A 576,716-nucleotide genomic window follows, 5' to 3' on the forward strand; every position below is an offset into this window, starting at 1 on the left:
ATATAATCTATGCTCCACACTAAAAAGCAAATTTAGGCATGTAAACAGGAATATAGTTTTTTTCTACAACTGGATGTCACAGCTGTAAATTATAATTTTACACTGAAAAAATGGTCTGCAAGGTGTGTGGTATATTCTTAGTGATCAAGGTTTTATTACCATGCTATTCTGAGCATGTAACTGAAGAAGGCTCTGAAATGAGGAGTAATTCCCTTTATCAAGCTGATAAAATGGCAACTAAACTTTTGGACATAGGAGCCATCTTTCAGGTACCCATTTTGCCTTTATCTTCTAGAGGGAAAATGGCTTTCTTGCGAAAATACAAAATTGTATCTTTCTGCTGAAAGGTATTTTCATTGAGAGTTTAATTTACTTTGGTAGGATAAAATGAATTTTTCTAATTCATTTCTAATATTTGCTTCTGAGATAGTAGTTTCTTGTTTTTTATTATTTCCAGATTTCTCAGTGGAGGAAAAAAGAGGAAACAGTTGCCAGAAAATCATATCAGGAACAGCCTTAATAAGTTAGGGTTCTGAGTTTTTTTAAAGTATTACTTTTAAAAATTAATAATTTTTTTTTTTTAATTTTAGCTCTTTATACTAGAGTTCTTCACTCATATCTAGTCTCCTGAAACCATTATTAAGGATCCTGTGTTTTATGACATCCTCTTGCTCTTTTAAATTGAAGATACATTATTCTCTTTTGCTGCTACAAACTACAAAAAACGTCTGCCAAAAAATTTACCAGATAAATAATTACTTCTTGGTTTGCATTATCTAAATAGCTGTGTAGAATATTTTCCATTAATTCATGAAATATTCACTGAAGGGCATGAATTGAGCTAACAAATATACAATGAAAATATGCCATGACATTTTTTCTAGGAGTTTTCTTCTGATACCATAGATCTGGAATCTGGCAAAAGATGTTGCATTTTAAGGTAGTTTGCTTCCTCTCATTTATATTTCCATCTCTGAAAAAGCTAGCACTATTCTCGTTCCCATATTATTAATGAACACTGAGGAAAATTTCTATTTATTATCTCTGACTAATGCTATTTCACAGCTTTCAAAGATCCTCTACATCCTGTCAATTTGGTGCATGGGAGAATGGTGTTTTTGTGTTATCAGGCTTCACTCCTATCTTGCCAGGCATTCATGGCTGAGGAGTATGCCAATCAATTGATAAAGAAAAGATAATGAAGCGTAATCAGCTTTTGCAATAAATGGCAAGCCTCCCAATCACTGACAGGGTCTGTGCTTAGTACTGTTATATTTTTCAGTTTTCAAAAGCTTCATGCAGCTTTTGCTTCTAATCCTGCTCTGTGTGCTGTATTCTTGCAAGCCAAGTTCAGCCCTCTGGCCATGCATACTCTCAGCCTTAGCTGACCTCTTCAGAATTTTAACTTTGTTTACTCCTTGGTGAAAAAAAACCAGACTTCATATCCACTTTGGGGCACTTCTGTTTGTCTTTTCTTATTCTGAAACTTGATTTTATCTTTGCCGGTTAAGGACTGATTTTGACAAGAATTACTTTTCGTTTCAAGAGTGCTCAAAAAAGTCAGCATTTGGCTTTATAAAGGAAACAGAACTCTTCATAAGAAAAATAACGGGATTTTTCAGACTGTTTGGAAGAAATTGCAAATTTTCCTCTCCCATATTTTATCTCTAGTGAACTCCTTTTTATTGATTTAGATCAGATGCTTGTATCTGCGGTCAGAACTGTCAGAAATAGCTGATCCCAGCAGCAATGGGCCAGGAAACAGTGTGCCAGCCATGAATCCTATTGCTGTGCAGCTCATCTGCGTGTCCAGAGCTTTGTCACAATTACACCAAGACCCTGAAGTCTCCCTGGCTCCTCTGGCTATAGTAAATGCCAAAGCTCCCAATATAGCCGTAAGGTAGTTTGGATGGCCCTTTTGCAAGGGAACATAGTGGCCCAATCCTGACTCAGAGTTAAGGCCAGACCCTGGCTGATCGTCAGGTCCTGTTCTTGTGATGTCCCATGCCAGAGACAGAAGCATCAGTCTCAAGGACATGGAGAACACGTGCATTAGCTGGTGCTGTATGGTTTCACAATCTGTGTGGGCATCAGAATGAATATGCTGCACTGTTTTAGGATACATGATAAGAGTAGGAGACAAGACTTTTAAAATTACATAATTAAAAGAGCTCTTTTGGCTTTCAAATTTTGATAAGACATTCATTGGGATTCAGCTCTAACTTAGGTACATCTACTTCCTTACCTTGGATGCAGAAGGATTCTTCATTTGCACAAATATCCTTTCATGAAGGGTGAAAATATCCAGTACATAATTTACTGTGGTAGAATAAATTTTGTTAACTCTCAGTTTCCTTTAGTAGCCTACAAACCACTGAATAACTTCTCAACCATATTAACTGTAAACAGAAAATATGACTCTAATGCAAAATAATCATCTTGCTTTCTCTTAATTTCCCACATATTTTTACTGAAATTTGCTGTTAAATTTTTAAAAGCATTGATAATCTGATCTTAGCTAGGCATAGCATAAACTATGTGATAATGACTAGTGTCTATTTTATTATAAATCAGAATATAGATTTGCAATATTTAATAAAATTTTCACACTTTTAACAAAACCTTGTAGGTTTGTAAATGCCAGTAAATTAATGAGGCAGCCCTGACTTGTCTGTGTCCAGGATTTTGCCCCACATATGCCTCATGTCTGTTTTACTGTTTGTCAAGTAAACATAGACTATTTTTGTGAATAAACCAGACTAGAATCTAGGCCTGAGGCATTATGCTACTAGTTTTCAACAAAATAAGACTTCTCCAAAAAGCTTTAGCTACTGCTGAGTGAAAGAATAATACAGAAAGTATCAGTGTTTCTTTTAAATAGGTCATCTTGGGGCAAAATGTTTGTCTCACTAGCTTGTATTCCATAAATTTATTTTATTTTATTTTATTTTATTTTATTTTATTTTATTTTATTTTATTTTATTTTATTTTATTTTATTTTATTTTATTTTATTTTATTTTATTTTATTTTATTTTATTTTATTTTTTATTTTATTTTATTTTATTATTTTATTTTATTCTATTCTATTTTATTCTATTTTATTCTATTTTATTCTATTTTATTCTATTTTATTCTGTTAGAAATAACACAAGTCTGTTTGAACAACAGTTTCAAGAGTTTAAATTAAATAGAAGAATTAAACAACTGATAGATACTTTTGACACTAATTACTAAAATGAAGCTCTGTTGAAAAGAAAGGCTTTTTAATCACTCAAAAGCAAACTTTACTAAGATTTCCACAAAGAAAACCAGTTCATTCTTTCAAAGATAATTCTTTTAGGGTATCCATTCAATGAGATTTTAATCATCATGGCTCCAGCTGAATCTGTGATATAAAATACTGAAACAAGACTTTAATACAGTAATTTTAATGTTATTCCTTTCACTCATTAAGTTTTATGAAAACTGTTTAATTATTCCAGACAACATCTTCTTTGTCTTGTGTTTTAGTTCCTCTCATGACATCCTGTGCAACATGAACAGCTAAGCAGGAGTTTCCATGCTTGGTACCTACGTGATGGCCATGAATTAAATCTTACCAAAAGCATCCCATCTTCTACTCTGTGATGCACTTTTCAACCAAGGGGATGATTGCAGAGCAGCTGTATAAAGGTGAAAAGCAGTTTGCCCAGTTTTCTGCCTAGATATGCTCATGTCATGGGAATTAGTGTGGTTAGGAGAAGCTTTATAAAGAAAGGAAGTCATATTTTAAATTTTCATGCTGAGTTCTCTGTAGAGTTCCTCACACTGGGTTGCACAGTGTGCATGAGGTTGACCACTGATGAGACTGCAGAAAGGAGGGGAGCAGAGCTCACCCATTGTGTGGCTGTGAATTTGAGCTAGTGTCTCCAGAAATGTGCTGCTCCTGGCAGGGAAGGTCTTTCCCCCTTTCATCCTTATTCAGAACCAACAACTGATAAAAGCTTATACAGGGCAAGACTTATCTATAGAAAAATACATCTGCACACTGTGGTGTCAATACAACTGAATACTCCACTGTCTGCTAGCCACTGTGCATGTCTTCATCTTGATCTCACAAAATCACAGAATCACAGAATGGTTTGGGTTGGAAAGAAACTTAAAAGGTCATTTGGTTCCAAACCTGCTGCCACGGGCAGTGACAGCTTTCACTAGTCCAGGTTGCTCTGAGCCCCATCCAGCCTGGCCTTAAACACTTTCAGGTATGGGACACCCACGAATTCTCTGGGATACCAGATCCAAGTGCCTCACCACCTGACAGTTTCCATGTGGACTTTCCTGCTACAGCGTAGGCATTTTGATGACTTTCCAAAATTTTATCTGGGGATCACTTTTATATTCGGTATAAAGAAGAACTTGCTTTGTCCTTTCTAGGTGGAGACTGTTCACATGCATTTGTGTGATTGGAATTGTCCATTTCTTTATCATTTTATGGATCACTAAGATGTGGTGATAAAACTGAAAATAGTAAGAGCTAATCTTTTAAAAAGGATCTCAGTGGCCTCAGATTTCTTACTGACCATTTGTGCTAGCTCATTTTTAAAGACTACCCATAGATGTGATAACTTAGAGGAACGAAGCAATAAACTAAGAACCATGACAATTTAACTGTATTTAATCTCAATGATGCAGCACACTCATCTTGAGGGGAAAATGAATCTGTCAACTTACAAGTTCTTCATATATGTTCAGAACTTGAAAACATTTTACAATCTGTTTTTAAAGTGTATTTCAAAATAATGCTTTTGCTATCCTTATAGAGAAAACAGCCTTGGCAAAAATGTTTGGGAAACCTCAAGCACTGACATTTTGAAATGATAGATTAAATTATTTCAGTGAAGACTGGGGACATTATAGTCTTAGGCCAGTTTTACAGTGAAACTACAGTGAAACTATTCTGCATCATTGCCTACTACCAGCCAGTTAGCTGGCCTGAACCAGTTGTGTAATTTCTTTAAACTGGACGTGGGTTATTCATCAAAATATCAAACCAAAATATTTCCAAAATATTACAAGTTTTTTTTTGTGGTATTTTTTTAACATTTCTATTAGGCATACTATATTTGATGGCATAATGATGTCTAAAGGTAGTGCTTTTTACCCAGTGTGCCTTAAAACACAGAAGTGTTCCTTGCAGTTGAGAGGCGTATTGAAGAAATTTGTAACTGGCAGCTGTTTTAATAAAGAGCTCTATATAGTGTTCTAGTTTGGTTTTTAGAAAGCAAATCATTCTACTTGGCAGCTTTGACAAACAGAAGGTTGCTATTTGAAATACAAGAGATATTAATAAATTCTGTCATATTTACTACCTCATTGAACTTAATATATTGTTATTTAAAATTTTACTGGTAGGATTCTGCACTTAGTAAGATGACATGAGAAGTGCTATGTGAAATGGGCACAGAAATACAGAAATAAACTTCCAAAGGGAGGGATTTTTCAGTGCACAATGTATTCTCCATTCGAAAACATACTACATGCTAAAGAACAAGAATGAGCACTGGCTTTTGTTTGTCTGTTAAAATATTTCCCAGATTTGGAAAGTAATATAGTCTGGCTCAGATGATCCTTCACAGACATTCAGAACAAATAGATACTAACAAAACAGTGTGTCCTTTGTATAAGGTATTTGTCAAATACTCATGATTGTCTAATATGTACAATCAAGACCTGTTTATGACTGATGTGTACAGAAAAGAAAGTTTGCCAGTGTATTAATAGTTAGACCTGTTGTACTCTATAGTTATTTGCTTTACAATTTCTTGTAAACTGCAGTCAAGTGTGACACACAATTTTCTGAAAATACTGCTGACCACTGGATCTTGGAAGAATATGTCACCCAGCCTAATAAAGCGTAAAATAACTTTTTCTTCTATTGTTGTGTACAGAAAAACATTATGTAGAAAGATTAGGAAAAAAACAGAAACACGTAAATCCACGCTCCAAGCAAAAAATTTTTGTTCTCCTGTTGTATAGGGAAAAGAATTTGAAAGAAATGTAAGAACCCAAACCTTAACAAACTTATGAACACATTTATTATAAACCATTGCAAAACCAAAAAACAAGTTTCAGAGAAAGTTAGGAAAAAACCCCTGACAATCTGTAAAGTACAATGGAACAAAGACATCTGGTAAGCACCTACTTGCATTAAGTCTATGTATACCCATAGTTCTAAATTAATAAATACATTATTAATTTTTTTTGTGGGAATCATTGCATGACTGTATTCCTTCAGAAGATCCAAATCTCCTTCAGCTTTTTCTAATGAGCACAGAAAATGTTCAGTACATTATAGATGTAGATCTTCAAAGTTTAGATTGCACCAAATTATTGAACAAAGGAGGAACCCCTCTGACATTTTCCCAGAGAAGTTGCAGCATGTATGTGAATGCCTGTTAATTCAAGAGCTACATTCCCTAATTCAGTTATGCAACACCCCATTAGTTTCCTTTTATCAATTATATCAAAGACCATATAAGTAGTTTTATCTAGTGCAGAACAGAATTTTTTAGCACACACAGTGTGATATGGTGTTGTGCAAAGTAGCAAACAACTCCACAGTATCAGTGAATTTGGCAAATAGAATTAGGCAGTATTCAGTCAAAATTTCAGGCAATTTGATATTATCTGTCCATTCCTCTCATCTTCTCTTTCCTAACTGTCCCTGTTTCATTTTGCAGTGTTGACACTATTCCACAGAAATTAAAGAAGTGCAAATCCATAAATGCAGGAAGAAATGTTTTCTACAATCCTGTTACTATAAACATGTGCCTTGTGAACACACTTAGGGGAACAAAACTTGTCTTAATAAATACTTTGTAACATTTGCAAGCATTGTGACAACACACATTTGTCATCACAGGTGAAAAATGAAGTACTCATTTGCAGAAAGAATACTATCTCTACAAATAAGAATGTGTTCTGGTAAATATCTTGGGTGAGTCATCTCCAGGATGCACCTATTTGTCTCTATCGGCTATAGGAGAAGTCTGGACTGATTTTTTTTTGCTGTAGGTTATGTGCTTTGACAAAGTGCTGAAGTTCATGTCCCTTTTTCATACCAGGGCAGAGGAGGAAATTAGCAACTGTGTCAAACCTTAATGTTCAGTCAGCCCAGGTAATTGCTACTCTGAATGCTATAAATATTTGCTTATTCACAAGGAAAGCAGAAATGAAGTCCCTGCTACTCAGAGTCTTCTGCATAAAGCTTTTCTTGATTGCATTAGAATGTGGAATGAAAATGCTTTCTACCACCACAATATTTCTGTTTGTTTACATGACTAATATGAAACTTGAAATGCAGCTTAAATGGAAGGGTAAGGCACATCATCTACTGTCTGGATTGTTTTCATAACATAACATGCTGCAAAGAGAGGGCTGTGAGATGTCATTTTATAGCTTATCTAAAAGATTCTGTTCACTTCTTATATAATTTCCTAAATGTTACTTTTAATGGTCTGATTAAATTTATGGAATTTTCTCTATATTATATGTATGCCATATACACATGCACAATACAATTCAGTATTCACTCACCACAACATCCTCGTGTGAGTACAAAGTTTAAGTGAAGCTGTATAACTATCCACTCAAAAGTTTCTCAAATAATTCAGTATCTTCCTTGGAAATAAATATACTGTGGTCTATAGCTGGTTGAATAATGCAAGAAGTTATTAATGGGCAATTATTCTATGAGAAATTGTCAAATTTACAACAGGTATTATTCACAATAGATTATTTGACCAGTTTCACTGTTGTGAATCAAATTTTCTAGGCAGCCAGGCTATCTCCTGTATGAAATACACAACTCAATGGTATTAAACTAAATTAAGTATTTCTGCAATATTATTCATGGTTCACTGTAGCCAAAGAAATACCTTATACTCTGCAGAGGTTTTTATGGTGATATAAAATACTTCAAATGCCTTTAAAACTATCAGAGTATTGTCTTGGGGTTTTTCTGCAGTTAAATACAATCTTTCCTACATCACCATTTCTGTGTCATTTCAACATTTGTATTTTACAATGCCTCCATGTTGGCAGTCAATACACTCGAATTCATGAATAAATCATTTATTTGCAGACTACTCTCTGCAGTCTGCAGATTGAATACCTGTGAAGTCCAAGGACCTTATTGGACTTCAGTAGCATATATTTTATTATTATTTACTTATATCTTCCAACATCTTACAGTATGAAAAATACTGTGATGATGAGAAACAGAGATTGCAGTTGATAAAACACATGGGGTTTCTTTTCCAAGGGCAGGTAAGTGACCTGAAAAGTGCCAGGACTTGCTTGAACAGCAAAAATACTGCCCTGTACCCCCAGTGAGCTCATGGAAAAATCTGAGGAAGGGTGTGGCAACAGTTGTAAACAAAGGAGGAAATTGCATATTTTAAAGAAACTTAAATTGATTCTATCTACTGATGTGGAATGATTCTTTGAACTGCAGCTTAAGATGAAAGATGGAAGATTAATCTCCAAACTTATCATTACAATTTTAAAGCCAGTGGAAGTCATTACATAATCTTTCCCCGCTTGAAGGAAAATATATGGCTGAATAGGTTTTTACCTGATATCTGTAGGCAAAAAATACATTCAAAATGCTAATTGCAAAAAAACACCTACATATCAACCAAGAGGAAAGTTAGTGTTACTCTAAGTTGGAAAGAGTTTATATCAAATAAAAATAAACTGATGAAAATCCAAGAAACTCAAATCTCTGTTCTTTCTTTTTAATTGTCTTTGGTTTTCAGTTTTATAATCATAGTCTTTGTGTCAATAAGAACATTGGCCTCATTTCTCTAATTGACTATATTTTGATTTTCAGTCTTGGACTTTCTCCCATTGCAGTCTTTAGTTAGTCCTTATTGGTGCTCTGTTTTACTTAGGAGTTACTATGTTTCCAATGTTTAAAATAAAATTCCTTTTTTTAGTTTCTGTCTTTGTAAAGGCCAAAGTAGTAAATTTCCCAGATCACTGGTGATTCCTTACTTGTCCTTTACGTTCCATAATTTGCATCATTTCCTGAAGCATAAGAAGTTTGAAAGTGTAAAACAAAAATGTATTATAAATGCATGCACCTTTCCCTCTTGAGAACCAAAGAAATGCCTTATCTCTTTAGTATGAATATAAGACAGACAATTTCTACGTGCAGAATCTTAAAATAGATTCATGGCAATATTTTGGTGTTTGGTTTTAGGGGTTTTTTTGTATGAAATGTCTTTGCTGGCTCACTGCACTTACCAGGACTCTAGTTCAGCAGTTTTTCAGAGTACTATCGTGAAACCCTCACACCTTATATTCTAATAATTAATACCATTCTTGTGGCCTGTGGGGAAAAATGGGCCAAGAGCCTCCAGCTGGTGCCTTGCTGAATTTGTTGTTTGTCCTCTGCACTCAAGACAACCTTAGTTTTAATCCCATCTCCTCAAATTGTAGAGCTCATGAATTCAGGCACTCACCTGAGTATCAAGGGCCTTGGTCTGTGTCCTCAAGGAGAAGAACAGGCCTTCTGTGAAAAATTAGGTGGGAAATTAACCACATTATGTTTAGAGCAAAAAGTAGTTTTCTTTTGTGTGTGCTGACTGGGACCCACTTGCCCCTGAAATATCCTTTTCTTTCTGCCTCTATGTTACTTTCCTAAAAGCATGGAGTGGAAACTGCAGAGTCTGTCAATGACTACTAAAATATCCATTAAAAATTACTGTGATTAAGCAGAAATATTGTCCTCCTCCAAATGCTGTTTCATATTTTCCATAGTTTTGAAATTTTTTCTTTTGGATCTGCTGGAAATTAAGAAGAAACTACCTCACTATTTTCACAAATTTACCAATGCTTAGATGGTCTAATTTTATCTGAAGGCAAAAATAAGCAGGTTAAAGTATAGCACCTCGTGAAGGAAAGCTTACTCCTTACACATGCACCAGTGACTTTATGTATGTCCACTAATGAGAAAAATAGATGTCAAAATGTAGCATAATAAAATAGAATTTTTTGGCTATTCTCAGTTTCAGGAAAGAAGGAAAAAACCCCTCTTATTACTGTAGGAAATCAAAGGCCATTGCTATATGGGCTGCTATTTTCTTGTTTTAGACATTTATGTATATTTTGTTCATTTGATTGAATTACCTCAGTGCTATTTAAAAATATTTGAAAGTGAAATGGAGAATTAACTAACACTTAATAGGAAACTTACTGATTATTGCTGCTGTTTTCCAAAACTCATTGGGATGCAAAGGTATAAGAAGCAGAAACTGAGTCAAATCTATCTGGAAGTGGATTTTTACTGTCCCAAAAGGTGTCCTGTGATAATGAAGGTAACAAGTAAGAGAACAAAGTAGAAAAAAACAAAAACAAGTGTCTTCATTTCACTGGTGATCAGCACAGATTAATTTATAGTGAAGGCTGACTTATTTCTCCTATATCTCATCCTCAATGTGATCTATAACAATTCCAGGGAAAATATGATATAAAAGATCTGGAAGAATGAGGGAGTGAAGCATGTGGATGTGCTTCATAGGGGGTTCTGCTATTTTAAAAGTTTTTATGGGACCATTCAGGTAAAGTAAGAAGCATCAATGTGGGTGGAGTCATACATAGACAGTCATTACAGTTCTCTTCTGTAAACCTGGTCCTTCTTACCTGTGGAACTTATGAACAAAAGAGAGACTCAGAAACCTCAAAAGACCCCTCCACACCATGGAAATGAGGTTGTCTGATTGGTTATGTGACTTGTAATGAGTGAGCAGCCAGTCAGACACAACAGCTAATCCACAGAATTTATGTTTGATATTTTAGGCCATTCACTGAGGAGCTGTGTCAAACAGCATATTAAAAACTCCCAAAATGAACCAGAAGCCCATTTATGGATGTTTGACTGAAGAGTGTAAGTTGTAGCTAAGCTTCATTTGCACCCTCCCTGAAGCATTGCTAAAAATAAGACTCCATGAGTGTTACTGTGTCACATAATGCCTCTAGATGCAGCTGGACACCTTTTTCTGGCATGCTGATCATGCTTCCAAGTAAATGGCTATTTAAACCTTTCTCTGAGAAGCTAAAGAGGGTAACTGAGAAAAATAGCTTTCCTCTGATTCATGACAAACTGGGGAGAGAGAGCTCAAAGGATGGCAGAGGCATGAAGGTTTCAGACAATGGGTGTGATTTGCAAGGAAATAAGCAACCAGAAAGAACTATTCTCCTCTTCACCAGATTGCATTTTTGAAAGCTGTGTTTTGGTCTGTAGTATCTGACTTCACTAACTCTTTCCTGCTTGTGCTGGCAAGAGAGATGGGTCTTGGATTTCCAGTTTCCTTCAGGGTGGGAAATGTAGGTAAACTGAAGAGTATGTGTTGTAGCCTGGCTTAATTCTCTCCCTTTTAGGACACTTTTAAGAGAAATTGTGATTACCTGAGTAAAACTACTTGTAGATGAGTTAAATTACTCATAGACTTTCTGTAGTAGTGTCACATTCATTGATAGAAGCCATCTGATCTTATAAATATCTAGTAAAGCACTTCATGAAAATGGTAACACAGTATTCACATACAAAGCATGTTTTAAAATTAATCTCTTAGCTCTTTCATATAGAAATGTATACAGACTGGCAAACTATGGGACAGATCTCAGGGAAGAAATTCTTTTGAATCACACGAGCATACACTATATTGAAATTGTCATTATAATGCATATAATTTCAACAAAATTATAGGTGATCACAGTGAAGTGATGGGTTTTTTTTGTTCACTTTCTTCAGTAATTGGAATAATTATCAGAGGTTTCAATTGTCAGCTTTGTGTCTGCTGTGTTTAATATTATTCATGTCATGATCAGTGAGTTGAAAGTGAAATTCCTTTACAAATCAGGTGACAACTCTTGCTGAGATAAAAGATAAAGGTAGCAATATTGACACTAAAGGGATCAGGTTTGCTGTCAAAATAATACCACAGAGAAAGAAAGACACGTAAATAGGATTGTTTTGAATGTGAGACTGGAAAAAAAACTTGTATGATTTTGATGTTTGCAAGACCAAAAAAAAAAACCAGTATTTGAAAGGTTAAATCAGCATTTGAAATCTTATTGTTTTTAGTAGCTGTTTTTCTCTAATTTAGTTATAAAGGCTTGTGAATGTTCAGGAATCTTATCAGAAAGTGTCTTACGATGTTTCTTAAGTGCAAGATGTGAAAACTGGAAGGGAGATTACTAAGGAGGACCCTAGTTCTGCAAAATTCTTGCATACATGTAGAAGCATCTGTATACATATTCAGCCTGACATCCTTGATGCCAAAGGATGATGGTGTTGAACTTAGAGTTGGGCCCAGGAGAAGTGTGTTTTAGGGTTGTGGGCCATTGGTCTGGGGCACAGGAGCACAGGGGAATTTCATATAGAATACATATAATTAATATTTATATATTAAGTAGAATAATGTATAATTAGGAATCTTTACCTGATTAATCAGTGTTCCTAATGTACTTCAAATAAACTAAGCTAGTGCAATGTTTTCTGTGGAAACTGATGTTAAGATTTCTATCTTTATGTTATGCTGAAGAAAAAGGAATTACTTTATGTTAATATACATAAAACCATTTTCAGAGCATGTGTCATTATATTTTTCCCTAAACAGTAATAGTATCTTTCAGAGGTCCTCAAGTAAATCCCAAGATAAGAGAACACAGGTTGTGCAATAGTCATTTATTTGTTATCTCTCCTGTAACAATCCTTCTCTTCAAGCCGTGTTAGAGATTTAGCACTGGAAAAAGATAAAATTATAAAAAAGTAGTAGAATTATGGAGGCAGTGACATACAGTATAAACCCAGAACATAAAAATATGAGAAAAATAGGTGCATTCATGTCTTGTCTAAAGTAACTGCAGCTGCTTTCCTCTCAGCTTTAGTGGCCTAATGTTCCATAAATTTTGCTGCTTCTCCTGGTATAGTAGAAATATAAGTATTGCCTTGAAAACTAATTGGAAGTCTTACTAGGTAAAGTCTGATATGATCCTATTTTAAATCTCTCAGCCACGGTTAAGATTGTGGAGGATTTACCAGAAGAAGAATTATAAAAGAGAGTTTTTTCCTTTAAAGTGTACTATGCAGGAAGCCTGTATTGCTGTGTCTCTTTTTAGTTAAATGTGGGGTGACACTTGAAAAGAGTGTTTTACGAATCAGGACCTTTGTTTCTTGATAAAGCAGACTATTTCATGTCAGGATATGCAAAAATATAAGCCATAAGCCTTTTGCTTACATACAATCTGAATATTATGATCTGTAACTTCAATTGATGTAAATCAAAATACATCTTGATTCCAGTGATTCCAGGCCAGTCTGTATCTGTTGGGATGGTCTGGCTGCATTCCCTGCTTTTGGGTCTACATACATGTATTAAAGAACAACAGTAACTTTTACTATTCTACTGTTTGAATCACAGCTAAAATTCATATAAATAATTAAAATTTATAAATATATAATAAAATTAAAGTGTGTCTATCAACCTGTCATACTGTCCAAGAAGGAAACTAACATGATTTATTCCTTATGTTTTCAGTGTCACAAGTACCTCTAACCCTTAACATAGACAGGAAGAAGATACCTCTCTGAATGGGTATATGCTACTGATCTTTATTTTGTCCCAGAAGAAAAATTAAAATGCTTGAGGTATTTAGTCTACATAGGATAAAATAATGGACTGCAGTAACTTCACTTCAATAATTTAAGTTATTGTGTAATAATTGTTAATAACTTATATTATTGCAAAGCTTAGCAGGAACTCATCAAAAGATTAGAGACTTGCAGCAGAGAAATTACATTTCAGAGCATGAACCAGCCACCAGCAGGTGAGACTTCAGGTGGACTGTCCCCATGAAGAGTTTATTCCAGAGAGAAGCACCCTGAAGGATTCTGAGGTTGTCTTGGAACACTGAATTGATCACTTAAGCATGCCTCTGTTCCTAAAAATACATGTCTGTTTTGCTGCCTTTGAGGAAAAAGCGTCAGTTTGTCACAAGATGTATTTATGCTAGAACTGAAAAGATATTTCACCCTGGCAAATATGCACAGTTTAGTTTCTCCACTGGATCACATTAAAAATTAGAATCATGGACTTTAAGGTGTGATTCACCCCAAATTAGAGAAAAAAATCTCTTCTACTGTGCTAGATTTCAGAGATTCCCAGCACAGACTCCCACAGTAGGACATCAGCTCATTATCTTTTCCTCTCTCTGCAGGCACAGCTGGATGGCATTTCAGCTCCAAAAAGCAGGTTCTACACATTTGATGCTCTCCCTTTCTCTGCGAGGTTAAACTTACACTGCAGAATTTCAACTGCATTTCTTTCCACATATCTTCTTCTGTGCCCTTCACAGCTGGAAGAGCATTCTGTTTCACAAATAATTAAAGAGAAGGAGAAATTTTTGTAGACCACAGATTTTAGGCACACAGGTAAGTCAGCTAGTCTGACTTCACATCTGCACAAGCCAGGTGTTCTATTCACATTGCACGTAGGTGTTCCTGGGGGCTGCAGTCCAGAATGAAAAATAAAATGAGAAAATAAAAAGAACTCTGTTACTTGATGCTTTCCTTCTGTTAATGAAAACAAGAAAAACAATACTAGCCAAGAAATGAGCAGCCCTTCTGTGAAGAATGACAGATGAGACATTGATAGAGCCTCCAAGGGACTGCTGGGACAGGAGACACCCTGGGGGAGGAAAGGCAAAGGTGGAGCAGCCAGAGGGGACCCTCCCAGCAGGGTATAAGTCTGTGACTTCTGGCAGTGGGAGGAGGGCTCTGTCTCAACCTGCAGATATTTAATCTTAAATACACTCCAGTGCCCTGGCAGCAGAGGAGAAACATGTCCTGTTGGGGAAGGATCCTGTCTCAGCTATCTCAGCTTTTATGATTAAGATCAGTGCTACAAAGAGGTAAGTGCAAGTGGAAGATGTGGCATGAGAAAGGAGCACTGGCATGGATGAAACAAGCTGCTCAGCATAGACATGAGGGCAGAAATGGGAGGAATAATTGCAACTTCTGTTGAGGAGACCTTTGAATATTGAAAAACTACAAAAAGAAACAAGAGTCCAAAGTGAGATGAGACATATTTTGATGTGGTGTGGTGAAGGTCAGTAACAGATTGACTGGGAAGAGAAGGAGGTGTATGGGTCTTAAGTAGCTATTTTTTGTCCTCATGTCCTCCATACATCTGGAGAGAGGGCACCATAGCATTGAGCAAATCCAGAAGCTGAAATATGTTTCAGTTCTTAAGACAAAGCCCTTTTCTGGGACCGCTGCTTCTATCAATGTGGTTGGGAAAAAGAAGTAGATGACTTTTGAGGAGCAAATGCTTCAGGGGAATATTTAGAGCAGCTGAGTGTCTTCAGATCTGTGGGACTGAATGAGGTACATCTGGAGGTATATATCTGGAGGAGCTGAAATAATGGTGAGACTAAGAAAATTCATGTTGATCAGAGGAGATTCCTGCTGACTGGAAAAAAGCCAACACTGCATCCTTCTTTGAGACAGGCAAGGATGAGGTGAAGAATTACAACATTCTCACTGGAAACTCAGTGGAGTCCAGGCTGGATAAAAGACAAATTTTCAACTCAGATAGCAGTCTAGTGTTTTCTGCTGAAATGGGATGTTGAGAAACTGGAAAAAGACAGTGAGAACAGTATCACCAACCAGGCTATACAGCATGAAGAAATACCCATTCCTGATTACTTTGAAGACTCAGCTATAGTCTATAGACTATGGCTATAGTTCATCTGATGTCATTGTGGAAATAGACTTGCTTGGAGCAGGACGATGTACTCAAATACTTTCAGAGGTCTCTCTCTCCAGCACTTCTAAGGGTCTATGACCACCACAATAGAAAGACAAAAATTGGTAGTAATTGCTGTAATTTTGCATGGAGTAGCAGAACAACTTACACTCATGTTTTCTAAAACCTTCTGCAATGTAGACATGGCTTAATGTATGGATTCCATTGTCTTTTTTACTGTATAGAGACAGTATTTCCACCAAGCACATCCACGTCTAATAAATAGCACTTGAAACTATCTTACTGCTAATGCCTTGGAGTCTGTTGGGTGAAACTGACAATGTGGTTTTATGTAATATAATAGAAGATAGTGGGTTCTGAGAAATGCCCACTGATATAATCAGCTACACTGGAGAGCATTACCTAATATTAATTGTAAAATAAGTTTTCTAGCTATGATCATTCTGTTTGATTTATGCAGTTTTATACACCTGGAAGACTGGCTTTAATTTTATCTTTCAGACTGAGAAAAATATTTTACCTTTTAAATGTTCCTGAGGAACAAAATAACTTTACTTCATAAAAAAACTTATTTGTTTTTATAACAGTAGCTTTTTATTTCTTTTTATTTTTTTCTTGCAGATCTGAATTATGGATATGTCTGTAGCCTGCAACAGTAAATTCAGCCAGTCCTTCAGATAACAATGTTGACTACAGAGGTAAATATATAAATAGCCCAAATATTCCCTTTATAAAAGCAGGCTCTGCAGTATATTTAGGTCAGTAACAGCAACATGTTGATTATACTTACTAGAAAAGAAGGAGCAATAGGCATTTGATATTATTTGTTGTAAAATTCCTGGAGTCATATGTAAAAGAAATAGACTTTAGGGAAATGGAGGCATTTCTCTAACTCAGGGAACTTTTGTAATTTTGGTATGTATCCATATGCTTAAATTAAATTTTGGGCAACTAATCATGAATCAAATAACTGCTTTTGCAAGATCAAGCATAATGGTTGAATGGTATTCCTATTTTTACCACATTTATTTTATTCTTTATTTGATTTAAAAAAATATAGGTATAATGTTATACAGCACCAAATGCTATTATAGGATAAGAATTTGTAGTAGGGTCAACATTGTACTTCAAATATACCTTTCCAGGAATGGGCATGTTGCCATATAGCAGCAAATCCAATGTTATTTCTGCTATATTCTTTCCTTTCTCTGGTGGGTAATAGAGAAATGAAATTTAGATTCTACAAACGTGTGTAGATAGCAATTTGGTGGTGGTGGAGGACAAACACATATGATTAACCTTGCCAAGGTCAGAACAATTCCTTCCTTTCTCTGTGTCTGGGACTCAGACTATCCCCAAAAGATCATGAGTCAAAGAAAAGCAATCCCTTTATTTCAGATTGATTTAAACATTTTTCATTTTTTCAAAGTGTATCTGTAGTGTGATTTGGCACTCCACTCAAATCCTTCAAAGACAAAGTAAAATATCAGTGTTATAGTAGAGGTTTATCTTCAATCACTGTCTCTTTCTTCCTGTGAGATCTGTAGGGATAGTGCAAAGCAATAGAAGAACCAATATATCTAAGGGTCTGGCTCAAAGCCAAGACTAAAAATAAGTGCAACAAAAATCTCTCTGAAGCAATGCCATGGATCAAAATGAATTTCTAGAGAAAATATCTCCCTATTAGAGGGCCACCTGAGTCCTGGGGTGCATCAGGCACAGCATCACCAGCCAGTCAAGGGAGGGAATTGTCCTGCTCTGCTCTGCTCTGCTCTGCACTGGTGTGGCCTCATCTTGAGTCTGGTGTGCAGCTTTGGGAACCACAATATAAGAAAGATACTAAACTGTTAAAAGGTGTCCAAAGAAGACTGTGAGGATGAAAGGACTGGAGGGGAAGCCATATGGAGCAGCTGAGGTCACTTGTCCATTCAGCCTGGAGGAGACTGCGGGAAGACCTCACCCCAGTCTGCAACTTCCTCATGGGGGAAAGAGGAGGGGCAGGCACTGATCGCTTCACACCAAGTGACAGTGTGACTGTGACCAGTGAGACATCTCAAGGAAATGGCATGAAGCTGAGCTGGGAAGTTCATGTTGGATATCAGGAAAGTTATTTCACCCAGAGGGTGGCTGAGCACTGGAACAAGCTCCCCAGGGAAGAGCTTACAGCACCAAGCCTGACAGAGTTCAAGAAGTGTTTTGGACAATGCTCTCAGGCATGTGGCATATTCGATTTTGGGGGTGATTTGATTTTTGGAGTGTCCTGTGCAGTACCAGGAGTTGGACTTGGTGATTCTGATGGGTCCCTCCCCACTCAACATGTTCTGTGATTCTGATTCTATTTATTTAAAATACATGCCAGGCAAATTTGGAAGCATTTTTCTGCACTGCACTGCATAATTCAATTCTGATGCTGATGCAAGTGATTTCTAAAATGGCATGAGATCTTGGCATGAGATCTGCATATCCATTTTGCAGACTAAAGACTGTATTGTAGATCACAGTACAGTGCAAACTGTCCAAGGTGGCACCACTGTTGCATTTCACAAACTGTGTCAATGCTGCAACATTTTTGCCAACCCAGCCCTTGGTTCTTCTTTCAAAGGAAAGATGAATTCTCTGAAATTTTTTGGGTGTATACTGAGAAAAAAGAAAATGTTGAAAATCAATCAGACTTTACTTCCAAAATTTACCAAACCCCTGTAATTTATTCTTACCCACCACTCACATTATCATATTTTCTTTTTATTTATTTATTTTTTTTGGTCTTATTTGAGGCATAAATTGCAGCAAATCTAAATCATTTTCATCCTATGCTGTGTCCCTCACACAAAGAAATTTGGGGCTCATGGGTCTTAAGAGAAGATTCTTTTTAAATGATGTATAATTAATCTGTCTCAGAGAAAATCAACTGTTATGAACAAATATTTAAAAATAAGTAAGCTACTATCTGTACTTCAGATGCATTCAGATGTGTCCTGTATATTCCTCTATCTGACAAGAATACATTCCTGTAAAGACAAAGATTTTAGTGAGAAAGCTTCATTATTTTGAAAGAAGCTTTGCAGTACAATAAAAAATTTTGTTTAGATGAAGTTGAGTGTCTTGTGAAGGTCAAGAGGTAGCAATTTTTCAACAAGATAGCTAGTTTTAAAGTACATCTAAATACCTATCTTTCTATTACTATTCACATTTTGGGTTTTATCTTCATCATTATGTGATTTTTCAAAATCTTATACATAGTTGGAGACTATTACTACATTGAAAAGGTCTGATTGCTTTATGCTATGATACGGTGTGGTTTTGTAAGAGGATACTTTCTATAGCTCTTCATAGCTTAAAATGCTTCACTATTTGCACCTTCTTAAAGCAATATGAAAATATTCCTAGATGTGTTTCTCAGTAGGGTGTCATATTGCCAGAAACTAGCTGATTTCAGGTACATCACTGAATACCATTTACTGTCCACTTTTTTAAACTTTTGCAAAGTCTAACAATTGATCCTCAGTTGTAACCCGTTCACCAACTTCCCTAGCCCCAGATTTTCTACAGATCCTCAAGAACAGTCTTCTGTGTTAAGGGCTATTCAAAGATCTTGTCACACCTGTACAGGTAGCTTGCTCACTCTCAGCAGTAATACCTCTGCCTGGTCAAAAGAAGAAGTTGAAGCTAAAATCAACTTTTCTAGAATCTCCAGCACTGACCACTCTTAGAAACTTGATGCTAAATAAACAGGCTGCTGGTGAGCCTTAGTAAAATAACCTGAATTTGCAGATCCACCTTTGCAACCATGAGTGAGGATTCAGCATCACCTTGTTGTGAGCCCTTTGCACCACCTGCATAGAGCACACCAGCTGATGTAACACTGTTGGAAATATTCACTTAAAATGGACTGATAAATAATAAAACAAAAAAATCACGTTGTCTAGCATAAAAACAGATTCACACATTTAATTTAATCAGATAAACTCTAGGAATATATTTCTGTCTTTTCAAGGCTGGTCAAAATCCTGGTAGCAGAGACAGTAGTCAGGTACACAATGAGTCAGTCAGTCCTAATATTTTGATTTTTGCGGTGGAAGTTCAACTTTTGTACTCTATGAAGGAATAACACAGCAGAAGAAAAGAGACTCTGAAGTTTATGTCTGACTGGAAACTCAAGATCAATCGCTTCACTCAGCCATCTGGCTGAGAAGCTCCTTTTTATTTATATGTTTTAATCTGAGAAGCAACCTTCTATGGCCTCCAGGGAATGCCTAATAAGTAGAAAAACCAACCCATCCTTGTTCTACTGGTAATTGAAGCAAGGCCACTGAACCTTAAAGGTCTGAACTAATGTATAGGAGCAAAGGAGTTTATACTGGTGCAATTAATTGGTCTACATGTCTGAGGACTGACTCACAGGTAAGCTGTGTAACTCACTAAAAAGCAGTCAGGGAACTTTTAAGGTACTGAAGCTGCTAAGCTGATTTTGGGTAACAGCAACATTTTACAAAGTATTCATTTGGTCAATATTACAGCAACACTTTATTAAAACCTCAAAATAAACAGTCCAAAACGCTAAAGAATAAAGGAGCTGCAGATGTCTCTCCCCTGAGAAAACCATTTCCACTTTCCAGATGTTATTATGCACAGACGGATAAGAAATCAAGTTTGTACGACCTCCAAGACAACCCTTAGGAAATAAACACTATTCTGTATTTTCAGGTGCTATTTCAGATGGTACAGTTATAAAGTTGCTTAAATTTGATCTAGATCCAGAGAGAAAACCAGTGAACAAACCATCTCTCCCTATTATTTGGCATAACTGGCATAGTCTAATTCAGTTTTCTTACTCCTGAAATCACACAAGCCCACTGAATCTCATTTGCAGTTCTTGGTCTTAGACATATTTTCCCATTTCACAAAAACTGGAAAATTAAAAGTTTAAAAATATCACTTCTGGCATGATTTTCCTTCCTTTTGCTGTGGTGTGAATTTTGTCTATCACTTATGTTTGATTTTTTTTCTTTTCCTTTTTTTTCCTATAAATGAATTGGGAAAGGTCATTTTGTAGCTTTTCACAGTTTCTCAGGTCTGAAGAACAAAAACACGTTCACGTATACAGAGAAAAATGCATGAAAAAGCATCCTTGCTATCAGGATAGATATATATCTTTTGTATAATTTGAATTAAACACTAAATGTTAAAAAGGAAGAAGAAACAGCAGCAAAGTACCACAAAAGAGAAAAAATAGGTTATAAATATATATCCAACATGGTTATAATATTATATATGTAACAATAACATTTTCTTCTCTCTTTGTTCAGAAAGCAGTATAACCATATTTTTGGTACTGGGTAGTGTATGGGTCACAAAGAGTTCTGCAAAAGATATGTAGCAAATGCAAATATCAATTCACTGACTTCAGAGAATGTTAAAATATTTCTAGGTTTAATTCAGATGCATATGCTGAAAGAGAAGATAACAGTGCACAAAGCAGCACTTCCGTGTATTATTTTGCCTGGAACCATAGCTTTGACTTTAAGCAACTTTCTCCTTGGGAAACTCATTTCACCCTTCTTTGTGGAATTAGTACTTAAAAGCCCCTGGAAAGAGCAGCTATTTATTATTCTGATAAAAACAAGAAGAAACACACAGGAAGGGAAGAAGAAGAACCTATTTACATTGTCCTTGTTTCTTTGTGTTGTTATTACAAGCTGAAGAGACAATGTTGTGTTCCGTTCCACCAATTCACATGTGCATGTATTGTACAGGGTAAGGAATCAAATCTGGTATTTGTACTTGCAATCTGTGTTCATATCTACATATAAAATAACAATTCACAGCTCCAGTGCCTCTTCAAATCTTGTGTCCAGGTCTAAGCCCCTCTGTTCAGGAGGGACATTGAGGTGCTAGAGCATGTCCAGAGAAAGACAAAGAGGCTGATGAAGGGTCTGGAGCACAAGTCCTGTGAGGAGCAGCTGAAGGAGCTGTTTAGCCTGAGAAAAGGAGGCCCAAGAGAGATCTTATTGCTCTGTACAACTCCTTGAAAGGAGGCTGTAGACAGGTGGAGGTTGGTCTCTTCTCCCAGGCAATCAGCAAATGGACAAGAGGACATAGTCTTATGGGCAGATATTCCAGGGCAGATTTAGATTAAACATTAGGAAGAGATACTTCACAGAACGGGTGATTAGACATTGGAATGGACAGCCCAGGGTGGTGGTGGAGTCACTGTCCCTGGAGGTGTTTAAGGAAAGACTGACTGGCACTCAGTGCCACGGTCTTGTTGACATGATGGTGTTTGGTCATAGGTTGGACTCAACGATCTCAGAGATCTTTTACAACCTGATTGATTCTGTGACTACAAGAGTCCAGCGGAATGATCCTTGTCTTAGTCCAGCTGGCACACTATTGCTGCCATAGGCCAGGCTGCTAATGGCTTTCTGGTCATTTTGCTGGCTCATGTTCAGCTGCTGCTGACAGCACTCCCAGGTCCTTTTCCATTGAGGAGCTTTCCAGGAACTCTGCCCCAGCCTGTGGCACTGCCTGGGGTTGTTGTGGCCTGAGTGCAGGACCCGGCACTTGGCCTTACTGAACCTCACCCAACTGGCCTTGGCCCATCGGTCCAGCCTGTCCAGACCCTGCTGCAGAGCCTTCCTGCCCTCCAGCAGATCAACACTCCCACCCAGCTGGGTGTCATCTACAAACTTACTGATGGTGCACTCCATTGCCTCATCCAGATCATTGATAAAGATATTAAACAGGACCTGCCCCAATACTGAGCCCTGAGAAACACCATTTGTGACCTGCATGTAATCTATATGTATACATTCTCAGAAAACCCAGTAACGCTGCTGTTCTCCTTAAATATAATTCTAATAATTTAAATATTAAATAAATAAATAAAATATAGTAAATATATAAATCTACAATATATAACTATATAAATTTAATTATTAATAATACAACACTTTTATTCAATAATTTAGTAATATTTAATAATTTAATATACAATTTAAAATATAATATAATATAATATAATATAATATAATGTAATATTTCATAATTTAAAAATTCTCCTCTGGGATTATGAGGCTTATTTTATGGAAGCTGTCAGACCCTCAAAAGCAGCAGAATCTAGCAATGCAGAAAGCCTATCTAGAGGTAAAACATGACCTCGAGTTTTCAAGTATATGCAATGTTATGTGGAGAACAGAGGCAGAAGGAATATATTTTACTTTATAGCACCTCTGAGAAGCAGACTTTGCTGCCTGCTTTTTCCAAGTAAAGTCAACACTTTTCCTAGCAAAACAGCTATCATAACATAGATAAGATTTGTTAAGATATTATATATTGACATGATATTATTAAGATAAATTAGTTGTATCTTGAGGACTGCATATCAGCAGTAAAAGAAAAATAGTTGTAAATATGACTCTCCCTATGACTGAATAAATATTCTTATCACTCCTTCAGTGTGGGGATTTAGGCAATGCTTTTTCCATAAAGGTCTAAGTGCGCAATCAGGGCTCTCAATGTGTTTTTCCTTCAGTACATCAGGGGAAAAAGAGAAGTGGTATTGTGCCTGTGCTTTTTGCTATAAATTACATACTTCAAAGACAGCTTCAGATTTTAAATTGCAAACTGGATATGAAGTTGAAAGGATACTGCACATAGAAAAGTGACTGAGACTGAAAGGAGAAATCCAAATATTTTAGAAAATTATTACACATAACTACTTCTCACTGTTTCATACTTCCTTTCAAATAGTTTCACTTTGGTCTAAACAGACTGTAATTTTCAAAGGTATGATATTGAACTTCCTCTTGTTATAAGTCTTTGCTTAGATTAAAAATACTTTTATATTGGAAAGAAATAATTGTTCTGCTTTCCCAGTTATAAGCTCAACAGATATTTTCATGATTTCTTTCCAAATAAAGTGGTGCTTATGAATGCCATTTTAGAATGTATTTATATCTGGTGTATTCAAAGACTGTCAATTTTACTGTAATGGAAAATATGCAAAATCAAGAAGAATTAAAAAGAGTGAGAGAAAATGAAGATATGTATTGGAAAATCAAGCTGTTCATAAACAACATTCAGTCCCCAGAAGTGCCTCACAAATACCAGAGTCGATATTAAGGCAATTGTGATGATTGCATCAGATTTTTTGTTTGTTTGTTTATTAAATGGAGAAGAGATTGAACTCATTTTAGAAAGTAAATATGTGTCTGAGGGGAAAGTTTGATTTTTTTTTAAGAGTAACCCAAACCTGCCTCAGACCTGATATTTTTATAAAGGTACCTGAAAGAATTAGGTGCTCATCTGCTCCAATATGTCAGGAAGAATCAAACTTTTCTGGGCTTCTCTGAAAATATGAGCTTGAAGAGTTGCAGTCGGAGGTGAAAGACATGTTATTTCCTTTCTTTGAGTGATGTTTTTGTTTATGGAAGTATTAAATTTTAGTATACTGAATTACAAATAGCAAGGACAGGACCTAGGAAGATTCAGAATTAAAAATTAGGTATATCTCCCCAACATGATAGACATAATCAGAAGTAATCAAAAAGGTCTCAAATATATTTTTATGTATAATTTTTTGAACAATAAAATTTGTTAAACAGTCAGTACTGTGGCAAAACTGCTTTCACATTCAAGTACGAAAATACAGGCCCATCAACACTAAACAGAAGGGGTATGTATGCAAAGCATGCAATTGAAATTGCAAATAAAGAATATGAACACAATTTTTAAAAAATTTGCTTGGCTGTTGGCTCCCTGGTGGGATCATCTTAGTAGAAAGCCCAGGAAAACCTAATAGCTTAACCTCTGGTCCATGCTGCTTTGCTCTTCTAATTACTGAATAGTTAGATGCATCTGATTGAAGTTAACCTATTTGATTTAAGCTTGAAGGGAAATAAAAGGCTCTGGCAGATCATCTTCACCTGATGCCAGATCAGAAAAATTCCAAAGGACCTTTTCTTCTCTTCTTCCTTTTTCTGGCCTAGCATTCCTGTCTTCTTTGTGTCATCTGTAGTGACTATGCACTCAAACTGGGAGTGAGCTGGAAGTCTGACCTTGCAAAAACCCCAAACAATGTCATGCTCATCCTCTCCTAAAATGAGAAGATTCTTTCCATTGACTCTGTCAGTTAATTTAACACTCCAGAAGATGAAATATTGTGGATGCAAAGCACTGGACAACACTGTCGCTGCCCGGGATAGTCCTCAGCTGATGAACTTTCTCTCACTTGCAAGTATCAGATCCATCTAGTTTGAGCTAATGGATTTTATTTTACCTTAAAAAAATCTTAGATGATTGAAACTTGACACTAACAGTCCTAGCTGTAAGTCTTATTCCTTCCTATACTCCTCACTAGGTGATGGTCACCAGATTAAGTCAACTGCCTTAAATGAAAATATGTAGCTTCAGTGTTGTCATTCAACAGGTCTCTCTTAAGAGTAATGTAAGTTTAAAGACTTCTTTTGGACAAAAACCTTCACTTGTATTGAACTATGCAGTGACATACAGTCCTCAAACCCAACACTAAACAAGACAGAGAAGAAATCTAGCTGGAATGTCTCAGTTTCCCTTCCTTAGCCAGGGCTTGTGACTGGAGGGTTTGCCAATGGGCACTTAATTGTGAACAGAGCAAAGGTCTGATAGAATACCTTTCCTTTAAAGTATCATCACTAAATAAATGCATCACATGAAATGATTGACACCTTCTCTTGAAATTTCTCAGTGAAGTAAATTTTGGTTCAGAATAAGTACAGTAATTCCACTTATGATTTAGTGCATCCTTTATACATAAAAATAGGATGAATCACTACAAAACTGAGTGCAAAACCATGCAGTTTCATCCAGAAAACTCTCATTTTCATGCTGATAATAAGAGCTGTATCATATTGTCCCAAATCACAGCAGGACAGAAGCCTCCTGTGTGCCCAGTCTAATAACAATATACAGAACAGCTAGGAATTATCATTAGATTAATTTTAAGTATAAGAAACTAGACTGCAGTGCTGCAGTATGGGTAACAGTTAGCTAAGCCTGAGCATATGAGATACTCTTGTGAATTTTTGTCTTCCAAAGAAGCAGGAAATGCTAGTACAGTTTCACCTCCTGGGTTACCAGCAGTGTATTTGTGTTTCTCAGAATCATGAGAAGTTCAATGTAGGCTGAAACACTACTGTGACAGCATTCTGTCACTTATGCTGGGAAGGAGTCATTACAGAACAATTTTTCTCAGTAGCACTAAAAATATACAGTTGTAACATGTCTGTCTCTCCTTCATGTCTTTTAAGCTTCAGCTTGCCTCTATCAAGTCCTATTATACAGTCTCTGATCATGTTGCACTTCAAGGGTGTGCAGAGAGAGGTTCAAAATCCCCAGGTAAATATTAATGGAATAACCTTTTTCCACATTCCCTTTGTGCTGTCAGTGTTTGGTTTATGCAATGGAGAAAAAAGTGTATACCTTTCTTAAAAGAAGAACTACTGCTGTTCAAACACTCGAAGTTTTCATTATCCACAGAATGACTAATATCTTTCTGAATGCTATTCCAGTGCTTGGTTTTTTGTTACTTAACTCACAAAGAAACAAACAAATTTGTAATTATAATTCAGTGAAGGTAGTTCAGATACTGCAGTTCTAACCCTCAGTTTTAGGCAAGAAGGACTTGGTGAAACTAAGATCTGAGGAATACATTTTTAAGAAATGCAAAGCCTCTGCATTTCTGTGTTTTTGGTTTTTACTCAAATTATATAGCTGGATGTGGTTCAATATCTGTTATATCCCTCTCAAAACTGGTCTCCCTAATGTTGTTTTAGCTGATGGTGGTCTCAACAGAAATTTTTGCAGTAGATAAGCATGAATGTGCAGTGAAGTAAAAGTTTGACAAGGCAATATGCAAAACAAGAACACTACCAGTCATTAATCACCAGTGTAGTACTAATATAAGAATAGGTAGGTCTTTGGGGAGAAAAAGGCCAATATCTGACAGAAAACCTTTCACCTTTCTCCTACCTGCTCCTTTTCATGCTCTTCCACATGGATATCTCTGTGACAGCCAGAGAAAGACCCAGAGTACTACTTCACAGCAGAAAGAATGTACAGATCTCTAATATTAAAAAAGAAACTCATTAGGTTTCATGCGCAAGAAGTTTGTATGAGACCATAGTTATCTCCTTTACATTATCTTGCTGCTGTTAAAACAGAAGGACAAAGAAATCTGTTTGTAAGGATGCCACAGTCCTCATGGTAGGAATTGTCCCTGGGACTCAGCCCTCCCATCCCTGAGAACAACTGTGTTGGCCAGGGCTGAGTGCTCTTCAGCCAGGTTTGCAGCTGGGTTGCAGGGCTGCTTTGGTGTAACTACTGAGCAAAGTGTCTCTAACTCTGAACCAGAGGTGAACCTGTAATTCAAAGGGGAAAAAAAAAGATGTCTACAGCTCTTTTATGTTCATTTCACAGTTCATGGTGAGAAATTATTCTTATTTTTCAAGTTCCTACAGTGCTAAGCTGAGAAAATGGGCTTTCAGTAGTTTTCTTTTAATTGGGAGCTCAGCAGTACAAAGACAGCACAGGCTGGGGTATATTTTGAAATCACCTGCTGCAGCGTGCACTGTGGCAATAATTGAGACGAGGTGTGACTAAAGTATAGTTCATCTAATGGTAATAATAGGTGCCACAGTCTGGTGTTCTTTCATAGGTGATAAAAGGATAATTTAGCACATGCTACATCTAATTCTATTTTTCAGTGGGTAACACAAGATGGAGGTTTCAGTTCCCACTTTACTTAACTATTATAGGACTTACCAATAACTTTGATTTATTTATGCTGCCAATTACTTCTTCATAATCTTTGTCCAACCTAGTTTCCAGTTTTCCATTACTTCCTACAAGAAATTCTCTGGTATATGAACAGATTTTTGGAAACTATTGTTGACATGAATCTTAATTACACAGTTGCCATAGACTTAATAATTCTGCGTGCCCTGGTCACACAGCTCATGCCCACACTCCACCTGTATGCACACAGTAACTCTCCCCACCTTTCACTTGGTGTGATTATCTCATGTATGTATTTAGGTATTCTACTTTGGATCCTACACAAAACCTAGATTTTCATCCAGTGACATTTTGGCAACAGGATAGCCTCTCACTCTGCTTTTCTGAGACACTTTATAGTATTCCTTGTGCCAAACACTGGTTCTTTGGCAGTGTGATGGTTTTTAGCACTAGCTAAAAATCACCAGAGTACTTACTCGTTTTTTGCTGTGAGATATGGATTAGGAAACAGGCTTAAAACTTAAAAGGAATAAATAAAGTTTATTAACAGAACTACAAGAATAAGAAACCAGAATAAAACCTCCAGAAACGTTTTCTTCCCCCCTCCCCCGCCCCGCCCCACCCCCCACATTTTTCTTTCCACAACTGACAACTTTGAGACAAAACTTGAGATGTTAAAGCAGTACTAACTATACAATAGTATAATTTTCATCAGTCTCTGTAGGGAGAGAAGTATTTTGTCATTCCATGGAGAGTTCTCCACAAGAAAACAGTTTTCTTGTGGCTTTTCATTTTCATGACAAGCAGCCACCTGGAAAAAAATGCTCTCATCCCATTTTCACACCACTCAGAGGTGTGTTCATGGGCCATGAAATCAAGGGCTATTATTTTAAGGATAAGTTATTCAAAGGCAAAGGTTCTTTCCATCTGTCTCTGTGATCATATCTGGGAACAGAGGTTTTCTCCTTTTCTCCCTTGGGGCAAAAGGTCTTCATCAGCTCTTACTTCTGTCTCTGTTTAGCATCTCATGGGATCACAGCTACTTCACCATCTGCTTATCTTCATAAATGGATACCTTTGCTCAGATTTACAGTTTGAATAGTTCATTCCCACCAATAATCTTTCATGAATTAAAGGAGTTTTTCAGAATATTATTGTCCATCTCCATGGCCCTACCAAAAGAATATTTCAGCTTATTAAAGAATCTCCTCATTCTCCTTCTATCTGAGGCTTGACTCTTTCTCTTACTGACCTTGATGTTTCATGTTGTCTCTACATGTTGAACTCTCTTGCTTTCCTCTCTTTGGAGAGGGGATTAAGTCTGCAGGTCTCATCTGGGTAGTGAAAGGGTTAAATCTGGCTCAAGCCGTGGCAGGTATTCATGGTGTAGGATTTCAGCTCAGCAGCCGCTGGAAGGCAGGGAATGGTTTTTGGCCATTTTTTGGCCTGGAGCCATCTGTGTGGGCCATGGTGGGGGCAGCAAGATGTCAGCAGCCATGGCCCAGCTCAGCCTAGGGCCAGGGCCAGGGCCCCTCCTGAGAAATGCTTCAGCCACCCACTGGAATGGGACCTGGAAAGCTTCCCGGGAAGGGCCGCAGCAGAGCCTGGCCCGGCCTTGGGCCGAGCAAAGCCCCTCAGTCTCCATCCCCCACCTGGGAGCCGCTGGAGTCTGGTTCAGCCCCCGCTGGGCCACACAGGCCGTCGGAGAGCAGACCAGCTGCACCAAAACTCCAATACCTTTCAAGGCCAGAAACAAAGAGACAAGGAGTTCCCAGGCTCGGGTTTAAAAGGTGGTATTCACAAAGGTGATCTTACTTTTCAGTGGTCTAAAATGCTGTCAGTTCTCAAAACTGGATAGCTATTGGCCTGATCTCAGGCAGAGAAGAAACTCCCAGCAGCCTCTCTCAGACGAGTCACTTCCGTGAATATTTCCCTAAATGCCAAACTACAACACAAAGTCTTGCTGGTCTCTCTCACTGTGTCTTCCCTTTGTTCTTTCTGCAGTGCCCTTCAGTCAGAGGTTCCTTCCCTGAAGAACTGCTGGTTTCTTCCTTTAAGCAATGTATGGCCTGTCTTCTTGGGATTCATCTGACAATGGATCTCAGAAATATTTCTCTGTGGGAACAGCTGGGATCAGTGCTTCCCCAATCCCACCCTTCTTGTAGCTCTTTGTCCAGCAGCTCATTACATAGCACAGGTTGTTCAGAGATGGAATAGACAGGACTAGCTCCCCTCACCACCTCAGAGATCTTGAATCTCCGTCGACAAACTGCCTGATACAGAGCTGCTGAATTTTCTGAGGTAGCCCTTTCTTATTCTTTCCAGCTGAAACTGTTCCTCTTTGTGTGAGCTAAGTGCTCAATATCTATGAATGAGTGTTCATCCTGAATAGGATGAGAGAAAGCAAGCTGAGCATGACTTCAGCCACTGAAACACTCTGCTGGGATAAAAGCTTCCTGTTCAATAATTGATCATGATGAGAATATTTTAAATATAGACAACAGATTCTTGTGATGGATAATATCAATAAGATGGGTGTTAAATGCTGAATATGGCATGTTCCTTATGCACCTTCAGCATTTTTTTAATGTAGACTTTATGAATATTACTTTGATAGCATGGAATCAAAATACCACAGAATTTCTGAGGTAGGAAGGGGCCCCTGGAGAAACTCCTGTACAGCCATGTCATGTAAAACTGAGGCACACTTGTACCAGTAGATGCAGAGAAAGTGTTGTCCCAACTTGGAATTATGGACAGGATGAAAAACCAGAGCTGGCAGCACATTTGCTCATGTAAATGAACGCTATAGTGGGAGTGTTGATCTGCTAGAGGGCAGGAAGGCTCTACAGAGATTTTTACAGACTGGATCAATGGTCTCAGGAGAACTGCATGAGGTTCAATAAGGCAAAGTGCCAGGTCCTGCCCTTGGGCCATAACAACTCCCTGCACTGTTACAGAAAGGGGGAAGAGTAGGTGGAAAGCTGCTCAGCAGAAAGGGACCTGGGTGAGCTGACCAGCAGCAGCTGAACATAAGACAGCATATATCTAGGTGGCCAAGAAGGACAATGGCATCCTGGCCTGTGTCAAAAATAGTGGCCAGCAGGACCAGAGAAGTGATTGTCCTGCTGAACTTGTCACTGGTGAGACCACATCTCAAGTGCTATGTCCAGCTCTGGCCCCTTCACTTCCAAAAGGACATTGGAGTGCTGGAGCATGCCCAGAGAAGGGCAACAGAGTTGGTGAAGGATCCTGTAAAGAGTAACTGAGGTGACTGGGATTATTTAGTCTGAAGAAGACTTGGGGTGGCACCTCATTGCTCTCTACAACCACTTGAGATTGTAGTGAGGTAGGGGTTGGTCTGTTCTGCTGTATCAGAAGAAGAAACGGTCTTAAAGTGCACCAGGGGAAGTTCAGATTAGAGATTAGAAAAAAAACATTCACTGGAAGAGTGGTCACACATTGCAGTAGGTTTCCCAGAGAGGTGGTGGGGCCCTATCTCTGAAAGTGTTCAAGAGACAGCTGGATGTGGCACTTGGGGATACAGGGGTAACCACGATGGCACTTGGTTGATGTTGGACAGATGATCTTTCCAACCTTCTTGATTCTGTGATTCTATGGGCTTCAGTTTTAGATTCATTGGCTCAGATCTTTACTAGCTTATGTGTCTCCCTCATACTCCTCTGGTATTCTGTGTAAATGTGCTTAATCTTTCAGCCAGATGATTTGGAGATTTTTATGTATTTTTTTAATGTATCTTTAAAGCATACAGTGTTGACTAAATTAAAAGTGAAAATATACTAAAATTCATAGTACAGTAATTTTAATGGTTTTTTTAAACCAAAAATACCTGCAAAGAATATAGAAGTAGAAATATTTTTTCCTGAGAGGCAATATGTTACAGTGGCATGAGCCTTGCTCAATTATAGTGATTCGTGGTAAGTAAACCCTACACTTTTCATTGCAAATGTGAGCATAACTTTTATAGCATCCCTGAAAACTAATCCTCAGTGGGATGCATTCTTAATTTTACAAATTTCTGTATTTGCTGCTGAATGCTTTTCCAAATTTTCACCTTCATTGCTATGGAGACCACTAAAATCTGATTATTGTTGCTGAAGGTGCCACCTTAGCTTGAAGAGATGAAATAATTTTGCTTTTGCACACTATTTTCTCCAAAACCTGGTGAACACAGTCAACTTAGAACCACCCCTACTGGGGAATTTGCTGGAAAGGAAAATGTGATTTATGATTTAAACTCCATTACTATGCTGATTATTCACAGCAGTGAAAATTTATGCCCAGCTTGATGTGAAATATTTAGTTTAAGAATTTTGCCCGTAAGTATTGGGATTTTAAGAGAGATGGGACTACTGGGAGATGTTTTAAAACATGATTTCTTCTTCTTTTTTTACAGTTTTATGAAGGAATGAGAATGACTTCACTGTGTTTACCAGATGATTGTGGTCAGTGGTTACAAGACTATAAATTACAAGGTCTTTTAAAGGTTAATTAGTTAATGTACTACTGCTACAAAAGAATGCTTTTACTATCACACTAATAGTTACTTATTTTGTTTTATGTGTCTATGCTGCAATGCAGACTTTCTTAACTAATCATATAATGGCACACAAAACTATTTGTTACACTTTAAAACTTTTTGTTACTTTTATAACTACTTCTATATCTTAACTTTAAAATTTTCTGCTACTTGGCTTAATGTCTTTCTGTCTAAACTGCAAACTTGCATTCTTGCTCACAATTTCTAAATCTTTCTGGATTTAAAGGTGGAAACCTTTCCTAAGGTCTCAGGTTGAACTTCGTATCAATTTCTGTGTTTGAGCTTGCATGCACAAGATTTCGAGAATTTTCTGTGCTTGGAATTTCCACAGTAAGGAAACACAAAGATATGATAAACTGTAACACCAGTGTCTTTCAATTTGCAATGATTTTACTAGGCTAGGATCCTACATAGTCCTCTGAGCTTCTTGCTGTTACCAGCAGGAGGAGTCTGTGAGACAGCTAAATGATCCCTTCATGTCCTACATCCCTTCCCTGTAGCTAAGAAATCATTCAAACTTCTTGACTACTTGAAGTTTGCAGATGAAAACAAGTCTCTAAAACCATATTTAACGAGGAGCTCATAAACTCTGAGAGTTTAAGTCCTCTGAACTCAGCCTCTTGCGACTTCAGCCCTCAAGGAGTTAGCCTTGAGCATGGAGATGGGATCTCCTCTATTTTCAGGTCCACGGGTTGTGTGGGTGTAGGTGTGCACATACCCATTCAGTCACGCTCTTCATTCCTGGGAGGAGACCACTTAATTGCTTTTGTCCTCTCTGAAAAATCTCGTAGTTTAATTATTGAGACAAACCACTCACAAAAGGGGGGTTTAAGGTGTTGGGAAAAGAGTTTGAACTTGTCCCCTGTAAAGACATCTTTGAAAAGGGCTATCTGAGGGGAGCTGCTGGAAATCTGACATCTGCTTGGATTATTCACTCTTTTGGGAAAGCAGGAGCCACAGATATGTTCTCTTTGTAGCGCTGCACTATGTGGAGTTTCACAGAGCTTCTCTTCAACCTAAAGTTACATCTGATAGAAAATTCAGCAATGTCATTTATCTACATGAATGCCATATGCAATTCCACGGGCAATGATTTTTCTTTTTCTGTTATTAATTGTCTGCTTCTATCACATTATCTTTTGACATGACTTGAATCATCCAAATCCACTGTGGAAGAAATTGACCAGAAAGAGAGCCATATAAACTGGTTCACTCCTGGATTACTGTTTCCCCACCTTGTTAGCTTACCAAAAAAATAACGCAGAACTTACATTTCACTTACAAATGATCCTCATGTAATTGCAGAAGTATCTGAATTTCAAAGGTCACTCATCCTTGAAATCAGTACAATTGATTTTCTTATAGCTTGCTGTCAAAAAACATATTTATGTTTCTGAGACAGGACCTGATAAACTTTCTCTCTGAAGCCTGCAGCCTTAAATAATGGTGCTCAATGAATAGACTCACAAAACACAATTTCATACACTGGTTCTTTGACTACAGGTAATGCAATGTCATCACAAACATGGTAAAACTCCTGACATATATCACCGAAAGGTGTCTTGTATAGAACCAAGAAATGTTTTCTTGTTGATTTGCTTGATATCACATATTACATGAAAAAGTGTCATCTTTTTAATGTAGATTACTGATGGAGACCAGAATGTAAAATACTGTCTGGTGAAAAAAACAAAGGAAAGAAAAAAAATTAGGAAGAAGTTCTTTAATGTCAGGGTGGTGAGACACTGGGACAGGTTTCCCAGAGAAGTTGTGGGTGTCTCATCCCTGAAAGTGTTCAAGGTCAGCTTGGATGGTCTCATGAAAAGTCTACATCTGGAACTCGGTGATTATTAAGGTCCCTTCCAACAAAAAACATTCCATGGTTTATGATCTACAGTTTTTCTATCAATGGAAGCATAGATTTACAATTAATGTGGCCACTCAAATAAACAGATATTCATGAAATTCTTCCCTTGCCTTGTGGATTAAACACCAAGGCCAAAATTCTGAAGAAGGGGTAAATGTTTAATGTGATTGACTAATTATTGCTAAGTGTTGAATTCTCACTAAGTTGGACTGAAATCACATGCAATTGTTGAGGTTTACCCCTTGAAGGAATCATCAAAATCATGTCATACTGTCAGACATGTGAAAGTAAATAAGTATATAGGGGAGGTTTCCTCAAAGGTAAAATCAGTACAAATTCAAAATATCCCCTTTCAATAATTTTCTCAGTCATTCTGCGGTAAAATCTGTTCAATGCTCATTTAGATCTGAACACTGGTTTCAAACTGCAGCCTTGCTATGCTGTATATCCTCTGCTCCTCCACCATGTTCCACTGTAGTCCTGCTGCAGCAGCAATATTACCAGCACCAATATAATCTCTTCTTTAAATAGTTTTCTAAATGCTGCTGTAACTACTCATAGAATGAAAACTGACAACAGTTTCTGCTTAAGAGTCCAGTTGGAGTAGGCACTGAAGGTACTCATTTAATGACTATCAACAGGGATGAATTTGATTCTTTTTTTACACAACTTTAGTTGTCTCTAGTACTAATTATCTAAAGCACAAAGCAGTGGAAAGCACAAAGCAGTGGAAGAATATTTTTCCCACATATGCATAGCTACATACCATAGATGTATTCACATATTGTAATACACCAGTAGACTGGTTATGCAAAGATTTTTCTCCATTACCTTAGGCTGTTAAGTCATGTCGCCAGGCAGAATCAGGAAGATTTAAATGTAACCTTTAGAAACATTTTTGCTTGGTTAGTGGGATTTATATGGGATGGATGCTATGCAAACTCTGTTAAAATAAAGGGTGATACTTGCAGGTTAGTTCTGTTTGCACAAATGTGGAACAGCAATCTTTATTTGAGGCGTTAATCAGAAAAAAGTACTTATTATAGCAGCCACAAAACTTCAGGCACTTTTTGTCTCAAATGAGTTGTTATTCCACCATCCAAAACCCAGCAGCTATGTATTCCCTGTAGCACTCTGTGTTTTTTCTAAGCAGTCTCTCAGATGATTTTCTTACCAGTTTTCCAGAGCTGATTCTTGTAAGGGCGTGGATTTTAACACAGGGCTGTAACTGCTGTACACAAGTGCCTTTATTTTCTCTTTCTCTTTCATTCTCATGGCCAGAACATTTCATTGCTGAGAAATGCTCAGACCTACAGTACTAACTTGTCAAGTTGGGCTGGTATTACCTTATATTTCAAAATATAAATATGCTTCCTAACAATACCAATATAATTTAAAATCATTCTCATAGACTTTGTGGACCAATTTTCTTTAACTTACCTGCATAGCAACACCTTGTGAATGGAATAGGGAACTATGAATGAAAAATTAATTTGGATACTGAGCAGAAAATTATAACTATTTTTGCCATGGTTTTCATAAATTATGTTCATACTGCTTTTGTGATACATAAAACTTAGAAGCTTCCAAGATTAAGAAAATGCGTTTTTTAAATTCAATGAAATCTCCCCACTGTGCCTCCATCTTTATCATTCCACTGAAGAATTCCCTCTTTTCAGGAAGTTGGTCACATTTCTTGTCAGTCGTTTTTCAATACAGTACTGGTGGTTAAATTTCTCAAACTATTAAAATGATAGCAGGTTTAACATTTTTATCCATTTTACTAAAGTTTAGTACTTAATATTATGAATGCCTACTTCTGTTTGATCTGCTTTGGAAGTTTGTGAAGGATGGTTGTATTACAGAGATTTAAATGCCATTTTTCCATGAGAGAAATACAGTTTTCCTGGAAAGTGTCTTAGAGTCACATTTTAAGAGAAGAAATTGCAAAACTGAATTAGTGCATAAATCAGAGAAAATATTTATTTACAGACATGTAAAAATTATGTTACAACATTTTAAAGAAAACTGAAATGAACCATCAATCTGCTCTAATGGGCAAACTCAGAGTGTTTCAATTCTAAATTGCAGTGGCACCAATTAAAAATAGGACTGCTAACAAGATTACAGTTATCTACATAGTTTAGATACAGTGATTTTTCAGAACTAAAAATGCATCTACAGAGAAAACCAATAGGAACTGCAACAATATGTAATACAAGAGTTTACAAAAGTAAAAATATTTTTTCTTGATCCAAACTTTAAAGCTTTTTAGTAAATATTTTCCATTCATGCAGCTGCCCAAGTGTGAAACAAATATCTGAAATACACAGAGCATATAGATCTGTGTAGAAAATGAATTGGTTTGATTCAGGACTGTCTGTAAAGGATTTTATGACTGTTGACTGTCCAAACTGATGGACAGGATCTTTTATGTTTCCTATTCCTTATTGCAAGGGATGAGCAATGTTGAAAAATCCCACAATTGACAAAACTTATGTCAAACAGGTAACAGGTGATGGCAAACAGCACTGAGCATACTGCATACATGGACAGCAGAGAACTATTAAGCTCTGTCAAAGCTACCAGCATCCTCTGGAGTGATTTTAAGCGAACATTCCATTGAGAAACATTACTAGTAATAGACTTCATGGGGTAACAATCTTCTGCCTTGCAAATGAAACGGTGCCTCATGGTGCTATCAAAGGTGACTTTTGTGTTCAAAATATATTCAGGACTTAAACTGTGGTGTGAATCAGTGTCAACTTTATGAATGTCCAATCAATTCTGTGAGTTTATAATCTAAAAGAATTGTAAAAAATGTGTAAAAATCTCAGAGTGCTTTCTGTGAGTGTTAGCTCATTTGGAATGGAGGTGTTGAGGAGACAATATACCTAGATGTTTTTCATATCTAGTTTATTAACACCAATATCAGAACTGATCTCCTTGGATGATATTCTGCATCTTTTAAGTCAACCAACAGCTTATGTGATTTAAATGGAACAAATGCCCCGTGAGCTGCTGAGGTTTGGAGTTCTTTTTTTTTTTAAACTGTCAGCCAAAGACAAAAATCCCCAAATGGCTATTCTTTCTGCATTTGTACCTTTAAAAATCTTCATAAGCAATATTAAGAAAGTGGAGAAGTATTTCTACCTCTGATTTGACCTAACATTTCACTTACAGAGGAGTAATATATTTTTACTGCACTTTTCTCAGAGTCAGCCCTGATAAATTCTGAAGCTGCTGTTCTTTATGCTCAGGTGTAACTACTCATACTAGTCTTTCCTTATTTAAGGATCTAGGTACTACTCAGCACTTATGTAAATCATGTAACTCCACACACAGTAGACAAGCTAAATATAAGATACACAAATGTAATTGAGAGTGCAATGTCACATAGCTGCCTAGTGAAAAAAATTCTCACTCAGTAATAGATAATTAAATTAAAATGTATGATTTTCTTCCACATATTTGAAGAATATCAGTTCATCTTTGATGATGGTCCCCATGACAGAAACCTGACCAGAGACCTTGAGCTTCCACCCACTGACACCCACACTGCTTGAGGTGAATTTGTCATCTCAGAAAATGCTTTTTAAAACAGAAATTTAAAGTTAGATATTTTTAAAAGTCTTTCTGGTACCTATTTTTTTCTTTTGTTTTCAGCCTACAGAGAACGTTTGAAAGGGCAAGGCAAGAGTTCATCTTTGTAGGGCTGGATGACCCGAAATAGCAAGTTCCCCAGTCATGGAGCTCAGTGGTCAGGGCTCAGTGCTGCAGACTGGCACACAGCTGGGTCTGTGCTCCAGTTAGCTGTGTAAGATACTTCCTAAGTTAATGCCTCTCCCTCTTGGGAGGTTGTAGCTAATAAATAATTTATTTACCCTTCAATCACTTTAAAGACATGTCTCTTTCTAGATGAGTACCACTTGCATAAAGATGTAGATGAATAAATGCATATTCCTTGTTTCAGGTCATCTGCAATGCTAAAGAGGTCTGACTTTGGGATGGTGAACTGGTACTGGTATTAACGTTGGTACTTCTATAGGGGAAGATGTGATTGTGCCCATATGCTCTGATACCTTTAATGTCTCAGTAACACAAGAGAAATAATGCATCCATTCTGTTTGAAAGGAAATATGATTTATTAAGAAATTCTATACTGAGATTCCCCCTAAAACATCTGTAATTATTCCAACTTTAGGCTTTTAGGAGGGCCTTAGGAGTTTGTGGGTGGAAAGACTGCTGCCAGAAAATAACCCAAAAAAGTAATAAGTAGGCTAACTCAGGCTGTCAGATATTGGCAGGTTATAAGTAATTTTCCTGGCTAGACAGGAGGCTGACTGGCTTTCCATATGGTAGCAACAAACTGCCTTTAGAGATTTGCAAGTACAGCTGTAACAACTGTCTGATGAATGGCATCACAGAGAGGGCTTATCTGAATAAAGGGATTTACAGGAGGATTTAATTTACAGTATATCAAGGATTACTCTCTTATTTTGACATTTTCACTTTTTAGAAGATATTCTATTATCAAATGTAATTATTTCCAATGACAATTAAATTGAATAAAATAATTGGAAATTCCATACAATGTATTTAAGCGTGGCACTGATCAAAATGGTCTTGTTTGAATTAAGCGGTAAACAAGGAAGTGCAATATCACCTGACTCTAAATATGGTAAAACAGTAAAACGTGCTAATCATAAAAATAGCTTTTAGAAATATACATTTGTATACAGTGTTTTCCACACCTGTTAAATACGTCCTTCATATTATTATGATACAGTACATTGGCCTTTAAGACATCAAAATTAAAAAAATAATACCAATAATTAGCCAGAGAAAACCACATTTACAATCTAAACCATAAAAATTTGACAATTGTACAGCTTAGAACATATAAGAAATGGAGTTTCTAATATTTGAACAATAATGTCCATTTTAATAAGTAAATTGGGTTTCATACAAATTGAATCAAAGATGTTGTCAGCCAGTAAGAAACTGCAGTTCACAATTTTCTGTGGGGAAGTCAGAGTTTTTCTTCTCAGCCTTCAGGGGGTTCACACATGACATCTCATCACTTGATCTGTAGAAACTGAGAAATGAAATGCTGGCTTTAGTATGAAAGCATAGAATTTCTTCTAGGAGAGCCTCAAAAAGAGAGCAAGAGAGCTGGGGAAAAGAGCCGAGAGGACTATGACTTGACTTTTTCCACAAACCAACCAAACATCAATGTCTATAATGCTTTTTCACCTTATACCATTGAAGGTTTAAAGAGGAACAGTGTTCCTGCAGTAGTGGACAATCAGGACTGTGCAACAATCTTGGGCTGACTGTATGGCCAAAAATAATAGCAGCAAATCAAGCAAGAGCTGTTGAAGCTAAAGTATGCCTCCCCTTAAAAATGCTATGCAAACAACTGCTGAATAATTTCTATTTTAGCAGCAGGAAATAGAATAATGTATCTTGGCTGCTTTGCAATGAAATGCTTTATTTGCATAATAGCATTCAATCTAAATAAACTGCATGTAGAATTCTTTGCTTTAGTCCCATCACACTATTTATAAACCTTACTCCACTTCCATTGGATTTGTGCTTTCAGCAATGCCTATAGTTACCAGATTGAAGGATTTTTCCTCAGCTGCTTCCCTTTTGCTGTTGCCTATTTTGCTATCTTTTGTGTACCTGCCATAGGATATAACTGTATATCCTTTGATTTCTTTTGTTGCTTTATCAGCCACACTGTGAAAACACAAAAATCCAGTTAGCCAACACTTTTGAGGTTCACTCTTGCAGAGGCTGAAGGCAGGTTGCATCTGAGTTCTGCTACGTAACCCATTAATGCTACCAGCTTCAAGTAGGCATTGGGTGATGCTGCAGGGGAGCATTCAGCTCCACCTACCCACAGAGACACTGACGACACTTTCCTAACCACATTTGTTTGGACAAATCACAGCAGGAAATGTAAACAGAAGTAGAAGGCTTCTTTTTTTAAAGTGAAATTTTCAACCCAAGGGTTTTTTAAAATTTTGACAGAAAAAATATCTTTCAGCCAATCTTTTCTGCGCTCCCTTTTTGGGGGTTGGAGTCTATCTTCTTTTATAACTGGAAAAGTAAACAGCTGACAAAAACTGATGCACTTCTGATCAAAGGCTGAAAATTTTCCAGATGTTCTTTTCAGCCAATTTTCACCTCCTTCAATGAAAAAAAATTAAAAATAAATAAATAAATAAAAATCTGTTTAAATTTCCATTTACAGAAAACTTGGTTTACCAGAAACTTTCAAGTCACTGCAGGCCTGGGGTCCTGACTTCTTTAAAAGTCAGGCATCAGATTTCCCCTCATTGCAAAGAGAGCACCAGGTCTCTGGTAATGGTCTTCACAGGTAACCAGGATTAGGGAAGCTCATGTGGGAGATCCCAGAACTTTCTTCTTTCAGTTAAATTATCCTGAAACTATTATTCTTTACTTTCACAAAGAAAAATCTTCATCTCTCCTGTTTTAGGTCTGATCCCTAGAGAGACTAACTATAATAAAAAGATCTTTAAATTTCCCCTTAAATCTGAGAGAGGCTTAATGGTTTTAACTAGCTATTCATCTTAGAAGAAGTAAAACAAAATCCCTCTGTTCATCCTATTAGCTCCAAAGAAAGTTCCTCTTTTCTAGCCTTTTTTTCAACTATGCTTTGCCGTTCCATTATGCCATTATAAAATGTAATAATTATGAAAGCAATAAGAGGCAGATTTTCAAGTTATTTATTGAAGCTTTTTTCCCTTTCCATAAACCTTTCAAGCATTAACCTGTCACCAGCACTAAAGAGCCTCATTAGGTTACTATTGTGAAACACTAACGTTGCTAACCATCTGGATCCAAGTCATCAATGCTGCTTTGCTGCTGGTTAGAAACAGTGATAAAAATTTAGCAACCCCACCAGTCCAAAATACTGCTGTGCTCTTCCTTCAGTACATGGACTCCTTACTTCCCTCTCACTACAAATAATAGTAAAGTCTGAGAGGAAACATAAAATCTGAAAGAACCAAGCTTTTATTTTCCCTGGAATGACAGAAATCCAGGGCTGTGATTAATCTAGAGTAATTCAATGCTAATTTCATTCTATTTCTTTCTTCTCAATAGTGTGCAGTTTATCATCTGCCTTTATGGCAGTGCTGATGATATTAAAAAGCCTTCATGATGACTAGTGGGTATTTAAAAATTATTTCATTTCTTTCCCCTTATATATAAAAACATCTCCTGACACAACAAGGATGAACTGAATTACATTTAAGCTAGAAATAAGGCTTTCATTTGATGTAGTTCTAACAGAAAACCACTTTAGAAAGTGTGATGTGAACATAATGCATTTTAAGAATTGAATAACTCAACTGAGCATATAGACTTGGCATCTGTAGACAATATCAAAGAAATTCTATATACTGTCCTAATTGCCATCATAATCTCTGAAAAAAAGAAGGAGAGAGTTTATGGAATATTTATTGGTTCATTTCCCACCTGAAGTGATTTCTGCTGCCTTTTTCACTATCTGGATGGCTTTTTGAGCATGACGTATTGAAAACACTCTTCTTAGGCATAGCACTATATTTCAGTCTTCCAAAAATGCTACTGTTACTGTTATTATAGTTCTAGTATCATCCTTCTGGCATTTTTGCCAAATTCAAATTCTACTAGATTGAATGAATTTTAAGTATACACTATTACATTGTATATAACATTGTAAAACCAACATTAAATATTTAAAAAAACTCCCTAATTGATAGTATAGTTCTTCTTTATGGACCCTAGACTATAATAATTACAAGTGATGGAGTAAATCAGATAATAGTCAGTAAAAATTTAAAGTTTTCCATCTCGCTTTTTAGACGTTTAATTATTTTATAACCTACCTCCTCTCAAAGTCTAGCTAATTTCTAGCTTTATATCTGTAGATCTTTCAGAATACACTGCATGTAAAGAGCATTTTCTTGTGGGAGAACCTGGCCATCAGATCATCTGCCAGGGGACCAGTTCCTCCAAGCTCTGTGCTTCGTAGTCATGAGGCATGACAGAGTATGAAAAGCTTGCACTCTGTAGTGCTCCTAAAAGCCTTTTATGAGAAGACAAGTCTGATATATGGTAGGGACTTGCAGGTACCATCCTTCTAGAACAGGATTTGCTAGGTCTGGTTTCCAGGCCTGCCAAAGGACATGGAAGCTATAATGGTGACCCTTCTGTGGCAGGAGAGCTACTGACTTTTCTAAACTCATTTCAATGGGCTTTATTTGTCTGCAGGAGATGGGTTTTGTTCTCTGCTAGCTGGATCCAAACTGAGCTCAGCGTTTTTCCTGCTCTGAATTATTTGTATTTCCTTACTGTTCGGAGAAAGGGAAAAGATATGTTCCTTCATTCCAATAAATACCTAATTTCCTTCTCACAAGGGTTTATGGGAAGAAAATTCTGGACTTTACTGTGCTTATCTTCCAGACCTAAATGTACAGGAATAAATCTGACTATATGAGAGCATAAATTCAGCATATGTTTTTGGGAGGTAGTATTAGGAATGTGATATGACTATCTGACACAAAATATGTACATGATTACATCTTACCTTGTAGTATATTAAGCATAGGTTTAAAGAAAAGTCCCACAGAATGTTGTTACAGACTTCACCATATGGTTTGCCCCACAATAATTATAAGCAATAAGAGCATCCAAAGTATATGAAAGACATTAATCTGACAAAATGCATCTGTTTATAAAATATCCTTTGCTCTGAATGGCTTTTAGGATAACGTTCATCTTAGAAACTCTCAGAAAATGCAGCTAAAAAGAGGATGGATAGATGATGGTTCACACCTACATGTGAACTTGAAACCCAAAGCCTCAAGTATCCTTTCTTTTACTCTCCTGTCTCTTTTTCCTTGCCAGAAAAACCCATTCTCAGTCTAATAACTGTAATAAAGGCATCTGAAGCTCTTGCTGACCACTGCTTGGTAAAATTGCATGTCTATCTCTTGCAGACTCATCTCGAGTAGGAGACTTGATGCTTTCTAAGTTTCTGCTGGTGTCTGACTATGCTTTGACAGTAGGTTATGTGACTGCCATATATCACTTTCTGCAAAACAACAGCAAGCCCCATTAAAATGCAGCAGGTACACTGTCATTTCACCCCCAACGCTGGCCCTCATACTTGTGCTCAGACCTCAAACTGCAATTGTACCACAACTGCTTTCATTACATCCAATGCTCACTCCTAGTACTGTTATCTGTACAACTGAGAATTCTGAATCCATGTCTACAGATGCTGCTCTTATGTCCTTGAGGATAACATAGTCTGTTTCATCTCTAACAATTTCTTTTGATTATGAAATGCACTTTCTGGACAGTCAAAGAGGTGAAAAATGGAATCTGTTGCAGAGCAGGCATTTAAAAAAAAGCAAAACAAACACAACAAAATAGCCAAAACTTAGTTAGCCATTATTGATCTAGATAATTATGTAAAATGAGAAAAACCATAGTGCAGTACAGAAAGTAGTAATGCAAATTGCTATTCTGTTTATTTGTTATGTCTAACTCAAGACAATATCCTCCTTTTCTCTTACTCAGGCACTCACTCTGAGTGCAAAACACCATAGTTTATATCTGTAAGGTACCATGGGGACATGCACTTTTGTTGGCTTTTACACAGCATTCTTCATCATCAGTGGAAAACCACAAGGGACAAGCAGAGCTTACCAAGAAGCATTGAATTTGTATTAGCTATCACATTGTCTTCACAGCTGTGTTCATTTGAGGTGCACCTTGCATTTTGTCCCTTGATTTAAAGCATCAAATCTCTAATTCAGTAACAGTCATATAGGTGATTTAGTTTAATGCCCCCATATGAAATGCAAATGCTCAGTTCAGTAGGTGTGAGCAGGGGAATGTGAATGTGCATCACACTTTTGCTGCTCTCAGTTTTAATTAACCCTTGTAAAACATGAAAAACATAACAATGGCACTAATGCAAAATTTTTTATAATGAACTAATGATAGAATATTCACTGCATTTAACAAATAGAGGGATTGTACAGTTTGATAAATATTAAAGGATAAATAAAAGGACCAGTTTCACCTTCTTTGAATCTTTCTTCAAATGATGAAACCTAATCATTATGTTTTAGACTCTGTCAATCATACTTTAATTGCTAAAAAATTGCAGAATCATTTTTCTGTTCAGTGAACAGCTTAATTGCTTTGAAGTGTTAGTTCTTATGTGAATACATGTGAGAATAATTGTTTTAGTCATCAGTGAAAACAAACTTCTATCTTTGTACTAAAATGCTCTGTTTCACTTGTTTGTCCAATAAAAATCAGCAGGAAGAATAAGATAGCCCTATCAGATACTGCTTTTTCCCCTAGACCAACATATCTTTTCTTTCTGTGAGTCCAGGCAGAATTGTGATAAATGCTTTGGTAGTGGTGGAGACAGGGTCGTGTATTTGGAGAGTGCAAGTGAGGACACGCTGAAGCTGAGATGATGGTCAGGTGTGAGACTGAAGGAATGACTTTAGGAATCGTCACTATGGTCATTGGAGAGCTTGAGTGGGGCCAGGAAGGAAGTGGATCTATCCACTTTAATTTAGGTTGTGTTTTTCTCCTGATAGACTGCTTTTGCAGAAAAATCTTCCTCTCCAAGGTCCTTTATAGCAGTAGAAGACTTAGGGACTAGTAGCAGTTTCTGGTGACAGTGGGAGGGATCTGAAGCTGGAGGCACTGGGCCTTCTGCAGAGAGTGGGGTGGGTCAGGATCTCTAAGCAGATGTGGAAGAGGTAGGATGGGGGAGGTGGTGCTTTTGCAGAACTCACTGCCCTGAAGTTTTTACCAGAATGCACCCATGTTGCTATTCCATGGTGAAACTGTGTTCCCACCAAACTCCCTTTCCTGTTCCCTCTTGGCTGATAAAGCCAATCCAAATGCAGTAAGGCCTCCATGATGCTGTCCACAGAGCTCACTCAGCCCATAACAATGTGCCTTGAGAGATGCTCAACACCTTCTTGGGATCCAGTGCCAAATAAAGCACAGAAAAAAATGCTCCATCTTCATTTATGCCTGCATATGAGTGGATATTCATAGCAAATTCTCAGGGGTATGGCTCTCACTGGAGATCCCTGGATGTTTTCTACTTCTTGGGATGCTGCCTGATCCATGAGGAGCAAGTCCAACTGAGTCCTATCATGATTTGCAGAAATTACTGTACTTTATCATCCTTAATACCATAGAGGAGATGTTTTTAAGCTACAGGTTGGTGTAAAAAAGCTGTAGACTAAAATTCCTACTGAATTAATCTCTGTTTAATGTGAGGAGTAGGAATTTTCTAGTGTGAGGTGGTGGTACAATAAGTATTAATGCCCAAGGCAAAAGTTTCTGTCCTACTAGTGCCAAGGGTGCAGAATTAAACACACAGTTTAATGCATAAAGGAACTACTAAAACTTGTATCCTGAAGCCATTTTATATGTCTACATTTTAAGAAGTGTGTTTTAAAGTAAATGAAAGTAGGAGCTTACAAGAATTGTCCTAAAGTAATTATGCAGAAAGAACCTAATAAACTTTCTCACTATTGCCAAATTAGAGTTTAGATAGGTATTGAAAACTAAAGGACACCCATTCCAGGCAAAATAATTGTAGGCAATTGTATTGAGATGAGGAGTGTTCTGTCTAATAACTGGAGATTTTTCAGGTATTTGGAGGTGGAAGTTTTACTCAATTGAACAACCAGGTGGAATGACACAAAAAAAAAAAAAAAAAAAAAAAAAAGAGGGAAGGAGAGAGTACTAGAAAAATATTGGAAGCATAAAGCATGAGACAGAGATACTGGGAAAGCCCAGAGTATCATGGGAAGTAGGAGTGGAATGAGACAAACAATGCAAAAGGAATATTTAAATGGTGACAGTAAAATGAATTAAGACAGTCTGTTGAATATACAGGATGTAGACTTATCTGCTTAAAACTGCCATCTGTGAAAGTCTTGTTGTGGGAGTGTGATCTAGGTGGAAATGGCAATAAAAGATGGTGCTACTTAAAATAGTTTTTTATTTGTATTTTCCTGCCTAATATTTAGTTGAATGCACAGTGTACAGTAGTACATAATATTTTGGTTTTATGAGGATTTCAAGAGACATTAAATTTAAAATAAAGGTTACAAAGCAAATGTTGGGCTTGGGGTAAAATCATGGTCTGCAAATGGTGCAGAATTTCATAACAGCTGAGAGAGGATTATTATAACCCTGCAAAGAGGAAGCAGAGAATAATTTAGCCTTTTCTTTCTTATTTATCTGGTCTAGAAAACACTTTGCTCATTTTGAAAGACTACAGAACTGTAGTGTAATTTTAGAGCTCAATAGCGACAACAATTTGGAAACTTCAGACACACATTGCAGCATGACAAGCTAAACTGGTATTTGATTAACTTCCAAATCTTCATTTTGGCAGACTGAGCTTGTTTTATGCTCACTGATTGCTTTTTTTTGTTGAAATGGCAATTACAGTTCTATCACCTTCTAAATAACTTCCCTTTTCTGAGGTGTGTAAATGACTATGTATGGATAAATTCAATCTGCCTTTCATGTTTTGATATTAATCATGCAGAAAATCTTCTTAGTAACACATTTATGTTTTTTAAAAAAAATGAGACCTTTTGGAATAATTGGGTCACTAGCTGTAGTGGCTCTGCAATTTGTATTAAAAAAATAAAAACATTTACAATTTCTGCCATTTAGTATGGAAAAATAACAATCTTTTGGCTTTTCAATGTTTGCACTTCTTTACTTAAGTGAAGAATTTCAAGAGAAAAATGTTTCCTCTGAGGGTTTTCCATTCAGCATTTTTGATGCTCAGGGTTACTGATAAAGCCTGTGAAATGAATGTTTTTTAGGGGAACTAAAGCTGTTTATTTTCAAAGACTAACACACCAGGAAAACATGTGTGATGCATGACAATTGCTCAATTTCTGTTAAATCTTAGAACTTGATGATTAAGCTGATAGACTCAAATCCATAGCACAGACCCAATGGCTGACCTGAGGTTTTCCAGAGGATTTCTGTGTCCCAGTGATTGCCTATAGAACACCAGAGTTCCCCTTCCTATCCACTGCTTTCCCAACACACCTCATACTGCTGCTTTGGTATCTGTTCTAGGTTACTGTTCTGATGGTTATTCCCCCTATGCACAGATGGGAGCTGTTGGTTGTAAATGATGGGGGAACAAAACCCAGTGCAGCTCCTTCAACAAGTCACCCAAATTTTACTGGAGTCAGCCAAAGTACAGGGAAGCAAACAAAGGGCCACTCCACCAGAATTAGTTAAAATTACATTGGCAAAAAAGTTCATGGGTGGAAACCAAAATCAGTCTTATTTAAAGTGTTGAGTTTCTTCAATTAATTACTAATGTTTCTTTTTCAGCCATAAGGCTGAAACATCACAGCAAAAACATTGTGATATTTTTTAGAAGTTGTCATCATCCTCACTTGAAAGGGATCCAGGTTTGCATCTAAGTGGTAGGTGTTTGGCTGTCATTTTTTCTGCACTTCACTCAGAGATTACCTATATGCTCATAAATTTTGGGCCAGCAAAATTTGTGGAGCTATTTCTGATCTACTTAGACTAAAAAAGAATGAGGCTACTAATACTGAATATTAAGGTCAACTATGTTATATCAGAGGAGAGTTAATATAATTTAGGCAAGTATTTCATTTACATGTCTAAGAGAATTTTTGGCCTGATCTGAGAGCATTATTTACCTCTGATTAAATTCACTGATTGATGTGTGGTTTTGTTTTGTTTTTAAACTGGAGGAAAAGCAGCTTTTATTTTGATAGAACCTGAACCATCAAAATTAAATATTTGCTGCCTCAGAATTAACAAGCACCATGACTATCTTATTAAATGTTGACTGAGACTTCAGGCAAGTCAAGACAGATGGCAGGATGCAACTGAAAAAGTAAAACAGAGTAATTGAAGTATATATTGCCTGTTGTTCCACAGACATTTCTCTTTACTGGAAAGCATATAATTTCTTATAAGTTTAAATTATTGGGAATACTGGGTCCTTTCTTCCATGACAAAGAAAGACACCTGTTGGTCTGACCTCAGAAAGAGGTGCTAATTCTATCTGCACATTCAATCTTCTGAGACACATTGCCTACCACATGGGTCAAAGCTGAGAACCCAAAATTCCTGATCCCACACACTTTGCTTAAAAATGAGATAAACAGAAGAGAAAACCCATTATTTTCAAACTCTTTTTTATCAAAACTGTAAGATTCTAATGTCTGTAAATTAATTATATTATTTACATTACAATGTTTTAAAAGTTTTATCATTTTAAGATTTGAGGATTTTTAAACTGGGAACTAAGTAATACAGAGCAGATTCAGAGTAATAGATCTGAATTCAATAAAATTAGTTTGCTTATTTGTTTTACAAAAATGCAATTACAGGCAGGAAAATTCAGTAGAAAGAGACACAAAATTCATGATAACATTGCCTGCATTTTCTGCAGGTTCCCAGGTGATAAGTACGGGGTTGGATTTAAATAATAATTAGAAAAACATTATGTAGTCAGTCATAAACCAGTACCCTGGTTAAAACACTGAACACCACTTAGGAAATCTTCCTCTGATAAATTGACTGCCAGGAAAAAATGAGGAGGAGGGGACAGTGGCAAGGTCTTTCCAATGATTCATGTAACAGTGGGTGAGTGGCAAACACATCTACTGTGCTACTACATATATTAAATATAACAAAAGGGTATGCCAGGATGTTTCTTACAATTTTTGATTTCATGGCATGCTTTTATTACTTTCTCCATTTTTTCACTCAGAGGTTATTAGATTTACTGCAGCTTTGAAAGATACAAGGAATTAGTATCTGTCGGGTATGGTGCCCCTAATGACTTTCTTAGGTTGCTCAAGTACAAACATCCCTCACTGATATTTATCTAGTGAACACAATATTTTACCTATTCATTTGTCTTAGGAATGAAGAACATCATGTTCCCCTGACAGTGAATGCAAGATTTCAATGAATGGTAAGCATAATAGAAAAGACAAAATTTTGCATGATCTTAGTGATTTTTAAAGTAAGCTGAATAAGATTTCTGGAACAACATTGCTTCAGTCATTGCCATAAATTAGAAGTTTTGTCCTTTGTGTTCTAAGTAGTATCTGGTACAAATGCACTCTGAAAGCTGCAAGTTGTCAGAATAGCTACTGATCTTTTTAACAAGCCTAATCAGCCTAATTTGGCTGATAATAGAAGAGTCAGTCTTGTCTGCCCTGATTCTATGGCATGAAGAAACACACATCTAAATGGACAATGAAAAATCTAGTTTAATTGCAATAAATTAAGTACTGTCAATACTATCACAGAGTCACATATTTGATTGATCTTGCTATTTGAAATATGCACAGCTGGGCTTAAATTTGATGAAATTCATCAAATTTTACTTCTGCAGATTTTATTTTACTTTCTGCTGAGTATTTTCATTGTTAAATTCCATACAAAATAATTACAGAGAAGAAAGTTTCAAAGTTTCATACAGATTTGCTATTAAATTAATTTTCCTTTAGCTACTTATAGAAGGGGTGTGATGCATACAATCAATCCCTTAACCAAACTAGTGGTAATTTTGTTCAGACTCCAAAGGAGGTAAAGGCCTGAGCCACAGCCCAGACAGCCAAGAACTCCTCTAGTTGCAATCTGTTCCCTGAAGACCCACAAAGGCAAAGACTGGCACAGGGAGCATTGATATGAGTGGTGTTGGAACACCCATAATGTAATTAACACATGAACAGCTGGCAGCCTTTTAGTCTCATTTATCAAGGAACAAAGAAAGTTGTGGGTACAAGGAGTCTTGTGCCTATCTTTCCCATTGCATGTAATTTGATTACAATCCATTCCACTTATCTGACAGCCTAAGTGAGCCTTCTTTGAGCCCTCACAGCTGAGTAGCCTGACTGCTTGGTGGTGGCCTCCCCTAGCTGGCACCTTGAGCAAGGTCACTCCTTGAAGCAGAGAGACCACTTACCAATGGCAAATGTTTGAGAAGTGACTGATATTTTACAAAACCTTTTAGATCATAACTATAATTTGTGCTTTGGCAACTCAGATTTCTGCCTTGGTGGTTTTGAATCATTGTTCAGATGATTGTGCCATACAATACTACAGTGAGCCTTGCCACTGAACCTTGGCTAAGTTACTCTTCTACGACATCATATTAAAACCACTTTAGTTAATATCTTTGATAGTGTACCTGCCAGCAATCTAAATCATGCATTTGTGACAAGAGGAAAATGTTTTTGATGAGCTTAGGCCACAGCACTAGTTGGTTCTAGTTGATTTAAATGGTAATTGCATCAATTCCTACAAGAAATATAGCTGTTATTATATCATAATGGCTTTACTTTTTGCATAATGAAAACCAGTGCAGCAAGAGGATTATCCTGAGTTTTATGTCTGTGGTAGTTTCTGGTATTAATATTTGAAACATTATTCTCTATCAGATATTAGAAACTTGATAGACTGGAAACATGCAGTGTGGAGGTGGAGAAAAAGACAAGAATAAGAAATCAAATACCCTTGAGAGGTAAATACAACTGAAATATACTTAACAGAAAGGGAACTATAATTGTTGATGAAATAACTGCTGTAAATCTACATTGTAACCAGAACTGGGCCTTTTATAGTCTCTGTATCTTTGGTTCTAAAATAATTTAAAAAAAAAGCCTCTTTAGACATCTCATTAAAGTTGACTCATTATTGTGGAAATTCCATCTAATAATGCTTGTCTGGCTTCATTACTTTTAGCACAGCTACACCAGCATAAAACAATGCTGTGATAGTGAATATATGCTCCAAATTCCAACCAAGCACTAACCAGTGTCTGATCTGAGTTATGACACCATAAATCTACTGTATTTGCATCACATACTCTACGACAAAACAGTTTGCTGTACTGAATGCTCAACTACTGAACCACTACCATGCTATTACTATTATAGTCGTTTACTATGAAAGGCTGACAGTTTGATAGGAACTATAATTTTCAGGCAATGTAATACAACTATGAGGGCTTGTGTATAATTCATTACAGTTAATTATTTTGTTAGTATTTTATTAACCATTGGCTAAAGGTGTTTTGTTTTGTTTGTTTTTTTCCCAAATCTATAGTACTTCAGGTTTCAAGTGAAGTAACTTGTAGCTATCTGTTTTATTTACAAGTGGATCACAATGACTTGATCAGTGCTGCCTCAAAGATTGATTAACACCCTTTAAAACAAGTTCAGAGAAGACATATGGAATGTTCTGGGTCTGCACTGGGTTGTCCATGTGCTAATTCAGCAGAGTTAGGGAACCACTAGGAATGCTAATTCAGAAATGTTCTTCCTTCAATCTTTCAGCCAGGCTGTACAATATTAATGTTATTTCTAGTAAGAAAGATCTTCTTATAAAGGGATTGAGGACCAACTGCTTCTCAAATGTAATTACATGTTGGACCATGTTGCAAAGGTAATTTTTCTGTTCTCCTCTGCGCAGCCCCAGGAGTGAGAAAATGTTATTTGTTTTCCCTCCCACTACTTACAATTTAAAGCCATGGTAGACACACAAAAGCTGCTTGATATCACTGGAGATATGTGTTTTGGTAATTTGTGACATGTTTGTTACTTGTGTATGAACTTAATTTAGTAAAAATGAAGATCTTTCTTCATGGGAGCCAGCTTTCCATAAAATGGGATGGGTGTTGCAACAGTGTGTTGCTTTCTTCACAGCACTGTTGAAGGAGAGTTTAAACTAAAAGGAATCCACAAGGAGGGAACACAGAAATTTTAAGTTCACTGCTACTAAAAACTATACAATGTTAGGAGTGGAATGAAAGCCTGATTTATGGGTTCAGTAAAATCTGGGATAACCAACTCTTTGTTCTTCTCGTTTCTATATATATAAACCTACAAAATATGCATGCCCTTGTACAGGTGGGAGTGAGAGGCCATGTGAGAGCATATGGATGAAAGCTTATGGTACACTTCAGTGAGCAAGTTGAATCCAACTCTTTAACGTATTCATACATAGATGGATCATGTTTCTGAGATCACCTTTTGAAGAACTCTTCAGTATAAAAATGCAGCAAAGTTCTTTGGGAATTTTTCTAAGTGTCTGGAACACTGGAGACATTTACTGAGAGACACTTTTGAGCAAATAGTACAAAAGAGACTTTCTCAAGAGGTGATATTTGATGACTGCAGCAGGTGCTTCAAATGCATCATGTCTCGAATTGGAGTTCAGATGAGAAATCAAGTTATTGCTGCATAAAGCTTTTTCACACTTTAGCTGAGCCATAATGACTGTTTGTGGCCACATCTTTAGTCATAGAAAATTACGATGCAAGGTTGAACAACATCCTTGTCTAGATGGTGGATGAAGAAGATGTTCAGCTGTCGAGTATGATGTTTTGTGTGTGCAGCCAGGCAGACAACTGAAGAGGCTGAAGAGTTCTTAAATCCATGCTTGACTTAACTCAGACTGCATCTTTCTTTACAGCTGGTCTAGACTGAAGGCTGCCCATCACTCAGTTAATGTGCAGTAACCTCTTCCTTCAAATGGACAGTGTGTGAATTGAGAGAACTGATCCTACCACCTAAACCCACAGCATAAATCCTGCGTAGTCACTTCCTTTCCAAGTTAGAATTAGAAATAAAGAAAGAAATATATTTTTGAGTCCTCTCCTGCAAAGATGGTGATCCACATATATGGATTCAGATGCTCTATTCTTGCAGAACCTGGGCCCTGGCAGTGGGTGTGACCTTGCTGAATATCTCCCTTTATTGACAGCCTTAGGAAAACAGATTTCTGTTCAGCAAATCTGCAGCAGGTTTTGGGAAATGACCTGGCAGAAGATTTACAGATAAATCTGAAGAACTCACTATGGGTTAAGATGTAAATTTAAGTAATCTTCCTTTTTCCCTCTATTAATATTTTTCATGCTAGTGGACTCACAGTTAAATTTTCCTGCTGAAATGACTTCAGGGCATTAGCTTTGCCTGTTTAAATACTTTTCTGTTTCCTCTGCTGTCTTAGTGGTGAAATAAAATATTTTCTTAATAATTGTCTTAAATTCCTTTAGCTCTATATTTGGAAAACATTATAACATTTTATATATTATTATATATAATATAATATATTTTTATAACATTTTAAAAAAGCCTTTTGGAGGATTTTTAATTCCAAATCCAATGTTACTATTTTACATAAAATAGTAGCATTTTTCTTATGTAGAAAGTTTTTGTTACTGTTGTCACATTTAACATGTTTAATTCTTAACATTTTTTTTTTCTCAAAATATTTGTAACTGGCTCTATTCCAAAATTAAATATTTGTTTTCAACTTTCTTTCCTAAATAACTTAGCTTTTATAAAACAGAGTAACAACATCTGTTAGGACATGCTTTACAACAAGATTATATATCTACTTTACTTTTCAAAAGACAGAGGGCAATTTCAGATAAGAGGACAAAGAATAGGTAGAAGCAGACTGAATTCCCAAGTATTCCTACAGGGGTTTTCACTATATATTTGGTAGAATTGTTATTGTCCTCCCCTTTACAGAGCTATCAATGGTTGGAGTAGAAACTAAAGCTTATGGGAATTGGCCAGTATGTCTTCTTAAATATGTCAGTATAAAACAGTTTAAATTGCAATATGCATTAAAAACTACCATCTTCATATCATAAGTACAGGCTAGTACTGCCAACAGTTTGGGTGAAAACTATAGAGGCAAGATACATAATTCAATTTATAATTGCCTTTCCATGGAAAACACCCATGCCCTGGGATTTTGAAGCAATCCTTTACTGAGCAGTCCTTTATCCTATTCATTGCAGTTTTGCATTCACTAATCTCTCTCGGCTTTGCAAAAGGAAGAAAGTGTTATTATCACATTGCAGCAGGGAGGAAAACTAAAGTGAAGTAGCCTCTTCCAAAACTTGATGGAAATGGCAAGGGAGGACAAAAAGGACAGGGATTTGACCTCAGTGGCAATCTTAGTTTTAAGCTTTAAAGTCTACAGTATTGCCAGCTTCTCAGCTAGAGGGTCCCAGCCTTTGGGAAGGTGTGAGGCTGATTGCTTCCACTGCTCTGGCATTACACCAGGCTGCACCTGACTGAGATGATGCACAGAAGTCCTCTCCCTTGGCCTTTCCTTGCTTCCATCATGTTGGGACAGGGGGATGCCAGTCATGACAGGATGCAAAGCAGAGGACACCACTCTCCATGTGCAGTGAGCCACCTAATCCCAGAAGTCATGCACTTAGTGATGACATGCAGAGAAACTGGAGCTGGTTCCTCACCATGCCTTAGATGTGTGTGTCAGACCTCTGAGCTGTCATTGGAACTGTGTCTGCAACTAATTCCATAACATGAATCTTGGAAGGGCTTTTTAACTTGGAAGCAGTGGTGTGCAAATGTGGTTGTGCCAATTCCAGACTTTCACTGCTAATTAATTCTTCCTGTGCTGCTTGCTTTATAGAGCTCTTCCTGCTGAGGCCTTTGATAGATGAAAAAATTCTTCTACCTTTTGTGTCATATAGTGTGGACATATTCTGTATATGTCAAATCCACAGGGTGAAATGACAGCATTGAGTGATCAGAGTCTAATGCACTGTATGTTAACATCCCCGCTTAGCCGTCTGTAATGGGGAGTCTGGTGCCTAATTAGTACAAAACCCACCATTCTTGTTAAACTATGGACATCCCTGTTGCTAAAATCACTTCAGCTGGTCAGGTATCAGCTATGGTGGGAGATTATATTGAAAAGTATTTATTAATTAAAAAAATTAAACTCCCTATAAATTCAGAGTGACAGCTTCTCACAGACATCCCTCATATCTGAAGAGGAGAACCTGTCTCTTTAAGAAAAGGAGATAATGTTTTCTGTTCTACATTGCATGTAAAAAGATGAGGGAATTCAGGTTTTAGTAGCTTTTTCTGGGAATAATGGTATTCGTGATACAGAAATTTAAGAAAGTCTTGGGCTGGTTAACAGGACAAAAATTAGAGAATTACAGGTAGGTTTAAATAGCATCTGCAGTAAGCAGTACAAACCACTGGTTATTCACATGCCCAGTAAGCTGGGTCCCTTGCTAACTGACTTCTGCTGCTTCACTAAAAGATTTTTATTGTATACCCATGATTAAATATTTTTTTTTAAATGCAAGCAATGACAATGAGCATCAAAAGTAAAGCAGAATAAGAAAATTAGGAAGAGAGGGATAGTATTACAGAGGCTAAACCACTGTGACTGTTCCATTCTTATTAAGAATGCATAGAAAGGTATAAATCTGACTTTCCAAATGTTTTTTAATGTTGCTCCAGAAGAACTTAGGAGTTTAGCACCATAATGGGTATTTCATGAAAGGCGCCGCCTCAGGCTGAAAACCCAAACATTTCTTAAGGAAGAGTCCTTCTGTCAAAAAAATCTGTACCTGACAATACAGCCTGCAGAATATACAGATGGAAGATCAAGACTCGGGACTATGGAAAGCACATGTTTAATAATGAAAAGGTTTACCATTATAGAATCTTATTTAATTTTGAAAAGCAGCAGTTAAAAAAGGAAAAGAAAAAGTAGCACACTACATTTGTACATATGTAAAATATTAAATGTAAACCAATTTAAGCTACATTTTATTTCCTTTCTAAAATCACCAAATGTAGTAAAATATATTTTTCCTGTTTCTCCTCAGAGGTTCCTATGCTTAATTGATATTACAGTGTGTGAACAGTAAAAGTGTAGGCACTAGTTACAGAACATCACAGTGCTGCTGTGAGCTTATTTTGTTAATCCAGACAGTTGGTTCTTTGTGGTTACTTGTAGGAACCATATAGACAGACATGTCATGATTATTCCTTACCAGCTCATTGCTGCCATCCTCATCAAAATCCTCCTCTATCCCATCAGTCATATCTTCTCCATCCCCATCTGCATCTGGCCCTCCTTCAATTGGTTCTTCCGTAGAGTTATCTGCATTCTCTGATATGCATTCCTCTTGAATCAAATCAGCATGATCTTCCATTTGTTTCTTTTGAGCTTCTGTAAGGAAAACATACTTCTAGAGATTCAGTAATCTTTCCTACTGGTGGCAAAGGAAAGTGCTCTGCAGAAGAAACCCAAGCTTCCATCTTCAGATGTGCTAGCTTTGTGATATTCTCTGTGATGTCAACCAGGAAAATATGAAAACTTTTCTTTCAAAAATTTATGCATAAGTAAATCACAATATCAATATGGTCATGTACACCATCTATACCATGCAGTGGATGAAGGCTTGATTTACCAATAGATCCAGCTTCTTGATTTGCTGTACTTGACTTTGCCTTGGAATCCAATTGGCATAGTCACCAGATGTTTATTCATGTGCAGCCAATGAGAAGTACATAAATATCTATGCTCAGAGAAGCAGAAGGCTGTTAATTGCCAATAAATGAACAAGAATTTTGTGTGAATTTACTGTGAATATATCTTAACAGCCATACAGGCAATCAATAAATCCTTTTATACAAGTAAACATGTTTTTATGGAGTAAAGTATCCATTATTCCTCACTGGTATAACGTGCTGATGTAACTGGAGAATGCCCCCTTCCAATCAACCAAATATTGGCTTCCTCTATTTTCTGCAAAGTGGTGAAAAGAAAGACTATTTCCATGGAGGCCTGAAGAATCTGTTGTGGTTGACTTCATGAGGGTAGCTGCATTGTTGTGACTAGGTGTTGTGAAACTCCTGGATATGCTGAGGAACTCCAGAAATCCAGAGGAAGATTGATGGAAGAATGACAGAGACAGACTGGCTAGAAGAATTTTTGGAAGGAACAGAGTCTTATTCCTATTCATGTCAGGAATTTATATGAAAAACTTTACGTACTCAGAGTGATTCAGGCCAGAGAATTGGTTGTATGCAGCTAGAAAAACTATGTCTTTTTGGTCTGAGGGTGATCAATGACAGAATTTCTAGAACAAAATATTTCTTCCTTTGTGAGACTGACTGCTCTGAAATACTAGTAGCTCATTACCTATCTTGGACAATTAATGAGTCAAGTATCATCTTGAAGCTCTATATATTTTGAAGTTATTGCCAGCTACACGTATTATTCAAATTTGATTACATTTTTCTCTTCCATAGTCTTAAACCAAGACATTTGTTTTACCTTTTGACTGAACATTTATTTTGCCACTTAAATTCATCTCTTTAGTCTTCATTAGTCCTTAGTTCCTCATTTTCAACCTCACTTACTGAAGAAATAGAAAAATTAAGCTTTCCTCCCTCAGTCACCTAATGTCTTCAGAAAGATTCTTAGATTTAAAAAATACAATTAGACAATTAGACAGCTGCTTCAACAGTACCACAGTCACATGTATTAGCAGAATATTCAGCCCATGGAGCTTTATCTTCTATTGGTAAGGTGCTCCATACAATTCCATGCTAGCTATAGGTGATCGTGTTACTTGCCTTATGCACAAGGAAATATGGATTGAATCACCTGTGCCTTTTATGTCTGGCCCTACTTCTTCCTGTCTTAAGCCACTTCTGAAATTACTCAGCTCTAGCAATGACAACTGAATTTTAGTTAAGGCTTTTAAAAACAAGGTTGCTGAATTGATAGACAATACATGTAAATGGGAAACCTTCTAACATACAGCTGTTCAAAAATTAGGTCACTTAATTGTCTTAATGAGAACATAGACTGGGTTCTCCAAAGGAGGCTAAAACACCATCTCAGTCCCATCTCTTTAGGGCTGTTTTGAGAAGCTAAACTTAAGTTCCTAGCTTTCAGCCTAATTAGAGCCTAATCTCTAATATTACAGGAAGAATATTTATTAACAATTTTTTTTCATGTCAGAACAGCTTATTCCCAGCTTCCTGGTTCAGATTTTTGCAAACAAAGGATCTATTTCTACAGTTTTCCTATGTATAGGGAATCCTATTTTCTATAATCCACACTATTGGAAAGGTTAGAGTTTCATAATAGAAAAAGCCAGAATATCAGCTGTTACTGTAAGAAGAGTTTTCATAAAGCTGTAGAGCAGTAACCAGTGTGTGCACTGAGCTTGTTCAGCCTGTAGCATCACATTCCTCCAAATGTAAAAAATTTTAGGATTAAAAAATCAATATTCTTCAGGAGAGCAAGTCACACCTAGAAAACCAAAAGAGCAAGATGATGGCTTGATTTTTGCTTTATGTAAATGAGACACAGATCCTCTCTCTGGTCCCAGTCTTACTGAGGCCACACATTCTGGCAGAGAAAAATAAGAAATAACATTGCTAAACCATAGAGAAGGAACAAAACCATCTAATCATCTCCCATCTGACAATCTAAATAAAATAGTTCAGCTACTGATGTAGCTTGCACAAATCTTTTTGGATCTGCAGACTAATCACCCAGGCTGCATAACCCTCCTCATCAGCTCAGGAAACTTAAATGGGGTTCCATGCTTACTGGAATCTTTGAGGTATTTTTCTCTTCACACCCTCCAATGAGTGGCAAAGAATACGCCAAAGATGAGTTCTGCACCTGATGTTTTAGAACATCAATAACAAACATCAATAAAACATCAATATTTTGAAAATGTTTTTTAGTATCTGAGGATATTCATTACTTTTCTTCAGAAAGCTTAAGACTATGACTCAATACAAATCAATGTTTTCGTCTTTGACCTGATTTCTATTTAAATGAGATCACCACAGTCCTTTAGCAAAAGTGAAAATTGGATATCAAAGTACAATGATCTGCAGATTGTTTTGCATAGTAATGGATTTTTTTATAAAGGCTCCCCAAGGTAGAGATGCACAGTCAGAGTATTTCAGTGCACAAGTGATTCAATGGAGTGCCTTGCAATTACATCCTCACCAATTATACCAACGTTTATCCAGCTTGTATAAAGAACAAAATAGAATCTAATGAATACATATTGTGCACAGTTCTTCTGAAAGAGATAATCACACTGTCTGCTAATGGTTTACCTTAGACTTAGCCCTCAACTCTGTGAGATAAAACTGTAACGGGGACTTTCTGTCAGCTTAGAAAATGATTGTAAAGAAAAAGTAGGTTATTTTTCAAATATTTTTTTTTTTAAGTTACTTGAGAACAGGAGGGATCCAGATCTAAATTCCTATTTTGACTGTGTCAGGTTTGTAACCCCCAACCACTAATTCCCAGTAATGTTTTAGACAGTCTTGAAGGAATTCTCTTTATGTGTCTTGATGGATTTTTGGCTTCATGGAAGTGACTACTGTCCAGACACCTAGGCAGTTGTGGGTTCGGAGGAAGAATTTCTTTCACACATTTCACACAAAATTCATAAAAAGGTTTTATCACAGAATGGATGGGTAAAAAAAAGATAATTGAGTTTTTCATGTGATAAGGCTTCCATTTCCCTGCTGACTCTCACGAAATCAACTCACTAGTATAAAGCTCCTGTAAAAATATATATGTGATCCATAAGGAAATAGCAAAGAAAATACCACAGACAGGCATAAGAACTGAGATTGTTTTTATATATACACCATGGTGAAAATACAACCTTATAACTTTCAGAATGACTTTAAAGTGCTGCCAGGTGAGATCATTCATGTAATAAAATGAACACTGCAATGACTTAAATTATGAAGTAGTGTTGGATATTTTTTAAATTCCCAAAGCATGCCTGAAACCAAAACCTTTTAAGCAAGAAAAGAGCTAAACTGGAGGTGTGGCCAGTTTTACAAAGAGACCAGAGCTTCACTCAGTATCTGAGGTTGGAAAGTATCTCTGGTCTCTCCAAGTCCAATCACTCTTCAAATAAGGGATAAACAAATTTTTGCCAAGGTCCATGGATCCTGAGATCAATGAATTTTGAATGTTTCCAAGGATAGAGCCACTATGGTTTCTCTAGTCAACTCACTATACTGTTTAGTTGCATCTCTTTTCCTTATATCAAACAGAACTCTTTTCCTCGCTTCAACTTGTGACTATTGCCTATTGCTGGGACAATAATTCTTGATATAAACCACCTGTTAATCCTTAATGCACCTAGAACCAACATCTCCATGGTCAAAAATTTCTGGCTTAATTTTGTTGAGTCAGTATTTTAGGGATGTGCTGTCTCCAGAAGAACTAGAAAGATTGTTTTTCCTACTACACCATAAAAACAATTCTTAAATGATGATGCATGTTCTGTGAATAACATTAATCTATCCTCCCAGTAGTTCTACTTGAGATTTTATTTACCTTGCTTCTGGCCTATATTAAGTACCAAAATTTCAGAAAGCTTCCGTTCTCTTCGGTCTGTTTGCTTGACTGGTAATGAGGTTCTAATTTAATTCATTTCACTAAAAATGGCTTTTACCTACCTGCTTCAGCTTTTTGCTGCTTTTCAATCTTTTCCAGTCTCCCTAGCAAGGAGTCAATTTTTGTTTTGATTTGAGTTAATTCTTTCTTGATTGTTTGCAACTCATCTGATTTCACTGTGGAAAGAAAGCAAAATGCAAAACATGAAATAAATTATATTTGTGGTAATATTCCCCCCGCCAAGCAAAACATGTTCTTTTTTTCTTTTCTGTCTAGTAGAAATTCTACTGCCTCAGTTTTGTCAATGTTTTCAGAGATTTACCTTTTAAAATTAACATTGTAAGCTAAAAATGCTGAATCCTGGAAAACCACAGGTTTTTAAGCCTTAATGGCAAGAGTTTGTGTAAGGTGTGTTGCTCAGTAATAATCATTTCAGGAAAAATATCTCAAAAACGTTTTCATAAATCCAAGTAACTTTTACTTAAAAACAGCCTATAGTGAAAGAATAATTCAAATATGATAAACACATCACAATCTTGCAATGTTATTTTGCTGGACTATTTTTCAGTAATACTGACAATAATAAAAAGATCCCTTACAGTAGCAGTATGTATTCCTCAGCAAGAGTGAATGGTAATGTAAGTGCTAGGGCAGCCAGGAATGCAAGGTTATATTCCAGTCAAAAACTCATCCAAGAGGTGTCACATTTTGTTGCTTCAAAAGCTTTCAGTTCAGTTTCAGTCTCCAATTTCTTGTAGTTTTTCCAGCTATGGGTAATATATGAAAATATTTCATTTTATGATGACATCCAAGGACATGGAGACATCACCTATAAATTATTAGCTGGTTTCCAAATCTTTTTTTGCACTGCCCTGCTCTTAATTTTTGTTTATTATTGTGCTCCCATTGTCTAACTTAAGAAGGAATAACTGCTTTGGAGGTGTTTTGGCTTCAAAAGAAACAGCTCTGCAACTCTCATAAATTATCTCATTATTTTGGCATTATCAGAACGTGTTGCATACTCAGAAGGTGGTCCAATCAAATTCACTTGCCCTGTTTGTACTAGGATATCACGTGGAAAAAGACAAGAGGAGAAAATGGCAATGCTGTGCTAGCAAATAAAACAATTTATAAGGGACCAGAGTAGGCAACAGAGCTGCCACTGTTACAACTCTTTTGGGAAGAAATGGACCATCACCATGAGGGACTGGCGGTGGAAGAGCACTGAGCTGTGTTTCTCCTCCACCACTGCTGTAGGAGTATTGCATTGACTTTGGTGTGTGTATGGAGGGCATGGGTACATGCAATAGGAGGGTCCTTATTGAGCCTGGCAAAAGGGATGTTCTGCTATGAAGAACATGTTCCCTTTCTGTCAAAAGGGTCTTCTGGCTGCATCTTGCTGCATCAGTCCTGTTCATTGATCCTTGTCCATATCTGCTATCATGTGTCTCAGGTGATTTGTATTCAGCGCTCAATCTGATGATAAAGTGTGAAGAGAGGCTATTGCTTACTTCAGTGATAGTTGATCAGCATGTGTTTACTTCAAATTAGCCTTATTCCAAACTTGTAGCATATTCACTGAGGTTGAAACCAAAGATTTTTATCTTAGTGTTTGGGCCATGTGCATTATAGTATAATGTCAGCTAAAGGCAGCAGGATGCTATATGTGGTAATGCACTTGTTTAATCGTGCTCATATTGAAAGTGCATTATCTCACAGTATAGGCTGAAACCTCTGGTCTCACATTGAATGAACACAAGGACTTAAAGAAAAAAGCATAAAACTAACCTTTGTGCTAGGCTCTTATATACTATACAGTATTTGATGGAATTATTTTGTGTATTTATAGAGTGAGGGTTTAAGATGTTAGAGAAATAACGGGTCACTCTCCATTCCCACAGATCAGAAACAAAATATTAAGATTCTGACAACTATATATTTAGAAGGTTATGGCTTCCCCAGGGGCAGTGGCTGGTGCATGTTGGTGTAGCAAGGTAGCTCAGAATCCAGTGAAATGGCGTGAACTGCTCCAATGGGGAATGCTAAGTGCTGGCAGCAACCCACTATGAAGCCTGCTGGCAACACACTCTGTGCAGCCAAGCTGTTGTGTCAGGGATGCTCCCTGTTGTGTCAGGGATGTTTGACTGGCAAACTGCAGGCTGGCCAGGCCCAAAATGTCGGACTCAGAAGTCACACTGCAAGGACCTAATGGTATTTGTTTCTAGTCTAGGCAAAGCAGAAAAGCATAAGCACATCTGAGTTTAACAAGGAAACAGGCATGTGCTGTTTAACACTGTTGTTAAACTCAGGTCTGCTGCACAGGGCTCTTCCATGTGGTGTCTCTGGAAAAACTAGGCTGTGAAGTGGATAGCTCCAGAAGGAAAAACAAGGATTCAAGGAACAAACCCCAGTGCAAAAGGACGAGGGGATGCTGGGCAACAGATGACTGAACATGAGCCAGTGTGTGCCCAGGTGGCCAAGGTGGCCAATGGCATCCTGGCCTGTATCAGCACTAGTGTGGCCAGCAGGACCAGGGCAGTCATTGTCCCTCTGTACTCGGCACTGGTGAGACACCTTGAGTGCTGTGTCCAGGTCTGAGCACCTCAGCTGAAGAAAGAGTGAGGTGCTGGAGAGTATCCAGAGAAGGACAATGAAGGCAATGAGGCTGGTGGAAGGTCTAGGAGCTATTTCATATGAGAAGTGTTTGGGGGAGTTGGGGGTATTTAGCCTGGAGAGAAGGAGGCTCAGGGGAGGCCTTATCATTCTCGACAACAAACTGAAAGGAAGTTGTAGATAGGTGGGAGGTTTTCCACTTCTCCCAGATAACTAGTGATAGGGCAAGAGGACATTGCCTCAAGCTGCAGCTGGGGAGATTCAGGATGGATGTTAGAAGTAATTTCTTTGTGGAAATAGTTGTTAAGCATTGGAAATGGCTGTGTAGGGAGTCCCATCCCTGGGGGTGCGCAAAGAAAGACTGGCTGACATTTTGTGCTAAGGTTTAGTTGACAAAGTAGTGATCAGTTAAAGGCTGAACTGGATGATCTGGAGGTCTTTTCCAATCTAAATGGTTCTATGATTTCATGATCATAGAGTCATTTGTTTCAAATTAACACTAAAAAGAACTGAAAGAAAAAAGAAAAAAATCTCAACCAGTCTGAACAAGTTCCAAACTTTCTATTTCCAACATTGTGATGGGGTAATTATTTGAATTGCTTATTGTTTTACCTTGCAGAGGATTGTACAAGTCTTCAAAATTATTCTCCTAGAGAAATTCCACTCTAAATTATAGTGTAGTGGGTATTTCTGTGGTAAGCAGCAACTACCAAAGACAAACTATGAAGGACCCTGATGAAGAATAAGCTAAACATGAGCCATATTCTTTCCTTGTCACAGTTTAACTGCATCCAAGAACTAAGGACCACACAGTTACTCACTTCCCTCCAGCACCCAGAAGGATGGGAGGAGGAAGATAATGAGGGTAAAAGTGAGAAAACTCAGGTTGAGATAAGAACAGTTTATTAATTGAAATACAATATGATGATTATGATAATAATAATAATAGTAATAATAATAAAAAAGGAAAACAACAGAGAAATAAATAAAGTCCAAGAAATAAAAGGAATGCAAATGAAAACACCAACTGACATGCCCTGAACAAGCCCTGGCCACCCTGCCCCTTAATTTATTGTTGAAGATGATCCCATGGTCTAGAACATCCTTTTGGCCACCTCGGGTCACCTGTCCCAGGTGTATCCTCTCCCAGTTCCTTGTGCACCCCCATCCTGTTCACTGGTGGGGTGAAGCAGAGAAGGACTTTGTGTAAGCTAAGCAGTAACAGAAACATCCCTGTGTCATCAATGCTGTTTCCAGCACAAATTCACAACACAGTCCCAGAGTAGCTACTGAGAAGATTGACTTTGCCCCATCCGAATGTGGCACACCACTCTACCTAGCACTTGTGAGGCCACATCTGGAGGACTGTGTCCAGCTCTGGGCTCCCCAGTACAACAGAGAATGAAGAAGACAAAGCCAGACTCTTCTCAGTAGACCCCACTGACACACCAAAGACCTTTGGCATAAATTAAAAAGTGTGAAATTTCATCTAAACATGAGAATTTCATTTTTATTTCCCATGGGTATGGTGAGACACAATCCTGGGAAATTTGCTTTGCAGGGCACTTGCACCAGAGGAGCTCCAGAGGTCCCTTCCAAACTCATCCATTCTGTGAGTCTGTGTTAGCGCTTGGAAAGAACTTCAGGCTTTTAAAGCAGTGTTATGACAAAGATAAAATGTAAAGATTATACATTCTGTGCCCCAGGTGTCCTGCTTAGAGTATATAAATTCTCCTTTAAAACATCATGTTTTTGTTTTTTAAATTGATCTCAGGCAAGAAATAAAGCTGTTGGTAAGCATGACACCAGAGCTGCATATATCCAAAATATCTGTTCATCTGCTTTTGAACAATAGAGTAGGAAAATAAAGTAACTTATATTTGGGAATTTTTTCCCAATTAGCAGATAAATAAAGAACAGCAGATAACAAAAATAACAGAAATGCACATATTGAAAGGGAGAGTAATTTCTAATGAAATTAGTAATGGCTAAATATCTTCAGCAATTCTGATGCAAAAATGTAAATTAACAGGTGAAATTTTCTGATAACATGGAATTGATAGATATCATCTGGATATAAACTGGAATGGATGAAGAGTTCAGGTGATTTTAAAGAATTTTACATTTGAAAAAATGATGAGATTTCACTGAGAAAAACCCTATACTTAACAGCAGAAGTCCTGCTCTTAGCACCAAGGCTTATCAGCAGAAGAAGATACTGACAGAATTATCCTTGGGTCGAGAAGAAAAATGCAGTTCTAGAATGCTCAAATGATGTATTGCTAAAGATGGAGAAGTGTATTGTCTTTTTATGAGGACCTGGTGAGTACAGGTGGAACCACTGAATTCAGCTGTGAAGATAACCATAAAAATGGAAAACCCTTAGTGGGACAGAAGCGTTTTTCTTGTTTGCTGAAGACAAAAAAAGGTAAAAAGAAATAACATATGCTAGGACAGTATAGGAACAAAAAAAGAATATGAACAAATGAGAAACAAACTAAGCTGGAAAGTGGAAAAATCAGACACCCCCCACCCCCCTCCAACTACTTTTAAGATGTATCTTAAAGGATTAGATGATGATGCTATTTGCAAGAGTAAGGAATTTGATTCAGTGACCTCTTCTAACCCTTTGTGGCCTTCTAGAATGCATCTTTCATTGAACCATTTAACACCAAAGAAGACAACCACATTCAGCACATAGTAAGAGGCGTAAAATTAAGGTCAATTCAATTTTTAAAAATGAAAGTGCTACTGTTGAACTACAGTTATATTTGCGAAACATTGAAACTGCAGATTGATTCATTCACAAAGCGCGTTTCAGATTTCTTTGGGAAGAAAAGTCACATATTTTTATCTAAGTCCTTCATGTTTAATATAAAATATTTTATCATATTTTATTACTTTAGATATCACTGAAAATGGATCAGCTGATGGAATTGATATAAACTCTATGAGTCAAAACTAATTCATTTAAAGACATAATTCAATGCATATTTTAACATCTAAAGTGTCTACTCCTTAATTTCAAGCACACAAAGTATAAAAGATTTGATTAATATTTTCCTCCTGATTTCAGATGTGAAAAATGAAAGTGCATACTCTGAGAGCTCCAATTTCAACGTTGTAATAAAAAGTGAGTTATTCCCAATTCTAAATAGCAATTTGTATGTACTGCTTCATACCATTAACATGAAGAACTACTATGTGTGATTTACCCACCAACTTTAATTTTTTGAGTTACTTCTGGCAATTTGGGAATGCTGAATTATGTTTTTCTAGTTTTTGGAGTTAAAAAGAAAATGAGATATTGATAACTGTTCCTGGAAAAATTATGGATTTAGGAAAGAAATCAAATCTTCTTAATGTATTTTATGTTTTGGAAGTAAATTTAAAACACATATTGTCACTTTTTGGTCAATAAAGGAGTTTACTGTGCTGGCAGATATTATTTTTGCAGATGTGCTCATCAATGAGCAGAGCATTTTTGATACTAGGATTTTGTAATATCTTTGCACAACATTAAACTTCTGCCTTTGGATTTCTGTTTTTCAGAGGTGAGTCCTTTTGATTCTGGTGATTTCACTTAGAGATCTGCTGTGTTCCGACGTTTAATATGACATGTATGGGTTCATTTTCTGGATCCAGTCTGAGTGTGAACAGTTATGAGATTTCTACTTACAGCTGAAAGATCTCTTAGGGGAGATGATCTCATGAAAGTTTTGCTATATTGGGGTGAAATCTTCCAAGGATAGTCAATACCGTTTTGACATTGTTGATTCTAAACTCGCTGTAAAGGTGTTCTATGGTCTTACATTTCATTAAAACTCAAATATCTTCCTTCCCATGAACTACATTTCTCCTTAATGAAGAAATCCTCTATTTACCTAGCAATAAATAAACACTAGAATCAACAGTTCATTAGTTCAGGGGGTTCAGATTAGCAGTGTAGAGTAAGGGACTACAAAATACTAAATTTCTTCCTCTCACAATTCAATATAACCAGGTTTTCCAAGAAAATGCTGAAGGAAGTTACAAAACATACCTTCTCTACTTTCCAAATTAAAGTTCTAAGGGAATGGCTCTGTTATTTCTCTGATAAAAGTCTTACAATAAGCTGTTTACATTCCTTGTAAACATTCCATGTCCAAATCAACAAAATCATGTTTTTGCGTTTATGATGGGTTGACTGGAATTGACAAAAAGGGAAGTAATTCCATGGGAAAATTAGCATGAAAATCTGTATACTTTATCTATACTATATACCTTATACTTTATATATATTATATACTTTATATTTTAAAAAGTATACTTTTAAATATGTGCTGCATGCAAAAAGAATATTTTGTGCAATTTACTTCATCAAATAAAAACCACTTTTTTCCAATTGTCATTGTAATGAATTGAGGATAGAAGCCTAACAAAGGTCAAAATGTCATCCCATATTTTCAGTGATACATCTTGCATCTCCCTCTTCAGTTAAAGAGTTGTTTCCAAGGATGATCTTGTCACCTGGAGCTCTAAGACTGACACTTTTAGAATTCAAATCACACCTGAATTCATTGAAGGATCCCTCCACTGGGGCATAACACTGTCTGTTTGGATCTGGACACTACCGACTGAACTTCTGTTAAATAATTTACAGTTTCTGCAATATTTGCCATATTTTACAGGCAGTGTTTTGGAAATCTTATAGCAAGTGCCAATATATAACATACTTGGGCTAGTGTTTAATCCTGTAATCTATGCTATGCATTATTTAAGTCCTGACACAGTATTTCAAACCATTTTATGAAATGCAGAAGAAATAAAGCAAATTTTGCAGTAGTTCTGAGGAACAAATATCTTTATGTTAATGTAATGTTCTCTGTCTCATTCGCTACAATAGAAATTCAGATTTTTGGGTGAGAGCCTTTCTTGCCATCTGTTGGGAAACAAACATTAAGATCCTCAGCTCTCGAGAAGAATTTTATAGTTATTCTTGTTCAGGACAATGAGAAAAATATACAAAAATCTTATCTGAAAATAAACTCTCTTTTCATGGAAAAGTGAGTCAAAAAAGCCCATCCTTATTAATGCATACTTTAGGACAATTAGTAATTTGAACGCACTGATACTACTAAGTAATCATATAGATAAGACAACAGGAAATTATAACAAATGAGATCTAACTAAAGCTTTGATTCACTGTGTAGAAACCAAAAGATCCAAGGACTGAAAAAGACTAACAAAGTAATTTAAATTCTAAGTTTCCTAAAGCAAAGATCTTGAGTTGCATCCTTTCTTTTAAAATTGCATTTCCTTTCTTTTAAAACAATAAATAAATAAAATAAATTTGCATTTCCTTTCTTTTAAAGTAATAGAAGAAAACATAATTTATTATTTAAAGTATTGAGGAAAGGGTTACTTCATGGTGAGTATGAAGGTTTCTAGACTCATGTTCATCCTCCAGAAAACAAAGGAAGTGTTGCTACTCCCAGATATCCTCTTAAGGTCTGAGTGAACTTCATAATACGACACCTATATTTAGATGTCTTCCTGTGTGTTGGGCATCAAAGGTCTTGTTAGTGGTAATGGACATCCAGCCCATTCATTCCCTGGAGATTTAGAGCTAACTTAAGTGTACACACAACAGAATCTCTCTGTCAGAACATCATCCATTCCTAGGAATGTCTTGAGCTCCTTGTTCCTGAATGTACAACATTATCTTTAGCTGTGTTTACCACATGTCCATTTTTTCAGTCACATGCATTTACATGTTTATTACATGTTTTCCTTCAAGGTCTCTGATATCATCAGGTCATACAATAAGATCAAGACTGGTTCCTAATGGGCTCACCAGGTCCATCTTCTTTGTGTGATACTAGCATGTAAGATTTGAATATGTTATTCAGAGTATATGACTGGGTCCTGTTGATGTCATAATTAACTCCTCTGGCAGCAAGATGTACTGTTGATGGGTTCATTTATTTCATGGCAAGACAGCATGATGTTTTGCTGGCCACTCTAGTACTGCAAAAGACTTACTGAGGTTCCTTCATTCTTTCTAATATCTGATCCCTACCTGATCTTTCTCTTCCTCTTCCAGTGACGCTTCCAAGGACAGTATCACTCCACATAAGGGGCAGGGGAAGACGGGTGGGTGCTGAAAGATGCACGAAGAGGAAGATGAAGTTCCTAGGACATACTAGGGAGTGGGGAGTTTGGTGAGCTTGGAGGAGGGAGTGCCTATTTTTCATCATCTCTTCTAGGGCCAACTCACTAAAGAAGGGATAAATAAGCCCAAGTTGCCAATCCTGTTTTGAACTTCCTTTAAAACAGACAAAGACACTTTGCCTCTTTCTACACTCAAAGGAATCTGGTAAAAAAAAGTACATATAACCCAATCCTGCCCCCCCACCAGTCCACCCAGCTTACCTACAGCCCTCAAGTCTCCACAGAAATCAATGTGCCTCTGTCTGTCTACAACAAGATTATTGTCTTTTTTTTTATTACCAGCAGTTCACAAGATCTCATGACGTATGAGCAGTCAGGTTGAGAGGAGATTTTAGAAAGGCTTTTTTTGAGGCCAAGGGAGCAGGTCAAATGTCAAAAGAATTTCCTTAAAAAATGTAATCAATGTGCTCCTTGACTTGCAGGAAAGGCCTGGAAGCTTTGGTAATCAAACAAGTTTTTCAAGCTAGAGATTTAGGGTAGGAAATGATTGCAATAGAGCTATATAGTGGAAGCTGCAGAAATTGCTAGGATCATTGTTTCAATAATATTCAACTGTTATGAGCAACTCACATTTGGATCCTGAGGAAGAAGCCCCACTTGAAGTGGATCGTGATGCTCCCTTCATGGAGAAAACCCCTTTGCCTCTACGAGTTGTTGTCACAGCCACACGAGGACGTTTGAGTGGAATCACTGCACGGGGCGGTGGGGGGACGCGGCCATGGTAATCAAACAACCTAGAAAAGATTAAGTCAGCCGGACTCCATAAAACCCTCTGTGATTTCATCTCATGGGAGCTCTGTCAACTAAATTTGCATGTTATCTTCGAGAAAATTACCCTTTGAAACTGTAATCACTTTATATCAAGTCAAATTAGATTTCAAGGACCTATGCACATTTACGTGCCTTATTCAGATTTCAGTCACACGCCGGTGCACAGACCAGCTCGGATTTTTTGTGTGTCATATAAATGAAGGATGTATTATGGGACTCCGCTATTTGCCGTATGGAAAATCTGTAACTTGCTTTCCACAGGTCCACATAATTTCATTGTTCACAGCCAACAGTACATTTTATTGTGACATTTCAGCTCCTTTATTACATGCATGGCTTAAATTCTAGTTTTCTATCTGCTATTCTTAAAGATGTAAAAACAAAGTACAAAAGAGAACTTTCCTGAAGACAACCATCACCATAAAGAAATATCCTGCAGTTTGTGAAATAAGTCTTTGCGTAGGTTCTCTTTATGGAAGAATGAATTGGTGTAGAAATACTAAAATAACCAAGCATGCTTAATAAAAAAAAATTAAAAAAAAATGTTCAAACCAAAACCACTGTAGCAGGCAGATATTCAGACTTTTACTACTACAGTCAATAAAAGATACTCTATGAAAAAAATGAACTTTTGTTCCCAAACAAAATAGCCTAATCCTGAAAATGCAGTTATCGATAGCAGGTAGAGGGAAATAAAGGCAATAGAAAAGGTAATCAAAGCTACAGGTATATTTAGAACATAAGAGATATGGGCTCTTGATATGATCGGTCAGGAGAAGAAAGTTCAGAAAATGAAGATTTCCAGTTCATAGTCTGAAGCAGAGGGATAAGAAATCGCCTCATAAAATATTCTCAAATTTGTTTGAAACTGGTAATTATGGAAATCTATAACTGCATGTTTAATTTTTACTGTTGCGAGTACTGTTACCCAGCTGGGCAAATAGATACACATTTGAAAACAGACATAAAAGAAACTAATTCACTCACCACAGCATCTAACACTAGGCTGAACACGAAGCAGAGCCAAACTTAAATCTTCTAACCCATTTTCTGGCAAGTACATACCTAGTGCTTAAATGAAACCACACTCCTGTCTGTACTATAGTCCTACAGAAAGTGTAACCATCTCCCTCCTTTTCCATAGCTGTCTACAAAATGTGACACAGATGTCCTGTCACACCCACTGACTGAAATCCATGGCCTCAAATATTCCCACAAATGAACAACTTCTAGCCCTTGTTAACATAACTAAAGAATTATGTGTAAGATGAACACTAAGCCATTGTTTTTCTACTTTAAACACAAATATTAGTGTTTATTGTCACATTTTATCATATTAAGTGGTCTGCAGGTTGGTCACAAACTTCTTTTTGATGTTACTTGGAAAAAAAAATGTTTCTGAAGTGCTATAAGCTGTCATGCAAAAATTCATAATGCCATTATTATTCCAAAGGTGATTTTCTTTTTAACTTCCAATAGTTTGTATTTAGATAATATAGTGAAATGTGAAAGAATGCTTCCTTTTCTTGAAATATCTAAAAGAACAGTTATCTAAATGACTGTTATCTAGCTATTACTAGTTTTGTTTGTGAAATTATGCAAAGTTTTGGGCTTGATATTTTGTTTTATCACATTCTATATATTCCAATAAGATGCTTTCTTTTAAAAAATAATGCTTCCATTTATAGTTTTGATATACCATGCCTGTTTTTCTTGTGCTTGTAATATGAGAAATGATAAAGAGAAGTGCTCAGCTCCAAAGCAATTCTTTGCCCCAGTAATCATTAGTGTGCATACAACTATGCCTCTTCTTTCAGTCACCCTTCTAAATTTACAGTTCTGATCTTGCCAATCTGTCTTCATATATATTTTATTTAAAAATTCTATCTATTCCTGAAACACTTTTTGACAACATCACTGCTTTAGTCAAGGTAAGAAAGACATATTCTCCCTTCAGGGAGGCTAGAAAGTTACTAATATTAATTGGTTGTAATATTAGAAAACAAGATCTATGATTTGAGATAAAACATAGAAATTCAGAAAGTTCAGAGTTTCAGAAAGTCAAAGAATCATGACTATATTTCTTAATTTATATTTCCTATAATTTGTACACCAAATTTTCACTGGGATTTTCTTTTCCATGACTACTATATTGAGATTTTCATCTTTCCCTTCCATTCACTTTTATCTAAAATAGACTCTTCACGTATATTTATTTTCAGAAGACCAGCATGTCCAGCCTTATGAGGCCAACCTCATATTCAGGTGTTCTACCATGAAAGTTCTGCTGCCTTAATTCTGGAAGACTTCTAAATTAAAAAATTATACTACTGAATAGATCTATAGATACGTTTCACTGTCAATGGTTTTCCATAACAACACAACTATCAAGAGACACCAAGTTCAACAGAAACAACCCCTGATATCCAATAAGTTTGTTTTGTTTTTATTTTTTTTTTTGTAAAAATGTAACCATTATAGTTAATAATTTCTGCTACCCATAACATACAGAATTGAGGAAAAAACTAGACATATAACTTTAATATTCATGTGGCATAGATGAGAAACACTATTCTGTTTAAAAACATACAATTCCACAGATGAAGTTCAGAGTTGTAACATTAGAAAAAAAAAGTAAAAGCCTATGGAAATTAACTTTTTACAGAACATGTGCTACTATTACTGCAAAGGCTGGGCTGAGCAGGATTAAACTGCTTTGATAGCTTTTACTTCATATGTTTATATCTCACTATTTTTATCTTTGTCCAAAGAGGGCATGATGATTTAGAAGCAAAACCAAAACTAGTGGCTCAAATTGCACCCACATCAGGAGAAAACAAACATAAAAATATTGTTTCTACATTTTTCCTACTGTGTTCCTAAGCAGAAAGATATATAGCACATGCTAACTTAACTTCTGGGTGTAAACTGTTCCCCTGCTACTGTCTGTTGCTTGACATAAAATAAATATCAGATTAGAACAGGCTGGTGGAGCAATGCTTTGTTCCTCTCTGATTCACTTGTCCTGTGCCAAACCAAGCTGTGTTAATGCAGACACAGCACTGCTGGATAACAAGCTGGTTATCTGTGATCATTCATGCTATTCCTGTGTTGTGGGCATTCTGCTACAACTGAATAAATACATTTTCACAGTGATGAGAGAGGCTGTGTGTAACTACTCAAGGCAGAATCTCCAGTTGCACAGGCATCCAAATTCTTTTTTGTCTTGTAGCTTGCTCTTTTGCTTCACTCAAGCTTCTTCCAGACTTCTAAAAGTTCTTGGAACATTATTGATGTGATATTGTATCTTTTCATACAGAAGAAGAAAAGACCAAGCCAGAAACATCATACTGAAGATTTTCACAGCCACTATAGATCTCAGTGAAAGTAAGACTAGAAGAACTCTGACTACCATTAAACTGTTCAGCACAGCAAATACCCCAAAAGCTCTTAGAGAAAGATAAAATCAAAAGGTTTAGTAAGCATGCATTTGGTGGTGGTAATCTCTGTGAGTTATTAAAAATAGTCTTCTGATCCACGATAGAAATAATGCAATGAATAATAGATAAAACCAGAACTGGCCTGTTTAACCAAATAATGGGATTACATTATCAGCAAACATTAGAAATTATGTAGGATGTACAAAAATACAGGAACACATACCGATTGTAGAAATCATCTCTGTAGTAATCATAATCAAAGACATAACCACTGTGGAAAAACAGAAAAACAAGAATGAACTGGTTTATAGGAAAATGCACATTGATTAAAGTTTCTGTGGTAATATTGGCTTACTCTCAAATTTTTATCCCTTCTTTAAAGTCCTTCCACTTCTTTTGTACCATGTACAATGTACACTATGTTTGTCAATGCTGTTGTCAGCTATCGCTGTATATTTGGAAATGTGAAGTCTGGGGCACGCTGAACTGTGTAAACAGCTGACAGCACATACAGAAAGGATTTAACACAGTGAGACAGCTCTGTAATTAGAGGATCATTATAGTGTAATTCTCTGAGTGATCAAATGAAGTTAGCATTCCAAAACTGACACCCTCTTCTTTTTTGGTCTAACGTAGCATCATCAGTGCAGGAGGAAGACAGTTAAATACATGAAAGAGTGGGAAATGGGTGAGAAGGTGAGCTAAGACAGTCACTTTGATTTAGAGAAACGTGAAAAGGCTTGGACTTCTTGCTGGTCCTTGAGTCCACCAAATTATTTTCATCAAAAAGAAAAAAAAGTGAAAAGTTGAAAAAATAAGTGCTAAATAAGTGCTACAGGGATGAATTTCTTCTCAGGTTCAGGAGGGAATGCACATATCTGGGAAAAACCAGGCACCGTCAAGGGAAACAAACATGCAAAATTGCACAAGTCCATGAGAAAACTATTTTTGAACTGTCAATAACAAAGTCAACCCCAGACTGATCTTCCTTGTTTTGCATTCCATTAGCAACTTTCTACTTTTGTGATGAAGAAATAGCAGAGAAGTCTTATACATCTCATACACCCAAAAAAACCCCCAAACCAACAAACCATTGAGCCAATAAAGGCTCTGCATGGAAGAGTCACATGTGCTAGTAACACATATTCTAAGTTTTTCACTGTCCTGAGAAGGACAATTATGAATAGTGAGGGTAAGAAGCATGAAGAAAGTATCGCAAAAGAAGGAGAAGCTTTAAGTAAGAAATCTAAAAGGTAGAAAAGAGAGAGGTAGAAAGGAAAAAGCAAAAAAGAAAGTTTTCCCTGAAAATAAGGGGACATTATAAAATGATAGGGTGATATAGGTTGGAAGAGACCTTAAAGACCAGCTACATATTAAATAAGCTTTTCTTTGCAGGGAATGAGTTTGTGGATAATTTATGCTTTTGAACATTGTGCAAAATGGGATTTTTAGTGCCTAATTTGAAAAATGTGTCAAGAATTCTATCAAATCAGGCACAATTTCCATCTCTGGCACACCTCTTTCAAATGCAAGTGCCCAACTGCAAATAATAGAATAAGCTGTACTCTCTGCCTGCACAATATTGCAGTTGAAGATCATGAGAGCTGAAGATGGCCGTGGCCCTTTTTGTAATTTATTTGAGAAAAGAAATCCCAAGATCCATTTCATGTGAAACATTTACTAAATTAAACAGTCCTGAGAGACTAGAACCCAGCAGCTGTGTGTGGTAGAGGATGCAAAATATCATCAAATTATTGTAGACTGTGTATAGTGATCACCTTTCTGTATCTTAATGCAAAACTAGAATTTTTTTTTTCCTACACTATATGACACCTCTAATTTTGTCTTTCACTCCAGTCTGCATGAAACTAAGAAGTAGCAGGTATCAAAGCTATTATTTCATTTACAGCTATTCACAGCTTCCTAGTGATTTTATTTAGCTGAATGATTAATAGCTTCAGTAAGCCCACACTTAGTATTCAATGTGTGTTTTTTTAAGTAGAAGATAACAGACAATTTGAAGAAAAAATATTAAATTTAAAAGCCCTGTCACATGAAACCCTTCTCCTGGAGTTGACATTTATTTAATTTGCATAAAGACCGGACAAATTCACTTTTTCAAGGTTGAAGAACACGAAATTGGTGAAGACTAGTTCTCTGGCACCAGTTAGAATAAGGCTGAAGGATGACTGTATTTTTCTGTAGTAACTCAGCTCTGGCTCACAGGACAGAATGACTGCTGGCCCCTCAGTGGGTATGAAAATTTTAAGTTGAATGATGATGTTTCATCTGTAATAATATGTTGAAGAGATTATAGTGAGAAAACAACTAGTACTTGTCTCCATATACAGCCATAATTGTTCCTACTTCTGTAAAGGGACAGACATAAGATTTGGTCAATGCTGCAGTATAACACCATGCAGAAAATTAGCACAGATAATCACTGGCACTGAGATCAAGGTGACTGCAAGGCTCTTAACCTCTTGAGAGTTATTCCTTAGCAACCCAACAGCCTGTGTAATGGAGGCAGCAGGCAATCACTCATACAGTGTTGAATACCAAATACTCAGCAGGTCAGAAGCAGAGAAAGGTTTCAACAAGCCTGTGAACTGGTGGAGTCAGCAGTTTCCTAATGGCACTGTAAACAGGCAGATTACTTACCCACAAACATATGGCATCTCTACAATATTAACAATAGAATTGTGTGCATGATGCTGATATTAATGCAGTAGACAGTAAAAGACACTGCTTTACGTGTGTCTCACAATAAATAAAAAATGCTTTTACTAAGCAAAAAACATGGTTCCTTTTCCTAACTTGGTATCACCAAGACAATCTTGTACAAGCTTTTTTGGTTTCACTTAACACTATGCATATCCTTAAAACTGTGTATGCCTGAAGAATAAATGATTCCCCCCATGGCCATATTTTCAGAGCTATGATACTGTATTTATTCAAAGTTCCTGTGCATGCCAGCAGTTGCACATGTGCCAAGTGGGAAAATAGGGTGTTACACTCCTGCATCTTTGAAATAAACTTATGGATGTTATGATGTTGAACATATATTGCTACAAAAGTACAATCATTTTTCCATTCTCTATGCTATGCCCTCAAAATATGTTTATAAACTAATGATCACATCTTGTTTTAACTTAGCTCCAAACATTAGTGGTATAACTGATTCTTGTGGAGTTATTCTAACTTTAGTAGAGTTAATGCAGAACACAGAAGAAATAGCTTTTGTTATTTTCCTGTCAACAAGACTTTTATCTTCCATTTAAAACAGCCTTAGCTAATACTGCTTTTTCTTTCCACAGGTACAAAGACATATTTAAATCATAAATGTTGACAAACCAGGCATAATGTATCTTAATTTAATTGACAGTGCTATCACCATTTATACTGTCGGTTGCTTCTCTGTTGTGAGGCCTGAATAAAAATATTAAATACAAAAGCAATATTCCTTCAATCAAACTCTTTTTGGGAAGCACATATCAACCTAATGGTTGAAACTAGTATTCCAATCATTTGTGAAATCATTTCTCATGCCATGTGAAACGAGTGTTAGAAATTGTTCCTGTTGAGCGTAAAAGAGAATCTGTCTAAACTGATATGTTAAAAAGGAAGTCAGTGAGGGTAACTAGATGATTTAGAGAAGAGCATTGAGAGATGGAATCTTTACCTGCTAGAAAATCAATCAGATGGAAGTTACTTTCAGAAGCGGTTGAAAAGAACGGTGGACATTTCAGGCACTTTTCAGTGGATGGTTACCTACCCTCTCAGACATGAATCAAATTGATAGGTTGAATCCCACCTTTACTTTAAAGAAAGTTCAATTTTAGGTAAGGATGAGAATGCTGATAGAAGTGGAGGGACACTGCTGTTTTACAGTTCAGGCTGTACATCCTGCAGAGAAAGAACATTCTCCAGAGCCTGCTTTTTTTGCTGACAAACTTACTGCCAAAAGACAAATTTTTCAGTGATTCCTTCAACTAATATATTAGATGTTTACAGGAAAAAAGAGGGGGCTGGAAGAGGAAAAGTAATTGCAAAGAAGTATTTTACATTCATTTCCATAAGGAAGTTATGAGGGCAAATACATAGAGTTAAAAAGAACAGATTAACACCAAAATCCCCAATCACTTATCCCAAAATGCCAAACAATTGAACATAACTTACTATTTGGATATTTCAATTAAGGATTAAATTGCATAGTAATTTTGTAACCATAAGTCAATAAAGATTTTTTTTCCTTTCTAATTCTGTACATTTATTCAATTAATAAAAGCAAGATATATTTTTTCTTGAGTGGGACAAAAATAAGGAGTTGAGTTTCAAGTAGTCCAGCATGGAATGTAACACTGTACATGGATTTTTTTTTTTCTGCAAAACGGAAAAAATTTTTTGCAATTCTAATCTGGAGAGGTGCATTTTGTCCAAGGAGCACATGCATACATAGAAAAGCTGACATACAGTACTCCATTTTCCATTGACGTATCTTTCTGCAGGCACTAGGCAGAATTTATTTGCAATATGATTATGTATTTTTTTCTGTGTCTAGATATGTTTCTTCTTTACTCTCATCCTCTCTTCCAAGAACTCTCATGCCAGTGAAATGTATTTTGGGAAAACTGTTGAACTTACAACCTGAATTTTAGGCAAAACTTGGACAAATATTTAAAGTTGTGTATACACAGTCAGGTAATTAAAACACTAAAGCATTTTCCTGTAGAGGATTAGGCAAAGCCTGTGAAGCAAACAAGAACAGAGGCATTGAGATCAATATTCACCTGGATCATGTGGTTCCAGAGCTGTTTATAGAAGCAAGACAGACAATAGTGATGCAGGCAGAACTAAACCCCAGCAATTTTCTGTACAGCTAAGTATTAAAATTCCTCCTGATTAAAACTATTTACTGTGGCTGCAGGCACAGCCTATGCTTAACAACATTATCCTGATGATATTTAGAAACAAAATAGTAGCTTTTTAATATAAAGATACCTGTGTAAACCTGCCTAATATCACCTTGGCCTTTCTCCTCCTGTTGCAAAACCGTTTTTCTGTCATCTAAAGTAATGTCCAATTATTCATGTTTCCCATGGGAACATTTTATAGTAAGGCAAAGAAAAAGATTTCCAGTGGCCCAACCATTTCTCAGGGTGTCCTTTAATTGTAGAGTCTGACTGGGGAGTTTGTAATGTCCATATGATATTTTTTCTTCCCTAGTACAGAGAGATGGGTCCTGCCTCTTAAAAATCTGGTTTAAATTCAATATGTTCAAGGTACTGCTGTCAAACCATACACATGTGATTGATTATCCAATTTGTTAATAATATTGTATACACTGAAAGAGTGTCATTTGACTTGGTTTGACAGCTACAGATTGTCTGCACACTCTCACTGACAGATGTAGGAAGAAGTGATGGGTTTAGTGTTTCCACAGCATTTCACTGAACAGCAGATTAAATGAAAATCATAGTGGTAGCACTGGAGCTGAAAGACTATTTAAGATTAGAAAAAACAGAACTCTGAAACTTTATGTACTTTTCAGAGAAGCTGTCTTAGAGGCACTGAATGAAATACAAAAGCATGGCTCACAAAAAATTAATCAAGTGAAATGTGACAGTTCATGTAAAAGAAAAAAGAAATCTAGAAAATTGCATCATGTGCTTTCCTTTCCATTTTTCAAGCTGTCAAAAGGCTTAAGTTAAATTTGTGTTCTCATTTACATTAAGTTTACTGATGTAATTTAGTTATTTTGTATTGAGTAGCTCAGGGTTTAAAGCAGCAAAATGGAGACGTGAAAGAGACAGAACTTTCAGTGTCCTGAGTGCAACTTGTGAAGTCAAATCATACTGATTGGTAATGTAAATGTATCTGTGTGGTTATCAAAATGTTTTATAAAAGCAGCAGGCTACAGGATGGCAGCTGATTCAACCTTCCATCCTTATTCTTGAGAATAAAGAGAATCACGTGTGGATTCACATGTGGAGAACTCAGAATGTTTGTTCAGTTTTGTATTTAGTTTTTGTTTGTTTTTTAATTTTTTTAAATTTATTTGTATACAGGATTAGAGGCAACTGAGAAGAAAAAAACCCAAACCTCTATATTTGCTGGAAATCAGTTTATACCTTTCAAATTAAATAGCTGAATTGGCATTAGCAACAGAATCTACTACCATAACAAAGTTAACTGTCAGTTCCTGGTCATGCATGACAGATTCACTCTGTTATTTCTACTTCACATTTAAGGCTTATTCTCCAACTTTTAATTATGCTCTAATATGTTGTGAAGGATTTAATTTTATTGAGAAAAACTGATCCTTAAATGATTTCAGAACCAAAGCTGAAGACTTTAGAAATGAAAGAATTTGAAGGATTAAACTGTTAGCAATAAAACTCTTATCCTACTATTGATAATGCAGAATATGACCTAATTCCCTTTTTTTCTTTTTTTTTTTTTTTTTTTTTAGCTACATCAGCATTGAAGTTACTATAACCTGTTAAACCTGTGCATGCACAAAGAGCATGTATGGCTAAAGTGGAAAAAGTTGAACTTTGGCTTGAAGAATGGTGAGGATTATAAGAATCTGGTCTGAACCGGAGATAAAAAAACAACACTGAAATCATTGGATACCTACATAGTGCTTTTGAACTACAGTTCATAATTAAAACTAAGCAAAACTTTACCCCAAAATAACTGGAAGCAAAACAGCCAAAATCAAGACTCCTGAAATCAACACCAGTGTGAGCCAGAGACTATTGAATATGATCATAAAACCTCCTGACATAGTACTGCTTCTCTTCAAATTATGGTGTGTAAGGCATTATATACCAAGGTAGTTGGAAAGTGGTTTGTAAAGAAGGTCAAATCTCAGATGAAGCTAAATTTATAGAAAATAATCTATGATCCAATTCATTTTATTAGTTGAAAGCTTGCCTAAAATCAGGACATATTGTGATTTTATTTCAAATTAGGGTTATACCACAATATGCAAATACACAGTTGAATGATCCAGTAAAGCAAGATGTGAGTAGTTCCTTGATATCACACAAAAGCTATTAACAGAACAACAATAAAGGCAATAACTCCTAGCCTGAAGCTCTTTATCTTTTTAAAAATTTTTAACTAACATGAAAGACATCAGAAAGTTCCAATTTGCTCTGCACAAACAGTGTTCCTCTCTTTCTGCACTGCCTCCTCTCTTGCTCCTGACTTTACTTTTTAGAAAGCCAATGAATACACAGACTGGTGTGGAGCAGTAACTTTTGAAGGAAATCCACTGACTGATTGCTATGATTACAGCTGGCTGAACTCCAAAGAAGGAATCTCTTCATCAAGGAGCTGGCAGTTATATTACAACAGAAGGGTGGGAAGCAAACTGTCAAGTAAAAGTTCACATAGCAGCCCTGGCTGCCTTTCATTTGCTCTTTTAAGCCTATCTTTCTCTTGTAGCTCAAGTGCATGTAAGATGTTAGGTTAGATGGATCAAATTTCAGTTTCCGGTGAAAAAGATCAAACTGATTTCAAGTGCGTAATCAGCCATCAGATCCACTTGAAATATTTGTTTAAGGCCTAGTGTGCTAAGAACTTAATATTAAGAAGAATTACAATTGTTATTATTGTAAAAAGCAGTTAGAGAAACACAGGCAGAACAGCAAGGGGTAGACACAGGCTAACTGATTTGTACTGCATTATAGGGAATTTGAAACTCAAAATATAAAACTTCAGAATTATATCTTTCAATATATCTATCAAGAGGAAGAAATTGAAATAAAACTTCTTTGTAACGATCTGGAAACTTGTAAGAATAAATAAAGTCTTTCTTATTCGACAGCCATAAGAAGGATGAAAAATGCTTCAATTTTCAGATGTGTTTTGAGTTGGGAGCTAGGTCTCATGATATTTCTTCACGTGACTGCCACAGTAAGCTTGTTCATACTAAATACTCACAGAAACCCATATAGATTACTATGGCAAGATGCTTTGTTGATACCTCAGAAACAGGAAATAAGAATACTGCTAACATAGACTTTTTCAAATACTATTTTCTGTAAGTCATGGGTCGGTCACTGATGTTTGGAAAACAAAAAAGCAAATTTAATGTAAATTGTTTTGTTCCACCGTGAGGGTACTGCCCAGAAAAATTGTCCTTCCTCCTCCCTCCATCTTCCACTGTAAGAAAATATCTCCCTTTTTGTTTCTTTGAGTTGTCCTTTTCTCATGACTTTCTTCTCTGTTATGTTCCCAGATTTCTGTCCTACACTCCCTGAAAATTTCAGCCTCCTGAACTTCCTTCAGAAACATTCTGTTGTGCATAATTTTCCCTCCTCTAGAAAACCTCCTGACTGTCTGGTTACATAGCTGAGAGTACAAATATTCAGTGCTGAGGAATTATTCATTACTAAACCAACATATAAATTATAGGGATATGTACTGTCTTTCTAGAATTGCTAGGGAAAGGGAAGTTATGGAAGACAGAAATAGTTGACAGTAAAAAAAATTAGAAAGGGAAATAGAATAACGAGAAAAGAAAAAGAGTGATCTCGTGCTACTGCCTTTCCCAATTATGAAGAACATTGCTACTGATATTATTAAAGTCAGAGAGGGGAAAAAGAATTTTTTAAGATTAATGGCTCTTGAGTTTGTTGCAAATTAAAGTTAATTTAGGAATTGCAGATTAAGAAAATAACATTTTTCTGGCTAAATCATTAGTCTTTTTTTGGCAATACATATATTGCTCTGTGTGTGGGAAAGTGGAAGTGATATAGAATGAAAAAATCAGGCAAATACAGAAACCATAATCTAATAAAATAATTAGATTTAGATTGCAGATCAGTAGAAAAAGTACATAATCTAGGATCTTTAAACATTGAGTAATGTCACAAAACCACTGAAAATTTCAGTCACAGCAATAGACCAACATTATTATTACTGTAGCTTTGTAACTACTTCTTGTGAGAGAGCTTCAAGCAAAAAAAAAAAGAAATTCTAACTTTATGAAATAGCTGTATTCATACCTGTTTCGGTCATAAAATAATGGAAAGTAGGCAGCTATAGAAAAGCTTAAGCCTTGTGGGTTTCGGAAAACTGGAAGAGAAGTATGTCAGTACTACTACCTGAAATGAAATGGTATAGATTCTGAGTGTCTTCCACAGATATCCATATGTGCTGTCAAATCCCAAATCCCTCCTGTCTCTCTACGACTACTCTGCAAGTCCCACCCAGTAATGAGTCTTTGCAGAACCCTGACATGTGCCTCCTGCCTCCAGGCTAAACCTCACTCCTAATCAAAGAGCTGGCTGTTTTAAGGGATATTCTCTGCAAAAGCAGAGAATCTGTTACTGCTGCCTAAGTCAGAAAGCCCAGGTGGTTTTCTGAAATTACTGCCTGGGTCTAAACAATGAGTTTAAATAATTGTCAAGTGTATTCAGTTCTCCTGTGATTTTCATGAAAACAGCTCCTGAATACCTGACCTGAATATGAATAAGAGTTACAAGATTATGTTCTGGTTGGTGGTTTTATTTGTGTCATAATAACAGAGCAAAATGAATCTAATATCTCTTCTTTTTGTATTTTTCCTTTGCTGAAGGAAAACAATTTTCTTAGCTCTCTCTCTTCAGAAGTTGGGTAGGAACAGTGTTTGCTCCTTCCAGCGGTGCTACCTGATAACCAGGATGAGGAACAAGAGTGATGGAATTTGTTACAGAGGATGCTCCATGGCTACATTCTATTTTGTGCCTTACAGACTATTGTCCATTAAAAAATCAATAACAAACCAAACACCCCCAAAAAACTGGCTGTGAATTGAAAAGACTTGCATATTTTGGAAGTGGACTGAGTATTATTCTAAGACACCCTGCAAAGACTAGGCTTTTATTTAAACTATCTCACTTCTGCAGACTGGGATCCCTCAATCCAATATATGAGAGCAGAATTTCCTATAGATCTGCAAAATGGCCTTGCAGGAAAGAAAACACTGCAAAGCAAGAGGAAGAAATGTGAATGGCAAATTAAAGCCATTTGATGCATCTTAGAACTAATCTTCTGGAAGAAAATGAATGAAATTTACTTTCTGTATTTTAGAAGCATTTCCAAGTTCTTCCAAGAATCTGAGCCCACCAAAATGACTCTGTCTCTTGTAGAAGTAAGTATCTGTGTTTGAAAGTTACTGTGATTAAGATATAATTTGGAAAAAGTATGGCTTTTCAGTATTTTCTACTGTCAAATACTTTCTAGAAAGAGGACCATGTAGCTAACACAGACCTCTAGTGTTTTGACTAAAAATGTAAAAATGCCTTAATTAGTGCTAATTTTACTTGTATCTCTCTTCTTTCTTCCATGAAGACAGCTATTCATCATTAAATAAATACATACAATGCATTAATTTTCACTTATGTTTCTCTCTGGGCTTTCCACCTAAAATTATACTGCTTATAGCAAACAATCAATCAAAACAAAAAAACTATAAAAAGATTGAAAAATTCAGAGACCAGATTGCTTCTGAGCTGATAACCAGATGTATATAATACATGCATTTTCAATGACCATTTCAATGAAGAGGTATTGCCTGCTTTTCCAGAAATAATCCCATTCTCTGCAGCTGGCAGTAAATGAATCTTTTTTCACAAGGCTCAAAAAAAAAATCAGTTGTTCCTCTCTTCTCTCTCCCAGTCTCTTCTGAATTCAACATTACGGGACATATTATGAAATGACATCTGACAGAAAAGAGAAATATTTTTACATGTTTGACAAAATTATTAGTTCCCATGATGGAATTTTCTGCCTCTGCATGTGTTGAAGTTATACTGACCACGTGTTATTATGGAAGTTACATACAATTATAGTTAGAAACCAAAAATAATTAATTCAAAGAATTCAAATAATTATGGCCTCTATTCACCATATAATATTATTGCAAGCTTTAAAAGATGCTGCATTGGCTGTATCCTAAAAAATGAGATTTTAATTTTAAGGCTCAGACCAATGACCAGTTACAAATCTGCATGCAGTATTAGCTGAACTTTATCAAGTGCTAAACTCTTGCATCTAGGTAGCTATGATAAATCAGCTGCCAACAAATAGCTGGTGATTAATAACTGGATAACCAATCTAATTATCTAGAGAGAATGATAACTGTTTTTTTGAGGTGATAATTATGCATCATTACTTTTAGGAAATTTCAAACAATGGAGAGCTAGCATGGCTAATTGAAAGAGGTTGGTATTTTAAATATATATTGCTTTTAAAACATTAAACATCCTTTGCACAAAGCAGGATGAACTTAATATGACCTGGCACTTAGTTGCTCTTTTTGCAGTGTCCATTTTGCAGTGTCCATATTTTTTATCAAGACTCTTGATTTGTCTTTTTAAGACTGAACCTTTCAAATTTTCCTGCATGAAGTTAATATGATGCATTTTCAGGGGTGGATTTTTGTACCAAAACTCTTGCCTCTCATATTAAAGTCTTCCAGACACACTGAACATTTGCATGACTTCTTTTTTATACTGAACTTACACGAACATGAATGGCATACAACATGAAAAGGTATTAAATTCCAGACACCTCTTGGGCTTGCTTATGTTAAATATGAACACAAAGTCCATAAAGTATGGAAATAACATTCTGAAGAAAAGCATCCTGTGCCCTTACAGGCTGTCACCCAGCACTCTGCACTAATAAATATCTCATCCTTCCCTAAGGATTTTATCTTCACCTCTAAGAGGCAAAGGAAGACAACAAAAATACCAAACTCTACTTCGTATTTTAGCCCAAAAATCATAATATTGCATTCAGATACTCTATCTGAATAGACTGCATAGGCTGAATATTTGCTCCTGAATGCTACCATTAGAGACTTTAATCAAAGATGTTACTATGGCTTCAGCACCAAATTACTCCTCTGCCTTGTACATGGAGTAAGAGAGAGTGGGTTTTCCTTCTTTGCTATGCACTTTGTGTAGAAAGAATGATAATTGGAATTGTCTTTACCAAGGGAGTACAGGAGGTCTTCTCTCCCTGCATTTGAGACACAAACTATAACAGCAAGAGCTGGGTTCTGCTTCTCTCCGGCTGCTTTCTGAGGGTGGGGAAAAAGCAACATTTTATCAACCAATTTTCCTTTGTGGGATCTCTCACGGGATGATTGCAGCCCTGCACATACAAGCAGAGCTCAAAAACCTGTGGGGGTCTTGAGGTCTTGGATTGCCACACTTCACGTTCCCTTCCCCTGCCAAAACAATAAGCAGTGGAAAAGCACCAAGAAGTTGTATGCTTAAGCACAGCAAAATGAAAAAGCTTAATTAGGTCCTGCAAGCAGCATAATGAAAATGTGGAAACAAATCTGTTACAGAAGACAGAAGAATGGGAGGCTGGTTTTGCAGGATCAAGCCATCTGTAGGCAGCCAAAAGTAATTTAGATTGGTGTTTTGACCAACTCTGCCTGCAAGAGCCATTAAGGGCACCCATGTGTTTATTTAATCGTGGTTAAGTCAGCACTTCTTCTGCAAACATTACTGTTTTTTAAAAGCCTGGTGGTTGCAGCTGTATGGGCTAAAACTTTAGACACAGATCCTGACACAAGAACTCATTGAGAACTCCCCAGTTTTTGTGGGACTAAGAGGAGCATCTCTTTTACTGAAGAGGTGTGTGCTGGTTTGGGCCCCTCCATAGAACATGGTGGTCTAACCCTCTGATGCCCTCCTTGGGGGTCAAGGAAATACAGAGGTAAAAGGCAAAAGTAGCATACAGGGAATAATCTTAGTAGGTTTTATCTATCTTCATTATTATGAACTTTCACAAAAGGATTTGAGTACATTACATGCAAACTTCTGAAAGGTTCTGGGGAAAAGGTAAGTCTATTTATGCAGATTAGAAATTCCAAGAGGAATCACTTTTACAAAGTGACATACAATAACTGTGTGGACATAGTGTGGATTTACAGAGTAGCCACCAATCTGCTCATATGGAAACAAACCCAAGGTTAAAACACAGTACTTCCTCCTAGTATAATAAGCTAAAATTGCCAGCATGGTTCTTTATTTTCATTATAAGAAGTAGGTTTTACTATTTTGTGGCAAATATTATAACCACTAGCATTGTATTTTTATTTGTTTCTTGGATTTTTGTACTTAGAATTTTGATCCTTAACCACAATGGCAAGAAGCTTATTTTTTTAATCTTAAAGTTGATATTTTCAGATAATCACTTCATTATGATAGTGGAGGCCCCCAAAAAGCCAACTCAGTAGGATAAATTACAAACTGGAGTAATGAAATTTATTAACAGAAGGGACCGAATTTGATAATAAATTTGGACATTGGACATTGGCATGCAAAACAAGAGCAGTGTACCCTCCACACCTCCTCCAAATATTTTCCAGTAATTTTGAGCTGGTAGAAAATAGAAAACAGCAAGCAATTAATCCAAAACATACTCAAAAAAAAAAAAAAACCAGAGTTATTTTATGCTATGTAAATCAAGACATATCTCAATCCTGTTTATGCTAATTTTCTGAATTATTTTGATCATAATTTGTACAGTTTCTTACTTGTTAACTTTACTTTGCACTTCAGAACTGGAAGTTAACTTCTAGTTCTGCAATTAGTGCAACAGTTTGGAAGTTACTGATAATTATGGTAGAATTAACCCTTAAATGGATGTTTTGTACGGGATCTTTTGTCTGAAGTTTATATTCTTGACAGCACAAAGTATGGTGTGAACAACGGAAAATGAGAGTGAAGACACATAAAAAAGATACAGTTCTGAAGGAAAACAGGGAGAGAGAATGCTAGGTCACTTTGGAAAGTTTTCAAGAAAAAAGTTGAAAGGAAAATCGTGCATGAAAGATGAAATTCAGACTCAAAATGCAGATAATTGCTACTAATACATATATTAGTCTACATTTTATGAAAGAATGGTACTATTTTAGAATATGAAACATTTAAAAATAATTTTTTTAGCATGATAAATTATAATTTTAATATAGCAAACATATAATGGTTTAAGTGACTGACACTATAAAGGCTATAGCTGAAATATGCATATGAGTGAAGGGATTTACAAGTAGGCTAAAATATGATTTTTTTCAAATTCATAATTTTGATTTTATTTCTGTTGTTGAAGTATCACATTTTTTTTTAAAGGACACTATCAATTTTTTTTTTCATGGTTTAGACAAGTGGTGTAGATGATATTTAGAATGATTTCTGAATAAAGTCAGTGAAAATAAATTAATAAACCAGCTACCTTTTAATGCAACATTTAAATCCTTCATGTATTTTAGTGTAAGTTTTCTTTAGTCAATAAAGGCAAAATATAGATAGTTTATTTTTGAGAAGGAAACTATTCATTACTGCTGACTTTATTGACTAAAACCTACATTTCATAAGCTTAAGCATAGTAAATAACCATAATGTTGAAACAGGATGTTTATGTTCAACCTAATCTGATATATTATATTGTACAGTTGTTGAATATATAAATATCCATGAAAATATACATATTCTTACTTACCCAACGGACAGGAAAGGCTCCTTTGATTCAAGTCTGTCAAGTAAATAACAAAAGTTTTAAATATAGATATTTATTGTGTTTAAGAACCATTATACAATGAGTTTAAAACAGTCATTCTCAATGTCATGTTTATTTAATGATAAAATTTAACAATGAGAGTAGGGCCTGATTCATTTTAGTAGACGCTTAATTCTGGAAAAAAACCCATTTACCTAATGGAGCTTTGGTCTAGAATTAAAATATTTACAAAGCAGTGCACCTAGGCCCTTTGAATTTCAGAGATTCACATGACTAGTGTGGATATTTGCATTAGAGTGAATAAGAAATGTGCTGCACCTGTTTTGGTAGATCTAGATGTTCTAAACCCAGTGGTTAAAGGTGCTCTCCCACTCCCTGCTGTGGCTGTGAGGAGATGCACCACCTGCACGCTGGCAGGAGCCTCTTCTGCTGGTAGTTTCCATCCAGCCAGGACAGATGTAAGAGTCCTGATCTCTATTATCAGGCACTGCTCCTGCTCTGGTATCTGCAACTGGCTGCCCTTATTTTGTTAGTGTGTTCTGGATTCAGTGAGTATACTGATATCAGCTGCTTGATAGGACCATTAGTATGTGATTTTAGGGTCCTTTATAGACATGTTCAAAGCATATTTACAGCTGAGTAATTTTGTGTGGTTACATGACACGCAAAAATGTTCTGTTATGATTCCCACTGAGCATACTCTGTTAAGCAGAGCAGAAAAAAAAAGCCCAGGTCATTAATATGTCTTTGTAGCCTTTAATAAAAGTGTTTCTAATGAATCAAAGCATATTATATGTGGAACTGAATGTTTAATCTATGAATCTGAAACCAATTTGGTCCCACAATAAAATATTTGAAATATAATTAAACAGCTATTGTTAGTTGCAAATGAAGGTAAATAGTAAATGTTTTAAAAAAAAGTTTCATGAAAGTTCTCTTTGTAAAAAACTGAGTACTGTCTCATTCATTCAGCAGAGGGTTTGTGCAAAAAAACTCACAAACCAATAGACCAGGTCAGTTATTATCATCATCTAATTTCCAAAATGTATTGAAAATATGGTCCTTTTTTCTGTTGACTTAATGACTATAGCTCACTGTTCTATTTCTTTCTGGGGTTGAAATCCACATGGAACTAGAAGAATAGAAGAGGAAACACTGATGTGCTTTGCATACACCTGGAAGCACAGCAGAATCCCAAAGCTGCATGACCTTGTGGTCAGGGCAGTGCCAAGAACATCTGAGCCTGGCATTCTCTGTGCTCAGGCAGTGCTGCCAGAGAGCAATAGAATGGCAGGGCCCTCATGGGGGGTTTCACCCTTCTCCTGCAGCTAGTGTCATGTTTTTCTTTCCTCTTTTTCTGCTTAATGAAATTAATCAGTCAGGGGAAGCACTCAGTATTTGGCTGGAGAAATTAACTATAAGTAAGATGACCAAAGAATGAAATCCCTAGAACATACTTACATACTTCATAATACAGAAATTTTGTAATCAAGAGAGACCTAGCACTATTCTGATGGAGGACATTCTGATGTATTTTACTTGAAAACAAAGAGTGTGTGATAGAATGAATGCCCTGTGGACAAAATACTGCGATTAAAAATCTATTTGAAGTCCATTCTCAAGCTGGATTCAATTTAATTTAAATAGTGCTGCCCTAGGTTTGACCTCTCTCTGTATCTGACTAAATGGTTTTAGATAATTTGCTGCATTACTTTTAATTAGTTCAAGTGTTCCTCACAGTAAAGGAATACAATTATCTGTTGGCCTCTTATTTGGTAATTCAGTATATGGCAAATTAATATAAAGATTTAGAACTGCAACACAATATGAAATAACATCCTATATCATCATTACTGGTGACATTTGTCAATACAAAATGCATTTTAGCTTTCTTTTTAACCTAATATACACTGAATTTTCCAGAGTTTTGAGGAATTCTTGAAAAATTCAAAATCATATTGCAAAAAGACTAATCCTGATAAGTTTAGAGAAGTGCAGTCATACACCTTCAGGAAAAATCTTAAAGCAGAAACTGTCTTTGCAAAAATATATTTTTGTGTCCAAGAAATACTAAGCTAGACAGCGAAGGGAATCATGTTTTAGTTATGAAGGAATGGTGGTGAAGTAGGAGAGACAGAGATTTTTTCTTTCTTTCCTGAAATGGTTTTCCCATCAGAAAAGGTCAGTTTGTCAACATGCCAAGGCAATATATCAGTTTGAATAGGAGGGAGGAAGGATAATCAGTAGCACGACTGGGACATGGCAGACTGAAGTGGTATTTTGCTTTGATTCTTGGTTAAGATTTTCTGAGCTAAGGTTTTCCTTATCTACATATAATAAGTTTTGCAGGAGGAAAAAAGTTGCTCAATTAAAACCAGTCACTAAATGGAACAGATCATTTGCAATAAGCAATTGATTACTACCCACTGATATGTTACTGCCACAATGTTTTTAAAATAAGGACCCTACAGATTTCCCATTTCATGTTATTCTCCTTGCGACCTGTCTTGGAGAGAAATTTTACAAGGTCTGACTAACCCAATTGTTCATTTTATTATTTTCTTTGCTGCTAAGGTTTCTTATAAAAATGGCAATTAACTAAATTCCATCTTTGACATGGACTGAACATCCAGATGGACAAATTTTCAAGGTTTGCAACATGCAACATGCAAATGTGTGGGGAAATGTGACTAGACTAAGGGTATGTGAATTCATCTTTGACTTGTAAATAAATCATGGAACGACACCAAGATCCCAAAGCAAATTTTACTTTTCTTCCATAATTGTCCTATTAAGATTACAGGCAAGACTTTTTCTGCGTTTGAGACCTGACCCAAGATACATAAATCTATATAATTACCTGTTAAAGAATCCTCTCCTCTCCTTCCCAAAACTGTACAGGACAAAGTGAATAACATTTCTAACAATCTCAGTGCAGTACACAAGCAAATGGATTTTAGCCAAGGATTCTCCAAGGTAATTAATTATGAATCAATATATTCTTCCTCATGGTGGTCACATAATTTAATCTTTAAGGATTTAGTAGGAAAACACGTGGAATTTAATGAATTTGTTAGGATTCTTATTCTGACTTGTTGAAAAAACAAAACCATCTGCCCTGAATCAAAGAAACGGGTTAAGAACAAACATTTTTTTCAGAGTCATTTTAGGTTTCAAACCTTATATCAGAATTCCTAAGGAGGATTAACTGAGTGTGTTGCTGATATCACACATTTGCTGTTTGACATCTAAAATGCATGAAAAGTGACTGGAGTTTTCAAGGCTATTATAAACATTTTTATTCCTGCCAGATAGGAAAATCAGGGTAACTGAAAAACATTATGGACTTCAGTATAGTGTTAATGTATATTTAGACTGACTGATGTGGCTGACTTACTTACCTGTCAAGTATGTCTTGTTTTGCACTCAAGGAACCAAAGAATTAGCAGGACCAAAGATTTAGCAGAAATATGCATAGTGAAAGAATATTCAGATTTATGGCCCACCCTGTTTATTTTATTTTTATTAAATTTATTTTTTTTAATTAAATTTTAAAACTACAAAAACAACTCAAGGGACCTTTCAAAAGAAACTTACATTTCCACTCACAGTAATCAAACATGGATGCATTTCTCTCTGAATGTTTAGTTTGTGGTTTGAAATGATGGAAAACTGTTGTTCTTCAGAACTTTTTAAGCAGTGTTATAGATTGTCATCTAATTTCTTTTTAAGGCACATGCACTATAATATTTGCTATCCCCCCGATACTTTCATTCAATGCTAGCAAGCCTAATACAAACATGTCTGAATTTACAGAAGAAATCTAATTTCATATAACTTACACTATCTATTGAGTCTGAAAGAACAATTGCTGGTGTACACTAGGTAATCCTTCCTTTCTAGTTTGTGTGACTTAATTTCAATCCAAGATCATTTTCCTGGACACTGTCAGTACCTTCTGTCAAATAGAATAGGGTAAGAAGCTCATTTTGTCTTCTGAAGCTTCCATAAAGATCTTTATAAATATTGACAAGCTTTATCAAGAAACTCTGTCATATTCTGGAGCAAATAAATGGTAGAATGACTGTATAAATGATCTAATCTATCAGAAGTGTTTCAGAAGCAGAGGGAATGGAAGAAAAATTTACAGGTATACGTCAACTTTTACAACAGTCTCTAACCAATTTAATAACTTCCACTCGCATCTGGTGGTTGACATTGTAATTGATAACTCTGATTAGAAAAACAACAACAACCAGCTGCTGTTTTCATGAATATTACATAATGTCAAATACCATGTATTCGTTTTCACAGTGCCTCAAGAAGTTATCTTCCACAGACCTAAGTGCTTTTGTTATTTATTGAAACATAAAGATTCTAGCACAAAATATCATCACTCAAGCCATGGGTGGGAACTAACATACTACGAGCTCGAAGTGTCATTTCTCAGTACAAACTTAGTCCTTTGATGTGATAACTGACCTGGTGGATAAATGATAAGACAGATGATAGGTGAGACTTAGTCTCATTTTTAAAGCTCTTGATATTTCCTCATATGAGAGTCTCATAATCAAGCTGAGAAAATAAAATCTAACCCCTGCATGACCATGGACAAAGAATTAGGCCAATGGGAAAGACAGACACCTTAAATAACATGAACACTCATTGTTATGCTCTATTTAACTTTGGTTTGCATAAAATATTTTAACAAAAATGTTGCTGCAAGTAAGATAGGTACCAAAAAGCTGATTTTTAATCATTCAGTGAAGAGAGTTAAAATCTGATCTTTTTTTTAATTGAAGAATTAGTCTGAATTCAGTGTAATGAAATTTAAAAAAGAAGAGCAGAGTGAGAATTTGAGAACAAGAACTATACTTTATATATATAAAATGTAGTACTGGCTGGTTAGTGCAAAAAAACTTTTCAAGAGAGGAAGAACTGAGTAACAGGAGACTGCTAGTTATGGGGACATATGAGAACATTTTTCCTCAGAGCTGATTGAGAAGTGTCCTTTAATCAGAATATTCTTCTTCTCTTCTAGTCTCAGATCATCATTAATCAAAGGTCACGACTGAAATATTCAAGTGCACTAAAACTAAGTTTTACTAATTACTGAAGAATTTATTCAATAAGAAAGCTACTACACTAGTAAGCACTCTAGGGATAAACAGATTATCAAACAAGATTATCCCTTTGGCTACCAGACTCTCTCTGTGCAGATCTATACATAATCCTTAATACATGTATAATACATATTTAGTCTCTTATCTGTAATGTGTTGTGTAGTATCACAACACATTACACATTCTGACTGACTAAAAAAGATAACTTTTTCTAATATTTTTTTTATTTTTGCCTAGTTTAATTATTTAAGATTGAGAATAACTTAGATCACTTCTTGAAGCATCAGCTTTTCCCCCAAGTCCATGAAGAAGAAGCTGTACCCAGAAGAAGTTAACTTCCCAAGACATCTGTAGGTGATATGGATCATACATAGCTTAATTTCTTGTCACAGAGAAAATTATAGTTAGTCTCCATGAGAAAGCTTGATTTCCTGTGTAGGAATGCTTCTGCTCTCCCTTGGGTTTAGCTTGCATTCATGCACTTACTCTGCATTAAATATGCTGCAAGATGGAGGTGCCTTTAGTCTTTTCAGTATTTTGAAGTGAAAGAAATGGAATATGTGGAATATGCATATGAACATATTTCGTATGTGTATAGAATATGCATATATATATACATACACACACATATTACATTATTTTTAAGCATTTTATATGTCTGGACAACAGAAAATAAGTGCAAGGTTTTGTTAATTAATTAAATTAATTTAAAATCTATTTTATTCTATTTTTTAAAAAAAACCTGCAAAAAATACTGACTACTGATACAGTGCATTTTATTCAACCAGTTCTACTTAGCACTTACTTATTACCATGACAGGGTAGTGCCATAGCAGTATCTGCTGGAAAAGATTTTGAGGGAATACTTAGCACAGGGTGCTGTCAACGATATCTGATGTTAAACTGTACTCATGTGTAGTGTACGTATCAGATATATCAGATGCACATAGTATGTGACCAAATGTAGTTATTTTCCTAGCAAAATCTGTTTCTTACATAATTTATAAACATTTTTGACATAAGTACAAATTTCAGGGGCCTCTAGGATTTTTTACCCCATGGGTAGCTAGGATAGATAACCTTTTAGCCATTAGTGAGTAAAATGTAATTAATAATTTGTTTGGAGTTATCTTTGAAGTTTGACAGTTGAAAAGCTGAATAAAAGGTATCTCTACCTACAGGGAGGAATTGCTTTAAAGAAAATGCCTCTTCCCCATACTAACTTTCACAGCAGCAAGAGGTTAGGATGAGACATAAACCAGCACATGCAAAAGTTGGTTTTGATATACCAGTACAAATGTACACTGTCATATTGGATACTGAATGCATTTCTGTTATAACATGGGATGAAAGGGTTTTGGGGCTGAGGCAGGAAAGGCTGGCATGGAGATCTAAGGGGAGTTAAAGGAAAAAAGGAAGCAGTTTCCAATAATACTCATAAATAGGTGACCTAAATTTTAGGCATCAAGAAGAGAGAGAAACCCAAAAGCTCTAAGTCATTTAAAAGCCATATCCTATCTGATTTTACAGGTTAGATTTTGCTGCATCTTCCTTTATGAATCCAAAGCTTGCAAAGATAACATAAATGGTGTCATGGATTCTCATAGTTGACTAAATCCTGGTAGTATGTCTGAGGAAAACTAAATTGTGACTTGGAGTGAAATTGATCCAGAATCTACATTTGAAAATCTTAGATAATAATGGATTCCATTTTCCTGCCATGCCACCAAAGTAATCTGTTGCAAAACAGAGTTATAAGCTAAACTTTAACAATTTAACCCACACAACACATCTGTGTGATGTTTCCAGTAATGAAGACATTCACACTCAGATTCCTAGTGAGATTCTTGCAAGTTTCCCAAACTCAAAACATGCTCAATTTGGTACATTTTTTCAAGAGAGCAAAGGAAACAAAACCTGAAGAATGAAAATAACTCCATGCCACTGTCAATTTTTATTTGCTTTTTCCTGTGACTTTTACTAGCTGCTGAATTTTGCAAATAGCTATGCTCCGAGCAAAAGATGGAATTTTGAGAAAAATATAGTGATCTACGTAGTGTGCCTTAGAGCTCTCTTCCTCACAGGTTTAATCATTCTTTGCATGAAGTTGATTTCACCTGACCCTTTTCTGCTCTAAAGCAGAGTAAGAACGCTCAGGTCATATGTACTGATCTAAAAACATCTTGAATGGGTTCTTCAGGGTGGGTTGAACAAAGCAGTGTTGACGGATCTAACACACACAATCAATACTGCTTTGCTGTGTGGCTATTTGCAGTCACAAAGAGATGAAGGTTAATGCAGGCATTGCCTTTGAGGATCCCAAGGGTAGAGGCTTAATATCCTTTTTCCCTCAATGACACTACTAACACTTTAAAGAAGTTAGAGGAGGGTCACTTCTCTAACAATGTAAGATTCATGCTTGTCATGCTGTTTCCTAGAGTAATCCCACTCATGCAAAATTGAAAAATGCAACATATATTTTTATGCCAATAGGTACCAGAAAATGCTCATTTCTTAGGATACAAATCACATATGATTATGAATATGTTTTTACTGTTCAATAAAATAGCCAGTGCTTTTGCCAGAAGTATTGGAAATATCAGCATACAATACCAAAAAATCATGCAATTTCTAACCCATTCTTTAAAAAATAAAATTACGTTTAACATTATGCATCAACAGCACTAAGTATCAGTTCTGGCAGGGTGGATAACATATTTTCAGACTTCAAGACTGACAGAATTCACCAAGAAATAAAGCTACATGGTAATTTTATTTTTATAATTCACTGCACAACAATATGTTGCTAATGTCCCTCTGTGTTGCACTCAGCCTACCATGCTATTTGTAATCTTACTTAGCAATCCATTTTCTTTCAAATGAAGTATACATTAAATTTCTTCTTCTTCTAATATCATTCATAAAACTTTAAAATATGTTACAGTCTCTTGTTTATCCAACCTCCCTTATTTATTCGCAGAGTGCTAAATTTATAACCCAGCATCATATTTCTGTTTCTTTCTGTAAACCACTTAAACGGTGCCCTTGCAGTACACCAGCAGCTCCCAGACCAAATTACAGCCTTCTGTAAAATTAGAGGTGTTACATTATGTGAGAACCAATGCCTAATTGCAAGTCCACTAAGTGGTTTGCTGAAGCACAGCGTTCTGCATCTCTGATTGCTGAAGCAATTAAGGGTTTACTAAACTCCTGAAAATGAAGAATTCTTCTGCTCATTTGCAGTGCCAGGACAGGCACTCTATTCTCTGTCATGAAACTTATGCCCTTACTTTTAAGAGAGTTTCTGAGCAGCAGGGTCTGCAAATCTTGATACTGTTTCTATGATGCCTTCTTTACTAAAACTCAAGTGTAGAAAAAATTCCATGTTGTCAGTTTCTGATTTTTTTTGATATGTTGAAGTCATTTTAGCCTAACTGAAATACAGCAGAACACCTACAGAAGACATTGTCTTCATATGGTAGGCAACATGTCAAGTCCAAACTGTTTATTTCTTAAATTAAATGCAAGAATCCATGCAGTAATAAAGGGTAGAAATCTCACGTGTAATAAGGGATAGGAATAGGGCACAGGCTGGCAAGATTTAAAGCAAATGCATGACTAAAACTACTATTTCTGTTTGCCTGCAGGCAAACCAATCAATATTCTGGATCTTTTAGGAGTTTACTTTTTGATTTACAAACCAAAGTTTTTTCATTCATATTAGCAGCAAAAATTCTTCAATAAGAAAGAAGTCATAATAATTTCAATATTTCAATGCGATCAGAAATGGAGGGTATGTTTTCTGTTCTACTGTGGTATAAACAGTAATTAAAAACCATGAAAGAAAAAAGGTTACAGTTGGATATTTTATCTATAACATATTTCTATCTATTAAAAGGTTTCATAGCAGAAGAAAAAAGTAAGAAAGAAAATTAAACACCAGGAAAAAAAACCCACAATAATAAGCAAACAGACTATTCTCCAAATTTGCTAATCTCTGAGAATGAATGGGGTTATGGTATCTGGGCTGCTATGCTAAAAAACAACATCATTCATACGGTACCATCTATCACCTCATGCAGGAGGAAGAGTACTGAGATAGAAAAAGGGATGCAGCTCCTGCGCAGATGTGTATAAACTGGAGTAATTTCCTCTTAACAAAGGAAAAAAAATCCTGAGGAAATACTGTATAAGTCTAAGGAGTTACTTGAGAGGAGATTGCTACAAAGAAAAGTGCTAGTCTTTATGTAGGACCTACTTCTAAATGGATCCATGTCAAGGCCATAGTTTAAAAACTGATGGTGAATAAAAGCAAACAAAGATGATAAAAATGTAAGATTTATCATATAGTGAGGATCTGAGAGGCAAAACCTGCCCTTGTCCCCTTCTTAAGGGGAGTTAAGAGTATTTTTAATATAATGAATAGGAAGATTTTAAAAAAAGAGAGTTTTGCTATCCTAACTGTTGGACTTAACATACAGATTAGGAATAATATGACTGAATTGAAAAACTTGAAAAAATCAAGATGACAGTTGCATTGTTGTCTTTTGGTCTATATCTGTGATTTATTTCAACATAAAGAGAACCAAAAGGTTTTCCTGGATGTTGCTTAGGACCTGAGACATGTTTCTTTCTCCCATATGCCCCCTCTCTAAAGCTATGAAGTGGTGTACATTCATACCCTGGAACACATGAAAGGTCAAACTTAATTCTTTGTCTGGCTCTCCCAGCAGATCCCCACCTCATGCACCATGCACCAAGCACCTCATGCAGCAGAGCCTGCAGTAATTGTGCTCATTTTCATGGCAATAAAAATGGCACCAGTACGTCAGCCTCAAAAGACTCAAAAGTAGGGACCCTTGTCATCCTTCTCCAACCCTCTCAACCTGGTTGCTAGCAGAGGGAAGGGTGACAGATTAGACTTTTATCCTGTTCCCAAGCTGACAGCCACAGAGAAGCCACCATGTGGCTGAGCATGGTGGCTCTGCTCCACCTGTCCTGGGGCTTGGGAATGGTTGTGCACCATCAAAAGCCTCCAGAGTCAGCAAAGCCAAGAGCCTCATCCCCTTCTAATAACAGAAACAAAGGCTTCCAAAATGGAGACAAAGCTCTCAGCCATGTATTCAATATGCCATATAACATGGTGGTGGGCTGAAATGAACAACAAATAATTAAAACATTTTATAATGCAGAATAACAGTCCATCAGAGTGCTTGTGGTTGATTCTACTTTGGTATGTTAGAGAATTAGCACCGGAAAAAAAACAGTAAATGGGCTTTCATATGGTGACACAGAGATGCTTTAGTGAAATACTGATCAAAACATCACTAAATTAAAAAGACAAAGTGTGATGTTTTATTTTACAAAAACATTTTTCCCAAAGAGTGCTTTAATACGTTTGTGTCAGCACCTTTAATCTTCACCTTGTACTTCAAAGATACTAAGATGTGCCAGTGCAATTAATTTTTGCTGGAGATTAGACCAATACAAGATGAAAAACAATTTTAAGATGCAGAATTTTTAGAGCATGTGATTTTCTGCAGAAGTGGTGTGCTGAAAAGAAAATTCAGAATAATTTTGAAACTTCTGGGATTAAGGTCCCCCCTTACATACTGAACAGCAATGCAAATTAGGATGGATGCTGATGGAGTTTACAGTTATTTAAGAATTTATCTGATTCCTGAGCATGACTCTAAGTACATTTTAAGACATTCAATGAGCATGCTTAAAATTAATAATGTGTTTAGCAGCTTTCTGAAGAAAAGACTAAATGTTCTCAAAATATTTTTAAGGCCTAAATAAAAATGGAAGTCCTATTATTATTTACTTATCTGTCTTGCACCTAAAATAATCTGTGTGTCTCACATTTAGGCTCATGCTAAATTTCACATAGATAAGACTAAATGAGATTATTTTCACACAGTTCATAAAGCTAGAAAAGTTAAAATAAAGGAATGTAGATCCTGACCTGAGATATTAAATAGTATTATACCATTACAGGAAAAAATGAATCTAATGACCTGGAGACACAAGCAAATTATGAGGATATAGCACATCATAGACATCAGTTGCTCTGTACTAATGACTTATGTGTATATCCACCTATAAATGTGATTCTTTTCAGAGATACAAAATTCTTTGAAGACTTTTGAAGCCTCAAATACTTCAAACTAAATGAAATCCTGCAAGCCTTTGCAGCACTCCTTCTTGCTATCTTAAAACTGTTCTTTATGTTGTCTCACATATGAAAAATACCATTTGAAAATCTGTAACAAGGGAAACTGGACAATTATCACTTGTTATCCTTAATACTTTGTTGTACAGTGTTTTTCCATTGGATGTCTACCTTAAGAACATTTCTTCTAGACAACTTTCCTGAACATGCTTATGAAAACTGAAAAGTAAATGTCAAAGCTTGTTCAAATGACTGTCCTGGTTTAGTCCAGGACAGAGTTATTTTTTTTACAGTAGCCAGGTGTGGTGGTGTGTGCCTGTGCTCCCAGCTGCTATGCCCCCTGGATTGGATTGCTCGAGCCCAGGAGCTGTGGGCTGCTGTGTGCTCTGCTGAGTGGGCTGGCCATGACCCGAATGTTGTTGAATACCATTTTAAATCATTGCCAGGGGTGGGGGAAAAGGACTTTTTCTCTGGTTTCTGCAAGAAGGGCATTCCTATTTCAGCTGGGAAAAAGCATGGCGTGGCATGGTGTGGTGTGGAAAAGCTGGTTGGTATTGGTCAAGGGCTTTCTGTGTAAATATTTTTTTGTACTTTTATTATTGATATTTTTGCTCTTGCTTTTTTTAAATCTGATTGCTGTTTCCAATACATTCTTCTTATCTCAAACTGCAATTTTCACCCCTTCGTGCCTCCAATTCTCAACTTTATCCCCAGAGTGGGAAGGTGGAAGGAAAGGGGTGGGAGCGAGCGAGCAGAATCTCATTTGGGTGAGTCTCAGAGGGCACTAAATTTGGAGTGTCATCGCTAAACCATGAAAATGACCATATAACACATCTCTTTCTACACTAAATTTGCTGTCTTGTCAAAGAAGGAAATTATATTGCTTCAGCATAATATTCTCTTTATTTTTTATACAATTTATTAATTTGGTCTGGATAAATTGATTACTAGTAATGTGTTCTAGTACATTTCTTAGAATCAAATCTAGTCTGACCTAATAATTTGCTGGATCTCTTCTTAAAAATAGATATAACACCTTCCCATACCCACTGTTTCTTTACCTTACAAGACCTCCATACATTTGAGAAAGAATCACTAACAGTCCACACACATATTTCAGCTAGTCCTTTGAACAGACTGCAGTGAATGTTATCAGATCATTTCCATCAAATTCACTTAGTCAAACACTGGTTAGCCAAATTTTTAGAGAGGTAAAAACACTACAGTTTTTACCTCTGGTGAAAACTGATTTTCTTTAGTAGCTGGTCCCCACTTTTGATGAAGTAAAAGAAGCCTTTTCTGTGTCATCTACTATCTGCTTTTTTCCCTCCTAACTAAAAATCCAAGGATGTTACTCTAATGACTATCTTTTTTTTATCCCCTTATATTGTTATGTGCTTTAGCCTTTCTGACATCCCATAGGATGACTCTGCTCTTTTTTTCTACCTTCAGTCATGGGGTTTTGATTCCACATTTTTGTACCATTCCTTTTCAATTTTTAGAATGTTGGAGAAAGTTGATGCTGTCGTATTATTCCTTTGTTTGATATTTTCTGCTTCAGGAGAATTTTCTACCTTAAGCACAGTCAGTGCAAGGTTTCCTGCACTTCTTTTGTCCCTCAAATTTCTTTCCAAGAATCTTTCTACTTACCAGATCTCTGAGCTCATTTAATTCTGTCCTTTCTGAAATCCATTATCTTCTTTCTACTTACAGTCCTTCCTTTTAACAGTGACTATTTTGTGACAACTAAATTTTTAACCAGTGACTCTCAGTGCAAATCAAATGTAATGTAAATACTTCTCTCTTAACTGTCTCAGCCTTGTGGGTGAATCCTGGCCAGCAGCTGAGCACCCACATAATCACTGTCTCACTCCCCTACCATTGTACCCTATTGGGATGAAGGAGAGATTGAAAGTTAAAAAGCCTCATGGGCTGAGATATTTGCAGTATAGTAGGGGAAGGGAGAAGGGAACAAAATTCCAAATGATGCAAAGGCAATTACTTCCCACCTCCCATAAGCAGTCTGAGCAATCTCCAAGCATCAGCTGCTTTGGAAGAAAAACTTTTGCAATTTTTATTTCTGACTATATGACAATATCTCCCTGGCCAGGTTGAGACAGCTGTCTCAGATACATTTTTTCATAAATTCTTGCCCACACAAAACCTATTAATTACAAAGGCAGAATAGGAAAATGAGAAAACTGTGAGTCTGTGCAAACACTGTTCAGCATCCGTCAAAACATTGGTGTATTTTAGTAACAAATCCAAAACACATATATGATCCTATGAAGAATGTTACTTCCATCCCAGTCAGGTCCAGTTACAGTGTTCTGTAATGAACTTTATTAGCTATTGATCTTCTCACATATTAGGTTAAGTGATACTGAGATAATAAAAGTTATCATACAATCATAGAATGGCTTGGGTTGGAAGGGGCCCTACCAAAGAATAATGGAGTGGGTTGGAAGGAACCTTAAAGCTCATCTGGTTACAACCACCCCACCTTGGGCAGGGATGCCATCCACCTGGTAAGGTTGCTCAGGACCCCATACAGCCTGGCCCTGAATATTTACAGTGGGACACCCACGACTACCCTGGGCAATCTGTTCCAGTCCCTCACTATCCTCAAGTGTAGAATTTCTTCCTAACATCTAATTTAAATCCCTCCTTTTTTAGTTGAAAAGTATTCCCCTTTATCCTATCCTACTATCTGCCCATGTTAAAAGGTGTTCTATTTTATAAGCCCTCTGTTAATCCTTTCTTGTGCTCAGTACTCCAGAGCAGGACACAGTACTGCAGGTGGGGTCATGCAAGGGCAGAGCAGAAAGGGAGAATTAAGATGAAGAGCAAAATGGAAGGATTCTCTTAGTTGCTCATAAAAGCCTCACGATCTAGAGAAATAGTTTGCACTACTTCCATGAAAGGACAATCTAAGATTAATTTTTCCTCTTTACAATTCCTTTAGAACTTTCCACAGGTTTCTCTTGTCCTTATCTTTTTTGTAGAACAAGTGTTTGTGAGAAAGCCTTCAAAAGCTCAGAGGTGGAAATATATATAAATGTCAGAAATCACAGAACATCTTTCAAAATCTTTTGAAATACTGGCACAGGGACAGAGTAGACGAAGGTTACCAGGAACACCTACAGAGTTTAGGAACTTGCAGTTGAGAGTAATTATGAAACAGGGATTCTCTTCTCCAAAAATAATATTTCTATCACTTCAGCTGAGGGCAGCTATATGATAAAACTTCAAATTTCTTCTATTTAGCATGTAGGCTCAGACCTAAAATGATTCTGGTACAGAAACACTCTGGTAGCACTCTGGTAAAGCATTTTACTTAGCTACAGTAGAAATCAGCCCTAATTCCTTCCAAGGATCTGGAGCATAAATTCTGTAGTACTTTTATGAGAAGTAAGGTTTATTGAGCATAAATACATGTGTGCACGGTAGCCCTAACAATCTGTAATGCTTCACTAAACGTAATTGATTTTAGAAAAAAACTGGATGTTTCCTCAAGTTTGTAAAAGCTCTGTGAAAAAAAGCACATGGGAAAAGGAGAAAAACACTATCAACGCCCTCCTGAACTGAGGAAGAAGTCCAGTTTTGTCAGAACTTGGTTCTCACCCCTCACAGAAAAAATCCATGAGAAACTAATTTTGTTGCTCTGAAGTTGTTAGTTATTTCACTGATCATTGCCAATATAAAAATTAGAAAAAATGAGGCCACAGCCAAGCACTGAATCATAAAGACTAAAAGTTGAAATAACACTCAATTAGGAAAAATAAAAATATTGATAGTATAATTAGGAATGGGAGCATTAATAAGTACTTAGATTTCATTATAATTTTGGTAAACCTTGCACAGTGCCATTGGTAGGTAGATACATTTTTGGTTACTATAATTTTTCTGATAAAAATTATATTTGGGTAAGTTATAGTGAAATCTCACTTACCTGTAAAGTGCTGAAAGTGGCCTCTTGTTGCCGGGTTTTGGTCTGTATGGTTTTGGTTCTCCTGCCATGTTGATATCTGAAAGCAAACATTTGATATCAGTAAGTCAAACATCTGGAAATTTGCCAAGGCATTCTCAAGTCACTGAAAATGAATAACAGGGAGTGAAAATGGACAACATACCTAAAACACCTGTCTAGTTTTTACCTCTTCTGAATTGATGCCATAAAATTTTTTGAAAAAAATTTACTGTAATGCATGAGGATTTTAAGCAAAATACCAGTTATTATTTTACAGAGAGAAATGAAATTTTTTAAACACACAGTTTTCCACTTGGTGAAGACAATTATGTGTTTCTAATACAGAAGATTTGGATGGTAACTTAGATAGTGAAATAAACTATGATCTCAAGTCAAATTCTGTTGAGAACTGCACTTGTCCTGAAGTTCCCCTTTAGGATCTAAAGAAATGCACACTGATCTTTCACTGCTACTTCATCATCCACTAAGAAAGTAGCTCTTCAAAAACAAAGAAGAGTATCTATTTCCCTCCCCAAATGAATCACTCTTGGAGAATGAGAAAATATGGGTTTCCAAATGTTTTCTCTTAAGCAGATACTTAATCTTCTCAACAAGATCAGAAATCTTGTGAGCACTTTGAAAGTTCACTTATATTCTACCTGCAAATTATGCTTGATATATAAAAGAAAGTCAAGCTTATATAGATATAAATTTGATATGTATATATACATATATATATGTATAGCTCTTATACACATTATTCTTGATCTCAAATTTCTCTCTTCATTTGAATCACACTCAGAGGCATACCAAAGATAGATGTCTGTCACTTATGATTGCTAGAATAGTTATATATGGAGAAAGGAGCACAGACCCTTCTATGGAAAATACCTCTTAGAAGGTGCCTCCTTAGGAAGCTGACTGTATAATAAAAAATCTATATTACAATTGATTGAGTGTTGCAAAGTCGACATTACAATTAATTACATGGATAAAGTGAAACTTCTCTTTAGGAAACAAATTTCATGCAATTTGAGGGACGCTGAAACTAAACCTCTTCACAGGTTCAATAATATAAAAAAAAGAGTAACAGTCAACAAATTCATCAGAATTATTTCAGTGTAAAATTGCTGTTACAGAACAACATATCCCATTAAATGTAGAATCACGTGGTGGTCAAGACCCAAGAAAACACATGTTCTTAGTAAAGTCTATTTTAACCTGAAATTGAGTGTAGTGGAGGGAGAAGTAGAAAGATAAGGTGTAGGAGTAGGAATAAACACTGTCAAGTGAAGTGATACTAAAGTGTCAAACATTTTTGTTTATTATTCTTGACCTCAAAAGATGCAGTAAAAGCTCAAGACTTATTATCGATACTTCTTTTTCACACAAAATTAATAAAAACTCCCAATCAGACCTTTTTTAACAATCAGGATTATTTTAAATACATGTCTCTTAGACTTCTTTTTGACAGAAAATATTTTTCAATGGAAATTTCATACTTCAAATATTTAAAAGAATTGAAAATAATTTTACATTTATTTTTAATATTTTGAGCTCAGTTAACATTTATTTAAAATTATACAAAGATGTGATATAAAAAGTTTTTATATAGAACTATATAATATAAAATACTTAAGTAACATTTTCCTTATATAAATTATTTTAGTATTAAATCTGACTGCAGTTTCTTCTTCATTACTATTAAATCATAATTTTTACTAAAATAATAATTTTCTTGTCCCATCTAACTCTCTGAAATTGGAGGAACATTTGTACACAGTTTTCATGCCTCCTTGAAATGCTTTCCTTCCCTTAATTTTAGCAAGTGCTTTATTAAATATGTATTATTTTTGTCTTCCATTTTTGATATAAGATGCTCTTATTTCAAGACATATGAATTCTACAATGTTGAATCAACAAAATAAACACCAAACATTTCTGAAAGCTAATGAGGAATTTTGATAGCTCTGTTACATTTCCATTGGCTCCTGGAAACAACAGAATTGGAAAAAAAAAAAATTATCCTGTGACCTTTGTGATAATCAGACCTTTTAAACTATTTTATATGTCCACTTAAAGCCATTGATTGGGTTGCCTTTCACCATCTCCTACTACAAGTTGAATAGATTTTAAGGAAAAAAAAAATAGAATTATAATCTGCTGTTGGGAAATAACTGAGGCTGTGATATCCTCTTCACAATACCATAATCTTCACATGTTTTTCATCTCTCATCTGCTACTGTTTCAGAGCTGCATCTTAGACCTTCTTTTTAAACCCTTAGTTATAGTTTTCAAAAACTTTATAATATTCTCCTGGGACAGATCAATACTATCTTGATGACTGTTCTTAAAGGCCTACATTTGAAGCTCTGTAAGAGCCACTTTTAAAAAAGGTGAGTAGTGTAAAGGCTAAGGGCTGTTAGCTATGTGTTCTCTTTATTTCAATCAAAAATGTCAGAAAGGTGACACTGTAAGAGGCACAGTGGCAAAGCTGTTCAGAATTAGTTGAGATTCCCTCACATTTAAATAAATCTCTAAACAGTGAACTACTTTATACAGATAGTAATAGCTCAAAATTCTCTTTGGCACAGGAAATAGTTCATAGAAAAGCTGTGCACATGGGGCTTTTCTGTTAATATGGAAGTGATTGAATAGCTCTGCAACTCCCTAAGCACTTTGTAGCAAGTTAAGAATGGATGTAGGAAATGCTTTGAAAAGTTGGAACAGATTTTCACCCCATTATTTTTTCAGCACTATCTCTTCCAGCCTCAATTTTCTAACTAAGATTAGAAGTGAACTTGTCAACATTTCACAAGATAGATTATTTCTATCCCAACTGGAAATCTTGTGAGATAAGTTGTTCTCTTCCTTCATCCATCACTGGTTTCACAGCAGACATTTACATCTACTAGATCATAAACTCTGTGTCAAATAAATTTGCTGTCAGCAGCACAGAGATTTACCTGTGCTAATGATTCCACCCCAAGGAATACAGAAACATATCACTCCTTATGCTGTCAAATTAGCTGCTGCATTTGTACATGAATATGTACCAGTTAACTTCTCGAGGGACACAGACATTCACATTGCTTCTGGATGGAAGGCATGGATTTGATGAATTGGCACCTGGTGGATAAAGAAATGGCTCATGGTCACACTCAAAAATATATTAAATGGGTAGATTTTCTAGTGAAGATCACCGTGTCATTCCTTGGGGACCAGTACTGGGACTGGTGCAATTTAACATCTTTCTTGGAAACACAGACAGTGGCATTGAGTGCACCCTCAGCAGGTTTGCCAATGAGACCAAGCTGTGTGGACACTGGAGGCAGGGGATGCCATCTAGAGAGACCTTAATAGGCATGAGAAGTGGACCTGTGTGAACCTTATGAAGTTCAAAGAAGCCAGGTTCAAGATCCTGCACCTGGGTCTGGGCAGTCTCAAGCACTAACACACTCTGGGGGGAGAATAGATTGAGAACAGGATTTGGGGGTGAAGATGAGAAGCTTGATGTGACCTGGTAATATGTGTTTGCTGCCCAGAAAGCCAGCTGAAACCTGGGCTGCATCAAAAGCAGTGTGGCCATCAGGGCAAGTGAGGGGATTCTGCCTCTCTGCTCTGCTCTCAGAGTATTGTGCCCAGCTCTGGGGTCCCCAGCATAAGCATGTGGGCCTCTTTTAGGAAGCCTAGGGGAGGGCCACCAAGATGATCAGAGGGATAGAGCACCTCCCCTATGAAGACAGGCTGAGAGAGTTGGGGTTGTTCAGCCTGGAGAAGAAAAGGCTTCAGAGTGACCTCTTAGAAGCTTTCTAATTCCTGCAGAGAGCCTACAGGAAAACTGAAGAGGGAATTTTTACAAGGACATGGTATGATGGGGCGAGGTATAATGGCTTCAAACCGAGACAAGGTTTAGATTAGACATTGGGATGAAATTCTTTACTGTGAGGGTGATGAAACAATGCATCAGGTTGCCCAGGGAGTATGTGGATGCCTCTGCAAGTGTTCAAGGCCAAGTAGGAGGGGGCTCTGAGCAAGCTGGTCTGGTGCAAGGTGTCCCTGCCCATGGCAGGGAGGTTTGAACTAGGTGGTCTTAAGGGATCCATTCTAACCCAAATCATACTATGAATCTATGATTGCATAATTCTAAGTGGGAATGGAGCAGCCCAGGGACTCACATTATTTTCTCTGCTCATATACTAGAAATGTTTCCTTTGATATCAATACCAAGATAAATTCACCACTGAAATTCAAAATACTAAGGAAACAGTATGAATACAAAAGTGAATATGCAGAAAACAACACATTGTAATGCATCCCATTATTGTATGCTTTCAGAATCAAATGAAATTACTTTCTTTATCAAAAGAAATATTTTTTTTACTTCTATACTTTTCTGTTATCATGGCAGAGCTCCGTCAAAGAATGAGATTTAGATTTCATTCAAGGTTGTTTGAAGCCAGCAGAATAGATCTGATTTTGAGCATGGTATTTTTATTTGCAACTTGTCCAGTGAAAGAGAATAGATCCACTTGCCTATAATTAGTACTTGTAATTTAATATTAAGAATGTGATGTCTGAGTGTGGGCTCCATGTCAGAAAGACTGGAAACCAAAACCTGGAACTAGGAAAATTCCAAGTACCTTTAAAGCTCAAAAGCTGATTTCCAAAGACATATTTCATCAGGTCTTCTTCAACACTTTCTTATGAATGGTTGCAGAAATGGAGACATTCCTTGAACAAATCTACCCTTATTTGACTTAAATTTTGGATAAAAAAGTGTATTGTTGTGTATCATTAGACCAGCTGTGCTTCAGACCAACACTTAATGGAAGAGACAGTAATTTAAATTAGGATATAAAAAGAATTCACACAGTGAATGTACAATCTATATACAGAGGGAGGTATTGATAGAAAGAGATCTGGAGGCATTTTCTCTTCTTTCAGATGACAAAAAGTATATGGGATAGAAGAGAAAGACTAAGAGACAGATGCAATTTAGACAAAGCCTGTGGCCATATGGTTTATAGCATAACTATACACCAGCAAAGCTGAGCCTAATCTATCTTTCTTTTATAATCTTCCATCTACTAGTCTTATAAATTTCCCTGCTACCTGCTAAAAAAATTTTAATGAAGTCATATGACATTTATTTATATTATAAACTTACTTTTTTCATTATATGTTCCCTTGATTACATGTCATCTCCTTTTCCCCCATCTCTAGCTTGTTCAAAAAGCAGAAAGGTGAGGAAAGCTCACTGTTCTCTTCCATTATGTGCCCAAATTGTACAGCTGTAAAGATGAAACTTTCCAGAAAATTGAACACAAGCTCAAATTAATTCTCAAGGCTAGTAAAATATTAAATGGAGTTCTGGGTCATACCTTTTCCTTTTCTATAATGGTATTAAAAATTCTTGTGGGGCTCTGAGTATTTGGATTTCTCTTAGCATTGAAATAATTGGAAGCCTTTTTTTGTACAAAGATGACAGCTATTGTTAATGCTTCATACAGAAAGAGCTTCTTGTTGAATAGTATATGAAATTGCTTTGTTCAACCATTTCTTCTTTCATTAAATACTGCTAAAATGAAATGAGGCTATAGGATTATATAAGCTATCATTCTTAAATCCATTCAGTAGCAAAAGTGTCAGGAGTTCTCTCGCAGGAAATTTTTTCTGTTCCGCAGGGAATTGGGTTGGTGTGAGGACAGGCGACAGCTAAAAGGGGAAATCCTGTCCTGTCAGTATGCCTATCACACATCATTCCTTCAGAGCCCTGGAGACAGCAGTCTTTCAGCTCCAGAATGGATGTCAATGTAATTCACAGCTGAGGTGGAACATTGGTCTGACTTGGTTTTTGTCTGTTTGCTGCCATCCCTGCACCTCCCACTCCAAGTAACACCACAATCTGGGCCAAACTTCCTGGCCCTATTGGCTGTGCCATCAGCACTGATCCATGTCCATGCCCAGGGAGAGGCCTCACTTCTGCCAGGAGAGGGGAAGGGGAGAATGGTTATTTGTGCCCTCTGACTGACTGTCCATGGACTCCACTGCAATTGAAAAATCTGTGGCCAAGACCATACAAACTGCTTCTCTTCTGGTGCTCGAATCTCTGCAGAGGAATTACTGTGATGTGGCAGGAGTCACCCTGGGGTACTAGGCTGCAGGGGAAAGAACACCACAGAGAATATGACATGCCTTGTGAAGGGATTCCTATGGGAAGGAGAGCAGCCCTGTTGCGGGCAATCCTCATGCTCCCCCTCCTCAGAAAAGGGCTTGTGCATTCCGCTACAGGAAGTTCCACACTTGCAGATGCAAGAGAATCAGATTCAGCTTCAAGGGGACTATGTGGCCACTTACCTGCAGACCAGCTCTGCAAGAGCTGTGGGGGTTTGGGTTTTAACTGTGGAAACACAGCCTGGTTTGTGCCATGGCAGCCATGAACCTGACTGTCACATGTGTTTCACCTCACAAGAGCCAAACTATAGATTCAGGAAAGTATAGTCTTCCTGTAAGAAGATCCTTTTAATTTAATCAGGCTTGCAGCTTCTGCTTCTCATGCAGAGAACAAGATTTCTATGTACCAGGTACTTGTTTAACCTGTGGACTAATAAATTATGTACGTGTAGAAGATTAATGTTGCCATGAGGGTAAAAGAGAGCAATGGAAAAGTAAATAAGGAACTTTCTGCTATCTTCAGGAAAAAAGAAATAGTTTTAATGTAAGCTTAGCTAGCAAGAAAATGAACCAACAAAAAAGAGTTCAAGCAGGGACTCTTATATGTTTGCAGTCCCTGTTTGAAATTCTACTTTCTCACTGGTGTTGTTTATGGAAAACAGAACTGGTCCTTGATTTACTCCTCTTTTTTTTCTTTTTTCCAGACAGTTTGGAGTGCAAGGATTACCTTTGCTTTCACTTGATCACAGCAAAGATGCTGCTTACAAATAAAAAAACAGAGCATCTGTCTTCTTTCAGATCAAGCACAATCATTACAAGGCAGCAGCCAACAAATTCTCTGCTGCTTTTCTCTGATAACAAAAGATAGTTATTACCATGAGACTCAGACAAAGCTTCATGTTGACTGGATGTCTGAGTTTCTCAGCACTGCAATTAGCCCCAAGCGGAAACATTAAACAGCGTAGTGGGGATAGAGTATGAAAGTCCCTCATCTACTTCTTTCAGATTGCAATATGATTTATTCTAGGGAAAATGCCCTGAACCTTGGCAATTTTCAGCTTGTCCTCAGACTACATTTTTTCTCTCTCTCTTGTAATACTTGGCTATTTTCTCTGCCCCACGGCCCTTCATCTGACTCTCTTATTGATGTTAACTTCGTGCTCCTAGCAATAGTTTTTCATGACAATTGAAATCTGTAGTTACAGAAGAGTTCAAAATCCCTATTACCCCAGTCCTTTTGTCTAACTATTATTTCTGAAGATTGTCAACTTTATTAAATCAAAATGAAGATATTTTTTTCCTAAAATAACCATCACAATAACAACATTTTGTAAAAAGTTACCAACATTATCTGCACTTGTTAACCATATTTATTGAACATTAAAACAAATTCACTTACATGTGAAGTGCATTTTCTCATAATCTTGCAAAGTGAATAAAGTCAAGGTTCTCTGGGCATCACAAGTAGAGAGGCTTCCAGAGAAATACTTTGCAATGCACATACCATTCTGCATGTTGCAGCCTTTGGCTTTTCCTGGTTTGGGCAGGAAGTTTCAGCAGCCCCAGGGCCAGGAAGCAGAGGCAGGAGGTGATGGTTTGGGGCAGCAAACAGTGGACACCTTCAAAGTGCTGTTAGGTGTGAGGGCAGTGCGTCTCTCTGAAAAGCTGGTTGTGATTGGCGTTAGTCATCTCTGAGGGGTAGGTGTATCTGACACCCTGAGCTTTACTGCCAAAACATTCAAGTTGAGATCTGACCTTGAGGGTATTCCCACAGGCTAGAGGCTTTCATCCAGTCTCACCACGGATCAGAGAGGAATCATGCTGTGTATTTCACAACATGAACACTGATCAGGGAAGCCGCTGGGGGAGATAAAAATGGACATCTGCAGCCCCAAAAGCACTTCTACCACTTTCCAGTAATATTCCTCTCCAAAACCTGTCTGATTTTACCCTCATTCTCTGATCAGAAATCTTTCCTCTAATCTTCTCTGTTCTTGGCTTCTCAGATGATCAAAGATGCAGGCTTTCCCGTTGGTCCCACATCACTTGAAAAAACCCATTGCCCCAAAACAATTACTCTCAACTAATTTCAGCTGTTCAGTTTTCCTTTCTATATATTCTCTTTCTGCTCTTGGTTCTCATATTCCAGGTTTTGTGGATTTAGAGATTTGTAGAGGAGGATCTTTTCAAGCTCCATGTTTACTGTGGAATTGCATAGAATGTCTTCTAGCATTTTTTTTGAGATACTGTAGTATTTTCAGTGTCAGCTTTATGAAAACTGTGCCACATATTATAGACTCATAGAATTATAGAATAATGTGTGTTGGAAAAGAGCTTTAAACATCAAGTAGTCCAACTCTCCTGCCATGGGAAAGGACATCTTTCACTCGATTGGGTGGCTCAAAATCTTGTCCAAGCTAGCCTTGAACACTCCCAGTAGTGGGACATCCACAGCCTCTCTGGGAAGCCTGTGCAGTGCTTCACCACCATCACTGACAAAAAAATTCCTTATATCCAATATATCACATAATACGGTCCCGAAAAGTTTTGTCTTTGTAACACAAACATTGTAAATTGTGTGATGGACAGCTACAGAATTAGCTCATACCTTATAATGGAAAAATTATTAATTTTACCTTAATGCTACTGTAGTTTCAGTATTATAAAATAATATAACAGTGGTATAAAGAAAAATGGTGTCACTAACTCACTAGCATAAAGCCTTTAAATGCCATGGCTGTGTTGAATGGAATGGCATCAGAAGTGGAGATAATTCCATTGAAATTTGGCATATGGAATGAAATTTTATTGTGGAGGTGATATGCAAATAAAGTTATGCCAATTCCAACATTTCCTTAACAGCAATGCTTAGGTTCTAACCAGGTTCTAGCTCTCTTTCATTGGCAGCTTTTGAAGTTGCCCAGTGGATTCTATTTGGCACCCAGACTGCAAAAACATAGAAGTCTATTGCAAAAGCAAGGCATTTAAAAATTGCAAGTACCAAAAATATTCAAAATTAATGATATGCACTGTTGTTTCATTTGTATCTCTGTGGCATTCCTGCAAGGAAAACAGAAGAGTTGATAGGAATAGAGAAAATGCTATATCTTGTCAGATTGATAGTTGATATACTGTAATTTTCCACCTTCAGCAGCCCCAGGTGCTTTGGAGTGAGACACAAGAACCACGAACTAGGCAGAAATAAGATTATTTTCCCTCCATTCTCTTATCATCTCAGCATGATTCTCCTCCTAAAATGCTTAGCAGTTTAGGATTACTATATGTCCTAAAGCATGATGTTTTATCTTCCCATACTGATTTTGCCAGTACCTAACTGTTAGGAGCTGGAACCAGAAATCACTACAATTTCAAATAGCCTTGTGGACTACATAAATGTCCTATTACTCTGTTCTTGCTGATATAACATATAGGTGCATTTTTTAATGAAAAAAATCTTTCTCAACAAAAAATGAGCTTTGTTTCGGCCTTATAATCCCCCTACTCTTCACCACCTCAAACCCTTTTTCAACCACTATTCATTTCCCTCATCAGTAATAACAAAAATCACAAAAGTGATGTCAGAAGCTCTTTCTTGAAATATAAAACATCATCCTTCTCCATGGAATTTATTTGACTTCTGGTGTTTACTTTTGTATTTCTACATTTGGGTTTGCATGCAAATATACTTTACATGCTGCTTCAGAGGTTCTCACAAATGGTTTAAGGTACTCATACTATCAACCACATAAATTTACATATATAAAGAATCAATACAGGAGAAAATGTAATAGCTTATTAAAAAACCTTTTATGAAATAAAATAATTATTTTGAACCTCATTAAATCAAGTCTCAGTATCAAAAGTATTACTAAAAGGGCTGCATGACATATTTCAGTTGAATTTTAAAGAAGAAAAGGTATAATTACCATGCATATTAGTACACAGTGCTAGTGAAGTTTTCATTGAACATTTACTACCTCTTATGTTAATTGGGTTCATGTTCTATACTTCCAAGTAACATTTTCTGTCTAAACCAGTTTTGCCATAAAACTGTCTATTTTTTTTGCCCACAAAGCAGATATGAAATTTGGCTCAGAAATCATAGGAACCAAAAACTCTGAGTTGATTCTCCTCAGAAAGCTGTGGGAGCATGAGACTTCCAATTTTTTCTTCAGAATGTGATTATTTTGAGAAAACTACACATAAACACACATCACAAATGTTTGTAACAAGGCTTTAGAAACTAATCTTTACTGCACTTGGTATAAGAAATACATAAAGCTAGACAAGATAGTGAACACCAGCTGGACATTCACTTCCCCAGAGGCATTTTGGACTTATATCAGATTCCCATAAGGAGTTCAGAATCCTTACTTGGGATTGGGTCTCACTGTATGCCACAGCATTTCTTTTGCAACTTCATCATGAAGTTAAAACAGGCACAACCCTCACCTCCAATCAAATTTTTGCCCACATTACAAACCCCTACTCAAAGTTCCTGCATTTTCATTTTCTCTTACATATTTGTGTGTGTATACTTGTATGTGAAAACATTTTCAATAGAAGCATGTATTTTTTCACCTGGAAAATTTTTCAAGTTCTGCATAGCACCTTTAGCACACAGTTTCTGGAAATAGAAGATCACAAAGGAACACTAAGGGATATTGAATTCCTGAATCTAGAAATAAATTATTGCGTTGAAGTGGATGCTGGAACCAAAACCTGAAATTCTTATCTAGCATTATTGCTGAAGGAAGGTGCCAAGGATCTGTCTTAAATCTCAGTACCTACAGCTTTTAGATGGTAAAATTATTTGTTTGTCTGTTTGTTTTTGCTTTGTTTTTTTTCCTATTCTACACAGTAAGAAACTGTGGTAGCTGTTCAAATGAAACAGCTCTCCAAGATCACTTGGAAACATTAATCTTCTGGACATGCTGCATAAACCACTAATATCATGCTTGCCATTTAAAATGAGGAAAGAAGTACAAGGAGAGATGAAAGATGCAGGATTTTTAAAGCTTTAGCATTGCTATTTTAATTCATTTTAAGTATAAATAAGATCCCAAAATATTATATTGCAACAAACAGAATGGCCAGAGGAAAACAATGGGCTGAATGATCCCTCTGAATACAAATGAATGTGATTCAACATAATGCTTCTGCATACTGTCTGCTAATCTCTTGCTTCCTCTTGTTCTCCTTATCAGACACTGCTGTTAACATCATGACTTTTTATTTTTTTTTTTTACTTTCAAGCAGAGCCAAAGACACAACTAAACCATTAAAAATATTTATGTTGCTCTGATATATATATTGATCCAACAGCCTACAACCAGCTGTGCTAACCTGAGCTCTGATGTAATCTCAACCTTACAACTTTTTCATGTTGCTAGACACTACTTATGAATCTTAAAAGAATTTAGAATTCCATACTTAAAAATATTTTTTACCTATTTTCCAAGCAATTAGGTCAGAATGGAAAAACAGTGCTGATATAAGAGAGGATGCAACTTTTGAAGAGAGCTTAAGCTCTTAGTGTTAGTGTAACCTTCCCTCAAGTCTGTGATAAAATCAGGTTTAGGTCAGTATTGTTGCTTTTCACTGTTCAACTATATATTTTATAATAATCTGAACACTGAGTCTTTTTTTTTTTTTTTTTTTTTTGTATGTTTGTTTTTGTTTTGAACTTACTGACTTGGAGTTGGTAAACTCCAGTAAGAAGGAAGAAGGTTTTCACCTTTCACATTTGCCTCTTGCTCATTCATGTGGTCACTGTCAACTCAAGCTGCTTTATTTTAGGGAAAAGGAAAATGTGCATCCAGCAATAAAGCATCCCAGGGATTCAGGATACTGTGGCCTGTAATGAACATGTAATGTTCCAAAAGTGACAATGGGAAATTCCACTGGACTGTGTGATGTTTGCACCTGTATCTATGGAAAATGTGCTATATAGAGCATGGCTGTACTTGAGCACGTGGCTCTGTGTTATCTGCACAGTCCAGTCAGTCTGGTCCCAGCAACAGCTGCCTCTCCATCCTCAGCTCATCTTCTCTTATACAGTGATCCACAAAGACATAATGCTGGGAAACAATAAATTGTAGCACATTTCTTCATTCATTGCTTCATTTTATGCCCCTCACTAGAGTACTGAGTTGTCACCATAAAGGCTCCAGGATCAATGGAAAATGAACCCTTTAATGACAACTAACATTTTTTTTGATCATGCTCTTTATTTTGGTGTTATCCCTCAAAAGCCTTTTTTGTTTCCCCACACTTTAATGAGTTCAAAAGGCTGAGCTTATTAGGAAAAAAATCATGAACCAGAATATGGAAATGCTTCTTAGCTTCAGCTCATACAAGAGAATTGGTCAAAGATCAAATATCAGTTACCCACCAGAAACCTAGAGCCCACTTCAAGGTATCCCCAAGTTCTGTGTGTGAGGGATGCAATACAGCTTGGAGTATATTTGTGTTTTCTCACAGTTTTTCATTTCAGTTGGTCTGGAAATCGAGTCTGTTCTAACTCTTGTTCTGTTTGCAGTAAGTAAAAGAGAAAGCTCCATATTTGCTTTACTTACATTCAAATAATTAGTTCAATATTTGACACCTCTCCTAAATTAAAACAGTGCCCAAACCTATTTCATTTAAGAGATCACAGGTCCTCAAATCCGGTTCAAATATTGAAAGTCTGTAAATCCCTCATTCCAAGGTGTGTAAAATAAACATGCCAAAAGAAAAATTGCTATCTGGCTGTACTTTCTAAATTAAAATCTCTGTTTTTGTTTCTCTGATACATGCACAGTTTGGGGAGGTAAGTTATACTGCTGTGTTATGAAAGTCTGTCCCCAGAGGAAGACAAAACTCCTTTGCAGATGACAGTGGCTCAGTTTTAGGTTCAGCAGGTTTTTCAGGATATGCTACCCCTGGTGACAAATGCTGTTCAGTTTTAGGTTCAGCAGGTTTTTCAGGATATACTACCCCTGGTGACAAATGCTGTAGTGGTTTAGGACACATGCTCATAAGGACAGTCATGATGGAGGGTGCACAGCACATTTTTGTCTGCTAGGATACTAACCAAAAGTGAAATGGCATTGCTGCCATGCCAGAACAATGAGTGAGGGCAGGCGTGGCGGGGATTAGCCCTGTCACTGACACAGGCTTCAGCTGCCAGCCAGGGACACAGCCTGCTGCAGAGGACATGGGGAACAGGAGGGCAAGTGAAATAAGAGCATCCCATTAAGAATATAAATATTCCACTCAGGCCTGATAATTTTCATAAACTGGGTACTTTACTTCTGCTGAGTACTTTAATCCTGCTTTACTTCTGCCTTTCTCCATACCTCTGGGTGCTTCTCAGGCAGCTCACATACGATTCTGTGAAAAAATCTCTGGCATGTGTGACAGAGTATCACAGCAGCGTGGCTGCAGAAATTATCTAGGCTGGCACAGGCGTCCCCCAGGACTCTGAGGATGAAACTGAGGTCTTGATTTTCACAGAAGAGTATAACAAAGTTTTATGGTGCGTGCATGCAATCTTGCATTCGCAAATACCTGAGTGTATTTTTCATGCATTATCAAGAGAGCTAACTGCTAGAGCATTTGCATATGGAAAGCCTCCCACTTGTGCAGACTACCAGGTTCCAAGTTTTTCTAATTGAGGAAAGATTCTAGCTATCACAAGAATTAAATTTTATTTAATTCTTTTTAAAATTAAAGAAATAGTAAAAAAGGAATCAGGGTACAAAAAGCAGAAGACAATGGAAAAGCAACCATGTGTAAATAGGTGTAAATATGCTTTATGTACCAATGTAAGTTAAACATTAATATTTTAAATTTTATATCTGCATTTGGGAAAATTTTTCAGCTTTACAGAATGTAGTCTCTGCAGAATAGTGTGGGGGATTTTACTGCTGTTTGCTTTTGCTGGTCTACTAAAAGTATGAACCTGTATTCTGATATAGTATGATATTGGAAGAGAGATGAATCACAAATCTTTTGCTCATGTAGTCACTTCTGTAATTCAGTGACTGACATCACAGCAGTGAAAGGAATTTGTTCAAAGGTCAGATACAATTTCATTTACATATCTTAGAAAGTACACCTCAGCACAAAATTTTAAAGTTTAATATTAGTTAAATATACAGTATTTTTTATAAAATAAGAAAATATTTTTTCTACTTTTACTAGGTATATTTATTTGCTTGCTCAATATACTACTCAATAAATTATCTCAGTGTTTCATAAAAAAAAGCACACAAGAAACTTTCAGTGTTTAATCCCTGTACTCTCAACAGAGGTAGGAAGTTAAAGATCCACAGTTCTGTCAAACATGCAATGGGGAAGACATAGACATGCTAACTAGTGGGTAGCATAGCCCAAAATTGAGTTTTGGAAAAACATTCTTTCAGTCATAAATCTGGGTATCAATTTATATGCCAGTATTAGGAAAACCCCAACAAAACAACAAGGAATAAAACAGAACTACAGAACTACTTGTATTTTGAGAAGTGCACAGTTTTTATTTACTTTCAAAATTCATCTCTTTTTCCCCTTCTTTCTACTACAGACATACCTGCAAATGTCAGCACCCTTTATTTCCTTTTTTCTTCCCAAGAGCAGGACTCATTGTATGCAGTCACTCCTAAAAAATGGATCTCTTCTCTTAGTGAGCTGAATAAATGCTAAGCTTTCATGGAGGCAATCCACGTTGTGAAGACTGAACGTGTTTGACAGGCTGCCCTGGAAATAGCTGTATCCATGACTGTCAGAAACAAGGTCATATTGGGCCACAAGATTACATATTTATTGTGCCACCTTGAAGCACATGGAGCCTCCTTGTCATGCTGGGGACTCCACCTTTTGTGCCCCACATCCCCTTTGGCACACAGACACGGGAACTACACGTACCCCTGGCAGCCCCACCCAGGAGCCACCCATCCCTTGGGCTCCCAGTCACTCCCATGGCTGGTGTCTGCCTCATCCCGCAGAAACACGTGTTGGCACAGTGGCCGTGGCACATTGGGGAAGTGACAGTGTGTCCACAAAGCCAGAAACATTTCATACAGGTGTCTCCAATGCTAACTGAAATATTGACTTATTGACGTTGTCGCTGCATGGCAGGGTTCAGTAGAGAACCCAGCAAATCAACAACAGCAGCAGCTTCCTTTTTGCTGACATGGCCACACCTGAGCTGTAATCCCAAACCAAGAGATGAAATAATAAGCTGTTTTAAAATATAACACCAGAGCTACAACTAGGTTGCAGCTTTGTCAAAACTAAAAATACTTTTAGCAGTGCAATAGTTTCTATTTGCCCCAATGACTTCACCTGCTGAGCAATGAAAAACAAAGATGTATGATTTAATTTGTCAGGTATGCACATTTCTGTACTGATTACTCCAAAAGACAAATTTCCAAGCCATTAAAAAACAATCACTCCCTCTACAAAGCCCATCCCCCACAATTCCATCTTTTCCTTTATTCTCTCCTATATTGCTCCACATGAAAGTAGAGAAAAAAAATAGTTGGCAAAAATTTAAATATTTCAAATAAAATTGATTCCTGTGCCCATTGTTGTATGATAACACAGACGTAGTCAACAACAGTTTGTGAAAGACTCAAAGTGACTTTTGTCCCTTTTGTGTATCTGCAGTGAGCTTGTGCTACCATGTGGGGGCTGGAAAATAAAATTCTATGTAGGGAAAAAGAAGACTGACCTACGGTGCTGTACTAGTTCAACTTGCAGTCCACAGCTGGAGTAAGAAGGACATACATGGAGTTGCTCCTGCTCTCCATTTCTGAACCTCATGGCACTACCCTTCAGACACTTCAGATTTCTGGGATATGTGAAAAGTGTCATATGGCTTTATTCCTACAAAAATGTCCAAGCACTTGGCTATATTCACATGTTTTGGCTTTTGGATTTATGTTCTCCCACAGTAATTGAGAGAAAGACACCTGCCCTCCTTTCTTGCTTGCTTGCTTGCTTGCTTTCATTTTAACTAACTCCAGTGAGATGAAATGGATTATTGCAGCTATTTGAATTTGATTTTTTTTTTAAATTATGATTGAACCAATAATATATTTTAGGAAAAAAGTCAAATCTGTAAACACTTTGGAAAGAAATTGGGCATTGAAATAAGGGCTTTAATAACTAACATTAACATTTTATACAGTATCTTTAAATTTTTCATAGAGATATAATTTCTTGGAACTGCATTTTGTGCTCTGCCATTTTAACTAGGGCATAAAGTAAGGGTTTGTTAACTTTCTTCTGTGAAAGTACTGAAAAAAAGCTCTCTGCAGTTCAAGAATCTTAACCTATGACATACATATAAGTCTTCCTGACATTTTGAAAAAGATTTGAAACAAGATAATAAACTAAAGGCCTTGTGAGCAGGTGATTAAAAAGGAAAAGTAAGGAACCACTAGCTTACTCTTTCCTTTCTAATCATGAGGCTGTAGCTGACAGCAGTTATTTTCCTCAACTTAACACCACTAAATTCCCTCCTGAACATACTTTCACTTCATCTCTAACCTTAGTTAGTAATTGTTAGCATGGTGACCAAAAAAAAGGAGTCCTCCCAAATGGCACCCTGAAAGCAATAAAAATACCAAATTATAGGTGTGCATTTGAGAAATCACAGATATTAAAACTGTAAAAGCTGAAGAGAAAATCCATTTGGCATAGGAAGCGTGGGCAGTGGAGCATGTCATTTAGTTATACTAGAAACAGAATTAGTTCAAAAGAAGAGAACTGGTTCTTCATTTATTCCTAATATCTAAAATGCTTGTACCTGTGAAATTGAAATTTAGCTAAGAGAGTTTTGCTGTTCCTTGCTTTTATCAAGTTTAGGGATTTATTCTTGTGTTAATACTTCTGCTTAAAGAAACAGCAATCAACTAAAGGATGACTATGTGTAAGGTTGTAAAACTGACAGAATTTAGGATGTTATTACTTTAACTGCCAAGAAACAGGGAAAACACCCCAAATTTTGACAGCGATGTAAAGGCTGTGATGGAGGTGGGAAGAGACAGAGACACTCAAGAGAAAGAGGCATTTAAAATGCAAACTAATCCACTCTATTGTATGCACAAGTTAACAAATATGACAAAAATTGCCTTGTCTCACCTGATCTAAAATATCATGTTTTACATGAGCATAAAAATATCCTTTATGTGCTTTGTATATCTGTGGTCTTTCCAATGAAAGAAATTTGTGAATACTGTGCTAAATCAGGAAATAAGAGGAATTACACCCATACACTCCAATGATTACCCCTTTTTGCCATCTCAACAGCAATATGGTGTATCAAGAGGAAAGAAAAGTAGAATGAGTTACCATATATACTCTAGAAACTCCATAAAGGTAAACAAGAAAGAGCTGTTAGCAATCACAGATAATGAGAAGTTCCACAGTAACAAAGACAGGAATAAAATATAAATATTTTTATTATTGAGCTGTATCCAACTGCTCTAGTAAAGGAACTATGAATAGCCAACCCAGCACCATGTTGTCATAAATTACTTCAGCAACTTAGATACACAAAAAGATTTTAATTTGTCAAGTGTTAAAACATGGATTTTGCAGCTTAGTGGTCAGTGATACACTGCATTTGACTAGTGTCACTTTTTTTGCCTTTTCACACTCTGGCTCTGCACCCAGCCCTGTCAGTCCCACTCACATCACGCTCAGGCTGAGCTCTGGGCAGGTTCCTCCTGACTGCATGGGTGCCCCCTGTGCTGTGACTTAGCATATTTACCAGTTGATCTTTTTAGTATCTTGCAAGATAAAGCCACTGACATGAAAAGAAAACAAACATGACTTATGTTCTCATAAGACAAATGTCAGGGATTTTGTATTGCCCTGTAATTTTCTGACAATAAATGAATAATTATTTACAGCAATCTTGAACATGTTTCTACTGAAAATACTGAGATTTCAAAATAGTTGCATACATACATTTAAAAATTGCATATTTTACTTTGTGCATAACAATAATGGTGTTTAAATCATTATCTGGATCTTGTTTATATTTTTTTTCAATTTTGCTCTAAAAATGTTTACATGTGAGTTAATTTTCTCATGCTTAGCAACTGATGTGCGTATTTCACTAGCTATGAGTGCAGCAGTATTATATCCATCTCTGATTCTTATTCAATATAAAGAAAACAAAGTTGATGTAGGAAGATAATGTCCCTTGTATCTCTAAAAGCAGGTTTTTCAGGGTGAACACTCACCTTCACATATCACAATAAAATCATCAGCAAAGCATATAAAATTTGGATTAACTAAGTGCTCTGTCTGTATTAAAGACTTTAACCAGTGAATTCTCTTTTGTAATTATTTCTTGCATATTCAAGTGTTCCCCATTAACAGCAGCAATTAATGACAGGATATAAATATCATGTTTGGAGGATCCAATCTGTCATTTGGTGCTATAGCACATTAAAAAACATAATAGCTGGGTATTCAGGATAATCCAAAACTAGCTATAGTGATGGCAGAAGTTGAAATGTAGGCAGAATTCAGCCTTTAAGCCATTGTATTGAACAAAGTTCTTGTTGCTACTGTATTTCAGCTGCACTTGTTCACAAAAGGCAAAAATTGAAAGAAATTTTTTATTAAAAATACAAGCTTGTTATGCTTATATGCTAAAAATATACTACAAACCTTTAAGAATCACTTAACCTGTTCCTGTTTTCTTCAGTAATTCCATTTTCAGAGAGCATCATAAAAGTAAATTTCAGTATTTTTTTTTTAATTTTTCTAATGCAATGTTAAAAAATAAATAAAATGTGGTAAGAATTCATCATAGTTGCAGAATAATGTTCCTGAGAAAAAACAGAATCAATATACTGGATGAAATGTTGACTGGGAGAAATTTCTCCCAGGATGTGAAAGTATTCTATTGATAGATTCTGCCCTCAGGACAAGTTGATTTTGTAAAGTTATTGTAGCTGGAAAGGATGGCAAAAATTGGCAGTACCAGCACTTTCTTTTAAATAAAACAACTTGAAGAAAGCCACATCACAGTTAATTTCTTAGTCAATCTGTTTATATCTGATTTCAAATTTCTAGCATGGTAATTAATTAAAAATGTTGCACTTTTATCTTTCAACAAAACAAAAACCAAAACAACAAATGTTGTTATGGAAAGTGGGATATGTGCCTTCTGGACATAGAAATAACAATTGTACAACACAGAGAGGAAAAAGCCTTTGCACAGTTTAATTCCCACACTGGTGGCAAATTGTATCACTAATGTAATTATGGTGTTATTTCCAAGCAATTTGGATCCGTTGGTAGGATTAAATAAGCCAGAGGGACCTTCTGGGGCCATCAACACAGCACTGACTAAAAGCAGAGCTCACTGGAAGAGGAAAGGTGTGGGATACATGTGAGCCTCTGCCAACTTCCACCTGGGAGCTGAGAGCAACACTTCCCCCTCTGCCTCCTGAGTTGTGGAGTGATGCATAGGGCTAGCCTTCTCATCCTTCTCTTTCCTCTTATACATTTCTAATACTTCCTAATAGCGTAATGAGGTTCTCAAAGGAGGAATCAGATAGTCTTCCAAACCCAAGGACAGATGCATAGAGAATTCCTTGCCTCTGCTGCTACACCTCTGATTAAATTCACAGCTGACCCAGATCACCTGTCAGTAAACACTGGAGAGCTGGTAAACACTTTTCTCCTGACATGGAAGCTCCTTTGCCTCAAATGAACTCTCCATAGAAGCTGTCAGCTTGCCCCAGAAAAAACTTCTGTTCTTAGAGTTACAGTGGAACTCCAGACAAGGAGAATATTGGTTCAGAAGGAGCAACTGAACATATCTGCTTGGAGATCTAATAGAGGATTTTTTTCTTCTGTATGGGGTGTGTTTATCACAGGCAGCTATGGGAAAAATTGCATTAGCCTGGAAGCGCATGGCCACAATAAATACCTTCTGTGGGGATTCTGATGATAAATACTGGCAGCACATATCTGCTACAATGGGACTATCTGCTTAAGCCTTAGCTAGCAATCAGCTTAGTTCTGATACAGAGGGATTAATCCATTCACAGGATTTTGTACCAGCCAGTGTGACGAGAAATGGCACAAACTGGAAAAGAAATCAGCCACAAAACATGGACATATGCTATATGAAGCTATATGAAACTATATGAAGCTTCACTCAAAGATGTATAAAAAACCCCCAAATATTTCTGATCTTATTTTGAATTAACAAAACCCATAAATTTTGCTTTTAAAATAATCCACAACTGCATACAAATCTTTATAAGTCTGGCAAAAATGTTTGTTTTAGTGATCTAGGTTTTTCTCAAACTTCATTTACATCTAACCTCTGAGGTGCCAGTTTGTTGAGCAGCCTTGGTGCTGTCCAATTTAGTACTGCACACAGGCTAAGAGAATTGGGATTGTTCAGCCTGGAAAATAGATGGCTTAGGGGTGATCTAATTGTGGCCTTCCAGTATCTGAAAGGAGCCTGGCAAGAAGACTGGAGAGGGATTTTTTTATAAGGGCCTGTAGTGATGGCACAAGGTATAATAACTTCAAACTGAAAAAGTTTAGGTCAGATATGAGGAAGAAATTTCTTACTGTGAGGCACTGGAACAAGATGTCCAGGAAAGTTGTGAATGCCCCATCTCTGCAAGTGTTCAAGGCCAAGTAGGATGGAGCTCTGAGCAACCTTGTCTAGTGAAAGGTGTCCCTGCCCATGGCAGGGGTTTGGAACTAGATCATCTTTAATGTCCATTCTAACCCAAACCATTCTATAATTCTGTAATTTCAGGGTACACACACAAAAGCTGAAGAGATTTCATGCTTAATAATTATAAAAGGAATTTATATTTCTTGAACAAACAAATTTCTTCAGTGCACATGAGCAAAAGTGGGATCTGGCTAAGGCCACATTGCATTTAGTTTTGAGTAAAACATGCATCAAGCTAATTACTCTTCCACAGAGGAACATATCAAGCTTATTAATGTCTTCTACTCTTTGCTTTCCTGACTAGAATGAATCCATGATCAAATTAAGCATCTTTGTGACAAATAAATTTCTACAGCTGTGGGAACGAGACGGGTGTGACTGGCATGCATTCTTGGTTCATCTTTTGTCATAGATGTGCAGACTCATTTTTTTATTTAAGGACTTTGTCAGTAGTTATATATTACAAGATAGAGCTAGAATTTGTGTGTCAAAGAAAAATAAAAAAAACATTTTTATGTGCCCAATCTGAATGATATTGTAGCACTCATAAAAAGAAGGGTGCCAGAAGGAGTAGCCCATATGTGTTGATGAAATCAAGGAGCATTACTTAGACACACATTATTTAAAAGTATGTAGCAGCCTACCATGCCATAAAATTAAGAGTTTGACAAATAACAAGTTGATTGCACATCAAGAAAAAAACTGATGAAGTTATCATCCATAATTAACAAATTCCTTCAGAGTACAACTTTCTTAGGCCTTATAAACATCACAAATATCACCTGAATTACTGACATGGCTTTCAAATTGTTCCACTGAGGAAATTAATTAAATTTGGTGAAAGACAAATAGAGGATACAGCTATCTTTGGTATTTCTGGGTTCATTGCAACCTGCTGAGTTTCCAGCTGCTTGAGCTATATTTCCAATAGAGAATCCTTGCAGACAGAGCTGCGAGTTGAACAGGAACATAGCAGAAGCAATATAGATTTATAATCTTCCATTAAGTCAGTTTGTGCTGTTCCAGTTTTGTGACTTTTTATTTTTTATTTTTTCCCTACAAAAAGAGAAAAAGAGCATTCTGTGTAGATTAATCTCAAATCCTCTCAGAGAAGACATTGATAGAACTTCAAGTATGTGATCTTCTTCCAAGGAAAAAAGGGGATGCTGTTTCTTTTTCCAGGACTGAATTCAGCTTCATTTTTACAGAGTCAAGAAGGGAACAGTTACTTCTCCAGAATGTAAGCTCCTGGCCACAATAGCACAATGCTTTCAGTACAGCTTGGAACTGAGCTTCGTTTTTCCACCTTTTCACCATTCTCTCCTTTTCCTTACACATGCTTGCTTATGGCAAGAGACAGATTATGAAATGTAAATTAACACATTAAAGTTCAAATGACATTTAATTATGCAGGATAGTTTTGAAGAAATAAGTGACAAATTGTTACTTTCAAGTGACAAATGGTTGTTTTCTAGTATAAATAGAAACAGGTTGTTACTAAGAGAGTAAAAAGCACATTTGAGATATGTTCCACATATCTTACTGGAGATATAGAAAAGTAGTGAATGATGTAATTGGAAGGGAGGGATCTGAGATTCCAAGTTTATAATTAAAAGTTTATATTCAAACATGGAGATCACAACATCAAACAATATTTTATTTATAGAGGCTATAACCATGGGCCTCTCTATAGAACCTCTCGGCGAGCTTTATTATTATTGTTGGTGTTATTTTTAACTAGTTAGTAAAGACATCACAAGAATTTCTCTAGTTTCTACAACTTTTGTTCATCTTTGGTCAAATCCTTCAATCACACTGACACTGTCATGACAGCATTAAATGGAAAGATCACTAGTACCATTGTCTCTCCATCAAAAGGCCACTAAATATGATTTTTTAAAATTTTTGCCTTGATTGGATGGTATTAAATCCTTTGAACTTCAGTGCAGACACAAATTCTATCATAAACCATTTTTTTTCTTATCTCTCTCTAGACCCCAGAGCACCATAAGAGTAAATGCACCAGAGTAAATGCACTGTCATATGAAGTGTTAAATTACATTAATGTCCTAATATTTCTGAGTAATTTATGTTTAGAAAATTTATAATATAATAGTGAGCAGTGTGAGTGTATTCCAAGTGCATTATAGCTTCCCTTAAAAAAAAAACACTTCTGGCAGGGTTTATAAATTGGCTGCTTAATTTGCATTCAGTTGAAGCACAGCCAAATATGTCATTATTAAAAAAAAACAAAACAATATTTCTTTTTCCTTTACTAAATGTGTTTTTAACTGATTTGGCTGCTGGTTTTTTAGAAATGGGAGGCTGAAAATAAATACACAAGATTTTCTGCTGTGTTTTAATGCCTGTCTGATACAAGACATACAAAACTGTCTTGCAGTTTCCTTTGCCTCTGCTGGGTGAAGAGAGACCAAACTGGCAGACAGATCTCTGAAGATACAGCACAACAGCAACCAATGCCTGTTAAAAAACATCAATCTCATGTGGAGTCCATTCTTAAGGTCTGACTAATTTCCCAAGGATTGCCTAAAATATTGTGTCTCATAATATACTAATTCAATAATTCTCTTTTTTAATTAAAGTTGACTGCAAACTATATAATTGCAACTTGTCTTCTGCTGCTGTGGCTGACAAGATAGTTACATGGCCTAAATTAAAGGATCCAGGTGTGCCTTTGAGGACAAGACATATTTGCTTTCTTGCCAGTATCCCAAATCCTTGATTGAAAGAACCCCAGTGACATCTTCACTTTTCATTACTAAACTCTGCTCTCCACAGAGGAGGGCTTGAATATGGGAGAGACAACGATGTGCTTAGCAAACCTAGAGTCTGTGGAGAAATTACTTCAGGAATGAGTTTCAATTCTGGGTCAATGTGTATTTATACATACATATGTGAACAATAACAACAAGATTAACTGATAACTGGAAAATTAACAATAATTGGAAGATTGTTTACGTACAAAGTAGACCTGCACTTAAAAAAGTCACAGGTAGGAAAATGAGATTGCAGGACTAAAGTACATTTGATGGTGCAATGTTTATGTTTCTAATAACTCCAAACTTCAATGGCTTTGTGCTTGTATTAATTTTTCTTAGCCAAAATCTGCAGAAAATTGTGGTAGATTGAACATTTTAATGGCTGTTTCAACAGATGCTCCAACAAAGCAGCTGAAGAAACAGAAAAAAAGACATTTACTCGTAAGTCATTCTTTTAAATTGGAGTTAAATCACAGAGGAAAGGCTCCTAGGGCACATTATATGGCTGTTTTCTGTGACTGCAGTATGAAGGACAACATAATTGTCACTCTTTTCTAAGCAATAAAGCCTTGATTCAATGCTATTTAAGTCAATATGAAGGTTGCCATCGATTTCAGTATTGCATGACCAAAACTTTAATGATCAATAAAACAAAAAGAAAATGCTTGGAAAAGATGCTCAGAGGCAAAAAATGCTGGTAAAAAGCCCAATTGCTGAATAGACTTTTAACAGGAGTTAGTTGGAAAATGTTCACTTAATATTTCTCCCGGTCTCTGATACATACCCCAAGTTCTGCAGACAGACATGGCTTTTAGTGCAGATCACTTACATGTAACCTGACTATTCACAGAAAAACTTTTTTCTCATTAAATAAGGGCAAATTATATGTATAGGTTTCTTTTCTCCCCACCCCCAGCCATAGGTCTGCACTTCTGTTTATATACCTGAAATTTCTTTAGGAAGCAAAATTTTTTACTAGACACTTGACATGCTTCAGGATTCCCATTTTAGCTAGAGGGATCTGTGGAGAGTAACTGACCAGCTGGCAAAGTATAGATATTTCTGTAGCAGATATCTTTTGTTTGAATGTGTACAATACATTCTGTGGAAGCAGGTTTAAATGTAAACATTGTTCTCCAACATGATTAATAGCTCTCCAACATAATTAATAGCACATTTTATGTAATGCTTTCAAATGTTTTGAAACTGAATTATAATAAACAGTCTTAGTTAATGTAAAAATGTGTATATATATTCAGGAAACGATAAAAAAAAAAGATGTAAATGTACATGCTTTAGGAAGAGGAAGGATGAAATCAGATTTCACAGTGACTGCACAAACATTTGCAGTAGGGAAATTCAAGCAGCATCTATGGGCAGGTTCATCCAAATGACCCTGAATTTCATGAGATATTGTCCTTCTAATATTTCTTAATAGATCCTGTTTAATACACATCTAATAAAAGGAAATATAAAAGCTTTTGTGTTTACTTTCATAATGTACCTAGCATTGCTATAGCAATATCAATCTGGACAAAAAGAGTTTTCAATTAATCACAGAAGGGATTATTCTCACATATAGCATACTTCATAAAACCACATATATTCATACTGTATAGACTAGAAATAATTAATTTTCTACTTGTTAGGTGTTCTTTCATAAGTATAAGCAAAATATATGTGAATAGCAGCAAAATATTTTCTTTTTGACAGACATGAGAAAGAACCTTAAGAGGCTCATTTTGAACAGGAATGTTAACAACAGCTTTTGTGTGACAGTCAAAATTTGCTAAAAATTCACTCAAAATATCTCTGACACATACAATAATTTCTGCAAAAGTGCTCAGAAATGGTTTTATCTGAGATTATATTAAAAATTCAAATAATTGCATGATTGCTCTCAAACTGTTAGAGAAAGTACTGGTAGCTTTATGTTATGTTATGTTTTATTGCTTGCCTCTGGCTACTCACTAATGAACCTAGTTCAGAAAAATGCTTTGTTTCCTACGTGTGGAAAACCTATTGGCTGATCACTGTCAAGTGCAATGCAGCATGTCTGGTACATCCCAGACTACTTATATATATTAAAATATACATTACTGGGGACTGGTATTGTAGAAGCTTCTTTCTGAAGAGCAGATCTCAGGGTACCATGGACATAAGGACAATGTTAAAAGTCTGATAGATCTTTTGTTGTCATGAAAGTGATTTGTAGACAAATATATCTTAATGATTGAAAAAAAAAAATTAATTTTAAGCATTGGATTTAGGACAAGTATGTTAAAACTAGATCCATATCAGCATGAGTCCATCTTTATAAGGCTTAATATCTAGCAAATATCTTAAATTAAAAATAAAAAATTATACCAAATGGAAAGGCTCATCAAATCAAGTATCTGAAATTAAATCATAACATGTATTTCTATTTCTTAGGTCAGGCATCCTATTTTACAAGTAACCACTACTAAGCACTGAGATTTTCTTTGGTTTTTAGCAGCCACTGATGGCAAGCAGGATGATCAGATCACTATCTGATTTTGTTTTTTTAATTGCAGACTACATGTTTAAAAAGAACATTTTCCCTTCAAGAAAGATGGTTCAAGGCCAGGTTGGATGGGGCTCTGAACAACCTGGTCTAGTGGGTCTCTACTTTTTGCTGGAGGGGGAGTCAGAACCAGACTGTCTTAAATGCAATTAAGTATTTAATTCCCAGCAATTCTATTAAAATTAAAAGATCGTTTTCAAAATAATAAACAAGACTGCTGATTTTTGAGACTCTCTGACATTAGTTTTCAGCTCTGTGCTGATAGCACATGTTGCCCTGTGGTAACATAATAAAAATATAGCAAAATCAAAGTGTTGTAAATAGCTGTCTTAAACCTTCAGTGAGTCCTAAGTAAATATCTGGATGCAAGCAGTAAAACAAGGCTAGAAGGTCACTCTTAGACCCAGCTTTATGACAGACCTGGAGGTGAACCATAATCAGCAATGGAATTGTCTTCAGACACTATTAGGAAGAAAAATACCAGCAATTTGGAGAACAATGGGTGCTGTATTTGAAGAATTACACTGGGATAATTTTCTAAGACAGTTGCTAACTCACCAGGGTCAAAAGAAGGCTTAAAATACAATATATATTCCTTATTTTTCTATTTATTTATTGTGAAAATTAGCCCTTGGCAAACTTTATTTTGTGGGAAATTAAAATAGATTTTAGAGATCACTGCTGTCTTCTGGAAATGACAATGTGGAAGAGATGCTATCTTAGTCACAGAGAGGGATAGGAAAACCTATAATCATAATATTAGACACAAACTGACAATGCAGCCTATTTTTTCAGAATGTTTAACAAACATTGTATTGAAATTGAAAAAAAAATAAAAAGAAGAAATTAGCTGGAACAGAGAAAAATAACATTTATGGTCAAAACGATAAACTTTCCAAAAGTGAAAATGCAACATAGAATCCTTATTAGCTAGAGGCTAAATATCAGTCTTTTGTGCTCACAATCTTCATTGTAATGTAATTTTAATGTATCTGAGATGTCTGTCCCTTTGGGGAAGTGCATGAAGGAAGGAGGGGGAATGTTTCAAAAGTAACCTCCAGATATGTATCTGGATTTTACTGTCAGAGAGATATAACTGCTAAAAAATTATGGACTTTATGCATCATTTAGGCCTTGGCTGATACTTCACCACCAGAAAATATACCTTCAATCATTTGTCTGACTTTGGGTAATATTTTGAGGTACTTGAAATGTGTTTATTAAAATCTTATGGTTTCTTTTCATTCTGCAGGTGTCACCAGACACCTGCAGAATGAAATATAAAAAATGTTTTTTATATTTTTCATAATTAATTGGTACTAAAACTTGCAGTCATTTATTGAAAAAAGGCTGAATCTCTCAGAAAGATTGGGATTTTCATCCTGTCAATAGTTTTGATTATGAAAAGAGGCAGAGACACAGGTTTTGTTTGATGTTAAGACCTGTACTGGAGGTGTCAGAGGTTTTCTTCCCTGTGCTGCTCCTACAGACAAAGTAAATGAAATGCAATATCAAAAAGTTGGGTCAGCTATGAAAACAACAAAAAAAAAGATTTGTTATTAAAATCAGGACTTCTACTGCACACATACACAGTCATTCAAGTATTTAAAAAAAAAAATATTCAGAACTTTGTATGAAAATAAGTAACAGCAGATTTTCCCTTATGAGGAGAACAGATTATGTATGTTCTGAACCTCTCAAGGACTTTTCCCCTTTTTCTGAGTAGACAGGTAGGTGGCAATTCTACAGTAGTGTATAGAGCTTTTAATAGAGGAAGGCTGTAGTTCCTTTGAGATTTCCAGAGTTTTATAGGTTTTAGACATTTTTTCACAATATACTCTTTTCAACTTCCACACAAACTCTAGCATTTGACTAAGTACTTTGTAATCAGGTTGATTGTACTTCTTTAAAAGAGATTTTGGAAAATAGATGAGCAATCTATATTCAAAATCTAAGTGATGAAGAGGAGATATTGCAAATTCCTTTAGTATTTTATTACTTTTATTGCACTCAGAAAATTCATAAAACAGCCTGCAGTAATATAAATTTAGGGTCTAACAACCAGACTTCTGTTTGTTCAAGTTAACAACCAGAATTTTCTTTCAATACAGATTACTTCAGACTATGATTATCTTCAATCTAATGATTCTTATTTTAATACAATTCAGTTTTTAAAAGTTTTTACTGGTTTTTCCAGATTTCTTGTCTTTATTGGAGTGCAGTCATAAAAATTTTAGAATTTGATTCCTTATAGAAGACCAATCAACACACAGTAAATGCTGTTTCACTAATGAGAAGTTGTGTTGTTGATGAACAGAGTAGCATTTGGTTCCAGCCTGTACAGGCTGGAATTTTACATGTGCATGAAAACCAGTAGTACACTTACAGTTCTGATACTTTAGTTTTCAATGACCTTTCAAACATAAACAGGCCATGGTGTGGCACATTCATTGCTAATTCTCCTAATACATTTCAATTCACATAATCCAAATTACATTATTTGAATATGTTCATACTTTTTAATAACCATCTTTTTATGATCCTTCATAATAGCAGAGGCATTTCTATAAGGTGTCTCTAGCTTTCCAATTTTTCCTTTTTGTTGAATTGTTGTATATTGTCCACTATTCTACTAAATTATGCAAAAGAAAGAAACCCCTCCAAACATTTAAACCATAATCTTTTAATGAAGTCAAACCTATTATTAAGTTTTTTTACTGCCCCAGATTCCTCCTCCATGAAGTGGCTGGCTGAATTTCTTTGTTATATTCTCCACTTGCATTTCAGGTGTTCTGACTTCTGCTCTCAGACAATTCCTTTAAAGTCACTTCTGAATCTGTGCCCGCACTGTTTATTCCTTTCTCTCCCCTTTTCAAGACAGACTGTAAGCTTTTGCTTTGTAAAGGTTTTCTCTCACTTTCAGCATTTCCTCTACAGGGACAAAAATTCTACTCCTCTTCCTGAGGCAGACTCCTGCCAAGCAGTTGGAAGCATCATGTAAGTTGTGTGTGTTGAGCTCGGTCATGTCTCAAAAGATACATTTTGAAACAGTTCTCTTTCAATATTTTTGATGTGTTTGTACTGTCTAGAAGTAGAAAAAAACCATGGCTGCTTTAGAAGTCTACACAGATACTTGAAAAAGTGTCAAAGAAAAAAAAATGTAGCTCATTTACAAAACATGCTTCAGTCAGGGACATATGTCTTCAGTTTTACTGCTTAGTAACATTGGAATAATGAGCATGAATAATTTTAAATGAGCCAACCCTCTCAGCTCACCATGGGCTCCCTTCAAAGCTATGAGTAAAATTATTCTAACCCTGAAGCCCCTGATTTATTGAGTCGAAATAGTATTTTTTTATTTGTATAAAGGTTTTATCCATGTGATGTGAATATTCAAAGATATTTGTATTCCTGCAGATCATCTGTTTGTTCTTGCTCAAGCCATATTACTGATACACTTAATTGTGTTGAACTCTACTTCCTCAAAAGGTATGCAGCAGCAGGAATATCCTGGGGCTATTCCAGGATAGCTTCACATGAAGAAAGCTGTCTCTATACCATGCTGAAGAGATATTCCCTTGTTGTCTAGGTCTCTGATGTTTTAAGGAAAGAGGCAGAGTTTTCTTATATGTATCTGGGTCAGTAACTACACTTGTTTTCCCCAATGAGATTTGGTTTTCCAGTCACTTTACCTCCTAGCACACACTATATTAAAGGCTGCTCTTTTCTTTGAGCAGCAATAGCCTCAGTACTGAGGCCTCTTTATTGCCCTAAGAGGCAAAAAGAAGATGGAAGTAATCATGGGCTGATCAAACCACGATATAACATGACTCAACAGATGCCAACTCAAGTCTTTAAGCCTGAAAGTAATTATTCTATCTGTAAGGGGGGACAAAGAAGATAAGAACAGTAAATCCATGATAAAAAGATTTGCAAGAGGGACCTTAACAAAGAAAGAAAATATATCAGGTAATGCATTAGACCAAAGAATTCAGATAGGACAAAATGCTCTTTCAAACTGGAATTTCACAGAATTTTTCATTTTTATCAGTATACACAAAATTCTTTCTTCAGCAAGACAAGTATAAACATACCATACACAGGTAGCACCTGTGGACATTACATGGCCATCAGACCAGGAAGAAGTCATTAATGTATTTGGAACACAATTTCAGGAACTTTTGTTGTTGACAGGGTTCTTCATATTGCCATGGACAAGTCTGGGAATTCAGCTTGGAAAGTTAACACCTTGGGAAGGGACAGTGTCTGTAGCTGCACTTATGATAGCTGTTGGCTTTATCAGTGGTTCCTAATATTCAATGATCTTTGCCTCTGCTGCCATTGGGCTCTGACTGTCATTGCTGATGTGTCAGAGGTCCCATGATACACTGAAAACAAGAAACTGAAGAAAGCAAGAGATAAGTTTTATTTTTGCTCCTTAATTTTTCCAGCCTTGCTTTCCCTTTCCACTCCCCAGTTCAGTGCTCTGGCAGCACTGGCATCTCTCTGGCAGAATTCTGCCATCTCCTTCTGGGTGCTGCTGCCTTCCCCAAAACACATCCACCTGCCACAGTAGCCACTACTCTCTTTTTCTCCTCTTACATTTATTCTGAGTCTAATTTACGCTGTTAGACTAACGAAATATTTAAGATCATCTTTTCATACAGAGCCCTTCACGAGGTTCTGGTGATTTATCTTGTGAAGCTACACAAGCCACCAATAAATAAGAATAATGAGAATTTCTTAAAGTTGCTTTATAGGTAAGTTTTTTTCCAATATTATTTTCTTAAGGGATAGTAACCTTCCTTGATTTCTGTAATAGCCTTCCTGTGAAGGCTACAAGAAAGATTGTAGTTAAAAATGAAATGTCTGCTGCTCATTTTGTGAGAGGAAGCCTGGAGGCATGGTATCTCCAGAAGGTGTGACTGTGGATGGCTGCCTCCCCATGAAGAAAACCCACACATGCACTTCAGTTTATTGCAATACCTCTCCTGACCATCCTCCCCAGCTGCCCCAAAGCAAAAAAGTCCAAGATTCCAACCTTTTATTTCAGAAAAGCTCTACCACCACACATTTACCAGTGCCCAGTAACAAGACCACATTGGTTACAATGGTTTCTCCTCAGTCATTACGTCCATGCAAAGAAAGGAGAAACCAGCCTATCACCTAGATAACATCCTGAATCAAGCACCCTGAAGGATCAAGCACCATATCATCTGTTTGTGCAGAGAAATGTATGCATGGAGACTGTGTATGTGTCTGTAGGTCACACAGTCATACCAAAACAGCCTTAATCTAAATTTTGTTTATTTAGTGAGGCAAGTTTTACTATTAGTTGTGATAGTTAATTTAAATTTTCATAAGTTACAATGTTTATGGAATAATTAAAATATGGTAAGTGTTTAATATAAGGGTCACTTTACTACAATCTAAATCAAAGTTACAATGAAAGAAAAAGATTAGTATTAGCTTAGAAGATATATGTATGATGTTGTAGCTGAAAATATGTATAGGAAACCCTCATCCCATTCTTACAGACAGGTAGGTAAACATATTTCTTTTCATGTATTCCTCTAGCAACAGTCTTGTACTTGAGACAGAAATCAGATATGGAGATTACTTTTATTTTGGTCTAGAAAAATGCCATAATGTCTCTACATATTCTATCCTCCTCTCTAATCTGATGTGCTTTTGAATTAAGCACAAAATGTATTTATACCTTTTTTAAAACATAAAAATGGGGGTTGGAAAGCAAAGGTTATAATGCTCTGAGGAGTGTAAGAAATCCAGAAGCAGAATTTCAGTAGTAATTCAGCAGAATAGGAAAAAGCCACAAAGTTCACTTTCATTTTATGCCACAAGTTCAAGTGTGATAGTGAGAGGTAGTAAGGAGATATTAATCCCAAGGTTTACCCCACATATATTGGAAATTATATACTCAACATCTTTTCTTATGTCTTATTAAGGGGTACCAGAAATGTACAGAAAATGTACCTGCTTACTGTTTAATGCAGCTGCTACCATAATCCCTTATATATCAGAATAAAAATTGCTTAGATTAAATCTATCCTTCAAAAACCCTTTGAATGATATAAACAGGAACATTATCAAAATTACACAGGTTTTTTTGTTTGTTTTTTAGGGCTTTTGCAGTTACTAATAGCTAAGGTACTAATGAAGCATCCATGTATACAGTACTGGTACCTCTATATGTATAATATATATGCCTATATTATACATATATGCCTATAATTTATATCATATGTATTGCAGTATTTTCTAGATTAGGATCTTAAAATTAAAGACAGATTTAAAACAGAAAACATTGCAACATCTCCCCTTGTAATTACAGTGTGAATTCTGATCATGTTTCATTGGGTTTTTTTCTGCCTCTGGACAAATCACAGATTTTTCTTGAGGTCAGCAGGGGTGAGAGCCAGGTTCTATTCAAAAAAGCTTTCTTAGAAGCATCCTGTGCTATTTTAATGAATTACTGTAACCTTGCAACAAAAAAACCTTGCAATTCATCTACCCCAGCACAATTTTTTTATTGTACACTATAACCAGGCTTGGACAGGAGAGACTGCAAGAATGCAGGTGGTTAAAGAAAGAGCTCCTGGTTTACATAATAATGGTAACAGTAATTAATACTTTAAAAAGAGCTAGATTAATTATAATTTGCCTGTATATAAATAATTTTTTTTTCATTGCTGCTATGGGAATAAAAATTTATGATAATTTTGTTGAAAGTGATGCAGATGACTGATTTCTGTTGCAGAGATTATAGCAGAGATCTGTCCTGCCAAACTTTCTGCATTCAGCACATCCATTTCTTTTGAGCAAGACACACTGAAGGACATCTATACTGATTAACCTGCAAGGACCAGAAACTGAGGTCAGTGATATAGATGCATTCATCCCCCTCAACCCTAACAATGCTCCCATCTATATGAAGTCCAAACTTATCTGGTTTGGAATTGATATTCCTCCCTCTCCCCAAAACCACATGTGTATATGGTATTTTTCTTAGAAGAATGTTTTTTTTTCACAGCTTCTGAGATGCTCTCCATTCATAACTCGGCCTTTTACTAGATTTTCTTAGAGGAAAAAATACTTCATGACCTAACCCACAGCACATTTTCACTTGCCTCAGGCAACTTTTCCATAAGCTTCCAGAGGAGGCAATATTGATACTGAAATTCCCCCATCTGATGCCATAGTAATTTAGAAAGTCAAAGAGGTGTTTTATTGGGAAGTCATGCATTTAGAAACCAGTGAATTTTCAGGGCTGGACTGTTGTAAATGCACAACAGAGACACAGAGACTTCTTTATTCCCCCCTGCCAGCAAACTAGTTAATTCTGAAAGTTGTGATGTAGGAAAATAAAATAACTGCCCTTAAAGTTCTGCTACCACTGGCTTTTTAATGCAAACCACACAAAAAGTCTATCAGGGGAAAGCATGTCAGCCTCATCAAATCAAAGGTTACAGCTAGCCACTCATTAAGCCCTGAATAGAGGATGCTCTTCTGAACTAAACTTATATTTGATCTTTGTTTCTTTGTTGATGCCATCAAGCAATCACTTTCTGAGGGTTTCCATAGTAACAAGTACAGCTTTTTTTTTTTTTTTTTTTTCATTTTACAGCTCTTTCATGCACCTAATACAGAGAAACAGTGAGATAATTGGCATGAAATGCTCTTATTGCTTTCCTGGTATAATTCAAGCAAAGCAGGGTAAAGTAAAACATGGTTTTCTATGAAACTGGACATTTATTTTCCCTCGTCTGTAAGAATATTAAAAAACTATAATTTACTTACATCTTTGGTTTCTGCGTTTGCTCTTGTACATAGTCATTGTGAAGAAATTCCACTTTCTAAGAAATAATTGCCTTGATCACAGACAAAAGAGATCGTGCTCCTGCTTTGCAGTGAGACAGTTGCTCACTGACAGAAGGTAACCAGCAATCTCTCGGAGAAAGGCAGGGTAATACCATTCTCCTAAAATCCAGGGGAGATGCTACTGGCTCTAACTATTTTCTCTATTACAAAGCTCAGAGACAAAACATATTTATTTTCATACTTTTTTTCAAATGTGTCTGATGCCAGCTAATAAAATCCAGAACACAGATAGAATCATGTAATCTGACAAAGTGGGGTAATATGCTATGCAATGGTCTGAAATCAAGATTCCTTGAGAAAGCCCTCACATAACCAAAATTGTATAAATGACCTCACAAACTAACAAAAAACTAACTTTCAATTGAGAGGTCTTAGAATTGTGCATATGAGGATGCTAAAATGTTTTGGGTTACATTTTCAAGTTTCAATTACATTTTTAAATTACTATTAGACCAGAATCAACACATGTTGATCAATTAAATCCTGACTGCAGGTTGGAGCTCATTCAGGAAATATATAAAATGAAATTAATTTTTTTTTCATTTCACTCTGTTTACTTCTGCATCACTTTTCAGTGATTTAATTTGGGGAAAGCTATTCAAATAACATTTTGCTGATGGCTCATTTTTGTAGCTACTTCAGTGCCCTCTTGTCTCTTGAATCACAAGGTCATGGGGATAAAGTGACAGCATTTTCTGATCATCCACATATAGGTATATCATCATTTCGAAGAATTCAGGTATCTTTCTAAAGGGAATAGGGGAAGGGGGAGGAAATTTTTGGCATGTTGGGGATATGGGAGTTAGTATTTCCCATGCTGGGTAGATGACAGTCAAGAAGATACTGGTGGCCATAATGGAGCTGAAATGAAGTAGAAATACCAGATCATTCTGCAATAAATCTGCATTTAATAAAATAGTGTGAAAAAGTTTTTTAAAGTTTTAAGAAATTCGTATTTTGAGCTGCTTGCCATCTTGATCCCAGATACCGCAAACACAGAAGTGTCAAAGGAAAAAAATAAGTAGAGTGACTGAAATGTCTTGAAAACTGGTAATAGTACCCTTGTTCCTGCCTAAAATGTGTATTTAGACAGCATCTCTCCTAACCACTCAAAGAAATAAAAAAAATAATATCTTTGGCTTACAGAAAGAATAATAACATCTGGTGTTCATGGATCATTCATATTTCAGTCAAAGAGAAATGATTTGGTAGCATTCATCTAAAACACTGACCTACAGATACTTTCATAATGAAAAACAATTAAAAGAAATTGAAAGAAATTTCCCTCTCAATCTTCCTACCCTAAATTTATATTTTTTTCGCCTCTCAGATATGTCAGATATACTTTTTTATATCTCCAGTGTAACCATGTTTAGCTTTGTGCACCATTTAACTCTCAGTTGTTCAGTAGTCACAAATCCTCATATCGACGCATCTCTAGTTACTGAAGTGAGATCTTTATATTGCTCTATTAACCTAATTTCCTCCTTCTGTCAAAATCTGACCACATACCTTTTCATTTGCTTTGGATTAGTATCAGCAAAGCTGAGGATAAAGTGTAGCCTGAAGAAAATGAAAGCAATGGGTAATTTTTTTAGATTTCTTTAGTATTTCGTCTACAGTTGTCTCAAAATACCACACTTGAGATTGCACAATATCTATTGCTGAGGTCAGCAGAAAGGTTGGAGACTGCAAAACAAATCAAAAGTGACAGTAAGGAAAAAAGCTAGGAAAATTGCTGAGTGTAGCAGCAGACAAAATATCTATACCATATAGAAAGACCCTGGAGGCCTTATATTCAAATAGCATTGTGTAGTTAATATCCATTGGAGTCAATACTTTTGCACCAATTTATATGAACAGAGGATAATTCCACAGTTGTCCTGCTCTATTTTCCATCTGAGTTCATTTGCAGCCAGATCAGATCTGTGATCTGACTTAGATTACAGAGATCTGTGGTCTCCCTTTAAATTTACTGCTTCATGTAGCAATCTTTTCTTCTGTTCTCTTCTTGCTTCTACCTGAAGGCTCTCAACCATATTATTCAGTTCAAATTTTCCTTATCTCATTGATTTGTCAAGATGTCTTCAATTTTTTTTCCTCAGCCAAAATTAGATTGTAACTAAAATCTCAGTTCTTTTCCTTGTCATTTTTTGCCCCAATTTTTAACCTGTATTTAACTTAGACATATGTTACTAATTCTCCATGTTGTATTATGTGCAGCCCCAACAACTACATGCATATTTATTCCATTGGTCTTTCATGCATTATTCCATTACAACGTGTATTTATATGGAAATAACTTGGCAATGGTATAATATAAAAAATTAAACAAAATGGAAAGTTAATGGGATAGGGATTAATTTATTTTAAATCAATGATCCCTGAAAGCACAGCCTTTATTGGTTTTTCTTTGCCTTAATTGGAACTCTGATTCTTCAGTGGAATGAAAGGCATTTGTTAAAAATAACATAAATATAATCTGTCTGGCGAATCACTGTATGTCTCTTCATGAAAAAAATATTGTAAATAACCCCAAACCTTTAATGCACTGGCTAGCTTTGAGTAGGCACAGCATCTTCCTGTTTTTCTGAATTAGTATTTTCTGTTAGGAGAGCTTAAAATTCACTTTCACAGTGTTAAAGCTTGAAAAGAGTCAGAATATGGCATATGGCTGGTTAAATGTAACCCGCTCAGTGAGGTGGGAAGAAATGAATGGAACACGTGAGCAATAAAAAAATCACCTGGTCACATTAAGCTCACTGCTTTTCTACAAGAACTTATCTTACATTATTGAAACAGTTTAAAATGCTATTTAAGCAGTATGTTGGAATGAATTTTGTCAGTAATTTTTGCTGGTGGTAGAAGAATTAATAATGTCCACATCTGCGCCTCCCATAACACCTCTTGCCTTTCTCTCCTCCCCACCCTGTAGGTCCCAATAAGGAGCTTTTCTTTGAATACTGCAAAAAAATTCTCAAACTCTCTTTTTTTAAGAAGAAGTAAAGAAACAAAATTTAGATATTTTTAAAATATAACTGCTGACATGAATTTCACATATTACTCATCAATAAGAACTTTGCCTGGGTGATATGCTCAATTTTAGTTTTAATGAGCAGATCTTGGGCAGAAAAGGAAGGTGGAGGAAGTTTAAAGTCTGTTCCTTCTTTCCTTGTTTAATTTAATGCAACCAAAGAGTCTTCTCCAATAATAACCTTTTATAGCTTCCACTACAGTTGTTTTTATAATGTCATCTAAGAAAATATTACATCTATGAATATGAATTAGTTTTTTCTTTGAATAAAGGATATGTGTAAACATCAATTTTTAACCTCCTCCAAGCAGTAACCCCTCCTTGATAAAATTATTGATGCATTAAAATCAAGTATGTGCACCTTTTACTGGTAAATATTTATACAGATACCTGACAATATTGCTCTTTAACATGTTGTAATTAGATAAATAAAATTCACTTTAGCAAGAAATGTCACTTAGCTAGTAAAGCATATTTATGATAAGATATTCTTTTTGTGATGTAATGAAGACAGAGCTTAAGATTTTTGCCAAACCAACCCTGCCTAACAGTGGTAAAATACTGCACAAACTGTGGCAAGTTAGATGAGAAAGAGTAAAATTTGCATATCTCATGCCTACAATAATAAATTAGGATCAAGGAGTTACAAAAATGTTTTTGAGGACGCAGCAAAGGTGTCTAGCATTCCTGAAACATGCCAGAAAAAAAGACCATTGACTGTGCCAGAAAAGGGAAAGTTTTATTAATGGGTTAGATTAAAAGGTTCAATTCTACTACCTAAACATTCATGTCTAGGGCTACTTTGATGATTTATGGCATCTGAGACATTCCCACAGTGCCAGAAAATATGGCACAACACCTCTGGGTAACCTACAACCTTCTGGAGCACCCTGTTGAAGCCAAGACCATCTTATGAGGCTCCAGGAAAATATCTAGGCAACTGAATCCTGCCCAAAGAGTTTATATTCAAACCTCTCTCTGATGACTGCCATTGTTGTCTAGCATTTTTGTATTTAGGGTCATTGTTTCTAAGTGTTCCCAACTTTAACTCTCAGGTCTTGGCCCTGCTACACAGTGATTGACTGCAGGAGGGATTATGTGGAGACAGAAATAATGTGTGATTGAATTTGTAAATAAGCTTAAAGAGGCCACTCTGTGTTAGTACATAATCACAGCTGTGTGTATTAAGAAATTGTCTGGATAAAAGAGAAAAATGTATCATAACATTTTCAAATCAGCAACCCATCTCTTTATTAAAGAAAAAATCCAGTTGAAAGTGTTTCATAAGTTTTACATTATTTCTGTTGGTTTTTACTCTGCCCAAGTGTTTGTATCCAGAACAATATACAGTTTGCAAGATTTCATGAAGACCTTGTGTATTCATCAAATGCTGCATTAAGGTAAAATTTGCTACATTCACAACATTTGCATCATCCAGTAATTTAGGAAAAAAAAATCAAAAGAATTTTTTTTTTCTGGAGGTGTTTGATTTTAAGAAAACTATTTGGCTGCTTCTCTTCTCTATTATCTTTTACGTTTTTGCTGACCTGCTTTACTTTTCTTCAGCACTATCAGCCAGTAATGACACTTCACCACAAAAGATTCTTTTTAGATAGCAGGAGAAAGCCCCTATGGTACTGCTCCAACTTTCACCATGGGTAATTTTTTCTTATTCAATGAAGCTTTTTCACTAGGATTTCATTTGTCTCATTGTTATAGAAGCATTTATCTTTAGTCTTTAAGGAATTCACCGTCAAGCTTCCCTCATTAGATTGTGCTCTTTTTATCGGATGTCACTATGAGAATCTAACAATATGATCACAGAGGTATTAAACAAAGTTTGACACCTTCTTTCTCAGGTAGGAGCCCAAAATGGCTGTTCCTCATGGCCCTTGCCCAGTTCCCAGCATGTTCTCATTCCTCCAACAAGAACACTAGAAATACATTTGGATATTTTTCTGTGACTAATAATTTCCCAAGGTTTAATGTGTCACTTCTTACAAATATAAGTTCGGAATCAACATGTGCTTGTCTAAAAATGAAATTTTTATCTATTATTAAAGAGAGGAACTTCAAAACATGAAAAAGGTTTAGAAGAAAAACTCCTAAATCAACCAAGTAGAGTTACTTTATAACTGTCCCTGAACACATGAAAATTGGAGGGAAAAAGAGCCACAAATAACCCATTTTCTCTGTCTCGATGTTAAAAGAGTCACGGACACACACTGTAACAACAGAGATTTAAATAAGTTCTTTAGAAACCCAGTTTGTTATTGGTAAGCATAAGAAGGCTTGTTAAAGGATTGAAAACAGGTTAGGCATCTCAGAGGAGCCTTCCTAGGAGATGGATAACATCTTGTAGTTTTTTCACAAGCCATATTTGTGATCACATATGCCCAAATTAAATATCAATTGTCATAAGATTCAGCACTGGTCAAGATTTGGTCCATATTAGTCCTTCAGCCTCCCTAATAGTAACAGAATATTTCAGGCAGGGAGAGACTGGAATATCATGGGCTACTTAACCCAGCAAGTTTTAAGCATGTTATGTCCTGAAACCTACTTTTAAGGAATCCTGAAAAATGAACCTCTGCTCTTAACACCGGAGCAGCTTTTTAAGCTGGGAATGAATGAGATGTCCAGTGGCTGAACCCAGCTCTGGTACTTTTGAGCTACAGACTTTGATCTGATAACTCAGGCACCTATAGGTACACATTTCAGAATTACACTGTGTCCTCAATTACATTTGAGTAACTTCCACTAATCCAGAGCAGCTGAACACATCTGTAGCCTGAACAATATGCTGTAAACTTGAACCTTCACTTTACAATTCAAAATGATCATTTTGCACCAATAGCTGCCCCACAGCACCAATTCCAAAGATTGGCAGGGGCTCTAGAGCTTGATACTTTCACAGCTTTAACCCCCTCTTTATTGTCCACACTGTCTTTTATAACCTTTAAATGAAACTTGACCAGTTCTATTACTTCCTCTATTCCAAAAGCAAGCAGTACAGTTATGAATGCAGATAGTTCTTCCTTTTCTCAAAACAAAAAATGAGCACAGTAAGTACAGGTCCCTTTAGACTGGTAGCGATAGCATAAAGCTTTCTGTTCCTTCATCTGAGGAATATTTAGCTGTTATTTTAAACCAGGTACAATAAGATATTCCTCTCTGAAATGTCTGAAAAAAATCAATTAAATTTCAGGCTCAGAGTTAGATATTCTATATGGTAGTTTCTACAGTAGAAAAAAACATCTTCCCTTCTGCTTTGGCATGTGGAAAAGGTGGACAATCAATCTCAGATGAATGGTATTCTAGCTCTTTTCATTTACTTTACACATTCCTTAGATCCAAGTGTATTCCTCCCATTTTAGATTAGTTTCTTTCCTAATCCATCTCAGATCTTGACAGATTTGTTCCTGGCCAGTTTCCTTTTGGTTTTGAGAAATTTTAATGTTTTGTTTTGTTTTTCCTAAGTCCAAGCTTCTTTTCACCTTAACTTTAATTTTATTTTATCCAGGTTATTATTATTTTGTCCATATTAACTATTCCTGACAAGTTTTAATTTATTCTTCTAAATGCTTTTCTTGCTATTTGGGCTGGGACTTTCATAATGTATTTGATCTTGCTGAGGTTTTACCATCCAGTAACAATACTTAGTTACTTTCACTCTAGTTCTAAACCTCTGTTTAACAATTGAGACAGTCTTAATAGGTGGTCTGTGTTTCACAGTTTCACAGATCATGGACTAAGCACCTTCTTTCCATTAAAAAGAGTTAGGTCTGTGTTCCAAATTTTTGTGCAAATATAAACCATTTCCACAAAACCATGATTTCCTTAGAATTTACATTATTATAGTAAAGAATGCAAATGATGTATAATGTATATAAATTATGCCAATTTTTTCTAATCATTAAACTATGTCTTGGCAATTCAATTTATGAGGATAATACTATTAAACATTTCTTGTACTTTTTTATAATACAGTAATCCTTTAAATGATCTTAATCTTTAATATATTGCACAACATGCCAAAGTTAGACTTCACAGAATTTCCTAAGTAGAGGACAAGCATAGCCCTGTAGATGGAACCATATTCATTAAATATCAAAATTCAGAAAAATATCTATTGGATATAAGAGAACAATTTTTTATCAATTATCAGTTGACAATCAACAATTTTAACAATTTAATTATGAGCACACTAAGAATTTAGGTAGGTCTTTGAAACAACCCTAATGTGTATAGAATTAATATTTCAAAACATTATACTTTTTGTTCTGTTGGCAATTCTTTAATTCTTGTGGAAAACTGTCAGAACTAAATGTTCTAACAGTTTTCTAACTAAATGTTAGAAAATTTTATTCCTTGTTGCTAATTCTGAAATAAGTCATTGGTGCCTCTAACAAGCACCACTTTCTATCATCTCAGAGCTGATAAATCTTCAAGATACTGCAAATGTAGAACAGTAGACAAATACCAGGTATGGGGCCAAAGCACTTGTACTGAATTTAAAAAAAATAGGCTTTTAACAGACTACCAAGTGCTTAATTGTGTATGAAGTGCTTAATTGTGGATTTAATACAAAACTTTCATAGATATAATTTCTAGAGAAGTAAAGTGCTGAATATTCGTTAGTTTTCATGAGAAATTTAAGAATGTTCTGACTATCAATCTTTCTTGATTCTGCTTAAGTTACAAAATCATTCCACCTCAATATAGAAAATTGTTTTGCACAGGAATTACACCCACAGTGTCGTTTTCTCCAAACAGATGATATCTGTTCCAATTTGATTGAAATGCCATGCAATGAAATGCTGCCCTGTTTTCCTTTTCACACTGGGTTTAGTTATCATTCTGATGAAACACTTCAGCATACTAAGTTCAATGGGACAGACTTCCAGGACAGTATCCACTCTTGCATAACCCAAGAACATTTCAAAAATACACCTCAAATTCATGTACTTTGACTCTGTTCAAGCATTAAGTACTTGAATATTTCAAAAAGGTTTTTTTCTAGCATAACAATTTGAAGAAACCATTTGCTGTCATCACCATTGCACTTTGACATCCTATTTTAAATTTTTTATATGTTTATTGAAACAGATTTAAGTCACATTCAAAATGAATTTTCAGTTCTTCAGTGCAGTGAATGTAGTCTCCTCTCTCTGTGTCCAAAACAGAACAGGGAGAGCTTGAGAAAATGCCTCCTGTGAATAAACAAAGCCCTTAAAATGTCAATTTAGGACTCACAATGCAAACTTATGATGTTTTATAGCACAGCCAATGAACAGTTGCTGCTTCAACCTTCCATTTCAGACTAATTTTTTTTTTACAACAATCAAGAGAAAGATGAAAATGTTCTGCTTTCTTTTCTCATTGTATGGCATCTTTCTCAGTGTGGGGGACTCAGGACAATTTTAGTCGTAATCAATCAGTACAATCGCTGGCTTGAGAGGACAAATAAGGCCTTTAAAAGAGATGAAAAGTAGAAGATTGATTTTCAGAGTGATGGAAAAAGATGTATTGTAGCAATTCACCACCAGAGCATGCTAAAGGATGCACTATTGGCACACATACAACAACATCCTTTGAACTATAGGGAATCACAAAACACCAGGATGATTCCAGCTTCACAACTACTCAAACATTTTGTTGTGGTTTTTTTTTCAGGGCTTGTGTGCCTGTGTCTGTGTGGGGTGCAATGTGGGGGAAGGGCTAAAAATTTAACATTGTTAAATTAAAATTGTTAATGCATGTGATTTAATGTCTTCATTAGATTGGTGTATAGAAGGGGGGGAGACATCTTTTCCATAGTCTAAAGGAGACTGCCTGTCTTTGGTGGGATTATGAACATTTTGAGTGTGCTGAATTCATAGATTCAGATTTTGGAATATGCCAACTATATGTCAACTTCTCTAAAAATTAAAACTGATTCAAATACATTTTCTGAGACAATTGAATCCTATATGGAAACAATTTTTTTTCCACTATGCTTTTAGCAATCCAAATTATTGGGTTTTGTTTTAAGCTCAAATCAAGGCTGGCATATAACACAGTAGTGCTATATAGCACTTAACATTTTTTCACTGAAATGCTTTAAATATGTTCATCTGTTTTTGGTAAGGATATCAAACATTTGAAACACATTTTACATAAAAAAAAAAAAATCTGGCTAATATCTACAATATCTACAAAATTTTACAGAAATTAAGAAAAAATCATGGTTTGTTGTAGAGAGCATCAGAATATGCCTTTGCATGATAAGGTACTGCCAGATGAAACACATTGTCTAGTAAGGAATGTTTCAAAATCATAAGAAGTGGAAATTGGAAAGACTACTACTTCTTACCTTGAGCTTTTACAACTAAATATGAAAACATATTTTGAATTAACTGCAAATGCACAAAGCTCTGTTCAATGCTCAAACCCAAAAAAACAGAATTGTGTTCTCAATGACCTGAAAACTAATTAAAAAGAGATGCCTATACAGTTGAGGAGAAAAAGAATGCTTTTATCAGTTTGTGGATTTAGCAGGAAAAATGCTTTCTCATCCAGGTAAAGAGTTAAGAAGTTAAGTGAAAATGTGAAGCTAAGGTATCCAGGATGTTTTATTAAACTGTACTCAATCATGGGCAATGAAAACTTTAGGGACAAGTTTTCTATTCCCTGTTCTACAGCACCTTGGAAAGATAAAACCATTTCTGATAGTATGAGAATAGCAGCTTCTATAGACAGTCTGTTCAGAGAAAACACCAAATTGGGAGATCTAGAGTAATTGTTGACAAATCTATCCCCAGATCACCATCATTCTTGAAATTTTTGGTTTTGGTTCAGCTGTGCCAGATGAAATATGCTGGTATTTTTAAATAAACTTTAACTTTACAGATAAGGAAAGAATGCCTTTGTATGCTTCAGCAAAATAAGAGAGGGATTTAGGAAAGGCGGTGTTACTACTCACCTTTAATCTCTAAACTGGAATTCCTGCTCACGTCTTAGAATATGAAAGGTGTAGTGGATTGTTTTGAAATCAATATTAATAGGATTCTGTTTAACTGGTGCTGCACTGAGCTTGTAGGCCCCTCCTGCCACTACTAAAAGAGTAAGGTGTCTTCAGAAACTTGCACCAGGTTAGTCATTAGTGTTGTCAACACTGACATCTAAACAATAAAAATTTTCCAAGCCCTTTCAAAGGACTCCTATTGTGCTCCCTCCTTCAGCACAATAATTTATAGAAAGGAGAATTACAATTAGAATACTTTAAAATGAGAACCTTTGCTCTAAATTATGACAGGAACATTAAACTTTGTGGGAGGCTAATTAATATCAGACAAAACATTAAGCCCCAGGACTTTTTGCACACCATAAAAAAATGCTGTCTAGTCCACATTTTACACTGAGTCCATATCTCTCATTTAAGGCCTCTTACACATTATTGTTTGGAACCAACCCCAACCAGTCCAGACTCAATTTACTTTACCAGTACCACGTAATTTTGAAATCTTTCAAATCCAACATCTGGACTATTCCTCAAAGAAAATTAAAGTGATGAGTCCAGATTATTATTTATTGTGGAAGGATACTATACTTATGGCCTAAATATTTTAAAATATGAGCTTTGAAGAGTAAACATCCTGCTGTACTTGGAATCAACTGCTACTAGAAGGAGAAAATGAGAATATTTTGATTTGATTTGCTGATGACATTGAACTTTGACCTGGTTGTATTTGGTGGTGGTTGATATTTTTGCTGTGGTTTTACTGGCTTCATCTGAGTGAAGGAAGGACATGGTAGTGTTAAATTTACAGTTGAACTTGATGATGTTAAAGGTCTTTTTCAAACTAAATTATTCTGTGATTCTATGGTTCTTTGACTAAATGGAGAATGGTGATGCTTTCATATTTTCTCAGGAAGCAAGAAGACTGATTAAACCTGACAAAGATTCATAGGTGTTTGCAAAAAGCAAAACAGAAAAATCAAGATCATGTCAAGCATATGATGAAATCTTATTCCAACAACCATATTGTTCCAACCTTAATGTAAAACACACACAATGAAAATTGTGATTGACATTTTCAGCAACTTTCAGTAAATGTAAAAATAAAACCATATGAAAAACTGAGGCAGGTTTAACTGATATAAAGTTATTGTGGAAAGCATTGCACTTTCTCTGAGCTGTACTGTGAAGAGAGTTTTCTCTTCTGAGAGTTTCATATGGCTTCTGCCAACACTACAGCTGAATATTTTCAACCGCAATCAAATTACACACCAGATTTGACTAAATGGGGAGAGAAAGTGTTGGAAATCAATACAGTGTGTGGAAGGGTCCAGTGTAGAAATATAGTCCTGAGAAGAGGTTTTTTGACAAATTTTCTAAATTATATACTCCCCCCAGTAGAATTGTGTCACAAACCTCGCAATGTTCTGACAGCAGCAGAACATGTAATGACGTTATTAAAGAGATTAAAATTTTTAAAGGGTCTAGCAAGACACAGATCTATTCAGCAGCTCTTATTCAGGATAATAAATGTTAGTGAAATACTTTTTCAAATGTTAATGGAAGTGTTGCTTCTGAGTGATACCAAATTAATAATGTTTAAAACACCTCACCTCAGGGAAGGGGAAATAGGATTATGTTTCATATAATTTATCATGCAGAAAACATACACTGAGGTTCAAGAATGCAGTATTTTTTATCACTGAGTTCAATATGAAGAAAATAATAAAATTCTTAGCTGTTGTAAATGAAAAGTTATTATACAACTTAGTTGCTTGGATTTATGGATGACTGAGTTTCATGCTTGGGAGTTTCTATGTTATGCAAAAATAAATCCAGAGAAATCATCAAGATTATTTTAATTTAAATTAACTGAACATTTGGCTCACAATTCTTAATTGTCCAATTCAGTGAACTTAATAACTAATCTTTCCAACAGAAGTAGGAATTTGATCTGTAAATGCTATCTCTGGCTGAACATACAGCTAATCATGCCATTTCAGGGCCCAATTTTCTCTCTTTTGGTGAGATCGAAGATGGAAGTAGTTTTGGAATTTTCAATGACCTCAATGTTTCTATGGATGACTGAAAGAGAATGTACTATTCTTTAGGCCTTCAGAAAATTGCTGAAAATTGATGTCTACATTTAAACAAAGAAGCTTTCAGGAGTTCACTTAGGAACTGCACCTAAAAAGTGATCTATCCTTAAACTGCCATCTAGGATCTGTGCTGAGATATTAGCATGTGTTAAGCAAAATAAAATACTTCAAAGGAAAGCAGAATTAACTTCTCTTAATGATAAATACATTTTTAAAAGTTCAATACACAATGCAGGCATATTTTCTTGCAATCTAAAGTTATAGATAATGAAAATAGTGACTTTAGTATTTGAAAATAAATCACATGTATTTAAACATCATTATCACAGCTTATTGTACACCAAGATTGCTCCATTCCACCAGAACAAAATTGTCATTGCATCTTAAAGGCTCACCTCACTAGAAGTCTTGGCAGCATTACCTATCAATCCAATTTAAGAATACAGCGATTTATAACAAATACATGAATTTGTCTACAAAAACACCATTAAAAATCAAAAAATTCCAACAAGCTGAACAGATAAAGTTCATATTTTCTAGTAAATGTTATGTAATTTAAAAAAATTGATAGTTTATTATTTATAAATTATCTTCTTTTTATAAGTTACTTGTAACATACAATTATCAGATCCAGATGCTACATAAAAATATACATACTTCTTCCAATCTCCAAGCTTCCCTTCCAAACCTGATTCTACACATCAGTAAGACCTATTCTGTAAAAAACTGGAAGACATAGGTAGCCTATAAAACTTATAAACCTAAGCCTGTAAAACCTATAAACTATCCTGTGTGTAAGTGATATGTACAGCTTAGACAAAGAAACCAGAAAAACATAAGTGGGATAGACCCATTTATTATAATCTGATCTTTGTGAATGAATGAACTAATTCCTTTATACAACTGGATGTAAAAATTCAAAATGTAATTCAATATTAATATGAAAAATGGGACTGCATTTGAAATGGAGACATGAGTTGCAAATTAAAACCCGGTCATGCCCAAGATGATAATGTTCTTCCCTTAAATTTTAAGTTCAGTACATTGACAGATTGCAGATCATTAGAGAGACTTATAACCAAAATATTCATAATTTTCTAACCAAATTAGCCATCAGCTGCACTCCAGTGAGCCTCAGAATCTGTAATATGAGGAATCTGTTCTCTGATCATGCTAACAGCAACCTAAGACACATCAACCAAAAGGAATGTAAGAATGAAAGGTGATTTTCCTTCAAAACGGCTTTTGACCCTTGCCTATTGTGTTTAACTTGATTTATAATGTCTTTTTACAGCTATGCCTCGTGGCCTGTTATGCAAAACCACCTAGGCATTTTCAACAATAAGTGCTCTGTAGCAGATTTTTTTTTTCCATGGTATTTGGCCCCTCTTCCCAGAGATAATATATTGTGTTTGTTCTTCTGCAAGTTGAGTCTGTTTTCAACTCTAACACAAAAGAAATTTCTTGCTTTGTTACATTAAGGTGTCATTTTTACTCACTACACCAATTTGCAAGAATGGGCAAGATAGTTGGGCCCATTTCTGTTCAGCAAGTGAATTTGTTTTTCCCAGTTTTTACGTGGAACTGTCATGCATATCTGTGCCTGTTTCCTCAGTGATTAAATTTCAATTTTCCTATATAATTTTCAAAATTCTCTTTTTTATTCTCCCCTTATTTATATTATCGAAGTAAAAATTGATACAAAAGGCTATTTTGTCTGTTTGCACATCAGAGAAAATTTGTCTTACATAACTCCAAGCACTTGTCTGGTAACTGCGCTGCAAATTTGATTTTTTTTCTTCTTTTTCTCTCAGTAATGTTGCAAATCTGTATCTTTTTGTACAAGCGTTATGTTTTGATCATTATGGTTTTCAATAACAAATTCCTAGTCCATCCTGTACTTTTAATGTTACTGATTGGTATTTCCTTATTGCTCCTTTGTTTTTTTGTAAGAATTTTGACTGGGAAACACTTTAATGTCACCAAATAAGTAAAACTTGAATTCCTTATCTTGCTTGCCTCCCACCTCATCAAAGAACCTCTTCTATTTTAAAGGAAAAGTCTCTATTTCCCCAAGAGCACACTTTAGCAGATCAAAATGTGACAAAACAGTTTGCTCTTGCAACCTGCCTGAACTGTGTGTATGCAAAAGAGGTCGTGGGGTTGCCTCAGTGATTTTTACACGAGTGATGGCACAGACCCAGCACAAAGATTTATAACACCAGGCAGAGGGGGTGCCCTTGAGTTATGGTACTTTTGTCAAAGGAAAAAGAATGATGAATCGTGTAAATCTCTGGAAATTCTGGTTCAGAGGACCAGTCTGGTCTCACAGTTTTGTCTCCAGTGCCATCTGCTGACCCGGGCTTCCATTGCAACTCCCCGAGGAAAAGGTTCCTCTCGAAGAGAATCCTGATGAGTTTGGTGCTTGATGTTACCTGAAATTTCTTTTCGAAGAAATTTGTTTCAGTTTTGTTCTTTGTGGGTATGTGGAGGTTTTCAGCAGAGCTACTTGTCAATTGCCATCAAACATTATGAACTGAGATGATTAGAAGACTCTGATTCTTACTGCTTTCAAACGAAGAAATGTGAAAATCTTAAAACTACCCCAGACACAGAACAATCAGGTTGTTTAATTTCAAATGAATATGAACTAATTATGCCCTGAAGTTGTAATTTGACATCGTAATTGTTTGATCTGCTGGTTTTTAGCTAAGATACTTGTCTCACTGAAAACCTTCTACATCCAAGAAAGATGGAGGCTTTTAATCCCACTGCAGTTGAAGTGATTTATTTTCTTAAGGTAGCACCTCGAAGAGGAAGAGCATGAAATGTAAATATTGAATTTTCCAGTGTGGAAAAATGGACAGCACTTAGTGGAAAAAGAATATCTGGCAAGCATAGGAAAAAAAACTAGCAAATATATTACTTTTGTTCAAACTCTAAGGCATCTCACCAGAAATTTATCACTGATCTGATTTTTATGTGTTTATTCGTGAAATTGGAAAAACCAATGTAAGATAAAGTCCTTAGATGTGTCTCTTCCTTTGACTCTCTTTCCACATTGTTGCATCCCTCCCCCTTTTCCTTTTGCTGTGTTCGTGTCACAGAAAAGTGAAGAAACTTTGCCATCTTGTGGTCAATGATAGTCTAACAAAAACAGACTGCAGATAATATAGTGTCACCATGTGGAGGGCTGCAAATTCAGTGAATTTAAGAAAAAAAAACCCAGAAGTCAACAAAATCGTTAAGTTTAAACAAAGTGCAATACACTTTTGCCAGTTTTTTTAGAGACTAAAATAATAGAAATGGCTCAGAGCAAGAAAAAATACAATAGTGTGATTTTTTTATTTTTTTTTATTCAGCTGACAAGCTCTGTCAACCAATGGAGACATAATTAGTATTTTCTTTTGAAAAATAACTGATGTTTTCTAAGCAATCCTTTGGTCAAGTTCACAACCTTTCATTAAAAGTTTAAACTTAGTTGAGCTCCAGAAACCTGTTTAGTATGCTATGGATCAGCAAAATACCTGTTTTTCATTTTGCCTGAAACCCCAAAAATGAAATGTTTAAAAGTTGCAGCTTCCAAGGGGAACACAGAAGATACAGGCAGCAGATTTTGCTTCCAGGTGCTTCTCACAAGATATGGTCAGGTTTTAATAGCCACCTCCCTGCCTTAGGAGTGGTCCCCAAGGAGTGAAAATGTCCAGATGATGATCTGGAAACTCGATGAAGCAGATCCTCTCTCTGCCTTTTCACTTATCACAGTGAACAGATAAAAAGGTCATATCTGTGCTGTGGTGATTTGTGTCTGCTAAAATGCTAGTCAAAATTATATGTCTAATTTATGGGAGCAGCCAGTCTTATATTCCCCTGTCCCTTCACAACAGAGACATAAATTCAGAGTCATGAGGCTTATACATAGTTCTTTTTTTTCTTGAAGAAGTTAAAGTTTTCTCCACTGCTTTGATCTTGTAATTTTTTTCTCTGAGGCTTGCAACAAATTAATTTGGGTTTTGCATACAAACTCATGCAGTTATTGTCACTGTTCTGTTAGGAAGGAAAAATTCCTTAAAAACTTTTTTTTTTTTTTTTTTAATTACAAGCTTCTTCAAATGAAGAAGCCCCTGAATATTGGTATTTGCTGGCAGTGATATGTAATTGAGAATTTCTGGATGTTGAAGACTTCTTAACAACCCATAGAGGGTACCTAAAAATGAAACCCACTTAGGAATTTTCTCTTGCATCAAAGGCTATCATGGAATAGCTCATGCCAATACAATTAAATATTTTTATACCAACACAAAGTAGCTGTAACCAGAGTAGCTATGAAAATGGTCCTTGACTAGAGATTTTTTCCAAAACATGCCTTTGTGTTGCCAGGTTAGTGATAAGCCTAAACCGTCCCAGGATGATTCTTAAACCTTGTTCTCTGGATGATATAGGTCCTGAGCCTGGGAACATTCCCTGGTTCAGCTTAATTACTACTAGACATGGCCAAACATTTTTACCTCCATTTTATAGCAGTGAATTTGGCTCTGAATCCCAAAGACAAACACTGAATTATGAATTATTCACTTATTCATAAAAAGCATATCATGCCCATTAATTGTAATGAATTTTCTGTCTCAAAAAACATCAACAAAATTCTACTTGTGCTCTGTTGCCTACATGAAGAGAAAAAATGGCTGAGGAGAATTTCTGGAAGAGAATTCAGGAGAGTCGAAGTTCTATTGGATTAGGAAAAGAAGCATATATGTGGCATGGCTCAAAAGGTTCTGGGAAGGTTTTTTAATATTTCCATTATTTCTATTTTTTCTATTATTTCTATTTCCATTTCTATTTCTGTTTCTATTCCTGTTTAATGTTTATCCTAACACTGTAGCTAAAATTAGGATGTGAAAGCCTAAACTTGTTATGTAACATTTGAGTTCTGTTCAGGTGAGACAGAAAAAAAAATTAAAACTCCAAGTTTGTTAACAGTAGAGAACTTTTATATAATTAAAAAAAGACACATTGTCAGTAAAAAGTTGAAATACTTCACAATAAAACCAGGATCCATTCTACCCTACCTGAAGGCAATGTCATGTAGGGTGAGGCAGCAGATTTATTTCTAGGAAATTTACATGATTGATGAAATTTCTTTTACCAAATTAAAAGCACACTGTTGAAACTGAAGTACAGTCAATTTTTTTGCAATCAGAGGAAACAGACATTATCATGAAGCAAGTCTTAAGAAAGGGTGACAAAGGTTATCTTTGAATTGAAGGTTTAATTTAATGTCCATCCTAAAAATTAGCTTCTTTGCACGAATATTAAGAGTTAGGGAGAATGAACCTAAGAAGTAATACTCAAGCTTCAAAACCTGTCTTAGCTGCTCCACCAGTGACATATCTGAAGAATTATTTTGAAAGCTTATGAAAAAATTACGATAATAGCAACCATGAACAGATATAAATAGAAGTATATTTGTTTATGACTCCTTTATAGCCATTGTTTGCAACATATTAAAAACAGCCTGAGAGGTTCAGACAGTATCTCCCAGAAAAAATGTCCCTGTGGCCTTGGCTATTGAAAAACAATTTTATCATGGGAAGTATTGAACAAGAGGATGGCAGGTTCTGCCAGGATTCTGCATGCCTGGAACAGAGCAGGGTAGGGGGAATAGAAAAGAACTGAGTAGGGTTCTGGACCCCTCCTCTGCCTTACCTCACTGGGTCCCCAGGGACTCTATAGATCACCAAACATGTACTAATTTTAACTTATTCTGTCCCTAGGGAACAGCTTAGCTGTTCCATTTATTGTGGAAGCTAAAGGATTTACAGCAGTGTATGCCAGAAGTATGGATCCAAAATCTCTGGTCATGTGTTGTAACAGGTTCTTAACCATAGGAAAAGGTTAGGTCCTCAAGTTTTCATCTGAAAAAATCTAATTGTAGTGGAGAAATGTTTCCTGACACATTCCATCAGTTTTGCTATTTCAGTGATTAGGATCATCGTGAAATAACAAGCAAACCACGGAACTTGCCTAGACCGTAGAGACTCACAGCCTGGCCTGAAGATGGCTTTTGATTATATACCTATGCACAATTACTCTTGCCAAGAAACAGCAAAATTCTGTATTTCCACTAGTCTCAACATATTTTAAGAAGTTTTTATTCAAAGACCATTTTCAGTAACTAAAAACTATGCTGCCACATGAATAACTTACCGTTCTTTAAACTGAATCTTTACGTCTGTCTGCTAGGCTAGAAAGAGTGTTTTTTTTGTTGCTAAGAGGGAAAGTTTCCTAAAATAAATGTATTTTATGAAAGCTCAGAAAAATTTCCTGAATACTACATAGGTCAAAGTTGCTTGAGCACAAGGAAAGTAAAATCTGAATTCTGATGGGACTAAAAAGTGCCTTGTTACTATTAAACACAGGTGATAAAATTACTTACTCCCTGTTTTATATAGCATATACTGCAGAATACTAGCAGTATCTTAAGAAGCTCACTACCTTGGAATAGTACATGGAATTTGAGCAAAACACTACTTATAGAAACTTTTGATTAAGTCTATATGGTTTCTGTAAAGTAATCTTATAATGCAGTTAAGATATTTGATGAGATATATATATATATATATATATATATATATTATACACACACACGCACACACACAAATATATATATATATATATATATATTCCTCCTCCAGGAAGAAGTCACTTGGGCAATAAACAGTTAAGCAGTCTAAAATACAATCACCAGTATGAACAACAGGCTTACTATTCATTCAAGACTTTCTTCATAGCAACTTTAAGTATTTTGCTTTGACATATATCTAAGTACACTACAGGGTTCTTCTGTACCTAGATTTCCAAACATCTTGTCCAGCCCCTTGCTGCAATGATGCAGGTTGAACATCTATAGAGTTTAATTTTATGTATGGGAGTGCACAAAGGTAGACCAAACACAGGCAGCTGCAAGCCTCTGCGCGGAATAATAAAGTTTGTGGCTGACAGCAGAGTAAAACTGAATGACTGAAAGCGATTCAGCCATTAGACAGATCTTCATGCTGCCACCTGTTCCATTCCCTGTAAACTTTGCCTCAGTGTGGTAACACATAAACAACAAAAAGAGCTGAAAGATTTCAGTTCTAGGGCACCATCCTAGGGTTTTTATGGCAGTTGAGCTGTGATGCTAAGGCTATTCTCAATTATATTTCCATTTAATATCCTCTGAAAGAGGTAAAGCTTCAGAACCCAGGGAAAGGATTGCCTGTTTTATTAAGTTTTGAAGGAAGGAATCAGCAGATTACACAGGTTCATAGGATGGTTTTGGTGGGTGACCTTAAAGATCATGTAGTTCCAACTCCCCTGCCATGGGCAAGGACAACTTCCACTAAACCACGTTCTTCAAAGTGCCATCCAACTTGGCCTTGAACACTTCCAGGGATGGGGAATTGACAACTTCTCTGCACAACCTGTTCCAGTACCTCACACTTTAACCTAACATCTAATTTAAATCTACCCTCTTTCAGTTTAAAACCAGTGCATGTGGGCAGACAGTGTCAAAATCATAAATTCTGCTGGCCTGTCAGAAATTAAGACGTCTGTTCTTCCTTTTAGACAATATCCTATGTACATTTTGAGTATCATTGTTAAAAAAAAACTGTGAAAAGAATGCAAAGGTCCTTAGTACAGTTAATGGGTGTCACTGTGTGTCACCAAACCTGTCACATAGAGAGCAATTTGGGAAAAGATGGTAAAAAAAGGAGAATCCCAAATAACAGTTACTGGAGAGGGTGGTCAGCAATGCATAAAATTAATCCAATAAGTAATAAGAAAGAAAAAGAGTACTTTTCCTCCTCTCCCAGCTTTGTAAATATCATAATTATGAGCTTACACATGCCATGACTGGAATTTGCTACTGAATTCACCCTGTCACATACGAGCGCTGTGGAATGTAGAGTTTATTTTTGAAAAGAAGTTGTCTGACTCATCTAACTGCAGAGGGCCAGCTAATAATACTAAGCTGACTTTTCAGAGAGCCTGAAACAATGGTTCTGATAGGGGCTAATTGCCTCGATCACCACATTCACGGCTCTCTGAACCCGCTGCTCTACAACTTAATTATGTTTTAGTGTAAGACAAATTCAGAATTCAGTGTGGAGAGAGTTCATTCCACTATGGCCAGGTGCCAAACATCTGCTTCACTGCTCTGTTTCATCCTGTTATTTTCTCTGTTCCTTTTCTTTTTCCCCCCACTCTTGAATTTTAGTTCCTCTTCTGCTTTCCCCCATTACAACCAAAAAACTTGGTTCAAAAAAGAGTGGGGACAAATATCAATTTTTAAAGCAGAATGTAAGTAGAACCAGAACTTCAGATTTGTCCCCTACACAGCCCAGGAAATAGAAATGCAAGAATGGGTCTGACTGAGATGCTGAAACACCAAGGATCAATATAAATGTCTGCTTTCATGTCACACAGAGTATGAGGAAAGGACACATGACTTATGGGTAAGGTCATCTGTCCAGTAATAGTAAGATTGTGTTGATGTTTTAAAGTGACAAACTGTTCTTATTTGGAATTAAAAAAGCAAAATCTACTGTGGAATGCATGACCATCTTTGGCTGTCGTACTTGAGTGCTGAAGACAACACAGATGATAGCTGTTTCCTACCATGGAACTTCTTAGGTGTCCAACACACCTGAAAAATTCTTAACATAACTACACAATAATTCAAGAGCTTATTTTTAACCCTGACTTGTAAACATCACAGGCTGCATTAAAAGACGTGACTTGAAGTGGTGGAGTACCTGAAGCTTGTCCTTGAAGATTTAACACAAATTGTGTAAATTGCTTCAACTATTGCAATAAAGTTCTTTCTGCAATTTGCCTCATGAACTGACAACTTTGGGACAAAAAGTCCCTTTCTGCATGTTGTCCCAGGCAACAAAAAGTTTCTGACAAACTGGGCTACTAATTGTAATGGGATCTAAATTGAGAATTAATTTATTACAAATTTGATTTTTGAAACTCACTTCCAGATACATTTGTAGTTATAAATCACACAAAGATTCCTTCACAAATCCAGGCTTTCTTACCCCTCCCCGAAGTTCTCGATAGATATACATGAACAAATGCAGCTGAAGTTTGTATCAGATGATGGCAGCAAAGCACTTTGCAGGGTTTGGGCTTCAGCGGTGTGTGCGCATCTCAGCATTCTCACTGCCCACCCTGTGTTTTCTTTTCAAGTACCACCTATGCTTAGGAGTAAATATTGCACTGAATTTGTTACAGCAAGAGGAAAAATAGCGAGCACATGGTTTATTGCTTGTTTCTCAGACGAAAAAAAACCCTGTTGGTATTGTGTGTAACTCATAACACAGTAAAATAAAACAGAAGAAAAAAAGGGTAAATAAAAGCAAACAAAACACACAAGTAAATAAAAGAGTGGTAAAATTTCTCAGACACTGAGAAATTTCTTAGGTATTTTTTTCTAGGTGTTAGACTAAATTCTAACATAGGCTGAGGTAATAAGTATTAGCTTCATAACTAACACTTTTTTCAGTATCATTGACATAAAAATTATTGCACTGACGAAAGAGTCAGGTCTCTTTCTGTGCACTTGCTAGGGCTCAGCTGCAAGTCAAGAATCAAATCTGAATCTACAACCTGTAGGGCATAGAAGATTTTCATTATTTGTAGATGAGATTTCATAGTTTAAGAGGCTGAAGATAGATGGCCCTATTCAGTACTGTTGCTCTGCATTATGCTACAGCTCCACAACTGTGGGCAAATAATTAACAGCAAGGTCAGATATTGCCTAGGAGAGACTTGAAAATGTATTCAGCAGAAAAGCAAAGCAAATGAAAAACTGTATTTAATTTTATTCAAAAAATAAATGGAGAAAAGAAGAAAAAATATTAAAAAAGAAAAGAAAATTAAACAAAGAAGAGAGAGAAGGGGGAAAAAAGGAAAACAGCACTGAAAGCTGCTAGATGGCCTGAAAACTGAATAGAGGTCATAACATATTGCACTAACATGGACCAAACTTGTTTTTAGTGTTGCTTTCCCGTTACTATGCAGATAACTGTCTTACCAGTAGCTGAGATTATTTGAATTTCTATTGAGTATGAGAGTGAAGTTTATATTTGAACTTCAGAAAAAAGCTCAGATTCTGCAAACAAATTTCCTGCACATGTGTGTTGGTACAAAGCTTTAAGGTGTTCAGGGGCACTGTGTGAGATCCCCATGGGTCATGCAGAAGAAATTGGATGTCTAAAACAGCCTATACTATTTAATCAAGAAAGTGCATATATGCTTTCTAAATTACACTATCTGTTCACTCGAACTCAGCAAATTTCACTAAGTTGTCAAAAAGGGATCAAAAGGCCTTGTCACCTCCATGAAGTGAACTCATTGAATCCACCAGGGGTTGTCTGTATCCCTCTGTCTCCTAATTTTTCATACCAAGCACACACACTCTCTCCTTCCTGACTCTCTTCCTCTGCATTTTAAGGATGTACTGACAATCTTCACCTACACTTTTGATGGAGGATCTGTGTCATCTCCCTCCTAAGATGTCTGATGCTCTAATACTACCAGTACCCATTTTTAGGATCACCATTTATCTTGCTTTCCCTTCTCTACATCATGAATATTTCTGCTGATCAGTTCCTTTCATAATATTGTCCCTACCTCCTCCAGCATACTGTATCCCAGTCTCTGACAGGATTTTGGTGGGTTTCTGCAATTCTTTTAATTTTCAGGGGTTTTTTTTTTTGGGTTTTTTTTTTTTTTTTTTTTTTTTTTAATTTTTTTTCTTCTCCAGTGGAAAATGTCATATAAAGTATCATTACAGAAAACTGTTCTGAGACCTCTGAGATGATGGGAAGTGTGAATGATCTTGGACATGCAGAACTATATCAGTTCATTCCTTGGTCTATGGGCAATGACATCAAACCAACTATTTACAACAGTCACAAGGTGTGGTGAGCCAATCCAAGACAAAAAAAATGTCTCTTTGTGGTCTGCTCTCTGCTTCAGGTTTCTTTTCCAGATGAGCAGGGTCCTTCTGACTGCAGCTCATATCACTTGCATGTGCCTTGGGGTTGGTGAGGGCACACAAATACGCATAAAACGCATACAGAGTGATGTACTCAAAATCACAAAAAATGACTTTGGCTGTCTAGTGATGAAACTCTCCTATATCTCAAAGTCTTCTAGAGGTGTTTTAATAAATCCAATCAATTAAATAGAACTATTTTCTCTCTGTAGGCAGCCCACTTTAAACTGTCACCATGCAGTTCCCTCCGTGAAAAAGGCTGCCTTGAGTTGTGACTCAGACACTGTTTTCTTTGAGCTCCAAACAATCTATCAAAAGAAATTTGTTCTTCCCTGTAAACTACTGTGGCTTTGATAGCCTCTGCACTATGACTTTAAGTATCCAGTATGTCAAGAGAAAATATCCCATCCTCTATTTCCCCTCTGCTTCTGCACCTGCACGGGTAAGCAGCCATGATCCCTATACAGCCACCTATGAAATGCAATGGCATCTGGGGTAGCTGTCACGTAAGCTTAGTATAAGTCAGCTCTGCTGAAAAATCAATAAACTAGTGAGGAAAAAGAACTACTCTGAGCACAAATAGTAAGTTTAAAAGCAGAGGAGTAAAATATGCCAATCTTTCTTTCATAATTATTATGCCTAACTGCAAAAAAAACCATTTGAAAATCAAGCAAGAAGTTTACTCTTCTACCCTACTAATTTACCAAAGACCTCAGGCAAACCAAGACATCTTCTAAAATGATAGTAGCACAGGTCATTTAATAGGATTTTATTAAGAATGTATACGTGTACAAGTTTGTCTAGGATGATATTACATCCAGACTTAATGAAGGTCCATAAACACCCAGAACAATATGCTTTAAACCTTAGTGTTCCTTATTTCACTAGCTTATCTCATTTTATGTTGTACACATTAATATATTAGTCTGTGCAAGGGATCACAACTTTTCTTAAATTCCAAATATAGGATATGCATATATAGTATATATGTATATATATACACTATATATGTAGGATATGCATATATAGTTCATATCATGTAATAAAAAAGATTAAAATATGTTGTAAAGTAGCTATGAAGAAATTATAATAACACTAAAACAAAATATGCATCTTTTTTTAAATAGAGTTGGCAGAAAATAATTCTAAAGTATAATAAAAAGAAACCAGAATTGAACGTTGGTAATGCACTCAGTCAGTACCTGGAACAACTCAGATAGAAAAGAACCAAAATGTTTCAGATAGCTACAGTTAAAACACTCCAGGTACCCTGGAGAAATCCCAGAACACATCCACGACTAATGAAGCCCAATGATGCAATTTTACATGGTTCAAAAAAATGTCACTTTTGGGGATCTCTGAAGCCTTGCACCTGGATGATGCAGTGCAACCTATTACATATGGACTCTTTCATGTGCCGTGGGGAGGAAGCTTAAAATCTGATAGATACCTAAAAATAGATCTGATCTAGAGCCTCTAAATTAGAACATACAGCTTTAGAAATAATTAGGCTTATTGTTGTCTAAAACATCATGTTTTAGACAATACATACAGGTCTTCATATCACTTAGAACTGTCGACAGAAATTGGTAAAGATTTACAAGGTAACAGTGGAATTCCAAACCAAAAATGACTTGAGAATCATTAAACTCTCCACAGCAATAGGCACTGATGAGAACCTTTGCAGACAGTGACTAAAAGGGATAAAAAATATTTGCAAGAATCTAGGACAAATTCAAGCTGTCCTCAACAATAAACAAAGTCAGGAAGGAGGAGAACAGCATTCCCTTTTTTCTCTTTGAAAGCTGTCATGCTCTCAGTAAACATAGTTATTTGTTTTTTTTTCTTGGTTCTGCATGTTCCATCTTTCTCAATCTTAGCATCATTGTGGAAAAATTCATGCACAGAAAATGTTTTTCTACACGAGAAAGAAAAGATTTGTTTTCTATGGGCAGAGACAGACAACTCAGTGGTGTGGCATAATTATAAGCAGCTTATTTTTGAAGATTTGAAGGAAATGACAGATTTTTTTTTCTTATTTAAGGAGCAGAGTCTGCTATAGGACTGTGACAAATTTCCCACAGCTGCAATGAGGAAAATATGCATAGCTCTGAAGTATTACAGACCAAATGTTGTGAATGATTTCAAGGTCATATGTTCTGAGTGACACAGTGTATGTGTATGTATAGGAATAGAGCAAGGGAATTCTAAGCTGTGTTACTGTGGTGAAAAAATGATATAAAATATTTCTGATTTATAAACTTTAAAATTGTTAAAGAGTGTATTATTAAAATTATTATAGCAATGAGAAGCTCATATTGTGCTTTCTGTCAGGAGACTTCTTTCAAACTTTGTTATTAGCTCTTACCATAAAAATATCTCCTTAAGGTCTCCTTATTTTGTTAATAAAGTCTTAACACTGGTTGCTTGAATTTCAAAGGGCAAGAATATTTATGTAATTAGTGTATATATTTTATGTATTTAATTAGCTATTTTTTAAACCTTAGCTTCAGGAGTGCAGTGGTTATAGGCAAGGTAAACTTAAAATGACACTAAGGAAGTTTTGACCTTCAGTGGAAATTCGGAAGACCCTGAAACAGAGCACACTACTGTTTTTTTACTGTTGTTTTTTCAGATCAAAGCAGCACCTAAGGATTCCCAGAGTTGTATTAGTGATATTTATTTCTTTGAGACTGGAGGGCTCTTTGCTTTTCTGCCTACTCCCTAAGAGTCTACAAAATACAGGCTTGGTGGCCATGAAAGGGACATACATGAGACATTATTATAAGCAATGAGTGTCAATAATACTTCATGTAATAGGAGTGTTCCAAGATTTACATAGAATAATTTTCTGTTATCTATAAAATACACTCCTATTATACCTTTATAAATCTGGGGAAGTTTCTGTAGAGGTGTTCATGATTTTAAACTTGATTCAATCCTGTATAGGCAAATTATGTTCTCTGTTCTCATGAAAATAGCAAAAAAGCCCAGAAAAAATAATTATTGTTACATAGCATGGATATTGCAACCTTGATCTGGTAGATAAGGTGTGAAGAAAGGACATTCCTTCCTCTAACAATGCACCAACAAGGATCTTTACCTTTATTTGTTTGAGACAGAAACAACCAGGGTGTAGAAGGACAGAGTTCTTCCTGGAGGAAATGCTTTTGGTAACTCTGAACTTTCATGTACCAAATCTTCCATGAAGGGCAGATTTAAAACCTGTACTTCTTCTTGGTATTAATAGTGGGTTAACTTAGACATTTCCCAGCACAGGATGCCAGCTGCTATAAATCCCTTTGCAATGCACTTCAAGTTATAAAGGAGTGTTAGGTGACCAAGTCAGCGCTATGGGATACCATGGGAGCTGAAATTCAGGTATTACAAACTTTCCTTGTGCCCCTTCTGGCTCCTACACTATCTATGTCTGTTCATTAATTTTTGAACATAGCTGCATACCCTTTGCCCCAAATAAGAAATTAAATGCATTAAAGTTTGCAGAGTTTTTGAATGCCAGAGTAATGCAGCGTCATATAAGTGGTTTGTCTAGCAAAAAAACAACAAAACAGAAAAGGGAAAATATCAGTTCCTGATGCAAAGAGTACCCTTTAAAATGTAGTAAGATATGAAGTACTTTATGCTAAACAATTCAGCAAGAGAATGTGTGGGGCAAGAAAGCATTCTAATAATGAGTGAGTAATTAATTCAGAGTGTAGTTTTCTCCCACTGAGAACAATGTACTTGCCTCAGTAGGACTTTTAGAAAAATAGGAAATAATAGGTTCTCATAATTGGTAGGTATCCACTTTGGTGCTCAGATGCTTAATTACTTTCTTGCTTTCCTGGTGTTAAATCTATACCTAATCTATATCTATTCTCCATTCTGAAACCATTACTGCAAATGTCAGTACTCAATAGGCAGTTCTGGCATGGAGAGGTCTGCTTTGCATCATGAAGTAGGCAATCTTTCAAGCCAAAATTTGTTTTAATGTGAAGAGAGCAGCTTATAAAGGTTTTATCATTGAGAGAAAGAATAGCCAACCCTGTGGTAGGAATCAATGTTGATCTCCCTGCTTTTTCTTGCAGAGAGGAGTAGAAATTGTAGGGAAGGATGACTGTTTGCAACTGGATGGAAAATGAATAGAGTCTGGGAAGTATGCATACATATTTTGGGCACCTTTGGATAAAAAATATTTGTAAACAGGAGTTTACTACTGTGAGACAACTGTAGCAAGTAGACTCTCAAATAAACACATTGAAATCTTGATATCAGTAAGTCTTAGCTAATTATTCTGCAGCTTTCTAGTGCCATCATATATATGTAGGTCCCAGGCTTACAAGTTTGTTTCCTTCCAGAACCTAACATTACCAGGAAGTTCTTACAAGTTTAGAGGGATGTTGGTATGGCTATGAACTCTAATATTATTTTTTTTTCCTGTAAAAATTTGTGATAATTATCATTGATCAAAAATGATGAAACCATATATTTGGAGGTCATGATATGATAGAACTGCATAAGCTGCTTGTGAGCTGTCCCACCTTGCATTTCAGTTCTCCCCAGAAATACACCATAGTGATAACACTGCAATATTTTCAGAGGAACAAAAATTCAATCTGGAATTATTAAACATCCATTAAAAATATTTGAGCCTATAATTAGTAAGGTCATGGAGTAAACTTCCCACTGCACAGGAAGCTTTGCACACAGCTTCTATACAGGAACTCTCAGAATATTAATATGAAGAAAAAGTATCTTCTTGGAAACACAAGTGTACATATGAACAGGATACTGAGCAAAACAAATTATCTGGTGCTAAGGATACGAACAGCTGGGAAAGGCCATGGAGTTTTTCTGAGGGAAAAATAGTTGGTTAAATGGTAGCCTAGTTTGATAGCTCTTCTGAAGGAGTCTACAATTTCTCCAGTTGTATCCATGTGCCTCACAGAGCTGTTTGAGGAACATTCAACTGGACTCCTGCTGAGTTGTGGCTTTGAAATGCCCTAAATGTGAAAGCTCTTTATGAGTCACAAAAAACACCTTCATGAGAAAGGAGGTCAGGCTGAGGCAACCTAGCAATAGGTTTCGTCAGACTTAGCTGAAATACATTATTGCACATTTAACGGGCTGTGTTTTATTTCTGCCCTTCTGGTTTAGGTTAAGTGTAAATGCTTCTCTAATAAAGTCAGCAAAGGTCATCTTGAAGCTATTATTGTCACAGGAAAAGTACAAGAAGCAACAATGTGCCTGAGCTTGCTAAAGCTAAAGTCTGCTTTTGGCAAATCTTGGTATTTCGGCCTATCCAATATTTTCAAGTGTTAATCCATAGGTGTTTTAGATCACTGAGAGTTGTTTTTTTTCCTTGGTGTTGTGATACTTGTCAGAGTTAAACAAATTTGTAATATATTTTTCTATGTAGGTGTCTGACTTGCAACTTGTAACATAAAGCTCTTTGACGATTCTCTCTTAAGGTTATCATTGGGAAAGACTGGCTGCTGTGAGGAACAGATATTTTCTGTTGCAAACTACTCATATTGCACTGATTTCACTGATTATGTGGGATGTGCACATAAGAAGGTACATTCCAGATAATAATATTAATTTTGAGGGGTTCATGGAATCATAGAATACCAGGGTGGAAGGGACCTCAAGGATTACCGGGTCCAAACTGTCTTGACAAAAACACAGTCTAAAAAAGATGGTCCATGATCTTGTGTTAAGAAACACATTTAAAAAAAAAAAAAAATCCTAGTACATTCAATGCTGTGTCTTTAAATTCCATTAGTGAAGACAAAATTTTTTAGCAAGTTAGAACATACTATTCATTAGTAGTTAGTCAATAGTCTGGCATCCATTGGGATAGCACTGTGTTTTGCAGTGCTATATGAAAACAGCTTAGAGAAGGACATAAAAATGATCCAAAGTTTAAAAAATATGATATATTGAGAAATACTGAAATATAAAATATCTAGAAAAGAAAGAACAAAAGGACATTAAACCCTACAAATATTAAAAAATATAATATTCAATTGCTATTTAAGTCTGGATAGAATACAAAAAAGTAATCATTTTAATGAGCACAAAGAGATCCTTGCATTACATTTTAGGTTTGTTTTTTGTTAAATACATTTCCTACAATGATTATGGAATTCCCTTTATTGGAAGTTTGAGACCTGAACCACATGTCTGCCAAGAGTGAACCAAAAGCACTGAACCAGATTCAAAGTAGGGAAATGGACATGAAGGTGTTTCCAGGGCCAAATTAATGAAAAGAGCAGTTAGGGGAATGCATCTAAATTGGAACACTTCTCCTTTTCCTGTGGTCTGGAATTCCCTCTGGGACCTACCTGTCTGTAACACATTACTGTTGTGGTCTGCTTCTGTCTTTTTCTGGGGGAACAGTATTGATACTTCAGCAGTTAGTAGAAAAATTAAGGGTCCTTAATCGACCTCCATCCCAGAAATCTCTCACCTGCTAGAAAATGGACAGGTAGAATCTGTCTGTATAGTGAATTTTGTAAAGCAAGGCACCAAATACAAATATGTGGTATTGGTGTAACCAGGCAATGTGTCATTTCTTAGCCAAGTTACTTATACAGCATTTCATCCTGCCTGTCTCTGAATCCTGTTTTACATTTAATACATTAACCTAATCTGATAACCCCTGAATATAAGGTGATGTGATGAATTTATAGAGAAGCACTGTTAACCAAAGAGGTAATCTTGAAAAACTCCTCCTTTTGGGGGCAAGGAGAATAATTCTCAAATTCATACTGAATAGCTTGGAACTGCAGCAGCTGAATGATTGTCTAGAGCACCAGCATAGAGACTTGGAGTTTTAGACCAATTTTCAGTTTTGGAAACTGAAGCTCTTTATTATAAATGGAAAATTGATTTGTGTAAAAGACAAGTTTCTCCATTTCCAGAGGAAATGCCCATAAGGACTCAGGATAATCAGAACTTTCAAGGATTTCTATTCCAAGTACAAAAATGTTTTATTTTCAGTAGTTGCAAAATATGGCAGTATGTTTATAAAGAAACTACCAGCTCTCAAAGCATGGTACCATGCTTGCCTAGTCAGTTTTCTTCTAAGGCAAGATTCATAAAAGGGGACCACAAGGAACACAAGTTTGTCAAAGTACTTTCTGCTATACAGGAAGGTGCTTTTACAGTACATTGATGGGCTCTTAAACATAAGTGCTAAAATTTAATTATTTTCAATAAGCTCAGACTTTGGATTGACAGGAACTGACAGTTGCTACAGACTCAGCTGCAATTATTGCATTAATTTTTACTAGAAAAGGCTGACTTCTGTGGAGCAGGAGATTACAGATTAAAATAAAATACTCATTTTGAAGGAAATTGCCTTTTCTCTTAAGAACTACAACCTCGTAGCCAAATCAGTAAGGAAATAATGGCATCCTTGGTATACTGAAATGTACAAGAGCTTCAGAAAAAAATAATGAAAGGTCATGAGGTCTCTTTCACATACTCGTTAACACAGTCTCATCATCAGGATGTTATTGCCTTGAGCACACAAGAACTGAATTTGCCTGGTTTTGACCCTGCAAGTAAATGCAATGGTTTTGTTATTACAGTATCCTTCAACTCATGGTGGCATTCTAAGTGAACATTATTATTGTTCTTCATGAACAGGCTTCTTTTTTTTTTCTCTGAAATAATTAAATTGTTTTAAAAGACAGGGAGACTTATAACATTTTCACTGTCTCTTTCTTACTGCAATGAATGTTAATATACAGGAGCCAGATATATAATGATTATTGCTTACTATTTCAGCTGTGTCATCTTATAAACATTCAGGTTAATAAAAACACCTGCATGTAAGGTCATGTTCCAAACAAAGACACTTAATCCTATTTGGAAAACTAGTTTTAATGATTTACTTCTGTGTGAATGAAATACATTGGTTAGAATCTGTACTTTTGAAACTCGAGTCAAATAGACTGGAAATGGTTGTAGGAGTAACCAAAAGACCAAATTCTTAATGCTGCAGTGTTACCTGCAGTGAAGCCCTATCAGTGTCACATTCTCTTGATTAAATTGGTATCTGTGACAGGCCTGGAGATGTGTGGTTTTGGTTACAGTAATTTTATTGTCTTCACTTTCAAAACTCTGTTCCATTTTGCCAATTGATTTCTGCTGCTAATGTACATTGCCATTCCACAAACAGGCATAAAAAAATTAGATCTTGAAGGCACTAAGTAATTAAATTTTAAATAAAAATTAGTGCTCTGAAAAGCCAAGATTTCATATACAGATTAAGTTTAATACAAACCCTCAGCAATTTGGGGCTAAAATATTTGTCAATCTGTTGTCTGCATTCAAATCCATGTGCACATTATGCAAGGCTGAATATATGAAGTATATAATAGAGTATTATATTATGCATTTATTTTGGTTAACCTTGGATAGATGAATACTGGAGGTAATACAGTTCCAGATTTGAAGACTGCATCAGAGAAATAAATGTTAGTTAATGTTGCACATTTTTTCTTAATAAAAATGCAAACAGGTTTACGTATTCATTGAATTATAACAGTACATGGCTATAGCTGAGCTCTTTGTTACTCTTTCAAAAGAAAAAAATTCCTATTTTATAAACAACAATTGTTAGTCAGCCATGGTCAAACTGCTGAAATGAAATAGTTTCTTGTCTTTTTTTTTATTCTTTTTTTTTTGTTCTTTTTGAGCAAAACATCTGTTTGAGATGTACTGACCAATTCAGCAGTGATCATTACAGGCTTAAATAACACACATTTTGTGCAAGCAGTATTAGAAAGTCACAACTTAACTGAAAAAGGTTTCAGATCTTGTTCTAAACTCCCATTTGCTGTTTATACTGAAAATGCTCCAGATTTGTTGTCATTTACAGATTTGTGTTTCATGCCTAGAGTAACTAGTGCATACTTCTGTATGCACTTGTCCCATGAAAAGGTCGCTTCCTACACTGGGTGGTGGCATCACCTAAGCCCTTTTCTAAATCAATCCAAGTACTGAAGATCAATGTAAGTGACCAGGGGTCATAAAAATGTGGGCTAAATCCCAGATTAAGAAATGTCAGGACTGAAGCTTCTGCTTGAGTTGAGAATAAAAGATTTCCAGAATGTCATTCTTTGGCAAATGTATTGCTTAGTTTTTTTCCTTTTGGTTTAAATTTTGTACTCATCCTATGAGAAGCCACATAAGAAATCCTATGCAGATCCTCTGAAAAAAGTAAAAAAAGGGACTTTAGGGCCAGGGCAAATTTATTTTACTTTCTTTTTGCAGACAGGATGTATTATACACACATTATTGTCTTCCTGGTATCCTCACTAAGTTCAAGCCAACCAAAAAAGTGCTCTGCTTTTAAATCTGAAGAGTAGTAGTACAAATTCACTTTTTAACAATAGGAAGCTAGGTATTTTTTTTATGATCTTTTGTTTAACTAGGAAGAATCATTACAAATGCAGATTTGTTTCTCTAATGAAGAAGCAAATGAGTGCATATATCTTGTTTCATAGGATAGCAGCTCTTCTCTCCTAGTTCATCCTTGCACAATCTTCCATATCAGAAAATGCATACTGTCTTAGAATAGACTCTATGGTGCAGGCATTCACTAGTTATATTCTTCTCTATGCCTTTATTTTCAAGTGTCATGCAATACTTGAAAAATAATGATACACTTAAATAAAGACTCTGAACCACAAAAACCTTTAAAGCGCGTCAGGTAAAACTGTACTTGGGACTACAAAATCCAGAAGTGAGTGCTTTTGTAAAAACTCTCAGCTGAATATTGTGGAGCTTTGTGGTTGAAAGAGAAATACAGTAGATACACTGGCACATCTTATATTTTCAATGTAACACATCAGCAAAGCATCAGTATATTAATGACTGTTTCACAGCTGCAGTATTATAACTGAAGAGGCAAGAAAAACATTAGAAAGACACATGGTTGAATAAAGATATCTGCTGTAAGGAGACATTTAGCTATGTGAAGATTCAGTTGTCCTTACATCTCTCTCCAGTTCTACTTAATACATACAGTTTTTGAGGAAGCTGTGACAGAAATGAAGGGATATTCAAACTCTGTTTTTTATTTTATTTATAATTTAAATATCTTTTGAAACATGCATTCATGGGAAAAAATCCCCCGAAATAAAAAGGCGTATCTGTATTAGCGGTCAGATAAAATCTGCTTATTTGATGTATCTTTTAATTTCCTCTCTCCTTAAAGTTATTTTTTTTTTTTAGGTCAGGATCTAAGACATCAGATGACTTCATCCATATGAATGACAGCTGTTTACTTTGGTTTTTTAAATTTAAAATTTAGCACAGCTTTAAATGCATCGAGGAAACAATGTAAAGTTGCAAATTAATTATGAAAAATAGACATAGAAACAAAAATATTTTTCTAAATACCCTTTTGGGTTTTTTCCTTGATTACTCACTTGTGCAGCTGTTCAGTGATCAAACATCTCTGTCACTCTGCCTTCTTCCTCTCCATTCCCACACAAGTGTCTTTGCCCATTGCCTCCCATTAGAAAATGATTCCTTTACTTTTCCACCACATACTGGATTATTTTACCTCCCTTCAATTGGACCATAAGAGAATTCTAAACATAATAATTGACATTACTTTTAATGGCTATAGTTATCTAGTTATAAGTACTGTTACGTGAAAGAGTTTATAATTTGTAACATTTTTAGAAGTACCTCACTTTCTCATCTAACAGGCAAGTAATATAGTGTGCAGCCATTTGCTATAGATCTGTGTTAGATAGTTTAGGAGGCTTCTACTTTCCTGTTCTTAACCTTTGTCTCCTTTTCTGCTGCCACATTATCAGGGATGGAAAATAAATGGTCTGTCCTAGGTAATTTAGAGAAGTTCACATAAGCTGATTCCAAGTTGCTGAATATTTTTAACCTTTTTCTGCCTTTTTTTTTGTCATTTTATTAAGAATAATAATAATAAAAAATCTGACCTTTTCTCAAAATCATGACTGTAGAATGGCATATGAACAAATGAAGAGCAGAAGTTTCCAAATCAGAGACAAATATATAATATTAATAATAATCTATAGTTTTCAGATCCAAAGCATTTATGCTGTGTACCCTCTTCATTTCTCCATGTGATTAGATTCTCTCATTAGAATGAAAGCCATTTATCATCCTCAATGTACAGATAATGTGATGATTGATGGCTTTGCAACCAGCTGTATAATATGCAAATATGTGACTTTTTAATATTTTACAAAACAGAGCGTGCATGCATGGTTGTTTTAATCTCTTTAACACTCACATTATGAGCATGCCGTGTAACATTATCACAGTAGGGCCACTGGACCCTCTCTTATCAAAACAGACATGATTCCAATAACAATCCACCATAAAGCTTTTTGTTTGGCTTTTTTTTTTTTTATTGGAATTTTTGTAGTACACTTCAGTAGATTTTCTATAAATGGAATGTGTCTCCAGCACAGATGCAAAAACATCATCATTAGCATGAGTAGGTTCATTAAAACATTCCATGTTATTAAGACCCTACATACTTACATTTACTAAACACTTGAAAAATCCTGCTACCAACTAGGGGAGATATTATCTTTCCTTCTCACCTTACTTTTGCTGCTGATTTTTGTCTCGTGTAGGAATGTGAGGAACAGATGCAGGGACTGCATAGAGCCAGTGAAGTGAAGTGTGTGGCTAGTGGGAGGCAGCCACTGCCCCCAGCACAGGGAAGGGCTATAGCTAGAGCTTAATCCTGAAAAAGGGGAGGAAGAGGAAGATGACTTTACGGACCCCAGCCCATAAGAAACTTGCCATTTTCATTTGGATTGAGAACTGGTAAGCAAACAAGAAGGTGGAAAAGCTGGAGAGTTCACTTTCACATTTGTCACATCTCTGAGGTCCAGGAGAGGAGCCACAAAGACTAATTATCTGGTCATGAGGAAATGCCTCTTTTGACAGACAAAAATATGTGCTGTAGCCCAGCAGACTTTCATTTTTAGAACAAGAATTCTGGATGTTCATCCTATTTTCTTCCCACTTTACCTTGCATGGTTCATTCAAGCAATTTCAAGACAAAATTAAGATACAAATTAGTACCATAGACTAAATGTAATCATGGCTGCAAATGAATTATTCCTTTCCTCCCTTTCATCTCCTATTTTTTATTTTTTATTCAAACTCAGTAGCCCTTGACACACACATTTAATGTGGTTTTCTTTTATGGAAATAACAAGAGTTGTATAAATTCATTTTACTGAGCTTTACTACAGAACTCCCTCTGAGATTTCAAGAATCTTTATGTATTTCTAAGTATTTTAGACTGCCCTCTCCACAAGGAATTCTTCATGACTTCCAGCCTTCTGTTAAAGGGGGAAATATTAGTCTCTCTTACTAGATGATGAAACTTGCTTTTTATAGCCATGGACATTTTGTCTTTGACTGATCCTGAAAACTTCACTGTGACATTATTTGAACATCCATTTCCTGTGATGGATACAGACTTTCAGTTACAAGAGAATGGGGACTGGTGGCACTCCCATGTGACAGAGCACTCTCAAAGGCCTGCTCTCTCACTGCAGAAAGATCCACTTGAAATTATATTTTGACACAAACATATCCCCAGATGTATATGTTGTACAAGAACACCTTGAAATTCCTTCTACTCAGTATGAATATGACTTTCAAAGCTGTCAGTTATGTTCTCAAAGAAGAATTTGCCTCACATACCCTGTCCCGGTCAGAGCACACACAGGGTAGACAGGAAGATGGTGAGCTTATTAAGACCATTTCACTCCTCAAGGCTGTGACTCAGGCACCTTGTTTTCCTATTCAGTGGCAATAGAGCTACATTCAACCAAAGCTGTGAAAAGTTTTTTCCCGGATTCCTCCAGATAATGTCTGGAACCTTCCCTTAAAAGAACACTAAGCAGGGATCTGCCTGTCACCAGATGTTGGGTTGAGATGGCTCTTGCCACCTCTGTCCACTGAGAATTCCTTAGTCCTTGCATGTGTGCAATGAATAACTAGCTTTGATATCACAGGATTATTATGGCAGTGGATACTTTTTGAAGCTTGTGGTGAATGGTTATCACATTTGTAAATTTTCCAGCTTCCCGAACTTCTTAGCTTTGTGGAGGGTCTGAACACCTGAGCCTGTGACTTCCCACACTTACCCTGATGTCATATCACTTCTTACCTCTCACCAGCACCCTCTTTATCTGCTGCTTTCTGAAGAGGACGAGAAAAAGTGAAAAATGAAGAAAACAGAAATGCAAGAATCTAGTATTCTCACATTTTTCCAAATAAAATTGCCATATTCACCATAAGAACAGTGACATTGCAGGGCTGTCAATCTTTCATGATTTGCAGGGTACCTTGCTTATGTGTGGTTTTACCTCCAGGTAGACAATGTGTAATATTCAATAATATGTCTTTTTCTTAAAAGGGTAACCTGGCCTTCTTGAAGAAAAAAAAAAAGAAAGGAGACTAATAAACAAGCAAAATAATTTAGGGTTGAACACTTTAAGAAATCATTTACTTTTCTGCAAGATTTTCATCAATTGTGATTTGTCTATATTGCAAGGAAAGGCTTTTCTACACTTCCCCTTCACTTTCAAATTTAGCATGTAAGGCGTACACTACACTTCTTACAGTCTGAGAATTACATCATCCAGACCCTCATTCTTCTTCACTGATTCTGTACTAGATATGTCATTCTAATACCAAGAACACCAATGTGACATCTTTATATATTTCTTCTTCCTCTCTCTGACCTTGTGAGAGTGGTGGTAAATTTGTAAAATTTTGCAATATTTTATGGTTTGCTTAGCCCTACCTATAAGTGCACTTAGCACTGCCTATTTTATTTAGTGCTCCCTATGAGACCTCTAGTCTTAGCAGGTCATTAGATTTATTTTTTTTTTTTTATTCTCCTTTTTCCTTAAAAAACCAAATTATATATATGCTTATTAAGAAAACGAAAACAACAAAACCCAAACAAACAAACAAAAACCCCTAAAACAAACAAACAAACAAAACCAAACAAAAATAAACAAAACCCAAACAACAAAAAACCAAACCAAACCAACTCACAAAACAATTAAATAAAAAATGGGAACAAAAAAGACCCCAAACAAAACACAAACCAAAACACCAACCTTCTAATGATTTTTTAATTTTAACAGGAACATTTGTGAATAAGCACACAGCTACACCCTTATAATTTAGAAGATATAGCAGAACCCCTTCATTCTTTGACCAAGACTTAGAAGGTGAAACCCTTTTTAATTTATTTATTTATTCTATTTTATAATTCAGTGACTGTTGCCTGCCCAAGGCATGGCACATTGAAATAATGCTGATTAGACTGTGACCTGCTAAGCAGACTGACTAAGGGTAACAAAGGACCGTGTGCTTTCTCCTTTTTTCAATATAAAACAGAGATGCAGGTTTATCTTTTTTTGTAAAATACACTGCATAGTAAGGCAATGCAGTGTATAAAACCTATTTTCTTATACAGACATCACTACAGATTAAACTGATTTCAGAATGTTGGCTTCCTAGTTAGATCTTTTCACTTTTATGATACAAAATCATGAACAGCATTTACTCACAAGAAGTATGTTTATAACACATATATCTAAAATAGTGCTTTCCTTGAATAAAATATTTTTAATACTGAGCATTAATTGGCATTACTGTTTTTTCAAAAGTCAGTTCTAAACTGATTAAAATTGTTACAATGAGAGAGGCAGCACAATGTCATGTATGAATTACTGAGGTAAGATGAAACTACAGAGACTTCCATGATGACAGAAGAGTGCCAAAGATTGTGAGGAAAGGCTGGACTCCAAACTCACAGACCTGAAGCTGCAGTACAGCTCTTTTCTTTATACACAGGAGAGAGAAGACAGAGGTAGCACCAAGGTACGGAGAACAAGGCCAGGAATTGAAAGAGGGAAACAGCTTTAAGGGAAACAAGACCCATTGGAGGACAGCACTATTTAAAAGCCTGCAAGTGCCATAACCTATTTGGAAGTTTTACAAAGATCAAAGACTCTCAGATGGAAAATGTCTAAAAACTTTTTCTACAAATATTGATTAAAAAAATTGAACTCAGCCCACATCATGGCATAAAATATTATTGACTGATAAAGATAAATGCACAATTTACTTTCTTTATAACCCAAATTAAATATCATTAATTACATACTAATAGATTATCTGCAAGACCATAAACATTTAAAACCTGATAAGAGAAGGATGAATTTGCTCTTCTAAGTCATTAATGTTATAGAACCCCGTAGCCCTCCTGTATTATTTCCACATCATTGTCATCTTCTTGATCATAACCTAAAAGGAACTACTTTGTTTAAACTAAAAAGAGAAGGTAAACTATTCAGAAGTGTTTGTAAAATCAGATTTTTATTAAAATATTTTTTTCTGTCAACTTCAGGTCATGAAATTTAAAAACATTTAGATATTATGGCTCAAAGCCCATTTTATTTACTAATATTATTTTATAAATGTGCCTTTCTTAGCTGTCCCAAGATCAGTGGCAGTTACAATAAATACATTTACTTCTGACCATCATTTAAGATCATTCATTTACCTGTATACATTGCCCACTTTCAGCTGAGATTAAATTTTAAATTCAGATATGGTTTTAGTGCATGCAACATTTACATTTCCTTCAGAATTCCTTTATTTAGTAACTATCAGCACAAGATTTTTCTTCTTGCTTGAGCTTCAGAATACCCAGTTTCTTAATTCAGTATTATTTCTAATTGGAACTGTTGTTTTAATAACAGCTGAGTCTTAAATTCTCTCAATATCTTCTGATCAATTTTTATTTAAGTAGTCTAGAATGCAGTGACTTTCTTCATTTATCCATCAATTTATATTGTAAAACACCAGATGCTAAAGAGTACTCGAGCCAACTCAGAAATGTATGCAACTTTAGATTAAAATAAAGTTCTGAACTTAAGATATGCCATGCTTACTTTTTAAACAGCTCCCACCCTTCCTCTCCTTCCTAAAGTGGAGAAATTCACTTTCAGCACCACCTGACCTGATGTCATCTACTATTAGTTGAAATATCTACATGTATATAGGGAGAGATCTTCAGGAAGCACACTCAACGTGGTGGTGTTTGGAGCTCATTGAACATAATTTTAAATTCTTAGCCGTGTTTTCAAGCATATATTATCCTATTAGATTTGACTCTATATCACTATTAGTCTGTCACTCTGCATTAATGATAAACCAGTATAGCAATATGAAAACTGGCCTGCAAGATACCTTGTTCAGATAGAATTAGGCTGTTTGTAATGTAAAAATTAGGGACAAACCAGTAATTCAGTAATTCAGACAACTTCTATCTTTAGTTGGGCACAGTCATGATAGTATTTAGCATTATAATAAATCTTCACTCTCTGTATATAGAATTTAAACTCCATGTGAGTTTAAAGAGATTTAGGTAATCCATAATTAAATAATGAAAGAGATAAAATCATAGCTAATATTTTTAAAAAAACCCCACATCTTACAAAATCTATTTAATAGGCAAGGCTATGCCTTCTCAGAATTATTAAATTTTTTCTGCAAAACTATTTGGGAAAGAATGATAACCACTGGAATTCCTCTTTCTTGTCTTGAAGTTCAAAAGTGAAGTGTTTGGTATTCACACTGTGCCAGGTGAGGTATGTCTGTTCTGTATCCTAGAAACCAGCCTACCAATTTGGAATTCTTCAAGTGGCGTTTTATTTCAAATTATAGGATTATACCATCTTTTCATCTATTCATCCTAATACTACCATCTTCCACTCCTAGTGAAAGTCACTGAAGTTTATGGGATTATTATAATGGGTAGGGTTTACTGTTTCAGGGAGAAAAATCTCTAAATTATTAGTCCTACAAGTGTTAATTTCTTATTCTGTTTTTTGCTTCTTCTCTTTTTCTAATGTTTCTGATGCTCTTTCAACTTAAAGAACAGGTCTATAAATTATATTAAAATGTTCGAAGGTAATACTACAGCAAAAGCTATAGGAGTTTAGACAAAAATTACAACCTGAAAACAAAAGAAGAAAGACAGGGTGCTTGTGTTCCTATCACTAGAGTTGTTGGTATGGGCATTGACAAGTCTGCTTAAGGCTTCTACAAACCAGCCCAACAATTTATGTTGCAATGTAGCATAAAAGCACTTAATGCTGTTTGTTGCCTTGTTCAGTCATGAGGCTTCTGCCAGGATATTGCTCCATGGTGTCCATGTCCCTCAGAATATCAGCCCTGGCCTGCAGTGAATCAGCCACCCCAGATCAGCTGTTTTGTGCCACCTGAAAGCTTCTGAGAGGACCCTCCTCTCCATCTGTGTCAAAACTAAGAGCATGAGCCCTGTGGATTCCTGAGATACATCAACTGTAACCAAGCACCAGTTGCACTTTGTACCACTGTTCACCATCCTTTGAGCCTGGCAGTTCAGGAGTTTTCCACCCACTTTATGCTTCGTTTATGCAGATGTCACCAATTTGGATATATATATAAGCATGCTGTGGGAGATCGTGCTTTAGGACTTGTGAATGTATCACATCTCCTGTGCATTTTCCTGCATGTTACTATAAAATGTGGCCCACTCATGCACTCAGATATCTCCTAACATTAAACTGCTGTTTAAATCACCTTCCCCCAGTTTAAAAAGGCTGAAAATCTTCTGTAGAGAGAACCAACTGTACAGGTCCTATCCTGTAAAAATATCAAAAGTTCTTAATGCTTTTAATAAAATCCAACAATGTTAATAATATCAATTGATTTAATGGTTGATTTTAAAAACAGAATTGATTCATATTAGTATAATTTTTTTTTTTGAATAACCTTTTGAAGCACTACCACCATCCTGCTTCCTGCCTTCCATCACTCTCTTGTCATTCTGCATTCCAGACTTCACTTCATCTGCCAGGATCTTACAGCGCTCCCACAAAGAGCCTGACATTTAGACTTTTCTGCTCAGCTTTTGCCAGTCAACCCTAGTCCTTGTCTGAACATTCTGAATGCACTTTGCAAATAGTTGGGTAGTGTCAGGCAGAGAGCAATGGTGAGATTGACTGTTTCTTCCCCTCCAGAAAAGCCTGCAATTGTGCCAAGTGTAACTGTTTGCCTACTTGTCTTATAGCCCATCTATCACTGCCTTGGTGTGGGACAGCCTGGAAACTGTCAGATAATGACTGAGCAGGGCATTTTTATCACCCCTGGGAAAACACCTGTCAGCTGTTATGTACAACCCAAAGTTCAGTAAGCAAGACGACAAGGAAGGCAAGAGAATCAAGAGTCGAAAGCTAGTTTGTGTCTGTCACAAAGCAGGTTGGCCAGAAATCACTGCTAGCTCTGCCAATCAGTGTCTCAATTGGCAGTTGTTTAGTGCTTGGACTGTTCAGATGCATCTTGCTGGTAGACTTGGATATGTTCAGTGAGTCAAGTGACTTCAATCACATTTTCTCTGCTGTACTGTCATTTGTAGGAGCACCATTTCCAAGAACTGATGGGTGGGAAATGACAAAGCATTATTGGGCAGTTTGGAAATCCTAAAGAGCAGATGGGTATTTTGCCACCTGCATAACTGAACACTCCATCTTCTTTATTAAAAAAGAGCAGAAAAGCTTCAAATGAAAACAAAACCCAGGTCAAATGGTAAGAATAGAAATAAGAAAGACTACAGATTCAAAGAATTCAGAAAATTAAGATACCCTTTTCCTAGGAAGACAAAGAAATTGTTCAAAATTTAAACAGTGTTTTTATCTCTTTTTCTTTAAAATATATAAAAAAGTCAACGATGTATAATTGATATCCAGGCATTCTGGAAAAGTTTTTATCTAGAATTGAACTTTGCACATGGTCCTAATTCTGCAGAATATTTTCTGCATGAGAAAGTTATTTGCTCGCCTTGTCATACATGAAGAACACACATTGAATAAAACCTTTCCAGTTCATTACAAGATCATCTAAGGCTCTACAGACCACTTATGCAGAGACAATAGGAGAACTATATTGCTAGGCAATCCTCACCAAAAAGTAATTTTCATCTGAGTTTGACTACCCACTTAACTAGGCCAAGGGAACAAATAAAATGATGGTCCTTACTCAGAGCAGTTCAGCATTGATTAAGGGCATGCAAAAGGTGAAAGTGAGACAGCCTCTTCCCCAGCATCACCCCACAGATAAGAGACAGAGGGAGGATTATAAGCATGACTTAAACAGCCTTTTAAGTCGCTAAAACTACTTCCCAGAACAGCCACAATCTGGAGTACAACACTTAGCCAGATGTTGGGGAAGCATGGATAATGACCGTAAAAATGGGCTGCTAATAAGCTGAGCATGAGCTTTTCCTGACAAATGAGCTGTTAGGAAGCAGTAAGCTTGCAGCAGGTGAAGTTTTTTTGAACTGAAATTTGAGGTAGTCAAAGTGCTCTGTGTCAGTACAGGATGCTGCCTGGGGAGCCACAGACACCACAAATGTCTCTCTTTCTGACTACCTCTTAAAAAAAAATAAAAAATTCAGATGACCAAATATTGGGATGGTGAAACAAACATTTCTGCTTTAGATTTTAGGCTTTCTGATCTTCTACAATGCAGAGGATTTCTGGCCACAGCTATGTTTGGTACAGTGGTACATTTCAGAGTGATTGTTCCCACTAAACATGCAGTGGCTCTGTCCACAGGCTGGTTTTTTAGTCATGGTAAACAAGACTCTTTTGGAGAAAGCTGAAATGTGAACTCTGCTCCAAGCATGCACCTAATGTTTTCCCATACCAAATGTGGACAAAGGTTGAGCAAAAGAATATTTCAGATGGCTTCAATAATGTGTTGTCAGTGGCAAACTAAATTTTGGCTGGAGTAAATCCCCAAATTTCAGGCACAGAAAATGCAAGAATTATAGTACCAACTGCTTTGATTAGTGGTCCATTTCTGTTTTACCAAATGCTTCCTTTATGAATCTTTAATATTTAGAAAAAAAAAATAATAAAAAAATCCTTTTCTAAAGTCTAAAATCTGCTAAATTTCCAGCAAGATAAGAGAGAGTGGGGTACAGAAGTGTGTGGAGAGACCTTTTGAAATCTGGGAAGTATTTTTCCTCTTGTCTACCAAATAAGTTCTCCTACAAATGCAGTTAGCAAAATTATAACAATTGGCATTTCCTTAAATATTACATTAAAAATTAAAAACCAGGTTTATATTTGGGACTTGATGTATATTAATCGTCCCTCTTAATTTTTATCTTATTTGTGCCTGCAAGAAGCCTTCTGTACTTGGCTTAGATTCATTCTAACACTTGTCCAGCAGCAATATGCAAACCCCAGCTTGTTCACTCAGTAAAAGGAAAGCAGTTTCCATGCCTAAGGTTATTTTAGGGAGAGTAACTTCCTGTGTCTGCCAACAGGGAGCTTATTATGATGAAAAGTGAGTACGTGAACAAATTCCTGGTAGACTCCTTTGGAGCAGCAGCAAAGAGAAAGGTTACTTAAGTGGCACTTCTTTGAGATTTGTTTTTCATGAAGATATTTATGTTGTGGTTTGTGTAGGGCCAGGCTCTGAAAGAGTTTTGTTTTAGGCATGCCTATCCCTCCCTCTATTCCAAATGCAGATTTTGTAAAAGTCATCCCTGGAACTTTCTATTCTGATGTTTATCTAGTAACATTCAACTCCAGACAGGAACATAAGACAGTGTGAGTTTCAATGTCCTCAACAGAGAAAGAGAAGCACAGAAAGGCAATATGTCTGCACATTCCCAAATTCTATGTGATGAGTAATAAAAAGTTAAAGCTGAGTTTAATGGGCCTTGGAACAGAGGCTGTCTGGCTAACTCTCTGCAGTCGTCTCAACCTGCCTGCACTTTGTTTCCATCTGGCTGAGCTCTAACATAAGTTAGTATTTTATATTTTTTTTACCTTTCTTTTTGACTCTTTTTTTGTTTTAACTCTGTTTATTTTTGTACAGCCCAACCACTGTTTTATGCAGCTATAAGAATGAAATAATTACTGTGTGTAGAACAAGATACCTAGAACTAATGAAATGAAGCAGTATTGGTTAATGTAGGCTGCATAAGAAGAGAGGTTTTGAGAAGTGGTGGCTTAGGAAGCTATGAAGAATATGTGGGAGACATATGTGGGAGACATATGTAGACATGGGATTATAAGAGATGAGGCACAACCTCACCAATTACCAGATTAAGAAATATACAGCTGGACCTGCACAATTCTGATTTTAGGGGGAACCAAGAGAACAAAGAAATGGTTTTTAACATATTTGAAAGGTAACCATGTTGTACGTTTGTATGTAACATCGAGTTGCAACTCAATGAAGAAATAACAAAGGTGTGAAAATGTTTAATCAAACATAAAAATGGTCTACAATGAAAACAAAGGAATGATACTATGATTAGACTATTGAGATTTCTGTTCAGTTATACTAACAATAAGTTCCTGTTTTCATAAATAAGATGTATAGAAATTTCTGCTCATAAACAAGGTTGAACAAACAGTTACACTGGGAGCCATAAGTATCTGCAGGTCTCAGGCTTTCAGTCAAACACTGTTTTCTCTTATTTGCTTCCTAAAAAAATAACAACACTTAAGACTGTGTGCTAGCATCAGCCAAGTTCAGAAACAACATTCCACCTAGGAATGTGGCTATAAATAGGAGAACCCTCACAAGTTGGTCAGGACATTAAATTTAGTAGGCTTCACTGGGATGCCATTAGAAACCAGCCTATCAGAAAACCTCAATGTATGCTATGATCAAGACGAGCTAGAAAACTTCATCTCAAATACCACCACCCTTACATCCAACAGTAAATAAAGAGCAGTAAATAACAATGAATAAAGAACAGAAACAAAACACTTCCCATGGAGTCGTCCTGTTATTACACTTTTTGCAGAACTGGAGAAAAAAAAATAGTATCCTTTCTCTAGAAACCACTTCAGGTGAACAGATCCCACCCAAAGATTACATAAATGTGTATAACATTTGTGTGTCCAAATAAGACTATGGACAGTCCCCAAAAGGAGAGAAACTCAAAGCCATGATTTCTTTGCTGTCTGAGGGTTTCTAGGAGCTGATACTTTACCATATTCCCCTTCAAACTATGCCAAATTCATATGCCAAAATGCACTCACTATTAAGAAAATAACTATGAGAAACTTCAGCAAGTAAGGGAAGTGAGATGGATATGACTGAGGAGCTACACATTATAAACTGGTGGGAAGTGTTTCAAAACTCTCTACCCTAGACAGCACTGGTGAATGCCTCCAAACAGAGGTATAAGAAATTGCTGAATAACTTTGAAACTGTTAATATTTGACCATATTCCTGTATCTTATTTTCCCTCAGTTATCAAATATTTTGGTGTCTGTCTCTCTCTCTTTCTTTCTGAAGCAGCCAGCATATTTCAGGCTGTAGAACTCACTTTCATGTCCCTCAATCATCGACTTGCACTGGCCTGTCACAAACTTCCCTATGACTGATTAATGGGAAGGAGCAGATGTCCAAGTCTGTATCTATCATGGAAGACAGCTCTCTCTGTTATTTACCTACATGATAAGCATGACCCTTCCTCCTGCTGAAGAACCCAGTGCTGGAAGGGAGAGCCTGGTACTGACTGAGCCATCTCCCTACATCTGCGCGCAAAAACTGCACGTACATCCATTGCTGCAGCTGCAAGGAAGTAACTAATTATAGACTGGCGTTACTGCCTGGAACAGCACAGAAAATCTGCAACTGTGATAAAGGATGATGGGTTCTTGTGGAAGGAAATTCAAATTTCCCTTTCTTTTCAGAAATATTCTGTCTCTTGCATAGATATTTACATTTGTTTCAATCTAAATTGAGCAGGAAGTTCCTTGTACAGAGTTTCCATGGATCTTTAAACATTCCAAACCTGAAAATGTACTGCAAATTGGTAAGAGATGATAATCAGAAAAAGGGTCAGTAGCAATCACTTACAGGTTGGGGAGACGAAAACAAAACCAAGAAAATTATGTGCTGGAAACAAATGTCTTGGATTATCCTTCTATAAACTCTAATGGTTAATTCGCAATGACAATTAACTTGGCAGAAACCAGCTTTTGTCCTTCGCTTTTCTGGCTGCTCAGGACCAACAGAGCTCAGAAGCTTCACCATTGAAGACAAGATATTCATCTTGTTCTCACTGGCATGGCATTAATCTAATTCTAATAAGGATAAGTTCTCTTGTTCAACAATGTCTGGAACAGATCTTTACTTAACAACAAAAATATCTGCAGGGCTTGTTTTTAAGATTTATTAAGCAAGTGAAGGCAACTCTTGCTAATATAACAACAAATGACCCAAGTAACTGCTGCACCCCGATAACATAAATACTCATGTTCAAATTTTCCTTCAGTACATATACAGTTTTGGTTGAAAATATTTTTTTTTTAAAATTTAGTTATGGAGATTTTATTCTCCTGCTTTCAGAAAAAGTGCAGATGCAGAGATTTGAAATAGAATCTTCTGGTATCTTTTATAATCCTTTTTGCTTGTGATGTTTTCCCACCTTATGATATCTTTAAGCTAGTTAAAACTGTCTCCTCTTCATATTCTCTGTTTTGCTAATAACTATTGGCATATAACTATTAATACAATTCAGTGGTGAAGATGAGGCCTGCTATGTGACTTAAGAAGAAACAGTTTGGCATTTGAGACTAAACCTGAAAGTTCACTAATTTTCTCAATTCTGACCCAGTGTAGTTTAAGAATTGTGTTACAGAAAACATACTTCTAATCTTATGATTCCTTCTAAAAGTCAAAAGGATGCTGATTTGTTTATTTTGTTTTTTCCTGAAGTCAGGAAATTTTACCCTAATCAGCGTTTGATGTGTTTAAGGAGGAATTTCAGTTAACTAGAGCAGCTGAATAAAGACTCAGCTTTGTTTGTTCTTAAACCCCAAGATACTGTTTTGTTCTGACCCAAATACAGAACAAATCAGCTTGTGCAGAAGCCCTTCTATCAGTATTCTAAGTTTGACCCAGACAGTGTTTTTTGCTCTACTTTCCCTGTTACTCCTCAGTGCTAAATCACACTACTCTGTAGTACCTGCTGTACATTTCTGAGCAGACAGCTCAGTGCTTTTACAAGATCTCCAAGCAGACGCAGTGATGGTAGAATCAAGAAGTTTCCTGGCCACATCAGTAGCAGTGAAATGAGCTGAACAGCAGAGCTCCTCATCAGGAAAGGAGAGAATTCATCCGACTCTAATAAAGGAATATCCTGCATACCATTTAATAAAACAGCTTAGCAGCACACCTATGATGTATAAGCTGTTGATGAGGTCTGAAAGGAGTAACTGAGTTTTTAAAGTGACCTTTCTCAATAAATTGACTTGCTGCTCATTTGGCCAGACATTTAATATCTAATTCATTTGGCTTTCAGTCATTTGTTAATGACCCTACCCTTCTTTAGAACTTAAAGTGTAATTCAGAATTAGTCAATAGGCACAATGATATTGCCTAAGTTTAGAAACATTCTAAAGTAGGTGGTCAGTCATTAATTCGTGTGGTTTCCACTGTCATTAATCATGATAAATTAATTCACTTTACAGTTATATGTGATATGTAACTTAATTTGCAAGAGTTGTTTGGTCATTTTGCAATTAAAATGCAATTATCTTAAAATGTTACCTAGTTACTAATATCTATTTTTGTAGACTTTGTCGCAATATTTTTTGCATAAACATAAAGAGATCAGCAAAATTCTTAGTTAAAAAAGCCTTGTAAGCAAAAGCACTTGTGCTAGGGAATGTTAATCAAATTCTAAGAGCAGCAGCCACAGAAACACTTTTGCAAAGGCAAGTCAATATTTGAGCAAACATAAGGACACTTAAGGAAACAATTCCTTAATGCTCATCTGATTCACCATTAGCACGTATTTTTCACCATACAGTTCTCCTGTTCTGGGGTGCAGGAGGAAAGTGGGAAAAACATGCAATTGAAGATGTAGTAAAAAGGTTTATTTAAAAATACTTCAGTTAAGATGAAGGTAAATATAAAGCTTTTGATTAACCTCCATGGCTGCTGAAGTCCTGTCTGTTCATTTTTTACCACCTAACATTTAATACTTAATAAAAATAAATTACGAACACCACTTAAAACACTATCTAAATTAATATCCTATATACTGCTAGGGTCTGGCTGGATGATTTTTCTTATTTCCTGACATAAATTTATATTTCATGAGTCTTACCTCTAGTCATCCAGGTTTATAACCTAAGTAATGGAATTTCAAGTAATAGAATTGTAAAAGTAATATATAAGCGTATAGAAAATGCATATACAAATTCTGCATTGCATATCTCTGTAAATTAGTTTTCTTCGTATCTAAACAGAAATTTTATAAGAAACACAGAGCAAAAATTTTGCAAGAAGGAATTTTAGCACAACTAATTTCATAACGAGGAAAAATGATGGTTTCCTGTTTGGTTTGGTTTTTGTTTTGCGTTGCTTTTTTTTTTTAAGTGATGTCAGACTCTGCATCTGGCAACAAAGAAAACATGGAAAATAACATATTCACTGGAGAAATGAGTAAGAGTTTAGAATGAGACAGTCAATAAGAACTGTATTACTTAATTTCCTGGTTAAAGCTGTTGCTATCTGTGCCACAAGAGAATTTTGTCTTCTCTTAAGGCTGCAGTTGCTCTTTATAAAAAATGCAATATGGTTGACTCATACATGCCTACATATGAATGACAGAAAGAAATGCTGTCCATCCTCACCTGTCCAAGAAATACTAACAAGTCTTGAGCTGATATTACCCTGAGTAACAAACTTAGTTCAGCTCCTCATAAAAACAAATTCCTTCCTGTTCAAAAGAACTCTTGAACTAAAGACCAAGGAAATCTCACTTAAAATTAGCAATTCACTTTGAGCTGCAATTTTATATAGTTCTATACTAAGATTATAGACTATGTGCTAATGAATTTTAAGAAGGTTAATAACAAAGACAAAATGTTGGGTTAAAAAACTAGGGTGGGGAAAGGAGACAGCAACCACCCTTGCAAGCCCTAAACATCAAACTCAACTTCTGATCGTTTCTTTTTGTTCACTGAAATAGCCCAAACCAAAACCAAACCAACCAACCAACAAACCAACCAACCAAACCCTGCATAACCCCCCACTCCTCCTGAGTCCCTAAAGCTAGAAATCAGAGTAAAAAGATTAATAAAAGATGAAGCAGGTGCAAAGATTTTTCCCATGGAAAGAGATATATGCAGTTCCTGACTAGGAAAGCAGGTATAGAAGATGAACGGAGCAAAGTCAACTACATGGCTAAGTTCGAAGTATCAAAATATTTCTGTTCCAAGTCTTCATAATCACATTGTTATAAAGTTAAATGAACACAGTATTTTCCAAATAAAAGGCACAGGTTTTTAAGAATCTGTCCAGACTTTTTTTTTTTTATTCAGTCCTCTCCCAGGATGTGTGAACTTTTCTTTTGCATTCTTTTCCTCCTTTTCAGTTTATCAGCTGACTATTTCTATTTCTGATACCCTACATCTTCAAGATGCTGGCAATCTATTGTAAGAAATGGAAGTTCAAAACAGGATGGTATTTTAATGGTCTTTGATTCAAACACTGGACTGTAATACCAAACCAAGACATACACAATCAAAGCAAACCAAAAAGTACTTAAAACCTTCCAATGAATGATACCGAAAATTTTAGAAAAATTTTAGTAGAAAAGATAAAGCAATTTTGCTACCTTTCTCTCATATTAAGTTGTGGTATTTTGCTGTTGCTATTTTATTTCATTTTGGGTTTTTTATATTGTCTGAAAAATGTCAGTCCTTTTCAATATAGGGAAAAAATGTTTGCATTTCATAATCCATAATGGAGATCCATCACTCCTTTTCACTCCACAAAGAGGAGAAATTCTTACTGCAGAAAATCTTATAGCTTTGTAATTAAGGCATTCACTTAAAAATTGAGAAAGCCAGATTCAGGTCTCTCTTGCATCAGCCTGATTCAGGACTTAATCCAAGTCAGTGCTGTAAATAGTAGACTTTGGTGTTTTGTACCGTGAATATCTTTTTCCAAAAATGTCTCTCTCCTGTTTTGGAGAAAAAAGGGAAAGTGGGGTGGTAGAAGAGACCACATCTAGATTCAGGATGACCTTTATGGGGAAAGTTACTGTTCTGCAGAAAATCCTCATCTTAAGTGTGTGGTTTACAACTAAAAACAAACAAATTAACAAACAAAAAACTGCAAACCCAAAATCCCAAACAAACCCCTCCAAATGTTTCTTGAAATAACTTGTCAGAAGAAACTTTCTGCAGTGTCTTCTGGGTTAATGACTGCGTGGAGGTATAACCTAAAAACAATATGAAGTTTGAACTACAGATTTTGGTATAAATTACAATGACCTTATACATACTATATTTTTTTCAAATGTATTTCTCTTACAGATTAAAAGCACTTCTCTGTAAACATGTAATAATATTAAAAAAGTCCTTATTTTCTTAAGCTGTAAGTGCATGTTTAAATATCTAGAGAAAAAAAGTTTTATTTATAAAACTGTTCTACTTCACAAATATGCAAGCAAGTTGTCTACTAAAATATTTGGCAATTTCCAAATCGACTGCTATAGTGAAAACAGTCGGTGTGTAGCTTGATTGGCAACCCTTCTTCCTGCTTCCCAAGATATAGCTCTTTGGCATCTTTAAATATGAGCCCTTCAGAGTTATAGCTCTCAGTACAGAAAAAATATGTTGATCAGTAGTCAATTTTCATAACAAATGACATATAAAGGTCATAAAGAATGGGAAAAAAAATCTAAAACCATTTCTATTTAAGTAAAGGTCTGAATCAAATGCAGTCAAACGAAACAGTTGGCAGTACAGGTGCATTAAGGTGTTTCACTCAGAATTACTTTGACAAATATCCATTTTAACTCTTATGGATGACCTAGTTACACTTATTTTTGTCTAATCACGTTAAAATACCTCTCAAAAGTTAAATTTCTCTATTTAACTGTAGAAACATCCTGTGAGATTACCTCAACCTAATGGTGGTATAATTTGGTTTGTGGCTGGGGACAAGGCTGTGCACAGAGGCTGAGCTCTGGGCTCTGGACACAGGGAAGTTTCAAGGTGTACTGGGGTTTGTGTGGCTGTCCTTAATGTTGGCATAAAGACTCAGCTATTTTCTATATTTTTTAATATTTTCTATAAAAAAGAAAAGCCATGAAGATGTGCAAAAAGCATTACAGCTCCTGTGTGATCTCAACCATTCCTCATTTTTTCATTTGTGTGGTAAAGTGATGTGATACCCAAGGGTGTTTTGTGTAATAAGGTTTATTCTTGGACTCCCTGAAATCAAATGTGATTTTGCTGATGAGAATGACTTGTTAAATCTAAAACACTTTCTGTGGGAATAAAAGGAATATTGATGTTCATGTGAATGAGTTTTGTAACCAAGAGATGTCTTCTATTAAAAAAAAAAAATAAATATTTAAGCAAAACACATGTACTAAGATGTAGAAAATAAACTTTAGCAAACATCAGCTCTAGCTGAAATTTGAAAGAGAAAATTAATTTTCTAGAACAAGTAGCAGATTTTGTGGGTCTTTTTTTTTTGGTTGGAATGATTTACCAGTCAAATAATGTTATAGACTTTTGCTTTAATTCCTGTAGTTCATATTTCCAATAACAACCAGAATCGATTAATTTTGATAGAAAATTTGAACTGTTCTTTACTCAGCAGCAGTGGTTGAGACTTTCAAAATATGCAGAAAATTTATTTAATTTTCTACATTTTTTGCCACCTTTAAAAGAACAGCTGAAGTTCTGCATTAGTGAGTGTTGTAGAGAGATAACTGGTAAGACTTTCTAAATCTCAGGCAATACTATTATGTGGGCCCCTGAAAAATTTCAAACGTCAGAAAAATATGTTTGCAACCTGTTGGACACAGATTTTTTCATGATTTGGGAAAAGAAAAAGCCTTACTTGCTGATAATTATGGGATAAATCTCACTCATTATTTCCAAAGCACATCTCCTTAATTAGGGAATAGATGCAATTATACCTTTTGCAGTAGAATTATAAACATAATTGCATGCAAATAATAAATATAAACAATAAACCATACTTGTTGCACCTGCCACAAATGTAAATAAATGAAAAAATAATTAATAAGAAAAAAATTATGATAGGCTTAAGAAAAAAATCCAGCACTGAGTACTTAAAGTAAAAAAAAACAAAATAAAAAAAAATTATCAAACCTGTCCAATCCTACGCTAATTTAATGTGAAATCTTTTCATCAAATTAAAAGTTCCATGAGATCCATACTTATGCTGTCAGGTGTCTGCGAGTTCAACTGGGCCACATTTATTCCTAGGAGAGAGCATATGCAACGAGTCTAATGCATGTGGGATGTATCTGCCCACCTTTACTTGTATTTCACAGATGGTCCTACAATAAAGCCAAATGATTCAGTAATTTTGCCTTTCAGGCAGAATGTGCCTTACAAGGTTTATGTGTAAATCTGAATGTTTCCAGATGTGTTGGACTTTGTGCACTCAAACTCTATCTTGACTGCTTTCAGCAGGTAGGAAAAACAGCAACAGCAACCTTGACAAGAGCAAATGCCACTAAGGCAATAATCTGAAGCAAAGCTAGCAAGTAAAGCAAGTAACATCTACCATAAAAAGAGAAATCAAAATAAATATGAGCAGATTAGAGCATTGAACATCATGGAAATGCACTATGTGACTGGTTAAATTTGACTGGTTAAGTAGATGGTCTTCCTTTAACTTATCTAGCTTTAGTAATATTCTAAGCATTTTCTAATAGTTTTTTCAAGTAGCTCCAAGCTCCTAAAAGTAAATTCTTTTTAAGGCATTCTTGATGATGGAACTTGGACTAAATGATGTCACAGCAATCTTGTGACCCTGTGATTCCATGGAATACTCTGACCAGGATGTGATATTTGAATTCTGCTCTGTAGAAGAATCATTGCTAACCAGATCAGCTCTCCAATGAGTCTCCTCAGACAGTCTTTCAAACACCCACTTACTAAATATATATACGACTCTTGAATAAATCATCCTGTTGCTTCAGTGAACTTTAATATTCTCAGAAGGATGCAGTCACTTAAAAAGGAGGAAATGGTGCTAGTGGAGGCCCTGATGAGGACAAATTTTCCTCTCTGTGAGGAACAAGCACTAAGAGCATAGCCCCACTGTGATGTGCCCTTTGTGAACTCTGAACTAGCTAGAACACTTATTTTTGCATAGCCATTTCATTCATAGGTGCTGCATGTAATCATACCTGCAGGTCACAGAGGTGTGCATCACCATGCACAAGTTTAAATCTAATGTGACAAGGTAGAGCACCCTTCCAAGCTTAGTGGGAAATAAGTTCTTTTTGGATCCTTGCCTACTTTAGTGTCCAAAACCAGCAGTAACTCTCAAAGCAGCAGAAGTTCAGTATAATAGCAAGTCTGCCAAATGTCCCTATCATCTAAGCACAGATGTGTTCAGCAGAGAATGAAATCTCAAGGTTATGAATTTTTTAAAGTTTTCCCTTTTGCCCACATCAACCTTCTCTTTGACTGTTAAAAAGTTCATCTTCACTCAATTCCTGGTCTTTCATAAGACCTTGAACTGAGGAGAAAGACTATTTAGTGCAATTTGAGACAAATATTTGGTGCAGTAACAATAGATATTTGCCATATACCTTTGGTAGTAGTCTCATTCAGCACTATTTCTGGACTTTTTTATAAAGAATAAAGGAGGGAGACAAGTCCAGCTGTGGAAGCAGAGTTTTGGAAGAAGTCACTGTGTTTTAATATAACAAAATGTGTTTGGATGAGTCATAGGAACCTTGTGAAACCTTAATATCTCTTTGAGACCAAAGTATTCCTAGACTTAAAAGCTTTAAGTGTTACCTATCATCATTCAGCTTTATGTCTCTTGTCCTGGATCTTCTCAATTGTCTGAAACTCAGCAAGGAAGGGCAGATAACAACACTATTGAGATGTAGTTAGTGCCTGCCAGCTGTTCAGTTATCTTTTCTAAAGAACATCATTCTGAAATGATATCCTCTCATTTTTGTCATGGATTGAATATTCACTGTTTCATGCCATGTTTTCAGAAATATCCTCTGGTTCCTTTTGCAGTTACCTTCCAATGATCCATGCAATCCCACAGCTTCCTTGAGGATAGCCTTGCTTTATTCCAATTCCCATTCCATAAAGTAACCAAGGTATGAGATCTGTGAGCATTTTGCCCAAATGCATTCACATCTCTTTCTTAGTGCTCAGGTCCCCAATTTGCCCAGTTAGAATTCCTTTACTCCACTCTTTTCCAAGCATGACTGCTCATCCACCCCAGCTCACACAGGTCACTCCCATGCTATAGCCACACACCTCTCACCTATTCCTCACCTCACAGGATGTCTGAGATGTTGCTTTCCCGATGACTTCACTCCAGCTTTTCCAAGATGCCACCACAGGAGGGAAAGGACTAATTTTCAATTATAAACTTCCAGCAGCTCCCTACATTGTATCTTATCCTTTCCTTGGAAGCCATTCCTGGTTTTCCACACAAAGCACTAGGTTCAGAACAGCCTCCAGAAGCCAGCAAGACCTCCTCTGCTGCCAGCTTTTATGACAAAAAAATTGGTCTCCTCACCTAATAATGTTACTCTATAGTTTCCTATACTATCAAAAATAGTAATTTATTTTAGCTTCATGGACTAGATGTGATCCAGAAGCCACAGGCTGAACAAGCCAGGGTTTAAATACTGTTCATGGGGAAAGGTGGAATCTACAGACTTCTAGCAGACTTAAGTGAAATAAGCTTTCTGGAGGGAAACCTAAGGAAAATAAAAGATCTGTTTATATTTTTGGGTGTCAAGGATAGCTATGACTTGAGTTATTTTTCTCTCTTAAAGGAAGGACCATCACTGATGCTGGAGTGGACTACACAGACGAAAAGGGGAAACAGAATCTTAATACAGCTTTCAAGAGTGCAATTTGAGACAAATATTAGTACTAGCAGCAGCTCCTGAAACAGTACTTGATGAATAAGAAAAATATAAAAATATTTTTTCTGAAAAAGAAAACAAGCAATCAATCTTATGTGAAAGCAGCAGATTTAGCAAAGTAAGTTACTGAACTGCACAGTATCGATGGAGCTGAACATATATACATTTCAGGTCTCTGTTTTTGACAGTGTGTAAGGAGTAAAGAGATAAAAAAAGAGGCAGATTATCCAGCTAAGGCAGAAAAATATCTGTTCTCTCCAGTTCCCACCAAATTGTCCTGTCTATAGCATTCAACATATATTTTTCTTGCTCTTTAAAAATAATTTCATGACCTATCCTGTCTGTAGAAGTCATGGCCAAATATTGCCCTCTTTCTGCTGTGCTTCTTTGGGGCCCTTATTTCAAGGGGCAGAGGAATGCTTTCAAGGTGCTGATTCAGCCCTGGGGGCATAAGGACAGAAGAGATAGGTAGCAGTTAATAAAAAAAAAACTTAGCTAAGCTACTTTTTTTAATGCTGGAGTTATAGTCACAATGGGGCTTTTGGCAGGCCTATAATTCTTATGTCAGAACAAACAAAAATGGGTATAAATATTCAACATATAGAGAGTGTTTCAGGGAAAAAGAATGTATATTCCCCTTGAAAACTTAAAATCCATTGCTATTTTATGGCATGCGCATTTTAAATTTAATGAACAGAACTGAAGGATGATGTACAGTGCACCTAATGGGGCCTAGAAGTGCCATACAAGAAACAGATACCGTGGAGAAGGATTTAAAGTTATTCTAGAAGCTAGAGTAAAAAGAAAGGAGAGAAGAAAGGTTTAGTTTTTTTTCAGTCAGGTCAAAATGCTCTTTCCTTGGTGTATCGGCCTCACTCAGCCAAGGGAGGTCTTGGGAAGGAAGACAGAGTTTTAATTCCCTCCTACCTCTTTCCTGCAACCTTGAACTTCACCTTTGTACTGAAAGTAAAGGAAAAAGAAAAATCTTTGGGAACCTCACCTTTCCTCACCTCTACCCTTGAATAAGGTTGTTAGCAAAAATTTGTAATCCAATCCAAGAACACTCAGATAAACATGGGACATTAATTTATCTTTTCATCCCAAGAGCAAAGGGTGCAGTTTCACACAGACCATCAGTAATAAGTAAACGATAAACAAAAATATAAAATCTGTAAAAACGTTGATACAAAATCCACCATTTTTCTCAAGCTACCACCTACATTCTGCATTTTCTCCAGCTACTACTTATATTCCCCTTTAAATTTTCATTCCCAACACTTAACCAATGTCTGGATAGTGGTTTCTATGGTTGGATCATTTCAGGCTGACTGCAGTTTTTTCTCCCAAGTGTGGCTGCAGCAATAGGCACACATTTCTATTCAGTTCACAAAAAGGGATGTGGGGTGGAAAAAGGAAAGGGGACAAAAAATGAGTTGCACTCCTCTTCCTGTCCTTAGATACACAGTAGTATGGCTGGTGATGTTTTACCCTGCCAGTCCTGTAACTTCAGACCTTGACAAGAAGGACAGGGAGCTCTCAGCTGACTTACAAAATTGCAGAAGGCCTCTTCCTCTATGGGAAAAGAGGAGGGTGTGTTTCCAGCCAGATGTGGGGCTAGGAGAGGTGCAAAACTGTCTGGAGGGTACATAATGATTGATGTGGGGCTAGGAAGCATATAATTAATTGCTGTTTCTATACTAAGAATGCATAATAAATTGTCTTAAGTCTGAAGGGACACAGATTAATTAATTGGGGCTTAGGGAGAAACTGGTGCTCTTAGTACCACTGGGCAATATTTTATGCAAATATGTGCAATGTTATGCAAATTAAAAATCTACTGGGTTTTTTGTGCCATAAGATATTGCTTGAGATGTGCCTGCATTGTAAAACAAATTCCCTCTGCAGCTACAGCCTGACTAGAATTGGGTGAAGAAGGTAATTATTATATTTTTATAATTATAAAGAAGGTAAATATTATATTTTTTCAAATATTATACTGTTTGCAAAATTTAATATTAAAAATACATTTTATTTAGATGCATATAAAAGCACTTAATTTTCTATATATGCTTTTATAAACATGTATTGGGCTACATAAGTAACTGTAAAAAGTACAGTAATGAGACTTTTCAAATTATTTTAAGACCTCTGTGTGGCTGAGCTCATATCTGGAAAGATGAGTTACTTGGGAAGAGAAATTGCAGAATGCCCATGAGGGGAACAGCATTTCAGGGTAATGTGAGAGGATGGTAATTGCTACAGCCTGATACAAGAGAAAGAGAAAGAATCCTAGCTGCAACTACTGAAATTAGGATCTGAAATATAAGTGGAGTAAAATCTTAATCTTTTCTGTTGTCATCCCAGACACAAAATAAAGAACCATCAGGGATTAATCATTTGAGGAAGGAATTTGAGAAGCGTTAACATATTCTCTGCTAAATTTTGCAAGATTTCTCTAAAAAGAAAACATTCAGGAATGTGGTGGATGTGTGATCATCATTTGACATACAACTGCAAAGTAGAACACAACTGCTACAGAAGATGAATGAGATCACTAATCGAAGTTTCAAGAAGCAGTGATTCCAGCAAGATCAGTGCACTTTCTCCAAACAAATTTGATTGTAGCCCTTTGCACCAGTGTTAATTTCATTCTAAGAATAAAACCACTTTAGACATTAGGATGGTATTAAGCTAATAGTATTATTATGTTGTCTGTCTTCTTTTTTCATAAGGACAAATAACATTATGTTTGTGATGGTCAGAAAGGTGGGTGCAAATGCATCTCTGCTTGTCTGGAATGAAAAAGTAGGTTGCAAAAAAAAAGAAGTTATGTCTAGAATGTTTCCCTTATAGGGAAGTCTTTTGCTTCTGTAGAACAGAAAGAAAAAATAATTCTGATTAACAGGTTCATATTATTCTTACAGATTATTACCAGTTTTGTTAATATCTAGAAAAATGTAAAGAAGACCTTGTAAGAAATATATCTAAACATTTTCTCTGGTTTAGAATGTTTTTAAGTCCCATTCTCTTTGTCCTTTATTTAATTGGAAATGTCATTGAAAAAAACCTGCTTGTTTCTGTTGGCTAAATTAAGCCATCCTTGTCATTAGGTGGGTATTGCTAATCTAATTTCCAAAGGCACTGACAAAACCAGACAATTTGTGCAATTTCTATATATTGATTACTAATATCAGACATAAATCTTTAGGGTCTTTAATAAAATTAAAAGGCTTTATCTTTTTCTTGCTTTATTGTATCTAGCCAAGAGTCTGCAAATCTCTCTCTTTGGAAGTTTTCACAGCTGGTCCAGAAAAAAATTCCAGTCTGGTTTGTTATAACAGATCACAGAATTTACTTGAATTAAATCTGGGCAGAGGTAGAACATATCCTTTTTGATAACATCCAAGGCTTACTTTAGAAATTCTGACTGCAACTTTTTGGTGCACTTTTCCTAATGGCCTCACTGTAGAAAATATTCTCTATTTTGAGATTTCCTCTTTCTCACTTAAGCTTCCAGCCTTCAGATTTTGTTGCACCTTTTTCTCCCATGCTGAAGACCTGATTATCAATTTGTTAGATGTTATAGCTAGAGGACTCACATTTTTGACTCCTATTTTGGTATTTCTTTTCTGTTTTCATATCAATGTCTTGTTTTATTCTGCATTTATGATTTCTGTCATCTTTGTGCAATCTACAGATTTTATCAGCAGTTTTTGCTGTCTTTTCAACTGGGTAAAAGTATGATTAAAAAACTTATTCTAACAGGGACTGCACGAAAGTCACACACCTGCTGCATGATTACTTCCCATTTACCAGTCTTTTGAGGCTAGTTTTTAATCCATTTGGCATGTACCACAACTATGTCATAAGACAGTTTCTTAATCGAATTTCCACTTGGAATGAATCAAGTGCCTTGCAGAACTATGTTCCATCAGTTCAGCCTTATTATATGGTGTTAAATTATAAAAGACAATACATATTTAATTTCCCAAACCCTATTTTCTGTAAAGTCATGCTGACAGTAGTAACATTATCCCCAAGTCAATTCTAGGTTATTCAAGTCCCGCACCAGCAATTTCATTATTTTTTCCTACAATTTAAGATAATTACAACTGGACTCTTGTTCCACAGCTTGGCCCTTTTACCATTTTTAATTATTTATATTATGTTCTCTTTTTTTTTTCTAGTGGGTGTGTTCACAGGGTCCAGCCTTGGCAAATAGGCCAGGATAATAGCAGCCAACAAGACAGGAATGAGTGTAAGAGTGTGGTTGAGTGGGATGTCTGAAGTGCCTGAGATGACATTTGCCCAAAATTGATGAAGGTAAAAGGAAAATAACCATTTTCCAAATTAAGGAGTAATTACCAGAATTACTAGAAGACGCTTGGGTAAAAAAAAAAAAAGTCAGCTAAACAGAAATTCAGATGAAGCATGCATTTGTAGTGAGCAGGAGAGAAGGAGAACAGGGTGGTGACCCTTCTAGATATTGCTGTATGGCCTGGGGGCTCTGCTTTTCCATGGGAACTCCAAACTGCTGCATCCAGTTCGTGTAATGCCAGCATGGGGACATCCCAGAAACTCCACCTCAGGGGCCCTCAATCACCTCCCCTGGCTGCCACCTTTGAGAATGGAGGTGGGGAAATAATAAATAAATATAATAAATAAATAATAATAAATAAATAAAGCACTTTGATATGGTTTGGTTTAAACTATACAAACTGAACAATTTCTTCCTCTAAAAATTCTACCCTTCTGGAACTCTTACTCCAGTTCAAGACTTACCAAAGATAAGGCTCCAAATGTTAGCAGCTGAGAACTTCCTGGAGAGCAGCTCTGATAGTTTATCAGAAATCCTGGGATTAAAATTAATTTCAAGTATTTAAAGATAGTTTATTTTTTAGCCCTATAATGGATACCATGTCATCATCTGATCTGGATGTATCTGTCAACTTCCAAATATAGGAAAAAAAATCCTTACAGATTTATCTATACTGAAACTAAAACAACAAACATTCCATGTTGAAACCTTTTTCAAAAATCACTTTGCTCTTTCTACTTAAAGTACTTTTAAATCTAATCTAATCTAATCCTATTTTTCTATATTTTCTATTTTTGTTACCTTCACCTTTTTTAGATTATGACTTTTAAGGTGTATTTTTAAACAGACCATACACTTTTCATTACTATTTTTCTCTTTTTTTGGCAAAAAATTAAAATATTTTAATATTTCCTGATCATATCTCTACTTTCCTACTTCAACTTTTTCCAAATTGAGCTTGCTCATATCTACTTTCAAGGCTTATCTAATTGGGCATTATAAGCAGCATGCATATTAAACAAGAGCAGCTTGTGACCATTTGTACCTAAGCAACCAGAGCATATTTGTTCTATAATTGGTTCTTCTTTATCTATCAATACTGATTTCTCCTGCAACAGGTTTTTAAATTAGAAAATTACATTTTGTAATAGATAGACATTTGGTTTGAGTCCAAATAAGGCACAAGACACCTCACTGTCTATTTTCTGTCTTTTTACACAGATTTGGTACCCATTCTCATTAACATAACTACTTTATTTTTTTAAAAAAAATAATCCAAGTTAAATTTCTAGGTTATTGAAGAACAATAGGACATTCTCTTCTTATCAAGATTCAAAAGCATAATGGCATGTAGACTGAAGGTTATTGAAGGATAAAATGGAATTGGGATGTCATACTATAGAACTTGCTGTAATTTTTTTCTTTTTGTTCTCATTCTAGATATATTAGGGTTGGTGCCAAGCAATCATTAGTAAGCACTTTTCACATCTTTGTATTTCAGAAAATGCTGACTTGATGAAAGGTTAGGTGACTAGCCTTCATTTCTGTAGACATAAAAAAATCATATGCCAACATGAGTACAATATATGGTAGCCATCAATTCTTTGGGATTTTCATTGTCTCAGCTCATGAATTTTATACCTTCTTATAAATTCTAAGAACAATTTGACATTTTCTGGTAGTATCACAGAGCTGGAGGATCCCTGAGAATACTAATGAACTTTTACTGGGACAAATATATGGCGCACAGTGAAGATGCAGTTCGCTGTCAGAGGATCTCACTACAGATATACTGCATACCATCAGAATTTAAAACAGATGGCTTGGAAGTCTACTGGTAATTTTACATAACCACTAAAAATAAAAGATTACATTTCCTGTGAATTACTATCCCTGGATTTGCCCTTTCACAGAATTCATGAAGCACGTGGACCAGGACAGGGAGAATGCTTAACCCTTGCAGGATTAATGTCATGCACCTGAAACTGAGGTTAAATCCATGAGTGCCTGGGACAGCAGACCAGACCCCAAACCTGTTTCTCTTTCAGGCACTGCTATCAAAGCAGCACACACTTTCAGAGAAAATACATGAAATTGCATGAAGTTATAATATTTCACCTTCCTGTTCTGTGTCCTGTTCCAGCTAACTAATATGAATTAATGGTGAGATAAACTTCTGTGATGCAGCTTTCTGTGAAACATTTCTGTCCAGCAGTTTATGCACTTTAGCCATGCTGCCCAAACACAATCAAACAAATCATATTTTTGTTTTTGTAAAATGGTTGTACTTGTGACAATGTTACTTCAAGAAAATTGGATTTAATGGGGAGCTTTGCCATGCTTCAAGAAAGCAAAAAATGAACTCCCAAACTTTTTGGTCTCTTGCCAAAATGTGCCAAGGGTTTCTGTATTAGAGCTTCTGCTGCACCTGGTATCAGCATGTAGCTCTGCACCCCCATCCTTACCAGGATTCTGGTGTCTCACTGGGAACTGGAAGTACATAAAATTACTAAAGCTTCCCATTACAGCCTGAAGGAAACAGCTCTGAGGAACAAGGCAAGTAGCAAGGCAGCAAGAGCTGTTGGTTAAACAAGCTCTTGCTATAAGAAAAAGGAGAAAGTAGATTTTTCAGGGAGAGGCAAACATAAACTAGTAATAGAGGAATTTTATTGAAAGGGTCAAAATAAGACTGACTGTATGACAATGAACAGATATCAGTGTAAGGGAAAAAGAAGTTATTCTTTCTAAGTGTGGTAAATGTTAGTAATAATCAAGAGTTTCATGACAAAGACCAAAGGAAAAAGAAAAAAAGTGATATAAATGGAACAATAGAAGCTTTACTTCTATTAATGTATTTCTGTTCCACTACTGGTAGAAAAAGGAAGCAGAATTTTGTTGTAAAGCTGGTATCTTACTATTGTTCACTATGTGCTGGTCAATATGCTCCTAATGGAGTTAGTGTCTTTCTTTTTTCTCTTATACACCAAGACTTTGTCTGAGAGCAAAATATTTTTGAATTTACATCAGATTAGATTGAAATTGGTACCTTATTTTGCACTCTAGACCAAAAAAATCCCAACAAAACCACTTTTATTGCTCACATCTAAAAAATCCAGGTTTTTTCTGCCTTTTCTTCCATGTCTGCCTGTGGATTTAAATACATCAAAACCAAAATTTAAGACGACGAAACAAATAAAGCAGGCATAAGTGCCAATTAACAGAAAATAAAGACCTCTAAAGTCAGGCTGTAAAAATTCACAACTGCTTTTCCAGATGCTGCAATGCTAGTTTGAGTGTTGATTGTATCTTGTTGTAATTTGATCATTTACATTTAAATTTTCTCTAAAAGTTTTCAACAAAGTCTGGCCAAGAAACAAAATAAACCCCAGAAAGGAAAAAAACCCCTAGATCAACAGCCACCTTCTTATTCACAAAACTAGCCTGTTTTTCACAAAAGTGTTAGCATGGAAGTGTTTTCATAATCTCAGTTTTCACACTCTTGGGAACATTGTTAGAATTTACTTTTAATTAAGGTCAGAATGGCTGAAGCCTCATCACAGTTCATTTTGAGATGTTCATACATGTACATGGATTTGATAGGAAAACTACATTAAGCTGCACTTTTAAAATTTTCGCTAATATATTTTTAAAAATAATATTTCTTAAAATAATGGCTCCTTTAAGTTTGAGATAAAATAAAAATAGCATCTTCCCCCCACCCTCCAGGTAAAATTACCCCAAAAGAACCAAATATAATTTTATGAGCTCTATAACTTTAAGAATTTGCCTAAGACTTAGATCTGGTCTTATTTACACAGTTATCAAACATCATTACTGTAAGTCAAGCAATAACTACAACTTTTCCAGCTTTGGCAATTGGAATTGCTAGGACTGCAACAAGATCATTTAGCAACAAACTTGATTTTCAAATTTGTACGTAGACAAATAGTAATTTTCACTCTAGATATATCAATTAGGAATGACTGTAATTCTAGATGTAAATTTGTCCTATTTGTCACTGAAGTATATTAGAAAAAACAAAATAAAACAAAACTCCAAGAAATAAATAAAAAGCCAAACAGAAAAAAAGATGCCAAAAAGCTTTTTCTTATAGTTCTGAATTTCTAAGACTGCATCTGTTTAAAGCATTCTCTTAATTGTTCAAATCAATATAGCAATTTGGCCTCATAAGATAAAAGAGTTCAAATTAATCTTTCACCTTACCTAAATATTAATTTCTCTCCAAATCTATCTAGCTCTCTAACCAATGATTCTTGTTGTTACATGATGTTTAATTTCTTTTAGCCCAAATGTTTTACTAGTGCAGAAAATTAACATCCTACTTATTATCCTATAGACAAACTTTGTAAGGTTTCAAAAGTCTGTAACTCTGCACTGATTTCCAGAGCACCACCACATTACTCCTTTCATACATGTTCTGCCATCATTTGCAGAACTGCCACCTTTATGGGTACTACCTGGATCAGCTCCTGGAATAACTATAACCTGCATTTACAAAACAAGAACCTTCTGAAATCAGATCTAATATCACAACCCAGTTACTAATCTCGAGTGAAAAAAAAAAAAGAAAAAAAGGAAAACAATATTGTTATTGTGGAAAAGAGAAACTGCAAAGAAATTTACTAATGTTTTTAGGAACGAACGTGGTGTTTGCTTTTCTTCAAATGTTAAGCTTTCATAATGATATACTGAAATATAAACTCTAAGTATTCAAATAAATATGAGACCTGAAAAAATGCATCCAGGGACTGTAAAAGAGTTGGTTAATATTATTGTGAGGCTGCTCTCTATAACCTTTGAATGGCTGGAGAAATCAGGAGAGCTCCCTGATGACTGGAAAAAGGCAAATGTCACACCCATCTTCAAAGACAAGAAGTAGGCTCTGGGGAATTGCAGGCATAATCAGTGTTATCTCACTCAATTGGAAACATTAAGATTTGCATGCAGATGATTAATCCCAGCCTCTGACATCACCAAAAAGGAGCAGTTTGAGTCTAGCAAAACACTACACATTTAAAAAAATAAAGGCACCGTGGCATGACAGAAGTCATGAATAAGAGAGACATTTCTGGGTCAAGCTCTTATAAATACCAGATAAATTTGTAAAGTTAAAAAAACCTGGGAAAATAGGCTAGGGGAAGACAGCAGTAGAATATTTTAAGAGGAAATAATGTGGTGAAGGAGCAGAACTTAAAAGAGGTTGAGGAGGGAATAAAAAGGGAATATAAGAAAAAGCAAATCATGTACTCAAGATTTTTGGGAACTGTCTGTGTATGATTTATGCAGCTTGGAGCAGGACAGTGGATCTGTTGCTGACCAACATGTATGTAAGGCCTACTTCAGTGATCAGGATGAACATCAGTATTGAAGGTGGACAACCCCAGAAAAACAAACTGGACAACTACAAGCAAATCATCCTAGGAGCTGTGTGCAGACTCAAGGACAAGATGATGAGGATTTAGTAATGAGGATACAGTGCATTTAGTGAGGCAAACTGTGACCAACCCAGTGAGCTTTCTATGATGGGATGAATAACTTAGTGCATGGGGGAAGAGGTGGTTTTAGTGCACTTCATCTTTAGCAAGGTCTTTGACAAAATGTGCTATGTCACCCTCACAGCCAGGACTGGGAAACCTTCTGGACTGTTCACTGCTTTGAGTCAGCCTTGCTTGGAGTAGGTAGCTGGACTAGATGAGGTCTCTCCCAACACAAATCCTTCTGCAGTTTAACAAAAACTGTGACAGTACCAAATCAAGGGATTTCTGAGTTTACCTCAAGAAATTATTAAAAAAGATTATTTTTAAATATCTTTTTAAAATTTAAGATGTTGAATTATCATACAGCTGAGAAGTGAATCACAGCTTGAAATGGCTTCAGATTTTGCCAAATACAGGTTTTCCACTGTTTATTTTTTAATCTACTCTTTGTTTTACATTTGCTATTTTCAGCAAAATATTGTGTTCTTCATGTTCTTTCATGTGTTCTTCACATGAAACACTAATTAAATAGACATAGACTTCATAGAGTCCAGAAACCTTACAGTTGTAGAGTTAGAAGATATTATACACTTCCCCTATTTATTTCAGGATCTGAAAGTTAATTCCACACTTCAAACTCATTACATTTGGTTCATCTTTTTCATGATTTTGTGAAGCATTAGGAGCAGAATGAAACAAAGCACAGGAGGATTAGAATTTGACATTTAACTGCAAACAGGATAGGTGGGGCAGCTGTCTACAGCAAATAACCACAGAAGTCAATTGGATATGTTGTTTTTTTATGAGGTTTTAACAAAGTGTATGAATAAGTGTGCTTGTAATAAAAGTGTTTGGATAACATCAAGTCACTTCACACTTACATTGAGGAGACCAGGTAAACAAGCAAGAGATATGACTAAAAGAAAAAAGTATTAAAATACTGAGATTTCCACAATGAAAAATAGTTGTTCTTTTAGCACACCATTTCACAAAAAATAAAAACAAACAAACAAACAAGCAAACAAACAATAATAATAATAATAATTATAAACAAATCTTACTCATGACAACAAAGACTTTCAAGAAGCTCCTGTCCACCTTTGGTCTTTAGTTGTGGAAATGATTGTATTTCTTTTGGGGACAAGGTTTTGTATATCCACAGCTTTTAGCTACCTGGCTGTTATCCTTTACTGGGAGAAAGCTGAGGAACTCACATATCTGAATTTACATGTAGAAACTTCATGCCAGGTTTGAACAGAAACAATGTCTTCTTAGGGATACACTATCATTTTGTAAGTAATTAATAGGAGGTATTCTCTAGGGTAAACTAAAACCAAACATCATTCTTTTTCAGTTAGCCTTTCAAAAATTACAAGCATTGCCATAAAAAAAAGTCTGATTCAGCTTCCATTAATCTTTTATGAGGTACTGAAGTCACTTAAGGGGTTATAACAATCAAGGGTATGAACAGTGTTCAGTTCTGAGTCATTAACATACCTAGAAAATTACTTTTACTTGAAAATTAATAAGCTTTTGGTGGAGATCATTAATATTAACATTCTTTCTAGAGAAGGGAGAAGTAGTATAGAATAAGAACATTTAATTTGGTGAATTTTCCTTTTTTCTTTTGCCTGTGAATTTTTCTTTGCCAATATGATGTGCTGAAAAATAACTGAATTATTAAAAAGTTATAAACAACTAAGTTTGGGGTTTTTTTCTCAGTATACATGACTTGTACAGTTTTGTTGATGAGGGTGTCTCCTGTTGAAAGAATTGCAGGATTAAAAATGAAACCTGAGAAAGAAAGCAATTTCCTCAGCTGTATTTTTCTTAGTTATGAAATGCAAATAGGCTTAAGACATGAAATTAAACCTAAGACAGCAAAAGCACTTTCAAAGCATTTCTTGTCTCAGTTAAGCTAAACAGAAGTAGAAAGTTGCATTTTACCTGAGCTTGCTGTTAAGAAGAGAAAGAAACAGGAAGAGTGACCCTAAAAGCTCCTCATGCTAAAGACCAGTTTCCATGAATTTAGACTATGATTAAGAGAAGAAGTTTTTATGCTACATCAGTATTCTGGCAGGAGAAATATTTTCTATGCTTTCTCCTCCAAACAGTTGTGTGGTACCTTGGGAGGCAAAACTATTTCTTTGGGCTTTAGTAATCATAGCCCAAAGACAAATAAAAAGGCTGTGACTTACCTAGATTCTACAGTATACTAAAATAGCATTATTCTGTCTTGTTACCATTCAGTGCTGACTACTTGTTAAAAACCCCCATGCCTCAAATTGTGGATTAGAAAGATAAATATTGGCCTGTAAGATTTATATGAGAAATCTTCTGATTATCTGCTCTTTCCATATAACCTGTAGCAGTTCTCTATATACCTTTTGGAACAAGGTCTCCAATTAAATGTTTTAACAAAAGAATAAGAAAACAAGTATATATGGAAGGCACACATAAAAATAAAAAACAAGTGACAAGACACTAGCAACTCTAACAGCATCAGTACATATGAAATAAATAGCAAAGTGCTGTCAAATGACCAAAAAGAAAATATCAAGACTCATTCTTGATGGGATTCTATTTGAAGTGAAAGAAGCCAAATGCATGGAAAATAGTCTATCAAATTAAATCAAGCTAGATCAGGCAAAAAAGGGAAGCTGTAGACTTCAAGACCCCATAGCATACCAAACCAAAAATTGCAGAGCATCCTAGAGATAGTTCTTGTTTTTGTACTGTGCATTCCACATGAGACATGAAGACAAATATTATGAGAGAACCTATCATAACAATGTTTTTAGCACTGCATGATGTTATGACAGTTCAGAATGTAACACTATGGAATAGCTATACAATTTAGTGATACTGGCAGTCATTAATCAAAGCAAGTATATTTAAGAAAAGGTACAGAATTCTGTCTGCCACAAAGGAAAACACTTTTTTGTAACTTCTTACAGACCTGCAACAAAAATAAAACATCATTAAGTTCAAATCCAGAAGGACCTACTGGATATGGCTTCCTAAAAAAACCCACAAACATCAAAAAACTCATCAAGATATGCACATAATAAAGGCTTAGTACTGAGATCTTTGAAACGTTTTGAAAAGCTCTTACAAAATTACTAAGGATATATCAGGCCCATCTTGCAAGAAGATTTAAAGTGTTTATGAAACCCAGGGATGAAATGATGAAAAAAGTAATTTCATGCAGATGGGCCCTGTACTATATACAGACATGTCAAACAGGAGAGAAGGACATAGAAAGATCCCATAATAACATCTTGTCTATGATTCTAAAGATGAGCTGGCCATGCAGAAGACTAGATGCATCTTTATATGCATCTCTACAAAGCCTCGAAGGAAAGGTTTTCTTTCAATAACATCTCTTGATGGCAAGCAATCAGGTTATCATTTTTGGGATTGTGATGGAGGGCAGACTTAACATTTACATGAGTTGAACATGAAAAATATATTTAAATTGTAGTTTCACTTGGAATTGACCAAGTCTCAATAAGAGAGAAATGGAAACTTGTGAAATATGGGGAGTAAAACTCAATCATTCCTATTCCAGATATTCTCAATCTAAGGAAAGGGGTAATTCTACTAGAATATGAGTTTTTCTTTCACGATGAAGAATTCAGCTTGGTCTTCTGGAACAAGTATACATCAACTGTGCAATGGAGCCCTGCCCTGACCTGCTGAGAGATGATTGTTAAAAACCACCCTTCCTTCCTACCTTTATACGAGCATGGATAGTACACGGAATGGTTCATGTCAATGTGACTACAGGATGAGGAAATATTGATTACAGAAGTGCACAAAAAACAGGACTGTGGAGTGACAACAAGATTTAATCATGTTTTTGTGTTCACGAGCATGAAACAACTGGGTTATAATCTGCTGCTATGGCTGCAGAATCTTACTGCAACAATAGAAGCTATAAAGTATTGGCAGACATCAAAATGTGTAACAGTAAGGGCAAGATGAAAATTGTCTACTATTAGAAGATCCTATGAACAATGATTGCTGTATCCAAGGTCCTCTAAAGTGAGGCTTGACACTCATGTGTGCTGTTGCACAGACTTCACCAAGACCACAAGGGCGTGGGTAGGCAGCAAAAAGGCTGAGACCCATGAGATTGCTTTGGATAGGATCCCTGTTCCTGCACAGAGTAGGCTGAAACAGGATTACAATGGTTCCCAAATATAGAAACAGGTTGTAATGGGATAAAAGAGTCAGTTCTAGTGGGTAAAATTTGGCTCATCTGAACTAAGCTGTGGAAGGATAATTAATGATTTTTCAGATGTTCTGTAACAATCTGTGTGTGCCTGAGGGCTTGATGGTAAAGACATTGACTAAGATGGAATTTAGTGGAAAAGACTTACTAAAGACAGTGCAAGCCTGGGCTGATAACCCTAGTTTCACCCTATTAAGTTCATCTTGGCTACAAATGCACTAGCCTTGTGGATTTTGTCCCTGTTTTTTTTTTATTTTGGAAGACCACTTGGTCTTTTTGCTTTATCATTATGTTTAGTTTATGTTTAGTTCAGCATAAAAAAAGTACTGGATCAAATAAACTCCCTCAAAACTTGTTCTGAATTTTGACAGCTGTTTTACAAAAATGAATTGGTATTACTTTTTACAGTAATCAACAAATAATTCTATGAGTTCAGCAAATGCAAAAGTCATCCCCACAATAAGCCAAAACTCACAACATCTAACAACTTTTATAGGTATATGGATATTTTCTACCGATGGAAGCAGAAATTATTAAATGCTTATTAAACTTTTTTATTCTAAAACTTACATAATAATGATAATTCCTTATGCAGAATTTCAAAAGCATGATTTTGCTTTTGCTTAAACACTATTCATTAAAAAGTGTATTATTTTACCAGAAGAATACAATATTCTTTGCAGGACAGCACTCAAGTGTTGAAAACCATATGATATAAAGTTATCATGGCTTATCGAAACGTAAATACTTTGTTTTCTAGGTCTCATTTTGTTAGAAAATTATCTGCATATTAATGAGTTACACTTCTCAGATTATTTACTCCATGGTGTAATGCTCCATGGTGTAAATGTATAATACATGAGAATGTGAGCCTGCAGAAGTTACAATGGACCAAAGAATTTTCTGTGAAGTGCATTGCCCTTTCTGGTCCAGTAGTGTGAAAATGCAATATACAATCTCTAAATGCTATATGACTTAAGATACAATTTGAATATATGACTAATCATTATGTGCACATATTTTTTATTTTTAATATTTCATTAAAATATACATCAAAATATCTAACATTCCTACTTTTTAATTATATAATTACAGTCTCTGGGGTTTCTCTAAGATAGTCATTGTCATTGCCTGAGATGTTTTGACCCACATTAAAACTCAAGTCTTTACAGATTTGTCAGAAGCAAAATAAGAAACCTTTTCAGGTGCTGCTCCATTATAGTCTTTAAAATAAGAAAATAACTTCCTAATAACTCCTGTCATTACATAAGTGGGAGTTAGGTGGGTAAGAGTACCAAGAGAGCTCTAACAAATCATGTGTTATGTTTGTACAAATAAAAGATTGGTACACTTCCATGCTACTGACTGAAAACTGATGACAAAGTGGAAATGGAATAACCACTAATTCAGATGCAACTTATCTTAGCCTACCATTGGCTTAGATAAAGATTAGTCATCCAGAAAATTTGGGTTTTTTAAGCCAAAGTGTTTTTTTCACAAATTAGCTCGCTAAAACAGCACAAGTATTTATTCCTTTTAAGACAGAAACTTTCATGACACAATAATGTTTTCTGTAGCTCAGATTGAGGCGAAAAATTGATTCAGTCTGGAGAGTCCTTGTTCTGCAAACAGACATGTAAGTCTCTTAGTGTTGTCAGACATTACAAACATGAAATAGAAAAGATAGGTTTTGAGTAGAGACAAGGGAAACAAAAGATAAAACACCCCATTATCACATCAGTTCAATTTGCAGCAAAGGTATATGTTGAGTGTCTCTAAAGTCTCCCTTTATTACCTACTATTCTCCTTAGATATTTTCTACTGTGTAGTTAAAATTTGGAAAGCCCCTTCAGGCTCTTGTGCTTCTCAAAAGGATGTGCAAAAGAGTTCGTCTTCCAAAATAAATATCTGCAACCAGCATCTCACCTTAGACTACATGTCAATATGCTCTCATTTGGTATTCAGAGACTGCATTTAATTTAGGCCTGAAGGCAGACACAGGTGAATAATATTGCAGCAACAAAACAAGATTCAAGCTACAGATGAACTAATGTATTAATTAAAAAGGACATAAACTGAAGAATACATCATCTCTTGAAGTCTGGGTACTGTAATCTTTCCTTTACCTAAGGATCCAAAAATGAAATTCCATGTGTTTTCCATGAAAACTAACGTATGAGCCTTACACCATTTACCTTGATTTGATAAAATACCTGGTGAGATGGCCTGGCTTATACACAGGCACAAATGAAGAAATATTCTGAAGTTAAAGGAGTTATCCTGGTATAAAAATGCGCATGAAAACAGACAAAAAATAGGCATAATGATTAAGTTCTTATAAAGTAAAAGGCTATAAACTATATACCAAGAATAATCAAAGGAACATCATGGTTTAGAAGTTGCTACGACAGCTACGGCACCACAGAGGGACCTGGACAGACCGGGACAGACCTGGACAGACACAATGGGCTAAGGCCACGGATGATGTTCAGTAAGATCACATGTTGGTCCTGCACTTTGGTCACAAGAACCCCATGCACAGCTACAGAGTGGGGAAAGAATGGCTGGAAATTTCCTGGAGGAAAAGAACTTGGCAGTGCTGGTAAGCAACAGCTGAACATGAGTTGGCGTGGGCCCAGGTGGCCAAAGGAGGCCAGTGGCATCCTGGCCTGAATCAGAAATAGTGTGGCCAGCAGGAGCAGGGCAGTAATCATCTTGTTGCACTTGGCACTGGTGAGGCTGCACCTCAAATCCTGTGTTCAGGCTTGGCTCTTCACTATGAGAAAGGTTACAGCTCATTTCCTCAGCCCTCAGCTGCAATGAGGGACTTCCACCACTCATTTCTGAGCAAGCAGGTGTCTAATCCTTCTCTCACCAGAGAGGGATGAAATTACCCTTGGTAAAGTTTACAGACCAGACTCGCTATTTCCTCACAATAATTTCTATTCATTCTGTCTCTTTGTCCTATTTGGAAAGGAAGTGAATATGCACAAATATTCTGTAACTCACAGGTGTGATTAAATGGGTGAAAAATTTTGAGAAGTTGATAATGTGGATGTGTTCCCACAACTAAGAACACAACTTGCAGTTTTGTCCTAGAACCACTTCAATATTTTCTCAACTCCAGCCTGAAGCAATTTACAAAATAATTATTGTGAAGCAGACTCTTGTTCCCTATACTGACCTGTCTCTGTCCTGTGGGCAGAAAAACATGCTATTCCCATGAAGACATAATATTACTTCAAGAAACTACACTGAACTTCACAGTAACAGCAATAAATTTCCCAAGCATATTTTTTTATGATCTCTACCCCATACCTTTTTAGAAGTGTTGCACTTCATGAAACAGAAAGCTTGGAAATAATCACACAGCTCATGAAATTTCCTTCCGTCAAGTTGTGGTATCCATGGCACCACCATTATTTATCACTGGCCACTAAGCACATCAATAGGAGCTTCAGAACTGATGGACAAGACCAACAGGCCAATAATAATGACCCAGAGGAAGCTGGCAAGACTGAGGACAATATCAGTGTTTTAGATTTGTACACCTAATTTGAGGAATTTGCTAAACAAAATGTGACTCCCCCTCAGAGGAAACATTTAGACAGGATACCCAGTGAATTGTGAGGCACTCCAAAAAGCTTTAAGAATTTACATTTTCATTTTTTAATTTCAGATACATAGTTATGAATGGTTTCTGACTCAAGGATAAAGGTACATAATTTTAAATGGCATTAGTCAGTAAAAGGCAGGAGCTAATGTAAATGGTTCAGTTGACTATACCATGAAAGGGCTAATGTACATTAATAATGCAATCTAAATGCAGTTATGTTTTCTTCTGTGAGGTACTGAGTGTATAGTATATTCCAGACATACTATAGTATAGTATATCCCAGGAATATAACCTGGGATAATATTTTTCAAATATTCCTTTGTTCAAAAAAACTGTCCATAACTGATTATCATCCATCTCTCATATTACTAATATATTCTAATTCAAGTTAAAAGAAAATTCAGCTATGCTAATCAAGTTTATTTGTATATATGTAACAGGATTTTCTTGTCCTTTTCCATAACTTGACTGTTAATATAAATTCATTACTTCTATCAATTTCAGAATGCAAAGTTCTCAGGACAGATTAAAAAGTAATTTTTATCAAGAAGTTTCACAATAATGCACTATTTGTGCATAAAATGTTTTGGGTTATAATCCCAAGTAAATTTTCTCAGTCATCTACTCATTAATGTGAGATGACTGTTAATGCCTACTGCCAATTAAAAGAACTCACGGAAACAATTTCTTCAATGAGAAGTACCACTTTTTACAAATTTATTCCTTTTGTCAAACCACACTGATAACAACTGTACTCATCATATGAAAAAGAGCAAATTAGGAACAGCTAAATGAAAATTTCACCTTGCTTATTCTTTATATTCCTTGATATATTAGGAGCTGAGAGACAGATATATTGAGCTTATTCCTTATATTCCTTGATATATTAGGAACTCAGGAGAGTGTGCAGCAAAATCAAAGTATTTTAAGATTAAACAGGTGAAACTTAATATTGAGCAAACAATTTCTATTATTATTAAAAGAGTCAAACAATTCAAATAATTACTGGTCACTTAATTTCCTTTGGAGCAAATTCACTTCCCTGCTACAGAAAGCACAAAAGTACACAGAGCAGTGCAAGGGCATTTCCTTGTACAAAATGCTTGGCATACTATAGATGCCACAAGAAATACTTAAAGAGTCTAGCAACAGTAATCACAGTAATAACAGATCTATTGCCTTAGGAAAACACAGTTTAAAAAATCTGGTCAGACCAGTGTTCAAGAAGCTGTAAATAATGCACTGATGGCATTACATGGCCTATTGCTCGGAGAACACTGCTCCAGGAAACGTCTTCTAATAATGCCATCCCACAGACTGACTTTGCTGCCTTGCTTTTATCACTTGAGTTCTTTTATTTCACTCATCTATATGACTTTTCCTAATGAAGTTTGAAGGCAATCTCCCCTTGAATACAATTGAAGTTATTTAATCTGTTTTTTCCTTAAACCCCAAAGGTAGGAGTTATAAAACTTAAAATTACTATTCAACAACTGTGATAAAAGAAAAACCCATCTAACACAAATGCTTCGGTTTCTACAAACAATCAGAAAAATAGATTTCTACAACACTGAAAATGAACAAGCCAAATCTATTCCTTATGGCTTGTTACAGCCAAAACACAGGGTACATTTCCCCTTTATCTGACATAGCCATTACACACCTGGGGTTGGATATGAGCAATACAGTTCAGAGGTCTAGTGAAAGACTTCTGAATCCTACAAAACATCTTGCTCTACTGTGCATTACTACTGTATATATATATGGCAGGTGAGGCTAGTAATGGACTCCAGAGCTTATCATTAACAGCCTACATATGTAATTAAATATAATTTTCAGAGGTAAAAGTTGCATTATGCAACATCTAGATTTCACTTAAGCATTCATGACAATGCACTAGAAAACAAAAATATGACTTTTTTTCTTTTGTTTATTTGGAATTCAGGTGAACAATGTTCACAGTATTGTGTGGGAAAAGTGCAAACTTAATTTTAAATAACAGACCTCTAAATTAATAACACTGTACCAGTTTGATTTGGTACAATTTCAAGGAGAAATAAAAAGTATTATTTTGCTTCTGTATAACATCTGATGCAACACTGGGCTGGGTATCATTTTAGATTCATTAGATGAAAGATAGCCCCATCTATTAGATGAGTCCTGTTATATTACACTAAATTTACTAAATAACTAGAGTCTAAAAAAATATTTATGTTTTCCTCAAAAGTCTAATCCTGTTCACTACAGCGGAATTACAAAGCTAAGTATAAGAAGTTGTTCTCAGAAGTGATCTGTTTAATAAATAAGCAGTTTATAGGACTAAATATTTTGTAATACCTAAGTAACATACTGCATGTTAAAAATTCTGCCAGTTCCAACATCCTGGAAATATGCTGAGATAGAACAAGAGCAAAACAAACTCGCTAGTCCTGCAGGCACAAGCAGCAGATGATATTTAAATCAGAAAGGAAAGAGAGAGCAGTATTTTAAAGGTATTAACAAATCCTTACCTAGTGGCTGCCCTGCAATGATCCTGGCATTCTCTCCTGCCACCGCAGCCCTCGCGTGCCTCTCGCTCATGTACTGTACGAACGCATAACCTTTGTGCACTGAGCAGCCCACTATTTTCCCATACTTGGCAAAGATTGCTTCAATGTCACCTTTTTTGACAATAGCTGTGTTGAGATTACCGATGAAGACTCTGGAATTGATGGACTTTGGGTCGTTCTTATTGGTGACATTGCTGGTCTGTGTTTTGCCAGTCATGGTTGGATCACTTGGCTTTAAACCTTAAATAAAGAACAAAGAGAATTATTTTTCTAAGCATACAGTTACCCTGACTTTGGATGATTTTTCCAGCAATAATTCACTTTTCATTTTTCACTTTGGGTGAATCTCAACTCAAAAGAATAAAACTATCTAAAACATATTATCAATAAAATCAAGATAGAACATTTTAAAATACTGCTCAAAAGTAAAATTTAAACCTCTTATTTTTATAGATGTGAAATATACCAATACATCACTTAATATAATGCTGTGATAGCAGAGCTTTACTGTAATCATATGTGGATTTCTGCTTAGAAATTCAATATTGACTTTTTAAGCACTTAGCCATCTAGAAACTGCAAAGCAAGAGAATGAATCATTATGTACTGTCGAAGAAATGAACATTCAAGGCCATGTAGAGAGCAAACTCTTAAAATGAAAAACAACTCTGCTTTTGTTTGGTGTCAGTTAGAGCACATTTCTCACCAGTTAAATATCACTGTGAGGTGTGCAAGGCAGGTAACATACAATTCTTTACTGCAGTCAATATGTTTCTATCAGAACAATTTTCCCTGTAAATTCAGTACAAAAAAAGGTGAGAAAAGACAGTGGCTTATGTTCTGGGAACGAAAAAGTAGGAAAATAACCACTTTAACTTTAGGAATACAGATTTTCTTGCTTCTTTGCTCTTTTATCTGAGGTCACAAGTCAAAATGCATCCTGGTAAATCTCTAATGGTAATAACTATATTATTTCTGGGAAAGATTTGGTAAAAGAAGGAAGAAACTTAACACTTTTTGTGTTCATCTAGCCTCACCCCTCTGAAGTACATGTGATTTTCATTTGTATGCAAATTCCACCTGCCAGCAGTCCCTCTATTTATGTCAATTTACTTCTATGGAAATGAAATGAAAGAAATTGTCCCAGCTCTGTACTAGGTCTTCTTTAGCTTTAGTAGACCACAGAAATGACAAAAATATGCATAGCTTTAAATAGAGAAGACTTATTTTGGAAGAAGAAGGTCATTTGGGCAGCAGTCAAATATAGGCTGTGTCTTACAGCCAAGAACTATGTTACTATTTTTTAAACTGTTCATACTTTTGATTAGATCAGCGTAACAACTCAGGTAAGAAGAGAATCACAGAATTTTCACAGTTAAAACTCAGTTCATTCCTCAGAATGAAAAGGTGTAATAGCCTCTATTCTGAACATTTAAATTGGAAATGTCATATTTTAAATCAGTAGCTACCCTACATGAAGAGAAAAAAAGAAACTGTTGTCACTGAACTCTACAGCATACCTGGTGAACAAAACAGCCATCAGCACTTTGACTGCCTCCATCCCAGAGGATGGACAAACCCCACCTTCCAGACAAGAACATACAATGGAGATGTGTGGGCAGTCCTGGTCTCAGCAAACAGCCTGCTTTATTAAATGAAAGTATGCAGTAGAGCTGCCGGTCAAGTAGCTTTCACTTGATCAACAACTTAGCATGGCAAGTTACTTTATATTACAGCCTTTAGAGAAAACACTGAAGAAAAAAAGAAAAAGGATGCTTTCCTCCAAGTTTATTGATTTTTAAATACGTTGTGGAAACATAACATGCTGTGTACACACACAAATTCCATCATGGAAAATCAGGAAGACTGCCTTGAATGCAAGCCTCTGACTTTCATCATAAGACAAATTCAATACAGTATACTTCTAGATTGATGTGCATATTGTGAATGTTTGAAGTCATGTCTGCATATAGCTGACCTGAATATTGTGAACACCCCAAGTAGTTATGAAGGCAATATTATGAAGGTAAACCATTTACAAAACGTAAATATAATGCATACTAAGATCCATATTAGCATGAAGTAGACTGCTGATGTTTTCTGAGAACCAGGACATTTAACCCTGTCTTAGATACACCTTTCTTGCACAGGAGTCAAAATGAAAATAACACAGCCATGTTGGCTTAAAAGAGCCCTGATGGACCAAACTGAAGAGGTAACATGGCAGAGTAACAAGGTAGAAGAGTAACAAGGAATAAGACTATCAAGGTATAAGAGTAACAAGGTTAGTGCAGCTGGGTTGTTGATGAGCAGAGAGCAATTGGTGTCCCCTGTGGTGCTGAGCTGCACAACACTTCAAGTACCACTCTATTGAGAAAACTTACCATGGAGAGTATTGTGTTTATCTTTGCAAAGATCCAGGCAAAATAAGCTGTATCTGTTCTAATACAATTCCTAGCATCTTGCTGATATTATGTACATTTATCAAGTGTGTAGCTGAACTTATTTTAATAAACTCATAGAGGTAGTTTATCACAAGTATGATCACTGGTCTAGAAAGCAGTAGCCTGGATCAGCAGACTCATCTCTTCAAACTGCTGCATGACTCTCAGTAAAATGCTGTTAGTTCCTCTGTTTCCACTTTTTAATCTTCAGACTGGCATTTATTTTTACTGTGGGATATAATATATATATATATATATATATATATATATAATAGAATAAATATATATACATATAATATAATAAATATATACATACATACAGATATACACACACACATATATATATGTGTATATATATATGTGTATATATATATAACTTCTAACACAATGTGACCTCAGCTGGAATGCTTAAGCACTCCCAACATATTTTTTAAAAAAAGAAATCCAAGGAGAAAAAAATCTACAGAAAATCTGCCAGAAGTCAAGTTTGCATGAAAATTATATGCAATGAAAGTCTTTATTTATTACCACCAAAATTGTTTTCTAAACATCAGAGTACTACACTCTGTATTTCCTCTATTGTTCAACCATTTAACATGGGATTTGGTGAACTATTCTTACTTCATAAAAATCCTCATTTTATTTTTGCCCAGTTTTTCTATGTACTAATTTAAATAGACTTTGAATAGGACATTGAATATTTCTCTCTTGTAGCTGCTCTTTGCAATGCAAATTTACAATTTTTTTATAATACAAAGAAAAGTAGTTGTCTGGTGGGTTCTCTCATATTCAAATGAGCAGTCAGGAAAACGTGCTGCAGAAATTCAAAGGGTGAGAATAATACTAACACAAATGATTGAGATTTGATTGCCTTGCTGGTCACAATACTACTGTGTATATTTCATAAAAATCGAAGATCTGTGGGATCTTTATTACAATGGGAAAGAATTTATGGCAACTTCTACACCTCACTTCTAATATACATCTGTGAATACTGAATTATATCCATATTCTCTGAGCTATGAGTAAAATCACAAACACTGTGCCTCATTCAAATGCAGAAAGAAATGAAACAGTGAGAGAAACATATCTGAAATAATCTCATTTCCTTGAAGCCTTCAATAAGGTATCTTGCTAATTTCCTACTATTGAAGTGATTCTTTCTGGTAATAAATACCTCCTATATGCCAAGCATATCTTAGCTGTCAGTGAACTTCATAATATTTATTTATTCAATGCACTTCATTACATATAGCATTGTTTTATGCAGCAGCTGATTTAATTATTCTACCAAGAAGTAACTAGTTTAGGTCTTGGTATGCTTAAAAAAAATATATATAAATTAGACTATTTCTTTAACTACATAGATCTCTAAAATTCTTTCTTAAACATTACCATTTCCAATATGTCAAACTGGAATGAAAATGCAAATTACTAAAATCCATTTAGTAATCCATCCAAATTACTAAAATACTATCATCCAGGACATGCAAGTGAAAAGTTTAAATCAGTCAGTTTGAAGTGCAAACAAGGGGAGTAGAATTTATGTCTTGGCTTCCTTCACTTTTCCAGCATTTTCTGACAAAGTTTGGCTAAGTACCAACATGACAATGCATTTCTTTGTAGCTGTGAAACTCATCTTCTTTCTGTAAGATGCAAATGTGAACCCACAGCTCCATTTCACAGATGTTTCTCCTCTGGTGCTGTGCCTAACACCACAGTGGTGGAGACAATCCCTTTAGAGTTGTGCCATAGCCCAGTGCAGGGAAAACACAGAACTTGAAGCAAAGTGAAAGGGAACAACTTGTCAAATTCTACATTCCAGTAACTCTCAAGCTTTTCTTTTAGGGAGCAGGGTCAAGGCACGACCATAAAAATCCTATTGGACTTCTGCTCCCTGTGCTGCTTTATGCACATTCACAATGATTCTTCACACAGTAAAATGCAAAATTTGTCTTTGAACAGACAGTGATTTGGTCAAACTGCAAGAAAAGATTAGGATATATAAAAGTCTGAGGATCTAAGTTAAAGGGATTCTGAAAGTAATTCACCAGCATTTTTCTGACTGTACAGCTGTTTCTTAATTTAAAATACCAAGAGAAACTCTTAGCCTCTAAGTAAAATTTCTACCAAATACTGAAATATTGTCTCTGGAGTTGTACTTATGCATTTTTCCTATGCTGAATTAACCAACAAGGCTAACCTGGAATAACTCTGTTATAATTAGAAAAATCAGATAAATATCTTTAGAAGACTAAGAAATATTTACATTGATGCCTTGGATTTTCTCTTCTATTTTTTCTCTCTTTTTAATTTTTTTCCTAAGATCTATACCTAATTTTGCTTTAAAAAACAATGTCTTCATTAAATTTAGTAATACTTTCATGAGTTTCTAGATACTTACGTGCTTTTATTTTGGAGCTGTTTCTTTCCTTTCAACAATAAAAACTTTTAACCAAATAGAAAACAGTCTACAGATTTGAATGAATTTGAAAGACACTTGCAGTGCCTTTAGGAAAAAATAGGATCTACTGAGGAAAAACTGAAATAACAAAATTGAAAATCTTTAAGGGATACAAATCCTTTCTGAAAATTAAATTAATCTGTTCTACTTTTATAGAGATTTAATATCAAACTTTTATGCATTTATTCCTTTTACAAAGGAAACAGGAAAAAATCAAACCCACGTTTTTTTCCCTTCTCACCTTCCCCCCCCCCAAACAAAATTAATTTTCAGATCATGTTTAAAGCTGAGCCAGTAAGCAATCAACAGGTATGTATTAGATTTGTGTGATAGCAGAAGAGTAATTCTGTGGAGTAAAAATTTTAACTTTGAAAATTTCCATCATACAGGTTATTTTAAGCACCATTAAATCCCAAACATTAATTTTTGCTATTTAATATGAGATGCTTACACACTGAGATTCATAGTGCACATTTGATTATTGCAAGTCCTTCTAAAAAAGATGAAGCCTCTAACAGACACATGGATGAGCAGTCATGTTTGTGTGCACAATGAAATCCACAGGAGCAAGTACAGACTGTGAGGAATGCTCTGATATTTGGGGGTCAAGCTGGACATGGTCATTCTGGCAAAAAATCAAACATCATAGTAGTGGTCCTTAGATAGACAAAATGCAGCACTGTAACATGTGGTCAGGCTTGGACCCAAACCATGAGGTTTTGCTCTTTTCAGCATTTCCAAGCAATCTCTGCCCTTCTGCTATCCAGCCTCAGTCACAAGATGAACTTTTGTCAATATCAAGATCCAATTGTTGCTTTAATAGCTGAGCTTTTCTGTGATGTACTGTCTTTGAGCTTAGAGAATCAATAATTATTAAATTATTTATCAAGAAAGAAAGGTTAGGCCATAATATATATATATATATATAAACTAACAACAACACATATATGTATAACATATAATAATATGACATGACAATAATATAATAATAGAATAGAACAGAACAGAACAGAACAGAACAGAACAGAATAGAATAGAATAGAATAGAATAGAATAGAATAGAATAGAATTAATATATTTTCTCTACTTTTCAGGTGAATTTTAGGAACACTGGTAACATTAATTTTTTTTAGTCTTTCAGAAAAATTTAAAATATTTAAGCATTTGAAGTGTCCTTCTGTGCATGAAATATCCCACAACATAGATTTATCTTGCATTTGTACTAATATTTTATGGAGAAAATTCAATATTCATATTAATTGCTTTAATAAGCAGTCATTAAAAGTATTTTATCTCAGTTAAATCAGTACTTGAAAAAAAACCCATAAGTTTTTTCATATCTGTTGGAAGCATGACTATTGGATATTTTATGATGGCAGAGAAAAATGGAAGGAGGGAAGAGAGAGAACAGAAAACTGAGATAAAATGTACTTTGGAGAAATTCTTTCTTCCTTATTTTTTAAATTAATTTTTAATGAATTGCTATATGTAGGTCACACAAATAAAGAAAAATGTTATTCATAAGATGCTTAGTTAAATTCACATCAAAATATTCTAGGCTTTTCAGTCATCATCAAAGTCAAAGAATATGCTTCCTCTCTCTGTCTTTTCTAGATATCCTGCCTATTTATTTGTTTATTTATTTTTTTTATATTGTTTATCTTTTTTGCTTCCTTTCAATGACATTTAAGAAGGGGTTGACACATCATGTCTGTAACACGGACAGTGCTCCCTTCAAGCTGGCATTTCTGGAGCTGCATAAATGACAATATGCATCAATATGCCACATCTTGTAGAAAATGAAGGAGTGAAAGATAAAGTGATATAGCAGATCTCACTTCATCTTCTGCTGTCACTCTTCTCAAAGAGACAAATGCTGTCTTTGTGGAAGGTGAATAAAACCTATCTACTTGTTAAAAAAATTAAAATAGCTAGAGATTAATAATAACATACCAACAAAAATAACCACTTTTAAAGATATGTCATTTTACATTAGTTGTTTAAGCTTTTGGAAGAGTAAGGGGAATATGTGCATTCTGTCCCAGGAGCAGCACTACCACCAAGGAGTGGGAGGAAAAAGAAAAAGGTTTAAGGTCTGTACAGGTGGATAGAGTTGAAGCTTCTTATTGTCCTGCACTAGCTCATGGTGCTGGAACCTTCTCCCACCCAAATGGGCAGGAGGAAATGGAACCTGTCAGCACGGAAAAATCGGGATTTTCCCTCCTATTCACATGCTCTTTGTTCTTTGTAGAAAATAATCCTGTAAAGAAATGGATTTCGCTAGTATGACATTTGATGAGCACTCAGATATGGGTCCCTTTTCTCCATCATTTTTAAACCCTATAAAATACAAGGATTTCTTTATTTCAACATTGTCAAGATCCAACTCTGGTGGCTAGGATAAAAAGTAATCACAATAGCGCATACCAGTATAGTTGTTCAAACAACATCAAATAGTGAAATCAGTAGAAAAAAAACTAAAAAAAATTACTTATTTAGAATTTGAAGTGGACTTTGAAATGGAATAAAGATAATGCACTAGCTGTGATTTCTTAAAGAGATACACACTTCAAGGGAATACTCTACAGATCTGGACATTGAGGTCACTTAAGAGATTCCAGAATGGGATCTTTGCTATTCTCCTGCAGGTCATACTTCAATTTCAAAATGTCTCTAGGAAACAGAGCACAATTTGGGCATTTTTTATACTAATTAATAAATTAATTACACATTTTAATTAGCAATTAAAATAATGTGTTTAATTTGATACTTTTCTTTAACATATCTTTGTGATCTATGTGCCAGATATGTCTCTCCAGGAAATAATAATGGAAACTTTTCGTATTGGGATACATTGCTTTTATGCGCTGTCAGACAGGTTCTTGGAAAAGGAAATGAACAAGTTTGGGTCTACTTTAAGCAAAAGGTATACTTCCCTTCATTTCCAGTATTTTGACCACATCTATTTGTAACCAGCCATGTCATCTTTTTTAAGTCGTCATTTATCATTTATAGAGCAAGCTATTTTAATCTTCTTTAATCACTCATTCCTGCTGAATTTTTAATAATTTTTAAAGCATTTCTGACTTTCTATGGTGGTCTAAATCTGTTTTCAGTCCTCAGTTTTGAGTGCAGTGACAGTAAAATCTGCAGGACTGCTGTCTTTCTCTTCACTTGGTGACTTCGTGATACTATGGATCACCTAAAAACATCCTTGCTATATTTGCTGTCACATGACATTTCCAGCTAATCTTGTGTTCAGTAGAAATGCTTGGTGTCATTTGGCAGTGTTCCTCCCTCTGTGTTTATGCTTTCTCTTCAGCTTCATATCACTGTGAGGATTAAATGAGCCTTGGCAAGTAAGACAGTCTCCTACTATTATTTTTTATATTTCTAACCTTCCTAACATACTCCATCAATTTTCTCTACCCTCAGGGGAGTTTACAGTCCCAATGTACAACACCTTCTGAAATTTTAATTAATGAATTGTTTTAATGATTTAGAAGCGAAAGCTATTAAGCTTATTTAAAAGTGACTGTAATAAGGGTACCAATGTCATGTTTAGATGCTTCCCCAACATCACGGCTCTTATTTCAATCCTCCTCTGTTATGTACTAAGCTGTTTTTGGGACGCATGGCATTAAACATAGCAAGGCTGATATGAAGAAATTTTTCAAATTATTCCTAAGGGAAGAAGATTGCTTTGAAAAAATTTGTCATGCATTTTTGAAGTAAAATCTGGTATTTATTGTTCATGGAAATGCTATAATAAACTCATAGATAGACTAATTTTATGCTATCAAAGTCTCTGACAAAACTTTCGGTAGCATTATTTTGACTAGCATTTTTCTCCCTCGTGTTTGGTCTATTATTTTTAAGAATTTGAAATTGGATTTGAGGAATGTCATGGTCCAGGCTGTTGAATACCAAACAAGAAGTCAAGAGCTTCCAAATTGTAATCCTAGCTGTGGTACAGACTTGATAAGAGACCTTGTGCAAGTCAATTAACATCTCCACCTTGTCCTCTTTCTTCGAAAACTGGCAATAATATTGACGATATTCCAGCTCACTGGGTTGTTGCACGAATGAAATTTAAAAACGCAAAACACCAGAAAAATGCTGTAGCAGTAGTAAGTGTAATAGAAAATATACTGTTTAATTGAAAACATAAGAATTTGTTTTGAGGATTAATGGTATTCTTGTGTTTCTGTATTATCTCCATATTTTTTGTACTTTCTATTAATGGGTATTTTTATGTTTTATATCCTATATTAGTTGATCAGAATAATTACTTAATCTTTCATAGTGCTAAAAAGTATTTAAGAATACTTGCATTTCATAAGCAGAGTCAAATTGGAATCACATTTTCTGTTGTGTTCACTCAATAATGTCCCTCTTGCCATCATGTCTTGGAGATTTTTACGCCAAATGACCACACTGTGCATCCGACTTACCAGAAGACAAGCTATTACGTACAACAAAGTATTTCTGATATCTAACTCTGCCAGTAACTTTCCCAGCATTATGCAGTAAATCACTGACATATGAGCTTTGGGCTTTTCCATTTCATTCTTTTACCCTGTTTATTCAGCTTGGTTAGATTTTTGTAGTGGTCAGGTGTCAACTGCATCTTTAAAATAAAAGCACATCTGCAGACAACATCTGATAGACTGCCACATCCCTGCACAGCTTTGCTTTTATTCTTTAGCCTGTACAGCACATCCTGAGTCAGGAACCCAAGGAAATATGATACCATTCACCACAAGACAACAGAATGCTTTTTTAGTTTATCTACAAAGCCTCTCGTGCATATATCAAAGTTTAAAATTACAAAGGTGATTGAGAAAAAAGAAATCTCTCACCACCAAGGATATACAACAAGACATCTGGTATTTCTTTCCTTGATAAACTTTGGAGTTCCTTGTGTGAAATGAATGTGAAAATGTGATTTTGAAATGCAAAATGTGAAAATGGGGTTTTCCATGTGGCATAATAAGAATTTCCATCAACTATACATACAATATGGAGAAAGAAAAACTTATACAAAATATGAATATGTATCTAATGATGATTTTGTTGGAGTCTGGTATTTGGATCTGATTCAGCTTTTTTCATCATCACAGTCATGCAAACATGTGCAATGTTCTTATAAAATAGATCCACAGACCCTCCTGGCCATTTCATAAAAACAAATTCAAAGCTATCTGTGAAACAATTTTTCTTCTATCATCTGAAAGTAAAGGCATCTGAAGTTCAATTGCACTTTGGTTTCTGAAACTTACAAGTAACCTAATGCTCTGCAGAAGTGATTATAAAATTTAGTGGCTTGACATGCTAGGCATGGTTAAGCCTGCCCCAATGCATGCATTAAAATGTCTTTCCTACAGACTATTTCAGTAACCTTCCTGTGTTGTGAATATTAAGGACACAATATCCAATTACAGTACCTTTCTCAGAATTTTAACTGATAGTTCAATATTTAGGACCTTTTCTGAGAAAATGGAAGGTTTCCTTTGATTCTCTGTTGCTGAAAATTAAAATTTGCAGCCTTGGTCTCCTTAGTCTGTGCCTTGGCTTTTTAGTAATCACTGTAGATGGCTGATTCAGGCTCTTAGCTCTGTATTTCTCTTCCTGGACTACCTTCAAGAATATTTGACATTTACTTTGTAATTAAATCTATGTGAATATTCATGGCAAAGCTTTGCTAGGTACTTCTAATTAAAAAAAAATAAAATTAATATTTGTCTGTTTGTTTTTCAGTTACATGCTAAGACACGGAAATTAAATTAGCATAGTAATATTTTCATTGCTACTTAGAGATCTCAAAGCCTGCAGTTCCTACACTATGCCCCAAAACATATAAAATTTCTGCTAGATAGCTTAAGAAATGTGTTAAAAGCAATGTGTTCCAATATTGTGTGTCATTGAGAACCCCTGAAAAGTATTTTAACCTTTCTTCCTAAAATAAATTGTATATACACACAAAAAGTCTTATCTTCTCCCTCTTTAACTTTTTGCAAGAAGCCACATAAAAATTGGATGAGAAACTTTTTTCCAATATTTCTACAGTTTTGTAGTCTCAGCAATTACTTTCTGCTGCAGGAAATAGATGCAAGTAAGATTTTAATTTAGTTTGGGATAATAGCAATTCTTAGTGGAGCTATGATTTTACTCTAGCAGACATCTGATGCCCAAACACAATGATCATAGTCCCTACTCAGCTAAGTATTTTTTTTTATTTTATGTCCTTTTAGAGACTTGTTTAAACATAAACCATAGAATTGGAATATGTCAAAGATGGTCCCCTAAAAAGATTACCTGAACATCAATTAGCCAGATTAAGGTGAACTTTTTCAAGCAAGCTGTTGGTATAGCTTTTCCAGTAAAATATTTGAGAAAATTGTGATTTTCCAGGACAGTGTCTAATTATTTTATTTCAGCAGGTAACTTGGCTTCTGGGATCCAAATCTGTGTACAGTTAAATGTTGTATAATTTTGTACTGGCTGCATTTTCCTGGGCTTGGTTAATACTTGGCAATGAGATAGCTCAGAAAATAAATCAATTTCTATTCGGATATAAGTCTAAAGAGTCACTCTTTTCTTGTACTGAATTCTTGTATTACAAATGTCATCACCATACCTCTATAACACCTGTCTCATATATTCTCTGCTTCTCCCCATTCAATCCATTCACACTATTTCTTACTTGAGCCCACTTTATTTTTTCCATGCCACTCAGCCCTTCCTGCCGATTTTCTTCCTCCTTGAACCTGAAGGAGGAACACTTACACTGGTATGTAGGTTGTCACACAGCTTTTATATCTGATTTTTCTCTCTTAATGTGCTTCATAAAAAAGAACCCTGGGACTTTCAGCTGCATTGCATTTTTAAAGAGTACAAAAGAATTATTCTAATAACAATGGACATTGTTTTTTTTCTTTGTTTTCACACTGTATGCATATATGGGAAGCACCATAAACAAGGAAAATATTTCTACTAAATTTTAAAATTACAAAGTGGGTTAGGATTTATTTCTAAGGCAAAAAATGCAAGCCTGGAAAGAAAATTTTTAGAAACCTCAGCAGCAATCATAAAAAATGTTTAACATAAATAGAATTAATTTTATCTCTACTGTATCACATAAGTTAGGCAAAATTTGAGTGCAAAGAAACCTCCCAATGAGTCTTACACTTAAATAATTTATGTTATTGATTATACTTGATGTTCTGCATCAGGCTGTAGAGCTGCAAAGTATCTGATAGGAGTGCAGTAAAAGCTGGTTAGAGCAAATAATTTAGAATAAATAATTTATCTCTCAAATTTTTTACCCTGTAAAGATTTTCCTATAGCTCATGATGTCATAATACCTAATCTCTGGTCTAATGGATTATATTATTAGAAGGATTCATAATTAAAGTAACTGCTTTAAACCACAGTATAACTTTCATTGATTTAATTGGAACAGATATAGGTATCAATTGAAACTAGGTGTTTTTTGCTACTGTTTTATATTATCCCCTTAAAGTGAATCTGAATAGATGCACATTAAATTTTGTATTCAACAGCTTGTAATAAGATAGGATTTTCTTTTCTTTTAAATATAGATCATTTGTGAACAGCTATCTTTTTAGTACTTGCATTTCAATGTTAAATATTTTAAATATTCCTTAATTTTACCTAGTTTACATAGATTTAATTTTATTTAGTATGTTCAACATTATAATTTGTATCCAATTGGCTCTTAGTGTATTTCTTCCACCAAATTTGCTCAAGCAGCTCACAAATAAACATTCAAAAACACTCACCAATGAAACTTGCCTACTCAGAGCTGAAATATAAAAAGACCAAAGAAGCAGGAAAAGCTAATTATGAGTGTGCATGAAATCTGTGGAAGAATGTTGCTTGTGTTTTTTCACTTGGCTTAAGTGATCAGCTTTGGCAGCTCAAATTGATTATTTTCAGTCTGTATTATCTTATCATCCCAACTAATTACAAGACATGTGATGCTGCATGCACACTTAACTTGGTCTTGTCAACAAATATTAATTATTTTGGAACTAAAATATACTCAGCAGGGACTACACTTGCCATTTCAGATGCAAGTCTCAGTTCGACAATCACTTTACATACAACAGTCCTGGATTTCCATTAGTATTGTTAGTTATTCAACTAATGTGATTATGCATTCTTATAGTAAATTTGGAAAAAAAACCCCAAAACAACAGCAACAAAAGTCTTACTAAAACCCACTTTTTTTCTTTACAAAAGTGTATAACTGTTTTGATAGCAGCATAATATAATTTCCTACGTATCTCATTTCTGCAAGTGATGAGAACTGCCAAATAAGGAAGAGTGAGGTAGTTGAGCAGCATCAATGCTATCATCTTTGTGCCATTTAAAATAGACTTTTCTTAATTTTACCCATGCTTGCCAATTTTTGTAAGAATTGTTTCAAAAATTATCTGATTTATCTGTATATTTACAGCAAAAAATGTACTGATTCAATGCTTTTTGCTGTTCTGTTATTATATTTTTCATTGTAGAAAAGAGCTAGAATCCTTAAGAGAAAGATGTCTGAGGAAATGGTTACTAGTCCCTTATTTCTTTCACTTTATTCAGACTTTCACCCTTATCTTTGATATTTATATAAGGAAACTAAGTGCTATCGTCTTCTATAAAAGAAAAAGTACCTTTACAATGGAAAAGTTTGTCATGATCAGGAGAAAGATCTGGATGAATTTTTACCACAGAATTATTTCTCTCTCAAAAGTTATGTCCTTAGATGTTTCTGGTAACTTTTATTGAGCTATTTATTTTCTATTAATTCCTCCAAGGTGTATAATAAAAAGAGTGTAAATGCATTTAAGAAAGAGTGGAAAATTGCAGTTATCTCTGGTTTTTATAAATTGGTAATCTGAAGATAGCAACTTACTATTTGGTGCATTTTCCCTCTTTCTGAATATTTGGAAAGTCCTCCAGAGAACCCACCCATTCTGAAAGGCTAAAGCTCTTTTGAAAATCAAGATCTTTACAACTTGTCCAAGATGAAATAGGCGTTATGCGTGCACACATGTTCAGAAAAGCAACAAATTATATAGATCTGCACTAGTTCCTGCTTTCCTTGCTGCAGCAGTATACTAGAGAGCTGTGAAATGTGTGACTAATTTTGAAGATAAGGTGTAGACTGCAATGTCTAAGGACAGTAAAGATGTCTGAGGGAATGAAAACCTTGTTCTCCTGTTTATTGCTGTATGATCTATATATTCTCACTCAGGTAACTTACATATTTGGACTGCTTGACATGAGTATGAAGGGATACATGAATCTACATGAAAATATGAGTAATACAGGCAGTCTAGTTGGAAAAGCAGATATTTTAAACAACCTTGTCATGAGTAACATTTGCTTTGCAAAGCATAAAAAATCAGACCAGTTTCTTCATAGTTTCTGTCTACCAAGACAATCCTTTCAAGGAGTTCCTTAGAAAAATGGGAAGATACCTAACATAAACTTGTCAATCTATTAAAATTTTTGGTGGTGGAATTTGTTATGAAATACAGAGTGAACTTTTTCATAAAGCATCATTGACGAAAACATGCCATATACTTAATAAAACTCATCTCCTGGTTCATGGTGTTTGTGCTACCATAAATACTTTCACAGCTTTTGCCTTCATCCTACACTTAAGTAAAGAATGAAGATATCCACACAGAGTCATAATTTTCTGTATTCAAAACTTTGTCCAAAGATAGAAAAGCATATTTCCATGCCATCTATCTAAACAACTATCTATCTAACTTTTCAGAAGGAGCTTGAGACTCTTTTTTTTCTTCTCTGTTCTAGAAATGGACTAAATGTTTAAGGTGAATAGCAGAACAATTCTGCTGAAAATCTGAAAATATTAACACTCTCTCAGGTAACTCAGGTAAGGATTATAAAGAAACTGCTACAAGCTCGGTTAATGATTGTCTAAATTCAAATATACATCCTTCTCTATGTTTACTAAATATGTACACTCTAAAGAGTACACTATAAAGATGTTGAATGCTGAAGTGTTTTACAATTTTTTTTTCCAGCTAGTAGCATCTAAATAATCTTTAGACAGTAACAATTTGCAAATAGAGGTATATTTTTATTTAATTTGAAATTATAGAATGAACTAAATGACATAAAGGATGCTGTAGAATGTTTTTTCCACCTCTTAACAGAATCTGCTTGAGGATAATGTTGTGGAGGGTAGATTGCTGATGGAATTAAAACCAGGAAAATTTCCAGGTCAATTTAAAACAAAAATACTTTCTTACACTAAAGCCATAGCAACAACCAGAAGGAAATGTACTGTTTTGGATGAAAGCTAAAAGACACAATGAGACAGGAAGATGGATATTTTAAAACATCAATATATGGTAGAATTCAGTGCTATTTTGCAAATGTCCATTTAAAGTGCTTTGACTTTTATTCTCTTTCCATTTTTCATGATGAAATAACGTGATAAATTTGACATAAAATTAAATGTATCTGCTTGAAATTTTTTCAGTTTTAAGATTATTATTCCTCATGTGCCAAGTAGCATCACCACAAATACATTAACAAATTTGCTTTCACAATATCTCCTGATGGAAAGGAGGTTTTCTGTCTAAACATAACAACAAATAAATTTCTTGTCTCAAAATATCTCTATAAACAAATGGATTCAGACTTAAGTCCCAATCAACTACTCATATACACATAGAATTCCATTTGAAATATAGCCAAAGTGGTTGACAGAAAGACTTTAATCTCTTGTAGTATCTGTTAATGTTGTCATCAAGGTTTAAAATTATTGTTATATCTCAAGGAACAAGAATGTCCACAATGACAGGGCAGTTTTAAAAGGATGCACACAATGTTACCTACACTTGGATGAACCTTATTCCATTCTGGCCTTGCATCTGCAAGTTTCAACAACAACAAAAAATATATATATGTAAGAATCTGTTGAATCTTCCCTAACATTTATCTAGTTTGTGGTTGCACAGTATGTGTTGAGGGTATTCCCAGATGCTGTGGGTTATATAGCATTTCAAAATAAATACTGCAGGCACCACACCAATTGGAGGCTTACAGATGGCTGATTGTGAAAAGCCATTAGAAAGTCTGAGTCCGTGTGGCAGCAATTTCTGACTGAAATAGTGCAGTGAATTGTATCCACTGCTTATTTCATTCTGGCTTTTTTTCCTTTTCAACAGCACTCAGTATAGCAAAACCCCTTTCTGTCCTCATCACAAACTTTCATGACAGATGAGGGGAAAAACCCTAAAATGTAAAAAACATATCTACATGGTTTTTCTCTTTATCCAGCTTCTCCTGAGTTCCACGTGAATTATTTTTCTGCCAATGTTTCCACTGAGGTTTTCACAGAATTCTTGTGATTGCATGAGGCTGATATCACCAAATATGTCATTTAGCAGAAATAAGAAAGACAAAATCCTGAACATGAGTCCACTACAGCACCTACAGTACAGAAGAAAGTTCTAGCAAAATTACTGCATTGTCTCTCACCACTGATATTTTCCCATTATCTCTTTTCTTTTTTCTCAAGTGGAGCAGGAGGTCTGTCTAACTCTAAAACCAGTGTTGTCTATGGGTACCAAGAGGAAAAGGGTTGATTTTTAAAGTTATGATGGGGCAGTCTTCCTATGCCCAAAGCTTGCACTGATTTCTGTGAGTGCTTAGGATGCTGCCTTGCAAGTATGAAAGAATTAAACACAGACAGAAAAAACATATTAAAAAAAAAAATTGGTTTAGCAGGATTTCTGGAAATGACAGAAGATTAAAATTTTGATCTCCTGTGTCTGTTCTCCCATTGGAATCAGGCAGAGCCTCTTTATCTACAGATGGTTTTCTCCTCAGACTGCCACCCTCAGATCCAAGCAAATGAGACAGTTAAGGAGCAAGGCAAGGGAATTTGCTGCAGCCCAGCAGTGCCTCTTACTGAACTATAGAAAGATGTCATTGTGTCATCTACGAAACAGTGAATGAAGCCTGAGACTCAGTAGAACTCATCAGGAACTACTCTGGTTTCTTTTGTATAAGGTCACCAGAAAATGCTCTGGACTTAAAACAAGCAACTGCAAAACCATGATATACTGAATCAAAGTTTTGAAACACCAGGGATCTATTTTTGAATGTAAACAGAGTGCCCAATGCAGGGGAGATCAAAATGGCTAAAAGGACTGTGGAAAAACAAGCTGGGGAAAAAAAAAAATGGATAGAGCAATTTTTCTCTCATGTATGGAAACAAGAAATTACTCTCATAACTAATTTCTTGGGTTCTCTCCCTGGCCAAGAAAAAATTATTTCAATAGACTCAAAAGTTTCACTTTACCTATATGGTAAGAAATAGCACAGACTTGTAAATGGTCATAATTTACAAAATCCTAAATTAGAAAAGTAATAAAGAAACATGGCTTGATTTATATGAAAAGTATTGTATCTGTGGTTAAGTGAATCAAGTTTTGCAATAAAAATGACTGCTTCTATGATTTTTAACCTCCTTGCTAGAGACAGTAATGGAAATAAGAGGCTTCAGAATGAGAAGAGACACTAAGATAAAAAGTAATGCCAATTCAGAAATCTATTTTTTCTCCCCTCTTCCAGTTCCATTGTGATGCGAGATCATAGAATCACAGAATTACAGAATTTCTTGAGTTGGAAGGTACTGAGAAGGATCATCGAGTCCAACTCCTGGCCCTGCACAGGCTCATTCCCCAGCGTAACACCATGGTTTAATATCCTTCTTATATTGTGGCCCTCAAAACTGCCTCCCAGGCCTCGAGATGCAGAGAATGCAAAGGTGCAGAGCAGAGTGGGACAATCCCCTCCCTTGCCCAGCTGGCCATGCCGTGCCTGATGCACCCCAGGACAGGGCTGGCCCTCCTGGCTGCCAGGGCACTGCTGACTCACCTTCAACTTCCCATCAACCAGGACCCCCAGGGCCCTTTCCCCAGCACTGCTTTCCAGTATCTCATTCCCCAGGATGTCTGTACATCCAGGGTTGTCCCATCCCAGGTACAGAATCCGGTGCTTTCCCTTGTTCAACTTCCTATGGCTGGTGATTGCCCAGCCCTCTGATTTGTCAAGGTCTCTCCGCAGGGCCTCCCTGCCTTTGAGGGAGTCGACAGCTCCTCCCAGTTTTGTATCTGCAAACTTGCTCAATGTCCCTTCCAGTCCTGTATCCCATGGTTTATGAAGCTGTTAAAGATCACAGGGCCTAAGATGGATCACTGTGGAACCCCACTAGTGACAGGTCCCCAGTCTGATGTCACCCCATTCCCTGTCAGCCTTTGTGCCTGATCTATGTTCATCCATCACATGATGTGTTTATCCAGCTGTGAGCTGGACATTTTATCCAGAAGGATTCTATGAGACAGCACTGAAAGCTTTACTGAAATCCAAAAAGATCAACTGGCTTCCCTTGATCAACCAGGTGGGTTACCTTGTCATAAAAGGAAATCAGGTTTGACATGGCAGGATCTTCCTGTCATGAGCTGTGTTGGCTATGATCAATGGCTGCATTGACTTTCAGGTGTATTTCAATGATTATTCAAGACCTGAACAATCTTCTCCATAACTTTACTAGGCACTGAAAGGGACACTGACCAGCCTGTAGTTTCTGGGGTCCTCCTTGCTCTTTTTGAGAATTGAGACAATTTTTGTCAGCTTACAGTCAGTTGGGACCTATCCAGATTTCCAAGGCCACACAAAAATCAAGAGAAGTTTTGCAGTGATATCAGTCAGCTTTTCAAGGATTCTTGGATGAATGCCATGAGGACCCATAGATGTAGCACAATATCATTGTTGACTGAGAGTTGATCACTCTTGCAGTCATGGTCCTCCAGTTGAGCTCACTGGTACACCCCTGGTCCATCATTCACATTGAAAACAGAGGCAAAAAATGAGTTAAACACACCTGCCTTGTCTCTATCCCTGTTTGTGAGGTGACCATACTCACTCTGTATGGGCCGATATTACTTTTACACTGCCTTTTGCCAATGGCATAAGATTATATAATTTGTGGTCAAATTATATAATTATATAATTTAGGCCAAATTTCTGTCTGAACATAATCTCCATTTATCTTCTCATTTCAAATACAGTAAAATTAAGGCTTATCCTAATTTCTTGGTGAGTTGATAGATTTTGTGTTGAAGAGTTTTTCCTCCTTGTCTAGGCCAAGCACAATGGCAACACTTTTTTGAATGTACAAAACTCTGGACAATATTATGAACCTTTAATAATCTAGTCCTGAAGTGCTTCAAATTTTGCCACAAAATCAGGGTATGATATTGTTCTCTAGTATTTCTGCAACTCTGCTTAGGAAAACAACAAAATATCTCTCCCAGCAATATGGCATAAGGCTTCAATTAATACAGTGGTCATTGCCAGGAAAACTCATGAAGAATTCTGTATGAAAAACATGCTTAAAATGCAAAACAACTACTTTTTGAACAAATGAGCAAAAGCTATTTATTACTGATAATTAAATGAATGCTGTCACCTATCCTGAGAAGTGAATGAAAATATTATTAAAATCTAGATGAATTTTGTATTTCTCAGCAAGAGGACGCAAATATAGAAAGATCTAGAGGAACTAAATCTTTCATGTCTTGGATTGTGTATGCTAATAAGGAACAAAATTAACCTGACTTGTTTGAAAAAGCTATCTAGTGGACTTTGAAATGTCACAGATAATTAATAAAAGTTTAATAAATTTAGAGTGCATAACGGATGTAAAAAAAAAAAAATATTCTACAAATTTTATAGTACTTTCACAGAAGACAGAAGAGCTGCACTGAGGCTAGTTGCAGATTTTGGGAATCAACCCACAAAGTAAAATAATTTATTTTAATCTTCACTCATCTGCCTAAATCTCTCAGAGATTCTTTTCAGAAGCTCAGTCTATAACTTGTTTCATCTTCCTCTTCCACCTCTTGTTCCACAGAGGAATAATGGAACATCTGTCCAGTATTTAAAAATGCAGTGTTCATGAAATATTTTTAGTCAATAATTATATTTTTTGTTTATATCTCTGGAAAATTAGTCAGGTCTGGAAAGAGATTGCATATCAGTATATTGGGGAGAAGAATGTGTTCATGAAATGTTAGTGTATTTGGGAGAAGGATATGCTCAGGAAAGCATCAGACAAATTTTCACTCTATAGGTAGAAGTTTTACAAACACCTCAGGGTCTCAAATAAATTCCATGAAATCTTGATAGTACTGAAAATTATTTTCTCCTGAATTCAGAGGACATTCAAGGCTGAAATGGGTGATTACATTTAAATGTACATAGCAGAATGAACTATCCCTTGTTGATCTGCACCTCTTTGAAAAGGAAAGTGAAAAAAATTAAACATTCCACCTTCATAATTAATATTATTTACAAATTTACCCTGCAAGCAAGGGAAAGTGGAAATGAGGAAGAATAAAGTGCATACACTCTCTAAAGGATTTGTAAGAACTTGTTAAAGGTATTAATCTGTAATTGGAAGAAAGCCCAGTTTTCAATGCAGTTTCACCTCTGAAGTTAGGCTAGGTTTACTAATACATACCTTGATGATGAAAATAGGACCACATAAGTATTCCCCAAAATTACAGAATTCATAACAGAAAGAACCTTGCATTTCATCTGTCCTAATTTTATACTCCAAAAAAAAGAATATTAATTCTCCTCTCTCAGTCTCTTTGTTTATGTTAGAAAAATAGGAATTATTTGTGTTTTAGAGTGCTAAAAAATGGAATAATGGACACACATATATTTGTGGTCAGCGTTATGGTGCCTGCAAATCTGTAGAAGATCTATAAGAATGCTCCTATAAAAAATGAGTGGAGCAAAAGCTATAGAAGCATAGCTATGCCATTGCAAAAAAATAAACATCTAGACCTAGCAGCAGCACCTGCTCTGGAGCAATGTGTGCCTGCCTCATGCTGTGATCCCAGAGAACCGACAGTGAGACAATGACTGAGAACAGATGATGTGATATTGCTGACACCTCCGTTCCTTTGAGCAGCATGGGGTGGGTTATGGCCCTCTTCCAAGGGATCCAGTCCACAGTCTCTCCTCAGCCTGTGGACCAGAACAGTTGCACAGTGCCCTAATCCCTTATCTTGGGTGATGGCCATGCTATCCTCGTCTGCTTTTAACAAAGTCTCAGGTAAAGTGTCACAAATGGATATTGCAAATACCAAATTCTACCTGCAAGTAGCAAGGGGCAATAAAAACTTCTATAGGCTACCACTGTATCCAGTGGATCCATAGATGAATTTGTCTTTGTTAGAAAAAGTAGGAGATCAGTTCTGTTGACTTCAGCTGAGCTGGATGGATGCGCCAGTGCTCCCTGTAACTTCAGTGGCACCATGGAGTACAGCAGTACTTAAAAGTGCAAGATGTGGGATCTAGCTAAATCACTTAAGTCTAAGAATTATGGCTGAGTAGTAGAGCATAAAAGGAAGGTGAATTTTTTTTATTAAAACATACAAGTTCCTATGTTGTTATGCAGAGGTATAGTAACAGAAAATAGAGAATAGTCATAACATAATGACAATTAATCCAGTTGTTCTTCCATTAAGAAGTACTAGTATTATTTTGTTTTTTCAAAACTGAATGAAAATCAATTTTCTTTTTGTGATCACTCTCCGCAAAAAAGCTTTGATAAATATGTGTATGAATGTGCACTGATCTAAGTACTGTGCTGGTGCTCTGCTCAGATACTGCTCAGGGAACTAGAAGATAGCATCAAACACAACATGATGTGACTACAGTAGCCAGTTCAAAAAGCAAAGTCAGTTACAAACAGCAAACTTGATGTTACATTCACAAGCTGCAATAAAAAATGTGGACAGTTCTGTATCATACGTAAACATGGAGATCAAAGCAAAAAGTGAACGAACGGTATTTTTGACATGGATAACTTTAGAGAAAGAGATGGAATCATCATATTCAAGTAATGGTATCTATAAATATAAAAATAAAAACTTCAAAGCCAAAGCAATATGTTATTTGTAGCAAATGGGATACCTAGTCAGGACATGTAGTTTAGACATGGATCTGAAAAGAACTGGCAAATTGGTATAACATTCTGTTCTGTGCTGCTTTTATTAGAAGGAGCCTTCTGTTGCTTACTTTTAAACAGACATTTAAATCACATTTAATCATAGTCATACAACTAGTAGTGCTAATTATTCTGGATAATGTGCTTTAACTCATATTGCATAAGCCACTCAAATTTTTGGTTCCTGGCTCTTGCAAAGAATGAAGAAAATTAGCTCACATACTCCCATTTAGAGCAGAAAAGCCAATGTGTTTGAACAGAAGAAAGACTAACTTTTTTCAGCTATGTCTACCTATAAATATATAAATATGTTGATACTATAACAGAAATAATTTAAAATATCATCTCAAAATCAAAGATCAGGCTAATATACTGAATTAGCATATTTTAAATTTCCCATCTTGTCAATTAAATTGTTATTGGATTAGTGCATCAAAGAAGACTAAAATATGTCTACATATAATCTGAGACAGTTTATGAATTATCATCTGCTACATAGTAAGATGATACCAGATAGAAGGGCATTTCAGTCCCAAAGTTTAGCATTGCGTTGGCTATAGTTTCTGGTTTTGGATTTTATTTTTCTGTAAGCAGTAATGATTGTAAGCAACTTGCCACAGCCACACAAACAAAAAGATATAAGATATGGTCTGTACAAGTGTCTTATGTTTACATTCTAGCTGGTCAAATTTTTACCAGATAGAAGATATTTCACATATTATTCCTGTTTTCTGATTTGTTCTGCCCATCATATTGTAATGCTTATTTGTAAGTCCTACTCAAAACAAGTCATTGCTCTCAGCTTCATTTTTACAATCCAGACATGGGGTCATTCTGTTCATAAACTTAACCCTCAGAAAACTTCACCCACTTTTTACTATATTGTACTATACTGTACTATACTATACATTCATTATGTTCCTACTATCAAAATACTTTAATAAAATTTATAGTGTTAATGCTAGAACTATTGGTGTAGCTTGCTGCAATGCTCTCCAACCTACGTTTCAGATATCATCTTAAAATGAAAATGTTATTGAAAAATCAACATCCAAAAATTTGTATGACTTCCAAAACTGCAATAAAATCAGTATTCCCAAAAAAATACACATAATTTTCATCACTCTGACGCTTCCTCTAACACCATACAGTTCATCTTTCCATGCTTCAGCAATCCTGAATATGTGCACAATCAAACCAAGGAGCCCACGGGCCAAGGCTACAGGCAGTCCTCTTACAGAGATCTATTTCTGCTTCCTAATTATGTCATCATTAGAATATAACCAGTAGCATGTCTTCCAGAGGGGTAACCATTCATTAATGCAGACAGATCAGACTGTGTTCCATTGAAAGTAATGAAGTGGAAACATCCACATTAGTTCTAAAGCCCTTGAGACCATTCCTGTGATATCCTCTGTAGTCCACAAAGCCCTGTCAGGCACCTTCTATTGTAACTGTGCAAGTGAAACAATTATCTACACAGTTCATGTTTCTGTAGTTTTCTGGGTCAGAAGGAAAATCTCAGCATCTCATCTAGTGTCTTTATACTATTTATACTAACTCTAGCTCTCAGGTTTTCGGGTGTTTTATAGCAACATGGGATTTTTGTTTGCTATCTTCACTTAATTCATAGTCAAGGGACAATAATGAAGTGGGAAGATGATCAGACTTCAAACACATGAAAGGTTTCTGCTGTAAAAGGAAATAATGTACTCTCCATATTCCTGATGGAAACAGAAAATTCTGAGTTAAAGTACAGAAAGGAATGCAGATAAAAGCAGTAGCAAAATATGCATAGTAAATACAGTGAAAAAGTACACTAAAACCCCTGTATATACATGTTTTATGAGGCTGTGGGACGTCTATTTCTGGAGCTCTTTAAGGTTGGACATATATCAATTTCATTTTTGACAGGTATATTTAAACCTTGTTTTAGAGCAGGGAACAGATTATATAGTCTTAAAATGCCTTCTGGATCTGTTTTTCATACTTCAGTGATTATATGCTATGTTAGGGCAAGATCAGAAAACTCTGTTAAAGTTCAGCAAGCCAAAATGCTAATTGCTGTACAAGTCCTATTTTAAAAGACAAATCCTTCCTTGGAGAATTTATGATCTCATGTCAAATAAGACACAAGGAGATGTTATAACAGTCAAATGAATGGCGGATGGCAGAACAGTGACAGACAATAGAGTTTGTTATTTTCAAAGAGCAATTTTTGCTTTCAATCACGTAAAAGATGAAAAAAAAGATTGCTTCATGAAATAGACAGCCATTGTTCTGCTAACCATGCACCTCTGAGTGATGGGTTACTTGGAGGCAGCATCTATTTGGACAAATAGGCATGTTAGCTTGAGGAGTATGGTGAACCAGAAGGGGACAATTTTCATTGCTGTGATATCACATGTCACAATATCACAATAATCACAACAGTGTGCTTGTTCTGCCCACACATCTTCATCTTGCATATCTCATTGGTCTCCCTAAGCTCCTTACCATGTCCTGAGGGCAGCTTGGATCAGAAGCTCAATTTTAATGTTCTGAATTTCTCTCTGAAGGGGACTCTCCATAGAATCCTGAAACTGTTCAGGTTAGAAAAGACCTTTAAGATTATCAAGCCCAATCAGTGTCATGAAAACTAAGTGTTATCGAATAGATAGACTAAGAGAATGACAATAGGACTTTCAACATTTGTTAAAGTTCAACTTCTAGAATATTGTTCCTTTCTGTGTTATAGTTAAAATCAAGTGAACTTTGCTTTTTGTTAGAAAGCATATTTTTACCTAATAAATGCCTATTCCTTTGAAAAGCTGAAAAGTAGAAAGTTATGTAAGACTTGCCACTGTGACTCAAAAAGCTTCTGTAGGAAGGATTCTACAGCAAGTACTGCATGAAAGGCATCCAGTTTCAGCTTGGTCAAAAAGCTTTCCTCTACCTAAACATCCACATTAAAGCATACAGTCTGGGAGCAGTCTGCTTTCTTTTCCTAAGGTTTGAATTTTGTTTACATGAAGTCAGATCTAATAATTTTATTTGGTTGGAAAAACCTTTTCCACAGCTGTTCCTAAATCAAGATTAAAGAGGGTCTTTTGCATGTTCATAGACTGTTATTTCTAACAATTTTGTATAAACTACCTTTTCCTTCTTCAATATCTTCACTTTCTTGACTCTAAAGATACAAGTGGTGTTAACTTTCTTTTCCCAGTTGATTTAACCTTTCTTGCTGAAATTATCTTTGGCTAGGAACCCACTTTTTGAAATCTCCGCTTTGTAAAGCTCCAATTCTTTTAATCATCTTTATGGTTGCACTGGTAGAATGGACAATAATTCAGTTAGCCATGAAGCAAAATAGAACATTCCTTCATGCTTCTAAGAACACCCACAATAAAACACTTTGATGATGTAAATCATAATAACACAACCTTTAATTTCCTGAAACAGGTTAGTCCCCAGAGATGACAGTAACAAGAATTTCTTGTGACAAGATCCAATTCTTTTCTCATATTAACAACAAGCCTTTGCATTAAATTTTTCTTAATATAAAAAGCCAAAAAACTTTCCTGAGAAACAGACTGGTTTGCATAATATGCAGATTATTTCAGTTGCTTGATCACTGTAATAAATGCCAGAAAAGATAAACAAGCACTCCTTGCAAATGAAGCACTGAATACAAATTTCGTTTTCATTGGAATGACACTTGGTGACCTATTCTGGAACCTTAAATTGATGAGATTTTCCTAACCAGGCATGGTTTCTAATATTAAGTTAATGAATATAAAAAGGAAAAACCTCCAAAATTCTTATTTAAAAAATACATACATAAGAAACCTCATTAAAAACTTGGGATGGAGAATATCACATTTAAAATGCTTGAATAGTCAGAGATTATTACAAAGCACAAAAGAGCAACATTTCATGAATAAATCAAAAGGTATTAAGATTAAACAAACATGTAAAGTTTGAAAATTAAAGGAGGTCAATTAATGAAAGCAACAAATTAATTCAATTTTCATTCAAGCACTTGACATTAAACTTGCTGCTCTAAAAATTATCTCGATTTCAAGGTGTTTGATGCAGAAAAGCATGTTGGAAGGAGGTCAGAATTTGTCTCAAAGATTCAATTCCCTGATTGCTGAGGTAAGACGAGCTATGCATTTATCCTGGGTTATGGATTAAAGTCATATTATATTCAAAACACAACTAATTTCAAATCAAAGAAATCAAGTTGAACATCGGGCACAACAGAGAAATGATGTGTTTATTGGCAAGTGGACAAGCTGCAATATATGACATGTAGTATATTCTCTTTAGACATCAATATGGGTACTGCACCTCATTTGAGCTGGAATGAAGGTGTACTCCTGGCGAATGATATAAAAAAAGTTCTGAAAGTGTATCAGCCCTGGGAAACAAGAGAAGTATATTTATATGCAGTGACCTGTGCCACTGTACTGAGACAAAGATCCTGATCACATGTATAAAATGGCTGGATGTGCATTTCGTTAGTAAGGTCCCTATTAAACATTTTAACATTTTCCACTACCACTGAGGAATTATGAGATACAGGACCAGGAACCAGAGCTCCATACAGTAAATGTGATTTTTCCTGTACACCAAATTCACACACAGAATTCTCCAGAACAAAAGGACAATAGGTTTTTGTGTCTAGGTAACAAACCCTAATACACAATCACAGAGCTGGCAAGTACTCCTTCCAGTGCTTGTCCATACAAGCTTCCTTATGGACAATTCACATTTAAATCTTCAAGATAAAAGATAACTGGAAGACAGCATCTGATCTTGAAGTCTTTGCAAATAAATTACTTAGGTATTTATAAAATACTTTAATTAAAACTTAAAAAGTAATTTCATTGATATTAATATCAATTCCATTGGTATTTTGAAGAATGGCTAAAAACACAGAAAGACTAATTTAGAAATACAATTTACCTTAATCTTCACTGCTTTTTGTGCTAAGTAAATAATGTCTTTGACATTTTAAGTGCTAAAGGAGCTAATCATGAGAAGTAAATTTTCTCCCATTCTTGCAGCAGAGATGCTACCTTCCAGAACACGTGTCTGGTCAATGAGAAAAAGATACATCTAGATCTAGATACTGGTTTGAATCTTCTCTGCCTTCTCAAACTAAGTAGTAGTCTTTAGGGAAACATACACAAAAGATTCAGGTGGTAGAAGGAAATTGAGCGTGGGAAGAGATTAGATACCTCTTATCTCTGTGTCTAAAGGAATACAGGAATCATCCCTGGGTTTTTTGTTTGTTGTTTTGTTTTGTTTTTTTAATTTCTGATTTTATAAGCCAATATTTCATCATGGAATGGAATTTATTTAGGAAAGAACCATCAGTGAACAAGGTAAGGAGAAAAGCCTTATTCATTTCACAAACGAAACATTTAATATGTGGCCAAGTCTTTGGGTAGGATTGTGCTCCTTGGTGAAGCCTACCCTACTCACAGCACTCTGGCACAGGTAAAGTGGAAGTGCTCCTGCACTCTGGCAGCACTGGAGCACAGACACCCAGATGTCTGAGCTTTTTAACTTGGTGCATACTAATGAAAAGTCATGCACAGTTAGTTCCAGTTAAATAATATATTTTTCCACTGAGAACTGTTTTTTTGTCTTATTCCCAAGAGTTCATCTAAAACAATAGACTTTTTTTTTTCAAAATAGCAACACAATTTCCAAAGGTATCTTCTGCATAAAGCATTTATAATCTCTGTTTTACTGATAGGGTAGCATTTGAAAGGAGACAAGGTGACAGACAAGCACAAACTGAATCTGCAGTAGCAAAAAACCTTAGTCAGTCTTCTGTCTTTTGCTTATAGCATTGTACCCTAGCTTTTCAGAGAATCCTTTTCTACAGTGTAAGAATCAAACTTTTCTAGGTGTAGTTATCTTAAACCTTTTCAAAACACATGTTTTTGAAGAAATACAGTCTTTTATGAAGTGGATTGTCGTATTGCATCAGGGGTTTAATAATTCTTATTAAAAATCCTTGCTTGAGGCCTTGGAACTGATGATACAATTTGTTCTACTCCTAGATATACAGCATTTGAGCTTCTGTGTCAGAAGCACTGGAAAAATTAGTTACCTATTTATTTCATGGCTTGCTGAAAATCACCAGACCTTAGAACTCTCACGGGATTATGGAAAGCTCTCAATTACCATTACCATCAAGCTTACCAGTGTTGTCTTAAGTGAAATACACACATACTTTAAATTACTTTCTAGTTTTAATCAAGATTACTTCCTATTTACACTGGGGGCTTAATTCATAGAGGTTCTTTTTGTATTCGTTCTGTGTGGTATGGTTGAATTTTACATTTTGAGTCCAAAAAAATTATGCATTTTTATTTGCATGAGATGCTACAGCTGTACAGTATTTCTCTGCTCCTCCTTAGTTTTGAGAGAGCATCAAATCCAGAAGATACTGTTCAGCGTCACGGAAGAGAAGCAGAATTTAAAAGCATAACAAAGTCCTCTCTGGGACCGTGAGTTGGGTAGTTTGAAATGCTAACAACATGCCATCTGTGTTTCAGTGAGGGTTAGCTACTGTTTAAATGATTGTGATTAACAGTCAGAGCTTTATACACTAACAAGCCAAGTTTGATTGTAATTCTTTGGAGAGTAATCATCACTCTACCCTGCAATTATGCACAATGAGTGTTGAATTAGAAGCAAAGAAAAAGAACATGAAATAAGTTTCAGACTTGAAAATGCAGGCTATTGAACAAATCAGAGGTGAGATGGTTGGTGAGAACTGTGATTCAAGGTAATATTGGTGGTATAAAATAGAAAGATCTAAAGAAATGACAATTTCAAGAGTTATTGGGAAAAAATAAGGATCATGTCAAGAACATAACTTACATCAAATGGGCAGAGAAGCATCATATAAAGGAGAAAAAAATCCCAAGCCCATGAATACTGGATTTTGCAACATAATGGTGAACTGTAGAAAAATTTTGACTTTCCTTAATGCTTTTTTTTTTTGCTGACAGCTAAGTGCTGAATCAACACTTTCACTTGTGCCCACTCACAAGAGATGTGCTCTTGCTTTTTCTTTCAACTTGACCTGAAACTGTAAAACACAAGGTTTAAAAACTATAAAAATTTCCATCAAGATCTTTGAGTCAAATTTAATTTTGTTGAGAAAGGAGGAAGACTACTAATGTCTGTGAGTAGGGTTACATCAGGAAACGAGTCTTATTTACAATGAAGACACAAAGGGATGTTTTTAAAATGTGGGAGGTTAACAAAATTATTAAATTAATACACATGATTCATCTGTTTAAAGCATGTTTAAGAAACAGATGTCAGTATCTTAAAATTGTTAATATTTTCTATTCCTTTTTGACAAGCAGCCTACAGCTGATGTTACACCACACAGAAACTAGAAACCATATATTTAGTTCCTGGGGGTGATATGGAATCATGGAAGGATAAGTAAAATATGTTTATCAGTTTCCTTCCAAACTCTGAAAGCAAAGAGTACAGTCAAACTTGTGTTTGAAGGATTTAGGGAAAGAGTGAAACATTTAGGTTAGGAGAATGAAAATGTTCCTCAAAGTGATCTCTTGCTCTCAGTCCCAAAGTGAGGCTATTGAGCATTTGACAGTGATGCTACCTTAAATCTTACAGCTCCCTTTTCAACCCTTTTCTATTCTGTGTCCTGCACCAAGTCTGGTTCTCATCTTTTGATTCTGCATTTTGCTGCCTCAGGGACAGACCTTGCTGTCTCTGGACTGAGAAAGAAAAGACTATGAATATGCAGCAAGACAGAAAAGAATGGTGCGAGACATGGAGTCTGGTTTGCTACACCCACTGTTAGCAGAGTAGGTGGGACAGGGGAGAATCTCCCTCCCAGATTTGCTACCTCCTCCATATTTCCTGCCTCTAAGAGAGAGAAACTGCCTCTGATGTCTCTGCTTCAGGCAAGCCAGACAGCTTGGCCAGAGTGGCTGCTTTGTGCAGAGCGCTACTCAAAGCAACTCCCTGCTCCTGGTAGGTCTGGAACGTCCCACAGCTTCGCTTCTTCCAGCACCACACAGCTCCTTTCCCTCCCCCAGATCTTCTGTGTTCACACCATTGTGATTTGCTCTCCTATTCAGTGCACCTCCAGTTTTGCTGCTTTTTTTCATACAGAGGGGTTAAAAAACTTGCCATTTATAGGCCACATCTGCTCTCTAGCCCCCTTCTCCAGCAACAAATGCAGCTTTTGCTTAGGTCCCCAATCATCTATAATCTCCTTGCCTGATTAGCTTCTATTTTGTCAATTTGATTCTTTTCTTGAGTACCCACTCCATCACTCCCTGCTTCTCTAAAAGCCTGTGGAGAAAGAAATACTTCTTCATTTTTTTTTTCCCCCAATTTATTTTCTCTTGCTAGCTCAACACTCTCCTTTTCACACTCCTCACCCAAAAATACACATTCTTATTTAGGTGTTTATTCACTTCAGGAAAGGGAGTTAAACCTCTGAGCTTTTTTGCGTTCGATTTTTTAAAAAAAATAATTGCAAAAAATATTGACTCTAAAAGAGTAGAGTTTCCCAGAACCACTGCGTATGGAGATACACACACACACACACACACACACACATCAAAAGGAAAAAGATATTCCAGAGTCACCCAAGATAACTCTATCAGATCATCAAGTGTCCCTCATCTTAAAATAACTACCTATCCAGTTCTGCTGATATTTATCTCCAGGGATAGGACAGAGATGTTGCTACATTCGTGTCTTAAGGGTGAAAAATATTAACTAGAACTTAAATGTGGCAACTGTAATGAAGGCTGATTTTGAAATGCAAAGTAAAATAAATAAACTAATTTTACATATCTGTCAGTAAACAAATTTTTAAAAGTCCAAATCTTTGCTCAATTGATAAGTCTAGTTTTTTTTACAGAATGAACACATTAGAACTAGAAGGTTATCTTTACCTCATTACATCCATCAGTATGAATATGTGCTTTTCCTTACCATATGAAGGATATTTGTTTTTTCACAGCCCTTTTCACAACCTCTCTGGTAGCTGCACTGTTCATCTTCAGCAGATTTTGCTATGCATTCTTCTTTCAATTAAGCATTATTCTCTGCAAGAACCGTATGGGATACTCCAGAATTACCATCAAACTTCTAAATTTACAGTAGAAGAACATAAAAAAATAGGAAGCTTATCTACTCTTTCATAAACAGAGATGAAACCTTCTTTTTCTTTGAATGTTTTCTCTACTAATGCTCACATTTATTGCATGGCCACAGCAGTTCTGACTCTGAACTATGGACTAGGTTCCCATTGATTTCTGCACATTTGGCAGGAGATACAGGGAGCACCGGTGAGCCATGAAACATTCCTCAGTACCCTAGACAGTCCTGTCAGGGGACTTATGTCAGAGAGGTATTACTCTTGTCATTAGACTGGACATAGAAATGTCTTCAAAAGTGGTCAGATGTTGATGCACACACTCAAAAAAAAGCCTGGATATGAATAAAAAAATCAATAGAAGGTAACTCAGAAAGGAAAATCCTGAAGGAAAACGTCCTTCTTTGAGCATAAGAATAATGGTGATCCATTGTGTTCCAGTTAATTCATTTGATTTGGTTAGAGAAATCACAGAGAAGCTCCAAGAGAAGAGAAGCATGAACTTGTTGTAAAGGAATTTTACCTATTAACATTTTATTCTCTGTTGAGTACAGCTGTATAGTGCAGCTTCACCTGGGTAACCAGAGCAGGTGGGTAGACACAGACATTCCATCCTATTTCCATAAAAATATGAGAAAGATTTGATTTGTATTTCATTGTGGAGTCTGGATTATGAGGTTTTTAGAGCTGTCATTCTAAAATATTAGCCTTTTGCAAAGGTGGTTTCCCTAGAAAAAAAGTATTTCCTGAATTACTGCAACTGAAAACTATAACCAATGAAGCATTATATATATATACATGTGTAATATATATAATGAATATAAATATGAAGTATATACATTTGGTTATACATATGTATATGCACACTAAAATGCCATAACCATCAAAGGTTCTGCAAAAAAGATTTTTGACACTTTGACTGTTTCTCTTCTGAATAAAACATATATAGACTATATTATACTTTTATAGACTATATACTTTTATAGTCTATACATTATAGACTATAAGTCATACATAGACTATATAAGTCTATAGACTGCTAGAATTTCAGATATAGATATATTACTTGTACTGTTTTGATCAAATTATCTAATTATTCTCAAATTCCATGAACGAATACCCCACCACCAAGCAGCTAAAAACACAAAAATTTTTAAGCCTAGGAAGTATATACTGTAGGATGGATCTACATCTTTGATGTTTATAAATATGGGCTATTTAAATTTCCATTGTAAGGTACTTGGGTTTGTTTGGCCCAGAACAGAAAAGATAGATTCATCAATTCAAAGCAGAAATGTATAAATGTATGAATAAATTGTGAAATTAATTTGAAAATAAAAAATATAATAATTGGTATTAAAAGCTTTACTTACAAACAGAGTTTTTCCTAATCTATTTAGACCAAAGAAAATCCATGTGCATTCTCCAATTAAGGGTACAGGGTTGAGTGCACCGCACATAATTTTTCTTTAATTCATTCAGAAAAATGTCTACATGTATATACACATGCAGTCAGCAGAATGAATTCTTTTTCCAGTGTAGGAAAGGGAGAAAACATTACAGATCTGTATCTCTGAACTATAAAGCAAATCACCAAAAGCTGTATTAGAAATTAAAAAAATCTTGCCATTTTGGATGTATAAACTGAAAATGTTAGTTTGGCTCTGATAAAGTTTGAAATACTTTTGATTTAGTGTCCAAAGAATTATACCTAAAAGAAATAGGAAGGGTTAATTCTGCCTGGAGTTCTGCATTAAGACAAAACCACAGAGTTAGAGGAGCTATGACTTAAAGCTCTCTTATGGGGAGAGGTGATGTAGGTTAAGAACTCTCAAATACCAGCTATAACTCTACTAGAAATAATCAATTGACATTTTATTCCATCTATCTATTTTTGCACTGTGTTTATCTTAAAGTCATCAGTTAGATCCAAAACAGGCTTAAGTTTACATTGTAAACATCCCGTTGTTATTGGCTTAGAAAAAAGGCAGTTGAAGAGCAGTAATCAATGTCTGAAATAGACCCTTGCTACAAATAATATTGTGTCTATATTTTTCAGATATGTTTGTATCAATATTTTGAGATTAATAAAAGTGTGCAGATTTTTACAATAAGAAAGCTGTATTCATGTCTTTTCTCTGGAAATATATTTTCAGAAATTGAACTCTGCTCTTTTGTGAGCTTCAGAAATAAAATATGCATAAAATGAAATGCACCTACACAGGCAAAATTCTGCATTCTTGCACAGAGACATTTGATAAGTGAATCCATTTTCTGCATGTCATCTTTGAAGAGGACAGCATTTTCTTTTATTGTGTGAATGAAAGAATAAAGCATGTAAAAATTTTCCCAGCTAGATTCCACCATTGTACTTTTCATCATTAATTGGATGCTAGTGGAAAGAAGTAGCCATTCAAACTCTTTGCCTGAAGATATTAAAAAGATATTACCATTTAAAATCTAATTATGGTCTCAGAGCAATCCTGAGTCCTGTTTCAGAACCTTATGCCAATGGAAATTGGATGGGAGAAACATTGACCATCAATCAGATAAGATGAAAAAAATCTCCATTCAAAGGAGTCTTCAGACATCAAATTAATTTGCTGATTATTAAATAGAAGGTCTCTAACAGCAATCTCCAAACATATTTCACAATGAAAATCTATTAGATTTGAAGTTGGCAACAGAAAATGCCCAGATTTGACCTGCTTATTTTCATACAAGTTCAAGGGAAGGTGTCACTGGTACCTGTAGTTCAGTATGTTGGCTTCTTCTGTATGGATCAGTAATTCACAGAGAAAGAGACATCTAATGCATAACATACATTTTAAGTGATTCCACACAGGGTCATTAAATTCCCCAAAAGGACAGAATGGGCACTTGAATTATTGTATAAAGAGAAAATGAAAGCTAAGCTGGTATAGACCTCGCTGTTGAGAATCACCACATTTAGAGCTGCAGCCATTGACACTGTTAAGGTGAGCATCCAGGGCATAGGATCCCACCCAGCACAGACATATCCACAGCAATGCTATGAAACCTGACCCTGAATGCTCCCAGTCCTCCACAGGAGGACTCACATTACTGCAGCTGGGAGCACATCCTCCCCTTGGGCTTTAGAGGACAGGAATATTAACTGCTGTGTTAGCTCCCTAGCTTTTGTCTAGGTTTTCTCCATGTGACTGGCAACCAGACTAGATAATGTTTAACTTCTTTTTTATGTTTCTGCATATTAGTGTTTGCTTACAAGAACCTTTGCAAAGAAATAAAACAAATAGTGTCTCCTCTTACTTTTTCTTTTTTTAAATTACTTTCTGTTTCTTTCCAGTTCTCTCCTTTTGCTTTCATCACTGATGTAGATGAAGAGGGAACAAACAGTTCTAATTCCCAGAATCAAATGTCAGACCAAAATGTGCTTCCAGATGAATTCATCCTAATTTGTAGCAATTTAAAATAATTCCAGTTTAGTTAAATTCCAAATACTTTCTTTCTTTTTTATAATGCATTAAACAAAATGTCACTGCATAGTATCTCTCTCTGTCTCTGTCTCTGTCTCTGTCTCTGTCTGTCTCTCTCTCTCTCTCTCTCTCTCTATCACACACACACACACACGCACCTACAGACCCACATGAATATCACTGGCTATAAACTGTGTACAACAGAGATGCAATACACATTGATTATTTTTTGAAGATACCTTTTCTTTTTCTAGAAGACTGGTCTGCTGACAGACTGACTTACTAAGAAATTTTATTTGAAATCATAAATAACTTCTATCCACTGATCTAAATGAAATTAATATTGTAGAGATAGTGCTACAAGTAAATGTATAATGAGGAATAGTGTAGGTTGTAAAAAAAGCAAGTTTGAAATATTCATCAGGTAAGGGAATCATAATTCTATTTTTACATTCTAAGAGTAATTATCATGTAATACAAATGTCCTTAAGAGTTGTGCTTAGAAAGTAAACCTTTGAAACAATGATAAACCATCTTTGTTACCACTCAGAGATTACATGACATGCAGAAAGAGCATTCTGTTATGGATGTAACAATAACATCAATTAATTTCAGTTGCTTATTTTCATTCCTTTCATGAGACCCTGAAACACTCACAAAACCAGACCTGTCTGACTCCTGAAAAGATGTGACAGCATGAAAGGTTAGATTATACCATTTCCCACTGGTGAATCCAAAAATGCTGTAATAGTCCTGACCTCAGAAGCTTTCCACATTGTCAGCTCTTTCCAACTCTTTTCAGCATACTGTGGAACAAAGATACTGCAAATGCAAACAGTCCTTTGAGATCATGAAGAGAGAAGTTTAAATCAACAAAGAGAACATATCATTTAATTTTGGAAGAGATGTATGTGGGCATGTTAGATTGACCTCTGAGGCTGAAGCCTCCCTGTTCTGCAGGTTACACAGAACACTGACATTTTTTCTTCGTCTTTTATCTTTATCTCTGGCATCATCAGGCCCTGATTCCTCAGCCTAATTGGTTTCCCCAATTCCTGATCAGCCACAGGGACGAGAAATTCACCATGTGCAGAGCAGAGCTGCAGGAGCAGCCCTGCTGCCGGTGGGCACTCGGCAGAGAGAGGGAAGCAGCACAAGGCTCCAAGCTGCGATCCTTTGAGAGCACCCTCCTCGGGGCTTGTTTATTATCCACAAAGCAACAGCAAGTCAACCGCAAAACACATGGCAATGGTCCCCAGAGGCTCTCCAAGGTCCAGTCACGCAGGACAGAAGGTCACACTCTCCCCTTGGATTGCAGTCTTGTTTTTCCCTCCAGCTCCAGCAGCTATATGGCCAGCCAGGATGGCTTAAGTGCCTTAGTAGCTGTGTTTACTTCTCACTGCAATGCTTGCATCTCAACTAAACAGACAGAGACTGAAATTTAGTGGAATTTTTGATTGTGGAAGAAAAAAAATTCTCAGTTCCAAATGTTCACAGCAAACACCTAATGGCCATAAAATTAGGGCTTTGTTCCCTACAGTTAAAAGACAATAGAATATAAATATAAATAAATTTGGGTTTTCCCAAAACAATAACTAAAACCATTTTCAATCTAGGTATTCTGTATGTTGGCTGATTTATTAGGATACTTCTCTCAACCTCCAGCAATACTTATCAGATTGGGCCACTGCCAAAAAATGAAAAAAAATTTGGAATTCAGAACTCAGAACCACCTGTTTTTCTATCTGTTACTATAAAACCTTCTACTATGAACATGGCAAAAGAAATAACAACAAATTTTAAAGCCTGTCAACCTCACAGTACTTTTTTTCTCCCCTCTAATTTGCATTTTTTTGTAAAAGCAGCAACAAAGTGAGGACCACCGTTTGGATCTGGCCCAGAGTTAAATGACTTAAAAAACAGCATCTAAAACTGAAATATGAGTTTGTAACAAAACTGCAGTAGAAAAATCCCATCCTGCATTCTAAAGACATTCTCTCTTTGCCTTAAAAGGCTGTTGCTCATATTAGCCCAGAAACACAGTCTTGAGAAAGCTTTTTTCACTTGTAGAGTAGGGTAAGCAGACAAATTACAAAACAAGCAATCTTGGTGCTGCAGTGCCCCTGTGGTACCCCGTCAGAAGGCACTGGGAGCACACAGGAAAGTGAGTGCTCAGCTGAAGCAACAGAGTAGGTGGTGCTTATTTCTACACTAGCCTGGCTGTGATCCACAAATTCACACAAATCTGGCACCATGAGGCAAGCCCACACTCAGGGGTGTATGCAAGGCAAGTGTAACAGTGAAGACATAGTCAATCACGCATCCACATTATAGATAAGCCTCAAGGGCAGCATACTAAACTATACAATCATGGAACTTGAAGGCTGAAGAAATATCTTGCACAGTAATAATTATTTCTTGCAACCATACAAGTACAGGTAAATCAAAGACTTTTTATTAGCCCAGTTATAGTAACTTCTAATCTAATTATTACAGTTTACTCCTCATAATGACAGAAGTGAAAGTGATATGTACAGTTATCCATTTCTCTGGTGTTTCACTTTCTGTGTGTTGCTTTGGTGACTCATCATCTCCTAAATCACTTTATGACTCAAAGTGTGGTGGTTTTCTGTTAAGTTTTGCCTCTGGTGCATGTCCAGAACTGCCCCTGCCTGTGTAGCTATCACTCACCTCCAGCAGATCAGGAGCAGAGCTATCATCAACTGGAGGACCAGTAGGACCAATAATCCAATTGCACTAACAGCCTAAAATCCAGATTAGCATTTTTAATTAATTGCATTACAGCACTGATGAAATGAAGCTTAACCACCTGGCTATACAGCCACCATTACAGTGCAGGAAGTATCCAAGCTAATGAATCTTTGTAGGGATTGTTCTTCAAATATGAAATACCAAGAATGTTTTTTAGCTGATATACCAGCAAAATATCATCAAAATAGAGTTACCAGGTACATAGATATGACCAAAAATGAAGTCTGTGGTCCTAGAATAAAGGGTCACTATTTTCTCTGTTTTCTTAGAAAAAAACCCATTTTTATTATTTTCTTTGCAGCAATTAGTCAACAATGTCCTAAATTATGAGTCAGGAATATGGAAGAATCTTTTTATGTTTTGGCATTTTACTACTTTAGATTTGCTCTGCACCCCTTGATTTTATCTTTATGGCTGCTTTAAAGAGGGTCCTCAAAGGTACTACAACACTGGGAAGGAGCATCTATATAAAATCATGGAATCACACAATGCTTTAGATTGGAAGGGACCTTGAAAGGCCACGGTGACATCTACCATTATGTCAGGTTTCTCCAATCCCCATCCAACCTGGTTTTGAACAATTCCAGTGATGTGGCATTCATGAGTTCTCTGGGAATTCTGTTCCTATGTCTCACCACACACAGAATGTTCTGTATGTTCAATCTAATCTGTATCATGTTTCCCAGGCTGCTTTTGCCCACAGAATCCTCAGAACAGAGAACTGGCTGTAGCTGCTTCATCTTCTCCCTCCATGTTGCAGTGGATGTAGTCTTGCAAACACCTGTTTGTGTGCCTTTATCTGGCAATGTGGTACACAGCAAGGGAAATTCTGATTGGAATACTGATGCATACATTTATTCTCATGCAATATTCATGTCTAACAGCAGACAGCTAAGAGAAAGAATGGCAGGATAGGCTGTTTTGACAGGAAGGGGGAATCTTTGCCAGGTAGAAAAAACTTCAAGCATTGCTCTAAACAAAGTTGGAAAGGTCAGGCTGATGCTGAGACAGCATGCCTTGCAGGGAGCAGCCCCTTCTTTGTGTAACTGGTAATGGAGAAGAGTAACTACATTCAGTCTGCAGGAAACCACTTATCAAATAGGTCAGAGAATACATATTTCAGAAGTTAGACCATTGTCTATAATGGGAGAAGTTTCATTTTATAATAAACAGGAGCTTGATGTTCACAGAAATGCTGTCAGAATTGCCCTTTAGAACACTGATCCAGGGCTAGTAAAGATCAGAAAGAGGACAGAAAGCTTGCTGCAAGCACAAGCCATGGATATTATGTCATTGAATTGCAGTGAAAAAAAATATAACAGGAATAAAACAAGTTTGATGAACTCACATTGCCAAATATTTTTCTCAGTAATACAGCACCTGCAAACAATATGCATTGCTGCTCATAAGGAAAAACTCATTTTGATAATCTAAATATTTGCCTGCTAGTCCCAACTGATTTGTCAGTAACAGTGCTAATGTGCTAGGAATGGTAATGCAATGATTTTGAACACAGTTTTATGCTTCCTTTGATATTCCAAATGTCTCAGTTGCTGTCCCTGAACAAGAAAATCACATCATTACTTCTGCAAAGAGACTTGTCATAATCTAATCTAATAATAATAATCTAATGTTTAGTATGGACCTCTTCTTTCTTTAGAATGTGAATCCTGAAATGTTAAACTCAATATGAAACATCCAACAAATACACAGATTTTCAATAAAAATGGTCTTGTGCTGATAAAACCATAGCCTGCTAGTGGTCCTCTTGGGTGGATAAATGTAAATGTGGAAGCTGAAAAGTGCAACTTTCCAATAGAGTTTTTCATTTGTGTTGGTTACCTGAAGTTCTGCATTCAAATATGTAGTTTCTTATATCAAATCAACAAACATGCACTGCCCAACTTCTCAGCACCAGTTTTCAGTTGATTCTCTACTTTCTCCTTCCAGGCTATTCACCTCCCACAAACTACTGAGCCTCAGGAGACCAAAATGTCATACAACAAGTGAACTTCTCTGTTATAAAGAAAAGGATTCACATAACAGATAAAAATCCAGACCATAAGGAGCTTGAGATAAGATTCATTTCTTTATAACCCCAGATTTTGCCCATGATTCAGCAGTTAGCAATAAGATAAAACCAGACGCAAAACAGCACAGCTTCATGGAATGCATAGGATATGGTAAAGCAGGAGTGAGAAGACCAAACTGAAAGGGAACAAGAATCCCAAAATATCAAAGATTACATTGTGTTCACAAAAAAAAAAAAAAAAAAAAAGAGAAAAATTCATCAACAAATCCTGCACAGGCAGATGTTTTTTCCAGCTTTATCTCTGGTTAGAGCTACATTAAAATTACAGTTTGCCAAGGCTCACATTCATACCTTGAAGGTGAGGGACAGTGCACAGCTCTCATTCCTCTAGCTTAGCTCCTTCACTCTTTCCTTCCCTCCTTGGTTCAAACCATCCCTGCCCTGTGCTGCCTGCAGGCTGCACCAGTGATGAGGTACAGGTGGACATGAGATGAAGCACAGCAGGGCAGCTGCCATTGACTGAGGATTCCTGACTTTTCTGTGTCTGTGCCTGAGACATCTTGGGTGTTGTAGGGAAAAAAGCTTCAAACAGCAAGGCTGTCTTTGGGAAGTAGGAACTTGCAAGTCAAGGTCAAGAGTGTCTTTCCCAAACTACTTCTGAAGCAGAGTACTCTGTACAGAAAACTATTCCTCTAAAGAAAAGAGATGGCACTGACATCTGCCTCTGAAGGATGACAAAATGGCACTGAAATATAACACCACTGGAGGCAATAAAACCTCTGCTGTTTTCTTCTGAGGCCAGGAGAAGCACAGAAATTGTTGTGCTGTTTGAAAAGAGAAGAGGTGTATCCTACACAACCATCTTTCATATCTCTCTCCACCCATTCTTAGCTAGCACAGAGATTAATAGTAAATTTAGAAGCAGACTTGCTTGGTTCAATCTAGTTCTAGTAGAAGCAGAGAAATGGTCACTGTGAAAAGAGGAATATAGGAGAGAAAAGTGAAGCAACAACAGTTTACTTAAAAGTAAGGTGACTGCAATAGGAGAGGGGGAAACAGCAATCAAAAATTGCTGAGATCACTGAAAAAAGAAGAGATTTCAGCCACAAAAATTATTTTGTGGTTTGGGTAGACTTTGCTCTCCTGGCTGGATGTTTACTCCCTTCCTCCTTTTACTCTACATCTCTTGTTGCACACACAACCTTTGCTGCTGCTTTGTAGCATGCAACCAGACAAGTTAAACAGGTTACTGTGACTCAGTTGCTGCCCCTTTTACACATGAAAATGAATCCCATATTTATCTAGTGCATTTAGATCAGAAGTCTCTTGTGCAAACTCTTACTTTATGAACTACTCAGCACAGGCAGCCTCATTTTTCGTCATCTTAGGCACTGCCAGAGTATGCCTCCCCGAAGTTCAGAGGCAAAAAGAGTATAAAAATATTTTTAAAAATTACCCTATTGAAAGTAAGTGATGGTGTGAATCAAACATGTAGGTCTGTTTATAAGAAGGGAGGAAACAGTCACATGAATAACACAAAAATCTTTAATGACAAAATAAAAAAATTTTGCTTAAAGCAGAAAACTGAGATTGAGTTAAAAGCATTTTACAGATAATTAAAATATGACCTTGATCCTCAGTGGCACTCAGATATTCATCTTCCATTGGCAGTCTAAATTACTATGTGGCAGCTTTATTAGAAAAACAACACAGCTCACAAATTGCCAAACATGTATCTCTGAATACCTTTTAGAATTAGCTTTCATGCTTGAGTGAACTAAGTAGTAGTTGATTTTTTGAGAAATATAAATATTCATGAAAACTAATGATTCTTTAAAATCCCACCAACCAATACAATACTAGCAGTACTTTAAATGTCACCAGTTGCAGTGTGGACCTTCTTTGTATAGAAGAATCATGTAATGCCTGTAAGCAGAATAATCAGGAAATGCAGAAATATCTGTGTAATTAACATAAAAAAGTAAAAATTACTTCATCCCAAGGGTCTAATCCTAGAATCACACATAGGAGTAATTTTACTTTATTCTTAATAGACACAACGAATAAATTTACTATAGCAAATATTTCCAGGCCACTGTTTCAAGGATTAATTCCCAAATCTAAAAAGACACCATGTAAAAAGCTCAGGTAGAGTTGTTTTCTACACTTATATAATTTACATGTGAATACAATTACATAAAAATAGGCAATTTACCATTAAAGCTATGCTGGAAAATTGAAATAATTGCTAAGGCTTTTTTTTTTTTTTTTTTTTCTCCATCAGTTATCGAAAAAAGCAATTTGAAATAGAGTAAAAAGGGAGATATAATCTGAACTGTAGGTGTTGTGAAAACTGTTCAGTGAAAATTAAAATACTAGTTTGTGCTGCAGCCATAAATTACTAAACTAATTATCTAGTAGCAGGCATAACCGAATCATTCAAAGGGGTAATTAGCAATCAGACATAATGAGTACTGCTACTATTTCTTGTCATACTGTATTTAGCTTCTGTGCAGCCTAGAGGAACTGAATTATTTCCTACCCTTCTCGGAGGGCATTACTGCTATATTGAGTGCATCAGCCCATATTATTACTCCCAGTAGTTTAATTCTTCACTGGACTGCACAATTCTGGTTTCTCCTGTCAAAGTTTTGACTGATGTTCTGGGTCCTTTTAGGCAGGTCTCATCTTCACAGTTTCTTTTTTGGCCTTAATATACATGTAAACTGCAAAGTAATCAAATTCCATGGCTCTTTTATAATCTTTATTGTATTGCTGTCTGTAAACATACGCTGCATCTCATAGGTCATGTTTTCTATAGTTCTTGGACTTTATACACAGTACACATGGAGTTTTTCATAAAAACTATATGTCCAAAGACTGTTGAGGGAAGTTAGACTGATAATGTCTTTTAAGATAAGGTGCAAACCCACATATTCTGTTGACCTAAGGTACATTTGGAGAATTTCCTCTTTTTTTTTTTTTTTCTAGTCAGTTCAACAGGGAATTCACAACAAGGAATAAAAACTTCAAAAAGCAAGTAAGTGTTGCTTTTATCTGGAAAAAATATAACACAGAGAATCAATATTCCTCACGTAATACATTCTTTTTGGGGTCTGTTTTAACTGTCTTTGAATGTGAAAGTTTATTTTCAGACAGAGAATCACAGAACTATAGAATATGTTGAGTTGGATGGGACCCATCAGGATCACCAAGTCCAAGTCCTGGCTCTGCACAGAAAACCCCAAGAAACACACCACAGGCCTGAGAGTGCTGTCTAAACACTTGAACTCTGTCAGGTTTGGTGTTGTGACCACTTCCCTGGGGAGCTTGTTCCAGAGCTCAACCACCTTTCTAGCTGAAAATCTTCCTCCTAATATCCAAATTAAACCTCCCTGACTCAGTTTCATGCCAGTTCCTTGAGCCCTATCACTTGTCACTTGTCTCAGCCTGGTTGAGAGAGTGAAGAGTTATGTACTTTCTCCTCCACTTCCCCTTGTGAGGATGTCAAAGACCACAAAGAGAGACCCCTCAATCTCTTCTCTTAGCTGAACAAACCAAGCAATCTCATGTCTTGTCACAAGCTTCACATTACTGTTGGCCTCTAATTTTGCTCAGTTTTTATACATGCATATATGCAAGAATATATCACAGAATATATCAACAGGACATCTCTTTATGAAAGTCAGATTCTGCCAATGTCTTTGCCTTTTTGCAGCACAAGTCAAGGATCATCTGTAGGTGCTGATCATTTATGAAAACTGGTGGAAGCAGAATTCTGTAATGAAGAAAGTATTACTCTGATATGAAAATTCCAGAGTTTCAGGTATTATAATTTAACATATTACATTAATATCAGATATAATAATAGATAAAATAGATAAAAATAAATTGTAAGTGATTAATTGTCAATGGCAAAGTTTTCTGTCATCATCTGACCTACAGACAAAGTTTTATGAAGCCCTGCAACAATTATCAAGGATTCTGCCTGGTTTTAAAGTTTTTAGAGAGTGACTAAGTCCTTACTTGTAGGGATATTACCAAATACCAAGCTGCCAAGGTTGAATTCCTTGCTATGAGCTGAGATGGCAACAATGCAAAATCATTGGAACTATTTTCAAGAAGATATTTCCACACTAAATAGAACTCCAGTTAAAGACTGTACCTCACATATCAGCATGAGTAGACCCCATTTCCTTACACAACATATTTTTTTTTTATTTTACTTTATTATTTTTGAAACTTGTTTGCTGCTTTGGTGGGAGGAAATGGGGAATAAGGCAGGGTTATTGACCAGCCTGCCTGTGGGTGGGCTCTTCATCACATCAGATATTGTTTGTTTAATTTTGTGCTCCTATGAAGGCCAATACTTAGCACATAATAATTTGTCCACATTCACACAAAGAGATTAACAAAATTTAGTGCCAAATTAGCATTCCTGGCTGAGCAAACACTGACTGCAACACTAGGGCTGCTCCATTTAAAAAACAGACCAGGGATTCTATGAGTTGCATCTACTTTTTGATCAGTATCCACATGGCAGTAGTGCTTTGCTGTTTATTTGAACCAAATCTTAGTTTGTTCCATTGGTTTCCAGAATATATTACTTTTATTTAAAAAGAATCCCACCTTTGAGAAACTGCTCACCCTGAAGCATCTACATATGCATATTAGGTGGTAAATTGAAAAGAAATTTTGTATTTTCTTTTTGGTCAAGAGCTCCTGCAGATGCATTGTGTTCAAACTAAAGTGTTCAGGAGTTTTGACAGCAGCTTCCTTGCATTGTAACTATGAGTTACCTGGCTTTCACCTGTACATTGGTTTTTACATTTAAATAGCATCTAAGATGCTAAGATACCTCAGTTCTGAAAGAATTAATTGAGGCTATGAAGGTGCATAGAGTTCAAAATAAGCCAGATTATTAGTTATCTTTATGAAACAAATACATTGCATTTCAGAAAATCCATAGTTTCAGCTAGATTGTTATTATTAGTGGAAAGAAGTAACTTGGAGTTCACATACTTTTCCTTCAATCAATTAAAAAAAAAAAATGTTTTTTAGCATGCTGCTAAAATTTCTCTTTAGCAAGACATTACAATAAATAAACCAGCTTTAGAATTGTAAGCTAATAAATTTTTATTTGGAATAATTATGAGTTCCATATTGCCATGCACAACTTCAAGGAACATTATGAATTCAACCTCACTTGTATATTTTTGTTGCGTTTCCAAAGCACACATATTTTGCTTGCTGTTTAAAAAGTACAGCAATAAGGTAGGATTAGTAAATGATTAGGTTAAGGCTGATGCCCAGAAAGAAGTTTTAAATAGATCACAGTTGAAATTTGTGATTATACAAATCATTACTAGTACTCCTCATGGGACAATTTTTAGAATTTGTGCAGCCATAAAAGTCAAGCCTTTATTCTCACCACAATTTCACTTTATGTAATTCTTCTGTGGAATAATTTAGCATTCTGATTTGAAGTCAAACAGTCACTATAAAAACTAATATTCTTTCAAGAAATGTGAAGCTCTCTGTTTTCTATTTTATTCATCTGCTCATTTCAGCCTGCCTTCTCTTTTTGTTATCAAAAGAAGAATTAGGGCATTTTTATTCAAAATGCACATCACACAGATGGGTTAAAGCTTCTCCACTTTGATCTCACAAAAACCTCTGCCACTTCTTGATCAAAGAACTCCTTCCTAAGATCTGAGTTGTGCACCCGTGGGCTGTTTCACTGAAATTGGTGAGAATAGGATGGTTCCCAGGAGCATAGCTTGCAAGGCTGGCCTTGAACAAATGGAGGTAGAGTACAAATGTTCACTAGCTGCATTCATACTTCCCCTTTTCTAGCAGTGGTTTCCTCATTATAAAGCTTTCTATATCTCGAACAACTGATGTTTCTACTATGTAATATCTACGTGTCTTCACATTCTGCAAGTATGAAGATTTAATCAGTCTTTATCTTAATTTGTGCTCCACATTTTCCATTAAAATAAGTTTCATTTCAATCAAGTGCTAGTAATTTCATGTCTGACAGTCACAACATATTTCTAATCAATAAATATTTTCACCTACTTAATTATTAACAAAAGTCAGTCTTAGATGCATTAAGAAACATTATTTGCAATATACATTTGGACAAATAGCATCCTGAAAATTTAAAAGGTATCATAAGTATAGTTTTTACAAAATGTGTATACACAAAAATCTGCTAAAGTTAAGATTTTTCAAAATGTTATCATTATCTTAGCAGAAGCTAGTTAAATATAGAAATAATCTAGAATGTGAAAATGCATGAGTTTTAGTTCTGGTTCTACCTTTGTGATTTCAACTGTGCTGTGTTAGGCTTGACCTATGCCTCTGCATCCATTCTTGTCCTGCCAGCAAGATGCTCTTCCTTAATTTTCTATTGCCTGTGGCATCTCTTAATCCTGGAAATCATCAAATTACTATAGTTGATTGCACTCTAGATACATCTCTGTATAAAGCAACCAGAGAGGGCATAAATGGAAGTAAATGTTTTTTCTTAAATATTGTTCCTAAGTGTGAACTTCATTTTATACACTATCATTTCAAGCATAGCCATAACTTTTATTCAAATATCAAATTGAACTTTGAGATTCATCTCATTAAGGCTAACAAGATAAATTTTTCTTCTTTTCCTTTTCCACAATGCCAGCCAAGCAGTTGTTGGTTCTAACCTTACATAATTTGGGTTAAATTTTATGTTAAAACCACAGGATCTCTTTCCACATCCTACATCACCACAATTATAGCAAAATATCACGGTGATAAAACCATCTCTCTCCACTTCCAAGATTATTGTCTAATTAAATGTTATTCCAACCACTGACAACACAGGTGAGCTGGTAACCATTTTCTCATGCCTTTGCAGGCATTTAACCGTGTTTTACATGAATGTGTAAAACTCAAGTGGTAAGGTGCCTCAGCCTTTCATTGAGAACAAATTCATCTTCTCAAGTGTTTCAACACCCAAGGGGTTTGGGTACATGAAACCTGTGATTACATTGCTCTAAGAGCAGCATACAAAAACTTATGGGAGCAATCTTGGAAGTGTAATTCCTTCTAAGTGAAGTTCCCACTGACACTTTTGTGGGGAAAAAAACACCAAGGCATAATTGGTGTCTTTTGGAATAGATCTGTCCTATTGTTTCTGATAACAGGGAATGCAGTGGAAGAAAACCACACCCTGAAGGGGATGGAAATGTTTTGGAGACCTTGTGCTATCCTGAGCTGAGTCTTGAAATCATACATTATGTACAATTACAAAGGAAAGGTTTTATAGAACAGAAGTCAGATAAAAGAACCACAAATTAACTTTTTTAGATTTAAATAACTGACATAAGATAACATTATTCTGGAAAAGTAACTTGACTTCTTTGATGGCAGATTTTAAGACGCATTTTCAAAATTTCTGTAGAAATCTTCTCTAAATGTCATCAGGTTTTATTCTTTATTTAAATCTACATGTCTCATTTAATGTAACTTTCAGCAAAGCAAGACAATGAAAGGAGACAATTAAAGAACATTCTTAAAGGTTCTTTAAGAAACAAACTTTTAAAAAGTATCTGTATTCCTAAAGTCCCTCTGTGGACTAAGCCATACGATTGCAACTGAAAGCAGAATTGCTCTCAGGTTTTAAATGTGTGGTTCTACTGACAAATACTGAAGGCGGAAATTATGACCTCAGACATGCTTCAGCTGCTGGGGTCCAGTATATGTTTAAAGAGAGAATTTGCCCTTAAGAAGTGAAATAAAGAAGAGTCTCATAACATTCAAGGCAGGGATACACACCTAAACATTACACCAGCAGTGCACAGTACCAAAACTGTATCTAGTAAATTTGAATCCAGGTTGTAAAAGTGAAATATTGTTAGTATAAATATATATTACATATTATGTAAAATCCAACAAATGCTTTTCTCCAGTTGTCTAGATAAAGCTGATAAATTTTTATTCCTATTTTGTAACTAAAGAATACTTTTGCTATTCTGCACTGCTTATATTTTGAGTTAGTTAAGACAGATTATAGAAGAACTTTTCAAGTATGAAGCAAAGTAGCTTTTGAATCTATAGTTAACCATTGTTCATTGTCTTATTTTTACTCTGTAAAAGCATAAACAGCTTCAAATAGAATTCTTCTTCCTACAGTATTATTTTTTTAAATATTCTCACTAAGAGGTAAAAAAATTACCATCATACCATCAAGCTTTTATGCTGTCAGCATCAGAATACTGTGCTTGTTATGCAAAAACTCTGAAGTTTCTATCTTTGCATCCCTTCAAGCACTGTAAGTGTATTATTTTTCTAGGCTGCTTTTTAAATCTAAATAGATTGAAATCTATTGTATTTAGAAATGAAGATTCACATTCTATATAAAACTCTATTTCATTTTATTTCAAGTGCTGCACAAACAAAAATACATATCTGCTATTTATATTCAGTTTTCAGAAAGAAAGAGAGAAACTCAAAAGAAGAGTCTAACTACTGTCACTTTATGATTTTATGACACTGCATTTGCTTTAGAACACAGCTAAATCCAACTCCAAATGCAACTACTGCTATTATTTAAAGCATCATGATGGCAGTATGGTGTCAAAGACTGACATCTGCTTTCTCAAGTTCAGCATTTGGCTGAACAAAAATGTTGTAAAATATCCAGTGTCTCATAACAACATGCAGATACATCAAACACTGAAGGAAAGCTCTGTACACTTCATTAAACTACTGTCTTTAAGCACCATTTCCAACTTTGAAATACTTCAAATAAATCATCTTTGTGTAACTATTCCATTTCAAAATGGATGGTCACAATAAAAAATAAACACAAATTCTTTAGTCTCTCAGCTCTGATTATAATCTGATTTCATGGCACTCTTCAGAATTTAAAAAGTAACAGTTCAGTTCATATATATTTGTAATAAATACAGAGAAAACATAAGAATTATGTTAGTAAGGCTTCTAAATATAATATTGTATCCCAATTAATTTAAAAACTCAGATTCTCACAGTACTATTAGAAATATTGTAAGGAAAACAATATGGTAAAACCTAAAAAAAGTAAGGGGGTTTTTGTTGTTGTCTGGGGCTTTTTTGGCTTATTCCATAAAAGAGAAGGTGGAACTCCAGTTAAAGTCTTAATGTGTTAAAAAGCACACGTCCCTAAAGGGAGAATTGTTCTCTGCTAACTTTACTATAAGTTTTTGCTGACAAATGGGACCAGAAATATCAAGGCTCCTGTGCTAGGGAGTTTTGATAAAAATCCTTTTTCAAAGAATTAGACAAAATCAGAACAATACTCAGAGAAAGAGCATTGAATAGCTTTGAGCTACTGACATGTGCATCAATTAATCAGTTCAGCTTCTTGCTGCAGCTACACATTTCAGTGGCCGCCAGCCTCCATGGGATCTATGGCTTCCCCAGACAGGTTTAGCAAAAACTTATCAGAAATTTGCTGCTCCAACATTACCATTATACAGCTTCTTACCATATCTCTGCCTTCATTTTATACCACGGGCATTCCAGAGGGGATCAAAGCTTGCACAAGTAAGTTATTTTCAGGGAAGCCAGATCGGCATAAATCAAAGAAGCAGTCTCCAAGATAGTAAGGCTTGCTGGCAGAGACTGCAGTCTTGTATCTAATATAACATGTCTAGCATGAGCAAACATCATGGTGTGAAAGCTTCTGGAGACAAGTGTTATAATAGCTGTCTGCAGCACTCACTGCTGTCACAAAAAGAAAACAATACAAAAGGAAGAAAAATCCAAATATTTTCCTAAGTAAATAATCTAAGATGAACAGAGGGTAATTATGATTTTATTAATGGAGTTAAATTATCCTAAAAACGTCAAACAACATCTCTCTTGGAAAGCTATATTGCTAGCTCAATTCTGATACGGGGAAAATACTCTTCTTTCCCAAAACTAAAAAGCATTTGCATACAATTTGACCTACCAGAAGTTTTGAAAATCATGGATTCTCTACTTGTCCTTGACCATAACTGCAGAATGCTGTCTCCAGAAGACACTTCAAAGCTCATTGTAATAGTTCTTAGAGTAGTTTAGAAGAGAATAGTTAAAGAGTTGCTATTATTAGAACACAAGTTTAATTTTGCAGAAAGTTCAAGTATTGGATACATTAACCAGAAACATTAACCTGAAAAAGATGCTACATTAAAAAGCCCAGATCATTGCACCTGGAATTTCCAGAATTAAAAAAATCTTTATTAAAAAAATGATGTATCATTGAGATTTTGGTTTGTAAGAACTGAGAAATTAGTGAAAACTTCATATATCTGTGAATTTTAATGAAAGACCTGGCAATTGATATGCATAAAATATAGACACATTTGCAGGACTTTTATCTCAGAAAAATTCATCTGCACTCTGTCCCCACATATACAAACAAAAAAACAACCAAACAAACCTATGTATGTATGAACTTAATACTTCAGCCTTCTACAAGGTTTCAGTTTGGGTGATTTGTTTGTTTTTTTTAAACTTTATTTACATTTTATAACTAACTCAAATATTTGTGGGAAATTTCCAAGGAATAAATAACATAATTAGGGCTGAGAATTTACTTAAAACTTCACCTCAATATAATTACTTTAATTTTCCATCTCTGAACAAATCGCTATAGTTTGAAATAGATGGAAAGATAGAAATAAGAGTAATAACTATAAAAAATAATGCACTAACCACAATTGTGAGGTTTGTTACTCAAAAATATTAAAATCACAGAATATTAGATATGCACAGTTTATTATAAAATTATTACTTTTGAACTATTAAAATCTTTCTCCCTTCATGAACCATGACAAATTATTTACTGAAAATCTCACGGTTTTTAAGGTCTCATGGGTGAAAGAAAATATTTGAAAGTTGAAATTCTGGAAAAAGTAGCAGTTGAAAGTTTCACTGTTTGAAAATACATAGTATTTTGCGTTGAAATCAGGCAAAATTGCAGTTTTTCCTCACACTGTTTTTTCTAGTGCTATATTCAATAAAGCACACATGAATGTGGGGGACATTCAAGGTATGAATCCTTTTTGGGATGACCTACAGGGATTTTCTTACTCCTTCATCTCTTTCATTCTTAATTTTACACAAAATATAGACGGTTCACCTCTCCTCATCTAGAATTTCCAGCCATATGCTAAAATAAACAGATAACATTATGGTACTAGGCAATCAATTTACAATCTTTTGCTGTTTCTAACTACTGGGAGGGTTTATCTGTTACTTTAAAAGGAAAAACCCACCAAGTTATATTGCTGATGCAGGTTTCATGTGACCTTTTTTCTTACAGGTTATACTCCAAGGCAGCATTAGCAGAATGACAGTGGATGCTGCATAAGGAGCTTCAGCAATCTGAATTCCAAGGGATAGCTTATAGCTGAACCAAAAGGATACCTACATCTTCAAGCACTGAGTCAGATAATTAGAACACAGGGTGGTTAAGAAACGTCATATGCCAACTACAAAACACAGTTTTGCAGAGTACCCATTATTAATAAAATTGATACTAAGTATTAGTATTGAATTAATGCAATAGAAAAACATGTCAGCATCACAGAGCACAAACTACCACAAGTTTTGAAGAAGTCAACCTCTTTACAAAGGGGTCAACCCTGAAATCATGTTCCAGGCAATCCACTGAAATCACGTGGATTTCTCCATTAAGAGTGGAGAAATTTTGAGAAATGCAAAACAGGCATTTTGAGAAGGTCAAAATGTCACTCATTTAATACAGAATCACAAAGTAAGCAGGGCAGTGTAAATATTACAGGTTAAGTTTCAATTTTATTATCTTTTTAACTGTTCTGACAATAATCATTACTCTCAGTTTACTTAAGGAATTGAAACAGCTGCAATCTTTCAGAAGCAATTCAGTGAGTTAAATTTACCATTCATAGACAAAGAATGTAAAAATAGTTCATTGCATTACTTCAACTGACTCCCTTTTGCTCCCTTTTATATAAGGACAGCTCCCCTACTCCAGCAGAATAAATAGCAAATTGTCAGAACTGTAAAAATTCAGTCCTCAGTCCACACACATACACAGCTAATAATTAATTTAGACTGCAATAGCTCATTTGTAATTGATATAGTAGCTTACTCTTGTAGAAAATTTTTGCAACCATGATACATACTGTCAGCTACTCACATGAGCCAAACATGTACCACTGAGGATTGCAGAAATGTTGTCACAATTATTGGGGGATTAATATCAACCACAATTCCTAATGCCTGTAGGTAGATGGACTGACCCCCTGTTTTTTCTCCTCTCTCAGCTCCAGATAACATAAGCCATTACTTAATATTAAGCATAGAATATCAGAGTAATATTTCTTACTTGTATACATTAATATTTATTTCTTTATTTAAGCATTTTTTAATCATTACACAGACGGATTGTTTACAGGGATTAATTAGAGAGTGGGAGGGACAAGCTGAGTAAAGCACACTAATGAGGATCCACAGAGCATTATTTTGGCATTATGCCCTAAATCTCGATACTGAAAGAAATAAAAAAACAATGAAGTAATGGTCTGAAAGCTTTGCTCCCTTGAGAACAGAACAAAAAAACCTCAGCTGAGACAGAAATGAATATTCAATAAAGAAGCAAGAACTGCAATATTAACTGCTGAAACTAATTATTAGGAAGTTTTTGCTATAGTTTATGACAGTTGGAACCCATTACAGAAACCCTTAAATACTCAATAAGCTAAGCAATATTTTTTTCCAATTTATAACATTAGAAATTAGTTTTTGGTTATCTCCTGTCCTCTTCATGTCAGAAATAAGATGATGTAGAGCATATAAAGGTCAGACTAGGATCCACTGAAAAGGAAATTAATCTGTAAACATAAAATGACACATATGAATGCCTGTGGTCTCCTTAAATCAGGGCTTGAAAATGTGCAGAAGTGTAAAGTATTTAAAAGTTTCAATGTGTTTTTGTTTTAATTTTAGAAAAAGGAAACCTCATATAAATACAAAAAAAAATTATGAAATTATAAAACAGCTGTAGGAAAATTTTGGTACTGAATAAATTACATAGAATAGAATTTCTGGATACATTTTCTAAATTTGTATTAAAAGTTTATTTTAAGTGAATCTTTTACATAATCGGAAATTTAAGGTATTTTTATATTTATGTATTTCAAGGCTGATGAAAGAGTTTATTAACACAATTCATTGGGCTGAACTGAACCAAGTTTCCAGAAGTAAAGTCTTAGAAACCCATTAATTTCAAAGTATCTAAAGTTTTCTAAATCCTTGATAAAACACCACACATTGAATCATATTTGCACAGTTCCCTATGTAAGTAAATAAAAACAAAACAAGAAATATCTGTGTAATCATGCTCATCAAACAACTAAGTGGCAATCTAATATAAAAACAATACCCTGAACTTATTAACAATCTGTACTTGTCCTAATTTACGAAATCAGGAGCCAAGTTCAAGTTCAATGGGTATCAGAAGGGCTGGGGTAAAAATTCAAACAATTCTCTCTTCCCTAGACATTCCTTTACTTCCCAGGAGAGAGAAAAAAAAAAAAAAGAAAACACATATTTACAATCAAAATATTTTCCAGTGAACTTCAGCAGCTTTTAATAACACCTTGACTAAGTTATTGCTAATTTCTAATAATTTGATTTCAAGAAAGAAACATTGCCTATAAATTATAGCTGAGGCTATTCCTCAAGTTCTCCACCTTTCTGTACTCCCTGACATCATATGAATCAACATGATTTTCAAGTCTGAGAAACTTGCAGTGGTATTTGTTTCCCTACTGTACTTGAAATACTTCAAAACTGTTTAGGATAATGACCTGCTGCACACTGGCCCTTGTTCATGCACATGTGTTTCATCTTTTTACAGAACATGCAATTAAAAGAGTTTAAACACTGTGCTGAATCATTCTTTTTGGACTTGCAATACTTTTTCCATCCCCCAGTCCTCGAGCTGCAGACCCAGATTTTGCTTATCTGCTCATGGGAGCATAGAGCACTTTTGAAGAAGAGCTTGTCAGGTCATGATGGAGATAGATTTATTTTCCCTTAATTTACCAAAACTGAGTGGATACACTAAGAATTCCAGCTGAACAAAGCAAACCCTTGCCAATCAAGGAATTTCCACAAGGAGATTTCTTTCTAAATATCAATATCCTTTTAATCTAAGCAATTGAAACGTTCCCAGAACTAATGTATTTCATTATCATAATTATGGCTTGTAGAAAAAAAAAAACATGCAGTGGCACCACTGAGTTGATACTTCAAAAAAATTTATTAGCATCTAGGCAATCAGCAACTAAACAAAGAAAGCAAACATTGAAACCAACAGAATTACCCAGGTGCATGATTTCCCAGAATTCCAAAACACAAGTCATAAACACCAAGAATTTACATTACAGCCATTTATATTTTTGAGAGCTGGTTGCTCCCACAACCCATCAGGAGTGCTTGCCACTTCATGCTTTACATCTCTTCATGCAGGAAAGGAAGCATCAGGTTCCAAAAACCAACTAAGTAAGGGAGTTCTGCTCAAAGCAGAGCAAATGCATGATAAGGTATAACTCTACTCTTTTATAAGTATTATAATTTGAGAAGGAAAAAAGTATAACTGTCAAGGATCTAGTACAGCATCCCAAAAATATTGAGAATGTTCCAGCTCCTGTAGTATCTGAGATATGAACATATTATCCTCTGGTGCTGTATTCCTGATCTTCAATACCCTACATGCTAGCCCTCTTTAAATCTTAGCTGCTCATTAATTGATGTTATTTTTCACTTATTCAAGTCAACCTAAGATGTTACAGTACAGCTGAAGCTCAGCTGACCTTCAGACCTCCTCTCCAAATGCTAAACTCAACCACCACACTGTTCATAATCGCAGCAGATGGTTATAGGCTTAATATGCACATATGAACTTAATAAGGTCTGTTCTCTGCTCCAAAGAAAAGGAAATGAAAATGTATCAAGGTCATTGAAGGCTTTTTCTTGCTCTCCAATGTAAGGAGGTGTGGGGGGGTGAAGGCAGCAGCACTGGAGGCAGAATAAGAAAAGACGTCCTTGCCATGGTGGCCCAGTTCTTCTGTTGTGCTGATTCTGCATTAGTAGCTAATGGAAACTGAGACATGCTGCTGATTCCAGTACTTTGTCACTAATTTATATAATTTTTAAAGCTACTCTACTTCTGTGATAACTAGTTTCTTCATTTCATCATAATAATTTAATAATTGATAGTGATTAATATTGCTGCAGATAATTGGTGTAGTTTAACCCCAGACAGTAAATAAGTATGACACAGGTGCTCAGTCACTGACCTCCTGCTGCAGTGATATGGGGAAGAGAATCAGGGAAAAAGGAAAGGCTCATGTGTTGAAATAAGAACAGATTAATAATCAAAACAAAGAAGAATATACTAACTTTACTACTGATATTAATGATGATGATATAATAACGATGATGATGATAATGGTGATGATGATGATAATGATAATAGTGGTAGTGGTAGTAGTAATGAGTAACAGAGAGAGATGACTGATGCCAAGACAATCCCCATGCAAAGACTGGCCCTTCCCGGACAACTCTCCCACTGTATTTACTGAATATGGTATGGAATTCTTTCTTTAGTTCAGCTCAGCTGTCCTGGCCATGCTCCCTCACAGCTTCTTGTGCCCCTGATCATTGGCACAGCACAGGAAACTGAAAAGTCCTTGATTCAGAGTGAGCACTTCTCAGCAAAACCTAAAACATCAGTGTGTTATCAACATAGTTCTCATCCTAAATTCAAAACACAGCATTTTACCAGCTACTAAGAAGAAAATTAACTCTATCCCAGCTGAAACCAGGATAATAGTCATCATCAATAACTGTCTCCATTTCTACTAAATGAAAAGCGCCTTTAATTTAGCACATGTAATGCTGCAGCTGTCTCAAACAGCTAAAAATATTTTTAAAATTCATGCTACCTTCCCTCAAGTTGTTTCTATTTCTCAACTAACCCTTTCTAAATATGTTTTTTTTATTGTTTCCTTTGTATATTTACTTTACCAGCTCATGGAGATACTGGAATATGAACCAGCAATTATATTAATGAATACAAATCACTCTCTATACTGGATAATGAGCATAATAGTGAATATTGCAGTATGCCTCATCATTACAACAAATAATTAAATATCCATTTACTGTCAGTGTAAATGTTTCTTGATTTCCATCTTTATTTCAGACTTATATCAAGAGATGCCTAGTATGTGTTTACTAGCATATGGCAAATTAGAGAAATCAGAAGACAAATTTAAAGCAGGTGGTTTTCTTAAATATCCTTAAAACACTTGTGTAAACAAAGACCTGTACAGCTGTGAAGTACAATGGCATAAACACAAGAAACTGAGTCATAGAAGAGGCTAATAGTGATGTTGATTAAATGAATGGTATGTGAAGTTTGGTTATCATCTTTCCAACATTAGCTAATTTAAGCTACTTCCAGGCAAGTTGTGAACTACTGCATCAGAGTTTTATGGATTACCCCGTTTTTAGATAAGTATATTCCTAATCCTAGAGAGAGAGTCACCAAATGCCTGGAAGGATGACCCCTGCCCTGCCCTGCCCTGCCCTGCCCTGCCCTGCCCTGCCCTGCCCTGCCCTGCCCTGCCCTGCCCTGCCCTTCCCTTCCCTTCCCTTCCCTTCCCTTCCCTTCCCTTCCCTTCCCTTCCCTTCCCTTCCCTTCCCTTCCCTTCCCTTCCCTTCCCTTCCCTTCCCTTCCCTTCCCTTCCCTTCCCTTTTTTTAAACTGAATTCGTAACAGCTGAAATCAGTTCAAGGAATGAGTTAATAGAAATCAGCAGAATAATTGTGTTAAATTTCAATGCAAATATCCTGTTAAAATAGTAATTAAAAAAGCAGGAGGTGAAATAGGGAAAAACTTCTCGCACAAACATCCAGTGTGATAGAAAGAAGGCCTACATAGGAAGAAGATAGGTTTTAAACCCTAGGAGGAGAGCAATTAAAAGCAATCCAAAGAACTTCTGCACACAGAAGAAAAGCATAAGTCAAAAGAGCTGCATGTAGTTCTGTTTTGAACAAGACTGTTCAAAAACTTGAAGCTGAGGAATAATTTTATTTCTCTTCAGGTAAAGGAAAAAAAAAGGGACAGATTCTGTCCTACATTGGTATTTGCAGTACAAAATCTAGGCAATCAGAAACAAAAGAGGAAATAAGGAAGGAATAGCTTTGGAAGTTAAGTCAGACAGAAAACACAAATATGAGCAAAACAACACAACTGCTTGCTCATATTTGATCGTTGACAGAGTCTGCCTCATAACTCCAGCTTTGGTGGTGAACCAAGTTAACATACCAGATCCAAAGAATCAAAATTTTCAAGTTATAGAATCATCAAAGGTGCAAATGACCTCCAAGATCATCAAGTTGACATTTTAGGTTGGACTGGGCTACTCATCTAATTGGGATGGAAATGAAACTCTATTTCAAAAACCTTTTGTAGTTCTAGTACCTTGGTGAAAATTAAAAGCTTGATGGCTTCATTAAACATTAAATTTAAATGGCCCATTATCCTAAATGAAATTGGAATGTTTCTGGAATGCTATTTTACTTTTTTATTATTTTACTGAAAATGCTTTTCTATTATTCTAGCTATGATTTCATGGATCAATATTATGTTTAAGTGGTAAGTGTTTGGCAGTGGGAGTGGGTTGTCAGGGTGGTTTCTGTAAGAAGGCACCAGAAGCTTTCCCCATATTGGACAGATGCAGGGGCAGCTACCTCAGAGTCTGAGTAGCAGGCCAACCAGAAGCATATGACCTCATGAAGGAGCTCTGGTCATCTCCACATTAGTATTTAACAGATTACTGAAGAACCTAGAACAAAGTCATCTGGAAATCGTTACATTAGAGAATGAAGGGAAGGATGGAAAAACATGTTTTAGCTGATTGATAAATCTGGGATTGGCCATTCCATATCCTAGAGTAGAAATCTCCCTACAGGAAAGTAAGGGAAGAATTAGACTTCTATGCTTCTGGGCTAGAAGCAAAAAATATTTTGAGTGAAAAAAAAAAACCAACCCATGAAGATTTTTACTTTGTTGTGTGGTATGTTCCTGAAGAGGTGAACTGTAAAACTTCCTACCAAGCTGAAATTCTGACAGTGCTTATATATTGGAAACATGTATCTGGGGGATGGAGGAGATGGAAATCAGTGCTGGATGACTTGTACTGATGAGACCTAGGTTTATGAGACCATAAAATAGCAACAAAGATCTTACTAGTGAGGTTTTGCAGTGCTTAAGGTAAGATATACTGGGAGAGTCACAGTACTGCCTCCCCAAATATGCTCTCTTATCTCTTCCCTTGTGAAAGTCCTGATATTCATGTGGTTGCATACAAGGAAATTTCAGAAGATAATTCAAGATTTCACCCACTGGGGATTTGAGCTTTTGATCACATCTTTCTGAAACACCTTATTGCTTGGTGCTGCAAAGCTGCTATCTGTAAAGAGAAAGCTAAGAAATGTCTAAGACCAGTTGAAAGCATAAGACTATAGCATCTCCTGCTTTGCTGAATTTGTGCTGATGAACAACCATACCTCATACCCTGCATTTCACACAGAACAAGGCATTGAAAAAGGCTTTGTCACTACTTTTGTCATACAAAGTAAGTTTAAATGACTTAACCAGACTGGACCTAGGTACCATAATTTGGTGTCTGGGTGAAAATTGCTCATCATTAGTGACACTGTGTGCTGGGTGTTTTATAATAGAGCGATGTTATAAGCAGGGTAAGAATACTCCACAGTGTTGTCACTAATAGCTGTGACTCTCAGTGATATCTTTTAACTCCTGAAGTGATATACCTCCAATCCATTTAGAGACTTCATTTTTCATGAAGTCTAGCGTCTTAGCACTTCAACAGGCCATAAAATATCTTTATGAAGTTTGGCAACAGTGTTATGCACAAACTGAAAGCTAGAGAGTTTCACTTTGTCAGATTCAGTGAAGTAGTAGATTTATGGATAGAAGGGAAAAAGGACAGCTGCTAGCTTCCTCTCCATATAATACTGTTTATTAAACATTATAAATATGTGCATAAAATCCCTTCAACAACTAGCTTGCACTGTCCTCTGACTCAAAGGCAAAATAAAATCTGTGTATGCACACTTCTCATCCCCACAAAAATATCTTGATTCATTTCACATCTTCTTGCTCCTTTGTCATACATGACAAAAGCTGGTAATTTAGGCAGGATATACCTTTGTGAGTTCTACCTTCTCCCAGTGTAGCTAGTTTATTCCATTGTCATCTTTAAAACCTTTAAATAAGCATCTCTGTGCTATAGCTCACTACAGTAAAGGGATGGGGACGACATTAAATACATGCAAAAAGTAACCTAATCTGTAGCACATCAGGTCTCACCTTGCTCCTATATTGCAAGGTCCAAATAAAATTGCTTTACTAATTTATAACAACGGCTTTTCTGTTCCAGTAGCCAAGAACAGCTAATTGTAGATGTTTCTGAAAAAAAATTAAATAATATACATCATTATATTAGGCTACTCATATTTCCATCTAATTGATACATTTCAGAAAATACTCTAGTTAGACATACTTTGTGTGTCCAAAAGTGTGCCATGTCTTTAATCTGAAATATTTATTGATCAGACCCCTATATTATAAAGAAAAAAAATCTGTTTTAAAGAAGTTGTTATAGAAATGAAAATTATGGATCTCATTTTCTGCCCCTCACTTCTAAACAAAGTCAGACACTGGTCAACTGTGGAAGGGACCTTTGGAGGTCATCTCATCCATGACCCTAATATCAGTGAAATAGGAAGATTTTTCCTTCCCTATAGAAGTTTTCTTTCTTCTTTATATCTTTTCTCTATTTATTTTCTTCCTCATCTCTCTTCCCTCCTCTGAAGAGAGAAAACACTCAAAAAATAATAACAACATTTCTTACCCTGTCTTAGATAAAGTGAAATACTTCCTCTAATAAACACCATGACATCATAACATTTTAAGACCAAGGACCTCTCTTGTTCCTCTACTTGTGCAAGTAATATTCACATTTCTTATGAATGTTCCAGTAGCCTCCATGCTGACTATGAATTATTAGTGAAACTGTGGGATTTGTCCAAGAATGCATTTCTAAATCCCTTGATTACTTCTGCTTAATAGAATTCATCCTCCAAGTATACTAACCTTTTTTAGGATCAATACAATGAAGATAAAAATGTAAGAACTGGATTTGATATTAATTTCTATCCTCCTGCTCTAGATGGCTTATCCTAGGAATGGGAAATAAACAAAAATGCCTAAGGCCTTAGTTATATTCACTCTGTGAAATTAAGTCATTTGTTAATACCAATTTTTTCCACTGGTTTCTCTCTATACTGCAGAACAGTGCTGAGAATAGTCATGTTTTTTGTATTCCTTTAGATGAATAAATATAGAATATATATGATTAAATTTTTGCATGGGTAAGACTACACAATTTTACAAAAATATTTTAAGATCAGACTTTTATTTCACAGCAATTTCTTGTTTAGTTTAGAAATAAATAAATATAAAATAAAAATTTAAAATATATATATATATAAAAATTTAAAATAGAAGTGCAAAAGACCTGAAAAAAATAATTAATTCCTTATCTATGATCCAGACATTACACAGAAGGCATGCAAGACAGATTTATGCTGAGATTTATCCTCTCTCTCATCACACTCAGACATCTGACTGTTCATTTTTTTGTTTTTCTTATTAATTTTTTTTTCCAAAAATACTTGGACCCATAAATTTGGAAACAGTTTCCTAGGAATATTTTCTAGTAATAGATTTTCTAAATTATGTTTGATGAATAGGAAGATCTTTATTTTTTAATATAAAGCATTAAGTTATCAGGAAATTAGTAATTTCCATGGGGTAATTAATTTTCTTTATTCTAGCTGAATAGTTTGTTAATTTTCTTTTCCATTAAGGGTCTGTAACAATGTAAAAAAACTTGATTTTAAGTTATGGGAAACTCTATCTTTCAATCTTCTGATCACAGAGATTATAACAATAAAAAAGAGTTGATTTTTTATTTGAAAATTTACCACAGGCAAATATTACTTTACCAGTGATTTCAGCTTTTCAATATTTGCAGGTTTCAGTGCTCTGTAGTTTATACACAACTTTATTATGCTGGTCTAGTGTAACAGACTAACATTTTCAAGGCTGTTTTTCCCTCATTAAGGAATATGGGTTCAGCAACGTCCAGTCGAAGATCTAAGAGAAGTTGGTAAGGATATTTGTGTTTTTCTCAGCATTTTTCATGGAAAATATGGGATTTAAAAAATTATTCCAAAGAAACAAAAATGCACCAATAACTACAGATATTTAGAACTGCTTTATTAGCATACTTGGAAAGCAAATCCCTAATTCAAGTGTTCACCGCTGTCTATTCATTTGGAGGAAGAAATTGTTGCATTGACCTCTTTTTAAGTTATGCAATATGTTAAGACTCTTGAGCCAACAAGCAGAACAGCAGACGTAGCTGCTTGTTCTTCAACCTATATTGTATTTTATGATAATCATCATGATTATTGGTTTTGCACTGCATTGTAGTTCTAAGAAAATGCTTTGAGAACTGATTATAGAGCTAAAAGCTTCCTAAAATGTCTATTCTTGAAATACATATTCACATAGAAGAGAGCTTGGTTGTAAAGGTACTAAGTCTAGAGAAAAAAAATCTGAACATCTGAAAAAGCAATCATTTCTAGTTGAACAGAATCCCATGATCTAAAAATGTGCAGACATGAGTTGTCACAAGGACAAACAGAGAAATCAATAGAGGCCACCAGTCAATACACAGCAAAATATCAGTCACGGTTTACTTCCTGACCCAGTTCGAAAGGTAAACATATCAAAGCATGGATGATGCCCTTCACAAGGATATTTAAACAAGTATTGCATTTTCAGCTGTATAGAAAGAGGGCCATGCCCTGGGCTAACTTTCCCACACCTGCTCTGAAGTACTGCCTTGTCACTGCAGACACTGATTCTGGCAGGCAGAGAGGATGAGGATCCCCTCCCTGGGAAAAAGGCTCTGCCTTCATGCTGGCCTGCAGAGTCTTGCACCACACTGTGACATTTGTGCTACTGACATCCAAACCACAGGATGAGCAATTCTTTACTGTCCACAGCCTCCTAGATGCTCACTGCTTAAAAATCTGTGACTAATAGGTGAGAAATTAAGTCTGTTTTCCTAATGACTGTATGTTCATGTTATGGCCTGATTGATCATGGTAGGACAGCCTGAGAGGGTTCATCCAGAAAAATGGCCACCAGTATAGCTAGCACTGGTAAAAATGTCATTAACCAGCAATATCTTGTCTAAGGTATTGTCTAAGAATGATATCTAATTTCATCTAACCTTTGTGGCTCCCAAAGCATGCAGGATTTATGGAGCAACACTCACGTCATAATCAATTCAGAACAAGCCATGAAGGTATAGTGTGTGATTTTTCCTAGAATAACTCAAAAAAACACTATAAAAAACCACCAAATCTATTATTCAGGTGTATTTTCTTATTTAATTAGACAGTCCCACTTAAAAACTACATCCCAGCTTCATTCATGATCAGCCTAAACATTTACTATATTGACACGATGAGCAGTTTGGGGGAAAAAATTGTGTGTCCAGAGCAGCCTGTTTCTGGAAGTTCATGTTACGACACAGGGAAAATGTGCTCACAGAGAACCAAAAATGTCTGTTTCTGTATAAAGAAGAGCCTATAAATCAGATCAGATATGACCTCATGGAGAAGCACTTGTTCTGCTGAAAAACCATGCCTTCAGGCCTAGAGGTTTTCTCTGTGTCTGCAGCACTTCAGAGAGCTTTTATAGAAGACAGAACATCTCCAATTCCCTTGTCAGAAAACTCTCAGAAGTCATGAAGTCCAAGTGGCTTCCAGGAAGCAGAAAGAGATTTCTGCTAACAAATTCAGCTCAATTCATATGTAGTTGTTATAAAAGCATAACAAGAACCTTAAGAGCCAGAAAAGCCTCAGGTACATGTGATAGTATTCCCCAGCTATCATTTTACCTACAAAAGATATTTGATTGAGTTGCTCTGAGATACCCAGCTGTAAGGAATATCTGGGATCGTTTAGCATCACCACATTGATAGTTTCTATCAATAGTGACTATTGTTATTTTTGGAGAGTTTTCCAAAAAACATACTGAGAGTGGAAAAGAAAAAAATATAGTCAAAAAATCAGAACCAGGTTGTGTATGTGGACTTTTATACTTTGGATTGAAGAAAAACTTTAATTAATTTTTAAAGCTCTTATCTGCACAACTGAAATATACAGTCAAAGAAAATGAGCCACACTGAGCAAAGTGGAATATCATCAATGCTGAAAGTTCTGAGAAAGTCACTGAACCAGTCAAAGGACTATTCATTTCAACAGCTTACAGTTTGATAGTCCAAGGTTATCTGACCTAAAATGAGAAATAGATATAGGTAGCTTTAAAAACAAGCAGGAAAATTATGACATATTTGAAGAAATAGCCTGCAGCTGCAAGACCTTGGACTGTCACCTCATTAGATTTCAAAGTGTCAGAGGCAGCCAGGATCAATACCTGAGTGACAGACCAATGTGGAAAATTATGTGGATATTTCAGAAGTGTACTGGAGTTTCAACAAGCGGTTTAGAGTATTTTAAACAACAGGTTCTGAAGCAGAACATACCATAATTAAAAAAAATAATTCTCATATTTAGTCCTCCTCAATAAGTGACTGAACCACCTTCTTCCATTCCAAGGTTCATTAGCATAAGTAGCTGTCTTTAGATAGATTGAAAATGCTATTTTATACTTAAACCTCAAGCAATAACAGAATTCAGATATAATGCTTCAATAAGACTGGAAGAGATTAATACCTTTGGTGTGGAAAGGTTTAGATTTCTGTTTAAACTTTCCTAAGAACAATCAGTATTTAAAAAATCACATTATAAAATATTCTTAAAATAAAGATAACACCTTAGAAAATTTGTTTAGACTTAATATCTTGTTTTAATTTCCAGAAGGTTGAATTTACAGAGTGTTGATTGCTCTGGAAAGCCCATAGGGACAGCAAATATGCTATTTCTTCCACTTTTTAAATTTTGACATTTAAATACAGGATAACAAAGGCAAAAGAGATTACTAATTAAGAACTTTCAGTCTTAAACAGCTTATGCTGAAGCAGATGCAACTGAAATGTAATAGGGGCCCTATTGCTTGACTACAGCAGCTTAGGATTCACAGAGGTTTATCAAAAATCATAATACAACAAATTTATTTTTTTGCCTCAAACCAATTAAAATTATGGGTTTAAATTCATAAATGTAAGGGAAAGAAGTGTATCTCACTAGCAATACATAGGTAGGTTATTACACACCAAATTTAAGATGACAGTTTGTTATGTTTTTCCAGGAATTAATAACTTTTAAATTGATAAGTTTTGAGATAGAGACAGCTCTTATCTAGAGTTTTCAATCCAGAGCTAAAACTTCAAAAGACTGTTAAAATTAATTCTGCAAAAATGATGAGGAATGGCCATTATCTTGAAAGGACCTTGTAACATTCTCCTACTTGTCTCCAGAAACAATTGTGAAATGCAAGGGTGACAACATGCCACAAGTATTTTAATTTCTATATAAACCTGAGCAGTAGCCTTCAGTGTTGATTTCATTGTCTATACCCAAGACTGCAGGACTAACCATGTGGTAATCAAGGCCAGATTGCAAAGAAATATATAGGAGAAAGCTACAAGGTATTGAACATTTTTCATTTTTACTTGTGCATAGCACTTAGTCTTCTTAGTTTTAGCTTGATAATGAATAACATATGCTCTGCCTTTTTTGTACTGCATTGATGTGCTAAACCTCCATTGCATTACACATATTTGCATACTCACATCTACCATAAAATTTTGTTGATATATCTACCAGCTAAAAAGCATCAAAGCTGCCACTGGCTTGAGCACAATTCATTAATTTCATTGTTCTACCAAACAACAGTAAGGAAGTAAATCAGATGCTTTGAGGTAACATAGCAATGCCACTTAACATGACAGTACTGCAGTTTCTTATGAACAATGTGATATAGTGTAACACAAGAAGACAGAAAACACAAATGATAAAAAACCAATTACTTGCTGATAAAAATATGTAAATATGCTCTTCATGCTGACAGTCCATAAAACTGCCTTATAGCTAACAGCAAGATGAAGCTTAGGTCTCAGACATTTGATATATGGTAAAATTTCTTAAATTCTTCTGATCTGAGCCCTGTAATGATCCCCTCAAGGTTGCAGGCTTTATACCTGACAGATCATTGTTTTATAGTTTAATACATTTTCTTCCAACAAAGCAGTGCATAAACAAGTGCTTTAGCAATTAAACAAATGTTGCAGGGGCATGTAATGGTACCGATACCTCATTTCTATGAGCTTGGTTATCTATATAATAGAGTTAATTGCTCCCACAGTGAGGGACACCATGGACTTCTGCCAGCCCTATTTAAAGGAGCCTTCTACTCTGTGTGAGCAGCATGAAAAACAAACAAATTCACTGTGCAGCTACAGGAACTCTTGGAAGTGCTCTGTCCCCTGGAAAGGGTGAAATAACAGCAGTGGCACATCTGGCCCCTCACAACAGGTGGGGAGAGTAATTAAGTTTATGAAAGGCGGAACCCTCTGAGTAAAATCTAAGGGGTTTGTGACAAATTCATTGGACTAAGAAGCCCTCTTAAGATCCTGCAGATATTTTTCTCTTCTTCTGTGAAGTGGAAACTCGCTGTAAACAGGAACAGCTCCAAAAGACACTATACATGGATAAGGGAAGCTTAATCTGGAATCCTGAATAAATCAAAACTCTTTCAACAACAGACATATTTATTTTAGCAGCTTTATTAAATGGCTAAGAGAGTTATAAAAGCAGTAAGGCACTAGACTTGGTTATTTTGGAAATTCTTCCATTTGGTTTTTCTAAGGCATCAAACACAGAAGAAATTATTTTGCAAATAAACTAAGAAAATAAGAAAGAAGAATCAAATAATGTAAGGTAAATTTCAAGCAAAAAAGGAACAGTATCAGGTAACCTGTTCTATAGGATTAAGCAAGGGAAACCCTCTGTAGGTTTATGTGGGGATTTCTGGGGAATTCCATCACGTGGATAAAAAAATAAGGGAGATGTTGGTATGTAAATGAAGAGGGTTATTTGAAACAGAAACCCAATAAGAATTTTCTATTGTTCCAGTGAAAGGAAATATCATTATTTCTAAAATATGAAATCCTTTTAACCATATACTTCAGGAAATTGGGAAAATTAACATTTAAACTCAATTACAGCATACTAGAGTAAAAGTTCTTAGATTTAAATGCTTCAGTAACAGAAGATAAAGAAGGCTGTAGGAAAAATAAAAAAAAGAGGAGTGTCTAAATAAATGAATTGTGATATTAAACTGCTTCAGTAGAAGTCATTAGTGAACAGGCAGTTACCAAGGCATCTATCTTTAGCTTAAGTTTATATTAAATGGTACAGAGCTGGCAATATAAAGCATCAGTGATTTCCTGAGTTTCAGTAAGAAAACAGCAATAGTTTATGCAACAGTAAACTCCTCTGCTGCCTTACTCTGGGAAGAGCAACAGTGAGAAGGCAGCTACAGGCTTCCAGTTAAACAGAAACTAGACTGCTGAACATAAATTAGAAGGTACAAATAATATTTAAATGTCTGTTTATGTGTGAATATATGCAAAAATGTACACATACATACATTTCAGAAAGCATGTTAACATGCTGCTCCCTAATCTGGGTATGAAATGAAAGAAATAATTTGAGGCTGACATTTTCTGTTCTGAGCTTGTACCATGTGGATAAGCCTGTTGATTCAAATGAATGTGGCCTGAGAGTCTCGGAGAAGGCTGGAGGGCTGCACTGGTGCAGTAGTGTGATGCTTACATAAAACATTTTTTCATTACACCAATCAACTTTTATTACCAAAGAAAATCAGTTCAGTTGCAAAAAGCATTTAATGTGTCAGCAAAATAATTTTCTGTTCAGCCTTTAAGTTTTTCAAGGAAAGGGCAGTCAACTTGTTTCTTGCCAGCAAATCAAAATGAAAAGCCATTACAATTTTGTAGCAGTTTCAAAGGAAAACTGCCGTAAAAGATTTTAAGCAAAGTTCCTGAAATCTGTTTTTGTGTTGTTAAAGTAGGCTAATATAATATGAGAAGTGTGAGCTTAGTAAACAGCAATATTCTTGCAGACTATAGAACACTGAGGACTCCAAAGGCATTGGTATATAAAGTTTACCAGTAACTTTTACATACATATGTGGTAAATTCTGAAGATTTTTATGTGACAACAAAACTATATTTTTTGATCTCTATTTCCAGTAACAATATACCACCAAGAGTAAAAGGTAACCTCTTTTAACTGGTAGCAGTCTAAAAGTTTTAGGAAGGAGAACAATAGAGAGAAGGTTTGTCAACTTGTTCATCAGTGTCATTCTGCTGTGGACTGGAAAAATGTACAGCAGTGCTTTGCAAACTGCTGAGAAGCAGCACAGACTGCACTCATGGTGTCCAAATGCAATGCAGCACAGGATCAGTCCATAATGTGTACTGAGGGATGGTACAGGGCAGCCCAGTGGTGATAGGTGAGGTAGAATCTCTGGGGAGCCATCCCTTCTTGTACAGTGGTACTCACAACCAGAACAGCACAACAGCCTCAGGACCATCCACAGCCAAATTAAAGGATAGTTTCTATTGGTACAAAATATCTATGGAACCTGGGCATGGTGTTGTGCTGAGGGAAAAAACACTCCTTGACCTGGGAGGTCTATCAAATGATGTTGATATACCAACCTGCACTCTACTGCAGGAAGTTCACTTTCTGATGATTTTCCAAATTGGCTTTATTTGAGCTTTCCTCTTTTGAGCACAAACTGTCAACAGAAAGCTACTGCAACAATGGCTAATGCAATACCTCAGTATAGAAGAGAAAAAATTCAGGCAGGACAGCACTGAGACAGTCTTTACTGCATCCATTTCTTACACTTCAAAACTGGAAAAAAATAGATTAGCATTGGCTTGCCATGCATAAGGACTTGCTTTTGACCTGACAAAAATCCAATGATATAAATATGGCACACAGTAGTACATAGAAAAGCACTGCGTGAAACAAGAAAATAGAATTCTTCTTATGTCTAAAACAGCTGTGAAAGTCATGAGTGGGAGCTGGACTCCCAGCTGAATAATTGATAAACATTTAATCAATGTTGGTTAAAGGGTATGGAAAACTCTCCATTGGTAGATGTATTGTTTCCCATAAATTGATCTAGGATACCTTTTAATCAGAGCTTACTCAGTTGTATAGAGGGATGACTGAGGAAGTAATTCTGTGAGCTGCTATATAGGTCTGTATCAGAAACATTAATAGTCCCTCTGACATTCAGGCCCATGAATTTCTGGAATAGATCTTAAAATGTGAGAGTGGCATGCTCATTTTTCTTTTCCATAGAGAAAGGTTGTCCTGGCCATGAAATCCACATAGTTTTGCTGCGCTAGGAGCAGGGTTTATAATCCTCGCAGGGGAGGTAATGTTGGTAACAAGAATTGAAAGCGCTGCATGGGATGAGATATGGCTGAAGAGACAATGCTCAGAAGAATGCAGGCTGACAGAAAGGAGCCAAGAGGAAAAACAGGATTTGATGAGGCTGATGTGGCACAAGGGAAACATAAGCAGCCAGGAAAGCCTTGTGGACCAAATGAAATGAATGTCACCAAGCCAGCCTAGGTGCATAGCTCCCAGAATGCTGTATGGGGCTAAAAAGATAAAATGAAAAGGAAGGGGGACTAGGAAAAGCAGCCTTTGCATTGGTAGAATACTTTTAGAAGGAAAATCACATGCAGAAAAAATAATAAGAGAAAAGCAAAGCTGCCTGGTTTTAGGCTATTCACATGATCTACAATACAGATGAGCAAATTTCTGTCTCTGGACCACTGTAGTTATTCTCCAAGGCAGTAAAAGATTCAGTATCACTTGAGTGTTTCTCCAAAGAGATAGTCTGTGCACAGGCAGGGATTTGAATAATTTACAGTAGAATGTCATTAATCCTACCACTCCAGGACCTTATCAAAGTACAGATTAATGAGAGGTCACATAACTTCAGTGTGCTACTGCTAGCACAAGCAATCACTCTGCCACTGAACTATTATGCTTCCTTTCTGAGCATGAGCATTTTAATGAAAATAACAACTTTGGGTGGCTGTACAAAAAACCAAGCTTTTTTTCAGAGTTCACGGTGACTTAACTTTTGGGCTAATCTAATCTATGTTAATTAGATATGGAATATTTATGTTCCACTATACAAAAGTTAAGAAACAGAGTTAAATAAATGAATCTGACAGCACTGTCCTGAATTAAGTCCTGCCTTTTAAGGATCCTCTGTTCCACAGGCTAAAGAATCGAAATATACCCTGCATTTCTCTAAAGTTAGTGCTAACACCTTAATGTGAGAAAATCTTTTCCCTTCACTCCAGCTGTCTTGAATGGCAGAGATTTCCTAGCACCAGGACAGCAGAGGGGAGTTTTGTGCCTGGCACAGCACCAGCACGTGTGGCTGAGCTGGGCTTGCTGTTCCACAACGCTGACTCGTGGCAGCAAGTGACGCATCGGCCAGCGCCTGCAGACTGTGCTGCCTGGCAGGAAAATAACATGATCTTAATGGACTTCATTAATGCTAACAACTCCACCTGTAAAAGCACTGTAAATTCAACTGACTGCACAGTGGTCCTCTCAGACTGAAGTCTGTATAATACTATATATAGCAATATTCAATCAGCAAAATGATCGCTGATGGCTAAAATGTTTACTCAGCCACTGGAAAAACAGAAACTGAGATTCAATGAACTGACAACCTACAGTACATACAGTTTCTGAACTGACCCTTTGTATGTATGATAGCTTCCCAGATGAAAGAAGATAATCAGAATTTAAGAGTTTACTTTGCTGTGCTGAGCTAATATTTACTGGACTGCAGGCATACAGTGAAAACAGCCATGGGGAAACAACTACTCTTTCATTTCAGCTCTGTCCATGAGGTAACATTAATATGATACTACACAGAAGTGAATGAAGGAAACAAGGTACAGACATCATATCTTGGTGCAGCATCCAAATAATGCTGATCTGCTAGTAGGACAGGGTAGCATTCCTCTTTACCTGAGCAGAATTAATAATATTAATTTTGCTGTAACTTCATATCTACTAGATGCCTAAAACTAAATCTCGTCTCGGTGACATCACCACAACTTTGAAGCAAAACATTAAGAATTGTATCTGAGGAGGTATGTAAAATTCTAGAAAATAATGATGATTAATAACAAGATGACAGGGTTAGCTAAAAAGGGAAGCTTTAAAGCTTGTAAAACCAAAAATGTTCTGTTAACTTAGAAGTGGATTAGAGTGTTCAAAGTGCTTCAGGACTCGACACCATGTAAAGGCTGATTTATACTCCAGGCATCATAATGCCTACCTACTTCAGAATGACAAATAGCACCGTGCTGAGATCTCAATGGCAGCCCCAGAGCACTAACAGCAAATGTCTTCCATCTTAATAGCTGAGCCTCTGCAATACTCCTCACTTAAAATTCTGAGCATTTAACTCTTCTCGTTGCATCTAAATCCAGATACAAAAAACTTCAAATCAAACTATTTACCTCGAGTGAAATCTACCCTGAATAATTCATAAGCAGCAAGGAGTCAGAAAGTGAACAAGCTGAAGAGTGTGTTAATGAAGTCTAGACTTTAAAATATAATTGTATAAAAGCTATTAGGGATCTTTTCTAACCTTATAAGAAAGAATATCAGTCTCTGTAACAATGAAAAATCCCAATGAACAGGGAAAGAAACACAGTTCAGGTGTCTTGTTGTCAGTGACTGATGCTGCTAACAAAATCACACAGATTACTGCAGAGAAAGAGCTGCTGTTTGAAGCAATTCCTGATGAAGGAGCTGAAGTGTTCAGATTGATTCTTATTCATCCTGCCCCTGAGAAGAAGTATTGATCCTTAAAATAGCTATAAGAAGCTGAAATTCAATTAGAATAAAGTATGAAAGTCAAGAAAACACAGAGAAATGCAGGACATGCTATGATGATACACACCTAACAATTTTTGACTCTTTAAGACCAGGCAAAAGAAAAAATCCCTATTATGTCATTTCACTGTGAGGATCATAGTTTTGTATTTTCCTGTTTTGGCAAATCCTCTTTATAAAATAGATACTACTAAAATGCATGGCTGATTTTTCTGGGATATCGGTGACAAGTCAGCACTGTCATCAAACAGAATCTGCCTTCTAAAAAGGTTGCTGACTTATTTTGAATTTAGTTCATTTTAACCACTTATCCACAAATGTGAATAGGAGACAGAGAAAGGTTCTGAACTAAAAAAGCCAGCAATAGCCTAACCTGTCACAAATTCGGGGAAATTTGGGACTTCAACCAAGTTTTTCTGCATTGCTGGTAAATAGTAAGTTCATTCTTCTGTGTTACTGATTAGCAGCATAGGTTCACAGACAGTCTGATTGCTTTGAACTAAAAGGAGTAATTAATTTGAGAGGTTTTTTTGTGTTGGATCTGATCATATACTTCAGATGGTATTTGCAGCAATTTTCTTATTTTGCACAATGGAAAAATAGCATTCTTGGATTAACTTGGCTGCTGAATAAAAGTACATTTCTACTTCAATGATAAAAGTATAAATCTTACTTTTGCTGAATAGTATACACTTGTGCTAAAACTCTCTCAGAAACAGGCATTTCCAAAGTAACACTAGCAAAGGTGTAGATATATAGTACTGCTTACTGCAAAGACAAACCGGAGAAGAATTTTTTGAGTTTTGAAGTACTTATTATCTGAGTCTGACTCAATGGTAGTAAAGAAAAGCAGTTAACCCTTTTGTATACATTTAGAATATTAATGTATGCAAACTGTTTGCTGATTAGTGTGTTTTGAAGAAGAAGTACATGCAGAAGTCTGCTTAATTATGGAAAAACAGGATGTGTTTCTGCATAAGACATCTCAGTCTTGGGACATGTAAATTAGGTTTTCAGATCAAAGACTTTCAAAAGGCAAGTCAATTTTTTCTAGGTCTTGTTTCATCACTGTTGTATATATTTCTTGGAATCCTGAAAAGATAAGGAACCATTTCATACATCTGTTAACAGGGACTACAGGTATATATAAGCAAAATTTAAATTGAATTTGTTGTAAATTACATTGTTCAGTGACAAACATTTTAAAAGCAGAAAGACTATTAAATTATTCAGGATCAGAATCAAATCACAATCATTTGACAAAGCAGAGTCCTTTCTATCATCAAGGTGATCTTTTGTGATCAATCTTACTAGAGCTATCCATGGATTAATATATTTATTTTAAATGAACTTTTAGCCCCTACTTTGGAGACATTTGGGTAGAATTATCATTACAGACATAAAACTCTGCTTAGATAGTAGAAATTAGCTGGCAGTGCCAGGAGCAAGGGCAAAGAGGGGCATCCTTTCTCAGGACTCTGGTACAAAAAACATAGTTGAAATGTCTTGACTGATGAATAATGTATCATGGGGATTCACTGAAAATGCATCCATCTCCACACCTGTCAAAATCTTCAAGTCTCATACCTTTATATGCCAATGTAGACAAATCACGCATTGAAAGAGTAAAGTCCAAAAAAAAAACCAACCCTCCTTTATTTACAGCAAAGGCTTCATCTATGTTGTTGCAGGTTAACAAAAATGAACATCAGTGCTGATGGCAAGAAGTTTCATTTAAGAATCTGGTTTGTGGTTTGAGGTCTTTGAAATGGAGAACTAAATGTAATTCTGTGAGATAGAAATAAGCTGGACAGCTGAGGAAGGGCTGCTTCTCAAGTTTGTTTATTCTGCTATCCTGAAGGAGTCACCATCTCCACCCTCTGTGATTAAATCAAGAGATAAAGGGATTCCTAGCAGCAACCAAACCCAATGCAGAAAATGGTCCAAGTAACAAGAAAAGTACAGAGGATGAATGACATCATTCTTGGACTTTGTATGGGAGAAAGGGGAGAGAAAACACAGACCTACTTCTGGTAATTCTGACTGGTAATTTGACATGTTTACCTTTTATCCAACACACACCTCTTTTCTCCTTTTAAATAAAAATGCAGTCACTCAAATTATCCAGCCTGTGTTGGTAATTTCTGTCTCACACCATAAGCTAGGAAAGGGATGCATTTGTGAATCTACCTTGCATTCTACTAGGATATGATCACTCATGAACCCTTTCTAGGGCAGTTCAGAGAATGGTCTCCTTACTGCTACTTTGCATTCCTTCCTGTCCCATTTGTGACACTGAAAGTCTCTCACATACTGGTCTGAACTCTTGAAAAGAGAGGCTCCTGCCATGTCTGGGCAGAAGGGCCAGAGCATAACTCACCCAGTAGCTGTTCTTTAAGGGATGGGTGCCCCAAGATATCTAAAAAGACTGTGTTTGAAACCCTGTTTAACTACATAACATGTCTTCAGAGAACAACAAGAACAAGCCTAGGTGAACAAAAGCAGAAAAATGGTGCCATCCACTCTCCATTCATAACCCTTTTTCTTCTGGGAAACTGCAGCATTAAAAAAAAAACAGAAAAAAATGAAAAGAAAGATTTTTCTTATCACCATCTGTGTTTATTTTGCAGTTTTGCTTTTGAAATAACCCATGCTAAAGAAAGTTTCAAAACTTTTCTTAGCCATGTTTTATCAAAGTAGGAACCTTTCCCCATAGAAGGTAAATAATCTTTCTGACTGTTAGTTTTCACAGTTTACTGTTTTTTTTGTCATACTGTTTTTGCTGGACATATCAGCATTAAAGATTACTTGGTGGTCAAATCTCACCTTCACTGGTAATTATCTAAGTGATCATTGAAATGTATTTCAGGATTTAGCTTCTGCATCTCCACTCCATGTTATTAAACAAATGAAAAAAATGGGTGAGAAACAACATTATAAAATTTTAATTAATTAACCATCATAAAAGAACTGATAGTCTCAGATAATCTACACAATAGGTGTGAAATCCACTCTCCTACTGAATTACTGCATACCTTTCACATCAGCAGCATAAATAACAATCACCCTTTTGAGGATATCTAGTTTAGCAGCCTGTTTTGCCTGGAATCAGTGTGAATAATCCAAGAAGATAGTTTTAACAACTTTACACCCTTTGTTTATGGAAACTTGTTCTCAAACTGCTCTTCCACATGGTGACACTTTTGTAACTGCAGCCACACTTTACGCAAACTACAGAAGGCATCTGCTGAGCTTCACAGGAATATGCAAGGAACAGTATGGCAGGATAACACTAGTTTTATGCCAAGTCACTGGCACAGACTGTTTTAATGGCTAGAAAAATCAAGAAAGCATGCAAAAATCCTTTTCTAGGTTCAATAAGGCAAAGCAAACATCACCACCTGAAAGGATTAGAATACCAAATGAAATTACCTTAGAAACAAAGACCGCTTTCAAGCAGATAACAGTTTAATCCCTTTATGAAAGTGTTTCTACACAAAATACCCTCTCTTTCTGAAACATTCCTTCTTCTCCACCCCAAAAGCTTCATGTGAGTGACTCATGTGCTGTAAAACCCTTCAGGGTGATAAACTTGCATCTATACATATAGGTAAGTAAAAGCAAGAGATGTTAATTTATTTGCTCTGATTTCCTGCAAGTCTCTAAGGATTTAAAATAGAGCAAGGCCTGAACTCCCACTCTCATGATCTCAGGGCTGCCATTGTGAAACAAATTCCGTATTTTGATATTACTTTTTTGATTTTACTTTTACTAAATTTTTTTTCTAGGCTTTCTAAAAATTATTTAATCTTTTATTGATCCACAGTAAAATGTAATGCTTAAATATTACATTTGATGCATATTTAATGATTTGGAAGATTTAAACACGTATATACATAAAAGAGTTAAGTCTCATCAGCTGTTGTTTCAGAAGATCCTTTTTTTTTTTCCAGTCATGTATTGGGAAAACAGTGATTCACTGGGAAACCACTGATTTTTGTGATGCAAATTGGTGATTCTGAAGACAGGTAATTCTTTTAATATAAATCTTTATGTGCATTTTACCTTCTTAAATTTTATTATTCACTAAGGACTCAAAAAAATTACGTATGATTCATGCAATAGCTCTTAAATTCAGTGTCACTGAAAATCTGAGCTTACAGGTGTTACCAATTATATAATTTTCAGGGTGATCTGCCTCATTAACGCATTCTATTTGTTCATCCGTGTTCATGATGTTTGGGATTTGGAACATGAAAAGCTTTAGATATGATAAGTTGTGAAATAAGAAACCTTTATAACCATGGAAATAGTGTTTTCAGAAGATGTGAACAGCCCTACAGTTTCAAAGTTTACCTAATACATGTCTTCAAAACAGCTTTATAGGTAATTTGTGTAAAGAGAAATTAGATAATTTTTGGTTTATGCATTATTCAATGCTATTCAAAATTAGAATCTAACATATCAGGCTCAAAAGAAAGAATTCAAGTATTTGGAAAGTCTACATTTCATTGGTCCTGCTTCTTAGTTAAACTTTGTATAAGAACAAAAAAAAAATCCCATCTGCTCTTCAGTTCATTGATTATAAAATCTTTAAAGACTTTTTAACCCTTGTAATAGTGTTTTTTCCTTTTGAGTTCCAAGTGTACCCTAATTTTTAAAAAGGTACTTCTTAGTCCTTGATAGTCTATTCAATCAAACTTAGTGACATGGAAATGTAGAAGTATCTTGGTGATTAGTAGCCATCAATTTTTTTGAGAAAATAGTGTTCAGTGGGTGTGGAGGAGTTAGGGTGAAATTCTGGACAAAAAAAAATACAAAAGTCCCATTAATTTTTCTTCAGAATACATTATGTTTCCCAACTAAAATATGCGTATTGTAATCACAGTTATAGTGTCATGGTTGTGTAGACTTATATATCCATTTTTATTTTTATCACCTTGTGTTTGCTCATTCATGTCTTTCCAGTCTTTTATATCATAATTCAAATTCAAATTCAAAAAATTCAAAATCATTAATTCAAATTATGAATTAAACAGGTTGTGTCTAGAACTGCCAATACTGTTGATTTGATAACCTCTACTTAATTATTTGAATCATTATTAGGGACTTCTTAATTCTAAACTTTAAGTAATATATGTAGTTTTAATATTAATTATTAAATTAATAATAATTTATTACAATATATTAATAAAACAAAAAGTAATAATATTTTATTACAATTATAATTATTTATTACAATATTTATTATTGTAATACATATTATACAAAACAACTCCTAAGTTTAATAGTTTTTAAAAAACTTGCTAGTTTAAGTTTATATCTTTCTTTCTTGTTTACAAAAGATGTACATATTTCAGAAGCCTGTTTTTGCATGCCAAATGGCTTCAGATTTACTTTCTCTTTTCAAACACAGTGAATTTGTAATCACACTTTATCAAATGAAGCCATTTATAATGCTAGTCAGAATTTTTTGCCTAGTAAATATCAGCACTTATTAAAACCTAATCTGTGACATTTCATTGCGAAGAGGGAACATTTTCATGGCTATTATATGCCATCAGCTTCCCTAGCTTCAGAATGACTTGAAGAGTGCTTCAGCACTGGTTTTGTTGTTGCTGTTGTTTTTGTTTGTTTGTTTTGGTTTGGGGTGGTTTTTTTGTTGTTGTTGTTGTTTTGGGGATTTTTTGGAGTTTTTTGTTTTTTTCTTTTTACTTCCTATTCCTCTTCTCATAGGTTTTATTTTTGATTGTCTGAAAGTAGCTGTTCACACACTGGTTGTCTAAATATATTGCAGATCCTTCTATGCCTCCAGCAAGAGCACCAGCAAGTTAAGAGGATAACACATTCTCCCCTTTCTGCCCTAAGGAAGCTCAGAGACAATCAATGACAAGCCATTGTTTGCAGTTAGATCCTATCTGCTTTTCTGGAGAGGAAAGCTGGGGATGCAAACAGCATTTGCAGAGTAAGATTTCACTTTCAGGAGAAGGATGGGAGAACAGCTGCTGAAAACTAAAACCAACATTGAAGGAAAAGAGAGGCCAATGGATGGCTAGAAATTACAGTTCTGACTTGGGTTATTTACAGTATCCTGGGAAATAATTGAATCCTTTTTCACCTGAGCATAGAGGTTGACTGATGTACACACTGAAGGTAAAAAGTATTTGTCTTAAGACCAAAATCCAGCTACTTTTTGTTTTATCAATGCTTCAGCCATGAATTTTGTGTTACTTTAGGCAGATCCCATCCTCTAAAAGGGCATAGCTTGACCTTAGGAGACTTATTTTAAAAGAGAGTAAGAAACTTGTCAGAAAAGGCATGTTAATATAGTGCTTGGAGTTCCAAAGATGAAAATGTCAAGGAATTTGTTTCACTGGCTTATTTTTTTTCAGTATAGACTAGAGAAATTAAAATCTTTACCTTCTGAATCAATGGGATACTACCCATCAATTGCAATAATATTAGAATTTTTTCCAATATTTATTCATATTTCTTTCAATTTTACTTCTCCATTAATATATTTAGAGATGCAAAGCACTGAAACATGCCTCGCATCTGACGTGGCAGGAAAAACTGCACACAAAAAATCATTTACAAGCCTTAGGAAGCTTATAAGATATTCCTTCAACTGTAAAACTCCTATAGAAGATCCTTGATTTAAAATACGGATCTATGAGAATTTTACTTTTATATAACTTAAAAATCCCCTTAGCCCTTTGTGACTGCCAAGTCCTAAAAGCCTAGGTCCAGCAAGAAAGACTGATTGATTACAAAACTCTCCAGGTGGTCCATTCTATGTGTTTTGTGCAGCTTGAGAAAAGCATTTAACTATATAACTGTTAGGTCCACTCAACTTCAGTTGGAACAGCTTTCCCAAAAAGTCATGTTCACTGAAAGTACTGCTGTGTTTTTTAAAAGCCACCAATTTACAGCTGATATGAAAACTTTTAAATTGTGTTCTTATAATAAGTCTTAATAGCGGGTTCCATACAGCAATTAGTCAGTTTATCCCTAAAACCAGAGTAATGTAGGAGGAATGAAGGAGGTTATGACTCAGCAGCATTCCTAGTTACTCTAGATCCTGGTCAATTCCTTAGACCTATCCTATCATTCCTATCCTTCTACCCTCTGCAGATCCATGAGGCAACTGCTAGAGAAATGACAAGTATTAAAAAAAATAATTATATACCTATACACAGGTATGTGCATCTTTCAAGCTGCTGACAAAGCACTCTTCCCCGTGGAGACTTGCCCAGACAAAGCCTTCCTCCATCTAACTGGGAATATGAGAAGGAATGGATAAAATGCAGGGAAGTAAACTAGCATGGGGAATTTTGCAATGTGATGAGACATGTCACAGCAGGAAAAGATAAAAGCATAGGAATAAAACCATCTACAATATTTCAGCATTGCTACCCAAAGCACAAAAAAGCTATATGTTCTTTCTCACAGTTCCTTACTGTATGAGCCATACTGGCATCTAACACACATAAAGCAGGCCTCACTCCATTCTGGTCATATAGCTCCCAGAGTTGCTTTTCAGCCATCTTATTCAGGCTGAACATATGAAAAAAACCCAAAACCAAAACAAAAAACAAAACAAAAACCAAAACAAAAAACAAAACAAAACAAAACAAAAAACCAAAAAGAACCAACCCCTAAACAAGAACAAAAAAAACTTAACAACCAAAAAAATCTTAATTAACAAAAAATCAAACAAAAAAGCCATAACCAAAAAACCCAAAACCAAACAAAAAAAAACCCCATGAGATTTTTTTTTTCTTTATTATGTGTCATCTTAAATCAAAACCCAAAACGCCTTGAATTCTTCAGACCACAGGTGTCCTACTGGGGTTAATGTAACAATTATATTCCATCAAACACTTCTCCCTCTTTAAAGAACTACTAGACTAGAACTAATAAATGGAGCTAACTATAATCTGACATGTTTCCGTGTATTTTATATTTTCTCCAAATAAAGTCATTGTTATTATCAGAGGAGACCAACATTAAGTGATGGAAAATTTAAGATCGATTAAAATTCAAGAGGCTATATACCAGCTGATGGAAAAGACTGGTACTTACAAGTGAAGATATAATTTATGCTGTTTGCACTGTACAAGTGTAATATTTGACATGAACCACCTAACTAGATCTATATAATATAACATGTAAGTGGCAATCAAGGAATTTTATGAACAGGGTATGCAGAAATCCAGTCACCAAGTATGAATGGAATTGGAAAAGGCTGCCTTCGATATTGATACCTAGATTTTTTTGTATTTTGTATTGTTTAATATGACATAAACCCAAGAACAAATCTAACTAATAATTAGAAATACAAAAATTATGAAGGAATTATTACCTAACACCCTAGGGTTTAAAAAATTCCAACAGTTTTATCCTATAAATTAAACATGAATCATATATCCTAAACCAAATTTTGTTAAAAACAAACAGAAAAGCTCCAAAAAATCCAATTAAAAGAGAAATCAATTCACTTAATGAAAGTTACATCCACTCAAAGTTTTTTTTAAAATCAGTTCCATGACTTTTTAAACATCAGAAAGCCATTTGAGTGAATCAAAATTAGGAGTTTTTGTAATGTTGTGAGACTGAAAGGTATAGTAAAATAAAAAATCTCATCATCTTTACCTTTTCATCAGCTGGAGTTACTGCTGTTTAATTTTCAAGAAGGAGATTTACAATACTGTGCTCTTTCACATATAAACACATATACATAGGTATATAAATAGGAAAATTTAGAAACAAATCCTTTGTTTCATGTGGCTCAACTGCCTTCAAAATATTACTTTGGTTCTCTTGTTGCTCTCTTTGGAAACAAAACCATACACTAGGCACACTATTTTGTGTAAACTTTTAAAGAATACGTGTACATTGAAGTTCTTTGCTAAGCATTATAATTCCAGTGTATTTATTTGACATATTTCTGATTTAATTTAATTATGAGTTATATTATTTGCTTTATGTGCATATACACATTTCTACTCATGAAAGTACAGTCCAGCATCTCTTTCCTTGCTATTTCATATTTTCTGAATATCTGAGCTATTTTCATTAATTTCAGTTTTCTCCCTGTAATGCACACCACAGGAAAACACATCAACAAATGAAAGGGAACTCTGATAATCTACAGTTATCAAAACTGAAATACCTGGCCTATTTTTGAGACAGGTAAAGTGTTTGATCCCTTCTACAGCCCTATATTCAGCAAAAGGCTGAACCTGTATGTACTTAGCATAATGATTTGTGTTATTCAAGTGTTTCAAAAAGATGAAATGGTTTTCTCTAAGAATGACTTTGATTCAGCAGGAGAATGATGCACGTTAATATTCAGCAAGAACATGGCTAGGTGGAATTTATTAGAATATATTGCCAACTCTGCTTTAAATAAATCTTTTTAGAGTAGATTTTACATCATAAAAGTAATTATACAATATTAAAAATGTCTTCAGAAATTCCACCTTAAGTATTATAGGTCAAGTGCATCTGCCCTGGTTTCACATGCAAAAATATTATTTAAGTAACTGAAACATTGGAAATACCAACATAGTATATTTTATATGCATCTAGACCATTGATATTGAAGAAGGCATAGTGTTCTGGGAAAATATCAGTGCTCTCCAACAGGATTTAAGTAGTGGCCTTGATTCCAAAGCTAATTGCAACACTTAAAACTTTCCATTTCTAGTGGAGTGAGTGATGATATTTTACATCTGATAAAAAGAATGCATGTATCCAGTGCATCATATGCATGTTTGTGCACAGGTCTGTATATGTGTGGTGGCACATAAAAGCTTCAGCTTTTGTACTTTCAGTTGGAATTTAGCTGGCAATTGATGAAAAAATAGGTTCTTCAAGTAAAAGCTTTTTTTCAACTAGATGTTGTTGTTTCATGGTCATTTGAAAGCAGTGGTGTACCCAGCTCCAACACAATATTAGGCTATGATACACTGTATTTTAAAGCACCTTTTTAAAAAAGTTATTACTCCAAGAGAAAAATAATCAAGACTATAAAAAAATATAATTTAAGGTCTATTGCATTCTAATTTAAATTACTGCTTAACACTTGGAATTTAAATTCACCTTATAAAATATAACCCTTAAGATGATGAAGACACCTAAGGAGTTAATCCTTGAGCACATAATGGTCCTGTGCCAGTGTAGCAGCTGGCTAGAAAAGAAGCAGCTGCACTCCCAAGACAGCTCCACTCAGAACACCCTACAGACATGGGAGGGTACAGCTCTGAGCCTATGGACCCACTTGACTGTGCCCACTAGAGAGAGCAGGGAAACATTTGTGCATCCAGCACCATTCACACGGAGCTACCAGAAATACAGCAGGAAGTCAGAGAAACTCAGCATTACTGTGCTGTCCCTGAAACTGAAGCAACCGGAGGAGGGACCCATCAGAAATGCTTGTTTGACAAACACTGAGATTTCAGGCATTGGAATTTGCACATTTTAGACATTGCTGCTCAGGGAGGAGAGGGATTCATCCCTGGGAACATTCAAAAGACATGGATGTGGCTTGGAGGGTATGGCTCAGTGGAGAACACAGCAGTGTTGGGTTAACTGTTGGACTCTTTGATAACAGAGGCATTTTTTCCAACTTAAATGATTCAAGGATTCTATATGATTGCAGAAAGGTCAAACTGCTTTGGAAACGAGTGGTGCATCTTGTACATGTTCGGCTCAAAGTTTAATGTGAAAATCTTGTAAGTTCTGTTGTACTACATAAAAGCTATTTGAAGAGATCTGAATTTATAATAAGTCAAATGAGAGCTAAGTTGAAACTGGAATGTCTATATTTCCTTGAATTTGGAGACATAAAAGTATTTTAAAGTAAAATGGGACATGAAACAACACTCATGTTATGATATTTCTCAATTTAACCTAAGACTAGCTTATTGTGCTGAATCTAGATTTTTTGTTATTAAACAGTTTATGAATCAGAGGAGAAGGCTAGACACAAAATCTTCAGTAAATGATGAATAAACTGTTAGAATAGAATTGTATTTCTCTATCCTTCTGTTTAAACTTCTGCTATTAGAATTTTACTGTAATTTATTGAATAATGTATCATTGAGGAAGGAAAAAAAAATGTAAGAATTGGAGAGAGGCCCAAGGATTTTCTTTAGACAACAATTTAACATGACAGAATATAATAGCCCTTACCTGTTAATACTTAAGACAGAGCTTTATTAAAACAAATTTCATTTTATCAATGACAACGTGCAGAACTGAATTCTTCCTAAATGAATGACACAGGCACTTCTGTGGAAACCACTAATTGGAACACAATTATTCATGGTGGTACTGAAAGTGATACAGAAACTGTCACTTTGAGTTTGTAAACTGCCAATCTACATCAAGTTTTTTTTTAAATTGTAATAAAAAATTAACACTTTTTATAATTAAGGTTTTGGAATCATCAGTGATCAGACCCTTGAAGAACATAGTTGCAATAACAGTCCATTAAGAAAGGCAAACTGTAAGAAGTAGTTTTTTTCCACAGGAATCACATAAGCAGCTTTTGCTGTACTGTCTTTTTATGCAAAAACCCCTAAAATAATCCTTTGGGTTTTTTTCTGGGGAAAAAAATTAAAAAGTTGTACAAATAATTCTTTTTTATGAATAATTTAAAAAATATATCTCCCCAGATTTCAGAGACATTTACCACACATGTAAATTTTACCAGTGAAAAATGTTTTTTCAGCTCCATGTAGGCTATTCCTATGAGTTACCTCTGTGTGCATTCAGTTATTTGTTTCTTGCTTTTCTTTTTTTTCTTCAGATTGAGTTAAAGGCCTTTCAATTAGACAGAGTTATAGTAGGTGCTTCAGCCCCAAAGATTGAAACTTCATTAGTCTGTGTGAAATAGCAGGTTGTATATTTAGGGTAAGCAAAGAGAACAATTCAAGGATGAATATAATGCTCAAAAGCAGAGATTCTTTCTTCAAGCTTCTGCTGTGTATCCAGACAGTTTATGTTTTCAAATACTAGTACAGATCCATGTTTGTGATTTGGAACTTGGAATAAGGAAGGAGAAAGGAGGAGAAGGAAAAATTCCTTCCCTGTCAGTCACTGGTTTATTATGATGTCTTTTGCAAAAGACCTTGTGGCAAGTGAACTTCCTGTGTTCCCTCCTTGACTCCCCAGATCCAGATCAGGACTGTCCACACCTCAGCTTTTGAACACTAAAGCACCTTCTCTTCAGTTATAATGTTAGCAAAGTTGTTCTGTGGGAAGTCAGACCAAGTATTACACACACTGAACAGTCATTTTTCCTTTAAGTGTATCAAGCCTTTTTCATCTCTCCTTTAATCTACTCTTCTACTCCTCTACTCTACTACTTCTACTCTTCTACTAAAAAAATGGTTTAGAATCAAGTTCTACTTCCAAAATATTAATGTTCTACAGAAAAGCAATGCAAGCTATTAGCAAACTGACACTGATTTTTACCTGCAGTTTTGAAGGCCATCCTAAACCCTTAATAACAAAACCACAGCAAGACTAGAGAAAAGACCACAGCATTTTTTCCTTAAATTAAAGCTTTTTGATGATTACTGAATTGCTTTATTATTCACACTCCTGAATATATTCTGAATACATAGTATTCATAGTACCCATTTGAAATCATTACAGGCCAGAAGCAGCAGAGTGTATACTGTCAGAAACTCCAAAGCTGGAAGGTTCCTAGGTATGAGGTAAGTAAAAAGAAATCATGCCATTTTTGGTAAGGTTCCTTAATTATCTCTTAATATAATCTATAAAGGGTCCTTTATGCACAAGAAGTGCATAAACACAAACTTTAAAGAAGTTTAAGCTGTTTGCATCAGTAGAGCAGCATTTAAGGTACCATCATGAGTCCAACAAAAGCAGAAAGAGGCTGAGACATGAATAAAAATATTCCTGAGAATGAAAAATGCCAGCAGAGAACAAATATTAGTAATGGTGGGGTTTGGAACATCAGGATTTCTTGAGACAAATTTTTAGCTGTGACACTATGCTAGATCCTGCATCAGCTGAAGACTTGCTCAGATGTGGGGCTTCAATGGAGCTGTCCATCCTAAGAGACTGTAATTCTTTAGAGCTGCCCTGATCTGTACATGTCGACTGCAGTAGCAGGCCAGTTCCCCCAACACTCTACTCACAAGTGTCCCTTCCAAAACTGACCATGTAGCCTTGTTTTAAGGTGAACTTTTCCACCCACAAAGAATGTGTGTGGAAACTTTTCCACTCAAAAAACTGCTTTCAGGAAGCCACAGAGGCCATTTGAAAATGGGCATTTTTTCCTGCCATGATCACCTGCAGAAGTTTCTCTAGTTCCCTTAAACCCTGTTTTTCTAGGCATGTGTGTCCTCAGAAAAAAACATTATAACAGAGCAAAACTGGATACAGACATTCAGAAATGTGCAGCCTGCCTTTTCATTCAGACACTGCAGGTGATGTTAATGCAGATGATGTAGCTTAACAATAATACCATCTATATTATGCAAATAAGTTTTTTATTGAAAATCTTATTAACAGTATATGCTTAAGTCCTCAGCATGACTAAATTATCAAAAAATATAACTTCTCATAATAATTATATGTGCAAGACCATCTGAAATTTGACAGAATTCAATGGAAAAACTCACGTTAGCTCAAATGGGTCTTGGTGGCCTTTGAAATCAAGTACATCTTGTAAGATGTAACATATGCTAGTAAGAAAAAAAGAAAAATGAAATTAAAATGAAAATGTATATGTAACATTTGAATTTTATAATGTCTTGTTAGAAACCACTTCTGGAGATTATTGGTAAGTAACACGGAAGAGGAGAAAAATTTATAGGGCTATCTGACCTCAGACAAATACCAATTTGTTTTCTGAAGATTACATACAACTACTTATCTCAAAAATTTCTTTTGTTTGAAAGAAAACCAAATACATTAACAGAATTTTAAAACTTTGCTCTTAGTTTCATGTTTCCACATTTACATGTGTCCAATATCCCAAAAATTCATTTTGAAATCACCATATAATATGTAATAATACCTGGAGTTGTTACTGATATTTCTAGGCACAACTTAGAAACAGAGCCTTTGTAGATTATTTTATGCAAGTTTTTTGTGTACTTGCTAGGGGACAATACTTAATTAAAAAAGTGAGAGAGACTAGGTAGTAAAATAGGTGTTAAAGGGTATTATTATGGACTGTTGAAGTTTATGTTTGCTAATTAAAGTGCAGAAGAGATAACATGTAAGAAAGTATTCCCAGTGTGACAGTGAAATCAGCTAAGCACCAGGATGTATTATTTCTTGAAAAATAACCTCTTGTTTATACTTGTTCTGAGACAAGGACTGAGGGATGGGCAAGCAGGGACCATCTGAGAAGAGTCTTTTTTACAAGTTACAATATTTGCTCTACTGACATTGCCTCTTTTACCACGTCAATTTTTGAGAGACTTCTCCATTTTAAACTACTGACTTTAGTGAGTTGTGTCTTTACCTCCAGTAATAGTTCATATTTAATAAGAATTCATGGAAAGTACTTTTGTCTGTGGTCAGGCCTATTCAGCTCTCCCTCTTGTTACTAGTGTTCTAACCTTCCACCTAATATATTATTTTTCCCCAAAGCCCTGCAACTAATAAGACAAACCTCCACATCCCACTGAAAAAAAACATTTGAAGAAGTCATTTAAATCTCTCCTTCATTTTAAGAGCTTGAAGTTTTACAGTACCAACTATCACGACTTTTCTAAAACTTTATTTTATAAAGCAGCTGTGAACACCAATACATCAGTATTGGCAATATTGCTGCCACATTACGACAAAGGCCCATAACCCTACTGATCACTGAGCTTTATTTTCCCACACAGAATGCTCAGCTCTGTTAGGTACCTTTTCTTGGCTCAGCTGAGTCAGAGGTTAGCGCTGCAGAACTGCAAGTATTGTATAAGAGCCTTAACTATTATTATCTCTAATGATGCTACCACCATATGCCACAAGCTATTAATTGATAATAACACCAGTAGCAGTAACACTCAGATATTAGACTAATGATCTTAAAATAGATTCCTCTTATAATTCTTGACAAGAAGGGTTACATATTGAAATTATGTGACATTTCAATTGTCTAGATATTTTGTAATCTTTCTAGAGAACATTTTTTCTATTGTCTTGCTTGGCTCTCATTTGAAACAACTTGACTGCAACTTCATTCCTACTTGAGACAGACATCACACCAGCATTAGAGAACCTCAGAATTATGCAAAAGGAAAAAAGTATTTTTATCCTCACATTTAATGCTTACACTCAGGTATTAAACTCGGGGAAAGGACTGTTTTGGGCAGTTTTAGTTAGTTTTGTTTGTAAATTTTGTTTAATCTAGGAATGAACAGTAATTTACTTTCTCCTGAAAACCCAAAATCTATCTGTCTACAAAACTAGAAATTACTTGTTGTCCCCTATAAATCAAAAAAATTCTATAAAAAGAATTTGGCTGATATTAGTTAAAATTACTCTCGTTAATTTTCAGTCAACCAACAAAGGTCAAATATAATTTTCAAATAAAAATCTTCCTTTTCTAGAAACTAAGTTAAATAAACATTTCACAATATTTTCAAAACCTTAATGAAGAAAATATAATCCAACTGAATCTTTAGAAAGCCTTTAATCCAGCCCTCTGAAATTGAAATTCTCTAAACCCTGTCTATTCAAAATTAATTGTTTATGTGATTAAGGAGAGTCATATAAATTCTGTGGCTTTAAAATATCTAGTCCTCAAATCTTTAAAATAAATTCACATTGTATGAATATTAAATAGCTGCTATGGGCTCCTACTCACAGGTAAAAGCATCTGAACACCTAACTTCCAAGAACATACAGGATTACTTTGTAGTCTGAAATTATGAGACAACAAACATGACTAGTAAATTCTCACAGAGCAGACTCAGTTATGCTGAGATCACAGACAAACATCCTGCCCAGGACACTACATATTAAAATATCTCAGGTGATGTAGAACCTTGCTGTTATATATCAGAACCTTCATGTTATATATCATCTATTTAATAATTTTTCTGTTTATACTTGTGCAACACTTTTTAAAATATTAACTATTTTGTTATGTTGCCGATTAAGTGAAATTATCTTTAATCATTTACTGAGATGCCATTTTTCAGCACCAACATGTTGCATCGATCTTTTAAATTTTTAATTGACATTGCTAGCATGGATTTGAAAACCTCTGATTTCTATGTAATATATACTGAAGTTGCATGTCCTTTTCATTTTGTGTATCTCTATGTTATTTATCAGAAATTTAGGGGCAATTTAACATTAAGAAAAAATATATTCCCTTCTGTTTCCTCCCCTGCTTACTAAATTTCAGACGACTGTCTCATAAAAGTTAGGTTTCAAAGCTGTGTGGCTGTTACCCGAAGAGGGTCGAGTTCAGGATGGGACCATGACCATGGGGCAGGACCTCCACATCCACATGTAGGAAGGACAGCTGGTGAGGAGTGACTGCTCCTGAAGCCAGGGCTGGTGCTGCACCCCGGGACCCAGAGAGGTTCCCCATGCTGGGCTCCCGGCTGCCTGTGCCCTAATTAGCTAATGCCAAGTTACTTCAGTTCTCCTGCCGGTCCCTCACAGCAGTGACAGGCACATAAGCACATCCTGAATGCAAGAGGAGGGAGAGCAGATGGATGCAGACAGGGGAGAGCACAGAAACTGTGGGACCATATTGGCTGTAGTCACAACACATCACCAGCCCGACTGTCTGCACGATCCCTGCAGGCACCCGCGCAAAGTGGAGGGAAGGAGGCATTCGAAGGCACTCATAAAGCAGCCCAACAGGCACCTACAAAATCTCTTCTCGAGCACAAGGGATGGTGCACAGCAAAGGAGGGCTTGCGAAATACAAAGTGGGATGCTGACATCAGGAGTCACCTGGGAGCAAGAGTGAGGCATTTGACATCAAATGGGAAATAAAAGGGGAGGAGTGACGTTATGAAGGGCCTTGAAATTTAGCAATTTAACATCTGATGCAGCACAGGGAAAGCAATATTGTCTGAATGGCTGGCTAGGAAAATTGTTGTTTGAAGCTACAGTGTTTATGCATGCCAATACAGAAAGGAAAATTGGGTAACACTATTAAAACAGAAAGCTTTGACTTTTTCTGTATTCAAATTAATTTCAAACCGTCCTGGATTTTTTCATAAAACAGAAGCATTGAAATATAGACAAAAATAAGGTCATCTAATGAGTGAAACGATTGGCATAATTTGACCAGTTGCATTTCACTGCATAATACCACCATTAATTCTAGAAACATTACCAGTGGAACAGGCTGAAATTGCCATTTCCAACAGAAAAAATATCTTGGAAGACAACCAAACTTATGATGGATGTAGGCAGGCACAAATCCATTTAAGTCAGTGGTGCAGCACTTGTGTCTGTCAACTGTAATAGTCTCCCTTGATATTTCATGGAGTTTATGACAAACAAATTACAATATGGGAAGAAAGCAAAACTTGCTATGTACCACATTGAGATACAGATATGGCACAAGGGTTACTTATCAAAACATGCCTGTTCCGCTTCATACAACTTCAGTCAGAAAAGAGCTCACAGCAAAAGCTGCACTGAGATAATGCAGGCATAAAATACAAAGGTTTTGAAAAATTTAAATGCTAAAGAACACTCTAAACAGCAGATTATTTCACCCTATACTTAAAATGCCACTCATAGCACTCATTTTAACCCTCATTTATCTCAGACTAGGTATTTGCAATTCTGATACCTACAAGATAGGTTAGATTAGTGCCTCAAAGAACATGAAGTGATAATTAAGTAGCTTTACAAATTATATTTGTTCTCATTGGTATCTAAAATGGTCTTAATATTTTTTCCATCTACCTTCAGCAATTTACCTTCTGTTTAATGTATCTAATTGCTAAATAAGGAAGAAATTATTCTTTCTTTATAAGAAAGAATTCTTTATATTGGGTAAGCTGTTCTGAAACATAATGTACAATAATGTACAATACAAAGAAATTAATTACATAACCACTTTTCCTTGAATACAGTTCCACCTGAATACAGGTGAAAATTAACTAATTGTCATAGTCTTTTTGGTCTTCTATAGAGTATAATTACCACTAAGATTTTCTTAGCTTCTCAAACACTTTCATAAATGACCTCAGCTTCTCATTTTCAGATCTTTTCCGAGATATATACATTCAACATTGACATTGTTTTTTCTTCTTGATTTTTCAGAAGTTGAAGTAGGCAAAGTTTAATTTTAGAGAGTAAAAAGATCCAATGAGTGCTTCCTAATGGAAATATAGTTTGTGCCTCTGATGAATTTTCCCCATCACACCACAGAAGATGGCAATTTTTATCCCTCTGGAAGATTTTCATCGTATTTGCTGTAGCATAGCACTAAAAAAGTGTATGAGTGCGTCATGAGATACATGGTGTCATCTTTTTTTTGATAACTAACCTGGGGTGCAAAATTATTTATAATCTCTCCTAACTAAAGGGGAGGAGTCACAGCTCTATAGAAAAAGATGAGTCAGGAACTGCCTCCTGTAGAAAGTAGTCACAGGATTTCCATTGAAAAATTAAAGAGCTCCCATCTCACATTAAAAGTCTTTCTATACCTATTCCAAAACAGATTTTGGTTTCCACAGTGCTGACAAAGAAAAAAACTCAATCCAGTAAATTATTTTATTTTTGTTTTCACACTGTTTTCACAACTATTTGCAACACAGAAACTGCAACTTAATGATCAATGTCAATAGAAAAAGATAGAAAAGAGGAAGACGACAAAAATGTGTCCATTACAGTAATGTACTACTGAATGTGTTCAAATAAACACTCGTAAGGTTGGAATGTTATACTTTAGGAGGTTAAAAATCTGAATGACTTCATGTAATTTTTCACTGAAGAATAACTTTTTATTGAAGATGTTGCTTTAAGGTCCCTGAACAGCACAGAGAATCCCAGTCAGCTGAGAAGCTCAATTCCAATTGCAAGGGACAGTTTACTCACCTGTGCTCAGCACATATTAAGGTTTCATTCATCCTCTAACCCCAGTCCTTGCTCTAAAATCTTCTATGACGCATATATTTTAAAATAAATACATTAAAACTTAATATTACTTGAATTTGGGAAAAAAAAAAAAGAGGGAAAAGCTCATATAGTATCAACTAAAGTCAAATATTTAATACACCACATTTATGTTAATATCCAGCTTTTAGGACTTAATGACTGTCAGGTAGTTTAATATTCTTCAGCTCTGGTACAGTAACATAGGGACTGTAAAACACCAGTAGAGATGAAGAGACAGATAATCTATTTACTGCTTTCTAACACTCCCACAGGCATGGAGGTCGATGCACAAATATATTCATTTCCACAGATCTATCAGATCAGGTGATTAGGCAAAATTCTGAAGCAAGCAGAAGTATTGTTACAATCGGAAACAAACAAATGTTAAAATTTAAGACCAAGAGAAATTAGAAGCCCCTGACAGAGGTAATTGCAGTAAGAATTTATAAGCTTTGGATGTACCTCTCTGATATACACTGTATTTCACTGTAATCACAGAAAATGTATTTTCACACTACCCTTAATTTAGTATTATTTATATATTGAAGCATGCTTTTGCTAGAGAATAGCTAATATTTTAATCCAGTATAGAGTGTGCAAGAGCATAAGCTTGATACCTATTTTTCAATGTTAATACAGCAGACACTAGCAAGAAAGTGGTATAAATTATTATTATTTCAAATAATTATTTTCAGTGGCTTAGCAAAATTAAAAAATCTCTTATCTCAAATATATTACAAATAAAAATTATTATATGGAAGTTAATGAAATAAAAATTTGGTTGTGAAAACAGCTGGGAAAAAAACACCACCCTATCTTGTAAAATAAGCACAAAATTATATTGTGAGAGCATACATTGAAAAACTGGTGTAGAAAGTAATATCCAAAGTTTGGACAGAGCAGAGCACATATTAACCATCGAATCTCATCACCCCACTCTGCCTTGTGATTAAGGCAAGGCATGCCTTTAGCCATCCCTCAAAAACAATATTCCCAAGGGTCTACCTGAATCAATCTGGTAGATTCAGTGACTGTATCAGGCACTCAATATTTATGCTTTCATATTACCTAATGCATACAAGGAAATGGACTCCTACCTCATTTCAAACAAACTTTTCCACCGCTGTATCCACCTTTTTTTTCCACATTATTTCACCCTTGAAGTCTCCCTAGATGATGAGCCTCTCCATTAAATAAGACTAAGACAAATCTGACCTCTGAGGTTCTAGCAGAAGTCTGAGTCTTTCTGCTCTAAGTTCCTAACTTCTATGAAGTTAGGAAGCTTCAGCACTGTGCCTCCAGACCAAGTTTCTGTTTCAATATATTGACAACCATGTGGAACTGAGGAAAAAATAGACACCTAAGGACCAAAGCTGTTCTAGCATACTCTTGCCTCCTTGTAGAAGAGATCACATTGAGAGCCTTCCAGCGGATTTTCTCTGCCTGATCATTCAGCCCCTTGCTGCCCTCCAGGAGGGCATAAAATTTTTCTACAGTGGAGCTCTCCACTTCTCTCAACATTGTGTAAAATGCCCCAGGACATACCTCTGGTATATGTCTGGTAGCAGATACATTTCCAGTCTGTGGCGTGACTTCCACCTGTAGTCAGCAACTGCCAAACTGGCAGGACCCAGATAATAAAGACAGCTTAGATGCTCTTACACTCTGGATCTCAGTGACTATCAAAATTGAGCTCAGGCCAGGTTTTTAGTTCCCCAGTTATCTGACACATTCAAAATAATTGTTAAACTGACCATGATTTGTACAAGGAAATTCTCTAAATATGGAAAGCTGGAGATTTTATAGTATGAAATGCATGGAAATTATTTTAGGGAAGTGAGCACAGCATAAGAGACCTTGTGAATACAGTAAAAAAAAGCACATTTGTTGATCATACAAGGCTAAATCATTAAATGTGGTGAAACTATTCTGAGCTTTGATGGAATCTGTATATGAAACATATGTATGCATACAAAGATTTGTTACCTGTGTCATAATAGTGCTCTTTCTCCCCAAATCCCTTCTCTTCCCAAACTGGTTCTAGCAGGTCTCTGGGGAAAAACAAACCAAACCAAACCAACAAACCAGAAACCGAAAAAAAAACCAACCCTACTTGTGTTTGTATATTTCTGCTGTTCTCTTCAGCTGGGAAAAAACAAAACTCTTCCTCCAGTTAAGGGAACTTCCAAGCCATATGACCAGTTCTGTGGCATCTGGGCACCTCAGCCTGTCTGTTCATGCATATGGGTGTAGTACAGCAACAGCTTTACTGCATATTAGTCAAGCATCATGTAGCACATTTCTTGACAGAAGCAAAAGCAGTTTATGACTTGAAGCAAAAAAATTTTATCCCAGGGGCTTCTAAGAGCCAGGCAAAAGGCCAGGGCTTAGGTCAACAGCTTGGGAGTTTGGCAAGTATTTCCTATCATTATTCCTTTGCAAGGATCTGTCAACTGATTGAGTTGAATAATATGACCTTTTGTTATGAGAGAGAAGGCACTTCGAGACAACAAATGTGTAGCCATGAGCATGGGTTATTCAAGGACAAAATCACAGAGTTTCTGAGGCTGGAAGTGACCTCTTAAGATCATCATGTCTACACCTCTCTCTGCTCATTCAGGGACAACTACAATGGGATGCCAGGTTTGTGTCCAGATGGTTCATGTGTATCTCCAAGGATGGAGACTCCACAAAGTTTTTGGACAATCTGTCTGGGCAGTCCATCACTTGCCACTAAAGTCCCTGTGGAAATAGGGCTACCAGGAAAAGGAGACTTGACCTCAATATAAGTTCATGTCTGCAAACTGATACAGGCAGCATGTTAAGCAGCCTGTATGAAGTCAGCAAACTGCAAAACTCCCAGCAGCTAAAGCTAAGGGCAATGCCATACAGTTACATTGACACTTTACCTGCCCTGAAATCATACATACAAAGCAGGGTGCAGTGACCCCCAAGCCAGCACTAAGCAAATTATCCCCCAGGACTGCATCACCCTGCTGTTTTCTTGCAGGGAAAACATGCACACATATTCAAGACAACTACATAATGCTGTTTGAAGCTGCCCATAGAGAGAATTGCCTTAGTACCACAGAAATGATACCTTAAAACATCAATATTCATGACTATGATTTTTCTGGGCATTTAAATGGGTGGCAATTTTAAAAAAATTAAGCACCTCAGAGACTGATGGGTAAAGGCCAATCTTACTGTATTGGATTCCACAGTGTATTATAAGACTGTATCATTAATACAAGAGAGGAAAAAACAACCACAGAAAAATAGATTCTGGCACATAGGCAAGTAACTCAGATTTTGCAGCAATACACTCCATACCTATTCAACTACCTCTTCACTGACAGGAATATTTTATATCCCACTACTATTATGCATCATATAGAGGAATACTAAAAATATTTTACAAATACTTCATTCTTCTAAGTCAAGCATTTCTATGAGAAATAAAAAATCCTGTCAGTTACATTCTAAAGGTCATGCCAGCTATAAAGTCTAATAAAAAATTTCCAGATGGCAGCAGCCAATTTCCAATAAGATTTAATTTGGTTAATTGACTGTCTTATTTACTAATTTATAGCAGTATGCAGTTCATTTAAATTAACCTCATTTGCTGTCATGATTTAAACAAGGTTAAACAACCTGGGATTTTTTTTTAAAAATTGTATGTAGAAATGACAGAGTCTAATATATAGTGACATACTAATATAACCACAAGACAACCTTCTTCTTTTCTGGTTTCTTGGTTTTTGTTTTTTTGGGGTTTTTTTGGGAGGGGATGTTTGGTTTTGCTTGTTTTGTTTTGTTTTGTTTTAGAGAAAGGGAATATAAGAAATATTGACTATATCAAATTAATGGAAGAACTATTTAAACACAGAACATTCTTGTCATAATTACATTAATCTTTAAAAAAACCCAAGTGACAAACCTCTGGGTAAGAAGGGAAAACAAGTGAACCAACTAATGGGAATAAGGAACCAACCTCAGCTAAGAGGGGTTGTACAGAAAAAGAATCTCTAATGGTCACGGTCATCAGTATTTCAACTTTAGCACCAAGCCCTCCCACCTTGATTCTGCAAAAAGTTAATCCACAAAATCAGCTTTAAAAACCCAATTTTTCTACCATTTTTCCATACTCACCGGAGGGATAAAATAAATCTCTTTTTCGAAAAAGAAAAAGAAAAAGAAAAAGAAAAAGAAAAAGAAAAAGAAAAAGAAAAAGAAAAAGAAAAAGAAAAAGAAAAAGAAAAAGAAAAAGAAAAAGAAAAAGAAAAAGAAAAAGAAAAAGAAAAAGAAAAAGAAAAAGAAAAAGAAAAAGAAAAAGAAAAAGAAAAAGAAAAAAAAAAGGCAGTACTAGGTTGAAATAAGATATTTGTGGACTTCTGCTTCCTTATCAGATTCATCTGGGACAGTGCTTTTTTTAATCCTGAGTTACCTTAGTAAGGGAAAAAAGTTCCCCAGGAAGAAAGCAGCTGGCCCTTGAAGGTACATAAAACTTTTGGATTCCTACAGACTCTTCATCTAACATTTTGTCTGAAAACTGGCATTTCCTTCTGAGGAGAAATTGCAGGCCTTAGTGATGTCTTGTGTTCCTCTCCTGGAGAAGTGAGAGTGGCAGCCCAGGAGGCCTGCAGAGATGGGGCTGGATGTATGTCAGTCCTGCACCCTGGGCACTGTCCCACACAGACCTGGCTGTGGTGCTGCTGAAAAGTTATGGAATGCATGGGAGAGAAGGGCCTGCACTTTCTGATTCCTGAATGGCACAAAGTTAGAAGAACTAACTTTTGTCTGTGCTCACAGTGTATTCATCTCTGACATTGTCCTTGCTTGCAAGGTATTTTAATTTCAGAAAGGATTTTGGGGTTTAGTTTAGTTTTGCCACTGGATATTTGCCTGTTCTAATTTTTCCAGAGGAGGAAGGTTTTTTTGGCTCTAGTAGTGAAACCTAAAAGTATTAATTAACATAAGTGGAAGAATTTGAAGCTTGAAGAAAAAAGGTCTACAAACTATAAACCCTTTGCTTTTGTCCTTAAGTCCCTGACAATGACAACTCTCAGAAATATCTATTTTATAAAAGACCACATTCTCCCATCTATCACATAAAACTTCATTAAAAAAAAAAATCTAAAAATCTAATACACCTATAAACATCACAGCTGGCTTCATTTTTAATGGAGCTTGATATATCTCCACACTCGGGAGCTGTTTCAGACATCAGTGTTTTTGTGAAATGTTAGCAAGAGACACACATACAACAGTAAATATGTTATGCAAGATGACTTACTGGAAGGTCAAGGATTGTTGTGACCATCCTCTGCTCACTACAGTTCTCAAGTTTTCCTGATGTTCATCACAATTTCTACCCTTAAAAGACAAAAATCAAAAATCCAATTTTTCCTCAAAAATCCTATCTAAAATCCCCTTAACATGTATACAAAGCAGACTGTGCATCAACATAAAGCAGAAGAGATTATATTCACATAGCCTCTATAAAATCAGTGTATAAGTGCATGTATGACAAGATTGTTAAATAGTTCATTTGTACCTGACACTGTAGAGGTACCTGGGGCCCACAAACAGCAAAGAGCTGGCTTGGATGTTGAATGTCCTTGGCCTTCAACACCTGATAAGTTTCTTAAATGCATTGATGATTTCAGAAGGTAATGATTTATTTATTCTCTGCAGTGGGAAATCTTTCATAGGTGCCTGAGCTAGGATGCCTCACCTAGAAGTGTTTTTAATGGGCAACTAGAAAAGCAATTTCCTCAAAAGAATCTGGTAGAGTGATTTTCCTCCAGCTTTTTCTGGTTCTTAAATAATGTCTTATTACTGAGAAATAAGAAGTTCTAATTTCCAAAGTACCACCAGAAATTCCTCTGCAGTGCATTAATGCACAGCTGGAGAAGAAAAAGGGCTCCTGCCAAAGAGGGCTCCTTCACATTCATCCTGTCTTAAGTGAACATTCCCCAGCTCTTGAATGAAACTTGACAATGTAGTGAGAACACCAAAGAAATATATTAAGAAAAAGTAGCACTTTTAGAGTAAATGTCATGCAGCTCTGCCTCAAACATGCTCAGTACCATCTGTTGTATACAACCTGTGTGTCTCAGCTGCTCTCTGAGCACATTGCTGTTCCTTGGGGCATCACTGGGTGTTTTCTCACTCAGAAAATGTTACATGTAGAATTGGCTTGGTGGTATAGTGAGATAATCCAGGGTGTAAAACATTCATCTGATGAACTTGCAAAGAATATCCACTTTAGAAACAAAAGAAAATTGATACTAAGTATATTGTGAACATATAAGCAGTTTTAGCCAGGCTCAGATTTCAGCCTGCCAGAAACTGGCACAGTAAGGCAGACACGGCAGTGATTTTCTGTTCTCATTTTGCCTCCATTATTGCCAATAACAAGAGACTAGAAGAAGCACAGCACTTCAGCAGATGACATAACTGAAGCTATCTTTAGAAAAATTGTGCAGTAAGGAAAAGAGTATCTCTTGACTGATAAATTGCATTCTTAAATGACCCGACTGGTTCAGCTGCTAAAATATATGCTCTCAAATATGTATTGTCATGATGCAGGATTAAGAAATGGTTTTTTTTGTAAAGATTCTCCCTCTCCTAGTTGATACTTATTAGTCTTTTAAAATTTTAAGTTGTGAATTTTCCTCTTGTCTTAAACTGAACAAATACACAGATTTCAGTATCTGAAATTAAAGGAAACAGCTTCTGTTTCCTTTAATTCCAGTGGTAATTTTCCTGCTAAGAAATGCAAGCTAAGACTCTCAGAATGTATTTGGAAAATACAGTGACTTCAATTTTGATCAAGTAATCAGGTGTTTAAAGTTTATGGTAGTTACATGCATATATAAAGAGCTTACTATTATTAAGGTGTTGTGAATGGGTATCCACTTGGACACCTGAAAATGGAACATCCACAACAGTTTTAGCAGTACTTTGTTATATTTATTTCACTGTTTTCATACCTATAAATATAAATCCTATAATATGGGGGTTTTTTTGCCATTATAAGTTTGGATTCTTTTCCTAATATTCCCTGTGGTAAATTTTCCCATTTTCACATTTTTAAATTTTTACTCCTTCTGACTTTGTCAGTCATGGTTGTTTTTTATATTTTGGATCAGTATGAGCTGAAATCATCATATTGCTTAAATATTTTTTCTTTAATATGGAAAAACACATCTATAAAAATTAAAACCTGTGCCAATAACCAACAAGTTCTCTGAAAGCTTTTACAAAAATACTCCACTCTTCTCATACTGTTAACAGTAATTTCTCTGTTGGCTTGCTTAATTTTCATCTATTTTATTTCTATGTGCACAGTCTCTTCCTACTGTCAGTATCTTTTTCACCTCATTTGTTTTCATATCCTACCTCACCCGTGCACAGGCCTCCTCAGGTCCTATCTTCTTGACAAATGTTCCTGCTTCTGTTCAGTCATAACACCTTATTTTTCTTTTAAGCCATGCTATGGAAATATAGGTTCTCCCCAAGTATCCACCATTCTTCATTTGCTTATGTATATATATCCTCTACTTAATTTTCTAGACTCATACATGTGAATGGAACATTTAACACAAAGTATTCACATTCAACATCTACTGCTGTCTCAGAAAAGTTTGCCAATAGAAATGACTGCATGAACTTTAAGCTCCTTCTTTCAGTATCTTTTTTTTTTTTTTTAATTTTCTTCTTTTAATTTATTTTATGCTATTTTCCCCTGTGTCAAATCATAAAGTTGAGGGAAACTGTCCCATAGAGTAATACCTGTAAGTGAATTATTTGCTATCATCTTTCTATGTAATTATGGAACACAGCAAAAAATTCTAACTTCACTTGTATCAGAAATTAAGACCTTAAGCCAAGAGTCAGCTGAAACATTGGGGTCTTTTGTCTTTGTCTCTAACTCTAACATTAGCTACTTGTGATAATTTTCACGAAAGCGTATTAGATACACAGATCCATTAAAAATTTTGTTGAATGCTTTGCATCTGTTCTTGTGAGCAGTTGATCTGATCAGTTGGGGTAAAGGATTTATTACACCTCTTCAGTCCAAGCACTACTTGATTTTTTAAAGAAAAATTAAATCTGGAATAGTTTTTATTTGCTGTCTTAATGCTTACAATAGGACTACTTATTTATTTTTACAGTACAAACCTTTGCCATTATCTTGACCATAAACTTTCCTCTCAAATCTTTAGGGTACTAGTCCAAATTTTTTTGACAGACCTTCATACTAAAGGGATTTATCTTCACTCCACAAAATAGTGATTTCATGTCTATTTTTGGTATGTTTTCATTTATTTGGCATCCTGAGCCGTCAGTCCTGCCTGTCCATTAAGTTATATTAATATTGTCCTGACTCCCTATATGATTCAGTTATAACTCATGATGACAAAAGTTCATGACAAGTCACCTTGTAGCTCATTTAATTCTAAGACAAGTTTTGCCTGTTCCCACATTTCTGCTACATTTGGTCTTTTGCAACAATGCAAAACATATCAATTCTGATAGTAATTTTACACTGACTTTCATTATTTTAGGATTCAGTGTTAGCCTTTTTCATCATTATAAAATATTTATGCATAGAGAAGGAGGCAAAAACAATGCTAGGAATCAAATCACCTTCTTTTTACATCTTCAGTAAGAGAATATGCTAAATGCTCTGAATATATAACTTGACTGAAATGCATATGTTACTTGTAAGTGGGAATGCAACTTTCAAATGTCAATGCACATCCAGGATGTTTATTTCTACATAAAGAGAATCAGAACATATGGCCAACCAATAACAGTATATCAGCAAGCACATTTTACTCCTGAGACCACTCCATGCAGAGAATGTACAATCATATGCTCCTTCTAGATATTGATTCTTGTCCCTATCCAGCTGTCTAGGTACAAAAAGAATGGGATGCTTTTTAGAGAAACAGCAATATTGTTGATCCAATTGTCAAACTACTAAGCCTTGAAATACGTACATTAGACTGTGATTGTGCTCAAAATAGGTAAGATGTTTTGTGCTAAGGAAAAAGTTCACTCCTCTCCACAGCTCCTCTAATTTGACTTCCATCCCTTAAGCTACTTAAGAATAGAGTTATGCCTTCTTAAACTTCTTAGAAAAGAGAAAAAAATATGAGTTCTGCAGATCACAAGCATAGCTTTTCCAGTTAAAGGCTAAAGTCTAAAACCTATAAGCTATTATTCTTATCCTCTGAAAGAGAAAGTAAAGGTTTGTTAGTTAAAACAGTAAATTTTGTCTGAAACATTTAAAATATTTATTTCTGGAACAAGTCAGAGAAAAAACTAAAAAATAACAATCCACCTCCCCACAGCTGATTATTCTAGAAAAATAGAATTTTTCAATTCTCACATACAAGATTGGGCCAGTAGTCTTAAAAATGAGTAATTAGGGTGCATAAAAGATGGCAATAATCAGAATATGATGCAGATGCAATTAGTATGCTAGGAATGTAAGAGCAAGTGAAATAATGTTTCATAATTTTCAGATTATGTTGGAGAAAAAAATAATTTGTAAGCAGTCAGAGAAATAATGACATTTTCAGTAGACTGCTTGTACTATAAACTTCATTCTTATGGTATTTTATTTACGAGGCTCCCAAGCAAAGCAAAGAAGAATGGACTCCTAGTTTTTATGGCAATATATGGGAAAAACAGCTCAGTTTAGTGTTTAGTTTCTGTATCTGAAAATTCATTTTCCAGCCGTTTTTTGTGCCTGTCAGAAATGAGCTCTCTTGGCTGGCAATTTGACATATTAATAGTCCATCTGGTTGGAAACCCTGAGGAGGAGCTACATTTTTGCAGATAAAACAGGAAGGTCTGCAGTGAAGTTAATAGATGCAGGTAAAATGACATAGTGAACTTTCATTTTTTAGGAGTGGGCCATGACATAAAGATGTCGAAAGTAGAACACAGAAGGGAAAAAAAAACGTCTGGATTAAATTTATTTGAGGATGTGTTGTTCAACCAACATATAAATTAGAATACAAAGGAAACCACTGCTATTTTAAGAGAACGTCTGTGAAATAACATTATGGCCATAAGTAGTAAGCCAAACACTACTACCTGGTTTTTTTTATGACCATATTAAAATGTGAGTGCTAATATATCCAGAATCATGTACATTTTTCCATCTGTTTAGTCATACAGAATTACTGGCTAGGTTTTGGTGTTATATAGCATGCCATTATCAGTTTCACTGAATAATGTATCCAGAAGAAAAACTTTGTGGGAGTACAACATTGGCTTATCAAATGACTTTTAAACATTCTGTAAATCATCCTTCATTGCTGCACTTAAAAAATTTGAGATTGTGTATGTGCCTTCCTAACAGGATTCACCATTCTATGTTCTGGGACTGAAATTTTCTTTGTGCATATTTCTGCAACACTTTAAAACCATAAGAGATGGAGCAAGAGACAGGACACAGGGATTGCTTAACATTTTGCACAGGAATATTATGTAATATATATGCTATGTATAAAATTTTCCTGTAGGGAAAAATACTGAGTTTTACAGTTCTTACTAACTTCCACCAAAATATCAGGATCACAGCACTATGCAGGGTTGGGATCACACAGTCATTTTGAACTGAGAGAAAAAATTTTAGCTAAATGATTTAAATTTCTAAGATGTTAGCAGCATAGCAATAGGAAGCTTGAAATTTTCAGAGTTGAAATTTCAATGCTTCCTTTTTCCTGGTTTTTATATTTGCTTCATAAAACACTAAATGAAAGTAATACTTAAATCAGTGTTTAGTTATTTGTGCAACCACAAAGTGTTTTCCTACAGCAAAGTTCCAAAGAAGTAGAGCTGTGCCTCATCTGGAGTCAACTTCCCAAAATGAAAAAAAAAGTCTTATGATAAAATATTTCTCTTAAGATTTGAGGCATAGAGATCTGAAAATTACTGGAATATTTTGTTTTCTGTTTGAATGGATTAATGTCTGAAGTTCATGGTTAAAATTTGTGGCTGAGCCATAAGCAAAATATGTGTTACAAACTCACATCACGTGACCAACCAAAACATTCATTATTTACCCATTAAAAAAAAAAGCAGCATTACTTTGGAAGGTTAATTTTTAATTTTATTTAAAAAAACACAGGTTAAGGAAGTTTATTATAATTGAAGGAATGTTACAGCAGATTCTTATGATTCATTAAAACTCAAATATTTCATCTTTCAGTTGGCAACTGTGCTCTGTAATCTGCTGAGGTCCTCAAAATCAGTGTTCAGAAACAGAATGATTATTGCTACTGCTTGTTAAACTGCATTCATTTGAGGAGAAGAATCAAATATTTATGGTCCTTAAACCTTGTTAAAATAGAGTTATTGATACAGAAATTTAAATTGCATTTATAATTTTTGTCTCTCCTACAGTTATTGCAAAACCTGAAAATCTCCATAGCATTGCTATTTGTTAAAAAAATTAATCTAGATTCAACAACAGAATGCTTAAAGAGATGTTAGATTTAGAAAATCATTACCTGCACACATCAATTCCCGCAGAGGTTTCCTAAAACCTATGCCCATTGATTTAAGTCATGTCTTCACAGGGTGGAACTGTGCCTATTAATCAGCATACATTTTGAAAATGCAGCGAGTTTTGGAATTGTGTCTCTGATCCTTGGAAGGAGGCTCTCAGCCTTAGGAATTAACTCAGTGTTGTGGTATTAAAAAATCATTTTCAATGTTGTCGTCAAAAATAAGGAAAAGTCTCCAGTGCCTTTTTTTGTCCTTAATACCTTTGTGGAGATGTAAAAGGTGGAGAGAAATTTCACTTAAAGTACACTAAGAGAATTAAACCAAATTAGAGGTTCTCCCCACTCTAGATGACAGTGAATATATCAAATGCGAATGTATCAAGATTTCAGATTTGTACCAACATAGACTGGTATCTAGCAAGTTTAAAGCAGATGTACTTTCCACTTAATGGGTCCTAAATTAAAAATGAGATCCTGAGAGCTTACATCCACCTAGCTATCAGGTTATTATATTGTTGTGCTTTAATTCACAGACCTGGTGGCTGCTGAGGTACTATTCTGCTTTCAGCACTATTCATTTCTCTTCCACGATCTTCCAGGCTTCAGAATTTTTGCTTGTCACTTATCTTAGAGCTTCCTATTATGGTATTACTGTAAATTAGGCAATTGCCTAAAGTAACAAGGAAGTCCTCCCAGTACTATTTTATTACACTGCATTGTATATTTCCAGGAAGAAAAATAGGATAAAGTTGTATGAATGAGAAAAAAAATTGTTGATTATTACTTTACACATACAGATATATTTGGGGGTTTTTTTCAGGATATTTTTTTCAAAGGTTATTGATAAAAAATAAATAGATACTATAGAAATAGTAGGACTGTGCTTGATGAGCTGTACTACTGAATAAACAAAATTTAGAAAACATGGTTGGAACATCTATACCTAGAACTTAAATCAGTCAACAACATTAAGTTCATCAATGCCAAATAAATTATTTTCTCCATATTCTGTAATACATGGCTTCCTTTTTTTTTTTCTCTGCGCAAACATCCTTTAATGAAGAATATTTAAACCAAAGGGATTTTCTGGATGATAGAATACCGTATGCTCTGCTGTCACCAGCAGCCAGTGATCCGTTCTGTAACATGCTCAGACTCCTCATAACTCGTTTGAGAAAACTAATCCAAAAACTGATGGCAATAATTTCTAGGAAACTCCTTCCAATGCCTCTCTGAAATGAATATATTTTTATATGTGCCAGCACTGCTATTAATGATCTTTTCAATTCCTTAATGTATATGTGGAGAACAGGATCAGATTTCTCTTAGGCTGAAATGACTGAGATAGTTCTGCTGTATATTTGCACTGTTTTGAATATCTACACTACAAACTTGAGTTTCTAGAACTGTCAACATTACAGCACAAGCAATTCTTTGTCTGCATCAGAAATAGTGTCCTTATAGAGGCTAACATAATGCTTTCTCTTTTTCATATTTGGATAGTAAAATCAGGTGCTGATAAAGCTAACTTCTGGTCTTCACCGTGGAATCCTTGGGGACAGGATACAGACCCTCATGTATGGTTACATTCTGAACACAAAGGAAGGCACAAGATACTTGGACTGAGCTTATGACCTGTGATCAAGTAATGTGCACAGATCTTTTAAAACAGGTGGGTGATCAAGAACATAGAGAAAAAGAAATAGAAAAAGGGAAAAAAAGAAATTAAAAAACCAGAATAGAATATTTGTGAGTTTCTTTATAGAGTTTTCTCTGAATTCTTCTAATCCAGTGCTAAAGGACGTCCCATTTTGCCTGAGTTCCCTGCATTTTTATAGTAAAACCTAATTTTTGTTTCCAGAAAATGAATCCCTCTAACATAATACTTTTTTTCTCATTTGCAGTTCTAATAATTACATTGTAATGAGGTTCAGAGAAAAGAGAAGTACAGCAATTCCTTTTCCTATGAAACCAAAGTAGATTCTTCAAAATACCTCCATTTCATTCCATTGGAGTTTGGTCCTACAGAGTGTCAAACCCAGAAGTTAGTTATTTTACCAGTTTCCTATACTGTGACCATGACGCACCATACAAAACCCCAAATTTCACTTGAGAGAATGTGCATACTACATATAATTATGCTTTTACTTTTGGAAATTAGGAACAATTCCATCAAATGTTTACATTTTCAGTCTCCACCAGCAGTGTTGATTAATTAATTTATAAATTCCTATTCTAATGTCCCATTTCTTCTATAGGGATTTTCCTTACTGTTTTTCAAGTTCACCACCAGAAGAAGAAATTCAAAGTCTTAGTCCCCTGATACATTTGAGCAAGATTAATTTTACATGCTAGTGTGTGCACATTAAACCACTACTCACAATTAAAAAACATTAAAAAAACCCAAGAACGATAATGCTGAGACTTGAAAACTCACCCACTGACCTTATGTAGATCTATTCAAAATCATATATGCATCTGTCTGGGAAAGCTGGGAATGTCTTTGTAATCATGTCCCTAGACTTAAGCATGAGCAGTACTTCTTTCACAGTGAAATCCAAGGTAATAATACCTCTTATGTCGGTGAATGACATTAAATATTTGAATAATCCCTCTGACTTCCCTCTGAAACTTTTAACGAGGCAACAGCTGCTTTCATATATCATCACAGCTTGTTTTTTCAATAAAAACAATACAGACTCAAAAAAAAATACAGCAGCAAAAAGTCTTACAAAAGAGGAAATCCTAGTCATTCAACAAAGGAAAGTCTTCCTGAATTCTTTACTAGGTATTAGATCCACCCTTTTTAAAATGTGAAAATTGTTTTTTTGTTCCTTTAAATCAAAATAATTTTTCATTATTATTTGGAGTATTTTTTCTACTTCTTTTTACTAAAAGTTTTTCTAACTATTCTATTCTATTCTATTCTATTCTATTCTATTCTATTCTATTCTATTCTATTCTATTCTATTCTATTCTATTCTATTCTATTCTATTCTATTCTATTCTATTCTATTCTATTCTATTCTATTCCATTCCATTCCATTCCATTCCATTCCATTCCATTCTATTCTATTCTATTCTATTCTATTCTATTCTATTCTATTCTATTCTATTCTATTCTATTCTATTCTATTCTAATTCTATTCTATTCTATTCTATTCTATTCTATTCTATTCTATTCTATTCTATTCTATTCTATTCTATTCTATTCTATTCCATTCCATTCCATTCCATTCCATTCCATTCCATTCCATTCCATTTATATGTACCCATTAATTTGTTTGCACAGCTCTGTAGTGCATGGCCAAAGTAGGTCACTAACAGGTGGTGAAACTAAGAATTTCCTCTTCACAGGTAAAGGTATCCGTTGTGCACTGTTCTGAGTAATGTATCACGTGCTCATCAAAAAACCTGAGAACTGTCAATTTGATGAAGTACAACTCACATCTCATTAATGTTGAGCATAGAAGCAATACTCCGCATCAAAAATGACTGCTAAAATATTTGCAATTACCAGCTGTTCAGAATCCATTTTATGTAGAGAAAAAACATGTCAAATTTAATTTATCACGTGTGTTCTTCTTCATCTGTCATATTTCTTTTTCATGCAATGTACTGAAAAGTTATCAAAACCCTCTTACTCTTATCCCAGACTGGCATCATATAGACAAAAGGAAATGACATAAATTATATGTATCCAGATATAATAGCTACATAGATAGATAATCTTCAGAAAAACTTCTTGACTTTAAAAGTTGTATGGACAATTTTATCTTAAAGCACTCATCTTTCCTGTAAGGATGGTCAAAATTGTATTCTGTTTGGGTACTGCTGCCAGGGGTAAAATGAATAAATGGTATCTCAATACATATTAATTGCTAGCTTTTCTGGAAAAAAAATCAAGATTACAGATTTCAAGTAAGGAGAAGACATAAAACACATTTATTTGAGAATGTGGGACAGAATAGGATCTGCTTAGATCTTCAGTGATGTTATGGAGAGAACTTGACTAAGTCTTGAGCAGGTCACAGAGGATGTGAGAGCCTAAAACATTCTAAAGGCAAAAACTATTAGTTTAAAAAAATCCCAATTATTTAACATTTTGATAATGAGTACTTTTGTTACACGTGGAATACTTCTACTAATACTAATGACTTAAGTTGCACACCAGAGGCCAAGTGTCAAAAGACAGTAATAAATTTATACCAGCACAGATAAAGTCCCCCTTTACACTGATATTTGTGGAAGATAAATTGAGCTGATTATTTCTCTTTATTCTGTGCTTGTGAGGCTGCAGTGGGAGTACTGTGCCCAAGCTGCAGTTCTCCAGTAAAAACTAGAGCAATCAAACTGGAACAAGCCCGGTGGAGAGTTGCAAGGATGGTTTGAGAAGATATAACAGGCTGAAGAACCTGAATTTTTTCAGCCTGAAGAGGTGCCTGTAATCTTGTGTCTCTGAAACAGATCCTGCACCTATGCATCTAAAAGCACCTATGCCACAGTGGTATAGCTGAGAAGACACAGCATCTGTAAAGGATGAAGAAAACTCAGCTGCTTTTGGAAGTGTGTGATTCAATAATTTTAAGCAACCTGCCTTAGAAGGCAAAATTTAACACAACTTTTTATTCTAAATCAAAACCTAATTTTTTCCAGTCAATTCACATGAAAGGTCTTTTATTATTTTGCCCTTTCTGATAAATGGAATACAAAGGTAAAACCTACTGCCCAAGAAACTGCAAGGCTCTTAATAAGTTTCTTTTATTTGTTAGTATCCTTGGCTATTATTTCCAAAATCCATTTTCTTTTCCTCTTCCATCAATAAGGCTTTTTGTTCCAGACTGAGAGCTCACAAGAGGAGAAAACATCAGCTTTCATCACTGCCCAGTAGAGATATTTAGTTTTTCCAGGTTTCCAAGTAGAGGTTGAAACACATTTATTGATTAAATTTATAGGGGATCCTCTAGCTATTCTCAACATAGCCTTCTTTGTTACTGATTCCTAGCAGAAAGATTATAGCTTATTTTTTATTTCATAAAACAAGACATGCATAAAACAAGATTCCCCTCTATCCTATTATTGTATGGTGGGATTGGGAAGGTCAGCCCATTGCTAGTTATTTTTTTAAATACTAGGAAGAAGATTGTAGCAACTAAACCAGATATCAGCTCAGTAGGTCTCCAGGCTTTTTGCAAGCTAATTTGATAGAGGTCTGCTTGAAATTAAAAAAAAAAAAAAAAAAAAAAAAAAAAAAGGAATGAGCTCAATTATTTTTAAAATGTCTCTACTTGGCTATAAGGTAGACTTCAAATTTTTAGCATTCTCTCTTTGTTTTAGGCCTGATTGCAGTGTAAGGCTGTTGTATGTCTACAAATATCTCAGTACTATGATCTGTGACTTCAGATCCTGTCCTGTGGTCATGTTTCACCATGAGGACTTCTGTTTCTGTAACTAGACACAACATTTCACTACAGCTCTACAACTGGCTTTGTCCCTCTTTGACCTTTGATTATCATTATTATGTCTTTAGTATTAACAGTGACTGTATGTTTTTAATGTGAGGAAATCTTTTTGACCTAGAAAGGTCAATTTGAGTATTTAAACATTAAATTTAAATGTTAAAAACAAGCACAAAATCCCCAAATACCAAAAGAAAACAACACCCCAAAACTGCAGTAATGCCTTTTCTTTTTGTCCATAAACCATTAAAAATACGTTATGTCATCATAGCAATTATTCAGTAAATAAAAGAAAGTATTTCATTCCATGATGTTTTTGAATGTCACTTAATTCAGCTTTTTGTTGGTCATTACATTGTGTTATTGGTTTCCTTAGGCACATGGCAATATTTGTCCCTTCACTGGATGATTAAAAATTTTTAAAAGTGAAGAATTACGAATGATGAACAATACATAGCAAATATGTTTGTTCCCTCTAATGTATGTGTTTCCATGTGCATGAACTTGTTTATGAACTAATTCAAACAGACCTTCCCAAGAAGCATCTGCAAGTCACTCTCACATGGATTCTCATAACAACTGAGCACACTGGTGGGTATTGATTCAGCTGGCATTTTCAATTGTAGCAAATGCTTACAAACACTGTGCTAGCAATATCTCATACAATATGAGCTTGAAAGATGTTTTCTTTGGCTCAAATATACGTATGAAATTACCTGCTTGTTATTTCATTCCTGTAAGAAACCATACCTGGGCACAGTTTACCTTGAATGAAAAAATAAATACTTAAATATTATTTTCTGTGCTCCCGATAATGGATTGTCCTGTTTTTTTTTGGTTTTTTTCGGGTTTTTTTAACTTGTTGAAGAAAATCTCCAATATTCCACAAAGCACAATTTATTTCCTAACCATAGTGAATTATTGCTCCATTTACCAGTTCCTTAATCAACAGCTACATCTAGCAATCAGGGCAGATGTGGTTCATAAGCCATATTAATTTCTGATTGCTTATTTTTTCTGGATGGGATGTGAGCATACTGTAAGCTCCTGTTATTGGGTCTCCTTCTCTGCAGTATATCTTGGTTTCATTCTCCTGAAATTCAAGGATATGAGCTCAGTACAAGCATGGTTCCAACAGCCAATGTAAACTAGATGCCTACACAATAGCATTTATGTGTTCAAATATCATCACATAAATAGATAGCTAAGTAATTAAACAACGAAGGTTCTTTGCAGAAGTGTCCACAGTCTTGACATTCCTTTATTTGAGATGCCAATCATTTGCTTTAGATGTTAGGATGTGCCTTTCTCTCCCTTTTTCTCCTTGTGCTTGTAAACATAACCCCTCTGCATCACACTGGAACTAGATCATCCCAAAAGTATGGTGTGTGTTATCCTCTGGACCTCCCATTTCCAGAGAGATGACTGTGATGCATCACAATTATAATATTTAACTACATGAGCAGGCGGTTTTTTAATGAAAGTAAAACCTGTTTAGAATTTGACAGGTTTTAGTGTTCCCTGCACAGGTATTCCTCACATGAAAAATTATCTAACTCTAAATTCCTCAGGTCTGATGAAATAAATACACTAGAAAAAAAAATCATTCTTTCTAGTCAAGATGTCTGGTATAATTGGTTTTGTTGCAGCTAGATTTCTGTTTATGTGAAATGTACTTTACAACCCCCACTACCCTGCCCCCTCTTTATGACTAATAAACACAATGTGCTAAAATTCTTCCATTCCTTAATATACTCTGCATATTGAAAATAACATTCAGAAAAATAGAGCCTCCAGGAGAAAATAATTCAATGTCTCCAAATCAGAAAATCACACTACATTTTCAGTAGCCGTCAGTCTCTAAAGTGAAATTAAGCAAGAAAAACTAAGCTTCAAGAAAAATCCTGTGTCATAGAGACTCTTAGTAAATATTTTATAAAATTTGTTACTGTCTAGACAGAAATCTGATGTAAGGGTTGCATACCATTAGCCAAAACAATAAAAAAATATGACAATTTTGGCATGGAAGCATAAAGTTGACTGCAACGATATCAATAACAGCATGAATCATCATGTCCTACAATGCTAATTATTCTTCTAACTTTAACCATTAGTACCTGCATAAAATATAAATTAAGAATATATCCTTTACAGCTGTCATTAGCAGCTAAGTGCCAATAACTAATTATCAACCTTTCCTGAAAGTGCTACATGTTTTATTAATGCACTGATTACGTGAGTAGATAAAAAGTCATTATTTTTTAAAAAATTCTTTCATAATTTCATGAAATGGTGAATTTCTTTCTTACTTTCATAGTTTCATGACTATGTGAAACTTTAATAATTTTAAATCGGATGAGGTCTTAAAAATGAGCTGCCATATATTTATCTGCTTTAAGCAGCTTGCACGAGGAGGTTCCTGTACATTTGAGTTTTGTTCTTCAGTTCTTTGTCAGCTTCAGACATCTCAATACAAGTTATCACATGAGAAACTATTCAAACAGCCTTTTCCAGATACTAAAAATATACCACTGATAGAGTGGAGATACATGCAAACAAAAAAAGCATTTATAGAAATATATCTTCCTCTCTTTCTAGTTAATATAAAATATTCTAGGGAAAAAAAGGCTTTGGAAGTTCTATGTAATATAAAATTTGTACTGGTGATGTATAATGTATTCACTTAGCTGCTGAAAGAAGTCTCATAATCACACAATTTTTTAGTTTGATTACATTACAGTTCAAAAGTTCAAGAAGTTTTCCCTATGGTTTTGCCTGGAATTTAGCCTGAACTCAACGTAGGCAAGAAAAAAATATTTTATGTGGTATAATAAGTATAATCACAAATGTTTAAAAATAATCATTTCCTTTGGTAAAAAAAATTATAATTATGGTTTGAAGCTGTTTTGATACTCTGAGGCAAACTTTGTCTCACAGACTTTATTTTCTTCTTTCTGTTTTTTTTATTAATTAATATTAACCATTAATAGATACCTGTTTTTCTCTATTTAAAGAACACTATGCTTGCTCTAAAACTGTGCTCTCCTTTCCAGAGACCTAGCACGTGGTACAAGTGGCTGAGCTGAAAAAGAACAAAAAATTCTGCTCTAAGGAGCAGATGATTCAATATTTGGAGAAATGTAGGCATGCAGTAGTGAAGCAAAAAAAAATTACCTAGAAGTTTTACTGGCCTACAAACTGCATATTGGCCCAAAAATAGCAACATGCTATTGTTTCAAGATGAATCAATGGCACTCTGACAGGTTTAAATAAATGTTTTATAAGGAACAGGGAATATTCTCATGGATGTTGGAGAAGCTTCATCCAGGAATTGGGTGTTGGACAAACCTAAGACCAAGGAGAAACCAGAAGTATCTAAGAGGTTAATAGTAACCATAGGTATGTGAAATTATCAGAAGATTATAAAACATGATCTGAGAAGAAAAACTGAAGACACTGGAAAATTCCACTGTGAAGGAGATGATGTAGTGACAGGAAAGCAGTTTTCCAGCCTCTAAAACTTTATTATCACTTCCAAATACTAATCAGTTCTCCATTACATCTGTAAGGAATAGCTCAAGATTTCTAATTTGCAAAAGCAGAAGATATTTGGAGAGACCTTCTCTCTCTAAAACTATTGAAATTCTGCATCAAAATAACTTCTCGTTTTTAACAATATTGATATAAATCTGTCTTGGATGACAAAGACAGACTTGATCTGACTTTTTTAAGTAAAGGAAATTAAAACAAGAAGTAGTTTAAAAAAATAAGCCATGCAAAATTTGTGGATGAGGACATACTTCTGGACTCTGGAAATTACACAGGATCCACAGCTAAGGGAATGATGAGCATTTACATGATGAAATACATGAGCAATAGTATTGGCACTAGAAATTCTTATCAAAATTATTGTAATTGAGACAGCCTGACAAAAAGTGTCAGATGTATCTGCAAAGAGGCATACTACTGAGTAGTTCATTTAATATATTGGAGTGGAATAAATATCTATATTTTTACATATATCCAAATATCTGTATCTACAACTTTGTTCCAAACCACCAAAAATATCTGCATGTCTTGTTTGCTATGAAAAAAATCCACAAACAAATCTGTTAGTTATTATGATGAGTTTATACACAAAAAATTATAATGGACACTTCTTTTTGCATATGTAGTTAAACTCAGGAGTGTCCAACAAATTATTAACGCTCTTGAAGTAAATAAAATCCTAATACTCTGAAGACATTATCTTTCAAGTACTTATTTTCAAAGAGTAACCTTTTTCCATACCTGCAATTATCTAAATTGATTGTTGTTGACATGTGTAATTAATGCTTAAAAAAGGAGAAACCAGGAACTAAGGCAGGCAGCCATTATTTGAAGTGTAATGTCTGCCAGATTAATGTTGCTGTAATGAACGTTCATTGTGTATTTAAACTGCATGACAACTAGAGTAAGAGCCCTTGAAAAGCTGGTTCAGTGGACAAAATTTATTTATTTCTAATAAAAATCAGACTGAAGAGGCTTAAACCCACTAGTTTTAGCTCACATTTTAGGATTAATTGGACCCTGTATATCTACATGTCTCTTTTCACAACACATTCTTCTCAATTTGTTTATCTTGTGCTGTACCAGGTCATGACCTATGTCTACTAAAGTTGATATTAAGATGCTCAAGATCTGAACCCCTCAAAATCTGCAATTTTGCAATTTGTTTTTAGCTCTTCATTAGTAGCTCTAGCTAGACAGTTATGAGTAAGCAATTGCATCATTAATGCTGTATGCTTGTGTAATTTTTTTTATTCAAGGAAAAGTGAAGACAATCCCAAAATGAACTGTCTGTCTGGACGTGAGCCAGCAGGAGCGAGGTCAGCAGGACTGAGCAGAAACTGGGGGAAAGGTAATTCCAGCAGTAGGAGGTTGGGGCTCATGACAATCTACTCAAAACAGACCCCAGACTCAGATGAAGGGAAGAACTGCACATTCACACTAATTAGAATACCAGGTATAAATAAGGTACAGCCAGCAAATGGGGCTTGAATGCTAATTAATTAAAAAATTATGTCATCTGTAAGTAATGAAAGCTGATGTCTTTTTTGTTATAATGTATAATGCAACATTTTGATGATCAGGGAGTCAGTCTTTTGTGGGTTAGGTTATCCCTATTTCACGCAAAGTAGAATAAAAAATAGAAATGCCTTGCCTCAATGTGTGAATTAGCCCTGTGCACTGTGTGGGACATCAAAATCAGTGAAAGATCTTTATCTGCTGAACAGGATTTAGACTCCCACTCCTAGTACACCCTTGCTGGCTGCATAGAAAATGATGGTAGGCTTCATTGTCTGATTTTTGCTTATTTTCATATACTACATCTGATTTATAAGGGGTTTTTTTGTTGGTTTTATTTTGGTTTGTTTTTTTATGGGATTCTGAGAAGTCCAAAGAGGACTCTTTAAACAGACAAGCAGTTCATTCCCACCTCCTTTCTTTTGTGCTTCAAAATAATAACAGTAACAACAACAACAACTATAGAAAGAACTAACAAATAAATAAATGGATTTATCTTTAAAACTCTCTACATGCAAGAATAACTTCCAGTTATCAAGAGAAAAAGTAAAAGTCACTTCATACTTTTCAAGGAGGAAAGAAAACTAATGAGAAGCATAAACATGTATTAATTTTTAAGTAATACTTTTGACTATTGGCATCAAAAACAATTACAAAAATAATTGGTTTAATGAGAACTGTTTCATATCTTTTCTACAACACAATTGGTAAATAAAAGTAGCATCTAGCATCTACCCCCTCTGCCCATGAGCACAGGGATTTTGTTCAAGTTCACACCTGCAAATGTGGAGCTGCCTTGAGCTAAGTTCTAGGTGTTCCATCAGACCCTGCCTCCTGATGTCCTGGTTTGTGGGTTTCCTGGATAGATCTTGCACTGTAAGATAGATCTTACATTGTAAGTTGTCTTTTCTCCCTTCCTGAGGGTTTCCTTGGGCTCACCTTGAACTTGTCACTCCACATTGTCTGGGACTGCCCATGTATCCTGTCTCTCACCACTCTGCCCAGGTGTACCATGAGGGAGGGCACTGCCCTGCCCATGCCATATCTACCCTCAGCTCCCAGCTCATCCTGCCTCATGCCAGACCATCAACTGGCCTCTTACCTGGCACATACACTGTAGGTACCTTGCAAAAGCTGTAAAATCAGATTAATATTGCTTGCCATCACCTTGCACTCATGTTTGTATTTCAGCACAAATACTGCTGTGTATCTCAGCTGTTTGTAAAATCCACAGAATGATGTGGCTTCACGAGAGAGCACATTTTCAGATGTGAGTAGAATGGAAGGAAGACGATGAAATAGCTGCTGCATGATGGCTGTGGCACAGCAATTCCAAGCAAGTGCTCAGTGAACTATTTCAATACCAAGAACCTGCACAGATCATGTCTGGTTTATCACAACATGGAGCTACAGTTCCAACCACAGAACTTTTGTGGTGGGAAGGGACGTCTTGGTATCGTGTAGTACACCCCTCCTGCTCACACAGGGTGAGCTAGATAAGTCCCAGGTCCAGATGGCTTTTGAATATTTCCAAGGAAACTCCATTACCTGGACAGTGACAGTGTTTAAACACCTTCACAGTAAAAAAGTTTTTTTCTTGTGTTCATATGGAATCCCACATTTCTCAGCTTTTTCCCATTGCTCTTGTCAGACTCTGAAGAGTCTGGCATGGCTGGAGCATGCCCCCTGTTATACAGGTAGTATGAATGGAAAGATTTCTTTGAAAGAATCCCGGACAGAAATGCCTGCAGCATGACCGGTGTGCATTTTCATAAGCTGAGACTTGGAAAGGAACATTTTTGATCTTTAAACTGATTGTTCCTATGTTCCTGCTTGCACAAAACAAAACAATCCCCCAAAAACCCAAACCATCCAACCCAAACCAAATCAAATCAAACCAAGCCAAACCAAAAAAAACCTAAACGAAACCCAAAACTCTCCAAATCCCAACATCAAGAAATCCCAAATCCCAACTCTCCAAATCCCAAATCAAGAAGCGTGGATGTTTGTTGAACTCCACAGAAACCAACAAACTTTTCAAAAGTCGGTGAGTGTAACACATAGAAAAATAGTTCTCTGACAAGTAAAAAAGATCAGATGTGGCAGATTTATATTTTTGAATATCATTATCAAAGCTGGAACTTGATTTATCAAACAACTGTCCATGAGTCAACACTAAAATACAATACCCAATAGAAGTATTTCTTTAAGCTACTTACCTACTGTGAAACTAAAATTCTCCAAATGATAACTATTAAAGTGGAAACATTAATTATATCAGCCTCCTTTATTCACACAGTTTTTTCCCCACCATTTAAGGCTGTGGTAATTTGTTATGTAGCACTGATCTGATACAGTATCTTTGATGCATCTGCAAGCTCCATGCTGTTTCTTCTTAATAGATCTCAGAAGCATCTCCGTGGGTATTCGGCTGAGCTTTCTCAGCATAAAGGAAGTCAGGGCTTTAATAGCCAACAATCAGTTTTTCTCTGCAGCATCATATTTTTAGCACAGCTCAATGGCAACTGGGCTAAAGTTAATGCTGTTTAAGCACACCACTGTGGAACCCTCTGAGCAGCAGCTGCTGAGCAGCCCTCGAGCTGGACTGGAACAGCCTCGGGACCACCTGTACACCAGTGCTAATTCTGCTGACCCTGCATTTCTTGTCAAGCAGACTGAAGAAGGGACTGAGATCTCTCCTTTCGTGTTGACACTCCAGTGTCCTGCCTCTCACTCAGCAAGTATGGAATTGCATTAAATGCTGACCAGTAAAACCTTTCAGAATCTATGAACAGTTTTCATTTTTCTCATTCCACACCTACAGAAACCAACATTTATGTTCATGACTCTGGAAACATTTATGTTTTCAGACTTGGCAAGTCAGACAGTTTAATATTTACAAGGAATTCAGTTTTGAAAACTATATCATCCAGACATATCTCCTGCAGTAACTAAAAGTACAGCAGGGTACAAAGTACAAAGTTCTCCATAAACTTTGGATTTTTTGTTGTGTTGTTTGGGGTTTTTTTTGTTTGTTTGTTTTCTTTCTGAGAATAATTTCTTAACTAAGAAGATGCATTTTTTATGCATGTCCATAAAAGAATAAACAGCTAACACACTCCAGTAAAAAAAAAAACAGGATTTAAAATTCTATTAAGGAAAGGTAAATTTAGCATGAGGTAAATTTTTCATGAGAATCAAAGTGTATTTCTAATTATTTGCATCACTGTAGAAAAGCAAAGGGAAAAAAGGTTTGTGATTTTAAAAAAAACCCACATTATTTTTCTTTTTCATTCTGCTCTTCCTCAGTACTAATTCTTTGCAAAACATTACCAAACCTCAAATAAATGTTTGTCTTTTAGCTTTCTAAATATTCCATTGGGTGAAGAAATGTATTTCAATTTTTAAAATTCAACAATTTGAGGAGTTAGAAGGGTATTATATAGTTGTTCAGGCATAAACTGAAGAGTTTTAATTTATTAAGTCTAAAACATATTCAAGACATCTGTTATTAGTGGATTATTTTCACCTTAAGTAAAAGATAGTATGATTTTCCAGAAGCTGTGGAGCTGATAATTACCATACTGACAAAAGCTGCTCACCAATAAAGCCAGTTTTGCAATTAAAACCAGCCACACATGAAGAACATCTTGCAGAACAATCTAATCTGTGTATGCATCCTCTACCAGGCACAGGAAACCTGGGGCAGATTTTAAATTAAACTATGCTAGAATATGTTTCCTAAACCATGGGCTTGCCATGCTGGCAATCCACACATCCTGACATTTCCAAGGATATAGATCTTTGAAATGCTCATGGCAAATGGAGGGAGACAGAGGTACCCTGCTACTGCTTGTGCTGCTGGAGACTCCAGCAACTGCTCTTGGCTGCTCCTGACATTTTCTGAAGCACTCTGATATTGTCACCTCTGCATGATTCCTGAGTGCCACTAGGGAGAACAGAAAGTCATTCCCTTCTGAAGTATCTATCCATGCACGGGGAATGTAGCTTTTTTAAGGCTGGGAAAAAAAGAAAAAGTTCATTATCAGTTGAAGATAATTTAAGACTGGCTGTAATTAACTACCGTGTCTTTATTAAAAAAGCCATTTTCTTTTCCATTTTTAGCTTGTAGTTTTGAAGAACTTCAATGAGTTCTGAAGGGAACTGCTGACATGTTTCTTTTGATAACACTGAGCATCTTAGACTGGCATTTAAAAAAAATAACTATTTTTCAACTTTTCATAACATCTCTTTAGTGTGTGATATTACATTAAGAAATGAAGTGTGTAGCAGGTTATTTTTAGAAATCAATTTTTTAGCTAAATGTCTTTGTGGAAAACAGCTGTTGAGCCATAACAATAAAATGATGAAATGTTCATCTGTGTCCACGTTACTAGCTTGAATTTTTTGAAACTCCCCTTGTCTCTAGGTTTGTTTTATTCAGAGCTGGAACCTGAGTTTACTACAAATAGACTCATTAAATTCATCCTTTGGATCCAATGGCTTTTGGACAGCCTCGTGGTAAAATGTAGTCTCTTACTGTGTTGTGAAATCTCTTGGTGTTGACATTAAATGATGCTTCCTATGCACTGTGTATGTGGGAGAACAAATGATTGCCACAAGCCATTTTTACTCTTTTGGTCTATAGTTAGGGTTTGCAAGAGGATTATAATGATCCTGCACTGTCTATTGTATTATATGCCCTCAAATTACTGCAAGGCCTGGCTATGCAAGTCACATAAATACTAACAAACAAAGCTTGCACTCTTCTTATTTTCTGATTTTGTTGCTATTCTAAGCTATTCTTAAGTTTCCACATTACTTTTTTTTCTTTGCCAGACTTCAGTGAGAATTTTTTAGCAGATTACTGTACTGAAAAACCAATACATATTTTGCTTCTCTTCAGGAGATGCTTAATTTTCAGTTTCTTCAAAGACATTTTTTTGAGAATATCTTCTTCTTGTCATAGGATAATGATTATTTTTAAATTAAAAGAAACCAGTATAATAAATAATGTAATGGTAGTATTTGCTGAATTGCTTTTGTTCCATGTCCCACATTCAGTAATATTTATTTGAATTTAAGTTCCATATTTATGAAATTATTATGCCTGTTCATTTTGAAGAAGTAGTAGATAAAAAAATTAAGCCACTACAGGTATTCACTGGAAGAACCTTGACTTCATTTTTGTTACTGTAGGTAAATAAAAATGGCCAACCATTTTTATTCTAAGTGTTACTGAACTCAGTCAAATAAACTTTTCATGTGAAATATGATTAATAAAATAACCCCTAGATTTGCTAAATTATAAAATTATTCATACGTAAGAATTATCTTTCCTGGTTATGTATTTTTATAGGAATATGGTAAAAAATGTTGATTTTTTTTCAGACAAAGTCAGAATTAAATCTAGATCCTTACTGGTTTCAGTGGCAAAAATAGTCTGACTAATTAAAAAAAAAGTCATAACTTAAAGAGTTTCAAAATCACAAAATCTATTGGTATTATATTCTGTCTGATTTCAGAATATTAGGCAAAATACTGGTGAGTGTTAATTAGAAGGCAGAGACTCTTTCAAGCACTAGATTCAGGCACACTTTCCTCTGAGTGTTTTTATTTTTTGGGATAGTGATTAACATAGGAATCAATATTTTAGTAGAAATTCACTATTACTAAATAACATATAGATGAGTTTGCATGATGCATTAAAAAAAAAAGAAAGCAGATCTCTGTGTAAGTTAAACATAGGCTGGTATATTTTTTGAGAATAAATCTGATCTATGGATTTTAAGGCAACAGGTAAAATATTCCTTATTTCAAATTCTGACTTGTGCCAAATTATTTTTTATAAAGATTTTTAGATTTTTTTTTTTTTTTAATCTTCTATTTTCACCCACTTTTCCTCTCCACTGGCTTCTATTAAATTTCTGCCTTGGTTTAGTGTCCTTTGAGTTTAAATGTGAGATTGATTGCCAAGCAAATCTTATTGTCTCTCTTGCCTACAAGATACAATAGGAGCCTTGAGCACGGTTGCTCTGTTCTCATATTAAACAGCTGTGGGTATCATAGCAGAGCAGTTTCTCACATAATCAAGACATGCTCTTGAGTACTGGACTCTTCACTCTGTATTGGGAAAAGGGCTAAAAAAACATGTGTTAAGCTTGGACAGATCCCTGCTAATGTGCTGTGTTTTTCTGATCATCTTTGAAAAAGAATTGTAAAAAGTACATTGAACACCTGGTAAAACTGTCAGAGGCCACAGGAAGACAAATTCAAGACCAGATTGGATGGGGCTCTGAGCAACCTGGTCTAGTGGGAGGTGTCCCTGTCCGTGGCAGTGAGGCTGGAACTAGATGAACTTCAAGGTCCTCTTCCAACCCAAATCATTCTATGATTCTTTGATTCTATGATGAATTCAGTGTAAAAAGTTATGTAGCAGTAGAAGCTCCTTCTTGTATTAACATCAAATTCTTCATTAAAACCTGAGAAAAATTGGTTTTTACACCAAGCCCTTTGCTTTATAAAGCAGATTCAATAAGCCCAAATAATGTGAATCTGCATTCAATGCTGAACAATTAATTAAGGAACACAGTCTTCCAGAAAACCTATATATTTAATATGAATTTTTAAGTAAAAAAAATATGAATTTTTTAGTTTGAAACTGTTTTTCTTCTTAATATTTTCTGAAATTTTATTCAAGATAGACACTCAATACCACTTTCAAAGAGCAAATTGCAGACAAATAATTTTGCATTTGTCAAAACAAAACACTGTGAGCTTAAGCTCAGTGTTTAAGCTTTTGAGGCAGATACCACCCTCCACAGTCAATTATAGACACAGTTTCAACTGTGATGTACAGTGTTTGCTACTAGGAATGTTGACATTTGCTTGATTTTATTTCTGTGACAGAGAAATCCCTAGAGATTGTTGTTGTGAATAAAAACCTTCTTATCCTGACTGTTAAAGGCTACATTTGATAAACAACTGTGTGGAAGAAAAAGGAAAAAATTATCTTTGTATTATCATTTGGGAAGCTGATAAAGCCTTCTTTCCTGTAAGTTTTTGGAGGATGAGACAGCACACCAGCTTTCCCCAAATTACTTCCATATTGTTATACCAGCTTTGTATCCTGTATCGTGATTTAAACTAGTTCAGTTCAGCAGGGTTAATTTATTTCTCCAAGTAACACAGATGCTCCACCATTTTCTGCTCAAAGTGAGACACAGCAAGAGATGCTTAAACACTTGAATTTGTCCCTGATTAGCTATCTTGGAAACTAATTAAGTAATCAATAAACAGAACAAGTACAAGTCAATGGCATCTCTGATAAGAGTGCATGATCTTAAACGTAAAGCAACATAGTTGTCAGCAATTAGAAGGAAAGCTATACCATCCTAAGGTTCATTAAGATACACTTGTACAGCTATTAAATGTCCATCTATTAATAGATTTTGTACAACATGTGAGACGGGGAGGGGGTTGTCTTTAGCTTCACTGGCATGTAGAGTAAGTTTTGCCTAATCTGTAAGAAATACCAGATGTACTTGCATGTCTACACACACACACACACACACACACACATATTTATACAACTAATATGAAGCAACTTTTTTTTATACAAATACTTGAGAATTCATGTTGAACTAATGTCAGTAGTTCTTGAGGCATGGACTTGATGTATTTAATGTGTTGCTATGGAAGCATTATGTCCTTTTCCATTGCAAAAATGATATGCCTGAGCATGAAACAGAATCTGGCTGATTTCAATCTTTGAATAAATCCTGACACATGAGCTTGATGATGAGATTTTAAATTATCTGGTTATCTAAAAACACATACAGTTCCTATTTTCAGCTAAGCAAAAATGCAGAATTTATCACAGCACTTAATCTTATCAAGGCTGTTATATGTAATTACAGGGCAAAACAAAGGAAAAGCAATCCAGTCCTAATTGCACCCCTGTTACTAAAATGGCAATGATCTTGCTGTACTTTGCCATTTCTCCTGCAGGATCCCACAGTGCTTTCATGAGCCACTGTAGCTGCTCCTTGAGCTCTGGGATTGCTGATTACAGTATCTTCTTGCACATACACATTATCTTTTCCACTGACATTCACCTTATTACTTGATAAGACAGGTTCTGTTTCAACATAACATGACTGTCTTTAAAATGAGTTAAGGATGCTCTAATCACTTGCCTTTGCAATTAAGGTATTTGTGAAAGGATTCAACATTATTTTAAATCTCATCCAGCTTCAGGGTTGGCAGAAGACCAATCAAGTAATTTGAGCTTCCTTTCCCTTTATTAATAAAAAATGAAATTTGTATATCTGCAGCTCAAAGCTGATTAGGTTTTGCACGTGCCTAAAACTCAAGTTGCATGCAAGTACTCAACTGTTCAATGGAAGTGTCCTCTGATTTTGTTTAAATGTGTTTCACAGCACACAAGGAATGTGCATTGAGACAGAGGACTAATTAACTCAAGAAACCTAGGGTGTCATTTTCCTGAATGATTAGCTTTTGAAATTCTGGTCTGGATCTTATGTGTAATACTTTCTTGTATTTTGTTCAGAAGTCAAATTGCCATTACACTGATTAAAACCGGGACACTTCTTTAACAGAGTTAATAAATGATCAGGGTGACAATTCAGCAAGGCAGATAAGCATGTGATGGATTTAGCAACATGTTCCAGGTTAGCCACAAGTCTAATAACTAGGACAGCAGGTAAAAAACAGGCTTTGATGTTTGAAATAGAAGAGGCAATTGTCAGTAAGCAGAATGTAATTTTCTGCACTGGAATTTGGCCAGCCCAATGGGTGCTTTACAGTGCAACTCTTCCAAAAACTGTCTCTGCTCTTTAATGACTACAAGCCGTTAGAAAGTTGGGTTTATGTCTTATTGAAAATCTGGCAGTAAGTTCATATGAATGGTGATAAATTTTCCATAAAATTTCAAATTTCCCATATGTCCTTGTGAGGAAAATTTTCTAATTAAAAAACCAATTCCATAAATTATTAATAGCAATAATAGCAGTAGATATTGTCAAATATTCAGCCTTAAAAACGTTACTTTTGCTGAAGAAAGGTCATGGTTGATTTTCTATCATTTATGTATAATTATGATTTACAAAAATTCCTTCTTATTGCTAGAGTATTACCCTCCACTATTGTCAAGGCATATCAAAATGCAAGATTACAGCTTTATAATATGACTTTCAGGACATCAGCTGAAACTGTGAACACTGTCAGCTGAATGGTGAAAAAAATCCTTCATTTACCTATTATTTTTATTTTAATTTTGTGAAATATAAAAAATCCATTGAAAATCCAAAATCCTTAAAAAAACATAAGACAAAAACAAAAAAACAAAGTAGAGGAATGAAATCAACAACGTGAAAGGTGGTTTCTATTGATGATATCTTTCTACATCTGTTTTTTCCTGATTTTATGTTCCGCTGTTTCCTGTCTCTTACACTTCTTGGTTTTCTTAATATTTTTCTTTTTCTTCACTCCTTCTTCCCTGTGTCTCTGTTTCCAGGTTTTCTTTTTTCCTCTTTCCCTTCCCCATCCTTAATTAATTTCTATGACCTTTTCAAGTTGCTCATTTACAATTACTAAGAATATTTTGCTAATTCAAATAGCAAAAAAGAGATTAACTTCACCAGTGATGTGAATGGAATAACCCTGGTGTGAATTTAGAATAGAAATCAAAGTTTCACAATTGCTGTAGCTGTATCAGGTGACAAGACCTTACAATCTCACATGAGCTCCCAGAAAACTTGCAAATAAAGGCAGATAAATTTGCTTAATTTTGTCTGGTGACATTTGTAAAGCTGTTCACCTGTGTAAAGGTTTGACCAATCAGGACCTAATACATGGCAAGACAACATGGCATATCGACAGGTACTGAAAAAAAATAAAAAAAGTGACTGTAAAGTATGAAAAATATTGCAAAACCAAGACTATTTAAACATTGAATTCACGTCTGTTCCCACCTTGCTGAACAGATTCTTTTGCTTTTGACATGGAAAACACAGTAATCATTGGTGGCTTTTACATATCAAGAAAACAAACCAAACCAAACCAAACCAAACAAAAAACAAACACCAACAAAAAACAACAAAAATTTATAAAACTGTATTCCTCAAATTCTCTTTAGTTTTATAAGAATCAGATTTTCTATATGGCTGTAACATTAGAATTCTTAACTTGACCACAAAGATGGAAGAGGATCCTTAAAACAAAAAATATTTTGACACCATCTTGGTAAACCCTAATACATCCCAATTCCAGAATTTGCAATAACATAACCAAAGACTTTACCAACAACAGAAAGAAAAGAGAGTCAGGGCATGGGCTCAAGCGCCATCCTACATTTGCCTGTTTATATGATCATTCACACACTTTCTGACGTGGCAAATTAACCCTTTCCCAACAATGCCAAACACAGTGTGGGATACAACATATTGCAGGAACTAGTCAGTATGGACAAAACCTGTTTGAACACAAAGCTTAGACCTGTCCTGGAAGAAAATGAAGCCCTAAAGCAGCAAAGCAATCTGAGCACCTCTCAGGCTAGAGAGAACTTTCCAGAAGTACAATGGCAGAGTTTGGTACCCAGCAAGAGGCCAAGTGAATGCCAGGATGTCTACATGACCCAACAGGATAGGAAGTGAAAAGCACATTGTTTCATTCTGGACAATATTGGTGCAAAATGTTGATGGTTTTGGATCTCCTTTCAGGGCTGTAACTCTGTTAAAGAACTGCTCTTCCTCCCCTAAAAACTGAACCTTACAGAGCAGCATCACTTGTAGCTGTCTAGGAAGGAAAGGCCAGGATTACATTTTCTTTGTAACCAGGGAGACTGTAAGTCACATCTCTATTTTCATGGGAGTGCCTTAGTAATAATCTATAGGTTGTTTCAGAAGTGGAAAAGTGATGGAAAAGATTTCTTTCCCATTATGGAAAATATAGCATTTCTCCATGCTATAATTCAAGTTTTTTTTGTGGAGAACAATTGCAAAATGCTGATTAGGACTTTCACCCACAGTGGGAAAAAACCAGCCGTAAATTATAATCCAAATCCAAGCTCTGTCTCATACACTCCTTAAACCAATAATTTATACTTCCCCTCCTGCACATGTCTAGAGCACTTAACTAGAAAATGTCATGGTCATAGGGACAGATATTCCTTCTATATTTGTGTGCCTGCTTTTTGAACTGTAAGCACATTTTAGCATGTGTATTCACCATACAATCTGATATTAATTTTAATTATTTTCAGCATTAAAGGCCCATGACACTATTAGCTGACCATTAAAAGTCATCTATAGCTCATTATCAGTGATTAATCACCTGCTGTCTTATAATTAATGTTTATTAGGGGAACAGCAGTTTAATAGCTGTTCCATATTTTCTGTGCTAATCAAGGAAACTTAAAAGGCAGTAAAATGGACTCTCAAAAATTTGAAATGGCATTTTTTGACATTGACTTTTATGTCTGAGGAAGTAAACTGTCACTGAGAAGTAAATTTACCAGCTAAAAATGTGTAGAAAGGAACAGCTTTAGAGACTTATTTTTCTGTAATAGTCACTGAAGCCTTAATGGACTTTTTTTTTGTAGACTGCCTTAAATTTCCAGACATTTCCAGACATTTCCAGATATTAGTCTGGCCATGCCAGAATCATCTTGCTGTATTTTGCTAATAGGCCTATGACTATCTTTCACTTTTGCTACAGTGCAGTATCTCCAGCTTGAAAAACTTAATGAAAATATCCCATGTTTGATATTAGGAGGAAAGCAAATAGGAAGTTTAAGTCTTAACCTGATTGATTTCCACAGGAATTTCTTCTCAATCCCTATTAAAACATTCAGGAACTAACACAAGTGATACATATTATAATAATTAATTTTATCACCTGTTGATCATGTCCTGTCCCCACCTACTAGTTCTCACATCGAAATGAAAGTGTCTTCCCCCGCAGAATTCATCCAACTTCCTGCTGGCCACAAGAGAAAACAAGAGCCATCCCTTGCAGGTGTCAGCAGTAGCACTGTGGGAGAAGTTAGATTTGTTTTTTTAATTTCCATTTCTTCTGTGAATATTTCCTGAAGCCCAGTGCTTTAATGAGCTGGTATCCAAATTCCCATCAGAAATTATTCTGTGTCATTTTAAATGTATTTGTTGCACTGCCCAGACAGTATATATGGTTTTGTTTTGGATTTTTTTTTTCCTTAGATTTTACATATGTAGACTTTACATATAACCTTCTAACTACACAGAGCACTTCTCTCCCTTCACAGCCTGTTTGGCTGAATGAAACAATGCCTTTCACACTCACTGGGTATCATAGGTTCTGTCTCCCTATCATCAGTTTTACAGCCCTTCTCTGCCCTTATTCCTATTTGAAATCACATTTCCTAAGCAAAGCTATTGTCTTTAAGAGGAGGTTTTGCTGGTCTGTGTAGTTATACCCTCGCTTTGTTGAAAACACATCTGATAAATTCTGGTTATATACTCGTTTTTCCATAGTTGCAAAATATTCATATCTGATATTATTTCTGGGATTGCCCCAAGCTCCTTCTCTTGCTCAGTAATCTATTACCTAATTTATGATTAAAGGTTACATTAAGTAACCGTACATACATTCCTGGCCTTGCCTTTTTATGCTATGATACTTTGGGCCATTTCTATTACTTCAGTCTTCTATGTCATTCATTTCATTCATGATGAATTCCTTTGAGTTAAAATGATAAAGGATAGCATTATGCTATTAGCAATCTCTATCAGATCTCAGCTTTTGTACAAGGGTTGTGGACTGGAACATTAATTAAAGCTGATTCTGGAGAACTCCCTGTGGGCTGCTCCCTGGCACAGCAGTTTTCTTTCCCTGTCTTACCACTGTGCTGCTCATTTTACCTTTGAAGTCCAAGCAACTTTAAGCAAGCACCTAAATTACTTAAAATATAATCAACTTAATACAATTGCAGTACGCGAACTTTGAAAGGAATTCTCTCATTTGGAGCAGAGCCCAAATTGCTACATAATGGCAGAATTTTCATTGTTTCAGCAGTTTTGTAGATAAATCTGTAGGGATCTGTGTTGCAGATTCTCCTAACCATCAAGTGCACCATCTTAGCTGCCAAAAGTACACTTAACTACAGACTGCTCTAATGGATTTTTTTTTTTTTTCAGTTAAAAGCTCCTTAAGTTAAAGCATTCACTGAGAGAATTCCATTGGGTCAAAGAAAAGAGGAATAGTCCTTCTTAACAAATATTAGCTGCTGATTAGTTATTACCTGCATTTCAACAGATAAACAATTTAAGTAGCAATAGTATCACCTTGCATACCAAAAAACCCCAACATGTGTCCTACAAATATGTGCAGAAATAAAATTGAACATTTCTGGTTTGGATCGACAGTTTTGAAATCACTGAATAAGAATGAAATTCTAATGAAATTTTAAAGAATCTATATAACTGCTCTTTTATTTTAAATATGAAGTCCTAAACTAACCTGATGCAGTGAATAATCAGAGGCTCCTGATTTCTGCTGACTAATATATACATAGAGAACTGTATGAAGGTTTGCTTGGTGGAATATGGTCTATAGGTTAAATTAGTGATACTCCTTAATGCAGTACTACACATCTAATAACTGTTTTGATATTAGTGGGAAGGTCTGTCTTTTTCCACACTACTTTTTAGTAAGATTATTATCTCTGTTCACCACCCTTGTGATCTCCCTTTCATTAGCTATCTGCAAGTTGTGAAGATAACTGAAGGTTTTTTCTGAATCAGAGGAGGGATTTCAGCTATCACAGCACAAGAGCATGGCATGCAATCACTGCAATCAAATGCAGTTTTTTACCTTTCACAGGGAGGAAGCAAACTTAAAGCCCTGTCCTCCCACAAAGCAAAGAAACCTAAAAATAAAAGGTGAGAAAGTCTTGCAGATTTATTGTGATGCTTTTAACATTTTTTTCCCCCTGTTTTCTCTTTGCTTGCACAGAAAATGGTCAGCTGAATTCAGAAACCTTTCTAGGTATCTTAAATCTTGAATTAGGAATAAAATTAGGAGACATCTGAGATTTCCCCACTGACTTTTTTCTTTGAAGAAACCTCAAGGCAAGCTGAGAAAGTTCAGGTGATTGATGAAGGTTATTTTTGCTATGAAATGCTAAACATTGTTTTTTTCTTCAAAAACTGTTTTTGCTTCTATTATGAGGTTTTATAGCAGAAGTAATTAAAAACTGAGCAGACCTATCCATTTGTATGGGGCTATAAACATACAAATAAGCTGGCACTGCATTGTTTTGCCTGTGGAATTTATCGTGTTTGAGTCTCATTTACCTCTAGATAAAAAGGAATTATTAGCCCCAGTAGAAAGGAGATTCTGCTTAATCTTGAGCATAAAGGGAGATCTAGGGGTTTAACAGAGAAAATGATCTTACTTGGGAGCTAATGCTGCTCCCAAGTCACTGTTAAGAAAAACTTTACTCTATGAGTTAACCCCATGAAAGCTCTGTGCTGACAAATAACCAGAAAGCTTAAGGGAAACTATGGCCCTCTTCACTTTAATTAGACAAAGAGTTTGAATTTAGCTACCCAGGTATATATATACCCAGTAAGGCACATTATTATGTGCTTCTATAGTTATAACAGCATGGATTAAGGCCATAATGCATTTATTGTACAAACTGCATTTGATGGCAGTTTAATGGCAGGGACCATGAGAGAACAATGTATTAGACTTCACAAGGAAAAAAATTCGTAGTTATATAATCCTTTAGCTCTTTGTAGTCATCTGTGATGTACTACTGTGATGTAGACATCTGGTCAAGTCATCATTGTAAGAGTTTCTAGAAGGAGTAAATGAAAGTCATGTCTTTCACTGAAAAAAATAGAGAAACAGGCCAAGGAATATTATGACTTCTGACTTTTATCAACACAAGTCTCATACTACCTGAGTATCCCAACTAGGACCCCTGTGCATATCTAAGATTCATTTTCTTTCCTCGTTTATATATTAAAATAATGATTAATGTATTTTGCCTGACTGTCATACTAAAAGCAATGTCAAGATGAGGAGCAGAATAAACTCTTCTGCTGCACTCTGCTGCACCTGAGGGCCACTGGGCTGCAATTCACACAGTTCTGTTACTGTCCTGAGGAGATTCTAGGAGTAAAAAGCCAGAGTTGGCTAAAATTTTCCTTGGGGATTTCTCCTGCTCTAATGCAAGCTTCTTGTCCACTTTGACCAATTCTTGAAAATGGTTATTAATAAGTTAGTGTCTACACCATTTCAAGGTGATAGTTTCAGAACTATTTTCATTTCATAACAGAACTACAAACAATTCCCATTGCTTCAAATAACCTGGTGGTGATTCTCCATTTTAAAATACGTCTCTCTTTATTCATTGAAGAGAACTCCTACTTCAGGAATGAAATTTCCAAAAAGTGCCAATCATGGTCATTGAAAAAATTTTAAATCCATCACTTGTTCTAGGCAGATTTTCTTTATCCATGTAATTGCATTCAGGACCAATTCAGTGTTGAATAAAAAGCCAACAATTAAATTTCTACTCTTCTCATTAATCTTTGTATCAGTCCACCTTTATTCTGAATTGGGTTGAACACATTCTCTATCACAAAATCACATATGTAGCAGAATAGAAAAAAATCATATAAGTAGAATTACTTTTTCTTTCATCCTCAGCATCTAAGAGCCAAGTCATATTTTGTACGCAGGCTTCTGCTTTTTCTTTTCCAGATAACACAAAAATTCAACACTAAAATATAATAAACTATCACAAGTTCAGTAGCAGTATTTATTCTGCCATATAAATGAGTCTGTTTTAAAGGATTCTGAGGATTTTCAAAAAAATTTTGTATAATTGTTACCTATGAAAATCAACATTAACAATGCTAGGCAGGAAACTGGTGCCATTTAAACAGCTGCAACATATTGGAAAGAAAAGTTGCTGCATAAATCCATAAATGTTGGCCAACATGGTGCCACTGTTCCAGTCTGGGAATTTATTAGAAACTGACTGCTTATCTTTTTTACAAGTATTTTTTGTACTTTCTATTTTATGTTTTTAAATGAAAACTTATTAAAATTTATACAGTGTTTAACTTCTTTTGCTCTGGTGTAGGTTTAAAAAAAAAATAAAATTAAGAACAGGAGAGGGAAGGAATGGGATTGGTTGTTAATGGTAGTAATAAAAACAGCCTGTTAAATTCAATAATAAAAGTTATTTCAAATCAAAATACATAATCAAAACGAATTATCAAGTGAAAAATCTTGGTAGTTTTTATACAGCACTAAGAGGCGTTGACGTATTCAAAGCAAAAGCAGTTATGTAACAGTTGGTAGCCCTGGTACATCCATAGATGAAAATGCCTCATCCTGCTTTTCCATGTCCATGTCCTGCAAATTTATGAATTTTATAACTGACATGAGAAAATATGACTGATGTATATTGCATAAGTGGGCAGTAAAATCCCATCTATTATCTAGTTCTTACTTTTTGAGTTAAATAATCTTTTGGAAACTTATGACTCAATATGCAAAATGATCCATTCAAATGATAACATTAAAAAGGAATCTGTAAAAGAGACTTGCTCAGGTTTCTGTCAGTTGCCCTTGAGATTCATCCTCCTGTACTTAATAAATCTACCACAGGGTGTGTGCATAAGTCCTGTACCCAGCCTGAAGCCACGCTAGCTAAGATTCACTGGGCCTGCACAGCATGAGAAATGATAATTGTTAATAAGGATAAGGCTAATGAGTAATGATTAAGTCCGCGGAACAAAGCAGCTCTGCTGCTGCAAATGTTGCCCTTTGGGTATGATTTAGAGGTTTGCCAGAGCAGTGGAAACAGGAAGAGTCCAGAAATTTTTTACCACTTTGTCACTTCAGACATCTGCTCCCATTGCAGTGGAACCCTGCTTTCAGGTCTAGTTTTCCAGCACAAAGCCAGGAAACTGGAAAACTGGATGAGCTGAAGCACCTCAGAACAGGCATTCTCTTGTTGCACAGTGGGAAACCCAAACCTGTCTCTTTTTACCCCAGCGTTTTATGGTAGCCACAGGCATAAATATTGATTGGTGATACTCAAAGCTGCTGTTCCATTTGCCTTGTGGCTAATGTCAGCCCCTCTCCTTTTCATCCAGTGAAAATTAAAGTAGTTTCATGAAGTATAACATAGGGAAAAGGAAAAATATAGCCACAATGAATATATTTTATTAATGCAAAATTATGCAACAATGGCAAATTACTCTTATTGACTGCATTTTTTATCAATTTTATTTTGCTTTTCAATTAAAAAAAATTAAAAAGTAAAAGTTTTTGGTGCAATTCTCTTGTTTTTTTTTTCTTGTACAGGTGTATTCATGCTAGATCATGCTTTATCCTTCATACTGATTAGAGAAAAAATATGTGGCATAGCTGAGACCTAAGTAAGACTCAGTCATTTCAACCTTTAACCTGAGGGTTCAAGCATTGATCTGGGTGAGATGGCCCAGAACTGTGACTGTTTTCAAGATATCTGGAATGGAAAATGAGAGTCTGAAATGAGCCGCTCTGAAACATTCACTTAATTCTTCTGCATTTCATGAAATTAAACTTCCCAATCAATTGTTTGGGGTCTCTTGTAAATTTCCTAAGCACCAGAAACTTCATGACAAAATTTTTTATAGGCATCATTATATTCCCCCAATTTTTTTTGACTTGCAAGAACCTTTTGTTTAAATGGGTCATTCATAAAAATTTACCACTGTAAGTAAGAACTATGGCATATGTATTTTCCTCACATAAAAATCAGAGGTCACTTAACATTAGATTAGATCTCACAGTTATTTTTGAACTTCTATGTTGAACTTGGATAATTATTTCCTGTTTAATTTTTTTAATCCAAATGAATTCCACAAACATTATCTGTTTTACATTCAATTAAAAGAATTAAAATCAAGTCACTAGGCCTCTATTAAGTTGAAGAATATCTCTTTTAGATGTGGAGATTTCTTAATTCAGGACTATCTTAAGTACTTTTTAATCTGTGTCACTGAAATCTTGAATTTCACATTCTGATACAAGCAGTAATTTATATAAATCTCCACAGATAAAGGGGTAGAATTCAGCTCAAGAATGAAGACACTTAATTTAGGTGCCTACATATAGGTTCTTGTTTATATCTATGTGTCTAAGTACCCATTAAGCAGACAGCAAAGCCTACACAGTTATTCACATAAAAGTACAGCAGATGTACATTTTGTCAAAGACAGACCAGCATCAGGTAAAATGATGGTTTAGACAAATGCCTTTTATGTTGACAACTTCTACAAGATTAATTTGGATAAACATAGGTATACAGTACCATCAGAGACATCCTGGAGCATCCCTCTGGCATACCAGTCCAGTTCCAGAAAGGTGCAGCTCCCTCAGAGCTCCAAACCTGCTGGCAGCGTGATGTCTAAATTCCAGGAAATACACTAAATCCTATATGCAGACGTTATGAGTATTTTAATCTATGCAGTGAAACTCATCTTTATTTAGGCTAAATTTCTACTCCTAGAATTGCACTCCATATGCTGTTTTCCTGCAGGTTTCTTCCTTGAAAGATTTCTCTACTTTAATAGGCTGGTTAAGTGCTGAAGGTTGACATAAAACATATGAAATATATAGCTGCTAATAATTTTCTCAGCTAGACTAGTGGTGAAATAAGGTTCTTTCCCTCAGCCTGAAAATGTGATTATAAAAAAGCACTAACCTTCTGATGTCCATCAGACTTACACATTTGTTTGCATTTGGTGTTTTCATCTCTGCAACTTTTCCTGGGGATAGAGAGAGAGATACTATACCCTTCTGCATTCTTGCACTTGTTTTTTTTTTTTTTTTGTTTTGTTTTTTGACCTTAATCCTCTGAGTCATTTAAGATAAACCCATGACATTAGCACAACTGACCACATGGGAATTCATCCAGGCCCTTCGAAGAGTTACAAGTAGTAGGAAAACACAACGTACCTCCTTGGACGATGAATGAGTTTCAGTTTTGGGTATATTTTCCTGTGCAATGTTGTATTTAGGTTACTGTGTGGGATTTATTTTTAAATTATTTTCTATTTTTCTCGTCTTGCACACATAAGACAACATACATATTGATAGGTATGATACATATGTATTGATACACAAAATGGTTTGTGTATTTAATAGGAGAACTTGTATTTTTAACATTTTTGCTGTAGTGTCACAAACATTTATTTCTACTGCCTGAAACAAGGTAGAGAGTTGTATGGATCTGAAATTCCCAGGGGCTGTGTATGGTGTTATACTTCAGGACTCCATTTAGAGGACAGAAAAACACAGGAAAATTAGAGTCCTCTTTACTAGTAGCTAAGTATCTCTTAAAAACTTGTTTCCTCATTTGAATAGTATATTCACTTTCTTCTTTTTTCTTTTTTCATTTTATTTTAAATGTGGGGCTGTTTCACAAAATGCCAAGGTCAGTATTACAGCAATAATAAGAAATGAGTTTTACTGCTTGCAACACCATTTACTTCCTCCTGTACTGCAGAGGACACATTATACAGAAAAAAAAATCTCATTCAAACAGGCATTTTCTGCCTTAATGCTTGACATTGTGTGAATAAGCAACCTTTTACATTGTGAAAAATTTTGTGGCAAACTATCTCTCTAAATAGTTTATACATACTACATGACATGCTACAAAAGCAAAAGCAAATAAGAGCCAGAAAGAGATTGCAACCTTTCTTGTAAAGGTTTATTAGTAGAGGGAAAAAAATTATATATTTGTTATTGCAGTTTATTATCACTGCTGTATTACCAGAGGAGAATGTTGTTATGCATTACATATTAAAGTCTGGAGATTTTATTTCTAAGACACTGTTGAATTTCATTCTAAGTGTTAATCTTGCCTTCTGTATCTGGAACATATTATCATGTTACTTGAAAGATCAGCAGGCATTTTTATTTTTTTTTGCATATGCAGAGTAATATCTGCAGGTCTGAGTCTCCCATGCTTGGGGAGAGGGTTATTACAGCACAAATATTTTCGAGTCACAGAGTACTAGGCTAACAAATAATGCACTTGTGGGACAGACATCACAAGATACTGACAGCAAATGCCTAGCACAATTATAAATAAAACCAGAATTTCACAATTCGAAATGAAACTGAACTTCCAGCTGTGGTAGGGTTTTGAAAGCAGCTCTCCTTGCGTGCAGCCTGGTTCTTCAAACTTTCTTGATCCCCCCACATCAGAACAATTTCTTAAACTGGGTTAATACATTTAAGAAAAACAAGGCAGATGTACAGTCAACTACAGTTATCCAAGTATCCACAGATGAAATCAGATACATACTGGCACATAAGGGGCAACTGAAATGGATTGGACAGAAGCAGGAATTACAAATGTCACGTAATCAGATAGTTTTAAATATTTACCTATTGGTCTCACTTTTGTCTAAATACCTTCAAAAATTAAGTCCTTGAACACCTGTAATCTAAATATGAGTGCAAGTGAATATTGGAATCTGTACTCAAAGCAGTCATCAAAACTTAAGTGTTGCTTCTCAGTTACACAAGAACTGCAATTAGATCTGGTTTCAACATGAAAACCATCATAAATGCCTACAGCTTTGACAACCCCACATACATGAAGCCAAAAAGCACACTTCCCCTGGCTCCCAGAAACTCCATCAAAAGCAAATTGTGTGTTTTAAAAGACAGGGGAATGAAAATCCTCAACAACAAAAATCCCCAGCAATAGCAATATGGGCATAACAATTATTTTTCCCTAGCACATATGGCCAGTGTCCTTAGATAGGATGAGGTAAGTATGAATCCCCTGCCAGTACTAGGCAAATATTTAGGCCACCATTCCTGTGAAGGTTTGGATCAGAAGTTCTTTTGATGTCCTTCCAACTTGAGCTATGGTACGTTATGCTATTTCATTTAATTATGTTTTATTCTATTCTGTAATTATAGTTCATTACTTTCTGTCAAAAGTTATTTAATAAAATGCAATATCTGTACTTTTTCTCAGCTGCAGTTCCTGAATTCAGAAAGTGCCTACCAAAAGTTCTGAATGAGGCCTAGGAGAGAAATGAATCGTAAGACATATTCTTCTAGGTTGGCATCTGTCCCAGCGGGAAGCCCCATGAAACAGGTGTCAGGTTTTTCCTGGGTGATTTCTCTCATGCCTTTCTGTGAGACACCTAACCAGGGGAGGCTGTGAAACTTGCAGCTCTCCATCATGAACAGCTAGGGTCCTTTACTGGCTAGAATCTGCTGCTCTTAATGATCTCTTTGGCTGTACTTAGCCCTGTTTAACTCTTCCCAAACACTGCCTAGGGAACATTTATTCAGCACATTACAGTTCTGTGCAACAAGACCTCACCTCAGTCACTTAGTCCATGTCTGCCTGGTAAGCTGTGAACCTTCAGCACTTGGCTGAATTGCAAATGCTCTGCTCCCAGAGCCGACAGGCTGTGCAATGCCTCGGTGCATGTAGCCCAAAATGCAGATTTCTTTTGACACAGGGGTGCACCAGAGGGTGCCTGAACAGAGCCAAGCCCCACAGGGGCCCTGAGCTGTTCTACATTTCATACTTAGATCCAGCCTTAGGGATTTATAAAACAATAGCCATCAGGAACCATTTCATGTCCTTTCCTTTGTTTTACTACCATTCATTTCCTCCAAGAATAAGCCAAAGCTACGACTTATTCTTGGGTAACAGTGCATTGTATCTTATGCTAACTCTCTTAGTAAAATATTCCTGAAAATTATGACAGCAGAGCCTGGCACCTGAGGAATTGGAACCATAAACAACCAATAATAAAAAATTACACTTCTGCTGTTTCTAAAATATAAGAATGGAACCTAACTATCCTAAACCTTAGAAAGTTATTTCAGATATTTTTCCTTTTATATTTTACATCATCAGTTAAATGGCAAGAAATTTATTTTCAGAAAAGGTGTTTTTTGGGTTTTTTTTCCCTGCAGAGTGCATTTCAATATCCAAGAAATCTCAAACTGTTTCAAGTTTTGAATTCATATTCATTGAATCTGATATTTTTCAACCATAACCCTAATGAGAGCTCAGATCATAATGGAGGCTGTATGCTGTGATGCTGGAAACACAATTATAAAAGGACACTTTGGGTCTGAATTTTAATAAATTATTTCAACAAAAACATGATAGATGTTTTCCTTTCTCTACCTTAAACTCCAGAATCAACCATTAAAATATACATTTATCAAAATACTGAATTTATCCTACATAAAAAATAAAATATATTTATTGCTACCAAATTAAGTCAAGTATTTAATAAAGTTTTGTTTTCTTATAAACAGGTTATAAACAGATTTCCAATAAATTTAACAGACTACTTAATTCTCAACACAAGGTCAGGAAAAGGGTGGAAAAATAAAGGTAACTTTTACTGGGTTTTTAACTAGCTGTAAAATGATATTACCTCTCTACACAGGGCAGTAAACAGCTTCCACTAGTGTTCTAAGTGAGAACAAACATTTTATGCTACAGCCATTACCAACACAATGTTGAAAAATAGAGTAGCACAATAGAAGTAATGGATTTATTTTTAACTAACATTTTAATCTCATGCATAAAAATATTAAGTGGTAAAGATTGAAAACCTACATTACATTAAAGTATAGCCTGTGTTTGTGTAATTTTTCAGCTGAATTCTTAATATATTTATTCATGTGTCTAACTTTGAAAAAGCTACAAGAGTGCTCTTGAGAATTAAGCACAAAACCAATTGTTCGATCTGCAAAATGTGTGCAAAGTCCAGTACCTGAATACAGTTTTGTGCATAAAACTCTTGCAAAATAAAAAAAATAAATTGTAGGTTTAGAGTCAACCTTTCTCTATCTTTAGAATCTCTTTTAGATTCATAGCTCTATGAATATAGTATAATTTAGTAATAATAACTCTATGCAAATTCACAGGAACTTTTCCTTGTCTTTCAGGTAAGCATTCTTACTTCGATCCTTTCTTGCATACTTATTTTAATTAATTAGATTCTGTTGAAGTAAATGGTCTTCACTGTTGTGTTATTTTGAAACTGCACTGTTATGTATCATCACTACTTCTATGAAAATTATCAAGAAACAAATATTTGTTAATTAATGACCACTCATATTTTTAAAATAATATTGTAAAGATTTCATAATGGTGAAGTTATATTGCCTAACTGTGCTAAATTTCTTTACAAAAAAATGATAATTAGAGAGTCTGATACATGTTCAGTAGATATAAGAAGTCACTTTGATGGTATTCAACCATTGCAAATAAGTCTATGCTATTAATTAAAACTTAATGACCTGAATCTATCTGTTATTGACAAAATGTGTCTTATAATTGCATGGGAATTTAAGTAGCATGGCTAAAATAACGTTAAAAGGGCAAAACCTAAGGAGTTTGCTTACTTCCAGAATGAATTAAGATTTCATAATTGAGCTTGTCCTTTTGAATAATAACAAACCTGGTAAGTTTTCTCTTGCTTCCTAAAGTTGATCACTTTAGATATTTTGGTAAATCAACCCTCTACAAATATTATATTTGGAATAGAATTTTGATCTGTGCATTGCAGCTATAATGGAAGGTGCTTTATAAATCACTAATGAAATAGTCACCAGGTCATAAACTTCATCTTGATTAGCTATTCAATCTAGCATATTAAGTCTTGCAGGTGTCGTCTTAATGTTTGGAACATAATTCTTTTATGTGTTATTATATTATTTCTATTAGAGAACACCAGGACACCCTGCTCTTGAAAACAGCTGTTTGCCACTACTATAGGTGGTAGTATAATTCTTAAGTCAGCATTTTCCTCAGACAAAATTGTTTCCATTGGCTCCTGCATTTTCACTGTGCACCACTTTCAGGATCTGTCCCTAGGATGTGTGAGGAGCCAGGCTGAGATGGCACTCAGGGCTCGTACCTGTGGCCTCCAACACACCTTAGTTCTGTAAAAAGGCACTGTCATTCCCCAATTCCAGGTGCTCCTCTCTCACAGCAGAGACAGGGGAGATGCTGCCGAGGCTTTCTCAAAGCAGGGCAGGGCTACAGCTTCCCAGGGAGGCTCTGCCAGCTCCATCCCCTGAGGTTTCCAAGCTGCAACCCAGAACAGCCCTGGGGAGCCTAAGCCAAAAACAGCTTGGATTAAGTGATTAACTCTTTCTTTGAGCTCTTCTCTTGGTCTCTACAAATAGAGACCAAATGGGTGCAAATTGCTTCCATTCTCTTCCACCATGGTTTGTTTGGGGGTTTTAGCTTTTTGTTTGTTTATTTGTTGCAATTGTTTTTTTGTCTTAAAAAGTATGTATCATAATACTCCCCAAACCTTCCTGTACTTTTTCCTTCTATTTGTCCTTCAGTTTCAAATGAATGTGTAAATGAAAAACATTTTATCTTATTTACTAAAAAAATGCGAACCAGTGTAAAAATAGAAAAAATTCACAAAATAAATACATTAGAATTATGAGAAAAAAATTGTGAGTCCTGAAGAGTTTTGCTGTTGTAAGCTATGAAAATAGAGAACATCTTGATTTTATTCTGGTTTTGTATACAATTAAATTAATAATAACTGATTTATTAAAGAAACCTTAAAACTATATAAAAGAGGGTTTAGCCATGGATGTAACTATCAAGAACAAATTTTGTTATAAACAGATTAATTTTAAATTGTACATACAAATGGATAGATATATAGATATATAGATGATATATAGATATATGATGCTGGTTATAAGAAAATTACAAATACAATGATCTTTTAAAACCTAAGCTTCAGGAAAGTAGATTTACCAGAGCTAGGAGCAACATCTTGATTAACTTTTAACAAGATTGTCAGTACTAAAGAAATAAATACTGCTTAATTGATTGCAAGGGTTTTACCATTTTAAACCAAGTTTTCCTGTGCTAATTGCAGTCATGGTACTTGGCCTGCAGTGACTTTTTACATCTGGACATTCAATCTTTTCTTCCTGTTACAGACTTGCTGTTCAGAGTTGACTCAAACTGTTTGGGGATACTTGAGATTTAGGTGCGCATCTATGACTGGTGAAATCATTCTTGATTGTGGCACATGCCTTTTAAAATATTTCTGGTGAAATTAATGTGGCAATACCAAACAGTGTTCTGGGGCTAGATTCCTGTGACAGCCCCACTCCTGAGGGAAAACTGGCTGTTAGGGGTAGGTGATTCCACCTGGCTCTTGACTTATTTCCTCACCCACACATCAGGGTTTCACAAATTTAGAGCAGAGATTAGCCTGATTCATTGATTATTTTGATTAAAAATAAAATCTATAAAACTCCACAGGTCCTACAGAACACAAAAACCCAAGAAGGTTTGTAAAAATGTTCCAGCAAGGTCAAAACTGATCTTGTGAATTTCGGCACAAGAAACAATGAAAAGAAAAAAACTTTAACAGTAACTAGAACAACGATCAAAAGACACCATTAGAAGACAAACTTTTTATGAAGTCAACAGAAAAAGCTGTAAAAATGTTACAAATTTATTTTTGCTCTATTAAATATGTCCAAGAAATTCTATTATATAGGTACATTAATTTATGGTGTTTTATTTGCTATTTTTCTGCTGGTCTTCTAGAAAATATTCATTTGAAACTTTGTACCACCAATCCACTTTTATAAAATAAGGTTTTTTTCCAATTCACTTCAATAGTGAAATTAAGATGATGAAAAACACACATTAAACTGTTCCTTCATCTTTATTAGAAACATAAAATTCTGTCATTGTTCATTGCTCTAAGAAGTCAATAGACAATTCTATTAGGTATTGGTGCTTTATGCCAACATAATATAAATTATTATAGAATAATTTTAAGAGGAGACAATGCATATCTAAAGGTATAGGGGAAAAATGTTATTAACATGTTAATAACTAAGCACCCTCACTGAAATTATATACAGTGTGACTGAAAATACAGTTACTGTAAATTATTTTATTTCCAATGTCAGCATTTTCCAGTTATCCTGTTAGAAAACATTCCCTCAAGACATTCAACAAATGGAAAAGTATCTGTACAATAGCACTACTTTATACCTGCCAGTTTTAATTCTATAATGTTTTTGCTATAACCCAACCCATACAGTGTAAGTAATTTCTTGTAAAGTACATATAAAATTAAAAAGAAAATTCACCATTGTATAATCTAGTCGGCCATATATAATCTTGAAAATTTACTCAGCTTCTTATTAAAGCTCAGAAAAATATTGATCCCTAGTTTCAAGCTCCTTTCCTTAAAACACATTAGAAATTTGAGTATGAAGGAATGGTGGAGCATTCCTAATATTTTAGGAGTATTAAACATTTCCAAGTCATTAAATGAAAGTAATGAATCAATACATGTTCTGGCACTTCTCATTAACATATCTCTGAAGCTGAGATTTATCCTGTGTTGTATGACCTGGAATAAAAATATCCTTCATAAATAACCAATTGAATAACATATGATACTGGATTGCAAATCTGCTGGTAACAGTTATTCCCAGCAAAGTATTTTTTAATTAGGTCAGAAATGAAAACTGAACCTGCTGGCCAAAGTGACCTATTTTTCCCTGTAACCACTATGGAGTTACTTTCTTTTTTTGGCATGTAGTCTCAATTAATTGTTTTTATGACACAGTTAATTTTGCTTCTATCTGCATGCATATTCATGTGCTGAAAAAATGAGATGCTGAAACAGAAGCGAGGCTACTTAATGTCCTGAATGTCTGGACATTTGAAATCACTCTTTTAGAAGGTAGCTCCAGGAACTTTTAGCACAGAATAAGGGTCATCATTGGGACTTTTTAAAAAAAAAAAAAAATCAGCATTTATTAAGTCTTTTAAATTAAAAATCCATTGTGATTTTCCTTCTTAGCCCTGATAGATAGCAGAAAAGGAGTCCTAAGGCAGCACAGTTTGTTGAGCTCGAGTGGGTGAGTTGTTTTCAGATACTCTACCTATGTGTCTGTCTAAGAACCACAGGAAAACAGCATCTGACATAATCACACAATTCCTTCATGAATTACAGATCGTTTCATGAAAGATGGCATGATAGTTCCATCCCAAAATATGCTATAGAATATTTATTAAGTTCTATAATTCATGAAGCTCTCAGAACTGATAGTCTCTTCTTCCAGAGAAATAACATGGGGGGGGACTTTATTTAACATTGAAAGTTTTCCCTGTTAATTTTGTCATTTCTTTATCACTTCAATGAGTCACTCTTCACCTCACCAGTAGCTTTGCAAATTCTTTATCTAATATTTTGTTAAACGGATTTCACTTGGCAAAACAGATTTTTCTTTCTCTTGAAATGTGAGACGGTTTCTTTTGTGTGAACATACAAAATACATCTGTTAAAGCTCACAAGCAATGGGAAGGTTTTGGGGCCAAAGGTCTGTGGACTATTTCAGTAAAAATACCATTTGGATCTGTCATTGTGCATTAACACAGGATATCCAACTCAGGATAAGCTTCAGGGCTTTCTCTAGTTCTACCCCTTCAGAGTTAACATCTTGTGATTTGCCTTTATAATGGGCCAAACGAGATGAAATGCATCAGTATGCCCAGGAACCTGCTGTCTTTGAGCAGGTGTGACCTGAGCTTCATCCTCACATGGAAAAATAAATCTGTCTCTCTGTCCAGTGGGTGCAAGAAGACTCCAAATGCAGCCTCAGTTTGGAGAGGGTCACTACAGATTTCGCTGTGGAGAGATCTGTAGTACCCTCTTTGAGGTGAGTCAATTTGCCCTGTGTGATCATCTCTAAGGGGGAAAGACATCTGCAACTCACTTGCACTTTCAATCATATTGATACCAAAGATTTAAAAAATAAAAAATAAATAATAAATGTATCACCTTTCTGAGCTATTCAAGAATTCAATGAACTTTCTCGTCTCTCTCCAGGTATTTCTGCAGGCATTCCATAAACTTATTCTTTATACAATATGCATCTCACATGATAAAAAAGCAAATTCAAATGAATTAAACATTGCAACAGAAAGAATTTGGAAGCTACTACTATTCAAAAATTCTGCCCTTCAATAAAAGATTAAAAATTTCAGTTACTAATATGATAAACGGGAATTAGTTCTGATCTGGCTCCAGTTTGAAGGTATTTTGGACATGACTTTATGTTATTTTAGCATATTCTCAGGCATATGAGATATATTAAATTCACACATTTTAATGTCCTTCATTGTAATTTACCTCTTTAAAAATAATATCAGTGTCACTTTCATTTTCAGAGTTTTGGACAGTTGTGCTTGTGAAGTAGGAAAAATACGCTATTTTTGCATGCATATTAAAACTAGGAACGATACAAGATGATACCAAGAAGACAGAATGCAACTATTTAAAGATGCTTGTAGGAAGAAGTGTTGTCACTTTTGTATTCTTTCACTGTCACAGACACAACAATTTTACTATATGACAAGCTCTCAGAAGGGTTACTTTACTATAAACTCATATAACCTTAATTTTGCTAATGTGGATGCCTGTAATATATATGCTGATTTTGCTAAAAATATTGATTTACTTGACTTATAGCAAGGACTTTGATTTCTATAAAGGGTTTCTTTGCACCATGATGGTTTTATCATCATATAGCAAATGATTTTCAATTACATACTTGCCACAGGTAGGAAGAGGCAGCATTACAATCCCTGCTAAAACTGCAATTGTTTAACTTACTGGGAGAAGATATTTTTGCAAAATAACTTTTCCACCAAAGTGCAATGGAGCACTCAAGGACATATTCCTGTGCCTGTGTGTTGATGCCTTCTAAAAACGGGCTTGAGACTGATTCAGCTACAAGTAACCTAACACAGGAAGGATGATTTCAGAATGATCTTCACAAAGATTTCCCGTGCAAAAGCAAGTCTGGCATAGCATCACACACATTATGCTTTCCACTACATGGCTCCTCCTTCTCTTCTTACCAACAGAAATGGACCAGCAGGTGCAGTTAAGTAATCAACAACCACCATCTCCCATTATGGATGACATGCATCTCTAACAGAGCTCAAAAAATGTGTTTTCAGTGATTTGGTAATTTTAATGTCTTTGATGAAGTCAGTGAAATGCTCATAATCTGGGTAGTGTTCCGTTTACACCACTTATACAGATGAATATAAGCCTTTTTTGTAGCATCTTAGTAACACAGTAATAGAGATACAGAATTTTTTGTCACTAAATTTCTCTGCTACTGCCTTATATAGTAATATTAAAAAAAAATATCTGAGGCAGGAAGCAAAGCATAGTTCTGTACTTGATCAATGACATTTATCAAAACTCATTAAGCAACAAGGTAGGCATATAATTGCATTTCCACACACAGATATTCAGATGCAAGCAAGAAAAAGGCTCCCTGTGAAAACCAGTTACTGTGAACCAGTTGGAAGTCTTTTATCTCCACCACCACAAAGCAAACCTGAGCTTCCAGTCCCCACAAAGATTGTGGCAAGGGCAGAGGAGACCTTTTGCCCTATAAAGATCCGGGGTGAATGGAGCTGAGGGATAGAAAATAGCATTTGGTGATGGTGATTGTCGTAGAGTGAGAGACTGGATCAAAATAAATACATGCCTGGAGTGATAACTCAGGTTGCCTGAGTAACCTTAATTTTCAGGTGTTACATTATTTCTGTGTCCTTTAGTTGCAGCCTTAGGATTCCTTTGGCACAGTTCAGAGGCAGTGCAATAATAAGGCTTTACAAAAACAATTACCATATAGCACAGCTGAAAGAAGATGATCCCTTTTTTGTACTCTGCAAGGAAATTCATGCTAAACCAGTGACAGCACTAGAAACTCTGCTAGTCCCCAGCTGGTCCTATCCTTCAGGGAATGAAGCCCTGAATACTTAAATTTCTCAACTATTTTATAAGGAAAATAGTAGATACACATAAGTATCTACTTATGTGAATAAGGAAATAAGGAAATAATAAGGAAAAGTAGATACACATGAGTGATGTAATTAATTTTGATCTCTTAAGGATAAATAACATATTCTGTGTTTTTTAAACATTCTGCACCAAGTTCCCTGTCAGTCTTTCCTGTAGCCTGGTTCCTATGTAGTTCCTCTCCCACTGTAGCTCCCAAATTCCTGTCAGTTCTGCTGACTCCTGTCTGCTGTTTCCTGCCCATACCTTTACCTCTCTGGCTTATCCCACACAAGCCCATATTCATCCCCCTAACATAACTGCCTCTATTCCTCTCCTGCTGGTATTCAATCTCTTGTATCTTCATTGGGAATATTTATTTAATTTCTGTCTATTTTCTTCCCCTTTATGTTTTATTTATCACAGCTCCTCTTGCTCCTGTTCTGTACAGCCATTTCCTTTCTCCCCTTTCTACCCTGCATCCCTCCTACATGGCAGGAGGATGCAATGCAGGGAATTAGGTGCTGGGGGAATGGTGGGGAAAACAAAAGATTGCACTCTTAAGCTTTCTTGTGGAAGAGTTTATTTTTTGAAGAATTTTAACAAAATATCTGAGGGGTATATTCAGCACAGAATATTAGAGCCACAATGTTTTATATTTGGCAGTGCAATCAGCAACTGAAAACAGAGACTTGTGATTGAAAGCTTCTGGCAACCTCACTCATTGGCATCAGAACTCTGCCACCTAATACAACATGCTGTTTATTTAACAGTTTCTGTTAAATTAAATTACTTGACTTTAATCAAGGCAGATATATTTATATCTATTTTAAATAGCCCTCCAAATGTTTCTTTTAATTCTTGCACATAAATTCTAGTATAAGGAGGCAATGCTGCTGCATTTTCATGAGTATAATAAACCTCTTACAGATTGGCCCATGTTGAATCTATCATGTTAGAGAAAAAGACAAGGAGGAATTGGTAAAACTAGAAATCAAACCACATTTAATATGTGAAGTTTCAGAAAGTACTGAGGAACTCCACAATTTATGGAGAATGATAATGAAAAACAGGAGAACAGTACCTTTATTTGTACAAATATTTTAATATAGGTTTTAACTTAGTCTGATTCTACTGCTGTTTCTCATATTTAAATCTTCTTATACTCTCCATGTAGAAGAAATAGTGATCTCAATTAAATAAGTGGAAATAAGCAGAAGTAAAACTAAAATCAGACCCCCCAGAAATTCAAATGAACAGCATAGAAAAAGAAAGATGATCTCTGGGACAGTGCCCTGGTTCTTACAGGAAATATCCCACCATAAGTTAATGGTGAAATATTAATAAGTTAATAATGAAAATTAACAATGTTTAAGGATTTTAAAATTAGAAGGGTAAAATACTTAATATAATAATTGAGATTTCAGTGAAGGTTGAAAAATGGCACATATGTATGTACGGAAATATTTTCAAGGTTAATTATACAACCTTGCAATAAATTTCCAAATATTTGTAGGGCTTTTTAATTAGGTGCATAACAAAGCCCAGTATGAAATACCTTTTCTTTACACAGTCACCAATGTTTTTTGTGTAAATATGAAGGTTTCACAGGCTGAATCCTACTGAAAATATATAGATTTCTGTAGAGATTCTTTATCTTAGAATGATTTTCACCTCAAATTTATGAGTTTTTCAATACATAAAGACTCTCATGTTTATTGTTCTTTAAACAAAGATTACAAATCAAATTAAATGCTGGAAAATGAAAAAAGAGGTAAATGAGAGCAATCATTTTCCAAAACATGTTTTTTTAGTAAATGTTCTTCCACTGACCAAAAAGTCATGATGCTTGGAACTGAATTAACTTGAGGGTGAAAAACAATAGGCTGCAGGTCAGTGTGTGTTTAAAAATTGTTTCCTAACGGTGCAATATATCTTCTACTTTTGTTCCATCTTCCCAACAAGATGACCAATACAAGCCTTATAGAAGATCACATCAGGCATTTACTTCCATCTGCATGCAAGCAGAGAGCTTTAGGCTAAAAGCAACATCAGCCCAGTACCAGCCACAAGTCCCAAACTAAGCAAAGCCCCTGTGCCCTGCCACGGACTCTGCTCACTTTTCCAGGAGAAATTAGAGGGTTTTCTTTGTCAGCCTGCATAAAGGCCAAAAAAGAGGCATTACTCCAGTTGATACACAGGGGAGACTGATTTAGGGTCTGCTCTATCCCATGATCAACCCTTGACTCCTGCACTACAGGAAAGACTAGATTTATTTGAAGCGTTAAATGGCTCTACATGAGCTTTTCAGGAAGACATAGCAGAGAATCTCTATCCAGATAAGACTAATAATTAGAGGTAATATGTCTAATACATTAGAGAAAAAGTTCTTCAAGTACATTACAAAGAATAAAATTATTCTCCATTTTTAAGTAAGGCATTACCAGGAAAATGAAAGAAACTTGCCACAGTAGTTTTATGCTCATTTTAAATCTTTCTTGTAATTATCCTGCTTGATACTTCCATTGCTTATAACTGATTTTCTAAAAAAAAAATCCAGCCTTTTCTTTTTCAAAAGGAATTATTTATCATGCTAGAGATGCACTGAATATATATTTAGGCTGATAATGAACACAGCAGTGCTGCTGCAAGCTTTCTGTTAAGCATACCTAACATCAGCAATTATTTCTACAGATGGGCTAATTCGGTGATGCTGAGGTGCTATTTCCTTATATTTTATCCCCATCTTATTCCTGTATTGTTCCAAAAGCAGTTCTCTGCCAAAGACATTAAGCTAATTAAAATAATAAAACCCCATTCAGCTGAACCAAAGACAGTACTGAAAATCCTCAAGAGAAGAGGCAAATGAGCTCACTTACAGACATCCTGCCTTACCTATCATTTTCCTTGTGCATTTTTACTTGGAATGTCATAGCCTCCCATGTAGTCCACTGAAACTTGTGATTTATAGTGTATTTCACTCTGTCCAGTCACATTGCCAAATACAGTCTTTTTTAACATTCTGGGGTTTTTTTCTATTAAAAAAGAAAAAAAAAAAGGGAAAGTATTTCCTCACAATATATGATCAATCACTTGATTAAAATCAAGCATCCTTTAACTGAAATCATAATAGCTAATGAAACCTTAAATGGAACTTACTTAATTTGATGGCACTGTCAGATACTAAGTGACATGCATCTGCATCTCAGGCACCCTACACAGCTTACTCTTCTGAGACACTCATCCAACAGTCAAGAGCTGACTTCAGATTAGGCCAAATCTATCCTCTGTGTGCTGTTTCCCAAACAGCAGATGTGTTGGGAGACGATTGTAACCCACAGACATTTTGTAAATAAATTGGAAACTTAAGTATTTTTAGCATATGTCATAGATTAAATAACACATTGGTTGAAAATACTTAACGGAAAATAAAATCCCAATAAACTTGCAGTCAAATTTGATTTTAAGGGAATTTTTCTGGTTGAAGAAAATAAAACAGAACTCTAGTCAAATATATATACTTATCACAAAAAGATGGCTTTAGACATGAAACAATTTCCCTTTTTGTAAATTAGCATAATAAGTAACGATAAAATATCCAATACCAGCCAGAGATGCAATACAGTCTAGGGAAATGAGATTTGTAAAAAAGCAAGAGAACAAAATCCAAATAAATTCTTTCTCATTCGTTTGTACAGCCATTTTTCCTAACACCCACAAGGATATCCTTTTTTATTTTTTTTTCAGAAGCAAACATGAAATGGTTGGGATACATGAAAATATCACACTCCACTTTGCTTTCTCACCCACAAATTATTAAAGATATGGCACTAAGCTGCACTAATAAAGAGGTAAAAATTGCATTTAATGGATAGGCTTTAGGCTACCTTAACAACAGCCAGTGAGACAAAAATCTCTCAAAATAATCACCTCAGCTAACAGTCTTTTTATTATATAAGCCCTATGACCTTAGTAGATAGTGAGACTGGATGCTCAGAGAGCACAAATACAGTTTATTGGCAAAGCAGCAATGAAACCTGATAATCAGAGTATAAGAATGAAAGATATAAAGTAGACTAAGTCTTACAGATATATCAACAAAGGATGGAAATGTTATTTTCTGAAGAATCAAATAAAACCAAACAAAAATAATAAATTAATGATTTAAATGAAAATGTTTATTCTAAGAAGAGATGGAGATAGAATATAAAACACAATAATCAGGGGAATGATTGTTATACTACAACATGTATATGATTATATAAATAATTATCATTTTTGTCAGATAAAATGTCTCTTGAAAACTGAACTGTGCTGTGCTAAATTCTGCTTGGACATGTCCACTCTGTCCTGGGTAAGAAACTGGCTGAGTGGCCAGTCCTGGTAGTGAAGGGAATTACACCCAGCTGGCTGCCAGTTACAAGTGGTGTTCCCAAGGCTCAATCTCAGCATCAATTTTATTTAATATCTTTATTGATGACCTGGATGTGGGGATTGAGATCACCCTCTGTCAGCTTACAGATTGAGTGGAAATCTTGTGCTGCTGGAGGGTCACAAAGCTCAGCAGAGGGATCTGGATAGGCTGGATCAATGAGCTGAGACCGATCAATCATACCAGGTCCAACAGGCCAAAGTTCCAGGTCCTGCACTTGGAACACAATGACTCCATGCAGTGCTACAGGCTTAGGGAAGACTTTCCAGAAAGCTGCCTGGAGGAAAAGGACCTGGGGATTCTGGTCAACAACAGCTGAACCTAATAAGTCAGCATGTGCCCAGGTGGCTGAGAAGGCCAATGGCATCCTGGCCTGCATCAGCAATAGTGTGGCCAGCAGGACCAGGGCAACAATTGTCCCCATGTACTGGTGAGGCCACACCTTGAGTATTTTGTCCAGTTCCAGAGCCCTCACTACAAAAAAACTTTGAGGTGCTGGAGAGTGTCCAGAGAAGGGTAATGAAGCTGGCAAGTTTCCTTTTATCAGCTTAGCTGAAATAGTTGATATCTAAACTTCCTTGTTTTCCTTCTGTCATGATTTGAGCCCAGCTGACAACTAAGTAGCTGTTTGTTCACTCCTCCCATCCCTGGTGGGATGGGGAGGAGAATCTCCAAAAAATAAGTAAAACTCATGGGTTACAATAAGGATAGCTTAATAATTGGAACAAAGTCATATAAGATTATGATGATTATTATTGCTATTAATAATAATAATTAAAAGGAGAGTGAGTGAGATAAAACACAAGAAAAACAAGTGTTGCACCATACAATTCCTCACCACCTGCTGACCAATGCTCAGTGTCCAAGCAGAGAATAATCTCCTTCCTCCCAATCCATGGTTTATATACCAAGCCTGATGTTCTATGGTATGAAATATTCCTTTGGCCACCTTAGGCCAGCTGTCTTGGTTGTTCCCCCCTCAAGCTTTGGGTACTCTCCCTCACTGACAGAGCATGAGATGCCAGAAAGTCTTTGACTTAGTGTAAGCACTTCACCAAAACATCAAACAACCAAAACATCAGTGTATTATCAACATATTATTCCCAACCTAAATCCAAAATACAGCACTGTACTTACTGGCTACTAAGAAGAAAATTAATCTATCCTAGCCTATAGCAGGATACCTTCCATGGATCTGCTGGCATGGGTTTTGTTTGTTTGTTTGTTTTTTCCCTGTAGTGACTTGAAAAATATAGCAGATAAACTCAACAGCAAACAAAAATGTAATCACCAGTATTATTTTTAGTATTTGACATGCAGATTTTTATATCAGTGGTTTATTAACTCTCTGCAAGTGGATTTAGAGTGTGCTTCTACAGGAGGAGATACAGGTGATAGTAAATATTCTGCTAACACTTTTCCATGCCTGAAAAGGAGTGGACGAGTGTTTGGTTAATAATGCCAGCTCCCAGGGAAGCTGTGGATATGGACTGCATACGAAGTACTAATTTTTTTCAGAGCCAATGAGAAAGCTGCCTTTTAACCGGATTAAATTAGCTCTTTCATGGGAGAGCAACAAACCAGAGCAAATTGCTCAACAGTACCCCTCTTAAAATGTCAAAAGTATTTTGTCAAGCAGAATCATTATTTATATCATACAGAGTTCCTGCATCTGCTTTTACTCTTATGGCCCAAACCAGAAGTATTCACAGAGAGCATCACCTGCAAAGAAATAAAGATAAATGGTGCAGTTCCCCGAACAGAACATCATGCTGTCAGAAACATATTTTGCAGAGCTCTTTGTTTTACTTGCTTCAGATTTCTTAAAATCTGAAAGCAATGTTAAAAATTAAAGTCTAGAGAACTATTGAGTCTTTTCTGTGGAGGTAGAAATTTTCTTCAGTTTTATCTAAGACAGTGCAATAGTCAGGAGAAATCATTATTACAAGTCCATGGAGTAGTCTATCTTTTCAGATATTCTCCCTATTTCTAATTCTGCTTTCATTTTGCGTGAGGACCCTTTCACATTTCAAAGAAGATTAAATGTTGGAGGAGAAGGGAGGAAGTGCTTTTCTTTTCCTGTTTTTCTATTTAGGTCTGATTTTTGCTTGTGTAAATCAGCATAATTATACTGATTTCAACAGAACTTCAGTTATTACCCTGTTTGAAAACATAAACCTTTCTGAAAACAACAAAAAAAAAAATTCCATAGTTAACCCCATTATCTAGGAAATCTGGATGCCTTAATTTTATGTTTACTGTACAATTTGTCTATGTGGATATAGCACCTTGATTTTATTACTCTATCTGTCCATCATGCTCTCATATCTCTTGATCTTCCATGATGCTGAGAAATGTTGCAGTAAATGTCTGATAAAATGTTCCAAAATCCTTGATCACAATCAGCTCCTGAGTTGTCTAATTAGCATTCCATTTCCACCAGGGCTGGGCAGTGCAATGGAGGTGGCAGGAGGAGGCATTAGTAGAGGTCTCATTAGTCCCCATTTCCTCATTCGTCCCCAGATGTAATGCTGGCAATCAGTCCTGTGTACAACTGTGCTGTACTCAGGCCTTCCTTATGGCGCTCCTGTCAGGCATAATTAATCAGCCCTTTTATTGATTGCATCTTCTATATTGGCTTTTAGACCAGGAAAAATGCAGTGAATAAACATCTCTCCTGAATTTTGCCCTGCACCAGGACTTCATCGCCTGATCCAACACAAAGAGCATTCCCACTGCATTACAAAGGTAAGTTATTCTAGATGTTAAGCGTATCATGCTTCCAAAGCTGTCAGGCTGATCTCCCACCCCCACCTTGCAACTGCAGGGCTGTACATGCCCTACTCAGAGAGAGCTCTTTGTCCTGTGTCAAACTCTAAAAAAGGAAATAGCAACAGGACTGATATTAAAACTTACCACTAGTTGTCTTCTGACAAAAGGGGACCACTTACGAGAATTTACTTCATCCCAATTCAAGATTTATTTTAAAAACAACACTTGGATAGTAAAATATCCAAGTTTATCCTGAATTTTCTTCTGGTCTTTAAGACTAGCTACTTTTACACTCTGAAATCCATGTTTACACATCTTGTCCTACAATTTGGTGTGCTTTGAAAAGTACTCCATCCTGATGAAGCTCTCAGCCCATAGTCATCTTAATCTGATATCTAGTTTTTACAAGTAATCTTACTATTGACACATTTACCTATGTTTTCCACAGGCATAAATTTCATGGCATAATTCTGACTATACTACAATATTTCTTAACTGCCTCTGCCTTCTACACTACTCCACAGCATGCCCTTTTATTGAGAACTGGGGGGCAGGGAGGGGAGTGTTGTGGATGGTTATTGTTTGGTTTGTTTTGAGGTGTTGGTGCGCACAGCAGTGGAAGTGCAAAATTTAAAAGGGAAGTGATTTATCGTGCTGGATCTGTTATCTTTGGCACAAGAAAAGGAAAGAAGAATGAGAGGACATGAAGCAGACCCTTTACTTTTAGATTGGTTCTTAAGGCATAATGGTTTACTTGAATGAAGATGAGAGAAGATGAAGGGGAAATAGTGAATGGTCAAAGGATGTCATGAAGAAGCAGAAAAAGAAGAATCACACATCTCAGCCTGATAGTAGAGACTATGTCTAAACACTTAAGATATTCTGTTCTTTTATTTTTGGTCTGCCATAGATTGCTTGTTCAAACAGATTGCTGGAGTATGATTTAAGAAAGGGAAAAAAACATTTAAAAATCACATAACATGTGATTTTAACTAATCACATGCCTTTAACTAATTACAGCCATGCCTCAACTGCAATCTTAACTGATAAATATAATCTCATAAATCCATGCTCATGAATGTGATGCTACACTTAGTGGTTGAAAATTGTGCACATTTTAAGGCATCAGCCAAATCAAAAATTTCTAAAACGTGGTGGATAGATAGAGCCGATGACCAGCCTTAACTCTACTCGTAGTGCTCATGTCACATGCCCTTGTGGCACGTGTATCCTCACTTCATACCAAAATCAGTATCCTCTGGCTGCCTGGTACCAGCCTTAGAGATGAAGTGTAAGGCATTGTAACTTGGTGTGCACCCAGCTCCACTTTCTTAATTTTTCAGGTTTCTGTTTTCATAAACTGCATATTCAGAAAGATACAATGTAATGCTATTATCTTCTGTAGGAGGGCACAAATTACTTTCACCAGTCATGTGGTGCGGTGAAAATTTGCTTCAGCCTCTCAACCCAGATTCCCAATGCTTCTGCTCATGTCCATGGAATACAGCAGGGGAAGACATAGCTGTCTGCAGTGCTTCACTGGGTTAGTGCCACCATCACAATGTTAAAGGCCAGGAATCACATGGTGAGTGATACTCCTGGGTGCTTCACAGAGCTCCCCTGCTTAATCCTGGGAGAATGGTCACGAGTGACAATTTCTGATATTAAAGAACCGGTCCAAGATAGATGTTAAAAGAACAAGTCTGGCAAACAGGCTCACAGGCAACATGGAACAGGTTCCCTATCCCCACTGCATGTGAAGAGCCTACCTAAAAGGATATACACACAGTAATGATGTTCACAGTTATCATAATTTGTCACTGAACAGTTCTCAAAGAAAAAGCTTCTTTTCCTTTTAAATTCCTAAATTAAAAATTAAGCTGACTCGTACTCTGTTTTAAAGATTAAAGTAAAATGTAAAAAGTAAAAGTAAAAAACACAGATTTCTAAATTATAGAATGTTATATGGGGACTTATAGGTAGCAATCAAATTTTTGATTTGATTAGTCACTCAATATTAGAACAGGATAATGATAACAAGCTATTATAGAGTCCATCACAGGTAAGGATATGGACCTCTAAGGCAATAGCCTTTGTTTTTAAAAGATTATTCTTTTGTTCAGATGTAAAAATTTCTACAGGTAAAAATAAGACAAGAAATTATTATTTCTTATTGGCTAGAATCCCTAATACACAGGTTTGCTAAAGTCTAACTATACACTGTAATTAAACCGTCAAAGTTTTTCTATTAAATAATTAAAGAATGTAACAAACTCAATGTTAATAAATTGGGTGTATCATGTCTCTTCCTGGATAATTTGACTGTAGAGGTTTTGAACCATGTTTCCAATTTCTCATACTCAATGAACTGGGTTTGCTTCCCATCCAGTTATCAGATGAATTAATATTAATAGTCAGCACAGATGATAAACTACTTACACATATATGTTATTATGACTCCACAGCTATTGTGAGTCATTACGATAATCTGGCAACACTTCTGACCTGCTCCAAGTATTAGCATTAAAAGTTCAATAGAAATCACATTTATCAGTAGATCCACTGTTTTTTTAGTTCAACATATCACCATATTATGTTAGCTCAAAATATATGAGCGGTCTGAGTCAAAAAATTATAACTGCTTTTGCACAGATTGAAACAGGAATTATGGAAATATGATCATAAAGTCAATGCTTTGAGAGCAATTTTTGATTTCTAAAGTAGTTATTATCATTTTTCTATGATACATCTTGCAGAGCCTAGCTGCTTTTCATGAACTGAGAGGTCTAAGAGGAAGTAATGATACTGAAAAAAAACCCAATGAAAAAAACCCCAAAACTAAACAAAAACAACAAACCACAAAAATAAGTCCCATGTTTAAATCCACAGATTACAAACTGCATTTTGTCTGTTAAAAAAATTAAGATGGACATTTCATCTACAAGCATTTAACTGGTCCTGATGGATATGTTTCCACTCTACATGCTGTTTTCTGGAGTTAATTATGCCAAACACCAGAGGAAGACAACTAGTGACAGGACAAGAGGATATAGTCTTAAGCCTGGGGAGGTTTAAGCTTAAAATTAGAAATAATTTCTTTGCAGGAAGGGTGATTAGACATTGGAATGGGCTGCCCAGGGAGGTGGTGGAGTCACTGTCTCTGGAGGTGTTTAAGGAAAGACTGCTGTGGTGCTGGGTGCCGTGGTCTAGTTGATATTCTGGTGTTCAGTCATAGGTTGGACTCAATGATCTCAGAGGTCTTTTACAACCTAATTGATTCTGTGAAGGAGTGGAACCACAGATGTGCTCTTGGGAACAACATCATGCCCTGGATCTCCTGCTAAGTGAGCACATTCAGCCTGGGTGGTGACTGCTGTAGCATCAGTTCCTGAGCCAGCTTGAGTGGCAGCTCTTGCTGCCTGGTTTGTGTTTAAACAGCCTGCTCTGGCAGCACCCTGACCCTGCTGCTGCCTGCTTAGGCATTATGTGCCTTCCCAGGGCCACTCTCACTGGAAGAGGATTTTGCTGCCATAGTACAACGCTGTTCACAGCATTGAACACTCACAGAGTGCCAAGGAGAGTCTGAGTAGCTGGTGTGAGTCTGCTTTTGTGGCAGCCCTGAGTGATGATTTAAGACTCTAGGCCATACATGGTTACACGAGCTTCTATGGGACACAGAGCAGTTGCAGTTTCTGTTGTTCTCACCAGAAATTCTCAAAGCAGCACATTTAATAAAATTTCAGCAAACACAGAACTCTGCTTCTGTCCTTGAACTACTTAATCTATGCACCAGACCTACAATGCCAAAAGTAAACATATATACTGGAAACATATAACAAATTACTGATAAATTAATAACAGCAACCTCTATCTATTAAGATGAAAAACTGAAAAACAGCTCACCATCTCTGATTTGTATAACCAAAAAGTTAAAATTAGTATAGAAGACTTCTCCATTTTAAACTCTGCATTTCTTTGCCCAGATCAAGGAAATATTAGGATTTACATCAGCTCCACAAAGAGGTTTCGCAGTATCTTACAGTGCTCAGGGATTTAATAAAGCTATTTCTGCAGACTCTCTGGAGGATTCTAATTAATTAATTAACTTAAATAATAATGAAGACTTTTAGATGAAGACTTTTAGAGAGAACACACACTCTGGTTAATTTCTTTGCATAAAGTTGCCAATCTGCAAGAAATCCTACTGAAAGCAGTTCTTGGAAAAGACAGCCATTGATAATGATACCTTATTTTGCCAGCTTGAACTGATCTGAAGTTTGAGATGTGCCCATCGCCTGACTTTAGCCTGTGTGAGCAAAAAGAGCCATCTTACCTCCTGGCTTGTTTCTGCTACCTTCATTCAAATTTAGGTATGCCTGAAATCTTAACACCTAACAGGATCAAAGAAAGTAAATTTTCCAGCATTGTCCTGGAAGTCAAACATGTTGTGCCAGCACCAATATTATCAGCACACAAATTAGTTTTGAACCAAAGCAACAGCTAAGCTCAGCTTAGAGTCAGGCTAGAGAAAATGCCCCACTTAACTGGTCTTCTAACATAACCAGTCCTGTTGCAAAAAAGGTGCCCATGCCAAGCACTTTCAACTTCCTGAGATCAAAACACTATGAAATGCTTTAGGCAGTATTTTATGCTTCCCCTCATGTACTCATGATATCAAAATGTTCACATATATAAATATGCATTATTGTAATTGATTAAGCTACAATAGTACAAAAAAAAATTGGTGGGAAAATTAGATCTCAAGCAGAGTTGCAAAGATCCATGATATATTCTTAATATATCAAGATGTAATTTGATAATTTTTAAGATGTCTCCCTATGTAGGACTTAAGAAAACATTATCTTTTTATTTTCTGATGAATTCTGAAATACATGTAAAATGTTTTGAAAATATGAAACTGTATTATGCTAATCACTAATATTATATTAATATAATACTAATTAATGCATTTGGGAGATACACACATATATATATATATATATATATCCTTTCCTTGCACAGGATTTCTAGTATTATTACTTGCATTTTAATATAAATGTTATAATAGATTGCATTATACTTACCCAACAAGATTAATTTATGAAACCATATTGTGGTTGATGATGGCAGCTGAACCCCTCAATGGAATTAATTAAAGGATAATCTCCATTGCTTTGCAGAATACAAACCAATAAATGGCTGCTGAGATTAATAGCTGGAGCGGAGCTAAAGTGTTTAAGGAATTTCAAACCCCATTTAATACACACCCTACAAAGCAGGAGAGATTATAACTGTACAGCAAACTAGAACATTAAAAAATCCAAAAACAAAACGAAAAAGGAGGCCCACACAAGGAAAACAACATTTCCTTCCCTTGTGAACATTTGAAAATGATGCTTCTTTGTTCAACACTTTTGTGTCATAGAGATGAACTTGGCTAGAATTGAAAAGAATGAAGCTAAAAATATGTGCCAGGTCTTTTAGTTGTTAATCTAAAACAAGCAATACACAGGGAAAACATTCCAAGCAAATTAGATCAGGACATTGCTTACAAAAATATAAGTAGATTTTTTAAAGAGAATTTGTTTGAGAAAGTTTAAATTTTAATATTCAAGTCAACATCCGAAACAGAAACTGGAAAATTATAGGGCTTGCAAGGCTTTTGGCAAATGTTTTCTTTAGAGCAGAAATTACAGTATCCTTTGTATGAAATTGCTTCTGTATTTTAACATGGTACCTTTAGCTGACAGAAATGAGATTCATGTGATGTTCAGGTCTCATGGCTTTGGTAGGAACAAACAGTTTACAGGTGTGAGTTGCAGCAGAAAGGATGTTGTGCTTTGAAACTTTGAAAAAGTGACAATTTTTCAATGCCATTTTCAAAGAAGTTGTATAAACCCTCTTCAGCAACAATCATTTTATTCTTATTTTTATTAAGTGAATTGAACAGTTGCTTCAAGTACCAAAGACTGTTACTTTGTCTCATTCCTTTTGCATCATATAATATCCTTAGCTTTGATTTCTTCCTGAATATAAATAACTCTAATAAACACTCTCTATAAGCATTTTAATTCTTCTTTAATTTTGTTTATTTCCTCCACAAAAATGACTGGCAAATTCAGAAATTTCCGTTTTAAAAGGGGATTTCATTCTTTCTTCCTCGTCTATAGAAAATTAATGAAGATTAAAATTAAAAGGGTATGAAATGTGGATTAAACTTGCCCTACCCACTGCACACCTTTAAATATGATAAGGGTTCAGCTTGCTAGATAGAAGACATTAGTTGTCACCTGAAGACAAAGAAGCTTGTTTCACAATAAAAAACTTATTTAAAAGAAAGGAATAATAATGAAAAGATGTACATGCCTCACTGTCTGGTCTGCTAACAACTGCTCCGGTCTCACATCTGCCTGAGAAACCTGCCTCAAGAGCAGCTCTCTCTCAATTATCTGAGTGAGACAGAAAGGAAAGGAAACAGAAATCTGCCAGGATGTGTGGTCACTTCATCATTCCTTCTGACCTGTACCCTTTGGTGAGGAATAGGCAAAAAAGAAATCTGGAATGGGAGAAGTCCAGAGAACCTCACTTCTGTTAGGAAGGTTTTGAAGGTAATATACTCACCTTAATCTGCTGAGTCAAAATTATAACCAATGATGTTAAGACCTTAGATATATTTGTAATAATGAACTGAAAAGGTAATTTATTACATTCTCTTGAATGTTTCTTTTCATCATTAACTTGAGAAGTGAATTTACTTCAACCTCTTTTTTTTAGTCCTAAATTACGCATTGAAACTTTTACTGCATTAGTGCAAATTATTCCTAGAGCTTCTGAGAAATGTTCTTGTTGGTTTTCCTCAAATCCACATTGCTCTAAATTGATATTATAAGGGGTTTTTTTTTGTATTAAAGACTACCATAATGCAAAGAATTTGATAAGCAGGAGCATAGGACTAAACCAGGAAAAAAAATTAAGGAAAGTACCAAACAGTTCAGACACTGGGAGCTCCACCTCTTTGAACATATCAGAGGCATCTTTTCTATTTTACCTAAAGACGTATTTCTCCTTATAGTCATCACATTTAGTCCATAATTCTCACACAAATTTCAATGTATCTGCTAAAATTGACACTGTCTCATGTGAAATGTTTCAGTTTCACCCCCAGTGGTAAAATAAGAGCTTGCAAAACGTTTTAGACAGCTCAGTTGAGCTCACATAGGTTTGCCTGCAGGATGGCTTTTTCCAGTCCCAGTACTCAGCCTGGGTTGTGCACTGTTTCTGAGATGGGTGGGATTCATGCTACTTTTAGCATTTGTTGGATGAGAAATTTATCTTAGCTTAACTGAAAAGCGAACTTGAGAAAACCTTGTTTTCTCTGAAGAGCTTCTGAACGTGCCTGAGAAGGGCTTTGAAATGAAGGTAGAGACCTAAGCATTTAAAATAAGACTTGATGAACTAGAACTTTCTGATTCAAATTTGGCTTTGTCTTCTGGTGAGCACAGTAGGAAAATGGCCCTGTAAATAGGCTGCACAGAGTTAACCTGCAAGCAAGATAGTGAGATGGGAGAAATAAATCTCTTCTACAGCAGGGACTTGTGAAACCAGAAGCAGGAGGAACTCCCAAGGTAGCACACACTGCTCTGGATGTGCTCCCCCAGGCCAGTGTATTACAGCTGCCAAGGACCTGCCATCTACCTGGCTGCCACTGAAAAGCACAGACTGATCTCTTCACACTTATATGTTGCTTAAAAACAAAGCTTCCACCAATTTCTGTGCATTCTTCTGCCCCAAATCAAAATCATAGTGATTGCTCTGGAAATGGTGACGCAGAACTTTCTCATTCTTGATTATCTGGGCTCATAGCTTCTCTTTGGCCTGTTACTTTTCCCCGCCTCAAACAATTTTATAGTTTGGCACCTGCAATATACTTCTTCTGTTAATTGTCTTTAGCAAACAAAATTGCTGGTCCCACCTCTGAGTGCTGAACTAGAGTCAGGTGACTCCCTAAAGCTAAAACATTTTCCTAGAGTTACCTTTTACAGAGAAGCACCATTCCTGGGAGAATAAGACTTTTCTCAGAAGAGCTTCAGTAGTGCTGCTCATCCAATCAAATAATAAGAAAATTGTAGGGAAAAATTTTAAATATTTTCATGCATTATTTATGTTTGGTGCTTTTATTTCATAATAGTTACATAAATATGTAGGGCAAATTTCTTCATCTTGATAAACTTTTCAAACCCCTGTAGTGCAAAATGCTTATATATTCCACGCAAAATTCCCTTTAGTGGCCAATAAGAAAATAATAAAAACATGGTTTACAGTTGTACAGGACCTTTCATCCAAGAGTCTCCAAAGGGCTGCAGAGATATGTGCATAGTAACATTTTCATCTTAGAGCTAAGGAAATCAAAGGCTAGGAAGATTAAAGCCCAAACCTTTAAAGATGCCTTTGGAATTAACTGGAGCCTTTGAAAACTTTTCAGGGTCTACATCTATGTGACTTGTCCAAAGACAACCCCCTGCAAATGGCTGGAAAATAAAATACAGGTGTACTTAACTCCTTTTTCATTATTTCAAGGCCACAAAAGAGGATGTACATGTATGGAACAAGAGTAGCTAAAGGACTTCATGCATTTCATAGAAGAGATCTTACAGCATTAAATATATACAGTGTAATGTACAGTCTGGTTTTTCATTGCACTTGGAGAGCCCTCTGGACATGCAGGAATTGCCATCACTGGCTCTGATCCCATGTCTGTGTGCAGACAAATGCACATGCATTCAGCCCAGGGACTTATTGCATCGTGGAAGAGTGTCAGATTATGAAAAATATGAAATGTTTATGAAGATTTTGACCATTAAAACCTAGAAAACTAACTTTCCAATCTGAGAGCAGAAAAAGGGCTCCTTATTTAGAAGGCAGAGTCCTGGAAGGAGTTGTCTGAAGGTGGATGATATGAATATATCCCTCAAAAAATCTGCATCCTGACCCAAGTCCAGCTGTTTAGATGCTCCATTTATATTTCATGCTGACAAAGGGACTTGTATCAGGAAAAAAAGAAGGAAAGCAAAGAGGAATTGGGTTTGAGTCTCAGAAATTTACAGATATTTAGAAGTCTATACTTCATAAGACGCTGACATGGCTTATGTCAGTGACATTGACTAAGTGGGATCCCACTTCTGTTGAAAACTATCACTATTTTTAATAGTCTATGACTGAATTTTAGAGTAATTTTTATATTTTATTTAACATTCTGGTATTAAATATTCTGCTAATCAAGTCAAATGCATACCAGATGAATGAAATTTATATTCAACATTGAAAGTCCTCTTTGTAATTTTTGCATGGATTTTGATATATATGTAAGTATGCATTGCAAAATTTTTCCCTATAGGATTAAGCAAAAATATTTTTATTACTTAATGTCTGCATTTGTTTCAGCTTTTTTTCTTTCAATTTCTGAAATGCTAACATTTCTCATCTTTATGATTTGAAGAAAATATTGACCTAAAAGAGCAGAGCATGCTTTAAAAATTACAGGTATAAAGAAAATTGGAATGCAGAAGAAACCTCCCGGGTGAGATTATTCACCAGAAAACACAGAAAAACTAAATAGATCATAGTTTTTGAAAGAGGAAGAGCCCTGGAGCAGGTGAGATTTGCATACTAATTAGAGACAAAGTTTATTCAGGCTCACAGGCCAATCTATCTTCCATCACAAGGCAGCATCTGTTTTAGATTATTCAACTCCTTTTAGGCTGCCTGCTGGTGTTATAAAAGAGGAAATATCTTTCAGCTTTCATTATAAATTTTTGTGTTTGGGGTTTACAATTCAGTGAGTAATACTTTTCTCATGTTAAAGGTAATTCTGTTTTGAAGTTATTTTTAATGGAAAAATAATTTCATCATTTTCCAGTTGTGTTAAAAAAACAGTATGTCTAATGAATGTGCTGTGAAAAATAGTTAAAAATTAACCACTGGCAAAACAAAATATAGATTATCCAATATTAATAAAAGCAAAAAATATACGGGAATGGAAGAGATCTTGTAGCAGAACACTGATGTTAATAAGAGACTCCACCTAATATTTAACTGCCTTTCAATTACCACACCCATTATTCACCATCTCCTGCACAATGCCCCACACCTTCTCCATATCATTGATGTCGTTCTACCAATACGAGCAAATTTCACAAGCACACGAGCAAATTTCACAAGCACACTCACAATATTTACCAATATCAAGAGTAATATTATCATACAAAAAAATCTCAGGACCATTTCCACAAAAGCTTCAGATGTAAACTCACTGCAGTGCAATACTTCCCAATTTGACACACTTGTCATGTTCATTTGCAAATTCCTTTTGCTCTTTCTTATTCTTTTTACTATGTCCCGTGTTTTTTCCAGCCTTGTACTTGATGTACATATTAGGCTCAATATTTAATTAATATTGACTTAATTTAATTAATTAACTTAATTAATATATTAATTTAATATTTAAATATGCATTATTTTTGGACAATCTGCATGTCTTGATATTATCCTGATTTGATTGCAATGAAAATATTAAGATGAAAATGTGGGTTCAAATATTTCAAAGTGAATATGTACAAAACCTGAGCCACCTAATTACTTGTGAACTCAATTCAAAACTTGTGTGCGGTCTCACCGGAAGAAAATGTGTCAAAAAATCCAAAACAACGAAAGAAATTATGGTCTTAGTTATTTTAATTCATCATTTTAATTCCATTAAAATGAAATATGATGTACAGGAATATTCTACTGCTGTCATGGTTGCTTTTCCTAGGCCACAGCTTGGTCACTTATGAAAAATACTGGCAATTTTTTCTTAGTCAAAAAATACTTGTACTGTGGAAATTACTTTTCATTAGTAACATACACATGTACAAGATCTACCTGAAATCATTGCCTGATCAGTCCTTCAATGTTAAAAAACATGAGGCCTAGGGTTATTATGCTGCTTCTTTTCCTAGATGGGCTTGCTGTTTCTAGCTGAATTTTTTCCCAATGACATTTGAAGGCTATGGTCTTCATTCTCTATTTCCATCTGTTCCGTCAAAGACAAATGACAGCTCTAATTTGAGCATATTTGGCAAATTTACTTGACTCCTGCCTACTTTCTCAGAGATGACATTCCCTCTTTTGCACCCAGCCTTAGCAGACATGGACTTCTTACCTCCTGGGGAGAAGGAAAATCACTTCCCCTTACCTCTTAAATAAAGGGATTTTGGCAGATCTACTCTAATCTACTATTCAGTTAAATCATTTGTTGTCTTTACTGGACTTGTATTCTGAACCAGAAAAAGCAATAGTCATAATGGATTTGGTTGTGTCATTCAACTGTCACCTTACTTTCTTTTTATCAAGCTAACTTCAGGGCCAAAAAATCCACTCTGAAGTCTGTCCCACTCTCTCTTGAAGAGCAGATTATTCCATGTGTCAGTCAAATCTCTATGTAAAAGTAAAGGAATTTCACTTTAGTAAGGTTTGAGACTTGTCTTTCTCAACTGCTGAAATGCAACGCTGTATTACTGCACCAGTTCGTAGAAGACATAAGAATGCTGTGCTTCAGAAAATACAGATGTGAGCAAGACAATGCAAATCTTTATAGCTGTAAAAAGAATGGTGATTAGCTCAGTACAGCTAATGTGAAAAATGTTCCTTCTTTACAAAGCCATGTATTTTGAGACAGCTGTAGCAATTCATCTTGAGACATGATGCCATCCCCAAAATTCTAGTTTGCAAGTGTTATGGCCATTCTTGTTCACTTTAGTTTGGCATAAGCAAAATGAATTTAGCCAGTGGATCTCTTGCTACATGTACTGATCCTGGTATAAATCTGTCTAGAAGTGAAGCAGCTTCAGGCAGGATGGTCATTGAAATGTAGCCAAGACAAAACCATGGGCTCTCAGATGTTACCAGAAAGCTTTCCTTTAACTAACCCAGAACGAGAATTCACTCTTTCTCTCTCTCTCTCTGTCATGTCTAACACTTGTCTCTACAAGGCTTATTTTACAGCTGTGAATAAATGTTCACCTACATCCAGCAGACAGGCTCTGGAGCACTGTGGTTGCTTCACAGCATGCCAAGAGCAGAAAGCAGGATGCGGGGGTGATGAGCACAGCATGGAGAGATCCCGCAGTGATGCTGAGCTGGTGCAGTGGGGGACACAATTTCCCTTCCTCACAAGTAGTACAAAGAATAGCCAGGGGAAATAGGACAGGACCCAGCTTTCCTGGCAGTTTCTGAATGTGGTAATAACTCCTTGGCTACTGGCAGCAAAAGGAATTTTTGAACAGCCCTCTGGCACAGAGAAACACTTCAAGGAGTGTGAAGATAACCATACGCCCTTTTACACAAATGTCACACACAACTGTTGTGAATGAATGCCAGGTATGAAGCAAATGTTTTCTTATCACTGGCATTACATTTCTTCCTCAATTTTCAAAGTGGTCCCTGTATATTCACCATTTTAAGGGTATTTTCAAGTCACTATATAATCTTCATTAGATAACCATAAAGAAACTATTTCCCCTACAATGAATTCAAGTATAACATTAACGAATGAAGTTCCAGTACTTCAAATGGAACAAAAAACCCTATAACTACACACCAAGGTTTAAATAGAAATAACAACAAAATGCCTGTCCATTACATTTATTTATTTATTTAGTAACATGGTAATGCTGTTCAAAGGCACAACAGAATTAGACATTACCATGAATGCTAAACTTATGAATAACAGAATTTCAGCACTTATTAATCACAAATTAATTTTTCCTTGCTGAGAAATACTAATTTTTTTTCATGGCAGAATTTAATTAATGTTGTCTTATATTCCTGAATGAGGTATTGGCTGGTATTGTTGCTGTTATGAAGTGAAACAACTAACATTGATAATATTCTGTATTTCCAATCATTTACAAAAGTGTGAGATCCCAAAAGGACAGAAAGGAGTAATGAGCAGCATAGACAAATATATAACAGATAAAATATAATCTAGTCATATAATGATGAATTTTAAAGGGGCTGTCTATAATATTTCACAAACCTGAAAATGCATTGTATTATTCATTATCTCAATTTAATTACAGAATTATGAATGTAAATCAGAAGAGATCTCAAAAAGACTGTGCTTTAACATGTGATGTGTGATCCTGGAACTAGTCTCACTACGTAATCAATGAGCTTTGCAAATGGAAGAATAGACACAATCTTACTTCTATTACTAATATGTTTTTCTCAAAAATATGACAAAAACCACCATAAGACAACTTCATATTTTAAGTATGGAAATCCACATTAACTACTTGTGCACAAACAGCAGCCAGCCATGATTCATGACTCCTTTTTATGCAGGATAAATTACCTTGCTTCTGCTTTTTCACCCAATGTTATTAACTGCTGTATGGTCTAATTAATATATTCTGTACAATAATAGATCTAATTATTAAATACAGGCTACAGAAATGTGTAAAAAACGAGGTATCACAGATAGAAAGCAAATGAAAGGAAGTATTAGTTATTAACCAGAGGAAACAGTATCACAATTACAGAGATTGCAAAAGTCAAGTTACTTACCTTAAAAATGTACAGTTCTCCAAAAAGACATACACAATTCAGTGCATTTTTTCAGTTGGCTGAAAATTACTACTACTACCACTACTTACTACTAAATGGATATTTTTCATGAGGACGGAGCTGACTGATATTAAATGAGAGGAATTAGCTTTATAAAGTATTAAGATTTTCAAATGCATGATGTCAGGAACTGAGAAAGCACAATAATACTACCAAAATAATACAAACACAATTGGTTTTATACAGTAACATATTTTAACTTTCACTTGAGTTATTTCCTGATTTTTTCAGAGATGAGCACAATCAGCAGCAAGTCAAGTCAATAACATCACAGCTATAATTTCTCAAAGTCCTACTCTTCACCTATACCAGAAAATTTACTCTTGGGTTCATTCCACACCCTGCACTGCAATGCACAGCATTTGCACCAGCTAATATTCCCAGTACTACAATAGCATGGATGGGTAATCACAAGACACACCAAATTAAGTTTAAGAAACTGTTTCTAAACAGTCTACCCTATTTATTGCTGTACTTCAATGGCAAAGAGAGGTAGTGATGTCTACTAGTAGTTCTGTATTTCCTAATACAGCCTTACAAAATCTTTAAACCATGATACCAAGGGGTTTATGCTACTTTGATAAATCTAAACAATCTATATTAAATCAACACAGAAACAAAAATTTCTGAAAGTTCATACTTGCTGTAAATTTCATTGGAAAACCCTAATTCACAAAGGATATCCTAATCATTCATGCAAATTACTAGTTATAATCATCAGTGTAAGTCAAGCAATGAACTCCTTTCATAAATTACACAAAATTAAATGGAAAACTCAATCCTGAGCTTATAAATGTCAAGTGCAATTTTGTTCCATGTCAGACACAACTACAGATTCTGAGTATGTAAAGAATTTGCCACAAACATAATCCACTTTTTTGATGGTGTAAAATGCAATGATGTTCAGCACTAATAAATAAATACATTAAAAGATACAGTTATATTAAATTTAATTTCTACAGTGGGTCAGATCTAGCATGGGAGTAAATCAATGGAACTCTATGAGAGCTAAGCTATTTCTGAAAACTTGCTCTGGATCTAGCTCTTGAAATAATTTTTCTAAATGATTAAGTAAAGTATTGCACATATAAGACATTGATTTTTGTCATTGATTTTGTGCTGGCATTTGAGCCAAGCCTCAAAAAGCTTGAACATTTTATGTATTTACACCTGTCTGCTGGCAAGGAATAATTCATTCATTCCAAATGAAACATGCTCCTGAAGCTTATAAAAACAGCATTTTTCTAGACTAGATTTGTAAACAGATTTTTCAAATAAAAAGGTAGAAAATGTGCTTTAAATCATTGAAACAAAAGCTGAAGTCTGTTCCTCGATTTTTTTCCTTTTTTTGGCTTGTCAAACAGATAAGATAGATATTGATTATATTTGCTTCCCAAGAGAGCTGTTCCATCAGCAGAGAGTGAAGATCAATGATGAACCATCATCTCATAACAAAATATTTCCAGTGACAAAAAGAAGCTTATTGCTTAGTATTTTTGGTTAAATATGGATGTATGAAAATTTTGGTTGCTTGTCATTGTGTTTTTTCCTAACTAGACCAATCCAACCATCCTTACACAGGGAGAGCAGTCTCCCTTTTGGCTGATCTGAGGCAACTTCAGACACAGGCTCAGCATGAGCAGAACCTACCTTTGATTTACTTCCAAGCCTCTCTTCTGTCACATTCTACCAACAAAAAACTCTTAGCTGTATATAAGAAAATATCATTCTTACAGAGACCACTACCTATTTATTTAAACCACTCAGTTCCCCCAAGTCTCAACCACTTAATGTGCTAATCCAGAGAAAAAGTTTCTTTTCCCTCCTTCACAACATGTCTTCACCAATGTAAAAGTCTACAAGTGCTTTGCCAAAAATGAAATACAGAGTGGAGAAATCAGTTATTCCACATGTTCCAGCACTTTATTTTCTCTTCCTACTAGTCTGAGTGACCTTTGGTTGAGCACAACATCCAGAATAGATTATAGGTTTACTAATATTGGAGGTTACATTTTCAGCATATCTGTAGAAAACTTTATGGCAGTGGTTAAAAGCACAGATACTAAAACATTTGCTTTTAAATCTTAGAACGATGGGTAACATTCTATGAATCACAAGCCAGAATTTTGATGATGCAGGGCTTTACTGGAGGTTTGTTCCCATTTCAGATACGGGAAAAAAAAACAAAGAGCGCAGAGAAAGGCACAGTTCAAAAGCATTAGAACAACCAGGAGAGTCAATAGATGCAGTCTGAGTTGCAAATCCAGCTCTGTCCCCAGTGAAAACCAAGGGTATTTAGTAAACACAGAGTGGGGTTTGCATTCAAGCTTTTGGTTGATTGATAACTCCAGCAAATCATCTTTAAAGGCACTGTTTACAAAAACTCTCATGATAAAATCAGTGAATCCAAATCTTGGATCCTCTGCTAGGTGTTTCTTCACTGGTGAGGCAGCTATGGTGTAGCCATTGGAAGCACATGACAAGGATCTCTAGTGCACCTTTTCATAAAAATGCAAAAGAACAACAGGGAATGTTTATACCACACTACTGTGACCCATAGGTTTTATTAATACCATACTAACATTATTCCGTACACCATTTATTTTTTAATCACCACATACAGGCAGATTTTTTCAGTGTAATATTTTGATATTAAAAGCTCAAAGTTTTTCAAAGACTGACTAACAGCCAAATTCTGGCAACAAACATACCTTTTTCTAGCATTGAAGAGAATTCAGGAAAAGCTGTCTTTTAAGACATTTAAGGATCCTGCCAATATGGGAGAATTAACAGCAACTACCAGCAGCTATCTTAATCCTCTACCTAATGGTACTTGCCAGGACCCTAAAAATGACAATCAGAATGTCCTGTACTTTGAGAATTCCTGCCTAAAAAATTGTTTTTAGGAGCCACTAATGCAAATCAAAACCACTTCTAATCTGAGGAATCACAAGAGTGAGAAGCAGTTTGACAGATGTCTCTGATTCAGCTCTCCAAGGTCTTTTAGGTCCTTCAGTAAGGGCAACTTCCTCAGGACTCAGAAATGCATTCAGATGAAGCTGAATAAAACTTGGTGTGAACATATTTATCCATTATATTTTCCTATTCACGTTCACAAAGCTCCTGCACTGTGGTTATTCAAATTCAAATTTTTCCTTTGTATTATTGTTTTCAGAGATATTACAGTATCATCTCAAAGATCCGTATTTATCAGTCTTGAAAGAGCTGCCAGCAGTGCAGGCACTCCCTAACAAGGTATAAGGAAACTGCTTTATTCCCATTTCCTGCTGCACAGCTCCTCTTTTATAATTGCGGTTTCATTATGATACCTTATATCAACAAATGCCTGTACTTCCAACTAGCCAAATAAATAGAACTACTAGAAGAAAGAGGTAGAAACACTCTGGGGTATGCCCACACCACAAGGTCAAAAGCAAAATAATATCTGCCTACTTTATCATCTTATACTCCATCCATGAGGTAACAGTGGAGGCTCAGGTACCTTAAATATACACAAGGGGTAAAATCTGGAAATATATGTTAATTCTTCACCTGCTCCCTTTCTTTCATACTGAAAAGCTGAGTATCAGAGATATTAACTCAGTACCATATATTAGCTATGGCTCATTACACATTCCAATGGGAAAAACTAATATTGGTTCTAAAACACAAAAAAGAAAAAGAAGTGTAACAATAATGACTTTTTCACCTATGGATATTTTTCTCTTTATCAACAGAGAAAGACCCCATATTTTTTTCTCAAAAAATCTGATCCTAGAGTTAAAATTGTGTCTCGCATGGCGTGACCCTTTAACCCCTCTCAGACATGAGGTCTCCAAAGCATACTTCCCAGAATGAATTGCAATTCTTGATCCAAAGCAAAACAGTCAGAAAAAGTGTTTTGACAGCTGAACATCTGATGACTGTATCACTCAAACCCTTCTCTTATTTAACCCTTGTCAAGATTTAACATAATAACATGCTCCATTTTATCTCTAATAATCAGTCTAAAAATTGGGTTATTAAATTAATACCACATTCATCCTTATATTTAAGACCTCAGCAGCCCTAACTAATGCCAAAATTTCTGGGATTCATTAATACACTCTCTTGTCAATGCAGCTTTTGCTAAGTAGGGCATACCTTATTTTATTTAAAATGTCTGATTGATTATAACCAATACAGTATTCAAGGCACAAAACAGATTTTTCTATAGCATGAAAGGCTAAAAGATATTCGAGCTCGTGTCCACCACCTTCCATCAGAAACAAGTGGCTTTCTAACTGTTGTTTCGCTATGAATAATGTATTCTTCTAAATCCTCTCAAAATGCAAAGGAGAGGCTCTAGAGCTAAATAGCTTTCACTGAGAAGATAGTTTCAAGTTCATAATTTCTGTGCTTGGGTTTCATGTGCATAGCATTTTCTCTCACCGTCTGCATAGACCACACACATGCATTACTTTAATATTTTCAAAGCTCCATTAGTTATTCTGAAATAAGACTGAAATGACCTTCCCAGTACAGAACTAACCATCTTTTTTTACACGATTTACCACTGAAAGGGAGTAAATCCCATTTTTGGGGATCACATTTGCTGTGAAAAAGTTATGAGAGTACAACCAGGTAAACAATTCTCCACTGATTTAGTGGAGACATCCTACCAATTTATTTCAGCTGCAAATATTGGTCACCCTGTCCAGAAAAGTCCAGGCCACTGTGGTTTTTTTAAATTTTACCTTAACTTCAAATAAACATTAGCTTTGGGTAGACTCCTTGCTTTTTATTATTTTCTTATAGAATTATTTGTATTTTATTTATGTGTTCAAAAACATGGATGAGGCACTTGGTGATATGGTTTAGCAGTAAACACAGCAGTGCTGGGTTAAGAGCTGGACTTGAAGATCTTAAAAGTCTTTTTCAACCTGAACAATTATATAATTATAAAGGATCACTGAAAAAAATTCAGATATGTTAGTAGCTATATAGAGGGACAGAAGGAGGTTTGCATGTGAAACTGAAATCTTAAAGAGTAAATAAAGAGCAGAAGGGATTTTAGTGAAGGTCTGGGCATCAGTGGTCTCTGTTGGGAATACACATCCTGCCAGCTCCTTCACTGCCCAGTACCTTTGCAGTTTCTATGAGGGATTTTTTCTATGTCACACCATTCTTCTACATACTTGCAGGAGGGAAGACTCTTCAATGTACTCCATAAGATGTGACTATACTCTCATCAGCAGTCAAAGGTTGAAGTCCATGAGTAAAATTAACGAGATTTTTTTTCATTTAACTAAAAGAAGGCTAAATGTATGGCACGTATGTAGAAGAAATAAGTCAGAATAATTTACATCAACAGGAAAATTATTTTCATATTCTCAGCTTTCTCTGAAGGAAATATGATAGCACTTATCTGCGCTTTGGTGTTTGGGGTTCTTTTAAACTTTGTGCTTCAAAACAAATAAGAAAGTAAGCAATGCTTGTGCTTATTTCCAAAGTGCAATCAGTATTACATTCTCTAATGATCATGGGAGAGACACTAATAGGAAAGTCCCCACCAGATGAATTAATTAATATATGTTTAATAAGAGATATAGCTGTTGCTGGACCAGTCTCCTCTTTTCTGACAAATGTTCTTCATTCCAGTTCAAGGCAACAGGATATTCTTTCTTTGTGCTGCAACTTCCCACTGAAGAAATTGTGCCCACAGCCCAAAAGGATGATCATCTGAAAGGGGTTTAGGGACCGCTTGTTTAAATAAAAGATTTCACAGAGGTCTGCACAGGAAAGAGAAGTCTCAGTCTTTGAGACCACCCTAGCCCAGCACTGAGTTTAATGTAATCAAGCACATCAAGCATACCCAGAGACTTCTGAAAGTCATATAAACTCTACAAGTCACTAGAGACATTGAAGCTGGAGGACACAGAGGGTTTGCATGTGTTGACACTGTAGATGTTTCCTCATAAAAAAGAAGGCTGAGAAAAAGATTTTGGGGGAAAATGTTGCCTAAATAGTACCTAGAAACTGAATGACAAAGTTCTCTCCCATTTCCTGCCACCTGTTGTGTACAAGGAAACTTCTTATCATTAATTTTTCCAAGTAAATATGAAAATAAAAATTAAAATAAATCCATTAAGATTATTATCTAAAATAAAAAAGAACCAGTGTATCCCCAAATATTCAAATTAATTTGTTTGTTGGTAATGTTTTTGAAAATTACAGTTTTGGATTAGAAGGACTCTTTTTATCACACTAGATGCACAATATCACCATAATCCACAAAACTATAATTGATAAGCAGTTTTAATAGTAAGACAGGGAAAATGCCGTGTGTTGGGATTTGGCCAAGCCCAAGTGGGTAAATTAATAAAAATTTAGATGATGGCAAGATTCCTCTAAGTGTTTATGGAAAAGAAATTGAAATAATTCTGGCTTAATTTATGTTGCAATAAGTTGTTTTTCTTAACTGCACACCCTAAATGTGATAAAATTTTTGCTATGCTTGTCATATAACTATGGATGATAAAAAATGTTAATTGTAGATATCCTTCTATAGCAGACAGTTGAATTAAGACTCTCAAAATACATTACTAACTAGTTAAGTTTGACTTTATTAATTGGTTGGGAATATGACTATAGAAAACCACAATATTGATTTTCAAGAAATCGCACCTTATCTTATCTGGTACTATGGCATTTCTCAATATAATACTGCAGAGCAAAGTAAGAGATGAGACACCTGCATTTCAACTCCACAGTAATTTTTTTCCCACAAAATATTTATTATTCCGAGACAGACAAGTGAATTGTAAGATTTGACTTAATTGAATTATGTGATCATAGAAAGTATAAACTTACAATTAGAGACCTTGAAAAGATGCACAGTTTGGAGGTCGACAGGTCCTTACCTGCACAACCAAGAGTGATCTTAACCAAAGCCAAAAGCTGTATCACCCCCACCACACCCCAGACCTTGCAAGCTTTATATCTACTAGGTTGAGACTAAATATAAATGAAACAATTTAAGTAAGCCACAGTAGCTCAAGAAGTATTTTTCCATTAATTTGTATCAACTAACGTTAGGTTTCATTGAAAGAAAATTATTTTTTTACTCTGCCTTGTGAAAACAACCATCTTCACTTTTAGTGATTCAATTGTAGTCTAATACATGGGGTTTGTTACAAAAAAAAAATAGATTTTCTCTGTCTTAAGCAGAAATTTATATCTTACCTGACACCATATATCATAAAAGATAAGGTCATGCAATATATAGGATTCCATATATATATGTGTGTGTGTGTGTATATACATATATATACACACACACATATATAATGTGGTATATGAAGGAATTACTTCAGCACAGCTTCTCATAGGTTCTCTAACTCTTGAAACATAACTACTTCCATGAAAGTCAGCCTATTTAAAAACCAAAATTAGCTGCATGTCTTTTTAAATTTTTGCCTACAAAATGGTTACCTGAAGACTTCACTATGATATAAGTTCACTATTTGTTAACTTGGTTTTGATGTCTATTTCTACTACACCTGCTACGAAACATGCTCTTATTATTCTATTAATAAAGACACGCTTTTTTTTCCCTCCTTCTTTTTAGGCTGAGATCTGTTAAAAGGTGTGGAAGAAGACAGACACATAAAAGAACCCTCCAAGATAAAAAACCTTCCTGGGGCCTTACAAAAAGAATACAAGAACAATGATATCATACCTCAAGAATAACAGAAGTTTTATATACCACATTATGAGAATGAGACAAAAAAATTTTAATAGAAATAATATTTTAAAATGCATAAGGATCTTTTCACTGCTTATATTTTCAATATACTGCTGGTGATAGGATCTGACTGAATGAGTTCATGGGGTAATGCATGCAAATACTTTAGATGATTTCACATTGAAAAGTATTTAAATATTTACATTGTGTGTATTGCTTTGAAAAAAGAATAATTGTTATTAATGAATACATACTCTACTGCAGAATCTTGAACACTAACGGTGGGTTGAAATCTGCATTTAAATCATGTTTGAGGTTGGAGCTCATCCTGTATGGTTTTAATAAGCTGTTAATCACACTTCCATTGCTGGAGTCCTCTGCACTTTGGCTACACAAACCAATAAAATTTTCCTTTTCTGTCATTGTTTAAATGACAAGCATTTGTAATATTTTAAAAATCTTGGATTAATTTTGCCTAATATAATAAGTCCTTATAGAAAAGTTACTGTTCTAAATGAAATATGTGAACATATATGGGAAACTGAATGTCACAAAAACCAGAAGATTTCCATCCAGAGCTTCTGCTGGTATACATATAGGACTGAGCTTGAGTGGTGTGTTTTGTTCATTAAAGCACATTTCTAATTTAAAATCTTATTCTGATACTTCCTCATCCATTGGTGCAAATAGAAAATACGGTTCAAATTTATAACTTCAATAAGAAGTTACAAGGCAATGCTCCAAAAGCAATTCTCATAAATAGTTGTATTTTTATGCTGCCATTATTGCATATTTCATAATGAAACTTCAAATATCTTTGTCTAGACATGTAATCTTCCTCAGCAGAGTAAATATAGACTGTACACATACACATTCAAAAAACACTATATTGGAAAAAGATAAGTAAGTTGGCAAAGTCAAGGAATACAAAGTTAGGATAGGAAATGTCAGAATTTAGGAACTTATAACCTCCTATCATTTGAAATTATTTCAGGAGTTTGATATGAGCTGCACTATTTATCTAATAATGTATTCCTACTTCACCTGCTTTCAAGTATATTGCATTTTTTTATTTTTATTTTAAAAAATGTGTTCTTGCTTTAAGCGTATTTTCTACAGCTTATATTAAGGTTTTGTTTTTCTATAGAATATAGAGTTGGTTTTAGCTGATATGATCATTAATAGATTGGTATGACAATGTGATCTGTCCTGATATCTGTCTAATTGTACAAGGCATCAATTCCTGCATCAACTTATTAATATTGATAAACTATAAAATAAACTATAAAATTAACTCTAATCACTTCAGTCTAATTTCTTCTTGCATTATTATTCTAGTATTCTACGTATTCTAATAACAACCAGCTTCTTCTGAAAATAACCTTTTCTTATTCTTTACTACCAGCAGAAACAGAATGAGCTATTTTGGTGTTAAACCACTATATCAGCTCTTTTACAATTTTAGTGTACCAGAAAAACCATGTACCAACTCATTTAATAGGAAAAACAGCATTGAACTTTTTATATTAAATCAAAGTTTTCTAATGTCATCAAAACCCCTGATTCAACAGGTACCAGAGCATCCACTCTATTGCACTAATACCCTGTTCCACATTTAAGAAACAAATCCTACTCTATCCCTACTGTATTGAAAACAGAAGGCTGATCTTTCTTCCAATGAATTCAATAACAAAGTTGTTATAGGCTTAATTAAAAGACCTGGAATATCCATGGATGTAACTACATGGGAGAACTTTCTACATACCATGGTGTGTGCTATACTACTCAAAATACACAGGAAAACAAGAAAGATACTTTCATGAGAAAATATTGTGCACAATATCTCATCTTTAAGAAATTACATTCTAATATGAAAAACTATGTCATGTCACGACCCAAGTGGAATAATATACAAAGTTTTGCACAATTGCCAGTGAGAGCAATACCTGACTCCCAGGTTGTCTGAGTTGTTACAAACCACACATAGAAAGCCACACTTTATACGTTCAAAGAGTACCTGGCATGCCTTGTCCTTAGTATATTTACTTAAAGGATCTTTTGTATGTGAAATATCTTCTTGGTGATGATGGCAACCTTCATTCAGCCTTTTTTGCACTGTAATTCTCTTTTCCAGGCTAAATAGAGATTGCCAACATATACATTAATTACGATAGATACATAGATGACTGTCTAAGCCATCATGTGCAGTAATCTACATTCCACACACAATAAAACTTCCACAAAGGTGCTGAACTTAGGTCTTTAACTCTGTATTTACTAGAGATGGCCAAAATTCTCTCTCAAATATCAAATTTTTCACTATTTTCCCAGTTTTCAAAAGTTGGCAGAACTGTTTGTTGTTCTGAGTGAGCAGCAGCTGAGAGGCAAGTACCATAATTTGGAAATCTTTCTTTGAATTTCAGTGGTGAAGTCTAATGTCAGGAGAATAAAGCAATTTATCTCAAAACATACATGTTACATGAAGCAACCAATACCAATAGATACATTTTTGATCACTTTTCAGAGGTCACAAAGAATTTGATTTGACAGAGGCAGTTTATAAACATATATAAGTAGCATTACCCTTTCAGGAAAGGATCAAAGCTTTTAAAGTTTTTATTAGGAAGTTCCTAGAATTAAAGGTGCCAACTCTATTACTGTACTTCTATAAAGATACTTTACTGAGGCACTGAAAGGCTGTAAAATATAATAGTAAAGAGTTGTTCATAAAAGAAATTGATGATTATGGATTATACAGTAGTTACATTGTGAAGTGAAATGATAATTGCAATACGAAATTATTTTGTTTTATACTGAAGTAGGCAAGTGCTGCAAAGCAAACTAGGAAAGTTAAAATATCTAATATTTGTGGCAGAGATGATAGAATGGTAGGATTGAGAACAGGCAAAAGATTTGAGTCAGTGAGAAAGACATCAGTTCACCCGTATTTTGCAAAACATTTGCTTCAGATCTGTTAATTTTCTCCCATTTGTGAATGACTCTAAATTCTGAAGCATGGGATACATTGCATCACATTTCAACAGCAGTCAAAGACAAGTTTCAAATTGCATAACTTCTCCTGTACTGCCAGTGAAGTTACCTAAAGTTAAGGTAAGCTTCCCCTAACTGACCTTAAATAACATTTATGGCTGAAAAACATGGCTTGTATCTCCAAGAGGCATGCAGATTTCCTGCACCATAAACAAATAGGCTGCACCTCACACTGTAACTTTCTGGAGGCCCAGGAAGTTCTACAAACCCTCTTGCTTTAAAAAATCCCAGGAAACAAAAGTGCTGGAAGCAGTTCCCTGTTTGTAGCAGGGAGATGGGCATGGTCCTGGTGTGTGGAGGGGCTCCTGTTTGTCCTGTGGGACAGTCACAGCTCTCAGTACAGCTCTCTGGGGGATCTGAGCATCTCACCAAGTTGTTCCAAAGGGCTCCCACTTTTAAGAGAGACTGCCCAGAGACTGGAAATACCAAGTTCAGAGTCTCTGACTACCCCATTGTCATGAGAAACTTGCTATTCAAATGTGCCTCTCAAGTAAATTGAGCACAAATAATCAAATTCTAAACACATAAAAACAATACATCAGGAGGATTTCAATAGTAACAAAATGCAAAGTTTCCTGTCAAGTAATGAGGCAACAGTCAGTTGCATCAATTTGCAGTGCATCTTTTAAGAAAGTTTAAAATCAAGTATTCCTAAATATTAATAAAATTTAACATGTCCTTAAACATAGAATCCCTGAAAGAAGTAATTGTTTTCTTGCAGGTTTATACCTTTTTTTATTTATTCATTTATTAAATATCATGTTTTCGTTTGACCTATAGTATTTAGATTTTTTTTCTAAAAGACTTTTTAGGATATAAAATTTATTTCAGCCTTTTGGACCCAATTGTTCTGCTCTGGACCTGTTCCACCAGCATCTGTAATAAATAGCATTCCATCCACAATAATTTGAAATCTAACACCTTTCTCCACTCAGTTTCTGGAATTGATGATAGTATCTAAAAAGCACTCGGGAATTCTTAGTATTTTCTATTTAAAGAGTTAAGTCTTCAATTTACTACTGGGTCTTGTTTTGTATCAACTCAGTAGCTAACCATTGCCTTTTTTGTATCAGGCAGATTGGTATAGGAGAGCCACATGACCAAGTTAAGCTCTGGATTTAGGAAATACTTTCGTAGGAAGACCAATTACTGAACCTACCCTTTCTATTAATGCTCCCAAAGCCACCTTGTGAGATGTAAGGGATTCCTGGTGGGAACAGCTGAGAGGAAGCAAGCACCTGTAAGGACTGAAAAGAGGCTGAGCCAAAGTGTCCTTTCAGTCCTCCACCTTCACAGTGGTCTACCTTCCAACTGGGAAGAAAGACACACCACTGGGACCAAGCCAAGAGCCAGAGCAGCACTGAGTCATGGGTACCCTGTGCCTTTTCTGCATCACACTGCACAGGAAAATATCAGATAGAATTCTTTATTCAGGTGGGAGTATTTGAACAATAAAGCTGAATAATACACTTCAAAATTCAAGCTAAATGGAAGAATAGGAATAGTTTTTAATCTATACTCTCCTAAGAGGATAAGGAGTAAGAAGAACCCCCCGAAGTAAAGCTTTGAAGGAAGGGGAGGTAAAAAGTAAGTAAATAAAGACCAGTAGAAAGTTTGGTTTTGGATTCAGATGAATAAAAATGAAACACAGTCATGTGCAAACTGATTTAAAGGGTTGAAGTGTGGTGCAAAAAGCAACAAGAAATCTAAGCTTTGTCTTGCTCCTGAACTATGAAACCATTTCATTCTTTCATAGTCAAAGATGTAAGACTACTAGGAGGAAAATAATGCTACTTCAAGAACCACTTACATGAACTGTGTCATGTTATACTTTGGGAGAAGGTGGGTATGCTTTCTTGTTTGCAACACTTTAATTGTTGTGGTTTCATTCTTTAATTTTAGAAGAAAATGAAATATCTCTAGTGGTGATGAACACAAAAGTAGAGAGAGAGAGGAGCCTGAGCTACAGGGGAAGGTAAGGAAAATGGGGATTGAAAACATCCCCGTTGTCTGGAGCCTTAGCAGAATCACAAGGAATTTTTTTTCTCCATTTTTATTTCTGCCTCCCCTCCTTTTTCTACTCCCCCCTTTTCCATCCCTCTCCTATTGCTTCCTTTTCATTCATCCTTCTGAGCTGTGCTGATGCCAGGAGAAAGGTCCAGAGCAGGAGGGAAGGTCCAACAAGTCTGAAATAAAAAAAAAAAACAAAAACAAATAAAAGATAAAAAAGATCCAGAAATTCAAATGAACACAGCCAACATTTGAAAATACGCTTTCCTCTGTCAATGTAGATCAATGTGACACAGGTCTCTATAGCTGGGTTGACCAGTCCTATTCTGCTTATGATGAGTATTTACAACATTTGTTAATATTTGTGACCAAGAATTACGGATTTCTGAACCCATTTTTAAATTTCTGGGTTGAAATGTCACATTATATATGACCTGAACGTGTAACTCAAATTAAATATAAATAAATTTTGCATCCCTGAAATAGTTTGTTTAATTAAACTGAACTGCAATTCTTTTTTACTTGCAATCTTGCCTTTCACAAGCCTGTCACCAAATGAGTGATCCTCAGTCAAGATGCTTAGACTACCTACTCACCCTGAGCAGTGGGCAGAGAGACCAGGGACACTGAACTTGTGTTTGGCTTATGTGCCCTACTCTCACTGAGAAATTCAGTTGGGCCTGTGTTCTGACAATTTATGGTCATGAGACCTTTATATTGCTGTGACAACACTGTGCTCCTAACTCTGAGCAGAGACTCAAGAGTGAAAAAGGAAATGTTATGGTGCATAAATGAAAGCAGGAAAAGAGGTGAAAACTCCATGAGGTCAGCAAAGGGTTTTATCCCTGTAAATCTGTTTTATGTGAACACTGCTCAGACAATGCAATTTTGAGGGACAGTACAAAAAACTAGGTTCAAAATATAAATAGAATGTGAAGAACAAAGACCAAGAGGTGATGAAGTGTGTAAAGTGACACGGTAGCTGCAACTAACAGTTTATAGTCCTCAGATAATATTACTGTGCTTATTTGAAGCAGTTATTTCAAAGTGCTGAGAACTCCAACTTTTTAACTTCCCTTCTCTATTCTGACAAGTCCATAAGATTTCTGAGTCTGTACAAATCATTATATTATAGCTGTTAGGGCTTACAGCTACAGCTCACTTTATCATGGTAGTAATACTGTGGTATTTGGGCAATTAACTCTCACTACGCTGAGTTTTGTGCTTACTCCTATAATACCAAATGGTTCATTTCTAATTTGGATTCAGCTTTAGCCTGGTTTCATACTATGCTGTCAGTGAAAAGCATGGCCTGCGTGAGCAGTTTAATGATGTCTGCACAGGCACCCAGCTAATGCCAGGCCAAGAATAAGACAAAACCCCTGCTGGAAATACGTACACTATTTTCATATATTTCAGTACCTGTAGAAAATCTTACAGAAAGCCCAAACATCTATTCAAATAACACTCTGAAATAACAGAATTCATAATTTATGGAAAAAGAGGGGATGATATCACAACATACTGTGCAGTGTCATGAACTGGCTGTTTCTTGCCATCCTGCTACACACAATGACTTGGGACAGGTCAGAAGCAAGGAGCTGAAGTAAACTGTATCAAAGAGCTGATTTTACAGACATTAATAGTCTTATAAAGTTCCAGTCTTTGCTAAAAAAGTACCTGAGACAGGGAAAACTAAAATCTAACAGGTATTCAAAAGTACAGGTTTTACTGTACAGGTTTACAAACTTAAAAACAAGCATGTACACAAAGATATCAGCAGCATGCTATCAATAGCGAAATATTTCCCTTAAACTGCCTGGATGATCTCAGCTCACAAACTTAAAAAGCCTTTCATAGTTTCAAAATCCAATTTCAGAGATACCTAGAACTTTCAAATTCAGATCTCTGATGTTGATGTACTAATGATTGTTTTAACTGCAACTATATACATATATATTGTACAATGATTCATATGTACAGCACAATTAACTGATTCCATTGCCACCCATATAATTCTTCCATTTCAGTAATTTTCAAAGGTTTTGAAATGAGGTCCATGATTGTACACAACAGCTTAAGTCCCTGGGTTTTAGAATAGGACACTGTGAGGACAACTCATTGAAGGATCAATTGGTGTTGGATCACATTATAAAAAGACAGAAAACCGGGTGAAGTGGTACAAAAAAGGTGTGAAATCTTGGCCCCATCAGACATCCCTTGGAATTTTGTCATAGTCTGGAACTGATTTAAAATATTGAGAAACACATTTGTACTCCTGTGAAAAGAATTGCTGGAGCAGTTGAATATAAATTCAAGTTACAACTTAAAGCCATGAAGATTCTAGTGGCCAAAATTTAACTTTTTAACCAAATATTTCATTGCAAAATTAGGATTTGAAGAAGTGGCGGACTGGGGAGCATGCAATTCATCTCCTTTAACTTCATCCATCAAAAAGTTAGGAATCTATTTTAAATAGGCCATCTAGGTTCTCTCTCATCAGCGCAAAGAGAGAGGTGTTTTAGGGAGGTTGTTCATCTCAGCTGTCCATGATGCCTCTGTTGGGATGTAATCTGTAATTCTCTGCAGGAAGAGAATATTTATCTCCGTTGACTACAAAGCCTTGAGCAACTGTGTTAGACTTCAATGACTAACTTTTAGATGGCTAAAATGATGACTAGCTTAGCTCTAAAAACCTATTTTTTAAACAGCAAGGTTAAGTGAGATGAATAGAGCCTTTTGTGTGAACCACTTCATCAAAAATCTACCGGGAAAAAAAAAATGTTTAGACATGAAATTTTGACCAGCATATGTATCGCTGATTTTAACATCACCAGGGCCTAATTCTGCACCTTTCTATTTCTACAGCACCTACTGGAGCAGGGCACGTGCTGACAAATGTTAATCCAGTATGCTTTTCTCATAAAATAATAAATAAAAAAAATAGCATCAATGTCCTTATTAACTTCCCATGTAAAGCAAAAGTGGCATAAATGCAGTTCCTCTTTTCATTATTCATAATGTGTATTAATTTTCTACAACTTACAAAAGCCCAAGCAGAAGATGGTAACATCTCTGTAGCCAATCTTGTAACTGTATCATTTAAAGAACTCCCACTTAACTGGAAGTTGTATGGGCAGGAGGAAAAGTTAATTGCATCCTCCTTCTTCAGTTTGGGAAAACAAAGTGGATGTGAATTTACGCAGCAGAAAGCACATTCAAAAACTGACCCATTCAAGTGTTGGGTCTTATTCTGTGAAATCAGTGGCAAGTACAAGATGAGAAATGGGTAGCACTGTGTGTGTGTCCTACTCAGAAAACAGTAGCATTAATCCCTTTTAAAGGTACCCAAAGAGGAAGTTTTGTTTTAATTATACCTTCAATGTTTCATAACACTGCATGACGGTTTGCACAGCACATTTTTAAATCTTATATTACTGCTAATATTTATTGTGTGAAAGATTATTTGACAAAATAATGTAACTAGATAGAAATCACTTTTCTTTTATAAACAGTAACTTGCATTACAGATCAAGCTCAGAAGCATGTTGCTGCAATTACTAAAAGCACGGTGTTTCACTGTAAATAAATAGTCAGTGGGTTATTACTGTAACTCCCTGTACCCACAAGAAGAGCTGATAGCATGCAGTAAGCCTAGAGTGCAGGCCTGGTGTGCAAAAATTCACAAGGGTTTGTTTGTTGCTTTCATTTGTATTCTTCTAAAAAAGAACATATCTGGGATAGTGCAAACATTTTAGTGCTTTTGCACTCCATTATAACACAAAACAGAAAGGAAAACTAGCATTGTCAACACCACACAAATATAATTCTTTGAGACAGGAACTCCAATTCTTCAGTCAGTCTAAAAACACTGCATGCAAGGTATACATGTGCAGTGCCTCCTACAAATCGTAAAGTTACCCCAGTTTAACAAGATGTGTCATAGCTCTTTGATAATAGGTCCTGTTTTCCTTCTACACAAAACTCTGAGCAGAAACAGAGACACCTTTTTACTGAATGAACTGTGCTAAGGAGATGCTTGCCTACAGAACAAATTCAGCCTCATTTCAGTCAGATTAAGAATCTCATTGATATTTGATTTGTGGCAGATATCCCCTTTTAGTTGACCCTGAACACCACAAAGAACATGACTGACTCAAGGGAGGACTTTGAAGAAGGCAACCAACGTGACTGAACAGACTGAAATAAAGGCTGTTGGTATGGGGCACAGTGGGAAGACAGGGACCTGACTTTCACCAGGTTATTCAATAATCACTGAGGTCCAAGAGTTATCATTGTATCCTTTATGGATAATAATAATAATAATAATAATAATAATAATAATAATAATAATAATATATTTTACTGCCTTTTATAAGCTATTACATGTCCAAAGGGCTGCAAGCAGCTCTCAGAGGACTATAAAATTAACTATAGAAAGCATGAGCTCTTTCCAGAGCTCCACATTGACTTGGCTGCTCAGAGACTGCACACCAGTACAGGCAATAATCACTGACTTCAGGAGAATACCACCTGGGAAGGACCACTGGTATAAACCAAGTTTAATCAAACCTTTGAGTATTTTAGGAGACAGACTTGTAAGCATGTAAAGAAAAAATAAAGAGTCTGGGGAGTGTCATTGATATTCCACCACATTTATACCCACTGTTGGTCATCACTCATAAGAAATCCACCTCTGCTTCTTCAAACCTCTGCCAGTCAAGCCAGAATAGAAATTATTCTGCTTACTACCATAACAATGAAAAAAACTGCATCAGAGAAAAAAGAAACCCAAACAACTCTGTTCCTGAAATGGAAATGCAACTGCATAATGGCTGAGCCCCAACATCCTGGCAGGCCAGCCAGGACATAAAGAGCCAGGAGACACACAGCAATGTACCAGAGAGGTAACTTATTTACTCTGTAGCTTTTGTGAAGAGGCAGCAGATTATATACATCTGTATAAATCCAAAATCATGAAAGTTAAACTCTTAGTTATTAAACAAGAGTATTGGTTAAGCCCCAAAGGATTAGAAACAGAAGATTTTTGTTTATTCTCTATCCCATTAAAAAATCTCTCTATGTTTCTGTCTATTCATCTCCATATCTATATTTTTATTCCAGAATACCACAAGAATAAAAACATATTAATTTTATTCACACTAAGCAACCTGAAATTTACTAAGTAATTTGATGGTCTACTTGATTTTTTTTTTTTTTTTAAATTGTTGACAGATGATTCATTGAGATGAAAAAATCACACTTCATTGTTCAAAAATAAAGTTTCTCAGAAAATACTGCCAAAGCTGCAGTATAAATGCTTTTGAAAGATTAAGTACATTATAGAGATTACAGTGTCATTTTGAAATAGAAAAATCACGGGGAAAAAGGTACAAATTATTCTAATGTGTGTATGTGCAAAACAATAATCTTCAAGCCATTTTACTCCTGTAATTGCTTAAAGATCATAAAATAAGACTGGTACCTTCACAAAGGTCAAAATGTTACATTTTAATCTTCATACCACTTAGAAGTAGCATTTTGTTTTCTTCTGTCAGTCTGGATTTGAGTTCAAGGTAGCTACAAACTGGATAACCATGTAGACAGTGTCACAGATTACATAATTTTTCATCAGGAAATACTTAACTTTAGCCTTCTGTTCAGATACTCTGCAAGTACTTAAAATGTACAGGATTTGGCTTCAGAATTTGACAGAGCACCACATCATCTAAGACCAAGGGAAGTTAAAACGTTCATCTGAGGGCAGACCTATCAGTCTGTGTAATCCTACACTTTAAACACTATTCAGCTTTTTTATCTTTTTATCTTTTAAAACCCAAAATGCAGGGAAGGAAGAAAATAAGAAAAAAATACACTGTAAAAGAGAAAAAAAACTGCCATAGAACAATATATTAGAAGACTAGAGAGCTAAGATATAAGCAACCTACAAAAACTCTAATAAGGTAGAAATTTTAAAGAACACTGTAGGCAACTTACACATTTATACCTGATAAAAGATAGTCTGTGATACAGCATCACCTCAAACCTGTTCACATTCCCTTCCCTGCTAGGAGTACAAAATACTAAGACAGTATGTAGAAAACTCTCGAGAGTTCAAAAACCAGCGTTGCAGAAGAAATTCCCAAGAGTTCTTTCCTGTTGCAGTATAACCAAAGAAATTCAGGTTGGTTAGGCAGAGTGAAGGGAAGGTCCACGTGCTGCAAACCCCGTTTCACCAGAAGGCATGTCTGAGTGTGCGGCTTCAGGTGGAAATATTTGGGCTGATGCGAGAGCCAGAAATCAGACTGCCATATTTGCAGCTGAAAGCAGAACAAACCAGTTTGGGCAGAAGAGGGTTTGAATACAGCTTCCCTGTTTCTGCTGCAGCATGATTTTGGGCAGAGCTAGTCTCAATATCCCCTCCCAACACCAGGCGCACTTTTGGGAACCTCTGCCAGTTAAGCCCAGAAATCATGAAGGAAAAGGAGCTGCAATTGCTCTCTAAAAAATAAACTATTCAGAAGAGCAAAGACAGGGAGAAAGAGCCTTATTGTTTAATGTCAGCAGTGGCACAAAAAATAAAGGAGAATAAACTCTCTGAAAATAAATTTAGGGCAGAAATTGTGTTTCTAAAACCATGAAAAGTGAGGCTCTTCCCTGCCTTCAAGAGGTGCAGTGAGAGTGATACCCCAGCTAAATTTAAACCAGAGCTTTTTGAATCTGAACAAAATCAGAAGATCAGTCTAGTATCAGAGCAATCAGACTTCATGACTCCACAGGTCACTCTAGTTCTATCTCCCATGTTGAAAAATGTAAGAAGATAGTCTTCTTTTGCCAGTTCAGGCCACTACAGCAGATAAAACCATGTATTCATGAGTCAGCAGACTGAACACTATACAGCTTTTCTGTTCACTTGTCCTTTTCCATTTGCAAGTAGGCACTGATAATAGTAGTTATGGAGGAAGAAAAGAAAAACTGCTTTCCAAAGATTTCTGTTTACAACCCTTTATAAAGGTATCTTAAATTCCTATGCTGCCCTGAATACCAAAACAGATGTAGAGAGAAATAGAAGACGTCATTTCAGTCGGGACACTCACCACTTTCAGGAGCTAGGGCAGTATGACTATATCTCATACTATATAAGGAGTATAATGATATCATCACTTGTAGATACAAAGCTGCAATTTGTAGACAAAATTTTTATTCATCTCAAAAGCACAAAAGGACAATTGTCTTTGACACTAACTATGGCTTTCTAAAACACACTTTGAACATTAGTCATAGCATAACAGTAGAAGCACCAAGCTGAAACCAACTCCACCAACCCAAATCCTACTCTGCCCACATACTGCACAGAGGTAGAAGGATCCTCTTTCAAAATTGGCTCCTTTATTCCTATTTTAAGGTCCTAAGGCTGTTTGATATATATGAACTCCTACCACCTCAGGATGCTGCAAATGAAATGTATGTATATTAATTACCGTACTACTCAGATAACAGGTGCTTTGTGGATGAAATCTGGGTGCTAAATAAAGTTTTAGGAATGCACTTCCCGGACTTCAAGACAAGACTAGGTGAGCAGGATTAGTTCTTCAGTCAGCAACTATCTGTATAAAATTACTCACACAACACACCTGCAATATTAAAAGAAAGGACAAAAGGATCATTCTGGAAACTGCTAGCCTAGTTACTTGATTTCAGTGCTTTAGCAGTATCAAAATATTTTGCTTACTGGGAGTTTCACACAATGTAAAGAAAACACTTCATTTAAACATAAGGAGGAATGGAAATAAATAGAGGGGTGTAGAATAAAGTTTCAATCTCTCTTGCTTTTTAATGGCTTTTAAATTAAATCATGAAAAAATAGGCAGGCTGAGTCTTTTTAAAATGTGGAGTATTGACCCAACAGATCATAACTATTTTGGAAAAGTCATCATAATCTATGATGCAAATACCTCAGCTGGTTTTTAGACACATGAATTATTGACCCTGTTATGCTGCCAAAAGTATTTTAACATGTCAGAGCAAAAGTCATGCATAAATATGTGGGAAATATTTTTATTACAGTTAAACTGTAAAAAATCAGTATAAATTCATAATAGTTATGTTTCTACAAAGATAAACAAATTTATTTATTTTTCAGCATGACTAATTGCATTGTATATACACTTCTTACACTTTCTACTTTAAAGAAAGCTGTTACATTGCAATAATTTAAACATAAGCATTAGAAGCCTCAAATTTCCAAATGCACTTGTAATTCTACGAATTTTATTTGCTTACACGACAGTGACAAAATAAACATATACCCTGTAACTTAGGCATATCCTTATAGTCAGTTATAGATCCTTTAATGTTCTTTATATAAAATACAGTAAGCAATCCCATCACAACAAAGTAAACAACAGAAAACACTGCAGAACATTCAGTACTTGAACTTTAGCATAATATTACACCATATTTCTTTCTGGAGGAAAAGAACTCCACCAAATATATAAAAAAAACCCAAAAAACATCCCCCAACCAACCCACCCTGTCATCTGGAAAAATCTTTCCAAATTGTGTTTTACAGAACCAATATCCTGTCTGTACATCAGGGGCAGCCTCTGTTAAGCATTTAAGTGCTCTCAGTGAAAAGTAACAGTTTCTCCTCCAATTCTGAACTCTCAGTAACCATCTCAGAAAGTAACAGTTTCCCATTCCCTGTCAGCCAGTGGCACTATTAATCATCAAAACAAAACGAAACACCTTCAAGCAAATATCAGCTTCTGATTAATCTCCATCCCAATGAATTAGAGTCATAAGAGGCAACCTGCTGCCTTGTTTACGCCTTTTTAATATGAGGAGCAGAAGTTGGATATAAGGGTTTTCTGCCCTTAAGGCTACAAAATATGCCTCATGTGGCAGGGAGCCAGCTCTCCGAGGGAGCCTCCTTTGCTGTTTCACAGCTATTCTCTAATGGATAAATTTAAACAGACACACACAAACACACGAGTCACCACAATACAGGGCCGGAGCTATTGTTTTTGTCTAAAGTCCTGTAAGCATTTGTACTCATACTGAGGATCTCAAGGTTCCATCCAGTTTCGGTTTGGGCTTTACTTTTGGTTGTTTCGTTTGTTTGTTTGTTTTTTAAACGCAAGGAGGAGAGGAGGGGTGTCTGGATTTTTTTTTTTTTTCTCAGCTGACTTCCCCTCTATACAGCACAGCACGTAAAACACCTCTCTTCAGCTTTAATCGACCTAGGATCAATTAGTGCAACATTCTGCACACATCCAAGCAATCACAAGGCAGAGATATTTAGTCCAGTCCTCGTGTGTATTGCACAGACACCTTTAGAAAGGGGTGGAAGGAGATTTGTTTGGGAAAAAAAAAAAATAAATAAAAATTCTCACAATGTAATTTACACAGTGTGGAAACGCCTACAAGGAGATGAAGTACCTGCACTGGGGAGATGTTCAGTTGTTCACTTCATCTTCCGTTGACAAGGAAACCAAACCGCACTTCATTCTCCAGGAAAACCTTCCACTGCCATCATTTGAAAATGTATTTATTTGTATATATGTATATATATATATCATCATCATCATCATGATAACAATAACCATCATAAAACACTGCTGGCAAAAGAATAAAAAGTGAAGGTGCAAAATGTGCAAAAGTAAGGATCATCTCTTTGGCTTTCTGTTTTGCTTTGTTATCTTTAGAGAGGAAAAAAAAGTATTTAAAAATGATGACTGCAACATGCTGCAAGAAAAGTTTCACATTATAAACAGGCATCAAAAACTGACGAAGAGGAAAAACAAAAAAAACCCTGCTGATTGCACTGTTAAAAAAAAAAAAAAAAAGAAAAAAGAAAAAAAAAAGAAACAGTAACAAAAATAATAAAATTAACATCTTGCTCTGTGGCTTCCACCAGTATTGCAAGATTACAAACTCTGTGTAAACATTGCTGTAAAATGCATTTGCAGTTCCCATCTCTTTATGGAAAAAAAAAGCCCTTAAAAAACACCCAAAAATAAAAATAAAACAACACCAGAAAAAAAAAATCCTCTGCAAAAAGAGTTAGAAACATGCCTTTTCTCTTATCCTTAAAAAATAAGCATTATATTTCACATCGCTTTTCCGTGTCACAACAAAACCAGTTGCATAGATAGATATATAGCTACTAAATGTATATCAGTTGTTGCTGGACTGGCAAGTCTGTGTTATTAATATTATCGTTTTTCATTCCCAGTGACTCCCGGCCCCAGCAGCACCTTTTGCTCACAGTTTAGTAACCATCGCATGCTAGGAAAAAAAACTTGTCATCAGCAAAAGATCAAATCCATTTAAACAATAATCAAAGAGGAAGAAAAAAAAAAAAAAAGAAAAAAAAGAAACAAAAAAAAACAAAAGGAAGAGAAAAAAAAAAACAGGACAAAAAAAGGAGGACAAGAATGTCAGCGGAAAGGTACTCACCGAGCGGGAGTAAAAGGGAGGAATAAAAATGAGAGTTACTATAAAATACAGTATGGCGGTGGAAGAAGGAATGAGGCGCTTTTTTTTTCTCTCCTCTCTAGTCTCTGCCTCCGGCAACCGCCACGTGATCCGGAGCCGGGCGGACTCGCAGCCGGGAGGGCGCAGCGGCGGCGCCGGGCGCGGACCCAGCCCGAGCCCAGCCCGCTCCGCTCCGCGCCCGCCGCAGCCGCCCGGCTTCGCCGCCGCCCAGCGCTCCGCACCGCGCCGCGGCGGCCGCCGCTGCCCTCGGCAGGTGCCGCTCGCCCCCGCGCTCGGCTCAGCCAGGCTCCGCTCCCTCCCTCGCTCATTCACTCACTCCCTCGCTGCCGCCGAGCGCGGGCACGCTGCCGGCCGCGCGGGCGGGGTGCGGAGGCGGGGGCGCGTCCTGCGCGGCAGCGCAACTTGCTCGGGGGCGCTGCGCGAAGTTCTCGCCCGACACCGCCCGCCCGCCCGCCTGTTGCCCTCCGGCCGCGGCTCCCCCGGCCCCGCCGCTGCAGCGCCGCTCGCCCCCGGGAGCAGGGCCGGCTGCGGGCGGAGCGGAGCGCCGGGGTTTGCCCGGGTGAGGGGTGAGGTGCCCCCGGCGGCGGCCCCGGTGCGGCACCGGGCTCCGAGGCGTGTGCGCCCGGGTTACCCCTCCCGGCTACCGATCCGGCGGGGGATGGGGGACTGCTCCGGGAGTACCGCGTGTGCGCGCACGGCAGGGGTAGCCCGCAGCCCGGCTCGCCCTCTGCGCGGGATGCCAGCCCTGGTTCCTCCGTGTGTGCGGGAGTGCCCCTCCCGCAGCTTCGGCTCGGCGTGGGTGCGCGGAGTACCCCGGCAGGCAGACAAGGCAGGCAGGGGCATCCCCTGTTGTCACGCCAGCTCCAGGGCACAGGCGGTGCAGCGGGGGGGTTCCCCTGTGCCACTCCTGCTCCGGTGTGCGCGCAGCTCGGGGTGCCGAGCGCCGGGGCTGCAGTCGCTGTGCGCCCAGTCATGTCTGGGCAGCGCTGCTCCGGCTTCCTCCGGAGAGCGGTGCCCATGTGCAGCGGGGGAGAGGACAGGTACCGTGGGTCCCATCCGCTACTGCTGCTGTTTCCGGGCCTCTGCCCAGCAGCACCGCTTCTCCTTCCTTCCAGCCGCAGGGCTGATGCTTCCCATCACAAAGTTACCGGCCGAGGTGGGAATTAAGTGTTCTCGGAGGGGGCCGTTCACCGCTGGGTCCGCTCCCGAGAGCAGCCGCAGCAGCGTGGCGCAGGGCAGGGGGCTGCGGGGATGACCCCGGGTGGGCAGGCTCCCGCGGCCCCTCAGCCCGCAGCTGCCCGCAGTGCTGAAAGGCTTTAGGGTCCAGCCCCGCCGCACTCAGGTGCGGCCCTGAAGCAGCTCCGTGGCTGGCCGGATGGCAGCTCTCTCCCTTTTCCTTTAACGTACAAAAAATACACTGGAGGAGACAGTGTGCTACTGTTGCTGAGAGTTCCCTCAAGACGCTTGCTTTTCCCTTTTTAGCTCTCCTCGCTTGTCTCCTGATTAACAGACGCAGCAGTCGCAGGGAGCGGCGGCTGGGGCTGAGAGCGGCTTTGCTCCGGCTCCGGCTGAAGCAAAACCTGCTCAGCATTGCCAGGCCACAGCCTGCCACCTCGGCTGTGTCCTCACTTCACTGCCCCCAAAATGTTCACGGCTAACAATCACCCACAAACTCACTTATTTACTGCTTCAGCTGTAGAAGGAAGAGCCACAAGAGATAAATTAACAGGGGAATAAAGTGTGCGTCTGTGAACTAGGCACTGTGATGGAGCAGTCCAGCCAGTATTTTCCAATATTACACTACTCCCTCCTCCCCCCCTTCTTCTTCAGGCACCTCGTGGTTTTTTGGTTTTTTTAGAACCTGTCTCTTTTCATCCAGGTCAGGAGGCAGGAGATACAGTCAGGTTATTACTCTACAAAAATTACTCTGACCAGTCAGAGGATGCCCTGCTATATAAAAGACTGGTGAGGGCACCAGCCTGCCTTCTTCACATCCTCACACAAAGATTTTTCCCTTGCCCTGACCATTTCTTTCTTTCTTTCCTGTCCTGTATCTCTTCCCCAGTGTTTCCAGAAAATGAAAAGAAATTCTCCCTTTCTTCTTTGCTCTCAACTTCTTTTATAAATTATAAAAAGAACACCGGCCAAAGTTTAAAAATATATATAACCAATTATGGTTTCTTGCTTGCTTTTTATTCTGGCACTGAGCTTGTTTTGTCATTTCATAATTTTCTCCCCCTGCTATGTTTGGCTCCCAGGAGTAGAGCTGTACATATGAGAAGGTTTAAAACAAACGAAAAAGCAAACCAAAGAAAGTCCTTAAAGATAAAAAAAAAAAAAATTACAAGAAATTGGAATTCTTAGTGTGAAAACTAACCAACTTAACTAAGTTGCTCATACATGTGACAACAAACTCAATCATATTGTCATGATAGTATCACAATCATGTCTTGAGATTTCAGGTGTGGGAGGTGTATTTCCTCAGATGGTACACCTCAATTTTATGTAGCTCTAAGTACTGCATATATAAATACAGTTGAATGACCAGTGCTTTTTTAAATTTTATTTAACATCAAAATATATTTGCAGAGCCAAGGCCTAAATAACAATCCTATTTTGTTGCTTTTCAGTTTCCATTACTGTTTGCATACTTTTGAGCATGTATGTCTTCATGAAATAACAACGAAAGTTAAAGGATGGTGTTTTAATAATCCAAAGTTGTACAATAGGTCTGACTTATCAATTATTTTTTGACACATACAGAGGATCAGAACATGCACACTTTGGAAAATGTATTTTATGTATTGTTTGTTCAGTAGATTCCAAGAACTAGGAATAAGGTAAACTTGCAAATATGTATGTTCTTCTTCTCAATGTGTATGTACTGGTTATTCTCTAAGTGAATTAAAAAGTCATTGTGATACATTTGGCAAATTTGGATGTAAATACAGAAAAGTGCAGGGCTTAGGGGTGGCTTCCAAACCAGGTCTTGAACAGTGCTGAGGGGGTCAGAAAATGTAAATAAATTACTTCCTCCTATAGCTAGCATTGTAAATATTGTGAAAATTAACTGGTTCAGAAGAACTTAACCTTAGATATACCTATGGAATCACCAAAGTATGCTTCCATCACTTTTCCCCTTACAATCCATTAAGATGAAGTATGCACTAAGAGGTGCAAGGGGTTTGGCAGGAGGATATGTTTGGAATAGGTAGCAAGCAAGAAAGAGTTTGAATTATAAGGCTGTTCTCACAGAATCACAGGAAATGTTTGTTCATCGGTGTCTACTTTCTTCTACTCTCTGGCCACTCCTGAAGGAAGTTTCCTCCAAGAGCAGTTGAACACTTGATGCTAGACTAAAATGAAGGAAAGTTCATCACATTGCTTGGTTATGAACAGTGCTCAACACAGTGAAAGCACACAGTTCAAAAAGAAGTAAAAGTAAGATCACCTAGATAATTTTGAGAGCAATCCAGTGCATACAAATAAGGTGTCTGCTGGAATTTTTTGCACCTTTTCTTCTGCAGAACAGCAACTGAGTGTCACTACAACATGATTAAGTTACCCTCAAAAGTAGCAAAGAATTCTGGTCAGAAAGTGTTTGAACCAGCTCTTTTACACTTCTGCTTAGCTACCAGCATAGAGTTGCTTCCTGAGGTTCCTGAAATATTGTGCTACACAGCCAGTGCTCTGTGACTTACGCTGGGCTTGCTGGTCTTTAATCATGCCATGCAATCCAAATATTTCATATCCCTTTCCTGTACCATTGCAGTACCACTCCCTTCCACCTTTCCATCTCCCCGAGGAGCAGAAATAAATATATTCTGAGATTACCTAATTGCCTATAATCTCTTTTTCTTGATTGCATTAAACTTCTGTGCTCTCAGCATAGTGCTGCTGCTGCGTGCAAGTGTTGCTTAGAAAATTTTCTTCCCTTTCTACTGGACCTGGTATTGGAGAAACACACAGTTGTTTTTTAAGGGTTTTTTTTTTTATATCACTTTCAGTGCACTTACACTTTCCTAAAATAAAGAAGATAGTAAGCAAATAGTTGGAGTCCAGCACTAAGGTACTGGCTTTGCAAAGATCCATCACTATGACTCAGCAGCCTGAAAGCCTGAGCTCAAGTTGGAAACAGGTGCAAACAGCTATTGGTATCTCCTACTGCACTTGCAGAAGTCAGCTAAAACAACATCAGATGCAAAAATAGCAACAGTAATAATAAAAATAATGATAAAATAATTGATGGTCTTTTTTTGAAGATACAGCTGCCTGAGCCTGATTTAATGGCTAATTTGTATGTAATCCCTTTGAGACCATTCAGTGTAATTATAGGTTTATAAGGTTGTGGTGGGTGTTTTTGTTTGTTTGTTTGTTTGTTTTTACATGTTGTTTATGTCTACCACAAAAATAGTAAAGGGAAAATTAGTTGACCAGCAATAACTGCTAAATGAAATAATTACTTGAAGTTAGCTGACTATTACATTTTTAAACTATTAAAGAAAGAAAACTGCATTTCTCAAGCTTTCAAATTACTAGAAATTTAACTATCATCATTTAAATCCGTTTATATCTTGGCTTTATTTTGATTAAGTTGCTATACCTTAGACAATGTGAAGTTGAATTACTTCACGTTTTTAAAGTACACTGCAGTTCATGTGATAAATATGATATAATACTTTAGAAAGGAGTTTCATTCACCTGTTTTTTGCTGCATGCTATCATTGTTTTTCTTGTTTTGTTTTGTTTTTTCCATAGAGGTATTGTTAATTTTAACAAAAAATCTGCACTTGTTCTCCTTCTCTTAGAGTTCTTTTAAGACACTTTATTTATGTATTCAGTGAAGGTAACTCAATTCCTCTTTTACCACCTTTTCATATGAAATTTCCAAGTGTCTGAGCAGAATGAGGGTTAAAAAGTTCAGTAAGAAATGACAGAAGGAATAATAGAAAGGCAGGTCTGTTTAAAGGAGAGCAGATAAAGTACCTGAATGACACACCCACTAGGTAGGGAAATAGAATGAAAAATAGGGAACACTGTCAAGGAGCCCTTTTTACCTGCTTTTGTCAGATGAGAGAGCTTTTCAAGAAGGAGGAGGTTTTAACTACTGAATGCTTTGTTCTGTGTAAAGTTCAATCTTTCGGCCCATGTACACTGTGCTTTTTGAAATAATCCTGATCTGAGGACAGAGCAAACAATGTTTGTGTCCTTAAGCTACTATTTTCACATGCTATTTTATATACATAAATGAAAAGTGACATCTGCATTAAAAATCACAGAGAATCTCATGTACCCTAAACATCTTTCCTAATTTAAAAATGGTTGCTTTTGCTCTTTTAATGTGTTCTTTTAAGAGTAAAATGTATAATAAGAATGTCTTTATTTGTGAGTTTTGCAAAAAAGGAAGTCTGGGAATGATGTGAGATGAGGCAGCTTATCCACTGGTTTGCACCATCTTCTTGTTCATTCACTGTCTATATGACAGTATTTCAATCTTTCCATTGAAAGAGAATTCAAAACATACTCTTGGGGGGATTGTGGTTTTGTTTTTTGTTTGCTTCTTTTTTTTTAACATGTGGGCATTGTTTGCTTGTTTGTTTGCTTGTTTTGTGTTGTATCAGCCAGAATTAAATAATGGCTGATGGTTGGCACTTACAAAACATGATGAAAGATGAAAGCCCATTTATAGGGTTAATCAGGCACATTACTGGAAAATGTGCCCTTGCCTGAGCAAACAGTGACTCAAGAAAAATAGAATATGTGGTACAGAAAATTGAAAAGTAAGAGAAAAAAAAAAAGAATGCAATGAATTTCTGGAAATATGAGGAATGGAGGCATTTTTAAAAATTAATCTAAACTGAGAAACCTGTCTTTGGTAGGAGCAATGGGAGAGAGGAGCTTTGTCTTCTGTGAATCAGAAGACAAATTCTTCAGTGTTCAAACTGGGCATGTAAAATGAACAGACATGTATTAATCTTTTAAAATTTAGTTTAAGCGATTCAGCAACCATAATGTACTTTTGTGTGAGTCAGAACTCAGTTTACCACCCAAACGTTCATCTCCCTAAACTTAACAACAATCCTTGATCTTCTTGCCTCCAGCTGCTTCAGTTTTTAGAGATGTGAATGAGACATGAGCTACACACAATGTCCTTGCACTCTGAATAACATTTGTGTGTGTTGCACAGGGCAAGGATAGATGAAGAAATAAATTTACGACTATACAGCTGGGCTTTATCATAATGGTTGTTCACTAAGAGGTGAATTAAGGTTGTGTACACAATTTTAATCCAGGATTTTCCCAAAGAAAAGAAATTGCAGTTGGCATTCAACTGTTCATAAACAATATTTTGCATACAGGAAGCTCACGTATATCCATATGTGCATATAGATACGCCCGCATCATATATCATATTTCTTTTTTTGACCCTGCATTCTAGTTATGAACAAGAGCTAATTTTAGCTAGTTAATGAGATCTGACATGATTGCAGTCCATAGCAGTATGGCTGGAGGCTAGAGGATTTTTGTGTATGTTGTTTTATTCGTGTGTTGTCCTGGAGAGGATTGGAAACATTATGTAAGAGTGTTAAGCATTCAGTGTCAGGCTCTAGGCAAAATACAGGTAAGAAAAACTTCTTAAAAATAAAATTATATACATTTTAACTTCTTCTTCTTTTAACGGAAACACATTTTGTAATAGAGTGTGTCTGACTCTAACCTCTGCCATGCTATCTGCCCTTCATAAATGCAGAGAATTTCTAGACAAGAGAAGAAGTACTCTATAATTACATCAGGTATCTTGAGGCCAGTCATTTTGAAAAAAATATATTGGCATTCTGAATAGCATTTATTACTTTATCTTCTCTTATTTTTATCCTTACACAAGCTCTTTTGCACAATCATAGTTTATTTTCTCCATCTCCTGCTACTCAAGTTTTATATTCTAGGACAGCATCCCATTGCTCTCCATTGGGGTAAATCACCTTGTGAGACCACCTAGACACTTTTCCTTTTTTCCACCTTTGTTAATGCAGCTGCACTTGTTAATGCAACCGATTGTTGGGGTTTTGTGCTTGGCTCTCTCAGACAGCAGAATCTCTGTACTTGTGCAGATCTCTGAGCACCTCACATCCTGTAAATGACTCAGGCAGCACACTCCCTTCCCTCTAGCAAACAGGGAGAAAGCCTGGAAAACTCTTCTTGGGAATGATCCTCCTTCTGGTTTACATCGCAAATTACTTCCATTACAGGGTAACGCCCAAAGGCACAATGCAGCCTGAAATACAGCCATCATGAAACATAAAAATGCAATGGCTCTTAACAGAAATTATATAACTAGAACCATTTACAATTCTAAAGCTAAATGTCTTTGTAATGTATGTTTCCAAATTTTAAGTTTTTTAAAATCCTTTTTTATTTTTTTTTGACAGTTGCCAATAACTCCCAATTATTGTCTTGGATGCAAATTGAGTATTTTACCAGAAAATGGAGACAAGATGTACAAAGCCATCCAAATAAATCTCATTATTTTCTTTGAGATTGAAGCAGCAGTTTGAGCATGAATAAATCTTGTAAAAAAAATCAAGATTCTTCAAATCTGATAGCTCCTTTAGATGGGTAATTGCTGCAAAGACCACTGATACTCTATTCAATCTATATTCTGCTTGCCCACTATTGCCCAAACACCTTCACCCTCAAAAGAATGAGGTCTGAAAATTTTCAGTGTGTGTTGCAGTTAAATTTTTTTTTAAAAATATAAAACAAATCATAAATTGTCCATGAAAACACTATCTATGTAAGAAGCTGGTATATTCTGATCTTCAGAAACTCCAAGTGATCACAAAATTTTCTTATAAGTTCCCAACTCTTCTGACAGTCAAGCCCATGCTGTTCAAGAGCATTAACAATTTAGGTGGCAAGAAAGCTTCTGCTTTTCTGTGAAAATACACTTTTTTCTGAAAGAAGGACAAGTTTTTGCTTACTCTGTAATGGGAAAATTTGCTATTGTAGCAACAGTCAAAGAAAGAAACACTTCATTGCTGATTGTATTTGAGTATGCTTACTTTGACATATGCATTATTTCCATGCCAGAAAAAAAATTTCTTATGCAAGCTATAATATAACTGTTAAAAAAACACCCTAGAGTAGCTCACACTTACCTTAAAGCTTCACTTTTCCCCACCAACCCAGTAACTTTAGTTTCTGTCTCTTTTCTTCCCACTGGTTAAGCCATTTTCCCAGTTTCACACATCAAATGAAAACATTTTGAACTACATAAACCGAAAGCAAATTCCAGAAATATGTTAAGTAAAATGCCTAATTACACCAAAGAAGTAATGACAAAATAAGAGAATCAAGTATTCAAGTGAATGCTGCCTGCTAGTAAATTTTGAAGGCCATATTTTCCTAATCTAATTGGGGAATGCCTTGCAACTTAATTGGAAAGTTTTGGATAATTTTCATTTATTTTAGAACAAAAAACAAGATGATTACAAAGGGAGTAACGCCACAGGTTATTTCTAGAGAAGATACCATTTATCACTAGTACTTAAGAAAAATTCCTCCTTCTGTGACTTTTGCAGCTCTCAATGAGGAACATTTTTTCTCAGTACCAGCCTTGTTCAAATACAGAGGAATGGCTGTCAGAAAATTTGGGATTTTCTCATTAGGAGAACATTTTCTTCACTTCTGAAAGGTATGCATGAGGAGTACAACTACAGGCACCAAGGCCACTTTGGAGAAAATAATTATTGATAGCCATATTTTTAGAGGTTTTTAAGAGGAACAATTACTAATTTTTCAAGACAGAATTATAGGTATTTACAGGAATGCTAGCTCTTAGCCAATGCCTAGAAAGTAACCTGCAGTGCAACTGGTAGGAACAATAATTCAGCTCTGCCAGGATGAGCTTTGAATCAGTACCAAGAAAATGGTAATTAGGTGATATTAGCTATATAAAGGGAAGGTAAAAGTAAGTAAGTAGCCCAGTAATACTTTCTTCTAAACTTTCTCAAACTTGCCTAATATTTTTCTCCTCTGTATTCCACAACATGACTGCAAGTTGGAATGAAGTGCATTTCTATTCATATATTCCTCTCATCTACAGCCTATCTTACTTAACTGTTCAAAAAGGAAGTATATATTCTTGGTTATATTGATGCTGATAGTGAGTTGCATTACAGCTCAGAAAGAATAATATAAACCCAGGAGAAACCAGTGGGTTTTGGTGACCATTTTTATGATTGAGAAGGAGAGGGAGGAGAGAAGAAGGAAATAATGAAAAAATGAACCCATCTTCCAAAGTTAATATTATTGATAATGTAAGCAATCTGCTGGAAATACTAATTTTTGATGGTTTCTAGAATAATAATTAGAATATAACCATTCATACATGTAATTTATGATAATAAAAAAATAAATCTCTGACCAGTAAATGTGATGTTCATTTATCACAACAAAATAATATTTTCACCCTCTAAACATAACCATCTGCATGTAAGAAGCATATTCTGTGATTGATGTCTGATATTAAAATATTTTAATAATAAAAATGTTAAATCAAAATAAAAGGCAGTTTAAATTTTAATATAAGCAGCACATACATTTTTACATGTACATTTTCTTTTTATAATGTGCATGCACATAATACACACAGAGAAGCATAATGTACCATTCAAATAATGTAAGTCTGTAGGAAACTACAGTTCTTAAAAATAACAGGAGTCTCTGTATTGCAAGCATTCTTTTAAGAGATCTTTTTACAAGTAGAGCATTGATTTGAAGTGAATGCTTTTGGGAGTAAACATTACTTATATTATTAAAAATTTGCAGGAAAGGTTTCCAACTCAGTGGAGATCCCTTTTGGCTCCCTACTGCTGCAGGCTTCACAAGGAATTCTTACAATGTGGATTTTCATTAGCCTTTTAAAGCTGAAAACACTCCTGTAGCTTCCTCAATACGTAAGAAAAGATCCCTGCTTTAAAGAGCGTTTGAAATAGGAGGAAATAGTAATGGAGTAGATGGATAAACAAATGAGAAAAGGCTTTATCATGATACATTTAGCTTATTTGTCCCTTTTTAATTCAGCTTTGTTTCTTTGAGTGTGAGACTGAGAGTTAAACAATTGGGCTACCAAGCATTCCACTCTGACTGCAGCCTAGAAAGGGTAACCCACCCTGCTACCCTCAGGGATATTTATCTCTGCATCCCCATCTTTCTCCTGACAGAGGCTCCTCATCTTCTGTGACATAGGTGGATATAAAAGATCCCAAACCACAGTGGTAGATATTGACTTAAGACATTCTAATGAAATTTGGAGAAGGTTGAGCAAGAGGTTTGAATGTGGATAATAAGCCAGCAAATAACCTGCAGAGTGGTTTAGAAGATAAGTAAAGTGTATTTTATTCACATCTCTTTGAACATTTTTGAGAGAGAGAGAGGAAATAAGCCAGGTAATAGAGGTTAGGGAGAAGCTGCAGGAGATACAGGTGAAATCTGTAAAAATTGGAGGAAAAGGGATAGAGAATTAAAACCAACAGGAAGTTATGAATATGGAAGAAGCACTTGAGGAAGTAAAAAGAGTTAAAAAAATAGTGTTGAATTTGATATTGCTTGAAGTAGAAGAGAAATATTTTAGGTCAGGCCATAGGTATTTCTCGTAAAGAGAATATGGGAAGGAATTTTTGAATTCAAAATTGCAGAAATGTAAAAAGAGTTTGTAATCACAGAAACTTGTTGAAAGTTTTAAGATAAGCAGGGATGTACAGGATATTGACCTGGTAATAAAATTGAAGTATGTCCTATAGCAGTAATATTCTTGATAATTTCCCAGAGATTGCCCACTGGCATTTTTGGAAAGATAAAGTAGAAAGTTATGGGTAGTGAGGTATTCATCTGTGTCTGCTGAGCTTTTATACGGTCTCAGAGTGTGTGTAGTGCTTAACAGACTTGGTCAGGAGACAGAACAGTTGGCTACAGGAGAGGAGTAAGGAACACAGGTTACCTCAGTAATGTCTGTGTTGTGTAGCTATGTCACTGAATTGGCAAATGGAAGAGTAAAAGGAATTTCATTTTATTTGATTTATGAATTGGTTACTCCTTACCATGACAGCTGAATCCCTTAAAATATTTAGATTTGCTTTTGTAATCTGTTCAAAGACTGAAGCTCTCTATTGTGTCCCCTTTTCCAAAGACAAGCAACAATCATAAAGTATGTCTCAGGAGTATCTCTAATTCCCAGAGTCTGAGTCTGCATAAATGAGAGTAAAAAGCTTTCTTCAGTCTCATAGAATCCCCTCTGAATCAGTTGGATGAATACAAAATAAGCGTGCATGGAGAAAGGAACACTCTTTAACTGTCTTTTCAGCAAGGCTTGGGTTCTGGCTCATACATCTGTTGACTTCACAAGTAATTTTAGCTATTTATGCATAGATGAATGCATCTTTACAGAGAAACAGAAATTTACAGTGCATGTGTTTGCAGAGCATGCCCTGTATGTGTGAACAAATTCAGTAACTTCTTTTTGTTAATGCAAATTGTATATATTGTTATATACTCTTTAAAATTGTCTACTGTAATTAGTGCTGTTTAAATCTCCGTTGCACAAAGAAGCATGCAACACATTTCTGTAAGCTCTCAATGCATTGTAACAAATGTTAGAGGGACTGGAAGATCATTAGATCATTAGAATAGGATGAAGAACACAGCACAGAGCTGATGTTCAGGTTCTTCGCTCTGTTTCCACATGCCAAATTTCCTTACTTAAATGAGACAAAATCTCTTCTGTAAGAGACATACACTTGGGTTGCAAATAATATATGCAAAACATCTTCAGTTTCTTCTACTCAGACTAGCACAGATTTGTCCCAATGGAAATACTTGCCTATTTGGGTTTTTGTTAAGTGGAGTGGAATTACATGTGGTACACTAACAGAAAACAGTGGATATATAGCTCAGGAAAATGTTTACTTCCTCGGAGATCATCAAAGGACCTTGGGATTAGAAGTTTGTAAATAATACTCTTCAATATCTACATATGAGATCTACAGATAATGTGGTGATTTTTCTCATGGACAGGAACAGTGTTTTCTAATTTTGAAATATTGAAAGTACTTCTTCTACACACTCTTTATCTGTAAATGGATCCTCTGAAACAGGTAATAATACAATAATACAAAATACACTAATGTTCCTTGCTTTGTCATGAACACTGTCTAGGGACTTTCTATGATTATAGAAAATATAGCCTCTAGTTAAGATTGTGCATAGATAAATAGACTATGCACAGAACTTGAAGACACTAAATACATAAACTACCAATATTATGCCTTAAAGCATTTTCTGCACTGACAGTGCACTATTTTCTCTTAATGGGAATTTGTGTTAGAATAAGCCGGAGACAAAGCGAGCTTGAGAGAAGCCAGGACACATCCAGTGTCTTCCCTCCAGAAAGAGGCTGTGACAAAAAAGCAGCACTCTACTGTGTATTCCCCTTCCTTGAAAAGCAGAGGAAATTAAAATTTATGAACTCTTGGCTGCTTGAGAAACCCCAACATGACACTTTGTTTTGTCAAGAAAAGGTAAAACTGCATGTGCAATAGATATCTTTAAAGACAGATGTCCTTGAAATGCCGATCTTATTAATGGGAAAGCACACCCTGGTAAACCTTATACATCTGTAAGTGTATGAAGAGAATAGACTCTCCAACCAGGCTTGCAATTCTTACTGAAATCTTGCTATGGCTTTTTTTTTTTTTTCTTTTTTTGGTTGGTTAGTTGGTTGAGTTTTTGTAGACCTGTGTAGTTCATCAATTGTGCATAGAACTACAGCAAATTTTTTTCTTTCCATTTGATCCATGGTAGGGGTGCTGTCTGCCCTTGGGAGCCCTTCCTGCATGTACTGATATTATAGGCTTGCTTTCTTGCAAACTCATTCAGCTGAGCCAACATTATGAGTTTTTACAGAAAGGAAGAGAGGAAGGTGTCACATCTGACTCCTCACTCAACCAAAGGTGCTGTCAAAGCTGGGAGTTTAATCTTTGAGATTATTGCTGAAACTCAGAGCTCTAGGGTCAGGATTTATGTTTCATAAAAGTCAAGTTATGTAATGATTTGAAAGCTCCGTGGTCAAAATCAAAAATTTCAGACTTCATCTGAGCAGTTTTTAACAATGTTAGTCATCTATATAAATGCACAATAACATATATAAAATACAGTTTCTGACTGAATGGGTATATTTTCCTGATGATAAGAACTGTTAAGTCAGTTAAATGCATTAGACTGGTATAAGACTTTTGAATGATGTTATTCATGAGGCAACTGCCTAGGCTCTATGTGCAGAATATGCTTGTGACAAGAAAGCATGATCAGAGACAGCTTAGATATGTATAGATCAATGCTTAAATTCCCTGCTATAGTGAATAGTCTCTGAGAAACTGAGCACTGTTGAGGAAAACAAATAAGTTCAAGATTATTTATGTACATTTGAGTTTCTAAAAGTCTTAATGAAAATGAGGGGTTTTTTTTATTCCTTTATTCTTTAAAATTTATTAGGAGTTTTAATACACATTTTTTCTTCTTTTTTGGAAACGAAGAAATAGCTTGTGCTCTTTGATTGTCAAACTTTTTAAGATGGAATGTCAAAATTGGATAGTTTCTCTAAATGTGTTTATCAGGTCTTTACAGATACTCTTTTCAGGCAGCTTGTAGTGTGAAAATAAAGCTGGATGTTTAAAAGTGTCATTAAACTTCTGCTTCTTGTGGGATGTTTCAGATAGCTGGAAATTTGCTGCTGGGATTTTGTTGTGATGTCCTAAATCATTGATGAATGACATATGGACTCAAACATCTGAAACTGAATGTTTTGAAAAATAAAATTTCATAAAAATACTAGACTATGTGAATAAATAACTTGAATTGTTTTTCAGTACATTTAATTTTATGAAACTTTACAACTATTGATCAGGTCTTAAATCCAAAAAATAAAGGTTTATTTTGTTTATTGTTATTCCACACAGTCACTTGCTTCTTTATACCAGCTTTTCAATTCCTCTTATTTTAGCTGCCTGTATGAGATAGTCACTGAACCATTAAACTGATCCACGAGTATAAACTTTATCTTTGGTTTTATCATAGAATTATAGAATAGTTTGTGTTGGAAGGGATCTTAAAGGTCATCTACTTCCGAACCTCCTGCCATGGACCAGGTTGCTCAAAGCTCCATCCAACCTGCTTTTGGACGCTTCCAGAGAGGACACATTCACAGTTTTTCTGGACAATTTGTTCCAGGGCCTCACCACCTTCACAGTAAATTTTTTTCCTAATATCTAATATAAACCTCCTCTTTTTCAGTTTGAACACATCGCCCCTTGTCCTGTCCCTTTTTAAAAGTTGCTTTCCAGCTTTCTTGTGGGTCCCCTTCGCATACTGAGAGGCTGCAATAAAGTCTCCCTGGAGGCTTTTCTTCTCCAGAATCTTCAATCCTTCCTCTCTCATCTTTCCTCATATGAGATGTGCTCTATCCCTCTAATCATCTCCACGGCTCACCTCTGGACCTGCTCCAGCAGATCCATGTCATTCCCTGTGCTGGGGGCTCCAGAGTTGGACACAATATTCTAGTTGTGGTCTCATGACAATAAAATCTTTCTCCAAAAAGTGATCTTGAATGTTTCTCTATACTGCATTTTGATAAACAGTATAGAAACATCTTTCCATGATAATTAAAATTGTGTTTGGTCCTTTGTAAATCAAAGCAGTATCTGTGTGGTTTCATTAAAAAGTTTGTTTTCTAGTGTTATACTGAACTTTTAAATCTATGAAAATTATTTACTGTCTTCTATAACTAAGTTCACTTTCACAGATTAGTAGTTTGTAACACAAAACTAATTCTTACATCATGTCATTGATTGCATCATTTTTGTATTCAAGAGAGGAAATTATTAGGAGAGAAGGAGATGAATCATGAGGTTTCCATTGTGGAAAACATTTTCTTTTTTTCCATTCCTTTTTTTTTTTTTAAGATATGGGGCTGATGTGTGTCACTAAAGCTATACAAATATATTTTAAAATTTTATATATTAAGATTCCTACATACATGGTTATGTGCTTGAATAGAATTTTAGGATTTAGTTCATGCAATTATTTCTTTAATAATTCATTTCACTCTCTACTAAAGATCTGAATCACAATAGAGTAAATCTAACTTGAGAGAGGAAGATTTATTGAATCATGTCATTCTCTTCTTATAACGGTACTCCTTGTTTGTTTATGTAAGTTAATGGTAACATTAATGGTATGTTACTGTCTATAAAATCACACAGATGGTGATCAAAGACAGTTAAGGTTTTTGTCTTTAGCTGTTGGAGTCAGATTTAGGTTCTTTAGGTTCTGCTTCTTCTGTGATAGATTGTCTAGTTCATCAATACTCAAACACTTGAGAAGTGAAAGAGAATAGATTAAAACAGAACAAGTTGCTGGAACATTATAAAAAGAACTCGGAGAGGATTCTTTAGAAGTGGGGTCTTTTTTTGAGCTGGCATTTAAAACACAAGTGCTCACATTGTTGAAGGCAAGACAGGATTTAATATGGCCCTCTTAAGTATTTTCCTAGAACAAAGTACCTTTAAATAGCTGTCATTAAAAATCACTATTTATTACATATTATTTCTGCATGAAACTGTTCTTAATATAAAGTGATTTAGAAAAACAATATTTTTCAAATGCTGAAAAGTGTCTTGGAAGAGACTTCAAATAACATGTTTGAGTAGAATGATTTCTGAATTTTTGAAAGAAAACTATAGATCAGATGATGATGGTTATAGCAGATCCTTTAAAAAAGAGAACCAAATTTACATGGTGCTCTTAACGATCCGAATTTGACAATGTTTCCACAAAGTCAATGATACATCTAGAAAGGAAAGACCTATCATAAAAAATGTAATTAACAAGGAAATTATTTTGGACAGGAATAACTTATGGAATAATACTTGAACAACTTTTTCTCTTTTACACCCACTCATTCTGTTGGGAAAAAGTCCACACTTACTTTCCAGCTAGCCAGTCCCTGCCAAATCCCTGTAGAGGAGTGGCAGTGTTCATACTTTTCTGAAAGAGACTTGATTGCCTTATTCCTGACAGATCTTGACACATTCCCGCTTTGACTTCTAAATGTAAATAGATTTTGACAGTTAAAAGTGGGAGAGAAAATAAGATTTTAAAAGGCAGTTTTTAAGCAAATACAGCAGAAATAAAGTTCATTCACATGACAGGCACCATATAAAGATTTAATCCGTCACTTTTGTATTTTACTCCATGTTGAATCCTGAACATAACAGAACACACAGCAGTAATACAACCAGGCAAAAAGATTTGTGATGAACACTCATTTTGAGGGGAGAAGGTGAAACTGTGTTGAATTATTGACAGAGGGAAGAATGATCAAATACAGTTTTTCTAAGGAACTCCTATCATTTTTGTTCCACTTTCAGAGTCAGAGTCCCATTTTATTTCATCATGAATACTTTGCATTTATAAAGTTCCTACCACTGTAGGATGTGAAGTCATGAAAATAGCAAGTGGATTAAAATTGTGAAATACTCAGGCAAATCAAAGAGTTTAAGTTACCTGATTCATACACCCAAACTGAGGAGACTGTCTTTCAGGGAATTACATTATACAGCTACTGAATTATTATGGAATTTCTCTTTTTTTTTTCCAAATGTCACCTGTGTGTCCTGGGGATGTGTGAAGCCATAGAGGATTAGACATAAACCTCTGGTGATTTTATACTTGCTATAGACACTGTCCTGGTCTGCTATGTTTTGGGAGTTTTGGGGGGTTTTGGGTCTGCTAGGTTTTCTGTCTTCTGCCTTCCCCACCTCCATTTTCTTCATCTCTGTGGCAGAAGCCCTCTCACAATCCTCTCCTCTGACAACTCACTGCTCAGTGCCCCACATCAACACAATTTTTCCACCTGCACCTCTGCCCACCACACAGTCAGACACGGTTGAAACACTGATGGCCTAATTCCTCTCCATGGGATAAATGGAGGAGGTGGTTCAGTGGGTTGTGTGGGGAATGGAAAATTATTCTGGTTTTGTGCTTCAGTTTTGACCAGGAGGTGAATGTTCTACTGACAGACAGACTATCACTGAAGAAAAATAAAAATATTTGTATGTTCAGTCATAGCTCACAAAGCTTCACCAAGCCCTCACCATTCAGAGAAATATGATATAATACGAAGATATTTTGATTTATGATATTGTACTATGGGGTATCAGTGTCTTAAAAGATTCAAACAAAAACTTCTAGAACTGCTAACAATAAAAATGCTTGTGAATCCCTGTAGTTCTTCATTTGGCCTTGAAAACAAACTATGTGGGAACATTTATTGTCTTGATTCCCAAAACTAAATCATGTCAGGCACTGGCTGCAGTTTCACCTTGATCATTGTAGAAGGGGGTACTCAGTGACCTCTGAACAGCAACTTCTTCAGTGCAGCTACAAGTCAGTGCAATATTATTCTTTTTTATTTATTCAGTTCCATAAGTGAAATACAGAATGTAGGAAAATAAGAAATTTAAATTAAATTAAGAAATGGAATATCTCTTGACCTCCCCTAACCCTGTTTTTTTTCAAGCAAATTTTCTGATATCTCTTAATTTTATTTAAAAAATCAAGTCAGAGGGAGTAACTGCATAAAAATTATACAGCAAAGTTGAACCTTTAGTGCGAGGATGCATTTTATACAAATAGCAATTGCAAATGCAAAATAAACAATGAAATTATTTTGATATAAAAAGTCCATGTTAAACAGATGTTGGTATACAATCACGAAATGTGAGAGAAAGAAAGCTGAAAATTAATTTCAGCATGCCTAATGAAGCAAAGAGGCTTAGAAGAAATCTCCCCCATCTCACTCACAAAGAACAAAGAGAACAATTGCTCTTTCCAGGTATGTCAGCTGGTTTTTGTACACTTATTAATTATCTTGTTTTACAAATGCAAGGATTAACAATCATATTTTTCTTAAGTTCTGACAGATTTCATTATACTTTGGTCCTCCTCTGTGTATAAAGCTGGAATAATCTCTCCACATACATTCCTTCCCCATATTCCTTATAAATTTATTTATTTTTGTGGTTTCAAAGTTGAACTCTGGGAAGGGAATTAAGAGTGTGGCTGGAAGATCATCCTTATGTACTGCAGTTCCTGCCATAGGATGTGTGGTTTATACAGATAAACCACAGGTAGAGAGGGGAGCGTAGGGAGCTGCTGGAATACTACAGAAAGTTTCTTCCCTGAAAAACAAAATTTAATTTGAGGCATTACACTAAAATTAAATTCAAAATTCTTAGTTTAGGGCAAGTTGTTCTCAGAAATCTCTTTCCTACATTCAGCAGGATTCCAATCACAGAATACTTTTCTGCTATAATTAATTTAATCTCTCTGGATATTCTGTGACAAGCACACTCAGGCTTCCCTACCAGAAACATATTTTCTTTGTATACCTGGAGCTTTTCATAATGAATAGAAAAGTAAGAAATTTTTCGGTGTAGACATTTCAGAACACTTGATGAGAGACTTTTAAAGACAGCAGGAATAAACATCATCATGTTAAGAAATTATTCTATAGAAAAGATTAGGAAATTTCAGTTGTGTTCACTGTTTGTAATTAAACTGGGAAATTCAGATCATAATTTTTAAAATCAATTTCTGCTTAAACACTAAAGTGTTTTAAAAAGACAGCTCATTCTGACTGAAATCTTTGCATTTAGGAGGTACCTTATATTTATATATATTTTTTTTTTTCTTTAAGCCTACATTAATGAATTACTAGTTTCATAAATATGATAAAAACACTTCAGACAAAGTATAGGCCAAAATACATTTCTTTCTGTGACTTCCCATAGGAGTCTGCTGTTTTTGTAGGGGGCTTGCATACTGATATTGAGAAATTTAAAACCTATATTATTCTGAAGAAAATTCCCCAAATCACAACTTTTTATAGCAGTCTTTATGGTTTGGGGGGCAAAAAATGATGAAGACAATAACAAGTTGAGTACAGAATTCTGAATTAACTTTGATTAAAAATAATCCTAGAACATCAAAGCATTAAATTCTTATTCCAGTATTTTCAGGTTGACAATATAACTTCACAAAGTCTTTGATGTCATGATTTTCCCATTTTACTCCTCTGACAGAATTATTTTTTTTCTTCTTTTCAGTTACAGTTTTTTATTCTGAAATTTTCTTGTTAACCTTAATTCCTACAGTTGACTTTAAGTATAAAAATGTTAGAATGACCATGCTGTAGCAGATCAAAAGCCTGTCTAGAGTTGCATTATTTCTGAAAGTTGTCAAAAGCAAGTGTAAAGGTGAGAGTGTCAGAACATAAGACCTGGACAGGAATATATGATGCTTTCTCTCATAGCACCCTTCTAACCTCCAAGCACTTTCATCTCAAGAACTACCAGAGTTAAATATACTTTTTGTCTGTTTATTAGCCCTCATACATGATAAAGTCAGGCCTTGCCTTGAGCTTATGTAACATTTAACATCCTTTCATAAAGCATTTCATATCTCAGCTGCCTTTTGCACATATAACCACATCCTGTTCTTTTTAAAATTTACTTATCATTCTAATAGTGTTGTCTACTACCCCTTGTAATAGAGTCTTCAGGTACCAGATGGTGCCTAGGACTTTTGGCACGAATTACATCAAAATGGTACATTTCAAATGAAACTGGTGTTGATCAGGGTGCCAATAAGCACCATGGAAATTTGAAGTTTACTTCAATCTGCATTTCACAAAACTACTTACAGGGAGAGGTTTGGTAGTAGCTGTTTTGGCTACAGGAACTACCTGACAACATCCCAAGAATTCCATGAGTAGTTGAATTTAGTCTGGCATTTTTACCTGTAAACTTATTCTTACTTCTTCCTCCTTTCGTACAAAGCTGTGTATATTGGAGTGCTCCACTGCTGAAGTCTCTAGGTCTTTTCTTGCCTCCTTTGCCAGATTTATATCTATCTTTCTACTGCTTTGTTCCCTTGATTTGTTTTTTCTTGTTCTAAGGCCTAGAAGACATTACTTAGTTAAAACCATAGCATTTATGGCTCTGCTCATATCTAGACCAGCATAGAGCAATTTTTAATATCAGACTCTGAGTGTCTTTCAAAATTGATAGTCATAAGAAGTCTTTGAACAAATCTCTCTTAATTTAATAAAATTTAGCAGTATGTGTGAAGTCCTCAGATTTGTTCAGAATCTACTCCTTAACTTGGAATACTAATCTGTTGTAAATTAATTTTTTTTCCTCTATGTCTTTGGTAAGTATGTAAGAAGAAATTGTCTTTGAAAGATGGGAAAAGTTATATGCATTTTCTTATTTTGTTATCTTGTGTTGTGAGAGTAAAAATTAATTGTTGGTCTTATAATACACAGTTACTTGTTAAGTATATGGCAAGGCTAAAGCCTTAAAGCTTGAGATAAGAGCTTTTGCGTATTATGTACAAATCAGAAGCAAACAATCTAATCAAATGAAACAAGACAAGGAAATAAGGCCCTTGAAAAGGACTGGAAGCAAAACAAGTCATATTTCCTCCAAACCCAGCTTCTAGGTTATGTGGAAGTAATTCTTTCCTTATTTTAAATATGAAACCTGAGGGTTACTAATATGTGAATCAAAATCCAAGAACCAAAGCTAACCTGTTTTTTTTTAACTTGGGGATATTTTCAAGATTTCTGTCAAGAAGATTACTTCAGAATACCTGAATGGATTTAATTTATTTAGCTGGCTTTGTTTTGGTAAGCTACATTGCTCTGATCTGCTGCAGCAGAAAGACAATGTACAGGCAGAGCACTGGTACATCTCCTAACAACACCCCAGGAGATTTTCCTGTTTTCCCTGGTCTACTGGGAAATGCTTACTCATTCAGGGCAAGCCACTTCTCTAGGTATCTCAAGTTTCTCTGCCTATAAATAGGGAGAGTAATATCAGAGCTGGCAGATCTGTTTAAGAAAAATACTAAATTTACCAGAAACACACAGATTCAGAGTATTCAAACTACTCAGAAACCATGGTAAAAACCAGCTGAATCAGTTAAAAAAATATAAAAAATTAAAATTATATATTATAACAAAATAACTCACTACTTGCTTTCAATCTAAAATACAGAAGAGACAGGATACCAACATTTACTATGAAAGTACCATTTTCAGTTTGACAAAAAAATTAACTATATGTGTTGTGCTTTTTTTTCCTGTTTGGGGTCAATCACCTGCTCATCCCTTGATTTTTAGTTCAGCATGAAACAAAAATATCTAATTTTTTAGAACTTGAGTTCTAAAGGCTTTCTAAAGGCATTTAGGACTTTGAGGATTTCTAGGATGCTTCATAGTCAACTCTTTCCAGGCCTATCATAAAGGACACCCTGACATCAAGATTTCACAAAGTGCTTCTTCTTTCAAAAAGTCTATAACTAAAAATTGGAAATATTTTTTAATGTATCAGTGAAAGATCTGTATTTAATTTCACAAAATATTCCTTTCTTTAATATGATATTTTTTCTATTGCCTTTCTGAAATAAAATTGACACATTAATGTCTTTGAAAAAACCTTTTAGAAATTCAGAGGAAAAAAAAAAAGAGAAATCTCCTAACAACAATAAACGTTTCCTGAGACAATGGAACACTTATTCATATTATCTGTAAAATATCTGAAGATTCAAGTCTACTTAATTGAGCAAGTTAAGGAGAGACACTACTCAACATTTAAATATATAAACCATCTCTTTTCTACAAAGCAGAAAGTTTACCTGTGGCTAAATTATAATATATAATGAATCACATAATTAGCAAAGTTAAGCAATATTTTTGTTTTAATTAAAATTCTAGTGTTCTGTAATAGGGGAAACAGATTTTCATGGTAATGTGTTGTGCTGGTTTTTAAAAATTTAGCAGGGAGACCCTTAAACCTCCCCATTCTTGCCAGTGGAGGTAAAAATACCGAGAGGTTATAAAATGAGAAACAATTTACTGAAGACCTTGCAATAAACACAACCTGAGAGCTGGGCATGAGAAGAGAGCCCCACTGTTTCCACCCATGGTTTTTAGAGGGGACAAGACCCCTCCCTTCCACTACTTGGGCAGGAAAAAAGTTCTGCTTCTGGTGCCTTGGTTTTTCCTGCCAAAAACTGTTCCCTTCGAGCTCACAATGATGTGAATGGTGTGGAATAAACTGCATTAAAAGTCCACCTCTTATTCCTGTATCTAACAGATATATCTCTCTGTATGTATAACTAGACAATAGTAAATTTGTCAATACGTATAAATGCAAAAACTTACAATACTTTAATTTTGAAGTTCTTCAAATTCAACAACGACCTGTGTTTTAATTCTTTATTGTTTATATCAATACCAAAACCACTTGAAACTTCTGTCTCAGTTAAATGGCAGTAAATGGTCACACTTGGTCCCAAGTTCTCAATCACCAAAATTTTCATCATCCATACCTGGACTCAATTCCTTCTCTGAAGACAGTTGTTAATACCTGAACTGAGATAGGTAATACAAAAGAGTAACTTTGCTTTCAGTTTGAGGTTAGTTTAAGATTAGAAACTGTGGTAAGTTCACAATATCTCAAAAGACAGTGACTATTTTTTTTTTTTAATCTCTGCAGTTTAGTATTTGTGCTCCCTAAGAGACTATTGGTAGAGTTTGGAGGAAAGCCCAGACAAAAAGAGAGATGCATTCATCTAACTTTTGAGGTGTGTATGCTGAAGTTAAGTTCTTAAGAGCCAAAGTGGAAGTAGGCATAATTTGTCAGACTTATTTTAAAGGTCATTCAAAAATTTTATCAATGGTGCATAAAGCTTTAGTGACCCTTCAGTCAGTTTTTTTATTAATTACAGAAGGAGTCTATGCTGACTGGCTCAGAAAGGAATATCCTTATATTATCAAGGGAATTCCTGTCAGTCTGAGAAATGGGAAAAAAGGGATTTTGCTGGGAAGTCAGGACTTAGAGATTATTCCTCAGCTTATATATGGCCTCTCAATATATGGCCACAACTGTAAATTAACTGGACTGGCTAAAGTGTGGTGTTCCAAAATTGTTCTCTGCTATCTTAGAAAAATTATTTCATTTTCTTTTTCAATGTTTTCATCCACCTCTGTGGAAAAAACATGTCTTTCTTGCCCACCTGATGATCCATGGTGCAGTTCTTGCATCACAATGTAACTCATTTCCATTTCACTCTGAAACTTATGACGATTATAAAATATAGCTACAGTAAGTATGTTTTACACCTGTGATATTGTCTTTGTAGATGTCCAACAGAACTATTTTTCTTTGTTATCTGACACTGAGGAACCCATAAATTTACATGATATTAATTTATCATCGTATTTAAAAATTGATATTCTATCTATTTAAAGTGGGAACATTCTAAAAGAATTCATAAAACAACCATAGGCTTTTATTGATTTATCACCCTTCTTGGTGATGGAGTTCACTTCCACCCTTCAAAAACCACCTGTGCAATGTTAGCAATTGATTTGTAATGATAACTCAGAGCTGCTACTACCTTGTAAATATTAAGCAATGCAATAAATGAGCTTAACTCCCAAAGAAAAGTCTGTCACATTGAAAATATCCTTATGATATCCTTCACTGATAACATTTAATAGTAAGGAAAAAAGCATACATTAAATAGTGTAAGTAGAAAATCAAAGAAACAGAAATCTGTGAGTGAGAAATCATGATCCTCCAAGGAAATTAATAGATATTCATAAGAACATTTTATTTTGTGTAAGAAATACTTTCCATGCTGATAAAAATAAATAACTGAACATGTTCAAAGAATTTTGAAATTAAGCTATGAGATAAAAAACAGTTTAACAGTTCAAAGATTCCTAATGGGTAATACATACTTCTAGAACAATAACAACTGCATACTGACTAAAAGCTATTATCAACAGATATGGCAAATCTACTGCTGACAAAGTGCAGACACTGTCTAAAAATCATGCCAGTGTAGGAGTTCCATCTGCATAAAATGCAATAGGATTTCTGGGGTTTAATTCATGCACTATTATTTCTTCCATAATTCATTTTTATCCCTTCAGACGCTACTGCAATGAAACTAATAAATAAATAGTTACAAAAAAAAAAGCAGAAAACACAGGACAAAATGACAATACGTACCAAGTTGTTAACCAGTGAAGTCCTTCTTACCTGGGCTTCAAGTTTCCTGTTATGTATGTTACATATTTGTCAGGTACAGAATATTTGTCATGTGCAGAGGCCCATAATTGGTGAATAAGAACATTATATTAACTCTAAGTTTAGTAGCTCAACCCTTAAAAACCTGCCTTTTTAACCCTTGAAAAACTTGTCTTTTTTTTTTTTCAGAAAAAAACTTGTCACCAAGCCCACAGAAAAACACAAAAGACAAGAAAAGAGAAAGACAATCTTTGGAACACATTTTGTCAACTTTTTATCTTAAAATTAAATGCATAAAACTATAACTAGATCTTAAGTATTTTGTTTGATTGGAAGATAATGTTTCTTATTTTGGACAAAAAAAAGTGAAGCGATTTTGAAAAAGTTTATCTGTCAATGTTTTGTAAACATGCATTATAAAGTTAAAAAAACCCCAAAACACCCAAAAACTGGATTCCAGCATTTTTAAAGTAAAAATTTAGCTTCACCCATAACATGAAAATTTGGAAAGTGGAAAAAAAAGTGAGTTTGTGTAATGCTATAATAAATTGGAAATAGCCACACTGAAAAATTATCACTTTGAACCATACTTCAAAATCTTTATATTTTTCATATTTTTGGTTTGTTTTTCTTACTGAGACTTTGCACTAAATTTACAAGAATGATGTTTTCTTTATATTTTAAAGCTTTGAAAAATCAAAAACTGTTGTTCTATGTTTGCATGAGACTCTGCTGAACATGAGTGAAGTATTTGCTACAGGGAATGAAGTCCCTAACACCTTCAGACTAAAAGTTGGAAAGTTATTAGAATTGAATATATATTGCAGTATTTTTAAAAAACTGTAGTTCTGGGGACCAATATTATCAGTTCATATTCTGAGGAATCATTCTGTCAAATGCTACAGGAGGAGATAATTTGCTGAGAAAAAGCTTCTGAATATACAAATGGCTTGAGAACTTGTGTATCATAGTAAAGGGGGATGTATTCAGTTTTTAGAAGAGTGTGAGAATTTTGTGTCTATCTAACATGTCAAGAATCTTTGGAATACCAGAATATATTATTTTTTCCATTTTATTATTTAAATTTCAAGTCTGACATAGTGATCTGCACACACATTCATAAATAAATAAGACAAAATAATACAGATAAATAAAAGGGGGCATGGTGTTTGGGTTTTCTTATTTTTTTTATGATGTTCTTTGACTTTGGGATAAGGCTGGAATATTGCATTTCTTACATTATTTATAACTAGAGAGAGACCTATGTGAACATTCTATATATGATTTCCCCAAAACTGTAAAATGTTGGCCTGAAATGGGGACCTTGTGGCTGTACCAACTCTATTAATACACATCCAATTAGACTGTTATATGTGACACAGTCTTAAACAACTTCAATATTTTATTCCAAGGCATAGGCAGATTGCCATCCTGCTCTGTTTTCTTCCTCTGCTCTGATGGGCCTGAACCTCTTTGGGCTCGTTGTTGCTATTCTGGGAAGGCTGTCTGAAGGCATATGCTTTGCCTACTGCTCTGTGCTGCTGCTGCTCACAGTCCTCCTGCTCAGAGCAGTTCCAGAGACTCTTGAGCATTTCTGTGCTGTGCCTTTCCAAGTCTGTCTTTGCTACAGGAACACCTATGGGATGCTGTGCTATGTAAGAAAGGGTAGACACTGAGAATTCTTCAGCCTGTCACACTGATCAGAAGAGTAAAATGTTGCAGGTAATTTTTTTTTCCTCAAGAAGAGGTTAAAAACTAGAGATAAGGTTTTTGTTGTTGTTTGATTTATATTCTGATTCACTATCTGGCAAACAAATAACTTAATTTTTCAACTTGATTTTTCAACTCTTATGTTCCTGGGTGACACTGTAAATTTCCAAATGTAAAAAAAAAAAATCCCATAAATACAAGTAAATATTTACATAAACTTTTGTTTTGAATTTATGAAGTATGTTGCTCCTTTAGCCAATAGAAGTTTTAGTATAATCTGTAGTTATTTAAATAACTCCGTTTAATAAAACTTTATCACATTCTAGGAAGAGTTCCCTAAGACTTTCACACTCCCTGTACATTTCAATATGCATATTGTTGGTTTTTGTTGTTTATTCAGCTCATACTGTCCAATCACTTTCAAGATTCAGATATCCTTCAACATATTAACATTTTTATATATTTTCATATTTTATGTGAAAATATTATTTTAAATAATGAATCAACTTTGATTTTTCAGAAGAGACCATAAGGTACCTCATATGCCTGGGTTAGGCAGCAACAATTCATTTTGATTTCTTTTATCTCAGATAAATGTTTGTCACCTATTCTACATCCCTTTTTGTTCTTAGAGACGTTTAGGCACACATTTAAACAGTAGGATTCTGCTATCAAATTAAACAATTTTAATGGCAAACATTAAAGAGTGTTGATAGAGTACATTGTAGAGCAAGGATGGGCAGAAATAGCTTACTAACAATACACTTTTATCCTTGAACAAAATCATATCTGCAGTGGATCATTACAAAAGCACTGCATAATTTTTTTTTTCTTTTAGAAATGAAGAAAATTCTGTATCAAACACTGCAGAGCTCTGAAAGTTGGTAACATTAAATATGTTGAGATGCTAAATATCTAGAAAGGCAGATAATAGAGAATGTGATACTTTTTCATTTTTGATTTCTTTAAATATCAGTTTTTCATTCTTGCTTATTTGATAGAGGTTTTTCTTATATCTATAACAATATGCCTGCTTGGAAATATATTTTTATTATTTTGCATTTCAACCTCAAAGCCTATGCACAGCATATCTTAATTTTGACCCAAGTGTCACTGATGACACTTTGACTGTATCATTGGAATTAAAACTCCCAGTTAGAGAGCAGTATTTTGAATTGTATAACTGGTTCAGAATGAAGAGTCTTTTTGTTTGGAGTGCTTTTACACCCCTCCATTTAGGAGTCAATGCCTTTTCAGTTTTGGCACGAAACGTATCATGCAGCATCAACAGGTCTGATCTATTTGGCACTGTTGTGCTGAGATCTGGTTGTTTGTCTGCCTCAAACTCTCCAGCAGTCACCTTTCACTTCCTCAATTTTCTGCTGCATTTTTATAGTAAGTGCTGTTTTCTTTTGTCCTGGTCTAATGTTCTCTGCAGTGATGTTATGTTCTCTGGGGTGGTAGATATTAGAGCAGAAAACAAAAATGAACTCTCAAGGACTATTCTGCCATCTTGAGCTTCTTAGAGGCCAATAAAATTCTTCCCATATGTGCACTATATCTGTTTGTCAAATTGATTATGACAGTCCAAAGTAACCTGCAGATGCCCAAGTAAACATGAGGTTACATGAAAAACAAATCTTTCTGCTCTTGCTTGCCTAAATAGAGAAGAATGATACAAAAAGCCTGGCTGTATTATCTGGAGTTTCTGGTAGTCTGTGAATGAATTAATAAATTTTGATTTTTCAGTTATTGATCTGTGGAGGTCTGCTACCCATGTTGCTCTCAGTTCAATTCATTTGGGATTAGTGTTAGTCATGTTTTCTTTACTCAATTTGTATAAAAATATAGGATCTAAGCCACTTTTTAAAATCCAAATCTTAAATGATATCAGTATTGATATTGTCATGGGGTTTGGGTTTTTTGTATTTTTTTGTTGTTGTTGGTTTTGTTTTTTAATTATGCTGTTCTATGTACAATCCTTTTTTTTCTTGCAAATAAAAACATATTAATCAAAAATATTTCATTGAAAAAGAGTAAAATCTCAGTGATATTAACTCCATTAGAATCACAAGATTTATCTAATCTTGTGTTATATTTGCATTACCTTTCCTTGGAAAATATGAAGATGTCTTAAAATCAATTTAGTCTGAAGATATACCCAAATTTTGTAATCTATATAATATATTTACAATAAAATTTCTACAGATTAAACCCGTGTGGTAGACTAGTTTTAGCTAATTTTGACTTCTTATTTTATGTAGAACAAAAGAATACATAGGGTGGATGCCATTTAATTGCATTAACTGGTTTTCAACTCATTGTTTTGGCTGAAGTAGTAGCAAATTTGGGAAGATATGAAATACCCTCAGATGAAAGTCTTCAGCCATTTTTCTCAACCAGAGTGGTAGCCAAAGTACCAAATGTTTGTACACACATATCTTCCAGCTGATGATGTTTGGGTTGAAGAATTAGAACAGTTGTAAAATCATTTACTCTTTTTATTTCTGTAGAACACCAATTTTAGCACAATGTATGTAGCACAACCAATTTTAAACAACAATCAACAAATTAAAAGATATAGTTCCTAAAAATAATGGTCCAAAATGTAATTGTAATGTATCTTTAAAATTCCTCTGTCAGGATGACAATTCCATCTTTGCAGTTATGCAAATGATTTGCAGTTTCAAAATGATTTGCAGTTTCAAACTCAGATTTTTTACATGCATGAATATAGAGAAGATTATTTACAAATCTTCAAATATTTGAATTTTTATATGTAGAAAATATATGTAAGTCTGCATTTTAAAAAGAGTTTGTTCAACACTCTCATGCATCTCAGTCCATAAATTATTTTGTCTAAGACTGGAACATTTCATTCACACAGAAAATTGGTACTTTTTCAAAATGATATATTGACCATATAGCAGGAGATTCCTTTTGTCCCAGAATTTTTATTTGGAGTAAAAAAAATTTAAACAAAAAAATCAAAAAAATACACAGTTCTAGTTATAAAGCATTTTAGAATGATTTACCCTTCACAAGAACAGGACCTGTGATATCATCATGGATGCATGTTCTAGCTGACACTTTAGAGAATCAGCTAATGAGAGATGTGTTACAGATCATCAGTTTAGAAGATAGGAAAGAATGAACACCTCTTTAAGTTTTAGTCCATATTACATAGAGAGTAATTTATTTTATATTTTAGCCCTGGTTGTTCAATTTTAAGCCTCTATTATTTTTTTATTAACTATATTTGAATTTTCTAAAAAATAAAACAATGTAACAATATCAATACAGACAAGTAGGTCTCATTGATTGCCACTCTAAAAATTATGTGGTTTGCTTGGATATTAGTATATGTTAAGGAAGAAATGCAGCATAATTCCAGATTATAATAAAAGTTTTTCTACTCTAAAAGGGTCAGCTTCTTGATGTTGAAACTCATCATCTACAAAGTTGGGTGAGAAGAATGTTACTGAAAGAGAGAAAGTAAACCCATTTTATTATACAGAACCCATCCTTCCGTTTCTCATGATATCCCCATAGTGTTTAAAATTAAATATTCTGCTATAATCGGATTTGAAAGCCTTGAGTAACGCAGGCCCAATGCATAGCAGCAGTTTAACTCAAGGGTGAATAATATACATGTTGAGCTCTAAGTAAGGCACTGCACAGTTCACCAAACATTCCAAATAACATAACTGTAACCAAATAGAGAGTCAGGCAATCACTGCTTGACGTTTATTTTTCCAGAAAGAAATAAAGTTTTAAAGTTTTTTTTTTCTGTGCTAGTGTAATTGTGACAGCCACAGCCTGTGTTATGAGAATTATTCTATAATTTACAGGCTATGGTAAGAAAGGAGAAGCAACCTAGTAGCATCATTATTCAACATCTAAAGAAGAAGACTTTGAAATATCATCTGTCCATCAGTGAATTTCCACTTACTTGACAGAGTGATTTGAGAGGAGTTCTACATCATGTTCTACAATGAAAAAAATTACACTTTTTAGAGTGAAAGCCTTGTAAAAAAGAGATTTGAACATATACAACCACTGCTGCAGTTCCTATGTTCAGTCTGGCCTGTTTCATTGATTAGCTCCATCAATTTCAAACATTGGAAATCAAAATGTCTGGTATGTCATACCTTCTCTTGAGAGTCAGGAATTCAAGACCTAAGAGCTTTTTTCCATTCCTGCTGGCTTTTTTTCATACTAGTTTTTTATTTCACTAGTTTGACAAACCAGGTCATTTTCCCATCTCACTTTTTTGCTTGTCAATCCTCTCTTACCCCAGGATTGTAAAAATATATTTCTGCACAAAGTTTATGAATAAGTTCCAGTTGTTCAAACACAATATATATACCAAAATTTCAGAGGCTTAGAGGAGATGAGACTTTATATTTTTATTTCACTTTAATTTGTTTCTGTGAGTCTGAGTAATGTTAAATTTATCTATCAGATACTAGTTACCAGTTTTCAGATCTTTGGAAGGCTATAATGCTACTGAAGTACAGTTCTTAATGTGTTTATGTAGAATTGTCTCCAAATTGATGCCCTATAAACAGGCATAACCATTTAAATTTAACAATTGCTTTAATCAGTATTTCAGAATGACAACTCGGAATTATCCTATTAACTTTGTTATTGCAGCATTTATAGCCTTTGCAATAGATAGCCATTTGGATGATATCACTGTATTACTTCATTTGAAGAAAACAGTGAAAGGAGATAAATGCACAGCTTCAGTTTGTGGTGCAAGAATGTCCTTTTATATTTTACAAATGTCAATATTTGTAGGTCATTACTTAAATTTGCTGCTAGCTGAAAAATAGCATATGATCTACTTGTGTTCTCGAGCATATTACTGTACCACCATTAAGCATAAAAAGATAATACATTTTTCTTGCATTACAATTTTAAATTTTTATTTTTCAACTAAATAAAACTATTCTCTATATCCAGAAGAAAAGCCAGAAAGATATTTTCCCATTATGTCCTCCTGACGACCTTTATACAGCTATCTCACCAGTCTCACTTGGATATAAAAGCACGGTGTCACAAGGAAAAAGAATATATTGGACTTGTGATACAGCTTATCAGGACATAAGAATGTAAAGAGATGACAACTTCTAGACAGATCCTTTAAGTAAATACATTTCATAGCATCTTTAAGTACCACTTTTCAGTGGTTTGTGCCTGAGAAAAGGAAGAGTGCTGTAGTTTAAGAATCTGCATACATGGTTGCACTTTGAAAATCCAGCCAAGAGAGAAAATCCCTTTTCAGCTAAAGTGAAATCTAGTTGAACTGCTGCAGGCAATTAACTTTTAAAACTTGTATCCTTTTTATCTCCTGCTTATCTCACTGGTCTTCCCTTTCATGTGATATATTTTATAAGCATGTTTTTAATAAATTTGTCATTTCTTAAAAACCAATATTTTTGTCCTATATCTTTAGTGCCACTCACACATTAAACAAAGGATAGTGAAGAACTGCCAGGGCAATGAAGACCAAGCTATTTCCAGCTTTCAGGATCTCTGCAATACATGAGCTGATGTTAACTTGGATTGCTTCGGTTCAGTTCCATCATGCATGTGGACCTCACCTTGCATAACTTGACATTTGGAACTTAAGTTTCCTATTCTCCTTTAATTTGGTCCCTTTTTTCAAGTCCATGAAGTTTCTATGTAACCACATCATTGACCATTTATTCATATTTATCATCTCCTTTTGCCAGGGGTCATCAAGTTCCCACCTTTCAATTCCATTCTTCATGTAGAGTCTGTACCTTGCAATTCTTCTTGCTTTCTTCCCTGTTACCCTGCCTGCTTTCATTTTGCATCCTATGTTCTTTTCCCCTCTCTTTCTTTTACCAGATCTGTCAGATGGTTTTCCATCATTCAGAGAAAATGGAAAGTGAGAGAATTGTAAAGTTCTTCTCCAATGACTGCTTAAGCAAGAATCTTCAAAAGTGTTACCTTCAGAATTTTATAATGTACCAGCAGAGTTTTGTTTTTTTTTTACCCCAGATAGAAGTGAATTAATCAAGTTAAGGTGTGTTTTCCTGGAAAAAGCAAATGGCAAAATGTGGATACACTATCATGATGAAATAGTTATGCAAATAAAAGAACAAAGGTACATAAGGGGGATAAACACAAGAATATGTCATTGGAATTACTGTGGCACACATGAAAAATTACTAACTTGATAAACCTCTTGGAGAATTGAAACTAATGTTATTAAAATCTGTCAGCAGGCAAATTCTTTTATTTTTGCATTGAAAGTCTGTATGAGTCACTCCAGTTTTTGTGTTGCTGCTTGACTAATTCTTAAATGAAAGCAGTTTTCTCCTTTCCTATAAATTAAGAATGTAAACCTGGAAAAAGTAAATATTAGGTTATCTAGAAGAACAATCATATGTTGGCAGTGCTAAGATATAATATGCCAACCTGTGTTATGGTTGGTTTCAAATCCCAGAAGATGATCACAATTATTTGGCATGGAACTTGTCCACAGATTTTTCATAGTAGATTTCATGAAACAAATCTTCTAGTCAGATCATTAAAATTTTTAATAAAAAAGTTATGAAATAGTTACTCCCCTGAATTATACTCTCCAGAAAAGAGAAAGGCTTTTCTGAAGAAATAGAGAAAGAAAGAAATAGAGAAAAAGAGAGAGAGAGAGAAAGAGAGAAAGAGAGAGAGAGAGAGAGAGAGAGAAAGAAAGAAAAGAAAGAAAAGAAAGAAAAGAAAGAAAAGAAAGAAAAGAAAGAAAGAAAAGAAAGAAAGAAAAGAAAGAAAGAAAGAAAGAAAGAAAGAAAGAAAGAAAGAAAGAAAGAAAGAAAGAAAGAAAGAAAGAAAGAAAGAAAGAAAGAAAGAAAGAAAGAAAGAAAGAAAGAAAGAAAGAAAGAAAGAAAGAAAGAAAGAAAGAAAGAAAGAAAGAAAGAAAGAAAGAAAGAAAGAAAGAAAGAAAGAAAGAAAGAAAGAAAGAAAGAAAGAAAGAAAGAAAGAAAGAAAGAAAGAAAGAAAGAAAGAAAGAAAGAAAGAAAGAAAGAAAGAAAGAAAGAAAGAAAGAAAGAAAGAAAGAAAGAAAGAAAGACTTCTGTCTCTTAACTGAATCACTGCACAGTGAAAATCACAGTAAGAATAGACAAAAAAATTCTGAACTTAAAAAAACATACAGAAAAAAGAGGTTTTTCAAGATAACATAATCAAGAACTAGGACCACAAATCACATTGCCAGACTAATGCACTGGCTGAACATTGGATGCAAGAGATAAAGTGTAGCCAATTGAATTGTATTTTGTATCTCTCAAAAGAGGGACTTCAAAATCTGTAGTGACAATTACAATTAGATAATCTAACTTGTTTCATTTAAAATAAGAAATGGTCTGTGTGATCAACGTGGAGAATCTCTGGTCTTTCTGCATCAAGTAAGACAAATCACCATCTCTAAAATTCTGATAATTTGGGAATAAAGACAAGAGGAAAATTATCATATTTATGCCTTTTTTTGTGACAGATATGACTTATTTTTATACAGCAATACATCTCAGGGTATAGGTGAAGAATATACAACATTTAGTAAGGGCAACAAAATGCTGGCTCAGATTCTGATTCAAAATTTGCTTAAAAAGTCCCAGTGTAAAAAGAAAAACAAAAAAAAACAGTGAATGTTTAATATATTATCATCCTGGCAAATGCTGTGCTCATCAGATTTTGGAAATATCTCAATTACAGATATTACAGAGATATTACTGCTCTTAAATTTGATTCTTATTATCCATTTTAGAGTACTAAAAATGTGAAAGATGTCCTTTGAATTTTGAATCTCTAGAGTTAATTTTCCACATCCATCTAAAATAAAGTATTGATAATATCCATAATAAATCCCATGAATACAGACAGTATATCAAAAACACTTTTAAGAAAAGTGCTATTATTTAAACAAATAATAATGTTTGAAGGCTTCCAGTTAGACTTCTTTTTAGCTCTTGCTCTGACCTGAAATGACCTAAACTAATAATTTTGAACAATGCAGAAGGATTAAATGACTGAAACACCTGGGTATTCAACACTGCACTGTCACACCATACAAATTAAGAGTAGTACATACTTACTTTGGTACATCCTATACAGTCCAGAAAAAGAGATATGAACTTCCATGACCATCTGGGAAACTCTTACATTTAACTACTTTTTTATATCTAATCAAGATGAAGCACTGAATACTATATATAATAATATATAATTATATATATTCTATATATTTATATATTAATATATTATCTTATATTTATATAATAATTAATATATATGAGTTAAAATAATTACATTATATTAATATATAATTATATATATATAAATTATTACCTTTTCTGTGATTACTTGAAAAAACCAAATAAGTCTAATGTGTAAGGAGAATTATGAATTCAGTTTCTATGTCAAGATTCTAAAATGATGTAGGTGTTATTTCATTGTGAAAACCATTTCCCCAGAGTCAGTAGCAGAACTCTACTAGTACAGCATTAATATAAACAAAAATAAGAGGTGGCTCCTAACAATATTATTGTAGTTTTGGTAAATTGCTATTTCAACTCATAATCTCTTATTTATTGTTCCTTCCTTACAGAAAGGGACAGGGGAAGGGGAGTGACTTACTTGGAGTTTAATTTCCCTGCTGGTGTTAAAAGCAGCACGCTTTTATTTATTTCTTTGGGATGTATTTTGGCTGTGGCTGATAAGCCTATATCTCTCACCTGCTGAAATACTTTTCTAGAGCCCTTCTGCAGCCAGTGGAGATGCAGTTATTCACCTATTTATTTCAGAGATCTCTTTTAACCTGAACTGAACTGCACCGTAGAAGTAGCTGGCTGTAAACCATAAATCCTATTTTGGATATAATATTGAAATACTTCAGGTAGTTTGTTTGGGGTTTTTTTTTATTTTTATGGTGAAAAGGAAGCTACACAACAGCATCTTCATCATGGATAGTTTGAAACACAATGAAATATGACTGATGATTACCAAATGATTACCAAACATGGTCTATGATTTGGTTTCTAGTGTATTTTCTTTTGAATCAAAACCAAACTTTAAATTATAATTCATTTACCAAGACAATTTATCAGATTGTAGGTTTTTACCCTCATAAGCAGGGGAAAAATAGTGTTCTTACCCTTTTAATCAGTCTTTTTGTTTTCAATTTCTTACTGTGCTCAATTACCTGCTGCTAACATACTCTTTTTTTTTTTTCATGTCCTGCAAAGAAAATCACACATCATTTCCAGTTTATGTGGAGGGGATAAAGTCCACCTCTGTTCTCCTTTCTATCCTGACTGTCCTGTATAGTCTTCAAAATAGGACATTCTTGTGAAAATTAGATGACTTTTATTCTCAGAGAAATGAAAATTTGATTTCAAGTTGCCCATATTCTTTGTTCATGGAAGGACATCTAAACATTAATTTGTCAATAAAAGTACATTTTCTCTCTAAATCTACTTTCTCTCCTCCTAATTTATCTCATTCTCTCTTCTCTTTCTTATTCCCCAAATGAAATCTAGTTTAAAAAATTTCAGTAGTTCTTCTTAAACTTATTTACTGTTTGTTGTTATTTTTGATTTTGGTTTTTTTTTATTGGTTTGTTGGGGTTTTTTTAAATCATGAAAGTGATATTTGGCTTCTTATTTTTATGTAAGTAAGGAATGAAACTATTAACAGTTCCATTTTTAATTTGATGACGTGTAATTTTGCTTCTAATTCTTGACAGTGCAAATTTATTCAGGCAGATCACCAGACTAAAGCACCTATACTCATTCTAATTCCCAAACTATAATTTTCAAAGATAGCTTGGATTATCTCTGCTGGGCACTCCTTTGTTCTGTGTAAAAGAAACCATTTCTCTCAAACCTACTGGACATTGAAGAAATAAAGCTGTCAAATGTCTCAAACCAAAATAAAATTACTGTATCTCTTCTGAAGGATGGCTAAACAGAATATAAAGTAGATTTTTTCATAGCCATTAATAGTATATTTATTTCTGCATTGAATAAGTTGCTGAAATGTATGCTATTAGCATGATTTCCAGCAATTGAGCTGGTGTGAATTGTTAGTAAATCAGGCCTGTAATCTTCAAACCTACTCCCTAGGCCTTGGATCTAAAACCATCTGGACAGTGTGACAGCATTCTATTTATTACATACAACTGCCTGGATACTGCCAATGCATAAACAGTAATTAAGCACACAAGCCAACCATGCATGCCAGATTTGCTAGAACTATCCTTTGAGTATCTTAGAGTTTCCATGCCAGTGAGCTTAGTGAGGCAGTGGCTGGTGATTAAACATTAATGATTTATGGTGCAAGCAGGGTTCATTTACTGCTTACTGAAATATGTTTGACAGTAATTGTGTGATTTTTAGAAACAATGCTTTCAAAGATATGTTTCCTGACTCATTTTCTATACTGTTTTCAATACTAACGTGATATAAAATCCCAGAGGATAATTGCTGTTTGTGTGGTTCTCTTGCTGTTCTATATTTTGAGACAAGAAAATGGGTTAAATGTAGCAGGAACTGGCAGCTGAAATAAAATGTTTCTTCCTCAGTCTGAGGGAGCTTTCAAAAAACAAATTCCAAAGCCTAATATTGCAGATTAGATACAAAGTCTAATACTGCTCTTAAATTAATATTGAACCATGCATCTCACATTATAACTGTGAATCTTAATATTAAATTGTGCAGTTTACATTGAACTGTGTATCTCTACAGATGGAATTCTCCACTGCTGCTTTGCTCATCCAAGTTTCAGGTGACTTTCCTAAGATCTTCATTGGGGATCCAAAAAACATTTCACAGGGACATAAAAATTATATATATTGTAAGTCTGTACAGGAATCATGAGAAAAGCCGACACCAGGGACCAAATTTTCCACTGAGTGGGAGAAAATGCTCTGTACTGCAAGTAGGAGATAATGAAAAATCATCATTAAAGAGCTTTCATTATCATTATCAAGGACTATTGTCTGATGTCCTGTATTTATGTGCACAGCAGAATTCTGGTGATCTCAGCCATAAGCTTGTCCTAGTGATGTTTGTCTAGAAATTATATGTGGCTTGAAACTTGCATTGTGCAGTTTCAGATATCATTAGTAACTGGTTATGTGTGCCAGTGTCAGAATTGCCCCCTTCACCACATCAATCCTGATTTACTAGTATTTCAAGTTGTCCTAGTGAGCTAGAAAAGCTAATTCAAATTTGCACTCCTAATCAGGTAGGTATGATCCACTGCCATCAAAGAGGTCTTGGATATTAAATAAATCCCAAAATCTTCCACTGAACTGAAAATCTCCAATTTTGTAGACAAAACTTTAATGTATGCTTTGGTAACTTCTGTGGCTGTATTAATTAAGGTATGGTTTAGTATCAGCTCCTGATGTATTAGTCTAATATTTCAGAATCATCAGTATAGAGAAGAAGGTACTATAAAAATACAAAATACAGAGGTTTGTACAGATTTTACCTTCTCTTAATACCCTACAGTCTGGGTCTAGGGATGTCAACTTCCCATTTGGATTACCTCCAAGTTTCATTATCCATACAGAAAGATTAAAAGAAAAAATGATTATATAAAAGAAGGCATTAGGGCAGTTTTTTTTTACAGTGTGGGCAGGTTAAGATAGTTAAGAAACTAAGCTCTACAAAGGACCAAACCTGTCAAATAAAGAATAGGCTGTATTGGCTTTCTTAGACATAAGGTCCCAGATGCAAACTGTTGAAAGACTCCTGAAACAGCTCAGCAACATTTAGCTTAGAAATTGGAGACAACACAATAATGCTGGTGTCATGCCCTATATAATTGTCTCTGTTGAGAGACACAGGTAAATTAACCTGGAAACAGAATCAAATGAATGTCTTTAATACCATTCCTAGGATACAAGCAAATATATTATTTCAGTGCTTCACTTTGCCACACAAACACTTCCAGGACAATCTAAGATAAGTTTTATGTGAAACTCTGCACCCCTATCAGCCACACAGGGCTAACCTTCTGCCCCAGAGTGGGACATAGAGAGATCTTTCCGCATCCTTAGTAATTCTGCCAGTGCCACTGCTTTACCTCTGGGTTTCTGTATTGAAAAATGATTTTTTTTTACTGAAACCACTGTCACAGATGGAACCTGAAAAAATTGCCCGACTTTTCTCTTGTAATTATTTTTTTTAATGTAATGTCATTATTTGAAAAATAAAAGGATAATCTCTGTAACCACACAACAATAGAAATTCTGACTCCCCCAGATTTCAGGTCTCAGGAGGAACTTAACATTAAAGGTAGGATACAAACTGCTTGCTGAAGTTTATATCCTGGTGAATGCAGGTGAATTCCAAGTCTAATATGCTGACACCACACCAGAGGGCTATGTCTGAAGAGCTAGTCTATGAAGTACATATTCCACCACAAAAATGTAGTGGGAAATTGTCAGCTTATTTTGCCCTGTAGACTTGCAGATAGCCTCTGGCTACATACCCATTAGCTGCTAGCCATAGGCACAACCTTAGGTGATTATCTGTCTGGCATTTACTTTACCTTCTGTTTGAACTAATTTGAAGTATTGTCCTTCTGTGTTTATTCTATTTAAAAATAATTTTAAACACTGACAACTTTTCTTTCAGCTTTTCTATGGTTAATATATTAAAAGAAAAATATCTGTACAGAGCAGAGAGGTGCAGGATCACTAAGCAAATGGAATTCAATTATGCTGATCTCTGTTTAACGTGGTTCTTTCCTTTCTGCCTACCTCATCCTCTGCTGGCAGAGTGTTCAGTAAATATTTTCTCTGCAGGTCCATGAGTCATTCGTGTAGTAAGTCGCAGCCAGAGACACAGAGATAATTGGGAAGTGGGTCACTGCATGAATCTTCTCTCTGGGAATCAGGGTTTAAATTTCACCTAGAGCACAAGTCTAGTGGTCCTGTTCTGTTATCATGTGTTTACACTGCTGAGCTGCCTTATCCAAATTTAGAGCTTGATGAGTGCCTCCCTGCACAGTGTTTTTAGCTAACTGACACACTAATGTTCTTGGACAGACTATTTTAGTTCTTAACATGGAAGCCTCAATGTTTGTATATCTGTAGATTGAGTCTCCTCTGGAGATCAGCTGCCTCGACATCCTGATGAAAGTGGTAGAATCACTAACATAAGAGTTATTTCAAATGGCTTGGGACCCTGTCTGGAAACTCTCTGAACCTATAATGATAGAATAATGGAATTGTTTGGGTTGAAAAAGACCTTTAAGATCATTGAGTCTGACTGTTATCCTAACACTATCAAGTCCACTACTATTAAACCGTGTCCCTAAGTGCCATATCCCTGCATCTTTCACAGATGGTGACTCGACCACTTCCCTGGGCAGCCTGATCAATGTTTGACCACCCTTTCAGTGAAGAAATTGTTCTTAATATTGACTCCAAATCTCCCCAATGCAACTTTAGGCTGTTACCTATTGTCCTGTCACTTGTTATCTGGGAGAAAAGAGATCAACGCCCGTTTCTCTGCAATCTCATTTCAGGTAGTTATACAGAAAGACCCCTTTTCTCCAGGCTAAACAACCCCAGCTCCTTCAGCTATTCCTCATTAGATTTGTGCTCCAGACCCTTCACCAGCTGTTTTCCTTCTTTGAATTCAACATGAGACCTCACCTGTGCTGTGTACAGAAGGAAAATTACTACTCCAGTTCTGCTGATGCCACTATTTCTGATGCAAATCATTGTCCTTTTTGGCCCCCTGAGTACATGCTCAGTCATTTCAGTCATTTTTCAGTACGTGTTTAGTCATTTTTTGACCAGAACTCCCAAGTCTTTTTCTGTCATGAAGTTTTCCTGTCATTTTTACCCCACTGCAATGGGGGCTCGTTGTGACCCAAGTGCATGCCAAGATGGAGCAACCATGTACTCCCTGAGCAACCTGTTCCATGCTTTGATGATTTACATTAAAGAGAATTTTCTAGTTTAATCTAATTGGAATATCTCTTGCTCCAGCTTGTGCCCACTGTCCTTTCAGTGTGCACCTCTGAAGAAACTGAGTCCTGTTTTCTTTATCCCTGATATAACTGAAGAAAGCAATTAGACTATTAAGGAATAGTCTAATTTTAATTCTTCCTTTTTCTCTTCATGCTGTACTACTTATTTTCACTCATTTCCAGCCTTGTTTTGTTAAATACACATTAATTTATAATTAATGACAAGATATATACCATTTTTATAAGCTAAAGTACTAACAGCTGCTAGCCTGCATGAAAGGTGGCTGACAGTCTCTTCCCTCTAGTCTAAAGAATTATTATTGCTTTTTGTTCAGTACACAGTTGTGTTAACATTACTGATGTCTGGTAGGAAACTAGCTGGTGTCAGTTTCTCCCCTCCTATAGTCCCTCTAATATATGATCTCCTGAGAAGGTTCACACTAGCAGCCATAGTCCTTAACCTCATCAAAATACAGAATTTTCACTCACTGCATCATTTCACTGGCTTATGTATCTCTTTCAGACACAACCTTTGCAAAAATCTTTCTGTGAAGGTCTTTATCACATATTTCTCTAACAAGAGTTGTTCATCATCATAATGTAAACTGCTTTCTTTTAATTGAGTATGGGATGAGGCTAATATAGATATATCCCAACTCTTATGATATTTTGGTCCAGCTCCTCCAGTATATTTCTGTGCCACAGTACAAATAATTTCAGACTTAATGTAAAAATGTGAATATTGAGCTGGTCTGGACAGGCATCTTCAATTTCAGTATCCTCTTTCATGTGTGATCATCGACAGAAACAATAAAAATTCCTGTAACTATGATAACTTCCCCTTTTCCCCTCTTTTGAAAGGGCCACTTTTTTTTATGCTACTGTTGATCAACGATCTTGACTACTCCAAAGCTGAACCAATATAGTTACCCTTCCTAGAGCAACATTAAGCAATTCAATGCCTGATTAAACCTTCTTTCCATTGCAGAATTCAGCCTAAATAAATGTGACCTTTTAGATGGTTTACCAAAGAGATGAGAAGAAAAGAAACAGACATAAGAAAGGTTTCTATTTTATATTATCCTAATTCTGTCTGCACTGAATTCCACAAATGAGATAAATTTAATGGATATGTATGTTTTGGACTGCATAAAGTACCCTGTTTCCAAAGGCATTCTAAACTTCTGCTTCAAATAGGAAATGATATATAAATAATAAAATTAACTTGATTTTTTTATGGCAATATGAGTAAGAAATGTTTTCTCCTGTACAGGAGCTATATACTTTATTGCAAAATTAAGTGAATATTGTGTGTGTGGTTCAGCTTTGAAATGGTAGAACAGCCAGGTTACAGTTTTTCATACTAGAGGCTTTGAAAGACCTCCAGGAAATATCTGCCCATAAGAACAGGAAGATTTTAATCTCCAAAGAGTTTTATTTCATTACACCAGAAAAGGAATGAGGAAGGGCTTTAAAGCTATGTAAGAGAGCCAGACAATTACTTGTTGAATACTGTGTGAGACAGGGGAAGTGAAAAAGGGCTGTGACACTTCTATTATGACATGCTACTATTGTAATACATGAGGAAAAAGACTAAAGAGAAGTGGAGGAGCAGAAACAACCAAGGGAAAGTCACTACTACAGACAAAATCTCAAAGGGTTAGATGGTTGACCAGAGCTGCCTCTGCTGGTATTTTCTTTATATCCCTTCAGAAACTTGTCATCTGGAAGCAAGCCTTGTATATCTGATCCTAATCCAGTCAGCTAAATGTTGATACTGCTTTTAAAAGGAAAATGTTTTTATTTTACTTAATCTATTACTACTATAAAAATAGACAGATTTTAAATGTAATTCAGAATATCCAACAAACACCAAAATGCTGCAGTGAGTGCTCTGTGCTCAGGCTTTTTAGTAATTAAAGAGGATTTAAAAATGTGTATTTCTCATAGTTTACATATTTATTTCATGGATGATAAACCTGGAATTGGCTGACCTCAGATATAGAAGTTTCAAAGCTGGCAAAATGATTACATGATTCAAAATTTCTAGCTATTATCTACATTTTCTCAAATACTATTGTTGTAAGCATAAAAATATTACTTAAATGACATTAAAAATGGCATTTTTTTAATGGTTTTACTTTACCTAGGAACTCCATACCAGTGATGACTTGGTCCTGTGTCTGAGAAGTGCTAAGAACCCATGAAGCTTCTGATCTGGGTAAGGAAGATCACTCCTAAAAACAGAACAATCAAAAATGGATGTGATGTGATGCAGTACAAGTGATCATTTTAACAGATCTTTCTCTAGAAGAGATTGATTGTGAATATTTGAAGCTTAACTTTCTTATTTATTTCTTTTCTTTAACTAGTTTTCCTATTTATTTTCTATTAAATAGGAAATAGCTGTTTCAACCTTTTTCTCGCTTGTTAATTTCTTTATTTGTCAATATTTTCAATTATTTTCTGTATGAAGAGCATGAAATATGAAGGGCTCCTCCATTTCTTTTAATGCACTCTTTTTGCCAAGTGATAGCCTGACAGATTAGACTCTACATGATTTTGTAGGAGGCATACTCAGTAAGCACCCTCTTCTTCCATTCTTTCTCAAGGTTAGGGTAAGCTTTTGACATGCAGAAGTTCATTGATGTCAGTGAATGAATGTCATCTTAATGGAATTTTGCTTAGTTGCATAAAGAATTTTTTCTTCTGATTCTATTTTAAAAACATAAAAAAAACCCCAAAAACATTAGACCAAATAAAATCAGCATAAAGGGAGGCATCCACACATACACAAAGGAAAAAGAGAGTAGAAACCTCTCCTAAAAATAGACAGCTCCAAAATCTACAAATTCTCTAAGTAAAGATCATCAATTATCTTTAGTTGGCGAATGAAAGGCAATAACAGTAAAATGCATATGAGCACCAACTGTGATGTGAAATTTAAGGCTCTAAAACTTCATTAAAATCAGACTGGTAATGATGTACCATATGCACTGGGCTGCGTTTGCCCGAGGATCTCCAACCTGTGGCTCATTTCTTCTGTCACAGCACCTCTTTATAAGAATGACTCAGAGTGCTTTGTTGAAGTGCTTAGGGGCTGACAAGCAGGGTAGGTGTTTCAGAAATAATCATTCGCTTCATTATACCCTGGTGGATTATAGACATTTTCTGTTTATAGTCGAATCTTTGGCTTTCATTTCTAAAGTGAACTGAAGACATGAAACAAGGCTGTTAACAAGTATTCTGACAATTTCTGCTTTCTGAATAGGAAACTGATTTCTTTTTTTTCTTTAGCAAGGAAAAGAGATTTTTAATAGCCTCTTAGAGACATAACTGATAATGAATTTGGATAGTACATTTCAGAAAGATTACAAAAAAATATTAACCAGGTAAGATAGATGGTAGACATCATAGGTGAAGGGCTGCATATTTCATTACCAGCTCTTGAGCAATTGAGTCCCCATGTGCTTATTTTATTATTCTGGTACTTTAGTCTCTTATTTGTTGCTCACCTTTATAAATTATTCAGAACCTTTTCCTTTTTTAATGCTTTCATATATAAGCCCCCCTTAATGCTGCAGCTTGATATAGCTGTATGTGGAAAGTAAAATAAGTGCTTTTAGATGAACCTTCATCTTATTATGATTAAAGATGAAAGAAAGCGCATGCCAAAGAAACATTAAGCTGAATTCTTTATATGTTAAGCAAAATTAAAATCTATTGGTACCTGAGAGATATTAATTTTGCTGAAATCTATTTGATACCTGGTCATACCCTGGATATTAAAACTTAAATATCTGAACACAGGTGGAAGCACCTTTAAACACTGACATATAACAGAGGGGTCCGAGTTCTCACAGGAGATGGTCTTGTGGGGATGTGTAAATTGTCTTCAGCATGTCTAGAAGTCACACAGAAATGGAGAGGAACAAAAGCATTAGCAATTCCTGCCCTTACTGGTTGGTTCATTTGCTTTCAACATAAGCAACCTGCTGACCAGGCTGTTTATCCACAGTAGGAAAGCCTGTGTTTAATCCCATTTTCTGAACAAGGAAGGGCCTTAGCCACTTAGAGAAAAGCATGGGAAGAGTGCATGCTACTGGCCTCATAGTGAACTAAGGGGAAAATAATGTGACCTTAACAGCTGACACACTCAGGGAAGAATAGAGCCATATTGGTCTTGGAACCATCTGTAATATTTTTCCTTTCCTTTTTCATGTAACAAAATAATTAGTGAATACCTTTCATTTTTGCACACGTATTTTCGATGTTTCAAGTATTTTGAATATTATAAAAAAGATTTAAACATACTTTCTACACTTTGTTTTTGGTTTTTTTTCAGGTTGCCTGTAGTACCATTACAACACATGCAATCTAAACTTTTACTGAAAAATAAATTTCAGATCAAGTTTTGAAGCTTTGGTGTTCACTTGGTATTAAAGAGACATCACAGGTGAATAATTGCTCAGTGTGTGGTGTGATGTTACTGGTGTTTTTTACCTTGTGCCTTAAAATGGTAAAAAAAAATACTGTAGAATGATAGTGAAGAATCATTGGACTATGTAACTATGTTTCCTTCTGGAAATATCTTTACCAAAATGTTATTATTAAAATAAAATATATTTTTCCAGTCTGAAATATTATAATTAAACCTTTGAATAGCTTCATGCTTTGTTATACCTTTTTGCATCAAGTTACAGTTCAAGAAAATGTTGAAGAGGCATATAACATTCCTATGAAGAAGTGCACACAAGCAGTGGTGAAATGACTTTTGCATTTGACTCTACTGGCTAGTTAAAAGTGAGCAAGTTGGTAAAAGGAAAAACAATGAGCAATAAGTATCTGTATTTCATCTACATTCACAATACCTTTAAACAATTATGAAAATAAGCAAATTCTATTCATGAAAATCAGATTTTCTTCAGGGCCCATGACTGTTTTGTTATTGCTGCCATGGTGTCCAGCATTATACAGATGTCTATAAACCCAGCCAGAAACCTGGATATAAACCCTAGAAACCTGGAGATGAGACTGAGGATCTGATCCTCCCTTCTCACTAGAGTTAGGCTGGATACTGAGGGACTACATCACATTCTGTAAACACAGAATTACCCCAAATGGGATTCAGTTAAAACAGGGAGAGAAGCTGTTCCTAAAACCTGAAGTTATATGATGAAAAAGAATAATCATACAATTATTGTTAGTTTATAATATAGTGAAAATGTAGAAGCGCACTCATGATTGAAGTCTTGGATTTAAGTTTGGAATACCCAAGACATTATTTTAAATAGTTGATAAATCACTATCCTAATTCAGGTTCAGATCCTTTGATTGGAAAATTATTAAATATGGGAAAGTTCTAGTTCCACTGCCAGTTATAATATGAGATCTAGCTGTAGGAAAAAAGCCAATGTAGAGGTAGATGAACTATGGATTAATATTTTCATAGCATAAAATAAGTGTTCATGTAATCGACTTAAGCAAGACCATCATCCTCACTGGTGCTGCTTGAGATCCCTGGATTAAGCAAATGTTAATTTATAAATAGTTATTTTCAATATGCAGCAATGTTTATAGGCTGGTTTTATATCCTTTATAAAGAAAAGTAGGTCCTATCCAAGTATAGTGAAGGCTGAAAAAGGGAACATTCATGATTTAAGGTCCATTTTTCATTTTTTGTTCAACACTGTGCATTTTTAAACTTGTGTGTTGTTTCCATGAAATGTAGCTTCATATTAAGTCATATCAAATCAAGAGTAATTATTCTCTTTCTTTTTGCTAGTCTTATCTGACTAGTTTTAACATTGCTCTGTTCATTATTCCCAAAATAAACAAATAAACAAAAAACTAAACACCCAGATTTTTATACTTTTTTCCTCATGTGTTGATTCAACAATCCTAGTAAGCATTTGACACTGGGTTCTGTTGGACACACAATGTCATAATTGTTGGACCTGAACTTAGTCCAGAGTAATGAATATTTTGTTTTCAGGGCTCCATGACAAACAACACGAGTAAATGCAAGTCAGCATAATATGAAGCTGCACCTCTGGGAACACGAGTGAAAATCTTGTACAACACATTATTTCCATCAGAAAAAAAAAAAAAAAAAAAAAGAAGAAGTTGTGAGATAAGTAAAATAAGCTCAAATGTACAATTTTTACATAAATAAATTTCTTTATTTGATCTTCCTTTCCTTGCTGACTTCATTCAGATTGCTCAGTTATATCAAAACATGCTCCTAAAAATTTTATTTTTTTAAGGACTTAATAACATTGCTCAGTTGATAATAGACAGCACTGTGACACAGCTTCTGTATGTATTCAAGGACCTAGTAATGTACATTTTTCCTACATACAGGGCATCTTAAATGGAAAATTTCTGGAGACAGCTCATGGCAGGGTTTTTACTGCTTATACTCTAGCCATCATTTAACAAGCGCATAGGAAGTGTTCATTAATTCTTCAATTAATTGATTGTTTAGCTTTCAAACTGGAGATCCATTTCTCAGCAGCTACAAACTATAAAAGTATTGATCCCATGACTAAAGCAATTTTGCTCGAAGCGAATAATCTTGAAATAGAATCTTTTTTTTTCTTTCCTCTGACAATAATATATGATCACAGGGAGAAATGCATTAACTTGCATATCTGCTGTAACCAGATATTTTGGTATTTGTCATGCATTTCAAATTTGAAAGGAGTTTAATGACTGGCTGGGTAATCAAAGGACATCACTTTGGGGTTGTTAAGCATGCTATGAAACATTTAGTATTATGAATAAAAATTTAAAGTTAACTCTTAATAAATATATCACTAAATGCGCTGGTTGTACTTATATAGTAAATAGTTAAAATTCAATAACTAGATCAATATGCAATTGATGGGGAAGCTGATCCATCTGGGTTACTACATGGCAGCATCTTTCTGTGGAGAAACCCTGCCTAGAAAAGAAAAGTGTGTTTTTCAACTCATCTCATAAATCATTTTGACAATGAACACTAGAGATTATCTCAAATTGCAAAATTGACTTCCAGATCTCTAACTGCATCTCACCAGTTTTCTAAAACTCAGGGTTTTTTTTTCTTCTTACTATAAATAGACGAGCAAGATCTATGTAAAATAAAGTTTTTATTAAAAGACTATGGAGCTGCATAGTTCGATCATTTTTTGTGCATTCTCAAATATAAAACCAAGAACTGCTATCCCTGTGAAATAATTTCACTTCAGACTGTAGTACAAATCACTCACTGATGCTTCTCTATTTCCTCATGTGACAAATTTTTATGTCTTGAGAACAGCACAAATCAGAGCTTCTAGAATTGACTTACACTGTATGTCAACAATCCAGAATAAAATATGGCATGATGTGCTCTGGGAAAATATATTTACCTACTAAATACAACTTCATTATCAGATCATCAGCCTTACCTACCTTAAAATGAGTCCCCAAAGAATATCTGTCCCCAAAAACTCAGACACAAAGAGGAACTAAGAGGTTTGATTTCACCTCTTGTCATTCAGTTTCACACAGTTATACCTGCAGAGTACAGTAGAAATAATTTTCCTAGGATTCAAATTCCTTGTTCAGTCTGATTCTCAGTCTGAATGGAACATGTCATGGTACAGGGGATCCTCTGCTTCCCAGTACTATGTTTTTGCAAGTGTTAATTATTCTCTTTTTTCCCTCTTAATACTAAAATAGAAAATAAAGTTGTAAAATTCTGGTTTATTTCTTGTTACATTTTTAAAAATCTTTTTCTTTAGACACTAGTTTTATAAAATGTATTCTCTATGATAGACCAAAAAAAAAATAATAAAAAAAAATTAAACCACATCAGTTTACTTCCTCAGCTTTCCTTACTCAGGATAGTCAATTTGTGTCATTGTTTAGAATTCAGTAAGTAGTCTGAGCTCTTTCAAGCTTATTATGGTGTGGTAGGTATGATCTTCAACTCCTTAAATATTCTGTCTACTTTTTTTCACAGACTCTAAGATGTCAATACCTGGTATTTAACATAAATATCAAGATTGGATGTTTTTGATGCCAAAAATGGGTGAAAAAATTGATCTTTCAATTCTATAAAATCTATTGTTCCTCTCTTGTCACAGAACCAGATTGGAAGTTGCTAACTGTTTATTTTCTATGATTTTCAAATGAAGTGAAAAGGACATGAAATGAAACTGTGTCTTGAAACCACTTCAGCAGTTGATCTTTTGATCTTGGTCTACCTAAGGTAAAATCTTTCCTCTTTTGCCAGCCACATTGACATGTATTTGCAGTTCTTGCATGTATCAAAGGTTGAATGAGTCATCAATAGCTTTGGAATGGCACAAACACGGCAAGAAATGTGACAGCTGTCTTCACCCAGGCAAAGGTCAGCTCAGCTCTGCTAGATCTTGGAATGACATCAGTGCCATACATAACTAAACTAAAAATCATCAGTATGATATTTTTTCCAGACATTCATTGCTCTTCCCAGCTTCTTGCAACAGTTTAACACAGTAAAAGTGAAGAGACATAGAAAAACATTTCCCTAGGAAAGCCCTGAATGTTAATTCTTGAGGAATAAACCCAGAAAAGATAAATTTTAACAATTGGCATGTTTTTTTGTTTATTTTGGCATCAATACAGCACAGAACTTCCTGATTTTTCCTTCCTTTGGAAGCAGATTTGAGCACACCTACCGTTTCTGTCAGGATCCACTACACACTACTTGGGAAAATATAAGTGCATCCAACTTTTTACATCATATTGCAAGAAAGCTGCAACCATTTTATAGAAGAACCCAGATTTTTATTGCATGACTTTCTCACCTTACATTGTCCCATTAATTTCTCCCAAAATCATGACAGTACTTAGAGAAGCAGAAGATCCACAAGAAAAAGAAATAAAACAAAAATAAAACTCAGGTTTCAAGGCTTAGATTTTTTTTTCAAAAACATGCAAATGGAGACAACTTTGTAGACTAACTTTAATTTTCCAGTCCAAGCCAAATGACACATTTATGTTATAAGGTTCATTATTTATTTGTGTTCAGGGTGTGCATAAATGGGACTAAAGTGTACTTCATAGCAATGATAAGAATTATTTGGCTGATCATTTTCGTCTGGATAGATACTAGAGATAATACAGAGAATAAAAACATCATGGACAATTAAAATTTTTCATTTATCATTAAAACACGATTCATCATGTACCATTTCATCTTTTGGATGAATTCCCATAGTGGATTACATTGCACTTTATTATCTAAACATTTTAGTAAACCAGTTAAACAGCCCACATAAACACCCACAAGCAAGATTAATAATATCTCCCCTAATCTTCCTGTCTTGTCTTTCAAGAAGAATCGAAAAAAAAGAATCCTAGATATTCTTCACTGCTGCTTTGAGTCTCACAGAAAGAACTCAGTCTGAGAGAGGGTGGACAAGTAGTTGATGGTTAACTTGCTGCATTCTTAGATGTCTCTGTTCTCTGGAGAGCAGTATTATACTCTAAAGTATTTTTAAATGGGCATAGATGTCTTGATGTCGAGACTTACTTCCCCCCATTGCCAGCTGTGGCCTCCTGCTTCCTGTTTAGTCCTTACACTAAAGACTATTGCTCTTAGTGAAATAATGTGGTCTGGGGACACCAGAATGTTCTTCCCCGACCTGTAAGATTTTCTTCTATGGTTCAGCTGTTGATGCTGATTGGTAAAGTAAGCTTCTGATTACAAACCCATCAGTTTCATATTGTATTTGTAAAATTCATGTGATTTGTCAAAAAAAGAAGTGGCACTGCTGAATGAACTCGCAGATATGGGCTTTCATCTGGGCATTACTAAGGATTTCCTGATAAAGGAGACATTATTACTGAACTAACTGGATTATGCAAGAAGATTAGATGTCAAACTAAAACTCAGAATATAATTTCTGTGCAACTCCTTGTTTCATTAATTTCATTTTATATGGTTCTGTGCATTAGTTATATAAACAGCTCTAAGTGGTCATAATATTTATATTTTGATCTAATTTCTTCATACTCCCCTAGGCTGATTTAATTGATTTACTTTTTAAAAATAGGCTTTAGAGATGATGCCCTAAGTTAAAATCTAAGATTGAACTCCATATAGCACTACAGAAAACTGGTTCAATGTTTCCCCTCATTAAAGAGAAGAGTTTTAGAGAAGAAGTAGCAGCTTGGAGAGTTCTTACATGCCAGAGATACTGGACTAATTGTCACCATGACATGTCAGAGGCAATTAAGAGACAGGTAAAGGAAGGAGCTGCAAACTGGAGATAAGAATGAGCCCAATTCCACAATAATCTCTTAGCTGGCAAAAGTTATTTTTCCCTAAAATGCAACAGCTCATGCTGACCCCAGTACTTTGTTATCTTGGAAACAAATGTACTGTACATTTAATGGGAACATGATACTACTCCTGAAGATACTTAGTCAGATGTGTGGGTATGTGAGGAATCTACAATGCTAGACCTCCAAAGACAAGATGAGGATTTAAAATCACCTATTCCTTCATATTTAAAAGGATTTATTAATTTCAGCTATAATAAGAGGAAAGGACAAGTAGTTCCTCTGGGAACATGATAGTTGACCTCTTTTCCTTTTCCATGAATGTACAATAATAACAACCCCATCCTTCATGGATCTTCACAATTCTTTCTCTGTTATAATTTTATGCCTTTTGTCTTTCCATGGCAGCAGCAGTCAGACTTTTGATCTTTATCCAAGGGAAGGTAAAATTTGTCCATCTGTTTAAGAAGTCTCCAGCCAGCCTTAATGAAAGTTGCATGTTCTATTACAATTCAACATCAAAACACCATGCCCATTATGTTGTCATATGCTACTACTGCATTTTTACTTCTGAGCCCAAGGAAATATTTTCTTGAAATCCCATGTAAGAAGCACAAACAAAATTTTTACAGAATCTGATCATACTGTGAGTGGCCAAATGTAATTTGCTTTCGTGTTGTTGATTTAGAACATAATTTTGCTTTATAACAGAAAATAGCTTGCTGAGTTTTACTAAAGCAAGTACTAAGATTAAAAGGAGGATATAAGAGCATCCATGCTTACAGTAGGCTAGGCAAAATTTGAGGATTATCCAACATTTTCTAGATGTAGAGTGATAATCAGCTAATATCAAACACAGATGCTGCAATGAAGAATTATGCATAGACATATCTGAAATATTTTGCCTCCATGGTGAAAACAGCAAACAGAAATGTAGAGTGAACACATGTGAGCTCATTCACACAAAACACACTTTGTTGTGAACCATTTTGCCCTGGCTTCTCTAAAGCAGATCTAGAGAATTTATAAGGGGAACACTGACACACACTGTGCTCCCATATTTCAGGAGTTAAGTTCCCTTTATAATGCAGTCATATCTCACTCTCCCCTTTTTATTCAGAAATCATGGCTAAAAGTTGCTTCAGGCATAAGATTCAACAGGCTGCTCCTAATGACTGCCAAATTCCAGCTGGCACCCAGAAAAAGGTAACAAAGAACAAACTTGATATGCCTTCAGTAAATAAATAACTTTCCTTTACTGAGATTAGAGTGGCTGAGGTGGTTAGTGTTTTGGAAGTGAAAAAAAATCCAGTTAATTTAAAATAGAATCTTATGATATTTTTATTTTGGTTTTTATTACAAGACAGATAAGGCAGTAAATAGATCCATATGAATCTGCTATTTGGTCACTAGAGACTAAATGCAAATTTTGAACTTTAAAGGAAAGGAACATATATTTCTATCAAGGGTAATTTTCACTGAATTTTTTTCTTTCAGACTTAAGTCTAGATGTATTCCATAGTAAATGTAACACCATATTTACTTCCGAGATAATTTTTATGAAAAGACATTTCTTATATTTACAATCCTTTGCAAACAAAAGAGCTTTCAGCTCTTATAAATCTGATGACTGCTTTTATCCTCTTCATCCAGATTTTTCTGAAGGAAGTTAATAGAGGTCATCTAGATAAATGATTACCCTGCAGAATTGGAGGACCTTTTGATCAGTAAATAAAGCTGCAGAAAAAGATGCTATGGTTAATTCTAGCTGGGTTGTGGAACTATTTTATCAGAAAACAACATTCTGTGTGTCTCAGGCTTGAACTACAGCTTTGCCATAAACTTTGTGTAAAAACAATGCATAGAGGAACTACTCCAGGAGCCCATCATGGCATATAATTGCTGTAATAAAGATAAAAATCACACAACATGTAATTTATTTCTAGCTTTTTGTTGTATTAATTACGGTAGTAACTAAAACCCAAACTACCATTTTACAAAACCCTGTAAAAATTGATGACTGAAGAATGTATCTGTATTATTGTGACTAATCTCAAAGGAAGATATGAGCATTAATGGGAATTCTTTTTAGAAAAAAAAAATTTAAAAATAATGGTGTGCTGAGTGAAAAAAAAGAAATGGTTGTCTTTCCATGCAACTAATTTCGAGATTTTAGTAAGGTCCCATAAAACCCCTTTCTTAATTATCACATTGCTGTATTTTGCTTCAAGAGACATTTTTTCTTTATGAGACCAACCATAGGCTACTTAACTTGAAAAAACATTCACTGAATAGCTGGTATGTGCTAAAGAATGATAAAGAGTTATGGTCTCCATAAAGTTGTCCGATGGTGATAGCCATCTGTATTCACTAATAAGGTTTCAAGGCCTGAGTTTCAGGCATGTTTAAATGCATCATGCATGCATCAGCACTGAAATGGTCCCCTTCTGGGTCTGTTTGGATAATACCATGTTACCTCTTGCTGCACTGTCTGACATTTAGTAGCTGTGCATGCATTTGAGATTGAGTTCACAGTGACTTCAGGCAGTAATCTACCACCTGAATTATTTTAGACTATCAATTCTTTGATGGTGAGACTTTTTATCTTCTGCATTTGTTCAGTGTTATGACAATAATATAGAAAAGAAGAAAGCTAATGGAGTTCAGAGTGGAGTAAATCAGGACAACTGAGCTTTCAGAAATGTTCTGGCTAACATAAATGGAAGAATATCATAATTGTGTTAAAGGTTGTGGAATTATAAATTCCAGCTGGAAAAAAAATACAACCATTAATATAAACAGGGAAACAAGGTAACTGAGGTTACTGGAATGTCAATAAGGGGAAAAAAAACAGGGAAACAAAATTTAAATATAAAGACAAATTTCATTGAGAAATATTGATCCCATTGCAACTTTAATATCCTGGAGAAAATACTGGTATTTACAATTAACTAAGATTGAAAGAAAAAATAGCCACAAAATTATAAAAAATGTTGCTCTTTAAAAACAAAGCAAAATAGAAAAGCAAATTAGATGTTAATTTTCCTTAATTTTCTTCAAATCCAGTTATTTACTACTGTAATTTTGAAATTTGATCAAGAGAAAGGCCTTGATATAAACACTCAGGCTTTTAATCACCAAAATTTGCACAATTTCAAGAAACAGAGACTATTAAATTTACAGTGCAATTTTGTGCTGATCTGGCAATGGACAAGAGATGGCTTCAGTGGTGTTCTCATGCCTATCTATGGGTAACCTGAAACTAGCAAACAATGAAGAGAAGGCCATGGTGAAAAAGGCCAAATGAAGGTGCAGGATTTCACATTCACTTCACTGAACACTTGGATTATTAAAAGGAAATTAAAAAATATGTTATCAAGATGAAGAAAATTTTGTGAAGCATTTAAACTGCGGTTGTGATACTGCTCATTGTCTAGAACTTTAGAATGCACGAAAAATAGTTACACAAAAAATTATTTGTCTCTTTTTAGGCATACTAAAATTGGATGATCTGGATTGCAAAATGGATGATATAAAGTTATGGTTATTGAGAAAGAGATTATTAAGAAATAGATTGCGGATAAATATACAGGTTACTTAGAAAAAAGGTGTGTTATTCAAAGCAGTTTTGTCCCCTGTTTCTCCATTTGAGAAATGACTTTTGATGAAGATTGAAATCTTGACTTGTGAAAACTTTGTCTTCTGCAAGTACAGTTTGAGTTGCCCTTCCAGAGCAGAGATTTAGTTAAATGTGTAGAAGAACAAGCAAAATATATACATACTTCAGAATGCACTCTATGTATTGTGGTTTAGGAATGTTGTTCATTTACTTGTTTTGAAATACAGGCTAAAAATGTGGTAAATATAATCTTTAAAGGCTGGGTTTAGCATAATAAAAAGCATCTAAAATAGATGAATAGATCTAGAAATAGACTTATTCTAGCAATGTGGAAACATAAATGAGCTAATTAAAATTTTCTGTATAATTACCTTCTATGTGAAAAAAAAATGAAAAATTTTAACATAGAATAACAGAAATTTTATTGTCATTAATTTTGATAATTATTATATTTCTGTTTCTGTATTCCAATTAATCTATGTTTGAAGTTTGTAATTTATGGACATTGGAAATGTTTTATAAATCTATGAAATTCAGAAAGAGTGTATCAGTTATTTAAAATTAAGTTAAATACATTGCAACAATATTCAGCATTTTTTTTTCCGAATAAATAGCATGTAGGTTTCTAGCAATAAGAAATTATTTTTTTAAATTTATGTCTTTACTAAAACACTCAATTTCTTAATTCTGTATCTTCTAAATTATTGCTGTGGTTTCTGAGAGAAAAACTCATGTAAGTCTTAGTGTGATTCTTGAATAAACACTTTAAATATCTTCTAATTATATTAAATTTACAGGAAAAAAATATATTGAAAAATAGTATGAAGGTATTCTTTTTATTAGATATGCCTACAAGAAATGTTTGAAAACCAGTGCATTTAAAGAACTGACTTTCAAAAGCCTATAAAGATTATTAAACTGCCAAAAGCTAAATTGGTGTACAGAAAAAGCTACTTCTTTCTTGACTTGCAAAAAGGCATTTTGTCCCTCTGGTGTGCTAACATTACATCAAATTAACTTCTATTTGCCAAAGTTCTGCAACTGATGTCCTAAAATACATCTGAAAAATCATTCTACTACTGATCTATTTTTCTTTAGACAAATTTGCCATAACACTGAATTAAACATAATAGGCTTTATAGCATATTTGCTATTTGTTTCTTCATATAAACAGAAGACTGGCCAGCTTGGGGCTAGTCTGCATAGAGATGATATGAAACATTAATGTGAAGCAGTAGAAGGAATGATGATACAGTCTGTGAGGTAGTTAGGTTAACGCTATCGCTTCCAACCATGAGTGCTTTTAGTTTGAAGTAGTTATATAAGAATACTGTATCTTAATTATTCTCTATTTTTAGCAGAGGGAGGTATAGAGAGAGGTTTAACTTAATTTCCAAGAACATTCTGTTTGATTTAATTTCCATGCACAGTGAAATCCTAAATGCCTTAAGAAAACCAAGGCAGGTCTATTTCGTCACATTTGAAATTTTCAATTTGGAAAAGCAGCCTCCACTGGCAAAGAAGAGATTAAAATTCTATCCTTTGCAGCTAGTTTATGGCTGGAATATAAATATGTTGCTTATGTGAGTCTCTTGCAGTCCACTTAAGAGTAACGTAAAACTTCCTATCATGTCTCTTTTATTAAGACAGGCTGAGAGAGTTGGGGAGGTTCAGCCTGGAAAAGAGAAGGCCCTGGGAGCATTTCAGTATTTAAAGGGACCTAAAAGAAAATTGGTGATGGAATTTTTAGATGGACATGTAGTGGTAAGACAAGGAAGAATGATTTCAAACTGAAACAAGAGGATAGGTTTAAGTATAAGGGTGATATTTACTCTCACCACCTTTATTCAGAGGGCTGTGAGAAACTGGAACAGGTTGGTCAGAGAAGATGAAGTTGTCCCATCTCTGGGAGTGTTCAAAGCCATATTGGATGGGACTATGAGCAAGCTGCTCTTGTGAAAGGTGTCCATGCACATGGCAGAGGTTTGGAACTAGATGATCTCTAACCTTTCCAACTCTGATTCTAAGTGTGACCTGTATTTAAAGCAACCTTCACAGAGAAAACTGAGTCAGGATTCTTTATGAAATCATTTTTCCAGTAAACTCAAACTCAAAATTAAAAAGAGAACTAATTGTAAATGGAGTATCATTAAAAAAATATTTGCTTTTATCTCCTCAATAAATTGATTTGTCTGTTTCATGTTTCCTACAGCTAAAATTGAATATGAAATGTAGCAGATTAAGACTTTATTGAATTTGAAAACTGAAAATGACCTATCGCTCTGTGATATAGAGAGAACTGTCTGTCTGGCAATTACTTTCTAACATAGTCTTGTTTTTTGTAGTAAATTGAAAATAAACACAGAATTAAAAAAAGACATGTATAAGCATGACAATTGAAGTTGAAATATGCAATATTCATGAAATATATGAAATGAAATATATGCACATAATACAGATTAAAGTGTTTTCCTTGTGGGTATAAAAGTGGCATGTAAAACAAAATGAAGTATTTATTATTTGTCAGAATGTGTTGTCTATTGTTATCAATTTCTAGGCAAAAGTTTGCATAGAAACACGAATAAGTAAGGTATTTGAGGATCAATCTTCTATTTTCTGGATTTCATAACAAAACTTGTATTAATTTTTTGTATTCAATTGAATGCTAGATCAGACACCGGAAAAATACCAGTGAATCATCTGGCATGACCAGCCAGAGAAAGGTTATTGAGATGAAGAGGAATCTAAAGTTTCTAAGAAGCCTGGTTATGAGGGTGTATATTTTACAGGTTCCAGTACTTGTAGCCTGGCTCATCTTGCATTGAAACATCTTCCTAGAGAAAATTACCAGATCTGTCCTAAAATTTGTAATGTCACATAAGCCCTTCACAGACTTAGGAATGACAGGGGAGGGAGACTGTTACCAGCAGTCCTGCGTGGAATGGTAAATAGGGTTCATGAGGAGAGGGATGTGAACAAAAAAGAACACAAAATCAACAAAACAGGACTCAAGCAGAGTCATATTATGAAAAAAGCAAACAGACAATTTCAGGGGAAAAAGCATGCTGGGGGTCCTCTCTGAAGTGCCTGCACACAAGTCATAGGAAAAGGGGAGATTTCCTTGGGGAGATTTCTTTGACCCTTAGTGTTTGATTTCTCTGTCAGCACCTTAGGAAAGCTGAAACCCTCATGCCCAGCCAGTCTGTCTGCATCCCTTTATGGGGACCCTTCACTGAACAGTCACTGGATCAGAGGGCAGTTCCACTGACTTATTCAGGGAAATACACCAAGAGAATAAGGGAGACCCCTCAGCAGCTATTCCTACTTTATGACCCCTTAATGGGTCTTCCACTTGGAGTACATTCCCCACTGACAGCACCTCCCAAAGCCCCTGAAGTACTCACACTAACAGTTTACAGAATAACACTCTTTATTAATATAAAATTATGATAGGTTAAGCTTCAAGGATTGCAAATGATGCTATCTGACTGCAAAAACATATTCAAAGCAATACACAGACAAGCTCTAGTCCCCAGTAAAAGTATTCAGCATGCACAGAGTAGGGTTCTAACCCAACAGACATGTCTATGGGGACAAGGCAGGTTCAGCTCACTGAATAATCACAGAAGTTATGATGGAGTCTTCCCTAACTTCTCACCAGTCTCAGCTTATTTTTAAATTATTTCTTTTTATTGAGGTGGAGCTTCAGTGGTTCTTGTCATACCTTTGTAACTGATTGGTGTAAGTGTCCTGCATCACTCTTAAAGATAGTCAAATAAAAGTGCATGCCCAGGAAGGGGTGGTCACACCTTGGAGGCAGGTAACTTTGGGATGGACATGTGATTAAATATTACAATTAGGCTATAATGAACCAGTTCTTCTGAGAAGAGCGATTTTAGCACAGTTGTTGGCTCAGCAGCAGAACATCTTCTCCTATGTCCCTCAGACGATTGGTGCTATGTGGTTTATTGGCTGCAAACTACCATTGAGTTCCCCTACCTGCAGAGATATCAACAGAGCCTGGCCATGCTGTTTCCACTCTCCTCTGCCCTCCACTCAATCCCTTTTATCAGGTGCTTTAGCCTGAAGATTGTGTATATTAGGAATCATGATGGAATAGGTTTTGCGCATGCCAACCACACTTCATTCAGGGAGTGGCAGCTCCACTTTGCCCCTAATTTCTGTACTGTTAAAGCTCTGATAGGATGTGAATATAATCTCACTTTCCTCTAATTTCACCCCCAGCCCTCCCTCCACACAAATGCACACAGTGCAGGGAATAAACTCGAAGAATTAGAGATCTGTGGGCATTTCTGGGGCTACAATCTTGCTGGGATCACAGAGAAATGGTGGGATGGTTTGCATCCCAGCTTGGAGTGCTGCAATATCATCATGCAAGTATATCAGTGGTAAAAAGGAATTTTAGGGCAGATGTGGTTCTGTGAAAGAATGGTGCAGGAACCCTGCTGACCAAGGACATTGAAAAAGGTGAGATACTGAGGGCCTTCCTTATTTCTGCTTTTAGTAGTAAGACTGGCCTTCAGAAGGATTCCATGGATGCGGAGGCCAGGGAGAAAATCTGGAGCAAGGAAGACATACTGTTGCAAGAGAATCAGTTCAAAGGATATTTAAGCAAACTTGTCATACATAAGTCCATGAGCCCTCATGGGATACACGAAAGTGCTAAGGGAATTGACTGATTTACCAAAAGATTCGTAAATCATAGATAAAGCCAAGCTTTTTCCTCATCGCTGAAATATAAGGATTTTTTTTTAAACTTCAACACAGGGCTTGAAGAAATTTGAGCAAAATAATTGGTCTGAAGAATGCAATTGTACACAAAATAGAAGAGAAGGGAGATTGAAAGATGAAGGTAAGAGGTAGTTACCAAGATGTGCATACATATAAAGTAATACATGCTAAAGAAGGTTTAGTGTGTGCCAGTTAATGAAAGCAAAGGAAGTTAGAAAACAATCTCTATACATACTTAGAAGAAAAAGAACATTGTGAAGAGGTAGAAACTCTCATAAAATACAGTAGGGAAGGATTAAAAAAACCTCAAAAGACTGAACTTTTAAATAGCTATTTTCACTTTTTTTTTTCTCTTTAAAAATGATGAAAGTGTATAATATAAGAAATAACAATACGAAAGCATATTATGCAAGAAGCAGAAACAGTGATTAATGATAAAAGCTGGAGAGACGGAGACCAAAGAGTAAACAGGGTATCTGCCCACATGCTGTTTGAACAGTGAATAATTCATTGAATACAATCAGGATCCCACTGCTGTGAAAATTATTTTAGGATCCACCTTTTGCAGTAGGAAATTGCCCTAGTAGCTAATCTTTAAATTATGTTTACAGTTTTCTTGGACAGAAGGAATGTCAGAAAAAGTGTAAAAGAAATACAGTGAGTGGCAAATTACAGGACCAGTAGGACTGAGAGATGTAAATTACCCTGCTCCTCATGCCTTTCAGATTGAGAACTCGGAAAACTAAGCCAGGTTTGTTTAATGCCTGCTCTTAACTAGTCAGATTATGAAGTTTTTGAAGTTGTGGCATCCAATTAGTGTGACAACACAGTTCTGAAACATTTGTCCATAGAATAACTACTGCTGAGAAATCTTCAGCAGCTAAAACTTCAACTTCTCTGTTATAATAGATTTATGAAAACAATTCTCTATAGCAGATACAAAGAAAGAATGTGGAACTGAAGCTAAATCTATGTGGCAAATTTCTATGGCATAGTTTTTTTGAAGACTGGCATAAGAATATTTTATTGACATCTTCTCAAGAAGTCTGCATGTAGCTTTTCTTATACATGCAGACATATATGTATAAATGCATTCATATTTATGCATGCACACTGCTTTTGCTTTCACACTAGAACAACCCATAAAGTTTTACTAAAAAGGTTGTGCAGCTATAGTTCTTTGACTAGTACATCCCTGTAAAGCATAGAAGAGTTTTACTTACAGTAGAACAGAGTAATGGTTTGATAATTATGAAAATCTCTAAATAAAACAATTCCACTCTTGCCATTTAGCAAGATAATTAAGGAAAAAAAAAAACAACCCAAGGTCGAATCTCTTAATTTCATTTGCGTCTCCATATTTTATTAGAGAAGCATCCTTCTTTTTGTTTATTCTTTCATTTATGGTAGACTTTTTTGTAGGGAATCCTTTATTTCAAAATCTAAACCATAAGGAGAGATAAGGTATGGGCATCTTGATATATGTTTCTCACAGAAAAATGTGAAATGTTTCTTTTCAATTCACTGTACCTATTTATTAGTGAATAAAACCAGTAACTATGAAACGTGTCTGTTACCCAGTGGATGATTAACATTTAATCTAATCTCATTTTAAATCATTCATATAGATTAGTTTATATGAGATTCATTTACCTGTCCTTATGCTAGTCATTTTAAAAATAACTTGCTGCTTGTCAGTCTGCTAAATAATGAATTCTCATCAGTTCTGTATTCCCTTGAGAGTTATTTTGAAATGCAATCTGTTATGTGAAATACATGTTCCGGATTAAAAAGAAAAAAAGACATGAGAATATGAGCTCTAAAATCATGGTGTCAGTTTTTAGAACCAAGACTTGCAAAAAATTTCCTGCTACCAGGGAGCAGACATCTGACCATCTCAGTTTCTTGTGATCCTGCCCAGTCCCTTTCCCTCTTCCCCTTCCCCCTCCCAACCTTCATCCTGCCCCCTGCCAGGTAGCTGCCAACAGCTGTCTCAATATATTTCTTCTCTGTTTGGTGCCCTCTTTCCCCACATAATTTAGCCCTTGCTACATGCAGCCCTGAACATATTTTGGTTTGGAACAAAGTTTTATATCTTGAAGAAGCTCTAGGTTTTGCAAACCCAGGAGAGTGCTGCTTCAGAAGACAAACTGTTCAGAGTTTTCCAGCATCCTCACTAATCCTGGTTTTCTTTGACAACAGACTCACTGAGACTTTTTATCAGCTAATTGCTTATGGCCTGAAATAAAAAGAATTTGATGTGTTATCTGTAGAAGAGAAGGACACAAATCAGTCCCATGCCAACAGTTTGGCCATGATCAGTGAACATGAGAGAGTTCTACTCATTTTTAAGATTTCACCAGTATTGGCTGCTGGTTGTAAATTGTACAAGCAGTGAAGGACTGCTTGATAAACTGCCTGAAATAATGAAGAGGCTGAACATATCAAACATTGGTGCATTCTCAAAGCAGCAAAGAAAGTAAGTCATAATTTAGTGATTTATATTTCATCATTACTATTTATAGAAACAGGAAAGAACACATAAAACAGCCATGTCTATATTATCCATTGTCAGGCTCAAATTTAGCTCAGACATCAGTAAATTTGCCCCCCAGATGTGCAAAGAAAACAAAGAAAAGTTTCAGTGTCCCAGGTCTTCAAAGTATTAAAATTCTGATTTAGTCCTAAGAGAGCAAAGGATTCTTCCAATTAAAACTGTAGTAAATTGAGATGCTGAAGTTATAAACACTTCATTTTCATATCATAATCCAGAATCACAGACGCTTTAGCCAGAAATCTTGTTCACTGGTTTTTAGTAAAGTTTTTTTTTTATTCATTTGATTAATTCTTGGTTTTGTTTGGGTCTGTCCTAGCCTACCCTTTTTCATTGTTTAGTTCACTCCATATTTCAATCTACCGAGTCCGAGTCCTTGTGGTAATCATACAGAGAAAGACTGCTGCTGACATTATGCAATATGCATTTATTGAAGGCAACACAGGTACTTTAGATCAATTACAGCTCCTGTGTCCAGAAGTCAGTGTACATGCACTCATTCATGGCATCAACTTAGATGTATTAATATAAATACAAACAACTGGGATGTAAGTTCTATTCTAGCATTCACTGTAACCTTCCTTACCCACTCTAATTTCCCAAGCTTGTGCAGTCTGGGTTTTACATTAGTTTAAGCTGAGACTACTGTGATAATTAGTTATCTTCCTGTCCTTGTAGCTTCAACCCTAATTATGTGGTCCTAAATATTTTCTATATGTAACCTGAATGGTTTATTTGACTTCTTTGTGAAGCTCATTGTGAACAAGGAGGAAATTAATCCAGCAAAAGAACAGGTGAGTACCTTGTGTTCTGGTGTTGACACAAGTAAGAAAGAAGACTTTTAGGGAGAAAGCATAGCAGATTCATATTCTGAGCTCATAATGCACCAATACACATATTTTTTTCTTTATTACACTATATAAATATTAGCTCAATATAACCAGGATGACATTTATGCAAATGCATTTTATATGATCATTCCACATTCTCAGTGATTAGATTTGTTTCTTCATCCATTTAATGCTTTGTATTTTCTGCATCCAAATAGTAATCATCCTAATTTCATTAATTTCATATCCAGAGAGCAGGCACTTTAGTACAGACAGAAATAGAGTAACATGGCAACACTTGCTTTCTTTAGGTTTTTCTTATGTCATTTTTCTGGGTTATGTGTTTTAAAAATCCTGACATCTTCAAAAGTAAGGGAAGCAGAGAAGTACTCTTACATGACTGAAAGACCTGAACACATGCCCTTGATACAGACTCTGACATTTTTCTGTCAAAGTCAGCTCTTGTGCTTTTGTAATTTTTTTACTTCACTCATCTTCACACATTCATGATGAAGTATTTTCCTTCCATCTTCAATCAGGCTTCCTTCTCTTTAATTGCCCAGCAGAATACACCAAGATATAATACAGAAAAGACCCCTAGGTAAAATAAATACCTTCTGAAGAGTCATGAGAGTACTCAAGACTGAGGATAATTTTCTGCTGCACTTTATGTTTTTCATGCCAAATTCTGCCATGTTGTAGGCAACAGGGAGTTTTGACCTACAGGTCATGTCCAGACCCAGTGAGAAAGACATCTTTCAGTCAGCATAAAGAATTGACAAACTTAGAAACACAGAGATGCAACATCTTAAGAGAAATGTCTCTTAAGAAAACAGTCTCAGAAAAAAAAATTATGACAAAAACTTACAATGCTGCCAACATCAATATCTGAGTAGTTTATTTCCCTGCCATACACACAAATTGTCAAACTAGGTTTAGAAAGCATTTAGCTTGCATTGATGAAACTGCCCTTAGGTTCGGAGACTTGTGCTTGATAAATGTTGTTTTCATGTAAATTTTCACAGGAGAGTTAAATGACATGATTTTTTACTTTACAGTAGCCAACACCAAAAATATCAAGACAAGAAAATAAGTGATAAACTTATCTGACATCTTGGAATCAATGTTTCATAAAATGCTTTTACAGAGAAAAAGAAAAAAAAGTTTCTTTAGACAACTTCAGCCTTGTGGGTGTTGTGGTTTTGTTGGGGTTTGAGTTTTTTTTCTTTTTTTTTCCCTGATGGTGATGTTTCTGGGTGTTAATTTTTTTTTTCCAACTAGTTTTTATCTTTGTGTTTATTCTGCATTCAGCATTTATCATAACTTGAAACATCACAGACAAAGATGATGTACCCAAGTTCTCAATTTCTCAATGTTTTTATGAATTTAATTGAAGATATGTATGGATGCAATCACAACACAGGTACACCAAGATCTATACTCCACACATTATACTTTATGGACTAGGATATGTTTTGTTTCTTATCCAAATGTCTGAAATATTTCTTGAATAAACCTTCCTACAAATACATCTTAATAAAACAAAAAGAAGTTGTTCCAGTTTGTTAGAATAAAAAGTAGAAAGAGAAAAAAAATGTTGATAAATTATTTAATAATTTGTAACATTTATTTCAGTATTAAGAAAGGTCACTTTGACATAAATGATAAAGAGCACACTTGGAACAAAATTTACTTCCTTCAGAAAAATGTCTGCTGCTGGCTTTACTTTATGGATCATTGCTTGAATATGGGCTACTGGCCACAGTAACACTTATCTGGATGAAACCTCGCATTGAATCAAGATAACTATTTTTGTATTATAGATGAAAAAATTGTTTCAGCTTTCTCAATACATAGTAGGAGTCCATGTGTCTACCCTTACTAAAAAGAGAGCCAAAAGGGTTATAAAGTTATAGCTGCCTGTCTCAAGTACAATTGTATGAGCAAGCAACTAAAAGAGACAATGCTTGTAATATTATCTGAAAAAAAAATGTAATTCAACTGTTGATGCAGTCTCATCATACAGCAAGAAATGGCTAAAACTGGTGAAGATATGCAATGAACAGAGAGAGCAAACATACAGGTTCAGGTACAAGAGTAGGCATATGGCACCATCCTGAACCTATAAGCAGTTTCTCCTTCTGAGCACATTGATGTTTGCCCAACAGTTATACCAAAAAGTCCTAGAAATATTTTGCTTCTTAACACTGCCAAAGGGGAGCTAAGAATAATAAGACTCTAAATTCATCAAAAAAATGAAAAATGTAACCCTGGTATCTGAAAACAAAAATCTTGGTTCAGAATCTGCCAGTCAAGCAGTCAGTATATCCAGAAAATCATCAGTATAAAATAAGACTAACATAACAACTCTGTTACCAGTCCCATCACATTCCACCACCCTCTGCTCTGATTAGACAAGGGTCTTCCTGAAGTACACTCCATCCCTGAATTAAATGAGACTGCTATGAGAAACTATTTGAGATGGGCCAATGAAAATGGAATAGGTATTAAAGGATGCTATCAATAATGGATTATCACAAAGCCAGAGCACACCCCGCCAAATAAGTAAAGTATATTTAAATTTGAATCTCAACCATGAGATTAGCACTGCAAGTAGAAGAAAGTTTTGATGAAGAAGCCATTAGCTGAACACACTGGATTTTTGGAAAAGAAAGCTGGGAGGAGGGGCCAATACCACAGGGGGCCATGGAGACTGTCAGAAGGACCTTGGCAGTTTGGAAAGATGAGCAGAAAAAACCAACCGAAATTCAACAAAGGCAAGAGCAGGTCCTGCATGTGGGAAGAATAACCCCATGGACTGTGACAGGCTGGGGGTGACCTGCTGGAGAACAGCTCTGTGGAGAAGGACCTGGAGGTCCTGGTGAACAGCAAGCCATCCATGAGTTAGGAGTATGTTCTTGTGGCCAAGAAGGACAATGGTATCCTGGGGTGCCATAGGAAGAGCATTGCTAGCAGGTCAAGGCTGATGATCCTGTCCCATACTCAGCTCTGGTGAGGCCACATCTGGAGTGCTGTGTCCAGTTCTGTGCTCCCCAGCACAAGAGAGACATGGAACCCCTGGAGCAAGTCCAGTGGAGGGCTACAAAGGTGATGAGGGGACTGGAGCATCTGTCTTATGAGGAAAGTCCAAGGGAACTTGCCCTGGTCAGCCTCGAGAAAAGATGACTGAAAGGGAGCTCATCAGTGTCTAACCAGTAGCTGAAGGGAGGGTGTCAAGAGGATGGATCCAGACTCTTAGCAGTGCCAGCAACAGGACAAAGAGGCAATGGGCAGAAATTGGATCACAGGAAGTTCCACCTGAATATGACAAAGAACATCTTTACTCTGTGGGTGACCATGTAATGGAAAAGGCTGCCCCAAGAGGTTGTTGGAGTCTCCTTCACAGGAGGTATTCAAGAATCTTCTGAATGCAGTCCTGTGCCATGTGCTCTGGATTGACCCTGCTTGATCAGGGAGGCTGGACCAGATGACCCACTGTGGTCCCTTCCAACCTGACCCATTCTGTGATTCTCTTTTTTCCATTGCCTGAGAGTGACGTCAGGAAAAAAGTTGCATATAGATAAACTGCAATTTTGGTAACTTTATGTTTTACAGGGAGAAAGTAGATAGAAATATAGTAATTCAAGCACTTAAGAAATGTACAGTCTTGGGTGTTTTTCTGCTTCTTTTTGTGGCTGCCTATCTAGGGATTTTGTGTAATCCATACTGTCCTAAAAACTTTCCTGTCATACACAACAAAGAAACAAAAGGTGAACATTACCTTCTTTTGAGAAACCATAATCAAGGATTCAAATATACAGTTAGACTGTGAAAAGGAAGAAACAGATAACAAAGAAATAGAGCTGGTCTCCTAGTGCTAACTTCTCACATTTTTCTTACTAAATTTAATTCAAATGATTATACCAAGTCCCCCAAAAGCCAAATATGCAGAATAAACTACTTGTTCACCTCAGTCAATACAAAACAAAGCTGGGATTTTCTGAGAACAATTTTGTACAGAATTATGTAAGAGAATTACACATAGCTCTTCACTGACTCTCTGATTTGAGGGATCATGAAGATCACAATGACAGGAGAATGGCTTAGCATCTAAAATCCAAGAGGTCCCTAAACTGACCTCTGTATTTATGATGCTGCACTCAGACATGGAAACATTTTGTAATTCATATTTACCTACTTTATAGAAAAGTGAACAACTGGGTAGAAATGAAGATAAAAGAGAACTTGAGGGCCTTTTTTATCACTTGAAGAAACTGGCTGATGGATGAAGGAACAGAATCAGGATTAATCCTGGACCAGTATCTCAGCCCATCTCTACTGAGTCATGTTTTGTAAGACTCTGCTAAACTCAAAATCTGTAAGACAAATTTTGTTTTGTTTCTCCATCAGTCTGTTCTTCCAGACATTAGCTCACAAGAGTTACATCATACGCCTTGAACTCAGATTTCTCTTCCCCCAGCTTTCCCCTCCATTCCTGTGTTTTTCTATCTTCTCCAGAACTGCTGGCAATGTTAAGAATGAGGTGAACTGATCAGGGACCTGTACTGGAAACTTGACCAAAATTCACACAAGACATTCTCTTAACATTTCTTTGGAACAACTGGCTCATGCAAATACAGTTTTTTGCCCACTCCAACATTGTAAATTGTGACACATCTTGCTCAAGGATTTTGTTTTCCATCCATTTTGCAAATAATACAGAAATCATTAAATGCAAAATGCCTGTAGCTGTGGCTGAGGAGAGAGAAAGTGACTCAAGTCAGATTGCCATAGGCTTCCTCCTCAGCTTTCCTCTGACCTGGGACAGGACATGGTGAAAGGGAACAGCTGTTCTCTCAGGTAGGAAAATCACAGTAGTGTGTTAATCATTTGAGAGGCAAGTTCACTTAAAATACCTAACTGTCCTTTTTGAAATTTATGCTATTCCTTTGCTATAAAAGTATTTTTTTTCTTGACCACTGACCAAAACTAGTCTTCTCGTAAGATGGAATGCTCCTTACCGTAGCTGGAAAGAAGGAAAAAGGTACTGTATTTCGTATGAGTTGTTATAATCTGAAAATTAGACATTCTGATATTGTCTGATACTTCTACTTTCCTTTAATAGGAGTGGCTTCTATGCTGATCCTACCATTCCTCTTCTCTTAGTGGCAGCATGACCTTTCTGCTGAGGAGCCTGGCTTGCCATGCACGAGTTTCTGTGACCTTTATGGGAGCCTCGGTAGAATGGCTCACAGACACAATCAGCATACTTCCCTCTTAGATATATAACAAAACATTTTTGTAGAACACTTCTCTCCATTTGAAACAATAAAAATAGTTGAGCAAAAAGTAAAACTAAGGGTTACTTCAACATGGGAAAATTTGAATTTGTTAAAATAAAACCAACAATAAAGTAAGAAAGATTATAGGTAACTAATCAATGGAGGGGTCAAACACATTTTCCTTTCTTATTCATTACCAAGGTTATTTGAATTTGTCACCATTAATATTAACCACACAATCTTCCATCTTCTTCACCTATTACCAGGACTTGACAAGGAATTCCTTTTACTTTAAAATATACTAGTATAAATTCTGCTTGAGTCTTGTTTTTCTAGTATGTCCTACTGGCAATGTCTAAAAATCTTTTTTCTGGTTCTCCAGGGATGAGTGGAACAAAAGAAAATGTTTTATCCATGTTCCCTCTCTAGCTAAGAAAGCTTTTGATTTTATTTATTTATCACTGCAAGTAAGCTGTTACCTGAAAACAATACCAAAAAAATGTCACAGGTGGCAGAGCAATGTCAATGACTATTTTTCAGTGTAAAATAAATTTTTAAAAAATTCAGATGGATAGAGGATAGAAAACTTGATGAAAATACTTCAACGTCACAAATGTCAGCCAAGAGGGGACTGAAAAGAGTATTGGAGAAAGTTAGAAAAACTCATTGAGGACATGAACTCTGATAGTCAGCTACTTGGCCAAAATGACACAGTGACATAGCTTCCAATTGTTTAAACTAAAATTGTGCCTGTAGCCTCATAACAATAAAAACAGTATTAGCAGTAGCTGAGACTTTTTAAATTTAAATGTGTTTTATATATGGGAATTTTTCAGAACATACGGGGTGTCAGAAGCAGCAAATTCAGTTTTAGGCTCTTGTAGGTATATTTAGAAGAGATATGTTTCTTTATTACTCTGAAACAATTCTGATTTAAACACTCTAGTGACGTAGCTAAAATTATGTATGTGTCCAAAATATATGACCCATTTATAAAATAGTTCTAATAAGAGTATTTTCTTGAAAATTAAAGAAGCTGGTAATAAAAATTTTAAACTTCCAAGTTTTCTTAAAACAATTCATGAATGGTCTCAATTTCAATTTCTCTTGCTCATGAATGTCTTTCAAAATATGCCAAAATGGATGACATTGCAGTAATCTAAATAGTAGCTAAATTAAATGTTCAGCTTAAGTTCAAATAAAAAGAACAAGTAGTTTAATAAAAGTTGAAAAACTCTTAAACCCACAGCACAAGAGAATATGAAAAGGCATTAGTGAATCACAGAATAAAGAGGCATATAAACCAAAAATAAAATAAGAATGAATATAAATAGTATTTGCTATTCGGTGGGATTTTCAAAAGCAGACTGCATGTAAGCTTTATTGTGCTTACATTGAAGCCAGTAATAAAACTCCCACTGAATTAACAGAGAACAGATCTAAGCCTACACAGAGTACTTTCAAGATCACACCACTAACCATACGCTAAACCATCAGATGATGAAAGGGAGCTTCAGACAGCAAATAACAATCTTACTACTTTATTCCCTGAGAACCTAGTAAGGTCAGAGATTACTTCAAGTATATTCAATGCATAAAGCACCAATGTATCATATGAACAATAGCACATTTCTTGTATATTGTTAGAAACAATGGCCTACAGGGTGGCTGTAAAAATATATTTCATGCTGAAGTTAAGCAATATGGCTTGAATGAACATTAGCATCTGGGGTATCCACAACCTCCCTGGGCAACCTGTTCCAGTGTCAACCTCATAGTAAAGAATTTCTTCCTAATATCTAATCTAAATTTCCTCTGTTTCAGTTTGTTCCCATTACTCCTTTTCCTATCATTACAGCTCCTTATGAGGATTCCCTTTCCAACTTCTGTTTAGGGCATCTTCAGATACTGGAAGGTTTTTATTAGGTCTCCATGTAACCTTCTTATCTCCAGGTTGAACAGCCCTATCTTTCTCAGCTTGATCTCATCATCAGAGGTTACATTTTCTTGTGCTAACTGGTACCTTGGAAAGATCTAGGGACAGATCTACTGCAGGGTGTTGGATGCATATCAGCAAGCAAGAAAGCAAGGCTGTGAGTTTGAAGGACTTACATATTGTGTCGCCAGCCTGGGACCTTGACAAGCTGGGAAAGAAGGCTGTCCATACCCTCATGAAGTTCAATAAAGTACAAAGTTCTAAAACTGGACAGGAAAAACACCATGCATCAGTATATGCTGGGAGCCAGCTGGAAAGCAGCTGTGGATCCTGATGGACACCAAGCTGAACATAAGCCGGCAATGAGCCCTTTCAGAAAAGAAGGTCATCAACATCCTTGGCTTCATTAAGCAGAACACTGCCAGCAGATTCTCCTCTGCTCAGCCCTGGTGGGGCACATCTGGAGCACTGTGTCCTGTTCTGGAATCCCAAGCACAAAATGCTGGAGATAGTCTTGAAAGTGCCATCAACACTATTAATGGCTTGGAACATCTCTCCTAAGACGATAGGTTTATGTATGTGGGAATACTTAGCCTGGAGAGAAAAAGGGTCAGTAGGGATTTTGGCAATATAAAACTTGAAGGGAAGATATGAAAAGAACGGATTCAGGATCTTTTCCTTTTTGTCCATTGACAGGAGAAGAGGCAATGGAGACAAACTGAAACAGAGGAAATTCCATTTAAGTATAAGACTTTTCTTTTTCTTGTGATGTTTCAACACTGGCACAGGTTGCCCTAGAAGTTGTGCAATTCTCCATTCATGCAGCTGGACACGGTACAAAATAACCTGCTCTAGCTGACCCTACTTTGGGCAGTGTGCTGGACTAGAAGCTCTAGAGAACTGACATCCAGCCTCTCTGGTATTAGAATACCAGTGGAAGAATGTTTGATAAGAACCCAAAAATATGTAGTCTGATATTCTGGCTAGAAAGTACACCTGAAAATTCATTAGTGTGGTTACTCTTGTGATTAAAAAAAACCAGTAGAATATCAAACATCCCAGGCTATTATTTTTGTGTAATTACTGTGGTTTCTGAATCAGAATCTGAAGGATTAGTCATATAAAGGAAATTTAGTATAAGGAGGTATTTTAAGGATTAGGAATATTCAAAGGTTAAAAAAAAAATCTCTACAAATAAAAAGATGGAACTATTCTTTTTTTATTTTTAAAGGTAGTCCAATCAATCTAATTATGAAGCAATTTTAAACCTGGAGAGCTAATTTACAGAACACATAATTAGCATATGTAAGTAATTGCTATGAGATACTATCTAATTCTGAGATTAATGGGATTAATAAGAATGAGAAACATTAATATGCACAGCTAGTGTAGAGGATAGAGTACAATAATAATGCGTCCCTTGTGTTAAGAGTCAAAATTAAGAAAGAAAATCAATCAGATTCCAGTAAAATACATTACTATATAAATTACTATACCAGAAGTCTCACATAATGATACAGATTTCCTGTTGTTGAGGCACCTGATATGGATGATTCATTCACTTGCCTGGAATTTTTGTCAGAGGAGTCACAGGGCTCAAAAAATTCCCCCAGAAGTCTATCCTAAGGAAGGAATTTTTGTCAGTTTCCTTAGGCACTTGTATCAGATTGCCTCAATCCTTGGATAGTTATCTGGAGTCATACACCAAAGATTCAAATATCTGATACCCTGGTCTGGAAAATTGCCTATAGTTTTGGCACTCTTTGATACATTTTAATGTCATCACTGTAAAAATTAATAGATGAAAGTTATTCCAATATAATAATTAAATTGTATATCAGTCCACACTATTGGGCAGTTTGCCATTCAAAATAAAGATAGCATATTACCATCTCTGAAGCGGTAACTTCTTCTGTAACTTCAATCAAATAATGCATCAAAAGAAATTTTTCATCCCAAATAGTCAATGCGCTGAAAATTATTAAATAATTAATCCTGAAAAAGTATCACATTACATGCACTTGAACCAATCTATGTGGGTTGACAGAAATTGTGGTATATAAACATGAAGATGAGAATGAGAAACCACCCAGACACATCCCTGTATAACGTGCTCTAAGTGACCCTGCCACGGCAGAGGATTGGACTCGATGATCTCCAGAGGGTCCCTTCCAACCCTAATTATTCTATGATTCTGTAATTCTGTGACAAAATACATTTAAGATGATAGAAAATATTGCCCATAAAGAAAGATGCTACTTATCTCTTTAACATGAATATATTTTCAGAGAATCAATAATAGAGGGAGGAAAGACAGTAGTAGAAACTGAAGAAGGATGAGGAAAGATAATAGTGTACAGGATAATGTTCATATATTATATAATATATTTTCATATATTATTAATATATATAAACATATATTTACAAAATCTACAACTAATAAGGTTGCAAAATGGTGCAGAAACAATGAGGTAATTTTAAATACTAGACCTGGTATTAAATTCCAGGCCTGACCTTCCAGAGTATATTTTCTGATCAGTTTTGTAGTGTTTTAGAGGACAAAATAAATATTCCAACTACACATTTAGTGCAACTAAAATGCATTCACTTATGGAGATTTGCCAAGTTGTTTAGCCAATTAAATGTATTTTCAGTCAATAGAAACCTCAACCTTACATTTTATTTAAGGAATTTATCAAAGGACTCATCTAAATTTCTCAGAAAATAAATATTTTCTTACACCTCTTTCACAATTCGCTAAACAACTTTTATTCTGGCTTTGAATCATACCATAAATTACAATTTTTGATTATGATCAGCCTCTGGCTAAAAAAGACTTGTTGAGTTAAGGCACCAGTTTTTTTAGATGTCAAAATACAGTGGAGGGATTTCACTACTATTTTCAGTCACTTCTGAGACTTTGGTAGAAGCAGCCAAGGGTGATTATTAACATGCTTGAACTTTCAAGCCCATGAACGTGATCAGACATGCTGGATATATGACAAAACGAATCAGAGGTATTTTTATTCTGTGATAGACTACAAACTGAAAGGAAAAACATCCTTAACTCATAGAAGACCATGTTTCTGTACCAAAGATAATTTATCAAGTTCTTCACAATCAGGAAATCAATGAGAGAAGAGTAAAATGCAGGAGCAAAAAAGAGAGCATGAGCTAAGAGATTCCTCTCCACTGTGACTGTAAAAAACTAAAATAAAAAAAAAGAAACCCAAAAGCTCTTCAAAAATAAAAAGAAATAAATGAACAGTGAAATGCAAGCAAACAAACAAAAATATAGAACCCTAAACACACTCCCCAAAAACAACTGAAAAACTGTGTTCTTTTCAGCCCTCTAACTTATCCCAGACTGCTCAACTGAGAGGAGCACAACTGCCAGCAAAATCCTTTTCACTTCATGTGAGTTCAATTAAAATCAGATAGGAGCTGTCAGACTGGCAGGCAAAGTGGTGGTGCAGCTAGATAAACTTTCACGTTTCCAAGCTGCTTAATCACAGTTTAGACATTAATTAGTAAATCAAGCCCCTGTACCGTGGAAAACCTGTTCAGATCATGAAGTTTAAATCAAATCAGGATTCAAGTGGTTTTACTGATTTATTAATGAGGTATAATTAATTGAGAATCATCAAACTATACATTCAGGATCAATATTAGCAATAGCACATCTAAACCACAATATTCTAAATGTTAAAATGCCTCAAAGTGCTTTCTAAATATCTAATACAATTCTGATAAATCAGTCTTTTGATCCCTGACACAGTAATACATGCACAAGTAATACTTCAGAATGGGTGATGCAGGCCCCAGGGCCTGTGGGATGCGCTTCTCATGCCCCCTCCTCAGGGAGATGTGAATGTGCTGGCTGCTCCCATATTTTCAGAGGGGAGATACCCTAAACCCTTGGGGTGCATGTCACCAAGTGCCCCCTTAGTGGCTGTGGGTGACATGGAGGCTGTCACTGGGGGCACAGATAGAGCCTCTTGTGTCATGGGGCCACATCTGAAAGAGTGACACCAGCACCACTGTTGCCTTGGTCCCATCTATACCTATCACTGTTTTTCACTTGTATATCTGTGGAGATTACATTTCCCCCCCTCCCCCCCCCCCCGCCCCCATAGGTCTCTTAATTTCCCAGCTGCTGATTAATTGAACTCATGGTTGTATTCCTGTTTAACAAGATCAGTTTTGGAGTCACCCACTCAGAGAATTTGGGCATCCCAGTCACACACACACTCTTACAGGCTTGTTTCTGTCCTGTTGGTTACTGTGATTCTGAGCACTTTGTCAAGGCTGGGCCATCCAGGTACTGGCAGCACAGCAAGTTGTTAGCCATCAAAACATACCGTGAAGACCAAAAGTGGCAACGGGACAGAGCTGTTATTCATCTGTAATTTCTATGCTTCTGTCATATTTGTACAAATAAGTTCCATGTCTGCAGTTACAGAACAGAAGTAGTGAATCTTGTTACAAAAATATAGCATCTATTTTTTTCTCTCTTGATTTGGCTCAGGGTTCCTGAACAAGAATCAGTAGTGATTGCTGACCTTAATATTCTGAAAGCAAGTGAACAGCAAGATTAAGGTTTTTTTGATGGATGGTTTTCTGTCATTTCATAAATATTTTAACAGTTCTGAGGGAGAATTGCTATATCCTTTTTTTAAGAGAAAAGGGTATGACGGTTCGAATTTAGAAAATATTTACAACTGTATTGAAATCCTCACAGAGGAGACTACAAAATACAAGTCACAATTTGAAATTTCAGAATAAAGGATGCAGTTATGATGCCACTACAGAGAAAGGAAAAGTTTAGTAATTTATTTTAGTTATTATTAAATAACAAGTTTAGTTATTATCAAAGTGTAATTGACAATTCCTTCCCTTTGTATAAAATCTAGTGGAGGATCAGTAAAAACATTGATGTTCTACACTTTGTTAACAACTGTATATATTTGCTCTGCTTCTGCAAAATCCTTAAACCATCCAAATTAAAGGTAGCTTGATGCATGTGAACACCTGTATAAAGGAAAAAATCCATTAAAAGAGAATCATTATTTTTCAGGATGGTTTGGTTTTAATGACAAAAAACAATTTTTGCCTCACTGCACAGAATGTCTAAGTTCTTGCCCTCTTAACCCAGAAACCATTGGACTTTGAAAGTAGCAATGGAAGAATATGTCAGCCTAAACAAACCTAGTGACACTGTTGATTCACTTCTTGCTTGATAAACTGAATAATCACAATTACATATGTGCATGAGAATAGAAAATACCTATACCTTTTAGTATATGCATGGTTAAGCAAAGTAGCCTTATAAATTTAAACTGTAGTTTAAATATACATGTGCATAGTAAGTAGGCAACATAATGAATTTTACAGTTCAAAGAATCAAGTGAATAAATAATCACTACTGGAGAATTCAGCATTTACACTATTTTATAGCTTGAAACATGCGGTATTTTCCTCTAATTGTAAGAAATTTTTCCTGAATTTCATATAAATTTCATTAATGTGTATTCCTGGAAAACAAATAAACAATCAAACAAACAGAAAATGTGCCTTTAGTTGCAGGTCTTATTCTTTAAAAAAAAATTAAAGTGTTTAATTTTAAATGTATCTAGATTTTTGCTGTTATATTTGCAAACATGTTTTCAGTTCCCTTATGTTTTCTGAACCTGTGGAAGTTCACTCTAATTTTTTTCCTCAAAAAATATAAAATGATATTAATATGTTTATGAATTTTAAACCTACTCAATGTAATCAAACCACTGTATATGTTTTGTTCACAACATTTCCTCTGCTCATCTGGTAAATGTCAGAGCAAATTGCAGAGAAAGTTGGTAGATGGATCCATATATCCAACCTATGGAATTTCTAACAGCAGAAATTTCATGGATTGGTGAAGATTGACAAGTGCCTCTCTATTATTTCTGCCAAGCAATCAGAGAAACATAAGAAAGCATCCACAGTGCTGTTCTGCTATATCAACTCCTAGATAATACCAGGGGTGTGTGGGGAGCCTCCTTGTCGTGCCTCTAACGAATGCAGCAAGCATTGGGGAAAATTAACTACTGTAACTTTCCTTTCTGTTTTACCTAAAATTCACATTTTTCACATCTATTGGACTTGCTTCTAATTTTCCAGGTATCTTCTTGCAGTCAATGCAGCTCTGTAGCTCCAGAGTATATGCCTACCTGCAGATGAGGACCAAAATCCCAGGACCTATGATAAAGTGACACTATGAGAAGCATTTGAGTATGGCCTGTATGTAGAAGATAGTAACAGCACCAGATTAATTGGTGTTAAATTTTAATTTGGCTGGTGCTAAACTGGCTAGAAGACACACAAGGACATGCATAAAGGAATTATAAAGAATGCAGTTTGACATCAGCTTGGAAAATTTTTTCAACTCTGAGATCAAAGTGGAAGAGACCCATGAGAAAAAACCAGTCTGAGTGTGGGCTGTCAGTGTGGTTCAGGAAAGCATCAAGATCATGCATGATTAGTTTGTTGAAATCCTTTGAAATTATTGCCACCACGCTAGACAAGGTGCTAGCATACAGTGGGAGCTCTCATTCAGGGCTTCTCAGTAACAGCTCTGCAACCACTTCAGGGGAGTCTTTCTAAACAAGGTATTTGTTTTGAAATTGGAGACAGATATATAAACAAGGACAGAGGAGAAGTTGAACATTAGGAAAAAAATGCTTGTAGCTTTTGTGTTAGGAGCCCACACTGCGTTTTGTCCTGAGATTTACCAGACATTTTTGCTGCCCATGTTCTGAACTGGCTGCTCCCTGAGTGGACAATGAGCTGCCTGGCACCACACACCACCTCAGAGCACAAAAGACACCTAAGTGCTGCTGGCTCTTTTACCATCTGAAGGGTGACTTACTGCAGATTCACCTCTGCATACTGATGATAAATTGTTTTAGAGGGGACACATCTCTTGCACTGCATATGAAGGGCAGGGTGAAGGTAATGTGAGCTTTTGGGTAGCCTTTATAAGAAGACAGCCAGTTCCAGATGGTGCCAGCCCACCCATGGCAGAGCACAGCTGAACCCCTCTGCCTAGTGGGAGGTGCATCTGGATCAACATATTTAAGAAAGAATGGTAAAACATTGAGAGAAAAGGATCAGTGACATAAGATCACATGAAGTTCTTCATGTCAGAGCTGGCCATTCCTACAGAGAGGATGTAAACCATGGAGAACTTGTACCAGAGAGGAGAACTTGTACATGCATTAAGGAAGGGCCAGAAGCAAAGCAAGGGAAAAGGAACATCAGGACACAGTTCTATACCCTGACCTCAAACCCCTGCCCCACGTGTCACCTCACCAAAGAAAGCATAATCTGAGGTAACAACCAGGTGAGGAGAGGCCTGAAGGGAAGGTGAGCTGGCGAAAGGGGGGAGGAAAGATGTATTCCTTAAGGGCTAAATGTTTGTCTTCTTCTCTAAATCTGTAATTAAATGCTTTAAATTGAATTCCCCAGAGCTGAGTCTGCTTTGCTTGTGGCAGTAATTGATGCATGATTTCCTTGCTTTTATTTTGCCCCATGGGTTTTCTCGCTCTTCCTGTTCTTCTCTGTCCTGCTTGTGGTGGAGCACAGCAGCCCCACTGACTGCCAGACAGGGAAACACACTTGTCACTCAGCCTCAGATAACTAGAATTTTTGTTATCTAGTCACCTAGGCTGCTTCCATAAGAACAGCTACTCGTGGAGAGAGTCTCCTTTAAGACAATGATCAGGGAAATGTCTACACATTTTAAGAAGGTTCTAATTTATAGTCCTTTCCTTTCCAAGGCAGTGGCTTGATACAATATGATTTGTGAAAGCATAGGTTTAGTAATGTGCTGCCCAATAACACAAACTATCATCTTGTAGCAGGGAGACCAGTATTTCAAAATTGTATATATTTATCTTAATATTTAATAAATCAAGCTTAGCCCTGAAATGTGTCCAAGCCTCTGGCAGTCTGAAGTAAGCAGAAAAACAAACCTAGAAGTGCATGGTAAAATTAAAGGTATTGGTAAAATCTTACCAAACTATACATGGATTTGTAGATTATCCTCTTCAATGGGAATTTTAGATACCTGCATACTTTATACATGAGGACACAAAAAAGTATGTATGTCCTTTCCTGTGGAAATTGAGGCATTGGGGGTAGTCTTAAGAAACAGAACTCTTAAATTCTGTATTTTGTTGTCAGTATCTTCAAGTAAGCCATTGTTTAAATTTGCATTATATTTGATATAATCAGTGGACTCACTAGAGAAAATCAGCTGAACAATAAACACATATCTACTGAGGGTGAAGTGAACAGTTTTCCATACTCTTTATTGTATTGAGACCAGATATTCATTGATTATTAAGGGGCATTAAGCTTGATTCAAGTGTCCAAACCTAGGCAGCACATGCCATTTAAGCTATCCTGAGATGTTCACTTCTCCACAAAGGTGGTAGACAGTATTTTTGGGACTCACACCCATGCCTATGCTCTTTAAGAGTAGCAACAAAACACCAGCAGTGACAGGAAGCTATTATATTATACCAAATTTCAGTAGATACATATGTTTGGGGGAGTCTTAACTGAACTCTTGACTGACTTGGAAAGAAAGATTTGTAATTTTTTTGATCCTATGTTACACATTAAATCAAATAGATCTGGGGGAAAAGGCTGCATAATCATGCAATCTGTAGACATGTGATAGGCCAGCTGAGTGATTTGGGTGGTAAATTTCCAATTGAGTCTGTCCTGGCATATCTGTGTTAGATAATATATAATATATAATAAATATATTCAGAAATATGTAGTCATTTGCTTTCAAAAATTTGTCTGGTATCTTTTAGATGATTTAAGAATTTATTTATTGTTCAGCTATTTTTAATTTAACTGTTATTTTAACTTTGAATATGTGCAGTGAAAAGTAAGAAGCAGGTATCTAGCATATTAAGCAAAGGCTGAAAATGTTTGTACTGCATTTTGAGGGAGAGCTGAAAGGGAGATAACAACTGAGTATTCCATCAATATTTGAAAAGCTATTGTGCTGTGCATACAGTTTCCAAGATAGCAATGAGATAAATATGCAAGAAAAGCTGTTTGCACTTGTGATATGAAGCAGTGTTACTATAGATCCCAACCTGAGAACATTTGAAGAGCAGCCCCAGGGAAATGCTGCAGGCAGCTAGCTGATGCAAGACTGTCAAAATTCAAGGACTTTCAGGACATTTTCTTAAACAAAAAAGAGACTCAAAATTGCAAATTTGCTTCTTTGAAGCACTCTTGTTTCATCTGTGGTGATTACCAGGATGTTTTGCTTCGTCTAAAGATTTCTGTGAACTTGAAATAGCACAGACTAAACTCTTCCTCTCCTGTTTAGACTGGAAGTTCTTAGATGTCCTTACAGTAAACAGACAACTATTTGAAAGGAGATGAAGAAAATAAATTCTTTTTCATATTTTAGTTTTAAAGGCTATGATGATTCAAAATTTAAAATAATTACTACTTTTTCTGGTGGTAATTTGTCCACAAAGAATGAAAGAAAATGCATTGGAATATTTTCAACTATACTTTTGAGTCACTGTAAGTAGGTCTTTTAAAACAGCTTAGATTGCTCTCTGTGCAACAAGGAAAACAAAATTCAGAGCACAGACAAGTGTGAATCTGGGTCATGTTTGTTCAGCTATGCCTCTCATGTCTGAATTCAAAACCTTATTTCCATACTGCATATAAAGAAGGTATTTGTTATCTTGAGACTGTTTTTCACTTAGTCTTTAACACGGACTGAATGACCAGATTCATTCTCACTACTAAAGTCCCATCACATGATTTACACTAGCAGGCTCTTGCTGTAAAGTTATAGCAGGGAGCTAACTGCAAAGACTTTGCTGATACAAAGACACACCATCAAAGATTAAACTATGCAGCTCAAGAAATGCAGAATCCCTGTTTGCATAGTATTTTTGTCCTTAGAATAATTTTCTTTTGGATGGGCTGTGTAGGATATCTGGTAAGTCTCTCCACCTCCTCTGCTTGTTAGAATCTTTTTCCTTCTTTATCTCTCCTTGTCAACTGTCAGAACATGAGCTCTTAGTTGATTTTTTTCCCTTGTCTTACCTGCTAATAGGCATTTTTCTGCCTTACCTCAATAGCAGTCATCCTTACCAAAGAAATGATGGAAAAAATATTTCCTAGTTTCATACACTTATAACTGTTCACTTGCAGTAGCAGGCAGATCAATGGAAACAAGACAGAAGACCTCAGCTCATCTCAGTAAATATTTCTTTTGAAAATATTTGTTATCTTAGTTGAGGAAGTTTTTCTATTTCTTTTCACTATTTTACTTTCTTAGGGATTTCTGACTCTTTTCTTTATACTTTGATTCAACTGACATTTAAAAAGTCCTATTTTTAAACATAGTCATTTACAAAAAGAAATGCAAAAATTTATGCTCTTTAATGACAGTTTGTTGTCTTTGAACAAGTTTATTAAATGCATTCTAAATCAGAATTCAGACAAGAAACATTTTCCTGTTATTATATGAGCAATCTTGTATTAATCCATATTTTACCACTTTTAAGCATATGAACTTACCCAGACATAAAATATTCAATATTCTGATAAACTGGTACTTGCTGTAAAAAATATAGTGGATCTAACATCTTGTTCTAGATTTTAAGAAATGTTTTTTTTGTGTATTCAACTTTGCATATACAAATAATTGAGCTGAATTTCTCCATGCATAATTCATTACAGGTGCAAATACTCCTTGGGTGATTAGATAAGAGCTAATATTTGTGCTCACAATCACTTTAGACACATGAATTCAGGTCAGTGATTTGTGAGCACAAAATTACTCAAACTGCGAAGGCAGGTAGACACATGTAAATCAGACCTTGATTTTGCTGTCTGATAGAGTAGATTTGTTCCTGCAAGATGCAGAAAGTCTGGAAGAAATTTTTAGAATTCACTATTTGTCTTTTGATCATAAGAACAGAGTGATCAGCACCTTACAAAAATCCCCAGTGACATCCCCTAAACACCCTTTATGAGTGAAGAGACTCACTTTTAGGCTACAATTCAGAAAGCATATGTTTAACTTAAAGGGCAAGTGAGGAGTCAATGGATGCGTTTATGTGCTTTAACTACATTTTTAAGTAATTTGGTAAATAATGAAAATTTTTAAGAGGTTTGTAAAGGGGGAGCAAGGAATTAACATCAAAAAGGCACAGGACATTCAGGAGAAGTAAAAGAAATTAACCATCACACACTTGCTAGAGAGCATTAAAGCTTTGCATGGATGCTTTAATTCCAATGTAAAGTGGTATTGGGTAACTGTGTCTTAATCCCCCTTAAGCTAGTGAAGAAAGGTCATTTTACTTCTGCTTGAAGGAAGTCACAGAAGGTTTTAATATGCTTTAATTTTGCTTTATCTTTTCTGAGTACAAGCGCTAAGATATATTTAGGATGAAATGGCTATTTGTGAGTAAATGGCAGCCCATTGACTGCAAAATATTTCTCATGAAACCTCTCAGGCTCTGTCTGACAGGAGGCTCAGCTGAACACACCAGCCCTATCACGCAGAGGTGCTGAACCGAGGGCTGAAGGTTCCAGGATTTGCACTTCAAACTGAAGATCAGCTCCCAAGCTCTGTAAAAATGAGAAGCAGAAACCCTGGCTGAAGTCAGCATTGTCAGAGTTTTATAAATCCTGCTGCAGAGCTCCAGCTGGGCTACACTCCAAGAGCATTTATTTGGATAATAACCAAAATAAAATAAAAATTAAACTCTCCCTGCAACCCGTTCTATTCCTCACTGTTCTTGCAGACTTATTTTAAAAGACCTTGAGACCTAAAGAAGCGCTGTTTGCTCAGAAAAGTAAAAGTTGGAGACTGGTAGCAATAAAATAGTTTTTGAATTTGCTTGCTTCTTTTCTGGACTGATTTCTATATATCTCTGTCACATCTATAATAGTCAATTATATATAATTATATATGCATAAACATATATAATAATCCATTGAATATATACATTAATTGTATCTATAATTAAAGGAAAATTAATACAAGGACTGCTAACAGGAGAAATTTTAAGTGTGATCAGCATAGCATTAATTTCTGTTCATCAACTTGCCACAGAATATGAAAAGAAAATTCAGTAATGAATAATAACCTTCATTATGCACAGTATACTATAAAACCAAACTGGGATAAAATGTGTGGATCAAGATCTTAATTAAAATTAATTTAAAATATTGTATATGATTATTTTGGAAGGATGTTTAATTAGAAGACAGTGGTAATGTCCCTCATAGTAATGCTGTTTTCTCACACATGAACCCAGTATTTTCTAGAGAATGTAAATGAAGGTTCTACCAATTGGGAGAGGACTGACATCTGTTCTGACCCTACACAGATGTCAGGCACTCAGTGTGCTTCTTTGAACCAGAGCAGACTTTGCAGCCCTGTAAAATTCTTTTTCCTCTTAACAGGAACCTGGTCAGAGATGCCCAATGTTAGTATGTGATTGGGCAATACAATTGGCTTTACATTCATGCTATTAGGCTGGATTCTTCATAATTAGTGAGCATTGAACAGTTTGTCTGGTACTACTAGCTATTTTTAATTTTATTTTTTTATGCTGGTGTTATTCTCATAAGTCTGAGAAAAGAAGGAATCTGCTATTCATGCAAACAAAAAAATAAAACTCATTTTACCAGATTGCACAGATCTCCATTCTGATCTTCGGTGATTATGAAAAATATTGACAGGCCTTCTAGGAGGCAGAGAAACAAGAAAAGCCTGAACCTGAGGTTTTACTGACACCTGTCTCTCCCTGATTAACCTCAGAAAATCTGGGCTTCTGTCCAAAGATGAAGCCACTACATAATCTTTTATCTTTAAAATATATAACAGAAGGAAGCTAAACCCTTCATTTTTAATACAGTCCAGCTAGAAAATCTCAGTGTTACAATTTTATGTCCTACATACTAAACTACATTTTTTCTTAAATGAGATCTGTGGAGATCTCAGGATCTGGTTCTAATTAATCTTTTCCATCTACTTATATATCATGACCAGCATCAAGGAAAGCTTTAGCAATGAAACTGGAGCCATTTTCTTTCTAAAACAGCTATTTGTGAAGTGGCTTTTAATTGTCTCTAAAAACTGTATTTGAAGATGTCCTGTCTTGGGAGCACTGATGATTACAGATGAGATATCCTAGCTCAAAGAAATTAACTGGACTGCTTTACTAAATTTCAATTATACTTTGTAAACTGCATAAAATGGAAGGAAACTGTGATTTTTGTATAGCTCTATAAGGCAAAGAGTTCCTATAAGTTCTGTATGAGTGCCCTGACTTCATCAAGATGAAGATTAAAATGTAATCTCATCTCAAAGTATCCTTTTAGGGCATTCTTACACAGCTTGAGATGAACAAAACAAATTTGAATTACTTAGTTCAGCTGCTTAGAAGCTCACCACAACAGAGGAAAATTCTCAGCTGGTGCATATAGGGAATGCCACACTCAAGCCACACAAAAATTCAGACAGAGGAAGGTCAAAGGAAAGAAAACTGTAGTCAACACTTTGTGGTAACCCTGGTACAGTTAGCATACACTGCTTTCAAAAATTAATTAGGGAAGTCCTGGAACTTTTGGGTGTAATTCCTCTGGAATGCAGTGGAGAGATCATGTGCATGAAGGAGGAAAACTTCCCTCAAACCACAAAATCATACAATGTGATTAATGAAATATATGTAAGTTACAAAAATTAATTTGATGGGTCTTAATAATGAAATAGACGATGAGGAACCCATGATTACTGCTGAGGTATTTTAATGGTCTTTTGTCATTCTGAACTTTATTACAGTTCATTGTAATAATTTAACCTATATATTATTACTACCCATAGCAGAGAAATGTAATATAGTGATTCATTTATAAGGACTATAGTAAAGCAGGTGAAAAAAAAATCCATTCCTAACAGACACTGACAGATAATACAAACTACAAAGAAAAAGTGCTTGGTCCAAACCATCATCATTGAAGCATATACTTTTTTTTATTACATTACAGTATTTATTGTATGCCTATGAAAATCTTCTTAAAGGAAAACCCAATGAGATGAATATATTTTCCCTTGAAAATATGTTTTCCCTTCAGAGTTTCACTTCTGTCATATCTGGATTTTCCAATGACAAAATATTGTTGGTTGATACCAAAACATGAATTTCAACTTAGTGTAATTTCCTATGCACCTTAGATATACCCAGAGTTTTTGGCTGTGTGTGTAATGGGAAGAGAGTTCAGGAGTTGGAAGGATCTTTTAATCTTTTAGTAGTGTTTCAGAATGCTTGAACTACCATATATTTAACTTTTCAGGCAACTGGCAAATATTTTTTTTGCCTTCAGAATGGCAAAGGCTTGACTTTTGAAGCTGCTGACCTGACACTCTACAAGTATGAGTTCCTCTATTTGCTTTTTTTTCCTGTGAGCTGCCTGAATAATTTGGAACCAGTCACTTCAGGTTTTTGTGTCTTGGTCTCCCTACTTTTTTTTTTAATGGATTTGATATTGACCTAGTTTTATATAAAGTCCTATTTCTTTTTGCTGTATTCAGCAACTGAATTTTCTTCTACTACCAAAGCAGTAAGAAAATCTGTGGGTGAAGTTAGACCCTATTTTTCCTTAGTTGTGTTCCCTTCTGGTGAATTCAGTGGTAAAGCACCAACTGACAAATAAGTGCAGAACATTTTAGCCAGCATGTGGTGTGTCAGATGCTGAAATGTGATGCTATGTGGCAGTATTTTATCACTAAACAGCATTGTCACACAGCATACACAGATGCCTGAATTAAAGTGGGCCCAGAGAGCCTAAGCTAACAAGAGCAAGATATTTAACTTGATTTGTACAGCTCGTAAGAAAGGCAAATAATTTTAATCATGAATACTTCTGTTGTCTCTTTTAGGCAAAACATTGCATTTTCATTTGTTTGTTCAACTTTGATTTTATTAAAGACACTGAAAATTTTATCACAACCTTGATTGATTTTTAATTAATCTTAAAATCACTTATAAGTTAGAAATTAAAGTCTTGTTCCAACAGCTCTCACTTTTATGACTAACTCATACCTGTAAAAGGAAGCCTATTAATGTCCATGTTATTATTCCATGTATGCAATCTCCTGGTGACATTCTTAAAGTGTCTAAAACTAGTGAAAATTAATACACACTGTTTTCTGTCAAGGTTAGATATCTCAATAGAAGGTCCTTTAGGGTTTGACCACTTTGTTTTAATGTTTAAATAAATTTCAAAATCTGTCCCTGTCTGCAGCAGTAAGACTCGGAACAGTAGAATTTGGTATCACAGCCCTGCTATTTATTTTCTGAGTCTCCCATAAAAATGTGATCCTTTTGTTTACATAGCTGTTTTCAGAAACAAAGATGTTATTTTATTTGTACATATAGATTGGTCTTGGAATTCAGTCTGATGACTCTTTGCAAAAGTCTGGAGAATGCTCCTGCCTGCACTTTCTTCTGTAAGAATGTCAGAGTGTGAATTAAATTTTCCAATTTTTTAATAGCTGTAAAAGGCTGAATGGATGCAGACTTTGTACTGGTTTTATGACTAATGTGGGAAACTAGCCAAAGAGAGTTCTGAAAGGTTAGAATGACTTTGATAGTGCTGGTGCCTAATCATTGCATAGAATATTAATGTGACAGACAGGTGCTTTGTAAAGTCCTATTATAAATGAGGTAGTGACTTACCAGAAGGAAAAGATACTTCAGAGTCTGAGTCTAAATAATTTCACTGTATATAATTCCTTGCCATTGGTTTCCAAAGGAAATTAATATTTTTCGTTGTAATATTTTGACTGTAGTAACTTTATAGCAATTTTATAATATATGTTACCAGTGTACATAAACACTAGACTGTGATTGAACTAATTTTGATTTAATTTGACGTGTCAGGCGCCTTGACTCAACATGTGTTACTCCATAATCATTTAACAAGTGTCAGTTGAATGTAAAAGCCAATTTTATACCTGCACTAAAACCTTGAGTATGAAATAGAACTCAGACACTGACACAATTATTTCATTCTGGTTTAAGTGAATAAATTAAAACTGACAAAGAGAAAAGAAAATTAACAAACTTTGAAAGGGAAGCATGTACAGTCTAATGGATTAATCTCTAAATTCACCTGACACCTTTTTGTTTCTCTAATAATTGTGAAAAAAAAGAGCTAATGAAGTACAATGAACACAGAAGATTTCCACAAGTCTCAAGCACAATGGCATATTTAAGAATCTACCAGTTTTCCCAATATTAGCTTATTTACTCATTTGAAAGGTACAGTTTAACCACAAGTATTTACTTCACATGGAATACAGTCTACAAAGACTCATACCAGTCACAGGTTTTTAAAGGAATTATGAGGAATTTGAGGAATTATGGACCTTATTAAATAAAATCACGGATCTTTATCACAAGCTATAGGTTTCATTCGCTAATGTGAGAAAAAGCAATTTCTTTAGATATCATTGAAGCTGAGTTGAGAATTGTTAGACTTATAAAACAATAGGTATGGTGTGGCTGTAGATAGAATGAATTTCACTATTTGCATAAACATTCTTATCAATAAAATTGTGTGGCTTACAATTTCACTGTACCTCCCTGCTTTTATGGGGCAGTTTCCAACTTCAGATCAAATTCATGTCTCAGAGGTCACATTTTGCTCTTTCATGTTTGTCTCACTCCCCTAATTTACAGAAGGTATTCCATACTCTAGTAAAACACTACCTATTAATTTTGGTATTTTGCTCCTCTGTCTTTTATCTCAATCTTTTACTTTAATCATACTCTAGTGGTTCCTGCTTTAGAGACAATTACCTTTACTTCAGAATCCTTTACATAAAGATCTACCTTTTCTTTTCTTGAGAAAATGAGCAGTAATTAGCAAGGTGAACACAAAGGTTCTTCATTTTCTAATTTGTGTCTGGAAGTGGAGTGTATCATTCCATCAAAATTCCAGTTCTCTAGACTCAAAAGCAGCGTCATAAAGTAGTGCTTGTCTGTACAATGTCCATGGACTCCATGACTTTTTTTCCCCGACATTCTCTTAATACTATTTTTTAAAAATTGCTTAACTACCTTCTGCAAAATATGGCACACCTGTACATAGGCACAATAATGTAGATTACAGTTTTATGATTGGCTTTCTAAAAAGCTTGAGGAACAATAACTTCAGGAGCAATGAAGGAATAACAGAATAAACTCTAAAACAGAAAGGGAAACCTAGAATAAAGTAAGAAGCTGTGACTTGTCCAACAATTTTCAGCTGTCTGATAGGCGTTGAATGATGCCAAAGTTTCACAAAATTAACAGTGCAGACTTGCACATAGCTCAGTCAAATGATAATATTGCACATAAACATAAGTGTGTTCCTCAGGATCAAACTTTACAGTTACACTTGGATATTGCAGCATGACCGTGTCGGGGCATTTCGTAAAGTTTATTTGCTTGCCATCAATGTATCATATTTTAACTTAATTTTATTGGTATCCCTAAAGTAAAATAATGTGAATTTTTCTCTATTTTCTGGTTGGTTAATTTTCTTTTTAATTTTTTTAAAGCATTTTATTCATTAGTTAAAGTACCAACCCCCCATGCCATTTTATAACTCTAAAGGCAGTTACTTGGTTGGTTTTGTTTTGTGATTTTTTTCCGTTTGTTTTTTGTTTGTTCATTTGGTTAGTTGGTTTGATTTGGTTGGTTTGTTTGTTTTGGGTTTTGCTTGATATTTTCTGTTTGTGTTTTTCTTGGTTTGTTGGTTGGTTTTGGGGTTTTTTATTTGTCTTTGATTGTTTTTGATTGTTTTTGTTTATTATTGTTGTTGGTTTGTTTGTTTTGTTTATTTTAATTCTTGATTAACCCAAGATTTTGATGCCAATTTCATTGTCTGGTAATGGTAACAATCGATAGTATTTCATGTAGAATAACCGTTCTCTGCTCTACAGCAAACTACGTATTTTAATTATGTATCAGTGTGGCAATGCACACCATGAAAAACAAAAATAAATCACACTGCTACTTAGGCAAGACATTGTCATTTTGATAACAAATATACATTCGTTATCATGGTACTGGAAATAAAAAAAGCAATAATTACATCAAGAGTAATGAGCAGTCAAGGTTATCTGAGCTTCTTAGCACCCAGGGGGGAAGTGGCTGGATCAGAAGGAACAGAAGCACAGTAAGTTCAAAGTTGCAGGTACCCTTCATTGGTCATGGTCCTGTGAGAAGGTTTGCTGTTATCCCAGGCTTGATGCTCCCTTTGCTGGCTCAGGTGCTACATTAGCAATATGATTAACACACACGGACAGATCTAGATTTCTCTCTGAAAGCTGCTCCTGGAGGATAAAAATAAATTGTCTCTTAGCTTCACTACTGAAAGCCTTTGTCCAGGAAATGAAACTCATATGTTCTGCTTGGCCTAGGAATCTTAAAACCTATGGGTTTTGCATATCAGAAGAACATCTGATTGGGAAGGAAGCTAGATTCTCCTCCACAGATTAGGATCCTAAAACACAGGAGTCCAGTGTGTAAGAATTTAGTTTTTTTTCCAGACACCTTGTACAGGTATTTTGCATGCATGTTCTATTTAGACTTTTTTACCTGCCTTAACAGCACAAGTGCCTATTTTTCTTAATTTTATGAGGAAAAAAAAATGGTTCCTGATAAAACTTTACACCAAAACAAAGAAAAGCCTTTCCGTATTAAGGAAGTCCTTAATCATATCTTCTTTTACTCATTGTTCTAATGTTCTTTTGATGCATGCAAGGCTTGAATGATTAAACGTTTTTAAGGCGTTTAAGGCTATAAAACTCATGGTTCACCTTATAAAAATTAGTCTCAATTTCTTGTGCTTTTCAATGTATTACCAATGTCCCTTCTTTCTTTCAATATCCTTCTCAGACTCCAGTTACAAATTTTCACTATGTTTTTCAAATGAACTGAATCTCATTTGAAAATTTTTTGCATTTAGTTTTCTGTAGTGTTGCTTAAATATTTTAATGGCCATTATGACATAAGTTATTCCTGCTTATCTGGCATAAGGTGATCTCTGCCACCTTATTCTGAAAACTGATCTGAAAGCCAATTTAGTACATGATCAAAGCCATTGAAAATCTGTTATGCTCCAGGGAATAGTGCATCACCCACAGAATTCCTGCTCAATTTAATCTTTACAGTTTTCTTATTCAAATGTTCCTTTTTTTTTTTTTTTCCTTAAGTAAGTCATCATTCCCATAAAATTGGTATTGATATCAGGGTCAACTATTGCCATGTACTATTCCTGGCAATGAGAAAATGGAAAGCAATTAAGGAGATGAATGGTAGACATTGGAATAAGTTAGATGACGTGTACTCTGCAGCCAGGTGTTGTAACCTGGTCTCATGACAAATAAAGAAACAGTAAAATAAAACCATAAAAAAATAAATCCAAATGTAGCAGAAGCTCTGTCCATATAAGCGTAACAAGAGTTTCCTAGTGAAGGTGATTAAGGAAAGAGTTTTGGGAAAAATACAGGAAAATCAACATCTTCCATTGTCCTCTCTCAGCTTCCAGGATCAGAGGTATAACATGCACAATCCAGCAGCCTGTATTCAAGAAAGGAAGAAGTGATTTATTGCTTGCTATTGGATGGAATCTAAATATTAAATTAATTTCAGGTCTTTGGAAAAAAGATTATTATAACAATTTGATTTCTTGAATAATATAGATCATAAAGTGTCATCAAATTATTCCTCTGTCATGCCTTTCAAAAGTTTTGATCTTGATTTTAACTATAAATCCAACACCACAGGTTCTACTGGTCCTCATGTGTATATATATGTATGAGTGACTAATTCCTTATATATTAGAATAGCCCATTATCCATTTTATGTCCCGGTTTAGATAAATATCGCACTCACAATGGCACCTCGTTTTATTCTTTTCTTGTAAAGTTTAGAGGTCAATTTTAGTATTCACCACTGACTTTTGACTCACAGTTTTTCATCTTCTTTATATTTCTCTCTCCAAACCCACTTTCCAGAATTTCTATTTTATATTTATATATTTATATTTACTATTTTAAAATCTTTGCTTATCATCTTGTGTTTCAGATTCCTTGCCCAATCTTCTGTCTCCTGATCTTTGCTCCCTATTGTTTTTCCAAGCTTATACACTTTTCTACTGGGCTTTCTTGGTAGAAACACTGAACGTAGCTAAGTGAGATGGGTTGTTGTTTCAGTTTCTAATGGAACAGTAGCAAGCAGCAGCTATCGAAGGGAAAATTAGTTGAGGTTTGAAATTCTAAACTGAATAAAGCTCAGAATGTTTGGAAATATACAGGTGAAAGTTGTTCATCTTTGTCCTGAGCAAAAAGGGTGACATTTTAAACAGCATGATTTATTTACTGTGTCTTATGGTTCTGGAACCAGCAGATCTTACTGCAAGAAAATATTATTTGAATTAAAGTACCCTTGCTTTGAAATCATCCAGTGAAAACTATTCCAAAAGAATTATGTTAAGGAAGTAGGTAACTTCATTAACAACTGAAGGCACTGGTGAAACACATCTTCTTTTTCTTAGTAGTAAAGTAGAATTTGGTTTTCTTTTTATAATCTTATTGTACATTAGCTATGTCTGATGGACAAATGTAGAAAGATAGACTTTTATTGATTTCAATTTTCCCATTATTATCAACTTGTAATTATTGGTAATGCAACTTCATTAGTTAATTATATAGTTGACTAAGTGTGACACATCATATATTTTTACCATAGTGGCTGGTAGACCAGCCCCTGCTATTTCTAAATATAAGAAAATACATTTTACAACAGAATGTGAAAAACAGGCAGAAGATGATTTTTGAAATTACAATCTCCTATATAAATGTATAGGAAGCAATTTATGACATTAAGTGCTTTGTATATTTTTTCCATCCTTAACTCTGATATTGATGCTTTTTTAAGGTCACATCACTGAGCTGCCCAAGTCTCCTTTGACACACATCTTTTTATGGCTAACTGTTCCAATTGTTTTGTTACCTATTTTAACAATATTGCAAGAAATGTGAGAACTGACACGTCACTTTTTTCTAGGACAGAGAGGTCATCAAATGTCTTAGCTAGTGTCTAACAACCACTGTGTCTTTGTCAATGAACTCATAGGAAGGAAATATTTGAGGCAGAGCTTCTGTCACAGATTGAGTTCATATATTTTCAAAGCAGAAGTCTTTAAAGGAATAACGGACAATCTTAATGGGGTTTAGGGCCTCATCATTTTTAACAGTGCTCTGCAGTTTTGCAGACAACTGAATTACATTTTTCATCTGTGATGTACTAAATTCTCTTGGTAAGGTAGAAGTTAACATAAGAACTTCAGAAAGACATTTAATTTCATTTTATGTCAAGGTATTTCTGTCCTGAAAGAATTCATTTTTCTTTTCCTTTTCATTTTCAAAATACATTTTTCTCTTTCTCAAAAGTATCTGAGATAGATTTTAAAGGGTAGTCTTAGGAGTAGTTAAAACTTCTATTTGCAAAATGTGTGCTATATCAATTATAATATTTTTGAAAAGCAAGTAATGTCTCTACTAAAAAGAACTGTTATTATTATTATTAAAAACAAAACAAAAAATCAAGACATATCTGAAAAGGCTTAGGGTTTATACATTTCCTCAAGTTCTATTCAGTAATTTAAATAGTTTTGAATTTAGATAGATATCTAATTTAGGAATTAGATAGAAAGTAAAGGGAAGTGACATTTGAAGCCATAGTGTCCAATTTATATTTTCACTCAGAAATGCTCCAGTTTGCTCTAAACACTGAAAATGTCAAATTAGCCCTAGATCCTTTTGATTACAAGGTCACTGCTTACTGTGACACTGATTTGTCACTTTAGAGTGCAACAGAGTTTAGACATAACTAATATGCATAGAAAAAGCCTCCAGTTTTACTAACACACAGGCAGAGTTACAAGAGTGCCCCACCAAGCCTTGTGCTGCCTGTATATTCACAAGATGTGAGAGTTTTATAGAAATAAAAAATTAGGGGGAAAAAAAGGAAAAAAAACACAGTTCTAGGAAGTTAAGAACTCCAGAGAATATTTATTTTGTGATTTTTATTTTGTTCAATCTGATCTCCAGCCTAAGAAATCCCCTAGCAAGTGCTTTTCATAGCAGTGGTGAAATGCATAAACTATCAATGGTCCATTAGAGATATGATCTTATCTGGAAAGGAGAGGGTAGTAGGCAAAGGATGGCTCCAATATGTTATACTGGATGTTATATAATATTCTTTTTATCTTCTGGCATTCTCACATGGGAGAGAGTTCTGATGAAAGAAAGAATATGATTTATCTACATTTTCTTTTCTTTTTTTTTTTTTTTTTCCTGACAGATTTGAGTACATGGAAGATATCCATAGAATCATAGTCTGAGTTGAAAGTGACACATAGGGAACATCGAGTCCAGCTCTTAAAATGTACATTTTGAAATCACTAGATTTCCAAATGGGTGGATTTTTTAGTCGTGACTAAGGATTTCCATGTGGTACTAAGATTGACAAGACTGTTTGAAGATTAAGGATTTTTATATGCACATGATTTTATAAGTATCTAAATAGAAAGTCCTAATAAACCCCTAGTAGAAAAGTGGGTCACTGTCCCTCATTTTTAACATAAAACAGCAAAACCCCATTGCTCTATTTAGGAAGCAAGAAATTATTCATCCTAATAATAAATGGTTCCCAAATCAGAAGTTTTTCAGAGTTTTATTTTTAAAATACATATATTTACCTATCTCTTCTGTATTAACTTAGTCTAACTCTCCTTTTTTTTGCCATATGTTTTTCAGACCCACAGGATACCAAGAAGACTGAGGTGTCTCGAATCTATGTCACACATAAATTACAAAGTACAGAGATTATACTAATAAAGTCTTCTAGGGCTCTTTAAGGCGCTTTTCTACAATTAGATAGTTTCCTTTAAGTAAGAGAAATAGAGTTTTGCTAAATCCCTCTGAATATTTATTTTAGGTATGGATATTTCAATTTGAAAAAGTGAAAAAAATATCTATTGACATGGCCCACTGCAGAAATGCAATGCAAAAGCACAGGTGCTGAATCACATGAGAAGCATCTGCTGGACCAGCTGCTGCCACCACTGCAGTGCAAGCGGTGCCCAGGAGTATTTTCTCCTGCAGTTTTGTACATTCATTTGGGAAGAATGATAGGTGATGGACTGCCAAGCTGAGATGTGATTATTGTATTAAAGAGTGATTTGGTTGACCTCAGGTGTACCATCTTGTTAGTGACTCCCATGACTGGACTGCTGCCAAGGCATATTGGGTGGGGGTGGACATATTTATTGAGTGCAACAAGAGGGAAAATAATGTCTATTTGTTATAACAGAGAATTGGCATGAGCTGTTAACCAAGATAGTATAGCAGAGATGACTAAATATTCATGATAACCAAAACTCAGCGACAATGACTAACCTTTGTGCTAGAATACTAGTTCACTGGGTGAAAAATGCACCTAAGCAGTACTTTATTTTTACTAATAAGGCTGAAATGGAAAAGAAGCTGATTTCTCTGAACTGTTAGGCATCTGCATCTGTCTTGAATGCAGTTACACAGGTGCCTGGCTAGCAATACAGGAAATAAGGTACTTGGTATTTTATTTCAGTTCCCGGGAAGTCGTGACAGAAGGGCATGACTCAGACACTTGGGCTACATGAGAATGTCCAAAAGCATCAGGTTCCTCAGTGTGATTCAGGGAGTTATCATAGCATTAAGTGATTATGCAGGAAATAGGTCACAAACTAATAATCAGACAGAACGTTTTATAAACTTTCTCTAAGAGTTTAACAGCTGAAGAGAGAAAGCCTCAGGTGTTGAAATCTTCATATTGCAGCGTATTATCTCTAGATATTTTCTGTTGCTTTGAGAAATACAGCTATTTGAGTGTATTACAGAATACATACCTCAAAACACTGTAGTTTTATTGTACAATTAAAATGCTGCAAAGAAGTTCTAAAATAGGGTAGGACTTTGTACTCCCCATACCCTAGCAGGAACAGAGTTTCATGTTTAAACTTCACTTAAAAATCACGTTTTTTCAGTTTCTACAAAGAAGTCAGGTTTACAGGTGTAATGATAAAACCATCTCCATGGGTTTATGTAAAATTTTGCACAGGCTCTTGCCTCTGACTCCTGTATTATTGAGATTGAATTTTCCATTAGTATCAATAATTTCATCAATAGCAGAGGACCATGGCTTATGTTGTTGTAGGTGTGTTTTGCAAACAGCTAGTGAGGTCATGAAATTAATTTGGCAACAGTTTATTCAAACAACTGATGAGGCCAATAGTTTAGCTCTTCTCATTAGTGTTGGATATAAACCTTTGCCCCCAACAGTGAAAGATAAATGTTTAATTTAAGCAGACACCTAGTTCCCTTTATTAATGGATTTCCAGTCTGCATTTGTAATGCTCTGTTTAGTGTTATGGGTTTTTTTTCAGATGCATTCTCTACACTTGGATGCTAGAAGTTTTAATATCCTTAATAAAATGTTCTATAAACATCATTACTAAAATGCAAGCCTGATAGCAAACTGACAGGGAACTGTTAACACTACCAAGGTCACAGACTAAACAATTTATAACAGCTGTAAATATTTAATATGAGTTGGATACTCAAGGATGCTCATGCATTTATTTCAACTTTTTGCTTCTGTAGTGCCCAGTTCATGTTGTTTCTCAGTGAGGATTACATGAAGTCTATTAAGAACACATATAATTATTTTTTTTTCCCCAATCTGCCAGTCTACAACCTGAAAGTAACTGTTCATTTTATACCATGGCATGCAAAAAACATATTGGAGCAACATAAGCTTTTTTCTCCCTTGCATGTGCTTTCTAGATAGAATGGGAACAAAGACTGTTATCATATATGTGTGTTTTGACAAATTTCAGGTAGGTAAGATTCCTAACAAATACTAGGAGACGAAAACTCAGTTTTCTGGAAGGTAGCAGGATTTTTGTCATTGGTTTCATCAGAGCTAGAGGTTCCCTTGGGGAAGATATGTTTTGAGGTAATTGCCACGTTTTCACATTGTTAACTTTATGCTAATAGTATTTAAAGCATAGCTATTGTGTTTGGGTAATAATGGTGAAACTAGATGCTATCCTTGTTCTGTTTTCTATTCCCTCATAATGGTTAAATGGTTAACACAGTGGTTAAAAGGGTACATTGACATTGCAATCAACTATCACACATGCATTCATCAAACTTTCATTCATTATATGTAGTCTCCATGGCATGTCTGACCCTCAGCCTAACAAATGATCCTTGATTATTATCCATTCACTGCACTTCCGATGCTTATTGAAAGCATTTTTATACTTGTTTATTACCTCTTGACCTGGTTATTGTTAACTGCCAATAATATCCTGCAGTTAAACAATTCATGTCATATAAACCACCTTGCAATGCCTTTCAAATGGATATTGAACTACTATAATGCAGGTTTTTCTGAGCTAGTCTTGAAGATATTAATTGTCAATCAAAACTCAAAACTATTCCTATTTATGTAGCTATTTCTTTGACTTCAGTGGAAATGACTTTTTATCCTGAATTAAGTACTATTTCATCTTTCTGTAGAAGGATGTACTGCAAATAAAATGAGGTAATATCAAAATAATTTATTGTGAAGGACTGGGCTAATAATTCTTCCATATCCAGTTTCTTTATTGCATTGTTTCAATAGTCAGGAACTAGAATTGGAGTTATGGTAATAGTGCTGTTCTTTCCTTCAGAGAATACAAAATATATGCCAGCATTTTTTCCCAAGGTATTCTTTATTGCATATATTTTTTATCAAGCACACTGTTCTAATTTCTTTTCTTCTGAATGACACTTAGGCTAATGTTCCTTTTTATCTGCTTGGAAAAGCACTAGACACATCCCCAGCAGTTATAATTATTAAAACAGTATTTTATTTGTTTATCAGGTTCATATTTATTCCAATACTATAATCTGTAAGAAAATGTGCCTAGTCTCAATGTACAGGACAGGAGAATTCAATATCCAGTTTTACTTCCTAGTACTGATAGTCACACCTAGAATCACAAAGTCTGTATCCCAGCTGGCACTGGTTTCTTGTAGTCAGAGATACAACCTGCTTATCAATGAGTCTAGCTCCTTCTTGCCCATTTTCCTCAGATACTACTAAGCTATTGTGTAGGAACAATTGTTTTCTTAAGGTGACCAACAGGAAAAAAAATGTTATTTTCTTCTTCCTCTGGGGAAGAAATCTGAAAAAAACTTATATACTGTATGAAATATCTACACTTATACCTCATCTTAAATAAAATTTAAACCAGGAATTTCCAGTTTTGATTTTCCTGTAGAATATACATCAGCAACTGCTGACTGACAGACAAAAGCTGGGGCTTGACCTGCTGGGAAGCAGCTCTGAGAACTCTGCTTCACAGGAACATAGCTTCGACAAAAGCAGCTGAAGACACAGGTAGTTTCTCCTCCCCCCTTTCCAGTGAAACCAGCCTATGGCACTTTACATGGTTCACTCGTGGCAGCTGGGGCTGTCTCATGTACGTGGGATGTCTCATGTACAAACAGGAACCTGACTTCCCTGTTCTGCTGTGAGTGCCTAACTCCAACCTGACCTGACACCTTCCATTTCCTTCTGTCAACATTTGAAAGAAAATGGAAGCTTAAGTGCCTTCTGAAAATCCCTATTTGTGTGAATCAGATGAGGCTGGAAACATGCACCGTTGTGAGGTTCTCAGACTGAATGGTCACATTATTTTCACCAGAGAGACCGAGACATGAGGGAAAACCCTAACAAAGCTGAAGAACCCTCATGCTAAGATGCCACCTCAATTCTACAGTATCTGAGTAGGGATTTTTGGAGAACTTCACTTGGATGGAAAGTCTTAAATTTTACTCTGACCTCGGTATGGCTCTGCAAGTTGTATTTTGTTCTGTATGTTTGTAAATAGAGCAGATGGACTGCTGCATTAGGGACATACTGGCTTGGTGCTCTATTTTTCAAAAATCTTGGTTCATAAGATGAAATTTATAAGGAAAATTAATAGAAAATTCAAACAAAGGCCTGTAACATTTTTTATATAATTTTTTTTCTCCTTTTTTAAGGTATAAACAAAGATCACAACCATATAAAAATGATGTAATGTTATGAGATGTCATGATTAAGGAAAATAGAAAAAAAATGTTATTTTACCTTGTGATCAAAGAATATTCACGCTGCTATTACTAATTTTTCATTCTCACATATAAGTTACAGGGTACGTATGTCTGAATTTATGTTTCTTTCCTTTTGGCAGCTGCTAATTTTTTTTTTAATAAAAAATTTGGAAGCAAAATGCTTCCAAACTGCAGGTATGATTCATAGTATCACTGAAAACAATCTCTGAATCTATTATTGTCAGTATTTAGATCAGATTTTATGAAAGAGACCTTCAGTCACACTTAACTAAATACTCAAGACACTTCAGTTATCTTTTATATATCTTTTAAAAAGTAAGGTCTAGATTTCAAAGCTGGTCAATAGCTCAGCATTTTTAATTTTTATAAATGTAGCTGCATATTATTTTGGTAATCTAAATCAACTAATTTGAAAAGAAAACACTTAAGAATATCTTCATTTACCTTTAATTTAATTAAGAATGGAGCTCTGGGAACACTGATCCCAGGTACTGAGCACATCACAACCTGAATTTTTGATTATCATTTAATATTCTCATGTCTTTGGGCTGTAATTGAAGTTAAATGTCATTGAATAAATTATTTGAATAAATTCCCACAATCACTGTATGTGAGTCTATCTGATGTCATATGCAGGTTTCTGTGGAGACTTTATACTTTTTTTAACTCAATCGTGGTTTCTTTTGTTCAGTTGTGTAAAAATAGTGATCAAGACTGGGGCACGGGAGGATCAAAAAAAACCAAACCCTAAGAACAAATATGTTACGGAAATTGCCGCTAAATTTAATTAATATCTGATCCATTAATATCTGATGCTTCAAGGAGACATTATCAGCTGTCTTCAATTTCATGCAGTTTCTTCAATTAGTAGTTGGTGAAAAACATTAAAAACCCCTGAATATAAGATGTAAGTTCAAAGATCTTGAAAGTTTTCTAAATGTTACCACAAGGAAAGAAAAAGAAAATAAAAAGACCTTTGTAGAAATATTAAATGAATACTGAATAGTTGACTAATACTTGCAGAATTTTCAGTTGGCTGATGATGAATCAATTCATCCTAGTCTGTTATTTAGATGCTGCTGGAAGCCAGGAAAGATTTACTGGTTGAGCTTGAGATTTCTCTTTTTTTTTTTTTTTTTAACACCCACTGTTAACAAAGAAACTCACCAAATAGAAACCCACATATTTGGCCTAAAGAAAACTTTGTCTTTCTTGAAAAAGTAAACAAACAATTTGCTTCTGCAGTGCTATGGTTATTATTACTGTTCCTTTAGAAGAAAAAAAGCTTGCATCTGAAGAGCAAGATAACACTTCTTACGGAAGCTTCTGATATGATCACACTTGCCAAGAAAATAACAGTATTTTATTCTGCAGATTTATAAGAAGCAAGAATGTATACCCTGAATATTATTGGTAAATTCTGGGATGTTGAAGAAAAAAAGAATCCTTTAGATAATTATTTCAAATAGATTCATTCCAGAGCTTATTTATGATCTTTTTAAAACTGATTAAAACAGACTAAAATCTGCAGTGGTAGCATAAAATGTTAGGTGGTTTAACCACGAATATTTCAGTTGGTAAACTGGAATGAGTCTTTCTGTGAACACACTCTTGCTTTTGAATAGTACTTTCTTTGTTCCATAATAATAATAATTTAGACTAAATATGGTTCATTGCATTCTGTTAAATTACATAAGAAATATAGATCATGACATTAAAGGTATTACAAAATAGTGGATATTTTTTGCAAAAAAATTACTACATTTTTAAAATAACAGGTGACCTCCAGTGAAGCTGTGAGTAGCCAGTATGTATCATGAACATCACAAAGACTGAGTTTTCATAGTTCCACTGACTAGAGTGAATTATCTTGACATTCCATGCAATTTATTTACCACTCAAAGCTTTTATTTAGTTACCAAAAAAGTTGCCTTATCTCATTCTAACAAATAGACTTTCATGAGAATAATACATTGACCTATAGGTAAAATGATCAGGAGAGTGTGGTCTACTGGGGTTACCATGGTTGTCTTCCTTATGTTGAGCAGTGCTGTTCTCTAGTCCACTCGACAGCACAAAGAGGACCAGTGCTCCAAAAACCAGTATTTCAGATCCTGAAGACCAATGTCTTAATAAATTACTAGTGTAATCTCAAATTATGATGTAATCTGATTCTTTGGGGTTGGTTTGCTTGGTTTCTTTTGGTACAAAACACAATATAGATGCAGTTCAAAAGATGAAGAGTGTAAATACATCTTTATGGATAGAATCCTTTCAATTTGTATCCAGAAAATCAGTGTGACAAGAAATGCTAAAAGATATTGATATATTTTCTCAACTTCAAAACTGTAGCTAAATACTCCATGTCATTATCTCTGAAGCAGAAGAAAGTCCTGCTTAGACAAAGAAAAAATTCTGACAATATTAACCCAAATGCTATAATATAAGATGAGCTTCTATTGTCACTAAAAAGCCCTGTCACTAAATCTGTAACCTAAAGGCTTTAGATTTTAGACTTAGCAGAAAAAGCCATGGCCTTCCAAGTAGTCAAAATATAATTTATAACTTAGATTATTGTATTTCAGAGGCATTTCTTCCTTTTGGCTAGCCACATTCATATTACACTTTTAATAAAGGCCTTTAGATATTGTAGATATAGGGCTTTTCTATATAAAAAGCTATTAAGCTTTTTGCTTAATAAGGTCTCAAACAAATACAGAAAATATTGGCTTTTTTCAAACCTCTGGCTGTTCAGTCTGTGGCATGAGGAATACAGGGCATGGTGGTGACTAATAGGTCTCTGTGCACTTGAAGTGTGAGGTAGTACAATAGATCACCTGCCTTCAGTAATTCTATTTATCAACTTTTAATTAGATCTTTTGCAGACACATGTCCTTTGACCTGAGCTAATTGATCATGCATTGTGGTTTTAATAGGTTTCATAATAATAACACTTGGCACTAATATAACACTTCAGATTTTCAAAGTGAAACATTAACTAATTAACCCACAAAAAGCCCTTTGGGAGTTAAGAACAGGAAGTAAATATTTTATTCACTTTATAAAACAGGAATTTGGGAAACATGAATAGATTGGGCCAAGAACAGGGAGTAAGTGAGAAAAGGTTCCTTAAACAGAATCCAGGAGAAGCTGATAAAGTGGGCTGAAAGACAGAACTTGCATTTTGCTGAAAATTTTGATAATTTGAAACATTTTACTTCCAGATTTGGACTAAACCATGGTTGTTTTTCTGAAAGTAAAATAAAAATAAATTTAAAAAATTACACTTTTATATATATATATGTTCACTTAATATGTACATTTTAAAATAAAAGTTTTAAATTAACTATATTTTTTTTAACATGTCATAAAGGTGGTTCTATTATAATTCTATTCTTCATGGCACATCTGTACCTTTAAAGCAGTCTGTCAAAACTGTAATATACAATAGTAAAACTGCAATTACATAACTTTTTGATTTATTAAAAAGTAAGAAAGGAAGCTACTACAGAAGAAAATATTTTGTTTCCATTGGGACACTTGAAAATAATGTGATTCCAAAAGTTATAGAAAAACAATTTTTTTCCCCATTTAATTTAAATGCAACTTTAACAGTCAAATTGCCTATCTACAGGATCTTGATGTCAGTCAGAGAAGCTAGCATTGAAATTAATTCAGGGATAATAAGTAATCTAACAAGTAACCTGAAGACACTGTTACTCTAAAAATTATTCATGACAGATTTTGGGGTTGGGATTTTTTATTATGTTTTTTTTTTAAAATTATGTTATTTATGTTTATTATTTATTTTGTTTCTTTTTCTTTCCTTTGCTTTTTGTTTTGTTTGGGGTTTCTGTTGTCTTTTTTGTTCTTTTTTTGTGTGGTTTTCGTTTCATTTTTTTTTAAATTTTTGCTTGTATTAATTGCTGCACACAGTTCAGAGACTATAGACTTTTTAACTTTTTTGAGTTAAAAGTATGACTTTTATTGAATAATCGTTACTAAAACTGAGGTTGAATTTTGATTGTTGATGCTTATCCTTCATTAGTCTTTTATTTCAACTCCTCCTTCCCATTCTTCCTGGCCCGACTGCAGCATTTTCTCTCTATATGAATTTCAGTGTTGGAAGTTTTCCACTTTATAACTGCAGGCTGTAACAAGAGCTGGATGGTGGAAAAAAAATGTGAGAGCAAGGAAGAAGATAACAGCTGAAATTAAATGCTGACAATACGGGTTAAAGAGCCTGCATGGCTTGTCCTGGGGAAAGCAGTGAGGCAAAAAAAAAAATCAATGTTTATTGCTAATTAGCAATTAAAAACTTACCCTTTTATAGCTTATTAAAACATCATATAGAGCTAATGGCTATTGAGCTCCCAATGAAAATTGCACACTACTTAAGGCAACAAAGATTTTTGTTAGGGAACAATGAAGTCTATCAATATTCTTTGCTCTGTTCTGGGTTTCCTAATGAAAGCTCTGACCTCTGTGTAGGTATGCCACTCCAAAAGTGGACCTAGCAGCATTTAAGAAGACAAAATTGACTTTGTGAAGTGGTATCTGACATCAGTAAAAGAGGCTGGCATCTTGTATTAATGATTTTGTAGAATCTACTCTGACAGAAAAAAATGTGGCAAAGAGACCATTTCAGTTGCCTGGGACTGCCAGCAGCTGAGATGATGGCGATGATGTAGTAAAAACAGGGGGAGTAAGATCCATCAGTTTCAAAACATATGGAAAAAAAATATGGTGATACTATTTTTAGTATTCCTTGACTGTATTCCTGAGGCATTTTAAGGGCTAGAGGGAGTCATTAAAAAGTTCTGAGCAAAAAGACAACTAACTAGTTATTCATATTTCCCACTCCCCACCTGTTAGGTTTAACCAGTTCAGATTATATCTAAACTAGTGTTCTTCCTATCAAAAATTTTGTATATCCAGAGCTGTAAGAGCTTTAAAGGAAGAAAGAAACTACTGTATGAATTATCACCTTCCATTTAAGTTGAAGTTTGCTAATGAAAGTTTGGGAATGAACAGGTTATGAGTAGCAAGAGCAAATTAAACTTTTTTTAAATTTACTTGGAATAAAAAGTAGCAGTTTCTAGTAAAGGCATGTAAAGAATAAAATTCACAAACCTAACAGCAAGTCTGTGTACAAGTTACTTCTTTGGGTGAGTTCTAATTTCTCACTTTTCTCTTTCAAATATTGTCATTCAATTTGCTCATGATTTTGACATCTGCAAAATTATTATTTTATTTATATTTCATAAAAAAATTCTCCCAAAATCTTTTATTACTGGAAAATAAAAGAGAAATCCCAGCAGAAATATATTGAGCTTTGCTTCCTTTGCTTAGTGTCCAATGTATTATTTCTAAGTATACATCATTTGTTACTATATTTGTCTTAGTATTTGACTCCAGGCATCCTCTACGTTAAGGAAGAAAAATTTGTTGGCTTTTTAGCTTGCAGCTTTATAAGATGCTGCAAGAAGCACCAAAGACAAATCACCTAGAACTGCGAGGATCAATTGATGGGGAAGGAATAGCCTATCTTCCACCCCACCACAGAGCTCCTCAACAGGCATGCAGGGAGAGCGCTGGCAGGCCGCGATGGAAGGATGGATGAGCAGGCTCTGTGACACCAAGCTGCGCGGGAAATCCAGCCAGCGCTGCGCTTACTGCTGGCATCCATCGGACAACGCTCAGTGGGAGAAGCACATGCACTGCACAGACTGAAACAGCACCTCCCACTCAAAAGTGCTTGCTGACATTTCACCAGAGCTCTCCAACATTCTCAGAGTGGAAATGTTTATGTGAAGTGACAGCCATGCGTTCCAGAAGTGACACCTTTCAGAATGTCAACCAGCAGTAAAAAACAGTAAAGAGGCTTTTTGATCAACATTGCAAGGTCCGTTTCTGAAGCCTTCTGTCATTTTTGCAGGACCCACAGCATAGAACCGGGTGCCTGGGAGGATATTCTTTAGCCAGATCTGTGCTTGCATGTAGCTCATGACATGACCATAGAAAAAGTTATGCTGACATATTTAGGTTGCTGACACATTGTAGTTTGTTTATGGAATTTTGCTAGGGTTCATTAAAGCTTGTTGGTATGTTCTTGTTTCCCCCCATTGATTGTGTTGGTTTGGCCCCAGTTGTCAGTTATGTAAACCCCTCCTATTTTTCCTAAATGTTCCCTGCCAGTCACCTTAGCCCTGCCCCTACTCCCTATCCATCATTGTAAACCCCAGCCCTTCTTCCAGACCCTTCTGTGTCAATAATTTCTCCCTTGAGGCCCCACTGGTTAATGTATCTTGCACCCTCCCTCTCTGTATTCCTATTGGTCCTGAATTTGTGATCCCCTCCCCTTACTCCTCCCCTGGAGATTCCCCATTGGTCCATGGTTTGTACCCTCCTCTGGAGATTGGGCTGTACTTAACTGGTTGCACAAGGGGGCTTGGGGCTCTGTCAGACCTGAACCTTTTCTTGTGTGCATCTTTCGGTTTGCTCGACCTAATAAAACCATTGCTGGGAGCTTCAGTCCAGGAGAGACTACTCTACTTTCTTGTCTCCACCCCTGATGCCATGCACCACAGAGCTTGGGGCAGCCCAAGACTCTGGAGGTTTCGCTGAGGGGAAAAGCCAACTCCCCAGTGATTCCCCACTCTTGGCGCTCTCTTGTGTCGGAGTGCAAAAGACCACCATAGGGCTAGCTGGAGCTATACAGTGCAGTGCCGCATCACTGACATGATGTCAGAGTACAAACCAGAGTGATGGGGTGGATCAGCTTGTAACGCTCAAAGAAGGATCATTGCAAAAGGAAGAGGTTACAGTGTCTTTCAGCAAAATGCCTGGGCTGAAAATTGTCTATAGTTATCCACAACTATTAGCTGTGATGTAAAATTGCTATTTTTTACTACCTGTGCTGCATTTGTGCTCAGGGTATGTGAAAAGAAGAGGGACTTCAGCTCCAGTAGCAGGCAGAACTTGCCTTGATATAGCAAAAGTCTCCAGGGCAGACACAAACACACAAAGTTGTCAGTGTTCATGCTTATTTCAATCAGTTATTATTAACACCAGAAGTTTAATCCTAAAGGAACAGTGTACAGTTCTGGCAGCTTAGTTGTCAAGGATAGAGAAACAGTAACTTCATCATGGACAGTATTTCTTTATAGTATTTTTTTTTTTTTTTGACAATCCTTAAAGAAAAGGCATGAAAATTACCATATTTAAAGCTGAAGTTAGCAAACTGGGATAAAAATAAATTATTGGAAGAACTTGCCTATCAACTAAGTTAGTTTTCTGTTACTGAAAAAGTATTTTGAAACAGATAGAGATGTTATGTACTTTTTAAAGGAATTGTTGGAACAGTACCTTGATTTAACATTAGTAATCCAACTAAAAATCATAAGTATCCATTTTCCTGTACCAAGGAATCTGGTTTCAATTAATTTGTAGAATCTGTTGAATTTTCTACTAGTGTAACCTTCAGTTTATGTATGCAACTAGGTATATGTCAAAATTTTATCAAAAATAGAAGACTTGTATTTGTTAATAATTTTAATAATTTTGACTCATATATTACTTTAAATAAAATGTGTTGAAAATACTCCTGCTCATAATGTGATGAAAATATTCCAGTCTCATTAATTTGGGGACAATGCTAAACATTTCAGAGATTACAGTAAGAATTCAATTTATTTGTGAAACCTCAGATACACTTAGTTTAATGTACTAAAAATAAAAACATAATTCAACATTGTTCTAGGAACAGTGTAGAATTTTTTCATTTTACTGTTTTTGAAAGTTAGACACTGAGTAGAATTGTGAAATGGAGAGGAAAAAGCCCGTTCTTTATTGGGTGGAGTAGCATAATTATAGAAATAAAGTCTACTTGCCTATTTTTCAGAAGCTTCATAAAGTGCCATAATTCATTCTAAAGATAAAGAATTTTTAAATACATAGACCAATTAAGGTAACTTAATTGTTTTGCTTTTCACTTTATTGTCAACTCTTGTTAAACCTGAGGATCTGACAGCTTGGGATAGACGTTCATGGCAGATAACATAAGTTTACATAGTAAATCAGAGAATAACACAGAAGGATGACTACATGCAGGCCTATACTGTATTCTAAATCTTTCAAAACAGCAACCTAATCTGATCATCATCATCTGATGATTTACATATATGTTCTTGTTAACCTCAGAATAAATTATGAGGGGATATGTTTATACTTTGCACCAAATTACCCAGTCAGCTTTTGAGATACCTTTATTTCCATTGCACAGTCCTAAAGAGCTACATTTTCTTTTTTTTTTTTTTTTTTTTTTATTTTATTTTTAATTTAGCACTGGAATCAATACATTTTTCACATTTCCATTCTCATGGGAAATGCAAGAGGTAAAAAAGGAAGTAGACCATAATAGTCTTCTTATTTAGTGGACTGCAACCTTCTTATTTAATCTCCTCCTTTCATATCATACTCAGACTTCTGCTGGTGAAAAAAAAATTGTATTTTTGAAGGAAGCATTCAGGTCTTATAATTCCCAACATTCACACATAGAATGTATACATACACACGTAGAATGCACACATACATGGATAAACACATGCTCATATGAAAATAGAGGTTTTGTTCCTTTTGCTAGGGGATTTTTAGTGCCGTACTTACTGTAAGATGTGATACTGAATTTAGAACGTGCTGAGGAGAATGTTAAGCTGATTCTAAAATTTTTGATAGCCAAGCCAACAAAGTGAGAAGTTACAATAGTGTGATTAATAGAAAACTTTATTTTAGGACTGATAATTTGTTTTCTCAGGTCCTGAAAGAACGCTCTAAAAAGTGGCAGGAGATTTACATTAAAATTTTGATGTGTCTTAAATAATTATGTCATAACCTTGATAATACATTCTGAAAATCGTCTTGCAAAACATTAAAGTACTTTATTAAAAATAAATATCAACATATTATTCTCTGAGTTCATGTCCAATGCAATAGGAAAAAAGAGCACAAACAGTGGACAAAAGAGAAATACTATTAATAAAAATTAAAAAATTGATCACCAGGATTTTGTTGTCCAAGATGGATGATATGCTAAAAGTGAATCAATAGTTTAAATAATGAAAACTAAATTATATGTTTAAAAATCTTTGTTTCACTAGTTTGCCATGAGTAATGTGAGTAATCTCTTGCTGAAATATATATCTCTGTCTTGAATATGGTCCTTTAAATTAACAGTATTGCATCTAGTGTTAAAAGGAAAGTGCTGGTTGGACAGTCTGTTGGAGACAAAGTAAAACCCTAAATCCAAGGAATTAATTGTCCTCTAGTGAGACTGTGTTTTCATGTCTGAATCAGTTGTTCAAAATGTGATTCAAAATTCAGTTAAAGAGGTTTTCCTTCTGCAAAGTATAGATTTATATTTCTGGACTGGGAAAAAAACCCAAAAAAAACGAACAAACAAATGTATCCTGTTCTTGGGGACAGGCATCAAATTTACTGAGAAAGAAGGATCAGAAATTGATGGTCTTCTAATCAATCAAAAGATTGCAAGCTAAAGCTTTCTTTTCTGTTTCAATCCAACTCTTTTCTTCCTCATCCACCTTTCTGTTTTGCTCATGGTTTTATAACAGGATACTCTTGGAGAATCTATTCTGCTAAAGATTTTGGCAGAACAAGTGACAGGAGTCTATGTAAAAAGATGAATGTCCAACATCAGGTGCAAAATTGTTGCATTGCCTGTACAGCTGCAACTGTCCACCAACAAATGGAGTTAAGTGATTTAGAGAAAGGAGGGACGGCTTTTAATAAAGGAAGCAGTCATCATCCATCATAAAATTTGAAAGCTAGGATGAAATCCAGAACTTTGTGATTAACATTTAGTTAGATACTATTTTTTTATTTCATAAATATACAGTAGTGATTTTTAAAGGCTGTGTCACACAGCTTGTTTCCCAGAACTAGAAAAGCCTGGAGACTGTAAACAAGCCTCTTCTTCTGTTAAAATAGTCTCTAAGCTCAGAAATGTCCAAAAGAGATTAATTGGCTATGATTGATGTTCTGATTGTCCCCACCTGGCAGTCAAGACTTTGAATCCACTGCTGGAACCAGCAGTCTTTTCTGTAAAGAGTAGAGATGGGCAAAACTGCAGGCAGTTGTGGGTTTAGGGAGAGGGGCAGCCTGCCAGAAAAATATTTCTCTTCCTGTGCCCAGAATATCACAGTGCCTCTTTCAATTAATTATGAGAAAGCAGAATCACCAGTGTTCCTCTGCCTATCCTGCTGTGTAATCCTGCCATAATCCCGGTTTTTACCAGTGCCACATGGGCAATGAAAAACAGCAGCAGACAGCTTTGTTTTTGAAATACTTTCTTCTATTTAACTGCAGCTTCTCTGGCGTCACTTCCAAGTGAATGTTCCCTGAAATATTGATACACTTCATATTCGTATACTTCCTGATATAATGGTCACTTACACTCTCGTGTAATCACTTACACTCTAGTCTTCCCAATTATGCATTTGTCTTCTTCGGAAATTTTACCACAGGTAAAATGTCCTCTCTCCCACATGTCTGTCTCCCTACTGACCCTTGTTATTGAGGGACAATGTTGGCTCCCTACTATTGGCACTATTTTGAAATAGTAGTAATTCAGGCAGTGGGATAGAACTTTCATATATTTACATATAGAGTGAGTGCATAAAATATGTTTGTATGAACAACAAACATGAAGTATGCTAATGTATAAGCGATATTGGAGTAAATCCATCCCTTCCCTGTATTTTTTCTACTAAATCTTTACTTACAAAGCTATTGCAATAAAAATGCTTATTGAGGTATAAAACAATAACCTCTATTGAGGTTATAAGCAATATTTAGTATGCCTTATTAAGAAGAGGCAATCTTAAAATCACAAAGATATCATCACAAAGGCATTGGCAAAAATTGCGGAAAAGTTCAGTAGTTTTTAGGCACTCACAAGACTGTATCATATTATGATATGAATTATTCATTATGAGCTTCTCTCATTTTCCTGTTGATTTGTCCAGATTCTCATCTCAGCAAAGTTCTCCAGTTTCTGTTCATATTAGATTTATGAGGTTAGGAGAACTAGATTCTTCTTCATACATAGCCATAAGGCTGCAGTGCTACAGTGCTAGACAATAATCCCACTTCTCTTTTTTCTTGCTTCATTGGTTATGAGGATTTCAGACATGATTTTTGAGACTAATAGCTACTGCCTGGAGAGCATGGGAAAGCAAGTAAATTGTTGTTTTCTTAATTAATCATATTTTTCCACCTTAAATATATAAATATATTTAATGCAATATAATATATTAAACATTAAAGGGACAAACAGTCATTTGTGAGACAGACAGTTGCACAACTAGAGCACAGAAATACATGTATAAGTAGAAAATGAACGTGTAAAATAAAAACAAAAATGATGCAAAACAAGCAGGAAAGATGCCCAAAGAAACCCAAGTAATCCACAGGACAAGTAAGACATTGGTTTGCAGAAACAGAACAAGTCTCTGTTCCTGAAACACTATGCATTATGTGAGGAAAAGATGAGATAATTTTCCCCCTGGGAAGACAGATGAGTGATCTGAGTCAGATCAGTGATGAGGGAGTAAAGATGAGACAGAAAGGAGTCACTCAAATGGATTTTAGCTTCCCACATGAAAGACCTTTCAAACTTAATCTCCTCCACCTTGGCTAAGAACGTCAGAGACTAAAGGGATCATCATACACAACATCAGCTCCACAGTGCTCTTATGTATTGCAATATACTATTATGCTGCACTCACAGGTAATGTAGAATAAGATTGTTAAGCAATAATTATGTGAATAACAGTGACTGATAATGATCAGCAGCTACCCATTCCTGAAGTGTGCTGTTAATTAATATCAGTCTGGAAAAGTGGTAGAATTTTTTTGAACACTCAATCATAGTAGCCTCTAATTTACTGCATATTCCTATATATATAAACCCAATATACTACTGTCTTTTTAAAGTCTTTTAAAATATTTGAGAGCAGTTCACCAGTATTAGACTTTTAAAAGAACTGTTTTATCTTTACTTTTTTCAGAGTTAGATGAGTGTATGGCAACTGACATTTTGACCAACAGAAGGAAATGAATGAGAAGACTACCAGAGTTCAAAGAATATGAATAGTTTCCTGTAGATTTTAGCTAGGATCCAGTGCTAAGATCATATCCCTTGCAAAGCAGCCAGGGTAGCAGACCTAGTACACAAAGGAGAAAATTCAAATTATACTGTTCTTCACTCTGCTACTGCATAGCTATGTGGCTTGATTTAATAATTTTACTTGTTGTTAATTGTAAAACTGGCCTATTTCGTCTGTAAACCACAATTTTTCTTAGCCTGTCTTAAAGATAGACATTTTTTTGTTAAAAAATAGATTTTGATCTGAGATATGCCTTCAGTTCATCATGTGTAGCAGCTCACTGGTGCCTGTTTCTGCAAGAATATACAAATGCTTTACAAGTAGTAATAATGTTGTACCATAATAATTGATTAATCCAAATCCTGAAATACTGTCTAAAAACATGGCGCTTGCATAATGATGCATATCTTTTCTGTTGAAAACAAATGGTTATTTCCTTATCCATTCCTCAGGAATTGTGAAATCTGGTTAGCTGGTTGGATCAGCATTGTATTGTCAGTCTGCTGAATCTATGGAGGCATTTGTTAATGATGGTGATAAAACAATGTCTGGTTTTATCAGTTGAGTTAAATAAGATTACTATCTATGAACATTGTTGTAAGATCATAGAAAAAAAAAAACTTCCTGCTATAAAATTCAATCAAATATGTTCCCTTGCCACCTTCCCCCCCTCCCCCCTTTTCTTTTTTCTTAAGAGTTCTTTTTTACTGTAAGTTTATAATAACTTTCTAAAGCTGTTAGTGCTGGGGAAAGTATTACAGAACTCATTCTGGGACAAAGAAAAAAAACTGCATCTTAGATCATTAGATCAGATTCAATTCAGAAATAATTTTTCCCAAGTAATGTTTTAGGCCTAGTCTGAGAATACTTTGTCACCACTCTTCATAAGACCCAGAAAAAAAAAATCTCATTTAATAAATGTAGTGGTTGAAACAGCACCTGTAGCTGGAAATCTTATCCTTATGGAAGGGTACAGTATCATACAAGGGGCATAAAAGTCTTTGTAAAAGAAGATAAAAACGTCTGCACAATTCTGTCTGCATGTTTGGAAGGCTGAAACAATTTGAAGATGAAATAGCAAATTATGAGAATTTCATATAAAATTTTATTCAGGTTTAAACCTCTTTATTTTATAGTTTTGTAGATGATCTTTGACCAAGTAAAAAAATGGTATTTATAAAGTTCACTTACCATATGGTAAACTGACCATTTCCACACACTGCTTGAGACCTTGTTATTTTGAGATTTTTCTCAAGCTGGTAATGAACGTATGGAAGAGGACAGCAGGCAGACCACCTGATGCTGCACTGGTAGTTAGCAAGTTATTTATACTCTGTCCAGCAAAAATTATTTCATTAGTCTGCAACTATTATTAAAAAAAAAAAAAAATCAAGAAAAAAATTTTTTTTTTAAAGAAATTAAATGTTATGTACCCACTTCCTTTTTACCCATACAGGTTTGCTACATGCCAGAAGCATTGGTAGTATCTAAATTCAGCGACATCTGTCTAGTCAGGGTGTGAGGATTGCTTCTCTCCATTGGCTGTGTAGGTTATATGGTACATGTAATGTTCTGAATCACTTTTGTCTTGAATTTACTTTATTAAGTGTGCATTTCACAAGCCTCCTCACATCATCACTGTGAAATACAAAAAACATAATATTCTCCTTTTTTTACAGACAGGCAGTTGAAGAACTGGTGACTTGAAATATGTCAGATCAATGTACAGATTGTAGTGGCTTGAATAGGCTTCCAGTCATCCAAAAGAGTTTAAACATTTACAGTTTGACATGTTGCCTCTATCAGGGCTAGAAATCAAAGCCAGATACATTGAGCAAAGCATCTTCCTGACACAGCAGTTACTAAATGAAATTTACTAACACCAATATGAAATTTTACTTGAGTGAAAGTTAAATTTTCTTATGCTATAATTTTAGACTGTAGTTTCTATATGAAGAATCTGTATTTGTGGTAGGGAAAGACTTTCTTAAAAGGTAAACACTCTATGTACACTTGTTTTTTAAATGATCACACAGTGGAGCAGTGTTCTTTTTGTTTTACCTTGTTTAAATGTGCAGATGAAGCCTTATATCCTTGGCACCCAATGAGAAAAGAAGTGAATAGGACAGGCATCTAAGCAATAACACTTCTAAAAGACCCTTATGTGTGAAAATATGATAATAGCTAAGATTCATTACAACAGACTTGCTACTTGTGGCCTGGTTTTGTCTCTACATTTAATGATGGGATGACCTTATCAATTCTAATGACTCTACAGTGGCTAAGGACTGTATTTTACCAGCATTTAATATAAGCTATTAATAAAGTACATCTTTCATCTACTTTAAAAGTGGGCCATGAAGCAAAGGTGAATTCCGGGTAATAAACACAACCAACATATCAGGTAGGTATGTGCAGTACTTTTCATCTGCATGAGTTTGTTGGTTTTTTCCAATGATTTATTCCAGTTACCATTACTTCCACCTGCAGCTGCAGAATACTGGTGTTGTAGGTATTAAAGCTTAAGACCTGGCAGTGCTAGACTAACTTAGAATTATCTTAGAGGATTTTTTAAACCTAAATGTCTCTGTGATTTTATGTAACCTACCAGAAACTGGCTGAGACAAAACTAGATTTTGTTATAACAATGTTAAATATGAAATAAGACGCATTGACCTAGGCTTAATTTGTCCTACTTTCTGTTTACAGATAGCGAGGAGATGAAACTTAATCATGTAACCTCAGTACACCAGGCTTCCCTACCAGTTCATCCTGTTATACTTTCTTTTTTCAATAAGAATGGAAAAGCAATCCAATTTTCTTAATGATAAGGGTTTTAAACAAATGTAGGAACAGCCTGTGTTCTGTGCTTTCTAGCATGTTCAGGTAGGTTTAGGTTCAGATGGGTGTTCTTTTGTGATCCATTTCTTACTACTGAAGAGTGTAAGTGTGAGTAGGTCTTAGGTTCTATACTCCATGTTTCATATTTTCTTCTTCACTTTTTCTATGTTACTTTAATACTCTCTTTGTACATTTATTGGTTTTGGGGAGTATACACATGTATGTCAGCTTTATAAAGTTGGGCATGTGAATTTTAACGAAGTGGTATGTATGTATGTCATTATTTACCTGTGCAAAACAATGTGAGCTTGGTGATGATTTCACAGAGCCACAGAATGATCATGGTCGGAAAAGACCTTCATGATCATCTCATCCAACTGTCAACCTAGCTCCACCATAATCTCTGTATCACCATATCACCTCAACTATATCCCCAGGTACCAAATAGAGATACCACTTGAACATTTCCAGAGACAGATACTCCACCGTGTCCCTGGGAAACTTATGGTTATGCTTGACTGCTCTTTCAGTGAAAGAAAACTCTCTAATTTCTAATCTGAACATATTTTTGTGCTCCATAGGGCCATTTCATCTTTTCACTTAAGACATGGCAGAAGACCCTGATGCCCACCTCACTACAGCTTCCTCTCAGGTGGTCATAGAGAGCAGTGAGGTCTGCCCTGTGTGTCCTCTTCTCCAGACTAAACAACCCCAGCTTTCTTAGCCATCTCTCAAAAAATTTGCTTCAGACACTTCACCAGCTTTGATGCCTTTCCCTGGACACACTCCAGCACTTCAATGTCTTTTTTGAAGTGAGGGTCTCAAAACTGAACAGGGAATTAGAGTTATGGCCTCACCAGTGCCAAGTACAGAAGGACAATCAGTTCTTTAGTCCCACTGGCTACACTGTTCTTGAAGTCAGTAGTGTACTGTAGATTGGAGTTAAGTTATAAAACATACAAAAAGTCACAACAATTCAAAATCTCTTTTGAAAGGAAAATCTTCACTTGATCTCATTCATGATTTCCATATGTATTATCCATTACAGCCACAGTAAATTCCCTGCATGAGCTTTGCTTTCATATGACTATTAGTTGTCTGTGTTACAGTAGTGCTTGATGCAATACATCAATAAATACAGTAGTGCAGATGCAATTGCAAGCCAAATGGGACACTACCATTCTAGTCTCTCACACTTGTGGATATATTCTTTTCCCCAGACTTCTTTGCTTCTCTTTAGACCTGGGATAATTGGACAAAAGCATCACCTTTATCTGATCTCAAATTCTATCACAGACCAAATTCCAGTTAGTGGGCATGTTTGGGGAGGGGTGGGCTTTAATGGTCTCAGATGAGCAGCTGCTTCTTCTTTGCACCATTTGCTAGTGGAAAAAAGCCCTCTGCTGGTCTGGTATTTAAGCCATTAATAATTTCAGGCTGTCGCAATAGGATCTGAGGGATCATCTTGTCCTTTCTTGACAAAAGCAGGTTCTAGACAAGATGGCCTAGCACCCTGTCCAGCTGGATCTTAAAGTGTCCACTGATATGGAATTGATCACTTTTCTGAGAAGATGATTCAAATTGCTGGTTGTTCTCTTGTTAAAAATTTACTTTGTGTTCAGTAAAAATATTCCCAGCAGTAACTTTTACCCATTAACCCTCATCTGTTTTATGTCACTCTTTGTAAAAGGAGTCTCCATTTCCTTTGTAGCAATCCTTTAAATGCTGGAGCCTGACTAGACTTCTTTCCCAGTCACAATGTTCAAGCTATCTGGCTGAAGACTATCTTGCATGAATCATCCTAGCTGTGGAAATATCCCAGCTGCATTGCAGATATTGCTAGTTGGAGGGACTCTAAATACAATCCCATTAAAAGAAAAATAAAATAAAGAAATATTTTCAATTCATGATTATCTAGATTTATATGAAATATGGCATATAGTGACACAAGTGTTTAATTATGTATTATAGGAAGTTTATTAGTATTTACCTAAGATGACATTGGTAATTTGATTTGTTTTTCAGACAGAAGAAATATCCCCCAGTTAGACTGCATAGACTATTTGTCACATAAGCAGATGCACTTCCCCTCAGTGAGGCTGGTATTTTGAAGACAGTTTAAGAATTATTGATGCAGAAGTCCAATTCAGTCTATGAGACTGTTCCAACATATATACACTGTGCTAAAGGACTGATTTTATAAATACATGCAATGGGAAATTCAAGGCATATGGCCAAATATCGCATCTCGTAGTTCAGCCCTTGAAATCTGCTGAGGATTCAGCCTAATGAAGACTGGCAGTGTCACATTGTCATGCTGCTCTTCCCCACTCTCTTATCATTGCTGTTTTTAATATTTCTCTGACATACTAACACTTGTTCACTTGCCAGAATGTTCTTTTGAACTTTAAGTAGAAGGGATCAAGAAGCTGGCATCCTGAAGAGCTCAGTTTCACTCCAGCTTTTCAATACTACAGAAGAGCCAATGATGTAATGGAGAGAGGTGCAGAGCAAAAGCTGTCATATTTTCATTCCTCTGTTAAAACTGCTTTATTTACAATACTCTACTAATGTAATTTAGCTTGGAACATGACCAAAATTAAACTGCATGTTTTGAATTAAAATCTAGGTTTTGGTCATGTTCCAAACAGAACTACTCTAACAGGGTGCTGTAATACTGCAGTGAATTTTAAACTATGCACTAGAATATAATGACCTTTTCTTCTGCTCTGCTCTGAGCTGTGCTTCTCTTACCTCCTACAGCATCCTAGATCCCCCCAACCTCAAGGTCACAGTCTGGATGAGAATGACATTTCTAAAGAGTTAAAAATGTGGCAAAAACATTGTTAGCAAGAGTATTGAGAAAATAAACTATGAAAAATATCTTTTTGATTGTTCAAAATATTGAGTTATAAATGTGCAATCGATAATGAATTGATAAGAAAGTGTTACAACATCTGATGACGAGAAATTATGGGAAATTTCCTGATACTTTTCCTCATCGTGCTGGGCAAGAATCATTTGGAATAATGGGTTTGAATAGTCAGCTTTCTGGAGATTAGTAAAATTTATAACTTAATTATTTAAAGGATGTTCCTGAATATAATTACTTTCACATCACTATTAGAAAAGAAAATGGTACTTTTTTTATCTCACTTCAGTATGAAACAACACCTGTCTTTTAAAAATTGTTACCATGCAACTGGTATACTTCTATATTTATTGAAATTGCTAATGGATTTACTGGAAATCTCCAGACTGGTGTCAAGATGTGAAAATACTTTAATATACAGTCACTGGACTAAAGTAAATATTATAGCATTTAAAAAATATGAGTGCTTCATACACAGCGAAATCACATATCTAGATGGGGTTTTAAAACGTACAGAGTATGATGTAATTTCATTTAGTGATTTATAATACCTAAGTTATAGAAAACAAGACAGAACAAAATTCTTCACTAGTATTTCCTATTAGTAAATCAGACTGTGCATTTATGAAAGCTGCATCCTTTCCTGTCCTTTCTCTTCCTTTCTTCTTTAGCATCTCATAGTAGTAGTTCAAGAAGGATTGGTCTGACTGCAAGGCAGTGAAAATGGGCAAGAAATTTGTCATAGCTCACCTATCTTAAAATCCTTCAAGCTGACATTTCCTCAGTTTCAAGTGGTTGCAACTTAACTTTATGACTTGCATTGGAAAGTTAGATAAAAAGTGTTAGTGGAAATTCAGATGGGCTGTGGGTCAGTGGACATTCCATAGTATTATAATAGTGACAATTCAGGGTAGTTTCTAAAGCAATTTGCTATGGTCAAAAGCACATGGTACAGGTGTTACAGAAGAAAAAAACAAATTATTTAGTTTTGCACATAATCTGAGTCTCAATCGCTTAACTTGATGTAAAATGAAACATATGAGAAATAGTTCCATAGGTTAGTGTAAAGAAAAAGAATCATTTACAAAAAAAGGGAGAAAACCCAAACCAAAGCAAATTTTAAAAAATGTAGTTAAATTTTAGCTGTGTCTTTCCTCCAACCACTGAAACTCACTTGAAGCAAATACTGTACTAGGGAGTGAATTGTCACATGAAAATTTTTTTCATCAGTCAGGACTTTGTTCTGGTAAACATGGTACAGATAATAAAAATAAAGACAGTGGCATGAAAAATGTGCATTGTAGTCTACCGCCCTAGTACAGTTTCAAAATGTAGTAGTTGAGCATTTATTTCCCTTTATACTTGTATTGTGCTGAAACCAGAAGCTTTATATACCTCCAGTAAAAAAAAAAAAAAAAGCAAAATAAGTCCTAAATTAAAGAGAGTAATCCAACTAAAACCAAAACCCCCAAACCAATACATTTTTTACTCTCTCTGCATACTCTGCAGAGAACAGACTGCAATCTGGTCATGAAAGATGCAGCAGAACAAAGTGACTTCAACAGCTAAAAAGAATTGCTTTAAATTAGATGAATTATTTTGATTTTAAGAACTCTGTTGGAAGCTAAAACAATAGACTCAGTAGCTCAGTAGAGAAAATAATTAAAATGAGTGTCATCTACAGGGACTTTTTATTCAGAGATGAAGGTTATTTTCCTCTCTCTCAGTTCAGCTGCACCAGTGGGGCGGAGGAGCTGGCGCTGGTGTCCACGCAGTTGCCAGGCTGTGCCACTGCTGTGGATGGTGGGAAACTGCCACTACGAGCTCCAGCAGCTGCTGCGGCAAATCCTGCTGCTCATTACTTGGAAATATTACAGTTCTTCCCAAGTAGATGGGCATTCTTATCCAAAACCAAGGCAAATACTGTGGCCTTTACAAAATCTGTTGTATTTCCAAAAAGAATGGTGTTTTCAACCCAGATGGCTGTTCCCTCTGCATGTAGCTCACTATGTTCAATTAGCAACTTTGAGTTTGGCTGTCAATTTCAAGTTTTTACTCTTCAGGTAAGTGGATTCTCTCGATGATTTCCATCTCTGGACTGAAATACATGGATGTATTTTTTTCCCACAGTTTGATTTTTCAGTACAAACAAGGTGAGTTATTTCACTGCTGAATTATTGCAATTTTTTGTGAGCATCTGAAGTGAATAGTAGTAAATATTACCAATTTGCCTGGGTATGAGGGAGCTTCCTTTGTTTAAGTAGAAAACAGAAAAAATAAGGGTAAGAAAGAAAGCATATGTATTTTAAAGGCCATGGTTAATCTCAGCTGTCTTCACTTTAGCTGTCCAAATATTAGAGTTTATTTCATTTATTTTTTTTATGTCAAGTTAAGAGAGAGAACCTCTAGGCACTTCCAAAAATATATATAAATATATACATACATATGTACACACAAACACCACACCACACACACACACACGCATCTATCTATCTATCTATCTATCTATCTATCTATCCATCTATCTATCTATCTATCTATCTATCTATCTATCTATCGATCTATCTATCTATCTCTATCTATATATCTATATCTATCTGTATCTATATCTATATATCTATCTATATCATCTATATCTGTATCTAATCTATACCTATATCTATATCTATATATATCTACACACACATACACCTGGAATGGAATGATTCATTCTCTGGAATTGCCTTTTTTCTCACTTGTCAATAAAAAAAATAATAAACTACAAACTTAAACCTAATTTTGGATAGCCAGATGGTGAGATAAATTCCGTGCTCTGAGTAAGAATATTAGCAGATATGCACTAATATATGAATAGCCACTCTAAATTGTTTGCTGTCAAGACTGTTTTATATTTCCTATGTTTTAGCTTAAACAAGTTTTTATTAAATGAGTAAGAAACATAAATAAACTACTACTAGTTTTTTTGGTTTTTTTCATAGTACATATAAGAGCTTCACTTTTGAATACAGGTTGTCATGCATTATTATTTCCTAAAATAAAGTAGTAACTATCCCTTGACTTTCAAACATGAAAATTTGACTCCAGGAAGTGGGATGATTGTAAATATACCAGTATTGAAGAGGAAACCTGGGTAAAAAAAAGTTATAAATAAATGTGAATATAGTGGCTCCAAAGGGTTAAATGCAATAAAGACATCCCTACTTTGTATGATAAACCTTAAAAAGTTGTCTTATTAATGCAATTGGAAATTTGATGTCCCTTGAATGCAGAAAAAATAACTCGGTGACAAGGGATTCCCCTTTGCTAGCTTCTCTGAACGTTCATTTTAAGTAAATTAGATACCAAAAATTACTATTGTTACTAAAAGCTGGATTAAAAATTGCATAATCAGGCAAATAAAACAAGAATAAATTTAGTACTAAAGCTTCTATTCCAAACTGGAGAGAGGTATAGGGTTACCTTGGCCCTAGACCAAATTGTATGGGCTGACTAACAGTCCTCCTGTTTAACCTTTTTAGAGAAGTGGTAGAATTCAAACCAGAAATACTACTGGGGCCTTCTTTGACATAAAATTTGAGTGGTTTAGATATATTTTCCTCTGCCCAAATTATTTAAAACAATGTGAACTCTATATTAATAAAGTTTTTACAGTGTGAAATTATAGTGCCTGCAGTGTGCTCTGTGGAATGTCAGGGAAACAGGTGGAGCATTTGGGTGTATAAATTCTTGTGTGTGAGCTGGAAGAAGGCAAACCTGGTTCAGACTTCTGCTGTTTGGGATTGATTCATGCTGAAAATATCCCAGACATGTTTCATTTCTGAGTGCAAGCTGGAGTGGTCTAAAACAGAGCTAATAATTCTGCAGTAAGAACAGTCAAAAGTGCAAGTTAATAATTGCCTTTTTGTTTTCAACTAAGCACACATATTCAGTTCTCCTAAAGATTAGAAAAATGAACAACCATCTCCCATTTCAATTTTGGATTGCTTTTTTGCATTTAGTGATTTTTTACTCTAAAATGTTTGCTACACCACAAATACTTCTTGTGACACCACAGTCCAGGAAACGATCTTCAGGCTTCAGCTAGTTCAACTTCTGCTCCTCTAAGGAAAGACAAGGCCCAGAATTACATGGCATTTCCATCTGACTCTGTTCTCAGTTTCAGCAACCAACTCTGAGATTCTTATATCCAGTAGGACCCACAGACCCATAATGGCACTACAAACCATTTCTCCATCTTTTTACTCTCAGAACTCTATGTGCCAGCAGTCAGAAATTGATGTGCCTCCAGTCAGAAAACAAAATCTGGTAAAGAATCAGCTACTCCTCCCCAAATTAATGTGGACGGATTTGCTTCAAAATACAGACACATAAATTGAACCCATACATGTGGGTGTAATGCCACTACAACCACTGTTTAAGCAATTGAATTGGGGTCCTGGTGAAAATAGTTAGTTAATTCTAGAGCCTGGTTTGGACCAGCCAGCTGAAGCACAATTTGATTGTCTCAATATGTGTGCAATACCTATCAATATCCAGGACATCTTCATGGAGCTGGCAGGAAGGCCACACATCTGTGTATAAACCTACCCCTCAGATCATAAATGATCCCAGCATGTCTTACACGGCACTAGACACTTACGTTTAGGTAACAGGTTCAAGTCTTATTTCAAATTAAGCTTTAGGTTTTGCTTTCTGCTGAGCTTTGTCAGCCTCCAGCTTCATCATCATCATCATCATCAGCTCATCTGCAGACTGTAGTTAGGGACAATACAAAGTCTGCGGGCTACACTGGGAGTTCAGATGTGCAGCATACAAGGCTATGGGATCACTGAGCAATATACTGGCAAGATTGAAGATGCAAATATCTTCTGATAAATTATTTGTCCTAGTAAGTCAGAATTACCAATAATATTAAATGTAATGCTGCTCTGCCAGACAGATAAGTCTCACAGCATGGTAAGACTGCTGACGTAATACTGTTCCAAGGCAAAGAGGTTTTTATCTACTTATGTATTTAATAAAATACAAATGTGTCAGAGTTTCCACCAGATGATTAAGTTCTAGTAGATTATTCTAAGAAAAGTACCTCCATGAAATTTCAAATCTTGTATTCAGAAAAATCAACACAAATACTTAAAACTGTTTACTTATCCATTAGGCATCTGGATTTCTTTCTCCATAAAAAGAGAATCAAACATCAGTCTGCAATCACATTCTTAAACACTTCAGATTGGGAAAGAACAGTGGAATGAAAATTCTGTGGGTTATGACTACAGTCAGACTAATACAATCAAAACATACTGCTTGAAAGATCAAAATATTCTTCAGTACGGAAGACAAGTTGATAACACGTAAGTGGGACATTTGTCAAAGATAAATCATTCTGACTGTCTGTGACAGGGTTTATTTGATACAGATATCAATTATATGAGTTGCATATCACACCCACTAAAACATTAAAATAATATGTAGCAATCAGATTTCATTAACTCCTACAAGATTTTGGATTCGTGTGTAGTGATCAGACTCCCCAGACATATGCTCTGGGCACAACCTAGAGAACTAGAATCAGCACAAGTTGACCTCAAATTATTTTTCTGATCTTTTATAACTTCAAGTTGTCTGAAAGCAGTCGGTTAGACATCCAAAAATAAGACTGTAATTCACTAAGTATTGCTAATGAAATTAAATAGGAGAAAATACTTTTTTTAAATCTTTTTATCAAAGATGCTAGTGTTCACGTAGAATCAAGTTTTAACAAAACACTTTATACTTTATATTTTATTCGTGTTTAAACCATATTTTCCCTAGAAATATTATTTAAAAAGGGAAATAAGGAGGATCCAGGTAACTGCAGGTCTCAGTGTCTGTCAAGACCATTGCTCATCCTGAGAACTGTGCTAAGGCATATGGAAAATAATTAGTTGATTGGTGACAGTCAGCGTGACTTCACTAGGAGCAAATAAGGCATTACAGGTTTGGGGTGGACAAGGTGGACAAGGGAAGCACAATTGACATCGGCTAGTTGGACCTATGCAAAGCATTTGACATTGTCCCACATGACATCCTTGTCTCTAAACTGGAGAGACATGGGTTTGATGGATGGACCAATTGGTGGATAAAAAATTGGCTGGATTGCTCAATGGCCAAGTGGAGACCAGAGGGCTGTTCCTTAGGGGTCAATTTTGGGACTGGCATTTTTTAACACCTTTGTTGGTGACATGGACAGTGTCCATGAGTGCACCCTCAGCAAGTTTTCCAATGACACCAAGCTCTTCAGTGAACTGGAGGGAAGGGGTGCCATCCAGAGAGACCCTGACAGTCTTAGAGGGACCTTGACAGGCCTGAGAGGTGAGCATGTGTGAACCTCATAAAGTTCAACAAGGCTAATTGCAAGGTCCTGTACATGGGCCACAGTCTGGGCAGAGAATGGATCAAGACTAGCCCTAGGGGAAAAGATTCCACAATATTTGTGGATTAGAACTCAAAAAGTCTTGGAACTATGTGCTTGAAACCCAGAAGGCAAATCACATCTTGAGCTGTATCAGAAACATGGCCAAAATGTCAAGGGACATGATCCTCTAACTCTTGTGAGACCCCAATTGGAGTGCTGTGTCCAGCTCTGGGACCCTGTGGAAGGTTGACGCTGGCTGGATGCCAGACCCCCACCAGGGTCACTCTCTCACTCTACTCTGCAACTGAACAGAAGACAGAAAATACAGTGAAAAGTTCACAAATTGAGGTAAGGACAGAGAGATATCCCTCACCAAATGCCAGTACAGGCTAAACAGACTTGACTCAAGGATCTGAACTGATACTATTGCAAACAAAAACAGAGCAGGATAATGATAGTAAACTTAAATTTTAAAACCACTTTTTTCTCCCTTATCTCCTTCCTTTCCATCTCTACCTTCTCCCCTCAAGTAGTGCAGGGAAATGAAGAATATGGGCTGTGTTCACTTCATCAGACATTTCTGTCACTGCTCAGGGAAAAAGAGCACCAATGTGCTCTTTTCAAGAGCACTTCCCCTGCACCAATGTGAGCCTCTCCCGTGGAAGACAATTCACAAACTTCTTTAGCATGAGTCCATCCCACAGACAGCAGTTCTCCACAAACTGCTGCAATATGGGTCACTCTCCACAGAGACAGTTCTTCAGGCACAGCCTGCTCCAGCGTGAGTCCATCCACAAGTTCTACCAGGAAACCTACTCCACAATGGATTTCCTTCTCCATGAGACTGCAGGTCCCTGGCAGGAGCCTGCTCCATCATGGGTTTGCCATGGGTTCACAGAGCATTCATGTGGCATTTACCTGCTCCAGTTTGGGTGTCCCCAGGGACTGCAGGTGGATCTCTGCATGCTCATGGTCCTCCATGAGCTGCAGGGGTACAGCTGTTTCACCACGATCTGCACCCAGCACAGGCTGCAGGGAAATCTCTGCTCTGGCACTGGGAGCACCTGCTCCCCTGCCTACTCTACTGGCTTTGGTGTCTGCAGAGTTTTTTCTCTCACATATTTTCACTCTGCTCTTTCCTGGCCACAATTACATCTGCGCAAAATGATTTTTTTTTTTTTTCCCCCCTCTTAAATATGTTATTGCAGTCATTACAATGATTCCTGATTGGCTCAGCCTTGGCCAGTGGTGGGTCCATCCTGGAGCCAGCTGGCACTGGACATGGGGAAGCTTCTGGCAGCTTCTCACAGAAGCCACCCCTGCAGCCTGCCTGCTACCAAAGCCAGGCTCGTAACATAAGAAGGACCTTATGGAAAGAGTCCTGAGAGCTGGATCACTAATGGAAACAGGCTCAGAGAACTGGGGCTCTTCTACCTGGAGAAGACAAGGCTTCAGGAAGAACTCTTTTCTGTCTTTCAGTTCTTAAACAGGAATGACAAGGAAGATGGGGACAGACTTTTTACAAGGATGTACAATGGTAGTAAGAGAGACACTGGCTTTAAACCAAAAGAGAATAGCTTTAGATTAGACATTAGGAAGAAATTCTTCGCTGTGAGGCTGGTGAGACACTGGAACAAGTTGCTCAGAAAGGCTGGGGACTCCCCATCCCTGGAGGTGTTCAGGACCAGAGTGGACCGGGCTCTGAGTAACTTTGTCTGGTGGAAGGTGTCCCTGTCCATGACAAGGGAGTTGGAACTGGACAATCTTTATGGTCCCTTTCAACCCAAACAATTCTGTGATTCTATGATTACCTAAACATACAAATAACTTAGCAATTAGGACACAAGAAAGAAATGTGGTACAGGCCATTTCATATTCTGCTCTTCAAGCATTCTGAATAAGAAGTATGGGATGATTAGCTCTTGTCATCCCTGGCTTAATTTACCGAGTTATGTAAAGAATTAAATATTAAGAAAGGAAGAGAAAACTCACTTTCTAATTCCCTAAGCTGAATAATCACATGGATGAAAGGTTAAAGAAGATTATCTTTTGCTCAGAAAGTAGAACAGAGAACTGTGAAAAAACTTGTGATATACATAAGTGGTGTGGGGAATAATTGTATTTTTTCAGAATGCAAATTCTTTCACATGTATACAAATGATGTTACAGCTGAAAGCCTGAGGTCAGAAGGGAATTCAGAGCCCTGAGAATAGTACTAAAGTATCTGGGACCATAGTTAATGTTGTGTTCAGTCCTCACAGATATGGGGGGAAAGCCTTGGTAGAAGCAGGTGAGACTATTACACCATTATCTGATAACAACTGGTGTCTGTGTCAAAACTATGTCTCCTTCAGGAGATAAAACATGTTGGGGCCTGATGGGATCCCTCTGAACTTATCAGGAAATTGAGTCTGTGGGATCTAGATTGGTTGGAGTATTGAGAAACTGGAGATCATCCTGCTGTATTCAGTGTTGGTGCTACCTCATCTTGAGTGCTCTGTGCAGTTTTGGGCCCCACAGTTTAAGAAGGGTGTGAGGATTCTTGAACATGTCCAGAGTAGGTCAGCAAAGCTGCTGACAGGGCTGGAAGGAATATCCTATGAGGAGCAGCTGAGGACTGTAGATTTGTCTGGTTTAGAGAAAAGAAGGATAGTGAATGACCTTATTGCTTCCTGAGGAGGGGATGTGGAGGGAGGTGCTGCTCTCCTCTCTCTCTGTTATCTAGAGAAGTGTGGAAAAGTTTCAAAACTTGACCAGGGGAGACTTAATCTGGACATTAGGAAGAACATTTTACTGAGATTGTCTTGAGGTGGTCAAACTCTGGAACAAACTTCCTAGACAGGTGAACAGTGTCCCAAGCCTGTCAGTCTTTAAGAGACATTTGAAGTATGTCTTTGATCACATGCTGTAACTTCAGTGAACTCTGAATTGGTCAGGCAGTTGGACTAAATCATCATTGTAGGTTTCCTCCAAGTGAAATATTCTATTGTATTCTATTCTGTTCTATTCTATGTCATTCAATGAAATAATTCAGTAACAGAATTAGAGAAAAAAAGAAGCCATTTGGATAAAATTCTTAATAAAACTGTGAAGCTCTTTGACAAAAGATCTTTTTGATACCAGCAATATAAATTGATTCAAAGTAGTTTTAAACTTACTCAATTAAGAGGATGTATTGATCACCACGAAGTGTGGTTGGCTGAGTGCAATTTTCAGGTCAAAAAACTTAGCTCTGTTGAGGGTACACCCTCTGTTACCAAGGGAAGTCTTGTCTTAAGCTTCACTTGGCCTTGCTTTTATGCTTGTCTAAAAAAAAAGGGGTACAACATTAGGTCATACAATGAATACTGAGCTAAACAGAGCTTTGGTTTGATTTGTTTTGAACTTTGAATTTTTTTCACTAAAATGGAGAATTTTATGTTCCCATGTTTTATGTTTCCTGAATTTGAACTCCACAATGTAGATTACTGAAACACTCTTAAAATTATTCATCCTAACAATGACTGATATGTAGGTATGCTATACACATGGCCTTGGTATATGGAACTATAAAATGTAAAGTCCTTTGTCTTTTCTTTTCCTCTTCCTTCTTCCAATTGCCCTTACCTTTCCCTTCCTTGGATATCTTTAATATTTGTCAAAGAGAAAGCAAGATAATTTCAAGTCTCCATCTCAGTGTAACAAAAGATTTTCTCAAAAATGCTGCTGCCCAAGGGCTGCAGGGAGACAAGGATTTTAATGAGCAATTAGAGCATGCAGGATTAATAAGATATTAATCAAATGTGGATCACCTGCAGACAATGAATAATATATTGGGAGAGACAGCAAGAATAATAAAAATGAAATGAACAAAATGGAAAAGAAGAATATTATGGTGAATTATCTTGAAAATTACAAAAGATTAGAGGTACTTGGTTCCTGGCCATACCTTAAAGTGAGGACTTGTTTCCTGAGCAGCTTCAACACTGAAGTTAATTTGCTTGATGAAAAAAATAAACAGACAATGTCATCAGCAGCCCTTGAATCTGATGACCTAATTTGGTTATATCAGAAGACCATAGTAATAACTCAGCTGGTGGATTTAATGTCTTTAATGACCGTGATTCTGAAGTGGGTTGAGAAATAAGATCTTCCACTGACATTGGACTTTGTTGTGATACTGGAATATGAGTCAGAATTGGGATACCTACCAGTAATTGAAAACAAAGTTACATTTTTAGAAATAAATAACAGTTTATGGAATATAACCAGATCCTGAAAGTTATTACTATCATTGTAACAAAATTATAAATAATAATAATAGTTATATTGCTCAGTCCTTGATGTGTTGAAAACCTGGAGAGAAATATGTCTTAATTTTTCAAGCAAAGGTCAATTCTCTTCTAATAAAATATTTCCTGCTACTGGAAACTTGTAATAGTTGACATCAGTAACACTGACATCAGCATGAATTTACACATGGATCCTAGGGTTCAGCTCCTTGTCAGAGTTCAGTGATTTCTTGAAGTGTCTAATACAAATCAAGGACCTTGCTCTTTAGAATTTTACATTTCATAAAAGATTGCTTCTATTTTTAAAGTGATAGTTTCATCTTTATTATGAAATTACTTTTAGAGACATGAAAAAAATTTAGAATTCATGGCAGTTGAAGTGGAAGTGACTTATCCCTCAATAAATATATATATAATATTATATAAAAATAGCTGTCCCTTGCTTCCTTTGTTGAATACAAAGTACTGACCTGTATATTAAGTGCTTCTGCACATCATCTGACATAGTTTTGTTGTCACTCAACTTTCCTTATGTCAGTGTATTTAAAATTTTCCATTATGTAAAAATATACCTATGTGGCACAATATAGAATGGATAAACAAGCTGTTTCTAAGTCATTCATCTTGTGTACCAGAAACTGTCTAAACATATTAGTCAGTCAATAATTTAATATGTTGCTTTGTTTTTTAAAAAAAATTATGAATAAGTGAATAAATACAGGGGTTTATTAACTTTTTATATTACGTGGTCAACAGGGTTTTATGAAGTCAATATTATCTATTACATATCAGTAATTCAAGTACTACTAAATGAGACAATGAATATGTGGCTTAAAATGCACAATAGCATTAGATTCCAAAATTAAATATTTTATTTTTGTTTCCCAAAAGACTTGGGAAAAAAATCTACCTTTTTTACTAGATCTTAAATGCAGATGAAAGAGTTAAATTCATAGGAAACAGGCAGTCAGTGACTGCAAGATTTGCAAGTCTAGCTCTGCAGAGACAACAGATTTAGATGCAAGATCAAATTTCAATAGACCTTATATTTTGGGGGTGTCACCCATCACAAATCAGTCATGCTAGCTTTTCTGATGACAAAGTATTAAATATTTGGTTTAAAATTCACGTCATTAGATGTATATGCTGCAATCAGGCATTTCCTGTTCATAAAAATACATATAATTAAAGAGAGAAAAAAATGTATGTCAGCTGCCAGATGTGTTATTGCTTACACAGTGCATACCGTAGACAGGGTGAGAAGTATAAGATATGCTATTTTGTCTTTTTACAAACTCTCATTTTAAAGGGTTTCAAAAGCAGTTGTCTCCATAATGATCATCATCTCAGAGCTGCAGGAATACACATTCTCCATCCTCTAGTGGCTTAGTTTATTATACTTTAATTGTTATGCAAAGTCATCTTTGGCACTACTTTGCAAGGCAATTGCATAAGAGATTGTGGCCATGAGGAATTGCTGGTGGCATTGTCCCTTCACCAAGGAGAAAGGCAATGCAGACAAACAACCACGAGGGAAGGGCAGTGTGTGCAGCAGCACCAGGCACAGAGTACTTGCCTGTAGTGTCAGAAGAAAAGTGAACTCATTTTACTAGAAAGGGAGATCAGATTGTGAGATATAACTGGGGCCTTTTGAAATGAGATCACTCACTGGTCTGAAATGCAAAGACTTCATGCCCTCCTGATTTTGTTTTGACAGTGGACATATCTCAAAAGCCTTCAGTTTGGGAATCCAGGCTGCTGCATTTTCCTAAATTTCAACCCTTTTCCAAACTTGGTGGTATTTTCACCACATCTGTCTTACCTTCCCAACTCTGTGTTCAAAGTTTTAATATTATTCTAGGCTAAATTCCTCATTTCTTGAAGATTACAGTTGTCTCAACTATGTGTTTTCTTTGAATCCTTAGAAAATACTTTATAGTGAGATAACTGAAGAGATTACCCTCAGTTATTAATTTGCAGCCTAAAGTAAGTTCATATTGGCTTCCAACTCCTTGTAGTCTTTGATCATTAGGCTGAGTGTGAAAACATCACTACCAGCAGTTAACACAGTCATACTATTATATTCACCTTAAGTCACACTCTCTCATCCCCTCCCGACTTGACAGCCCAGAGGTGACATGCACAGCTAAAAAGGAAACACTTCACAATGTTTAGAGACATTCAAACCTCCTCAAAACTTGAAACAATTGTTGTAAAAGGACATTTGAAGTTCAAATAATCACTTAGTTAAATATGCACATCAGTGTCCTGACTAAGCAGAAGAATTAACATTTTTTTCATAAAAAAGCAGTGCTTTATCCCATAAATCCAAAATCTGTGACAAACAGGATGCATTCCAGGCTGATGCAGATCAAATACAACAAAGCAAAATCTCATATTATAGAAAAAAAACCAAAAAACAGTAAGTTTGGCTTTTCTTGAAAAAAAATCTCTAGGAGCAATTTCTCTGTAAAATTATGTGTGCTCCAAAATATGGGCTTATAGTAGAAAAGTACATTTTATATGCAGTATCTAAAAAAATATGAACAAAGTGCGTTTTCTTCACACAAGAATTTCTTAAAGATATTTAGCCTTGGTGATGGAGAAATAGCCCCGTGATTATCTGTGTTAATTTGAGATCATCATCTGGGAGAACACTTGAAAACACACTGGAACTGCTAAAGAAATACACTTTTCCTCCATTAGCTATAATAATAATAGTTATTATTATGACTAAAGTAGGTTGTGGACTTACAGCTGTCCCAGGGTAAAGCCATTGTTAAAAGTGATTTAGTAATGGTTAGATTGGTTTACCTGCAGTGCTTATCTGCAGTGTTGAACTTCAGTGCCACAGTGAAACAATGTCCTCATTTGTTAAATTAAGATGGTTTTTCACATAGTTGATATATTAAATTCTAAAAATTGATTTGTGTCTTAATAGAAGAAAAAATTGAAACTCTACAAACAACTGGTGAGATTTCCAGAACCTGCCTTTAAGCACAGATCTATGGATTTAAGAGTAATAAAAATGATGAGTGGACGCCTAATGATTTTCTGAGGAACAAAGGAACAAAAATGATTTTCTGAGGAACAGAGGATCAAAAAATGTGTTTGACTGATTTTTTTTAACCCCAAAATAAAAGTTATTCCAACTGCGTTTCACAAAATAACATACTGAACCAAATCAACCTTTTTTGTTTGGAATGTGCATCTATATTAACAAGGAAGATACCTCTTGGAGAAAATATATCGTGTTGGGTCCATTAAGGAGATTAAGGAGAGGCTGCTGCAGCTCCATGTTCCCATGTCTAAGCAAGCAGAAATGCATGCAGACACTGCACACCTACACACCACATATATACACATGAGCATGGCTGGACGCACAGATCACAAGCAGACTCTCAGATCATTCACACAATCACAGCACCAGTGCCCCCATCCTGCTGAGAAGGATGGAATCCCTCAGTGGAAATACAGATACGTGTGTACAAGGTAGGTCAGCAGCTGGGCTCAGACACTCAGTCTGCCATGTGGATGTCCCCGACCTGCTGGTGGCACCTCACATGAACAAACACATGTGCACATGCACACACAGGCACAGAGTTGGTCCAAACTCCTTCAGGCCCTACAGTCAATGTCCCTGTACTCTCACCCTTAGCAATATACAGGCACCCTCACACCATTAAGGACTCACTCTTTCCTCTGGTCCCTCAGGCCACTCAACCTACTCATTGGCGCCAATTTTGCTCCAAATCTCAAAAATCCCTCCCTCTTCCACATTTGGTTCCTCCCCTAAATGCCTTGTAACAAATCCTGTGTAATTTAAAAATGTTCCTCGCCTGCATCCTATTATGTGTCCCAAACTCAGGCTCCAAATCCTGCTCAGTATCAAAGGTGACAGGAAGAGCTGGCCCCAGGGATTCTTTGTGATGTCTTTCCCACCTGGACACTAGGGCTTGAGAGTCCCTTGGGTCAGCCCTGGCAGGGGACCAGATAATGGGCGTCCTCCTCCAGAGTTTTAATTTGAATTCTCACCTGTCATCGTGCTCTGTGAGGGGCCTGGCCGTATCCTAGCACACAATTATTTGGGCTATCTTTGGCCAGACTATCGTCAGTTCACTCCTGTGACTCTGCCTCTTTTCTGGGATGTGGGACAAATGACTTTTGTTCCTGTCTTTGGGAATTTGAACCTAATTTCTGAATTTTGCAAACTTCACATCCTTTACTACTATTATTATTATTATTATTATTATTATTATTATTATTACTATTACTATTACTATTACTATTACTATTACTATAATAATAACTATTATTATCACTATTATCACTATTATTACTATTATTAATATTATTGTTATTTTGGGGAGAATGCTTGGAGTTTTTCCTCCTCGGTTAATCTGGTGCTAGCAAACCCTAAAGCAGTCATCAGTTGTTTTTACTTATTTCCATTACCTTTTTTATCCCTTACATTATTTTTATATCTCATGTATTTTTCTAGCCAAACTACTTTTACAAATTTAATATGAAGTAATGAAGATTTGTGGCTGTTCCAAAATTTCCTCTTTCATGGAAGAATTTATTCATTGAGAAAACAAAGAAGTAAGTACTGCCAAGTTTTATTTAGCAGTGTAAACCTGTCTAAATTTTATTTTTTTTTTGCAAACTTACAAAAAGATTTTAAAAAATAATCTGCAATCTCAAGATCCTTGTATATCTAGTTAGTTTTACAGGAGTTAGACTTTCGGGTTTGGTAAAGGCAAAATTATTTTTTGGTTGAGAATTGATGTTATGAAGTGAAAATATAAGTAGACAGCTTCTTATCATACCATAATGCAAGGTCTGTCAGCTCCATCCTTTCTGTAGTTAGGAAAAAAGTCCTTTCATGATACAAATGTTGTTTTATTTTTTAATAACTCTGAAGTGGAAGGTTATCCCAATCCCAGAAAAGCATTTAATCATTTGTTTTCAGAAATGTTAACATTAATCTAACTTCATCATAACATTTAGTGTACCACTAAATCATGCACATATTTAACATTAGACATGCTTAAATGGCAAACTGTATAGAAATGAGCAGCTGGGGCAAAGCCTTAACTTTGTAGTTTTAATTATCTTATACAGACAGTGCAGACTGGGGAAGTGGGGTTCACAACTTTAAGTAGTTGTAACTTAATTAACCTTTTACATGGAGTTGATTTTAATGTGAATTATTCTGTTGAAGATATTGCTTGACGAATTTCTGGAGGAAGATTTTGCTAGCAATAAGGCACCAATGGCATGCAAATATTTTAAAATGGAGAAAACATCAGGCTATGATTCAGTCACATGACAAGATTTTAAAAATTTAAACATTATATTTCTTGGTATGCTAGGATAAGTGATTAATGGATGAAAGAATTTGCAGCCACTACTTTAAAACCTAGTCATTCTTCAGAGAATATCATAAGATAAAATATTAATCTATACAACAAAACATGTGAATATATTTCTACATATCTACTTTTTTCTGGTCTCTCCATATGCACAAATGCAGATATGACATCATGCATTAAGTTATAATTACTTTTAACTGTTCCATTTTGGTGGTTCCTTATCTTTATTTCGGTTTAATGCATAAGTTTAAAACAACTTTCAGACAAATCAATATTTAATCTTATACTGAAGAAAATTCTTTGTAATATCTGGAAGAAATTTCATAAGAAATATAAAGGAGGGAGGCATTATAAAGATCATGTTTTGGTTTTATGGCAAGAACACATTTATCCTCTTAAAGCCTTACAGTAAATTGTAGTTTTCAGAAATGTCTGCTCCATGATCTGCCAGGCACAGAGGTAGGACGGACCAGTCAGCAGTTCCTCTGGTCTCCCTTTCTAAAATGGGGCTTATGTCTCCCCATTTCCAGTCAGTAGTGACTTCACTGGACTGCCACAACTTCTCAGATATGGTGGATAATGCTTTAGCCCCTCCTTCTGACAGTTCCCTGAGGACCCATGAGTGTATCCCATCAGGTCCCATGGACTTGTGCACCTTGGCTGCTCTCAAAACTGGTCTCTTACAGAAGGTGGTTCTTCATTCTCCCCTTGACTGACTTGGGTAGTGTGGCTGGAGCAATTGCTGATGAAGATTAAGGCCCAAAAATCATTGAAAGTCTCAGCCTTCTTCATATCCTGAATAACAAAGCATATAGTATCCTTACAGAGAGAACCCGCATTTTCACTCAGCTTTCTTTTTTGCCAGCATATCTATGAAGCTGTTCTTGTTGCCCTTGACATCCCAGGCCATATTTAAATCTGATTCCTGTCTTCCTGGACAATTTCTCTGCATTCCTCCAATACTGCCTGTCCTTGCTTCCACCCTCTGTAGGCTTTCTTTTTGGGTTTGTATTTCTCCAGGAATATCTTGTTCATCTATGCGGGTGGTCTGCTGTTTTTTTCTGACTTTGTCAGGATGCATCACTCAGAGAAGATTTTCCTTGAATACAGACCAGATTTTTTTCTTGAATAAAAAATAGCCCCTCTTCCTTTCAGGTCCTTATGCCATGGTATTCTACCAAGCAGATCCCCAAAGAGTCAAAGGTCTGCTCTCCTGAAGTCCGGGGTGGTGAGCTTGCTGTCCGCCCTCCTCACTGCCCTAAGGATCTTGAACTCCATCGCTTCAAGGTCACTGCAGCTAAAGCTGCCTTAAGCTTCACATTCCCACCAGCACCTCCTTGTAGATGAGAACAAGGTCCAGCATAACACCTCTCCTTGATGGCTCCTCTCTCATTTGGAGAATGAAGTTATCAACAGTGCATTCCAGGAATGCTGTGTTGTCCCTCCAAGAGATGTCAGGGTCTCCCATGAGGACCAGGGCTTGTGGACATGAGGCCACTCCTATCTGTCTTTAGAGAGTCTCATCTGGTTGGGTGGCCTGCAGGAGACCCTCACATAGTGTCACCTATCCCTGCCCTTCCATTAAAGCTGACCCATAAGCTTTTGGTTGGCTCCTTACCCATCCCCAGCTGAAGTTCCATGCACTTGTTATGATAACCTTCATTTCTAGTGAGGAACTCCTGCAGCTCCTATCGTAAAAAATAAAGTTCATATCAGGACATCACTGCCCACTTGTTAGTTCAAACTGGAACTAAAGACTAATATTTCAAGTTTATTGTGAAGCTGTGTTTCATGGTTGGACTGGAAATATATTCCAAATTATTTTTAGTTGTTTACTGTGCTTTTCCAGTGTTAAAAGAGTGTAAAAGGCAAATCCTTTTTGAATCAGAACATTCTTAGATGAATTCAAGAATAAATAGAATTAAAGATAAAAGTAGAAAATCTTCTGAAATTCATGGTTTTGCCGTATTGCCTTCTGTTTTCATCCATGGATATTGACCCAAGTTTATTCCTAGGGAATACAATGTGTTCTTGGCAACTGTGGTTATGGAAAAACCATATGAGGTAGAGTTATTCGAGGGCACAGGGAGTTATGAAAGGCATGAATCATGGGATCTACCAGTGTAAACTGAGTAACACCTAAAAAATAATTTTCTGAGGTCAACTAGGTACTGAAGGTGATATGGTATTTTTTTTGGGGGGGGGGGGGAACTGGATACTTTGGGGGTTTTGGCTGTTTGTTTGTTTGTGTTTTGTTTCTTTATTCTGTCATATCTCACTCCCTAACTTGCCTTACTCTTAAAATAATTGATTGCAATAGAGAAAAGGAATAGAGTAAAACAACTTGGATGAATCCTGCAGTAGGCATCCAGTATGATGCACAGTCTGTTGTATTCCATGGAAGAAAAAGACACAGAGTAACCTTAACATCTCTGTTTAAATGCAAAAAGAGATCTACTCTGCGTTACTGTTATTTCTCTAGAATATATTTTCCTTTTCTCGTCTTTGTTGTTGGGTTATGTTTTTCAACAATCACATTGTGGTACTTTTAGCAAATTAAACAGACTTAAATAAACATAGGGTTGCATGGTTTTTTTGAATTTTTAGTTGTATTTCTCTTGCTACAAAGTTATGTATTACCTGGAGATCTCCTTTGTCACATACTCTTATCTTCAGTCTTTTCCACACAAGCTGACACTTTTTTTTATAATACTTTTAGAGCAGGGTTAAAGGATGCCCCTCTCACTCTTATGAATATCCTACAATGCCCCTCTCACTCTTATGAATATCCTACTAGAAAATGGAAAGCACACTGTGATCTCTCCTGCAAGGCTGAATGCTACAGAACAACAGGTTTTGATATTTTTTTCTATCATTCAGTTCAAGTTACTAGTTTTAAATATATCAACAGAAGTTTAGAGATTAGATGACCCAAAAGAAATTGAATTGATTCAATAGAACTGGTAGTTTAAAAATATATATAGAATACATTTCTGCTATAACAAGTTAGTCCAAAATATTATGGTGTAGTCAAGGAGTTCCGTGTTTTTAAACTGGATTACTCATCCATTCTGACAGTACTAAATGTAAACCTCTGTGATATTATTAAATTAACTTTTATAATCCTACTTATAATGAGATTTACTGCCAAGAGATCACAAGGTTAATTTATTGGAGGAACTCTCACTAGCAATTAGCAAAATTTATAAGTTAGTACAATTCTAGACATCAATCAGATTTCTATATAAAACAACATATTAGAGTATGCTGGTCCAACCTCTGCTTCCAGGGAAAACCTTTTGAGGTTGGATTATTATGCTGTAGCAAAAAAATGCTTGGCTAGTCTGAATGGACTCAGCGTGTACTATTGCTTTGAGACTGCTAAGAAATCCCTGAATAATTTTTTCCAGGATCTAAGCTCCACCCACACTTCCTTCCCACCTCCCCACCTCCCCCCCCCCCCAAAGGATTGTTTATTTAAATGAATTGAAAGAAATCATACAAATAAATAAACAAAAAGTGCTCACCAGGACACATGTCTTGAATGGTAAAGCTACTTCAGGTAACATATTTATATGATTTAGGTGTCTAATCTTGATAAAAATTTAACCACCTAAAGCTCCTAAATCTTTTGTATGCTTTCAAAAATATTGCCTATAACCACTCAGACAGGAATTCTCTGAGATGATTTGCTTGCCCAGGTTACAATTCTCTACCTCTAAAAGCAACTGTATTCAAGTTGGCTTTCATAGGTGGTAAGGATTGTAATTTAGAATTATAACAATAGCTATTATAGATTGTAGCTGATTTCAGGATGTTAATGATGTGCAGGCTTCATTAATGTCACAACAGAATATAACTTGTCTTAGGTACAGATCTTGATGCTGTGTCCTTAAAGCTTTTGATTTTTAAGGATTTTTTTTATTTTTATCTTAGAAGTAAGATAAAAGCAAGATAAACAGATCTGATACCTGTATTTCTGACCAACAGGTCATTCTAGGAATTGCCTATCAGAAAACACTGTTTACTCAATACTGAAATATTCAGTGGATCGATGGCAATAAGAAGTGTATTTTTAATATGAAAAAAAATCCAGCATTTGTTTTAATTTCTTTAGAACAGCATGAAAATGCTTCACATTAACACACAAAAAAAATGGGTTTATGTGGGTTGGGTTTGTCTGTACCTACCTCCTACCTTGTCCAGGACAGAAATCTCGGTGATGCAATAATGACTTGAGCAGCCACAATCACTGTTCCCACAAAATGCTGGACAACAATGGAAAGATGCAGCAAAAAGGTGAACACAGTCAAGCAAATGCTTCACATCATACTAATAATTCTGAAATTTCTGGTATTATATAGGAACACAAATACACAGGCCTTTGAAAACAGATAAAATGTAGGGGTTTTTTCCTTATTTGCTGAGCATTTGCAGGATGTGTCATTGTGCTCCCTTGCTCAAAAAAAACAAAAACAGAAATATCGAAATATTCTACAGTGGACATTTTGAATGCTGTTTGGTTTCACTAATTTTAAGCATTCTTTGGATTCACAACTCTACCATACTTGCTTCAAATAAATCAGGAACACCAACTCTCAGAACAATCAGTTTGCTCACATTTCAGCAGTTGTTAAAGGTTTCCTATGAAGCTGGGACTTCATTTCTTTGCACAGAAATAGTCTGTAATTCTGGACAAGGCAGAAAAACCAGGGCTAAAGGACAAACAAATAAAAAATACAGGTCCAATCATTTTCATAGAGAAGCATCTGAAGCTTAAATTAAAGGATTTTCAAATGCTTTAAATGACATATTGCCAGAGGATGCATTTATGTGTGTCTGTGCAATTAATTTGGGAAGTTCTGTCTTTATTCAAAGCTGTGTTAGTGTTATGAGCATGCCAATATACACTGTGTTTCTGCATGTGCTCCTTAGCAGAATATATGTGCTTGCACACCCTGTCATTCTTTAAAGCTTAAAAGCTCTGTTTGATCAACTCAGATGATGGGTAGAGGAGTCTGAGTCGATTTGTACCCATCTCTGTAGACAGATATCCAGAAGGATGTCTCTGGAGGATTCCTCTGAGGAACTAGTAAAACCTAAAGCACTGCATCATTGTGAAATTATAACTTTCTACCTCTGTACATCCATCCATAAGTTCAGAGTAGCTTCTGGTTAAAATAACCTATATTCAGTCAAAAACACTTGAAGAAAAGAATATTCTTATTTTGCTTCTCAGTATTTCTGACTTCCAAGTATTTTTTTGCCTTAGGTTTCTTTCTCATCAAGGCCAGAGTTAAATGGCAGCAAAGCAGACTCACATATACAGATGAAGCCTCACAGATTTATGATGTGAAATCATTTGAACTCACCCAGCAATACAGGCTTCAAAGATGAGGTTTTCATAAATATCATCAGTTTTAACAGGCATACAGTAATGTATGTCCAAATGTGAAAACAATTTGCAAAGACTCCAAAATCATCAGGCAAAGTTAAAGGGTAAATTACCAGTCTCCGTGCAATGTGAAGTAGTAAGGAAATAGGTAAGTCACAGAACAAAAAAATAAGAAGCACAATTTCTGATGCGGTAACTCCTATGAGGATGCCTCATACACTGCACACACCATCACCTCCTTTTCATCAGTGAGTGATTGCCTGCAGAATACAATCCCTACTGCAATAATCAGTAGTAAAATGAGACTAAAGGCGCCAAAATCCTGTGAAAAATGGGAACAGGAAAATAGATCAGCAGAAACATAATTTTCTGGTGTTTCTCATGTATACAAAATTCTGAACATATAAATATATAAACTTATACAATTCCTTTGACATAATGACGATTTTAAAAAAAAAAATCCAGTTCACTATGTTCTGAGAAAGAATTCTGCTATTTCACTTGTACAAAACAACATTAATGGAAAAAATATTAAAGTATTTATGCCTACATTTATGAAGGCTCTATTTAGTCATTAGATTACCAATAATGTAATGGGAAAGGAAAAGAACTAGATTTTACTTTAAAGAAACACCACAGTCCCAAAATAACAAGAAAATAACAAGCTGCAATGAAGAAAACACAGATCATATTTAAAAATTCAAAAAAAATAAAGCACTGAACAAAAAGAGCAAGCCCAAAACCACATTTTTCCCTTCTTAATATGTACATCATTGCAGTACTTGTAGAAATACTTTGCTAAGTTGAAAAAAATAATTCTCAGTGTAATCAGAGTTTTAATTCTTCTCAGAAAAATAAAAAAAAACAAAACCAAAAAGGAGCTCAAGCAGAATTTGAGGCATTCTAAGCACAACTTAAATTTTGCCCCTTAAAAAAATTCCTGAACCCAATGACTCTCACAACCCCATGGAAATCTGTGGTTGCTGTGGTTGTCTGGGCAAGTTTCAGCCAGCAGTAAAGATGGGCGTATTTCCCCAACACACACAGATAGACATGACTGTAGTAAGTGTAGCCAGGACTGCAGTGCCTTTAGATGCACCAAATACACAGAGATAACACTGATATAAATGAAACAAAGCCCTTAACCTTTTCCTGGCTGGCCCAGGCCTGCTTCCATTCATATCCAGCTCCAAGACCGGCTGGAGCCAGACTGCTCCTCAGTTAATCTGAGTTGAGTTTGCATCTCACACACACAAAAAAGAGGATGAAGGCTCACACAGATCCCTGTAAGGACAGAAACAAAAATTTACCAAGAAGCAAGGAGAGACCACACCATGATCATGGACAGCACTCGTTCAAGTGCAGTTTATTTACATGACACTGCCTTCTACAATAGCCTCTCTCCATTTTATTCTGATATTTGATCCTTCTCCTAAGCAGTCTGTAATAAATTTAGCAAATTCCTACAATCCCTCCAAGCATTTAATAAAAAGATTTTCACACTCTCAATAATACACCTCAAATATCCTATAGAAAATTTTCTCTTTTGAAGTAACCTTCCCTTAGCCCCCCGAAGTAACCCAGGCTAGCTCTGTCGACACTCTTTCACACCAAATCCTTTTAACCTATTACAAGGTAGTGATTTATCTGTCCAAAGTCACCAGAGGCTTCCTGTCTTCACCAGGCCATCTAGCAACTCTGGTTTTCACAGAATCACAAAAGAATCTCAGCTGGAAGGGACCCAGAAGAATGACCAAGTCCAACACTTAAACAAATGGCCCATACAAGGATCAAACCTGTAATATTGGCAGATTTCATTAAATACTGCTCTCTTCATGAGTCTATATGTGTGTCTTTTTTTTCCTTTGCTTTTCCCGTTCCTTGTCTTGGCCTTTTAACCAGATGTTCTGACAAAACAGATGTACTACATTGCAGCTATCCTTACAGAATAGTGACTAAAATTCAAGGCTCACCCTCTCCTTTTCCCTGTCTTTCTCACTGTCTTTAGCGAGTAGAGCAAAGTATTTTGGAAGAAATTGAAAAGCAGCTGGAAAACAAGAGGGGAAGGACATATCCTGCAACACACATCTTGCACATCCATGTCTCTTTGGTATTCATCAAATTTATTTTTAAATTTTCTGAAGCTTTCAGGAATAAAGACTGCCTAAAAGAGATATATTAGAGAGATGTTAGTTATCCTCTTCTTCTTAATAATAACAATTTTGAGAATTTTCTGCTGGTGAATAAGAGTATATAAATATTGAATTCACTTGTTTACCTTCTATAAAATTCCTGTGAGGGCTAAAAGTTCACTCCAATGCCACAGAAATTTTAGACTGAAAAACAGATCTGGCTCTAAATTATATTAACTGTATTGTTTGTGTCATTACATCTCTTCATGTAATCATATTAAAAAGAAACAAAATTAAACGTCAATACAGGAATTCTTACAAACATTTTGACAAATGTTATAAATTGTATTCCAATTTTTTGTTTCTTAGTGAGCCTATTTTCATCCAAAACCTTTAAGACGAATGGTTTCCTATCCTAAAAATACATTTATAAATAAACTAACTGGAAAAATTGCTGATATCTATCTTCTTATTTTTCTAAAATAAGAATTCGATCAATTGTAAGGATATTGAATCTCTTCTACTAATTGCTTGAAGACCTCAACTTTGCTTTAAACATAAATATTCATTAACCCAGCTGTCTAAGAATGAAAAAACTCCAAAGATCAGGAAAGCTTGTTTGCTGTAGTATGATCCTGTTATGAATACCTATGTGTTGCAATGTATTAAATGGCTAAGACTGACAATTATAGTGTTTTCTTAAGTAACTTTAAAAAATTAAAATTCAGCAATGACATGCAAAGAAACTTCTATTCAGGCATGTTGGCATGAAAAAACCTGCTGTTCAGTCATGATTTTATGTAGATTTCTAATGAAGAATGATACCCTTGATACCCTTACCAGATGAAAAAAACAGTAAATTAATTCATTAAGGTAAATATGAATAAAAGCACTGCTTAGGGTTTCATTTAATTGAATGACACATTCTCCTATTGCAAGTCAAAATCAAGGTTCATGATAGCAATTTTTGTAATAAGTGTAATAATTTTTTGATAATAAGGTGCATGAAATTATGACAAATAGAAGGAAAAAAAGCTGTATGGAAATGTGCCTGTATGAGATTTCCTTTCTTTTCAAATGCATTTTTACAGGTACTATGGAAACCATTTGAAATGTCTGTCATTTTATTAACACTAATTGTACAGCTGCATACTCTAGGTAAGATTTGGAAACTCTGATCTTTTCAGTGAATGTGTTTTGATGATCCCTGCACAGAAATCAATAATGATTAAATGCCACATTCAGCTGAGACTGTTCTGATGTATTTTTTAAAGACTTAGTAATATCCAGTCTGGTAAATGGACTTCAGCCAGTACAGAACTACAAAAAGACTACTAAAAGATTAAAAAAACTAGAGAAGAATGTTACAAACCATTACTCCTGCAATTTTTTTAGTTAAGCATCGATTATTTAGGTTATGTATTTGTCCAATTGTATGGTTATCATTCAATGTTTTAAAATATTTGTGTATAATATGTATTCTCGCTGTTACATCAATAGATGTTGCTTTTTTAAAAATAAAAAATAAAAATGAATGATGGAGTGACTTGATAGATTCTAAGAAATGTTTTGTACTAATAATTAAATTACAAATTGTATAAGAAAATATTATATTAATGTTCAGCTTTTACACCTATTACACCTTTTACAGCAACAACTATTACACCTAAATATCTTTAAATATTAAAGTTATTCTAGTTAAAAGCAAAAAGTAGATCTTGCTAGAAAATAGTGCTTTGGTTTAGTAAGAGTTTTCAAGTTCCAGATTTGTTTTATTCTGCATTGGCACGAAAACAAAGCCTTTTAAATGTCACTTCAAACTGGAAGTGTGTCAAAATTTTTGCTTCACATTGAAAAGGTCAAACTTTTTTTGCAAGCCTTTCTCTCCTGAGTGTTCTCGATCAAAACCTTTACACTGAAAATATTGTAAATGTCTCTAGACTGTTTCTGGAAGGTGTTTTGACTTCAACAAATCCTCCTAGCCAAAACAGTGAACCTTGGTGTCCTGGAGATTTGTGGTACCTTGCCTCTTAACTGCCTGTAGTGCACCCCACCATACTGCATGGAACATTCTTACATAGAGACAGAACGGATAAATAGCATTTTTAATTCCGTATGTACCTGTCCATGGTGATGAGCAGCTTACTTGCTGCTACCAGAAGAATTGGATAATCACAGGATTCTCACAATTTTTATTTCCAAGAACAAGGAACTGAATCTCTCTCTACAATAAACTTTTAGCAGGGAGGAACAATGGGACAAGAAAGACTTATCTTTGAGTTTGGCAGAGGGTTCAGTAGTTGGTTAAGACTGCTCAGAATTTATTATGGGTGACTTTTAGATGGCATGATCACACAAAGAAGCAAATTAAAAATAAAAATTGTGAAGCATTATTTCATTATTTCATTATTGCTAAATCCATTACTATATCTTAGCATTATGTAATAAAAATAATTTCCCCTTTTTAATTCAATTTATGCTCAAGTACTATAATGATATTGGAAAAGTACTCAAGAAAATAATGACTTCTGGATTTCTCTTGGTGGTAGGCAGGTGTAATAAACATCAATCATAGCAAAATTTTGAGAATGGTGTTTGTATTTCTGTATCACTCAAAGCATTGATGGCTCTTTGCATTTTAAGGACAAGACTTGTCTCCCTGAAGAAAACAGATAAATGCCATAAGCACAAACAGGTATATATATATAGACCTATATAGCAGATCTTATGTGACAGAGATTTTCTGGGGAGTATCTGATTGTATCTTTAAACACCAGGTATTAAATGGTATCAGAATAATGAATTATTTCCTCTGTCAAATCTATGCCACAGTGTTTGACATATACTGCATATATATATTGCCCAAATTACGTAGAACCACAAAAGTCTCCCTGACTGTATTAAAATTATAACTGTGACAAATCAACATTTCTGTAATGCAGTTTTTATTGCTTTACCTAGTCATAAAAGCCACTCTTGATGTAGAGAAATTTCTATCCTCAGCAAAATTACTTTTCAGAACTGGAATGGGCAAAAACAAAAACAAAAACAAACAAAAAACTTACCACCACCACCATCAGCAAAAAAAAAAGACAAAACAGAATAATGGTGGGGACAGCCATTGGGAAATTTTTTTTTCACAACAAAAACTCAAACAAGGTAAGCAGCCCAAAAGAGCAGTGCTGACTTTTGTACCATCAGTGAAATGTTTATTAGGCAAGAGTCACAAGTCCTTCTGCCCAGAACCTGGAAGGAGAGTGAGACACCCTCTGAGGTGATTTGGAACAAGAAAGTCTTTAGTCTTATTTCAAAGAGCATATAATCTTTATTTTTTGTTTTTATTAAATAAAATAATAAAATAGTTCTGAAAGAAGATTAAGGGAATTTTGTGGTGAATGTCTACCTACTACAGAAAAGCTTAGTAAATGGTCAAGTAGGAATATGAATACACAGTAATGCCCTATAAACCATGGTTTTGTCTATTCTAATAGAAGAATCCATTCTCCCATAGTTCTGGACTCACTCATGAAATGATTTCAAAATAGGCATGTAGAATATAAAACAACATTTTCACCTAGTTCTATATACACAAACACACACAGTCATGTCACTGGTAGTATCTGAAATAGCAACCCATATGCTCTCCAACTAAACACAGACAGCTCTCAGATGTAGCCCCTAAAACATGGTGATCATATTAAGACTGTCACATCCAGAGCTCTGTGTTTCAGCTATATTTAGCACAGCAATATTCCTGGGAGCTTTATATATAGGAAAGATATCTGGTTTTCTTTTGCTTATTTTCAACACTGCATGCAACACAGCAGCAAACTAACACTTCATACAGATATTTTGCTTTATTGGGCCAGAGGACAAAACAACAACATTCAATATAAATGGAGAAGAATTGTGCACAGCTTAGATACAGCCCCGAAACAAGCAAATCAGACTACTTCTTTACCTCAGCCTCCCTTGTGTTCATTTTCAGCAGATCTGTGAGGCACTGCAAGCTGACAGGTGAAATCATTTGCCTCATAGATCATGAATGGAGCTACAGGAAGATGAATTGCATGCAAAAGCACAGAAAAAAAATCAACAATACATGACATACTGAAGCAATGATAATCCTGCAGTAAATTAGGGAACTCAATAAAAAAAAAAAGTACAGCAGCTGCACTTCAGACTATAACAGAAGGAGATGTGATAAACTAAGCTTAGATGAACATTAAGTACATTGAAGCTGTGATATATGGAATATAATAGAGGATGGCTGCTAATTTCAGAAGGCTAGTGATTCCTGAAGACATTCCTTTTAAAGAATGACCAGTCTAGCCTGAAGTGCTGTTTTGTTAGCTGGTGGACATATATTGAGATACATTTACCAGTGTCCATCTCCTGTACAGTAATGGAAGAGATGGCAGAAATACTGTTTTAGTCTGAAACACTAACAGAGCATTTAGGATTAAAATCCTAAAAATTAGCAAAATACCTATATTCTCTTTGGTCACTTGAAATGCCCATTTTTTATAAACTGGTATGTTTAATTGTGATTGTACCTTGAGGTTAGTTTATTCTGGTTTCTGTCAGAATAAAGCATTCAATTGTTGACTATAGCAAAAATCCAGAAGTGGGACAATCCAGTTTTTGCTAAACTGAGGTGTAAGAGAGCACATTGGAGCTGCTCCTAAGAATGGCTAAAGACAGAGAATGGCACCCTTCAATTCTGCACTCTCTGGGAAAACGTACTGCTACTTTCTACACATGCTGCTACTACAGTGGTGCATTCCACGCTTCACAAAGTGACTCTGTGTGCATCCATTGTTCACGTTCAACACATCATCTACATGGAGACTGGAGCAGTATCATCTGCATGTCAACACTTTTATTGAAAATGTTTGTCTGAGAAAACTGAAAGATTAAGTCACTGTGGAAAAAAAATGCAGAGAAGCTAGTATTCTTTTTCTGTATGAATGAAATGTAGCACTGTAAGATGGTACATTTCTGTTGGAGCTGGTGGAAATAGAAATTCTTTTAAAATCACAATAAATGTTGCTCCCATCTTTACAGACCTTCCTTGAATAAGCAAGCAGGCTATCAGCCAAACATGACAGGCTGGTCACAAGTCTGAGCACAGTGAGCAGAAGCATTGGTCTAAATCCTGAACACGCTTACACTGACATAGTTTTGTGGGCAGGACTAATGCCTTGCAAAACATGCCCTTTCACCGAGCTGAGCATCACTCCAGCTCAGAGAGGACAGAAAGGCAGCTCACACTGAGGGGGAAGAGGGCAGCCAGGCAGGGGAGCAAGCACAGGCTGGAGAAACTGTCCTGAAGAGGACAGAAGGACACAGGCACCGTGCATCACCAGAGACTGAGGCCCCACAGCCATGGGGCAGGGGCCAGGCTGGTGGAGCAGCTCTGAAGAGAAGGCTCTAAGGTGCTGGAGGGAACCAGCAGCACCCTCAGCCCTTTGAACCCCTTCTCTTCACAGTTAAAGCCCCTTTCAGGCCAGAGCTGTAGGTGCCCATGTATACTGCCTACCACCACAGTAATATCCTGATGTCACCAGGGGGTGGACAGCAAAAGTGTTATGAAAACAAACAAGACTTCACCTCAAATGACAGAGTCCTCTTTCATCTGTCCTTTGCTAATACAAATGGCCTGCAATACCTCAAATACCATTTCAAAACTAAAATTTCAGTTATAAAAGTCTAGCTATGTTCAATCACAAGTAGTATTGGGGGCATACACTGTTCTGTGTGAACGAATAACAAGCTGCTATTATTCTTACATTAACCCAACACAGTATGAAAGGAGAGTGGAAAAGGAGACATTCAGTTTGATTCCTTCATTAACATCACTCTAACCAAGAGGTTAAGCCTTTGAGTTTGATAGGAGTTATCTCCTATGTGCTGCACCACTTCTACATCTGTTAATCTGGAATGTCTCTGGGAAAGTTAACAGAAATACACCTTTGTAAGAGTCAATCTGTGCCAGGTCTGAACTGAGAGATCTTTTTCCTTCAAACTCTAATTGTAATTATGTTCAGTGTTAGCATATCCGTTTTAAGTTGTAATAGTGGAAGAAGGTTAGACCCCAATATTTCAGTAATAAATTTTGCACTAGGAGCTTTAAAGCCTGTTTTTTAATGAAACAGGTTAGGACAAAGCACTTTAATGCAGAAAGTTTAAGAATGGAGAAAAAGGGAGCAGAGCACTCCAGGTGTTTCACCTTGAAAGCAGTAGAATACCTCTTTCAGTTAGCTAAAGTGGATGGTGTCATTATTTTCTGCTTAAAAGTCCTCATGAAATCATTACTCTGTATTATATTTAAATTGGTGAAATACAGTTCTAGAAGTAAAGTAATTCCCAGTGGAGAGTCTGAAAAACTTAAAAATAACTGTGTTAGGGAGATTCTATGACTGAAATAGATCTGAGTCTGAACAAAAAACTTTAGGAAATAAATGCATTGCTTTTTTCAATTTCATTTATTTGTATTCAGTAGCAATATCACTATTGTAGTATAATACATGGCATATGGTCTAACATACTGCATGTTTGTATAAATTTAAGTTCAATACCTACCATATATATGTATGTTGTATGTATACATACATGCATTCACTTACCAACATCTTGTATATTATGCAAAAATCAGCATGATTGAGTCAATATGATGCAGAAAAATGACTGTCTTTAGTATCTTTATAAATAGGAAATTTTGTATACATCCATCTCTGTCTTGTCAAACATTAACTTTACAGACCTGAATCTTTCTCTGGTCCCAAAAGTCAGAAATTTTCCCACTGAAAGATTTTTTCCAGTGCCTGATGAACATATGAAATAGACAGAATGTTGCTATTTGAAATTTTTAAGAAACAGATTTTTGAAGTCTTAAGGTCCTTGTACTAGTTTGAAATTAAACCAGTGAGAGATCGCAAGTCAGAATTATAATTTAATAGGAAAATGATAAAAAGAATAAATGCAATAATATCAAAAACACTGACAGAGTCAGAATACAGCCTGGAACCCTGTTAGGGTGATGGTAGTCGTCCAGATGAGGTGGTCTTGTTGAAGCGTGATCTTCTGGAAGAAAGGGGGTCTGGTCTTCAGCTGAAAGTCCAGCAGTAGCTCTTGTCTTCTGGAAGTCCCGTAGGTAAGGGCTGCTGTGGTGTTCGAATTTTCAGCTTATATCCAGTATGGAATGCTTGGCTCCTCCCTCGGGGAGGAGCATCTCACAATGGGATGGTGAGTCATGAGATAAGGCCTTGATGAGCCATTAACAGAAAACAGTCCAGGAGGAAGTTATCTCTGAGTCATGCAGCAAGGCAGTGGTGGGCCCATTAACAGGGGACAATACAGGGGGAAGTTATCTATGAGTCATGGGGCAGGGCATTGATGGGCCCATTAACAGAAGGTAGCCCGGGGGGGGGGGGGGGGAGGCAGGGAGCACTGCCTCACCTGGTTTCAACAGTACATGAGGATGGTGATAGAATATACTGCAACCCAGGACATAATCCACCCCTTATTCTATTACCATCTACATAATTCCAAATCAGTACCTTCCTTAAACTCCACACACACACACACACATATATATATATATACAATGGAACTTTACACACAGTTCTCACTTAAAATGAGGTCTCTTTGTGGCACACATCGGGTTTCCCCATCTTTCCGCATTACCCACCAAGTGCAACTAGGTCCTTGAGCAAAGACAATCCTACGGATAGGTTTGCTCTTGCCTGAGGTGGGATTAATCTAAACAGTCTTTCCTAACATACCTCTCATGTGTACCACAGGGACTTTATCTCCATCCACCGTGTGCAAGGGTTCAGACTGGGCAGGACCAGCTCGATTGATGGATCCTCTGGTGTTAACTATCCAGGTGGCCTTTGCTAAGTTCACTTCTCAATTTTTGAAGGTTCTTCTACTAAGTGCTTTTAGGGTAGTCTTGAGTAGTCCATTGCACCGTTCAACTTTCTCAGCAGCTGGTGCATGATAAGGGATATGATAGATCCATTCAATTTCATGTTCTCTGGCTCAAGTACTTACGAGGCTGTTCTTGAAATGCGTCCCGTTGTCTGACTCGATTCTCTCAGGGGTGTCATGTCTCTAAAGGACTTGCTTTTCCAGGCCCAAGATGGTGTTCCGGGCAGTAGCATGAGGCACAGGGTATGTCTCCAGCCATCCAGTGGTTGCTTCCACCATGGTCAACACGTAGCGCTTGCTTTGGCGGGTTTGGGGAAGGGTGATGTAGTCAATTTGCCAGGCTTCCCCATACCTGTACTTGGACCATCTTCCACCGTACCACAGAGGCTTCACCCGCTTGGCCTGTTTGATTGCAGCGCAGGTCTCGCAGTTGTGGATAACCTGTGAGATGCTGTCCATAGTAAGGTCCACCCCTCGCTCACGAGCCCATCGGTACGTTGCATCTCGTCCCTGATGACCAGAGGCATCATGGGCCCAACGAGCTAAAAATAATTCTCCCTTGTGCTGCCAGTCCAGATCCACCTGTGATATTTTCACCTTGGCAGCTCGATCCACCTGCTCATTGTTACGGTGCTCTTCATTAGCCCGACTTTTGGGTACATGAGCATCCACGTGTCGAACCTTCACGATCAGCTTCTCTACCCGAGCGGCGATGTCCTGCTAAATCTCAGCGGCTCAGATGGGTTTCCTTCTGCGCTGCCAGTTGGCTTTTCTCCAGCGATTCAGCCATCCCCACAGAGCATTAGCTACCATCCAGGAGTCAGTGTAGAGATAGAGCCTCGGCTACTTCTCTCTTTCAGCAATATCTAAAGCCAGTTGGACAGCTTTAAGTTCTGCGACCTGACTCGATCCACCCTCTCCCTCGGTAGCTTGTGCAACTCGTCGTGTGGGGCTCTATACAGCAGCTTTCTATTTCCGGTTAGTGCTTACAATTCGGCAGGAACCATCGGTGAAGAGGGCATATCGTCTTTCACTCTCCGGTAGCTCATTATATGGTGGGGCTTCTTCAGCACGTGTCACTTGCTCTTCTTCTTCAGAAGATAATCCAAAAGTCTCACTTTCAGGCCAGTTTGTTATAATTTCCAGAATCTCAGGGCGGTTCAGGTTTCCAATACGGGCACGCTGTGTAATGAGGGCAATCCATTTGCTCTAAGTAGCATCGGTGGCATGATGCGTGGAAGGAATCTTTCCCTTGAACATCCACCCCAGCACCGGCAGTCGGGGTGCCAGAAGCAGCTGCGCTTCAGTACCAATGACCTCTGAGGCAGCTTGGACTCCTTCATAGGCGGCCAAAATTTCCTTCTCTGTTGGGGTGTAGTTGGTCTCGGATCTTCTGTAGCTTCGGCTCCAGAATCCCAGTGGTCGACCCCGAGTCTCACCAGGCACCTTCTGCCAAAGGCTCCAGGACAGACCATTGTTCCCGGCTGCAGAGTAGAGCACGTTTTTCACTTCTGGCCCCGTTCTGACTGGACCAAGGGCTACCGCATGAGCGATTTCTTGCTTGATCTGGGCGAAAGCTTGTTGCTGTTCAGGGCCCCAATGGAAATTGTTCTTCTTGCGGGTAACCAGGTAGAGAGGGCTCACAATCTGGCTATATTCAGGAATGTGCATTCTCCAAAAGCTTATGGCACCTAGGAAAGCTTGTGTTTCCTTCTTGTTGGTCGGTGGAGACATCGCAGTGATCTTATTGATGACTTCAGTGGGAATCTGACGCCGTCCATCTTGCTACTTTACCCCCAGGAACTGGATCTCCCGGGCAGGTCCCTTGACTTTGCTCCTCTTGATGGCAAAACCAGCCTTCAGGAGAATCTGGATGATCTTCTGTCCCTTCTCAAATACTTCTGCTGCCGTGTTCCCCCACACAATGATGTCATCAATGTACTGCAGGTGTTCTGGAGCTTCACCCTTTTCTAGCACAGTCTGGATCAGTCCATGGCAGATAGTAGGACTGTGCTTCCACCCCTGGGGCAATCGGTTCTAGGTATACTGCACACCCCTCCAGGTGAAGGCAAACTGAGGCCTGCACTCTGCTGCCAGAGGAATGGAGAAAAACGCATTTGCAATATCAATGGTCGCGTACCACTTTGTTGCCTTGGATTCCAGCTCATACTGAAGCTCCAGCATGTCTGGTACGGCTGCACTCAGTGGTGGCGTGACTTCATTCAGTCCACGGTAATCTACCGTCAGTCTCCATTCTCCACTGGACTTACGCACTGGCCATATGGGGCTGTTAAAGGGTGAACGAGCCTTGCTGACCACCCTTTGGCTCTCCAGCTCACGAATCATCGTATGGATGGGGACTACAGAGTCTCTGTCAGTGCGGTATTGCCGACGGTGCACTGTTGCTCTGGCAATTGGTACCTGTTGTTCTTCAACTCTCAGTAGTCCCACAGCAGAAGGGTTGTCTGAGAGACCAGGCAAGGTACTCAGTTGTCTGATGCCTTCTGTCTCTAGAGCAGCTATCTCAAAAGCCCAGCGATAACCTTTTGGGTCTTTGAAGTACCCGTTCCTGAGGTAATCTATGCCGAGGATGCATGGGGCCTCTGGACCAGTCACGATGGGGTGTTTCTGCCACTCATTCCCAGTTAAACTCACTTCAGCTTCCAGTACCGTAAGCTCTTGGGATCCCCCTGTCACCCCAGAAATAGAAATGGGTTCCGCTCTCACATACCTTGATGGCATTAGAGTGCATTGAGCGCCGGTATCAACCAAAGCCGTATATCTTTGTGGGTCAGATGTGCCAGGCCATCGGATCCACACTGTCCAATAGATCCGGTTGTCCCTCTCCTCTACCTGGCTAGAGGCAGGGACCCTCTAATCCTGGTCATGGTGCACGTTGCTCTCCTCCGGTGAATATGTTCTTGATGTCCCTTCAAGAGGATCACTCATATCATCATTTCTATACCTTCTGATGTTCTGGCCACGAGAGACCGGAGCGGCGCTGGCTCTAGATGAGCTCCTTGTGGTAGTTGTCCTTCTTTTTAGTTCACGTACCCGGGCTGCTAAGGAGGAGGTGGGTTTTCCATCCCACTTCCTCATGTCTTCTCCATGCTCCTGGAGAAAAAACCAGAGGTTACCTCGTGGAGTGTATCCTTTCTCCCTGGCTGGGGAATGCCTACTCCTAATAGCAGAGACTCTTGTTGGTTCTGGGGAGACGTGGTAAATTTCTTCTTTAAGTTCTTTTTTTAGTTTCTGATGGCCCTCTTCAATCAAGCTCCGGACTTGCTCAGCCAGCCTTGTTTCCACAGATGAGACATGGGTGCGAAACGGGGCAGTGACAGTGTTTTCGTAGATTCTTAGTTTATTGGCCAGGACACCCACCCTGTCCTCACCTTCCCTCCATTGCAGTGTTGCCAGGTAACGGGAGTACATCTCTGGTCCAAGCCGTGCAAATCTCAGCCACATCTGTGACGTGCACTGGACACCATCTGGGCTCTTAGGAAATCTCTCATCTTCTGCAAAAATGATCTCCAGCACAGCCAACTCCCTCAGGCATCGGATACCCTGTTCCATTGTGCTCCATTTTCCCTGGTGCACCTGGAGGTCTTCTTTGCAGAGGTATCTGTCCCTTACACTTGTCAGCAGTCGCCTCCAGAGGCTGAGAGTTTCTTGGGTTCTCCCAATCCCCTGGTCAATGACCACATCCCGGGACAGCGATCCCAGTTGCCTGGCCTCACTTCCATCCAGGATGGTGTCGTTTGCTGCAGCGTCCCAGATGCGGAGCAGCCAGGTTAGGATGGACTCGTTCGTCTGGCGGGAGAATTCCTTCCGCAGGTCACGCAGCTCACCTAGGGATAGAGAGCGAGTGATAATCTCTGGTTCTGTCTCCTCCGCTGCGTGTGAAGGTCCTGCCTCACCTTCATCAGTCACTATGCGGACTGATTTGCTTTTTGATTTCTTTTTCTGAATGGGGGCAACTTCTACCGGTTTAGGCTGCTCTGGTTCGGTGACTGTTTGTGTGGAGGTGCTCATGGCCCTTTTGGTTCCTTTCTCCTCTGTGGTAGTCTGCGTAGACATGGACGCTGTTGTTTTGCTCTTGGTTCCTTTCTCCTCTGTGGCAGTCTGAGTGGACACGGATGCTGTTGCTTTGCTCTTGGTTTCTTTCTCCTCTGTGGCAGTCTGCGTAGACACGGACGCTGTGGCTTTGCTCTTGGTTCCTTTCTCCTCTGTGGCAGTCTGTGTGGTCATGGATGCTGTTGCTCTGCTCTTGGTTCTTTTCTCTTCCTCCTCAAGAAGACGCTGTACCACACTAAACAGTGCTTTGTTTCTAAGCATGGTGTACATGGTGCAGGCCATGCAGAGAAAACAAAACAGCAAAACTAGGCTGTCCTTGGCATCCAGAGAGAACTCAATATTTTTAAAAACTGCTGTGCCTGACCTGAAAGGCTGGAAGAAACCACTCTCCACTCTTCCCACCAAGGGCAGGGTGCGATTGTTGAGAAGGTCCCAGATGTAGCAGCCTAGACTAGGACAAGCAAACAAAATTGAGTATATATTCCGAATGGTATTCATTGCCTCACAGGTTATCATGCCATAAGCATAATAAACCAATAAAGCAATTCTCATACCATTCCCTGGTCTCAACAGGAGCAATACAACAGGCAAGTAGTTCCCCATGTGAGGGAAAATATAGAGAGCAAGATACAGTACCCATATAGACAAGCCAACCACCATGGTGGATAGGTTTCTGTTAATATGAAATTGCAATTCTGACTTTCTCTCAGGTTAATGCCCCACGTTGGGCGCCAAAATATGTACTAGTTTGAAATCAAACCAGTGAGAGATCGCAAGTCAGAATTATAATTTAATAGGAAAATGATAAAAAGAATAAATGCAATAATATCAAAAACACTGACAGAGTCAGAATACAGCCTGGAACCCTGTTAGGGTGATGGTAGTCGTCCAGATGAGGTGGTCTTGTTGAAGCGTGATCTTCTGGAAGAAAGGGGGTCTGGTCTTCAGCTGAAAGTCCAGCAGTAGCTCTTGTCTTCTGGAAGTCCCGTAGGTAAGGGCTGCTGTGGTGTTCGAATTTTCAGCTTATATCCAGTATGGAATGCTTGGCTCCTCCCTCGGGGAGGAGCATCTCACAATGGGATGGTGAGTCATGAGATAAGGCCTTGATGAGCCATTAACAGAAAACAGTCCAGGAGGAAGTTATCTCTGAGTCATGCAGCAAGGCAGTGGTGGGCTCATTAACAGGGGACAATACAGGGGGAAGTTATCTATGAGTCATGGGGCAGGGCATTGATGGGCCCATTAACAGAAGGTAGCCCGGGGGGGGGGGGGGGGAGGCAGGGAGCACTGCCTCACCTGGTTTCAACAGTACATGAGGATGGTGATAGAATATACTGCAACCCAGGACAGTCCTGAACTTCTGTGATCTTGATTTATATAAGCAAGTGAAAAAGAGAAACCTGTGATTTGAGGGCAGTCTTGGTACTAATCAGGGTGCTCAGATGACAGTGGAGAGTCTGCAGAGATGTGAAAGTCCATTCTATTCTGCTGCTTTTACCATGCGAAAGTTCCCTTATCTATGATGAATTTTGCTTTATAATAAACACTTCAAGCAAAAATCCACTATTTTTGTATTTTTATTTTTAATATTATTTTCTTGAGCAATGCTGGTGCTACTTCACTATGCATAGCAATAGCATTAATGAGATAGTATTTTAATTGTTGTTACACTGCAGATCTCTTTTTTGTGAGAATATTTTTTACTTGTACAGGGCACAGGTGGCAAACAAATCTACACTTTGGGATGTTGGGATGATTGCACTGCTACTAGAAGAAAACCATTTTATGCCTATAAGTATGTACACTTGTGGACACATATATACACACAAACATATATATAAATGTAGTGACAGTGTTTGGGAATAGAGTGAAATTAATAGATCTCCTCTAACTTCATATTCCCCTTTGGTTCTGTGCAATATAGCCTTGACTATATAGAGGATAATCAACTTCTGTCAGTCTGTTGTTTATCTTTTCAAATGCTCTACAACTGAGTAATTATTAAGCAATTAAATGCCAACTTCTACTTTTAAATAACGGTAATAATCTGACAGAAACGTATGAAAATAGGAAGTTAAAATATAGGACTTGTGATAGGTCCTTTAGTCACAATTCTATGAAGAACTTACAATCATTTAAATTAAAGAACGAATGACAACTTTAATACCATTTTTCTCTAGATGAAATTCTTATTTTTCTCCCATTATTAATAACTAGAGGCTTTTGTGGAGTAAAATATTCCTTCTTTTTAAAGTCAAATGCACATATCACTAACTCAAAGAGAATGGAAAACATGTCTCTTTTTAAATTTTTGGTTCATGATGATCTCCCTGCCACCATCCCTGCTCCCCTTTATTTCCAATGATGCAGTGATCTTGAAATATAGTGGGTACTGAATTCATAGGCTTATGGAGAGAGTAGGTCATATGAGGAGTGGCTGAGGAAACTGGGGTTGTTTAGCCTGGTAAAAAGGAGGCTCAAGGGAGACCTTATTGCTCTCTACAGTTACCTGAAAGGAGGTTGTAACAAGGAAAGATTTGGCATTTTCTCACAGACAACCAGTGACAGGATAACAGGACAGATTCTTAAAGTTGCGCCAGGGGAGGTTCAGGCAGAATTTCTTCACTGAAATGGTAGTTGGAACAGGCTGCCTAGGGAGGTGGTGTAGTCACCATCCTCAGAAGTGTTCAAGAAGCAACAGGACATTGGAATTTGTGCTCTAGTCTAGTTGGCTTGGTGATGTTCAGTCAAAGGTTGGACTTGATGTTGGAGGTCTTTTCCAACCTTATGGAAAGTCTGTCATGCTGTTAAAGAGCATTTTCTCCGCTTATTCATTTTTTTTTCATGGAAAACAGCAGCTCTAAGATGAGACAAAGTAAACTGATACACAATTTTATGGTAATCTGTGAAACCTAAATTACCTCAATGAGCATGACATCAGGCATGTAGAAATCTTTATCCAGTGTGCTGGAATAATTTCTCTCTGTACTCTGTGCCTATCTTTAAAATTATTACAGGTCTTACTGGAGAGCTAAGACCTTGGGAATTTCCAGTGGATTTGGGGAAGAAAAGTGGTTTTTGAATTTCTAAATAAATTTGAAGCATGCTGTCCATTAGCAGTAATAGGAACAACAGCCATTCACAAACTCTTAACATGTACTTCAGTTGTCTTAGAACCTACAGCTGAGTGTAGGAGCAGTTTGCGCTAGGCATTATATAAACATTTAAATTATCCTTTCTCAAGATGTTTACTGGACAAATAAATTCGTTATAAAGTAGATGTCAGAGGAAAATGAAAACAAAACTCCTCATTCTCATATAGGGTTAAAAATCAATGGTGTAAAAAAAAAAATTTGAAGTCACCTTCCAAGGTGCTGCTAAGACTCCAGATGAAAAATTGTGTTGTCATTTGGCAGTCATACTTCAAATGAGAGTTGAACAAACTCTCAGCTGAATCACAGGGAAAATTTATGTAGGAAAGCTTAATGTGCTGTTTAACCTCAAGAATGAAGGAAAAAAAAAAAGTTACATCAGACTCCAAGTGCAAGAAGAGTTTATAAAACCAAAGAAGACAACAATCTCTTTTCCATAGTTACTTGAAGACCTTTTCAGTTCTGCAGGTCTGTGATCATTGAAAACTTTTTCATGGCACTCAGATCTTCCTGGTGCCAGTCATACTGTGGGCCAGTCTGTCAAATCACACTATCTACCTTTTAAAAGACTCTGTGAAATGACAGAAAAAAATTCATCCTGTACCATTTGGAGAGATTATTTGGGAATATAGAAGCAGAGGAGACATGTAGTGCTAGTTCAGTGCCAGTAGTGCACAACATACGAATTCAATCTGAAAATTATCTTCAGTATAAAGAAAAACTTCAGGAGGTTTTTCCTGGGGTTATTGCACCGAAAATTTTTCCGATAATGAAATCTGATGGTAAAAGTGTAAGATTTAAGGGTGATAACTTTTTTTTTAACCTCTGAACTCATTCAGAGTTTGATATTGGCTTTTATTTGCAATACTTCAGTGTGTCCTTCCTGCTCTGTGTGAGATGACAGTAACCATATGCATTCTTAGCCGTTTTATATTCCCTGTCTGGACAAGACAATCTTTTTCATTTCCTGTTGTGACATAAGGTTTCTCTTCCCTCTTTTCCTCTGTGCTCTCCTTCCACATTTGTCAAAGCAGGGCATCATCCTGGAGAAAGCCCAGGGCTAGCTGAGCATGGACAGCCCTGTGCAAGACCAAAGGTTGCCAGTATAGCGGGACTGGTCTCACTACTATTTAAATTTGTGCTGACAGGTGAGAAGAAATCTCCCTGGCCATAGCTACAAGGAACCATAAAGAAACAGGAGATTGTCTTGAGCCAAATGAATTTTTAAAACTGAAAAAGGACATGTCAGAAAGATGTATATCTGGGTGCTGCTGAAACCTCTGCTCTGGTCATAGGTGTTCGGTAATTTCACTGAGTAGCTGGTTTGAATACAATATAAATTAATGAACAGAATTGCAAGAAAATCTCAATCCCTGCTACAATATTGAATGACTCATAAGAGATGCATTTCCTTTATCTGGTTTTCACATAAGAGTGAACATAAACTGGTTTTATTTTTTCTCTTATAATGAAAACAAAACTTGGACAATAATTTTTTCAAATAATAAATAAAGAATGGGTATTTATTAAGATATCATGGAAGATATGATAAACAAATTTATGGCATTCTCTGAGGCCTGAAGAGAAGTCCCTACATCTTTGCAATGAAAAAGGAAAATATAAAAGAATTCTCATTTCTATGTAAAATGATAGCAAAATTAATATACTGTTGAAAGAGATGGTGACAGAAATGGAAGTAAACGTAATTTTAGATATAAAATTATAAGAAATGTTAATATCATGGAAACTACAGTGGCCCTTAAAAATAGAATTTATGGAAATAGAGTGATCTGTGATTATGATGAGTATTGGGAGAAGCACTTTATGATAATTGGCATTAACATATGAAAAAAAGTAAAGTAGTTTTGAGTTTTAAATTGAAGTAATTTAAATGAAGACACATCTGCTTGCTATTTTAAAATCTTTCAAAATGTTTTCCCTTTCCACTGGGGAATTGTTTAGAATATTAAAAATAGGTTCCTAGTTAAATAGACTTATTTTAAAATTTAGGTAAATGTGGGTGAGGATCCATAGTGACAGAGTCCTCAGGCAGATGCAAAAGAGAGCTGCTTTATTGCAAAAACTGGGCCTTTTTAAGCACTTAGGTCTTTATCTACCCCATGACAATCAGTTACATAGTTTTAAATCATAACAAGCACAATTCAGCCATACACCATTATATGAACACACAATGGTTGTGTAACTTGTTTTTCTACCTCTAAGTCAGCTAAGCCACTTTCCTACAGTCCTATTCTACTTAGCCAAAGTAACAGGACTGAGCCATGGTTTTACAAGGCTTTCCTTTTGTAAGGTTTTACCTGTATGCAACAGGTAAATTTGTAAATAAAAATAAAAGGACAAGCTTCACAGCTAATGTGGAAATTGGTCTCTATGCACTTTATTAGTGATATATGTTACATTCATCTGTCTGTTTTTAATATCATTTACTCTTGGTTTATAATGACATCTATGCTACTACCTTAGTCAATGCCTACTCTGATATGTAAATGTTTTTAAATATATTGAGGAACATTAGGTTTACACATCTGAACATTTACCTGATTTCTTTCTCCATAAGACAGTGTTAGGTACCAAAGTTATATCTCAGAAAATACATGTGAATAAATCTGACTGAAGATGACCTTAAAATACAATTGCAGTTCTGATAATGTGGCAGAACAGACTTTTGAAATGAGAATGCTGAGACTTCAGCTGCACTGATTTAAATAACTTAGAGCAGAGCATGGAATACAGTCTCTGTTATCACATCGCCATGACTCACATTTTATCTCACCACGTTATGATCCACACCATTTTCTTCCATTTGAATCAGTAGGTGATCTGGCAGATGACTTTTCAGGGACCTGGCTTTATTGTGTATTCATTAGAGAGATCTGAGAAGACTGCAAAGAGGGGAGTAAGACTACAGATAAAACTGACAACAAAACCTGATAATCTATCCTTTCTCTTCATTACTCACATATAAATTTGCTTCTAAGTGTACGTGAGTTCTATGATACATATTCAGTACTTCTGTGAATTTATATCTGAAAGAGACACTACAAAGGTATGGTGGAAAGACTGGAACATTAGTCTATACAGCAAATTTATGAAATATTCCCAGTGAATACAGATCCAATGTTCCTGCTGCACAAAATGCTTGTCCATCCACAGTCAGACAAATGTGACCAAACAAAAAAATAAAGGGCGCACTGAAAACTGATATGTCTTTGCTTTTAGGTATAACCATTGAAAAGAATATTTAACACGTCAAGTTAGCCTCAGAGGAAATACATCAATAACGTTTCTTTGATTTTTAATGTTCTTTTTCTAACAGTTATAAATCAATACAACTTAGAATTTATTTCAAAGCTAGAGCAAAATGGAAAAAGTGGTTTTTTTCCTCATAAAAAGATTTCATATTCATACATTAGTCAACATAGGTTTATAGCCTGCCTAGTCAAGGGAACATTTCTTCTTAAACAGGACTTAGTTTATCTTGCATTGTACATAGGATTCTAGGACCAGGCTATAAATAAAAAGTCAGAGGCATAACAGAACTCAGCCATGTGAAGAATTTGTTTTCCCTCGAGAGGGCCTTTAAAGTCAGAATTATTTGATTAATTTTCATGTTTTATGAATTATTTACAATTTAATCATTAGCAACCAAATACATACAATTTTGAACCCAGATCGATATTACACAATTAATTAACTGCTCTGTCAATGCAGTACAAATTCAAAACTGCAAGAAATAAGGTAACATATGTAGTGATTTTCTTGGGCTTTAGCCATTTTTCTTTTTCTGCTGGTAGGTTTGAGCCATAAAAATAAAAACACAACTTGCTATATTGTTTTGTTTTGTTTCAGTTACATAAATATCTTTTTGAATTCCATTTTTCAAGTTCTAGAAGGCATATATTGCCTGAACTGATCAAGATATACTTTTCAAATATTTTTTTTAAACTATTTTTGCAACTCTTTTACCACATTTATTTCATTAGATCTCTTTTTGAGTAGAGCTGCTTTGGGTTTGTTTTTTTTTTTGATAGAGCAAATGCTATTTAGACAGACAATATGGCTGCCTGTGAAAAAGATATACTTAACAGCAGTAGTTTTATGAAAAGTATTCCAAGCTTTGATAATAGGCTTAAATGTCTTGGGGACAGGGTGGAGATACCCCAGACATTCTGAAGACATATAACACTATAAGCAGAGCAATATGGAACAAATTTGCTCTGCTTCATGTTTCTTAACTCACAGTGGACTCCATGTGGGGAGAGTATTTACCAGCCCAGGTGTCAGCTGCTTCCTGAGGAAATTGCATTGCTATCTGCAAAGTACAGTCCTTTTTTTTTTTTTAATTTTATTTAAGTATGCACACTTTAATTCAGTCCATAGTGAAGGTAAAGCTGGATATTAGGAGAGGTTTGACCATCAGAGGAAAACGGTTCTGAAGAGGGTTTTCATTAGAAAGGGAAGAAATATAAATTATTATAAAGTGGAGTTTAATATATTTAGATGTGGCTCGGTAGTATGGCTGCCTAAGAGAAAAAGATTAAGCTTGATATCCCAGTAGCATTTGTATTGTGTTCTCAATTATTTATTCAGCCTCACAGGATAGCATAATTTACCAAACCATTGTCATAGCTACAAATACATAGCTCAACTGTAGCTTCACCATAGCTCCCTGAGTATCCTGAAAAGCATATGTATGTATATATATATATGTGTGTGTGTCTGTGTCTGCCTGAGTGAATGTGAAACAAAACAGCAAACATTATAGATTTTTCCATATGTACCCAATACACAAGTCACTTTTAAAGGTAATATCATTACTAGTTAACTAAGGAAATTTGTATTTCTCACGTGTATTTTCAACCATATGGGTAGCACAACTGTCAACATCAGTTCCTTCAGTTGAGCTAACTGGGTAAACAACAGGGTCTAGGGCGAGTAGCACTTTTTACAAGGGCCTGTACTGATGAGGAAAGCTGTAACAGAAAGAGGATAGGTGTATGTTAGATATTCTAAGGAAGAAATTATTTACTGTGAGAGTGGTGAAGCACTGGAACAGATGCCCAGAGAAGCTGTGGATGACTCATGTCTGGACTTGTTCTAGGGCAGGATGTGGCTTTGAGAAACCTGGTCTAATGGAAAGTGTCGTGGGGGTTGGAAAGGGATTATCTTTAAGGTCTCTTGTAATGCAAGTCATGCTATGATTTTATGATTTTTGAAGCCCGTATATTCTTTTCATAACTTTGACATACTATTGTTTTTCCTTCCCAAAAGTAGAAAGTGAATATTTGGAGACAATAGTCTATGTTGTAGTTATTGTACTTGTTTATTACATGAACTTATAATCAGGGCATGATTTTGATTTACAGCAGTCTATGAATTTGACTTCAAAGCCTCAGATTTTGACTGTCTGAGCTGTCCTATCTGCTGATATCATACACTCTTTATAAATGCATACAGATATGCTGTTCATTTTCCTCTTAGCAAGATCATATTTTAGATGAAATTCTCAGAAAGATTTTTTTCAACTGTTTAAGGAGAGGTTTGTTAATGGTGTGTTTTCATTTGTTTTCTGAAATTTCCTAACAAAAGTGCTGCTGGAAGTAGGAAGACTATGTTGTTAATGATGTCAAAGTTTTGGAATTCAGTATTAGTCTTTATTGGAATGTGAGATCTCTCAAAATATCTAGAAGAAACTGCACCCAACACCTTAGATTTCAGTATTCTCAGATCCACCTGGAATAAATGAGATTTAAATAACCATCATAACCCTTCTGAAGTCTTATCACTGCCCTGGCTGCAATCAAAGCAGAGACCCAGATACCAATAAACAGTTGAAAACTCTACGCCTCCCTACACAGAATATGCATCTGTCAGGATCTAATAATGAATTATGCATATCTGTCCCAAACTCTAATCCTGCACCAAAACAGAACCCTGTCCCTGCAACCTATCCGGAAACTCCTTAGGCTCTATCTCCTTCCATATAGTCTTACCGTGGTTCCCAGAAATTTGCAATATGGAGCAGTCAAAACAATTTTTCACCCATTAATCAAGATATCTGGGGGTAAAATGAATAGACTCACCTTTTTGTTATTAATAAGGTAATTTTTATCATTTTAATATTTGTCTTTTTTTGTTTGGTTTGATATTGTTTTGTTGAACATATCAGCATAACAATCACTCCATTTTTAGGCAAGTAAGTAATACAGCTTCAAGCAATGTTAGATGCAAGTCTCTGGAGATGCAGAAGTAAGCATGTTATACAGAGTGCATTCTCTGCTCTGTAGAATAGTTGTTTAGATCAAGGTTGTTTTTTTTTTTCCCCCCAGCTTTTAAGTTAGTTTCTGTGACATTCTCTTGTCAGTGATGCTTGGCTAGTAAAGATGATGGATATGGCCATGAGCTATCCTGAGTGCTTTCACTCACTTGCTGATAGTGTTTGGACAAAGTTATGAGAAACCTGCTGAAACAGCATAGTTTGAAAGAAATCCATAGGCCAAAACATGTGATCAAGTATTACAACTGACTTTTTTGAGTCCTTTTTGGTGTGTATCCAAAAAAATATTTGAGTTCAGCTCAAAAATAATAATATTAAAAAATCTGAGAAATAGTTATCAGATCAGTATGAGAAGCAGTCCTGCAAGTCTTTTTAAACAATAATGTCAGGTTTCTCCTCAAATAGAATAAAGAATACAAAAGCTTTTCTACAAAATTTGATGGAACAGTTTTTCATGCAGATGTGTGAGTATGTAAATGTGCACCATATGCATGTTAGATGATAAAAGCTAATCTGATAAAAGTGTCACTAACAAAATTAAATAATTTTGATTTAAAATATCATATTAATCAGCATCTTTGTCTTCCTAGCTGGTCCTCTCTTTATTTTATTTTAATTTATCATATCTTGTTATGGTTCTTCTAACAAGTGACACAAAAAATTACTGTTAAATAAATTGATATAAAGGAAGAGCTCTGATGAAATCTATGCTAGCAAAAGGAACAGTGTATTAAATTCTTAATATGTGGTAGCACAAGGTCAGTTTGCATTTCTTTTTCTTGCTCTTCGTGCTTTATATAGATTCTTACAGTTACAACATTTACATGACAATCATGGGTCATTTATTACATATATGCAATATCAGCCTTGAAAAGAATAGCAAATGCCACAGACAAGCAAAATTAAAATTCTGGGTCAGATGTCTCTTTAAAAGCTGAAAGAAGGGCTACATGAGCTGGAACACAAGATTACCAATGCAAATGGTACCTATTTAGCATCTGTGTCCTTCAGCAGTTTCCTCAAGCACTGGAAATGCAAACATTGAGGAGACTTGCTTTAGCATCTCCTGTTCTTTATGTTCTATCTTCATCATCAAGTTTTCCTAACTTTTTCTTCCATAACTGATCAAGAAACACAGTATTTTTTATCTTTCAAGCCTGCCATGACTCTAAGGGAAAGATGTCCAACCTGCACTGCTCCCATATAGTATGTTGGCTTTAATTCCCATGCAAAAAAGGATCAGCTATGCCCAGGAGATGTGCCCCATGGGTGTAAAAAATACTAGCCAAAAAGTATGCTGAATAACCAAGAAACAAAAGCTTTGCAGTTCTGAGATTTGGGCAGAAGGATTTGGAATGGTATTTTCATTCAATGGCAGAGTTTAATAATTAAGTAAAATAGGTTTTGCCTATTCTTTATGATTTCTGGGTTGTGACAGATTTCTTACACTGTATTGTTGAGCTTAAATCCAATATTTTCACTCCAGTTTCTGATTTTTTATGTCCTGTTTCTACTGAACTTTGTGAAGGGATAGCTCATTTTGATGTTTAGGTTGGAAGGAATTATTCATTCAGTCAATGTCTCCTTGAGAATTGAGCTTGGCTGCAAAGAATATTTATGAGGGGTGAAGAAGATCAGAGCAGGACAGGAATAGAGAGTCTGGTTTGGGATCATCAGATTAAAAGATATGTTTCTGAATATTATTTACAGTGCCATCTTATGATGTTTCCAAGTAGTGCCTTAACTGAGGTCCTAATGTTGTCAGTGTTTCTCTAGGGCAGCAGAGTCCAGATTGCAGAAGTTCTGAGAGTGAAGAAGAAAACGCTCACTTGTATGTCAGGAGAATGCACTGTTGCCTTCCTGCTTCCTCTTTGTAGGGCCAATGACATGTAGGTCAAATTTCCTACCCATTTTAGTGTACCAGCTGATACATGTGTGAGTCTGCTGTGACTGAAATGTCAGAGAAATTCAGATGTATATTTTTTGGTAATTCCATTTGTAATGGAAAACTTGTGAGAAGCAGCCTAGCTCATCAGCAAATGTTAAGCATGTGCTCTTTCTTACTTTCTTGAGTAACTCTTGCTTGAAGGGACAGAGTATTATGCTTAAATCCTGCAGTAAGCATCCTAATCTTGGTACAACTAATCTCAAAAGTGGCTGACTGGCTGAACCTAATTAGAACTTTGGCAGTAAGGCTTGTCATATTAAGAGTGAAATTGACAGAACTACATGGTAAATTGTTTCTCAGTTAAATTATTTTATAAACTAAATAGCTATGAGAAGCATTGGTTAGAGTTGTTATTTGAATATAGTATTTTTAATCTTACAGTACTATTTCAGGAATTCAATTTTCACAGAGATGAGCCAGAAATTATTTTCTGTGCATTCTCTGATAATAAACTGCATAACTGGTCCAAAATCTCACAGCAATTATAAAGAAGAATTTAATGTTTGATTTATGAAGTATTCTCTCATTTGTAGCTAATCAACCTTGCTAGTTACTTGAAGGCCCTTAGGCACAAATCCACTAAGGAAAGACAATCTTAAAACAAACCCAATTATACTGGATTTAAAGTTTAATATGGTTTTCTAATAAGACCACAGTTGTATTACCATCCTTTCTGCTCATCTTCATTTGGACTCCAGTGACACCATTCCAGCAACAGGTCAGTAGGCATCAAAACCCTGGAACTAATGAGACATCTCCTGGGGAAACTGTCAATAGTTGTGCAAAACTGGGATTTCTTATCACAAGTGCAGACTGGTAGCAATGATTTCAGAGACTTATAGAAACAAAAGGAAAGTTCAATCATTGCTTGTATTGTCAGAATAGCTGACAGCTGACAGTTTACAAAATTCCATCCCAGGTGTATTGTGGGTTATTATTTAGATGTTATGACATATATTTGTTTAAGAAAATGTCTAAAACAGCACTGGAATTTTTAAGAAAATGCAAAATGAGTACCAAAGAATTTATTTACTGAAAATAACTTGCTTTCTTCTTTGATGTTTCTAAGGATTTCTAAGATACTATCCTTTTCTTCTTGCAAATCCCAGATTACTGATATTCCTGGGAATTTTCTCAAAGTGCTTTGAGTTCTGTGCAGTAACATATTCCTGAATTAGATTGCAATAAACATTGATGATATCTTGATGTTATTATAGTTCCACAGTGGCATAAATACATAAAGGTTTCAAATCTGAAGAATGGTTTTCATGAGTCCCAAATGATGAGAGCTCCATATAAAAACATTTACCAAATTTTAACATAACATATTCAACTGATATTAATGAGAGTATATAACAAAATTACAAACTTACTAAACATCATCTTATGAAAAGGGATGCATAAGCTGGAAAATGAAGCAGGAAACAAAACTTGAACACTGAAATATTGATTATTCAGCTAAACAGCATGAGCTAAGGTAGAAATTTCTGTCACACCATTTTGTGATATTTCAGCATATGGTTCTTTGGAGAGATCAAAGTAAATTAGCATTTGTTTTTTAGATACTGGTGACTTTAGATGTGACTCAGACCAGATATACAGAAATTTAGTTGAGCTAACAAAAAAATTAGAGTCTAAATAATTTTTAGTGTTTTGAAAATATCTCAATTAGAAAAATATAACACTATTATTTACACAAAATGTCATAGACATAAAGTCAAAAAGAAGAACATTAATTTATAGAATTTCCTGAATAGTGATATTTTTATTTTAAAACTCTCACCTTGCATAAAATTATATTCTAGCTGTATTTTTTCAGTTTGTTTTATATAATCTGAACAGGTGAGTTCAAAAAATCTCTTCACTTTATTGCTATATGCCTGAATTTGAAGCTTCTGTGCATTTGAAATTAAGTCTTTGTTTTAAAATATAGAATGAGCAGGATTAAGGATTTAAAAGTTTTTCTGAAAGAGTGGGTAAGAACTGGAACAAGCTTCCCATAGAGATCATGGTCTCATGTCAGTGTTCAAGAAGTGTTTTGACAACAATCTAAGATATATGGTTTAACTTTTAGGTTGCTTTGTGTGGAGTCTAAGACAAGGACTGAACGATTTTTATGGGATCCTTCCAGCTCTGGGTTGTGAGAGACTGAATTGTTAATGGCTGATGGCTTAAACACTGTTCCTAAGGATTTTTTTACCCGTTTTGGCAAAATTGTACAAAGAAGCTGCAAACACTGAAGCCCACCCCTCTCTGAATATGCCTCCTGACTGGAACTTTGGATGGTGAGTTAAGTCACCTAAGGGAACTCGGTGGCTTAACATGATAGGATTGTCCAGCTAGCTCAGGTCTAGGAAGTGAACAAGTCTAAAGGAGAATGTCTCTACAAACAAAGCCAAACTCAGCAACTGTCCTGGAAATCAGCTCTGGCTGTGTTTGGGGTGGGGGAGGCTGTAGCTCACAGGCTCATCTGCTGAAACCAGGTTTGCACACACTTCCCCCCTACCAAGGCGGGAAGAGGAGGAGAGTTTATGTGTGTGTGGCAAAACTTCTGGTCAGAGGGAGTGAGCAGCCCTTCTCCATTACACAAACTGGCTCAGGTGTACACCACCCCACCCTGGGAAGGCCACATCCATAGGACATTCACATGGGAGGCAGCTGAGGAGGTGCCATAAATTATGAAAGACACCTGATGTGGGGGATCAGACTAGGGTTTGGGTATTTCTGAGGCCAGAAAACAATAGGAATTTGAGAGAGCCAAAAATAATAAATGTCCTCGATTAGCAGCAATGAATAAGTGTCTAATTTCTTCTGACTTTATGAACAGACTTCTGAATCCAGTCAAATCAATTCAGAGGTTTGCTCAGTCTTTCATTTTTCATATTCTGATTCTTAGAATACTGACAGATTAAGTCCAGCAAACATGAAATCCCCCAAATATTTTGGATTTAGAGATGTTCACAAAGTCTTCAAATTGCTTGCTTTTTGTCCTTTATTACTTCCATTTTCATCATCTTTGGAATCAGCTGGTTAAAACTGAGTTATTTCAAAGGATGTGTAATATTTCTTTCTAGATCTCAGACTAGTTTTATTTTACTGTTGTGTTTCATTCTTACTTTGGTAATAGAGAGCATCCTTGGAACCCTGGAAACTGATAGCTGTCTCTCACAGGATTCCTAGGTCCAGGTGCCTGGTTCATGAGCTAGGGAAGCCCTGGCACTGCAGGCAGAAAATGATCCAGGTTGGATTACCTTTTCTCTTCCTTCAGCAATGTTCCTTCAGCAATTTCAATACCATGAAACTTTTTATCAAATAATGAAAGCTTGTTCTGTCCTTTTTATTTTTACAAAGTTTTGAAACTCTCTGCCCAAAGAAGAACATAGCATTAATAATCTGCTGCTCAAGAAGTATTCAATTGTTCATCTTTATTAGTATTATAAGTAGCTATACTAACACTAGTGCTAATTATCTCCAAGTCAAAGCCTTTCTAAAAAATAGTTGATTTTGTAAGGAAACTACTTCTACTAAACAGAAAGAAAATAATAGGAGACAGGCAGTGCTTTACTCCCACATCCTTTACACAGAAAACTGAAAGACAGCAGGCTTATCTGCTGTACTCTTCTCCTGCTAGAAAATTCTGGCAGAATTAGTTTTGGGCCTACATAATATATATCTCACTGCCCTAAACTATTAACTTTTCCTCCCGCTCTAGTCATGTATTCCGCAGTCTAACAATGCCCAGTCCACTCAAACTTTAGCAGCAAGGCAACCAACAATGATAGAGTTAGTACTTCTTTTATTATTATTATTATTATTATTATTATTATTATTATTATTATTATTATTATTATTTTATAAATCTTCTGCTCTTTCAAGTTATTTTTTAATTCGTAGCACACAATTGCTTGTACAGCAATTTTCTGAGACTGTTTGATTCTGATTCACAGTCAATAAGATTCCATTGTTTTATTATACCAATTTTCTATTAGCTTCTCCATAAGACACATTCAGCTTCATACATGAGATTCAAACTATCCTGCAAAATTAGGAGGAAAGAGAAAGAAAAAGGACTTATTTGTTTACTGACTTTGAATATATGTATTTCTTCCCTCATTTTAGACATTTCACGTGCAACCCACACTGAGAATAAGTGCTGGTCTCCCTTGGGTATAATATTGTCATGCAGAGAGACCTATTTATCAAATAGCTTAAAACTGACAAATTTTTATTGTTATAGCAGTATTGGGATTTACAACCTACATTTAAGAAATCTGATTGCACTGCTTTAGATTACCCCAATATCCATATCCTATTCCCATATTCCTTGGTTTAGCAGTGATGTCTACATAAGTCATATTTGCTTAAATCTGGTCTAACTACTGCCTAGTTTATGAGGGTATGATGTAATTGAAAACATATTTAAGCATTTTTAGTATGCATAATAATATAGGAATCCAAGTCAACAAAATCAAGTATTTCATCATGCATTCATGTTTTCTGCTTGGAATGACTAATATAGACATTCAAATGAAAGAATGCACATGCTACTAGAAACTAGTTTAAAATTCCCAGGAACAGATAACCTTACAATATTATTAAAGCAATATGAAATTGCCTTGTTCTTGGGATTGGGGGCTGATTTTGCTTGATTTTGGTTGGTTGATTGGTTGGTTGGCTTGTCAGGTTTTTAAAAACAAACATGTTTGAGTGGCCCCATTGGACAACATCTGGTTTGTAAAGTTTGTTCCTTCTGTCTATCCTCACAGAGCCAAAAATGAATCAAACTATGAGACTTCAGCATTTCACTTCACAAGGGTTTCTCTAAACCAATTGGTGGAGTTTGGAGATGGGTGAGTGTTCTTTTCCATCTGAATTTTTCCTTGGACTCAAATTGATGTTCAGGAAAATCCATCAAATTATGATTTTGGGAAAATTATAAGGAAAAATAATTATCTTAACTAGTCCCAGATGTGATGAAACATTCCAGATTTTAATAGCTTTGAGAATTTAGTGTGAGTCTAGATTTTTGGTGGCTTTTAAAAAATCTAGTGGGCTTTTTGAAAAGGAATTAATGTATTTAATTTTAGAAAAACAGATATATTAAAACACATAAAAAGGGACATGGTTTTCTGAAGTTCATCTCAATACAAAACTAAGACTACAAAATTAGATTGCAACTGCTATTAATGTCATTAGACAAATAATTAAGTTGAATTTATAATTAAATATCCTAGAGAGAAACAAGCTGCTTAACACAAAGAGATAGTGAGAAACAAGTCAATTACTATTTTTGTTAGAATATTGCAGAGTAAAAAACTTAAACAGAAAGATACAGATCATATTGATCACTTAAAGCAGTTAATAAAAAATTAAAAGGTATTCTTCCTCAAAGTGAGACAGGAACAAGAGATCACAGAAAAAAGAACTTTTATCTAGGAGGGATTCCTAGAAGAATTGTGAGAAAAAGAAAAAATTTGAGTTGTTCTGAACAGCTACTATCAGCTCCCTTTTAAGAGGAAGTGATTGGAAACACAATAAAAAAGATCACCAAGTGATTGATATTTTTGTGCCAATGGCTTGTCAGATTGACAAGAGCATTGATGTTCAGAAGTCTATTGAAGTCTCTGAATTTAAAAGAGGGAGTAACTGACAGTACGAGAGAGAGAGGAAACCTTATCCTGCATGAAAAACATATCTGTAGGACAGTTCAAAAATGGAGAACATTTTTCCAGGAGTGGGAGGGAGAAAGGAAAATGGAAGCAGATTTCCATATGCTATGGAAATACAATATAAAGCAGGCTTTGAAATTTCCAGGAAATATGGGTGCGACATGCCGGGCCCGAGTGGTCTGGCTGGGTGTTACCTTGGGATCCTCAGCAAAAGATCCGCAAGAGGGTAACGAGTAAAAGAGAGAGGGGCATGATCTGTGACCCAAAAACAAAAGCTTTAATAAGCAAAACAACAAAAATATAATCTGTACACATAGTATAGTCACTAAAATGGCAAGAGCCAGGGTAGGTTACAAATTTATATAAAGTAGGTTAGGGTGGAGTCTGAGGGTAAGGGACCAATAAAAGACAAGGATTAGGAACACGTAAAACATTGCACCAAATTCTAACCAGTAATAACAGAGAAACTAGAACTTTCTAGTACTATTAACATATAACTTTTCAGGGGGAATCTGAAGAAAATCTTTCTTTCAAGGGCCTGGGGCAAAGTCTCTTGCCAATCCTTTGCCCTGATGGACTCCAACCTATGGGGATAAAGTTTAATACTGGGAAGGAGTTTTTAACTTAGAAACACTGCTTCAAAACAAATATTTTCTTCATTAAAGACTATTTTTAAATTTTTTTTTAAATCCTTTTTTGTATCTTTTAAAAATGAACCTACAGTATGGGCAAAAAATTAATCACTCTTTTTATTAAGTCACAATACAATGAAAATACATAAACCATCACATAAAAAATTATTTTTAAGACAAGGTTTTTACTGCCAGCTTTTGTGCCACCTAGATTAGGGCAGTGCTAGGGCACAGAAGTGCTACTTTTGTAAGAAGTAACTTCGTCTTTGCTCTGTTTTTAGGAGAAGTGGTGTAAACATATTACCTCAATGTAAAATTTAGAGGAAACTCCTTAGTACAGATACGATGTAAGAAAGATGGAAAAAAAATATTTAAAAAGAATTATTGAGAAGACATGAATACTGAAATAATTAAAAAACATTTGGATGCTTTTATCCAGATACAGTTAGAGAAATTTAAGGGGAAAACTGACACCAAAAATGTTTGTCATTTCCTTTGAATCCTCATATCTCTTCTGTTTGCTTCACAGTTCAGACAAAGGAAACTTCAGAAATCTTCTAAAATACATCTGCATGTCTAGGACTTCAGAGGTACATTCAAGCTAATGAAGGGACCAGAAAGAATGGGTGGATGCACCACTTTATTAATGAATAAAAAAAGTGGTGAAAGAAAATGGAAACTATCTTTGAACATGTGTATTCAGAGACTCTTCCAAAACAGAGGCAGTTACATGGGCAATGATGCCTGGGGGAGAAGGAAGGTAAAGGTCATTTATTGACCTTAGTAGTTTTCCTGAGAAGTTTAACAGACATTTAAATTAATATAGATGGATGATCCTCCAGAAACACAAGGGAGTTCTGCAGTTCTGTGTTTCATCACCATGTGCCAAATCAATATATTCTGCGAGAAATAACAAATACAATAAGAAATAATTATCTGGTGATGTTGGAGGAATTAACAGAACATTTTGTAGAACAGAAAATTGATACATGGCAGAATAAGGCAATATCCCTTCTTAAGAACAAGAAAGTCTTGGATCCATCAATTTTTCTTGCAATAATAACTTCTAGTTATGTATAAATAAGACTTCTAGAAGGTAAATAAAGCTAACTCATTACAACATCCTCCCTATTGTGATGTGATCTTGTGCAAACGTGCTCGTACTACAAATTAGACAGAAATTCTTCTAAATACAGAATCATGCTGCAGCTCATAGATACCCAAAGAACATTTCCAATTATTTTTCCTGATCAAACAGAACTTCAAAAACAGAGAATAAATACACACAATTTAGGAGATATCAAAACTTGATCTAAAAATCAAGGTGACATACATAGATAAAAACCAGTTTCATTCGATGACTCTTCTCCTTAGCTTGAATTGAAAAAAATCTGACATTAAGCTTTAAATATCTGAGTGTATGAAAATTTCCTCTTTAAATTTCCATTAAAAACTAATGAACCTCTGCATTTTCATAGTTAAAATTATATTATCTGAAACTTTGTTAGCACTATTATGTAGTTCTAGTTGTTTTGCTCAACCATGTGTGATCTTCCACTCTGAAATTTATTGAAGAATGGCACAAAATTTTGGCTAACCTTCCTTTTCAAAAGTGAATAATACAGACTTTGTTATTTCCAGAAGCAATCCATGTTTTTAGCCTTTTTCCAGTCAGTGAAATAGTTTTAAAGCTGTACTGTCCATGCATGAGAAACATGTCTGTTAACTGTGGGAATGGTTCTCCAAGGTTGTTAAATATGCAATACAAAATTTAATACATTCAAAATATTACAAAAAAAATGCATTTTGGAAATATCGTAAAGAAAAAATTCGTATAGGTAATGATAAAAACTTTTAGGCTTAGCAATGTATAGATGCTTAGATATGTAATGAGCTTTGTTGAAAATGTAGTAAAAAAATTCAACTCTTTAATAAACATTTATTCATAGAAAAATGTTCGGTAGTACAAAAATTAAATGTAGAAACAAACTGTCACTAGTTATGACTAAGAAACAATTTTGAACAGAAGCTCTTATTTCCAGCTTCAAATATGGAAACTTGCCTGAAGCAGGATCACTAATATATTTGTAAATTTAGTATTGTGGAGAACCTGGCTTGTAGTTCTTGTTCCAATAATATTTTGTAGAAGTGCAGTAAAACTTCAGTAAGACAGTCTATATTTTTATTTTTTTAAAATTTGTTTTATTTATTTTTTTAATAACCTTTGTGGTGGCTACCATCCCCAAAATGTCAAAATATAGCAAAATGGCAATTTGGAAAAAACCCCACAGCACACTCCACACAAATGGCAAGGTTGCTCTCTGTACTATTAAAACGTCATACATGATTTCTAGGAAGGATTAAAAATATGCTTTGGTAAATTCATTCTCTGTGTCGTGTGAATAAAACTGAAGTCAGACTGCTGCAAAAAAATTAGGCACTACACCTTGTAGAATATGTACTGTGTAAATTTATAACTAGCTCAATTGACTTTCTACACGATTTGATTTACTATTTCCATTTTGTTTAATGTGCCACTGTTCAACAATTGCTCTGATTAAGGATTTGATACTGTAGTTTCTATGGAATTTAAGGGTGAAGCATAAATAGGAGTATCAGAATCAGACCTCCAAAGTCCCTCTTTCTTCATCAAAGGTATTCATAACCAAGGTGACATTCTACATACATACATCCAAAAGAAAGATTCCTTAAGTTACTTGAAAGTTCAATCATTTGGGACCTTGCTGCAGTAGGCAGAGACCAGAACTTCTTCATGTTCTGAAAAAATCTGCAGGACAAGATCTCAGTCCATAAGAGTGTCATGATCAAAAGGGATGCAATTAATTTCAGTTTTAAATAAATGAGAAATAATCCCTCTTACCCCCCAAAATGATAAATTATTGCTTTACATAGTTTGAAATCAAGTTTGTTTGGTTTTTATGTCTGCCTTCTCTGGTTTTACACTTCTATATTGCAGTGTTATTTCCAGTTTTATAAACATAACTTTTGTTTTTCTTTTAACAAAGCATGTTGTTTTCATATAGGGTTTCTCCATTGTTAAATATCAAATGAAAATTGCAACAATAGGAAACCAGTCAAATGTCAAGAAATACAAAATCTTGCCAGACAGCATTATTCAAAGATTCTAATGAAAAGTACACGAGAGAATACCTATACTCTGAAAAAATCCCTATTTCCCCTCCCACAACTTCATTTTTGGGGTCTGTATGGGGTATAACAGTTACAGTACTAAACTGCAGGTTATGCAATCTAATATTATTTAATAAATAATTTAATAAACACTTTTTAACAGGATATCCCTCAAAACCAGAAAGTAATATTTCATGTTACAGCACTCTTAGCTCTGCTTTATAACCAAGTTAAAACAGTGGAGAATGAGTCCACACATCCTGGGCCCAGTTTTCTTGCCAAAAATCAACATTGTGTTAGATAATGCAGATACCTACAAATTTTCAGGGAAATGTTTCAGGGAGAAGAAAATAAAGCAACAGCTTTCTGTGGCCCACATTGACTTTTCCAGCAAAGAATGAAGCCATTATTGTCTAAAAGAAGATTTACAGGAGTGTGTAAGCATCTGCATCACCAAATGTCATTAATAAGGTTGGTTCTGTTTGTGAATAATTGTGTATCACTGCATGAAACAAAAACAAAGTGTGGGAGAGGTTTGTTGGACTTCTTTTCTCTTTTAGCTGTAGTTCTACTTTTGTGGTTTTAGTCTGTTTGACCACTTTCTTCTCATGTTGACCCTCAAGATTTGTTTAAAACTTTATCAAATGTGATGTAATTTCTAGTGTAAAATCAGATTATTTCACAAAGCCGAATTTAGGTTTAAATTACCTAACTAATGGACAATTTGTTCCATGAACTAAAGGACAGAAAATGTGAATCTAGAAAAGATCTGAAGAGCACTCAAACCTTGAGCTGTTGAGTTAATTGACATCTGGGGTCTATGACTGCAATGGTTTGCTACAATGGAGTAAATATGAATTCAGAGACAAACAGGAAAAATAGGGCAGAATGAAACGATTACAGAGTCTGTGTTCTATCTAAATCATAAATCTTCTGTGTAAGAGCAGAAATGAAACAATCCTCTTCTGTGTGTGTGTATCTTTCTCTTTGCTTTAGTGACATCCTGGTGAGATGCAAAATAACCAGCTGTAGTATTTGAAGTTATACTTTATGCCACAGATCAAGTGAGGAAAAGGTAACTTTCAGCGTTGGTTTGCAGTGCACATTGTGATCAAAGTCACGCTCCCATTTTAACATGAATGAGCTAAACTTTTGAATTGCAATACTGCTGGGGCATCCTTGTCTCTTCAATGGGTTTGATGTCCACTCTGCTTAAACAACTTGTCTCAATATCCAAGCACAAAGATATGGCTACCACTCCATACTCAGGTATGGCTACTAAACCATACTAACCATACTCAGGATAAAGCTGACATACCATTACCTGAGACAGATTCAGGACATACACAACTTTAGGATTTTAGTGTAAATCCTAAGATTATTGGTGCTTGGTTTCACTGGCAGTGATATGTGAGAAAAAGAAAGATATTTCTGTAAGCCCAGTAAATTCAGCCCAGTTTATTGAATCTTCTGTGTTGGCAGTAATAGATTTTTTATTTCCAATTGCTGTTAGATGAGGATGCTTCACAGAAATAATTTCTGACAAGGTAAGTAAAGGGAACTTAAAAAAAACGGTATTTTTTCTTCTTCACATTCATCATCCAAGAAAAGCACAGCATTTATTTCTCTTTGTAAATGTCAGAGAGAGATTGGTGCTCCATTGGAAACTTCCATGATAGTTTTTCATCTCTGCACAATTGTTTTGAGCTGGCTTATAAACAGTGGGAAATGGTAAGTATTACTGATCCTTTTAAACTGTATTAGCACAAATATAGTGCTAGGAAAATGGATACGTACTATTTCAATTTCCTACAACAGACACCTAGGAAAACTTTTACCTGTTGCTTCACTTGCTAAAAGATTAGGGAAGACATCATTGAGTGCTGGATTTCAGCTTCTTTAGGTATATAGGAAGTGTCATCAGCTCAGCAATGCTTGTGCTGATTCAGCTAAATACACAGAGCTAAGAGCATTAATTTACTTTTAAAAGTGTGCTTGGAAACAATTCTTTTTAGAAATAGGAGCAAGGTCAGCTGAAAAACTGCAATAAAATTCTATTTTAAAAGAAAGTAAATCAATTTATTGTAAACTGATGCTATTTATGGAGAAAAAGCTAATAGTGTAATTACCATACTTCTTTCATGCTCAAACTAATTTAGTGTATTCTTTGGCACTAACACCTTTAAGGAGAAAATATTTAACAGTTAACCATTTTGTTTTTTTAACTTGAGTCTTTTGTCTAAATCACCTGTCTCAAAAGATTAGACTGAAATACTTCACATTTTCTGCTTATGCTGTATTTTTACCCCTAAAAATAAAATAAAGGGAAAAGGCAAAGCTTGAAAAAAAAATATTCCAGCACTTTCCAAATAAAGTTTCACCTAGTAAAAAAAAAACAAAAGTCACTATTTATCAAGCCAATCTTTTCAATCTTTTGCCAAGAGAAAGTGCTTCTCTTCTATACAGTGCTTTCTACAAATAGCTTTTCTGGAAATCATTCCCCCTCATTTCACAGAAGTTGTGAGTGGTTTGGAAAACTCTGTACGTAGAGAATTCTACATAGGCACCATTCCACTGCACAGGGCTCTTTTCAGATTCACTGAAATGAAATATAAGCACAGATGGGGCAGGGAAGAATTCGAGGACAACAACATCAGCATTGATAATGAAACATTTCTAAACCATCCTTATGTAGTAAATTTGACTGCCCTGTACAGTCACATCTGTGAAATTCCAAACTGCAGTTGCATAGAGTGATTATTTTTGTGATTACAGGTATGAATGCCAAATGTTTCAGAAAACACAAAAGAGAATTGTGTCTGAGACTCTATTTCCCAACTCATTAGCAAAGAGTGTCAGTAGGTAAAGGAAGCTACCTGTGCTTTGTGAACATATTTTTAACACCCTTGCTAGTCAAGAACTAAGTGAATATATGTTATGCATTTAAATATAGATGATTATTTCTAAGTTTTCAATATTTACCATAAAATGATAGTCTACTAAAATACTGGAGTGTCTCATCCTTCTATAAACAAACTGCCAGGTTTTGGGAATTTTAGAGGAGACATAAAGTATTGCTTCTCTGATCCTCAAGGAACAGAGTTATTTAAAAATAACAGAAGTAAAGCATGAAATCCCAGTTGTGCCTGCACACCCTCAAGAACTCACTGCAAAAAGAAAATTCTTTATATTTTTCAAGACCTGTAGTCCTCCCTGCAACCATTTGCATCTCAAAGCCAATGGAAAGACAGTGAAAGAGGGTCTAGTGTTTTTCATACTCAGTCAAGTCCTTCATTCTCTGGAAGTTTTCTTTTTTATGAAATGAGTGATGTCTAAGGTCAGATATATTAAAATCCTACAATCCTGATACCCATCTGTGCCATCATATATAGAAAGCCATCTGCTAATTTGATATGCAATCTATACCCTAGAAACACAAACAGATCTTTGTAAAAGTAGCAACCTTCTAATTTCAGGATACTTAATTTACCAGTAATTTCAGTTTTATGTCCTAGAGAAAAGGATCAGGTCACCTTGTTCATTATATTGTTTGCTCTATTGAGAGTAAAAATTTACTTGCAGAAGATGAAGGGGAAATAGGAAGGGGATTTGTGGATATTATGTAAAGACACACACACCATCTACCATCATTTTAAATGAAACAGTAGGTCTACATTTAGACAAATATTCTTGAGGAAAATCTGAGTGTGATTATAAACATATGAACACTTCTCACAGGGAAGTGGAAAAAAAAAAAACTAAAGAGAAAAAATGTTATAGGATAGACAAAAATGGGATAAAAACCCAAACAAGCAAAACAAACAAACCATACAAACAAAGTATTCTAGTAGTGCATTCAAAATATTTTTGCATACTGGAAGCCTCAGTCTTCTTTTTAAATGAAGAAATTAAGTTTTTTTATCAAAGGCCAAATAGTAGTTCAAGGCTGGAGTCATGATAAGAGCTTGAGAGAGAATAACCTTTCATTTTCTGTCAAACAAGCAAAACAGTTTTCTTTTGAATACCGCCACAGATTTTAAAGAACATGATGAATACACAACATTTTTCATGTTGCATTTTGTCATATATACCACCAAGCTGACCTTCTTTAAACATCTATAGTTTGGATTATTTTCCCAAGTGACAGCAGAGGCTAAAACTGCTTCAAACATTCATGCAAATTTTCTTTGCTTCAGCACTTCCTCTGCAAGGAAGTGCTTTTCTTTCTTTAGGGAAAAAAAAAAAAAAAAAAAAGGAAAAAGATACAATGCTTAACATCATTTCAGCAGAGCAAGCATTTAAGCATTTAAAAATGAATAGCAGTGTTTCCCACTAGGCTGCTATTTTTCTGTCCTTGGTAAACAAAGCTCTGAAAGAGCCAATCTTAATTTCAGGAATGTAGGATTAATAAAGTTCCTATGATCTGCAACCCATCTGAAAATTGCAATATTTATGCATTGGTGGATAGTTAGGAAGGAAGGAAAATAAAGACAAAACCCTTCAAAATAAAGTTTTCTTAAGGATAATATTCTTCAGTATAGAGATAAATGTTTCTTGCCACCCTGAGAATTAAACCTTCTGATCTTGTTTTCATAGTTTCTAGCCACTTTCCCAGTAAAGTAACTATAAACATAGATGTTTATACATTCCATTAAAGAAACATCTTTTGATGGACATTTCTCATGACCAGTGTGATTGGGAAGGTGGTAACCTAACCATCCAATCCTTGGTCATTGTTGAGAATCTATAAATATTGGAGTCACGGAATAAATCTCTCTCTTTCTCCTATCATACATTGAACTGTGTCCTTGTGAATCATTTTGTGTCCTACAGCGACAATTTCTCCCAAGAAAAACAAGGTATCTATAATTTGGTTATAAGCCTTTGTTTAAAAATTTATCTGGCTTACAAATGTATACATGGGGTTTGTATCCTTGTGGAAAAAAAAATCTTTGTTGATATGACACAGATTTTATTTCTTCCTTCAAGATGCTGGGTAAGGTGACACAATGGTCATGGTCTATAGAGACAAAAATGTTTGGAGTTTACAAAATATATTTACCTCTCACTCCAATGACTGTTGAAGCAGAGGGATGATGGATGTCTAACTACTGAGGTTTTAGTCCAACTCTCTGCATGGCTGCTTCATAGCTGGGTGATCCAGTCCTGAAGTCAACATGGGATAAATATATGGATTTTAGCAAACAGATAGATTTTATAAAGACCAAACATGTCTTTCATTATTATTTAATAGATATAACTATTGCATTTTGATGGCTGAAAGTCACACAATTTATGTACAGCTTTTTCTAGACTTGATAATAGTAGTCATGATAAATGATGTGACATCAAATATAAGAACAAAACTTGATACATTCTAAATATCCCTCATAAGTCAAGTGCTCATAAGTCAAGTCTCTTCCTGGCAACATAGATTTGTTTATTTATTTGGGCCTTGACACTTCAAAGCTATGTATGTGAACTTCTCCCAAATAAATTCTGCAATATAATCTTATCTTTTGTCATTTTCATGTGAATATTTTGACTAAATTTATTATAAGAAATAGGGAATAGAAAGCAAGGGTCTGATGAGGTGAAAAACACTCTTGAACTAAAGCCATACTTTATCATCAGTGATTCTGAGAAGAAGAGTCTCCTGATAAGAGAAGAGTTGATAAGTTAGATGGATACACTGGTTTATGGAATATGATGAAGTAAGACCTGAGGAGTATTCTTTCCTATGATATTAAGACTTAAATAATAAAGATGAGCTTTTTTTGACTATTTTAGACTATTTTTTAGACTTTAAATGTGCTGTTTCTACTATAACTCTAAAGTCTCTATGATTCTAAGAATGCATGACAACACTTTGTCTTAAGGAAAACAGTCTCAGTGTGAGATGTGAGCTGTCCACACACTTCATTCAGGAAAAAGGTTTATCCTCAGTTCAGGAGGACCAAAATAAGGAGCACTTAAACAAACTGGCTACTTGTATATACAAGTCATAGAATAATATAACTTGGAAAAGATCTTTAAGATCATGAAGTCTTAACTGTTGACCCTGCACTGCCAAGTCCATTTCATGCCTAAGTGCCACATCTTTTCAATACCTCTGGGAGTGATGACTCTGCCACTTCCAAGGGCAGTCTGTTCCAATGTTTGGCAAAGACATTTTTCCTTTGATCTAATCTAAACTTTGTCCAGTTCAACTTCAGGCTATTTCCTCTTGTCCTATTGTTACTTGGGAAAAGAAACAAACATCCACCTCAATACAACCTCCACAGGTTGTGGATGGGCCGTGATAAGATGCACCCTTGAGGGCTGAGGGAGCAGTCTGAGCTCATTACAAGACCACATTGATCATCTTTGAAAATTGTTCTGATTAAGGATTTGAAAAGTCATGGTAACTGAAGAAGGTTCATGAGAAATGAAGGAAGGAAAATATCACCCCTATCTCAAATCAGGGCAAGAAGGTAGAGACAGGGAGCTAGATTGCTTTTAGCTTCATCTCTATCCCTGAGAAAGTAACTAATCCTGGAAAACAAATATATTTATAAATATATTCAGAGCAAGAAAGTGATTTAGAGTAGTCAGCATTGAATCATGCCTGTCTACCCTGACAGAATTCTGCAGTGGAATGACGAGGTCAGTGGATTAAACGATGAAGAGTGAGATTTTTACCTTTTCTTTAGTGAGGCTTTTCACACTGTCTCTAACAATATCTTCATAGATAAACTGATTTTATATGAACTAGATGAATGGACAGTATGGTAGACTGAAAATTGGCTGAACTACTGGACTCAGAGTGTTTTGATCCGTGACACTGAGTCCAGCTGGAGGCTTGTGAGTGTGTAGTAAGTGGTGTACCCAGGGGTCAATCCTGAGATCAATGCTACTTAACATCTCCATTAATGACAGAGCACATAAAGGTGATGGGACAGAGCCCACCCTTAGCAAGTTTGTAGATGATACTAAACTGGCAGGAGCAGCTGATACCCAAGATGACTGTGCTACCACTTATACCTCAGCAGGCTGGAGATATGGGATGACAGGAATCTCATTGAATTAAACATTGCACCTAGGCAGCAATAAACCCATGCTCTAGTAAAGGTTGAGTGGTCAACCATCTTTAAATAAGGTTTGCAGAAAAGGACCTGGGGATCTTAGTAAACATGAAATTAAACATGAGCCAGCAATGT

The 576,716-nt window shown here is 35.7% G+C and overlaps 1 protein-coding gene and 2 long non-coding RNA genes across 12 annotated transcripts; 2 read left to right on the forward strand and 1 right to left on the reverse strand.

The window, feature by feature from the left end:
- Positions 1-29,311: 29,311 nt before the first annotated feature.
- On the forward strand, positions 29,312-53,148 carry LOC111924599 (uncharacterized). The gene is made up of 6 exons (XR_015285313.1): positions 29,312-29,378; positions 32,006-32,054; positions 49,029-49,080; positions 50,555-50,637; positions 51,452-51,560; positions 52,025-53,148. It is a non-coding gene; the product is annotated as an uncharacterized LOC111924599 (long non-coding RNA).
- On the reverse strand, positions 35,974-398,726 carry RALYL (RALY RNA binding protein like). Of its 10 annotated transcripts, none has more exons than XM_086883786.1 (11): positions 398,621-398,723; positions 297,038-297,100; positions 212,735-213,013; positions 103,188-103,263; positions 87,920-87,952; positions 73,626-73,673; positions 69,762-69,925; positions 69,040-69,120; positions 60,428-60,541; positions 55,957-56,135; positions 35,974-39,114 (listed from the first exon to the last, which is right to left on the reverse strand). In XM_086883786.1, exons 3-11 carry the CDS (start codon positions 212,988-212,990, stop codon positions 39,097-39,099), a joined length of 969 nt encoding a protein of 322 aa, XP_086739912.1. In that variant the 5' UTR covers positions 212,991-213,013; positions 297,038-297,100; positions 398,621-398,723; the 3' UTR covers positions 35,974-39,096. The 10 variants fall into 10 exon arrangements, with proteins under 10 accessions (XP_086739912.1, XP_023776592.1, XP_086739919.1 ...); XM_023920824.2 differs by lacking the exon at positions 297,038-297,100 and adding an exon at positions 397,601-397,687 and having other exon boundaries at positions 398,621-398,719; XM_086883793.1 differs by lacking the exon at positions 398,621-398,723 and adding an exon at positions 397,601-397,685.
- Positions 398,727-477,704: 78,978 nt separating this feature from the next.
- On the forward strand, positions 477,705-479,816 carry LOC111924600 (uncharacterized). The gene is made up of 2 exons (XR_002861737.2): positions 477,705-477,905; positions 479,431-479,816. It is a non-coding gene; the product is annotated as an uncharacterized LOC111924600 (long non-coding RNA).
- Positions 479,817-576,716: the final 96,900 nt, after the last annotated feature.

Source organism: Cyanistes caeruleus, chromosome 1, assembly GCF_971803275.1.
Source record: "Cyanistes caeruleus chromosome 1, bCyaCae1.hap1.1, whole genome shotgun sequence".
NCBI lineage: Eukaryota > Metazoa > Chordata > Aves > Passeriformes > Paridae > Cyanistes > Cyanistes caeruleus.

Bases quoted from the DNA above. Each gene is read 5' to 3' on its own strand.
- RALYL (XM_023920825.2), bottom strand. From the start codon at position 212,990: ATGACTGGCAAAACACAGACCAGCAATGTCACCAATAAGAACGACCCA. The intron at 69,926-73,625 runs GTATGTGTTCCT...AATCTTTTCTAG, and splicing joins AGAGATGATTTCTACAATCG to GTTGTTTGATTACCATGGCC. The intron at 60,542-69,039 runs GTAGGGATCAGA...TTCTTTCCACAG, and splicing joins AAGAGGAAGAGAAAGATCAG to TGAAATCAGATGAGTTGCAA.